The sequence below is a fragment of the Pelecanus crispus genome, chromosome 7 (assembly GCF_030463565.1).
Source record: "Pelecanus crispus isolate bPelCri1 chromosome 7, bPelCri1.pri, whole genome shotgun sequence".
NCBI lineage: Eukaryota > Metazoa > Chordata > Aves > Pelecaniformes > Pelecanidae > Pelecanus > Pelecanus crispus.
This window is the reverse complement of record NC_134649.1, coordinates 32,452,302-33,029,017: the sequence shown is the minus strand read 5'-3', so window position 1 is coordinate 33,029,017 and position 576,716 is coordinate 32,452,302. Positions and strand designations below refer to the sequence as shown.

The 576,716-nt window shown below is 47.1% G+C and overlaps 12 protein-coding genes across 18 annotated transcripts; 2 read left to right on the top strand and 10 right to left on the bottom strand.

Annotated features, from left to right (window-relative positions):
• Positions 1–14,522: 14,522 nt before the first annotated feature.
• Positions 14,523–29,269, bottom strand: RFT1 (RFT1 glycolipid translocator homolog). Its single transcript, XM_075713737.1, has 13 exons — positions 29,192–29,269; positions 28,961–29,046; positions 28,237–28,353; positions 26,196–26,385; positions 25,491–25,592; positions 24,399–24,533; positions 23,417–23,495; positions 23,082–23,132; positions 21,578–21,708; positions 20,177–20,321; positions 18,016–18,121; positions 16,465–16,714; positions 14,523–15,569 (listed from the first exon to the last, which is right to left on the bottom strand). The coding sequence occupies exons 1-13, from the start codon at positions 29,252–29,254 to the stop codon at positions 15,405–15,407; spliced, it is 1,620 nt and encodes a 539-aa protein (XP_075569852.1). The 5' UTR covers positions 29,255–29,269; the 3' UTR covers positions 14,523–15,404.
• Positions 29,270–138,803: 109,534 nt separating this feature from the next.
• PRKCD (protein kinase C delta) lies at positions 138,804–173,116 on the top strand. 3 transcript variants are annotated; one of them, XM_075713515.1, is made up of 17 exons: positions 138,804–138,915; positions 142,560–142,759; positions 145,844–145,904; positions 158,924–159,080; positions 159,746–159,777; positions 160,482–160,567; positions 160,929–161,058; positions 161,691–161,791; positions 162,969–163,044; positions 164,569–164,702; positions 165,798–165,971; positions 166,530–166,621; positions 167,824–167,886; positions 170,044–170,182; positions 171,019–171,207; positions 171,458–171,586; positions 172,857–173,116. In XM_075713515.1, exons 1-17 carry the CDS (start codon positions 138,804–138,806, stop codon positions 173,013–173,015), a joined length of 2,034 nt encoding a protein of 677 aa, XP_075569630.1. In that variant the 3' UTR covers positions 173,016–173,116. The 3 variants fall into 3 exon arrangements, with proteins under 3 accessions (XP_075569630.1, XP_075569629.1, XP_075569628.1); XM_075713514.1 differs by having other exon boundaries at positions 162,969–163,065; positions 164,572–164,702; XM_075713513.1 differs by having other exon boundaries at positions 162,969–163,065.
• Positions 173,117–178,834: 5,718 nt separating this feature from the next.
• Positions 178,835–216,344, bottom strand: LOC104023851 (6-phosphofructo-2-kinase/fructose-2,6-bisphosphatase 4). 2 transcript variants are annotated; one of them, XM_075713612.1, is made up of 14 exons: positions 216,239–216,344; positions 208,409–208,525; positions 204,659–204,755; positions 202,200–202,266; positions 200,948–201,022; positions 200,004–200,060; positions 199,564–199,685; positions 197,718–197,925; positions 196,986–197,132; positions 196,304–196,408; positions 194,444–194,573; positions 194,008–194,070; positions 190,795–190,859; positions 178,835–178,903 (listed from the first exon to the last, which is right to left on the bottom strand). In XM_075713612.1, the coding sequence occupies exons 1-14, from the start codon at positions 216,342–216,344 to the stop codon at positions 178,844–178,846; spliced, it is 1,419 nt and encodes a 472-aa protein (XP_075569727.1). In that variant the 3' UTR covers positions 178,835–178,843. The 2 variants fall into 2 exon arrangements, with proteins under 2 accessions (XP_075569727.1, XP_075569728.1); XM_075713613.1 differs by lacking the exon at positions 178,835–178,903 and adding an exon at positions 183,829–183,888.
• A 36,430-nt stretch (positions 216,345–252,774) lies between these two features.
• LOC104024537 (hyaluronidase-1) lies at positions 252,775–254,407 on the bottom strand. Its single transcript, XM_009486964.2, has 3 exons — positions 253,397–254,407; positions 253,183–253,272; positions 252,775–253,092 (listed from the first exon to the last, which is right to left on the bottom strand). The coding sequence occupies exons 1-3, from the start codon at positions 254,405–254,407 to the stop codon at positions 252,775–252,777; spliced, it is 1,419 nt and encodes a 472-aa protein (XP_009485239.2).
• Positions 254,408–255,853: 1,446 nt separating this feature from the next.
• LOC104036842 (hyaluronidase 2) lies at positions 255,854–258,147 on the bottom strand. The gene is made up of 3 exons (XM_075714182.1): positions 257,203–258,147; positions 256,433–256,522; positions 255,854–256,267 (listed from the first exon to the last, which is right to left on the bottom strand). The coding sequence occupies exons 1-3, from the start codon at positions 258,130–258,132 to the stop codon at positions 255,854–255,856; spliced, it is 1,434 nt and encodes a 477-aa protein (XP_075570297.1). The 5' UTR covers positions 258,133–258,147.
• Positions 258,148–262,260: 4,113 nt separating this feature from the next.
• On the bottom strand, positions 262,261–267,161 carry TUSC2 (tumor suppressor 2, mitochondrial calcium regulator). Its single transcript, XM_075713801.1, has 3 exons — positions 267,010–267,161; positions 266,590–266,710; positions 262,261–265,053 (listed from the first exon to the last, which is right to left on the bottom strand). Exons 1-3 carry the CDS (start codon positions 267,159–267,161, stop codon positions 264,988–264,990), a joined length of 339 nt encoding a protein of 112 aa, XP_075569916.1. The 3' UTR covers positions 262,261–264,987.
• A 659-nt stretch (positions 267,162–267,820) lies between these two features.
• Positions 267,821–274,763, bottom strand: RASSF1 (Ras association domain family member 1). Its single transcript, XM_075714143.1, has 6 exons — positions 274,502–274,763; positions 273,278–273,399; positions 270,340–270,444; positions 269,964–270,258; positions 268,075–268,190; positions 267,821–267,967 (listed from the first exon to the last, which is right to left on the bottom strand). The coding sequence occupies exons 1-6, from the start codon at positions 274,761–274,763 to the stop codon at positions 267,821–267,823; spliced, it is 1,047 nt and encodes a 348-aa protein (XP_075570258.1).
• Positions 274,764–275,927: 1,164 nt separating this feature from the next.
• Positions 275,928–286,794, bottom strand: ZMYND10 (zinc finger MYND-type containing 10). Of its 3 annotated transcripts, none has more exons than XM_075713901.1 (12): positions 286,697–286,794; positions 285,810–285,918; positions 285,117–285,233; positions 283,923–283,976; positions 283,670–283,822; positions 281,472–281,560; positions 281,085–281,185; positions 279,559–279,731; positions 279,121–279,246; positions 277,208–277,329; positions 276,880–277,005; positions 275,928–276,192 (listed from the first exon to the last, which is right to left on the bottom strand). In XM_075713901.1, the coding sequence occupies exons 1-12, from the start codon at positions 286,792–286,794 to the stop codon at positions 276,108–276,110; spliced, it is 1,353 nt and encodes a 450-aa protein (XP_075570016.1). In that variant the 3' UTR covers positions 275,928–276,107. The 3 variants fall into 3 exon arrangements, with proteins under 3 accessions (XP_075570016.1, XP_075570017.1, XP_075570018.1); XM_075713902.1 differs by lacking the exon at positions 286,697–286,794 and adding an exon at positions 276,644–276,681 and having other exon boundaries at positions 276,094–276,192; positions 285,810–286,254; XM_075713903.1 differs by lacking the exons at positions 275,928–276,192; positions 276,880–277,005; positions 277,208–277,329; positions 286,697–286,794 and adding an exon at positions 278,322–278,775 and having other exon boundaries at positions 285,810–286,254.
• Positions 286,795–286,986: 192 nt separating this feature from the next.
• NPRL2 (NPR2 like, GATOR1 complex subunit) lies at positions 286,987–290,914 on the bottom strand. 2 transcript variants are annotated; one of them, XM_075714093.1, is made up of 11 exons: positions 290,810–290,914; positions 290,431–290,522; positions 289,470–289,638; positions 289,120–289,228; positions 288,679–288,812; positions 288,276–288,373; positions 288,146–288,182; positions 287,900–287,993; positions 287,708–287,825; positions 287,344–287,486; positions 286,987–287,054 (listed from the first exon to the last, which is right to left on the bottom strand). In XM_075714093.1, the coding sequence occupies exons 1-11, from the start codon at positions 290,879–290,881 to the stop codon at positions 286,987–286,989; spliced, it is 1,134 nt and encodes a 377-aa protein (XP_075570208.1). In that variant the 5' UTR covers positions 290,882–290,914. The 2 variants fall into 2 exon arrangements, with proteins under 2 accessions (XP_075570208.1, XP_075570210.1); XM_075714095.1 differs by lacking the exon at positions 286,987–287,054 and having other exon boundaries at positions 287,447–287,486; positions 287,604–287,825; positions 290,810–290,893.
• A 297-nt stretch (positions 290,915–291,211) lies between these two features.
• On the top strand, positions 291,212–293,469 carry CYB561D2 (cytochrome b561 family member D2). Its single transcript, XM_075713718.1, has 3 exons — positions 291,212–291,338; positions 291,441–291,478; positions 291,729–293,469. The coding sequence occupies exons 1-3, from the start codon at positions 291,212–291,214 to the stop codon at positions 292,230–292,232; spliced, it is 669 nt and encodes a 222-aa protein (XP_075569833.1). The 3' UTR covers positions 292,233–293,469.
• Positions 293,470–293,509: 40 nt separating this feature from the next.
• Positions 293,510–296,409, bottom strand: TMEM115 (transmembrane protein 115). The gene is made up of 2 exons (XM_075713717.1): positions 295,556–296,409; positions 293,510–294,795 (listed from the first exon to the last, which is right to left on the bottom strand). The coding sequence occupies exons 1-2, from the start codon at positions 296,407–296,409 to the stop codon at positions 294,597–294,599; spliced, it is 1,053 nt and encodes a 350-aa protein (XP_075569832.1). The 3' UTR covers positions 293,510–294,596.
• A 3,004-nt stretch (positions 296,410–299,413) lies between these two features.
• On the bottom strand, positions 299,414–525,843 carry CACNA2D2 (calcium voltage-gated channel auxiliary subunit alpha2delta 2). The gene is made up of 39 exons (XM_075714722.1): positions 525,719–525,843; positions 502,665–502,746; positions 438,749–438,865; positions 344,242–344,301; positions 333,268–333,312; positions 324,978–325,116; positions 320,868–321,026; positions 320,552–320,609; positions 318,311–318,361; positions 318,050–318,149; positions 317,048–317,206; positions 316,438–316,545; positions 315,647–315,725; positions 315,387–315,436; positions 314,365–314,454; positions 314,035–314,103; positions 313,520–313,594; positions 312,973–313,047; positions 312,728–312,799; positions 312,343–312,414; positions 312,105–312,166; positions 309,962–310,038; positions 308,720–308,740; positions 306,342–306,402; positions 303,896–303,993; positions 303,587–303,677; positions 303,379–303,441; positions 303,151–303,254; positions 302,968–303,066; positions 302,782–302,876; positions 302,478–302,525; positions 301,998–302,069; positions 301,679–301,831; positions 301,518–301,570; positions 301,357–301,412; positions 301,128–301,251; positions 300,497–300,606; positions 300,192–300,280; positions 299,414–299,542 (listed from the first exon to the last, which is right to left on the bottom strand). The coding sequence occupies exons 1-39, from the start codon at positions 525,841–525,843 to the stop codon at positions 299,414–299,416; spliced, it is 3,390 nt and encodes a 1,129-aa protein (XP_075570837.1).
• Between the last annotated feature and the right edge of the window lie 50,873 nt (positions 525,844–576,716).

Sequence of the window (576,716 nt, the reverse complement as noted above, 5' to 3'; positions counted from 1 at the left end):
CTAAGTAATTCCTCTTTCTTCCCTAATACACATATACAAAAAAAGTAAAAGTACAAAGTCAGTTCAACTGCTCTTCAGTAGTTGTGATACAGCAATAGTCCTGCTTTGTGACTTTAAAAAATTTCAAAAGTTAGGAGAAAGCTGCCAGGGAAAAGAGAAATTATTAAATACTTTGGTACCTGCATCCTACTTCTATGACATAAATCACCCAAGAGTCACACCTTCAGAAAGGAAAAAAAGCCTAGGAGAAACCAAATATTTACTGGGAGAGATACTTTTCATGTTGAATGCCCAAGCCATCAAACCAAAGTTCAGAAGAAATATTTTGGGCTGACAACTTGAATTGAATACTGAGCCATATATTCCTTTCCTCTCTACATATATAAATACAAAGTGCAGTGAAAGTGCAATTGTGCAAAACAAGGACAAGCTATTCTAAGCGTAAAGAAAGTGTCAGGATGATAAACCACATAAGCACAGAATTAAATCAAAGTTAATGGCCACTAGCTGGTATTTAACTTACTTTCATTTCTCTTTTCTTTCCATTTTTCCACCTAGCCTGCTCGGCTAATAAAATTGCCATTATAAGTGAGAAGCAAAGGCACGATTCAATGCTACATCAATTATTATGACTTTATTGTGACATACTGGTATTCAGCTGATCCCAGAAGGCTATACTGATGCCTTGGATGCAATTAGTTTTTGATTGATCTAACTCACTCCAGTACTGCATGCAAAATGTTCATAGACATTTGAATAATTCTATTATATGTAGGAGATTACTGCACAGAGATCATTTGAAATTAATTGCCAAGTTATTTTAGTAAATGTAATACACCATTCCAGCCCTATTGTGGTAACAGTTATGTAATTGCTTTACAAAGTAAACTAATGAAATAAATGAACTCTGACTAATATGTGGCATAACAGGGCTGAAAAAGTGAAATCACACTGTAGATTTCTTATCTACCTCTACAGGGTTGGGGTTGGCGAGTTAACTTTACCATTGCAGAACTGAGTATGAGAAGAATGACCTCATAAAAATGATTTTGTTTCAACTTGCTGAAGGTCACCCTAAGGGGCATGACTTTTAAAAGAATTGATAGAAGATAACTTCTCAATATCTTAAGTGTTTTCAAAATCCGAGGACAAAAAAAACCATCATTATCACAAGGGGTTGCCAATGTTTGGTTTGTTTTGTGTGTGTTATGAGTTTTTCTCAGGGCTAAGTATCATTTAGCACTATCTGCTACACACAGAAAGAGAATTTTACATTTTGAGCTGCTGGCTATCACCCAGTTAAGTCACAGGACACATTCAGTTTACAGGACAGCTTTGACATTAACTGTTGAGACTTTCAAGTAAGCCAGATTAACAAGTTGGCTTTTAGCAATAAGGGTAAGAGTTTGAAGCTCTGCAAGTCAAGACCTGGGGAAAGCAACTGCAAAGTTAAAGCAAACCAGGCACAAGAGGGGTTTTTACTAGCACAGGAGAAAGGTGCTCATTTCTGGAGACTGACTGCAACTGCAGTCTCCAACTCTCCCCTGGGAGCATTGCATCCATATTTCAAATCATTACTCCAAAGTAAAGAAACATGATACTGTGATATTTTCAGTAAGGTCAGCAGCCCAGAGCGCCACAGGTGTCAATACAGTCATTGTAAAACATTTCTCTTACCTCTGAACCTTGCCCCCAAGGATGTCAGAACACTTCCTGCCCTCAGCAAACGTTCACTAGAAATTACAATTTTAAATTGTTATTAAAAGTACAGAAAAAGACATGATGTAATGGAAAATAAATACCTAATATTTATGCATCTTACATTTTTTTACTGTAGAGAATTTCTTTTGATAGCTGAAGTTCCCTGATAATGATCTTATAATTTAATATCAAATCCTTTTCCAGCGTTAAGAGGGATTGGATCTGCTCAAGTCCCACGTGACTTAAACTCGCACAAACTAACTCATAAAGAACAACAGAAAAACCAGAATCTACAAAATGCTGACCTCTACTTTTATCCTTACCAAAGAACAGACAGGTACCGCAAACTGTCTTAGCAACTGCTCCAAGACCTGACAACTTGCACCAGCATTAGATTGCTTAGGGAATTTATTTCAGCTACTCTTTTGGTCACAAGTTCCCAGCTATACTACAGTAGCCTATTTTGGCAAGCATAACTAGATTTATATTTTAAAAAGCAGGAAGAAAAGAAGGAATAAGAGAAGAAGCATTCTATGGAGAGGAAAGGGACAAATGAGGGAGTAAGCAACAAATGGAAAGCAAGTCTCACTTCTGAGATTGTTTTAGCAAAACCCATGAAAATGCAGAGCATCATTTGCATTCTTTCTCTAGACTGGGATACACAGATCATCTCTGTTAAAAATCAAACACAGCAGCATCACTGTGAATCCCAGCAGACTCTACTAGGCATTAACAAATGAATAGCCTGTTCGCCCGTTAACTCTCCTCTGTGTTTGCAGGACTAGAACTTATTTATTTGCTGTATCACATACAGGTTTTTTTAAAGGAAGGTATTCTTTACAGGTTTCTTCTCAGAAACATTTTTAATGTGGATTAGTTTTATGTAGACAGTATGAAGACTTGAATCACAATCCAGACCATGTAATCTACAGGGAACCACCACTCCTGCAGACTGTCAGAAGCTGTGGTTTGTGTGAAATTGATAGTGCCTAGAGCTGATTAACAAACTTGTTACATTTCATGTGTGACTTATTACTATTTATATTTTTAAATGAAAAAAATAGCCACAAACTATCGATAGGAAAACACCCTTAATATCTTTTCACAAGTGCTCCAATGTACCAGAGTTACAGATAAATACCTTTTTTCTTAAAATGTAAGTTACTAGTCATATTAAGAAGTGAATTTGACTCTGACTCTGCAGCAGGCATTATAGTCTCTGAATTCCAGTGACAAAAGAACTTTTGCCCTGTTTACCCAAAGCAGCATAGTTCCAAAGAAGCCAGAGTAAAAATGAGAATGTACACAGCAGGCTTCCTCAGGGAGTCTGGACTAACTGGAAATGACACCGAAGACCAAGATGGGCAGAGAATAATTGTCATTCTAGGAAAAATATTTGTTTGATTGCTTTACTGGGGCACTAACATTTTTGTCAGAAAAACCTAGCAAGTGGTGGTGTTTTGAGTAGCTGGCACAGCTACAAAAAGTAGTGTCATCGGGAAGGACGAAAAAACAATCAGTTGTCTGGATACCCATGCTGCTTGTCAGTGAGTTGATCTACCAGGTAGCCCAGGGCAAATCACTATTTTTCTGGCCAAGTTTATTCCTATGTAAAATGGGCCACCCCCCTCACAGGCATCAGTGCAGGAAGAATTCCCCATGCTGTCATCATGGAACAGTTCATAGAATCATAGAATATATCAAGTTGGAAGGAACCCATAAGGATCATCGAGTCCAACTCCCTGCTCCTCACAGGACTACCTAGAACTAAATCATATGACTAAGAGCATCGTCCAGATGCTCCTTGAACTCTGACAGGCATATTAAGACTGACAGAAATAAGAAAATCTCTAGCAGCTCCAAGTAGTTACTAGCACTTCTTGTTTTGCAGGATCACAGCTTTATTTGAGGCTGAAATTACCTTTGTCTGTCTTTAGAAGAAGATATAAAAATTTGGTCAGGATCCAAACAGGTAAAGCGGGTGTCCAATGGTGTCAATGCTTTAAACATAAAAGTGACATACAAGCTTTTCCTAATTATTTGAATGCTTTGTCTGTAAAAAGCATCAGTGCAAAAGAACAAATTATACTGTGGTACAGTCAAAAAACTGAAAAACCCCAGAGACTCCCTTGTCTCTGACACACAAAGGCAATCACCCCAAGGAAGAGCTAAGAAGTTATCACAGGTACTACTAGCCCAAGGAAGCATGGTACAGGAATCAAAGTCAGTTCAGATTAGCAATAGAGTGAGGGGGATTAACCAAAGCTAAGTACAGGGTGAGATCCCTTAATGTCTCCTATGGGTTGTATTAGCTAAAAATGAAATCTAAGAGCAAATGTAAACCATTAGAGGAGTTTAAGAAACCCTAGTCACACACCTCTGGAATACTACCTGTAAAATCACTGGCAACACTGAAAACATGGTAAGGAAAAAAAAAAGAAAGAGTTGTGGAGATCATGAGGTGGAAATTCTATCACAAAGAAACAGCTCCACCTTATGTTTGAGCAGCATGAGTATTTTGTTCAAACCTACCTTCCAAGCACACATCTAGGGGAAATCCAGCTAACGCAATCCATAGAACAATGGTCAAAAAGGCATCATTACAGCATCTTTGCTCTGGAGTTATTTTTTCCACTCCAGTGTTTGCAGTATTACTGGTAGTAATAACTATGCTCTCCACAAAACAGATGTTGTGTCATGACCTCTTTACTTTTCCAGCTGAATTCAATGCCAGCAGTGAATTTTCTAGTGACAAAACAACATTATGTTCAGCTGCAGTATTTTTCCACCTAATTCACAGCTGCAGAGGAAAAAAAAATATCCAAACAACCAGTCACAACCCTTCATAAATTGTTCAAAGTTACCAGGAAACTAGTTTTAGGTAGTATATTTCAATTCAGGTGACAGAATCCATTTGTTATTGGAAAAGTATATTTGCTTAACACCTCCTGGCTTTGATCCTTTCTTTTTCAGACTTTACTTCAGCACCAGATAATTTGTAAAACTTAATGAACTGAAATTCATTCAATTTAAAATATTTTTAAAATAATTGATCTATGTTTTTTTCTTTGCTGTGACCAGATGAATACCTTCCTATCTTGAACACAAACGTTTAAGTCCAGAATTAGGTAGTGGAGTGCAACTGACTGTGTCTAAACCTTGTTTTGAATTGCTATACCTGGACTTTGCTCAAATAATACACTACTCAGCTGAAGGATAAACTGGAATGTGCATGTAAACATTTCACAGTTGAGAGCACAAAAAGAATCTCCTTGGGGTCCCATGGCCCATACAACAAAAGGACTTGAAGGAAAACATAGATGGCATCAAGAGAGAGCAAAGAGTGGGAACAATGAGACATAATATACAGGGGTTTTAATTTTTTTTGTTGTTGTATTCGCCAAGATGATGCTGTTGGCAATGGTTGGCAGTAAGTGTATCAAAGAACCAGTATGTACCACTCTGGGGACAGTCTGGAGGGAAAAAAAAAAGGGACATGCAATTAATTATTTCACTCATACAGAAATTAAGATACCTGTAGCGTTCTTAAAAATCAGTCTTGATTTCCCAAAACCAATACTGTTCAGCAAACGCACTCTATATAGAGCCTTATACAATTTCTCAAGTGATCTTCTAAAAGTAAGAAAGAAAAAATTTAAGTCACTCCATACACATATCAAAAGAACAGTACATTACGCATAACCAGTATGCCATGGCCCATCAGGAGAAGCAGAGCACTATTTCTTTGGCCAAAGCTTATCTCAGTCTCCCCTTTGTCTAATGCTGACTTTGTAAAAGTTGTCACAGTCACAAAGATCCTGTGCATCCTGCCACAGAGAACAAACAAGGAAACAAAAAATAAACCTTATAGTTTTACAAATTATTTCAGAGGTGAATTTGCAAGCTACCCCTGGCCTTCCATAAGAAATGGTCTCCAGAAGGTATTTGGCAGAACTGCTACTTTAGTAAATATTTACAAATACAATCAGTGCAAACTGGAATTTACGGGTTTAATGCTTGCTGTGTAGTAACAGAAACATTTCCTTTGGCCTGTGATGTTCTAACACACATACATATTTGTTTGACATATACGCTTACCTTCATCTGGGCAAAATGTATTTGGCAGTCATTGCATATTGTCATAACCTATGCAAACATCAGTAGTTTGTGATGGCAACAAATGGCATAGAAATTGATCAAGGTTTTGACATTTGGAAACAATTATTCTTGTTAGGGGCCAGGTGATTTATTGATAACTGAGATATGGCATCAAAACATTTATTAATTGCAGTGCCAAAGATCAAGCGTAATTACATGTAATGACTTGCTCAAGTTCTGCATGAGCAACTATAACTTACATTTGTGCTTGTTTTCTTTTTAGGACTGTAAAGCTCATTTAACTTTTTTTTCCTTCATAAAGCTTGTTTGTAGCCAAGGGATGTCTTCAGCTCATATTCCATGTCAGTGACATTCTTTAACTGTAAGTCCATATGCCACCACTGTTGCTTGTAATTTCTAATGACAGAGAAATACTATGTTATCATTGAAGAAGAATTAGAGTATTACTATCGGTATTACTTTTTAATTTGATGAAGTTAACCATTGAGCAAGCCTCCCACCTTTGTAAGGCATTAATTTCACCCAGACAGCAAACTTCTTACTCTAACTTTTTTTGCTAATATTCTGGCCAGTGAGCTCAAATAATATTGTGATCTGCTTATGTCTGTTCTCTATTTGCCCAATACCCACTGGTTCCATCTTTCCTCTTTCAACAAGCAGACAAGCTTTTTATTTAGTACAAATAATTGTTACAGCAGTATTCTAATACAACAGGCAAAGACCAACAATAACTACCAAGAATCATCATGTCTTCTTGGCATAGTCTCATTGCAGCGGTCTTTGCTCTGAACTCTTATAGCTTGCACAGAAAAACTTTCTTTTGTGGTTAAGATGTCTGATATTGTTACTAGACTATGGGTATCTCTACCCTTCCTTCCTTTATTCTAAGGAGAGATATTAGTTTTATGGTCAGTTTCATCAATAGCAATTGTGTTTATCAACTGAAATTGTTGTTAACATCTGAAAATATTACACAGATACACACGTAAGGGGAGGGAGGGAGCTTTGGTTACCAGACACATACATACAAGCCTCCTCTAACACGTGCCCATACAATCTTTCTTCGTTACCTCTGTCCCAGTTTGACTGCACTTTCATTAGTCATTTCATATACATGTTAAACCCCACAACTCTCTGTACTCCTTGCTAAAGTGCTGTCAGTATTTAGTGTTCCTCTGTTTCAAACCTTTTCCCTTCTGTTTTATTCACCCCTCCTGGAGTTCTATATAGTTACACACTTGCTTGAAGGGACATTAATGAAGTCATCATCATCATCACACTACACTAAGCTACTTCTCTTCAAGCCGTCGGTAGTGTCATCCTGTAAAACAAACCAGAACAACTCACAACGGATATTAAGATACTATGTTCTTGACTCACTCTATCAAGGCTTTAACTGAAATTGATTAAATCACTTCTTCCAAGATTGGTCTATCTTTGTATTTTGGTCTATTCTTCATTCTATTATTTCTTCCTCATACACTGCACAACCAGCTTTTCCTACAGTTACAGCTGGGCTGTGCCTTTTCACACACAATTAGTCCTGCATAATCCTTGGGGACTGAGCCACATGTCCCCAGCAGATGATGTGTTAGTGTTTTACCACTCCCTGAGCACATGTCTGTCTTTCCCCATATTGGTCACCACTTAGCAATAGCTTGCCAAGCCAATTCCAAATCTGAAAACAGTGATTTCTCCAAGTCTTCTTCTATTACTTTTTTAATGGCTGAAGTTTCACCTCCTCAAGCAGAAGGGACACTCCCTTTCTTTCATTTCTGTTTCTTCACTTACCCAAATTGCTGTAAATCATACATGAACCCCCTTGTTTAAAGTAAGTGGATCCACAAGTAAGCAATATTTGCCAGTTGCCTGCCTTTGCTCATTCAAGACCAAGTCCATACTTAATATATCAAATTTGCTACTATTTTAATAGTGAACATTCATACTCATACACTTCTATTTCTAATCCATACATTATTGGCGCAAAAACCTTGTATTTTTCCCTCTTCTGTTCCCCAATCCATTAAACCTAGGATCCACTGTGCTAACTGTGGGCTTGCTATATGTCTACTCTGAGTTCCTTCAGGGAGAGTCTATCTTGTTGGGGAAAGTGTGGTCTGCACCACAACTTGACCCTTCATTGCCACATACTCCCAGTGTCCTATGATCCTTACTGGAGATCAATGTTCTCACTCACATGGTGTGACAGCTTCTTCTGAGAATGTCAGTGTTTTTGATCTGTCAGCCACCACCCACAATTTCTCCCATGCTTTTGCATCTGGGCTGCCCATACAGCCTGGTTAGTGCAAAAGAACTGGTCTAAGTCTTGATGGAAAGAAACACAGGGTGAGGACAGGAATGCATTTTCCAGGTAACTTGGTGTATCTGCATCAGTGGCCTGGATTGTACCAACTACCTCCACTTCACTCCCAAGGGCTGAGGTCTTCCAAGGTAAATTCTGCACTGATGAATCCAACCACACCTTGCTCTTCCTGCAATGCTCTTTTCAAAGACCAAGCAGCTCCTCTAGCAAGCGGAATGATCCAATCCACAATATTGCTTCTAACTACCACCTTGAAGCTCCTTAAGCTTTTTTCAACTGCCCATCTAACTCCTCAGCTTGAGTTTTTATTGTCTAGCCTTTTATATGTCCTTCATCACATGCCATCTGGACCCACCTCATCACAGATGCTGAACACAGGCTTTTTGCAGCACAAGCACACTACTCTGCACTACTTTTCTTCTGTTCTTCCACTCTGATTCCATTTCTGTTCCTTCAATAATTCAACTTCTGATTTCAAATCCACATTTTCTTACCCTACAGAGACTATTTTTCCTTTTCCTAACTGTAATAAACTAGTCAAATAGGTTGCAACTCTCCACAAGGCCCATACTGCAGCGACCTTAATGTAGCCTTAGATGTAATGTTCCCCTGACAGACTGCAAATGCTTTTCCAGCCTTCCTCAACACATCTTCAGCCATGAAAGCTTCCTGCTCCCATACCAGAATATCTTTCAGATGGCCTACATCCCTGAATCTTCCTCTGGATGGGGAGAAAGTTATTCCCTCTTCTCCCCTCTTGGTGAGCAGTCAGCAGAATCTCGGGTAGAATCCTACGTACCTTGAATGCTCAGTTACCAAACCAGTATACTGTGCATTTGTTTTCAGTTTTTGTTATTCTGCTTTTCTGCTCTCAGTCTCTGGCTTTCACTGCAGAAGATCTAGTTCACTTGCACTCTCCATCAATTTGCAATCCTCCCTCTGAGTCATTTCATTCAGGCAACTTTTGTCAATTGCAAATAGACTAAACAAGCAGGATATATTCAACTTTAAAAGGATAAATCATATACTGGTTTAGATGCACAAAACCAGTGGAACTTAACAAGCTACCAAGCACAGTACATGCACAACACTCAGCATCTCTACGAGAAGATGGTTTGGCAGAGAATCTTTGCAGCTCCCCAAGATGGATCTCTGGGGCTCCTGAGTTGTCACCTTCCAACTCTGCATTTAGATTCAGGAGTGTACACCTGTAGGTGGTCTTCCTCCTGAATCCTTCAGCTGCTGTCTCAAGAAAGCAATCCTAGCTTTGTTATCGTGCATGGCTTTACTAGACTTTTTTCACAGCTCTCACAACTTTTCCATAGAAATCTGAGCCAAGGTGCTCACAGATGTGCATGAGACCCAGTCCATGGGTCATGACACCCACCCCCTATTGAGCAGGGGAGGTGTCACCCAGCCCTCATCCAACCTTTCTGTGCTAAGCAGGACTTGAGTGAAGCCCTAGCACTTCCCTCATCCTAGGCCTGTACTTCAGAGCTCCCAGATGAGCACTGTAAAGCTACTGTGTAACAAAGTCAACAGAGGGGAGAAAAAAATAAATACTAAAAACCATCAGTACAATTCTGAAGGAACCACAGAAAAACCCAGTTTCCACAGGCTAATATACAGTCAACCTCAATGGGAGGACTGTTAGAGAGAAAGAATATTATCACACACTATTTTCTGTATTTTCAATGCATAAATAAAACCCTACCTGACCAGCAAAGCAGTCTGTAGCAAAGCATGTTTGCTACATACTGCATGTTACAAGCATACGTTTGCTACATACTGCATGGGCATACTCTGCTTCTTCAAAGCATGTCCTACTCGTTGCCTAGAGAAGCACTTGCGCAGATACATACTCAAAGAGTTTTATTTGCAGTGACAGAAATGCATCAAGAGATGGAAGTAACCACAGACTAAAGACCTTTCCTCAGGCAGATACTATGTTCCTTGGACACATACTGTACTCTGCCACAATTGCCGCCTTCCTTTCCTTATACCATAACATCTTCCCCCTGCCAAAAGACTGCTAAAAATCATTACACAAGTAAGAGAAGGCACATGAGTGCACTTTATGGCACTTGGATTATAAAATTATTCCCAAAAAACCCTTCCATTAGGAAAACATTAGTACTGCCAAGTCAAGCATCCAGAAACAAAAAGAAGCACAATTACATTTTTCAGTGCAACAATGATTTGCTCCCTCCTCACTTCTTGCTGTCAGGGCTTGCAAGCAGGCCATAATACAACCTTCAGCTAGCTGGCCAACACATTTGTCATTCCGCCCCAGTGCAGGACTCTGGTGACCCACGACATTTTTATATTGAGACTGGCTAGGTTGACTTTTCAGCAAATAAAGGAGAGAGAGATCTACATACGGGAGTTGGTTATGAATGGTTTACCAACACAGGAATGAAAGTGTGTCAGTAATAAAAAAAACCCAACCCAAACAACAAAAAAACCAAACCAACCTAAACAAGGAAGGAATCGAAGATATTCACAAGTGATCACAAGGCTCTTTCTCACAGGTAGTGCACGACTACGCCTCGGCTGCTCTCTGAGACAAGCAAGTCTCTTTGGAACAGCATCAGTGCAGTTTCATACTCCTCCCTCTCCCAAGGAGGAGCCACGAGGGAACAAGAGTCTGAAATATTCCTGCATTCAAGAAAGTTATGGGCAAAACTCTGCAGTCTTCTCCCAAGGTCTGTTATGTTCTTCCCTTTTTGAAGCTCTCTCTCCAAAGTGTATCACAAACAACAAAACATGATTCTTGTTTACTAGCGGATTAGAACTGCTCATACATCTTATCTGTGTTTAAGGACTGCTATCTCTCAATTTTTTTTTCTTCTTGACACAGCTTTAATTATTTCAGTCTTCTTAAATGGGTCACAGATATAACATGTCTGTCCTCCTGGTTACGTTCTCTTCCACTTTCTCAGTTCAGTAAGATGGCACAAAACTTGGGAAGTAAGTCATGGTGAACACAGACATATCCGTGAATCACAAAACCTAGCTAGCAAATCAACACACAGAGCTCTATTAGATACTTGCTTACCACAACGAAACAGGAAGTCTGACAAAACAAAAAAGGAGTTGTTTTACCTTTCCCCACAAGTACAACAGGAAAACCAACTATCCTACCTTAGCTGCACATTAAAAAGCACACTCATCAGAGTCCGTGAATGAAGCTTACTATAGCAGTGTGTAGTTAGACATCCCAACTGAAAAGGGTTCATTCCTCCTTCTAGATCGCAGCAAGGTAGCGCATGAACCATAGTTCAGATCCATAAGCTAAAGAGAACAAACATCTTTTTGTATAAGTAATCCAAAATGTAACAGAGATAAGCGCTTCCTATCACTGTTGTGTTTAGATCCCCCAGCTGCTAATGCTTTTGAGCATGCCTTGCACTTAGTTTCCATGGCCCAGCTGTACATTACATCTGGAGAGCTTCAAACTTCATTTTAAGCTTATAATGAAAATGAACTGCATTTACATAGCACTATCAGAATGCAAATGAGTTATGTATTTTGTGCTGAACAAAATCATTACATCTCAGCAGATCTATTGATGCAATGATATGGTTCAAAAAGCCTCAGATCCTCTCTCTTCAGTATTATCTTTAAAATAAGGGTAATTAAACCACAAAAAAAGTATGATGTTCAAACAGCAAGAAATAAATCCACAAGAAGAATTTCAAAGTTTAGATTTAAGCACTATCCAGAAGCCAGCAAATTAGGACTAGCTGACCTCAAGGTACTCAACACTCAGGCAATCCCTTCATATGAACTAACAAGTCAACACGTCTTATGGGTGCTAAACTGTGGTCAACATTCAAGCTTAAATCTATTACCTTTCGTGCCTACTAAAACGGATTAACCATTAAAGTAAAGCTTTGACTCCTAATTTCCTAAAAAACCAAAACAAAACAACAGAACACACACACGCTCCCCCCACCCTACTACTTTACAAACAAAATATTTACAATACTAGAAAAGATCTGTTGGTTAATTGGTTAGTACCTAACACTAGTATTGCCAGTTGCAGCATAATTCAGCTAACAAACTTCACTAAATATCAGGTTTATTCCTGGCCACTTAAACAGGTTTTTATCACAACAATGCATTGTTTAAAAGCAAACAAAGAAACTTGGTTATTCTGATCCACCCAAACATACATTTCAACAAAAACACTACAGTAAGTTTTATCAATGTGTGTGTTAGGAAATGGTGTATAAGTTTCTACATAAGTTGATAAATAAATGTATACATAAAAGATCCTAGAAAATCCCACCAAATTTAAGCAACAACCATACCAAAGATACAAATAACACTCCAATAAGCCTGCAAGTGGAAGACAAAACCAAAACGTAAGGAAAATAAATTTTATTTGGTATTATCCTATTATATAACCATTTTATCTTACAGTTGTTTGAATGTCATTCATCCAAGTATTTAAAAAAAACACATCACATGATGTACGAAATCGTAACTTTTTCTCCAAAGAAAAACAGTTTTAAGTCTCCTTTGGCTTAAACTAAAGAATTTCAGAAAAACACTGCAAAACAGCTTCATGAAATTTATAGACAAGCATCCCAAGCCTTTGACAGACTGGCAGAACTGCAAACAAAAGGGAAATTTGGTCAAGTTCAATCTCAAATTTGTCCCCAAGTTTGACAGAGTTTGCTTTATTATTTATAAAGCAGTTAACAGCTTTCACATTAAGGATCACACAGATAAATAAGAAACCAGGAGACAGCTTCATAGATCTATACTTCCTGTCCCTCCTTGCAGTTTCCTGCCACATAAGATATATTAAAAAAACCCCAAACCACCACAAAACCCAGCCAACCATCACTGAACTGCTTACAGATCAAGTTTAAAAGAGGAATGTATCCTTAATTTGCAAATGAGCAATGATTAAGCTACCTTAAATGTCTTCCTGATTCTTATGAAATTGCATTTTCACTTGTTCAGATGCAAGAGATATTTATAAGCTTTTCCAATGTGAATGCAAACTAATTAGTTTAAAAATGTAACTTCTCTTTAAATGCATATATAGCATTTATCTTAAAGATTTATGAGACTAGACAGCCCACTATTTGAACAGCGAGATCTCACATCACCCTATTTATGACAATACTAGCAGAAGTAGTATCACTGTACAGCTGGGATCATAAGACTAGACAAGACAGCATGACTTCAAGCTCATTTTGTATGAAAAGTTCTTCAATATCCAAAGCACTTGAAGTGCAGCGCTATACAAAATTCCTCATTCCAAGAATTAGTTAAAATTCACTGTACAGATTGAGATATTCCCACAGTAAGGTCCCAAAGTCAAGCAGAAAAAGACAGACCCTAAAAAGAGTCTGTAAATTCAACTGTCTTGGATTTTTCTTTAATTATGAACAAGTAAAGGAAAAGAAACTGTATGCATTGACAATTTATAATAAAGACATTTCAACTCTCTGCAATATATGGAGCTGTACTTCATAACGAAACTCCATGTCTGATAGAAACAAGATTAAAAAAAACGCTGCAAGACAACTCGGAAGAGAAAAATTTAAAAGGCAAAGACCTACCAAATTCACTTAACAGGACAGAATAATGTAGAGTTTGTTTTATTTTGATAGATCTCACAACAACTTCAGAAGAATCAGCAAGTCTCTTTCTACTATCTTCCAGCCAGGCAATGGAGACACCACCATTAGCTGAGGAAGTGGACCTTTCTCTTCCACTGTTACATTTTGGCTTCTCTGTGACAATTTTTCAATCACCAAATTCTCATATAAAGTGTCTCTGGTGATATTCTCAAAGTGAAATTTATCAAAGTTTAGAAAATGTTTCTAACAGTACCAAACTGAAGACACTGATACCAGAAAGTATTTCACTCTGTGAGCTATGGTTACCAGGATGAACTCCACAATGCCATTACAGTGAAGTAACTTTTTCAGCACTCTGAGGAGCTGAAGAATTGCTACATAATTAAACTAATAGCTTTCAACTGTACATGTCTGAGCACACATTTTCTCAATCGCTTGACATTTTTTGGTCCATCCAAACACTGCAAAGGGAATACTGATCATTATAAACCTGTCACTTGTACATTCTGAAACTGCCAAATTAGACCAGCAATAAATATACCACTAGTGAACCTAGAACAGCAGCCTAACATCTGTTTTTAAAACTTCTGAATCTCCTAATTTTCAACAATTAAAAAAAAAAAAAAATCAATACAAAGGTTAAGATTGAACAAGTAAAGGAGCAAGACATGAGGAAAACTGGTTATAACAAAATGAAGCATTTTCTATCCAATAATGAAAGTTTCAATGTACATAAATCCTTGAAAGAGATCTTATTAAATATATTTAACATTTGATTTCACAGACAAGATAAAATAATTTTATTGTTTGTGCTGGCATTTAAAATCTCAAGATAAAAACAAAAACCAATGGAGTGAAAGTAAAAAGTTTTATGATTAACCTTCTGGAACTTCAGCATCAGTGTGATTGTACTTAACTTCTGTAAAACACTGCTCAAAACCCCCTTTTTCCTTTAGCTAAGACTTCAGAGCATTTTTGACAAGTTAATCAATACTTGCATAAATGAACGATATGCTGAATGAGAAAACCTTACATAGCATGGACACATGCTGTGTATTCCATTAATTTACTTGTAAACATCAGAACTTTCTGTTCACTGCTTTACACTTCAAAACAGACAACTCTCTGCACTGCATTATGTTCTACTTCAGTAGCAGTTACATTGCTATTGGTCCTTGCTCTAGTATCTTCTTCAGCTTTTTTTTGTTTTGTGGGTTTTTTTGTCAGACTATTTATTTTCTAACCAGTTAAGCAGCCCACCATGCCAAATAAGGGCATTCTTAATTACATCTTAAGATGTAAGCCATATGATGCCTTCATACAAGTACCCCTCATTGGTAAGAATGGGAGCTCTCTACATGAAGTGTGTCAACTAGGTTATGTCAGAAGGGTGTATCTTAGATCTTCATTCATTGCCAAAGAGGCTGTTTGAAGAAAAACTTAGAAAAGAATGATGCATACAGAGAAAATTACTCAGCTCTCCTTCACTGCACTGACCAGTTTAGAAGACAAAATAACATTCAGTTGGCAACCTTTTACATTGCCACTCCAGTATCAATGCTTCCCATAAACACATCTCTCTTTCCACAGAGATCTTATGCAAAAGATACAGCCCTTTACTGCAAGCATGTACAGGAACTGTTCTGCACATGAGCATTTCACGTTCCTTTCTTCATGTACCGGGAGAGGAACTGGCTTCTGACAAAGTGAATCAGCTTGGTCTCTGTGCAGAACATAGTAACGACGGTTGCTGCAAAGCACAGAGCCCCCATGCTGATGTGAATCAGCCTTGCCATCCAACCTTTATCGCAGCAGCAGAATACCTACAACAAAGGAAACAAGCAATTGCAGGAAAACTAGTCGGCACAAAGTAGGTATACTGTCTCAACAGAAAAATAAGGTCCAGCACCTCTCTTGACCATGCTAACACCACCATCAAGCTGAGCGCAGTTTTGCCACATGCACTGATCCTACAGTAAATCATCTTTAGGAGTCACAACTTGTGCTTTCTTAAGAAAATCGTCAGCAAAAAATAAGCATTCAGTAGATACCTGGTAAATGCGGAAGTTATTATCCGGCATGCAGAATTAGGAAATATTAGGATATTAGGAAAACTCCGTTGGTGCTACCACACAAGTCTGCTACTTTGTAGCAATGTATTAGGCTATTTTCTAACAAAACCCCACTGGAAATCTCCCATTCCAAAATGTAAAGCTCTCCTTTCCAAGGCATAATGGATTTTCCATCTGTCAAATTTTTATACATTGAAATGCTACCATCTCTGTAATAATTAGTCTGCATTACCACCCTGTAGTCTGAATAAATGTGATGAATGTGCTCTTGGCAATTTTTGTTTCTGTTCTTGGTTTGGTTGGTTTTCCTCTATCACTTTTTATTACAGAACTTTTATTAAAAAGTTTCTTTGTGCTACTGCAAAATTTCAATTATTATTAAGAACTAAGGACATGGATTTATCTACAGACAGCAGAAATGTGTTAAATTTTATTTTACTTGTCAGATACACCTTCTACAGGTGGCAGAGATAACTTTGTATCAAACATAAGATCTCTTAATATTGTATGTTGCCTTGCCTGTAATGGAAGTCTTCCAGCCTATCCTCATCAGCCTTTTTTGCTAATGGTATTTCTCTGCTTGTGGACAGAAAAGTCATTTGACACTAATTTCACAGTGAAAGCAAAAGCTGAGAAAGATGCTTACCTCTGAGAAACCAGTGATTACTCCACTTATGATATAAACAAGTACCAAAAATGGTGAGGGAAGCAAGCCTGTCAAAGGTCTGTAAGTGCTTTCTTTGAAGTAATCATAGATATAGTGGATACTGTGAGCGATTCGAATACCCATATTAAAGCAGTTGGCAAGGATAAAGCCTAAACTGCCATGCCAGTGTGTCAAGAAATAAGAGATGCACAGAAAAGTGAAGGACAAGGCCAGCATAACAAAATTGTACCTAGGAAAAAAAAGAAACAATTTAACAATGTTTACAGTTACAGTATTTATTAACATTATCTTTGACGAAATACCACAATCTATTTTCTAAAGTGAGGGACAGAAATCCTCTTACCATCTTCTAATGGAAGAAGACAAATTTGAGAAACGAGTTGTTAGTAAAAAAAATAATTGAAAGAATGGAAAATACATCAAACAAATTAAACCAAGAACTACATTATGTGAAGGAAATTCTATTTTACTAGTCAGCTGTATACTCATTTCAGAAAGTCAAATTTAGTAGCAATGATTAGTAATGTAAAAACTTGTGGATTTTTTTGCTCAACAACAAGATGATGCTTTATTTAGTTTCTGCTCCAAATAGTGGCTTTGAAGACAAGTTCACACCTTAAAGAGGTCATGAAAGTAGCCCTTGCGAAGTCTAAAAAGATACTACTATGACTGTGGAAAGTAGACCTCACTGAAATTAATTTGGAAAGGCCTTGTAAGGGACAGGCGCTACATTAGCGCAAAAAGCTTGACGGGTAGCACTGGGAAGGCAACCAGGCTTCAAAGTCAGTAACCCAGGATGAACACAGAATCAAGAAATAATCCAGGCTGGAAGGAATGTCAGGAGGTCATCTAGTCCAACTTCCTACTTGAAGTAGATAAAGCACTGAATTCAGACCCACAATTTAGATCATTCAGAAGTGTACCTGATACACAGTGACTGTACATTAAAAATTTTAACAGTTGCAAAATTTTAATGAGTTTTAAGTGATAGTCTGTCTTAAAAACTGTAACTTCAAGCGCGTGCGTACCAAAACCAAGACTTCACATTTAAATTACTTTCCCAATTAGTGATGTACCAAAAGTTAATTTAATAATCTTTATTTCTTAATTTCAGACCTTTTTACTCAAACATTTAAACATTTACTAAAGCTTCTACATCTAAATCTACCTGCAGACAGCTAAATAAGCAGCTCGTTTTCAGTGGGACAGGATATTTTTACGGTGATTTCAAATGCACCAATGTCTTTAAAAATCTATTTGTGATGACGTTATAAGAAGATCAATGCTTATCAACAGATACAAACATGTAAAAAACAAAAGTAGTGCAAGTTTGCTTGCCTGTCTGTTGCACGTGGCTCTGGAGACAAGGAACATAGTTCTTAAAGTGACAGCAGAAAGAAATTCACTCTTTGGAAAAAAAGCATTTCCAAGCACATATCCACACAGAACAATTTTCTGTTTACAAACTGAACTCCAAGCAAACTATATGCAGATTAATTACAGGAATATTCTGGGGACACTATTTCCTACCTGTCCACCTCTTCTTTGCACATCAAAGCAAACGTAAAACATTCTGTTACTCCATTGATAGCAAGAAATAGGACATATAATGAGTAACATCGGAGGAGATCTGGACCTAAAAAACACATCAGAATGGTAAGTATCCATCAAAAAAAGTATTCTATTAAAAGGGATTACCTAATTAAAAATTAATGTTTATTATAACCCAAATCTTCTATTGTACAGAAATTTGTGGAACTTAATTAATCAATAGACATTATGAGGTACTAAAAGCAATAAAGATCTATATTTTGAACAGAGCAGTAAGAAAAACAGAAAGGCTGTTCAATACATTCAAAACTGTGCTAGATGAAAAATTATATTCGTATGTTTATGGGTCGGAGGTAATTTATACATGACTTAAAAATTCTCTATTCAGACCTTAATCTTTTTCTTGTCCTTTAGAAATTGTAACACTGGGAAAAATATCCCATGCTTTTTAACAGGTTAGTGTGCATCGATGAATATTCCTTCTTGATGGCAGCAATGTAGTTCGTATTACCGGGCCTCCTCCTGTTTCAGTTCTAAAGAACAACTGCCCAGTGAGCAGTAGATACACTACAGACTTAGGGCAGAGATGAAGATTTTCTCTTCGAGTTTGCATAAAAAACATTTGACTAGAGAGCACTAAGAAAAAAAAACCCATCCAAATGAATATATTCATGCATATCCGGCCAAATAAGTCAGTATGCATGCTCAACATTTCATTTTCACACACTATCATTAGGTAAAAAAAATAAAATTACTTGTGAGTCACTTGACTTACATCCATATTCCTAAACATAGTCCTTTTCAGTCAAGTAAGCATGTCTAAAAGATTAGGCCCAGACACTCATTCTTGAAGAGAAAGAGGGACAGAAAACATTTTCTCCATAAAAAGAGTTGGCTGCCACGGTCCAGAATGACGATCTTTCACAACATTTGCTTTCAAAATCAGAAACAAATCTGATAGAGCCAGCAGCAAGACAACCCAAAACAACATGCCGAAGTTATTAACATTTTTTTCTTGGTTATGCAGACACAGGGTTTTCCTTAAAAATCACTATACAAATCAAGCACCAGCTTCCAAATAACATGCAGGGGTCTACAGCAGAAATATCTAAATGCTTAGTATTTAAAAATAGAAAAGTGTCCACAGGGTTAGAATATATCAAATTACCTTAACACTGAATAAGGTAATTGCAATTAATTTTAGTACCCAATAAGCAATATTCCAAGGTTATGGTTTGAAGGTGCAGAACTCTGACAGGTGCAACTGTCTTCAACACAATATACTGTCACATGCTTTCATCTTCCCTGTAACTTTCTCTTAATTGTAATAGATGTGACATGGAAAATGCAAGCTGGAACTCTCCATGATGGCACACAGGCAAAATTTCCAGACAGAAATGCAACAAAAAAGCTCCTGATTTGCTGCTAGACCTTCACCCAAGATAGATCAACTGAGAACTGAGACATTACACAGTGCTCAGCTACAAGCAAAGGTCAACTGGCAAACCACTGAAAGAACCCAAGACAACTCCAGGCTACAATTTGCATGTTTATGTTTCAAGAAGGAATTAAATGAACCTCTACTTTCTCTCCTGAAAATCCAAAGTGACCTACAAATTCCTTAACTGCCTCTGTGGACAGATTTGTAAAACTTACCCCTCAATACGTACAACTATAGCAAGATTGTTACCACTATGTGGTTTAGCACTATTAAAAAAAAGTTGTATTGTTTCTATGCCCAAACTATGATTTTTATATTCCAGTTTGTTGTATGGGTTTTTGGGGGGGTTTGTTGTTGCTTTAAGCAGCAATTTTACATCATGGAGTTAGCAATTTTACATCATGGAGTAGTCCAACAATCTTTTAAAATGTTCTTTTCCAACAGTGTGACCTTGCAAGAAGGTAGAGCCCCAAACCTGATCATACTTATTTAGAGCTCCTCAGTATATTTTAGTTTAAGGTGACTTCATATTAAATATGCTATTATAAAGGCATGAGTTCTGGATTCAGACAAGCCAAGACACTCATTTCAATAGGAGTTTTACAGAAAAAAAATTCTGCTGATTTACCCAAGAATTCCTAATAGCTACAGTTTCTCTTTTTAAAGAATGGCTTTTTTCCCAGCTCTATAAATCTTTACCTGTTCCAGAACTGAGCATTGAGCCTCCATAAATATCCAGAGCCAGCTGAGAATAGGCATAGCCAAAAACTGTGATGGTAAGGCCAATCAGAAGCACAAGTTTCAAGAGCAATTCTAATACATTTGCAGCCATAGCAACATCATTCTGAAAAAAATTGTAGGCAGTTACATGAATCAGAATCAATATAGTAGTTATTTTCAGGCAGAAAAGCTACTTCACAGAAAAAAAAAAATCAGTTTGCACAGTGTAAAAAGGTGTGAAACTTATCCTTTGTTATTGAATTATCTCTACACATGGTCTTAGCTTCCAAGAATTTTAAAATATTAATTATTCCATTCTATGTTTTGCACGTTACAAATTCTACACAAATGTTAGCCATGAACATGTCTGTTCAAGGAAATGTGTAAACAGCACTTGCACCTCTTTAACAGTTAGTAAACGGCAAAGAAGAGCATGGCATCTGCCCAAGGCCACAGTTTGAGTCAGCGGGAAGGTCAGATTTTTATTGCTGCATGGGACTGCAGGATTTGCCACACCAGAACAAGCAACTTGTCAGTTCCACCACCTCATTACAAGCAGCATTCTTGTAATGTAATGTAATGTCAGCACATAAAGTGAAAATTCATAACTATTTTGCCAGTTGTGTGTATATATATATATATATATGTCAGGTACACTATGTATAAAATATACATATACGCACATCTTTCTTAGCCCACCAATGACCTGAAGCATAGGATTTGTTTAACTGTGTGCTACAGTGCAAGCATCAGGATTACTGCAAAAAGTTGTCATAGTATCAGACAAAAGCCCAGGCTGACCTTCATGATTGATGAAGAATTTCTTTCCTGGAGCATGCATGAATATTATGGTGTGGAACAAAGCTCTTGTTTGTTTAACCATTGATACTCTGCATACAATTCAAAAGCTCAAGAAAAATACAATCCTTTTCTTCCCAAAACTGCACTCTTTGGAAATGTTACTGTTTAATACTTAACAGCTACTTATATTTTCAAGTAAGTCAAATATTTTCAGACAGCATTTATTTGATAGAAATAGCATGCTTTCATGATTTAAATAATTGCCTAAGTATATCTGGAAATACACGGTACACTAGGGTTTACATAACACTGTTTGGAGCAGATGATGTTAACTTCAGTTATAATGCAAGGCAGTATTATGCCACTGAATATCTTAATTCCTATTTCATTAGCATTTTACCTATTTTCTTTTTGGTCCAGCCTCACTTGACATTTTTGTTCTCCACTTCAACTTTTCAATTGTAACAGTCTTTATACTCAAATTTAAACACACACTTCTGTCAGTCACACTTCTGTGATGCAACTTATCTGTAACATAAATGAAGCATTTGACATGTAATTAATCCAAAATAAACATACCTGCTTCTGATCTTTTACATTCTTCCCTCTTTCCAACACTTTAGCAAAAAAGACATAAAAACTCTCCTCAATAGGCAAAAAGATAAACCTGGCCACCAGCGAACCAAGATTATTCACGATATCATATACACCTTAAAAAACAAAACATAGCAGTAACCTGTAATTTTTTTAGACACATTTTAATTCCAAGTCTTTAACAATGACATGAATTCTAATTTAACTTTTCCACCGAACGAAGAGAAAACAAGTGCAACATTAAAACAGTGCTCCGTAAAAATTCTGACAGTCACAGCAACCACAGCTCAAAATTACATGGCTTGCTCATAGATGGCAAAGCTAGGACAAAAGCATCAACTACAGAGATGTGAATCTAGTAACAGCACCAAACCACATTTAAAATTCTTACTGTAGAGGAAGTTAAAAGATCCTGATGAATCTCATTGAATGAGAACAGGAATGTAAGGATTTACCAACACAGGAGAAGAGAAAGTTACCTATTTTTAGTGTGAGGTTCCTCTTTCTTTTTACTTTCACTGAAGTGGAAGAGCAATTCTACATGACATTTTACCAGCACTTCCATCCTCAGCAAGATACTGCTCCAAATCTGCTAAGACATCTATGTGTGTGTGTGTATATATATATACACACAAACAGAGTACAGTCATTGAGAACATAAAAAGTCAGGCATACGGTTAAGTGCTTTACGTATTCACAGTAAAATGATAGAATAAGGTTCTGGCTGATTTCATAGGACTTGGAACGAATGTTTCTCAACATTTTGAGAGTACAGGCATTTTTGTACTCATTGCTCTTTTAAAGACCCTTCAAGTAAGAGCCAGCTCAATTGTTCTGCAGGGGAGGAGGATCAGAAGTGGCTGCAGTTACTGGTGGCAAGCACATACACTCAGTATTTATGGGGGAACATACTACTGCCAGCAATTAAAAGTAATTCAAACTAGCCAAGAAACTTCTAACAGTGGGCCAACAATTACAGCCTATTTTCCTTCCCCAAGCTATGAAGACCTGAGGTGCTGCCATCTCAGTCACCTGAACAGTTACTGCCGTATGCTACTCTGTAACCACACTGAATTCTTTTACAGAACATAATTCAGTTTTGAGATGCAGTGCTATGAACAATGATGTTCGTGCTGTAACAGTTAACGCAGATTCAAAAGGAAGACAGAAAACAGCAGGAAAACAGAATTACAAAAATTTAAGACAGACAACTATAACACATTGGATACTAATGAAGCTCTTTTTTTTAAAAAAAAGAAAAATATATGGTATCGCATATCCAGTTGGAAAGTTTTGATCCAAATAAAATTAAAATCCAGGATTTTAAATTAAATTCTTTTCTATATCAATCATTCTCTGAAATGTGTCACAAAGGCTTTGAAATCTCAGATTTTCAAGTTATCTTTAGATACTTTGTCATTTTCAGAACCATCTAAAGAGCAGCGGCTCAGAAAACTGCGCCACCATTCCACAACACCACCACACTTACCCTGATCTCCAAAATTTAACACATTCAAAAAAGTCATCACATACCGTTCACCTGTAAGTTCAAAATAAAGAATTTAAGAACAAGTCCCCAAAATCTTTACAAATACTTGTTCAGGCACTTCCAACACTAAGTATTCAAGACACAAAGTCAAACGGGACAGCACCTAGTTCAGAATACCCTCAAAAACTTCATCCAGGTTGGTAACATCTGCTGGCAACAATCTCTGAAAGTCGCATGCCCACACCCCCCACACACACACTTTCTCAAGCTTTAAGTCAATTTTGTAAATAGTACTCACTAGCCCTTCTCCATCACAACTATATGTCAAGCCTCACCTTCTGTCAAAATCTGTTTCAAGAAGGATTGTTTGAAGAAACTCCAAGTCAACCATGCTTCCTTCCAGTTAACAAAAGTCTGCAAAAAAAGTACTGAAATGTTATAAACATGACTGAAACTACAGAGTAGAAATAGAAAATACAAATCCAGTACAATACGGTAGACTAGCTCTAACTGTGCTGATGAGGAAAACCCACAATGTCATAGCTACTAACAACTAATCTAAAATATTGCTAAATTGAAGCACCATTATCACTCTCATCTGGCAAAGAGTTTTCCCCTTGCTGAAAAGTACTCTTGTTGCAGATAAAGTACCCAAACAATCTTTCTAAAGAAAACGCTATTCAAAGTTAGAGACTGGAAAAAAAGCGCATGCTGTTTAGCATGCCAATATAACTTTCACCTTCACTGCAGATATAAATTGTTTACTGCTCTTCAAAATGTCACCACAAGTCTTGCAACCAAGAACCGCCTTTATCTTTTCTATCTGCAAATCTTTTTCAAAATGTCTTCTTCCTTACTGTGTCTTTTCATTTCTTTCTTGCCTCATTTTCTTTTGAGAAGACATCAGAGACATTTGAGTAACTAGGATGCTGTGTACCACCATGTTTATATTGTGGAAAAGTCCAAGTACCAAAATCCATGGTAAAATGGTTCTAGTTTCTTTCCATACACAATGATACCTGGTCATTCTCCTGCACATTGCAGATGTTCTACCTCCAGTTAATGGTTTGTGCAAAGATACTAAAAGTCAGCAACAAGCCCACAACCACAAAGAGGTCAAGTTTCATGATGTTTTTCTGACAAGGATTTTATTGGTACAAACCACAAACAGAATTTGTATGTATTTTTTCTAATCAGTCATATCTTCTACAGTGCAGAGATACCCTCAAAAAAATCACTCAACTCCAGTATCTCAAGCTAATTTTCAAAGCGCTTTCAAGAAAAACTTAAAATCAAGAAACGAACTGTGCAACCTACCTCATCTTCCACCAAGTTAGGTAATAGAGCTGTCATTCTAGCAACTGGAAATGACTTCTTTGTTGCTTCAGGAGACCCCAAAAACATCACAAAATAAACTACATAGCACATTACCAGAACACTGACATATAAAAGCTAGAAAGATAGGGAAGGAGAGAAGAAAAACAACCAGTGACATAAAATAAACTTACAAATGCAGAATTACATGCTAGAGTTCCAAATTCAGTGAGAACAAAATGTAGTAAGTCGTCCGTATTCCTGCCAAATTTTGACTTTAACCCCCCAAGAAGGCTGTTGATTTTTTTTTTTTAATCTGCAGGTTATCATAGCTCTTTGCCAACTTTTATGTTCTATTCAGCATTACTAGAATGACTATATAAAGTCCAATTACAAAGCAATTACTCAGTCAAAAAACACGCTGACAGAGTAGCTACTGTCTGCATCTCTTTCTTTGATCAGTTATAAGCTATCTACTACAGCCACTGCAAAAACTGAACCAAAAAAAATAACCAAATGTCCACATTTGAGGTGGATCACATTTTCATTTCTAGGTAAACTGACATTGCACAGGCAACAACCCTATTTTTCAGGTGCCAATATATCCATTCTTCATTATAGTAGAGAAAAAGTTTTAATCTGCGTACATTACACACGATTAGCACCTTCGGATAAGGTGATATAGGTTGGTGGTACAGGCTGATAAAATTACATGTGATTACAATCTTCTATACAGTAAAATCTGAAGTCTAATATTAATACTAAAGCCGGGTGGTGAACAGAATCTTCAAACATTAGAATGTATAACTGATTAAGAAGAAGAGTTAACATAAAGCTTACACAGAATAACATAACCTTATTTGCAAAACATGCCTTCACAGACAGAACAAGATGCTTTCTTGTACATCCATTAAACTGCTCGGGGTCAAAGTGCCAAGTTAATAATGAGTATCAGGAAAATCCTAAATACAAGTGCTAAACTTTAAACCTTCCAGGAGCATTTTCCAAGTTTTTCAGTAGGCCAAATGTCAAAGCAGTAGCAAATAAAAATTCAGATGAATCAAGAATTTATAGAAGAGAACACAGGAAACTTACCTGAGCCAAGGAAAAAATGTAGAGGCCCCACTGAGGATAAAGGACTACTAAAATAACTGTCAAAATGCATTTTGACACTACTGAAAGGCTTTCAGCAATTACCTTTAAGAAAGAGAAAATAGAGAAGGTTTATTTTCTGCCAACTTAACCACATACACAAACTTAAAATAGATTAGTTTCACACATAGAATTTATGTAGGAACGTTAAAACTTTCAAAGTTGGTGCGACTTTATCACAGAGTTTCTTTCTGCTGAGTTGGGCATCTCAGATTGTAATTTCTCTGCAAATTTTCTATTCTTGCATTTCACAATTCTTCCATTGCACTTTCCCAGTCCTTCGTATGGGACTTAAGGGAGATAATTTTACTTGGGGCAATCATGTTCAATTGTTGCATTTCACAATTTCATGCCAACAATCAACTGAAATACAAAACTGTGGGAGCTATGTTCCTCTCCCTCCAATTAAAACTCATTATTAAGTATTTAATGATCACTAAGGTGATAATTTCTACATAAACCAACTTTCTTGCTTTAACAGGTACAAATTCATATCTATGTTACAACTATGTCATACAATACTAAACAGTACACACAGGTTTGGTTTTATTGTGCTTGAATATACAGAGATCTCATTCAGGAATCTGTTCTTTTCAATAGGGAAAAATAATTCCACACACACGCATAGACCCCATGTACTTTACTAACCTTAAGTCTTACAAACAAATGAGCTTGTGCTAAAACCCAGAACGGTTCTCCCAGAAGTTCAATAATTGCAGAAAGACCAAATGCCACTACACCAGCCTGATAATGAGGAACCACAGAAGGATCAGGTACTTCAAGCAAGTGTAGCCAGACTAAGCCCAAGAAAATAGACCAAAAAACACCAAGAGGGACCCTAGAAAATTAACATATAAACAATCAATAGAAATGTTACTTAAGCAGGAAAAAAAAATCCAAGATAATTAGATTAAAATTTTATATATTGCCATAAGAATTAAAAAAACCCCAACCCTGAGAAATTAATTTCTATTGTTACAGCACCATGGCTACTTTTTTTTTTGGTAATGAACACTTTTAAGGCATTCTTTTGCAAGACACAGAAAATATTTTTCTGACTTGTCTATTTTCTACTCAAGAATCTAGCATAAAGTCAACTACCTGTATCTCTTGTTCCCTAGGACTGAACAATTCTGATGCCATATCAGCCTGCAGAATACTGCAAACGCCTCACTGCTGCAATTTTTACAGTCTGTGGTTACCAAGGGTTTGGCAGACAAGCTTTTTTAGATCTTACTGTAACAGATAACGATGCCACTGCTCCAACTGCTAGTCTCACTCTTCCAGAAATCACTGGTTCTCCAGAGAGCAACAGCAGAGTGAGCAGAAGAAAATGCATGCCTGCACCTCAGGTATGCCTGTTCACAATGCTCTACCATAGTTTTGAGCCACTTTGATTAGTAACTGTAGCTAAAAAGCCAAGCTAGGCACAGGAGTGCAGACATGCACTACCTTCTGTTGACACTGCTTCAGGAACATGAAGCTTCCGGCAGAGTGCAGAAAGTTTTAGATCATTGCAGCAGGATCTATTTGTCCCTCCCATTATCAGATCCCTACGGTATTTGACATCAAGGTCCTAAAACGTATTTCATACCCTTCAAGAAAGTTAATCTTCTTTTTAAGTTATGCTTCTCTATGAGGAAAAAATTAAAAAGAAAGAGGTGCACACAACCATTGTTAACTATCATCTAATGCCCACTTGAAAGGCTGTCAAATAGCAGAAAACTGATTATAATACAGTGAAGAGAACAGATCTAATACATTTAAAATATTAGTATTAAACCTGTCCCTGAAAGGACAATCTCTGTTCTTTATACCTGGATGCAGATGACTACACACAACCTCCCATTCCTGGGCCAGATCTAATTAATAGCTGTGCAGTTCCAGAGAAAGTCAGTAGGGTGACCCAATGGAAGACTACTATTTTTTCATGCAGGCATAGTTTTCTACCCTATCAGACATGTAAACTTACTTCTCAACCCACCTAATTGTGGCTGCACAGCTGCAAGATCTGACAGAGAGGAAGTAGCAGAGAGGTGTGTCCATGAACCAGAAGGGAGAAACAAGTCATAAAATCCACTGAACTGCAATGTGCAATTACACTCTCTGGCTGCAGCCTCATGTAGACTTTAAGCTATCTACTTTCTGCTGTAAACAGCACTACAGTTGAAAGAAGTAGTCCTACTTATTTCCTGTTGTTTAATTCCAACCCTTTATTTTACCCTTTCACATCCCTCCTATCCAACACAAACATTCATGTGTTTGGGCTCAAGACATTGAAAAAAATTAGTTGGGGGGGAGTATCTAAAGCAGCTTCACAAATGCATATGAAGCAATAAAAAAGAAAGACTGAGCAGGTGGGGGCGGGGGGGGAAAGGACTACATATCTGTGCAACAGGATTTTCCTTTAACAGCTACAACATAAAGGAAACTCCAGGCTAAATGGCTCCTGATAACACCCTTGGTGGTGTGCTTTCCCTTGTGCTCCAGAAAGAGATCAAGTTCGTAAATGCTAAAGCAACAAGACTTAAGCAGCTTCCTGCATCAGTCCTGAAACATGACTAAGGCTACTAAATGCTCAATACTGAAATAATTAGCTCAGTAAATAAATACTTGCTCTAATTTTGTGAGCTTTCAGACAAGAATTACAAATAAGTTCTAAGGAAGTAAATTTTTAAAGGTATCTTACGTCAACCACAATAGATTAATTGTTTTGGTCCAGTTTCGCTTTGTACTTCCACTCAAACAAGCTCTGCGAAATGCCTCCCTGGCTAGGAAGACAACTGTTGAATACAGCAGAGTTAGCCTAAAGGAGGTGGGGGGGAAGAAAGAAAGAAAGTGATTTTATAACATACTACTTCTGAAATCTTTCATGCAGTAGTATCACTGACAGTTTTTATACAGGACTGCCCGACAGACAAGTCTAACAGGTATGTGAAGAAAACGTGGTGATATGAGGTAAATTATCGTCATCGCCTAAAAAAGGAGGGAAAGCAAATTACATGTGATTATTCAAATGGCAAAAATGCTTTAAGCATGCTCTAAACCAAAAACGCAGTTGCAAAATTACTGTATAGCAACAGCATGGAATATGCAATTGCGTCTGGCTTTTCCTTAGCAAGCCGCTGGTGCAACCTGAAAACAGGCCAGCGGTACCTCTGCTTCAGGCCAAAGAAGAAACTCGGAGACATTCAACGATCAAGCACTGTGAAACAACAGTAAATTAAGCAGCGTTACGGAAAGCGCTATTAGCGACACACCCTACAGGCCGTAAACCCCGAGATCCTGCCCCAAACGCACACGCTCTCCAAAGGCCACACCGCGCCGGGAGCCCCGTTCCTCGGGACGCCTCACGCACGTCAGGCCAAGAGCGCGGTCGGGACGTGGGACACGGGCTTCGGCCGCCGCCTCACCTCACGTTGACCACGCCGATCAGCTCTCTGGAGAGGTAGCGCAGGGTGAACGCGTTCAGCCCGAAGGTGACCACCCGGAACAGCACCTGCGAAGGAAGCCGCACGGGAAACACCTGCCGGCCGAGCGGGGCTGAGGCGGCTCCCGCCAGGCACAGCGGAGGAGGAGGAGGACGAGGAGGATGACTAGGACGAGGAGGAGGAAGAGGGAGGCGGCCCGGGGCGGCCCCGCACCTGCAGCAAAGCGCTGGAGGAGGCCAGCCGGGTGGTCTGGCTGAGCACGTCCTGCGAGGCCATCGGCTCCCCGCCCTGCCCCGCCGGCAGGAAATGGCGCCGCCGTCGCGCCGCGATCTCGTCAGCGCGGCCTGGACCGCCCCGGCCTCCGGGCGGAAAGCGGGCACGGAGCCCGCTGGGAGCAGGAGGGAGTGTTCTGCTCATCCAGCTGTTCTTACTGTGATAAACATCTCCCTCTCAGTCGTGCTTTGGACATAAATGGTTAACTTCCAAAATAACGGGACGCTCCAGTCTGCTCAGGTGCTAAAACTACCGTTCAGCGCCAGCTTTCTGCTTCGCAAGCAGGTATTCCACTAAAACAAACCCCAAAAACTGCACACCGGCTTATAAGAAGAGATATCATGTTAAATAGTATTTTCTGACAAGCGCTGTTTTCCAGAGATTTCTGAAAAAATCTCCATGCAAGTTTCACCGATTCCTTTCTAAACTGAGGGCAAACCCACCGGTCTTCCCTGGCTTAAGGAGAAAGACAGGCAAAAGTGAGCTGAAACACCCTCGCGGCAGGAAGAAAGCATCTTACTTCATTCTGTGTTCAACAAAAAAAAACCCCAACAACCAAAAAAACACCTTCAAATAGCAAAGATGCAATTTAATTGTAGCAGACTTGGATTTAATAATACACTGACTTGAAGTCTTCCAAACAGATAAGACTTTAGACTCAGCGTAAATCAGCACAGTAGTTCCAGACTATTTCAGATTATTATTTAAGCAGCAATATATAAAAAGATTGTATCTATGTTACAGAACATTACCTTCAAAAGCATGTTACTTCTGGCTCAGAAGTCACATTTTTCTTAGCAATGCTACAGTTATCTAAAACTTTTCATATCAAACAGCAGCTGTTAGTGTTTTTGGGGGTGGTGGGTGCAGGGGAAGTATCCAAGCCCTACTTGATTTCAGCTTATTCATTACAGAATATGAACAGCAACAGTTTAAATCAGGATCTTAAGAGAAGCTAGATAACCAACCAAAATTCTGCAAGCTCATGCAAAAAAGCTGTCTCTCCGTCAATTTTGTCTTCTGCATGAAACCCCCTCCTCTGCAGCGTTACACCCACCACTACATGTTCAGAGTAAAGTTTTTCAGATTTTTTCCTTTGGTCATTTTTCCTGATAACATTCTTTAAGTAATCTGGAAGTGAGGTATAGATGTGGATATACATGGCAGAGGAGTATATCCTATGAATTCTTTTAAGTGTGATACTAATATTGGGAACACCTAACTTGTAAAAACCTAACCAGAAGAGATTATTATCCTGTTGTAAAGATGGGGACAAAGAAAAGAAACTAATCTGTGTTGGATAATTGCAGAGACAGGAAGAGATCTCAGAGATTTTGGGTTATAGAAGGGTGTTCTAGCTAGAGGGGAGGAAACATTGCCACCTCCCCTCTCCTTTAAGCAGTTTTCCAGTTCTCAAATGGAAAAGGCAGTTAAAAGTGTTGTCCTAACTCAGGCTCTGGGCTTTTCTCAGTGGCAGTAATGGTGACAGTGGAAATCTAGAGTATGTTATGGCTTGTGCTGATGTCAATAGGGGTGGTTGAACTGTGGGGATTAAAACCCATCACAAATTACAAATATGCTGCACAGGGAAACAAAAATGCAGTTGGGGAGCATAAAGCATACAACATCTACCAACACTGCAGTAAGGATTCACGTTATTCTCTCTCTCTATATATATATACACACACACAAACAGTTTCATGACAAAAGCAGGGAACTTCAAGGAACAGAACAGGAGAAATTAGCATGCTGACTGGAGGCAATAGTCCAACCTTTTCAGGCATCTGCCATGGGCAACAGCAAGTGACAACTAGTGATGTTTTGTTGGACAGTTTGGCTTGTAACCTCAAAGCTGAAACAGAAGCAGCTGCAAAGCATAAAGAGGTGGAAAAAGAAGAGAAAGAACTGTCACTTCAACTGTTTTTGATAGAAACCAGCTTTGCCACTTACACCCTTTTGGCATTAATGCATCTAAGCCACTAGATGGCAAACGACCTTTGAGGCAGCCAGCAGCAAGACGCAGGGGTGAATCCCCAAAGCACATGCTTGAGGTTGGACTGAAAGTATTTCTACTCTAGTAGCATCTTTCAGATTCTACTGCATGTTATGTCTGAACAATAGTTTGAACAGGCTAACTCATAATAGTAATGTGGTACAACACAGGTCAAAACCAGAGTAAGAGCAGTATTTCAAACTTACAAATTGACCTATCAGCTAACTTGATTTTATCCAGAACTGTGTGTGAGCAGGCTTAACAACTGAGTTGACAGAAAATGCTTAGTTTTAGTAACATAATTTGAGAATTGGTATAACTTAAAGGAGGACCAAGTTACTGAACTGGCATACCGTGTCGAAAAAGCTTCACAAGACTATGCAGTCAAAACAATTGCTCTCCAATTCCCACAGCAGGCAATGCCCACTTAGAGTGTTCCTGTGTCCTCTCGTGGCAACATATACCCCCTTTTGGTTGTCTTGAGGCAACTGTTTGTGGCAGCATACTCTAAAATAGTTCACTTTCCTTAACAACAAAGGAGGCAAGATAAACTTAACTACTACAAAGGTCTTTACTTCCAGAGTTAGGCTACATCTGGAACTAAATTAGGCTGGATGTTCCTCCAGCACAGAACACACACTCCTTGCCTTGGGACAATGGGATAAACCCCTGTTATTATTAGAGGCACATGGAACCTCTGCAGCAGGGAAGAACCTCTTTGATCTACTCCAAAGTTGAACTAGCCCAAAAAGACTAGACAGTTGTATATACAGACCATAGAATGAGTTGGGACTGTTCCTTCAGACTTTCAAAATGAAAAATCTTACTGTTTCATGGTGCTCAGTAACTGTGTTCCACTTGAGACAACTGTATTTCATTACTCCATTAATAAGGTATTTCAAGATGAAAGGTGGACTTTGACTTCAAATTACAACCTTTATATAAGTTGAAAATTTAAAACCTGTTAAGAGCAGTTAGAGACCTTCCGTAGTATCACTTCCTCAGAAGGGAAACCATCTTCAGCTAAAATATTATAGCTAATTTTCTTCGGGACAAAAATTCCCAAATAAATGACAAAATGAGACTGGAAGCAGGAATGTATTAAATCAGCAGTGAGACCTTGAAACAAGCCTGATCAGTTGTGACCTCTTATCTGTTCTAAAACAGAGATCTCATTGCAGAACAAAAATCAAATCCAGTATAAAGGATCAATAGTGAATTGGCATTTTATTAACCCAAATAAATACTGCACTTTATAGTTAGCAATATATTTTGACATCTTATTTTTATTGTGGGCTTCCTTTCCCTTAAAGGTCCCTTGACGAATTAAGTTAGAAAACCAACTGTGCTATGAAATCATAGGCAAAGTTCTCTGTTGCTGCCTGATACCTCCTAGAATAGTGCATGATGTAACACAAAATGACAGACTAGGCTGTGAGCTAAAGACTGTAGATTTCTGCAGCTGCTGAAAAAGCTTTTAGCTTTGCAGTCAGGACCAATTTTAGAAACAAGCAAAAGAAATACTCAAAACCCATGGTGCTGGCTGACCAACCTTCCCCCTCAATGGCATCCTCTACAGTTGGTTCAGTGCACAGAGACCAAGCAAGATCCCTGACACCCACCGGGAGCTGCCAAATGCTGCTGCTGCTCATGTGCCCAGCCCTGCCCTGTGCCTCTGAGGGCAGCAGACCATCCCAATAGCATGTACTGCATTAAAAGATGGATACGCACTCCTCTTCCCATCCCTCTGGCTCACGGCATGATTCTGTCTCATGGCTGGACATGTGGATTCCAGTAAAGGAGACGAGCGGGTACAGAACTGGAGCTGTACAGTACTGGCTCTGCAATGCTCCCTTACCACAATACCCCACGCTTTGTAGGGAGCGTGATGCTTAACAGAACTGCTTTGCTTCTGCTAAAGTCCACACTTTGCCATTTCATTAACAAGGACAAATACTTTATTCCTGGGGTGGCAAAAGATTATTTTCCCTATACTGCTCAGAAGCCTTGTGCCAGCACAGGACAAATTATGCTAAGTCTGGGTTTATGTTTCTTTGCTTCTTTTTTAAAAATAATGCACAGAAGAGATCTGTCTGTCTGTTCCTGATCATATAAAACTTGTTCCTTTACCGAAACAACTAGGAGGTTGGGGTCAAAGCAAGGAGTCACATGGAGACTTACTAGACTAGGCATTAAATCTTATTAAGCTTTCTTCCCTCCTGTGAGCACTGCTCTCAGATCAGGGACTTATCTAGGCCTGAGGATGTAAAATTTCCAATTCAGTGCAGAACTGCAGGAAGCAAAAGAAGGAGATTCACAGGCCATTCACCAGCAAAGGACCCACTAGGAGTTACTGCTGTGCCAGCTTCTCTTCCCTCCAACCTAATAGTCCCTGGAGGGCTTTTTAGATTAGTTTCCCCAGGCCTTGTGGACTGAGTTAATCTCTCTGTGCATGCTAAATGGTTAAACAAAAATTTGCATTTTTTTTTTCCTGACTGCGTTATTAGTTCAGCAAAAATTTAATTTACATCCGTTCTTTGGAATGGAAGAATAAAGGGGCTTTCTGAAGAATGCAGAGGAGTGTTTTTTTCCTATGATATGCTACATTTCAAAAATGCACTGTCTTGGCTTTCAAGAGTAGTCTTTGACTTTGTAGTATTAATTTTGCCTCACACATTTTCACAGTTCATTGGCCTTTAATGCACCGTTTATATGTAATTTGATCAACTGGTTTCGCTGCCTTATCAATTTCACTTTTAAATTCAACTCTTATTTATTGAAAGGTATTATGTATTGAGCATACAGAAGACTGACACTTTCTTATATGTAAAATGTAATGTAAACCAATGTTCGACTCAGGAAAAGCAAAAAAATGCAGCAAACACAAGTCAAATAGTAAAATATTAAGGGTGGGATAGTGCTAAGTTTTCAAAAACAGTGTCAAATGATTACACTGCATACTTTACCGTATATAGCTAGATTTTAAGAAATAGCATGTATTGATTAGAAGAGCAATCATGAGTGCCTGCTTCCAATAAGCTTTACACTTTTCTTGTTCTCTTTGCAATTTAAAAATCTGTAACATTCAACAGACATTCTATAATCAACAAAACCCGAGTTCTTTAATCTGGGGGAAGTAATAAATTAGAGTAGTTTTATCACTGGAACTGGCAAGCTCCTTGTTTAAAATTAAGGAATGCACAAATTTTGCAAGAAACATGTACATAATGTACATGTACCAATTCTGCGCAATCTTTACTGTCCCGTGTGTTCTAAATACTAAGCATTTCCTTTGTATGTATTTATATATGTTCAACTGAAGATGATTTCTGTCCTGCCTTCCTCAAGACTAGAAATTCCAGCCATTTTCACTATGATCTAAGTATCTGTTTTACCTGTCTCTCAACTGGCTTAGGAAACTTTGTATCAGCCCCTCACTTTGAATACTGAATAGACATTTTATCTAATTGCAGTGTGCTTTGGGAGCCTATCAATGTATAAAATGAGAAAACTATGATGGAACATTCCTCAATCTTCTTGGAAAGTTTATAATGTCAGCAATAATCATAAATGAGAAGCTCTCTTGTGGGTTGTTTCCTTTACCTTGTAAGATATTAACTGCCTTCATTTATTGTTCATGTCAGATATATGCAACTTGAACTGTCACTATGATAAGTACTGTTTCTGGGGGACAGTACATCTCAAATTCTAACCTACAAACTTGAATTGTAAATGTGGTGATGAGTAGGTGCTGAGGCAAAACGTACATTTTTCCTCCTTTCTATGCGTTCTGTAAGGTTAACTTCACAGTTATACTTGCTGCTGCAGGTTTGGTGTTGACTAACTCATTACTAGTGAACATACAGAAATGTTTTCTGGAGCATAATAGCCATAGTAAAGTTATAGAAACAGATTTTGCCACTGTGAGCACTTGCACTTGAAAAATCTCTGCTAGCTAGTGCTTGGCATCTTTGCATTACAAAACCATTCCATAGGCTCCAGGCTACCTCCCTTGAGGAAAAATGTACTTGAAACATACAGGGTTGCAGAAAGCCAGCAAAAGAGACTTCTGCTTGCTACACAAACACATATGTCCACAAACACTATTTGCTTTAATAGTCATATAGAAATAAGGCTCTGTTCATTGTTAAAACAGTTCACAGCTGCTGAGTACTCACACAGAATGATCCTCCTATATTTTAGAATTCAACAAGAAGTATTATTAAACTTGCTTTGACCTCAGCATGACTTGTTTGTGCATGAAATGGTCTTAAGGCTTTTAAAATCAACATTGACAATAACTGAACGAACATGGTAAAATTTACACAGTGGAAGGACTGAACTGGCAAGTGCTTCTGAAATACACATTAGAGGAGTCTGGATTCTGAAAATGCACTGAATAGAAGATATTCCCGTAAAATATTCCGGTTTCTCTTTCCTCTTCTCTGAGTCATCTGGAGACTTACTTTTGAAGTAGATGGAGACGTACAGGAGTTATACTTAACAACCAGGAGGATATCTGACACATAACGGAGTGGTTTTGCTACTTAAAGTAATTCAGCATCTAGGAGAAGAATCACTTAACAGAATGCCTTATAAAGGTTGAGAATACAGAATTTGTGAGTCACCATACACTGCCTTCAAATTACATTTGTATGATGTTATATAATATTGTGCATGATCACCTGTAGAACAGAATTAATTATGAGTCAGGTATCTCTTCATGTCATTCATTTCCATCTCCCTTGAGAGCTGACTTCCATTCTTCACTGAAATAACCCCTCTGAGCAATACAGTGATTAGTTTGACAAATTGATAGAATAAAATATCTCCATCCCCCTTATGGGACCTCCTCCAGCATTCATGACAGTTACGGCTAAGTAAAATACATTTTTTGGATTCCTCTTATTCCTTAGTGGCAAGCAAGGAATCTCTTAAATAAAACAGTCCCAGCATATGTTTATCTATTCAGTTTCAGAAACTCTCACATTATCCTTCAACAGTTAAACTTCACTTTCAGTACAAAAACCTGAAATCCAATTAGAAAAAAAACTCACTAGCAATATGGGAAGCAGGACTTAACACTCTGCCCAGCAGACCTCTCTCAGCTACAAATAGGGGAAAAGGAGAGCTCCCAAAAGGCCTATTTACCTTTTAGTGGAAGGTCACCTAAAAACAACTTTTCAATATGGGGAACAATATTGAGAGTCAAAATCATCTCTGCCACTAATCCAGATGTCCATATAGTCAAGTTACTGAGCTTCATTGCCTCCATCTGAATTGAAAACATGACTTCATTGCACACCCTTCTCTTCAGGCACAAGTACAATTATTCTCTCGTAGCTCAAGGAGGGCCAAGGTCATATGACAACATCTTGACAAGTCCTACCATTCTCAGTTCATTAGGAACAAGACTCTACTCTCCAAGTTTAGCTTCACTGCCATCCTAGCTGGCTCAGTCTCTATGTTTATATGGAACAAACAAACATAGGATGGCTTACGTCTAAGGACACCAGCTGTCCCCAAACATCAGAGTTCTGGTAATGGACAAATAGAAAAGACAAGTGAGATTAGTCATCACATGAGATACCTTTCCACAAGTCTTCAAACACAAGATCTTGTGTCATGCGAACAATGTTAGGGGACTTCCCCAACCTTGTCCTTTAAAGAGATTGTAAAGTAAAACTCCCCTCTTGCTTCCCTGCTAAATAAGCTGTTCTGGTTTATTTGCTCTTAAAGACATACTTTTTTTCAGCTTTTCCAATCACTCTGAGTTTGTGTACTAAGCAGTCAAGTAGAAAAAGAATAATTCCCTTTGTTCAGCCAAGTTCTAACTATTATAATTGAACCATGATGTTAACAGTTTGTCTGTAAATTGGGGTGGGGGGGGAATAGAAATGAACATATCCACTCTCACTACTAAGATTTGGTTGGGGGGGGGGGGGGGTGATTGTTTGGTTTGGTGTAGGTTTTTTTTTTTGTTTTTTTTTTAAGGAACAGGTATATCGGGCTAATAAACCCCCTAAAGATAACAGCAGCAATCAATGCTTGCCTCAACTGGGCTATGCATTTTTACTTACTCTCTCCCTCTGCAGATTCATGGTTTAGTTGCAGGCGGTAAAAATTTGTCTATTACAACAGAAGATGCTGTTATCCTTTAATGCATTCCTGACCATGCCTACATCCTGGTGAGAAGATTGGTTGTAGTACTGTCAAGACACTTGCGCATAAACTATTAGGCAGCTTACTCATAAAACAGGAGGTATAGCTTTAACATGACTAGGAAGGCACTCTAGACACATTTCCTTTCCCTGATAATCATATCAGGGCCACATGGGCACCTTGATGCTGGTATCTTTATATTCTCTATACTTCCTGTGTTCCCAAGAATTTATTCTGTGAAAAGAGATATATATCCTGCCAGATATTCCATTTTACCAGAAAGTCTGCATCCCTACCAAGAGTCATGGTTTGACTTCTTGCCCAGTGGAAGAGAGGTTGAAAATGAACAGTCAACTCTACAGCCCATAACAAGGCAAAAGCAACCCAATCAAAAACCAAAAGTAGGCCTTCCCAGGTTTATCGAAGTTCAAAATTCTTGAGAAAATTTATTGTCCTTAGCAAATGGGAGAAACTCTGAATGAGCGGTGGACAGAACTGCCCATACCAGATCAATGGAGCTGGATATCCCTCTCACCAATGGGTCTACACACAGCAATGTATGTGCCTGGTAAGGAAAGCCATACCCTGGCTCTTGTATTCTGCCATTGCATCTACGACTATTACTTGCATCAGAAGAGAAATACCACTAAATGGAAGACGTCTCATCTTCCTGACTTCATAAGCGTTATGTTAGAAAGCTAAAGGTACAGCATACAATGCACTATTAATCTGGAGCCATAATCTGTTACTATTATCTTTACTCACTGTTCTGCAGCTTACAGGTCACAGTTCACACCACAGTTCTTTCATTAGCAGATTTTAAAAGCACCGTGTACTTCACCATGCATTTTTAGATCTCCATGTCCATCCTACCTAGACATAAATTTAAAATTATTTTCTTAGAAACCAATAATATCAGAGGCACATTGTAAGAGATGTCATAGGAGTCGTTTAAGGTTTTCATGTATGGTAGAATACTCCCACTCACATCCTGAAGAATGTGGGAAGGTTCAAACAAAAGGATCTGACCACATGTCTGAGACTAAACCAGCAATGCATATTTTCTTCTACCCACATCATGCTCCTAAAACTTAATGTCTATTATGAAGCAAGTTCCTTTCCATCCGCATGCAAAGCTCACTATTTTATCAGCCTTGCCGAGAGCCAATAGAAAAAGCAAGAAATTGTTAGTGGCAAACTAACTCTTGACACAGAGAACCTTGCAACGTTCCTACATAAGCATTTAGGAATACATGTTCCTTCTGACTATTCCACCGATACTGTATCCTCAGACTTTGCCTTTAATCACTTCATCTTGTCTCAGATATTAAATTGTACTGGGCTTCATTCTGTAATGTTGTTGATAATGTTTTCAAATGCTATACACAGGTTTACTGCAGCCTGGGAAAGTGCTAGTAAAGAAATTATGTAAGAAGTTAGCCTTATTTTGTTACTGCAATTGTTATCTTACTGCAAAGATTTCCAGATCTTTGTGTTACTAATTGCACGTGATTATCAACAAAGAAAAGAGAGCTCTTCTAACCATGATACTAAACAATGTAATTAATTCCATTATACAGACACAGAATACATAATTTGCAACAATATAGGCCCAAAATCTGAGATGCCTTCGTAATCCATAATGATAGAAAGTAAGCAATCCTTTTCGTTATGGAATTCTAGATTTTTCACCAGTCTATTCAAAATTGCTCTTTGTCCTTGCATATTTGTTTTTCAAATGTGCTTTTAGTTATTCAAAAGAAAATTTACATTAGCAGAAAGAAACCTGTCGAGTCTGACTTTAAAAAATGGGCAATTTTAAAATAACTTTATATTTTTGTATCTCCCCCCCACCGCCCAAGAACTGTCTGCTTTTTAAAGACTATCATCAGTTGTGACTGCTAGTTGCAGACTTGTATAATTGCTTCTGCTTATGAATAAAGCTGTTTGCTTTAAAGTGCCATTTACTGGTTTGCTTCCCTAATGTGACATTATATATTCTTTCCTGCACCAAAAGAAGTGGAGCAGTTTGGTGTTACAGGCCACTAAAACTGAAATCTACACTGGTGGAATTGCTTCTGAATAGTTATGTAATAAGTAATTGTAAATTTGACAATGGAAAACACTGCCAAAGCAGTGAAAGCTGTTCAGAACCTCAGATTTTCTTCTAAGCATATTATTAAATTCATAGGCTGTTTCCTGCTTTTTGTGTAGATAAACACATGAAGATTCACGGGGTGGGGGGGGGGGTGCGGGGGGAGAAAACCAAAATCAGACTCATTCACTTTACTTGCTTTTTCACAATCCAGACTTACATTCAGTCACTTTTTACCTCTGAGTCAAAATCTCACATCATTAAAGAGAGAGAACAACACTAAATCATTCATTTAAAGGTAATTCCATTTGATCACCTTAATAATGTAGAAGCACATAAGGAGGTTACAGTTGGGTAGTGCAGTGAAAGAGAAAAAAGCTCAAAATTCAGCTGAGAAAACAGTAAGCTTGCTCTTTGCTAATACTATCATCACTGCTTTTGTTCTATAAATCCTAACAAACTAACAAGCACAGCTGTGTAAAAAAAACAAGCTCTATGCTAATAGTGGGGCACAGGCTACTCATGCATGGCTACTTTTTCACTGGTAAAGGAAAGTGCTCTTTGCTATTATGTTTTTGTTTCAAAACTGAAAAGGAGATACTTGCCAATATACAGTAAACCAAAAAAAAAAAAAAATAAAGTTATTTCAAAAGTGACTATGTGAAACAGACAACAGAAGAATGCTCAATACTGCACTATATTGCAAAAGGAGAAAGAAAGGTCTTGAAAACAAATGAGACTTATTGCATCAATTATTTTTAAAAGAATGATTATTCTATATTTAGAAAAGTAGTCAGACACTGGATTTCACAACCATATGTGGAAAACTTTAAAGGGAAAACTAGATGGAACTGCCAAAGCAGTGTGGGGCCAAGAATTGCTATATTTTTTTTTAAACCCACCCCGGAACACAACAGGGTGGGGGGCAGTTTCATACAACTCCCCTCTGCAACTATTGCTAAAGTAAATTTGACTATATGCAAAAACTGGCAGCACTGGACTGCTACAGAGACTGAATTATGCTGACAGCACCAGAAACTAGTCAGGCAATTTTAGGACAGTTTCCAGTATTCCTGCCCATCATCTGCTGGTTTGTGAATAAATAGGAAATTTCAGTCTAATTATTCCAATACAATTTTTGAGATGAATAGACAGTAGATGGAATAGCAAGACTTCCCAATCTTCTTCCCTTGGAGGTGCATGAGAGGATTTTTGCAGTCAATAAGCAGTGCATGTTAGCCAGAATTTTACTGTGAACTGTAGAAAATTTGTGACTGTATTGTCAACATAGATAAAAATGAATGGCCTGAATATGCATTGTTACCACTTTCTTCTGAATATGTGTACCAAGAATAGCAAAAAGGGTCTTGCTCATAGCCCTCTAAATATTACTTCATTATTAGTTCCTTCCTTTTTGAGAAAAGATTACACCTAGTGAAAATTTGTACAACTTAAAAAGCCAAACATTCTTTTTTTGAGCCCATCTGGTTCTGCCAAAATCCGTATGATTGTGTTGGTGCTTACTCTGTCCAATCCTTTGCACATTCAGAGCATCATATCAATATTGATTGATTATCAGAATGCTCGTGTGAGACAAGCAAATACAAATATGACAGCCATATGCTACAAACAGCACTGTATTCAATCAGATCATCTTATTGTTATCTTATCATTGCTTTTCCCTAGTATTTTCAGCCTGAATAGTGTAACTTAAGTTGCATATTCTCAATAAGCATACAACAGAGTACACATCTACATAACTAACTACAAGTCGCAAAGTAAATGAATCATGGGGGGTGGGAGGAATGGAGCACACCATTCCTTTGTAAGATTAAAAAACATCTTGGGATTTTTGTTTGAAAACTATGCCATGCAGTTTCTAAACTTTCTTTTCATCCCAATGTTTCCCAGCTACTTTGTCCTTCACAAGACTTTAAATACCTCTGGGGAAAACACAGTATTACCACCGTTCAAGCATTACAACCTGGTAGGGCAGAAGAGGAAATAAAGCATATTTAACTAAGTGAAACTGCAAGTTGCATTTAGAGACCGAAATAACGCAGAGAGCCTAAGAGTGAATGTCTTCCTCTTAAAAAAATGGCATAGAGGTTTTAAGAGCCACAGCTTGTCAGCGGTCTTCCTTTTCATCACACAAGGAGCATGCTGGCTCCTTAAAAGGATGTCTGTGTGATCCTTCCATCTCTAAGGCAAAATATAAGAGGGGTCAAATGACTCATTATGAATCAAGATCTCACAGGACCCACTAACACTGCATCCCCAAGCAAAGAGTGAGCACATGTAGAACTCCTCACTATACTCCCATGGGAAGATACATACTGAAAGAACCAAGAGGAAATTGGGAAACAGACTGAAACATGGAACCCTGGGAAAGACTGAAAAGGCTTAGACTCTGAAAGTACAAAATATGTAGTCTGAGTTTACTGTTTTGCCTTCTCGGCCAAATAGCAATCACAAGTTGTCCAAAACTAAAAGCAGTTCTGATAAGTAAGTCATACTCCCACTACCTGGAATGAGGGTGTCGTTGCTTAGTGATCTATGTTCATATGCCATTGAAGAAATGGGGAACAAATCTGCACCTGTCAGAACACCAACAGAGATTTCACAACTAATATCTTTATATTCTTCTTCTCAAAATCAGCAAGGATGGTCACATTTCAAAGATGACACCTGTCTTAACTGACTGATTTTTAGACTAATTACTCATGCAGTGACTCTTTAGCTGTTTTCTGTCACAGTATAAAACTGCAAGCATTAGAGACCTTGTGTGCACCTGCACAGAGAAAAGTACCTCCCATTTACTTAAGACATACCAATACAGGATGTACTCCAAATCAGTCCCTACATCACGTATTATTTAATCATTTCTGAAGGCACTGGCTTTAAAAGATTACATAGTATCCTCCTACACCTACATAAGCATGGCATTTATCTGGGTACTGGGTTTTGTTCTACTCTGTTGCTTGCCAGCTGTTATTCTGGGAGACAGGTAATGTAAATAATTAACAGGCAGCACATTCTTCCAGCTGCTAATGCTGTAAAATAATTTCTCAGAAGCTATCCTAGAATTAGATTTAATACTGATTATTAAGCACTTGATAATGATGTGTGGTTAAAGACAGACAAACTAACAACGAACAGTGCACAAGAAGTGCTGATTTTTATCTTACTGGCTTTCTGCATCGACTTTTCATCAAGCAAAGGTGGCAGGAGACCTGCATGGATGAGCAAGGAGCTTCTGGCAGAACTCAAAGGGAAGAAAGAAGTTTACAGAATGTGAAAAAAGGGACAGGCCACTTGGGAGGAATATGGGAATGTTACCAGAGTATGCAGGGATGCAGTGAGGAAGGCTAAAGTCCACTTGGAATTAAATCTGGCAAGGGATGTCAAGGACAACAAGAAGGGCTTCTTCAAGTACATCAGTAGCAAAAGGAAGACTAGGGAAAACGTGGGCCCACTGCTGAATGAGGTGGGTGCGCCGGTGATGGAGGATGCAGAACAGGCAGAGTTCCGGAACACTGCCTTTGCTTCAGTCTTTACTGCTAACGCCAGCCCTCAGGAATCCCAGACACTGGACATAGGAGAGAAAGTCTGGAGAAAGGAAGACTTTCCCTTGGTTGAGAAGGATCGGGTTAGAGATCATTTAGGAACACTGGACACTACAAATCCATGGGCCCTGATGGGATGCACCCATTAGTGCTGAGGGAGCTGGCGGATGTTATTGCTAAGCCACTCTCTATCATCTTTGAAATGTCATGGAGGACAGGAGAGGTGCCTGAGGACTGGAGGAAAGCCAATGTCACTCCAATCTTCAAAAAGGGCAAGAAGGAGGACCCAGAAAACTACAGGCCAGTCAGCCTCACCTCCATCCCTGAAAAGGTGATGGAACAGCTCATCCTGGATGTCATCTCTAAGCATGTGGAGGAAAAGAAGGTTATCAGGACTAGTCAACATGGATTCACCAAGGGGAAATCATGCTTGACCAGTCTGATACCCTTCTATGATGGCATGACTGGCTGGGTAGGTGGCGGGGAGAGCAGTGGATGTTGTCCACCTTGACTTCAGCAAGGCTTTTGACACTGTCTCCCATAACATCCTCATAGATAAGCTCAGGAAGCGTGGGTTAGATGAGTGGACAGTGAGATGGATTGAGAACTGGCTGAATGGCAGAGCTCAGAGGGTTGTGATCAGTGGCGCAGAGTCTGGTTGGAAGCCTGCAGCTAGCAGTGTTCCCCAGTGGTCAGTACTGGGTCCGGTCTTGTTCAACTTATTCATCAGCGACCTGGATGAAGGGACAGAGTGTACCCTCAGCAAATTTGCTGATCATACAAAACTGGGAGAAGTGGCTGATACACCAGAAGGCCGTGCTGCCATTCAGTGAGACCTGGACAGGCTAGAGAGTTGGGCAGAGAGGAACCTAATGAAGTTCAACAGAGGCAACTGTAGGGTCCTGCACCTAGGGAGGAATAACCCCATGCACCAGTACAGGCTAGGGGTTGACCTGCTGGAAAGCAGCTCTGCAGAGAAGGACCTGGGAGTCCTGGTGGACAACAAGTTAAGAATGAGCCAGCAATGTACCCTTGCAGCCAAGAAGGCCAATGGTATCCTGGGGTGCATTAGGAAAAGTGTGGCCAGCAGGTTGAGGGAGGTTATTCTCCCCCTCTGCTCCACCCTGGTGAGGCCACATCTGGAGTACCGTGTCCAGTTCTGGGCTCCCCAGTTCAAGAAAGACAAGGAACTACTGGAGAGAGTCCAATGGAGTGCTATGAAGATGACTAGGGGACTGGAGCATCTCTCTTATGACGAAAGGCCGAGCTGGGTCTGTTTACCCTGGAGAAGAGGAGACTGAGAGGGGATCTTATCAATGCTTACAAATATCTTAAGGGCAGGTGTCAGGAGGATGGGGCCAGACTCCTTTCAGTGGTGCCCAACGACAGGATAAGGGACAACAGGCACAAACTGAGACACAGGAAGTTCCATCTGAATATGAGGAAAAACTTCTTTACTTTGAGGGTGACAGTACTGGAACAGGCTGCCCAGAGAGGTTGTAGAGTCTCCTTCTCTAGAGATATTTAAAACTTGCCTGGACGCAATCCTGTGCAACCTGGCCTAGGTGCTTTAGCAGGGGGGTTGGACTAGATGATCTCCGGGGGTCCCTTTCAACCCCAACCATTCTGTGATTCTATGAAATTCTTCAGGAGTGATGACAGTAGATTAAAAAGTATTTTTTGCATTCAGACAGTAGTTTTCTAGCCCTCCTTCCTGCACTTCTATCACATCTCTGTTAATGGTGATATGTTTTCATTAGTGATGGGGCATCAGCAGCTACTGCAACAAGGTGAGTCACATTCAGGTGGCCCACAGTTTCAGGTGTGGACTGCTGTTCAGAAACAGACGTTTCTCTTCCAGCTAACCACACGGGCTGGCTGTTCTACACAAAAACTGTCCACATCTGGCTGAGCAGACCAGAGACAGTAACAGTCATCAGTACACTCAGATCCATTCCTTGTACATAGGACATTTTTATGAGCCACCACATATTTCAGAGGTAGAATCCACCAGGTTTTGATCTTTACCCTTAGTTGTCAGAACCAGTGGACCCTTCCCTGAGGTTTTCTCAGCCCTGACAGCTGCAGAAGAGTCCACTGTCACTGCTCACAATGCAATAGAAGTTATTTTAGCCCTTGCAAGAGCCAATGACTTCATGTAGGCTTCTGAGCAGATGCTGATACCAGTGATATCGCTAATGCAGACACAAACTTACCCACGTCTGGAAAAACAAGCCTTCCACAAATGTTTAACCAGCCATCAGGCACTCTGCAAGGATCTGCATCTCATCATCACTTGCAGCTTGCCCAGGATCTGCAATTAGCAAACCCAAATTAATGAAGACTATTTAGGAAAGAAATCAGTTCACAATTAAAACTACACATCTAAAATGGGAGTTTAAAATCAGCATGTCTGCAGGTTTTTTGAGCTGGAGTACCCAGAAGTTGTAGTATATATGGATTGGAGCATGTTCTAGCAACTTATGTAATTAACAAAGTTCTTTAAAAATTAAAACTGCAGCCCCATATACTGTCCCAAACTTTGTCCAGTCACCCAAGCAATCGCATTCACCCTAGTATATTTGTGGACTTCAACTATAAAAGTATTAAACAGATTCTAATCCAGTGAGATACTATGTTGGCTTTGTTGAGAGCACAATTAGGTTACTGCTACTTGAAATCTCCACTAAAAACTCTCAAAGTTTGTTTTAATGTCACTATTGATACATCGACAAAGCCAAAAATATCCATTACTCTGTCAGAGTTAAGTGTTGCGGATATAGCAGATCTTAAGAGCTGAAGGCACTCAGTACTTGGATGCAATTTCTGGAAAAGCTTCAGGAAGCTCTTTCATTAACAGTGTCAAATCACTAGGTACCATAACTTTTCAGTTACACAGTTACTGAGCTGATTTTTCAGTACCTACAGAGGCTTCAAATGTCTGGAAAATATTTTTGGTAGAACCAAATTACCGATTCTGACTGTTATAAGGTTACTAGATTATACTTTGCTTGTACAGGAACACGTGCATTGTGTTTTGAGTATCTGTATTATTGCTGCAAAACCAATCTGGAGACTGCATTGACCTCTACTCAAGTTCAACACTGCATGGTGGTATATAAAAGCACTGTTCTGGGGCCATTGCTTAAAGATGAGGTAACTCATGTCTGAACTTGACCTGTTAGATGGTAGCCAAATCAGTAGCCTGAAAATGTTAGTAGGTACCAGTTAAACTTCCTTTCCTCTTGGATGACCTCTCATTCCTAGCTGGAAGAACCCCAGATGAGAGTGTAGCCCTAAGATCTGAAAGATTGTTCTTTTCTTCAAAAAACTGCATCTTTATTGTAATGCAGCTACCATGGAGGTGCTGAAAATTTCAGAATTTATAGTTCTTTTCTAAACAGAAGCTGGTGGATGGCAAAAACAAGAGTCCTTCAGCATGATCAACATTCTATTGACAGAGGTGAAAAAGAAAATCCAAGTTAAAGAGTTTGTTACAACATCAGAGATTATGAACTTTGGAGGTTTATCCAGGCTACAGACTATGCAGTAGTGCCTTGCCTTTGTAGGCTTTCTCTGTACAACCGTACAGTGTAAAAAAAGAACCAAACACACAAAAAACAAAGAAACAAACAAACAAACCCCCAAAAAACAACAAACAAAAACCTAAAAAACCCCAAAACCAAACCACAAAAAACAACTGAAACAAAACTGGGGAAAAAAGGACTCATACCCAGTCCTCAGTGAAAAGCAGCTATTGCTCACAAACACTGCAAGGAACAAAACTCTCCCTCCATGAAGCAAGCAGGCCTAACTTGAGATTGGAAAAAGCAGATGATATGTGCACATGATTAAACCAGAATCTCAGTCTACAGCCATCAGAACTCAGTGTGTTTTCAAAGATGTTCTGAATAATCAAAACTGCCTCATTAAGAGTGTTTTAAGTGTCTCTACTATAACAGTTAAGGACCTTTACTATTGCCTTGTAACGTCGTTCATTTTAAACTGTGACTGGATAGAAGCTTGACTGTGCTGATAATCTAGTTATGATTTGGGAATTACGGTGAACCAGTTGATTAGATCAGAAGATTAAGACAGAATTAGGTACCACTTGGCATAGCTACATCATTGTAGGCTTTTGTGTACATGTCACAGGGCTTGCTGTAACAGACTATGCAGACAAATTCTGAAGAGACACATGATACAGGCAAGAGCATTCCTTTGCTGTTTAGGTTAATCTGTGAATAGGCAAGGCACGGATTTAAGGGAGAGGTATTATATTATCTTTGATTAACAAAGAGAAACAAGCTGGCCTAATAAAGCACATACAAATCCCATTTTCAAAATTTTGTCCTGCTTCTGTCATCACTGGAACAACCAAAATAAACCACAACATCAGGAATATTTCTTTTTCTACTGTAACTACACAAAATAAGCTGTGTTTATTTTTGTGTTTGGTATACTTTCACCAGCCATAGCTATACTCTCAATGCTTAAGAATACATGAAAACAAAAAGCAGCAAAAGGATGTGATTTCGCATGGGATTACCCATGCACAGTACCACACTACCAGACATTGTATTTGCAGTTTTTACAATTAAATAAACCATAGGTAAACATCTAGACTACTTCTCTAACCCTACATTTCTATCTCACAATAAAAATTGCAACTGCTTTGTAAAATTTACAGTGGGAAAATTATATGCATTAATTATTGTCTTTAAAAAAGACATACGTTTTGGTGGCAGGACAGATATTTGCAGCTAACTTGCTTCATATCACTGCATATTTTTCAGAGGTCTCTCCCAAGTATTTCAAGTGATTCAGCAGTAATTCCAAAACAATTCTCAGAAATTCTTTACCATGTATGGACATAGAAGCTTCCCCCTGCCTTTTTTTTTTTTTTTTTTTTGAGTACACTCTGCAACTTACCAAATGAGTATAAGAAGATTTCTGATGCAACTTGAAAATGGACCATGTTCTAGGTTTGCAAATGATCAATTTTTTCAGTTTTGTAGTTCACCATGTAAGAAGAAATGTTACTTACTGGTTAGAGAGGGCTGTGAGTCAAGACACCAGGCTCAATTCCCAGTGTTCAAGACCTGGAATTCAAGCACTCATCTACATTTTAAGAACCTTATTTTCCATTATATACAAAATCCTTCATGAAGATAATGTAGCACAGGACAAAATGTACTGTATGTATACACAGAAATAAACTAATTAATAGTAAAAACTTTTGAGACTTGCTGTGGAATGTTAAGAACTGAGTTATGCTTCTATTCTATAAAACATTCATAAATATGTGTGGGGTTGTTTTGGGAAATGAAAGAATTGTTGCTGAAATGAAAGCTCAGGGCACACAGCTCTTAAATCTTCACTGACAGATAAGATGCAATTTGGTTTTAGGCAAATTGTAAAATGCCTGATTACTAAATTATGAATTAGTGAAATTCTCACATATTTCATGCATTGCTGTTAAATAGTTTACTCTAAGATGACATAGGATCTATTCATAACCAGCCTGCAGTCCTGATATTTCTACAAGGTATACAAAAATTGGCTAAATTAAGTTAATTATATGAAAATTGTATCTTAATAAAGAGTCTATTACAGACTTTAAAAAACCACAAACTTGTGGTTGTTACTGTCAGGAGAGTGATTTTTAAAAAAATAAAAATACTCTGAAATACTCTGCCTGGTTTTGTGAAAGGAGCACTCCTGCCTATTCACTACCTGGGTAATGGTATTTTGTCTTGAGATGTATATGGGTAAATGCCTCAAGCAATGTTTTCACAAACGACAATTATGGATTTTAGTTGCAGTAACCCATACACGATACAGAACAAGCAGAAGACAACATATTTCTCTAAGTCACTGACCTCCCCAGATCCAGACAGAGGTAGTAAATTAACAGATGGTCTTAAGGACCACAAGAATCAATAAAAGACATAAACCACAGATACTATTAAATGCTAGACTTTGGGACTGAGCATTGATTTTTATTGTCAAACTGTATTACTGCTGCAGGCACAAGATTAACTACAGACTTCTGTTCTGTATTGATTTTGTTGAACAGCAATCAAGAGTTCAGTATTTAATGGCATGCAGTTCAAAGTGAAGTTCCTGCTTACTGCACAGAGGTTTTAATGAATTAAGTCTTCCCATTACATATTCTCATTCACTCTGGGCAACTGCCTTGCATAAAAACATAAAAGAATGATAATGTCATTTTGTTATCATTAATACTCCGTGAAATTCCCTTTACTCATTAATTTGGAAACATTTATAGAACTTTAGCGTGCAAGGCTTTAGACACAGTCTAAAAATCGTCACAGATTTTCTGCATGACATCTCATCTTTGTGACTTGGAATTATACAAGTGTAATGAAAGACAAATTGAAGTATTGGAGAGAATAATTCCTTCAGTTACACAGCACTCTGACAGTCAACTTGACCTTATTACATGGGGTCCAATTAAGATTCCTTTGCCATCTAGAGTTTTAAATGACTGCTATTGATCACAGCTACAGCACCAAAGATAATAAACCCTTTATCCAATACAAATGAAAGATACTTTATCTTTGGCAAAGATGGTGAAATCACCAAAATAAATCCAAGATAAAGCTGAAAAATGACTAACAATTACAGAGTTTGTTTTATATAAACTCTTCAAACTGTGCATGAATACTCTTGTAAATGTAATTACATGTACAGAAATCTGTTTTTACCTTTGCAACCTCTTCACAAGGTTGACTTCTGATAGAGACAGTTTGTTACTACCATAAGAGCTGAGTAATGAAAACCTGAATCAGTGCTCATACACTTGCTGAATCCACTGCAAAAGTAAAGAGAGCTATAGAGAATAATTATGTGGAGGGTTAGATTTTGAGGAGACATTTAAGTAATTAAGAATTCCAGTTGAAAATATGAAATGGAGGGAACTATTAAAATCCATTTGTGTGAAAAGCAAGCTGGAGAATGGTTAAAATATAAACAGGATATGAGATTATTCCTCACAAATAATATGAAGCAAAATATAGTAAATCATTACATACTTGAAATGTTAAAAAGGAAGGAAAGCAAAGAGACTAATTAAGGCTTGCAGGCAACAGATGATGGTTGTAAGCATATGAAGTGACAGCATAGTCTGAAACAATTTAGATACCTAGCTAGAAGACAGACAGTACTACAATGGCAAAGTAGCTCCCTTGACACAAAGTGAAAAGTATGAAAATTAGCTAACTAGATTAGGTGTGAATAGCTTTTCACACCTTCCTATTTAAAGTAAGGGCAATTGGGATCACTTTACAAAAATAGCTGCTGATAAAAAACAACTAGTGGACTCTCTGGGTAGTTCTCAGATTACCCAGTCTGAATGTTAGCACATAGATGTGATAGTAAGAAAGTTTTGATCATATAAAAGTAAAAATTATTTCTGGAAAAAAAAAAAGGATGACTAGAAAAGAAGAAAATAGGAACAAATGACCACCAAAAAAAAAAAAAAAGGGTGCGGGGTGGTGGAAGAATGGTCTTGCCCCTTAAGTCTGCAACCTCTGAAGAATTAGAAACGTAAACAATAAATAACAAGGAGCTTCCTGAAAAAACTGAGTGATAAACACTTTTTGATGCCGAGAAAACTAGGGAACAAACTAAAGCAGATGTAATACATTTCCTATTTGAAAATTAAAAGCTGTTTTCCAGCACTGTTGAAACTGTTTAGCTCTTTCTCCTCTGAGAAGAATGTTCCGTACAATGTATGCCACAAAGTATTCTTTGAAATTGTAGATGGTGGAGATAGGAAGCAAAACAGAGTAAGTTTCTGATAAGAAGTGATAATTGGCCACAGTACTGAGACAAACTCCTACCCATTGTTGTGTGTTAACTACCAGAATTTATTACCTCTGTAAACAAAGTCTAAAGTTTTAACAAAGACACATCCAGTTGTTTTACTGTGCTGAAATTACTGCCAGTGGAGTTAAAGCAGGAAAAACTATTACCAAGAAGTAGTACCTGCAAAGCGCAAAAGAAAATACATTTCTGGAAAACAAAACGAGAAAAAAAAAGTTAAAACAAAGTTGAGAAGGAAATGCAAGAAGTAGAAAAAGAGCTGTTTGTTGCTCTTCCCACCCTTCTCATTGAGTTCTGTGCTAACTGATGCCATATACATGGTGCCATTGATTCTATTGACCATCTACATTACAAAGTAGGGAATGCTAGTCAAGTCAGTTTACTAGTAATACAGATTGTATGTTCACAGGAAATTGCAAATGGTAACTAATGTGAGCCAAGACAGGACATCATTCATTCACAGTAGCTTTCCTCAGCTTCAGTTGGCTGGGAAACAGGGTAGATTGCTGTGGTCACAGCAATTGGCTGCAACAGTTGATACCCAGATTAACCTAAGCCAGTGCAGATCCTTCTGTGTGGATACCTGCCAATAACTTCAAGAAGCTTCAGTTACTTGATCATGAGCAGCTCTAGCCAATAAGCATAACACCACAGATGTTTAGATGTATTCTATTGGTTCCCTATCCAAGACAGTTTGTCAAAATCCTTTATGAAGTGACATTCCAATGACAACTACAGGCTACTGGAGCTACAAGGTATCAGGAACCTTCATGCCACCAAGGACTCCTTGGCCAACAAATATTGAGAGTAACCACTGTCTGGATAATTTAGGTTGTTAGTCCATTTAGCAATAGATAATAATAAACATCCCTTCACAGCTACATTGCTTTCTTCATTCAAGACAAGTCACAATGGACAACTATAAAACATGGAGAGAAGCTTAACTATGAAAAATGTGCATGCCTATGAATTTAAGTAAGAAAAGTTATGAAACAGTATTAATACCTCCCCTGCTGCTCTAAAGTTTCTGTGCTTAAATACCAGATAAGTGCATCTAAACACATGGCTAAATTGATCAAATTATATAATTATTGAACAAATTGTATCCTCACTCCACACAAAGTGCATGCTCTTCCCTCACAGCCCTCACTCAGAAAATGCTTCAAATTAAACTGCCACAAAGATGAAAATAATCATTCTGCTCATACCTTACGAGGCCTGAATGGCAACAAACATACTTCATTTATAATATGGCGTTATCTTCTGGAGGCAGACTGAGATACCCTCAAAGGTAACAATTTTAAGTTAACATTCAACTGCGTGTTCCTCTGCCACAGCCCGAGCTGTGTACCAGTGAAGGGATTCAGAGGCTACAAATTTCTGTGCTTTACTGAGAAGAGTTTTCACGCAAACCATCAAGGTCAGGCATGAGAACCGGTCAGCTGTGGCAGTCCAGAACTCAGCATGGGCCAATAGATTTTAAAGGGTAAGAAATATTACTAATACAAGCAGATAGCATGCCACACATTAACGGTCATTAGAAATGTACTGAGGAAGCCCAACACTATCAGTTTTGTAATTCCCATCGGCCTGAGCATCAGGATTTTGCTAATGCCTCACAAACTGACTTGCACGTGGCCCTTCCCATGTTTCCTATTTTAGATTGCTAAAACAAATGTAAGACACTATGCACCTCAAGCACATGTAACCAAGTGATTATTTTAAGGGGAAAAACAACACCATGGGTCCATCAGGTTATTCAACAGCAATAAATGTTTCTGTACGTAATGAAGCATGAATACTATATTAGCCTATACAAGGCTGCCACATCCCCCTTGTATCACTAAAAGGGAATCTATTCACATAAAAAAGGGAATCTAATTCACATAAAAAAGGGAATCTAATTCACATAAAAAAGGGAATCTAATTCAGTATGCTAAGGTGATGATCAAAACCAACCTGAAAGTACTAGGGGAAACCCAAGCTGCACACGATCCTTCAACCTTCAAAGAAGAGTGATTTGTTCTTAAAAGAATTTAATTAAACAAACAGGTTTTGGCAGACGATTAAGTATGATAGATTCACAAAGGATGGAAAAGAGTTATACAACCGATATGGCTAAGAGGAAAGCAACACTGCCTTTTTAAAAGATTTAAATGCTCATACCATCAACAAGAAAAAGCCATCAAAATTTGGCTGTTCTTTCAGATGCATTCCACTTCCTTTCATCTTGAGTGAGCTCTCCCCAGGCTCCTATGGAAAAGCAGCTTTTTGTTGGTCAAGAATAAAAACAAATAAACTGTGAAGCTAACATAAAAATCAGCTCCTTTTAAAATCTCACAATAAGACCTATTCCCTTTCTCCACCCACCAAACCTTGCCAGACAAGAGCTAAATAGTATTGGGTTATACCAAGCTAGAGGAATGAGCTTTTCAGGGGAGAACATCTTTGCTCTTACTTTCCAGAACTACGTTTCAGGCTACCTTTATGAAAATGAGGGGATGACAAAAAAACCTCAGCTTCTTGCAGCCAAATTGAAGGATACAAAGGTCAGTCTGAAGACTCTGAGCCCGAGTCATAAGCAAACTGGGACTTCACTATCCTTTACGGTTTATAGCACAGCAGGGAAATTATCTGCGCTGTACATATTAATTTAGTCTCTGTTATTGTATACAGTTGTGCTTTATAAATGAAAATTCAGACTCGGAACACAAAAGATCTGTGTGGTTCTACTACAAACAGTACTTTATTTTAAAACAAAACGCCCTAAAACAGTATCCATACTCTCTAAAAGAAAAAAAAAATTAAATCTGTAGTATCATCATTAAATCTCACACCTTTTCTGGAGTTGCTCCTGCTGCTTTTTTTTTCTCATCAAGATTGTTCCTTATTGTACTAGAATTCATTTACAGTATCTAAATATTTTTTCTTACTGTACTCTTTCTGTGAACAAAGGCAATATTACTCAGTGTCATTTGCTACCTTTCACTACTCCCTGCAGACACTTCTCTGTTCATTCAGGCATCCCCTTCCACAAGAGGACAACATGTTATTCTCTATCCCTTAGTTTCTCCGAAACAACAAGAGCAACAACAAAAATATTATCCACATCACCAGTGCACTGTGGCAGTGCAGCTCTGAGGAAAAAAATCCATGTCAATAAGCAAGGCTTAGACATACTTTACCTTTGGGCTAGGAAAAGAGTGCCAATGCATCCCTGACACAAAGAAAATTAACCACATTTTCAGATGTTGCTATGCTTCCATTTGACTATGGAATATAGAGGAGGGTGCTCCATCATCCCTGATATTTATTTTCAATCGTGGGAGTGAAATGATAACTGACACCCAGTGGGAAATGAAGCACAAAGTGTTTAATTGCCCACCTGTACTCATACCTACATCACGCTAAAAATGCTAAAGGACATGACAGCCTTGCCTACATTCCTGTTATAATCCCCAAATCCTGCAGTAAGCAAGGAACAAGCTTGCTGAGCAACGAATTTAGCCAAGTCAAATGTCTTTCCAAGCATGGATGTGGCCATATGGTTTTCGACGTGATACATCTAAAGCTTAAATTTTCATCTGATGAAAGATGACACAAGGGATTAAGACACAAAGGAATAAATGCAATCATTTTCTCACCAATGTGCCTGAAGGATTTATCATTATTTGTAATATTATTGTCCCCCAAAATAAGTGTTACCTTCTTATATACACCTTTGTAAATGAATTTGTAAACTAACAGACAAAAATCTGATTCAAAGCTCAGGCTCCCCATGAAGCATTTCCTGTAAAGGAAACTCACAGAAGCATCACTACTCTGACCGGTCTGTGTACAGCACAGCAAGATTCTGGACTTGATCACTTATTGCTGAGGATCTTTTCTGGCACCTTAGGGCTCTGCAGTCTGTGCAGAGCATTAACAAATCACAATGCTCTTTGTTTAAACCAGAGTAACATCTTAGACCTAATTTACCCTTGCTTCACGTACATGTAAGTGACAATAAGGTGTGTATCAACTGAAAATCAGATCCTAGAGTGAGGTGTGAAAATAGAGTTAGGAAACAAGCACCACTGAAAAACATTAGGAAGGAGCGATGACACTAGGATCTTCTTGGCTTTCAAGAAGCAAGGAGAATACTGGGAAGGAAAGAAAATGGGAGTCAGGTAGAAAAACAATGCTGAGAGTACTCAGTGAGGAGTAGTTTAATTATTAGGTATGCACTGTATTTGATATTGAAAGAGTATTTAAAGCTGTATTTGCTCTGTAAAGAACACAAAAACCACATAAGAGATGTGGATCTAATTTAAACAGACATCAGTAAGACAGATGCTGAAATAAATTGCAAAATATGTAAAGTTAGTACTAATGTAGAACACGCATGTTCAATTAATCTCAACTTAGCTCATTACTAAGACTTGTAGCAGGTGATTTTGTGAAGACTGAAGCAAGAATACTTCACATTGTCTACTCTCAGCTGCAGCCCTCAAGCATTCTTCTCCCATAACCATGGTTTACTGTGGGAGGATGTGGGGGCTGTAAGTGTCCCACTGATGGCCTTTGATGGATGATTGTATTTCAGATATCTGGGCCTGTGATTCTGTAAAGTTTATTTTGACTTATCATTACATTAAAAATAAAACAAAGCACTTAGAACACTGCCAAAAAAATTGTGAAAATATCTGCTCTTAAAAAGATGAACTGCAAAAGGAAAGGATTGTTTTTACTTTCTTCATGTAATTTTAAATAAAATCAAAGATGTGAAGTAAATACAGTGAATTTTACAGAAGTCTTGGATGCAGGGAGTCACCTGCTATGAAAATTAAGCTGAAAAGTCAGTAGATTCTCTTTGACAGGAGGAGTCCAGGAAGCTTCTTTCCTACATCACCTTTCTTAGGTGGACTTTGCTAAAGTGATTGAAAACAGAACTGTCCCAAGATATTCACACTAGCCCTTTGCCAGAGGTTATAAACAGAATAGCAAAACCAGACATATGCCTATGCCTCAGCTGTTTGCAAAGCCTAGTACGCAAACAGAAATGGGTTTGTTTTTCCCTAAAGCTTTGAATGGGTTGGCCAAGATATAGTGAGGAACAGAACTCAGTTACAAAATTTTAAACAAGTACATCTACTAGAGCTTCTCTGAGCCCTTGGTCTAACCTGAGCACTTAGGTAAGGAGCAGTGGGTCCACAACAACATGATTTTGCTCCCAGTGTCATAGAGTTATGTAATCTGTTGTTCTTAAATTGCATTTAACCACCTTAAAGGAAAAAAAAATTAAAATCACAGGATCAGAAACTACTTTATTTACACTGCTAATTCCACAGAAATCAATAAAGCTACTCATTTTCAAGCAAAATCAGTCCCAAGTTATTTAAAGTTCACATGATGTGCACAATTGAGCACTTTGTTTTGTGAGATAAACAGATCAATAGATGAGCTGAAAATGGTTATTCAGGAATAGAAATCTTACTTGCAGAGCTGTCCTACTGTAAGTCTCTTCCTTCACTTATGGAACACACTGACTACTTACGGTTTACACATAAAACTTTCCTACATTAAATGCTGAACTCACAAATCCACCTACTTACCATATGTAATTTGTAGCATAAAATGCCAAGCCACTTAAGGTACCATTGTTTTTTCAGTAAGTGACATTTTTATGGCATCCCAACAATAGTGCAAAGATCACTTCACCAGAACTCAGTGGTTATCGTGTGCCAAAAGAAAAAATAGCAATGGTTTGCAATCAGAGAAATGCATTGTATTCACTGGGAGTATGATGTATGACACTGTGATGCCTACCCAGTGGTACAAGAAAATGTGCTAGTTTATTGCAGTATTTAAAATACACACAGGAGTGACTGTATTTTAAGGTTTCAAATGCTTACATTTTCCACTATACAGAAAGGTGATACGAATATTCATAAAATCTAGGCCTCCATTTTAAAGCCACTACTCTGGCTATTTCTCTTACAGAGACTACTGTTACAAAACTGAAACCAACCAGCTCTGGATGCAAATTCATACCAGTCAGTATAGTTACCCATACATGCCTTGAAGCTATCGTTTTGTTTTATTTTGTTCCCACTGTTTTGATGAGCATCAGGTAACTATTTGATGATGTTACATATGTCATACATATGTGCTCCAAATTAAATCTGTACAAAAAAAGCAAATAAATTTTTTTAGATTAAACTTTGGAAGAGGAAATGAAGTTGCATTCTTGGCCTTCTTCAATATAAGGCTTGTCCTTTTTGGAAATGTTCATAAAGCAGACAGTTAGCTCAAGATAATGCCATATGTTCAAAGTGAAAAACCACACTTCTTCCCCAAAGAGGCATGTTAGGACTACTGGTGCTGGAGAAGGAAGAAATATTTGATTCACTGCCAGTGTCTGAACTCTCAGAACACTGCTGATCGGGGTTCTGAGAACTGAGCTCAACACCAGAGCAGCTATTTATTTTTGTTAACTTGTTCATAGTTTCCCAACTTTTCAACTCACAATGCCACTATGAAATTTTAGCCTTCCCATCTTTCAGTCTGGCTACACTTTTTCCCCCACCAGAAGTGGCAATATGAGTGATATTAGTAGATTTACCGCACATTTATAACACTCATTTTGTAGCATTAGCTTGAGTATCTGCATCCACGAGTGAGCATGCACTTACATTTAATGAATGAGGTAAGTTTCTTATTTATAATTCATTAACTCTTTAAAACATTTCAGTGCATGGTTTTCATGGATTTAGAGATCCCAGATGGAAGCCTTTAAACATCTTTAATCTTTCAACCCAGTATTGTGATCCGTAAAGCTCCTTTTTCATCCAAAATGTTTTTTACCTTCAGTTGACATCTTGACTTGCTAGTTCCAACCACTTGCAAATACTTGAGGGGCATGGAATTGACTCCTGTACCTGGTTAAGGTGGGAAGAGTTTAGACCGCAGCAGTTCAGGAGAATGAATAAATAATCACATAGTGGCATTTTTTTTTTTTTCCCAGTTGCAATCCTACCCCACCCACTTCTCCTGCTGGCTGGTAGAAGACTGTAGAAGGCTCCTCAAATTTTTCATCTGTTCTTCTTTGTGGTATCTTAAAACTCTGAGGTCTGGTCTACTTTTGAAGACTGTATAACTCTAAGTCAGTTAAGAGTGTGACTTCTTTCATCCTAAAGATAGAATATAAATCATAAGTAGATGCTCTCATATTGTAAAAAGCACCTAACACTGGTAGCTTATTTGGCTTGCCAACACAGACTATCAATATGGCACTTGACAGCTTAGTTCATGATCAAAGAACAGAATGCATTGAATTAACTCTAGGCATACAGCAGGCTATGTTATTCTAAAATTTCTCAAATGGCAGGCTGAAATTGCTCCATTCACAGAGCATACGGCTGAAATCAACACGTAATAGTTTCACCTAGAATGTAGTACATTTTCATAACCAAAGTTATGAAAACTCTCATAACCCTCTCATTCTTAAGGGTATCAGTAACAGTACCATTTGTGGAGCACTCCCTATTAAAGTATTTTCATAGTATCATACATAGATCCATCAAGCCTGTGAGCTTAACCTTAATCCTGCTTAGGAACAAACACATATCATATATTTTCAGTCTTGATTGGCAGGCTATACACAGGCCACTGAACTAAAAGGCTAAGACCGCGTCTGATCAGCATGGAGAAACTAAATGCTCAGCGCAGCTGACTATATGACACTATTCTAGAGTTATTCATCCTACCCCATAAAGCTTCTGCTTCAAGCTAAAAACACGTATGTTACTAATTTTTCCAAGACAGCTCCTGGGAGAAAATAACCCTTTCTTTCTGTTTAGATTTTTAAATAAAAGCCAACCAAGGAACAAAACCAAGACAGGAGATACACATTTGACCATGTTTAGATATAAATGAAATTCATGCTTGCTAATTCAGGGCAGGATAGAAAATCTCTTAAGTGCTATGAAACAGCTTGCCTGAGCACTATGTATTTTTAAGTGTCTTTTTGACATCCCTTATTTGATGGCATCCCATCAAAAACAATGGTGCATTAAATTAGCTTATCAGAAACCAAAAGTGGTAAGAACTGTGGATTAGAATCTATTCTCAATAAAATCATTGGAGTTTAGATATTCTTGGCAGTGTCACTAGGATTAAAAACCCTTTTATATATCCATAAACCATCATGAGCTTTGAAGGTAAGGAAATGGTACACAGAACTACATCTCTGCTTGCCTGGCCCCAAGGATGCTGCTGACATCTGGGTTTGACCTGAGGTTTGAGCAGCAAGAAATCCCTTCAGGATCTCATCCACCTTCTCCTCTTCAGCTCCTTTTGGAGTTGTTTTGGTGTCCACAAAAATGTATTAAAATCTTACATCTACTATTTAAGCAAGTTCTTGAAGACTCCAAAACCAGCCTTCCCTTTCTCTTCCTCTTTACTGTCTGATAATCTGTACAGATATAGCCACACTGTAGATCTGGCAAAAAATACTCTTTGAGTCTTTGCAGGCCCCTCACCTGCATCACTGCTTTGAGATGCTGCTTAGAGTTCCGCCTCAGCCCCAGAGAAAATATTCTTTCCCCCCACCCGTGTTATGGGGAAAATGTCAAAGGGTTTGCAATAAACAAGTGTGGGTGGAAGCCTGGGGCTCTCCTCTTCACTCCCAAGATACAGTCCAAATATGTAGCCAGCTCCCATGCAAAATTAAAACCATATTATTAAAATATTTTTGCAGGCTGCATCTGTTCTCAACGCCCACAACCTTGCTCCTGTCTTGATACTACTGCCTACTGATGTGAGTGCTTCAGCTTTAGATAGAAACCATTTTAGGGAGGAGGGCCAGTAAGGTTAATGACAGCTAGCTTTTATTATTCAGGTTGAATATGGCCAAAGTTAAGGACCTCTCTTTGCATGTACACTCTTATCCAGTTCTAATAAATAAACACGCTTAGCCTGTGGTAGTAGACAAGTTAATTACTGCAGAAGAGAACTGTCACATGAGCTTTAGTGGTTCTTCCAAGACCATGCAGCACCTTCAGCAAAAATTATTGGTTTTGCTATTTCTTACTGGTGCTGTTTCATGTCTTTGGGAGGGCTGCACGGTTTATGCGCTAGGGTAACTCTGACATTAAACAGGTCTGAACTTTTAAATCTGTCCATGATCCAACTAAAACTTTGAAATGACAAATTTATGTTTCTGTAGCTTCGCTTCTTAGACATATTCCACTTAGTCTAAATATACCAGTCAAATTTTCCAGTTGCCCAGGCAGTTGTACAATTATTAGAAAATTAATTCCAGAACCACTGTACTGAAATTGTTTTTAAGAGCTATTAACCTATGTAAATGTACATTGTCAGCTTAGATACCTTATGGCTCTTGAGTATGTAATGTGTATTTTCTAAACCGTGTTGACTGAATTTTATAGTCAGCTGTGAACTGGAAAAATGCCAAGAGGCATTGTTAAAGTGTACAGGACATCGCAGTCATTTTTCAAGTTTTCTGCTACTACTGCTATTTACATAATTAAATTTGAGCTTTCTTTCATTCTGTTACTCTTATTATTTACATAATAATTAAAACTGATGCTTTCTCAAGTGCATTGGTTTGAGAACATGGGAAATAAAAACCAATGTGAAAGTCTTCAGTCCAATAGTCCTTCTTACTAACAGTTTCTATTACTGCTGAAATGAAAAAGTTAATGCAATCTTGACAGTTGTAATTAAACATCATCTTTGATGTTCTTGTCAGAAAAAGTAACAGAGTTTGAACATGAGATGAAATGCAACAGGGGGAAAACAGGGTAAAAGTGGATGCCATTGTTCTAACAAAACATCCAAGTTTATGTATGCTTATAAGTCATGGCAGTCAGGTGAAGTCCCTGCTGACTGGAAAAAGGGGAATGTTGTGCCCATTTTTAAAAAGGGAAGAAAGGAGGACCCTGGGAACTACCGACCTGTCAGCCTCACCTCTGTGCCTGGGAAGACCATGGAACAGATCTTCCTAGAAGATATGCTCAAGCACATGGAGGACAGGGAGGTGATTCGAGACAGCCAGCACGGCTTCACCAAGGGCAAGTCCTGCCTGACCAACCTAGTGGCTTTCTATGAAGGAGTGACTGCATCAGTGGACAAGGGAAAAAGCAATGGATGTCATCTGTTTGGGCTTCTGTAAAGCCTTTGACACAGTCCCCCCCCCAACATCCTTCTCTCTAAATTGGAGAGATATGGGTTTGATGGGTGGACTGTTTGGTGGATAAGGAATTGGCTGGATGGTCACATCCAGAGGGTCGTGGTCAATGGCTTGATGTCCACATGGAGACCGGTGACAAGTGGAGTCCCTCAGGGGTCTGTACTGGGACTGGTGCTGTTTAACATCTTCATCAATGACATAGACAGTGGGATCGAGTGCACCCTCAGCAAGTTTGCAGATGACACCAAGCTGAGTGGTGCGGTTGGCACGCCAGGAGGACGAGATGTCATCCAAAGGGACCTGGACAAGCTGGAGAGGTGGGCCTGTGTGAACCTCATGAGGTTCAACAAGGCCAAGTGCAAGGTCCTGCACCTGGGACGGGGCAACCCCCAATATCAATACAGGCTGGGGGATGAAGGGATTGAGAGCAGCCCTGCGGAGAAGGACTTGGGGGTACTGGTAGATGAAAAGCTGGACATGAGCCAACAATGTGTGCTTGCAGCCCAGGAAGCCAACTGTATCCTGGGCTGCTTCAAAAGAAGCATGGCCAGCAGGTCGAGGGAGGTGATTCTGCCTCTCTACTCTGCTCTGGTAAGACCTCACCTAGAGTACTGAGTCCAGCTCTGGGGCCCTCAGCACAAGAAGGACATGGACCTGTTGGAGCACGTCCAGAAGAGGTCCACCAAAATGATCCGAGGGCTGGAGCACCTCTCCTATGAGGCCAGGCTGAGAGAGTTGGGATTGTTCAGCCTAGAGAAGAGAAGGCTGCGAGGAGACCTTATTGCAGCCTTCCAGTACTTAAGGGGGGCCTACAGGAAAGATGGGGAGAATCTTTTTAGCAAGGCCTGTTGTGACAGGACAAGGAATAATGGATTTAAACTAAAGAAGAATAGATTTAGACTAGACATAAGAAAGAAATTTTTTACAATGAGGGTGGTGAAGCACTGGAACAGGTTGCCCAGAGAGGTAGTGGAAGCCCCATCCCTGGAAACATTCAAGGTCAGGTTGGATGGGACTCTGAGCAACCTGATCTAGTTAAAGATGTCCCTGCTTATGGCAGGGGGATTGGGCTAGATGATCTCTAAAGTTCCCTTCCAACCCAAAGCATTCTATGATTCCTGCCCCACAGCTCAGGAATGGAAAAAAGAATGGATTTTCCCCCACATCCTAGATACTTGAGGTTGGCCCTGCTTCAGGTAGGAGGTTGGACTTAATCTCTCTACCAACCTCATTATTCTGATACTAATCCCCTTAGCAATGCACTTCAAAATGTCTAGAAACTGCAAGATAAGAAAGGATTCATATGACTGAAGTACCTTTCCTACAGTAAGAAGTTTATTTGCTTCACGACTCTACAATTTAATTCCGTTTGTTCACAAACAGATTCTACTGTAGAAATGGGGTGACAGCAAAAGCTGCACTTATGCATTGTGGCATAGCAACTACAGCAGGCAGTCAACTGGGACCCTGCTTCAAGGGGTCATTATAAAATAAGGAACATTAGTCTATGAACCAGTCACAAGCTGGAGGTACTTGCACCATGAGACAAACCGCTGCTTAAAATCCTAGACAAAGCACCAGAACGAAGATACACTTGCTGAGAAATAGCCTCCTCTGTTCAGGTTCATGCTGTCAAAGAAAATTGGATGTGAGCAAACAGCAAGCAAGTGATTATCAAATGTGATTAAGTGGATTTATCCATTTGGTTCATTGAGGACATTTTCCCACAACATAGAATAATCTTAGCCATGCCAACCCCCTTTTCTAGAGTGTTTCCTTAAGCTCTGAGGTCTTGGCATTCACAAGGAACACCAACACAAAGTCAGAAGGACAACTACTGTTAAAAATAGAGCAAAACCAGCAGGTAAGAGCAGTTTCATTGTTCCCTAGCTTAACAAAAGAAAAGTCACTTGACAGAAACACATTTATTATTTTTTTGTCCTTCTTGCACCAAGATAAGAAAGAGTTCAGTTTATTCTATTACTCTGGATTTGCACAAGGGTAAGTAACTCCAGTAACATCAGTTGAGTTATTCTGGCATGAACCCAGTGTAAGCAAAAGCAAAATTTAGTCTCTTGTTTGTTCTTTATAAGGCTCCTGACCCTTAAAGCATCAGACTGTTTGGAAGCAATCCCACAGCCTTCAAGTTAGGAAGGCAAAAAATCTGACTTACATAAAAAATACAAGTATGCCAAATAAATTTGGTATTGCTTTATATTTTACTGACTTAAAAAGATGCAGAAACATTTGTTTTAAAAGAAAGTTTATAGGGCCTAGCAAGGCCCTTGGTGGGTGTACTATACTACTGAATCTGCTGCTTCCCTCCATTACTTTTGGGCAAACTGCTTTTTTTTTTTTTTTTTTTCTTAAATGGAAACCACAGTTCTTGCCTAACTGCTTCATGGAAGGATTAAGAGTTTTGATAGCTATTATAAAGGGTTGGATTTTCTGATAGATAAGAAAGCATTTCCTTCTGAGGTTTCTTAAAGCATGGCTGTTACAAGAATAAAAATCAGAAGTCATCCTGTGTGTCACAGTAGGCTCAGCACAGGATACATTACATATTTCGCAGTCTAAAAGTAGCACAAAGCTTGTTGGTTTTGAAGTAAGGACTTGGAGAGAGGGACAAGTGGACCTCCTTTTGTAAAGGTTTCCCCCCATGCTGCCAATCATTGCCTTAAATTCCTTTTCCAGCTTTATCTCTTGAGCAGATCTCTTTGTAAAACAAATAGGAAGCGACAGCAATGGCACCAGTGATGGATGGAGTATAAATGATCCACAATGCCTTCCTGTTTCTCTCTGGGGATCAGACTGATTGACAAAGTTCAAACTTGCATTTACAGTCATATTTCATTTGTGGGGCTTGAGACCATCAGAGATCAGTCATGAAGCATAATACCAGATCTTTTTTCTTCCTCTTATTTTCAAAGAAACAGGGCTAATTTGGTAACTTATCATGGTTCTGACTGCAATCACTCATCTAACTGCTTACTTGAGCCTATTTAGTCATTTGGACCCAAACTTCCCAGGTCTGACAGTGTACAGAAACTGTATCTGGAATGCAGACATCTTCTCAGATGTGGATCCCCTGCCTTGCTGCCTCTGCTAGATCCGAAAATGCAGAGATCAATGACCTCAACTAAAAGAACACTACCAGTTTCCTTCATCTTCTCAGCTGTTTTGTGCAATTCTTTGTAGACATACATCTTATGGATATTTTGGCTAAAAAATATTTCCTACAGAAACAGTAGAAACCCACTACTAGCAGAATCCAGTCTTTACAAAAGAAAGAAAAAACTGATCTTTCACAAAAGTACAATAAATATTTAGATAAAGAAAAAGAGCACACCTGAACATCCCAGAGACATTGGAGAAAACACAATCTTCTAATTTCATTTAACTCACCACTGTAAAGTTCTCCTCTTCAGGCATCAACAAAGGATCCTGCCTATCTGTTGCTCCGTGTTTCAGAGATATGCAGAACAGTCCCGGTACGGCAGATGATAGTTGCCACATACCCTGCAACATTTGATAACGTACCAACTTCAGCATCAAGAAGCTTTATGCAGAGAGATTTCCCCATACTGTGACAGTGATGGCATCTCTATTTGGAAACATAAAGGTAAGAAGTCCTAACAGAATATTACTCAGTAAACACCAATGCTACAGTTAGTCTCTAGTAAACCAGGTTCTTGTCTTAGCAAAGGGTTCTGAGCTACCCATCGAAAAAACTGTCAAGCAAATGGTTTTAAGTGTGGCTCATTTATCCTATTAAGACTAAAAGTCTTCAGCACTGTGTGACACATGATTACTCTGCATTATGCATGGCAGTGACATCAGTTACCAGAACAAGGCTGTGGGAGACACTAAATTAGCTATTGTACACTGATAGTTCTGTGTATGTAGTAAAACCTTATCCAACAGAATCATGAAGTGCTGTGCTAACAGCTAGTCAAGAACTTGAACTGTCAAAAAAAACCAGAGCAGCTGTTAAACATTGCTCTGCAACTATGCAGTCATTTTAGTGGTAATGACTTTTGTCGCCTGCTACAATTTAATCAGAAAATTCAAAAGAAGCAAGAAGATAATGGTCCATATTAATAGCTATTCGAGATGTCTTGATTTAAACACTTGTCATTTTTTAAGAAGTTCCTCAGCACTGCTAATGACTGCAGTAATTAGGACCTTCTTAGTTTTTCAGTTGGAATGCAGTATCTTCCAGCCTAATAGCCACTCACAAAAAACTCATACACTTGCTTGATAAGGACTGCAGCATTCTTCCTTTATCACATATCACCAATACTATTCAAGCCTCTGAAGCTGCTATAGATTAGTGATTTAACATATAGTGATAAATTGAAGGTAATGAAACCAACAAGTCATTGTGTTTCTTCCTTTACAGTTATTCATATGAAGTACATGTAGACTCTTACAATAGTAAGCCTTACACAAACATGCTTTTTTAATTGAAATTAGAAATATTTTTGAGAGAAAAGTCTTAATTAGCTTTCTTTGTTACATTTTTCTTTTCAAAATCTCAGCATATCACAAGAGACCCTCCTTCATGTAGGCAAAATTGCAGGTAAACAGGTGAAACAACCAATGTAAGATCATAACTGTATCAGAAGAGGACTGGATACTTCATGAGATCAGCTATTTCCCTCAGATTTACACCTCTGCATGATGCAGTTAAGGTCAGAGTGGACCACTTACAGTCCTGAAAAGTCATATGGGGATACATGCTATTCTGTTGGCTGCCTGTGCCTTCATAAACGCAACTAGGTATTAAAATCCTGCAATAGCTGTAAACATCCAAAGAACTTGGACAGAAGTGATCAAACACAGGACACATGCAGATGCCACACCTCACCCAGATCTGCCTGGGCCAGCTCAACTCTCACACAGCAGCCAAATAGCTGATTTTAAGGAAAGATGTACACTTGCTCCTAAAAAAGCTAGTCTTGCCACAAATCTTTAGTTCTGAATAAATAGAGAAGTTAGAGTTTGAACTAGCATTTGTATAGCCCCACAAACATTTCTACGAAAACCAGTATCTGAGAATAGTAACAAGATTTAAAAACTGTTTTTTAAAGAAGAATGATTGTTCCCAGAAATAACTCAGCTAAGAGCTAAAATAGACCATTTCCTATGGCAGTGACCGGTGAAATCGTGCTAAAGGGTTCTGCCCTATCTTAGTCCGTAACCAGAGAACTGCTAACAATATACCCATATATTTTACAGAGAAATTAGGGACTGAGAGATCTAGAAGATAATGATGCCACAGTCGAGGCAATACGTTTGATATTACTAAAGGCCATGTAGCATCACAAATTTTGTTCTAGTAAGGCTATAAATCACTGCATCTCTCAACCTTCTCTATCCTTGGCTACATTTTTGTAGAGAATTTTTGTTCCCTATCCCCCCAACCAAACAAATTAAACATTTATTGTTGAAGTGATCAGAATTATGAATTAATATCTTTGTGTAATTTAAAGAACCTGGAACACTCCTCCCAAAGTACCACAACAGAAACCATCTCAGAATTAGGTGTGACTGTAACCAAGTTGGAGGCTCAAAGCAGAATACCGATGCACTCACAAGTTTGGAGAAACTGATGCTGGCTCCTTACAAAAAGGATAAATAAAATGAAGTTTTTAAAAAAGTTTATACATAAGCAGGAAAGAACAGCATAGAGCACATCAGAATTAAGCGTGCTTCTAAGCAACACTAACATCTTTCTCCACACACACACATCCCCACACACTCCCCTGCCAGAAGCTTTACATAGACAAAAGACAACGTAAGCTTCAGGAAAGCTTCTGATCTAGATGATTGTATACACAGCTTTAAAAGTTAATAGATCTATTTGTATACCTTTGAGAAGCTGAAAGACAGATGGAAGATTTAAACATTTTTGCAAAATGCAAGCAGTAAATGGCTTTATTTTTCTCAATTGTATTTAAATTATCTATTGTTTTCTCTCCTTCTCCAATTCTTAGATTTAAATATAGGGTGAAGTTAGTAGCTTCTAACTGCAACTTCCAGTTAATGCCAATTCCTTTATAAATTGTTTTGGATTATGTTTCATGTGCTGATACCTTACAGAATAAGAGCTGTGCTTTCAAACTTCCAAGGCTTCAGTTTACATGACAAACGGGAAAAATTCCATTGTTCTGTGTGTTCAAGCCCATTACAGTACAGGAGGACCCAAATATGCAACTGAAAACATAATGTGCATCTCTAACATAGCTAAATGAAAGCAGAAGTAACCCCACACTCAATGCCCACTCTCCAAATATGGCTATTTGCCTGCCTGTTCTTTAAATCAAAGTTTTATTCACAAATTGGAGGAGGGAATTTTTTTCTCCACAAAACTTAAACCCATGTAAGAAAGTTTTAATGCTTTATACCTTTGTGCTATATTAATCCTAAAAATAAATAGCACATATTGTAACATCTTGCAGTCTTATGACAGGAGACAGAACTCACCCAGAGATTCAAAGCAGAGTCATTTGAAATATTTCTGGTTTGTTCCAAACCAACACTTTTTCTTCTCAAGTGATTGTTTGGGTTGTGATGCTTCAGACTTCAAAATGAGTGTCATCCCTGCCAGTGTCACAACACAGTGTCTTTGAATTGCAGCATTCCACCATTCACAGGGGGATCAAACTGGTGCTAGTTATTCTACCTGACCTTCATGACCTTCATGATGGTTTTCCAACCTAAACGATTCTGATTCATGCATAGGCTTCTGGTTTTCCCAAGGTCTTGAAGAAAAATCAGGCCTTCTGTTTTACTTTGAGGGACAGGAAAAGAGCACCTTCTCATTCCAACTAACCTTAGGGCAAGAGTGAAATTTGACCTTCCTATACAATGTATGCTGCTAATGATTATATAGAGATGTACAATCGTTATTACACCAAATATCAGAAGACCCTGACTACTAATACCATCTGAGAAAGTAGTTTCCTTTAAGATTGGTACTGTATCTGGTGTTTTGAGTGTTTTGTGAGTCAGAGTTGTTTTGTTTTTTGGGGGTTTTTTTGGATGGGTTTTTTTGTTTGTTTAACCCCTCACCCTTACCAAGCAGACCTCAACACTTAGGTGAACTTTCACCCATGGATCCATGATCCTCTCCTTCCCACCTCTGTAATAGCTACTCAAGGGCCCTAATATAAAGTAATGCTTTTGCATCTGCACTGGACCAGAAAGCAGACATTTGCTGGCATTTGCTGGAAACAGATGATTCTTCTGACTAAACTTCACTTCCATTAATTACAGTCTGCTTCCTCATACTCATCTGCAGTTCAAACTGGAGAAGAAACTTTCTACTATCTTTGAACTGCTGTGCAACAATGGTTTATTCTCAGGTACCTTATTTCACTGGTAACTTCACAATACGTACTAAATGCACCCTACACCTACACAAGACCTCTTTGACCCTTCAACATTCCCTTTACGTCCACATGCCTTTTGTGAAAAAAGTAGCAGCATGAAGCTGACAAACAAGCGCTTGCATTGAGACACCAGCAGACTGGGTTAGTCTGTAATTTGTATTCTTGCACTGTTACTCCAGGATGATTGCATAGCTATTTGCAATGCCATAAAAAGGTACAAGAGACCAAGCCCTGCCCTTCTTGGTCAGTCACGACCCTGTAATTTGTGGTAGAAACAATCCTAGTATAGTAGGAGGGGTGTGATGGCACGATGCTTAGGTGTTTCATGTGTGCCAATAAAATGGAGCAAATGAAAATGTTAACCTACAGTGGGAACGAGAAGGGTTGCTGGCAGAGCTCAGCTCTGGCAAATGTTCCAGCTCATTAATCATGTGGTCTCAACTCTGCAGTAAAGACATATTTTCTCCCCAGTTATTCTGCATTTAAATATGGCCTTGTCCACATCCTGCTATGTAATACAGTACCTGGGACTGTTCAATGTGACAGAGGCTTAGCTTCTTTACGGGAAGTGTAGTCCTGAGACATTTTATTCAGCAAAACCATTAGCACGATTGCTAGAAATACTTAGAGACCTGAAAGCTAAATACGACTTTTCTTAAAGAACAGGTTTCATAACTAATTCAAGATACTTTTTAAAGTAATAGAAATAAGTAATGAAGTAAATAAGACAAGTAATGAAGCAATAGACATAAGTAATGAAGAGCAATTTAAATGTACCTAGGGACTATTCTTGTTTCAGATAATAAATTAATGACCTTCCAATCATACATCCTTTTATTCATCCACGATTATAACTTTTTATTTGCTTCTTTCTTTTCTATCATATTTCTTCAAACTTTGGAAAATCAGTTGAAGATGATGGCAGCTAAAAGTAAGTACAGATTACATAGAAGATCCACACCAAGCCATCAAATATATAGGACAAATAAAGGTAAGTTAATGCAGTTAAACCAAAGCTAAAATCTGTCCAGAATTCTTTCATTTTTAACATTGTTCATCTTTCTCTACTGTGTGACTGCCCTAAACAAATAAAAATAGCATAATTAGGTTTGTGACTCTACAAGGAAAATATAATAATGCTCACAAAATACACGGCTATCTTAATGAGGAAATTAATAAGGCAGAAAGGCAATTTATGAAGGAAAATGCATAAAAAAAAGTCTGCTGGAACAAGTAGTTTGTGAAAAGGTAGAAAAGAGTTTCACAAAGTTCATTCTCTGTGTGTACAGAGATCATTAAAGTAGACTTTAGTCAGAAAATTAAGCTGAAAGTTCTGTCCCAGCTATCACTTTCATTAAAAACATGACCACATGTGTTCAAAGCTGATGACAGTTAGCTTAGAGTATATCATTTCTAATAAATTCAGCATCTCAGATCTGCTTCCTATCATGTTATAATCAAGATTACTGAACTATGAGACAATTTTTCATCTAAAACATCTAAAATTTTTGTGATATATTAAAGGTTTAGTCGTAATGCCTTTTTTCTTCTCTAAGCATTTAATCAAACCTTTGCAACAAGTGCTCCTCAAGTATTGCCAAGAACCTTTTGTGCCAGTTATCACCATCTCTCAAAGAAAACTTTTTTTTGTTTTGAAGAAACAAATGAAATATGAGTAGTAGAATTGTCAGCATTAACGCAGGACAGACTCCAGAAAACAGAATTGAATTTTCCATTCCCTTCATGGAAAATGGCTGACAGTCTCATAGAGTCAGAAGCCAAGTATTTTTGCTACCTTATTCCTTATTATCATAATTAAGTATATAAAGTCTGTTAAGGAAAAAAAAAAAACCCAAACCAAAACACAATTTCTTGCAGAAGGAAGAGGGTGTCAGTACCATAAAGTACAGGCAAGCAATTTCTTTCAGGGCAGGAAGGGAGAGAAAGAGACAAAACTGATGAGTGTGAAAGCTTATTCCAGTGAAAATGTAAACATATCACAAAATGAAGGGTGGGTAATTCTGGTCAATCTAGCAGGGAACAGTAATCCTTTAAAAAGTTAGACCACAGTTTGTAAAGTACCAGTATCAATTCGCATATATTTATGGCCTAAATCAGATGCTAAACACTACTGAAGTGCTGGAGATCTAAGACAATACCCCAACAGTGGCTGATAACATTCCAAATGATTGCAAACAGTTCTTCTGCTAGGCAGGTGTTCAACTGTACTTGAAGTTTACTTATTTCTTCTTTTAAAAAAAGAAAAAAAAATTTTAAAAAAATACTCACTTTGAACACACCACTCAATGGTCTCTCTTTGCTTCCTAACAAAGTACACTTCGTTTTCCAAGCCAGTTGATCTATCAGGCTTTGTAGTCCTTAATTGCATTTCAGACAGACACTCTGTGATGCACTCTGCGTGGTGAAACAGAATACACATTGTGAAATGTTCTCACTATATATAAAGAAATGCTGTGCTAATGTAACCCACTGATTAGTACCACCGCAAACAGCAAGAAGCTGTTCTCTAATGCCAGGGGAAAAGATAGGAAGGAAAGAACTATATGACTGTACAACAAAGAACAAGTAGAAAGCCATTAAGCCTCTTCATAGTGCTCCTGAAATAGAAAACTCACTCAATAAGAAGAGATGCCATGGCTTTTGGATACTCTGAAAACAAAAGGTATTTTGCTTGTGCACCTAGGGCTATTTTGTATTCTGCCTCCCTATCCCAGAGAGGTAGTGGAGGCCCCATCCCTGGAAACATTCAAGGTGAGGTTGGATGGGGCTCTGAGCCACCTGATCTAGTTGAAGATGTCCCCACTCACTGCAGGGGGTTGGGCTAGATGATCTCTAAAGGTCCCTTCCAACATAAAGCGTTCTATAATTCTATGATCTTCTACTCAAAGAAGACTGCCTACACAAATGCTGAGATAACAACAATAGGATCACAGTAGAGATAAGAGTATTCATCATTCAGGCTCAACAGGAAACCAAATATAATATTTAGCAGAAACTGTAGCCCAAGTTCGGCACTCAGTGTGGCTGGCTCAACACTGCAACAACTTCAGCCCATGTGCTCCGAATTCATACATTTGGAAGAGTACAACCTAATCCACATTTTCAAATTAGAACTTCTGCTAATATGACTTATGTTTTATTTATCTCTGCTGGCTTGACAGCAGGGATAGATTAGCTGGGAAGCACAGCTAGTAGAAAATACCTGTGTATGAAAAACACCATGGTGAAATAAATTGTGTCATACAAAAATTGAGTTAATCTGAAATCCCAAAACAACTTCCTTTCCTATAGAATGATCTTAGAAAGATTAGTCTGTAGAGAATGAGGAGTTAAGTGTTAGCATTTCCAAGGTGAAAAGAGGGTGCTTCAGAGCAAGGGTTAATCTGGCCTCTGTCAATTTGCTCTCACTCTGTTGTAATAAAACACTTTGCTATCCACAACAGGAACTGTCCTTCCCTGATAATATAATACAGCTGCAACACATCGAATAATACAAGAAATTGCATGGTGTTTACTACAAACAATTTGAGCTCTTCCCAAAACTCACTGTGATGGGTGACTTAATTCCCTTAAATATTTATCCAACATTTAAGGAGCAATAATTTGAAAACCAACAAAAAAAAACCCACTCAAAGACTACAGTGTGTCATGGGCACATCTGGTACGCTAATGTATCATTTTAGCTAATATGTTGACCCCACTTATCATCTCAATAATATATATTAACATTTTTCATAATGTTAATGTCAGATCCCCAAAAATTGGCGTTACTTCTTAACTTATACCTTATCTAAGGTGTCACAAGTTTTCCTTCTAGCATATTTTAATCTGTATTATTCTGACAGACACAATATCCCTCTTCAAACAGTAGAGCTCAAAGCTCTGCTTTCTAAATACAGAAAAGACTCTTCAAATTCAGTCTAGTACAGTAGGATGCTTTGATGGACAAAATTACCATGACTTCCAGACATTTTCCAGCAGCTCTGGAGATAGTTTTCCAGTGACTGAATGAAGATACAGTGAGAATCTTCTGTGAAAAATGGAAACTGAAACAATACCATGAACCCTCTGTAAAGGCCTCACACAGTTTCATGACATATTAGTAGCAAAGTTAGTTTAAGCAGCTAGAGCTGGGTCATCTGTTGTGCCCATGTGTGGCAATGGACAGAACTCATCATATACCAGAACAACTATTCATAGAGCTGTGCTGTAAAGGGGATCAGTGAAAGGATCCAAATGTAATAAATAAAAACAAAACAAAACAACCACAAAGAAAATGACACACAGATACTTTACACACATACTTTTTTGTGGTGGTTTCAACAGTCCAGTATAGAGCAACACTACACAAACAACCCCTGCAACACATGCAAATAGTTGCTGAACTGAGGTGAGAACAAGAAAGCTGTTAGGGCAGGTCTGCCAACAAAGTCAGTAGCTCATGAAAAAACAGTTCTACCCATCTTCACAAAAGTTGATATTATTACACCAAAGGCATAAACTAGCTAATATTATTGTCCTAAGTGATGGGCATTAAATGTTGTCTCACCCTACAGCTCCTCCACTGTAACAGGGAGGAGAAGTCATTTATTTTAGTTCATAGAGAAGACTCTGGGAACTGGAATGGATTCTGGAGGTATGAGGTCCTAGATCATGCAAAAGAGCAAAAGAGGGGGTTTTGTTGTTGTTTTGTTGGGTTTGGGTTTTTTTTTTTTTTTACTGTCTGTTTCCAACAGGCAGTAAAAAATCCCTTTCCAGCTGAGATCTGATCTTAGCTGTGCATGGTTTGCAATACTAAATGGTGGAAACCTGATTTAAGGGAGAAAGGAGTACAGGCACAGCACACAAAGTATCTTGTTTTATAACAGACCTCATGATCGCTGCTGCCCAAGTCCACAGCCTCACCTGATCAGAAAGTACCAAACTTGCTAGATCACGTTTGGTTTTGTGAAAGGCAATATTCTCAGCAGAGAATGGAATAAAAACCACCCGCTCATCCCCACATTCTGATTAGACCTCTGAAAATGACAGGCTCCATCTTACTCACCGACAAACCAGCCCCTGTGACTTTGGTATTATGGAAAGTTACCAACACTCCAATAATTTCTTAATTCCTAGCTTTAAAATGCCCCAAACTAACCATTTCAATAATTGTGTGGTCTGAGGGGCAAAAGGCATAATGCTTCCCTTTTATTTTGCTTTTACCTCTTTTGCTCCAGCTAATAATGTTTTTGAATGTGGTTAGTGACACTGGCACTTTACCTCAGAAAACTATAATTTAAAAACTCACTTGTGTTTTTAACTTCCTTCCCTCCTCTAGCAATGGATTCTGTGGAGAGCAGAACTGAAAACTGCTTTCATGTTGTTACTCAGAAAGGTTTAGGGCCAAAGTGACAAAGAGGAGAGCTTATGGCACTCCAGTAAAGCCACTCATTTCTCTGAAAGTTTGGGTTTGGTCTTGTCCTCCCCCGCCTTCAGGTAGGGCTAACTTCCATCCCTTCTTTACTGTACATACCTGTTATAGTAGTGTGCTATCAAAATATGAACAGGGTAAGACTGAAAGCAGCTGCATTATCACAAAAGGTATCTCTACAAAGAGACAGAGGGAAGAGAAGAGGGCACCATGAATCTTAATGATAGCACAGAAGTAACTCTTCTTGGAATCCTGAAGTACAGGCCTTCAGAAGAGATGAGAGGGGAAGTCTTTCTTTCACTTATTAAGAACATTAAGAGTTTCAAATGATTTGTTTCAGCTACTGCAAAACATGAGAAAAGGTAGGAGCCAGAGAGAAATTCTCCCATCCAGACTTATGCTGTCAGAATGGAAATGAAGAGAAGGAATCAAAGAAAAAAGAATCCATGATAATGTCATATGACTCACAAGCTCTAACAAACTGCCTTCAGAAATACTGTTGGGCAGGGTAAAGGCTCCTTGTCTTTCTCTTTTCCATTTACACATCCCAAGAGCTGCTGCAGGAGGAAACACAGATATTTTCCTCCAAATCTTTAGGGAGTAACAGCTTCATGTTTTTGCAGCTGCAATTGCCAGAACACTGTTCCCACCAGTCCCTTGGTTCTTTCCTCAAGTGTCCCACAGTTCAGATTCCTTTAAGGATAACTGTCAAATCCTCGTATTAGTCCCCAGAACACAGAGACATAACCCCTGTCTTAAAGGGCTTAAAATATTCTCCCATCTCGCAGTTGGTATAGCTCCTGCTATACAACACTGCCAAAAAGAACCCAACACAGCACAGTGACCAAGTCAAAAACATGAACTTTTTTCTGTTGCTTTTTCTATTTCAGGATCCAGAAGCTGTCAAAGGTATACACAATCTGTTCAAAGCAGCAGATGGGCACACATGCCTTCCATTTAGAAGTTGCTCACATGGATCTATGTTGGGGGCTTTTAGAAGTTCCTTGACAAAGCTGAGAGCATGAGAGCAAGGCTCAACACCTACAAAGAGAACATTGTCCTTTGCTCTCCTTGGCAACATTAAGCATGTTTATCCTGTCAGTGCTCACAGAACAGCCCTGCAGTATTCACCCCATAATAAGATTGTACCTCTTATAAGAGAACAGTAAGACAAACTGACCTACAGGGCTGTTTATCTCAGTTGTGCCTTTTGCTTGACTCTGCCTGCAGAAGCAGTCAATCTAGTAAAAGGTTAAGAATATAAATACAGATGGGCTAAATTTAAAGGCATAGGAATATTACAAGATGACAGCAAGTAAGAGACATGCCTACTTCAATTTTTTTCCCTTGTAGCTACTCCAACTGAATTAAAAAAAAAAATTAAAGGATCATGAAAAAAATACCTGCAATACCTATGGAGTGCTAGCCCTGCACATTAAGTTAACTAGGCTTACTCTGATCTATAATGCTTGCCTAACACTTTTACACCTGTATGGACACTCCAACATGTAAAAAAGACTTGTCTACTGTGCTGACCTACATTCTACAAGCTTGTAAAAAGTAATCGGCATTTTGCAGCAAGTAAGACCATACACAATATACAGTGCAAAGAACAGTAACATTCTTCATTGCAGGTCTGTTCTGTCTGAAATAAAAAACGGTTGGAAGCACTCTGCCTCCAGATTGTGCTGAAGTCCTTTCAAAACTCTGGCTGGCTAACATTTGCCTTAGAAGTAACAATTTAAAAATCAAAATAGCCTTTGTTGTCTCTAAAGCACTGAAATGCACATAAATGCAGTTCAGTAGCAGAGTGCACAAGACATGTTGGCAACCTCAAAACAGGTGTCAGACAGGAATACTGCTCTTACTGGCAGAGAACTTCTCTCTCACTCTCTCTAAGATCCATTTCACAGGTACTGCAACCAAAATAGTGCACTCTCTATTTATAGCCCCACAAAGCACTCCAGAAGGTTTAGTCATCAGTGTGTGACAACGGGCACACCCCTCCTTCAAGGGCTAAAACCAGGAGACTGTTAAGGACTCCTGAACCAGATTTGGTGAGTGGTGTAGTACTACTCACCATCAGCAGAGACATTTTATTAGCTCAGGGTTTCCCTGCAGTTATTTACCCAGTGATATCTGAGTCCTCCTTAACTACTTGCTTTGAGCATAGCTAATGATTACATGATTAATCTGTATAACCCTTTACTCTAAACAACTCTTGTCTGACAAAACTGCTTTCCTAGACCCTCCAACACAGAGCAAGTCACACAAAACAAATTCTTAGAAGGCAGTGGCAAGGTCATGTGAGCCCTCTGTATCACTTAATTCTAAGTATATATATTCATCCAGCCAGAACAGCAGAAAATGCCTTTGCTTTCTTCAAAAAGAAAGTGAAACTTGACCCTTACTTCAAATAACTGGCAGCAGGTTACACACCTGGTAAAATGTTCCAAAATTAAACTTCAAATGGTAATGAATCCTGAGTTTTACATGGAACCATTTACCAAGCCAGGTTTTAGCAGAATCAAAGGGCTTAAAAAAAAAAAAAAAATCAGAACAAAACACAAAAACAAAAAAACCACACACACACACAAACCCCAATCAAATCACCACAAACCAAAAAGCCCACATGGTGAAACCCCTCAACCCAAAAAGCCCACATGGTGAAACCCCTCAACCCCTGTTTTTAAGCTTTTTCATAAAACTCATGTGGAACTTCTCAGATTGGTGACAGCACAGACTGCATTAATCTGGGCTTTCCACTGTTCTTTGAAAAGGTACACCAAGATGAGATTTCCAATAACTCACATCTGGTGCATTTGCAAGTGAACAACGAAAACACATATGAAGAGAACGATTCCATTTAATCCCCTGCATAATATCTATTTCCTTCTTTGTTAGTGGACAACACAGGACACAGATCTCAGCTTTTGTAAAAACTTACGCACCATGCCTAAAACTCCTGGTGGTATCAAAAGTTCCACTGCTTAGCTGCAATTAACTGCGATTTCAGCTGCCCCAAATCATCTTGAGAATAAGTGCCCTGCATCCTGTTATGATTGCCTCTCCTTCTTCTGTTTATGTGCTAATGGATAAAGAGCATTTGAGAGCAGCATGGGGAGAAGCAAGAAAAAGAACACACCCAAACAAACTACAAAACAGAAAACACAGACAGCCTCATCACCTATTTCCCTGGAATATTCACTTTTTTCTTTTGCTCATCATGCTCTAGAAAAATAGGAAAGTAGAACTAAAGAAAGAAGCATATCATTTGCAGCAGTAGTATTAGAGAAATATTACTCATTTCTATGCATCTCTATTTACCAAACCACTACTTCCACACAGTGGTACTGTAGAACAGTTTTAAACCAGGACAGTGGAATGAAAAAGTAGATAATTTAACCAAAGATTCTCCCAAAGCATCTCAATTATTTTCGTAGGCACTGCTTACTGTAAAGAGTATCTTTGCAGAAACCCCCAAGATAAAGAGGTCTGTGTTTAACTTCTGTTGTACAAGAAGAGAGTAGGACAGATAGAACACTAGAAAGTTACATAATTAGTATCCTAAATACATTTTCTGACAAGTCAGAAATGGAAACAGAAACAGAATAAAAATATAAATGAGCTAAACTCTTCAGTTTAGGTTTTATTCCTTAATGGCCAAACTGCTTAACTCTACCAATTTGTATTTTTACTGCTGACAGATGAAGTTGACATCACTTCTAAGGAAGGCTTGAGAATCCACTTTCAGGCATTTATTTTCATAAATGATCTAGCTGGAAGGTGTTTGCACTGAATTTGCAACTGTGCACAAAGGTCTAGACAATATAGATTTAATTTTGAATCCTTTTCCAGCATACACATACCTAAATGCATTTTATAAAAAGCGATTATTTAATTTTTTTAACCAGATGTCTTCCTGCTACTTAATTTTGATCTACACATTTGAATTTTAGATGCTGTCTAATAAAAAAAATAATTTTTTATTCAGCAAAGAACTCTCTCAGAAAAGTTTTCTGGACATTGCTCCACTCAGAACAGTGTCAAAAGGACACAGACTTAAAGAATCTTTTCCCACAAGGTGTGTCCCTTCCCGGGCTGTCATCTGACAGACGCATGAGAAACACCCACTGACCACAGAAGAGAATAGCTTAAGGGACAAAGGTGACAGCTGTACAAACATATTTTCAATGCCAGGTTTATCCAGGACAGTGAAATGTTTGGTTCTTAACCTTCTGAAGCCATCGTATATGAAGTCTCCCACTCTGTTTCCAAGGAAAAAAAAAAAAAAAAATCAAAGGCAGAGAGCTCCAATATCTGACTTCACAGAAAAGCCAAACATCTTGTAAAATGAAGAAGTCAGATTTTGCCTGTGGCAAATTTTACAAAACCTCTTGACACTGCTTAAAAGACTAGTTTTGTTTTGTTGTCTATGTTTCTACCTCTTGGCTCTTGCTTGCAAATACTTGGGCAGATCTCAGTTTTAGCATTCAAATTACAAAGTATCCATGGTGTGTTTGACACAGCTCCAGGACGGCGACATCATAGAGGCTTCCCTGCTGCAGAATGGCACAGTCACCAGAGTCTGCCAGGACACAGTCCACAACTTCTCTCCAACAGTGATTCAGAGCAGAAAGGCAGGCAGAAAGACGTAACCTAGAGGCGTGAAGCTTCTTGGTGTACAAGGGAAAATAAACTAACTCATTAAATAAATGAAAACAGAGGGAATTAATTTAGTGCAGAAATGGGGACTCCCTTTGGTGCCTGGCTCATTAATAATAACGAAATAGCTCATGAGTTAGAAGCAGGTAAGGCCAAAACAGACCCTGACTTGCTTGGGTACTTATTCATCAGTGATGTGTGTTAACATTTGGCCTACATCAAGATTAATTTGGAAACCAATTGCTTAAAGGGTTCTGCAAGTAGTACAAGGGATTTTTCAGCCATCTGAATACAGACCAATCTTGTCCTTCTTTCTTTCTTTTACCTTAAAGACCTGCAGATTGTCTGTGAACTGGACTACAGGAATCAACAGAACTGGAGCAAAAAATTCTGCTGCCTTCCACTAAAACATGTCCAGGGCCGTTCGTCTGTCTTACAAACTGAGGTTGATGCAAATAACAAGAACATACTTACAGCACAGGACTGTGACTCTATGGTTCTACTCTAGGGTTTTCCTGACATTGTTTTGAGCAGTGCAGTTCATTTCATATAAGACTTCACTTCATATAAGACTAAAAAAAAAACCAAGTAGATTTGAACAGAGAACAAGGTACACAGCAGAGCTGGTCAGGAATTCCTCAATGAAATACTAAATAAGACTTCTAACCTGATGTGGGGAAAAACCACTTCCATCTGAATGGTGGCACTGGTCCCACTTTGCTGGCCACTAGTGAGTCAGTGCAGCATACCTTTAGGTGTCAACAACTGCTTGAATCAGCCAGCAGCAGTGACAGAAAAAGCCACATCTTATCGTGTGGTTGAAAGGGAAGCATGGGCATAAAGGAGAAGTCTCACAGAGACCTAAGAAGTTTGAATCACAAAGACATTGGGGCTCTGGCAGCTTTTTTCAGGTCCAAGGACACGTCCCCAGTCTCCATGGCCAGACCATTCTAGCCAAAGCAAACAGCTGAGCAGGCAGTGGGAAGAGAAATGCTGCAGGTGTAAAATTGCTTTCAGGTGCAGCAGCAACTGCTGCCCAGACAGTATGAGCATTATCTTACACCTTTTGTTCCTCAACTCAGATCAGGTCTCTGAATACTCCTCATTTACCTGTGTGCTCCATTTAATCTACAGTGACTATTTCTCAGGTGAGAGGAAGCTTTAAGACTTGCAAGGCTTAACATTTGGCAAGTCTTCTGGATTTCTCAGCTGAATGTATAAACAAAATGTAAATACCAACTTACCTGATACTAACAGGTATTTTTCTGTAATTGTCATATTGTGCCTGAGTCACAGTACAGAAATCCTTACCAGAAGAATCAATCCATCAATAGGAGTATCCATGTGAAACCAGGAACATTAAAAAAAAAAAAAACACCAAAACACCAACCCAAGAATTACACCTGAGTCACCATCATCAACTAGACTGAATCACTGTCAGACAAACCAGGAAGTTAGGAAACTCTGTATGACAGGTATTTTGATTGGGAATTTCCTCTTTCATATAACTTGAGATATTTTAAATAATTTTTTATTGCAGAAACTGATTAAAGGAACACTGATGGAAAATTAAATATTCTTCAAAGTTAGGTATTATATTAATAGTAGTAAATGACAATGCCCTCTAAATCCAGTCTCTTGACTGTTGACATATATAGTGATAGAAACACTTTCATACTTATTTGATACGTAACAATGCATTTATGAACATATATGGCTAGGACAGTTTGGCCAGTATGCATGTTGTCACATAATTTGCTTGTTCAAATTAAAGCACTCTCAAGGTTTTGGAAAGTAAGAAAAACTTTCTTTCCTCATAAAGAAAACACTTAAATGCAGATAATATAAATTTAACTGCTCAAGGTATACTGACTTGCACCTTAAAAGGTATCCAGTGAACATGTAGTAAGATGTGGGTGTCTATTTCACTACTGGTGTGGAGGACAGCACGTAGCCTATTTAGCAGACAAAATAGTATTGCACAAGTACTGAAGCAGGAGACAGAATGGTCCACCCTGGTGAAACCACAAGAAAGGAAAATCAGGACAGTAACACTGCACAGTTAGCTGTGATATACTTTGGCCACGTAACTTGCATTATAGTTCATACTATTCTTTACTATGGAAGCATCAGAGGATTCTAATCCTAATTGCCATAATTATGGCTGAATTTATCAGTCTTTGCTTTAGACGATCCCCATGCTTATCCTCTACAGGTTAGACCAGCTAAAGCACATGCTAAACTCAACGATTTTCTTCACTCGTCAACTCAGCAGGTCATCCACTTGGCTCAGCACTTGACCCCTCTATAGCCATTGTGGTTTTTAAAGTTACTCTGCACCACTGAAATCAAAGGATGGAACTGTCACTAACAGCACTGAAACTCCTCTGTCACCTTTCAGCTCCTTAAATCCACAGCTTGGTCTCTGGTAACACACTGCACAGCACTGTACAGGGCTCTAGTTCTACACATTAGGAAACCTCCATTTGGTCACAACATTTTGCTACTAGGTTTTAATGGCAATAACTAAAAGTAATTTTCAATGCTACTGCGTTAGTTTTGTTAAAATTAAGTATTCCTAATCAAACACATTAATCCCCTTCAAAAAAAGTGCATCCATGCACAGGCACAGAAGACAATATAAAGTTTTCTTGGTGATTTGGACAGACAGAATAAAGAATATATAGTTATTAATTTTAATCTGATTGAAGTTCATAAAGCATTCCCACCAACCCTAAACACTGAAGGGAAAGAATAACCAATTTCCCTACGGACTTCTGCTTCAATAGGGTATAGAAACAAGATGAAAACATTGGTTTTTATAATCACTGGCCTAATCAAATGTTTCTGGCAGACTCTCTAGCAAGTGAAGGACTATAAAAAGAATATTTTCCTGTTCTTTGAAAAGTGTATGAGTAAGAAGAAATGAGATTTTTAGTGATTCACTCTAGATATTTGTGTAACATTAAATAAATTTTGTCTAGGCAATACTTAAGAGAAAGAAAGATTTTGTTATTCTAAACCTTTGTCCTTTAAATGGAAGCATGAGAAATAACCATCATTCACACTCAATTTATTCTTGAAGAATGCTAGAGATGGCACTTTCAATGCTAAGGAGCCTAAAGTAAGCAAATGGACAGATCACAGGTAATGTAAAGAAAAAAGGCAGTACCTAGCTCCTTTTAAAAGCCTTCCCATGTAAAAGACACATCAATCTGTATCAGCAGTGTCCAGGCCTGTGATGTTACTGCAAGATATTCTCGGTTTTGTAATTTTTCCCCTAAAAGAAACTACTTCCTTGCCTGGAGGAAAACCATTTCAAATCTCCAGCCACCAAAATACATTAAAGAAGGGCCATAAAGACAAGTCTTAGATCATTCTAGCTTGAGCTGGATTTTCTCTGCCCTAGTCTGTAGATTTATCCCAAGTCTCTACCTACACCCTTATCAAGACATTTATATCAACTTTACTCCTCACTTGCCTCCCTCACCCATTATGGTCACTCACCTGTTCCCTTACCAAAGGGCATCCTTCCTGTTTTATTTATGTGAGCCTCTCCTAAATAAATTCACATCTCAAACTGAGGAAGCTATAGTATTAACATGCCCACTCCACGCCATTCATTATCTTGGTCACTCAGCCATACATTCTACTCTTTCCTCCCCCCTTACAGTTGTCATGTCTTTTCAAATCATGAATATTCTGAATTTACACAGAGTTGGGTAAAAAGGATTCCTTCAGGCACAACTACTGTAAACAACATTAATAACTGAAGATTTTTTCCTCCCGAAAATTTAGGTGTCAAATTTAAATGATCACATGAGAGTGTCAGATGTCATTGAAAAGAAGTTTCTAGCTACTACATCTGCAGGATAAACGCATGACCCAAACACACTCCAAAGTTTCAGAAAATAAAGAAATCTGCTTTTCATATTTTCAGATAATTTTTTTTTAGTCTTGGTTTCTAATAATTTGAACAGTGAAATTACCAGCTGTGATGCTCTGCCTCTTTCAAGCTGAAATTTGGCAGTCATTTGGCAGTAACTGTGATAACAAATACCATAGGCAAGAATCTCATAATAAAAATATGTTCTTCCACACATCTGTAAAGGCTCACCAGGTTTGAATGTAGCATCATGTAAGATCCTGATTTGTTTTTCCTTTGCTATTTCAAATGTATTTCTTCTGCTTATAGTAAAGCACAAGCAGAAAATTAAAGGGTCCACATGACTGGTTAGGAAACCAAGTGTATTTTGCAAAGAACATAATAGTATTAGGAAAACAGTAGCATTTCTTGCCACCTTGCTCCCTATTTATGAGGTTTGGGGTTTACTTGAACTATTCAGGAAAGCATTTTACAGAACAGCAGCTGATTACAAGTGGAAGGTGTGGAACACAAGGACACATAAAACATGCCCTAACCACAAGGACCAATGAACTCCCTTCACCTCTTCTGTGCAGTATTGAAAGAAAAGAGTAATGTTTAAATTAGTATTGCAGACTCACTAAAGGAAAGTATTTCATCCCATTCTCCAAAACCTTATTCAACAACTAAGAAAAAAAAAAAACCAGTAACAGACAGAATCACAGAAAGCTTGGAAAGAACACAGGACAAGGAAAGGAAGCATGACAATATGGATGCAAAAGAACTTTCACATTTAAATTACATTCAACTTCCTGATTCATCAAGGTATCTATCTCACAAGGACAATTTATCTCAAGACATCCAATTACTTTGGTGTCCCTTAAATAGAACAAAAATACAATTCCTTCTACTACATTGCTGCTGTCAAAGACAAATGTGATCCCCTCCACCCCCCACCCTCAGGGAAAATAACAGAATTGTAAGCCTGTGAGACAAAGATAAGCAGCTTCTGCTTCATGATGGAAATCATTCTGATTTTGCAATTGATGATTTGTAAAGAGTTACAAGCCAAGTGATGAAACCTGACACCCTGGACAACAGATCTTGACAGAGAAAAGCTTCAACAGCTATGGAAGTGAACTCTGCACCATATTTCCATTTGACTTCAAACTTCCTTGTGGATAGAAGAACTAAATGCATTTCAATACGTACCTGAGCACCACTTAGATAATTTTCTACAGAGCATCTCATTTTAGGTGTTTCACTTATAATGCAAATAAACAACAAGAAAAGGTCACTAACACATGACCTGTTGTCTAAAGATGTTGTTTGCCTTCCCCAAGAACTGCATTCCTTCATACCCCCTGGGGACTATTTACATGAATGATTTTGCATCTGAAATTCCTTACCAGTACTTCATATATGCCTGAGCTAACAAAACACCATAGCTTAGTAAGTTACCCTAGATTCCAACACTTTGAAATGAAGTTTTCAGCAGAGCTGGACACTGATACAGCTCACTGTTCTCCATTCTAATTGCTCTTTATCATGGTTGTTCTCAGTGAAGAACATTTTTGTTTCTCACCGAGGAACAGTGACCCTGTAAGGTAAGCCTGATCACATACTTCAAGTGTTTTACCTAAGTGCTCTGCAATGTTGTCCAAAACTGGACTTAGATACTGACATAATAGGAATATCCCTTCCTTAAAGATGTGCTTTTCAGACCCTCTCCTGTATCTTGTAGCTCCTGGATTCAAAGCCTGGAAACCCTGGTGTTTCAGGACCCCAATTAACACTGGCTGAATTTCATCAGAAATTGTTTTGGGACAGTAAGTGGTCCAGAGCAGAGTTTGAAATTACCAAGGTTATAAGTGACAGACCATATACTAGTAATAAGCAGAGGACAAAGCCACAAGAGAGTGCAGAGAGCCGAGCACCCACTCCATTCCTGCACTCTATACAACACTTAACAGATTTCACTAATAAAAACAAATTATAATCCTTATAACCAAATATATATAATCCTTTTAATGAAAATGTCATTGGAAAATGTCAAATTATTATATATGCAAAGATCCTGTATATGTAGCAAGCTATTCTGAAATGCAAGTTTATCAGCAACTAGACATAGCATGTTCTGCAAGCATGTGTTCTATGGATTAACACTTCAGAACAGCAGCAGCTCAAAACTTAAGCAATTTCAGCCATTGCAGACCTGGGTGTGGTTTTTTATCTTTGCAGTTCGTGCTAGTTGCCCTGCAGCTGAACTTAATCTATTAATATATAACAGTAAGGAAAGATTTCCTCTGGAGACAGCAATGCACTTAAAACAATAGGTAACTCATATTATTTTCATCTTACAGAGAAAGCAAGTGATCACATAACAGCTCTCCTGGTCTCCCAAATACCTTATCCTCTAAAACACACTCCGTTCTATTGGGCTCACAGAAGACAATTTCTCCCAAATCAGACACAATATTGGTGCAACCAGCATTACCTCACTACAGTGTTAAATAAAACATGAATCAGAATCTCAAAGAACAGCATGCTGCTTCTCTTAAATAGGTTCTGAAGTACCAAAAAATCTACAAAACAGGGTGGAAACATGGTATGAAGACATAAGAAACCAGCACAAGAACACCAATTAAACCACTACTTTGGTCAAGTCAATTAACAGAGTCTTAATAATCCTACCAAAGTCAGTCTCTTCAACTTTCTAACCATTCTGACTTGAAGGCTTAGAAAACACACAAATCTAGATCTATTGGTCTTAGACTCAGGAGAAAATATTCTGTTAAATAATCTGTTAAAATATTATTTTATATAGAGGTTTGGGGCTTAATGTGGGTGTATTAGTTGGCCACAACCAGTCCCAGGGGATAACAGTACAAGCCGTTCCTCTCAACAGTTTAGCTGCACCATTATTCTCACACTGATGTTACACTCTCCTATCACCCCTACAATCCCACCCCTCTGATATGTATATATGCACTAATATATGCTCAGATAAACCCCACCACCACCTTTACCAAACTGGACCACTTCCTCATTACTGTGGTAACAGCCTATTTAGCTGGAGAGTTAATAAAAGATGAGCCCAACCTCTTCAATATATTCCATGTGACAACTAAGAAACTTCTACCAGTTTATGCTGGAAATATGACAATTAAATTACCTACTACACCGGCTACACACATTAATCAGCACTGTAAAGCAAAACAAAGCAGTGCTCAATTCAGAGCTGCACCAAACCTCAGGTAGGTAGCTTACATGCTTCTCTGGATCACAGCAAAACTTTCAGCAGGTTGCAGAGTAAAACTTGAAACTGCAGAAAATGATGTACAGTTTTATACAGACACATCAGAAAGTAACAACCATTATTAGTGCACATTCACATGTATCTGGAAACAAGGCAGATTTGCAATAGAAATCTTCATAATAAGATTGGGATGCTCTATGCTAATAAGTTCTTGAAAACAACAAACTGAAGCCTCTCTACGAAGTAGATTTACCGGTCTACATTGGTTTCTCTTCACAATACTACTATATTGTAGATGTCAATACAAATCTAATTAGCTGTATTAACATCTACATCACATATTTCAGTCTTGCTGATTTGTCAAGCTTCTCAGAAAAATTTACCTGCTACTGAAATTTGAGCCAAGACTTGTAGCCCATGTAATATTTCTAGGATCTGAACAACAGCTTTGTACTCACATCAAAATAAGAAAAGCAAAATGATCTGGAATAACTCTTTGTCAATCACAGCACAATTTAAGATGTAAAATTATAATTGTGTGCTGTCAAGTGAAAAAAGTTTTAACCAAGAGTTTCTTTAAGGTTTTTTGTTTCTTTTAGTGGTTTTATCTTCCTGCAATATCTTCAATTAAGTATTTTTGTAACTTTCTTTTAATGAAGCTATAAAGAGGAAAGCAGAGTACATTTCCTGGCAACAATACCTGGCAGGACACTATTTACTGAGGTTTTTTCAATTGCTGTAACTAAAACACACATGATGCATTTGCCAAATCCAGAATGACACTGGTATTAAAAAGGGGATTAAATTCAAATGATAATTACTCTTAATGTCCAAAGAAGTGTCCCTCAATCTGCAGGGGCAGTTAATAGCTGAGAGAGCAATCAGTCAGATTGTCCTGAATGGGGCAACGTTCCAGTCGACCTTCTCATAGTCACTGGTAGTTCACTTTTTTCAAGAAAAAGAAATCAGAATCAGGTGTCCCCCCCACTTCCAATATTACTAAAAATGCATTTCTCAGTCAGTTTTACAAGTTTCCTTAGAACTCCTTAAGAAAGTCTTGCATATAGAAAAACAATAAAGATTTGTTTAAATTCAAGAGAATTTAAACTGTGAAAGAGTTCTCTCTTCATCCAGTAATTCAAACAGTTTGGGGTTTTTTATATACAATAAGGTGAATTTGGTTGTCCTAGCAGATACTGTTATCACTTTTCCTTTCAATTTTGTCATTGCTGAGCATAACAAGACAGAATTCTTCTCCAATGCCACTTTCTTACGTCATTCCAGACAACACATTACTACCTCCATAAAAAGAAATCCTTCGTATGTATTTCAGAAATATGAGTTTCAGAGTGCATCAATTTATTTCTGCTGACAAACTATGTGCTGAAATACTAAGTTCATTGCTAACATCTTGGCAAATTAACGAATTGTGTCATACTGACCAGAAAAATGTTATCATCTAAAACTATTTCACAGTTAGATGTAATATCCTGAAAAGATAAGTAATAAGCCCCTCAAAACTGTTGCTTTAGAAACTTGCTATCATATTATGCAAGTTTTTTCACTATGTAGTTTGCATCAGGTAAACATACGTAAAAATTGTACCAAATATTCTCAGTATGCACATTGAATGCTGTACTAAAATTCCAATAACAGGAAATTTGTCCAAAGTGGCCCAAACCAACTGTTACTCTCTCTCCCTGCCCCCCTGACATCCCAATCACTTAGAACATTTCCAGAATTTCTGCCTATCTATAATTTTAAAATAGGAAAAAAAAAAAAGTAATTTTGCAAATATCATTCAAACACATCACCACAGTTATTAGGTACAATAAATGTGACTTCATCTCAAAAAGGATATGCAGCACTTCCTGTTATATGCAGACCCCATGCTTTAAATTAAAATATACACAGGCTTGGTAATCTGGACAAATAAAAATATTTAATTGAACAGCTATTAGACAAGAGGTGAACCACCAACATATATAGACCACAGTGTACACCAGAACTACTAAGAACTAGTTACAGACAGTGGTTTAGTCATATACTTAGCCCCATGTTTTACAATAACCTGCCAATTTTTTTATGTCTTGGCATTTGCTGCATGCTGTCAATCTTTTGAATTACTGTGCATTCAAGTACGTGGAATACATAGTTCCAGGGGAATTCCATTATAACTTACCATAAATGAATCTTACCACCTACTATACCATCAAGTTCCTGTTGTGCCTACAGATTAGTTCACTCCAAGTAATTAACTCATTTCTTACTAAAGCATTTGAACTCTGAAATTGTACCTTTTCTAGAACTTGATAAGCACCTACAAGGAATTCAGAAGAATCAGTTATATTCTTGCATTTTTAGTTCGTGATGACTGTACTCAGGTGCTTCTATTTTTACTAGGATATTTTGTAAGTTACTAATTATTTGTACACCTTCCCTGATTAAATAAAGGATTAAGAATTAAAATCACAACTTTATGAAAAATATTATTAATTTAAGCATCACTGTATTAAAACTTTTGAAGAACAACTTTCATAAACAATATGTTTACATTCAAATAACATGCCCCAGAGCACACAAAATTTCTTCTCTGAATATCTTGACATTTCATCTTCATTTTTCGTATAGATGCAAAAAAGCCCCAAACAAAAACAGTGACAATCTGCATATTGATTAATAATAAATTCACCCAGATGTCACTAGACAGCACTCAGGATGGATTCCTTCAAAGAGTTCAAAAGAGCCCTCCTGTTTTGGCAGAAGCACCAGTCTTGTCTGACTGTGGCTTACAGATTAACGTAGCAATGAAGACAATATAAGCTATTCTCGGCAGACTCATTTCTCCTGAAAATTGTCAGATTGAGATACAAAGCCATGCAATCTGAAGAGGAGCCACACAAGCCCCGTGCCACACCATTCACAGAATCATAGAATTGTTTAGGTTGGAAAATACCTTTAAGATCATCAAGTCCAACCATTCTGGCAATATTCATCAGCTCTAGAGGCACTATGCCTAGCAGTAATTCAGGAGTTAAATATTTTGACTCTGACAGGAACATCTGTTTAAGTCATCTGCAAATTTCTGTCTTGTGACCATTTGTCCACCAGAAGCTGGACTAAAACTAAAGGTATATTGTATCTTAAGAAATACCTGTAAAAGAAGGAGCAAAGAGGAATGGAGTAAAAGGAAAAGACAAGGAAGAAAGGGTAGAGGAACATAGAAGCATACAAACAATAACAACATAAGGAATATCCAACAGAATGATATTCCCAAGAGGACAAAGTGAGCAGGGAAAGCCTCAGAGAAGAAAACAACAAAGTAAAGAATAGGTAGATCCAAGCTGGAACATTTGGACCCATGTGCAAACGAAGCTAGCTGATAGCATATGGCTCTGCCTGGGAGCAGACCTCAGTGCTTGAGTCTCCATTTGATTATTATTGTCTGGAAACAAAACAGGTTTGAGTTCAGATTAGGATGACACTAAAGCTTTCTGCTATGTTATTACACTTCCATAATTCGCTGCAATATCACAAGTCTGTCAAACAAGTCCTCAGTTTCCAAAGGTGAATTCTTGGTACACCCGATACATGAATTAGGATTCAAGGAATGAAATCTTTTCAGTATGAGATACAAGGTGGCTGTGACCATTTGCTGAATTAATATTTTTAAATTCAAGACTTAAATGTTTCTGAATGGGAACAGCACTTCAAAATCCTTTCTTCCTGCCATCTCCACATATCTGGAGTCAGAACTCAATTCACAAGAAAAGCAAGCTGGATCCTGAAAACATTTCCTATTTAGAGTAAGTTTAGTGTTTGCAGCTGGGTCAGTGCAATGCAGCAGTTGGCCCTCTGATCAGCTTGAAGACCCACACCTAGGGATACACAAATGCACTTAACTTCAAAGAAGCAATTACAGTGTATGTGACTACATGCATGGTTCTACTTTGGTATACATTTACGTACATCATACTTAAAATTCATGCTTATTTGCACATGCCCAAAAAGACATGGACCAAATGCAATTTAACCACTTCAATTCCACATGTGACTGAAATATAACTTAATGAAATCACTGTAGGTTAGGATCTTTCATACATGCCAGAATCATCATAACTGTTCCAGCTGCCAAAAGAGAGAAATTTTGCTGCCTTCATCCTATTGTGTTCTCCACATCACTCAAGCACAGAAACCCTTCATTGAGCCTACATAATTCAATAGAGGCAGAAAATTGACCATGTTTGTTGGGTCTGGGGGGAGGGGCATTGTTTGGCATGTTTGTTTTTTTTTCCTGGGACAATTTGCTGACATTTTAATAAGTTAAATCAAAGCATGGAGTATTCCAGCAAGCACCAAAGCTGGCACAAGGTACTTAGAACAAGTAAGCAGGAAGACAGGAACAAGAAGATGGGGGATGATATTATTCCCTGTTTCAGCAGCAGTGAGCTGTTAAGTCTGTTCACCCTGTTTAAGAACTACGCAGATAGCAGGCAGATATTTAGCTGGTTTTCTTTTACTTCAGGAAAGCACCCAACCAGTTAAGTCACACTCAAGATGCTTAAGTACCCACAACAGAAACCAACACCTACACAAGATAAGAATCACCTCACCTGCACCTTTTTAAGTTCTGTGTGCAAAAGTACATGTGTACACAGACATAGCTCTGCTCAGACTTTCTGGCTATTCTCAAATAAGTTGAGTGAAACTGATTTTATACATACTTGTTATCAAACAATTCAAGTCAATGTTGTAGTTAGAGAAAGAAACAGAGATTTACTTTTTTCAGGGGAGACTTAAGGAGGCATTCTGACCATTTGCTTTAAGCAACGTACTGCCTCTCTAGTTAATGCAAAGAACCACCATCCTCCACAGGGCAACTCAGACCAGGAATCTGGGTCAGGTGCTCTGAACTGCTGGTAGAGGAACCTTGCTTTCTGAAGCAGCCTAGGAAAGAACTATTTAAAAAAAGGAACCTGAAATTGAATATATCCCTACAATCCACTTTTCAATGTGAAAGTCACTGAAATACCAAAAATTCAGTGTTATTCCTATTCATTCCTAAAATGAAAAAACAGAATATGTATGCAGCATGTTTATCTAAAAAAAAAACCACAAAGAACTTAATGAGTTTGGGGTTGGTTTTTTTTTCAGAGCTCCTAGGGAATGTCAGTGCTGCTGACATAATTCGTCAGGGTGTCTAAAACAGCATTAACAACACTGTACTTCTTACAAGCATAAATGAAGTACAGTCTAGAAGTGCTATTTAATACTTCTGGTATAAAGCAATCCACTTTTAGCTGTGCACTTGCATGCTTTAAGTCTTACAAACAGAAGTTTTTTTGTCTTTTTGAATGGTTTTATGATGACTAAAAGACAAGCATTTCTCTACCGTTTTTCTAAAATACAAAGCCTATAATTTATTATCGCTAAAAAATGCAAGATAAATTCACATCGCAAAAAAATGACATTAAAATACCTGTGTGCATGTTTACCTTCTTACTTCCTAGATAATAGAAGAAATTGAATGAAACCTCATAGAATATAGATTTTTATCCAGAACAACTCAACTGTGACAATTAAAAAAAAAAAACATTTCCCTTTTCTTTCTGCTTACATTGAGACTGTAATTTCTTTTCCTCAGTAAAAGCCAAATGCAACAGTTTTGAGGGCACAGACAGTTCAGGGAAGTACTGCCAAATGTCATGTTTACCTGATTATCCTCAGAAGGCCAGCTGAAATAGAAACCTCACCACAGCTACCTACAAGCAAATTTTTAGAACATTTTCTTCCAGTCCTACTATAAACTGGCTGGAAACTGGTGAGTGAACAAGTTTTTAAATAATCCTGCTTTATAATCAACTTACAAAATAAACCTAACACAATAATATTATAGATTGACTCTCCAATATCTGTATGTTTAGGAAGTGTTATCCCACAAAATCCGAAAAGGAAATTACTAAATTACATTATCTCTTTGCAATTTGGTGGAGCTTTTTTCCCAGATATACAAGACAAAAAGAGTACATCTAGATACTGATCTGCACTTCCCTAAAGGACAGCTGTAAATACATGGATTTGACCCAAGCACACCACTAATTTAATTTGTTCTTTTTCATAAATAGTGATACTTACGCTTCTTTCACAGTGACACTTAGTGCTTCTTCTCTAGAGTGCATTCATCTACATTTAAACAAAGAATATATGGCCTTCAGTCAACTTGAATTTGTCCTACTGCTTTAAAATATCCAGCACTAAGGAGGAAGATATAAAATCATGAACAGAGAATAAACAATGGTTCTGAAGTCCTTAAATTGCTTCAGAGTTGTTCTGAACCTATACTTTTTCCTAAAAGCATAAGCAAGAAAAAGCCATATTTAACTAGACCAGGAATGACTTCCTCTGTTCTCTGGGCCTACCTGAAAAAGAAAGTTTGGATAAACATACAGGAACTATTACCTCTTCTCTCACCTGTTTCTCCTCCAAGTGATTCATATCACTGCCATCCTCTGTATAACCAGCTAATAAAAGCTACCCTACAGTTCTAAATCTGCATGTAGAATATATCTTTTCCTCAGCAAAGTAAAGAAATGTTAAAAAAAATTGCCTCCAAACACATTCCTGAAACTTTTGCAGAGTAAAAATAGCTGGAAATATAGCAAACCTGACCCTCTAAAAGTCCTGTTCTTGTCTTCAAGCAAATCAAAACCATAGGAGGCCTGTGACCAATAAGGAAAAAAAGCACCTATTTGTCCTTAGCAATAAAGTTTACTGTATTGACAGCATGAGAAGGCAGCTAGTTAATATTTGAACATCTGAATTGTTCTTCCATTTACCTTTCTGTCATGAAAAAACACAGGCACCTTTTTAATCATGTGAATGACAGGTAGGGAATCATATTTAATATCAGACTGGGAAAAAAGGGATCTTTGGTGGTCTAGGACACGAAGCCTACTAAAACATCTTACACATTCACATGTGTTGTACATCATCCAGGCATGAATGATCACACATATTCAGGTATGCTGCAGAACATAAAATATGTAAACCATAAAACATTTAATGATATGTAATATTATGTAAATCATAAAAGATTTAATTATGCGTAAAATAATTAGTTTACAAAAATAAAAGGGATCACAGACCAACTGACTTAAATTGCATATACTTAAAAACATTTCCAAGTGGCATTACCTTCAAACACATATAGAGTCAGATTAACACTAACCAGAAATATGGGTGTGACCCCATAAACACTTCCCAAGTGCAGAAGAGCAAGGCCACATGTTAGAATTCAGCAGACACAAGACATCATACTTGCATCAAAAAGCAGCAACTCTACAGCCTTTGCTTAACAGAAGAATCGTAATGCCCCCCAAATTAACTTTTTTTCACAAGAGACGTTACAGACTGCCGAGTTACACCAATGCCCCAGTTGCATAGAGGTCAGATATGCAGCAGAATTTATTCAGGAAATACATCTGGAATACTGGCTCTAGTGCCTCTAACAATATAACCTATCTTCAGACACATGTTTGCAAAGTAGCTCTGCTGCGGATGGGCTTTTCCTTTTCAATTCTGCTGCTAGCAGCCTCAATTTATTTTTATACAGTTAAGTCTTCAGGGAAAGAATCGATTTTTAGCCTGTTACTAAAAACTAGAGTAAATATTCTCAGTGTCTTTATTATTTTACCAAGTTTTAAAAGGCAACATTAAATCCTACCCTTCACCCTGCCACCAATAGCAGTAAACAAGCACAAGTAAAAGGAGTTTGGTTCACCCATTATTTGGCAAGCTCAATGCAGAACTACTATTTCCACCAAACACTATCCCTCTAACCACCATGCCATGTTGGGAAGAGAGGCATGTTGACACCTCTCTCTGAAGTTGCATGACTCAACATCTGTGCCATGACCCCAGACATTAACTACATTAAATCCTCCCTCTGTGGTTCAACAAAACTGCAACATGCCTAGGGCAGGTGACTCCAATCTTCCACCCTCCTCCTGTGCAAATACACACAGTCTGTACTTTCATTATTGATGTTTGCTTTCATTTTAAAGGCTTACTAGGATTTATTTTGCATACTATCTTGTTTCACCGATACTATGCTTGGCTTTTGACAGCAGCACTTGCTGTACCAATAAAACTAAATGACTATCATAATACAGTAATGGTCTAAATAATATATGCCCAAGTACAGGCAAGTGGATTGATTAAGATGGACAGCCTGGCAGACACAAAAACAACATTATTAATCATAACTTTAACAAGGAAGAGCACCCAAGTCTACAGCCCAAGTAGAAATGAATTAATACTTGAGAATTAAATGTCAGTTAGTAGCACTAGCTGCCAATAGCTGCCAAAATTAAGCTGTTCATTTGCAGTGGTCAAACTATGCTTTAAAATTATGCAACTGACCAATGAAATTAGGATTCAGGTACTCCCATATCCTCACACCAGGTCACAATAGGACATATTTTTCTTTCTGCAAACAAAGCCTTCTTCCAGTCACAGTGTGGTTCTGATCCATGTTATTGTTTGCACAGTCTGATAGTACAGCTAAAGCATTTTCAGTAGATTAAAAAAAAAAGTAATGCCATTGTGGTTTGCATTTCTGGATAACCATTTACAGTGATAAAAAGGAAAAACATTAGTTTGTAACTTCTGACAAAAATCTGAAAAATAACACTAGCCCTTTATCCCAGGGGTGAGGTGGTCCAGGTACTACAGCTCTTACTACTGTGCCTTGCATGCCCTGCTCATTCACTGAAGAGGGTGCAGGACAGAGCAGTCCTTCCCCTCCCTGCTGCCCACTGCCAACAGCAGTGGAGATGGGGGTAAAGCATGACAGGAGCAGACAGTAGAGAGCAGCCACACTCACACGTTCTCTCCTAACAGCCATACCTTGCTGCCGTTGTGAGTGACAGACCAGAAGCTTGACCAGCAGGCCTTAACCTCCTGTTCTAATCCTTCAAGATTCACAATGAACACAGCACAACTGTAATGCCTGGAAATATCCATAAATGAGATAGGATTTGTTTTGATTTTAACCCTACATGCATTATCCTAATATCTTAACCATCTCATCAGATGCTATCATCTGACAGAATCCCCTGAATGTTGATGCTCTTGATACCTGACACCCTTGAAACATCACCTTTAAAGCACAAGCCATATTCAGCAGATTTGTATGCCTCAAGTGCTTGCATGGTAGTTGCTGAGACTCTTCATTCCTCTCAGGTCATGAAGTCTGCTGAAGTCATGTGATGGTCTAAATTCACTGACTTGATGGTCTCCAGCTTGTTCTCCTTGATTGATGAGACAGCTTCAGCTGCAAATCAAAAGGGATTTGGGAAAAGCCCCCTGAGCTGGAAGACAGGGACAGGGAGCAGAAGGAAATCCCCATATTCCAGGAAGAAGCAGTTAATTACATGCTACACCACCTGGACACTCACAAGTCTATGGGGCCAGATGGGATCCACCCAAGAGTACTGAGGGAGCTGGCAGAGGAACTTACCAAGCCACTTTCCATCATCTATCAGCAGTCCTGGTTAACAGGGGAGGTGCCTGATGACTGGAGGCTTGCCAATGTGACGCCCATCTACAAGAAGGGCCGGAAGGAGGACCTGGGAAACTACAGGCCTGTCAGCCTGACCTCAGAGCCGGGAAAGATTATGGAGAGGTTCATCTTGAGTGAACTCAACAGGCATGTGCAGGTCAACCAGGGGATCAGGCCCAGCCAGCATGGGTTCATGAAAGGCAGGTCCTGTTTGAGCAACCTGATCTCCTTTTATGAGCTGGTGACCCACCTGGTGGATGAAGGAAAGGCTGAAGATGTCATCTACCTGGACTTTAGTAAAGCTTTTGACACCATCTCCCACAGCATTCTCCTAAGGAAGCTGGTGGCTCATGGCTTAGGCAGGTGTACTCTTCACTGGGTAAAACACTGGCTGGGTGGCTGAACCCAGAGAATTGTGGTGAATGGAGTTAAGTCCAGTTGGTGACTGGTCACAAGCAGTGTTCCCCGGGGCTCAGTTTTGGGGCCAGTCTTGTTTAATATCTTTATCAACTATCTGGATGAGGGGACCGAGTGCACCCTCAGTAAGTTTGCAGATGACACCACACTGGGTGTGAGTGTCAATCTGCTTGAGAGTAGGAAGACCCTGCAGAGGGATCTGGCCAGGCTGGACCTATGGGCTGAGGCCAGCTGTATGAGGTTCAACAAGGCCAAGTGCCAGGTCCTGCACTTCAGTCACAACAACCCCATGCAATGCTACAGGCTTGGGGAAGAGTGGCAGGAAAGCTGCCTGGCCGAAAAGGACCTGGGGGTGTTGGTCGACGGCCGCCTGAACATGAGCCAGCAGTGTGCCCAGGTGGCCAAGGCGGCCAACAGCATCCTGGCTTGTATCAGAAATAGGCGTGGCCAGCAGGAGCAGGGAAGTGATCGGCCCCCTCTACTCGGCACTGGTGAGGCCACACCTGGAATACTGTGTCCACTTTTGGGCCCCTCAGCGCAAGAAAGACATTGAGGTGCTGGAGCGCGTCCAGAGAAGGGCAACGAAGCCGGTGAAGGGTCTAGAGAACACGTCTTATGAGGAGCGGCTGAGGGAACGGGGATTGTTCAGTCTGGAGAAGAGGAGGCTGAGGGGAGACCTTGTCGCTCTCTACGACTAGCTGAAAGGAGGTTGTAGGGAGGTGGGTGTCGGTCCCCCTCTTCCAAGTAGTTAGCGATCGGACGAGAGGAAATGGCCTCTAAGCTGCGCCAGGGGAGGTTTAGATGGGGTATTAGGAAAAATTTCTTCACGGAAGGAGTGGTCAAGCGTTGGAGCAGGCTGCCCAGGGAGGTGGTGGAGTCACCATCCCTGGAGGTGCTCCAAAAACGGGTAGACGTGGCCCTCTGGGACATGGTTTAGTAGGCATGGTGGTGTTGGGTTGACTGTTGCGCTGATGATCTTAGAGGTCCTTTCCAACCTTACTGAGCCCTAGTTTTTACTTCCAATAAAAAATAATCCAGCCAGGAAACATGAAGCTATTACTCTAGCCGTAACTGGTTTAGTGGTGGACTTGGTAGTGCTAGGCTAACGGTTGGACTCGATGATCTTAAAGGTCTTTTCCAACCTAAATGACTCTATGATTCTATGAAAAAAGCCTAACCATCACTCCCCCTTGCCCAAGCCAGTGCACAGAAGTGTGAATTATCTGTCTGATGCCTTTGTTTGTATAAGAACAGGATCTTAATCTCCCGAGGCTCACATGAACAGCAAGAATCAAATCAAATTGTTTCAAGAGAGCTTAAAAACAAACCAAGAAATCAGAAAATGATGTTTGTGTTCTTTAACAGCACAGTTCTTTCTTCAGTACTCACAGAAATGTAAAACCAGCTATGAATAGGACTGTGGAGAGTGAGTAAATTGCATCAATACATACACTTCCTTGTTCTGTATCATATTAACTTTGCAAAAAAAATGCTATCATAAGGGGAAGTAGAACACTTACATTGCTCAAAATCAACGGGCAGCTGCCATGCTGAAACCCAATGTAAGGGTGCATATGCCATAAAATAATTTTTTAATTTAAATTCTTCTGAAAAACAGAATAAATTAAGTTTACTACTACAGTCTCAAATGTTCAAAACGCAGGAATCAGTCTCCTACCCTCAACAACAGAGGGCAGCAGGGGGGTATTTGTAAGACCTTGAGAGATTTTTGGGTTCCTTTTGTATGTAGCCCAGATTTTCAATCTTTTAGGAACTCCTAGATTATATCTGCAAATCTTCTATACAAACATGTAAAATAGATTTTATTTAATAAAGAGGAAAAAGTGCCCAAGATTTTCAAGTAATTACTTTCTCAAGGGAGTAGGGCTTTAAAAACATCAAACATCACAAGAATTGGCAATGGTCTAAGCAGGCAACTCAGTAAAACTGTCAGGAAACTATTTTCTTGCCTGGTTTATAAGTGAATCATATACAAAAGTTCCTTCAAATGAGTAAAACTGCAGAGTGGTTGGGACATAAAGCATATCTCAATTATAATCTCAAATTCTTAAGACTCACATCTGATAACAAAAACCACTCTGCAGTAAGTTGCTTATACAAATATGTAGAAATTCGCATGCTTGCATCTGACATCAGAATCTTCCCCCGAGCCACTAACTTACACATCTCATCCTTCAGGAAAATCAGAAGAAATACATCATTTTATTTAAACTCTACTAAGCACAGAACATTATGCAACTGCAATTTCCAAAACACAATAAATTTAATAGAGAGATGATGGCTCCTCCTAATGTAGTGCCTAACCACAGTGTCTCACCTGCAGATAGTCTTCCTGACCCAATTACAGTTCTATGCAGGCACAATGGCTTGCTCATGTGCAACATGCACAGAAGCAAACCCTTAAGAAGTAGGAAAGACCGACTCAGCTGCAAGTCACAATAAATGGCATGCTGACTAATACAAAGAAGAAACCCTTCCTTAATCAATATAAAAACTGCGAAGATAAGCAGCAGAAATTAGTTCATATCATTATAAAAAAGAATCACTAAATTTGCAAGACTTCAGAAAAGGAAGGCTACTTTGTTTCACTTTGACATCGGTCCAAATGTATATGGCAGCCAGACCTTCATATGACTGAATTCAGCATCTATGTCATTGCTAATCCATAAAGAGTTCATGTCCTTCAAGGAGAAAAGTATGAAAAAACAGAGGAAAAACATTATAGAGAACACAAACCTTTGACTTCAACTTTAAGAAAAAGCTGAATAAATGACAACACATCATGTGCAAAACACTTCAAAGACTGAATCTACACAGTAGACCACAGACCCGTATAGAATGTAATGGGTGGAAACTCCCATCACCACCAGTCTCTTCTTTTCACACCCCCACTAGTATCAGAAAAGAGGAAATGAGAGCAGGCATTCAGTGGTTAGGCTTGGGAAAGAGAGACCAATTAAGTCCTGTTACAAAGCAGGGCTATGAAAAAGAACTTGGCAATAACTGCCATGTTTGGTTTATGTTCTGAAATGACACCTCTGCATAAGTAATCATCTTTGTATAAATCAAGTATCTGCCATCAGAATTAAAATCAGGTTTGTTTGTTCAAGGTAACAGGTACCGTAGATATAGCGATTCGCTCACAAAAAGTGATTACACACTTTTGGAAAATAGTTTTGTACCTGTCTAGTGCTGAAATCTTCAGGGAACAAGTTGTTAACTTCCACTACAAATTTTTCATTCATATTTGCTGCAGAAAGCTTTATCTCTCACTTTTTTTTTTTTTTTTTTAAAATATATGCACATGAAAGGACTTCGAGTCACATCACCCCTTACTTACCATCATCATGTCATATGGCAAAAATTAAGTGGGCCCAGGTAAAGCAGGTTTTCTGGATGGGAAGATTAAAGAGAAAATCCAGCTGCAGGAGGCCCTGGTAGTTTATCTCCTCCCCAAAGTTTTCCTGTACCAAAGCAGTGCCTTATCATGGGTTTGGGAGGTTATTGTGCTGTCTATCCAGCTACCCAAGAGATCAAATGTAAAAAGAAAATATTCTCAAGTGGGTTTAAAACAAAATACCTAAAAGCACATTTCAGAAAAATGAATCACAGACAGTAATACCCACATCCCTGTGCCCCTGTCCCTCTCCACACCCCTGTTTTTGTGATTGATCTTTTATTTTCCAGTAGTTACCCTGTAATCTCAATTAAATCCAGCATGCCTTACCATTTACTTAGAAGCTGACACAGAGCACAGCTAAAGGTTGTTCTGTAAGAACTGATTTTCATCCCCTCCTCAACTCCACTGCCTGTAAAATGTGTTAATAAAGCCTTCTGAGCTGCACTAGAATCTATTCTGATGAAAGACAGTCTCCAACTGCAAGAGCATTGTACCATGCATTTTGCACTGCTGAGTTTTAAAAGCAAAATTACAGAAAATAATCAGTCAGCAAGAAAGTTGCAGTACCAGGAAACACCTCAAGTTTCTAAAGCCACATTTCTGTATTAGTTGAGAAGATCCTCCATTTTACTTCCTGTGGATCAAATTTTTACATCTTTTACATCTTTACTCAACTTGAACCCATTACCTGACTTAAAGACATAAGACGCAAATCTCTTTAGGCCTTGCAAAGTTTTCACAGTCCAAACAAGAAAAAACTTTGTTTCAGAAAGACTTGGACTAAAATGATGCTCTAAATAATTGAAATGCAACAGCAGTTAACAAATTATTTGCTGCAACATTATATAGTAAGGTCACAAATCAAAATGGACTCTCTCTGACCACTTACACTCCATTAAATACCCAAAGAACATGAAATTAAATGAAAGGCATTTTAAAGCGCTTTCTGTTTTGCCAAACTTCACTGGAAGTATCGAAATGAGGAAAACTGCTTAGCCACAGTTAGCTTCTGCTTTCCCCCCCTCTCATTCAAACTAGTTTTAGTTTTGCTTTTATAACATCACATTCATTAATTGCTCATGCATTTAAAGTTCCTCAGATTTCAGTGTAAGAGCAATCTGCATAATTTTAAATGAAGGTCCTCACACAATTTATTATAGCATTACAGATAATCAAATGATATCCTGTCCCAAAGCAGGAAAATATTATTTATATTTTCCAGTTAAAAAAAAAAAAATCACGCTTAAACATGCGTAAGAACATGCATCTATACAAAATACTACATAGTTTAATTTGCAGCAAAAGTAAAAAGGAAATGACCCAAGATGACTCTGCTCCATTGCTTTCACCCAAACTGTGATTATCATTATATCCACAAGAGCTCTCAGCTGATGGTAATTTTGTTTTAAAATAAATTAACTCAAATTAAACTCTCCATATAATAATAAACTATTGACAAGGCTGGTTTATATACACATTATAGCCTTTCAGATTTGATGTCAGACAGAACAACTGAAGAACTTCCATGTTACCTTATGAACATTGAGTTAAATGCTCTGAAAAGAATCTGGACACTGGACAGGTAGAATTTGTCTTTTAGAGATGACTGCAGGCATTTTAACAGCTGGGTCACAGCCCCTGGCAACGCTCTGACACCCTCAGCTGCACATCCATGGCCTGGCACCTACCTGGAGAAATACCTGCAGTTACCACAGCATCACAGAGGCACGAAAATACACTGGGAGCTTCATCACTGTTTTGAGCTAGGACAGAATGAGATCGTTTAAGATGAAAACATGAGAGTAATTACACCTGACCTGTACAAGTTAAAAAATGGTGACGAAGGTCTGCTTTGGATTCCTGTAGGTGTATGGCGGTGTTTTCTCTGGTTCTTACACTTCACACACTCCTGTGCTGCAACCCATCCCTAAAGCAGCTCCTTTTAACACTGACAATTGCAGTACCAAAGGCTTCAAGAAAAACCAAGCCCCATTACTCGGAACAGAGTACAAATTGGGGGAAAGCGCTGGCCGGGACCCTGAGCGCCCTATGAAAGCCTCTAACTTCAGGCACATCAGCAAAGGCCATCTCTGTGGTAAAGTCCATGAGGTGATGGTAGCGCTCACAGAGCTACAGCCTCCCCAGCTTTGGCCCTGTTATGAAAACAATACCCGTGGCTTTTTTAAGCCACCATAGAACGTTTTACCTAAAAACCCGGAAGAAAAAGCATGGCAAAGGCGTGAGGAAACCTGAGTGCCGCTCCCCGCCAGGCACAGACACACTCCGAGAGCTCACCGGCTCAGCTCTGTTCCCTCAAACCCAGATGCCCTTCGCGTCTCGGCGACCAGTAGACCCAAAAAAAAAAAAAACCCCAAAAAACCTAAAAAATTCATTTCCTCATGTCAAACGCGGCCCAGCGCCCAGCCCCAGGCACCGGCGCTGCTCCTGCCGCCGCCTCCCCACCTCGACGTCCCGCCAGGAAGCGGCGGGGCCCCTCAACCAGGGCGCCCGCCGAGGTACGCTGCGCTGGCCCCCGGCCAGCCCGGGGCTACCCGGGCTGCCGCGGAGGCGTGGGCTGCGGCGCTGCCACACGCGGTCGCCCCCGACGAGAGAGAGGGGGACGAAAAAAAACCGGAGGCGCGGGGGCCGCGGCGGCTGGCGGGGCAGGGCTGGCGGCGCGGGGGCGGCGGCGGCGGCGGCAGCAGCAGGTGAGCGCCGCGCCCCCCGTGGGCGGAGCGCGGAGCGCTGGGGCGGGGAGCGCCGGGCCGGGCCGGGCCGGGCCGCGGCGGCGGCGGCGGGGACGGGGATCGGGACCCGTTCGCTCGCTCCCTCGCTCTCAGGACAGCGATCGAAACTCGGCGGCGGCCGCGGCCCCCGCCGGCTCCCCGGAAGCGGGTGAGTGCTGGTACCTGCCCCTGGCGCGGGGGCTCCCTCCGCTCGGCGGTTCCTGCCCCGCCTGGCGCGGGGTGAATGAGGAAGCGGCGCGGGCTCCGGCTCCCTCCGGCCCGGCCGGCTTCCGCGGGGCTGCTGGCGGGGAGAGGGGCGCCCGGCTCAGGCGCCGCCGGGCTCAGCCCGCGGCTCCGGCGTGTGTCCCGGCGGGTCGGGCGTGAGGGGCGGGCGGGCCGGGCAGCGTCTCCCGGCGGGGGCTGCGGGGCGGGAGTCGGCGGGGCTGCCTCCGGCACCGGGGCGCCGGCTGCTGCGGGGCTTCCTCCTCAGGCGCGCCTCCATGTTGGGCTCCGCGCCCCGGCGCGGGGGGCTGCGGCGGGAGTCCCGGGGGCTGTGTGAGCCCCGGGGCCGGCCCGGCCCGGCCGCGGACTTTGTCTGCCGAAACTTCCCCGTCGCCGAGCTCCGGGTTGCTCGGGATGGGGCCGGCTCTTTCGGTCCACGGGGAAGCGCGACCTTGAGCGGGGAATATCTGTCAGCCTCCGGCCGGAGGGACGGGCAGGCACCGCGGGAGCGCTGGCGGGAGGGAGAGGACTGTGCCCCGTGTGAGGAGGTAACGAGATCCCTCTGGTCCTTGACAGAAACATGGAGTTTCCTTGTAGCAGAAATGCCAAGTTTGATGATACCGACTTTTTTTCCCCTTCCCCCCCCCCCCTTTTTTCCACCCAGCCGTGTTGATACTCTGTTTCTGTCTCCCTCACAGCAGTGAGTTTGAAGCAGATAAAATGCACGTTCTTTTAAATGGTCAGGTTTCCAGCTGAGTGGCGACAGACAGTAAGAAATGAAGGAGCAGGAATGCCTGTTGCTTTTGTGCACATGCCAGGCACGCATCTCTTAAAAACCAATTTTCAGTTCATCGCTAGAGAATTCCCCGTTTGCATTAGGCTATGAAATATTAAAATAATTGAATTATGGCATTCTGGGGTTACATCTGACATCTGTTTACTCATGGGCTCTGACTATTGCGCCACTTCTAGATTATTCAAGTAGCACAGAGCAGAGTGTTTATCTGGACCTAGGAGCTCTTGCAGGAGATTTACGGGCAAGGATGTTACTGCCCCATATCCCATCTCTTGACTGTTGGATGCTTCCGAGGACAGAACTGAATCTGCAGAGAAGACACGGGTGGGATAATTTGTTCTCATGCCAGATCTTTTCCTAGGTTTAAAGACTTGTTTAAAGCCTGAATGACAACATTTAACATCTCTACAAGTAGTCTGTGTCAAAATCCTGGATGCACTTGTTGTGTGTTCAGTTTCTTTTAAATCTTATTTGGGCCTTGGCCTCGTAGAGTCATTAGTCTATTAACAATATAATAAGCCAGCAAATAACCTCTTCGGCTTTCCGTCTATGAAATAATGCAATGCAGCATTGCACTGATCAAATAGGAAGCTGTGACCAAGTATAACCAATACAGCTTTCCAAACAAGAGGCTATGAAGTGCTTCCTAAGTGGTTAAGCAATAATTCATAAACATGTCTTTTAAGAAGTGTATATGCAGCATTTCATGTTTATTTTAGTTCCTGAAAATGGCTGTATTAAAAAATTAGATATTTGTCTGTGGACTGATAGATTTCAGTCACCCCAAGACACTACTATGGGAATCTGCAAATACTGAGGAAAGAAGCAGACATAAGGCTGCAAAACATAGATTTAGATTTTTTTTTTTTTAAAGTTTCTCACCCTCACCTTGGCTTTCATGATAAAATGCAGGTCTGTGCTTTAGTTAAAGAATTGATTAAATGCTGGCATTTCCAATTTCCTTGATCCACATAGTTTTATTCAAAATTATCTCTTTTTAAAATTGAATGTAACAAACTTCTAAGGAAGTATGATTATCAGAATAAAGTACCTAACTTTTGAAACTTTGACAATTTAAAAATTGAAACACATAACGAGGTATTTCACTAGGCATTATTTGCATGGTTGTACGTAATGCTAAACATAAAAAAAAAAATTAGAGGTAGCACAAAAGAATTAAGAGTTAGCAATACTTTGAAATTTTCATCCTACATCTCATAATTCATATTTAGGTATGAAGGAATTGCTGCCACTCAGTGGCTGATACAAAAGTATAGAAAACTATACTCTGTTACACAGCTATGATGTATGTGTGGCTAATGAGTATGTCATAAGGTAATTCTATTTGGTGAATGTGTGTGAGATAATGATCAGGAAGGTGCTCATATTGTTCTGGTCAGAGAAGAGGTCATTCTCGAACTGTTTTCCATTTTGTATTTCATTAATTATAATGCATCTTTACATCAGGCATAATTGTACAGCAGGGTCATAATTTTCTTATTGAATGGAATAGTGAAATAACATTATATAATAAATTTGGCTTTTTGACCACACAGTGTTGTTGAAAAGGTACTCTGTAAAGAAGGAATTATTTCTAAACTAGAAAACTTGTGAAATTTTGTAGCTACTTCTGTTAAAGAGAAACCTTTAGAAGACTCTTTCAAAGAAAACTTGGCTATTTGATGCTATGTAGATCAAAGAAATAACAAAAAAGCCTGGAAAGAGGACATCTTTTATCAAAATAACCGATTTCCTAGGAAAAGCGTAGAAGCTTTCAGGCCTCTGAGTCTATTTTGATGTCTAAAAGCCACAGTCATTACAATTAAAGTTCATGTCAAATTGAGTAAGTCACAGCCTAATAGTTTAAATTAACCATCCATCTTGGTTTCTGTTTGAAGGACTTCACTGTCACCCTGCCTCTGTGCAGAGGCACAAATCCTCTGCCCATCTGCAGCTGGAGCTCAGCTCTGGCTGCTGCTCCTGAAAAGAGGAGCCCCTTCACCACCTCTCACTCCACAGCTGCACTGTGGCTGGAGGTGGGACTGTGGCACGTGCGGATGTATCAAAGTTCACTTCAGTTCAGCTAATCTACGGTGAAGCTGCGGTGGCACAAGCCTCAGTGTGGACTGTACAGTTAAATACTTTACAGGTGTTAGCCAGCACTGAGGTATGTGCCTGTATTGGGTTCATTGACACAGGTATTTAAGTTCTCTAAAGCTAACTCAGGTGTGTCTCTTCATGCTGCAGTCCAAATGTGTTATGTATCTACAGTCCACCATCCCCTTCATTACATTTATGAAGTATATACTTAACCTACTGTAAAAAGAATGGAGGAAAAAAGGAATAGGCTAGGGATTGAAATGTTTGTTGCAGATGAGTCAGAGCTGAATGTGAAAGATGACAAGAAGGGATTTACCAGTGGAGTCTGGGGGCTGTCTGACTTCATTAGGAACTGAATTCCTCTATTAATCACCCACTGCTGAGAAAGGTAACGCGATTTTTACTCTGGAATTATCCTTGCATTAAATGCAGCTTCTCCATCCTGGTTACCAGGTTCTGGCCAAAAGTTGCCTAAAAAGCACCAAATCAGTTTGTGTTCCAGTAGTTTTTTAAACTGTTTTCCTTGGTCCATGACAAAACTTGTCATCTTTCTTTGACTCTTCCTTTACCTGCATAATCTGAGAGCAGAATTTGGTTCTATAGAGCTCTATGTGGAGCCAAAGGATGAGCAGGAATAGGGAAAGGGGGAAAACTACCTGTGCCCATTCAGAGTTATTTGGGTAGCAAGTTAAAAGTAATCATTCCGCATCCGCTTGGCTGTGCTTCGCAAAGATGCAATTAACAGAGATGAGCCTGGGAGGACCCTTTACAGCCTTGGTAAAATAATGCTGAAATGGCTTGTGTTATGTTCTCGTTTAAAAGGTAGTTATTTCTACCTGTAAGAGAGTTGCTGCACTTCCTTAAAGGGGCATTACCTCTCTAAGCCAGAGCTACCCTGTTAGCTTTTTATGATATCTGAGTAATTTTGCAAGTCTGCTCTGTAGAACGTAGTGTACTGCCTCTAGCTCTATAGGGCCACCTAGATTATACATGCTGCCTTCATGACTGGAAGCTGCACCAATGCACTGTTTGTTACCAGAAACACGAGAAAAGGTAGAGAAATGAGAGATCTGGCACAGAAGTGCAGTTTAAGCTTTGCCATGGTTTTTCTGCTTAAGCAACTCATGAAATCTGTTTAGTCAGTACCACTTTGTTCCTCATCATACCAATGATACCTAATTTACTTCAGTGCATTGAATGCATCAATATTCAATATGAGGAACAGCTTAAGGGAAGAAGGATTTTTGATTGTGATACCAGATTTGTCTTTCTGATAGTAAAGTTTGTTTTTTTTTTTTTTTTAACTTACAGTCAGACTTTTTTAAGCTGTAGATGCTTGAACATGTAGATAGATACTTGAAAAGATGATCAAAAATGTCTAGCAGCCAAACTCAAGGTTAAGCTTGGCTTCTGCTGTCTGCCTTTTTCTGGGAAATTCCCCAGTGAGTACAAAGGCAGTGTAGCTAAAGTATTGCTAACACATTGTTCGATGGCTGAACTATGCTATTCTAGGAGGAGAATGTATTTGATTCTTGTTTGAACAAAAGAGGAATCTTGTATTTATTTCTTTTTCAAAAAGCCCTCTGTGTGAAAATTTGGTAGGAAGATATGGTCCAGACAGTAGCAAGTAGGGCCCATTATATGCTCTTAACTTGTATTCTCAAGGAAAATTAAGATGAATAGACATAGTGCAATAACTTTGAAAGACTGTTATATTTAAAATATGACACTGACTGCCCTGTATGTTTTATCTCAAGATTTTTATGATATGTTCTGTATGGGTGACTGCATTTTGCTGGCATGACTATGTAACCAAAATGAGTATTTTGTACCTTACTGATTTTGTTAGTGCCTGTTGAACTGGAGAAAATACTCCACTTGCTAAAGAACACAGTTGTGTGTCAATATTTTACAGGAAAACTCTTGTGAAAGTAAGATTTATTCTTGCTTATTTTTAAAAATGTATTTAATGTATATTCCTGCAAGAGAGAGCACAGATGGCTGTCTTGCATCAAGTAGGTGCTGCCAGGATCTTGCATTTTGATAACACACTCTATTCCTTTTATGGATTAAATAAAAAACCGGGATCTGAAACCCTCAGTCGTACCAGTATCTCTGCATGTGAAGGAGAAGATTTGATTATAGATGCTTTCAGTATTGATAGATATCTGGTTTTGTTTTTTTTTTAAAGAGATTTTTTTTGTCTAATAGTCTGGTTCTTACATTCACTGAGCAATGATGATTACACTTCTTCACATCCAGTGTGCTGGTCCATTAATGCTGTGTTCGTGCTGAGCTGTGAATTGCTCAACAAGAGTTTAGCTGTTTCCTTATGTGTTTGTTGGCCGATGACTGTGGCCTTCTCTGAACTCAACTATTCTTACTAATGACTTGGGGATGCCAATTGCCAAATATTCAGAGCAGATTTGTCTGTCAGGAAATCGTGCAAGCTCTCTCGCATTACATTTGCTTGTGTGCCTCGATAACTGACAAGAGCTGACACGATTTCTGTTTGACAAGTTTATCTAAGAAGCAGCATCCCAGCAACAAGAGCTTCTTAATATGGCCCTAAACTCTTCCAGGTAATTTAAGAGCCAAAATTAATCCAGTTTTGCTTTGATCTGAATGCAGTGAGCCATTGGCACTTGAACATGTCTTCTCCCATTCTCTCAGCTAAAAAGGAGACTCCAGCATCCCCAGTTACCTAGTTCCTTCAAACATAGCACAAGGGTTAGGGAAGGACAGGTAAAACCAGGGGTCAGTAGACAGCACTTGTGTCCTGCCTAGAAAAAATCCTGTTGGGGAACTAGAGAGCAGGACGGTACAGCTCGAAGCAGTATTACAACTTTGGCGGGTATCTTGGCCCTGACTCTGCCCTGTGAAAGAAGCATCTCTTGTTGTGCAAGTCCAGTGAAGTTGTTCTACTGTGGGACTCCCCACCTTTATAACAGCAGAAGAGAAATTTCATGAGGGCATATTGCCAGATATTTTTTCGTGGTAGGTATTTTTTCTACAGGCCTTTTTGAAGAAATGTGTGATTTGGACCAAAGGATTTATAGGTCTGTCTGTTAATCCCCACAGGGCTTGTATTAGGTTCTTAGGCCTTAGGCTTTTTTTCCCTTCTTCCAGTTTCCTTAGACCATTACAGTGAGGGAATCTGCAATCAATTTATACCTCTCAGCTCATGCATAATTGTGGAGTAGCTATTCTGTTTGCAAAACTTGCTTCATCGCATATAAACTTGAGAATATCTTAAATATGCAAGGTTATCTGGAATATAATTCCCCCCATTTATTTGGTCTCATTTTAACAGAGGCTGGGTTTTTTTCTCCAGGAAGTCAGCTCATGTCTGTGTCATTCAGGTTTGCTTGCCCAACGGTCTCAGCTATGATTGCTGACTTCCCTGGCTGAGCCATCACAGCCTCAGTGCAGGTTCACCAGAATTGCACATCTGCCGGACAGTCTGTTCCAGTTAAGGGTGAGTTTTGTTGCATTTGTGCAACATGCTGTTATACCGCTGTCATTGCATCTGATATGCGTGCTTTTGCACGCAAATACCTCATATTGCTATCCTAGATAAGCACTTTTGGTGTAAGTATATGTTTATTTTCTCTAAAATTAGAACAAGTTTCATCTGAAGTGGATGATAATGCTCTGTTGCAGCCTATACTGTTTTTTCAGCAAGCCTTTCCACATTGCTCTATTACTTAAAAGATTAAGTTATTGGAACTGCACCACCAACTTCCTGCACCACAGACACCCCAAGTGTCCATTGAAGGGAATATGGGGTTGCTGATGAGGACATCGGGATGAGGAATGCCAAAGCTGCCATTTAGGCAAGGAAGTTGATGGATTACTGTTGTGAGGGAAGAGCAAGTGGGAGACAGAGCAGCAATACCAGTATAGAGATAGACCTGAAGTGCAGCATCAGCAGCACAACGCAGTGATGAGAACTGCCAGGCTATGTGATGCTGCTTGTCCTTGTTGCACCACATTTGTCAGAGGGGTGCTGCCAGCCCTGTTACTCTCACTTCATCCTCACAAACTCCAGCTCCTCTCCAAAACTTTTGCAATACCACCCAAACACCCACTGGCTGGGGCTGGGGCAGGGAGAGGAAGTGCAGCTCTGTCTTGTTGCTGTATTCTGTTTTTTGTTTCAGTTTAATTTGCAAGCTTGCTTATTTCTAGCAGTGCCACTAAGATTTTCAAGGCAATCAGACCTTTAATGTAATCTGTACTAGTATCTGTCAGATTGGTTTTCTGACCTATTTAGGGTATTGCAATTTGGAATTAATGTTGCTTTCCTTTTCCAGTGGGTGGCAGTTGAAGCAAAGAGAAATGTTTATTTGCTTGCAAGTTTATATAGATATGTATTTAAGGAATGGGAAGAGAAGCCAAAACAGGCCAGTCCTTTATTGTCTCTCCTTATGTTGAGTTCTTTTCTTTTTTATTGTATCTCATAGCTAGAGAACAGAACAAATCAAAGGACCTCTTGTGACTAAAATCTGCTTTAGTTTCAATCTCCTCTACTTCTTGTGTGTTGTTCTGTTGCTTGTTTCCTTATTTTCTTACTAGTTAATAACTGTAAGCCTAATCTTTCTGTCACTAGAGCTTTGCATTGTTTAAGACTAATTTCAAACTTTGAAACAGGGAGCTGCTAACTTCTTGCAGCAATGTGTTCAGATTCTCAGATCTGTATTTTGATTTTTGAATGTAATGTGTAGCATTTCTTTCTCCCTTTAAAAAGCAAATCTTGACAAGAAGTCTTCAAAACTGATTCTTAGAAATTTAATATATATTATAACCTTAATACCTATTTTCCTGAAGGGTCAAATTTTGACTGAAAAGTACTTTCATGCACATTTCTTGTATGGAGTTAGTGTATGTCTTATTCACAGCTGAGTTTCAAGCGTGTATTATTACAATAGCATACTAGATTCCAAGTACTGCTTAACTAAAGTACACATTAGTGCATTTAGTGAATATATAAGTAAAACATAAGTGAAGTATGTATTTATGGGAATACAAATGTATTTTTTATTGTATAAATTACTGCATTTCTAAATGTAGTAGAGATTAGGTTAAATCTATTTTTAAGAATTGTAAGAAGTATATATGTCTGTGCTGAAACCAAAAGTCAGGTTGAGAATTATTCTTGGGTCATAGAGCATAATTTGACGTACTTTAAGAACTAAATTTCACTGTGCTTTTTTTTTTTTCTTTTTTCTTTCCAAGCTGTTAAAACAGTGATAGGGCTTTTCCAGCACTTTCCAGTGCTTTACATTTGTGGGTAAATACTTAATGCTGCATAAAAAGCTGGAGAAGTCTTTTATTTTAATGTTTTTTCTTCTCCTAGGGATGAACTAGCAGTTCATCTTCTATAATATGTGATCATAGCTAACTTACCAATTGATCCCCATCTTCTCCCTGAAGAAAATGAGGTCTTATATAGGTATTTAACGTAGCTAGATCAAAATATTTTTAGTTAAATTGGATAACATTATCATAAATGCATTTCAGCAGTTTTGCTGTGTCCAAATTGAGTCAGCTTATCATACCTAAGCCTTGGCTAAGCATATATGGTGTTCCACTTTAAGTCTGTTCCTACATTGATGCAGTTAAATACAAAAGCTTATGCAAACACAGACATTCTAAACACTTATAAACTGATTTGCCACTTGTGTGGATACAAGTTCTTCTGCTGCTGCTGTTAGAACAAAGTTCAACTTGATTGATAGATGAGACTTGTAAAATGATTTAGGGCTCTAAATGGAAAAATATCCAGGAAGAAACCTTTCTACACCTTCCGTCCACGTGAAATAAATGATGCAAAATTAATTACCAGAGCAACAAGGAGTTGAGCTTCATCTGGTTGATAGCAAAACTGTTTTTACTTATCAGCAGTACTCTTTGGCTGTAATGACCTAAAATGGAAATCTTTTTTTAAGCTAAAAATACTCTGAAAGCCATGACATAGCATGTATTCGTTTTGTCAAAGGTACACAGTCAAACGGAAAATTACTTTTTTTTTCTTCTTTGTTACAAGACTTTATAACAACATCTGTGATGACTGCAATGTAAGTCAGTCACTAGAAAAAAAAATATTTTCAGTTTCTGAAATTTAACTGTCAATTACTGCATTGTCATTTGCTGGAAAAATGGCTGCACACGTTATAGATGGTGAGGAAAAGTCTCTAAATTCTTTTAAAATGTTTTGATATACATACACACACATAGTGATGGTGTGCTTGAATTCTTGAGGTTTTTTTACTTTCTTGAAGACTTCATACCATTGACAAAATAGATTATTTTGGGTGTTATGGAAGGATTTTAGTATTATTTCTAGTCTAGATTAAAAAATTATCTACTTTGTGTTATGGTTTTGGTAGTCTTCTTTCTTCCCCCCCCCCCCCCCCCCCATAAATCTGATTTTCTTACTACTACTTCATGCTGCTTTCCAGTGAGTAAGCTGATCCTAGTACTAGAAAAATTTTTGAGTGAGTCTCACCAGAGAGATGTTTTCTTTGTTTGCTTTAAACAAGCCATGAGAGTTATACAGCACTGTTTTGAATTAACAGCTCTTCAAGCTAGGCTGTACACTTAATGCTTCTCAGACACTGTGGTGAGGCAGCAGTATGAGCATTCAAGTACTTCAAAGGAAAGACAGCCATATCTAGCATTTTATCTTCTTAAAAGCACAAAAAAAGGATGCCAGACTTATGTAGTTGAAAACATTTGCTATAGGCAAGGTGTCCCAGGTAGACCAAGATGGGAGAATGTATCCTTGTTCTGCTGCATTTAGTTTTGCTTTAGTTACTAAGAGCTCCCTGATGCCTAACAAGTAAGAGTTAAAGGCAACTTAAAAACATGCTTGTTTGTGTCTCTCTGCTTTCAGTATTATTCCTGTGGTCCTTTAGCTCTTACTTGGAGTTCTAGTGGATGAAGTTGCAGTAAGTACATGAAGAAGAGCATACTTATGATCTTCTGATTAGGGTCTTATTTTCCAAAGCCCACTTAATTCCCCTACTGAATTGCTCAACCATTAAATCTCACAAAGTAATTTGTCAGGAAATTTGCAAAGCTACAAAAAAAGATACACTTTGCAGTAAATCAGTTTCTATATTTTGTAGGTCCTTTAAAGCCTGTGTATAGATACCATAGAGTAGCTCTATCTACCATCTGTGCTCAATGCATGAAGCAATAGAGGGAAGCGGGGGCGGGGGAGGGGCACGGGGAATGGTTGGAACTGGCTGTGGGACTATGAAGAGATATGACAGAAAGAGTGCTTTTGTACTGGATAGCAGAATTGTTCCACTTCTGCTTGACACCTGATGTGTTGTGTAGTTTGGATAAATTGCTTGCTTGTTGCTTGCCCAGAAGAACATGGGTAATGCATCATGTTTTTCAGTTGTTTGCTTGTTTTTCCTGTTTCAGTAGCCTGGGTGTGGGTGCCTGGTTGGGTGACCCCCCTGTGGGCTGTCATCTTACATGCTTTGCTGTTAGCCCCATCTTATGCAGGGCAAGTGCTGAGTCATCTGGCTGGGTTACTTTCCTTAGCTCTTGTCCAGCATCGTAGGGCTGACCACGCTGGGCTCAGCCGTGTGTGCTGTAAAGCAACACCCACTTGTAGCCTTGCACAGCCTGAGCCTTTCTCTGTTGGAAACTGGAGAAATTTCCATGTAATTGACAGTGTACAGTATTGCATCAAGGCTGGAACAAAGATGAGATAAATGTTTCTGCCAACATCTCAGGGAAAAGCAAATACTCTTGAGACTTTGTGAGTTTTCTGGTGCATTCTTTGGGACTTTATGGTGTATTATAAAGTTTCTGAGAGACTTCTTTTCCTTGAAGTTAGGTTTTACATGAAGAATTTGCATCTTCTGTGCCCATGCAGGTGTGTTAATAAGATGGGGAGAAAATGAGTGGAGTAACAGAGAGTGTTTTGTCATCTCAGAAAAGAAGCTGGAAAAGCTTTTTTGGTTTGTTTCATCTTTCCACAGATTCCAGTTAGACTTTTGATCAGTATTGCTTGGAGCCATGTTCTGATACCGACTGCTTCTCTCTGGAAGCAGTTGCAGAAAACCAGAATAGCAACATTATATCGTCCTCATGTTTACCTGAGATTATGGTTGGCTGAGCTTGCAAATCTTCACACTCAACTAAACAAATTCTCTTTTTGAATCTTCTGAATGCTTGATCTGATAAACTGCAAGAAAGGCATATTCTGGTTGTCAGTGAGCAGAACCCTTTCCCGCTGAAGGAACGTGGTAACAGGAAAAGTGGAAGCTATGGGGAGCCCCTATTGCATGTTTGGTGCAACTGCAAGCTGGAGTCACAAGTTGTAGATCAAAGAATGGGAGATGTAAGCCTGTCCTCTCAGCCTCTCAGTCTTTACATGCGATGCAATGACTTCAGTTGTTGCAGCATTTTTTCTTAAACTTTTCTCAATATTCAATATAGAATTAGCACTCTTGTAATTCGTGTTTAACTTGAGTTGGATAGCTGGAGGTGAAAGGGGTTGGCTAAAGAACCTTTGCACCATGTGTCCATTAGTTGTATCTCCCCACAAACTCAACAGTACAATTGCTTTTTTTCTTTGCAAATGTATAGTCGCATATGACATCAAATGCATATAACATTCATAAATAAATTGTGGTGAAAAATGTGTGAAATGGTGAAAAATAACAGCTACAAGTAAGTGATAATGTCCCTAGCAAGCAACATACTAAGAGGGAGTAGGCTGGTTTCTTCTGTTCCTTTAATGTGGATCCTGGAATCTAGAGGCTGGTTGGCTCTGACTGTGCATTTGGTAAACGTATTTCTAAGCTGGTTCCCACATCATTTATGTGTTGAAGTTGTCTAAGTTCTAAATTGGCCTTCTGGAGCACAACACTAGTGCTCTGGGCAGGCTCTGAGTTTTCAGGTGCTGCTAAATACTAAAAAAATAATGTAAGCTTTGACTTTGAAACAGGTGTTTGTGTATTCCAAGTGTGCGAATCAAAACATTGCATTCTTTATAGGTCAGTAGAAAGGGACAAACAGGTAGCAGTGATGTGGCCAGCATATTACTTAAGCGATCTCGCAGCAGCATAAAGGGCTTGCAGCTGCACAGATGAGAGATGTCAAGGGGCCCAAGAGGGGATTGCAGATTAACTTTATCCTGTTAGTTACCTCCAGTGCTAACAGTGTTAGCAGTAACCCAGCAGGGAAAGCAAAAGCTGTTTTACTTCATAGCTCAACCAAAAGCCAGAAACCTCTGTACTTCACTCTGCCTAGAGCCTTTTCCTATTGCAAAGACAACCAAGCTTATCTGTTGCTGGTAGACTTTGGTTTGCCTACATGTACTCAAATACTGTACAGCCCATCATATCAGGAAGGAATTAGATAGTGAGTTGAGTTACTTGGGCTTACCAGACTTTGAACAATATTTGAGTAAAAACAGATTGAAAGCAGTTAAACTAGTTTTTCTGGTGCTGTAGATGTGCTCACGAAGATCTCAATATGGTCATAATTTAGCTGGCATAGTGCCACCATCATTGACAGAAATAAGTGAACTCTCACATTCATACTTCATGCTGCAAGCTTGTGTCTCAAGAATGAAATTTCCCTGAATTTAGCCAGACAGCCCATTTGATATATTTGACATATTCTAGTGATATCAGTCTTAATAGAGCATATTTTGCAGAATTGTTTCAAACTCATCTTTCACTTTTTCACTGTGTATTCCTGTGCTCTGCTTTCTTATCCTATACCTTTTATTTCTGTGGTTTGCTGAAAAGCCAGCTGCAGTTCAATACTTTTGCTTTAAAAGACATTTTATGCAAAGAAGGTCTGCAGTGAAACTTTTTAAATCATGAAACTCCAAAAAGCTTTGTTTTTCTGTTGCCCAGCTCACTCTCTTCCTTGACCTTTGGTTTCTGTGATAAGTAGGATACATAAGTAGCAAACAGTCAAAAACTGATTTTAAGAAGCTTCATGAGTTACTTTGATTCTCTCTCTTATTTTATTCCTTCCAGAGACTGATGGCAATTCGCTTGTGCTCCTAGGAAACTTAACATTTCCACAGAGAGTCCATTATTAAAACAAATAACCAATTCCAATGGTAATACTAGCAGGAAGCAGTACACTGCAATTTAATGAATTTCTGAGATCAGTGATTAAGTCCGCTTTCTGTATCCTTAATTTGTTATATGGAAACTGCTGGTTTTACAGATGTCCCAATTTTGGAGAAAAACCAAACTGATGGTCTCTGAAAATGTGTACAACTTTAGTATCTAGTTTATTTAGAATGGGTGGTAAAGCTCCAGAGAAAAAAAAAGTGATATGGTAAAATGTATTTTGCCCAAAATTAAGTCTCTCAGTCATCCTAAAGGAATGGTAGTGTTTGGGGTTTTTTCCCCACTTTTTTTTCTTCTGAACAAAATCCATTGTGCTATTGTCAAGTCCTCTGCAGTTTGCAATCAGATGTTTCCAGGATCTGTCACAATACTTTGCTTGTCTGAATCTCTTCAAAGGAGCAACTTAAAAGATTTTTCTTTTTAATTGCTGAAGTTTTCTATTAACCTTCCCAATGGGTGTTTGTTCAGTAGCTAGCAATATAGGAGGTAGTACAGTGAGCTGACATTCAGAAGTTGCTTATAGCTGGAGGTTTTTCCCTTTCAAAATGCTTTGTAAAGTCAACAGAGCTGTGGATACTTGGTGTAAAATTCAGAGCAATTGTACTGTGATCAAACAATTCTCCAAGTGTGTACAGCTCTTTACTTTGAGTCTGTCACAGTTTATGCTTATTTTATTTAGTGAAATGCTTTAAAAGAACTGATATGACATTAGTGTGAAGTGTAAGGGTATACAAATAATGTATTCCTAGAAAAACCCACCTTTGGAAACGTATTAGGGTATAGAAGTTTTGGTTCTTTCACAGTAGCTGTCTTGTCCTTCTTAGATTTTCCCATGTTTGAAAGGGTCTCTGTTACACTCTTTAGCTTTTCTTGCCATTGAGATACAGGGCTGAGGTTTTCCTGTTCAGGGAAAAATTGGCTAGACTCACCATGCTTTTTCTAATAAAGCTCATAGAGCAGAGTGTCGTCTTGGAAAATGTAACAGATTGGGTTTTATTCAGCCGGTATATTTTGGATCTTTACCATGTTCTCATTTATCTCTCACTCACAGAAACACTCTAAAATGGCAACCATTTAATCTTTTTTAGATTATAAAGTCTTTGTTATGGCTCCAGAGTTTGATGGCTAATGCTTTACTCTATGCTTTGATCTACTTTTTGTTTTGTTTTAGTTTTTTTTCCCCCAGTGCCTGTGGAAACATTCAAAGTCCTGATTATTCTCAGGGGCTAATGTGACTTTTTATGGAATCAAATTGAAAAAGGTCTCTGTTAGATTAATGCAAGCATACACATGCTTTACTTCATTTTGCAAAGTTGTATTTATTGCTAAATCCTAACTCTTCTTTATGAAGGCACAGCTTTAATAATTTTGCTTTCTGCCTCCAAGCTGGCTCTTTGTCAGTGAACAAGGAAAAGATTCCTGGTGATGCTTCGTATGAAACATAAAGGTTCCTCTCTTGTTTGCCTTCTGACTTGTTTTCTGTTGTTCATATTCTAGTTATTGTCCAAGTTCAGGATATTTAGGTGCGGTAAAGCTATAGCAGTTGCAAGAAGCTTGTGCCTCCTTGTCAAGATCCACATGTACTATTTCAAGTAATTGTTCTCGACTTCAGTGTGAGTGCTCAAGAGAATGAGGATCATGCAGTTCAGTTTGATTGCTGCTCCATTTACAATGTGGAAAGCTTGTCTCCTGTGGCTCTGCCCAGTTTATCTGGAAAAGCAGGAAAAGTTTTCAAGCTACGAGGCTCGTTTAGATGGATTCTTCTCAGTTTTGCTCAGTTGTCAGCTGTTGTTTCCTGGCAGGTGCAAGCTCTGCATCTAATCCCTGAAGGACTTGGTCACTGTGACTTAGATTTGCCATAGCCTGGGTCTTAAAAGTTGTAGGCTATCTAAAAGAAAACTCGTATTGCTGGGAAGATACTACCAAAGAAAAATCAGAAAAAGAGGTAGATGGTGAGTCTGCAAAGTATTTTTTTTTTGTTCTTTATTATTTGAGTTAAATAGAGTTAATACAGTTTAACTCAGAGTTAAATTTTTGTGGTTAGGCTGTACTAGAAACAGGTGGTAGGAAGCATAGATTGTTGCACTGGGCTTCCTGAGAAAGACAAACCTGGTGACTTGTTGGGTTAGCACGTTACTCATCTACTACCTTGTGTATTCAAGGAAAAATCCCAGATGCTCTTTTGATGATGTGACTGTTTCTGTCTTACCTAAGCATAGTTAGATGCGGCCCATATCCAAGAGTTGTAGAAGACAGAATGAAATCCTTGCCAAGTATGAAAGACAGGTATGACAGGTGAGCACTCTTGGCAGACAATTTCATTTATTATGCAGCTATTTGAAGTGGCAAGCTTCCAGATTTCCACTTATAAAGGAAGATAATTGCCAAACAAGTAATACAGTGGGATAGAAATTATGTCCTTCTGTCCTTCGGTAGAACAGGTCCTTTTATTTCATGACATGCTGGAAGGACCCACTGGGCCAAAATCGTGCCAGTTCTAGACACTGTGTGTATATCATGTCTCCCATTGCCCACCAGAAAAATGAGTTTATGAAACATTGGAAAATGCCCATAGGAAGATTACTGTGCAGACTACAACTGGGACAGTCTGTAGTTACATGGTAGCTTCCTTAAATGTGTAAAGGCTGGAGGAAGTTGGGGTTTTTTTGTTGTTCTTGTCTAAGTCTGTGGGAATTCTATCTTATTTTTGGTTTTTTTGTTTGTTTGCTTAAACTGCTCTGAAGGTAGTGTCAGTAATTTTCTTGTAATTTTTATTGTGTTTGTGATTAGAGTAACTCAAGCTTTTTCAGAGAATTTTCACAGTGTCATTGAGACATGGAATGATCCTCATTTTAAAGGAGGGAAATTATTATAGGAAAAGCAGAAGATTCTCGTTTATTTAAGATGCTAATCTCATAATTTTTTTTTTAACTATATCTGTGTCTCCAAAGTATATTCCACGTGATTTCTAGCCATGTCCTAATAAAAAGCTGGATTTTTTTTTGGATGAAACTTTAAAAACTCCTCTGTCCCTTTGAGGCAGAAAACCTGCCCAGTCTGTGGAACTTCAGTGTGGTGACTAAAATTAGACATAGTTGTAAGTAACTGAAAACACATCTACTAATCAGAGATGTTAAGCAACTTCAATGGAGTTTGCTAGCAGTCATGCCTATAGTGCATGTCAGAGGCTATTGTTGCTATTTTGAATGAATCATTTGGGTAACAGAGGTCATAACTTAATTTGTAATTGTATACATAAGTACACAGAACACGGGAACTACCTATTAACTAGTTCTGCATTATAATATCTTTTTACTGTCTCATCATTCAAAATGTATTTTCAAAGGAAGAGGAGCAATCTGAAAGAAGTATGTGCTTATATAGGTTAAACTGCATGTGTTCAGATGGATCTTTATCTTTTTGATGCCACACTGAAATATTTATATGATATTCAAATAATGCATGTGGAATAGACACAATCAAGCGTCAGTCAGCTTCCAGAAAAGTTGCTCAGTGTTTTCTCAGAAGGCACCATCCTTCAGCTTCTTGACAAAAGAGGAACTACTGTTTGGAAATGAGCCAGTGATCCATCTAATGAAATTCCATAGCTCAAATAATGATCAGCACCCAGTGGAAGATTAAAAAATACTGTATATATCTGGTTTGCTGCTTTTAATTTTTTTGTTCCTTCTGAAACAAAAAGCTCCCAGCTGCCCCCACAAAAAGATGAGGGGGAAAAAAAAAATCAGCTGAAAGACGTGCTGCTGAAGTTAGCTTGTCCATGCAGAATTCTTGCATGAGCAACAGACTACAAATGTAACAAGACTGACTGTAGCTCTGTTCATGATATTCCTGACATCCTCCACAAAATCCTCAATGTTACTGAGTTTTATTCTAACCATTTTTCCCCTCAGAAATGTGTTTTCATTGGCATAACATTGTGAGACCTCAAATGCTGGGCTCTGAAAAATCTAAACTTGCCATTGCCTCAGCAAATGGCACACTCCTCCATGGGAGTACTGTGAACCTTTGAATTTAAGCTTTTCTTTTAAAAATCTAGTCCTATGGGTTGCATATAAAATGTGTTCAGCATAAAGACAGGGTCAACTAAGTTACTTAAATCAGCTTCAAGCTCCAGAATTGTTAATTCACAGAAATCTTTGGGCCACAGCAAAAGTGATCTGCTGGTTTGGTGGTATTTGTTTTTTACTACTATTTCTATTTATCTTTTTAAACCTTAGTTTATTTTCCCCTACTTAGAAAGCCACACTCTTGGGTTTTGGAGCTTGGGAAAGAAACCAGACAGCAAGGCTGGACAGGGAAGAGTCCTGTGAATAGCCTTTTGCAGCCAGGAAGAGTGATGAAGGGTAAAGATAAACTTTTCCACTCATTTGAACAAAGATGAAGAAGAAAATAAAAACAAAGCACCTCCTCTGTTTCTGCAGCTGCTGGGATTGGGATTTATGTAGGGCTCAAAGGCTGCAAGACTTTGTCCTTGGTGAAGTTGGTAGCTGACAGGAGCAGCAGACTGCTAGGGGTATTAATACAGACGTGGTTTGGTGCCTACTGTGCATGTGACAGAGCACGGTCAAGTTAGCCTGGCTGGTACCAGAAAGGTCACACTGGTGGTGTAACAGCCCAACTCTTGGGGCCTCTCCCTGTCTCTGCAGTCCAGGACCAATCCTTTCCTTCATCTCCCTTAGTGCAGCAGGAATGGCCCATCACTCCATTTGTTTTGGTATATGCGGCCTCCTAAGAAGACATGTACTTATTTAGGAGCTCAACTGAAGTGGCTAGTTGTGGTCCCCGGCATGCATCCTGATAGGGATGCTGACACCTCAAAGGAGCATGAGAAATGAAGTTGGTGACATCTTATGGTCCAAACACTTACACATGAGCTATTTATTCCCTTAAATTGTGGAGTGCTTGATTCCCAATTTGTAGCACAACTATTTTTTTTTTTTCCCAGGTCTTGAAACTAGGAATTATCAGGTAAAAAATTTCAGTATCGTATCAGTCCACTCATGGAGTTGTTGCTCCTTGTTCTTTACTATGTTTTTTTTTAATAAACTGTGTGCTCCTATGTATTCCCATAGCTTGCTTGAGCAGGAATATTTATGTCCGTAAGCTATGCCAAAAGGAGCCGTTAAACCACTCTAAAAGTGATAGGAGCTGAGGTGTGATGAGAGGACAATAATTCTTCTAAATATACTTAATTAGGGCTTGTCACTTGAAAAAGATAAGCAGACTAAAATCTCTGATAATCCAGAACTCTGTATCTACAATCTGCTAGTTTGCTGGAGATGGAAAAATCTTACATGTGCTGTCTGTATCCCAAAATCCAGGACATCAACATCTGGCCCCTGGATGATTAAGACATAGGTGAAAGCTAGCAACAAAAGTAATAATTTTAAAGTTCCTCTCCATCTTTTTGTCCCACCTGTTGCTTTTTTTCCCCACTGCTAGATACAGTTGTCATGCAGTTTTCTAAACTGTCTTAATGCTTTTGGCTTTCAAACATGTTTAAGTCGTTTGTTACACATCTACATCTCTCCTCTTTGCTCTGTGGGTTGGCTGTTACTGACTTCTCTCTGCACACTGTTGGTCCAAAACATTTATTTCACCTACTAGATACCAATGAGGAAACAATCTTGGGTTCTTAAGAAGCTCTGGTTATCTCTATTAGGTGATCTTAAGTCATATTTTGCATTGCATATACTGTTGGCCCTCAATGTAGTGTTTTAGCATCTCTGTCCTCTTAGATGCTTCAACATTATTTATGGAGTGTTTGTAAGCTTAGAGTCAGAGTGTCTAGGAATGTTTGGTGCGTTCCCATAGAGCTGAACTGTATTTTGATAGCTGCTTAATGCCACAAAGCCTTCAGTGGCTATTGCTCTCTAGCTCTGATTCCTCTGCCAGTTAGGTGCCTTTGTGATAGCTGTTCTGCAGACATGGCTGTGATTGACAATCTGGATTTTAAAATATAGGCTCTTCCATGTAACTGTTGTTTGTGGGATTGGTAGCCCAAGTAATTTTGCTTTCATCTCTAAATACAAGCCATAAATTCAGCTCTTTGTTCCACGTTGAGCTGATAGTTGGCGTTAACAAATTCTGTTTTTAATATGACAGTTTGTGTTGCCAGTCTTCATAATTAAAGCACTTTGGCAAGTTCATATATCTTGTTTTATTAGCACAAGCTAAGGAACAGAGAAGTTAAAGGGTTTCTCAAGGTCATGGTGCATTCAAGGTCAAACTCAAAGGAAAACACTACAGTTCAACTTGGGACCTTGTCTACTTTTATGGATACTAACCCCCCCACCCCGTAGTAGCAGAAGTCACTGATTGCTGCTATATAATCTAATCTCTCCCTGTTCTTGTTTATTTTTGGATGTGAAAATGAGGTTTCAGTCATTGTTTGTAGCGAGTCCAACAAATTTTGAAACCTGAAAGAATGCTACTCTTATTTGTTTCCTATTTGCAAGATGCCTGCTGAAACTAAGGCGAGCTAGGCATTTGTTACCAGGATCAAAACCAAAGGACCTTAGCTGTAGTGTTCCTCAAGGTAAAGGTTTTGGATGAGGTGTTGTGAAACTTCCATCAAAATAATTCCTCTCTAGTGTCTAAGGAAATGGATAAAAGAAAGAGCATGTTTTAAGTCTGGCCTTGCTGTTTGTCTGTTCTGAACAAAGGCTGTCTTCAGCTACCTTCTAGCCAGGTAGTTGAGTAGATAACATAAGAAACTCTTGCTAAAATGTACTTTGCTAATGCTGGTTAATACACCAGGAAGAGAATATAATAAAATAACTTTATCTTTATATTTTAAGTTCTCTTTTTCCCCTTTCCTGGGTATTTCCATACTCCACCAGTCCTTATATTTAGCTGGTTTTACTTAGTATTATTTATTGTGAAGGTACTGGTAGGGGAAGCTTGGGGTTTTGTCGGGTAGCAGTTTTGTAGGATAAATAGGTTTTACTTAACACTGTGTAGAGTACAAACTGTGGGCTTGTCAATTAAAGCACTATTAACATCTACCGCAAACCTGGCCTATAGTCTTGGCATCTAAAACTAACATGCAGTTATGTTCATCTGCCCTTCAGCTCTTCAGCAGAGTCCTTTTGGTTGGTTCCCACATCCAGCCACCCACCAAGCCCATATAGAGCTCCTTACCACTGCTCTAGGCTTCACAGAATGTTGTTCATGATCTTTCTTAGGAAACATTTGGAGCCACAGTAGTTCCCAACAAGATTATTACAAAGTGCTTTTCATGGATTTGCATTTAAAATCTATGAAACAAATTGAAGCAGACCTAGTATGTGCATTTGGTATGATAGCATATTAAAAATACTATTACAGTAATTTGTGCTATATTTTGCTGGCTGCTATAGAGTTTTAAATAATCCTTAGAGTATGGAATTGACATACTGAACTCTAAATAGCTTAAATAGCTCTTGACTTGGTAGGAAGATTTTTTTACTTTTGCCATAATTATAAAATCACTTTTGGTTTTCAGGCCATTTGGAACAAACTTGTTCCAGAGCCCTTGCAAGGAACAGCTTTTGAAAAAAAACCAAACATGTCTATTATTCTTGCTTATAATTTTATAAATATGTATCCCAAAGGTGAGTAGACGGTCTACAAACTGCTTGAAATGCCCCTTGGAAATTTAAGTTTGCTGATTTTGTTTCAGATCTGAAAGAGGACTTTGGAACTTCTAATAAGTATGTGTAATGGCAGATTACCTGTCCCTGCAATTCTGAGCAATATACTTACTCAGAACTCTTGGTCCTTGATTTATGAGTAAGCGAGGAAGTTGGGAGTTTCCGCAAGAATGACTCATATCAAGGAGGGATCCTAATATTCTTCTCTCCTGTCTGATCATGGAAGCAAATTAATTTGCGTGCATAATGCATCTTCCCAAAATTACAGAAAGATTGTTGATTGCCCTTCCTGTAGGAGACAGGATGAAAAATTCTGAATAGAAGTTCAGTAACACATTGCCTCAAAAGTGAGTAGAATTGCTGTTAGGAACCTGTAACTGGCCACCCTGACACCTTGCTTAAAGTATAATATTGACTCTTTCTGTTGATAGTTTTTGAAAGGAAAAGTAAAACTCTGACTTTTAAGACTTTAGAGTATAATCCTGACATATGATGACATCGTGCTACTACTAGACAAGGATTTCTCTATCCATCTGGTCAGCTTAATTTTCTAGTAGGCAGATGGTGATAATAAATGGGAATGGATGCATGGAGGTTAGTAGTAAATGGTCACAAGCCTACCTCATTCTTTTGACCCTCTCCTGCCAAGATCATAAATGGAATACTGTGTTCCACTGAACTCTGAGTCTACACAAGTATCTGAAATAACCATTTCTTTGTGTAGCTGTTGTAACTTCACTAGATAATGCTAGAAGAATTTTAACTGTATCTTTTAACCTTGCTATTGCAAATGGCTTAGAGAATCTCACTATTTTCTGTTTGGAGAGCAGAAATGAATGTTTCTATTGTATAGCATACTGAAGGTTAATTTTTAATTAACAAAGAGCCCAAAAATATTTACTGACAAGAAAAAACAAACTAAACAGTGTTTTCTCCTCTGTAGACAGAGTTTTACTGTATTTGCTTATCCTAAATTTCAACATGGTGTTGGAAGTTATAAACAGTGACTGTGGAAACAACTCTACATTAGTACTGTTCAAGTTTCCTAAACTGCTTTTGTATGCTGCAACAGTATGAGGTTAATGCTTAAAATGCTCCTACTTTCATTTTTTGTTCAAAGATTTAAAGTAAAACTCTAGAACTTCTCAGATCTACTTTCAAGGCAGGTGAAGAGTCTATTTCTTGGGCAGTACCTAAACTATGCATCATTGCCCCAGAACAGTACTAAATACTTGGGGTATTTTTTACTTGTTGTATCTGAGTCTTTCAGAGGTGACAACCTGTGGTGGTTTGACCCTAGCTGGATGTTCTATCACTCCCCTTCTCAACTCGACAGGGGAGAGAAAATATAATGAAAAAGCTCGTGGGGCGAGAGAAGGACAGGGAGATCACTCAGCAATTACCATCACGGGCAAAACAGACTCAACTTGGGGAAAATCAGTTTAATTAATTACCAGTAAAAACTGAGTAGAAGAGAGGAGTGAGAACATGTTTAGGGTAATGAGAAATAAAACCAAATCTTAAAACACCTTCCCCCCACCCCTCCCTTCTTCCTGGGCTCAACTTCACTCCTGATTTTCTCTACCTCCTCCCCCCAGGCAGCAGAGGGGGACGGGGAATGGGGGTTGTGATCAGTTCATCCTGCGTTGTCTCTGCTGCTCCTTCCTTCTCAGGGGAGGACTCCTCACACTCTTCCCCTGCTCCAGCGTGGGGTCTCACCCACGGGAGACAGTCCTCCATGAACTTCTCCAACGTGGGTCCTTCCCACAGCCTACAGTTCTTCACGAACTGCTCCAGCGTGGGTCCCTTCCATGGGATGCAGTCCTTCAGGAATGGACTGCTCCAGCGTGGGTCCCCCACGGGGTCACAGCCTCCTTTGGGCACATCCACGTGCTCCGGCGTGGGGTCCTCCCCGGGCTGCAGGTGGATATCTGCTCCACCGTGGGCCTCCATGGGCTGCAGGGGCACAGCTGCCTCCCCATGGGCTGCACCAGGGGCTGCAGGGGAATCTCTGCTCCGGAGCCTGGAGCACCTCCTCCCCTCCTTCTTCACTGACCTTGGTGTCTGCAGAGTCGTTCCTCTCACATATTCTCACCCCTCACTCCAGCTGCAGTTTGTGTCCCGGGTAGGTTTTTTTTTGTTTCCCCTTCTTAAATATGTTATCACAGAGGTGCTACCACTGTCGCTGATGGGCTCAGCCTTGGCCAGTGGTGGGTCCACCTTGGAGCCAGCTGGCATTGGCTCTGTTGGAAATAGGGGAAGCTTCTAGCAGCTTCTCACAGAAGCCACCCCTGGAGCTCCCCTGGTACTGAAACCCTGCCACGCAAACCCAAGACACAACCCTGGGAAATTTTTTAAAAGTCTGGAATAACTAGGGATTTAAATGCTTGTAACTCATAATGCCCCAATTTATACAAGTCTACTAATGTTTATCTACACTGCACTGAGCCTTTTAGTCAATGTTAAGCATTTTGAGAAAGGGCAATATACAAATCCAGTTTGCTGCATGATTAACACAGTGCATTAATGTGGGCTGATAAGAATATGATTAGCACCATTTTTTTAAAGGAACTATTTTCAATTTCTCTTAATTTGCTTATGCTAGTTGGGTGTCTTGTATCCATCTATCTTCCGTTGTAAATGAATGCTGTTGCTAGAAAAATGTGTAAAGATTATTTGCAACGACAGGAAGGAATCTATATTCACCATTTTTTCCTGTTTCTTCTTTGAGAAGCACTTGTTTTATTTTCTAAGTATCTTTTTGTCCTATAAAGAATGGTAGAGCAGATGCAGGCTTTGTTGTTCTAGAGGTTTCTGCGTAGTTTTTGCGGGTAATGTCTGAAGTCAGCAATACAGGGTTTATTCTCCATTTTAATTTTTCACTGTTCCTCTGGAAAAGGAAATGAAAGCAGCCTGACCAGTCTGTATCATTTGCTTGACATGTGTAAGTTGTTACTATGTGCAGTATTTTGATACCCGACTATAATACATAATCCTAACAAAATAAGGGAAATATTTCTATAAAACTGCTGAGCAAATACGGCATGAAATACAGTATTTCCATCAGTAATACTGGAAACATTTTCCTCAGTTTCACTTACACAAGTAGGTATGGAAGTTCAATTTTGCCTTTTGTCCAGGGAGCTGTTATATGTATTTGTATATGTTTGGTAGTCAAGATTATATCAATTTTTTAATATTTTCAATTAATATATGTTGAATATCATTTGCAAATATTTTTCTCATCACTTTTTAAAACTGAAAAAACCCTAGACCTTCAATGGAGCAAAATGTTAGTGTGTGGAGATAATTGTGAAAATGATTCTTCGTCCTCAGGATATCTGATTTTGGTGCATATGATATATATTTGTGTATCTTACCAAAACCTGGTGTTTCTCAGTACACATCTTAGATGAGCAGAGGGCACCAACAGCTGCAAGAGAATCATGGGAGGTTCTTTTCTCCCTTCACATTTCCTCAGATGACTTTTAAGTACTGGTTTTTGTAATTCTGACATTTTCTGACAGAAATAGGTTTCATAGCTTTATTTTTAGAGATGGATTTAGTTTTAGAACAGTTAAGAAAACCCTAATGCTCTAATTGGGAAACTGCATCTTGGACAGGGAGATACGTTACAGGAGCATAAAAATTATATTTACAGAACTACTTTTTAATTAAAGACTTTTCACAATACAAGCAAATACATTTTTCAATATAGCTGTGTTTCAGGTCTAAGTAAATTTTTTTAGTCCCACAGAGGCAGAATGGGGTTGTATATTAAAGGCTGGAAATGTAGCTGTCTGCAGCTCTTTCCCACAGAGCTGAAATTCATTGGGCCAAAGTTGATTTAACTTTTGTTTACTCAGTACAGGGGACTCTCAAATTATCCATGATGTGGACTAACTTTTGCTAAGAAGTGGGTTATGTGCATCTACTTGCCTCTTAGTTGTGTGAATTACCTCTCAGTCCTGGTCACATAACATGTCTGTGGGTTCAGCAGTAATTGCTAACATGGAAAAAGCAGTATTAGAACAGGATTTATGTACTTAAAGTGCTGTAGTGGAAGAAATATCTGGACCTGTGGGGAAAAGCCAGCATCCTGTGGCCTGCGGAGTGCTGTAAACCGTAAGGCAGAAAGGAGTCTTTTGGGCTAAGTTGTGCTGGGGGTGTGGCTTGTTGTAAATAACAGGAGAGCACCTTGCCAGCACCCACTGCTCGCTCACTTGAGCTGTACTGATGTTTGAGACAGAGGATATGGCCACTGCTGCGTGGAAGTGAAAGGTATTTCAGATATTCAAAAACCTGGGGCAATTAAGTAAGCTGTGATTAAGCAAGCTGCATAGTAAACAGTATGAAAGAGCCACTTGGCGTTCAAGGAGGGAAAGAATCAAGACAGTATGGATAGAGCTAATACACAGAGGAAAAATTTGGAGGTAGGACTGGGCAGACCATTAAGGCTAGATCTACTCAAACAAATTACACCATGTGGAAAGAGAATTTCCCACTCAGCTGCCCGGGGACATGCAGTCTTTCCATGCTGAGAGTTAAGAAAGGGTTCTTCTCTAATTGCAAGTGGGAACATTTGCATTTGGAACTACGAGGAGCATTTTGGTTCCTGTGTGCTTCACTCCTGTACTTGCAGTCCATTACCTGCCTGTCCCTTTTAAAAGTACAGTTGCACTGTAAAGATTGGGAAGAGCATTGTACACATGGTGTATGCTATTGCCTTAGGAGCATTGTGGTTTACAGCTCTGATTTTCCTTGCGAGTTTTTCTGTGCCAGTAGCAGCCATACACCATCCTTTTTAACTTAATGATCTAACAGAAATGACATGTCCTAATGGTATGCTTCCCAACTATGACATGGCACAGGAGGTACTATATATTGATAGCAGTTTGTGATTTTCTATCAAAAGATTGCTATAAAAATTATCACAAAGAAGCATTTTTATGGCAAAAGAACATGTACAGCAAAAAGTCAGAAATAATTGGAAGGTGCAGGGAAAGTAACCAAGACTTTAACTCATTTATCCATTTAGTGATGGAGGAAATGATAGGCCATAATGAGCCAGGAAAGCTTGTTTGTAGGAAAATCATTGAATACTCCGTTGCTTCTGTGGGCTAACTGGGACATGAGAGCACAACTGTAATCAAAGAGAACGGTAATCAAAGAGTTTGTGTTCAGTTACCTTTTTTGAGAAATCTATAGGTACCCTTGCAAGTCAGTTGTATATGTCTTTTCTTCCTGAAAGTAGTTTTTTGGACAGCTAGTGAAGTTTGTGTCTTAGAAGTATGTTCATTAGTGCAATGACCCAATAAAGTAACAAAACAGATGCTGACTTGCAGTGTTGTTAAGTGAAGTTCCTGGGTGTATGTTTTATATTTCTCTGTGTGTGTAGTGTTTTGCATATGCAAACTAAACATCTCATTTTGAAATGATTCTCCAGTTTTTAGTAGGATGATCACTGGAGTGGAAGCTGGAAAAAGCTGTGACAAAAAATATGCATCTAATAATCTGATCTGCACTCATCCTCCAGAACTGCAGGTCTCTCGAGTAGTAGGAATAGCATTTCTGGAAGGTGGCCAGAGGGTGTTCTTGACAGTATCCAGTCCACTGGACTTCTTACACTCTCAAAATCCAAAACAGTTGAGCATGTCCTGCCATGGTTATCTCTACAAACAAGATTCTGGCTCATCTAAAGCTCCAGAGATTTTTGTTTAGCTTTTTCTTTCTTGTTTACTGTGTTGTGTCCCAGACATGTCAATGCTTAAAGGTTTTCTTCCTCAATAAGGGTACTAAAATGATTCTATGATAAGTTTTTATTCATTTAGTGAAAATTCACTTAATATGGCTATTAGCAGACATGTATCATAGTGTTTAGATAAAGACAGCATCCATGTCATCACAGTGTGGGTTTTATATGTTTAAACCACAAAATCCAGGAAAAGGTAAAAAAATAAAGGTTTGCTGTTAACTTTTTATCTGCAGGATTAAAAAGGAAGGAATTAAAAATGGTATTAAATAGTACATCTCACCCTCAGTTTGCATTACAACTTGTACTGTAAACTCTGTGCTACCTTTAAATAACCCAAATCTCTCTTAAGATGATCCCTTTATGCTTTAATTCAACTTGCTGTTATTGAGCTGTGTCTGTTTCTTCTATATTTTTGGGAATGCCAGGTCTACTGTAGGTCTTTAAATGCTCATTTCCTCCAGAAAGTGATTCAGAGGGAAAGGGCCAGTTAAAAATAATTTGTGCTTCCATTTTCTTATCTGTTTTTGGAAATCTAAGCCTGAACTTTGAAATTACAGCAGGAGCAAATGCTTTTAATTAAAAACAAATTTCAGTTACATTTGAGTCTTTCCAATTTCTCCTTATCGATCCCTGTGGCCATTCATTATTTAGCATCATCCTATACATCCATCAATGTCACTTAGTTGTGCTTATTTCATCTCTTCATTGCAAAAGTGAGAGATGCTTTCACAAGTAGTGATGCATGTATCCGTGTATGGCTTCACTGTTTATTTTCAGTTATTAAACCATAGAAGTCTTGATTAAGTTGACTTTTATTGGTTATTTATATTTCTTTTTTGTTTTTTGGCCTTCATATTCTAGGTAATGAAAAATAAAAAACCAAACCACCAAACCAGGATAAAAGGATGATTCCTACCTACCCTGAGCACCTTTGAGTACCAGGAAATAGCAAGGAGGAGGGAGCATCATGCTCAGCAAAGCAGATTCGGCCTATCTTGCTGTCTAATGTCTGATTGAAGTGACTAAGTATGTTTGTGGCCCTCAGGGAAAAAAGGGCTTCTCAAACAACCAAACAAAACAACCCCAGTAATGCCAGATACAGTTAGGAGGGAGAACTGGATCTATTCCTACAACTCAGTACACAGTTAATGAGCAAAATTTTAGGTTGACAAATCTTGTGTCCTTTTACTTTAAAAGCCTTGATCAAAATCATGCATTCATGAACTGAATTGTATTTCCTCTGATGAGGTTATCTGAGCAGCAGATTTCCAGCATGTATGAATGATGATACAGTTCTCTCAGCTAATGAATATTGTAGCTTTCCAGATACTTGGAGGATTAGGTCATAGTGCTGGTGGTAGTATAAATTTCTGGCTTGGAGGCTTGTGCTCTGTGAGAGGCACTCAGACTGCATAATCTGCTGATGTTTTCAAAAGTGCAAAGTAAAATTGTTCTTTAATTGGAAGGTTTTAGAAGGCATTTTTTTGTATTTCTGTTGAACGCCCAGTTTCTCTGTTTCCATTTTTTGCTGCTTCATTGTTCATATAGAGATATTAACCCAGTACATTTGAAATAAGACAAATTTCCAATTTCCTTTTTTTCTTAAACTGTAATTGACATACTATCTTTATGGTATTTGGCTGTTTCAGTGTTAAGGGGAAAGAGCTTTTCCTCTTCAGTGGAAAGGGGGGAAAAAAAAAAAAACCACCAACCAAAAAAACCCCCCAAACAAACCAACAAAACCCACTAAAAAACCCCAAACCAAACAACCCAAAAAATGTCCATTTTTTTGAAGAGAAAGGTGATGTATATTGGGCTGTAAAAGTTTAGATGAAGTGTTGTCATGATGTTTTCTGTTTGGTTTGAAAATATGTTTTTGGCATTTTCTGTTATTCTCTCTGGGAAGTATATCTCAATTTCCAGGAAACTTAAATTGCACAGAAAATAAGAAGCTTTGTGTGAGTAATTATATATCAGAAAGAAAATCTTGAATGTTGTACTAAATCCTAGATCAAAATACTCAGCAAGAGTGAGGATGGCGTTGAAGGATGGGCTTGGTGTGTAACTCCTCCATTAAAGGATGCTAATGGAGCATGCCTGAATGTGGATCCCTGCCCACTTGATTACGCTGATACCTAAACAGATACTGTACAAAATATTGGTTTTTCTTTGGCTATTTTCCTTTGGTTTGGTACTTCTGAAAGCTGTATGAGTAGCTCAGCTTTTCCAGTGTGCTGGTTGTTACAAAAATGGCTATGAACCCTCTTGCAGAACAGCATGCTTCTTTTGGAGAACTCTTATTCACATGATAAACTTGATGTACAGTTTTGCAATTTAGTCATGCTGACTAAATACTGGCAAATTCCTTGAACGTTGTTCAGAAAGTGGGAGCCGAGAGCTAGTCAGGGGCTCGGACTCGCAGAAGGCATCCCAGGCTCTGTTTAGTGACGTAGAGTCAGAACTGGTGTATAGCTTGGCTCCAGGGTGTATTACTGTAGGGAGGAAGAGGTGTAGCTTCACCCCTTTCACCTGATAGGTTTTTTCCTCTCCCACAGAGGGGATTGTGTTATTTAATTGCAGGAAAAAAACCCCTTTGCTTATTCCCCGTGTCAAAAAAAAAGTTTCCTGATTAGTCTTCAATGATGCATGCATATAGAGAAAAAACATGGTCTGCCTCCTATCTAATGTTTTGGACATGCTCCCATCTTGTAATGTGATTTGATATTAATGAATTGTTCGCTCATCTAGAGCTTCACCTAGCCAGCCTCATTGTATTAATCCTTCCATGTTGTTGCAGTTGCCACTTATCAAATTATATCAGCTTGTGCTATCAGAAATAATGAACAAAGTCTTTGGGCTTCAGGCAGTGTTTTTCCTCTTGCGTGTTTTTAATGTCTGGTGTTCGGGTTTGAAGTTAATGAAGAGGATTCATTTGCACTTTTGCTTCAGACTTGGTTTTGGTAATGGTGAAAAACAGCATGTCTGCAGTGCTTTCATCTACTGTTTAGTCCTGTGCACTCAAAGAGGAAGGAGAACTTGGGATTCTTAAAAAGAAAAAGTATTTAAATGGCTATTTCTTATGCACTTCTAAAGAAAAAGCAGCTGACAGTACTTCCCCCCTTTCCTCCCAAGTAGTAGTTGTGGAATATCAAAAAAGCCAACTTGTTGCTCCAAATGTTCTTTTTCCCTTTCCAAAAAAGGACATTCAGTGTAAAATGCTTTTTTTTACCTTGCAGCATATGCTGTGTAACAGCCTGTCCTGCTGTCTGTTTCAGAGTCCAAAATTTCCTCAATTTACTGATCTTTTAGTGCAAAACCCAGATCCGTCTTACTCAACGCGCTTGAAACCACTTCAAGAACAGTCAGCTGTTGTTACTGAGCTAATCATATGTTATCATATGCTCAAATAAATTGGGTTGCATGTCTTCAAAAAAACTCATAAAATCAGGTCTGCTTTAGTTCTTTCTTGCTTGCTATCTGCATTCCCGTCAAGCTTCTCAGGAGTTTGCACTGCCAAGGTTGAAAGAGTTGGCCTGTTCAGAAAAAGGTTTCTGATGCTCATATTTTTAAAAGTTTCTCATAATAATGATAAGGAAAGCATCAGTAAATTTTTTGGCCTTGAGAGTGTTGGGGAAATATCAATAATATATATGGCAGTCATAAATTCAGGCAGTTTTGGGACTGCTGAGCATGCAGAAAAGGCATGGAAACTCAGAATTATCTGTGCTTCTGGCCGAGTGGGATGAAACCAAGGAACATCTCTTGTTATCCAGATGGATTTTCTCCAGACTATTGCAACACAAACTGTGACAGATTTTATTATGTCATTGTTTCTGTTTCTAGCCTTGTCCTAACCCAACAAAAGCAGAAGTATCTGAAAGAAAATGCTGGACAGGGAAAAAAGGAAATGCTAACTACATTTTTTCTAAGCTAGGTTTGTAGGGCTCTGAACCACTCTACATGTACTATTTAAACAAAAAAAACAAAGCAAACCCCAAAACTTATAGCATTTACCCTAGAATTTAGTGTAGAGAATTGTAATTTTGAAATTATGAACCAGAACAAAATTTCATTTGGCAATAAATTTAACAGCAAGTAAATTGAATTCTGCTGTTAAATTTCTTGTCATATTTTCTCATTTTTCATAGTCCTGTTGTGTAATTATTTAAAAACATTTCATGCAGATACACTATTTTAGAAATATTACTGCAGAAATTGTATGTGATTGGACTGTTGGGCTGTTCTAAAGATGCTCTTTTCATGCTTGACTTCCTGAAGATAACTGCATTTTGTTAAATATTACCTAATGGATGTATTTTATTTCATATTCATACACTTTCATAAGTGTATACTCCTGCAGTTCTAATTTTTAAGGTTTATTTTTATTTTGTTTGTAAAATCTTCTCCTTAAGATAGGTTCTCAAACTAGTTGCTGAGAAACTGCATGTTTCTAATTACCATTCTTGGATACCATAGACAGATGAATCACATTAATAACTGGAGTAAATGAAACCATTCATAGGAGATAGTTGCACCTTAATGGCTAACCCTAAATGACAAATGGCTAAACCTAAATAAAAGCAAGAGTGATGTGATGCAGGGGCAGTACTTGTGGAGAATTCTCAGTTTCCTGCAGGGACCTACAGGCAATATGTGCATTTAGCCCTGTTATTTGGAGAACACTTTTCAAATCCTCTGTGGATTTTAAGCTTTCAAAGCAGCACCTCCAGATGTTTTTTGCTACCTCTGGCTGCTGTGAGCATTCGGCATCATGATGTATAGTGATTTGGTGTTGGTTATAAGTACATTTTTCAGGCTTTAGCTGGATAGCAGTAGTGCAATAGTCAGTAGTGGACTTAGGGAAGTCCAGCTGATAAGGAATGCTGCAGTGTATCTTCTCGATGAGGTTGATAACAGCAAATATTATAAGCCTCTTTTAAACTGACTTAATTTTTAGACTGAATTCTTCCCACAGAACATCAACTAGAGGCTAGGGCTTGCAACAGAACCTGTTAAAAGTCTCTGTAGACCTTATTGTAGGTGTGGAATGTAGACAGTGGTTAGCATCATCGCTTTGGTTCAGTGAAATGTCCTACAGCATAGGTATTGTTTCTTCTCTCTTGCAGATGGGATTTAAACCATAATGGGCACATTAATGGTGTGCACAGGTAAAGGATGGTAATCACACTTCCAGCATCTCTACTTGCAGGCTTTCTTGTATTATTGCCATGAAAGTAGCATAATCACCTTTGTAGGCTGTACACAAAGAGGAAGGAGGTCCTTGTTCATGGGTTTGAAAGTGATGTGGGGGCAATAATTTGGGCAGTAATTTGTTGCTATCTTTCTTGAATGCCTTGTCCATGCCAGAATGGAGGACAGGAAACCCATGTATAAAAAAAGATACCTGCAAGTTGGAAATAATCTATATTTTTGCATCTTAAAAAAAGAAAAGTTACTGCTGCATCTTTTCAGGGAAGAACACCAATTGGTCAGCTATGCATGGTGCTGGCTACCGGTGTTGACGTTCCTCAGGCCGTTTGTGTGGCCTCGGAAGCAGCCTCGGCAAGGAGCTAAGCAGAAAGCAGTCATTTCGTGCCATCCGGAGCATTTCTGTGAGACAGTGTGGAAAAGCTGTGACCTGCGTGTGCAGCTTTACGTCCGTTTGCAAAATGTTTTACAGGCTACTACAAGGAAATCAGAGGCTCAAATCAGCAGGGGAGTTTTCTCATTTGTATTTGTCTTTAATATATAGTCCCATATCAGTGATGGAACAGTCTCTGCTGTGTTTAGACGCATTAGTTTTTTAGTCTCTTCAGCGCTCTGCTGTTGTCCTGTGTCAGCATTTCCTCCAGCTGATCCACTGCTTTGATGTTACTTCCCGCTTTGTGTAAAAGTCACAACTGCGTCTTTGTTTCTGGATTGTGTTAGAGGTGGCTTGCCCTCACTGTTTATGATGAGGCAGAATTGCAGCAACAAAGGAACCCTGACAAGTAAGGCCTTCAATTGCAGCACAAGTCCCTGATAGCTGCTGTGCACTGTTGAAAGGGGAGAAACTACAGAATTTACCCTTTGTCCCTTGTGTCTGTGTGGAGAAGATTTTTAATCTAATGTGAATTTTGTGCTAGCAAATCTTGTGAAAATTCTCGGAATATTTAAGATTTTAATTTATTTTGAAGATTTCTTTAAAACTGTGAGTTACAAACCCATCCATGTAAAAACTGAATACTTGTTCATCCAGCAGATGTTGACATTCATGATGTGAAGTTGTTTTAATTTTTTCCCCCTCTTGCTCCATGCATATTGTAGTTGACTGTAACATGGTTTATTTTCTTTCCATATTAAATAGTCAAAAGCTCTCAATTTTAAAGCTTCATGGAAATTACTGTGGATTTTGCAGAATCTATCCCAGATGGCGCAGAACGTGGTTTTAACTTGCAACAGGGCAGATCAGGGATCCTTGGCAATACGAATGTTGTGCTGGACAGCATCAGATGGTGTACTCTGAATCAGTGTGGCCATCGCTATGTACTTCATAGAGAATAATGCTACTAGAAGAATTTTCCCCTAGCTTATTTTCAGATTGCACATGCCTGAAACTGTTGAGATATTGAACCTGTAATTTAGACTTGCAGTATTTTTGGAGTTCGCATCTCAGTTTTTCCACCATTTGGTTTGGATAAAATCACACCCTCTGGGAAAACAGTTTGGCTTTAATACTTCATAGCAGCAATACAGATTGTATGAGCAGATTGTAAAATCTCCCTCAATTCATAGCTGGTGTTTTATAGCAGTTTCATTTCTTGACAGATACAGCTCTTAAAACCAGAGTCAATGCTTGTTCTGTCACTTCTGAAATAGTCATGGAGGACTAGAGATGGACTTGCCTAAAATGCAACAAGCAAAACATATGTATTGCTTTCGATGTTTTTGCTTTTCAAATGTGAGGAAACTTTGGATAAGTGTATTCAGCAGGGATTTTGAGAAACTCTTTGCATTAAAATGAATCTCTTTCACTGAGTTTCACTGCCAAAAACAGTTTTAGTGGGGTATGGTTTTGTTTACAGCAGTACAATTGATACTTGTCAACTATCTCACTGCAATATCTTAGCATAGACAAGGATTGGAAAATGTACCTGAGGAGCAAATCCCAAACCCTCCTTTCTCACTTAACCTCCCTGTGTCACCGTATAGTCTATCATGTATGGTGAGATTTTGCATGAAGCCACTTAAAATCTCTACTTTTGTGAAAAAAGCATAATGTATAAGGTAGAGAAACTTGGCAAGAACAGGTAGTTTGTTACATGAAAATAAGCTGAGATTTTTTTTTTTTGGTTGTTAAATGCAAAAGCAAAAAGGTATCCTCTAGTTTCACAGTGACCTTGGACTGAGCACATTTGAACATCATCAGATATTCTGAGATATTGGTGTTTTCTCCTAACTGCCAAATTGCTTGCATGTAGCATTTCTGAGTGAGCATTTGAGATCGCACTGAAGCCAAGTACAATGAAACTAAAACAAATTACCATATTCAAAACCAAGAAGCAGAGCTGCAAATGTGGCCTGCAAATCATTTGGTCATCAGAAATTAGGAAGATTCGTGAGATTATTCAAGATGAGTATGCATTGTACCTGTTTCTATTGTATCTGTTAATTTGGAGTTAAAAGAAGTAAATGTCAAAGCCTTATATTCTGTTTCAGGACTAACATTGGCTTGAGTCAGATGGTCTGAGTGAAATCATGCAATTGTTAGTTTAGCTTTGTCAGTGCTTTCCAATTTTTTGTTAGTATAGTCCGAGACTTACTGGAAATTGTGACTTCTAGCTGGGCTGTCCCTTCCAGCCAGAATTATCCTGCAGTCCTGGGATTCTGTCAAATAAACTTTCCAGTGGGAGCTACATGCTGACCTACCCAACTTGTTTCTACCTATGGCCTAATTGGGTCTTAAAGCTGTTTCCACAGAGGTGAATGATGATGAAATCTAGTGTCTTTTACATCCATATTGAATAGTAACTATGTGCTATCTGGTGATGGCAAGTCATGTAGCTAGTCACTTGAGGGTAGTTCCGAATATAGTGAGCACAAGGTCTCTTGAGCAGCTAAAATGTGTTCCTTATTAAAACTCTTGATGAGCATCATGTTTACATTGCATTTGTGAAAGTGAGGTATCAGATGGTATTTGTTAATTTTTGCAAAAGCTGTCTACTTTTCTTTCTTTGCGAGGTCATCTCAATCTCCAGTCTCATTAAATGGTGCTCCAAGCTGCAATAACCAGTGGATTAGTTGGGAAGGTTTGTTATTTTATTGTGAGTCTGGATGACTGTCTGTGTGAATGTTAATTATAGTCATGGCTTTAAGTTCTTCAGTGGGATAAGCAATGGTGCCAAGTAATCCTAAACCTGCTTTCTAAGTTTGTCTTAATCTACAGAAAAGAAAGTAGGGAAACAGTCAGTTAATAAAAACTAGGTCAATAAATGTTAGAGTCATAAACATTTTCCATTGATTGAGAATGGTCTCTGCATAGGGAGATTGCATGATGTGCAAATAATGGTGTCAGGAGCTATATACTGTCTTGCTGCAAAGATTCTGATTTCACAGTCTTTTATCTAAATGACTGTTCTGGGCCTTAAGAGATATAAGAGGAATGTTAATAACTTCTCAGGTCAATGTCTTTACGTTAAAAAATGCAAGCATGTGCAGGATTGTTTGAAATGTTCTTCCTGGTGCTGCTTGACTGAGCTGGTTAACAATCTACAGTCAAAAGGCCAGCTCAGCCCAGTTTCAATTCTTTATTTTTTTCATCACCTCTTTCTGTTACCTTGTTAACTCTTCTCCTAATCCCTCCTTCTCTGCATCCCTCATTCTCTGATCATACTAGCATTCCCTTGCTATCAAATGACTGTTTTCTCTTACCCTTTGAATAAGTAATTTTTGCTTCACAACACAATGTTGACATACAAGCTACAAGGCTAACTCCATTGCTGACGGTGCTGCAAATTGTAACTGAAATCTGCTCTAAGTTCAGGACCTCTTAAGAATGAGGGAAGACTGTAGTGAAACACCAGTTTGCTGACTTAGAAATTACAGGTGTTTTGGATTCTTGTAATTCCTGACAGGTGACACAGTAGTGCTGGAGTGTTTTCTACCTCTCCCTCTTCCCTTTGTCTGGTATGTGCAGGTATAGAGGCTCACAGTTTGAATCATTAGCTCTGTGATGCTTCCTGGGATTAGTACACTGCCACCTGAAAGCAATGCTTGAATAGAAGTTGTGTGATATTATACCTGTTTCATTTTGGTGGTGGTATTTGGAACGTATGTTATTTTCCATATTAAATATGAAAAATAAAATGCATGCTTATCCAGTGAAATATCTAGATTTCAGAAATTGCTGTAACTGTGCATTTATCTAAGTGAGAAAGTGTGAACTCGTATATATGGACCAATTACTCAGGTTGTTAACATTGATCAAGCGCTCATATGCAGTGCAATTACTTCATCATGCTTAAGGACATGTTACCTTTACTGTGCATCTGGTAGTAGTTTTTTCTGCAGTGTCCAGAAATTGTATGTAGGTTCAGTAGTTTCTCAGATAATCTTCAAAAATAAAACTAACTGAAAGTGTTCCTTTTATCATTTGCTTGGCTATTGAGGTGCCTAGAATTCTGTCTGGGAATTTTTGAGGCTGTGTAGCAATTAAAAAAGAAAATTATGTGTACCTAAAGAGCAACAAAATAGTGTCAGCTTTAGATGATTAATTTTGCTCCTAGTTCTACCTCCTTGCGTTATGAGAGATACTGGGGAAGGAACATGTGGAACAGACAAAACTCTTCTTCCTTCCTTTTTTTTCCCCAACCTACCCTTCATTCCAGGTGTGAGGAAAAAAATGTTTAAAAAAACCTGCCAAACAATCTACCTATTAGTGTGTGAACTACTTATTTGATAAGAATGTTTATATACTTGTGTGTTAATGAATAGGGTCTCTGTGTTGAAAAATTGGGCAAGGTCTAAGTCAAAGGCGTAACTACTACTTACTTTTAACAGCATATGGTTAAAATGGTGTCTTAAATTCAGTCTTTGATTGTACATGTTACATTTTTTGTTTCAGTACATGCCACTTTTACTTCAGGCTTATGGTCTCAAAGACATGTTCAAGACTTGGAAACTTTAGAGGATGAGTTGTATTAGCTATGATGGCTGCTGAGAAATGTGTATCGCTTTCTTACAAGTCTCAGATCAGGTCTTTCATTCTATGATTTTTATTTACTTCTTTCCACTTAGGTTGTGTATCATTGTGAGCAATGGCCCCCTTCTTACGGATATCTTTCAACTCATTTGAGCTGGGACCTGTGCAGAATCAAGGGGAACTACAGCCTTTCTGTGCTATCAAGATGAAGGAAGCTTTGACTACAGGTGAGGTTACAAATGGTGATGCTTTTCTGAATATGAATAAGTTTTTTGAGAAATACTGCAATCCCTCTTAGTCTGTGAATGGTAATGAGTCCTGCTGTTCCTGTCATGCCAAGCACTTCAGCAGTTTTTCTTTCAGAATGGGAGAAATAACAATGGCTTTTGTCTCTATCCCCACCTTAAAACAAGACTTCTTTATTAGCACTTTCTTGTACTGCGTCCAGAGTCCTCAGCACTTGTTAGGGTGAAGTCTAAGCTTTCTAGTTTTTTACTTCACCACCGACACACAACTACGTGCAAAATATGTGGTGAAGCAGCTGAAATGCCACTTTTGCATGGGTTAAGGCGAGTTGTGAATTTTGCATGACAAAGGTTTGCAAATGTTAAATAAAGCATTGTTCTCTCCAGTTCTGCAAATGACAGACTGTGCTTGCAGAAAGCTCTGCAGGGGAGAGAGTCGAGTCGTGTAGTGGAGTGCCGTGGCCGTGAAGAGGGATATGACCTGCAGCAGGTTTGAGAGAACCATCCTCAAGCACAGAGTAGTAAATGATCTTTATCGAGTTGGAGGATAGGTAATAATGAGAAGCGTTATTTGTTGTTGTAGTAACTGAGGCATTTAGCTAGAATTGTGACATTTAGCTAGAAACTGTAGCAAAAAACAGGATGAGAGGGAATTGCTGTACTGGGTTAGACAGCAGCCATCTAAGCCTGCATTATGGCTCTAGGGCTTCACAAAACATCAAAGGATGCAGGAAAGGATGAATTTTCTTCTTCACAACACGATTGGACTTTCCCCTAATTACTGAGGTAAAAACTGCATTTAGACTTTAAACACAAGGTGCAGTGCCCCTTCCAGAAAATACTATCAAGCAAATGTGTTAAGCTCCAAAGCAGCAGTTTCCTAGTCTGTTGGGAGAACCTCTGAAGAAATGGTGTTGAAAGTGTTGCAGCTGCTGGAATGTGTGGAGAGGTGGAAGTGGTCTAAATAAATCCACTTCGCCCCCCCGCCAGTTGTCTGCTTTTGAGAAGTAGAATTGTCCCAACATTTATCCTCTTTCCTTGCATGTGTCTCTGAAGTACTAAAAAATGGGGGAGGAGAGTGCAGTGAACCTTGGAGCAGTGACTGATTGGAGTAATCAGGAAAAGAAACTGATGCTCCCGTTATCAGTTTGACAAGATCTGGAATAACTTTTGTTGGCTTTGCATGCTAAAACATGATCAAGGAAAAGCTTATTGTATAGGAAGAAGAAAATCATTTGCCTAATGATTAGGCATTAAGCCAATTTGCAAACATGTAAAATGTTTTGAAGCCAGTAGTGTTAGCAGAGAAACAAAGGAGTCCTGAATACAGGAGGAATGAGAACAGTGTTCTTCTTAAAGGCTGTTCTTTGCTGACACTTAAGTGTTCATTCGCAGGCAGGCAGTGTGATCCATGACAAATCTTGATTAGTATGATTTTAATTATAAAAGCAGCATGGCCAGGCTGGGAGTTGCTGCCAGTGATTCGGATGACTTCTTTAAGTTTTACCTAGGGTAAAAATGTATATACTAACTGATCAAAGCAGATATTAAGTGGGACGTGGGAATAGGGATAGTCCTGTGAATGGACTGAAATAGTCCTCTCCCCCTCTAAGAATCCTTCAAAGAGTATTAGCAACCCTTCTGTAAACTGCTGCTGCTTTTGCAAACCCTGAATTATTGTCAACGGTTCTGCAAATAGGTGCAATTTCTCATATTCCCAAGGATGCCTCCTGAAGCATGCCTTTTTGATGAAGGGGTCTGGCTTTAGCAATCAAAAAAATAGCCTAGTGTAAAAGCCTTGCTGTGCAGGCAGCCTGCTTTTAATTTCCCCTCACTTCTATTGTCCGTCCTAATAATCTCTAAATTGTGGGGGTTTGAGGTTTGCCTATATATTTTCACCATAATATTTCCAAATTCTTCCATAGTTAAGAATACCAAGTACAGGACTCTAGAAGCAGGTTTGCACTGCTAAGAATTCGAGTTTTTCTTTCTGCAGAGTTCCCCAAATTCAAGATAGAATCTTTTGACTGAGTAGAGGAGGAATGCTCAGGTTTGCTTTGAAATGGATGAGGTCCTCAGGTAGCTGTTTCTGAGCATTTCAGAATGCCCTTTGGCAAGCAGGCTTTAGTTCTGCTTGTCAAAGTTGTAATTCGTAATGCTGTTGTTGGCAGGCTTTCCCTAATAAAGAAGTACAAGGACACTATTCACTACTCCTGTTTTGGATAGCTCAGCACAATTGAGTGGAGTGCATCAAGCAAGTTATTAATGAATGAACACAAACTTTGCCTTGAGTTTCCAGGAAGTTTTTTAAATAATAAATATCTAATTCTTCCTTTGTCAAAGTGAATGTAAATTCTATTGCTAATTTTAGGAAACAGACCACACTGCAGCTTCTTGGGGAAGGGTCCAACTATTTAATCTGCTTTGCTACCACCTTGATACCATAAGAGCAGATTAGACACTTGGGGGAAAATGGATCATTCAGAGCTGGAGAGGCACTTAGAAAGCACTTTTATTGCAGCAAATGATCTTAATAGCAGGAATTGTGCAGAATGTGCAAAAGTATATTCAGTTACCTGAGCACAAATGGGGAATAATTGGCTCGGCAGCAAATCACAGACAAAAAACTGGGGAGGTGGCATCGCATGCCAGAGTCATGGTGAAGAGCTGGATGTAGTTGCTTAGGAGGCAGTATCATTTTGGATGTGTTGATGAGGACTACTAAGAGACACAGATCTAGAAATATGCAAAAGCTTGTTATAGATTGTACAATCACCAGCTGTTTTCTATGTCTGAGGTAAGGACAGGAAGAAATTAGCTTAACTGGTACCAAGAGAGACTGAAGCTGTGTATGAGGAAAAAAATCCATCTAATAAGAATAGTGAAGCACTGTAAAACTACTAAGGAAGGAGTCTGCAGAGATGCTCTTATGGGAGGCTTGGTAAATATTACAAAAAAAAAAAAAAAAATTGTGTTTTGAGGTCCTTTCAGTCTTTTCCTTATTCTTTAACTACGCAAGCTCTGCATGTCCTAGAGAGGACAGATAAGGCCTTGTAATATCCCTTAAAAAGTAGCAATCATGTCAGGAAGAGAGTACAATGCCAAGGAGAGTGACTAATGAATAGAAGTAAAGTGTTGGGATAACTTGGAAGTAGATGAATGAAATGTGGAGCTTTTCATCTCTCAGCCACTGGTTTCAATTTAAACTAGGTCAGTGTAAGACATATCTTAATTTATCTTATAGCAGCAGGTATTCACTATGATCAGATGACACGTCATGGAGATTGATACCAGAAAGCAGCCATGCAAAAATATTCCCTGCCAAGTTTGTGACTAACTAAGCCAGCTTCTGAATTCCAGAATGGGATTTGTTCCTCCTGGTCTCTCTGGCTGCGTGTTAACACCTTCACTGCCTTTGCATGCCCTGTTAGTCAGGGTGAGCTTTGCCTTCCAAGTCATGAATGTTTGAACTGAATATTTAAACTTGGTACCAACCACACTACAAGAAGTAGTTAAGTCCGCTTTTGGTTTCAGTACAAGGATTCTCTCTTTTATTTTGTTGAGTTTAAGTACTAGATCTACATTATTTGATTTTACAGTTTCTGTCCTTTTTTTGTGGCTTTCAGAGAGAGGAAAAACTCTAGTTCAGAAGAAACCTACCATGTATCCAGAATGGAAATCAACTTTTGATGCCCACATTTATGAAGGACGGGTGATTCAGATTGTTCTAATGAAAGCAGCAGAAGAGCCATTATCTGAAGTGACTGTAGGTGTGTCAGTCCTGGCAGAGCGGTGCAAGAAAGGCAATGGCAAAGCAGAATTCTGGGTAAGAAAAAAGATTAATTCCTTAAACTTGCTGACCTTGTTATGTTTCTTTCAAGCTGAACAGATGTCTTATGCCTTTTAAACTATGAGTGTTCGACCCGTTTAGCATGTGTGGCAGGGCTTGTAAGACAACTATTTTAGCAGCATTTTTGAAGCAGTTAATGTACAATCAAAGATCAAGAAATTGACAATAAAATCCATGGCATTAGTGTTCGAAATAATGACATATATCACATTGAGTGCCTATTTAATAAAGCCTAGCAGTTTTTATAGAAAATAGCAGGTATTTAAATTGGATCTGATCATTGTAATGCATCCAGAGAAAAAGAAAGGTGAAGCTTATTCCAAGGCAATTCTACTTAGAATTTCTAGGTTTATTTATTTATTTATTTGTACAGTACATTTTAGTTGGCTTGATACTGCTAACAATGGGGATCCTTTAATCCCCATTTTTGCTATCCTGGTATGTCTTCTTGCCCCTGTGTCCCAAACAATTTTGTGTATATGGAGTCAAGGGGTATGGCACCTTGCGCAGTGTCATTTGCTCCTGTATCATACTGAGTACAATTCTGAGAGTCAAACTCAGAAATATAACAGGGGAGGTAAAGTGAGGGTTTAATGTAGTTTTAAATTTAGAAATATACATTTAGTCTAAATGCCAGTAGTTATTATTAGTTGTCAAACTACATAAACCCAAACAACTTTCAAGTAATCGCATGCTAATTAATTTTGCACTCTAAGCCTCAAATAAATATAAAATTAAAAATATAAAATATTTTTTGGTTTGTGCATCTAGAGAGAAGGGAAAGTGGCAGAGGCAGGGAGGATCAAAATGCTGAGCCCAGAAATCTGAAATGCCGAACATATTGTTTTATTCATTTAGTTGAGGTATTGTAAGGAATTTTTAATGAATTAAAAGTTTAATTATATCATCTTTGTAAAATCCTACTCTCTGGCTCTTTTTTCAACTTTCAGACCCAACTGAATAGGCTTAAATAAATACAATTTCTTCCCCCCCTTTTTCCCCCCCATTTGATAAAGTTGTTGAGATCCTGGTCCAACAAAACGGGTTGTGAGAATGTGATGAGGCATTATTGTCCCAGAGAACTCTATAAAATCTTGAAGCAACTCTAATTAGTATCCTGAATATTCAACATTTCTCCAAATGCAGAAATAAGATTCAGAGAGGAATATCAGGATATCCTATAATTTGGATGAGAGCTGTCTAGTCAGGTGGATAGGCACTAGAAATAGTCTTGGCCATCATCCAGTTGCATGTACCACCGTACTCCAGACAGCTTGCCCAGAAACTACATGTATTTGCTAATACAGGAACTGCCCATCTCTGTATTTGGACTACAGTTTAGTGCTAAGGAAATATTTGATAATGTGAGCAGGTCTCCTTAAAATCTCACACATAGTCTTGTATTCAAAGCCTTCTGGACTACAGCATTGCTGAACTTGCCCAGAATGTGAACCCTACAGGAGAAGACCTTTTCATTGGGTGGGCTAAAGCAGGATGAGCAGGTAGTAACAGATGGTTCCTGGTTACGTCCAATGTGATGAGCATCTCGTTTCTCACACAATTGGCAATGCTGGTGCTTCCTTGGTAGGGGATGGATACGTGAACTCTCTTCTGGATATATGAATGCTTTTCCTGAATGCTGGATATGAATAGGAGGGAGTATCCAGTTGTTTAGCTTAGTATTGGAATACTTTTTTAAAAAAAAACCCTCCTATTTTCTCTCAAGTACATTTTTGCCATAAATGGCAGCATTTTGCTCCGAGTATGTACAAATCTATTTATTTATCTATCTATCTCACCGAGCAGATCTCAGGAGAAAAACCTTTCTTAAAGGAGTGCTTGATATTGAAGGGGTTTACAGAATTTGCTAAGTTGGTAGGATCTCACTCGTTTGTATTCACCTGTTACATTCTGAAATCATACACTTTTTTTTCCACACCTTAACTTGAATTCTGAGACGAACAATTATTTAGAAGAGTAGTTAAAACTAATAGTGATCAGTTTTAGTTTTAGTGATCAGTTTTAGCCAATTCAGTGGTCTGAAATCCTGTGCTTATTATCCGTAGAATAGGTACCACATAGACGTCATTGGCGTTGAACTTCCTCTGTACAACCTCAGTCATGACTTGGACAGACCATCATGCCCAGCAAAGAGATGTTAGTTTGCTTACCATAGTCCCTAAAGTTATTTTTTTGTATGGAGAGACAGCCCGTCGGTAGTAACTGTAACTGAGGTCTTTGCCTTCTGTGAGCTTTGTTGGGTAAATGTTTTTGAGTGTCAGACATTGCCTTAAAGATGAAAACTTAGTCATTATCCCAGTAGGGTAATGGGATTTGTGGGGTTATGTTCACAGGTGTATCTAACATAATTGTGGCTTGCTTTCCACCCCCCCACCCCCCCCCAAGTTGTATTTACTGTTAACCCAGGGATACTTTGCTCTGTGCTGAAGTGAAGACTGAATCAGACTCATGTTTAATAGCTTCTTACCTTTTATAAGACAGCAGTTTAAGACTTAGCGGCTACTTTCTGAGCACAGGAACTGACGTCAGCTATTGGCTTAACTTGGTTTTGCTGGTCTGTAGAATTTGCCACAGAAACCATGTGTAATGGTTTAAAGGGGAAAGTAAAATAAATTTTGATGATAGACTGTTTTTCTGATTACAGGCAACAGTATTTGATATATCTATGGTTTGTACTCTCAATAAACATATAAAGGATTGTATAGACTTTTTCTCTTAAAACTGGGCTCCTGTGCAAATCGAGTTTACTAATAGTAAAAACAGAAGCCAACAAACGTCTTTGCAGAAACGGGACAGGGACGTGCAAAAACAATGAACTTTGCCTGCGCTGAACTTTTGGGTAGACATCAAAGCAATGCAGCACACTAGTAAAAGCAATAGAATAAAAGCCCTGGGTTCAGCTGCAGCAGTGAGATATGGAGGAGGTTGTAATCCAATAGTTATTGAATATTATACTTTGATTCCCTAGAAAGAGCTGTTTAAATTCCTGAGAGTTTCAGTCAACCACATACTTCACTGTTGGTATCTTTCTTTCCATAGCTTGACCTACAACCTCAGGGGAAGGTGCTGATGGCTGTGCAGTATTTTTTGGAAGATGCAGGTAATGTCAACTGTTTATTTTTGGTCAGTTATGTAAAAACAAACTTTTTTTCACATTCCTCTTGTAGAACACAGGATGTAGCTCAGAAAAAAAAAAAAGGTAGAATTTTCTGATTTTATTAATTTCATTTGTAGGGGTTTTTTTGTTGTTGTTTGTGGAGTCATGGCTGCATTTGTTCAGTTCTAAATGCCTTTGTGCCCTGTACTGCTGTTGCATTTAGCCACTTTTGGGTCTTTAGGATGTCTGTCCTCATGTTTTGATGTGATAGAAAAGATATTATCAGTTCCTTTTTAGGTGCAAAGAAGCTAAATCTCTTGTTCTAGCTTACGTGGGAAAAGTTTTTTTGTGGATTGGGGAACTGGGTCTGAGTTTCCTGGGATTCAGATGTCGTATTCACTAATCACGGAAACTGATTGTAGCAAGGAGCGAATGGTTAAGTGTTAAAATGCAAGTCTACTCAATGTTCTGCCATATCAGTTTAAAAAGTGAACAACCTGTATGTGTCAGAAATCTACACATGGTATTTGGAGAAGAAACTAGGAGGTAAGGGGAGATAATTAATTACGAGAGTGGAAGCCTTAAGTACAGTAATGAAAACAAATATTTTGGCAGAGATTTGTGTATCCGTGGAATTCTTTCCTAAAGGAAAGATGTGATGTAAACCTCACAACTTGCTTGGCTAGTGCTTAAAACTTTCCTGTACTAGAAGTCACAAAACCATTATTTCTTGGGAATTTAACTGTTCTGCCATATTAGCGTATCAGTCTTACGTGGTTTAATACTATGTGTTTGTAAATAATAAGTGGAAAGAGTAAGCAGTAAGTTTTAAAGCATTGGTGGGGTTTTTTCCCCCAGATATATACAGGGAACGTAGTTCTGCTCTCACAGAACAAGTTAATTGTGAATATACCATACTTTTTTGTACCATATGTGCAATCTGTGTAGCAGTTACTAGAAAAGCTACTAAAGACAGAATGTGATATGCAGTAGGTGACATTTCAGAGTTGACGTTTTGTCTTTGCAATGGCAAAAGAACACCCTATACACTCATTTTTTTTGGTCTCCTTTATGAAAAGCAAAGTTTCAAAAAATTGTGTGACTCTGAAGAGCCTGTAAGAAAGAGCATTTCTCTGAAGATCAAAAGCTATCTGTTTATGCACCAGTAATATTCTGTTTTGCATTCAAACTGTTGTGAGCCATTATATCAGAAAACCTTCGTGGCTTTCCTGTGCAAGGCAATCTCATGGGGCAGTGGTATTATGAGAATCTATCTATTTAATGGGACATACAGAAATCCATTTGTCCAGGAAACTTAAAAGTTTCTCAACCAAAACTGTACAAAACCAACTTCATTATTTTCAGTTGATTATTTGATGAGGCTGAAGCATATTTACTCCTCTCCACACAGACATGAGGAACAGTAGAGATGGCATAAGTGAAAACCTTCCATAATTTGCTATTAGCTGTTAGGAGGGAGGTAATATACTTGTGTGCTCTAAGTACTAAAATAATGGTACTTAGTTATTGATCAAAATAATTTAAAAATAGATAAAATGTTCTTGCAATTCTTTTCATTGCCTTTATTAGAGATTGCAGATGGTAGTGCATGAAGCCTAAATACCAAACAGATCATTGTCATGCAATCATACTTTAATTGGCAAGTTACGATTCGCAGGTTAATGCTCGTGTTAGACCTTCTACTTTGCAACAACTTCCTATTTACTTTCTGCTTTATAAAAAATTATTCACCAATACCTTTTTGGTGGCCAAACCACAGAGGCAGTGGAAACTCCCTTTCAAAACATTTCTACATCTACGTTTTGTGAAGGAAAGTCACTCAATCTGATATTTGCAGTGTTCACATCAAACATCAATACATTTATCATACTAATCCTCCTCAAAATTATAGACCTCCCTCACGTCACTGTATGTTACTACATATGCAAACATTGAATTATTTTTGGGTCATCATTGCACTGCTGTAAATGTTTTCTCTAGTTAAATTAGCTGTTACCAGTGTTAGAGCAGAGAAGTTTGTTAGTCCATTACAAGGATGTTTGTATTAACTTCCATTCTTCACATTTCTAAAACCCTTAGTTAATAGTTGAAAGCTCAGAGACAGTTCACATTCCTTCCAATGCATATACCATTTTGTTTTCTCTTTCACGTGCCTTTCCATACAGAAGTGTATGGTAGCTGTGTTTCTAAAATACTAAAAAAGGCTTGCTCTGAAACTGGTATTTCAGTTGTTGTCTAGTTTATTTGAAGGTATTGCTACCATTAGTATGTTCGAGTTATAGGTGCTAGCTTTTATTTGAAAATCTCCAAGCACTTTGCAAAAGTGACTAATTCTTTCTTTGGCTTGTTTTGCAAACTAAAGCTGTTGTTTTTCAACCCTTCCTTCTAAGTAGCAAACATTTTGCCATTTTGAGAAAACTGCTTTTCTCTGCTTCAGTGGTAGGCAGCAGTATTCAGAAGTAATTGTGTTATTGCTCCATCATCAGATTTATTATTAGAGAAAAACTTCAATGGAATAAACAGGTATTAAAATGTGCTCCGTGGTAGGCTACACTGAGACATTTCATTTGTATGTTCTTTTTGCAGATTGAGGCCTGGACAGTTAATTTAGGGCTATACATGAAAAGTCTTCCTAGTCTTAGGGTTTTTTTTAATTTCTAGACCCCATAAAACGGACTGCAGAGCCCTGACTTAGAGCTGTCAAATAACTTTTTTTTTTTGTCTTCTGTCCTGTGATTTGAAAATAAGTTTGCGCTGGAAATTAAAAGGTTTTCTTCTGATGTGTGAAACATGAGAACAGGGTGTTGACCCCCATTTTCATTTAAGAATATTGTTTTCTTTCTCCCCTTCCTTCTCTTGTTGTAGTATTGAAAGTAGGTTATAAATCTGTAAAGCAGCTTTAGTTTTAATAGGTGGGAGTTGCAATACATTTAATGCTTTGCTTGATCTTTGTTTATTCAAATGTAGTTAATGACCTTATCGAGTAAGAAAAACCAGGATCACAGAGGTGGCTTGCTGTACTGCTGAGTATTTTGTGTGGTGTTAGCAGCTTTGAGGGCTTTGGAAGTATGTTTGTGTCTTGTTTCTGAATTCTGAATTGCTGTTTTGCTGGCTCCAGCTTCCTGGAGGAAGGGTTGGTGAATTCTTTCCTTAAAATGCTATTAGATGTATCAGAAGGTGAGTAATTTGCATGGGAACTTTTGATATCTCAAGTATCTGACTTCTGTGAGAGGAACATGAACCAGAGTCCTGCATATATTTTGAATGTGTTTTTCTCTGTGTGTGTTGAGTGGGAAAGCATGAGATTTTAGAATTTTTCCAAGGCATCTGTGAAAAAATAATAGGGTAAAACCCAGATTTTCTATCACAGTCTGCATATTGTATGGGTCTAAATTAAGATTTGAAGCAAGTTTCTCTATGGATGAGGTGTGTTGGGAAAGGATTGTCACATTATTAGTTAATAATAATGATACAGGCTGAAAAGCCAGAACTGGACCTTATAATTGTAAACGGGGTAGTTGGTATAATTTAATCATTTAATTGAGAAAATACTATTTCTAGAAATTTGGCAGATGTGATGGTTATTCAGTAGCACCTAGCATCTGCTTTAATCTGCATCTAAAAGTACAATTGCATGATTTTAATAAAAAAATTTTCTAGCTTAATTTTCTTTAAGAAAATCAAACATTTGCAGATATAGTAATTTCATAAACACAACGTTGGCTGTGTATTTGGTTGGTAAGGTAGCTAACACGTGTAGAGCAGAGAAAATGTGATGTAGTTTATATGTTCACAAGAAATTTGACTTAGATGCTGTATTTTTAAAGGTTGGGTTTACTATGTGTAAATTAAAAAAGAAAAAAGAGAATACCCATTTTCCAGTTTATTCCCTGTTTTACCACAACAAATGAGATATCAGATATCTGTGCAAAAGTGTTAACCAAAACACACACTGAAATTAAAAAAAAAAAAAAAAAGTACTCTGTACATCTGTGTGTTAGCACAGCAGCTCTGCAGATGATGTGAGTGCTACAAGGACTGTAGTGTGGACATGGGATTTTTCTTCTCCTGCATTGAAAGGCAGGTCTTGTTAAAGCTCTGGTGTTTTGTTTTAGCACTTTTCTAAAAGAGTGTTGGTTTCATTAATGCCTATGAAAGACTAGTTCAGTAGAGACATGCTAAAAGTAGCTGCAGAGCAGTCCAGCTCAATGCTCTGCCAAGTGTCCGTCCAAACAGCAGTAGGTGCTGGCTCAGTGGACTTCATTCATTTATTTAGAGGAGCAAGTAAGAAGTCCATACCCCGTGGGTGTCCCAGTCTCTGCGCAGAACAGAGAATAACATACTTGTAGTTTTTCTTACAGTAGAAATGTGTACACTATCACATGTAGTATACATACCTTTTCACAAAGGTATTGCTAAGAGTTTGTAACACCATTTTTGACCACTGATGCTAAAGCTTGTAGTTTAACTGCTTGGGGCCGAGACAGGTAATTTGAGATGAGGTGCCAGCTTTGAGAGCAAATAGTATTGGCTTGTACAATAGCAAATTATTGGTATTGCTACTTCAATGTCAGCAGTGTAAAATCCTGCTAAGAAAGAAATCCTGCTAAGAAAGAAAGGAGGGTAATTGTGGTGGGCGATTCCCTCCTGCAGGGAACTGAGGGCCCGATCTGCCGCCCGGACCCATCCCACAGGGAAGTCTACTGCCTCCCTGGGGCCCGGGTTAGGGACATTACGAGGAAACTCCCCGACCTCGTGAGGCCCTCCGATTATTACCCGTTGCTGGTTATACAGGTGGGTAGTGATGAGATTACAGAGAGAAGTCCTAAGGCAATGAAAAGGGACTTCAGGGCACTGGGGCAAGTGGTCGCAGGATCGGGAGCGCAGGTAGTGTTTACCTCAATCCCGTCAGTGGCAGCAAGGAATGCTGAAAGGAATGGGAAAACTCACCTGATTAACAGGTGGCTCAGAGGCTGGTGCCATCAGTGGAATTTTGGGTTTTTTGATCATGGGGAGGTCTACACGGCACCGGGCCTGCTGGCGGCTGATGGAGATCGGCTGTCTCCAAGGGGGAAAAGGATTCTCGCCAATGAGTTGGCGGGACCCATTGAGAGGGCTTTAAACTAGGTTTGAAGGGGGAAGGGGACATACACGGGCCCGCTAGTGAGGGGCCCAGGGGCAGCACGACAACGTTGGGGGCGAAATCGATAGCCCACCTTAAGTGCATCTACACCAATGCACGTAGCATGGGCAACAAACAGGAGGAGCTGGAGGCCCTTGTGCAGCAGGATGGCTATGACATAGTCGCCATCACGGAAACGTGGTGGGATGACTCTCATGACTGGAGTGCTGCACTGGAGGGCTATAAGCTCTTCAGAAGGGATAGGCAGGGAAGGAGAGGCGGTGGGGTGGCTCTGTATGTTAGGGAGTGTTTTCACTGCATAGAGCTTGACAGTGGTGATGACAAGGTGGAATGCTTATGGGTAAGGATGAGGGGGAAGGCCGGAAAGGTGGATGTCCTGTTGGGAGTCTGCTGTAGACCACCCAACCAGGATGTAGAGGTAGATGAGGCATTCTATAAACAGCTGGCAGAAGTCCCACAATCGCTAGCCCTTGTTCTTGTGGGGGACTTCAACTTGCCGGACATCTGCTGGAAATACCACACAGCAGAGAGGCAGCAGTCTTGGAAGTTCCTAGAGTATGTGGGGGACAACTTTCTAATGCAGCTGGTAAGCGAGCCTACCAGGGGAGGTGCCCCGCTTGACCTGCTGTTTACCAACAGAGAAGGGCTTGTGGGAAATGTCGAGGTTGGAGGCCGTCTCGGGCTTAGCGACCACGACATGATAAAGTTCTCAATTTTGGGTGATGCTAAGCGGAGGGGCAGCAAAACTATTACCATGGACTTCCGGAGGGCAGACTTTGGCCTGTTCAGGACGCTGGTTGGTAAAGTCCCTTGGGAGGCGGTCCTGAAGGGCAAAGGGGTCCAGGAAGGCTGGGCCTTCTTCAAGAAGGAAGTCTTAAGGGCGCAGGAGAGGGCTGTCCCTGTGTGTCGTAAGACCAACCAGCAGGGAAATCGACCGGCCTGGCTGAATAGGGAGCTTTTGCGGGGACTCAGGGAAAAAAGGAGAGTCTACCACCTTTGGAAGAAGGGGCGGGCAACTCAGGAGTAGTACAGGGATCTTGTTAGGTCCTGCAGGGAGGAAATTAGAAAAGCAAAAGCCCAGCTAGAACTCAATCTGGCCAATGCTGTAAAAGACAATAAAAAAATGCTTTTATAAGTACATCAGCAATAAAAGGAGAGCCAAGGAGGATCTCCATTCTTGGTGGATGTGGGGGGGAACATTGTCACCGAGGACAAGGAAAAGGCTGAGGTACTTAACGCCTTCTTTGCCTCTGTATTCAACAGCCAGACCGGTCATCCCCAGTGTACTCAGGCCCCTGAGCTAGAGGATAGGGATGGGGACCAGAATGGAGCCCTCATAGTCCAGGAGGAAGCAGTTAATGACCTGCTATGCCACCTGGATGCTCACAAGTCTATGGGGCCGGATGGGATCCACTCGAGAGTACTGAGGGAGCTGGCAGAGGAGCTCACCAAGCCACTTTCCATCATCTATCAGCAGTCCTGGTTAACAGGGGAGGTCCCTGATGACTGGAGGCTTGCCAATGTGACGCCCATCTACAAGAAGGGCCGGAAGGAGGACCCGGGAAACTACAGGCCTGTCAGCCTGACCTCGCTGCCGGGAAAGATTATGGAGAGGTTCATCTTGAGCGAACTCCACAGGCAAGTACAGGTCAACCAGGGGATCAGGCCCAGCCAGCATGGGTTCACGAAAGGCAGGTCCCGCTCGACCAACCTGATCTCCTTTTATGAGCTGGTGACCCACCTGGTAGATGATGGAAAGGCTGAGGATGTCATCTACCTGGACTTTAGCAAAGCTTTTGACACCGTCTCGCATAATATCCTCCTTGGGAAGCTGGCAGCTCACAGCTTGGACAGGCATACTCTTCGCTGGGTAAAGAACTGGTTGGGTGGCTAAGCCCAGAGAGTAGTGGTAAATGGTGTTAAGTCCAGTTGGCGGCCGGTCACGAGCGGTGTTCCCCAGGGCTCTGTTTTGGGGCCAGCCTTGTTCAATATCTTTATCAATGATCTGGATGAGGGGATTGAGTGTGCCCTCAGTAAGTTTGCAGACGACACCAAATTGGGTGGGAGTGTCGATCTGCTGGAGGGTAGGATGGCCCTGCAGAGGGACCTGGACAGGCTGGATCGATGGGCCGTGGCCAACTGTATGAGGTTCAACAAGGCCAAGTGCCGGGTCCTGCACTTGGGTCACAACAACCCTATGCAACGCTACAGGCTTGGGGAAGAGTGGCTGGAAAGCTGCCTGGCAGAAAAGAACCTGGGGGTGTTGGTAGACAGCCGGCTGAACATGAGCCAGCAGTGTGCCCAGGCAGCCAAGAAGGCCAACAGCATCCTGGCTTGTATCAGGAATGCTGTGGCCAGCAGGAGCAGGGAGGTGATTGTCCCCCTGCACTCGGGGCTGGTGAGGCCGCACCTGGAATCCTGTGTCCAGTTTTGGGCCCCTCAATACAAGAAAGACATTGAGGTGCTGGAGCGTGTTCAGAGAAGGGCAACAAAGCTGGTGAAGGGTATGGAGAACAAGTCTTATGAGGAGCGGCTGAGGGAACTGGGGTTGTTTAGCCTGGAGAAGAGGAGGCTGAGGGGAGACCGTATCGCTCTCTACAACTCCCTGAAAGGAGGTTGTAGTGAGGTGGGTGTTGGTCTCTTCTCCCAAGTAGCTAGCGATAGGACGAGAGGAAATGGGCTCAAGCTGCGCCAGGGGAGGTTTAGACTGGAAATTAGGAAAAATTTCTTTACGGAAAGGGTGGTCAAGCATTGGAACAGGCTGCCCAGAGAGGTGGTGGAGTCCCCATCCCTGGAAGTGTTCAAAAAACGGGTAGATGTGGCACTTCGGGATATGGTTTAGTCTAGTCTGCCCTTGATTGGTTTAGGTGGGCTTGGTAGTGTAGGTTAATGGTTGGACTGGATGATCTTAAAGGTCTTTTCCAACCTAGACGATTCTATTCTATGATTCTATGATTCTATCCACAAGTACTGAAAATGGAGGAGACAGTTTAATTAAAAAAAAAAAAAGAGATAAATACATAGCAATATTAATACTCTGCCTGTAAATGAAATGTTGTGATGATCACAAAAAAAAAAAAAAAAAGTGATTAAACATAGCAAGTTCATGTCACAGGAATGTAGACTTCTGGGAAACTTGTCTTTCTGTAAATGGTTTGTTGGGGTGGTTTTTTGTACAGATTATTTGTAAAGCAGTCGTCTCCAGGACCAGAGTAAAGATCAGTCTTCCTCTGAGATAGGTCATGCCAGAAAAGTCTCCTTTGTAAGGAATAAGCTTTCCTTTTTAATGATTGCTCTGTGAGATTAATATTTTTCTTGACCTGAAGGCACACTTAACTTTCAAACAAAGCCAAGTGCAAGGCAGTAGAACAGCAGAAGGGGACACTGAACAGAAATGTTAGTAGGTTTTGTAATTTATGATAAAGAAGTGTCAGGCAAACCTAAACTTAAGCAGCCAGTTAATTCAGAAAGTGTTTTGCCTGGCCCTGTTTGAAGTGAAGTCCTGGTTCTCAGTTTCTGACAGTAGCACTGTTACGTTTCCGCTGTTCACAAACAGAACTGTGAAATGCACAAGTTAAAATGGAAAATGAACTCTGAAGACGGCAAATATTTTTTCTAGTCTTTCTTTTAAAAAATCTAGTAGGGTTATTCTGGAGGTTGCTTTCTTTTGTCCTTGAACTTTTGAGGTTCAGCTGAGACAATTTGACATCTTACCTTGAGGTTTATTGCAGTTCAGCAGAGTCCTAGCTATATTGTTCTAGGAAATGTTTTCCACGCTGTGGGTTGCATGTTATGTTAGTGCCTGTAAGGACTATGAAATATTCAGAAGGACTGGCACTGTAATTAAATTATGTATACAGTGTTATGTTTACAGCACTTCTGGAGAACTACACTGTCAATTCACAGGTGTGCTTAATGGTTCCTTAATGAGTATACAGCATGGAGTTCTGGGTGCATTTGTCAGATCAGCTGCAGGTTTTGAGAAGGGACCTTTAAATCCGTGAACAATGTGTCAGTGATAAATATTAACCACAGTTCTCCATAGAGGAAATAGATTATGTTTAATGGTGTGTGTGCTGGGTCCAAAACGATTAATTTCAGGTCCAGGCTGCAGAGGTCACCTGGATTCCAGTTGCTGATTCAGCTGTTTTGTACATGACTATTTCTGACTGTGTGCTGGCCCAGGACAAATGTTTCATCTGTGGAAATCCTGACTTGCTTGGGGGCGGTAAGCAAAGGCTTTCCCTTTGTGTGTCTTCTTCCCCTCCATCTCCACCCTGCATCCACAGAGCTGTTAGGAAATTTACTTCCTTGCATTTGTTAATTCTCTTGGCATCTTTGAAATAAAGCCTTTATTCCCCAGTTGAGTCCATGGTTGGCTGAACTTCTTAAAACTTCTGGAGCAATACACATTAAAGGTAATTTATACATTAAAGATAACTTGTTAAACAGGCCCATAATAAATTGAAATGAACTATACTATCATTTCAGAGCCATCTCGGCTTCAGGTGCACTTGACTTACAGCTGTTGTCCAAACCTCTTAGCTGCTTCTGCAGCACACAAAAATGTTTTCAGCTATACGTTGATATAATGGTTGGTTTTGGCAAAGGTATTTAATAAGGCAGCTGGTTGTGAAGACTGTATTCTCACATGCAGGTTTTGAAGTTTTGCTGTGCTCAAGGATTCTTCACAGTTAAAGTATGTTTAAGGAAAGTGTGTGTGTGTGGTCCCTCTTTTTTTTTTTCTTTTTTTTTTTTTTTTTCCTCCGTACAAACTAAATGATTAGTTTATTAATTACCCTCTCAAAGAATAGAGGCCAGTCTAATGTATTTCTGTTAAGTTCGACATCAGTGTTCCAGACAGGGAGGAAACACCACAGTTTCCCATATCCTGATCGAGTTTTGCCAGAGAATTTTGCACACAGAATCAGCAATACTAAATTGCTACAAGTATTTCAGCATGAGGAGAAGCTGTGTCCTTGTCATGGTTTAGCCCCAGCCAGCAACTAAACACCACGCAGCCACTCGCTCACTCCCCCTACCCTGATGGGATGGGGGAGAGAATTGGAGGAGTAAGAGTGAGAAACACTCCTGGGTTGAGATAAGAACAGTTTAATAATTGAAATAAAGTAAAATAGTAATGATAATAATAACAATATAATAATGATAATAACAATAACAATATACAAAGCAGGTGATGCACAATGCAATTGCTCACCACCCGCTGACTGATACCCAGCCAGCTCCCGAGCAGCGATCGCTGCTCCCCGGCCAACCCCCCCCAGGTTATACACTGAGCATGACGTCATATGGTATAGAATAGCCCTTTGGTCAGTTTGGATCAACTATTCTGGCTGTGCCCCCTCCCAGTTTCTTGTGTACCTGGCAGAGCATGGGAAGCTGAAAAGTCCTTGACTAGCATAAGCACTACTTAGCAACAACTAAAACATCAGTGTGTTACCAACATTCTTCTCCTACTAAATCCAAAACACAGCACTATGCCTGCTACTAGGAAGAAAATTAACTCTATCCCAGCTGAAACCAGGACAGTCCTGTTCACCTAGTGAATCCTGTTAGTTCCTCACTAAAAACTTGGCTTGCTTGTGTTACAGAGTTTAGGGAGGCTTTTGTCCCTTAATCTGCTCCATCATAGCTTATCTCCTCAGCATACATGCTATAAAGCAACACACCTTTCTCTGCTTTGCTGCTGTTACTGATTAAATCACCCTTATGAAGACATCCTTTTCATGCAGCAAACAATATGAAGTATTACTCTCAACAGCGTTGTTTTCCTTGCATGCACATTTCAGTGTGTGGTTTCCCTGAAGCATTTGAGGAACAGGGGGTGAGGTCTGTGTATTTGCTCAGCAGGATTAAACACAGAAAGAGTGCTGTTTGCAGATTTCGACAAGCTGAAGTGCAGCAGCTGATTGGAGTTTTTGTTGGGTGAACTCAATAGTCTGTTTGAACAGCAGAAATAATCCCGTTCCTGGAGTGGAAGAGGTAATTCAGTGGCGTGCATAGTGCCAGGGTGTCATAGTGTATGTTGTGAGCTCTTTGCAAGGGGAGGCAGGATGGGTTTTTCTCTGAACCAGATGGCCAGTTTCTCAGAAAAGTGCATTAATACCTAGTGGCAAAATCCAAGGACCTTTTTTGATCTTTTTTTCACTAATATGCTTAATCTTTCCTTAATCTCTGAGCTGACGTTGTCCTTTCTTTTCTAAGACAGTACATGCTGCTGCAGTCTGGCTGCTGTTGGCTGTGACTGATAAATTAGTTCAGGACACTCAAAATGGTATCAAATGATAGATTGTATTGCAGGTTCAGAGGTCTATTGGAATAGCAGTGGTGGCAGCCAGCTAATAAAATGACAAAAACCAAGCACAGCTAGCAACGAAAAAATCAGAGTTCCTGGGCAGCTTTGTAGTAAGCTCAGGCATTGCAGTTAGTGACTTGGCAAAGGAAATAGATCTGTTTCTATTGGTATAAAAAGTAAATCTTCCACTGATACTGATAGAAGGCAGCAATGCAATGGAGCAAATAAAACCTGATTGTATTGACAAAGGGAAAAATGCTTTTCTGGCTTTTTCCTTACTCCATTGTTGTGGAAACTCCCACCCTGCCAACAGCAATCTTCTGTTACCCTAAACTTCGCAGCACTTTCAACCTGTGAACCATGTCGATGTTTCTTCCGCATTGGGACCCACAAGCTGCTGGCCAGAGCTGATGCAGTTAGCAGTTGCTCAGCTCCCCGTTGCTGATTCAAGCCTTTATCTTTGCCTGGTGGTTGGGATTGTCCCTCAACAGCTCCTCTCTATGGACAAGAAATGTGTCCTAGGGTTAAATTACCAGTTACCCAATCTCTCTTGATACACCTTCATGGGGTTACCTCTATTACAAACTCCTATTATTTTCAAAATGTGTAAGAAAGACTATATAGTCTCAGTTGTGGCTGAAAGATTGAGACACAAAATACTCATTTTTGTAGGAGAAACTCAGGAGCATCCTTGGAAATGAGTTGAAATAACTAGAACCTTTAATGAAGGACCTGTATGAGCCAGTTGGACTCAGAGCCTAAGAATTTTTTTGTTGTTTTACTTCTTGGCTCATACTATATGTAATTTCTATGTAATATAGTATTAGATGCTATAGTATATGCTATGGTATGTACTATTATTGCTATAGTATTATATAGTACTATAACCCATGGGGGCTAGGAGGGGAGAGGAATGAGACTGAGACATGTTGACAGACATAGCACCAACATTATGAGACAGCATAATGAAAATGTCTAATTGAAAATCTCATTTGTCGTCACTGCTTAATGATCCTGGAGGCTGGAAGAAACCCATCTTACAGTGGTATGGTCCGGTGGTGACTCAGGAGGTCCTGCAGCACTTCACCTGCATTTCTGCTGTAGTCCTAGTTTGGGAGGGCACATGGAGCAGCAGCATGAAAAGGCCTCTGCTGAAGAAGAAACCCTTGTGCTTCCAATAAAATGTTTATTTCTCTTGTACATAAATCACATAATGTATAGGAGTGTATATTTTTTTCAAGAAACAACTGTGGTTGTAATTTCTCTAGCAAGACTGTACTCCATTCCTGCTTCTTCCTCTCAGCTCGTTTGCTGAAAGCTTCTTCTGAATGAGCAGGAGAGGGAAGCGCTTGCAAACAAGGACATGGAGACACCTTAGGAAGCAGTGTGTGCATGTGTTGGACTGAAAGTCTGCAGAATGCATCTGTAAAATAAATAGAAACACAAGTCCGAAACAGAAAAATAAACAAGTTTTGGGAGAAGCAAATATTAATTTTTGTAATACCTTCAAGTATTAAAAGTGTGTTCTTGTCTCCCCCTTAGACTGCAAACAATCAATGAGGGAAGAGGAAGGGACAGTAACTATGAACAGAAGAGGAGCTATCAAGCAAGCCAAAATCCACTACATCAAAAATCATGAATTTATTGCTACCTTCTTTGGACAACCTACGTTTTGCTCTGTCTGCAAAGACTTCGTATGGTAAGAAGGAAACACTAAGCTTCCCCCACCCCCAAGGGCCAAATAACTGCAAAATTCCCTTCAGGTATATTGAGATAAAACATGACATGTAAATTCATATGTGTTGGGAAATGGAAAATATATATTTACTAAGAGCATTGTTATACATAAGAACTATAGTTGTCTTTTTCACATTAAAAAAAAGAACTTGAACATTTTTTCCATTGAAATAATTGGCAAAAATTCCATCAGCATCAAGTGAAATCTGGCCTGTGATCAACAGCAGCTCTTTCACAGGAGAGTGAGGTGGGTGGATCTGAGAAAATAATGCTCAAACTTTGAGATGTGAAGTGGCTGATAGCAGAGTAAAGACCCATAGAGAGCAAGAAGCTGGATCCCTTTCATAGTAAGTCAGATCAGGAGGACTTCCCATGTGATTGAAACCTTGTCTTTTCTGGGTTCCCCTCCTAATTTGCTGGTCTATCAAACATGCTACCTTATCTTCTAAACCTTGCTTTGCTAAGACAAAGGATCCTGAATAGCAGAATTTAGACCAGTTTATTAATTGGAACAAATATTCCCATAGACAAAGGATTGATTGGTTGACATGGTAAAAATAAAAAAAACCCACCTTCTATTCCAGCAAACATGTTTTTGATTTCCTTCTTTATCTGTTGTTTTTTCAGGGGACTCAACAAGCAGGGATACAAATGTAGGCGTAAGTTGATTTTAGCTTTTTCTTGTACTACTTTCCACACGAATCTGTAGATCTAATAGTTACTGTTGAAAAATCTCTAAATATGCATGGCACAGTGCATCATCACTATACGTAGTAGTAGATGGCAAAACATCAGTTTTGCACAATAACTTAAGGCTGTCTAGTTATGGTTCGTACCTGAGTTTTTAGTATCAAGATTTAGACATGGCTATTCTTCTTGTAAGCATGTAATGCTGTTGAAAAGTTGCAGTCGTTTATGACAGCAGGTTTTGTGAAACCTTTTCTAAAATTAATTACAACTATTGAGGGGTTTTACAGCTGAATTGAAAAGCACATTTGACAGCATACATATCTGTGCATTACTCCAAACAGTAGGGGAGATAGTAAAGGGTAAAACTCAAAAGCATAATATTGTCCTTCTGTTGTCAAATGCTGGTGGCATTGCCTATGGAGGCAGATTTAGTTTAGAAATAGAGGTTGTGGTAAAAGAAAATGGGGGAAATCAGCTTAAAAAAAGATCATCATCTTGATAGAAAAGAAAGGTTTTGGTGTATATAGTATGCTAGAAAGGCTTTGGTGTATACAGTATGCTGGAAAGGAGTGTCTTTTTTCACATTATGCTATGAAATGTGAACACCTCATCCCATGTATTTATTATCTAAAGGAATCCTTTTTTTTTTTTTTTTCTTGTTCATGTCTTGAAGAATGTAATGCTGCTATTCATAAGAAATGTATTGACAAAATCATTGGGAGGTGTACTGGTACTGCAGCCAACAGCAGGGACACAATGGTAAGAGCGGGAACAATATAGAGTGTAATTATGTAATTAAACACTCCTGAATTAACAAAGCCTTGTATAGAAACGGCCAAGTCTGTTTGGGAAGTGCTTGGCTGTACAACCCAAGGTACCGTCTTCTCTTGAAGATTGTATGTCACATGTAGCAGATGAAACTTTAAAACAAGAAAAGTAGTTAAAAGCTTTGCAAGGGAGTGGGTGGTATTTGATGGGCAGATTCTTTCCTTGCTAGATGAGGGATGTTAAGACTGCGGTATTCAAGATAAAATTGTTGTAGCTTTGTAATATCCAGGCCATTTTCTCAGAAGCTGGTCCTGTTTTGAGTAAAGTGCCTCATCCCTCTCCCTGTCCTCAGTTTCAAAAGGAACGTTTCAACATTGACATGCCTCATCGCTTCAAAGTTTACAACTACATGAGCCCTACCTTCTGTGACCACTGCGGCAGCCTGCTCTGGGGGCTGGTCAAACAAGGACTCAAATGTGAAGGTACGGAGGAGGAGGGAGGGCAGCTGGGACCTCTCAATGCTTGTCCAGTGTAGTCTCTTCGCCTCCGTCCCCCACTAGAGCTTAGGTATTGCTACACACTGTGCATTTGTATATGTCTGTTACATAGAACAGGATTCATCTCATCCACGTGTGGCTGAAAAAGCTTTTCCGCTAGAAAGAGACAAATAGGCACTTGGCTCATGTGACAGCTCAGCCAAGGTGAGCTTCTAATGCAGTCAGAAAACATGCTGCAGAGGTGTGCTCTTGAATGTGCTCAAAATTACTACTTTGGGGATAGCTGAAATTTGGTGCTTCTGACTCTAGGTAGCACCTACAAGTGTATTGAAAGTGTTTACTGTAAATACCATTTTTATAATTCTCCCACAAAAAAGCAAGATGATCTTTATTGTAACAGATTTTGAGAATAAAGTAATGATGATTGGAGTTTTTTTTCCTTTTGAACAATTTTTGTAGCCTTCATTGAGTTAAAGATTAAAACTGCAATTTTAGTAATGATAGATCCATGTCCAATCTGGTCTTTTTTTGAACTGCACAGAGAAACAGCCCTTTTTGTTGTAATGTCAGACAGTATTTTCCTGATGCTTGTGTAACTGTCCTTACATTTCTTTTAGAATGTGGGATGAACGTGCATCATAAATGCCAGAAGAAGGTGGCAAACTTATGTGGAATAAATCAGAAGTTGCTAGCTGAAGCTTTAAATCAAGTTAGCCAGGTATGCTTTGTTGCCATTTGTCAGGTAATTGGTTGTTTTCAGAGCATTTTGGGGTTTTTACTTCATTTTTTCCGTATCACTTTTATGGGGAACAGAGTTCGGAACAGAGGAAATGCAAACAGCTTCTCTCTTTAATCTGACCTGTAAAGAGACTAACAAAGGTGTCAATACCTAAAGTTGAAATTGGGGGGGGGGGGGGGGGAGGGCGGAATTCCACCTAACAATGTTTTAAAAAGTGTGTGGTTTCCTGAAATCCAACTTTGTTCTTCTGTGGTGCCAAGGTTATTCTCTCCCTTTCTGTTTAATTGTTTAAACAGTGGTATCATAATGCTGAAGTCTGTTTTTTCCATGCTTCAATTTTAGAATTCCAATTGAATCCTAAAATGAAATAAATAAGGAGAAATATACCAGATATTCTCAATTTTTATTAATTTGATATATACACGCAGAAAACTCCTGGAATTAACACTGGCCCCATAGTTTACATTGTTCATCTCCTGCTGCAGCATGGCTGTCTCTTGTGGTTGACTTCTGACTTGCAAATAAAGATTCAGACACAAGCTCTGAAATAAAACAGGAAAATATATTACGAAAGCCAGCAGTATTTCCTCTGAGCTGAGCATTCCTAAGCTTTCACAGGATATTTACTTTGAAAAGTGAGAGCTGTTGTGCAAGCTCTTTCACAATACAGAAAAGCTCAATCTTTTCATTACTAAAATTTGATCTCAGGGATCTTCCATACATAAAATTTGTTTCCCTGTGCTAAAGACAGATGTCACACACAGATATGACTTCAGCATACCCAGTATGACAGTGTTTCCCATCTCCTGTTTCAAATGAACATATATCCGAGGGGACATCTTCCCACAGTTTAAATTCTTCCCACTGTGGATTCAAACCATTATACCTTTAATAATTTTGCAATGAACAATACAACATAGACTGTTCAGGGATTTTAATGACTTATTTTCTTGCAGTGAAGGAAGTAAAGCAATTGGCTGATCTGAAGCTGTAAAGAGCGTGGCTAAATAGTCTATGAAGCAGACTTCTTGAGAAAAGATATGTACTAGGAGTTAATAAGTTTATACTGCCATCATGTTACATTTAACAGCTATCGTTATAAGTATTTCTAAAGTAACAGTGCAAATATAACTTCAAATGTTCCCCTCCTCCTCAGAAATCTACACGAAGGTCCGATTCCGGATCTGTAGAAAGTGTTGGTATTTATCAAGATTTTGATAAGAAACCTAGAGGTCCAGGAGGAGACACAACAGGTGAGAAAAGCTACAGTGTTTTAATGTAGCCATTTACATACCAGACTACACAAACTAACAATTTAAGTAGTTATTCATTCTTGCCTTATGTTAGACAATTTTTTTTTAATAAGCTGTTGAAAAAATTAAACATATATTTCTTTTTACCTTCCCCCAGCCACACAAAATGCTTAATATAACTTTTGACAAATACCTGTTGGTTTTAGTCCATGAGCATACCCACCTTTCTGCAAAATGCTTGCTTTACTCACTGCAGCACAGTTCCCCACGATGGAACTGGAAGATGCCTCGCTAGCCAGACACGTGCATACAACACGCTTCTCTCCCTCCTATAACTGAAATGACACACACATCGTTAATTATCTTGATTTGCTCACAAGCCATTAGAAAACAATGATAAGTGCTATCTATTTTAGGATGTAAGTAGCCAAAATACTACTTGAGATTGAATGGCTGAAATAGTTTTAGTAGTACCTGGAGTCCTATCTCTACAGGTTCAGAGTAAGGTTTTGTTTAGTGTTGGTTTTTTGGGGTTTTTTTTGTTTGTTTGTTTGTTTTTAACTATTGCTGAAGAGTTCTGGTATTGTATAAGCCTTATTTTCATAACTGCTAACCTATGATAATTTATGCAAAAATAAATGCAACAGTAGAATTAACTTTTTACCAGATGGAAATCACCAGGCTCAGTAAGAGATAATGGGTCGTTTTGGAGTGGTAGAGGATTTTATACATTCATCCATACATTGAGCTAATTCTGTTGAAATGCCTTAAGAAAATTATTTTGATATTACTTATCATACTTGTTCTGGTTTGCCAAAACAGAGAAAAAAAAAACTCCTGCAAAAGTGGTTTGGTTTAATACTAAGTCAGGGTGCAGCCACTGTAATTCCTCCCCAGGTTATCACAGATGCTGGGCAGCTTATGGGGCATACACTGTTATCATCTCATGATTATCGTTAGTGTCTTGTTAGTGACCCAGCAGATCTATGCAGCGAAGGTCAAAAAAAAAAAGTACAGTTATTAATTTTAGGATATAATCAGGATTAACTGGTATGATCATGCTTCTTAGCCAGCATTGGGCATGAATCAGATCTTTTTGTGGTCTCTCTGTTTAGGCTGAGGGACTAGCCTGTTCTGTCAACAGAAGAAAAATAATTTGTTTGCAAGCAGTCCTTGTAAAGTATTTTTTTCTCCAAATTCTGCTCTGTATCTTAGTCATAGGGGAAACTTAGGGCCTTTAATTTTTATAATGCTTGTCTAAGTATTGCTGAAACCCAGTGTTAGAACCAATTACAGGTTCAATTCAAATCCAACACTACCACGTGTCCTTGCATAATTTAAACTTCATTGTAAACTACAGGAATTGACCCTTATGTTTAGATTCACCAGTATTCCAGCAGCAGATGCATTGAAATAGCATGTCAGTACTTAATTCTTAGCAGGGGATCCGAGTCATGCAGTATTTCTGCATATATTGAACTGTAAACTCCCTGTTTCAATTAGCAGATAACAGCGAGTACGGTAAACTCTGGGAGGGAAGCACAGCCAAGGCAACATCACGAATTGCAAGCAGGAGAAAATTCAACATAGACAGCTTTGTCTTCCATAAAGTACTAGGGAAAGGAAGTTTTGGAAAGGTATGTAACAAACTTACAGAGCTTAAGGTGACTGCCTTGCTTGATCTCTGCAATGTGATGGGCTATTTCCATTAACCAGAAAGGTCTTACTGTTACAGCTGCTTTTGTGGATAATCTTTTAACAGAATTTAATATATCCATCTTTGTCAAAGACACTAGAAATTCATCACCTGAATCTTGTCTAAACTCAAAAGTGATTCATAATGCATAACAGTTTTTCAGTTATTTAGTATTCATAGAATCATAGGATCGGTTAGGTTGGAAAAGACTTTTAAGATCATCCAGTCCAACCATTAACCTAACACTACCAAGTCCACCACTAAACCAATTAAGGGTAGAGTAGTAATTTCATGTTTCCTGGCTTGGTGGCTGGATTATTTTTTAATGAAAGTGAAAACTAGGAATCATTAAGGTTGGAAAGGACCTCTAAGATAATCAGTCCAACCATCAACCCAACACCACCATGCCTAATAAACCGTGTCCTAAAGGGCCACGTCTACCCATTTTTGGAGCACCTCCAGGGATGGTGACTCTACCACCTCTCTGGGCAGCCTGTTCCAACGCTTGACCACTCCTTCCGTGAAGAAATTTTTCCTAATACCCAATCTAAACCTCCCCTGATGCAGCTTGAGGCCATATTGAGGCAGAGGAATTGCCCTTTATGCACCACAGTGCAAAAGGACGTTTTATGTTCATACACTCTGTATAGAAACAGCCTTGTAGTGCTCCGGTGCAATGGCCGGGGGAGATGTGGGGGAGCAGCATGACCTCCACAGATTCTGCCTACTGTTTTCTGTGAAACTACAGCTCTAGCGAAGGAACAGGCTCTACATGTCTTCTGTTTAGACACTCACAAGACGTTGACAGAAAAACTGCCCTGGAAGCTGCTGTGCCTGTGTTACGTGATCCATGAGCCCCATCTCCTCATCTCTGTGCCCAGCAACTTCACCTTCCCAAATCTCATTCACCTTTCCTGTTTAAATGCTTTTTAATTGACACTGCACCTGCTATAAACACCTTTGACTTTCCCTTACTGACACCATCAGCAACAGTCTTTCCTACACGTGCTGTAATCTCATCTTTTGTTTTTTGTAGGTCCTGCTTGCTGAGCTGAAAGGGAAGAATGAATTCTTTGCTATCAAAGCTCTGAAAAAAGATGTGGTGCTAATTGATGATGATGTGGAATGTACCATGGTGGAAAAGCGGGTCCTTGCACTTGCATGGGAAAATCCCTTCCTCACACATCTTTACTGCACATTTCAGACAAAGGTAAGGAAAAGCCCAATGGTGACAGCAGCACAACAGATTTAGCCTTTTAATGGATGCTGTTACCAGTAACCAGTAATGAAAGTAACTTAGCGATGCAAGAATTAAGTCTCCTTTTCCTGTGCTCCGTGCAGTAGTTCTCAGGCCTTGTGGAAAGTAACCGACCCCTCAACGTACGCTGATAAGAACAGGATGAGATCAGAAAAATATCTATGCAATCTGGAGTAAGAGGCACTTTAATTTAAATCCTTGATCTTAGCTTTATCCTCAGTGAGGGGGAAAAATATAACTATCACAGGTAGAAGTCAGTAAGTCTGTTTAAATGTATATTTTTTTATTCAGTCTAGAAATCCACAGAATACAAAATCAGCTGTTTAGCTTTACTAGACCAGGCTACTCAAATCCTTAGGAGCCTCATACACTCTTAGGGGTGCATGAAATGGAGAAATACTTCAGGAGAGGAGGAAAGTGGCTGCTTGGTCCCCAGTAGCCACATCGCTACTTCATATGCAGTTGCAATAGCATCAGTGATTTTTCCATTCTCTGGTTATTTGCAAATAGGATCATCTGTTCTTTGTTATGGAGTTCCTGAATGGGGGAGACCTGATGTTCCACATCCAAGACAAGGGGCGTTTTGATCTCTACAGAGCAACGTAAGTCCCTTCAGTCCCTATTTCTATGAATGATTTTAATCTCTCTGGTTTTACTGCTTCTAGTTCTGCACCACTTACCTGCAGTCTTTCACTCAAGTTTCAGTGGCAGATGATTGAAAATGTATTTCTAGACACTGGTTTGATACAATGAAGAAGCTCCCTTAATGATGTATGGAGTTAGGTTTTCTTAAATTATGTAGCAGTGTGATGTTTTACTTTAAGGGATGCTTGTACCTAGAGATGCTGGGTAAACTGCAATATGAGCCAGCACTGAAAAGCAAAAGGTACAGCTTCAGTGTCCTTTAGGACAGTATTTTCACAGAAAATTTGGAAAACAGCATGGGGGAAAAAAGTCCAACTTACAATATTCGCTAGTATTGCTAAGTTGATACGATAGTACCCGTATGGGTCAGGGCAAGCTCTATTCCCACTCCTCCCAGCAAAAATCCAGACAAAGCCCTTCCAGCTTGCCTGCGTTTCAGCAAACGTCTGTGCATCTGGCAGCCTCTTCTGGCATCCTCTGTACCTATTTCTGAAATTTCTGGGTTGACATTCATTTTGCTGTACAGAAGTGGAAATAGTTTTGTATTTGTTTAATTAAAAAAAAAACAAACCAAAACTTTTAATACATTTCCAGGGGGAGAGAAAAGCATTATTTTAGCATTTTCCTTCACATCCTCTGGGTTATCACCTCCTTTTTGAGGAGAATGCCCCCGAAGCAATGCTACTTTTCAGTTTGTCTGCTGCAACAGGGCAGGTGCAGGAGGGGATAGGCGAGGTCCATTTCTAACTTAGCCATGAGTGCCCAGTCCCTCATAAAACAATCCTGCCAGCACTGAGCTCCCAGTAGCTGTCTTTCAAAAGGCATGTGCATGTGTCTGTACATACACACAAAGACTATTAAAGAGCAGAATACAAAGACTATTAAAGAGCAGAGGAGGGACAATGTTCCCTAATGGAAGCGGAATGAAGGATTAAGGCAAGTTGCTGTCCCCTCTATTGTTTGGCATTAGATAACACAGATGTGTGGTGATTAACTTGAAGATTACAGCGTCTAGCTATATAAATACAGGTGTATTAGTATCTAAAGGAGTGTACAATACTTCTCACTCCATGAAGAGACACGGCAGCTCTTTTGGCCAGCTGCATTGACTATGTTTTAATCAAGCAAGACAGATTAAAAGATGTTTTGGTCTTTTCAGGTTTTATGGAGCTGAAATTTTATGTGGCTTACAGTTTCTTCACAGCAAAGGCATTATTTATAGGTGAGTACCTACTAGCTCCAGCGTGGGACCTGTGAATTGTCTTAGCACTTCATGCATCTTTGAGTTACTGATTGATGTAACAAGTAAAAGCTGTCTGTCAGAGATCTGATGTTCTTCCAAGGGCATTAACATGCCTGAGATGAATCTATATCTGTGTGTCTTTCCTTGGCAACCAGAATGATGGAATGTTATTTGTGTTACACAAAAGCGGTTTTGTTTCAGTTATTTTTAAACACTGCCTTCAGATTATGAGTCTATTTAGTTTGGAGGCAAGGGAGAGGGTCCTTGAGGCTATCAATTCCTACCGGCCTTGTGAAAACCACTGAGGTGAAAGTTGTCTGCTTTTGCTTTCCATTGAAACCAAAATATTGATGCTTCTGCCTCACCAGGTTGAAACATCAGGGGCCAGATCCTGATCAGCTGCTTCTGACTGTAAATACCCATGCTACAGGAGCTCAGAAGTTTATTTTAATGTAGTTTTTCTCTCAATATCCTTTCTCCAGCCTTTTCACCCCACCCCCAGCTTCAAAGCTCCCTTTGGTAACTACTTGCTCAGGTAGCTCTTACCTCTGTAACAAACTTGTATAAAGAATAATGGCTGTGTGCTTGAGAGCAAGTTAGGCAAGGCCTTAGGTGAACGTGCCCCAGAACATCTGGTATTGTCCATCTCCCTTTATAGAAACAGGAAGCATCTGCTGGAGCATCCATCGTTCAAAGCAATTCTCTGTAGTCAGAGACTAGTAAAAAAGTGTTTGTAAAGAGGATGAACATCACAAGAATCCTCCTTGGTGAAGAAAGATGATTCTTACAGGGCTATCTGCCTCTCAGAGAAGACAGCCATAACCCAGGAATGTACTTAATGTACCCATCTGTATTCCCACTGCCTCCTGCAGATTTTTATACAGGAAAGGACCAACCTCCAGGATACACTGTCATCAGCATGAAATCCTTCTATCCCAGACTTTCTAGAGCATTTTTAGGCTTGCTGTTAAATTTCCCTATGTTAAATTAGAATGCTCCTGGAGGGAGATTTCATAGTGTGAAATATTTTCAGGGAAACAGTACCATTTTCCAACAAGACACCAGCAAAACCAAAGGTACTTTTTTTGCCCTGTCTCACACAGGATGTTTATGGGTTTAATCACAGAACCTGACTGGAGCACTTTTAGGTAGGTGTTGCATCTAAGTGCACATCCATACAAAAGATTTTAGAACTTGCTGTAGCTAGGTAAGTGCAGTGCCCTAAGTCTTCCCCATCTCCAATATATTCCATTTACTCAGGTAAACAGCAGCTGATGTCCAAACATGGGAGGACTTATGGTACGTTGCATTAGATCAGGGACTCTTGGTTGGAGCTGCAGCTCACGGTCTGAGCAGTGCAAGTAGCTGACACTGGGAACTTAAGTAGCCAAGGAGAAAAGACTGCCCTTTATTTAATTATCATCTGCTCTATTCAAGTCTGTCTTGGTAAGCAGAAGGGCTGTTCAGTTTCTCTTCAGCCTGCCCTCCTTGGTATGTGCTTTTGCAGCCAGATGGACAAAAAATGCATCATAGTCAAAGGGAGGGAATGTAGCTTTTGGAAACTGCCGGTAAAAAGCTCTTACTTGATTGAATAGTGTTATTCTGAAAAAAAGACATGAATAGGACACTTCACAGACTGTGGCCACAACACGTGAACCCCCTCGTGCTATAACTAGGAACAGTCACAGGTAGTATTAAAAATTGGGCAGGCTTCAACCATTCATGCTCCTGCCAAATGCCCTAAGAATCCAACAATCCTTCTTTTGAGCTACGGACTCGGTGTAGTACTGTGTCAGCTGGTGGGCCATTAACTCATGCCTCCTTCCAGAAGGAACAGAAGCACTGGGTGTGCTTTTGGATCTGAAAGCAGATGTTGAGGATTATAAGGTCACACACTATATATACACCTCAGCCTCTTATTTACTCTAACAAGAGAGAATTCTTCCCTTCTCCCTACCACCTTCAAAGTACAAAAATACTATTTTTGTATGTGTTGTGTTGATAGATGATTATTTTCTTGAAAAGCTTCTTTGTGTGATGTAGGGTTGGTGTTTATCAGTGAAGAAACTGCATGCATCTGACTACAAAAATGACTCACTTGTCCAACTTTTTTTTTTCTTAAAACACTTTTTGCAGAGACCTAAAACTGGACAATGTGATGCTTGATAAAGAAGGCCACATCAAAATAGCCGATTTTGGAATGTGCAAAGAAAATGTTGTTGGCGAGAACAAGGCAAGCACTTTCTGCGGAACCCCAGACTACATTGCTCCTGAGGTCAGCATGTCACTGCCACATACTACTGGGATGGGTTTAATACACCGATGTTAGAATGGCCATTGTGATTAATAATCCCGTTGTAGACTAATAGTTCAGAAATATAAAAGTCTATAAAAATAAAATATATAAAAGTCTAAAAAAAAAAAAAAATCTGAGTTCTCTGTAGAAGGAGGTACTTGAGACTTGTAAATATTCTATAGCTGCAAGTTTAAAAAATGTTTTTGAAATGTTAAAATGTTCCAATTTTGAACAGCTAGTTTTCCCTTATGCCTTTACAGCTAGCATACACACGGGGCTCCTGCAAAATGAATCTGTGTGCACTGCAGATGGTGAACAGACTTGTGCCCATGCAAACAACCAAAATTCAAAGCAAAAGCAGCTTCTAAAGGGAATCTTACTATGTTAAATTCCCTCTGTTCATAGTTGTTTTTTTAATCTGATTTGCAAAGCAGTCTAAATAAGGTAGTTAGCTGTTAAAAGCTATAAATTATGTCAGTCTGGTAATAATCTACTTTTCATTGCTACTTGCTTCTCTCTTCATCTTGTAAAGAAACTAGAGGAGATATTTTCCAAGTATAAAAAGTTAATGGGAGAAAATTTCTGAATGAGAGCACTGAGCTGTCCACACTTCCACAAAGAGCAGCCAAGGATAAAACGACAGATATGCATCAGTGGCAACAATTTGTCAAATAGCTGGATTTTCTGCCCTCCCCCACAAATATCCTGGTTATTAAAAATCCTCTCTTAAAATCCCTCTTCTGTTTTTTGGTATATATTGCTGCCTTATACTAATTACTTGTATTTCTTCCTCTGCACTTCTTCTGTGGAACAAGATCCTGCAAGGTTTGCGGTACACATTCTCTGTGGACTGGTGGTCATTTGGGGTCCTGCTGTATGAGATGCTTATTGGACAATCCCCTTTCCATGGGGATGATGAAGATGAATTGTTTGAGTCAATCCGAGTGGACACCCCTCATTACCCACGCTGGATCACCAAGGAATCAAAAGATATATTAGAAAAGGTAGGACTGATGATCAACAAGTGGGTCATGGTATTGTATTTGTCCAGGGAGGGACAAATCTAGGCTTTTAGAAGAAGCTGTTTATCAGCAAGCAAGTTACTTTTACAAATCAAAAGCCAGGTCAGATGAATTACTAATGGTCTGTTTACTGTAAGCAACTTTTGTTCTTTTAGCAGTATACCCATTATTCTTCCAGCACCACCTGCCTTTTGAGCAGACGTAAGGCTTACTGAGTTATCTTCTCTTGCAGCTATTTGAAAGGGATCCAACGAGACGACTTGGGGTCACTGGGCATATCAGAGACCATCCTTTCTTCAAAACCATCAACTGGATGGCGCTAGAGAAGAGGGAGGTAGACCCTCCTTTCAGGCCGAAAGTGGTACGTGGGTTACTCTCTGTTCTGTAGCAGTATTGCAAATGTCAGCCTAGGGGCAAGGGGTGATTTCTCTAACTTGCTCAGACTATCCTACTGCAAGTTTCTCCTCACATTTTATAAAATAAGAGTTATGCATCTCAAACTCAATTGTTCTTGGTAGGTTCAGTTATGAAAAGGTGCACTATATTCCTCTGACTGCCCTGAAATCTTCCATTAAGACTGTCAAGGAGCTTCTTTACTAATAGAATCTTCAGGAAAATGAACTAATAGCTCTGATATTCATTCTCCTCGATGTTAGAAAAGTTGATAGTTTCTTGCATTTTTCTCTTCTGTAATACCGCATGGGAGAAGGACCAATAACTTGAGGCTCCTCAGTTGGTAACTGCCTGCAGGCATTGTGTACAAGCATTAAATACATGCTGTTTCAAATTCATCCGAGAGTCTCCAAGTGGGCAAAAAAGATGCATTCTCTATAGTACTGAACTTAAAACTATTTGTAATGTACATGCCTAACGTTACCTGAAAAAACATCTAAAGAACAGACCACATGTTGCTCATAGTCTGTATCACCATGGGATGCTGCTGCTTCATCTCACCTGGTTAAAAATCCAAACCAGTTTTCCTCCACCCTGTACTGGTACAGGTAAAATGATCTGGAGGTAACACAGTCTCTTTAAAACATACTTACATTGGAGGAGAGCTGTCCCGTTCAAGAACAGGCAGCTTCATGTTGCATGTTCCCATAGAACTCTGGAAACGTAAGGATCCTACACTCTGAACCTCCAAAGGTTGGTAAAACACAGTCTTTAGTAACATGAATTTTTATGAAATATGCACAAATATTTTATCCAGACACAAAGCAGCTACAATAGGGCATCATTTTTTTCTCTGAACAAGTACGGACCGTAAAATGCTTTCAGGAATTTAAAACTTTTGCTTAATGACATTTAAGTCCAACATTTCTTGCCAGTATTGCATTGCTTTTGTCAGTAGAGAATCTTTGGGTAATTCTATGAAATGTTATCACAAATCCAGGTGGTTCTTCTCCAAAGCAGCAATCTGGTGCTATTTGTTTTCAACTAACAATAAGCAATTGCCCAGCTATAATCTTACAGTGTTGTTTAAAGAAAAATTGCCTTTTTGCCTATTTTAAGAGAGGGGAGGAGGGAGGGAGCTCAAGAAATAACTTCCTAGCCTTTCATATTTAAGCAATTTGTTCTGGAAGAAATTACAAAGTTTGTCTCAAACTATCTTCCCTCTCTGTTTAACACAGAAGTCAGCAAGCGACTACAACAACTTTGACAGAGAATTTTTGAGTGAGAAGCCAAAATTGTCTTACAGTGACAAAAACCTGATCGAGTCCATGGATCAGTCTGCATTTGATGGATTTTCTTTTATTAATCCTAAATTTGAACAGATCTTAGGCAAGTAAGTCTCTGAACAGAGTTGGACTTTAAATCAGGGTTAAACGGTTAAACATTATAAACCCAAAACTCCCAAGTGCTAAGTGTTAGGTGTTCCAACGATGTTGTCGATACTTCAGAATAATACACAGTAGTGTGATTAATTATGTTCAAGTGCTGATTTCTTGGCAGTGTTCTTTTGTGCATGGTTGGGTTTAAGGTATGTGAATCGTGCATTTTTTTTCCTCTATTTGTGAAAATGTAAATTCTGTTTGGTACTTGAATGTAGTTATGTTATATATATATGCTGTATATTTTGCTCGAGAGAAGACATTGGGGAACAGAAGGTGTCTTTTTAAAAAGCATTTGAGCCCTTGATTCTTTTATTTGTCTTTAATTAAAAGAAACTTACATTAAACTTTCATTCATGGCTTTATGATTTTTTTTTCTAGAATATACAATTAAACTCCAGTTGTCTTTAAACTACAGTGAAAAATAATGATTTGTAAGCCCTGATCACTTATAAAAATAACACAAATATTTGAGGAGACTTAACCAAAATGAAGAATGAGGCAAAAGCAGAGATTCATAGTGTAGCACTAGCTGTTGTGGGAAACAGCTCAGTGCCACTCTAACTGCTTTTTTATAAAGCCGGTCCCTCACTCAGAGGAGTTCGAGCCAAGCAGAGTCAGGCTTCAGTGATCGTGCTAAATATTTGTTCTGAGGCAGTATAAGCAGAAGACAGTGAGGCCTAAGTATCCCGCAGCAGCCACAGCATACTGCCCAGGAATGTGAGATTCTGCTGTTAAACACCACTTCCTATTAATAGAAGTACGCAATATGATCACAGCAGCTTACCAGGAGAAAATCATCAGGCAACGACTGTGTGGAGCTTTCGTACCACTTGCCTGATCTGCCAGAGAGGAAGCATCCTGCTGAACTGCCAAGCACAAAGTCTTTCTTCCAGTTTTGCTTGTTTTTAATACAGCAGCTGTGGCTCCTTCTACTTGCTGTAAAAAGGGCACAAAATGAGATCCTGCTTTGTTGCAATACCTACTTCTGAATTTTGATTTTTAACCATTAACAAGAAAGAAAAAACTAATGCGATTACTGCAAACCTCTTTTCAAAACTCTTCTCCTTGCAGCCAGCTCGTAAAATACAGAATGAAGCAAGGTCCCTTGCTTCTCAAAAGCTTTCTATATCTTGTGACACTACTGCAAATGATGTCTGAACCACTGAGCACATGGAAAAAAGATGTACCTGGTGAGTATCAATTTGTCCAACAGTTATACAATGCTACAGAGCTCTTAGGAGCACCCTGTAGCTTCTGGGTAGTTTCAGACTGCTAATCCTGCTGAAAGAGCAGAAGGCTATCACCCACCCCCCAGTACTTCATAGAGACTCGAAAGAATACAGTGCCGCCTTTGTTTTTCTTCTAAAGCTTATTGTTAATAATTTAAGTAATGCCAGTAAGACTTGGATGTCATCTAAGCATGCAGCAGATTGAGGCTGGAACAGTCAGAAGACAGCTGGCATATTCAAACACAATGGGTTTGGCCTAGTTACCACCACACGCGCTTACACAAACCCCTGTCAGAGGGGGAACAAACAGTACGCTGTGAACTGCTGCCAGGGAGAGCAGCAAACTTGGCTTTCTCCCCTTCAAGTAAGCCACCAAGTCATTTCTGTTTTGCCACTTTTCATCAGAAAGTTATTCTGCTTTCAAAGGTGAGCGCTAGATGCTTGTACCCAAGAAGAAATGTGTTTCTATATGCAAAGTTACAAATGTGGTTGCCAGCAGCATTGGGTATTTGGATGGCAAGAAGCTATAATGAATTACAAGAAGCAGTAATTGTTGCTTGTGGGAATGTCTGCTCACTGCACTTACCTGCTTCGCTCTGGAGTAACAGGGGCCAAACCTGCTCAAGAGGGACCTCGGTCTTCACACAGCAACTCGTTCAGCTGGTATTTGAGTGACTTACCTGGAGCCTCTCCTGCTGCCACACACACTAACAGCCTGACTGCGCTTGCCACACCTGGGCAGAGAGGCCTTTCCTCCACAGAGCAGCTTCTATATTCCTCCCCATCAGCAGCACCCTACTGTTTAGCCATGGCGTTATGTTAACTGCGCCACCTGAACAGGGAACTGCCCTGTTACAGCAACCAGAAATGACGCTTCCGCAGGTCATACAGCTCCGGGGACCCCCTCCCCTGAACTGCTGTGCCCGAGGGCCACCTGGCGGACAGCAAGCGGATAGGTTCGCTCAAGCAGCGTGGTCTGGGCCACCCTCGCGCCACACGGAGATGGAGGTATTAAAGAATTTTGTCCAGAAAGCAGCCTAAAAGCGCTAAAACAAACCACCAACATTACCACCCACACAAACATAAATACACAGTAGAGTTAAAAAACAAAGAAACATTCCTTCCACCTAGCAGAGAAGATACAAGTGGTTACCGCCCAAGAGTATACAGTGATCAACAAGACAAATCAACTAGACAAAAACCAAAAAATTTGAGCGAAGAGCTAAACCACAAAGTAGTAATTAATTTTGTCCTTGTCCTTCAGAATGACAAGCACCCCTGCAAGTGTAATGCCATCTACCTAACATATACATGCAAATTTGTACTAGAAGGCAGCATTTTGCTGTTGGTTTTCAGCTTTCTCAAAACAGCAGCAGCATTTGAAGACCATTAAAGAACAGTGTAGCTTTGAGAGTGTGGATCAGATCTTAGAATACCAATGACCAGGTAAAATTAGTAGAGTCTTTCTTACCTTTCTCCTCTGTTGCAAGCAAATCTTGATGTGTACTTATTCAATAGATTCTTCCAACATCTTCCTCAATTACTTTGTTACTTTAATTATAATTATTTGTCAGAGTAAGGCAACCGGTGGAGTAAATTAACTTAATTCTTATAGGGTTTCATAGAGCCTGTGTATAAGCTCTCTTAACCAAGCTACAATTCCTACACTTCTGAAAGCTGTGGAAACCTGCTGACCTGCAGGAACACTCACCTGGCACCTGAGCTACTGTAAATGGGCACACAAAGAAACACATATCAGCACGCATTGTAGCATTTGATCTTTATTACTTGGATCAAAGGTCAAATGATTACATTTGTCTGAAAGATTATGATGAAGGCCAACGATGTAAGAAAAGAGTTTAATCCCATTTGAGAGACTGCATCTGAGCTAGCAAGTGCATTAACAGTCAGAAGGCAGTAAAATATACACGGGTACAAATACACAAGGTCAGGACGAGGGTTTTCACTTCCCCTGTCAGTGACAGTTCCATCAGGAGGTGGGGACATACGCAGCTTTAGACAGTGACAATAATCTGCAATTCTTAACAGTGCCTTTCCAGAAAGGTGGTTACGCCCCGGGGAGAACCGCTTCAAATCTACATTCGTTGTCTACACTTGCTCTCGCCAGCTAGATGCAGTCAATGATTTAGTACCTTCCTAAAGTACAACAGACAACTTCTTTTTTTTTTTTTTCTCTTCAAGTATCACCATAACAGTTTATTTACACTTGTATACAATTCTTGTTACTGAACACCCAACTTAGTAAAACGCCCATCACAGTATATTCAAAAGCAGGCTATAAAAATACCTACTGTACATAAAACATTTAGCCTCACAGAATTTTACAGCACCTCTGCAAGTTGAGAGAGGTAAAACAAAGAAAAGGGAGAGAGGGGAGACACCTCAAGCCGTGCTCGCCAGTGAAGAGAAGCAGCTCTCACTAGGGGGAACCTTTCCTTCCACCGCATTTCTGCAACCAGGTCCGAGCTCAAGAAGTACTCCAGTCTGACAGCAAAACCCCACTTTTATAAAACAGTCTCCTGGGATTTGCCCTCTGTAACTATGGACGAACTCTGACTTTCTCAATTTAAGAACTGTTTAACAACTCCTGGTCACGGCTGGAGGCCCGGAAGAGCGAGGCTGCCTGGAGCGCAGCCCGGTTTTCCCACGCTCACACACGTCAAATCGGGAGGGGAAATTACTTCTACATTTTTGCCACGAAGGTGGCCTTGTTAACTACGCATCAATAAATTAACTTCTCTGAGCAGCGCTGTGTGGTCTCTCTCCTCACACAATAGCTACGGACACAGCTGAATTAATAAAGATCTGAAATGGGCCTTACTGAACACACGGATCACGCACACAAAGCTTTAGACAGCAGCGCTTGAAGCAAGTGTTTCTGGTCGTTCCGTACCCTATGCATTCCTCTTCTGAAACAGAACCCAGCAATACGGTATGGCTTACTTCCAGAGCTGAACATATTGCTGAAATTAGCTTATTAAAACAAACAGCAGCAGCATGTTATTTTATAAACCCTGCACAAACAAAAGACAGTTTAGCCCTTGCCTGCAAAACTACATTATGAGGGCCTGGTATTTCACACAGGAATTGAGAAAAAGAAAAAAAAAAAAACCAAACAATAAAACAAAACCCCCCCCAGCAACATACATGGTAAAAGCTCAATTAGTTGAACAGAAATCCTCAGAAAAAACACAGTACAACTACCAAAGAATAGTTCTCCTCAATTCAGAACTAAGAGCCAGCAGCAGTGCTGGCAGCTTGCTTCAGTTGTCTGGTAACACATATACAAAATACACATTGATTTAGTACAGTTAAAAGGTCGTGGCCTCAGCAGACATAGAAAATTCCATTTTTAGCACTGGAGTTTCACAAGGTATAAAAGAGCAGCGAAGAATTGGGATGGTGAAACGTGCTAAAAAACAACACAAAAAAAACCCCAAGGCAGGTGTGCCATGTTAAAAATAATTTCAGAATTTACCTGGTGTTTTTCTTGCATGAGCTGTTAGAAGGGTTAAACTCCACCTAACCTTTCTGTACTGTTTCCTGATGTACGTATTAAATGTGGCTATAAAAGAGAAACATATACTTTTATGTTGAAATTCATTCCAAAAATTGCCTTTAGAAAAATCACAGCACTAATAAGACAAGCAGCTTCTCCAGCCCTTGACGGTCTGCATCCTTTTTCCCTCCCTTCCAGTCTCCAAAAAGCTGCTCATCCCCTCCTGTAACTGCAGCAGAAAGGACCTCTCTCTCTCTCTCTCATATTACCCAGGCTGCTAGCATTACTCACACATCCACCACTTAATACTGTGTCTTCCACTGCCCTCCAAAATACAGCTGGCTCCTGGAAAATGTTAAAATGGTGCTAAAACACAGAATCTTTCAGGTAGCAAATTTAGCTTTAATACTTTTATTTTACAAGGGGAAAGTCTCCACATTTCAGAAAAATTTAAGTTGTGGTTGGCAAACTGAAGCTCAATTTAAACCACAGAAGCTAACAGAGCTGACAGGCTTGCCGATTTAAAGTAGTTTTGCAACACGAAGCCTCCAATGCTCAAAATGTAGAATTTCACCTATGTTAATACACCATCAAAAAAAATCTCTGATAATTCTAGGCAATCATTCACAGTAAAAGTAAGAGGAACTCTTAGAAAAACACTTTAAAAAGGAAGTAAAATCTAGTTAAAATCTGACAGTAAAATTGACACGGGCAATTAACCATCTTGCAGTATCCACAGATGAACAATAAAAACCACTGAAACTGCACAAATTTACATACGAAAAATCTAAAACCAACTCTACTCTGCTTCCCATAAATCTTTTTATTGATACCTTTCGGCACTGGGAGTTATCCAGAGCTACAGGTTTTCTCCAAAGAAGCTGAATCACATTCGAAATGTCTTAAAGTGAAGAGGAGGCGTGTTCGTTCCAACTCGCTCGGCACTCAGCAACGCCTTCTCCATTCTCCTGGACCTGAGCTGCTACTTAACGCTGTTGTGATGGAGGAAGGGCTGCCGCCCCTGGGGACTGGAGCTATAGGTGGTTAGGTACTGTCCTCAAAGCTTCTTCTCTTGACCGATCCACACCTACATTCTGCAAATTTAAAGACAAAAAAGATTTTAAAGCAAGGGTCTCATGGTCAGCTGTAGTTTTTGCTTAACACACGGCTATGACACAAGGGAAAATATAAGCAAGTTTTAATGCTTATTCCCTCAAAATGTTTTGTAAAACACAAGGAAAGGTCCCAGCCTGTGAGCAGAAGTCAGAAGCCAGGCTCAGACCTCATCCCAGCTACTGTGTGCTTCGCAGAACCCAAGTCCCTCAGATACCGAAACACAGGTTCTCTGCTGCCAGTGAAAAAGCATCTCATCTCTAAGACATGCATTACACCGGGTCTGGTAAGACAATCAGTCTCTGTACACCATATGCAAGTCACGATACTATGTTTTTTAAGACTTTTTTCCCTTTAACCACCATTTTGAAACATGTTTTTCTAATCCACTATCTTTTCTAACCTTTATGCACACAGTATAAGAAAAAAACAGAATCACACAGCAAAGATCATAAACCACACAAGAACTGATAAAATCTGGAGGGAAGGAAGCCCATCCTCTCCTTGTTTCGAGCACACTCCAGGAAATGACTCCTTAACACCAACAGCTATAAAGCTAATTCTGATCCTGTCTGTAAACAGCTAAGTCACTGGAAGGACTCTGAATAACTCCCTAAAGAGCTGGTAACATAAAGTTTAAATGCATTTCAGGATACATAGGCATGTTGGCAGACGTCATGCTGACATCAGATAACGTTTCAATGGTTTTATAACTACATTCATTAGAGTTTACTTTGAAAACAAGTCTCTTCAGTCCAACTCAAGGAAAAGGAGAGCTGCACTAGCACACAGTGAGGGGGACTCTCAGCACATGCTCTCAGACAACATACACAACTCCATCAATCAAAATGCATCAACTTAAAAACCAAGTCATTCCCCTCCCGAACCCCAGTTTCTAGGATTTTTCAGCTGTTTTTTTATGAAAACAGGAGATAAACAAGCAGCACCAAATTTGATTTGGGCGTTGAAGTGTGCCAACATCGCTTCTGCCCTTACCAAGTCTCCTACACTGGTGTCAGCCCTTCCCTTTCTCATCAGCCTTCAAGCCCTTGGGTAAATCACCCTGTTCTCCACCACAAACACACCACACCAAGATTTCTGAGACCACACGCACGAATGCTGCTGGGCACAGTTGTCCAAGTCCTGGAAATCCCTGCATACACCAGCACACTGCTCAACCTAGTCTCTGACTTCTCTCTCCAAAGGAAAGAAAAGCAACAATGCTATTTCAGAAAGAAGCTTCTACAGGTAGCATCTCTTCTGCAGCAAAGGACACACAGAAAGCATCAGCATCTAAGAAAATGAGAAGTTGGCAAAACAAGTCACATTCTGCGTGACAACAAGGAAAAAAACCACAACAAAACATGCTGGCATTTGTTGCATTTGTTTGTATTTTTCTTAAGAACCGATGCAACATACCCAGAAATTGCTTGGAACTGCGGAGATGTCTCCACAGGTACTCCAAGAATATTGGCTGAAATCTTTTAAGCTGAGCATCTGATGTTGATTTGAAGAAAATTAAATGGAGCCTGAAATGGAGCATCAATATGCAGGAATCCAGAGGTACTGGAAATCAGTCCACAAGCAGCAAGAACTAGACAGCTATAACATGAAACTAAAAGGAAACAAGGTGGTCAAGACAAGGCAGAACATACAGCTTAAGTCAATGAGAGGTATCAGATGAAAGCAGCATCTGATACAACTGAGACAGACCCAAGAGGGAGTATCAATACACAGTCAAGAAAGTTGAAAGCAAAAAGTGCTTCTATTTGAGTAAGTGTGAAGGAGAACAGGCTATAGAAGCAAAGCACACTGAACTATCACACTGAAAAAAGAAAACTCTGGGATAAACCCTAATAAACACATCCTAGGGCTTATTAGACAACCAGAATACCTAACTGCAAGACCAGATGAACTGAGGCTTAGAAAAGGACTAATATCTTCATTAATGGTAAATGGATTCCTACTCATAGGAATCACATTAGATTAGATGATGGTAGCTGGGATCGTACCTACCCGCTTCCAGAACAGCCACAGGCATCGAGAGAGAAAAGCCATGCAATGGGAACAGTGCTGCTGCTTAGAAAGACAACTGAGGTTTTAGTCTTACTTTTGGGACCAAAAGGTGTCCCTGCAACTGTCCGGCAGTGCCTTACCAAAGCACACCTGGACAAAACTACCATCCTGGGAACAGCACCACCACTGCCACGCACCAGCAGCAATGCGGTCTGGAGAGCCCAGGAAACACAGGAGTGGGAATGAAAACAAACACACACCTTTTTAAAATACTATTTCTACCAAGGCATATGGCCTCTTCCTCGGTTAGCCCGGGCAGGGGCTCGCTGCTTCCAGAGCCCGCTCCGGGAGGAGGCTCAGCGCTCACTGGGGCAGGAGCAGTCTCATTCTGCCTTGCACAAGGGTCCATCTCACCCACCCTCTCTGGAAAGACTCAAAACGCACAGATTAACTCAAATACGCTCTCATACCACTGTTCTTCCTCTCCTCATTACACTCCTCCCTGCTTTGTACTTTTTTTTCCCCTCTACAGAACAGAGCCTCCCCAGAAACAAAGTGTTACGGGTTTCCAAAGAGGACAGAGCCTGCCATTTCAGTTTTATTTTGATTAGCTACACGCAATCTTCACAGCAAAACAGGAAGATTTTGCAGGAAGGCTCCTCTAGGGAAAAGGAGGAGTCTCTAGGGAAAAGAACCAGCACAGGCATAAACAGAGAAATAAGCAGCACAATATAAACAGCCAGCTTTCCCTCAGCGAGCTGTGCCACAAACTGGCACTGCTGCTTCCTGCCCAGCATCAGGCCTTTCTTTTACTAAGAAAATAAGCCAGAGAGGACTATTAAGCAATCCTGCTGTCATAGGAGACCCCTTAGAGTGCAAAACTGCTTTCAAATACCCACTTCACTCCATTGCACACATCAGCACAATAAGCATTATGCTCAGGAAAGAGAACACCAGGCAGCCACAGCCCCAGGAAATCGGGCTGGCAGCAGCTGGCAGGGATGGAGAGTCCTGGGTGCTTCTGCCGCTTCCCCTCCCTCTGCAACCTCTGCCAGCTGCAGAGCAGGCAAGCCCAGCTTTCCTCTCCAGCCAAGTTCCTGCCCCTTCTATCTTCCCCCTCCATTTCCTCCAACAGCCCAAGCCATCCTTTTTTGAGCAGCAAAACTCAGTTTTTCCACAGCAGACGCCTGCACAAATTTTGGCTCCATCAGAAACGTAATGCATTTAGTTTAAACTTGCACGGTATTTCCTCAGTCACAGCATGTGGAGGTGACAGCACTCTGAGCCGTCTCAGTGCAGTTTCTCAGTAGCCAGCTATGGCCAGTGTCCCTGCAACCTCCCAGGGATGTCACCTGAACTGTCAGGTAAAAGCAACCAGACTCACTAATTAATGCGCGCAAGTGGGTACAGCAGGCTCAGATCTCCTCCTCTGTGGCATTTTTCACAGCAAACCACATGCCAAGAGGCTGAGGAAATTAAACATGGAAAAAGTGACAGAACACTCCCACAGAATACTCACGGTCACGACAGAGAGGAAAATAATCCGGGTTCCCCCCAGTCCCAACCCATCCCAGGACATTGGTTTAACTAAATACAAAGTGGTACAGAGGGAGGCTCTCTTGCCAGAAGGTTATTTGGTTATATCAGACATTCCTGATTGCTATAAACCTCTGAAAACTTCAGTGTAATTTTAGAAGTGCAGATATGTAACACTTTTTTTCCAAAATCCTGTTTTCTTCTCACCTGAGAAACCTAACAGATAAAAGCTTTCCACAACACGCCACTCTTGCTTACTTTCAAGACTAAAAGACCCCCCTCAGAAGACAGTTCCAGGACTTGGCGATTTTCTGCCTTTCCCAGACTTGATGCTACCCAAACAAAGCTCTTCAATAGCACAGATGCTTCTCACTGCCTTGTTTTGCCCATCATAACATCACAGAGAAAGGAGCCAAGGCATGGTAAAAGGTTTTGCTGTAATTCAGTTTAGGATGCATACCCTGCTGGTCTGAGATCCCGTGCCTACTGGAGTCACAACCTAGCTACAAAATCATAAGGCTAACTCTGCTTCCACATTCCAAAATGGTCAACACTACTTATTGTAGCCTAGATAAAATCTGGGTACAAAACACACAGAGCAGAGCTGTAAATGCTCGATCACCAACGTCCGTAAAGAAGCAGGAAAAGAGGAAATTTAAAATCACTTCTGCCGGCAGGCAAACCCTAAAGCCTAGTTAATGCAGAACAGCTATTAAGAAAAGTTGTATATTAAAAACATGTATACACATTCCTGTACCTTGAAAAACTGTTCTGGAACTAAGTGAAAACTTGCTACCTTCTTCAAACAGCCCATCATTAATTAGCACATCTAGAGCACTACTGCTGTGGACCAGCAGGATTAAGGTTTTACAGTAACTATGGATTGTTATTTTATGCTACACAGCAGTCCAATCACTCCCAAGGGCACTGAAATAGATAAGACTGGTGCCTAGAAAACAGACTTCAACTTTTTCTTATCTCACACAGAATGTTGTGTTTCATGGCTTTCATAAATAAACACACTGCAACTAACATTGAATGATTGCTGGCTGTTACAATAGAACTTAATGCTGCAGGATCTTTATAGTAATTTACAAAAACAGCATTCCAGTGACAGCCGATCAATGTCTGATGACTCATCCACAATAAATTAACAGTGCAATACAGTTTTATTGCGATTTGATAATTTTTTCAAGTCAAGCACTGTACAAACATTTGGTTTGGGTTTTGAGTTGTTGGGTTTGGGTGGGGCTTTTTATTTCAAAGTGATTGGAATGATTAGTTTTTCAATTTATTTTGAAGTAGTAGGATGAAAACAGCACCCCAAGTTCGACAGTTGATCAGCACACAGGATTCACTGATGAGCAGGGACTGTTACAAGAGCGTCCTCGGGAGGTCTGGAAATGTCTACATTCTGTATAATAATAAAAATACAGAGGAGAATATTTATCATGCAGCAGTAAGAGCAACAAAAATACCAATCAGATTCCTTCACAAGTACACAGCTGCATTTATTTAAAAGCAGAGATTTTTTTTTAAACACACACACCCCTCCACCCCCCCCCGGGAATGCAGCAGACTGACAGCTGGTTGGTGTCCCAGAATGAGACAGCAGGAAAATGTATTTACAGCAATCGCTGCTCCCATGCTGATAACATTACCAAAAGCTCGAGTCATTCATGTTTAGGAGGAAGTCTTTTACATGCCCAAGCAGGAATCCACTGGAACATGTGCTTCAGCACATACACGTCTATCCATTAAGCAACTTCCAGTGCTTTGCGGAACTATGCCATATACTTCTTTCCCAAGGGAGGACTTTAGCGTTTGTTTGTGTTATAGGGAGTGTACTACACCTGACAAAACAGAAAAAATCTCTTCCCAGACACCTAAACTATTCAAGACTGATGACATCAACTAGATCTCACCTCATTTTGCAGAGGCTATAGGAAAAATAAAAAATGACACTTCAAATGCAGCAAATCATTCAAAACCAAACAAAACCAAAACACCTGCTCAGCCAAAAACTTGTGCTAGGATGCACAGCTTTGAGTGCAGCCGTGCAGAACCAGGCTCAGGAATCACACCTGCCATGGTACCACCTCATCCAAGTCCCAAAGACTGCACAATTAGTATTCTTCCTTCTACCAAGAAAGCAGACTATGATAAACTGTTCTGAAGTTTCTTCCAAGATCTTGATCTAAGATTTGGCCCATTTTAGGCCAAATCATTGCCAGTTCTTCAAACTTCGTGCTGATGGGCTTCATGCATCTTACTTGTTTTACACTGTGGTAAGCAAACTCAGCTTTCAGTAACATCTCCCCCTCCCCTTCCACTCACAAAATCAAAAAGGAGATCTGGGTTTCTTGCTACAAGCACCCTCCCTATCTGTCATTCACTAAGACAGAGGTGCAAAGTAGACACTTTACCCCAGTGCTTGTTTTCTGGCCCAAAGAGGGGACCCAATCAACAGCTAAAGTAATTCCCCTGAATTATTTTCAGTAAAAAGACTACAGACTCTTTCATTTGAAAAGGTCAGAAACTTAAGCCACTACAATGCTGAAAACACAAGGCTTCAATCCCCTTCAGACAAATCACCATCATACAATGAAGTTTACATATACCATAAACAAATATTCTAGTACTTTGCCTGCATTTCTGCAATGTGACAATACATGCTTTCAGCTGAAGCAAAAAAGGAGTGAGTGCACTGTTCTGAAACACCAACTACAAATTACTTGTGGGGGCACAGAACAGCACACTGGACAATCCTTAATCAAATAGTTTCATTGTTTAACAATGTTGTTTTCTGTGACACTGTAATTAATTAAATGCTTTGACTTCAATAGACTATTTGAAAATTTAATTTTACAGAAGTAATTAACATTTTTGTAGGTGATGTAAATGAAAGCTTTTGAAATGTTCACAGCCCTTTAAGCAGCATTGAAATGTTCACAGCCCTTTAAGCAGCATTGAAATGCAGACAGGATCAACTTAGTCCTTCATTCAGCTCTACTAAATGAGCAGCGTATCATCACCCATACTCCACTGGTCTGGCTTTCTTTGGGGACAGAGGGAGAAGAGCGTCTGGGGTTTTCTAATAAAAATGCCTCTGGTTTTTTTGGTTTTGTTTTTGGGTTTTTTTAAAATTCATTAACTCAATCTATTTCTGTTCTAAACAAACAGCTTTGTGGTTTTGTGTCCACTGCAATTCAACTATCTGCATGATCCTCTACATGCAACTGAAATACAACCACCCAACACCGTCAGTACGGCCACATCAACTTGCTAGACATGTGAAGAGTCACTTAGTGATTCAGGCAGAGCTTTCCCCCTTGAAATAAACATCTTCAGTTAGAAGTGGTATTTCCAACAGCAACTCCCAAGACACTTTAGTAAGCTGTAAATTCAGCACCTGTATTTTAACAACCAAACTAAAAATGTTCAGTTATCTACATTATTTAACATGGGTAACCTAACACCTGCTCTAATACAGCCTCATCTATTTTCACCATGCTTCTCCAACACCTTTTAGGTACTGTGAACACAGAATGCATTTTCTAAACCTAACAAACCAAACTAAGACACAAAAGTGGTAAAGCAGAATGGCAAAGGAGAAAGGGAAGGAGAGAAGAAATATGCAATACAACTATCTAATAGAAAGTGTGTTGGCTACGAACAACCAAAAGTCAGTATTTTCAGAACTCAAAATACCCAAGTCATTAAAACAAAACTTCTTTACAGACCTCTCCAGCATGAATCCTGCACAACTGCCACAGATGTGTACCCTCACATAAGTAAGGCATTTTGTGTCACATGCCTTATTGAATACACACATATAAACATATTTATCACTATATTCCTTTTCAGTATAAGCCACTGTTCTAAAAACCACCACAAACAGCCCTTTTTTCTCATGTTACCAAACTGACTTTTAATTTGCCATTAGGTATGGCTCATAACCTCAGCAAGGCATCGGTGCCGCACCTAGTAGCATTAGCATGAAGATCTGCAAGGGAACCAGGAACTTTTAATCATGACACATTTTACGTGACTTTCATAGCGCAGCAATGGAAGAGCTTTGCATAAGCAGCAGAACCAACCTAAGCTCATGTCAACACTTAGGAGCACAAAGAACCGGGTGCCTGACACAGGGAGAGTATGAGGCTGCCACTGTCTGACGCCTTATCTCCACCTACATCTCACAAATACACTCAATGCCCCAGGGATTACAACTGCCCCTGTTAAGAAAAAAAGGAGGGTAATTGTTGTAGGTGATTCCCTCCTGAGGGGAACTGAGGGCCCAATCTGCCGTCCAGACCCATCCCACAGGGAAGTCTGCTGCCTCCCTGGGGCCGGGTTAGGGACGTTACTAAGAAACTCCCTGATCTGGTAAGGCCCTCCAATTATTAGCCGTTGCTGGTTGTACAGGTTGGCAGTGATGAGATTGCAGAGAAAAGTCCTAAAGCAATCAAAAGGGACTTCAGGGCACTGGGGCGATTGGTTGCAGGATCGGGAGCACAGGTAGTGTTTTCCTCAATCCCGTCAGTGGCAGGGAACAATGCTGAAAGGAACAGGAAAACTCACCTGATTAACAAATGGCTCAGAGGCTGGTGCCGCCAGTGGAATTTTGGTTTTTTCAATCACGGGGACGTTTACACAGCACCGGGCCTGCTGGCGGCAGATGGAGATCAGCTGTCTCCAAAGGGGAAAAGGATTCTCGCCCATGAGTTGGCAGGACTCATTGAGAGGGCTTTAAGCTAGGTTTGAAGGGGGAAGGGGATATAAATGGGCTCGCTAGTGAGGAGCCCAGGGGCGGCATGACAATGTTGGGGGCGAAATCAATAGCCTGGCTCAAATACATCTACACCAATGCACGTAGCATGGGCAACAAACAGGAGGAGCTGGAAGCCCTTGTGCAGCAGGATGGCTATGACATAGTCGCCATCACGGAAACGTGGTGGGATGACTCTCATGACTGGAGTGCTGCACTGGAGGGCTATAAGCTCTTCAGAAGGGATAGGCAGGGAAGGAGAGGCGGTGGGGTGGCTCTGTATGTTAGGGAGTGTTTTGACTGTACAGAGCTCGACAGTGGTGATGACAATGTCGAGTGCTTGTGGGTAAGAATGAAGGGGAAGGCCAACAAGGCGGATGTCCTGTTGGGAGTCTGCTATAGACCACCCAACCAGGATGTAGAGATAGATAAAGCGTTCTACAAGCAGCTGGCAGAAGTCTCGCAATCACTAGCCCTTGTTCTCATGGGGGACTTCAACTTGCCAGACATCTGCTGGAAATATAACACAGCAGAGAGACAACAGCCTAGGAAGTTCCTAGAATGTGTGGAGGATAACTTCCTGATGCAGCTGGTAAGCGAGCCTACCAGGGGAGGTGCCTCACTTGACTTGCTGTTTACAAACAGAGAAGGACTCATGGGAGATGTTGTGCTTGGAGGCTGTCTTGGGCTTAGCGACCATGACATGATAGAGTTCTCAATTCTTGGCGATGTAAAGAGGAGGGGCAGCAAAATTGTTACCATGGACTTCCGGAGGGCAGACTTTGGCCTCTTCAGGACCCTGGTTGGTAAAGTCCCTTGGAAGGCAGTCCTGAAGGGCAAAGGGGTCCAGGAAGGCTGGGCCTTCTTCAAGAAGGAAGTCTTAAGGGCGCAGGAGCGGGCTGTCCCCATGTGACGTAAGACCAATTGGCAGGGAAGACAAACGGCCTGGCTGAACACGGAGGTTTTGCTGGGACTCAGGGAAAAAAAGAGAGTCTACCACCTTTGGAAGAAGGGGTGGGCAACTCAGGAAGATTACAGGGATCTCGTTAGGTCATGCAGGGAGAAAATTAGAAAGGCAAAAGCCCAGCTAGAACTCAATCTGGCCACTGTTGTAAAAGATCATAAAAAATGTTTTTTTAAGTACATCAACAATAAAAAGAGAGCCAAGGACAATCTCCATCCTTTGCTGGATGTGGGGAGGAACATTGTCACCAAGGATGAGGAAAAGGCTGAGGTTCTTAATGCCTTCTTTGCCTCTGTCTTTAATAGCCAGACCAGTCATCCCCAAGGTACTCAGCCCCCTGAGCTGGAAGACAGAGACATGGAGCAGAATGGAGCCCCCATAGTCCAGGAGGAAGCAGTTAATGACCTGCTACGCCACCTGGACACTCACAAGTCTATGGGGCCACATTGGATCCACCTGAGAGTACTGAGGGAGCTGGCAGAGGAGCTTGCCAAGCCACTTTCCATCATCTATCAGCAGTCCTGGTTAACAGGGGAGGTCCCTGATGACTGGAGGCTTGCCAATGTGACGCCCATCTACAAGAAGGGCCAGAAGGAGGACCCGGGGAACTACAGGCCTGTCAGCCTGACCTCGCTGCCAGGAAAGATTATGAAGCGGTTCATATTGAGTGCGCTCAACAGGCATGTGCAGGTCAACCACGGGATCAGGCCCAGCCAGCATGGGTTCATGAAAGGCAGGTCCTGTTTGAGCAACCTGATCTCCTTTTATGAGCTGGTGACCCGCCTGGTGGACGAAGGAAAGGCTGTGGACATCATCTACCTGGACTTCAGCAAAGCCTTTGACACAGTCTCCCATAGCATTCTCCTTGGGAAGCTGGCAGCTCATGGCTTGGACTGGCATACTCTTCGCTGGGTAAAAAACTGGTTGGGTAGCCGAGCCCAAAGAGTAGTGGTGAATGGAGATAAGTCCAGTTGGTGGCCAGTCACAAGCGGTGTTCCCCGGGGCTCTGTTTTAGGGCCAGCCTTGTTCAATATCTTTATCGATGATCTGGATGAGGGGATTGAGTGCACCCTCAGTAAGTCTGTAGATGACACCAAGTTGGGTGGGAGTGTCAATCTGCTCGAGGGTAGGATGGCCCTGCAAGAGGGACCTGAACAGGCTGGACTGATGGGCCCAGGCCAACTGTATGAGGTTCAACAAGGCCAAGTGCCAGGTCCTGCACTTGGGTCACAACAACCCCATGCAACGCTACAGGCTTGGGGAAGAGTGGCTGGAAAGCTGCCTGGCTGAAAAGGATCTGGGGGTGCTGGTTGACAGCCACCTGAATATGAGCCAGCAGTGTGCCCAGGTGGCCAAGGCGGCCAACAGCATCCTGGCTTGTATCAGAAATAGGCGTGGCCAGCAGGAGCAGGGAGGTGATTGTCCCCCTCTACTCGGCACTGGTGAGGCCGCACCTGGAATACTGTGTCCACTTTTGGGCCCCTCAGCGCAAGAAAGACATTGAGTTGCTGGAGCGCGTCCAGAGAAGGGCAACGAAGCCGGTGAAGGGTCTAGAGAACACGTCTTATGAGGAGCGGCTGAGGGAACGGGGATTGTTCAGTCTGGAGAAGAGGAGGCTGAGGGGAGACCTTGTCGCTCTCTACAACTAGCTGAAAGGAGGTTGTAGGGAGGTGGGTGTCAGTCCCCCTCTTCCAAGTAGCTAGCGATCAGACGAGAGGAAATGGCCTCTAAGCTGCACCAGGGGAGGTTTAGATGGGGTATTAGGAAAAATTTCTTCACGGAAGGAGTGGTCAAGCGTTGGAACAGGCTGCCCAGGGAGGTGGTGGAGTCACCATCCCTGGAGGTGCTCCAAAAATGGGTAGACGTGGCCCTTTAGGACACGGTTTATTAGGCATGGTGGTGTTGGGTTGATGGTTGGACTGATTATCTTAGAGGTCCTTTCCAACCTTAATGATTCCTAGTTTTCACTTTCATTAAAAAATAATCCAGCCACCAAGCCAGGAAACATGAAATTACTACTCTACCCTTAATTGGTTTAGTGGTGGACTTGGTAGTGTTAGGTTAATGGTTGGACTGGATGATCTTAAAGGTCTTTTCCAACCTAAACGATTCTATGATTCAATTTCCTTTTCCCCAGTTGTTCTGCTGTATCCTGAGATCTAGTCTTCCTCTCCCGCTTTGGCTTAAAACACAGGTGGCATCATCAATTCCTCTTTTTTCATACAGCAATGATCGCAGTGATTAAAAAACTATCAATTTCATTATTTACTCTCTCCAAAATAAGCATGGCATTTGTAACAATATACTTGTTGATTACACCCTACTTCTACTGAATGACAAAGCCTTAGATTGATACCATATCTTCAAATTCTCGTTCATTTTTTGAAGATAAACTACTCCAGCCAGAGTTCATATGTAAGACAAATCTGCCCAATAAAAAGGATTTTTTCCCCCTCAACAGCAAACTGGTAGTAAAGCTTGGTATGTAAAATTAAATATGCTCAGCCGAGTTATCTAACCACAAGGACAATGGAAATCAGCTCAGTACATTACATCAAGTTCTTCAATTCAAAAAATATTCTTACCTCGGGTTTATCTCTGTGTGTGTTTACAGCTTCAACATTCAGGAATATAGATTCTACTTTACATCCTGTTGATAGAAAACACATTTTTATAATTGTCTGCTTTAAAAATGAAGTTATAGAAAAGATGCAATCTAATTTTGAGTTGGTGGTTAATCACTTCCCCCTTCTGATTTATACCCGTTTCCTGAATTCTGACTAGCTAGAGCTACTGAAATGAATCTATTCCACGAGGATGAACATTATTCTAAATCTGATAATCCATCTCCTATTCTCACCTTAGCTTTATCATTATTTTCTTTGAAACAAATCCCCATTTTTAAACATACATGAACAACAACATTCAGTCAGAAAGTTCTTGTTTGTATCTTTTTGTTTTTTAAACATCCTAGACTTGTTAGAATCTCATTGTGACACATAAAATAAACGCTGTCCTCATTTTTTAAAATGTGAAAGTGATTATGAGAAGGTACACTGTTTGTTGTTAGCAACCCCATTCCTCTACACATGGAGTAAAAAACTCTTTTAAGAGTTCTAACCCCTAGCTAAATGGAACTTTAAAGTTGACTTCTGAAAAGGAACTTCTCCTTTTCACCCAAAAATGGAAAACTCCAGAGAAGCAAGAAAAATTAAAACAGTCAGAAGAGACAACTATTACTCAGGCAGTATAAATTTTAGAATTACAATTACTCAATACACTGTGGCCACACCATTTTAAGCAATAGCTGGTTGCCAAACACTGTCTTATCTCACATGAACATGACTTTTGTAAGCTACCACTACCCTACACAACATTCATTAATAGGCAAACTCCTCTGATGTACCACAAGAGTCCATCTTCTATCACAAATAGGTTTTCAGACTTTTCTGCTCACTTATTTCCTGCAGTCACTCCACAGAATTACTACATGACAGAAAAAGGTGATTTTAGCCTTTTCTTAGAAAGCACTTTAAAAAAAAAAATACAAATTAGTAAAGCAAGTATTTGCCTTCCCTTAGGGAAGCCTATTCTGAGAAACACCATTTGTCACGAACACTGTGAGCAAACAGTGCAGGAGGGCCAGCACCCAGAGGAATAGTCAACAAGAAAACAGATTTTAAGGGGGAAAAGCGCACATGTCCCACTGGAAGAGTACCCTAGTCATCCTTCTCTTCACAGATCCACTGCAACCCCTGACACCAAGCAAAAGCAAGCTCTGATCCCTCATGCTGGCCATTACTAAAGACAGGTTACACAGCAGACCCTTCCACAGAGACCTCTCAGTCCTTACCACTAGCCAAGTTTAAGACCTGAAAAAAACATCGTATGGAAAGCTTTAAATATAAACTAAAGGGACTTGAGTTACTCCACAGTAATTACAATGTGCATATTCCCAACTCATTTTTAATTACCGATATGCAAGTTCATACCTACAGCAAGACCCAGTTTCTCTTTCCTGTGTGCTCCCACACAGACCACCGCTATACTGGATTGTTGTGTAAAAGTCTAATTTATCCTAATCCAACTGTCAGGCCGTAACAGATGTTCCCCTACTAAAGATCAGAAGTGCAGGGTGGAAATGATGCTAGCTTCAAACGCCAGGAAGAGCAAACTCCTAAGGGAGTTGTTACCCCAGAACAGGATTAGCTAGAAGGTATTAAACACACATATTTGATCCTGCATCCTGTCTCACTAGAGCCAAGTGACACATTAACTCGAAACAGTGCTACAAGAATATTAGGGTGTAAGTAGTTTACACAGCCCTTGTATTTTCAGATCGTCAAATTCCAAAAAGTACGTTGACTGAACTGTGCTAATCGGACATACATATCAAACACTTCAAAAGAGAACCATGACATTTCTTTCACTGAAGTCAAAAGGACAAGGATAGTATTTCATACTGCTGGTTTTCCTTCCTCATTTAGCAGGTGTGTAAACACTGCAAACATCCAGGCCCTCTTAAAATTTATGACCAGTCACCCAACTTCTCACTAAAAAAAAAAACCAAACAAACCACCACAAAAAAACCACCCCGAAACAAAAAACTTTCTGTGGAAACAGGCTGAGACTAGTGAGTCAAGAGAGTCCAGCTTCCAAAACTTGACCTTAAAAAACCAAAAGTTTTAGTTGTTCTAAATATCTACTTTCAAAACTCCAGCTTGTCATGCAAGGCTAGGAACACCAGATGTCACCAAAGCATAGGTGGCTATTACTTCCTGTAGGACATCACTGCAATTAAGTGACAAAAATCTCTTCACACAGATTTCACAGTGTAACAGCTATTTACTTTGTCTCAACTTTGAAACTTAACAAAAAACAGAAGTACAGGTCTAGACTGCTATTTTTCAAAACTGATAATCAAAGACAGCTTTGCATTTCCGATTAATAACTTGACTAGCATTTTTTGGCAATCCATTTCCTGATAAGCTGTGCATATAGTTCTCTTTGTCTATAAATAACCTTCTGAAGTGTGATGAGGTATCAGAAGATATAATTAAGCCATCACTTAAAGAAAATTAACAGCAGGCACATGTTAAGTTGAGATTGAAACACACACAAAACTTAATTAGCAATCAGCCTAAAAGCTAAGAAGTACATGTTGCAACCCATATCCCATACTCTACAAGCTAGCAGCAAATCTCAATTAAAGCCACTGAGCTAAGCACTGATAATAGCTGCTGATAAACGTATGCCAACAACAAACAAGGTAGGTTCATGTGGTAGTGTGAAGGTCCACGAACAAGTACTTCGGGAAAAGAGAACAAAGTTATTTAAGGATAAGGGGAACACCTTTTGTAAGGTGATAAACCTACATAAATCTAAATTTGTCTGTCTTCTAAAAAGCAATACTCTCAAATACACCAATAAAAACTGAGACCTGCTGTACCAGACGTGTGTAAATGGCATGGATTTGCTACAGGAATTAGTGTAATAGCATATAAACTGAGTACAAAAGAAAATTGTTCACTAGCAGTTACAGCCACTGGTAGTTTCAGACCTTCACTAATACATACATATTTTCTGGCATAACACAAAGCAAATGTAAACCAAAGGATTCACTTATTCTAACCAAGCTGTACAGACACACATGCAATGTCAAACCCAATTGTTCAATTCTCTTTTATAGCAAAATAAATTTAAAGTGTGTTTTAACTGAAATGCTTCACAAATTTCACCGATGACCCAGACATAAGTAACAATACAGTTACACATTATATATACTTAATACTACTCACCATAAGCCACCGGGGTTAGCTTTAAGACAGTATGCAGCGGGCACTTCAGGTAAGGCAGTTGTTCTGAGAAATTGGACAACAAATGATGTATGAAATACAGATTACAAAAACACTTAGCTTTTCTATTATGTTACAGGTCAACCACTTAAAAGTCTCTTTATCTGACAGCATATCTGTTTTCTTCCCTAGCATTACTATTCAAACAGCTGCAGAAAAACAAACATTACAGCCTTTCAGGTGAGAAGCAGCTCAGTAAAAATCACCTACAAAGTAACATGGGTAGGTCAAATACGAAAAAAAGAAATTACACTTGCGTACTTGCCTACCACAACCACCCTCTGATGATAAAGGAAATTGTTATAATTCACTGTTTGGAACTTTAATCAGTAGATCTTTAAAAAAACAGACCATTTGCAATGTATCAAGGAAGACTTACCTGCAGGCTTGTCAAGAAAATATGCAAGCAAACAGCGCATGACAGCTTGGTGACATATGACAAGCACATTTTCCTGCCTTTCAAGTTCCATAATTACTGGCTCCAGTCTCTGAACAAGGTCTTCATAGGACTGGGCAGGGAGGAGAAATATACAGCACATTAAAAAGGGAAAATTCTTTGAACAGTGTATGTATATACAGTGGATCTTACTTTCATATGACTCATCTTCTAAATGTTGTATTAGTGCACAAATACTGCAGTAATAATTTTCCTTATATGAATTCATAGAATTCATAACAACACAGTCCAGGTCCTCCACACTATCCAAGAGCATAAATATAACAAAATATAGCTTCCTCATGGAAAAGCTTTATTAAATTAGTTGCTGTGATCAAGAATGTCCACAAAACCCCTAGAATTTAATTCACAGCATCTGCAAATGTACAGGTTAAGCCTTGCACATTATCTTCCATACCTCATCTTCAAAAGCACCTCCCTTCCTAGCAAAAGTCTGGGAAGCCCAGACTACAGTCAGCATACAAACAGTTGGCAAAGCCTGAATTGTTCAGGCTGCCCTTTGAAACCAAACTTGATGAACTGGCCTGGTGATGGCAGCCACCATCCCATCAAAAGTCACAAAGCAAGGAGGAGGGATTTCTCTTGCAACCTGCCCTGCACAGCATGAGTGCGGTGAATCTGCTGCTGCAGGTAAACAGCAGGGCTTCCACAGATGCACGCTTAAGTTAATTTTCACACGCACAGTAAAGACAATACTTCCAAAACGTGTCATGCATTGCACATGCGGAGAACACAGCACATCACCCAGCAGGGCAGGGAATGACCACAGCAGAAAGCCTTCACCCCGGTCCCAAAGGCAGGCACGGGGCTGTCTGATTGGAAAGTGGCACTGCCGATTCAGACCTTGGCAAGAGAAACCCTGTGGTCTCCCCAGCGAGGCTGTGCAAACCCCGACAACTGTTACCTGCGACAGAGAAACCGCCTTTGACAAACGACTGAGATCAACTAATCACCCCAAGGCGATGAGGCAGTTTGGAATGTTTGTCACCATCCTAGGGGATGGCATCAGTTTGAAAAACAAACACTCCTTGTTCTAACGGATTAGGAGAACTTTGCAGCTTAATGACTGCATTATTAGTAAGACAGGTCATACCCGCAAGAACAGTGCTCTTATCACAAGCTGCTCTTAGCACAGTGATTACTCTTGACTGCTGAGGAAAGAGGACCGCCGAGCTCCTCATCCTCATGGCACAAACAGCGGAGCAGCTGGTCCAATTACTCCTCTGCCCTGCTTGCCCTGAATCCTAAGCTTTGGCACCCACAGACAGGCCGTGTGACCATCTGGTAATTGCTGCGCTGTAACGGGTTTCCTTCAGAACAGCTGTCAGCAAGTTATTTTCCCAGAGGCAAGGAGTTTATTAAAGTGAAAGACCAATGTGGCTACAGATTTCCGTAGCACTTCAGCCAGAACTGCATGCAAAACAGCCATTATCTACAGCAAGGATGAATAGAAGGCGGCAACCCTGGCAGTATGTTTGCATATGCAATAGTTTGAAGCCTTGCAATCATTCTTCCTGCTTTATCACTGCAGGACCAGCATAGAAACGATGCCCACAAGATCAAAGCTCTCAACTGTATTTAGAGATCTATTTTATTTCTCAAGCCCTGAATCAAATTAAATGGTCTGGGCTCAATCCCTGCAAGCTCCTATGTGGTCTCCCAGGCAGAAAGGAAAAAGCTTTTTATTAATCTGAAAATTTATTTTTTCCTTCCTAAAGCCAGCATGCATGTATCCAAAACAACAAAGAAGCCCTTCACCTCAAGAGAGAAAAAATAGCATACCTCTCCTTTAGGGTATCTGTATCTATATTTGTCTTGGTCTCTCAGTGCAAATTCAAGCGGGTAATTTTCCTGTATTTCTTCATATGTCATTTCTTCACACACTCCCTATAGGTAATAAAAATAATTAAAAAGTACGTCTTTCCAGCAGTGCAAAAAGCAGATACCACTCAAATAAAACCATATATAAATAACATTTAACAACTGTATTTTGTTAGTCTGGCACTTGAAGACAAAACTGCTACTCATGATGAACATGACACTCAGCTGGACTCAAATGTGGTTAGAAAGAATCATTAAATTCCTATGGAAGTGAAGTTATATATATGGGCAAGCAAGGTCACTGAGCAAGGTAACATTTTATCTAATTGCACCTGCTTATATATCTTACAGGTGCAGTTGGAAAGTGCCAACTGGCGACCCCACCTACCAAAAATTTCATAGCATCGTGGCTTCTACAGGGGAATGTTTTACTGGCAAAGACAAACCAAGACTAAATTAATTATGGCAAAATTTAATAAAACATTTAGCCTTGTTAACAGGAATTAATGACAATTTTTCCAGCCTCTAGAATCAGCTTAAATGACTTTCTATCCCATAAAAGGCATACCATTACTAAATTAAGCACGTCCTTCATCCCTAGCAAACAAAGCAACTTATTAGACATTTAGAAAAAAAAACTTACTGCATCTATCTCATTCAAAACCTTCCACTGTTCATAAGGCACTCCCAAGGCTTCAGCAGTCTGAATTGTCCTTTTCATCTGGCTGGTCCAAACTTTCAGATCTTTGATATTTTGCTCATTAATAAATTGTGCCAAGCTTTTGGCAAACTGAAAGAAAAACCATGAGACACTGGATGAGGGTTCAAGAGCCAACACACTGTGTTCAGTTTGGAACACACTGGCTCTAGCCTCCGTAAACTCATTATAACTTTTCCAAAAGGCTCTGTCAAAGTTCTTGCTAAGAAATACAACACATTCCAGTAAGCCAAGAGGGACAGGAGAGGGAAGGAAAGGAGTACAAGGAAGATACAAGTTTTCTGCAGTTCCCATCTTTACCTCAAGGAATTTTCCTTTCAGCTTTAACTTGTGAACCTTCCCAATTATCCAACAAGTCAGGATTTTACTAAAATACAGTTAAAAAATAAAGCCCTCTTGACATGTGCTTTGTGCTGCAGGATAAAAAGGAATTTCAACCAACAGTACGAGAGACAGATAAAAGAGCACGTACCAAATCACAACACAAAGCGTGTCCATCCAGTTTCCACTACCCACATATGCAACTAAAAAAAATCCTTCTTAAACATGTTAAGAGGAAAAGGGTGTAGAGAAAGAAAGCTGTAATTACACAGCACAAACTGCACACGTATATAAATACACACAAAACCCAGTCATACTTGTTCAGGAGGTACGTACTTCTTTCCCCCTGACAGACAGTCCAGGATCTCCTCCTATTCTCCCTTTCAGATTGAGTTCACTTTCTCCATGTCGACAGAGGTAGATTGACCGAGGAGTCACATGGATATTCATGAGGTAGTAGACAATCCGGCTCTGAATGTGATCCATTACTCTGTTCACAAGGTAACTCCTTCCAACATCCATAATTTTAATATAAGAAAGATCCCTTTCACAAGCAAACAGAAAAAAAATATGTAAGATTCCCCACAGTTTCTATTAGCATGTACCACAATCTTCCCACCCTCTCTCTCATTATAAAACAAAGGGACAAACAAGCCAAAGCAACAAACAAACCCTCAATTACCCATGGAATATGCATTAGTCCTAAGAAACAATGCAATACTTCAAAGGTACAGGATGAACTCTATGCCCTTCACATGTAAGCCAGTCACATCACTTCTGTTCCCTTTACTTGCACTTTGTCTGTCAAATCTAGATCCTACTCTTAGAAAAATACAGTCCTCCCACTGAAAGGAAGATTCAGTGGAGTCATTCAACTGTGGTAGCTTCAACACAATATCCAGGTATTTCACCATACTTAGATACTTTTCTCCAGGTTACAAACGCTTCCCCCACAGCAAGTATTTGTGTGATTGCACCCAGGGGCCAAAAAGCACAGTCACTATTTACCCATCTCGGTGAACCCTTCCAGAAAAACTACAGCATCAGAAGGACCAGGGACTAGCCTGAAGCAAAGCATTTTCTCAACCACTCTATCAACAACTATTTATTAACAGTACTGTAATTTACTGCACCACTACCTTCTCTCAGCATCAGACAGGTTATAATTGCAATTTTCAGTGCTTATCCTTTCTTGTCTGAGCTATAATTTCAGACTAGCATCTAGTTTAAAGGAGGAAAAAAATTAATAAGCTGAAAATAACCACTCCTGGTTTCTAGCAATGCATTTGAGACATCACACCACAGTAAAACAAGAAAGCTTATAATAAAACCAAATGGAGGTGATGAGAAGCAAGCATCACCACTTCATGTCTGATAGCCTTTGTTGGAGTTAATCATTACTATTTCATCCAGGCACAACCATTAGCGTCCATCACAGAAATTACATGCATGAACTGATCTGGTTGAACCAGCTTCACACTGCTTACACTCAATTACATTAAAATGCAGCTCAGCCTTCTCTATAGCACTGGTCCTGAAACAAACCAGGAGCACCTGGCATGAGCGCACCTCAAAATCCCATACTGAAATCCTGGACTGCAGCAAGAGAAACAGGGCTCCTCCCTCACATAGTTCATCCCTACCTTCAAGTGTTGAAAGTGAATGAAAAACAGATTAATGCTTTGGCATGAGGGCAAATAATCTAGCTAAGAAAGTTTCTCACGGCCCTGCATCTGCAGGATAATTTGCAAGCACAAATAAATAAATATAGAAGTCATATTTTGAAGACTGATGTGTTCAAAATTCATCTTAGCCATGTCAACAAATGAAGTTCTGCTTACAAATCACTCAGGTCTCCTCTACATACTAAAAAAAAGCAGGTGGCAACCAACCACTACAGCAAGTCTGGAATAATTTCTAAATGGTGGTTCTATACCAGAAGAATCATACTATTCCCCAAGTGGGAAAAATCAAAAAGAATATTTTCCCAGAGTAGACTTGTTAGCCAATATTCCTCAAGCAAGCAAGTTTCCAGGCTTTAATTTGCCAAAGGAAAGAGAGCTCAAGCCATTAAAAAAAAACATGACTAGAAAGCCCCAATCCCCGATACGGGATGCTCCATCCCCTAAGGAAATATCTTAAAATAACCCAGTTGTGGTCACAGTATTATTTCATCACTTACTTGTCAAGAGTTTCATCTAATGTCTCATACGAGTTCTTGTAGCACTCTATTCTTTTCATGAAGTCTTCTGTTGCTTCATCGTTACTACAATCAACATAGTCAGGACTACCCAGCTTCACTTGCTGTTTAAAATAAAAACAGGAGAGTAGCACAGAAGTTTCTTTCCATTTTTAATGGAAGTTTAAAGAAATAGGAAGGTGGAGAACACAACACAAAAACTTATTTTCTGGAAGTTAATTAAAATACATGTAAAGCAAAAAAGAGCTATTCTTCGTAGAATTAAACTTCTGAGTTAGGAAGGAAAATAAATTAAAAGTGTTGCAGTAAGGGGAGTTAATGTTTTTTTGCTATGGGAAGTTCTTATAATGTACTTCTAAAAATAATGAGCTACTTTAAACCTCTTGACTTAAAGCAGTTAAAGCAAACTTTCCTATACTCACCACAATGTTTGCAGCAATGACCTCTGGATCTACGCATACTGACTCAACAAAAAAAGTCTTCAGTCCAAACCATAAGTCATGTGTACAGAAGGAAGGAAAAAGGAAGATGCGTTAAAACACCTCTGGAGACTAACACACACGAGCAGCATGCTGCCTGCTTCCATGCTAATCACTTTTTGAGCCATGCGTTAAACTTCCCTGCATTTACTCAGAAGGTTTCTCCAGACCCTCTCATCAGAAATTGTGGGCTTACCACTCCCTGAAGCATCATGCTCTATACTCTTTTCCCCAACAATGCTTGTAAGTGGAAAACTTTTGCAACAAGAAAAATTCAGGATGGAAGAGGAAGAAATACATGCAGAGGATGCAAGTTCAGCCACACAAACAGTACCTAATGCTTCTGAAATAATAATTTTGAAGCCTTTCAACTAATGGAGTAGCCTCACTTAAAAAGAGATTTGTGTTTTGCCATCTCAAAGGTTTATGGAGATGCAAGTTTAGATGAAATGAAAGATTACTGGAAAACAGCTAAATGCAAAACAATTCTGGACAGAAGACAGAAAGCCACAGAGTTTTTGGTTTGTACAGAACTAACACAGAATTTGCTACATGTTTCTGCAGCAAAAATCTGAACTGCGCCATACTTTAAATAGTTCTTGCCTTCAGACACGCAGAACCACAGGTCCAGGATGACAGAATTGAAGCCATAGCATAAAAAAGATTAGCTCCAAACAGTACAAATATTAACGATGAGAAAAATGAGGATTGGGTGACTTTTAATCACAAACAATGCTGGAGAACACAAAATGCGCTATTACCTAAACATCTAGGAAGGATGCGGCTTATGCTAATGCACTTCTTAACTCAGAGTACAGATAAGGGAAAAACTATCACTGCCTTACTTGTCCAGGAATTAGCTCCAAACTCCTTTGCTTCTGACTCACCTTATATCCATTTTCTTCACCAAATTTGTAAATAGTTTCTCTACGTTCTCGAGTAGTGTTTGTAGCATCAAAGACCTAGGAATAATTATGGGGAGGGGAGAGAGAGAGAGAGGAATTAAAAAAGCATCATAGCCTGTGAAAAACACTGTGTTAGTAAAAACAAAACCAAGGGTTCAAAGTCCCTCAACATGCTTAACAGGAAAACAAAAGACATTCCTACTTTACACACATGATTTTCTAAATACTAAACAAAGAGCAGTATTTTGAAAGCACTACTAGCAGAACACTGGATTTGGAAGAAACAACCAGAATTTAAACCTAACACATAATACAGGACAGAATCTTCCTCCTGGCCCATATCAGCGTTAAATACTAATACACAGATTTTTAGTGAACTCATACTACACAAAAAAAGATGCTGCCATCAATATGCTATTCAAAATGTGAGTGTAAAACTTTTAAAGAAGGTCTGCAAGACTTGTAAATCCTGCCCATTAATTACAAGATATATGCAGCCATTTTTCTAGGAATCTACATTTAGCTCTGAACACACCAGTGTTTTACCAAAGAAAGAAGTTTGCCAAAGTATAAAATTTATCTCATGTCCCCAGCAGAACTTAAAATTACAGTTAATGGTTCTCTCTGATCAGTAAATGAAAACACCACACAGTTGTGTCAGTAGTCTTAAGAAAATCAATGTTATGCAAATCAATGTGAATATGCAACATCAATAGTTGAATGTCAATAGCTGATGTTTTGCATCCCGTTATTAAATACTCAGATATGCAGCAATTTACTTTGAGTTTCTCCTGCTCTTTTCAGAGATTTCTCATGTCAGTAACACAACTGCCAAGCACTACCCAGAACGCTTTTTGCTCAGCAAGTCTTTACCTTTCACTTGAAATACTAGACTAGACTAGCACTAGACACACAAGTGCAACCAAAACAACAGATGTGTTTAACAGTGCATTATATAACGTGGAGAGAAGGGGGACATTTTTCTTAGTGTTACCCTTGCCTCAGTTAACTCCTCAAATCACAAAGGTGGTTGCTCGATAATGGCACCATCACCCTGAACTTAAGTGCTCCTTTCACTGCAGCAACAAAGCAGATCTAACATACAACTCCCAAAGAAAAAAAAATCTGATATACTGAAGAGATATTGGAATTACTCAGGCTGTATATTATCCAGCAGACACACACTGTTTTGTAGGGAAGCATCTCAAGAATGTGTCTTCAACAAGAAACTTACAGCCACGTGCCCATTTTCTTCACTGAGGTACTGTCGGACGTCATTCAGCGCTGCTAAGGCACACTGTCTTAAAAATGAAAGAGAGTAAAACTCAAATGCCAGTTAAAGTCATTGCATTGTGATCAAAGTGCCCTGCAAATGTTAGATAATGTCTCTCAAAAACACATGTTTTTTTAATCAGCACTCCCTACCCCAAACACAGGAAAAAGCAACAGAGGTCAACCAAGCTATACTAAGGAAACATGGTCATGGCCATCCACCTAAAAAAAGACCAGTCCAGTGCTCCTCTGTGCAACTGATACAACTACACATCACCACAGGATACCCATCAACTTTGCTAAACTTTCACTGATACAAAGTAACATCACTGAATCATCCCTGCAGCTGTATTCTTTTCCTAATCACCTATTCATAGATATTTGCTTCTTAATTTGATTCTCAAAGAGCGGAAAAAATAAATCAACTTAAGGCTTTTATCTTGTGGCCCTAAGTTAAAGTGGATGGACAATTATTTTTTAGTAATCTACTTTTTCTCTTCTGAACTATTGTGTAAAAACTGCTTATGTCAAAAAAATCTGTTAAAACAGAGCGTAAAACAAAATTAGCACCAAGTATTAGGGACAGAGGTGAAAATAACATTCCATTCTAGTCATCAACCCAATGTAATTAGTACTGGAGAACACTGAGGACACAAACACCAAAAAAACCCACCCCTACATACTTTACACTTGTGTTAAATCTGGGCAAGAATAAATTCATTTGCAACTTTCCTATTTCCCCAGCACTAGTATTATCTTCAAAGTCCATTATGATTTCTGACACATAAATAATATCAGGGGGCAACATTAACCTTGTGCACGATTTACTCACTAGTAGAACAAAGCCCCATTTATTTCCAGTAAGTACAGTCTTTTTGCAGTACCAACATAAAACCAAAAAAAGGCCGTTTCAACAGCCTTTCTATGCATTATTATTTTGATTTCCAGACTGAAATGAGTAACTCTTCTCTTACGTTTACCATATTCTGCATGCACAGCTTTATCTTAAAAGAACAATGAAGGCTTTTCAATCCTGACAGTATTTCCGCATTGGCACGGTTAATAGATGTCAGGAACTGAGATTCATCAGTCAAATCTTCACTAAATAAATATAAAACCTCTTTACTCATTGCTAACTAGGCAGATTAGCTCACCCAGCCCATTTCATGCTATATTCCTCATCACTTAGTCTAACAGGTGACACAGAGGCATTTTAAACATTTGGGTCTACCTCTAAGCTAAAGGTAGGGGCTTGCAAAGCTAATGCACTCTTTGGTCTCAAAAGATTAGGAAGTTCTTGGGCAAGCTGCTGTTCTTTGACATTAACAATACTCAACTGCTGCTGAAGAAGAAAGGGAAGAGAGAGGGGACAAGCAGACAGCCAGCCACAAAACAAAGTCCAGACAGTAGGAAAGTCCAGATATTTTCTATTCTTGAGCTGAAGCAATTAAGAACAAAATAATTTGTATTTTAAGTAGCCTAAACAAACTGCATTTCCATTCCTCTAAAATTTGGTCCTTCTTATTTCATACTGCATTCTCTTAAAAAGTTTTCCTGAACATACAAAACAAGACAATGAATCAAAACATCTTCCTATTTGATCTTCTACAAGAAAGAGGCAGCTCCCTCTTGCTCCGACCCTCTCTTTCTTCTAAAGGTCTTTCCTCTGCATTAAAGTGCAGACTATTTCGAAGCAAGAGGGGCGTTTCAAGCGCTTCATCTGGGCACAGATGTTCACACTAGTGCTCACCTTGCTTTGCATAGCATTAGCAAAACACAGCAATTTTTGAGGCAGTGCACTGATTGACTGTATGAAGCACCTGCATGGTGGCCAAAAAGACAATCTCAGGGAGAGAATAATAGTCTTTCATTTCTGTTCATTTGAATGGATAATGACAAATATTTTCAAAGCACTCCATGTGAAAAATTACAGTATGCAAACCAAAAGGAAAAGCAGTTATATGGGTTTTTTTTCTTCTTTATGATCCACACAAAAGCTCTAAAATAGTATTTTAGGAATCAGACAGCACAAAGAGCCACATCTATTAGCTGACACCTTACAAAAAGGTAAGAAAAATAATAACTACTTGTTATATAAAATTGCTTTGAGTGAAAATATCCTGGAGTATCTGCAGGAATAACAGTAGTCACAGCCTATGGAAAGGTGAAAAGGAATCAAGTATTTACCTTCTCTGCATTTTTGATGCTTGAGATGAAGCAATTAAGAAAAAAACACCCCAAATTTTAAGCAGCCTAAACAAATCACTTTTCCGCTTCCTCTAGAATTTATTTTCCTTGCCATTTCATACAGCAGTCTCTTAAGGGTCATCTTGAGCATATAAAAAATGCAACTTAAACCAATCTCTAATAGGAAATTTTAATACAATTAGCGTTGTCTAGCCAAACAAATTCAAAACTTACTTTCTGATTTTTAAGCCTTCTTCATTGTCAGGCAGGAAGAATTCAAAAGATTTATACTTTTTCACCAAATCTCGACGATACTGACCAACATTAAATTCTGCCAAGAAGAAATCAGTATTAGTGGGAACTAATGGTATTCACATAAAAAGGACAAAAAGTTATGACAGCTTTGAAACCAAACTACCTGCAAGGATAAAATCATTTAGCATGTATGAAGTCAACATATCATATTACTTCTTGTGTTTTGGTGGGTTTGTTTGTTTTTAAATACAAATCATGGAAATGGCAAAAGAACATTTGGGCCGTAGGTACCTTCAATGGAGTCACTTGGCCATACTGCTGTGCCTCTGTCTGCCAGTTTGCCTGAACAACAAAAAACACTCTTTTCCTCCTTTGCAGGGGTGGTTGGAAGTCTATTTCAGTAGTCTACAAAGGACTACTAATAATCTAGCTTCTTCTTCTGTATATGTGTGCAGTGAAATATTATTCTGACAGCACCTCCCAAAACTTTCAGCTCTTATTTAAGCAAGGACGAGTTCTAAATAGCACTAACCAATCTTGCTTTTGATAAATGAACCTTAAAATTCAAGTTGTGGAAGCATTTTTTCGGAACTCTGCTCAAATATTGCTTTTCCTTAAGGACCAGTACATACTATTTCACAACCCTATTCCATTTATCTAAAAAAATGCTGAAGTTGTAAAAAAAAAAAAAAAAAAAACCCACCACATTAATAAAAAAACTGCCTAAGTACTGAACATAATCTTACTGTCATCTCTTAACAGTAGTCAAAGAAAACTACTCCTTATCTGGGCAAAGGTCTATAACGTCTACAGCCACACACATCACAAAATCAGATATGGCATTAGGGCAAGGCAGTTCTCTTTTGCCACACAGCAGACAATGACACTGTACCCTAATTAACTTCATTCGACAGCTCTGAAAGTAGGTCTCTGAAGTGCAATCAATGTTTAACTTGTTTCTGACCTATAGGTTTTCTCTGCTGAATTGCAAAGCAATTTTTTTTTTAACTTTAGATCAAACTGAAGTATTCTGTTTGAGAAGCTGCCAAGGTATAACTACTTGCCAGGCTTCATTTCTGGAAAGAGGAAAAGAAGCAACAGACACAATTTCTGAGTTGTAATTAAGAAAAAAAGACATAGGATAAAAGAGCTCAACCATAAACTGTTGTATATAGATTGCTGTTGGGAATGGGAGGCAGAGGATAAGGAAATAAATGTTTATCTCCACAAAAGTCAAGTTTTGTTTTAATTGAACAATGTTGATGTAATTTTTTGTGGTCAACTGTATGACATGGATTATAGTACAATCCACGTTATTCTGTGACAGGTTTAATGAACACTGGCCATACTGGCTACATGAAAAGGTGAGTCCTTATAAGAAAAACAGAAGATGCAAGAAGTTCAGATGGCCAGTGTTATCAAGCAACAGCACTTTAAAAATCAAAACTAATTAATTTCCTAAGAAAAAATAGTTACTGCAGGAGAGTCATGCACAGCAAAGGAAAAAGTGCTATCTAGTGGGATGATCTTTAGTCCCTATTATTAGCATCCATCCCTGTGGAACAGTTTCACAAAGCTAACTGGTATCACAACTACCACACAGCCAGAACTATTCAAAAAAGCTTCCCAAAGTTCAGTATCTAAAAACCACACTGCAACAGAATTCTATTCAGGCATCTAATTGACCTCATTTCCTTCAAAAAGCCCAGACAAAAGCCCTTTGTATTTTTAACCATTTCACATTCTAAATGACAGAGTATTTTGGAAGGAACAAAAGCAAACACAGAACTGATGGCTGAAATGATTCAACTAACATCAACCCTGGGCTATTTACCTCCACCTTCTGTTCTTGAACTCTCCAACTTGCCTAATGTATGTTACATGAATTGATGGTGTTTATCTTTTCCCTGGTTTATATAACCTCGTAATTTTAACCATCTGTCTCAGAATAAGACCACTTACGACATTAAGTACACACTAATTTTAAGACATTAAGAGCTAAAGGGTAACAGCTGTTAGGGCTACTCAATACTTATCATGTATCAGTTCAGTCCCAGTCAACTGGATGCATTAGGCAACGTGTCATCTATTCGCTCAGTTAGTGAGGGATTTTCAATTTACTTCAGTTCCAGTAAAATTGCAGCACTGATGACACAAACAACAGGAAGGGTCTGTGGTTTTCCAAGAAAATCCCGAGTCACCCTTTCTCACAAAGACAAACCATATCCAGCAACCTAGGATGGAAGCTCATATAGCAACTTTACATAAAATTAGGCAGCAACGTTGTAACTATTTTTATTAAGCACAGGCACATATATTTTCTGATGTGCTGCTCACAGTAGCCCGTGAAACTTTTCCTGTAACTGAAGCAGACCACCCCCACCTATTTTACTGTATTTGGGATATATTCAACCAAACACAAGCCAGACATGGACAGTATCTTTTGTTTGTTGTCCAATACTGAATTTCTGCTTTTCACAGTTGACATAGTAAAACGCTCAACACCATGACATATATACATAACATATCTATATACACATATATTATAGATTTTATCAGCTTGGATATAGGCTGACATATTTAGATTATTATTCCATTTCAACCTAATGGATAAAACTGAAGTCCCTAAATACCTGATACTGCACATCAGAAGGGTGACCCTGTGTGAAAACAGCCAAAACTTAGGTGCTAATTTAAATCCTGTAAACTCTCATACTCAAACAATATAACGTATCCTCCATAACATCTTATCTAAAAAAAGCATATTAGACAAGTTTCTAAGACCTTAAGAAAACAGGAACTCCAAAAGCTATACCCTAGAATCCAAAGGCAGTTTAAATATAGGTGAGAACTCTCCGTCTTGATTTCTTAGAGCTACTAGGAAATACATCTCTGAATTTCCAGCCAAAAGTCTATGCTTTAGTATGATCTAATATGTTTAATGTTATTTAAATGATTAACTAGTCATAACTACAAAGCTACCATTACTGCACCAGACACAGAATCACAGAACACCAGAACTATCTTTTTCTTCTACTGAAATAGAGGAGAAGGCAGGGGAGATGGCCACTCAGAACCTCAAATGGACTCAGGCCTTTTTTACTTGTCAATCTGGGCACACAAGATACCACAGGAGCTCAGGAATGAGGTAGGACAGCCAGGTCCTTGGCATAGCCAATCCTAGCCATCACTTCCCATTCAAAACACACATATAAAGTCCTTAAGAGAGTGGTAACAAGTGGCTGCTTCAGTTACTTGGGCTCTTAATATTCAGACAAAGAGCTGTAACTCATTCCACAAGTGCAGTTAAACAAAGCCTTACACAGAGAATTTACACATTGCACTAAGCTCACAGAGAAAAGAAGATGGAGAAGGCAGAACTTTAACCCAGAAGTGTTGACTGCTTGCCCATTTGTAAACAAGATTCCCTTTCACCCACATAAAGAAAGGGGAAGGGAAAAAAAAAAAAAAAGGACAGCTGAAGAACCAGAGTGTTAAGGGACAAGGCAAAAAGTTGATTTAGGCACCTGGCAGAACAAGGAGGTACATGAACAGTCACCAGAATTTGATTAATTACCATCTGAACAGAACAGAGAGCCTGTGTATGCTATTGCTTAAAAATAAGTTAAAGCAGAAGGATTTTAAGTAGTCAAATTGGGCAATGAAATTACTGGGAATTAAATTTATAAAACACCTAACATCAGATGTAAACAAAAGTAAATCCATCACCTTTTGTGGGCACTCCAATCCAATTTAAATATCGTGTCAGCTTCTTTGAGATGTAGGTTTTTCCTCTTGCTGGGAGACCCACCATAACAATCAGAGTAGGGCAATTGGTCATACATACTGAAACAGAAAAACAGAAAACTAGGATTTACCATTAACATTCCCACAAAGCAAAGGCTTATGTTGCGGGGGAAAATTACAATCCATGTGCTCTCGAGGAAGTGACCATTCAAGCAGCTCATGCACTGTGTCTCACTATTTCAAAGGGTTTCTTCAGGAGTATGGTGGACCTAACCAGGTTTCTTATGCTGTGTTGAATTTTGGAAGGGTGAGCCAGTGGTAGTGCAATACTGGACAAGTGAGTTGTATACAGGCAGAAGACAAGAAACCTATGTATTTGCATACGTTTTAAGACATACAGTAACAATGCCAAAAAAAGGACACTGACATCTTAAGCCCCTATGTACCTCAGTTCAGTGCTTGCATTGAAAGGAAACAGCAAGGTGTACACAGTTTTTAGATAATTTTTAAATCTTTAAGACAAGACCTCAACACTGCTCAACCTTTTCTTAGTTTTGAGTGAAACAAGCATGACAGATGCAGCTTAATAGATCAGAGTATGACAGGATATTCACTATTTATTATTTCTCTTTTAAATATTAACATAAAAATCTCTCTTGAAACAGAGTTCATTTTGACTTTGATGGTTATTAGACATAAAGCACAAGTATTCTACACAGTCAAGTACAATAATCTGATATACAGATATATGTACAGAAATACTCTTAATCAAAGACAGAATGTTTAACTAAAAAAACCCCACCACTGTAGGAAGTTAAAGTTATATGTATAAACTGAAAACCTTGAGGCATTTCCTTTCAAATGACAAGTTTTTGAACATTTTAATGGCACAAAACTATGGAGATACCTTGCATGAATCTATCACAGCTACAAGGAACTGCCTAAAAAGAAAGAAGATATTAAAGTGGCACAAAGATACCACCGGCTCCCTCCATCCCCTATTTCAAAGGGAATAAATTTCTGTAGAATCCACATGTGCATCAACTTCCTCAGCGTCTTGATAGAGGAGGTGTCAATTCACTCCAAAAGACTAAATCTCAGTGTTATGCCATAAGGCATAACTAAACTGTTGTACAAAGCACTGCGATTGCCCAAGATTCCCAAACCTTGGATTGACAGAGTCCCATCCCACAAAGTCACCTGCATAAATCTGGCAGAGCTACTCGGCATAGTAAACCCATCAAAAAAGAACAAACACATTAGCAAAGACAGATGCACTTTCTTAAAATGCACACTGAAAAGAAAAAAAACCAAAACCCAAACCCATTAAAAATACACTTTTCATGAGAGCAAGCAGGCAAAACTGTACCTAACCTCAAACCCACGAAACAGTCTACTACTCTGTGAAGTGAAAGTTATAGGGAACTGAATGCAAACCAAAACAGATCCAAACATGTCCATGTCTCCAGAAGGACACTGGTAAAAGCCCTCAGAGTAAGCTCCTCTGTGCAGAAGCCTACAACACGAAGGATAATGTTTTCTTGTCTCTTTTCCTCTTTGTCTTAATTTCAAGGTGTGTGAACCCCAACTCCAAGAGTAGGAAGGCAGGCTCAGTAGAAACAAAGTCTATGAAACAAAGTCTATGAAGTGTAAAGAGTACAGTGCTGACTAAGCTTAACAGCTTTGCTGCCGGTTTTAAGGACAATGAAATAAAATATTGAGGTGAGAAAAAACCCTGAGCCCCTAGAAATTTTAAGAGAAGACGCTGTTCTTCAAAGCCAGTTTGAAAGGTTCTTCACCTGAAATACCCAGCTTGAGTTTTAAATAATTTTCCAGTGTAAGCAGTGAAATAAGAGTTGTAAAAACAAAGGCAAACCAGGATCTGTACAGAAAGGCTCTAAACACTGCCCCAGGTCCACTTGCTCTGCAAGGAAGTGCTAAGTGAAATAAGCTTTTCTACCCATTCTGAACAGAATTTACCAACTAACATTATACCTAGATCACCCCGATTTCCACCCCCCTGGGGTGAGCCACACAAATTTAACCTCCTCACAGAACATTTGTCTTTTGGTAATGTAACAATAAACGTATACTGGAGCAAAACTCCATTTTGCAAAACTAAGGGCTGGGAAGCTACCGTGAAGAAACCTGCAACCCACTTAAATGGTTGCTTCACAGATTACACTGACGACCTCTCTCTAAGCCAAATCCTACTGCCAACATTGGTTTGTAATAGATCAAACAACATGCAAGAGCGATATTTCCTCCCATTGCCAAGAAGTCTGTGCAAGTCTGGCATCACATGCATTTTCATGCAAATTTCCTAAGTAGAGAAACTAGCAAAATTGCCTTTATTACAGACCTTTGTGTACAGTTCAACATACATGCCTAACCTGTTGTTCTGATCACTCTGTGCACCGCTATTTAGTGTGCAACCATATAGCAGAAACCAAGGGAATTATCTGCTGATCCCAATCTAACAAGTTGCAATCCTATTCTGATTAGGTGCCAGGCTGACCTGAGAGTGCTGCTCTTCTTTAAAGGCAGATACCATACAAACAGATGCCCTGCATACCGGAAGGAGGAATACCATTGATTCCAATGATCTTAAAATACTCTACTTTTACATAATGCCATAGCCCTGTAAACACCACTACACAGAACATGGTGCTATGGCATAGACCACCCATTAGTGCTTGTCTTCAACAACAGGATGCCAGTTCACAATCTAAAATTCAGGACACTAAAAAATGTTTGGTGTTTTGGTTTAGATGGCTAACAGTGGTTGCAGTCTAATACCACTTACACAGGTGGCACTTTGTGACAAGCGCACCTGTGCATTCAGAGGTAGAAGTCAAATGCACGTTTGCTGGCCAAAACAGCAGATGGTAACAGCTAAATGACAGGACTGAAAATAAAAGCATACAAAGCAACTATTTTATTTTTTCTGTACCTCAGTGTAGCATTCTCCACAACACATGTAAGATTTGGCACAGCAAACACAGGTTTTCATTTCCTTCCTCACAATCCTGTGTCATTAACAAGACTTAATTTTGCTCATTAGCTCAGTAAAAAACTCAAGACTAAACCAAAATGCAAAGTTCTGAGGTCAAACACTCAGAAGTTAAAAATAATTTAATATTCTTTCACTTTATCTGAACCACAACTTTCTCAACAAAATGTTGCCAACACTCACCGCAAGTGGGGAGGAACGCTCATTCCAATGACCGCATTTAAAGTATCAGTGTCTCAAGACTTACACCTTCCTTTGAAGAAATGTAAGCAATTTTGACATGAGGATGCGGACTGATAAAAAAACCAAACAAAACACAAGTTACACATATCTAACTCCTGGAATAAAAAAGCCTCCTTATTTTTATATTTTCTCAATGGCACAATGCTCAATTTCCCTTTTCACAGCACCTCACCATCATTCACTTTATATGAAAAGCAATTTGCAGCACAAAAGTAGTTATATAGGTGCAAATTGCAGAGCCAAGGCAGACTCCTAATCGCAGTTTTCTCTCAATTCCTTATCACTGGATTGTCTGGCTTATTTCCAAAAATCTCTACACAATCTAATCTCAAGAAAACAAACTTATTTTTTAATACTGCTTCATGTATGTAGCTCCTAAGGTCTTCCAACAGCCTCAACCTGTGAATGTGCCATCAACGCTAATTTTGCTAGAGGAACATACACATTCAGAACAGCAAAACAAAACTTATAGGGCTTATGCCATCATTTGCTAAAGATATTCTATGACTTTACTCAGTTCTTTTTTTTTTAAAATAGATGCTTGTAATATATGCATGTAAGATTGCATGTTTATAAACAGCAGCACCAAGAAGAAATTTATGTTGCATCCCCTCACTTACAAGGAACACACAAAAAATGCCCAAAATACCAATCACTGAAGGAAAATGGCCAAGTGATGAAGCACATTAAAATCAAGTATTACGATTTAAGCAAAGTCATACTACTGAACAAAACAGCAAGTTGCAGGTCAGAGTAAAATTATGAATGCCTACCCTTCTAAAGTTTAAGGCTTAACAGTCAAGGAAAGAAGAAACTACACGCTCATTTCTTGCCTCTTGTAGACTCTATTGTGAAATAATGCAAGATGCAGAAGGTTGTGAAACCAAACTAGGACGTTGAACAGCCTAAATCAGCTGTGCAGCATTTCGTCAGTCCTCAAAACTCACATGATCTTGTGAAATCAGAGACAATAGTTGTTCACCTACTACCTAACATATTATCAGCTGTCCTTTCACCCAAAATGAGATTTTGTTTCTTCCTCATCTGTGTTCAATTTCTAAGTCAACTTTTAAGGTCGGATGCTTTCTGTATCAAGCTGCTACAGTTAGCCATCTGAAGTTTAGAAGGATTCTTGCTGTTTCTATGGCCTTCGACTGTTCTCCAAAATCACTGTACTATTTAGAGGCTCATACAAATATCTTTAACTATAACCCAATACAGCCACCCTTCCAAATAAGGTTAGCCCTATGTGTTTTCCCCTATTTCTTATCCAATTTAACTACTGGTAATCCATTTTTTCCTGTTGATCAATGATGACAATCAGTCACCCATTTTCACATCCCACAGGGTTAAGTTCCCCATCCTGCTGCTCTTTCTGAAGAGCATCCTGCTCCTATACTTGAAGAAGTCCATCATCTTCTAATTTCTGTCTAAATCACCAGCTTCTAACATCACCTTGGTACAAGGGATTCAGAATTCATATTTGTCCTCCAGCCAGCCTCATGCCACCAGCTGCTCCTAGCAGCTCTGCCATCCACTTGCTCAGGGTTACCATTTGCTTCCTACAGCTTTGATGCCAACAGTGATGGCCCCATCATACGTACTGATCCCAGGCTACAGCTGGGTGTTGTCCTTACCTCATTCGCTTTCTCCATCTTCAGTTCCTTGGGAGTGCAAATACACATAAGGAGTGTGAGCTCAAAGGCTAGAGTTCTTTAGAGCAAAAATAATCTTCATTTGATACTTTTATTTTTTGGACCTGATGTACATTCATCCTACTGTACGAACAGCAAATAAAAATTATTAGAATGACCAAATTCCAGCAGCTTTAGGGAAACAAAGCCATTAACCGTAGTAGGGGGGAAAAATGTTTAACCACAGGAAGCTCACTATTTATCTCTCACTCTATAAACATCCTCTGCTAGGCTCTCAAAACAACTTTCACTATAGCGTACTTCGCTATTTATTTTTTATGTCCATGTTTGTAGCCCATTGCTTGATTCACAGAGCTTGAAACAATGTGACATCCGATGCCAAGAGCAGCTTTAGTGCAACCTATTGACAGACCACAGAAGGTAAGTGGCAGTTATTAATAAAAACGTGCACTTCTACTGCCTACAAGTCTTACTTTGGAAGGTCATTTAGAACAGTTACTTTGCTTTACTGGTCTCACCAGCTGTAAAAGCTCAGTCTGCTCAGTAGGCTGCACGTGGCCAGAACTCCTTAAAGGCCTCGTAATGCAGAGACTAAAAGAACTAGCTCTTCAAAGCCCTGTGACAGCTAAACCCTGGCACAGCTAGCCAGATTTCTTCTTCCCCAGATAATTACAGTTCCTACAACTTTTAGAAAATCACATTAAAAACAGTTTACACAGGTAAGTCCCTCTGCAGATGGGTCTGCTGAGTCCTCAGCTGCAAATGTGCACAATTCTGCCCACCCACCTTCTAGAAAGATACAGTCAGACTAAAAGTAGTGCAGATAATGGTCATCAGCATGAACGAGGAAATAAAAAACCCAACCAGAGGAGACTGAAAGAGTTCATCTTGCTTAGCCTAGAAATTCAGAAGGCATCACAGCAACTAGCTTCACTGCTTCCACTGGAAAGCTACTCTTGAGGTCAAGAAATCCACTTCCACCTTGAGCTTGTATTTTTTGAACAGTGATGTTTAACAGTTACCTGTAAAAGTAGAGAACTGAAACTGGTCAGCCCAACACTGCCGCACATCACCCAGCCTGGGCAGTCCATCCTGAGCTGCCACAGCACAGCTACAGGGCCTGCAGGTCACGCTGCCTCGTCAGAACACGGGGCGATGCATGATACATGGAAATCTGAGGATAAAGGACTCTGCAGCCCCCTTGCATGGGAAAAATTACAAAGTGTTCTCAGTTTGCTTAAAGTAGATGGTTTTATCAAGGAAGAGCAAGTTCTGCTCCTCTCTAGTCTGTTTGTAATTCTTATGTATCACAAATTACTGTAGACATATTATGTGTATACTAAAAGAGCAAAAGGATTAAAAAAAAAATTTCCAGATCTGGGTTGTTCGGTTTTTTTTTTTTTTTTTTTTAGTAAAAAGGTTTCTCAATTATAAGGGGTCTTGGGCATCAAAAATTATAGAATCCTAAAAAAAACCAGATATGTGAAATAATTTTTTGAAGTTAGTTTATAGTCAACAGAAGCTAAATAATTCTGCCAAGACGACTCCGTATGTCACCAGATTACATGCGACCAATATACTATTTTGCTCTTGTGGGCTTTTTTGTAAAACAGTGTCTGTGTCAAAGCTGTAACAAATGTTATTTTGTCTGGAAAAGACATGCCACATTAAGGCCAAAACGAAGCATTCTCCTTACCGTGTTTACAAAAGCAACCCTACACACTTTCTGACCCTTTTCCTATTTCAGCATTCATCTCCTTTTAACACCTAGTATTTTTCAGATGCTGGAGTAATTCAGTTCACACAGAAACACAGGCCTGCTTCCTAGCAGAAACCAAGAAAGTTTGGGCTTTTTTTTTTTTTTTTTCCACAAGAGCTGGACCAAAGCAACACCAGAGCCGAGGCAGCAGCCCATGGACGCCTGCCATAACAGCAGAGCCCTCAGCTCCTTCTGTAAGCGCAGCCTCTTTGCATGACAAATAAAAACAATTCCACACTACAAAGCCCCTTTTGTCTGCAAAACTGCCGTGTATTGAACCTCAGTTATTTAAGTAAGGGGAAAAAAATAAAGAGGAAAAAAACGTGCGAGGCTAAGTTTGTTAATAAACTATGGTTTACAAACGCCACAGCCAAAGTCTTTAGAGGCTGATGACTTGGTTGGCTGCACCTCAAAATAAAGAAAGCCATTAAACTCATACAACAGATGGCCTGATACAGCATTGGCCTTAAAAGAAAGAAACAAAAATGCAGTGACATTTTTAGGCCTCCCTTCGGGAAGAATATACTGAATGTAAGCGCTCCTTGGAACCAGAGCATTTAAAAAAAAAAAAAAAAAACCCACAAAAAACCCCACAAACCAACACAAAAAAGCCCACCCAAAAAATAACAAAAACAACTGGAAAAGATACTCTTCCCAGCCAAGCTTTGTTGCCTTCCGTTGGGCACAGATCCAGCAGCTTCGGGGTTTTCTGCCTTCCCCGGCGTTTCAGGCGATCGCCTCAGCCGGCAGCCCCACCGCCCCCGGCACACCAGCCCCGGGCCGGGTGAGCCACTGAACGCGCCCGTGGCAGCCGAGGCGCGGCAAGAGGCGCGTTAAAGCCCAGGCAAAGGGCTTGGCGCTCGGAGGGGGGCGGCAACGGCGGCGGCAACGGGGCCCTCCCGGCTCCGGCCCCTCACGCCGCTTTCCTCGCACCTCGACCCCGTTGAGGCCGAATGGCCCCGGGAGGGGCGCGGCGGGGGCCCGGCTCACCCGCTGCGGCCAGAGCAGGAGGAGGAGGAGGAGGAGGGGGAGCGGCCGCCCGGGGGTCCCGCTGACAGCTGCCGCCCGCCGGGGCTCCGGCAGCGCGGCCCGGGCAGACCCCCCCCCTTTCCTCCCTCCCTCCCCGCCGCCGCCCCGCTCACCGCCGCGCTGGGCGCTGTGCCCCGCCGGCAGCCCGTTGTCGTAGGGCTCCCACGTCTTCTGCAGCGGGTTCTGCGTGAGCTCCCGCGCCGGCGACGCCGCCGCCATCCTCGCCCGCCTCCCGGCTCCCACTGCAGTGGCGGCGGGCGGGGCGGCCCCGCCTCTCAGCTCGGCGGGGGCGAGGCCGAGGCCGCACCGCCCCCTGAGGGGAGGCCGGCCGCGGGAAGCGGCGGCTGCCGCGGCCCGGTCGAGGCCTTCGGGCCGGAGCGAGCCCTCGCGGGGTCCCTGCCTCGGTGTCTGCCCGCAGCGGGAGGACGGAGGCCCGGGGCGGTGCCGGGCCCCGACGGGGCCCCTGCTCCCTCACGGGAGAGGCTTGGCGCAGCCCCCCCGGCCCCTGCGGCCTGGCAGGCTGAGGCCGCGTCGCACCGTTTATTTTTCACACCGGGTCTTCACACCAGCCCGAGCGGGGCTGTCGGCGGCCCCGGGCAGCGGGAGGAGGAAGGCGGGGGTAGGGAAGCAGGGCTGTTCCTCCAGGCGAAGATAACGAGGGGTCGGGGTGCAGCCGGTGTGCGCTGACAAGCGGGTGATTGCGTTTTCCGCAGCCGGCGCGGTCCAGCTGCGGAGAACATCACGCTGCCTCAGAAGGGCCTTTTTTAAAAGCCCTAAAAATAGCATGTCCAGCGAGCGTGCAATTTGCTTTAAGTCATTCACCAAATGGTACATTTTTCCAATTAAACTCTATTTTGGCCTGTAGGCTAAATTAGTCTCAATGCAGAAAACTGTAAATAAACAATAGCTTTCTAACATCTTGTTTAACTACCAAGAAAAACTATTCACAAGTTGCAGTCGAAAGATCTTGCCCTGCAGTAAGAGCAGTGGTGCGGCTAGATACAAGATCCAGCTGCCATGTTTCCAAATCAACTTCATCAGCTTTACAGCTGAGAGAAACCCCACAATTGAAGTTCATTAACTGGGCTGAGCAAAGTGCTAAAAAAGCTGAATATTTCACTATTGCATACATCTACATATTTTACAGAAGATAAATGCAACACACTGAAAAGATGGTAGTGAAGTGCAATATGCATTTTCATTATTATTCACTCTCAGGCACTCAGCCGTTATGACTCTGGCCCAACTACAAATGAAGGTCAGTACCCACCAGGTCTGCTGGGTGAGGCGGTCGTGATCCCCCGTGGAGGATCCCCCGAAACACCAGGGAAGGCAGAAAATCCGGAAGCTGCTGGATCTATGCCCAACAGAAGGCAACAAAGCTTGGCTGGGAAAAGTATCTTTTCTAGTTGCTTTTGTTGTGGGTGGGCTTTTTTTGTGGTTTTTTTTTTTTTTTTTAAATACTAGTCAGACTCTAAGCATCATTTTTAGTTTTTCTATCCCATTACAAGCTAAAAGGTAGCTTTTTAAACAGCAGAAAACCAGTTCTCAGAGACATGTGGTGAGACACCCCCAGGAGAAGTTAGCACCAGTTTTCCAAAGCCGTGTTTGCTTGACCTGCCCTTCCCTCTTTTCTAAGGCAATTTCCTTCTCTTCAAGACTGATAACAATTTTCAACCATAGGCACCTGCAGTATACTTTTATGCTAGCATTTCTTCCTGATTTTGTTGTGAGTTGAGAGCCAAGGTGGGGAGGGGCAGAGGGGTTATAGGAGTTACATTAACAAGGGTCAGAAAACTAGGAGCAGAGAGAGGGAGTTTTTGAACACTTAAAAAGCTTCTTGGTTTCTTCCATTAAGTATGTATTTACTTCTAACAGTTGCCAAAAGAGTTGTGAGCAGGAACAGTTTAATCTGTGTTCCAGGTTAATCCCGGAAGCCTGTCTCCTGTGCGTACACAGACCAAGGCTTCTGCTTGATCATACAGAAACCCTACTTTGTATCTGTAAATAAACTGTATCATATAGTAACCATATAATACAAGTTCCGCAATGTCTGGAAGTCACTTTCATGTATCTCATTTCCCTAGTAAAGATAGCGCTTTATAGTCTGACAGTCTATAAAACATCCATAAACCACCCAACATCTCCGCCTCCCGTCTTTCCACCACCGCTCTGGCAGCACCAACTCACTACTTGGAGTGAGAAAAGACGACTTTCCGGTCCTCCAGCTGCCCACGCCCTCACCGCGCAGAGCACAGCAGATACAGCTCACGAAAAACCAGTTCACAAACCCTTCTGCAGCGCAGAAGATCCAAGAGATATCCGTAAAACGACTAAAGGACGCAGAGGCACAGCCAGAGGTCACAACGTGTGGTTTGTATAGGCAGGATGGCTGCAAAGGAGCCCCCACGCCGTGCCAGGCCCTGAGGTGAAGCGCGTGGGATGCTCCAGCGCCGCAGCTGGGAGCCCTGACCAGACTACGACAATATCCTGTCCCCGCTCTCGCGGCAAAAGACGAAGCAGCTTTTTTTTGGGAAGTTCCTGAAATAGAACAGAGCAAAACTTTCCGAGAATAAAAAAAAGCTGCTAGAACACAAGCTCTCCCCGTTTCCCCTCCGGTGTTCGAAAACGCCGTTCGTGATGTCAGCTGTGCTTCCCAACAAGCGGAGCACCGCAAACCATCAGCGCTTGGAAGCCTGGCCGAGCTGTGGTCCCGCGTATTTACAAAACGCGACGCGAAGCGGAGGTTTCTGGAGGAACGGGCGCCGCGGCCGTGCCGGGCCCCCGCGGCGCGCGCCTGGCCGGGAGCCCGCTGCCGGCCTCCCCTCGCGCGGGGCGGCCCCGCGCCCGCCAGGCGGCGCCCCGCCACCGCGCGGGCTGCAGGCGCCCCCCGGCGGCTGGCTGCGGCCACGGGCACCCGCCCGTCGGCAAGGCGCCGCGCGCCGCCCCGGCAGCCCCCGGGCGGGGGGGGGGGGGGGGGGGGGCAGCCCCCGGGCGGGGGGGCAGCCCCCGGGCGGGGGGGCGGGGGGTGGGGGGCAGCCGCTCCAGGCGCTGCTAGATGAAAGTTCGTTGAAACGCGGAGCTGCAGCAGGTGGCCTGTGCCCAGGCTACCCCCCCCCTCCGCGGCAAAATTAAGTAATTCACTTTTATGTTGCAGAAACGTGCAACGAGGTCGCACTGCGAACGCTGCGCCAGGGAGCCCAAAGCTTCACAGAACGCTAGCGTTCAAGTACAGCCACTCTGGGCTTTTGAGCACCCAAGGTAGAGTCAGAGGTTACAGGAAGCTACAGGGAAGAAAAGTCGATCTACTACTCCCGAGTTATTTTCTCAACCAAATGAAAAAAAAAAAAAATGTTGGGGAGAAAGTCCACACTCAAAATTAAATATCCTCATTTCTTTCTAGATATTAAACACCAACAAACTATATTTCGCCCTTAACCTAATGCTTCCATTTCTCTGAAGCAATTCTCTTTCCACCATGTCACGAGGAAATTTTTTTATCCCTGCAGTCTCGGTTATTTATGTCTTTGAGAAAACCAATAGCACCTGATCTCTACACACACAAATAGCTGGCAAAAACCTAAATCCAGGTGTTCTCTATTGCAACTGGCAGATTACTGTTTTAGCTAGAAGTAACAAGCAGGAATTGAATGATCCCATCTTAAAATAGGTATCTACATTTTCCACATAGCACAATGGTGAGAGGAGGAGAGATCAGAGTTAGGGTCCTCATTCCCCCTTTAAGAAGGCATGTAAAGAGGGCTGTATGCTCCCCCCACCCCCCCCCCCAAGTTTTCAACTACTCTAAAAGACTTCAGCCACATAGCACAACACAAGCTTAGTTTCAGTACAGTTTAAGGCGGTACAGAGGAACGCAGAATTTAAAAAGAGCATTACGTATGAATGTTATTTGAGAAATACACACCAGCACAGTCTTCAGCCCACACACATATCTTGCATATCCAGCTTCGACATCCAACCAACGCTCCCTGATTCCACACAGACTAGATGGCTCTGACCAGCTAACTAGAAGCCTGCTACACTGTATCATGATACTTACGTAAAGCATACAGGATAATTCCTATTGAACTTATAATTGATTTTCTCTCTTAATGAAACAAAAGGTGTCAAGTATACCTTCAGCAGGCTCGTGGCAGTCCTTCATTGGCCAAAATCTATGCAGCTAGAAGCATCACCCAAGGACAGCCAGTGACAGCTATCTAATATACAAGGCAGTTACAACACTGCAAGCCAATTAGAAGAGATGGTGACCAAACACACAGCTATGCTTCGCCCTTTTTGTTCACAAGTAACAACACTCCAGCATTTCAAAACTGCATTTCGGGTGGAATGGGAGAGAGATTTCTCCCTACGCACCTCACAGGCTGTAATGCTGATTTTTTTTGTTTTGACCATGCATTTGTTACAGTGCTTTTTACATGGTAAAAAGCTGCAGCTCATCAGTAATGACAGCATCCAAACTTGCAACTGCACTGAGTTTCCACTATAATGACCAGAACTACTGTAGAGCAGATGGGACATTTGGCCTGTTCCATCACATCCCTTATTACATTAGCACCTCAGCAGGGGACAGACTGCTCCCTCCCCCAGGTAATTCCCATATTCCTGAAGTACAGATCAAGCCTGGCACTTTTTTCCTCACTGTGGAAGAGTAATCTTTAAGAAGCTACCGAAAACACAATGCCCATCTGCTAGGTAATGCTGTCAGCTTTGTAAGGCAAGTACTAACTCAACTTTGCTCTTCAATTGCCAAGGAAACCTAGAGATAAAGAAAGGTGCACTAGCAACTCTTCCTTCCGTGCTGTTCCTGAGCTCCTGGATGTTGACAAAGATGATGCATTGGGAACAGTCATCCTACAAAAGAGATCCCTCACAAGTTCAAAATATCTCACACAACTTCCCACAGAGAATAGAGTAAGTTCCTTCCTGTGAAGAGCTTAGCAAGCACAATGAGCAATTGGGGAAGAGAGGTATTAGCAAAATTACATACATTGTTTCATACCTTCTCAGTTAAGTTTCTCAGGACTTTTTGTTACATCAGCTTCTTAAATGAAGACTTCCCATCTCCTCAAGACTGCCTATGGTTTTCTCCTTAACCAAAAGTACCATCCTTTTTGTTTTCCCACAATCTAATGTCCCAGGAGTCAAAAGTGACAAATAGCCCACTAAGCCCCCAAAAATTTCAAGCATCCCACATGACAAGTTCAGCAGGTTCCCCATACCATCTCCACCGGTCCTTCCATTTAGGACTTGGTTCCAAACCAACTGAAAGCACAAGGACCAGGCCTTGTGATACACGGCCCTAGCACTTACTCCATTTCTTCTGAGTGACAAATAAGTTTATCACTGGCACCATCCACTCCATATCCTATTTCCTATCACTGCCTAAAGGGAAAAGGTTCCAGTTGTATTGAAGTAGACTGCTACCTCAAAGACAAGCAAAGCCATTAAGGATTCAGAACTAAAAAAGAATCTGCCCCCAGCAATACACACCTTTAGAAGTTATTTTATAAGAGTTCATTTTACTATTAGACTTCCTGGCTACAGATCAATCCACCAAAGATATTCAGAAAAAAAACATGCGTGATCATGCTTTATATGACAATGAGCTACTACTAAGAACAAGAAATCTCATCAGTGCTAATTGGGGAATAGATTTAAACAACATACAAGATCCCACACAGACAAAGCTGTATCATTACAGATACTAGAAAGATTCCTTAAGCTGAAACAAAATAATATTCCTTAGCACAGATAAGGAGAATAACTCATCCAAACAGAAGATGTTGGTATGAAGTAAATTCATGAGAAAAAAAGTTCCCATTCTAACAATCATCAACACATCTGATACAAAGGAAGATCTGACAGGGCTCAGGCACTCAGGAGCTTCACGCAACACTTGTTTGGCTGGAGAGAGGACTAATTCCCACACAAATTTGCATTCATTGTATTTTTTCATCATCTACTGAAAAATCATGATAGTTATTCCTCGTGCACGCAAAACAGTGATGCATCCCTTACAGCAGTGTTTAAGTGTGGCTTGGTTCCAACACAGTTACGTGTTTTCAAAGCCATGACAACCTAATGACCAGGAAACACGTACTAGCTATACAAGGGGTTTTATTGTAAGAATAGTACCAATAAAGTTTTGGATAGCTTTCCACAGAACCCACAAGATGTATTGTATGCATATAAAACCTATCAGACAACCTAAGATTACTTGGGGAGATACAGGTTATCAGCAGAATGTCCTCACACCAACATGTGGATTGCATGGAGAATCCCAGAGCATACACCAAGATTCACATACACAGGATTATCAACTACATTAAAAAAAAAAAAAAATACACCTTGCTACATTGTCACTCTGTTCTTTCATTATGTGAACCATTCTTGAAAGCATGGCCATTCAGAGTACTTTTATTATTTCTAAATATATAAACACGTTAGTTTAGACGTTTATCACATTTCAGAAGAAATAATTGCTCTATTTTAAACACGGGAGAAACCTACCGCCTGAAGATAAACCCTATCAATGAGATGCCATTGTTCTCATGCAAGGAAATGTCCTGTGTTAAGTCTAACATGAGGCACAGATTTAAGGCTGGTCTGCATTAATGGTATTCTTCAAATCTGAAGGATAAATCACTAATTCTTTACACCTCCAGTCCAAGCAGCCACCTCCCACCTTCACCGCTGAGAGAACACTGAAATTATTTCCTTGAAAAATAGGCCAGATCCTCAAGTGGTGCTTCCAGGTATTGCTTAAAACTATTTCCATCGTCACAACATTAAGCAACATTTAAAATCTTCCTGTTATGACACAACATAAAGGAAAGATGGCATCCATTATTCATGTTTTCTGAGCACAACCCAGTGTTAAAAAACCCTTTGTAGCTTACTGTATACCAGGGACTTCAAACTATTTACATGAGGCGGGGTGTGCTTCTAAAGTGCAGAAAGAGGGCATTAAAATGTATGGCATTTGCATAAATTGCCCGTTTACATTCACAGGTCTAGAGGGTAACTGAAAATACTGAGTTTCCAAGATGGTAAGTCTACTGAGGACAGTTGTTCCTACACGTTGTTCTGGTAGTATCCGATGTCGTTACTACAGCAACAGCACGTACAGCCTTGCACAGCCTCTGGACAGCCTGTGGGTGTACCCGATACACTCTCCTCTTCCTTAGAAGTGTGACAGAGCAGTGAGTCTGCTTCACCACTGTTACCTGGAATCCGTGATACAACCCAGGAAAACCAAGGCTTGATAAATTTGTAATATTTGAAAGAGAAGGAAAAGCAAAAACATACTAGCACCCTCTAGGATGTTTGTCTTTGTGCCTCTTGAATGTGCATAAAAGCAATCTCTACTAAGCAGTCTGAAAGCGTTTCTATCACCTTAAAACTCTCTATTCCTTTCCAGTCGCATAAGCGTATTAGAAAAACCTTCCCAATTCCTAGTTTGGGTTTGCTGTTATAAGTAACAGTATAGTTAAAAGGAGCACAAGGAAAGGATTAGCAATTTTAAATAAAACAGCTGACCCTTCTCCAGGCTGAAAGGCTTATGAATTATGCTCACTTACAGCTTGTTTTATACTAGCTATTTTAACATTTATGATGTATACGTATCCTTTGTCATTTCATTCAGCTAGGATGCCATGAATCCCACTTGTTTAATAACAGCTAGATCTGGGCTGCTAAATATAAAAAATAGCAAAACAAGGGCAGCTGCCTTCTCAGAGTGGAATTAAAATGCCTAACGCTATCTTTAAAACCAAGCACTATCAACTGACTTCAGAAGTAGAATTTCTCATGACAGCCACTTTGAAGTAAAACATCTGTAAAATCTTATTACATGCATTAGGAAAGTTGTCTGATGAGCTAAAAAAGGAGAAATATATTAACAATAAAGAGTACCCAGAATTTGCATGTCATCCAAACACATGAAGTAAAACAAATTAATTAAAAAAAAATCATGAAGGCTTTGGGATGAAGCTACCTATCAGGTGGCAGCGTTTTAAAAGATGAGATAAAGAGAGCATAGGAAGCACCATCAGGGGTTTGGGGCTTGAAATATTAAATGACTACTGATGGAGAAATCAAAGAGAAAAAGGCAAGGAGGAAGACAGCCGCTGGACTGGGTGACAAACCGTCAGAGGTGTAGAGAGCATCTGTGAGTCATCAGCACATAATAGAAGTTGAAGCCATGTGAACGCCTGAAATAGGGTATGGGGAGACAAGAGCAAGGCAAGGTCAAATTGTGGGAGGAGAAGGAGGCAACGCTGGACGGGGAGCAGAGGAACAGTATCATGAAAGAAAACCCAACAATTCGTTGGAATAAGCAGTGACTGTGTAGAGAGGTCGCAGAGAACAAGAACAAAACAGGGGTCTTTGAACATTTCAGTGACATAAATAACATGTAAATAGTCAGAAGCACGCAAAATGGACTCGGCACAGGAGAGGCTGAGGTGGAGGTCATACAACCTCACATTGTAAGAGGGACTAGGCTTGGCCAAGAGCTAGGGCAAACAAGAAAATGGGGGGACAGGAGTTAAAGGTCCAAGAAAGTATAGTACTCCAGCATATATTACCGTATGGGATAAGTAGGCCATTAAGGAAAAAGCCCATGGCAATGGAAGCAAGAGCAAACGAGTTAATGGGGCAGCACTTGGGCCCAAAGTCCTCTAAATGCACCTACAGTTATACTTGGTTTCATGCATGTCCTCTAGGCAACCGAGACAGGAAAGCAGGTTTTCGAAAGTAAAGAATAAATCCCTCTGGAAAGCCAGCATGGAAAACTGACACAAGGAGGAAAAAACCTCACAGCATACGTGATGCCAGCTGCCTCTGGAAATATTCTTAAGCTTTATGTAAAAGGAGTGTATTCATCCAAATAAAAATACACGCGAACTAGAGCAAAGCGTCTCAGAAGCTATTGATGACAGAATTTATAATAAAAGCAAAATTAATCTTAATTTGGTAAACTGCAATGCTATCATCTAGTCTAAAACCTACCACTACAGGGAAAAAAAAATGCAGGCCAGACACATGGAGATCCAAATCACTGGAGAATCTGTCTTCATAGCCTCCAGGGCAGATTTCTCATTTTCTGTGTATTTTGCAAGTACAGCTAGATGGCTTATCAGCTTCCTGAGACTAACAGGATCAATATGTAGATGAGGAAGCTTAATAAGGATAATAAAATTACAACAGTCAAAATAATCTAATTTAAGGAGTGCAGACAGGCTAAACAACACAAATGCTACAAATAATAACTCTTGCAAGGGGAAACATTGACCAGGTGAGAGTCAATATTAGCAAAGAAACCACCTATTTTTTTTTTAAAGCAAAACCCCTGAATTCTCTTTATATTCCTAAAAATAACTGTTTCAGCACAAGTCTCCCTAGAGAAAATAAATTATAAAGAATGATTCAGGTATGCAGAAGGCCAGACTCCATCACATATAGCATATGTGAGAGACTGTGGCACCAGAATCTGTAAATACACATTCAAACATTTACATTTAAATTGAAAGCAAAATATATATGGGATATAAGGATGGAAAACAAACAAAAAAAACCCCCACCAAAACCAAATAATCAAAAGCAAATAAGCACATGAGCCCTCATACTCTCGCCACCTCCAGTGAAACACCAGCTGTCCAGGCTTGCTGGCTCCAGCCACCAACCGGTGGAATGGTCTGTGTCCTCCTCAGGTCTCCCCCTCACCACCAAGGACATCCGAAGTCATTGACTAATTTGAACCTTATCTGACACAGGACAGAGGTCTCCAAAATATTAGTCTCCTACATTTTAGCGAAAACCAGCTACCAAGAGAGAAGAGCTGCCCTGCCAATGCTCCCACTACACAAAGTACTTTGACCTGTCCCATCAGACACAAGATTGACACCGGATGAGCCCAAGTCCTTGGAACTGACCCAACCTGGGGAAGAAAAAGCAACTGTAACACCAAGACCTAAGTCCATGTGAGACCTCTCTTCCAGAGCTGCTTGCATTTTAAGCTCCCATATCCCAGTCCCCAAACAGAACATGTCTCAGGGGAAAAAAAAAAAAAAAGCAAAAAAAAAAAAAGCAGCTAGATCAATCTCCTACCAAAAATGAGTAATGACTTCAGCTGCAACAAGAGTGCTTGCTTCCTCCATGGCAAGGGCTGCCTTGCTGCTTTTTTCCCCTCCTCCTTCCCCCATCAGTCTGCCTCTCACAAGCCATCTGAAATTTTTTCATTGCAAGAGGACACAAACCCCTGAAATCTCCCCGTTGTTTCGGGGAAACCAGTTTCACACCAGTAACAGAAAAACTACAAAGCTCTTCTATTCCCCCCCGACCCTTAATGCAAAAAGTAAATGTTGCAGAGCTCCCAGTTTAAGAATATCCATAGGGTTCCCACGAACAACAAACGTTGCTTGTTATTAACTGACAACATTAATTACATTTCCAGGGATATACAATCAGAAAAAAAACTTAAAAGGAAGAAAAAGCCAGCCTTGAATCCAAATATCGTTGTGGCAGCAATAATTGTTAGAAGCGGTTTCAGATGCATTAAAGCAAGTTGTGTTTGTTGTGCTCCGCAATTAGTTTATGTCAAAAGGGGCGTGTAGTGTCATATGGAAGCTTTTAACTATAAATAAATCACCACAAATATTCTGTCCCTCGCATCATTTGATTTAAACTACCCACTGGCAAACTGTATATAATCCAGTCGTGAGGATTTCTTGCTGCTTAAGGAAACCTTCCCATTTTATGCACCTAAACCACACAGGATCAAATCAAGCCTCTGCAGTTTCAGTGCAGGCTAACCCAAGTAACAAAACACGCTGCTGTCTGCAGATGGAGAAATCATTCACATGTGAATCCATTTCAAAAGGTGCAACACCACAAGTGGCTTTTCTGAGCAAGGCAGAAATAGCACGTCTAAGTCACTTTTAGGTATCGTTAAACAGCTACGTACCAACTCCACAGGAGATTCATGGCTGTTGTAACTCTAGTTCAGATGAGAACAGCTGCCAGGGAGCCTGGATCGCACAGCTCTCCCAGCAGCCCAGCAATTCCCAGTGCCAAGGCACAACACGCATGAAGGCAGCTCCTAAACCATGACACAGACAAAGACTTGACACTATGCAGAAAGAGAAGAAAATTCACATTTGGAAAAAATAATTATTTGGGAACAAGCTAGGTGGGCAACTTTAGAGTGAAAAAGGGAAATAAGAACTTAAACCCCATTCTGATTTACCCTTTCCTACCTTTTCCTACTTGTGCATGTCCTGTAAACAAGAGAGTGGCATACTTAATCATCTGGAAACTAATGCCACACAGTCATTTCAGCTATCTAAGTAACCAGTCGTGATGAAATTATACAACACACAAAAATTTAAAGCTGTAACAGGCACATTATTTCCACAATCATGGCACTCATGACAAATCTGTCCCATTTTATTAATAAAACATTACAAAACATCCCTTTTATCCATCACATGGATAAAAGTCAGTTGCAATTAGGAGACTCATCATTTGCATTCAGGACCTACCATGGCAGCTCTATGCTTAAAGACTTCAGGATTAATTCCAGTGCATTGCTTCAGATCCTTACATGTTACAGATGCCAACATCCAGAAGAGCCCCCTATTCACCAGCTTCCCAAACGAGAGATGACGTTGTTTGACATAATCAAAATACAACCTCAAAGGCACTTACAACTGCACTGCACGGGTAAGTTCAACACGTTTCATGCAAAAACACAAATATTGCTTCTACACTTCCATGGACACAAATTCACAGCCCCACCACATGACAGTGATTTTACTTAAAACAGCTACATTGCACAGAGCACCATCCAACAGCTACAAGGTCAGTACTTCACCCTGGTAATACGTTAAGTACATCTGGAGATTAGCATTCACAATTAGCATGCGATTACAATATTTAGGGACAGGTTTTGGCAGGCACCCAAGAACAAGCCTGGTTATTAGCCAATCTCGCCCCACATGGTATCTTGTCAGGGTCAGGCAGGCCAGCGGTCCCCCTGAAACCACCCTTCTGCACAACCAAATCATACCCGAATAAATCCACCACCTCTGAAAATAACCTGTGTGAAGCGGCGTGGCACTCTCTCCCATGTCCCCACTTTGAACACCTAATAATAATTGAGTAAAAACAGGAATAAAATTACTTAATTTTAGCCACTGGAGAGCCCAACTAGATGGACTAGTGAGTTTGGAGTTCATTATTCTCTTTTATCCCCTTACACAATTTAATTACTTAACCTCTTACACCCTCAGAGACCACAAGTCAAGCGCTATGTCTGTGACAAAAGGTTAACAGACTAATTATTTGACTTAAAATGGGAAAAAAACGCTTCTGAGGAAAACCAGAGCAGACCCAAGGAACCCAGTACTTCTCAGTCCTGTGGCTGGTGCTTCCTCAGTTGTACTTTGAAAATTTTTACCCTTTCTACTACATTTGCCTTGTGACTCTTCCCAAGGACCTGCCCCACCCAGGGTGTGGGGACACAAGCTTACATTACATTCAGTAAATTTAAAAAAAAAAAAACAAAACAAAAAAACCACCCCAACAACAACAAAAAAACCTCAAAATAAAACCACCCAAAACCACAACCACCACAACTGTACACAGCAAGAAAGTGAGATTGATCCACCAGGTCATTTCCCTCAGAAGAAAGCTGAAACACTCCCCAAATGTATGATGTTTTCCAGCATTTAAAGTCTAATGTTTACATTCATCTCAAAGAAAAATCTGTGGACATTACATGCACAGTTTAAGCCCCAAGGAAAGCACGCAACTTCAGTGAGCAATTTAGTACACATCTGTAGTGCTTCATCAGCAATTAGATATCATCCACAAGCTGGATTTACCAAATCTCTTACTCATAAGAGCAGAAGGAACACTGACGCAATCAAATTGAGAAAAATACTGGTGTAACCAAGATGATTTTTTTTAAACTAGATGGATGATACATAAAAAAAAAAAAAAAAAAAAGAAGTGCTAAAAGCACATAATTCAACAACATCCTACTACTGGTAAGGGTTATAACTCAGTACTTTTTCATAACAAAATGTCCTGTCACTTGACTAAAGCAGACCCTTCCTTCAAATTACCTCAAAAAAGTTCCAAAACAAAATCCTCCCCGAAACGCTCTCAGCTTTGGGCCTTGTCCTGCATAACTATCCCTACACGAATGCTCTCATTAGATGATGTGCCAATTTAAAAGGACCAGCACCATATGTAAATGGCTGCTATTGCTTTTAATTGCAGCCATAATTATGGGAGTGCCTCACAACTGACTAAGGCCACATTAAGCAAACTTACTGGAAACTTTGCAAACTGCTCCGCAACATATTGGATGAGCACCAGGAGTCCCACAAGCGGTATTTATTCAGTCCCATCTTCAGCTCTCTGCAGAGCATGACAAAAACCAGTTGACCCTACATGGGATCGCTCTGAGTTGTACTTGGTTTAGTATGTTTTTGCCTTATGTTAACTAGTCTCTCTTTGACATTTAGCAATATAAAATGTTTAATTCAGAATTAATGTTTTTAAAGATTTAAAAATCTTAAAGGGTGTTCAAGTTTCTTCAACATTAACAGTTTTTTTATTTTTCCTCCCCATACTCCAAAGAGCCACACAAGCACAACGGGACCTGCTACAGAATTAATACTGAGCCAGGCTACAAGATGTTGAGAATGAGGAGCGAGAGCAGTATCAATTTCAGCAGCTCCCCTGGTGCAGCCAACAAATCACTGCTAATTGAGGACGTCGGCGCAAGCATCACACGAGTGACCTGAGGAATGATGTAGGGTTGGTTTTCAGTTCAGCCACGGGTAAGCAGTGGCCCATCACTGTGTTTCAACAGCTAAATTGGGTCCCTCCCCTCAGTTCAGGTGGTTTGGAAACCACCAACTTTACTGAAATCCATTTCCATGCCCTGGGTCGGAGTTGGGCATGGAAGAAGTAGGCAGCTGCCTACTATAATGCTAGCAGAAGCAAAGCGATGGCTGTAAACAAGAGCAATCCTGTGAGTCACTGGGCAGGAGCCACAGCCACTCTACACCCAGTGACACCCAATTTTCTACGGCACCAGGCAGCTCAGGGCGCCAGGTCAAGGCTCTCTGGTCCCGTTAACAGACCTGCGTACACCACCACCCTGCTTCTGCCTCCGTCTCTGCTTCCCCATCCTGCCCCACAGCTGCAGGAGAGCCCAGGAAGGCACCAGGTTTATCTTCCAGCCTATGTAATACAATTGCCCTGGAAAGGGGGAAAAACACCCAAGCATAACCAAGACTGAGCCTGCGTTCAGAAGTTTTGGTGCACCTGCCTCGCAGCTGTCATCCTGCATTACACAAAGTGCCTAACAAACACGCCAGACCCCTCAATCCTCAGGGAGCGTCAGCCCTTCCCCAGGAAGGCTCCAACATGCCAGCAGCCAAATCTCACAGGGCGAGATAAAAAAAAAAAAAATGCAGATTACGTGTTTTTATGGTGTTGCCATTAGGAATAGGGGAAGAACAACTAACCGGTTGGATCAGCATTTGTGAAAACACTGATTTTACAGCCTTCCTCGGCCAATAGAAAGCATCAACGCTTGGAGGAGCACAATGTAAATACACCTTCCCACAGACAGTTAAAAAAAAAAAAAAATCCCTCACAGCGAAGCAATTTCCAAAAATAACTTGGAAAGCAAACAGCCACTGGTACACTACGATTCCCTCTTTCCACACCACATCTCCCAAACCTTCCTCTGCCTTGGGCTGCTCCCAGCAGAAGCCGCGATTCCCACCGCCCGCCTCCCGAGCCTTTGAGACGCCGGTCACCCTTGCTCCCTTGGTGGAGCTGGAAGGGAAAATTCAAACCAGGGTGTCCCAGAAAACGCGACCTTCCCCCCTCGAGCCTTGCCCCGCCGCACCCCGACACGCGTGGGACTCTCCGGGGCTGGGGGCCGCCCCGCGGGGACCCCCCGCTTTGCAGCCGGGGGTGCGAGGGGAAGCAGCCGGGGGTGCGAGGGGAAGCAGCCGCCCCGGCGGGCGCCCAGCCCCAGCCGCGCAGCCCCGCTCCGGGCGGCGAGGCCGCGGGAGGCCCCGGCGGCCGGGGCTCCTACCTCGGCAGCGCCGGCCCTGCGGGCAGCCACGGCGGCAGCCCCACATCTGCGGCGGCGCCTCAGCTCCGGCGGAGGACGGCCCGGCCCGGCCCGGCCCGGCGGTGCGCGGCCGCGGGCAGCCCGCCGGCAGCCGCTCGGCGCGGCGGGGCGGGGGCGGGTCCTGGCGGCCGCGGCCGCGGGGGCCCCGCGGAGCTGCCCGCGGGTGTGCGCGGCCCGCGCGGGGCGGGGCGGGGCGGGGCGGCGCGGAGCGGAGCGGCCCCGGGCAGCCCCCGCCCCGCCGGGCAGCGCCGCTGCCGCGGGCACGGGCGGGCGGGCGGGCGCGGAGTCGAGCGGGCCGGGCTCACCTCTGCTCGGCCGCGGCTGCGGGAGCGCCCGCACCGCCCCGGCCCCGGAGCGGGGCTGCCGGGCACCAGCCCCGGCGATGAAGCAGCAGCCGGTGCAGGGCCTGCCGCCCTCCCTCGGCGGCGTCGCTGCTCGCTCCCTCCTGGGACTTCAGCCGTTCGTTCACTTTCTGCTCGGGGGGTTATGTGTTTTAAAAGGAGCCAATTTTTTAAAAATATCTCAAATAAACGCGGGGGGGGGGGGGAAGCAACTGTAGCCATTTTGCAGACCTAGATGTGACCATATCCAGCCTAGTAGAAGATAGGGATCAACAGTCTCCAGAGAAAAGGGCGTTTTATCAGCAACAAGTGCTTAGCCAAGCTCAGGAGCAGCTGCGCTGCTTCTGCGTGGAGTCGACAAGCAGGAGCCGCAGGTGACCCCAGCACAGACCCAGTGCGTCCAAGCAGGCACGCACCCCACCAATGTCCCCAGGCCAGGTAAGGAAACAAGCCAGGGCTGGGATCCACCTTTCGGTGAGCCGAGGGGGTCCCAGGTGAAGCAAGTCTGGGCAATGACAGCCTGTAAGTGCGCTCAGGGCGCAGCCACCCGCTTGCTTTGGGCTGGAGTTTTTTCCCTGCCCTCGACACGCAGGATCCCAGAGGACAATTTGGCAGCTTAAGCTTGGTGACAACAGTCCTCTAGTTCCTTATGCTGTCCTAGTGGTGATATTTAAGTGTGTATGTTATCTTGTTCAAGTAGGGTGTGATTATTTTTGTGGCTTGGCTTCATTAACAGCTTTGTAACTTTATTAGGCTGTTTGTTTGAGGTAGGCGTGAAATAAATGGGTGTGCATAGAAGCTTTGGAGTCGTTATCTTGTCATACTGTAAGCACGTCCTGTACTTGGGGTAAGGAGTTGGAGAGGCAGCACCGTGTGCAGGACGGAGCTGTTATCTGTCCTTCAGTGCATTCGGCCTGCAGAGATAGGCAAAGAAGTTTGGGGAGCGGGAAACACCACAACTAATAAAAGAGAGGCCAAATAAAAAATGGAGGAAGCTTAAGGAAGCATCAGCCTAAAACTGCTTAAGAGCGAAAAATCAGAATAATTTCCCTTTAAGGTGAAAATGGTTGACATAAGCAACTGAATTAGGAATGTTATTTTTTGCTTAAAATTCACATGCAAATTTTCTTTACCTTGGCAGGATGTCTTTTCTTCTACCTACACGTGTTCATTCGGCTTCCCAGGCTCTTTCCAAGTGATACCAGGTCTAAGTTTGCTGTTTGGGCAGCTGGTTTCAGACCCCCACTGGTAACATAAGTATTGTAACTATGCTGGCTTTGCCTGGGGATCATCTGATGTTTTAAACCTTTAGTTAACAACATAGAGCTTCTTCAATGTTAATCGCTTGCAGAAATTAAGCCACATGACAGAAAGGTTTTTGGTTGGGTTTTTTTTTTTTTGTAAGCAGGGAGTATTGGATGCTTATCTCCAGATGATAATGCCTCCTGTAATGAGGAAACTTGGCAGCTGAGGTCAGTACGCTGCTTGGTATCACTTCCTTGAAGTGCGTGTGCGGTGACTCACAGTGAGGGTTGAGTTACTTCGGGCTAAGAGACCGAACCCCTACCTCCTCCAGTCCTAGGCTGTATCAAAGGAGAGTGGTAACCCATGCAGAAAGCCGTCTGGAAACCTGATTTTTTAGGAACTGAGGGCAAGTAGGGGAGAAAAAAGTTTCACTGTTGATGTGATGCTAAGGAACAACCTTCTTTTCTTTTGGGGAACCATCAAAGTAAGATCCAGCTCCTTGTGCATACCCTAGAGAGCTGAACAGCTTCTTGAGGTGCCATAGTGCAAGGGGTTGGCTCTATGGAGTAGGAAGTTGTGTCCACCTTCTGGACATAATTCCTATTTAACTCCCTGTGATTTCATCTGAAGTATTAATAATTCATTTGCTTTATCTTCTTAAGAAGCTCTTCTAGTCTACCCTTGATTGGCTTCGAGTAGACTTGGTAGTGTAGGTTAATGGTTGGACTGGATGATCTTAAAGGTCTTTTCCAACCTAAACAATTCTATGATTCTAAGCTCAAGTGACTCTACGTAACAGTGGCCTTTTCTGTGTTAGCAAGCTTTGTTGCCCACTTAACAATGTGAAGAAGGGGGATGACACGGTGCACGCACACAGCCACCATGTCACCAGTGCTGTTCTGGAGCAGAGCATTTAGCACTGGCACAGATGGTATAGCTCAAAACTCAATTTAGTTAACTCTGGTTTTGTATAGGACTCCTTCCAGCCTGGAGCAAGGGCCACTTGCTGGAGTTGATTGAGAGTTTCTCTGTAAGAAACATCCTGCGATTGTGAGCCCTTGGCATAGGGGAGAGGCCTTCGGTCTTGTCTGCTGTCCCTTTGAAGCATCTTACAGTCACAGTTTCTGGGCTTAGTGAAACCTTACCCATGTGTTCTCTTGGGGGGGGGGGGGGAAGTTTAATAATGTGGTTTTTGCAGCTGGCGTGAAGCAGCATGAGCAGCAGGTAGTGAGGCAGGGGCAGAAATGGAGCTCAGGGGGTTGGGCACCCTCCCATCCTTGGCCTTAAAAATGAAGGAAACCCAACAAAAACACACAGCTGCAAGGATTCCTTACTACTTAGTGTTGGTAAAAGGGTTCAAAGTGACCCCCCGCTCCCTTCCCAGCCAGTGCAAAGTAGCTCAGTAACAGCCAGAAATTTCGACTCCTCTTTCAGCGGAAGAAAAGGTCCTGAGTACCAGTTGCAAAGGCAGCCTGTAAGCCAGCATGGGTTGATGGACAGAGCCTCGCTGCAGATCAAACAGGGCTCTTGTGTTTTCTTTTGGTGTTTTTTTGTCCTCTGCTTAACCATGTTTATTCTCATCTGCAGCTTTTCTTCAAGGTGGGAAGACAAACCTTAGCCCTTGGCCCCTGCCACACTCCTCCTATTGTCTGCTTAGTTTGTGATCGGGCTTGTCCCTTCTTGTCCCAGATGGTTTGGCATTGTGCAGCCAGCTGCGCTCCCAGAAAAGCTGTACCACAGGATACGAAGTTTGCAGAAGACTTAAGTATTCTTAAAAGTGAAACACATTAAATCACTGATTAACCAGTACAGCTATTAATAGCAAGAATTGCTAGAAATCTTGGGTTTTGCTCAAGATCCGTGCAGCCAACCATTGATCAGTGAGATTTTTGTAAGTATTTTACCTGGCTTGTGGTCTGGAACGTTTAAGCTGTTCGGTGCTTTGTTAAATCCCTTGGGAGCTGGGCAAGTGCAGGACTGTACTGCACTTGGTTGAGCCAGGCAACGCAACTATTTTTATTAAAGATACTTTGCAATCTTTACCCAGATAAATTGTAAGTGTGCAGGAGAAGAATTAAAGGCTGAAACACATCAGTTGGTGAACTGGCAAGCAAAAGTTAATACGACTATTCAGGTAATCATGCTGTACCTCATTTTTCCTTTCTCTGAGCTATTTTATCTGTCCAGACTATAAGATCTTAAAAAATGAGATGGACCCTTGTCGTGAAGCATAGGAACATGTTGAGGTACCCCAAGACTGGACAGATGTTTGGGAAACCTTATCTTAGTGAGGGAGAATTCTCATTTCAAGTCTAGTCAGACCCTAAGAGCTTGCGTGGCCTTTCTCAGGCTCTTTGGAATGGGGAATCTTGTTATGTACATTGCTGGAGTGTTTGTCCAGCTATTTTTGTGCTGCTTTTTTTCTGTATGTGCAGCTGTAGTCAAGTGCTGTTTCTAAATCACAGACGACTGAGATTTTTCCACAACCTTTGACTAAGGAAAAAAAACGTATCTTTCATCACAGCCCCCCTTCCCAACAGACAGCACGTAAGAAGATTATATAACTATTGTATTAAGGACATATTTGGCAAATTGCTTGCATTGGTGTTGTGCTTCTTTCCACTAGTGTCTGTGTAGTAGAAGGAATAAATGGCATGCTCAGACCATGACAGAAACAAATACTCTGATGTATATTCCTTCTGTTTCACTTGGGGATTACTCATCAATTAACTGCCTTGTTATTTTAACTCTTACATCGATTTATCTAGCAAGAACCCAGACTGAGGCATTCTAAAGATGAGATCCCTCTACTCTGTGTTATTGGTAGGTATTTCTATATAAACCTGCATATGTTGAAATAGTTTCTTCTTGCTTAGAAAACAAAAGTAAGGCTTACTTTGATAGCTAACAGAAAACTAGCACTCATATTATGCCTTCTAGCCATAACTGAGGAGGAAAAGGTTTCATGACCCTTCTGACCAACATCCTGAAGAGTAGCTGCTAGTACATTTTTGGTGGTGGTTCTTCTTGGGCTCACCTGGTTTCATACGCTGATGGGGAGAATGCAGCTTTTCAAGTAAGTTAAATTTGAATGTAGTTACTGATTCAACAAATTCTAAGCAGATTATCAGAGTAAACTGAACAAGTGTTAGTACATGAAATAAAAAGCAGCATAAGTATTTTTCAGTGTGATTAAATGCAGCATGGATTTTTGACAGAAAATCTGCTCCATCTAAGTAATTTTGATAGGGTGGCAGAGATGCAGGGAGAAAGGGGTAACTTGTTTTAGGGAGGCTTTTCTGTTCTGGGCCAGTGAATATAAAGAGTAACTTGTGCCCCAAGAGCTGGTTTATGCAGCTGGGGAGAGCTGGCTGGTTTCAGATGACCATAATCAAAGGTCACTACCAACACTGTTTTATAAAAGGAGAATAAGGTTAAATACAGACCACCTCTTTTCCCAGCTGCCTTGAAGACAAGGAAGCAAACACATGCCTCTCTGACACTGTGTATATTCTGCTGATGCTTTGCACAATGCACATTCCCCAGAGTATGGAGGATATTTGTGTTCAGACGTCCACTGTAGGTCTGCATTATGTGCTGTGACTGTATATAATACATTCTGGCAAAAGTCAGTCTTCCAACAATGCTGCATCTGCTGTGCTGGATGCTGCAAGTTATCCGTGTCCTCTTACTCTCTTTACAGATTTGTTGGTATGGTGGGGAAGGCCGGGCCTCAAATATTGAACTCCCTGTTATCTCAGCTGATACCTGCTGTGTGCAGGTATCAGTTGGTGCGTATTGAAACAAATAAGATAGTAAAGAATATATGCTTTGTGTTGAGGGCAGGTTCAGTCTCAAAGTCTTTTTTCTCCCCACTTCAATTCCAGCTTGGTTTGTTTTTGCCAAAACTAACCCCGAACTCTGCCCAACAGCACAGAGGATTACAGCTATTTATGTCTTAATTGGGAATTATGACCAGTAATCTGTCAAATGAGATTTTTCCTCCTGAGAAGAGTTACAATCAAATGCAGGACAGTTCATGCAAACTGTTTTGCTATAATATTCAGTTTGCTTTAAGTCTGCATCAGCAGATTAGAGCAGTGTTTGGAGCACTGTATGGTTTTATGCCTAACATGTCATTGGAGGAAAATTAGTTTGCAAGGTGTTTTACACAGCGCAAGCAAACGGCTTCACTGAAGTTGGTTCACAAGGCCTTACTCTGACCCTCCGTGGGCTGTTGATAACACTCCTGCTGACTTACTAATGCCAGCACAGGACACTGATTAGGCTGGTTTTAAAACCCCAGGGTGGAAAATAACTAGGAAAGGAGTTAGTGCCAAATCAGAGCAGCAGAGATGCTGCAAATAGCACGTGTTCTGCCTCTGACGGGCCTGACTGCAGTGAAAAACACAAACCGCGTGTTTCTTTAACAGAAAATGTGGAAGCCTGCACACCAGCACTGCCTGTATAAGACTTGAAACACTCATAAGAAAGGATCTGCTCCTGCACCCACATTTTTGTGGTGAAAGTCCTGCTCTGGTGCCCAGCCCCATTGCTGGCAGATTTTAAAAATTACGGAGCAAAGTAGGACAAGCTTCAAAATGCAGAGGCATTTTTGTTTATATAACCTGAAGCAGTGTCTGCTGTTTGTGCTGGATGTTTAAATACTTGCTGAAAGCCCACAAACCATGCTTCAGGGTTTACTTTTTTTTTTTTTTCCAAGTAACTTCTGAAATTGCAATCTAGTGAATCAGAGGAATGAAGTCTGATATCCCTGCTAGTGCTCTGAGACAAGGTATGTCAAATCCAGGGCAACAGCAGAGTCTGTGACCCTTGAAGACCATTACAGATCTTTCCTACATCTTTCTTTTAGATCTTTTCAGATCTTTCATAGAAATACCTGAGCAAGAGAAAAGGTAAGAAGTGGGTGATTTTTAAGCACAAAACCCAAATACAAAGAGACTATAAGGAAGGTCCACTTTCATTTTAGGTAACTGGGAGCTAGAAGATCTTGTGTTCAAGTCTGCTGCTGTGAGTGAACAAAAGATGACACTCAGACTGAGCTGGGTTTTGGGAGGAGGTATGGGGCCTCACATTCAACCTTATGAGAATGATTTCTGTAGGGGTTGGTATTTCACTTTTGAAACAATAATCAGAAGTGAGCTTTGACATTGCACATGAAAGAGAAGTTGCAAGTGTTATTTGAAGTATTAATCAACAGGAAAGCAATGAAGCTTTGTGCATATCCTTGACACTACTGGTATATATGGGGGTATGCTTTATTCAAAGGCAAAAAAACCTCTGTGCTCTCAGTAGCACCTCAAGCTGCTTGCAGAGTCAAGCATCTTTGGAGGCAGTTTTTGTGCCACCGCCTCCTTCTGGTCGCATGTTTCTCTGAGATGTCTCTCTCCAAGTCCTCTTAGCTGCTATGGTCTGGTGAGCTGCTCACCTGTAAACTTTGGGTACAGCAGAGCAGTGCTTGATTGGTAGTTAGGTGGACTTTCTGTAACTGCAGCTTAACAGAGCAACCAAAACCCATTCCCAGACTCACACATCCCCATGCTTCAGCACTAACTGGAGCAGCCATCTCTGCTGATGCTCTGGTGGAGTCCTGCCTCCCCTCTGACTGTCATGCCTTGTACTGAACTTGTGTTGGATTAAAGTTGGTCTCACACGCACCAAGAGTTTTGCAGTCACTTCATGCAACCTGACACCGGGTCAGTTGCAGGAACCCATTTTTGTTCACTTCTTATCCCCAGGGCTGTGCTAATTTATGTGCAGGTAGCAGGTGCTCACTAGTCCAGAAATCTCAGCCAAAAGCACGTATGTGTTCAGGTGCTGCTAACATGACCAGGCTGGCACCGTTTATCAGCATCTCCTCCAAAAGCAGAGCACCCAGCACTCCTCTGTCTTCCTGTAGCTGCAATATGCTTGCATGTGTACAAAGCAACCTGGGCTCTTGGACAGTCATCAGCATTCCAGTGCCACAAGCCTCCACTGCAATGTAAATGGAATAAAAGGCATTTTAAAGGCCCGCATGCCATCTATTTAATTTCAAGCCATGCAGTTACTGTGGCCTGCTTTTTGGAAGGATTTATTTATTCCAAAAGAGCTTTGTACTCATGCGTCGAGTCCAAAGGCCACAGGACAATCTCAGCACCCAGCTGTAAGGGCTGCAGGAGAAGTGGTCTGGGAGAACCTGCTTCCCATTCTTCTGATTTTGGTTTTATGACTTTTGTCCCAAGCTTTGGATGAAGTGATATGCAATGGCAAATGATAACTTGTGTGGTCCTAAAACAACTCCTGAGGTCTCAAAATATGGTTACCCTCTTGGTCGTCTAATAGGTGTGGGCTGTTAATGCAAAGACAAAACTGAAAACAGTATCTTAGTGCCTGACTAAACCGACTTTTAACAATGTGGGAAATTTCTCTGTCTTTACTGATTTTGACATTTTTAGTCGAACAAGGCAGATGAGAACTTTTCTTATTAGCTAATTAATAGGCATCTAATTTCCAACTTGTATCTGAAAAGCCTGTGGATTGTTTGGGAGGGCTTTCTTCCATCTCTTTTATGCAAGACTTAATCTACACCTTGCCATTCAGTGAAATTACTTTATGTCCTAGTCATATCGAAGCATTTAAAGGCTTTTCACTCTTAGCATCTTCATTCCAGATCATAAAATATCTTTCTAATTTCAGAGCAATCAGCAATTCAATTCTCTCTGTTTGGGATAGTTAACCATAGTAAGTACTTAAGATAAATTCTTTTTGGAGAAAACATGTGGCTTAAACTACCTAGACAAAAATTACTCAGTTGTTGAAATTAAAAACTAGGCAATGTAAGGACAGTTTTAAGTGACAGCCTGCCCTTATTTCTTTCAGCAGCATGTGGAAAAAGCCTAGAAATCAGTTTTATGCGAACCCTGTAACAGAGTGGACAAGCAGGCTCCGAGCACAGCAGATTTCTCGGTCATCCTGAGCACAGAAAATGGGCTGGTTTGACGGCACCATAAGCATACTCCACCCAAGAGACATGGAGCAGCCAGAAATGTGAACCACACAAAGGCCTGGGGCTGCTGTCAGATTGCTGTTGGCACCTCTTGCTTTGGCTCCTCTCTAGCTCACTCCCACCAAGTGTGGGCTTGCTCCGGCACTGCAGATGGATTTGCAGAGCGCTATGCATTTACAAGGCCTAGCATGGTTTTCAGATCTGAAAAAAAAAACCAACCAAGCAGATGTTCCATGCTTCTGAGTTGTCTGTTGGCACAATGTGCAGTGTCTTTCTAGTCTCTGTTCCTCAGAGTCTGGAGTAAGACAAGCTAGATTACATGAAATCCAGTGTCTTGAGTGTCTTTAGATACACTGTAAGAGGCAAGGACTGAGGAATAGATACCGTAAGTAGGATGAATAAAATGAATCCTCTTACACATTTAAAACTCTTATTTGAAGGTGGCAAACTGCGTTCATGCCCAAGCTTGCATTATTTCAACTACAAGAAACAGGGCTGGTCCAGGTTTCCGGTCTCACATTTATTTAAGACAAGCTGCAAGCCAGCACCTAGAGGCAGGGTTTCTTGCAGTGCTTCTGCAGCTTCTGACAGTGTTAGACCTTTCTGCAAGTCATAGAATCATAGAATCATAGAATGCTTTGGGTTGGAAGGGACCTTGAGAGGTCATTGAGCCCAACCCCCCTGCAGCAAGAGGAAGCATCTCTTTCCTGATGCCCCTTTCAATGCTCAGTTCAGTTAATGGATTGAGATAACATAAATTTCTGTGCCCAGCAGAAGTCGCAAATCAGCCCCTAACGATGCACCAGATATTCAGAAGCTGAACTCTTGAAGGATATTAAATGACTAAAAGCTCCAGGCACTCAGCTGTGATACCTTCCAGGCATAAAGAGGACTTGAAATTCATAGTAACTTCCTTTGTGTGAATAGCAAGGTGAACTATGCTTTCAATTTCAGCAAATACCAGATTCTCTGTAGCTTGGGAGGAGCATATTTGAGTGTTCATTAAGTTACATCACATTCCACATACGAAAAATACTAAGATAATATTGTTTCCAACATTTACACCCAATATTTACCAAGCTATCTTTATAAGAAAGAGATTAAACAATTCAATCTGGGCCAAAATCCAATTATGACTAATTTTTTCAGGGCCCACCAGCTTGGTGAAGAGCTTGGTAATAACCCAGCAAATGTTTCTGAAAACCATTACTAGGGAATCCAAAGGTCTAATCATGTCTCCATTGGTACCTTCTCAGAGCCTTATTAAATGTAATAAAAAAAATTAACAAGTCAGCTGTAATAACTCTGCAGCAATCAAATGCTGGTTATCACTGGGGTCAGTACGAGTGCTGGGAGTACTCACAAACTCAAGTTATTCTAGCAAGGTCATTTGTGTTAGTAACTGTTTTCTAAAAAACATTTGTGCCCTGGAAGGAGCATCTTGAAAATGGATGATTACAAGTGTTTTCATCATCATGGGGTTTTGTACCAAAACTGATGCAAGTGTGTCACCTATACAAGCTCCCCTGCATGTACACTTAATTATTCAGTATTGCGCTAGCCCAGTGAGAAGGCAGGAGCCACCCTGTCCTGAGGAGAGAAGAGAAATAGTAAGTCCCTGCTGAGCAGTTTCCCTTCTTTCTTCCTTTCTGCTCTTCAGAAAGAGCTGTCATCCTGCTCTGGCTCTGTCTTGCAATGCCACCAGAAAAACATGAGGACTGGAGGAATTCTCCTCCATTTCCCCAAGGCTTTCCCTGTGTATTGGGCTACCTTCTCCTGCGCCTGGCAGAGGGTTCTTCCTACACACTTCACATGCTCTTTGCATTACAGTGAATGCAAATTTTCTGCAACTTTTACAGCTTGGATTACGTTTCCTTAGAGTCGGCATCCATCAATAAGACAGCAAAGACCATAAGGACATTTCTGCAGGTGTCAGAGATGCCAGGCTGGACAACTTCCCAAACGGGGCACGGGATGCCCAACGCTGCCGAAATCCCAGCTACTCCCCTGCGAACCCACTCCTGGATGCAACGGGGTGCAGCACGGTCCTCTCATTGCCTACAGCCGTTCAACACAGCTTTATTGATTTCTGGGCTCTGGAGTGCCACCACCGGTGGCTCTGGCAGTGAAAAGCAAAAGGCCGAGACGCGGGAGCTCAAGAGCCACCAGCACAGCAAAGACCGTAAGGCCATTTCTGCGGGTGTCAGAGGCGCCCAGCTGGAAAACTTCCCAAACGGGGCACCGGGATGCCCAACGCTGCCGCCATCCCCGCTCCTCAGGAAAAGGACCTGGGGGTGTCGGTCGACGGCCGCCTGAACATGAGCCAGCAGTGTGCCCAGGTGGCCAAGGCGGCCAACAGCGTCCTGGCTTGTATCAGAAATAGGCGTGGCCAGCAGGAGCAGGGAAGTGATCGGCCCCCTCTACTCGGCACTGGTGAGGCCACACCTCGGATCCTGTGTCCACTTTTGGGCCCCTCAGCGCAAGAAAGACATTGAGTTGCTGGAGCGCGTCCAGAGAAGGGCAACGAAGCCGGTGAAGGGTCTAGAGAACATGTCTTATGAGGAGCGGCTGAGGGAACGGGGATTGTTCAGTCTGGAGAAGAGGAGGCTGAGGGGAGACCTTGTCGCTCTCTACGACTAGCTGAAAGGAGGTTGTAGGGAGGTGGGTGTCGGTCCCCCTCTTCCAAGTAGTTAGCGATCGGACGAGAGGAAATGGCCTCTAAGCTGCGCCAGGGGAGGTTTAGATGGGGTATTAGGAAAAATTTCTTCACGGAAGGAGTGGTCAAGCGTTGGAGCAGGCTGCCCAGGGAGGTGGTGGAGTCACCATCCCTGGAGGTGCTCCAAAAACGGGTAGACGTGGCCCTCTGGGACATGGTTTAGTAGGCATGGTGGTGTTGGGTTGACCGTTGCGCTGATGATCTTAGAGGTCCTTTCCAACCTTACTGAGCCCTAGTTTTTACTTCCAATAAAAAATAATCCAGCCAGGAAACATGAAGCTATTACTCTAGCCGTAACTGGTTTAGTGGTGGACTTGGTAGTGCTAGGCTAACGGTTGGACTGGATGATCTTAAAGGTCTTTTCCAACCTAACCGATTCTGTGATTCCACGACTGATTCTGTGATTCCTCCCCTGCGGACGCACTCCCGGATGCAAGGGGACGCAGCACGGTCCTCTCATTGCCTACAGCCGTTCAACACAGCTTTGTTGACTTCTGGGCTCTGGAGTGCCACCACCGGTGGCTCTGGCGGTGAAAAGCAACAAGCGCTCTTCGGCAATGCCTGCTCTGGCTGCTCCCTTCTGCCAGGGCGCCATTGCCAAACATCACCGTCATGGCACACTGTGATGTCACCACGATGCATCACAGTGACATGCCAGAGTATCCCACCGGTACCCACGGTCAGCTGGCGCCAGTTGGCCTTTGCTTGCTGACTGGCAGCACAGGGCCTGCCTGTGCAGGGCGACGGCCAGCGAGGGAAACTTGGGTCCAGCTGGGACAAACGAAATGAAAAGGGAGCTGTCTCCCGCAGAAACACCATCCCTTTCTGCTCCGCACGAGCCAGGGCAGTGGGCAGACACCGCTGCTGCTGGCCCTGCAGGACAGGGGGAAAGAGCACCCTGCGACGCTGCCGGACGAGCGAGAAAGGAGGAGCGGGATGCCCAACCTGGCCGTGACGGACACGAGACCAGACGAGTGCCTCCCGTTTCCGGCGAGAGCGTGGGCGAGGCCAATGGACTGTCGTCCCTCTGCTTTCCACAGAAGCTTTGGCACATGGTGGAAAGCGAGCGGTTTCGGTCCATTTGGTGGAGCGAGGGTGGAAAATGCCTGGCCATCAACGAAGAGCTCTTCAAAGAGGAGGTGCTGGGCAGGGGAGGACCTCTGCGGGTTTTTGCCACGCAGAGCATGAAGAGTTTTGTGCGGCAGCTGAACCTCTACGGATTCACCAAAATGCCGCGGGATTTCCAGCGATCTGCCTCCCTGCCTGAATTTCTGGCGGAAGAAGCGGCAGCTTCCGCTCACAGCCAGGTACGGCGCTTGCTCTGCACAGCAGCCAACGCTCACAACGCTCTGGGGGGAGAGACGGGCCTTCACATCGAGTCAGGCCCTGTCATACGGGAGATGAGGGTGGTAGCGAGCGGCCTGGTTTTAATTTTCTTCTCAGGTCGCTTTCAGGAAGGTTTGAGTTAGTCTTGCTGACCGGTAGAAAGGCGGATAAAACACGGTTCGCTTATATCCGCTGACTTTGAACCCGTTACATGGAAAGACAGACTCAGCGCAGCCGGATTTCTTGCGATGTCTTTGCTACGTGTCTTGCTGGGCCAAACCTGAACCCTGCCTGCGGCACCTGCTGAGTGCCGAGAAGATACATCTGAGGAGCAGAGTATTGCCTGCCCGCTCACAGCCACACTGAAGTTGCCGAAAAGTCGGGGTATTTGGCTTTCGAAAGCAGCTCTTACGCTTCTGGAAAACCTACGCTGCTCTGCTCCCAGACGGCAAAGCCCCGGGGTGGCCATGCCTGAACGGAAGCGTCACGTAACGTTGTAGCCTGAGCTTTAGGTTTCCAACGCCCCTGGGAGTCCCTTCCAATAGCCACGCTCGTCTTTTGCCATTCAGAGTCTTAGTTCTCGTAGCTTGGGGTTTTCCAGTCTCGGGAGGGGGGCAACTAACACTTCTCCTTTGCTTTTTTTAGATACTCTACTACTACAACCCCACCTTTAACAGAGAGCATCCCCACCTGCTGGAAAAGTGCAAGAGGAGAGTCGGCATCAAGCGGAGAGCCCCAGACGCACCAGAGGCGGAGGGAAGGCACCCCTGCAGAAGCCCAGAGGGTCGGCCTGCAGGGCACACGCGGGCGTCTCCACCCGGGACGACCGCACCCGCCAAGCGACGGGCTGAAGCACCTCCCGGCCTCGGCAGCGCCCATCCGTCTCCACTGGCAGCGGCTCCCACGCTTCCAGGGCCTGCCGGAGCAGCGGGCAGCGAGGGGTTCACCCCTCTGGCCCTCTTCTTTCTATCACCACCCAGCAGCCAGAGCCCGGACGGCCTCCAGCGTGCTGCTCGTGCTCCTCCGCGGTTTGCAATGCCCGTGCTGGCAGCAGCCTCGGCTCTGCCGAGGCCCAGGCCGCCCCACGGCCAGAGCCCCGCGCTCCCCCACTGCCCCACCTGCACCTGCAGACCCAACCCTGCAGGTGGGCCCCAGCGCAGCACGTCCTAGCGGGAGCACAGACAGTCGGCAGCCAGTCAATGGTGCCCAGTTAATAGCGTTGTTAATAGACAGAGCTTAATACTGTCGGTAAGAAGAGCCTAGCAGGGTGCCTAGCAGAGCTGGCAATAAACTGTTTGGACAAGAAACCTTTTCCAGTCGTCCTGTCCTCTTTGCACAGCAAAAGCCCAGGCTGAGTTTATATTTCACCCACCAAAGCAGAAGCCACGGGTCCACAAGCACTTTAATCCTTTTGCCCGGCAATCGAGCCGAGATCCTCAGAAACCAGAGGTCTTGCGCGCACTTGGAGAGCTTCCCACGTCTGCGTAAAATCCTCTAGAGGCAAACCAAAGTGGGAACACGGGTCTGACCAAAACGCCCCCGATGACATGGCTCCTTTTCAAAACGCTAACCCCGACCTGGGGACATCCCGGCTACTGAGCCAGGTGCTACAAACGCCTGGCTTTGCAACGTGCTCTCCGGCACAGGACACGCCGATTGCTCCTCGCTTCACTTTTCCAAGGCCCCGGGCTCCAAAGCGGGTGCACGACCCCCAGCGGGGGAGCACGAACCCTGGCCACTGGGGTGCGGCAGGGAAATACCAGGCCTTCCATTTGTTTTAGGGCCAAGAAAAGAAGAAGAAACTAAGCTTCACTGTCATTTAAGACACAAAGTCATGCCGGCGTCCCCACTCGCTCCGCTCCTTTCTTCCCCCCGCCCCCGCCCCCGCCAGACTCTGGCCTTTTCCAGCACTGCAGGGTAACAGCAAAGTCCAGCTGAGCTGCGCCTTGCCTCTGCCTGGGCCAGGCCTTCAGGGATGCTCCGGCAGTTCCAGGAGACCCTCCCTGCTCTGCCCAAACGCCCATCACCGAGCTCTGCCCACGCTGTCCTCACGCTTAGCGTCCTCACCTTTGCTGCCCTAACACTCACGCCCACGGGGTCGTAAACCTCCCAGGGCCGGATCCAAATGCCAAAGGGAAGAGAATCCCACCGCCTCGAGATCAGACCTTTCCTTTACAGAAAAAGCACCTGATCCTCTAGAGAGGGGGCCGATTCATAAGCTTTACAGAGCGGCATCGATTTCGCTGCGTTTGGTCCCACATTTGAGGGAGCAAAGAGAAGCAGAGGAACCGAACCAAGGAAAGGGGGGGTGCGCACCTCCCGTTCCTTCCGTTTCCTTTGCACAGCCTTCCTAGAGGTTTACTTCCAGCGGATCCTACAGAGCAGCCCCTGGGAGGCTGCTGAAATCCGGCGGGGGAGCATCGCCTGGGCGCACGCCTATTCCCTTGCAGAAGCAGTGCTCTCCAAATGGCAGAGCCCTTCTCTGCCTAGAGAAGAAACGGGCAGCAAACAGGAAGAGAGTTCTGTTCCCTTGCCTTCATTCTGCTGGGGAAACAGGCTTCCCCATGCTGCTGGACAACCCAGAGGGAAAGAAGGGGGACCAGGAGGGACCTAGCCAGGGTAACGCACGGGGGCGGTGCCGCCACGTCTGGGTGAGGAGGGACCCCGCAAACCCAGCACTCCGGCCGCTGGCTGCAGCCCCAGCCCTGCTGCTCCCCACTCTCTGCCAAAGGCCGAGACGCGGGAGCTCAAGAGCCACCAGCACAGCAAAGACCGTAAGGCCATTTCTGCGGGTGTCAGAGGCGCCCAGCTGGAAAACTTCCCAAACGGGGCACCGGGATGCCCAACGCTGCCGCCATCCCCGCTCCTCAGGAAAAGGACCTGGGGGTGTCGGTCGACGGCCGCCTGAACATGAGCCAGCAGTGTGCCCAGGTGGCCAAGGCGGCCAACAGCGTCCTGGCTTGTATCAGAAATAGGCGTGGCCAGCAGGAGCAGGGAAGTGATCGGCCCCCTCTACTCGGCACTGGTGAGGCCACACCTCGGATCCTGTGTCCACTTTTGGGCCCCTCAGCGCAAGAAAGACATTGAGTTGCTGGAGCGCGTCCAGAGAAGGGCAACGAAGCCGGTGAAGGGTCTAGAGAACACGTCTTATGAGGAGCGGCTGAGGGAACGGGGATTGTTCAGTCTGGAGAAGAGGAGGCTGAGGGGAGACCTTGTCGCTCTCTACGACTAGCTGAAAGGAGGTTGTAGGGAGGTGGGTGTCGGTCCCCCTCTTCCAAGCAGTTAGCGATCGGACGAGAGGAAATGGCCTCTAAGCTGCGCCAGGGGAGGTTTAGATGGGGTATTAGGAAAAATTTCTTCACGGAAGGAGTGGTCAAGCGTTGGAGCAGGCTGCCCAGGGAGGTGGTGGAGTCACCATCCCTGGAGGTGCTCCAAAAACGGGTAGACGTGGCCCTCTGGGACATGGTTTAGTAGGCATGGTGGTGTTGGGTTGACCGTTGCGCTGATGATCTTAGAGGTCCTTTCCAACCTTACTGAGCCCTAGTTTTTACTTCCAATAAAAAATAATCCAGCCAGGAAACATGAAGCTATTACTCTAGCCGTAACTGGTTTAGTGGTGGACTTGGTAGTGCTAGGCTAACGGTTGGACTGGATGATCTTAAAGGTCTTTTCCAACCTAACCGATTCTGTGATTCCACGACTGATTCTGTGATTCCTCCCCTGCGGACGCACTCCCGGATGCAAGGGGACGCAGCACGGTCCTCTCATTGCCTACAGCCGTTCAACACAGCTTTGTTGACTTCTGGGCTCTGGAGTGCCACCACCGGTGGCTCTGGCGGTGAAAAGCAACAAGCGCTCTTCGGCAATGCCTGCTCTGGCTGCTCCCTTCTGCCAGGGCGCCATTGCCAAACATCACCGTCATGGCACACTGTGATGTCACCACGATGCATCACAGTGACATGCCAGAGTATCCCACCGGTACCCACGGTCAGCTGGCGCCAGTTGGCCTTTGCTTGCTGACTGGCAGCACAGGGCCTGCCTGTGCAGGGCGACGGCCAGCGAGGGAAACTTGGGTCCAGCTGGGACAAACGAAATGAAAAGGGAGCTGTCTCCCGCAGAAACACCATCCCTTTCTGCTCCGCACGAGCCAGGGCAGTGGGCAGACACCGCTGCTGCTGGCCCTGCAGGACAGGGGGAAAGAGCACCCTGCGACGCTGCCGGACGAGCGAGAAAGGAGGAGCGGGATGCCCAACCTGGCCGTGACGGACACGAGACCAGACGAGTGCCTCCCGTTTCCGGCGAGAGCGTGGGCGAGGCCAATGGACTGTCGTCCCTCTGCTTTCCACAGAAGCTTTGGCACATGGTGGAAAGCGAGCGGTTTCGGTCCATTTGGTGGAGCGAGGGTGGAAAATGCCTGGCCATCAACGAAGAGCTCTTCAAAGAGGAGGTGCTGGGCAGGGGAGGACCTCTGCGGGTTTTTGCCACGCAGAGCATGAAGAGTTTTGTGCGGCAGCTGAACCTCTACGGATTCACCAAAATGCCGCGGGATTTCCAGCGATCTGCCTCCCTGCCTGAATTTCTGGCGGAAGAAGCGGCAGCTTCCGCTCACAGCCAGGTACGGCGCTTGCTCTGCACAGCAGCCAACGCTCACAACGCTCTGGGGGGAGAGACGGGCCTTCACATCGAGTCAGGCCCTGTCATACGGGAGATGAGGGTGGTAGCGAGCGGCCTGGTTTTAATTTTCTTCTCAGGTCGCTTTCAGGAAGGTTTGAGTTAGTCTTGCTGACCGGTAGAAAGGCGGATAAAACACGGTTCGCTTATATCCGCTGACTTTGAACCCGTTACATGGAAAGACAGACTCAGCGCAGCCGGATTTCTTGCGATGTCTTTGCTACGTGTCTTGCTGGGCCAAACCTGAACCCTGCCTGCGGCACCTGCTGAGTGCCGAGAAGATACATCTGAGGAGCAGAGTATTGCCTGCCCGCTCACAGCCACACTGAAGTTGCCGAAAAGTCGGGGTATTTGGCTTTCGAAAGCAGCTCTTACGCTTCTGGAAAACCTACGCTGCTCTGCTCCCAGACGGCAAAGCCCCGGGGTGGCCATGCCTGAACGGAAGCGTCACGTAACGTTGTAGCCTGAGCTTTAGGTTTCCAACGCCCCTGGGAGTCCCTTCCAATAGCCACGCTCGTCTTTTGCCATTCAGAGTCTTAGTTCTCGTAGCTTGGGGTTTTCCAGTCTCGGGAGGGGGGCAACTAACACTTCTCCTTTGCTTTTTTTAGATACTCTACTACTACAACCCCACCTTTAACAGAGAGCATCCCCACCTGCTGGAAAAGTGCAAGAGGAGAGTCGGCATCAAGCGGAGAGCCCCAGACGCACCAGAGGCGGAGGGAAGGCACCCCTGCAGAAGCCCAGAGGGTCGGCCTGCAGGGCACACGCGGGCGTCTCCACCCGGGACGACCGCACCCGCCAAGCGACGGGCTGAAGCACCTCCCGGCCTCGGCAGCGCCCATCCGTCTCCACTGGCAGCGGCTCCCACGCTTCCAGGGCCTGCCGGAGCAGCGGGCAGCGAGGGGTTCACCCCTCTGGCCCTCTTCTTTCTATCACCACCCAGCAGCCAGAGCCCGGACGGCCTCCAGCGTGCTGCTCGTGCTCCTCCGCGGTTTGCAATGCCCGTGCTGGCAGCAGCCTCGGCTCTGCCGAGGCCCAGGCCGCCCCACGGCCAGAGCCCCGCGCTCCCCCACTGCCCCACCTGCACCTGCAGACCCAACCCTGCAGGTGGGCCCCAGCGCAGCACGTCCTAGCGGGAGCACAGACAGTCGGCAGCCAGTCAATGGTGCCCAGTTAATAGCGTTGTTAATAGACAGAGCTTAATACTGTCGGTAAGAAGAGCCTAGCAGGGTGCCTAGCAGAGCTGGCAATAAACTGTTTGGACAAGAAACCTTTTCCAGTCGTCCTGTCCTCTTTGCACAGCAAAAGCCCAGGCTGAGTTTATATTTCACCCACCAAAGCAGAAGCCACGGGTCCACAAGCACTTTAATCCTTTTGCCCGGCAATCGAGCCGAGATCCTCAGAAACCAGAGGTCTTGCGCGCACTTGGAGAGCTTCCCACGTCTGCGTAAAATCCTCTAGAGGCAAACCAAAGTGGGAACACGGGTCTGACCAAAACGCCCCCGATGACATGGCTCCTTTTCAAAACGCTAACCCCGACCTGGGGACATCCCGGCTACTGAGCCAGGTGCTACAAACGCCTGGCTTTGCAACGTGCTCTCCGGCACAGGACACGCCGATTGCTCCTCGCTTCACTTTTCCAAGGCCCCGGGCTCCAAAGCGGGTGCACGACCCCCAGCGGGGGAGCACGAACCCTGGCCACTGGGGTGCGGCAGGGAAATACCAGGCCTTCCATTTGTTTTAGGGCCAAGAAAAGAAGAAGAAACTAAGCTTCACTGTCATTTAAGACACAAAGTCATGCCGGCGTCCCCACTCGCTCCGCTCCTTTCTTCCCCCCGCCCCCGCCCCCGCCAGACTCTGGCCTTTTCCAGCACTGCAGGGTAACAGCAAAGTCCAGCTGAGCTGCGCCTTGCCTCTGCCTGGGCCAGGCCTTCAGGGATGCTCCGGCAGTTCCAGGAGACCCTCCCTGCTCTGCCCAAACGCCCATCACCGAGCTCTGCCCACGCTGTCCTCACGCTTAGCGTCCTCACCTTTGCTGCCCTAACACTCACGCCCACGGGGTCGTAAACCTCCCAGGGCCGGATCCAAATGCCAAAGGGAAGAGAATCCCACCGCCTCGAGATCAGACCTTTCCTTTACAGAAAAAGCACCTGATCCTCTAGAGAGGGGGCCGATTCATAAGCTTTACAGAGCGGCATCGATTTCGCTGCGTTTGGTCCCACATTTGAGGGAGCAAAGAGAAGCAGAGGAACCGAACCAAGGAAAGGGGGGGTGCGCACCTCCCGTTCCTTCCGTTTCCTTTGCACAGCCTTCCTAGAGGTTTACTTCCAGCGGATCCTACAGAGCAGCCCCTGGGAGGCTGCTGAAATCCGGCGGGGGAGCATCGCCTGGGCGCACGCCTATTCCCTTGCAGAAGCAGTGCTCTCCAAATGGCAGAGCCCTTCTCTGCCTAGAGAAGAAACGGGCAGCAAACAGGAAGAGAGTTCTGTTTTCGTAGTTCTCGTAGCTTAGGGTTTTCCAGTCTTTTTTCCAGAGTTGTCAAGAAACAACAGCCTAGTAGAGTTGGTAATAAACTCTTTGGACAATAAACCTTTCCCTGTTTTCCCGTCCTCTTTGCACAGCAAAGTTCCGATTTCACCACCCACAGCCCAAGCAGAAGCAACTGATCTGCCTGCAGTTGACCAGTTGAACCATTTCTGAGAAGAGCCCAGCCTGGTTTGTTAGCACTAGAAAGTAAAAGTCAGGAGGAGGCTTGCATGGTGCATGCACGAGGGATGCTCTTCCCCGTGAAATCTGTGAATGAGAGGTCCTCTCTTCTGCAGAGGCATTCTCCCAAGGCCATTCCAGAAGAACAGGAGCTCATGAGTCGTGCGACTCTTCAGCCGTCACAGCTGTGCCCTAGAGCCATGGGTCAGCTTTTACCAGGAGGAGACAACCTATTACCCAGCAACTGAAGGAAGAACCTCTCATAAGAGCATTTACCAAGGCACAGTTTAGCAAAGAGGATTTAACTGAAGCATCTAAACTAGATGCAGCTTCATGCTGCCCTTTTTACTGAGCAGGGGGTTCATTTCTTTCATGCTTTGCAGTGGTTTACATTAACCAGCATAAGAAATAATGCTGCAACTTCGTAAGTCCCCAGTAAACATGCAGTGCTATGCAGCGCAGTCCCATCACGGAGAGATTGCCCAAATTAGGGCCTAAGATCAGAGAACTGAGTGTGTGATCCCCCCACCCCAAGCTGAACATCCAGATGAAGATGCCAATGTCTTCATCTAAGCTGAACCAGGGAAGTAGTGTTTCATCTCATGCCTTCTCCTGATCGCTTTAAGACAGGTATTGCTGAGTCAGCAGCCAGGGTTACAGAAACCGGTGATCTTTCATGTCATTCCAGGGCTGAACCTGTTTGCATAAAAACAAAGTGCGGACACTGGTTTCACACTGCAGCCCTCATGCCTGGGAGGAGCAGGGGGTCCTGTGCACCTCTGGCCACAGCTGCACAGGCACATCTTTTCACCCCATCACCTCCACTTGCTGGCCACTCCCCATCATTCCCCATTTCGTCATCCTCTTCCCCCATTATCATAGAATGCTTTGGGTTGGAAGGGACCTTTAGAGGTCATCTAGACCAACCCCCCTGCCATGAGCAGGGACAGCTTTAACTAGATCAGGTTGCTCAGAGCCCCGTCCAACCTGACCTTGAATGTTGCCAGGGATGGGGCCTCTACCACCTCTCTGGGCAACCTGTTCCAGTGCTTCACCACCCTCATTGTAAAAAACTTCTTTCTAATGTCTAGTCTAAATCTATTCTTCTTTAGTTTAAATCAGTTATTCCTTATTATCCGCCCTTCCTATGTCTTTTCCCATAAATTTTCTTCTTTTTTTCTGGCTTCTCTGAGGCGTTACACTCCCAGACCCCCTGTCCCGATGCACAGACTTGGCAGCATTGTGAGGCACTGCCAGTGTCACTGGGGGACCCTCTCACCCCAAAACGTGCTGTGGTGGAAGACAAGGAGACGCTTGCAGGTGCCTACCAGTTTTATTAGCAGCCCTGTGGTCAGGTTCGTAACTGCACAGCAAGGGTCCTGGGGGCACGGGGTGGTGTCATCCTGCCTGCCCCAGTGTCCCTGGCATAGCGGCGGGGGGGGTGCTCACTCAGCGAAGCCCTGGGTGTTGCAGCGGGGTCCCTGCCACTTGTCATAGCACTGGCAGCTGAACTCTTTGGCCAGCTGGAGGGCATCATCACTGGACTCCAGGCTCTGCACCACCAGCCAGGGCTTGCCAGCTTGCAGGTCGATGGTGAAGCGGAAGGGGTCAAGGTGGAGGAAGCCCTGCTTGTTCTCCTGGCGCACGCAGCGGCCCCGGCCGGAGCACAGGCTCTGGCTGCACAGATCAGCGCTGGCCGTCACATTAACAATGTAGTGGCCCAAGGGCCCCTCCACGTAGTCCTTTAGCCTCAGGCACATCTCCTGCAACAGCACATGGTGTCACTGCCCTGCATGGCCAGGGAACAGGGGTGTCCCCAGGGGCGGTGGTGCAGTGCCACCCGCCGCACTCACCTTGGAGGTGCTGTAGTTGAGGCTGCCCCAGAGGACGATGCCAGCAGCACCCTGAGCCGCGCTCTCCCCGATGGTGTTCATCAGGTCCTCCTGCACCCAAGGGGAGAGAAGTCAACAATGCCCAAAGCCCCCGCACCACCCCGGCAGAGCTGAAGATGCCCTGGCACCAACCCATCAGCCTGAGAGGTGCCCACCATCCCCACGTCCCCATCACCTGGGAGAGGAAGTCAGTGGTGCAGTCAAAGGCAATCTGGGAGTAGGGCAGGACAGGGATGCCGCTGGAGAGGATGCCACGCTGGACAGCGAAGGCCTCGGCGATGCGGTGCCGGACGTAGGTTAGTGCCTTGTTAGTGCCATTGAAGCAGGAGGGCAGGTAGATGCTGGGGTACAGCGCCTGGCTGCTCTCCCAGAGCCACCACAGCTCCTTGTTCCTCTGCTGCTCCACCACCGGACACATCCCAGTGTAGGGCACGCTGTCAAAGTCATTGTTGTAGCAGTTGGGGAAGCCATAGAACCCCCAGTAGCCATCGGGACAGAGGGTCTTACCCAGCTGCAGGGTCTGCTCCATGAAGTTGCGGGCGCTCTGCTCAAACTGCTGCTTGGCTGTCTCCTTCACCAGGTTGGGGGGCCACTGCGGGTGCTGCTGCCGCACCAGCTCCTCTGACTTCTGCTGGTAGATGTCCATGGAGGCCCAGTTGCGGATCCAAAGCGGGCGCCACTTCTCCCAGTCGATGACAGCCAGCCCGCTGTAGGCAGGGCTGGGCAGGGTGACTTTGATGTCTCGGGCGGCCTCATGGAGGTGGGCCTGCAGGCTGGCATTTTGGGGGAGCCCCCCATTCACTGGCACCCCCTTGGATGTGTAGTAGGGGACGAAGCCCAGCTCCTTGTTGTAGAAGAGGGTGATGTCCTGCCCGATGAAGGACTGCTGGTCATTGGCCAACACGTCGAAGACCTCCAGGTTGAGGGTGACATTGTACTTCTCGGCGCAGCGCTCGGTGGGGATGTTCCAGATGGTGACGAAGGGACGCTTGACAAGGACAGGGCCAGGCCCCCCAGGGTGGGCCGGGGCAGGCAGGAGCAGCAGGAGGACCCAGCAGGACCACCCTGATGCCATGGTGCCGGTGGGCGCGGGACGGGTCCCGGCGCTGCCTGGGGAGAGCTGAGACGGACTGAGACCTGGGCAGGCCTCGACGCTTTTATCCCCAGCCCAAGCCCGGGCCCGCATTAATCCACACCCCTGTCCCCGAGCGGTGCCAGTCACCTCTCCCACCTCCTCACGTGACGTCCCCAAAGTTATCAGGTTATCAGCAGCTGGAGCCCAGCACGGGGGCCCCCGGCGCGGGGACGGCGGCGTGCCAACCCCGGTTAATGACTGGCGGCGGCAGGCCCGGCTGGGGAGGAATGCGCAGAGTCAACACCCAGTGACTGGCCGGCGATGAGCTGGGCTGGAAAGACAAACAGACACGGACTGGGTGGGGAGGGCAAGGTCACGGTGACGGACGTGGGCTGGGCCGGGCGGGCGCCGCTGGGAAAGCGTCGGCCATTAGCTGGCAGGAGGAGGGCACTGCTGGGAGGAAGCTCACAGCATCGGGCAGGACCTGGCAGGGCACAGCCCGGGGAACGGCAGTGGCACAGGAGGGCACCGCCTGGGGACACTCACGCGTGGGGACAGCAGCCGCAGGAGGGCAGCGCCTGGGGCCGCGCACAGCAGCCGCGGGGCGCTGGCCGGAAGGTGGCTGCGCCGCGCAGGGTCGGGCGTCCTGGCACCGCGGACCCGGGCCGTGCCACCGGGCACCCCAAGGACGGGGCAGCGCCGGAGCGGCCGCAAGGGGACGGGCAAAGGCGGCGCAGGGCGGCGCCGGGGACCGTGCGGCGAGGGGACAGGAGCCGGGCGAGGGCACCGCTCGGGGACACTCGCGGCGCAGGACAGCGGCGTTCAGGGACACTCGCGGCTCAGGGATGCCCCCGGCCCCGCAGGGCTGTACCCACCCCCGGCCCCACGCGGCTGTCGCGGTCCCGAGGGGGGATTCCCCCCGCGGCACGGATCCTGCCGTGCCCACGGCCCAGGCTCGGCGGGGCGGGGCCGAAGGCGTGTCACCGGCGGGAGGCGTGGCCAAGGCAGCCCGGGGGCGTGGCCACGCCGGCCTGCTGGCGGCCCAGGGGCGTGGCCTGCGGCAGGGGGCGTGGCCAAGGCAGCCCGGGGCGGTCCCGCCGCAGCCTCCACGTGGGTGGCCCGGCCGCGGCACCGCGGGGGAAGCTCCAGCCCCTGCCCCGACCTGCGCGCCCACCCCCGGTGCCCCCAGCCCCGCCCAGGGAGGCCATGCCTGGGAGTAGGGTTAGGCAATAGTAGGGTGACCTGTGAGCGTTCCCCCAAATCATCCCACACCCCTCTCATGCTCCACCCAGCTTTATTCAAGTTAAAGCACAGGGGCTCAGCACCACTAAGCACCCACTCCCTGCCCCCAACCCTCTCCTTAGAACAGGAAAGGGTCCCCCATCCCCCAATCCCCATGGGGGGCACCTGCCCCACAGCAGAGAAGGGACAACCCCAAAGCTCTTCCCCCACAGCGAGGGGCAGCCCCCCCATAACGAGCTGCTTCACAGGCAGGGTAGGGATATCTTAAATAGGTCCCCTACACCACCACAGAAGGGGGGTGCTGGGAGAGCCAGCTCAGTCCAGGGGGGGGTAGCACCAGCTTGCAAGCAGCAACAGGACCCCGAGTCCCAGCGGTGCCAGGGGGTCAGGGGCATCACTGCGGGGGCCAGCAGGCACCTGGCAGCCACTGCCCTGCCAGCCCTGGTAGCAATGGCAGCGGAAGTGGGTCCGTAGGAAGAGGGTGTCAGCAGAGGACAGCTGGCCCTCGGCCCAGAAGAGGGGGTGCTGAGGGTGGTCCCCATCCCGGCGCCGCAGCTGGAAGCTGGTGGAGTTGAGGTGGAGGAAGACATCAGCCATGCTGTCCTGGCGCAGGCAGCGGCCCCGGCCCTGGCACAGCGCCGTGCTGCAGAGCTGCGCTGCTGTCGTGACATTCACGATGTAGCGGCCCAGGTCCCCCTCCAGGTAGTTCTTGATGATCTGGCATGAGTCCTGGGGAAAGGCAGGCATCAGGGGCATGTTGGGGTGCCCCAGGGAGAGAAGCACCCCAGATGGAGAGGGCAACCCAACCTCAAGCCACTGGTCCCCCTCTGGGGGCAGGTGACCCCCCCACACCCATCAGCTACTGCCCCAGGGGAACACTGACCCCAAACCTACCCGGTTTTTAGTGTAGTCCGCATCACCCCAGAAAATGGCCCCAGCTGCACCCAGCGCTGCACTCTCTCCAATGGTGGAGATCAGGTCCGGCTGTGGGGACAGAGCCTCATTAGTGCCCACAGATCCCATGCAGCACCCACACCCCCCAGCACAGTGCGCCCCAAAAAGCCCACTGCAGGGTCAAGGAGGCAAGAGCCATCCCTGCTCCAGGGGAAAAGGTGACTGTCCCAGCAACTTGAAGGCAAGGCTCCCCACCACCACTGCCCTCCTCAGGGGCTAAGAGAGCACAGCACAGAGGCTGTGGGCTCACACAGCCCGGGGTCCCAGCCGCTGGGACCCAGGAGTCCTGCAGCACCTCTCATGCACTTCCTCAGGGACAGTGACCATCGGGGCCCATCCTGCTGCTGGACAGCCTGCCCATAAAGGGGGAGTTCATGGCACCCTATTGCCCACCCATGGAGTGGCTGAGCCACAGGTGCCTACACTCACTGTGACCCCCCTGGGAGGAAGGCAGGGCTGGGCACCCCCTCTGCTCTCTGGGGCGGCCATATGCACCAGCAACCCCATGCCAAAGGGTGCTGCTCCCTGCCCCACACAGGGGCAGCTGGGCCATGGGGTGCCAGTGACACCAGGAGGGCAGCCACCAGCCTCCAGAGCCACCCCGCTCCAGGGGACTGGGATGGGACACAGGCAGAGGGAACACCTCAGCTGGCTCCCAAACTCAGGTGCCCAGGGCTTGGGACGAGGACAACCCAGTGGCACAGCCCTACCTGGCTGAGTACATCCAGCTTGCGGATGTAGGTGGGCCGGGTGTAGACGAAGACAGGCAGGGAGTAGCCATCATGATGCTGCTGTGAGATGCGCATGGCCTCCATCACCCGCGCCCGCACAAACTTGCGGCTGTTGGGGGTAGAGGCCAGGAGCAGGTCGAGGTAGATGGAGGGGTAGAGGGCCGTGCTCTCCCTCCAGAGCCACGCCAGCTGGTCATTGCGCGTCTTCTCCACATCCGGGCACTGCCCAGTGTAGCTCTCCTTGTTCTTGCTGTAGTCGTGGTTGTAGCAGTCAGGGAAGAGGTAGAACCCCCAGAGCTGCTTGGGGCGGAAGCTCTTGGCCATGCGCAGCGTGCTCACCATGAACTGCCGGGCAGCCGACTCAAACTCAAACACGGCCTGCTTGTTCACCTCCTCGCGCGACCAGGTAGGCTGCCGCTGGTACACCAGCAGCTGAGACACCTCCCGGTAGATGTCCTTGGGCTTCCAGTTGCGAGCCCAGATGGGCCGCCACTCTTCCCAGTCGATGACGGCCAGACCCTCCTTGGCGGGCGAGCGGATGTACTTGCTGATGCTGTCTTGGAGGCGGGCGAGGTGCTCGGACAGGCTGCTGTTCTGGGGGACGCCGCCGTTGACGGCCACGCGCTGGCTGGTGTAGTAGGGGTAGAGCCCCAGGCGCTCCTTGTAGAAGATGGTGAGGTTCTGCCCCACGAAGCCCTCATTGGGGGAGGCCTGCAGGTCAAAGAGGCTGAAGTCGAGGGACACCTGGAAGCGGGGCTTGCAGTCCTGGGTGGGCACATTCCAGGCCACCAGGAAGGGCCGGCGGGTGAGCAGGGGGGCGGCCGACGGCTTCTTGGGGGGCTGCCAGGCCAGGGCCAGCAGGGCCAGCCAGGGCATGGCCGCCACCGCCGACGCGCAGCCCCCACGCATCCTGCCCAACGGGGGCCTGGGGGCAGCAGGAGAGGGGGGGTTAGGAGGGGGGGGCGGGCAAGGGGCGGCTCTTCCCGCACCCCCCCAAGGCAGACCCTGCCCCAAGCCCCTTCCCCACAAACCCCGCCCGGGGTAGAAGGATCCCGGTGGGGTGCGGGCAGAGCCCCCGGGGGCTGGTTCCCGGGAATCCCGGTCCCAAGCGCCTCCGCCCGGTCCCGCTCCCAGTCCCCTCTGCCCCCACTTCCCCTCGCTCCCGGTCTTCCCCCACCGCTCCGGGCTCCCCCGCTCCCGCTCCCCGCCGCTCCCCCAAGTGCCGGCGCGGCGCCGCCTTTGTCCGAGACCGGCACACAAAGCGCCGGGCTGTGCCGGGGCGCGGCGCGGCCCCGCGCCCCAACCTCCGCTCCCCGCCCCGCTCCGCCCCGCTCCCCGTCCCGTCCCGTCCCGTCCGCTGCCGCTCGGCGCGGCTCCCCCGCCGGCTCTCACAGCGGCTCACGCCATCCTCCGCCGCGGGCTCCCACCGGCGCCGCCTCCCCCCGCCGCCCGCTTTAAACCTCCCCGGCGCGCACCACCCGCGGGGGCGCCGCCTCCCGGCCCCGGCCGGCCCCGCCCCGACCGCGGCGCGCCGGGGTGGCGGCGCGGACCATCGCGGGGTTCTGGGGGCGCGGGCCGGCGGCGGACCCCCCCCCCCCCCCACACACACACCTCCGTGGGGCCGCGGCACCGGGCAGGGCGCGTCACCCCCCCCCGTCCCGCTGCGTTTGGTACGGCCCGTGAGGCCCCGCCCCCCGTGCGGCGGAAGGGGGCGGGGCGGGGGCGCCGGCAGGGGGCGCCGCGGGGCGCGAGGGGCTGCGGCGCGCGGCGGGGCGGGGGTGGGTCCCCAAAACGGTGGTGACCCTGAGACGGTGTCCCCAGGACGGTGGTGGCCCCGGGACAGTGGTGACCCTAAAATGCTGGCGGCTGCGGGATAACGGTGTCCCCAGCATCATGGAAGTGGTGGCGTCCCCAGGGTGGTGGTGGCCCCGGGACAGTGGTGGTCCCGGGACAGTGGTGACCCTAAAACGCTGGCGGCCGCGGGATAATGGTGTCCCCAGCATCATGGAAGTGGTGGCGTCCCCAGGACGGTGGTGGCCCCGGGACAGTGGTGACCCTAAAATGCTGGCGGCTGCGGGATAACGGTGTCCCCAGCATCATGGAAGTGGTGGCGTCCCCAGGGTGGTGGTGGCCCCGGGACAGTGGTGGTCCCGGGACAGTGGTGACCCTAAAACGCTGGCGGCCGCGGGATAATGGTGTCCCCAGCATCATGGAAGTGGTGGCGTCCCCAGGACGGTGGTGGCCCCGGGACAGTGGTGACCCTAAAATGCTGGCGGCCGCGGGATAATGGTGTCCCCAGCATCATGGAAGTGGTGGCGTCCCCAGGACGGTGGTGGCCCCGGGACAGTGGTGACCCTAAAATGCTGGCGGCTGCGGGATAACGGTGTCCCCAGCATCATGGAAGTGGTGGCGTCCCCAGGGTGGTGGTGGCCCCGGGACAGTGGTGACCCTAAAATGCTGGCGGCTGCGGGATAACGGTGTCCCCAGCATCATGGAAGTGGTGGCGTCCCCAGGACGGTGGTGGCCCCAGAAGGGTGATGTCCTCAGGGCAGCAGTGTCCCCGGAGCGGGGCTGTGCCCCAGGATGGCGATGTCCCTGCTATGGTGGTGTCCCCAGAACAGCCGTGTCCCCAGGGCGGTGCTGACCCCGGGGCAGTTCTGTGCTGGGCAGGACGTCCTGTGCGGGGCCGGGGCAGTCGGTGCTGCTGACTCAGCCGTGGCCCCGCGGGTTTCCTGCCCGGGGGGGGGGCACAAGGGGGGCCGCAGGCGCAGCAGGACCGGGGGGGCTTCCTTCCCGGTGCACCGCCGAGGCTCCGGCGAGTCCCCCCGGGCGGGCAGTGGGACAGGCAGGGCTCAGGGACTGGCAGTGTGGCCGTCCCCGTGTCCTGCCTGTGCCCTGCCTGCTCTGGCCAGGGCTGGCCCCCGTGGGCTGGGGGCCATCAGGGTGCTCCCACGGAGGAAGCGCCGGGGCCAGAGCGCGAGGGTGTGCCGGGGCTGGCGGGGGAAGGAAACAGGGCTGAATCTGCGGAAGCGCTCCCCGACTGCCTGCCGGCTCCCCAGGGAGCAGGGGGGAGCACCAAGCCCGGCATTGTTCGGTGCCGGCCCCCAGTGCCGGTGGCGCAAGCCGAGGGCCACGGGGACCCGCAGATGGCTCCAGTTAGCGGGACCCACTCGAGTGCTAGCTTTCGCGGCAAAGTTCCCACCATGAGGGTGACAGTACCACCGAGGATGGGCATGGTGTCCCAGCCGGACGGTCTCAACCCAGGCTGCACCCCACAGCTCGGCCCGGCCTGCGGGCAACGCCAGGCACCAGCTGGGAAAGGGACAGGGAAGGTCGGCAACTGGTGGGGTGTTGGCTGCCAAACCCTTGGGAGAGATTGCAGGGAGCCAAGAAATCCCAGCGCCGGCGGGCACTGCCCTTCCCCTCCAGGCAGTAAACAGGCTCCCTTCACCGGCAGCACAAATGCCTAAAATTTTCCATCCTTCGTGGCCTTATGCGCTGAAGGGGTCACAGCTCTCCACTGCTGGGAGGGCTGGAAGTCCTCAACGCAACGCAGCTTCTCACTGCCATCCCCTCAGGAGGGCTCGGCATCGCCCACCTCGGTTTCCCTCCTCCCTTCCCACAGGGAAGACCCTGGATTTTGGAAGGGGGCAGCTGGCCACATCCAGCCTCCCCTCTCCCATCTCATCCTGCTGACCACAAGATGATGTTAAGCCATTCCCAGCCAGGCACGAGAGCCCCGCATGGCTTTGCCACGCCAGCGGGGCAGCAGAGGTGGGCAGTGGCCAGGGCAAGCCAAGCAGGTGAGCTGTCCCACGTGGGCAGCTGGGCGGCTGTGAATCCCTCGTGGATGCCGGATAATGGGGAATTAGTCACATCTGCTCACTCTGGACAGATCTAGGCAAGGTGCTTGGCTTGGGAACGGAGTGGCTGCGGGGCCAGGCTGGGAGGTTGGCACCCACCTCCGCCCTGGGCCAGGGGCTGCAGGCCCAGTCCTGCCACATGAGCAGCAGGAGGGGGACTGGGGTGGCCCCGCTGGACACGGAGATGCTCACAATGCCGGCGAGCCACAGCCACATCCTTGTCTAACCTCGCTGAGCCATAACACCCTGCGCAGCCACCCAGTCCCCCCCGAGGCGACCACGATCCGCCCCTCCTGGGGTTGGGGCCCCTACAGGTCAATGGGCAAAAGTCCCAGAGCCTCGTCCCCCGCAAGCCGAAGTGCTGGCAGGACACACCGCACTACTCACTCTCATTACAGCTTTCGTCAGCAGCTTGTTTCCGAGCCGGCTTGCGCGGAGGAAACGATGAGAGGTGGCAGCAGCCACAGGAAAACATTTGCAGGGCGGACAGGGGCAGGACATGGGGCATAAAGTGAGATCACGCTCGCCTCATGGACAGCCGGCACTGCTGGGGGGACAAGCAGCATCCCAGCACGGGGTCATGCCGGGTTCGAGAAAGTCATCAGGCCCTGGTGATTAATGAGGCACTGATTTGGCAGGGCAGGCGATGAAGGAGTAGACAGGCAGATCCTCCCCCCCGCGGGGCCCAGGCAGCCGGATGGGAAGAGGTTGGCTTGAGGCTGGGCTGCCCAAGATGCCCAGGTCCCTCCAGACCTCCCTCCCCACATGGGAGGAGAGAGGGGCCCGAGTTCCAACCCTATTTGGCTGAACAAGAAAATTACATATATTTATATAAGCACACTTCAGTTATATATCTAAAGGATGTCACAGCAGCTAGCAGCAGTCACAGCCCGACAAAGCCACCAACTCCTGCCAGCACCATGAGCAAAACTGGAGCACCTGGAAATGGCCGTGACTCATGGCTCCTTCACTACAAGTTCAGCCACATGTGCACAAACACCCCCCTCCCAAAAAAACAGGGGGCTCAAAGTGCCAGCAGAAAAGTGACCATCACAGCAAAGCCCACTTCCCCTTGGCTCTCCAGCATCTCATTCCTCCACCCACGGGCACAGCCGCTCACCCACCTGCCCTCCCCAGTGAGACACCTCTTGGACTTGTGGGCTCTACAAATAATTTTATTGAAATTTAACAAAAGTGGACAGATGCACTGGGAGGAAGGACCATAAATAGTGTATGTTTCCTAAATCCATGGGTCCTACCCACACGCTAGAGGAGTAAGGAGTCTAGTGTCGGTGAGTACGGTTTGGCTACACATCCACACGGGAAAGCACAACACCGCACAGAAATCATAAAAAAAAAAAAAAAGAAAAGAAAAAAACTTTCCTTTTTTTTTTTGCTTGCTCCAACACCACAGAGGACACAAATACTATTTACAGCGACCTTCACATTTTTAAGATCCCTCCAGGTGCTCCCAAGGCCCTGCTGCTGCAGGAGGGCTGGAGGCTGGCGGAGGGGAGGGGGCCCGGGGGCTGGCTGCTCAGGGGACCAGCCTGGGAAGAAGCAGGGCAGGATGCAGCTTGTTGGCAGCCTGCAGAGGTTCGCTGCCACTCTGGTGACACGGGGGGCGTGGGAGAAGGCATGTTTTTTCGGGGGAAGCATGTTTGACACCCTGGGGGAAGGGTGGGCAGCCTGTCAGGGAGAACAAAAGCATCCTTGCTAAGCCAGTCTTGGTCTCTGCCCCCCCCCCGGGGTTCAGGCCCTGCCTTGTCAGCAGATTTTTGGCCAGTAGCCAGGCGAGGGGCTCCCTGTCGGGGCAGGCAAGCAGCACTGGCCCCCTCCCCACTCCTCCTCTGCCTTGCCCCATACCCAAGGCAGGTTCAGCACAGCTTCCCCTGCTCTTGGACAGCAGTGGAGCAAGGCGGCGCAGGCAGCCCGGCCACGGCTTTCTCTCCTCTTCCTGGGGACAGCAGCTCCTGCTTTCCTACGGAGCCCGAGGGACACCCTTCCCAGAGAGATCCGGCCCGGGACAAACTCAAGAGCAGGTGGTGCAAATAAGAAACACTTCAGTGGGGGATTGTTTTAAGACAAGACTCTCTCAAGCAAGCAGGAGAACAAAAGATGTCGAAAGAAGCGCCCAGCATCACAGTGTAGACGAGCTCCCTGCCGGAGCCCTGCCCAGCCCTGCCTGCTTCCCTGCCCGGTGGCAGCCAGCACATCCGCTTCACCCTCCGTGCTTCACCCTCCGCACTCGCTCCCGTTGGTGGGAACAGCGGGTGGGGGGACACAGAGGGAAGAGGTGGTGACAGGAAGACAGCAACAGCCACGCCACTGTTATCTCCCCGAAGCCAGGAATGTGGCCCCGCGCCCAGGCGGCTCTCGGTGGGCGCAGAAATGGATACATCCAACGTAGACGCCGACAGGGCTGGCAGCCAAGTACCAGCGGCTTAAATTAAAAATCGAGGTAGCAAACATCTGAAGTGCTTAGAAAGTAAATAAGTTCTGGAACAAAAGAGGAGGAAAGCCAAGCCGGCTGCTGTGGGGAGCAGGCTCTGACCCAGTTTAAAGCTGTGCTCGCTGCCCCACAGCCAGTCCTCCTCCGCCTGCCCATCCAGGGGCAGCCGAGCAGGGAGGCAGTGGCTCCTAGTGCTGGCGAGGGACGGTACGGGTCAGGCCCTTCCCTGGCCCTGCAGCACCTGGCTCGGCACCCCAGGGCTCGCAGGCAGGGACGAGAGGTTTTTCGGTGCTGCCAAGGCGACCTTGACCTTCTCAAGCGGGAGGAAAGAGGAGAAAAGAGCAGGACCTTCCAAGACAGAGCAGAAAGCCTCCCTTTAAAGTGCATTGCATTTCTCCTCCTGCCGCCAGCTGGGACACAGGAGGAACCATAGTTCACATCGCCAGAGAGATTTCCAAGCCGGGGCAGGCACACTGATTGATTGTTTTCAGGGGACGGGAAGAAATTATTTCCTTCCTGCTTGGCTCTGTCAAGGCCCACCCCACCGGGACGTATGTTCAAGACGGAAGCGGAGGTGAGGACGCTATGAGGAGCTGCCTTGCCCAGCAGCACAGCCCCGCAGCGGGCAAGGGATAGCGTTCGGCAGGAGCCAGCTCACTAACGGGGCAGCTAAGTCCGCTGCAGAGCTGGGGGCCTCACTGCCACCAGCAGCGGCTGCAGAACACAGAGATCTCCTGCGGGCAGAGGGACTGCAGGCAGCAGCAAAGCCAACCTCCCCAGAGCCGGCATAAGCGGGGAAACACACAGGAGGAAAAGACCGAGGTCCAAGATAGCGGCATCTGATCTCCAATCCCTTTCCAAGAGGAGCGCAAGCAGCCAACCAGATGTGCTTTGAAACCGGCCCCCCCTCGGCCTTCGTCCTCCATCGACAGACCCACCTGGGGGAGCATCACATAACACCCGTGTCAAGCGACATGCCGCAACACTGGCCATCTAACTGCTGGGCCCGAGGGATCTCGGGACCCCAGGCAGTGCGTTACCTTGCCCTGGCTCTCCCTGGGCCGCATACCTGAGAAGCAGGGGATTTTATCTGGTGAGAAGTGCAGGCTCGCTCTCCCTTTAACAGCTCACAGACAGCAGCTTGTTTGCAGTTCCAGTTACCCATCAAACGTCGGCTAGAGGCTATGAAAGGTATTTTAGTCTTCTGACTCAAGCGAGGATGTTTGTAAGCAGTTGTTGCACAAGGTCACCCATGTCCTGCGAGGAACGCTAGCCAAGCCCAGCCTGGCCTGCTGTGTCCTGCCTGCCTCGCTTCCGGGTGAGGTGAGAGCCACCGTCCCTGCTGCGTGCCCAGAGTCCTCCTCAGGTGAGAACACGACGCAGCCTTGCCTGGTGAGGCTGGGGGCGGTGGGCAGGACCTCCCACCCGCAGGCAGCAACGTCTGTTGACTCACACCTCGCAGATGATCACCGGAAAATCCACGTGAATGCGAGGGTGCTCTAGTTTCACTATGCCCTGAAAGAAGAGGCAGAACAGTGAGCAGAGGAGACCACCAAACAAGAGCCCCAAGCCCTGCGAGTCACCCCATACAGACAAGGGACACCGTGCCGTCGAGGAACATGAGTCCATAAAGCCACCGTGACACCAAGTATGCCTGAACAGCAGCACGCAAAGCAAAAGCACTTTGCCCTTCGAACTTGCCCCTGGAGAACCGAGAGGCACGGCTGGCTGCCACACATGGCGGGTCTGGAGCTCAGCAGGGCGAGAAAGGAGGGAGCTGCTCTGCCAGGCACTGCCCGTGCAGCAGCTGGTGCGTGACTGGCAGATATTGGCCGTCTGGGCTTTTCATCCGGCACCTTTCATTCACGGGATTTAAAAGAATGAAAAGAGCTCTCTGAGAGAAAGCAGCCAGGGCAGCTGGCGCACAAGAAAAGCAGCTTTCTATCCAGAGTGGAGGCTGCTGAATGTACGCTCCCTCCACGCCAGCTACAGGCGCCTTTCCCATGCTCTGTCCAAGCCTTCTCCTGTTACAGCACTGGGAGGACCCGCTGGCAGGTCGGGGGCTGGGGGTGAGCAGGGGCTCAGGGCCTGCTCTCTCCAGCTCAGCCGAGCTCTCCAACCAGGTGAATTTCAACCCACACGGACAAGGAGTCAGTCCCACAGTCCAAGCCTGCCTCTGCAAGAATGTCAGCCTGGGGAGCGGCGCTGAATCCTTTCCCCCATAACTGCCTGCGCAGCACTCAGAAGGGTGCCACCTCACCGCGGGGAATGCTCACCCCTTGGAGCACACCAACGGCTCGCCCCAGGTGCTCACTAGAGCCAGGCCTTTATGCTTACTTAGGAAAGACTCCTGCAGGGTCTCTCTCCAGCCCTGGTTTGATCCTCCCTTTTCTCCATTTACGCCCCCAGAAGGTTCCCTACATGCAGGCTATCCTTCTCCTGCACTGAGATGCTCAGTTGGTGTCCCAGCCCTTGCCCGGCTTCACCCCAGTTACTTATTTTAAGAGGATACTTTTGCACTGAGGTGCAAAACACATAGCTGTCAACACCACTGTCACTACTGAGTGACCACGGGGAACATGCACACTTGCGTCAGCAGGTGATGGGCTTTGGCCACTGCTCCTGAAACCAGGGCCTGGCCCTCTGCAGCAATGTGACACGGGCTGAGCAAGTGCATCGCCCTGCACCTTGGGTCAGTGATGGGACACCATGGCCATGTGGGGCTGACTGGCACTCTGCACCCCACAACACACACCCAGCTGAGCTATCTTCCCCAGCCTGGCAGCTCTAAAGGACTGGGGCACCACTCCTCTCTGGAACGGGGGGCTGGAGGGTGTCACCAGCTCTCCCTCTCCTAGCCTCACTACATGACACGGGTGTGAACCAGGATGCACAGGAGCTATGGCTCTGAGGCAGGAGCTAGGGGCTGTGAGCAGAAAGCCTTCGCCTTCCTGGCAAGAAGATGCCCCGAGGGAGAAGGCAAAGCCGGGACTTCAGCTGTCACCGTGGTGCTTTGGCACTCACTTTCCCCCACCCTTCTCCACATGCTACCTGAGGTATCAGGTTCTTGTGGATCCTCTTCAGCTTGGCGCGCTTCCTCCCGTTCTTTGTAACGATTGTCTCTTCATAGAACTCGTGGGCGAGATCCCCATCCTCATCATAATACATGGAGCTGGCGGGAGGAAAGGGGAGGCGGGTAGGTAAGAGCCTGCCAATGGCTGCCGCCCTCCTGCGCCCCTCGCAGGGAAGGAAGCTGGGGCAGGCCGGCACCACCAGCACTGTGAGGGCTGCAGCGGCCCCCGCTGCCGGCTTAGCGGCTGCTAGGGGGCCGCCCTCTCGTCCCCCGGGTCCCGCGGAAGGCCAGGGCCTGTCCCCCGGCGCCGGGCAGGCCTGGACCGACCCAGCGGCGGAGCCCCCCCCCCCCGCTGCCATGGCAACCGCCCGCCCCCCCCGCCCTCCTCGGCCTCTCACCCGCGGCGTGTGAAGACGAAGGGGGTGGCAGCGCGCGCGGCCCGCGCCCGGGCCAGGGCCTGCTGCCCGCCGGGGCCCTCGGCGCCGCCGCCGCCCGCCGCCGGGGAGGCGAAGGGCCACAGCCCCCGCGACTTGGAGCCGCTGGCGCCCATGGCGGCGGCGGCGGCGGCGGCGGCGGGAGCGGGGTGAGGTGGGGGGAGGAGAAGCGGCCTGGGGGAGGGAAGCGGCCCGGAGCCGCCCGGCAACGCCGACCGAGCGCCTCCCTGCGCCCGCCGCCGCGCTGCGCCACTTCCGGCGCCCGCGATGCCCCCGGCACGTGACCCAGGAGGAAGGAGGCGCCCGCGTCACGTGAGAGCGGCAGGGGGCGAGGCCTCCTCCCCGCCTGGCGCGGCGGGAACTCCGGGACCGCGGGTTCGAGCCCCAACGCGGCGGCCCCGCCCCACGCGCGCTCACCCCTGCCCCAAAGGCACCGGGGGGTCGTCGTGTCCCCTCCCGCCCCTGCCCCAGCCCGCCCGGCCCCAAGCGCCTCCCCGCCAAGGACATGCCGCAGGCCAGGCCTCGTCACCCAGATGCCTTTATTGGGGCTCGACGCCCTGCTTCCTCCCAGGGACACTCGCTCCCCCGGGGACACCCACACCCCCTGGAGACACTCGCTCCCCCGGGGACACCCACTCCCTGGGCCAGCCCCATGGGGGCTGCGATGGCCCAGTGGGTCCTGGGGCACCCCTCTCCACCCCCCTCCCCGGTGCCCCCACCCGCCGGCAGGCAAGGGTCCCGGCGCGCTGGCAGGCCACGGGCGCGGGCGGCGTGGTCACCCCGGCGTGTGCGTGGCCAGCACCTCCTGCATCTTCTGGCGGCAGCGGGCATAGCGGTGCCGCAGCTGGCGCACGTGCTCCTCCTCCTCCCGCTGCAGGATGCGCAGGAAATTGTGCAGCTCTGGCAGCGTGAAGGCGTCCCACTGCAGGCACACGGGCTGCCATCGCAACGGGGACGTGGCGTCTCCCCCCCACTGCCACAGCCCCCAGGGGGTGCGGGTGCCGGTCCCCTCCCTGTCCCCGCACTCACGTTCACCTCCCCAGTCTCGTTCTCCTTCAGGACGAAGCTGAGCACCTTCTCACTGGGGCCGGCCAGCAGCCGCAGCCGCAGGGGCTGCTCCTCGTCAGCCAGTTTCCGCAGGTACACTGCAATGGTGGCCGTGCGTCACGGGGGGGGACATCCCCACAGGGACACCGCCACTATGGGGACATCACTGCCACAAGGGACACTGCTGCTACGGGGATGCTGCCACCACAGGGATGCTGCCACTATGGGGACATCGCTGCCACAAGGGACACTGCTGCTACGGGGATGCTGCCACTATGGGGACATCGCTGCCACAAGGGATACTGCTGCTACGGGGATGCCGCCACCACGGGGATGCTGCCACTATGGGGACATCGCTGCCACAAGGGACACTGCTGCTACGGGGATGCCACCACCACAGGGATGCTGCCACTATGGGGACATTGCTGCCACAAGGGATACTGCTGCTACGGGGATGCCGCCACCACGGGGATGCTGCCACTATGGGGACATCGCTGCCACAAGGGACACTGCTGCTACGGGGATGCTGCCACTATGGGGACATCACTGCCACAAGGGACACTGCTGCTACGGGGATGCCACCACCACAGGGATGCTGCCACTATGGGGACATCGCTGCCACAAGGGACACTGCTGCTACGGGGATGCCACCACCACAGGGATGCTGCCACTATGGGGACATCGCTGCCACAAGGGACACTGCTGCTACGGGGATGCTGCCACCACGGGGATGCTGCCACTATGGGGACATTGCTGCCACAAGGGATACTGCTGCTACGGGGATGCCGCCACCACGGGGATGCTGCCACTATGGGGACATCGCTGCCACAAGGGACACTGCTGCTACGGGGATGCTGCCACTATGGGGACATCACTGCCACAAGGGACACTGCTGCTACGGGGATGCCACCACCACAGGGATGCTGCCACTATGGGGACATCGCTGCCACAAGGGATACTGCTGCTACGGGGATGCCACCACCACAGGGATGCTGCCACTATGGGGACATCGCTGCCACAAGGGACACTGCTGCTACGGGGATGCTGCCACCACGGGGATGCTGCCACTATGGGGACATCGCTGCCACAAGGGACACTGCTGCTACGGGGATGCCGCCACCACGGGGATGCTGCCACTATGGGGACATCGCTGCCACAAGGGACACTGCTGCTACGGGGATGCTGCCACTATGGGGACATCACTGCCACAAGGGACACTGCTGCTACGGGGATGCCACCACCACAGGGATGCTGCCACTATGGGGACATCGCTGCCACAAGGGATACTGCTGCTACGGGGATGCCGCCACCACGGGGATGCTGCCACTATGGGGACATCGCTGCCACAAGGGACACTGCTGCCATGGGGAACATGCCCACGGTGATGGGGGACACTGCCACCCAAGGGGAATGCCACTGCTATGGGGATGCTGCCACTATGGGGACACCACTGCCACAGGGGACACTGCTGCTACAGGGATGCTGCCACCACATGGATGCTGCTGCCACAGGGATGCTGCCATTATGGAGACATCACCTTGGGGGACATTGCTGCCACAGGGGACCCTGCTGCCATGGGGGACACCCCCACAGCCACTGGGGACACTGCCACCAAGGGGGATACCACAGCAACAGGGATGCTGCCACCATGGGGGTGCTGCTGCCCAGGGGAAGCTGCCACTATGGGGACACCGCTGCCAGGGAGGACACCACCGCCAAGTCAGACACAACTGCCACAAGGGTGCTGCCACCGTGGGGGACACCGCTACCATGGGGGCACCACCACCATGGGGGACAACCACTGCCATGGGGATGCTGCCACCATGGGACATGGCCACCACTACAGGGACAGGGCCACCCCGGGGCACTACCTTGGTCATCCTTCTCAGACCTCTCAAAGAGGGCGAACTTGCGGGGGTTGTCGATGACAGTGAACTTGCGGAGGAGCGCGTCGATGACCTCGCTGGCGCGGGTGTGCGAGAGGATGTGCAGGTGCTTGACGGTCCCCTTGGGCAGGTAGAAGGACGTGCGGCGCTTCACCCCCTGGGTGCGTGGCCCCTGCCGCCCCGCCTGCAGGCAGGGGACCCGCTTGGTGGCCGGCACCGAGACGGGGCGCACCAGCTTCAGCTGCACCTTGATGAAGCCGGTGTAGGAGCCGTCCTTGTTCTGCGAGACACCGGGTGGGGGGTGTGAGTGGGGGCAGGGCAGGGCACCGCGACCACCCCCGGCCCCGCGCCGGCCCCATACCAGGCTCATGAAGAGGTTGCTGTTGATCTGGCTGTTGTACTCCTTGATCCGCTGCTCCACCTGCGCCTGGTCCAGCTCTGCCTTCTCCCACTCGCTGGGCTCATCCTGCGCGACAGCGGCTGGGCTGAGCAGCACCGTGGCTGGGGGGGACCCCTCCGCCCGCCCCGGTGTCCCACCGCCCCCCAGCCCGCCCCAAAACACCGGCTGACACACGCGTGGGTGGTTGCGCGGGGTTGCATCAGCCTGGCTGGCGCTGAGCTGGGCCGTGCTGGGTGAGCACAGCTGAGCTCACCACGGCCCCAGCCCTGCTCCAGGGACACTGGCATGGCCACCAGCCACCCCCCCCAGCCCTTGTCCCCATCCCCAGGGCCACAGGGATGGGTGAACCCGCTGCGAAGACACCCCAGGGCCAGGCGTCCCCTCCCGGCACCCCAGATCAGGGAGGTGTCCCCGAGGCAGAGTGCCGGCAGCCGCCAGCCCAGCACCGGGGCAGCAGGGCAGGCTGGGCACCCACAGGGACTCCCAGGGATTCAGGGCAGGAGGGCAGGGCCAGGCTGGGGGTGCAACCCGCCCATGCCGCCGGCACCCACTTCAAAGCGCCGGCCCCGCACAGGGGGGACCCAGGCGTCCTAGTTTGGCGTCCCCACCCCCGACTCCCGCTAATGACTATTTACGTGGGGCAGTGGAGCCGCCGCGCAGAGGTGCACGTGTCCCCACGGCTACGTGGGGCTGGGGAGCACCCTGGGCTCCCGGCCCCCACAGCCACCCCATGGCATGCAGGCACTGCCAGACCCTGCTAGGGTCCCCGCGGGATGGGGACAGCTGTGGGGCTGCCTGGGGGCAGCTCACCCCAGCGCACCCCAGGCACCGTCCTTCGCGCCCTCCGGGAGCGGCTGCAGCCCCCGCAGGCCATGGGGCAGGCGTGCCAGGCGGCAAAGCCCCACTTACCCCCCTGTGCCTCGCTTGCCCCACAGTGCCATGTCCAACCGGACAGGGCCACCCTGCCCCACAGCACGGCCATGCTTGCCCCCACACTTGCCCCATAGCAAGGCCATGCTCACCCCCACGCTGGCCTCACAGCAGGGCCATGCTCATCCCCACGCTCACCCCACAGCAGGCCCACGCTCAGCCCCACTCCTGCCCCCACAGCAAGACCACGCTCACCCCACACCTGCCCCACGGCAGGACCGCGCTCAGCCCACGGCTTCCCCACGGCGGGGCAACAACTGCCCCCGCACCGCGTCCACCCTCGCCCGCTACCCAGCACCCAGCCCCCGGGGGGCACGCTCCCCCGGCTGACGTCACCCCGTCCCCCCGTGACGTCACGGCGGGCTGCCCGGGAACCGACCTGGCGGCGGCGCGGGCGGCGGCCGAGGGAGGTGCGGGCGGTGTAGAAGAGCTCGGGCTCGGAGTCGGAGTCCTCCTGGCTGCAGTAGCCGCTGCTGGCCGTGCTGCCCCCCGTGCCCCCCGCGCCGCCCCGCCGCAGCGCCAGCGCCGCCGCCGCCCCGCAGCCCCCGGCCCCGCCGCCCCCCGCCCCGGCCACGGGCACGGCCACGGCGGCAGCCACGGCCCGGCCCGCCCGCCCCGCGGCCCCGCGGGCACACGGGCACACCCGGCCCCGCGCCAGCACGGCCGGCCCCCGGGCTGGGGCCCGGCTCAGCCCGCTCCCGGCTCGGCTCAGCCCGCTCCCGGTCCCGGCTCGGCTCAGCCCGGCCCTTGTCCCGGCTCGGCTCAGCCCGCTCCCGGTCCCGGCTCGGCTCAGCCCGCTCCCGGTCCCGGCTCGGCTCCGCCCAGTCCCGGTCCCTATCCCGGCTGGGCTCAGCACAATCCCGGTCCTTGCCGCGGCTCAGCTCCGCCCGGTGCCTATCGCGGTCCCTGTCCCGGCCCCGGCTCGGCTCGGCTCAGCCCGGTCCCTATCGCGGTCCTGTCCCGGTTCGGCTCAGCCCGGTCCCGGCTCGGCTCCGCCCGGTGCCTATCGCGGTCCCTCTCCCGGTCCCGGCTCGGCTCAGCGCGATTGCGGTCCCCGCCCCGGCCCCGCTCCCGCTCCCGGCCCCGGCCCCGCCCCGCCCCGGCCTGGGGCTGACGCGGGCCGGGGGCGGCGCGGCGCGGCCCCGTTTCCGGCGGTGACTTCACCCGCGCCCGGCGCCGCCCGCCCGGACCCGCCCGTGCCCCGGCCCGGCCCGGCCCGGCCCGGCCCTGCCCGGCGAGCGCGGCCTGGGCACGGCACGGCGCGGGGCAGCACAGCCTGGGCACGGCACGGCACGGCACGGCATAGCCTGGCGTGGCACGGCACGGCACGGCCCGGCACGGCATGGCATGGCATAGCCTGGCGTGGCACGGCTCGGCACGGCATGGCATGGCATGGCATAGCTTGGCGTGGCACGGCACGGCACGGCACAGCACGGCCCGGCACAGCATGGCATGGCATAGCCTGGCGTGGCACGGCTCGGCACAGCACGGCCCGGCACGGCACGGCATGGCATGGCATAGCCTGGCGTGGCACGGCACAGCACGGCCTGGCACGGCATGGCATGGCATAGCCTGGCGTGGCACAGCTCGGCACGGCACGGCATGGCATGGCATAGCCTGGCGTGGCACAGCGTGGCACGGCATGGCATGGCACGGCATGGCACAGCCCAGGCCAGCCCGGCTCGGCTTGGCACAGCCCAGCCTGGCACAGCAAAGCCCAGCCCGGCATGGCACAACCCGGCATGGCACCGCAAAGCCCAGCACAACTCAACACAGCCCAGCATGGCGTAGCCTGTCACAGCATGGCACAGCATGGCCTGGTACAGTGTGGCACAGCATGGCATGACATGACATGGCCTCACACGGCACAGCATGGCACAGCCCAGCACAGCCACCCCCAGCCCCAGCAGCCCCCAGGCTGGCCACCCCCCACTCGCGCCCTCCCTCGCAGACACGGGCCGGGCCCTACCACGTTGGTGTCCTTCTCCAGCGCCTGCTCGGTGCCATCGTCCTCATCGCCAGCGCCCGGGGGGCCACTGCAGTCCAGCCGCACCAGGGCCCGGCACCGGTAGTGGCAGGTGAAGCTGCAGTCTGGGGACAGGGACAGGACCGGTGTCACCACCATGGTGCTGGGTGCCAGGGTCAGCAGCTGTGCTGGGGAGGGTACTGGTGCCCAGCGGGGCAAGGACTGGTGCCTGGTGCCAGTACTGGTGCCGGGTGCCGGCTGCCCGCCCATGCTGTGCCAGTGCCAGGGGCCCAGGGGGCAGGACCCACATGGGACACGGTGCTGTGCCACGCTGCCGGCCTGTACCGCGGTGCCCACGCTCCCTGCCTGGGCTGGCCAGTGTGGTGCCCGATGGCTGGGATGCTCAGTGCCCGGTACTGGGATGCACAGGGCCCAGTGCCTGGAATCAGGATGCCTGGTCCCTGGTGGGGGTACTGGGTACCAGCATGTCCGGTGCCTGGTGCGGGTGTCTGGTGCCCAGAGGCCCGGTGCAGGGATGCCCAGTACTCAGTGGGGGTGCCCACTACCAGGATGCCTGATGCCTGGTGGGGGTAATCAGTGCTGGGATGCCTGTGCCCAGTGTGGGTGCCCAGTACCGGGACGCTCAGTGCCTGCTGTGGGTGCCCAGTGCTGGGATGCCCGTGCCCAGTGTGGGTGCCCAGTACCGGGACGCTCAGTGCCTGCTGTGGGTGCCCAGTGCTGGGATGCCCGTGCCCAGTGTGGGTGCCCAGTACTGGGATGTGCGGTATCTGGTGGGGGTGCCCAGTATCAGGACGCCCGCTGCCTGGTGTGTGTGCCCGGTACCAGGATGCCCATGCCCGGTGGGGGTGCCCAGTATCAGGATGCTCAGCGCCTGGTGTGGGTGCCTGGTGCTGGGATACCCGTGCCCGGTCGTGGGACACCCGGTGTCCAGTAGGGATGCCCACTACCAGGACGCCCGGTACCCGGTGGGAGTGCCCGGTAGCGGGATGCCCTGTGCCCCGTGGGGGTTCTCGGTGGCAGGATGCCCGGTGCCCGGTGGGGGTGCCCGGTGGCGGGATGCCCGGTGGGGGTTCTCGGTGGCGGGATGGCCCGGTGCCCGGTGGGGGTGCCCGGTGGCGGGATGCCCGGTGGGGGTTCTCGGTGGCGGGATGGCCCGGTACCCGGTGGGGGTGCCCGGTGGCGGGAGGCGCGGGGCGCGGTACTCACGGCGGCACTGGAGGCTCTTCCTGCCGCCGCCCCAGACGAAGTCCCCGCAGAGGTCGCACCAGGTGTGGAGCCCGCGGCGCCGCGGCTCGAAGCGGTGCCCGGTGCCCGGTGCCGCCGTCAGCCGCGGGTCGGGGTGCGCTCCGGGGCCGGGGCCGGGGCCGGGCCGGCGGGCCGGGCTGATGCGCAACGCGTTGGTCCGCTCCAGGCGGCCCCGGCCCGGCCGCGGCTCCGGCTGCAGCTCCTGCAGCTCGATGAGCTCCATGGCCCGGCGGCCCCGGGCGCTGCGCGGCGGCGGGGCGGGGGCCGGCACCGGGGATGGGGCCGGGGCGGGGACCGGGAGGGGCCGCCCCGTCCGGGCACAGCGGGGGAAACTGAGGCAGGAGCGGGGGGGGGGGGGGGGGAGCCGCGCAGCGCCCCGGGGTCCCGACCGCCGCCCCCGGTCCCGGGAAGCCCGGCGGGGCGGGCTGGAGGCGGGGATGAGGCTCCCAGAACAGCCGCCGGGGAAGGGAGGCCCTGCTCCGGCAGCCCTGCTCTCTCCGCCACCTCTCCCAGGACCGGGGCAAGCATCGCTCCGTGCCTCAGTTTCTGGCAGCGGGCGAGAAGCAGCCAAAGTTCTCCCGGAGAGCCTCCACGCTCCGTCTGGATGCAGCCCCTGCCGAGCAGCCCGGGCTTGGGGCGAGGAGTAAACCCGGGCTGCTCGGCAGGGGCTGCATCCAGACCAAGATGGTTCCCTGCCCGCTGTCGTGGCTCCTGCAGCAGCAGCGCTGGTGCAAAGCCTATTTTGGGGTGCATGTGGGGGGGTCTCAGGCACCCTATCAGAACAGGAGACGCACGGCAGCGCCGGCACTGGCAACCTTTCCCAGCCGTGCTCAAAGACTCCAGCCCATCGGCTGTGGCTGCTGGCCAGGGCGAGGTGGCGATTGACCCCAAGGCACAGCCAGCCGGTCACCACGAAAGCCTGCAGAGAGATGCTGGTGGGCAATGGGCCAAGCCCTCGGTGCTAACGTCACAGCGACCGAGAAGAGAGGGGGGGGAAGAATCGTCTTTGGGAGATGGCAGATGATGAATACCCGAGAAACTCATCTGCTTTCTCACAGCGAGGTGCTCATGCTAACCACATCCTCTGCCTCCCCTCGCTGCCCTAGCGACGGCGGCCAAAAGATAAGAGGCAGCATGGAGGCCTTCTCACCCCCTCCCTCCCGTGGCTCATGTGCCTCGGCCATAGAGGGCTTGGTCCTGGTAACCACAACGTTATCAACCCTTTTTTCGGGTTCTCTGAGATTTCTGTTGTTGCAGAGGGGGAAAAAGGACACACACCCCCCCCCCTTCCCCTTAGGTGCAAGGGAGGGGAGGAAGCAGTTTAGCATCTTCAGCTAGGAGAAAAAAAGCAGGAGCCAAGCAGCAGTGGGGTGCACAAGGAGTTTTATTGGAGAAAGATGTGTGGCAGGGAGGTGGGAGAGGAGAGGACGAGCCTGGCCAGTGCTGTCCAGAGCTGGGAGCAGGGAGAAGGGGCCTTTGCCAACTTCTCCTCCCCAGTTGCTGGGCTGCACGCAGGGGGAACCTCTGCCTTGCTGAGCCATGGGCCAGATGCCAGTCACCGCTTCTCTTACAGGTCATCCGCTCTCCTCAGTGCCTCGGCCATCAGGTTGCAGGCAGCCTTGTGCTTCTGCCAGTGCTGGACCTGGCACGCCCTGCGGAGGGAAAGGCTGCTGCTCAGGGGCTCTGCTGGGAAGCGGGGCACCCGCAGCTCGAGCAGCGGGACCACATCCATCCCAGGAGTGAACCAGTGACAAGCACAAACCCCAGCACTGCTCTCCTCCAGGCACTGGGTGGGATCTGGCCAAGCATTAGCCCATCAGGGAGGTGGACGCGGCCCCCAGTTCCGGGGGCTAAGATAGTTTAACGCCAGATCTTGCCATATGGTTCAGGACCAGAGATTTAATTTACTGCTACCATCCCAGCTGCCACACCCCAACCCATCACCCACACCCAAAGAGCCACGGGCGCTTTTCTCCCCACTCCTGCCCCACCAAGGTGCAGGGGAGAGAGACATGGGAAACCCAGCCTGTCGCTGCTGTCGGTGTGGGATGGCAGACACACGGACAGGCAGCTAGCACCTGGTAGTGCCAACACAACACTCACCAGCATCTCCTCCACCAGCGTCCTGGCACATCAGCCCACTGTAAGACTTGGAGATGTACGTGGCAAATGGAGAGCCAGCAGTGCTGAGCAGCCGTGGGACCCCGGCTTCCCTTGGCCCTTTCACAGCACCCTCTGGTGAGGTCTGTGGTGCTCTGGGGAGCAGGGGGCACCAGTGGGTGGCAGGGGGGCACTGGGGGGGCTGCAGGGGACACAGCGGGGTGGCAGGGCTCCCTTACCGTGTGCAGTACCACTCGTTGCGGCAGCGAGAGCACCGCTTGGCTGCCTCTACGCCGCACACACTGCAGCGGGGCTTGTCAGGGGCCAGAGCCTCCATCATGTCCAGGCTATAGGTCTGTGCCCACCTGTGACGGGCAGAGAGGGGCCAAGGCTGCTCATGGGGAACTGCTGAGAAGCAGGAAGCTGTCCCCACTGCGCCCTGCCACTGAGCAGACATCCCCAGCCAGTACCACAGACCCCTCTATCCTCCCAGTGCTGAGGTCCAGCCCCTGCTAATGGGGATACTGGCTCCACTGGGCATCCCGTGTGCATGTGCCAGGGCCTTACCTGCGTGCCTGGAGCTTCAGCTCCTCCTCGGTGGGGCTGAAGACACGCTTCACCTGGTGCTTGGCGATGGCTTCCCACTTCCCCGCATTTTTCTTGAGGATGTGGTCCCAGATGACGGGAACCTGCCAGGAAAGGCAGAGTGGGAAGAAGGGGTGCTCACAGCTCGACTTGAAGGCGCTGCAGTACGGGGGCATTCGGGGGGGTGTGGGGCTGGCCCTGGGCACGAGGAGTGCACCCCCCCAGGAGGGCGAACGGAGACAGCATGTACAGAGGCAAAGGCGCAGGGAGTGAGGGTGTGCTTTTGGGTACACGGAGGGGACGGATCTGCTCACGAACAAGCGTTCAGGTGAAACAAGGCAAAACCCTCAGGGTCCGGCTGGGAGTGAGACTTCAGCCGTGAGGCCTGGGCTCCCAAACAGAAAGCCCTGAGATCTCAGCACCCTGTGTGCCGGCAGCAGCTTGAACCCTGTGCTCCAGAGCCATTTGCCTGAGCAGATTTTTCCACTTGTCGCTCCCCCGAAGATGAACACCCAGGGAAGGGCTGGCCAGCACAAAAGGGAAAGCACCAGCCAAGAGCGGCGCGTGGAGTTCAGGCTCTAGAGAGGATGATGCTGCTTCCAACAGCGCTGCCTTCTCCAGCAGAGTAAAAATAGCTAGGCCTGGAAGGGGACTAAGCTGCTCTGGGAACAGCCGAATGGAAAAAGGCCTTTCCTCAGCTTGGCTCGGCGACAAGGAGTGAGTTCACTGCTTTCTGGGCAGAGCAGGGAGTCCATGTGTATGCTTCCAGCTGGCTCCCCCTGCCTGCTCGCTGGGCTCAGCCCCAGCCCTTGGCGGAGGCAGGAGCAGCACCAGCACAAAGGCAGAGCTACAGAGAACGGCAGCAGCCTGGGCGAGGGCTGGACGAGGTCCCCAGCGCGGCAGCTGCCTGTCTCTGCCCCACTGACACGCTGGCAGTCGAGGCACGTGAAGTGAATCCCTAACCACCTCCGCCCCGCTGCCACCCCCAGCCCCAACCACTCAGCTGGCCGGTCTGCAGCCTTCCGCAGTCCCAGCTCCCGGCACGGGCCATTCCTCCGGCTCAGCCGCAGCCAGCTCCAGCCAGGGTGCATCACCCTCCTCCCGGGCCACGTGGCCAGCCATGCTGGGGGCAGCGTGCTCCCCCTCTGCACAGCCCAAGCAGCTGCTGCCTGACCCACCCATCCGCTCCAGGAAGCGGTGTGGGAGCCTCCAGCAGTGGGGAAGAGCCTCTGCTCTCCCAGCTCTTCAGCTGCCTCTTTGCAGATTTGCCCCCACACACAGTTTCTCCCCTCAGCTCATGAGAAAGCAGTAGAAACACTTTTCTCCAGAGATCACCGCTGCACAGACTAAAAAAACCCAAGAACCTCACACTGTTTAAAGACACACTTGGGCCCATCTCCCAAGCCCCAGACATCAGCTGGGACCAGTTTGACTCCAGCCTCCATCACCAGACCTTGACATCCCTCTGTATGCAGTGTGCCAAGCAGCCCGGGGCCAGGGCCGTAAAAGGGGACTCTTCCCTGGGGAGTCCAGAATTCAGCAGGAAAACACTGATAAATGTTAAACAAAGAGTTAATCGTCAAAACAAGCCAGGGGTTGTCTGCCCCACGCAGCCACCACCCCAGGGACTCAATGCAATCTGGAGAGCTGTTTATAACCCAGCATTTATGCCTTTAGCTGAGACTGCTTGGGCCACTGCGGTAGCAGGACAAGGCTCCCACGTCATCCATGGACAACTTTGCTGGCCATAAGGGTGTAACTATGAAATGGGTGCTTGGCTGCTTTACCAGGGCACCACCTCTCCAGAGCTGAGCTTGGTGGGAAGAAAAGGGGGTAGGGAGCTATCAGGCTTAAAGCAGAGAGGCTGGAGAGGCAGAAGAAGAGCCACAGGATACCTGCTCCAGGACAAGATCCTTTTTGGGGGGAGCTGGCTCTATCACCGCGAGGTGGCTCAGAAATCTCTGCATCTCTACCAGGTTAGGCAGCTGGTCAATGAGGACATCCGTCAGGAACACACGGAGCTGCGGCCACAGAGGGGAAGAGAAGAGTGAACAGACAGAGATCAAGACAAGGGAGCCAGAGCTGGGGAAGCACCGTGGCAAGAGCAGGGATCTGTGGAGCACTGGCAGAGCGACCCATAGGGGGTCCCACCAGATGCACTCGCAAACGCAAGCTTTGCTGTTGCTGTCACAGTGACAGACCCTGCTGCTCTCCCACCACTGGCTCCTAGGAGCCCACAGCGAGGATGGGGAGAGATGCCCGGAGGTGCCTAGTGCTGGCAAGGTCCTACTCTGTGCTGAGGGGCCCATGGCCTTTGTGGTGTAGGGGCCTACCTTGAGGAGCTGGCTCTTGTTGAAGCCATCGAAGTGGTATTTGCGCTGGCATTCTGGGCTGAGCAGGAGGTTGAGGAGGGCAAGCCACACCTGCCCATCGAGTTTGGTCATCTTCACCTGGTCTTCAGGGGGCACCACGTGCCACGCGCCATTCTCAAACTTCTTGAGCTTGCCTGAGGGACAGAAGAACACATGGCTCCAGGGAGAGACAGTGCTGCCCGAGGGAAGACAGCTCAAAGGAGGGGATGCTGGCCTACACTCACTTTCTCACTCCACCACAGGCAAGCCCCTCTGCTTCTGCCTGCCTCAGTTTCCCCACCTCTTTGCTCAGCATAGCAGCCTTCTTGGTACCGAGACAATATATTAGAGAGCAGGAAAAGCATAATATGTATTAAAACAATAGGGCTGTGGCAGGAACCGAAAGATCCCTGTGGTATCTCCCTCTGTACTCGGCCAGGAGTGTAGAGCAATGGTAGATGGTGGGGGAGCCCATGCTGCAGCAACAGTGCCTGGAGGGGCATGTTTTGGGGTATCAGCATGGCCAATACCTGCTCTTCTGGAGGTTCTTCTGCTGGTGAAAGCCAGAAGCAGCACGAATGTAACAGAAGTGACAAAACAAGCTCCAGGAGCTACTGTGCTGCTCTGGAGGGTGCAGGGGTTGAAACCCTACATCCGCAAAGCCTGGAAATGCCTTTGCACTCGTTTCTTTCCAGTATCTCCCTCAGAGCCCTGGATCAAAGCTCCCTCTGACACCCGAAGCACACAGGCGGAGAGAAGGGATGCATTTCCGGTCTGGAGGAAAGAGGAAAGCTCCCACATCCAGCTGGGCTCCTCTCAGCAGGCACACGGCCACATGTTTGCCAGCATCTCTTCCTCCCCTGCCTGTGCTGTGACCCCCCTGGTGCCAGGCTGCAGAGGGGAGTGCAGGTTCCCACCCCCCAGGCTGCGCCCCATCACTGCTCACAGGCAGGCAGTGGTGAAGCCGGGGGGGTGAGGAGGGGGCACGCCTGGCTGCAGAGGTGCAGGAGGCAGGGCTGATGGCACAGGTGACAGCCAATGGGCACAACCTGATCAGAGGCCTTTGGCAAGAGAGAAGCTTAATGACCAGCAGCTTCAGGGCAATGGGTTTGCTGCCCGGGAGAGCCCATGTCTGGCTCCAGCCCTTAGTGCTGTCCGAGAGAGCTACAGACAGGCTGAGACTGGCACTCTGGTCCTTCTGTGTCCAGGGCAAGACTCCTTAGAGGAGGAGGCGGGGCTGGCAGATGTGCTATGCTCCTGCTCCTGTACTGGCCGTGATCAGCTCAGAAGAGACAGCCCTGTGCAAGGATCAGCTTTTGCAAGCACTGCCGGGTCCCCAGCCCAGCTGTGCTGCAGCTGCTTTTGAGCTGAACAGCTTCAGACTAGCGAGGAGCAAGGGGAGGAGGCCAGAGGGAGGGTAGAGGGGGAGCAGCTTTCTGCAAGGGCTCCTGCAGCAGATCCCAGCACGCCACCACGGCGCCCCAGGTACCACAGGGCACGACCCGCACCTGCTTCACGGCAGCTCCAGGGGCAATGCTCCACCAGCTCGACAAGGAGGCAGGGCAGGTTGTGGGTGTTCAGCATTCGTGTCAGCGCGCTCAGGGACAGACTGGAGATACGACAGAAAGGGTGAAATGGCACTCTCAGACAAATGCCAGAAGGATACAAATGCTCCCTGAGGCAACTGGGAGAGGCAGGAAAAAACCAATAATCTGGGTTCCTGCAAGTATCATGGAGCAGGGTGGAGTGCTTCTGCATTTGCTTCCCAGGGTGCAGTGCCACTGCCACCACAGATACAGCCAGCTGCTGAAAGGGGTCCAGGCACCCGCTGCAGCCCCATAGGAATCTCAACCGGTGAGCTTGGCATGTGTCCTCTGCTGCTCCTGGGCGCCTACCTCTCCACATGATCGGTGATGAACCTCAGCACGGACAGGGCTTTCAGGGAAATCTCAAACTCCATCATCTCCGCCTGCTTCTGCAGCTCCTGTGGGGGGACAAGCACAGCCTCGGGATTTCAGGCCCCATTTCCCAGGAGCTGCAGGGAGGCAGCCTGTTGGCTGCACATCAGTAACCACAGGCTGGGGAGGAAACCAGAGCCCTGCAAAACAAACTCTGCTTCTCATCTCAACTGTGTCAGCTGCTGCCTGTTTGCCAGGGCAGCCACAGAAGTGCTCGCAGCCCACTGTTGCTCGTCCCTCATCTCCCCACCCCTAACAGGTCACGGGTGACTACCGGCAGCAGCACCCCTGCACAGGGACACCCCCTGACAGAGGCCAGTCCCAGATGGCTCCTCTCTCCACTTCTAGGCTCATCTTGTGGCCCATGGCCCTGTGAGGTTGAGGGAAGGGGGAGCTCCATGATCTGCAGAGGAACCAGAGGAGGAGGGAGAAACTTGGCCCTGGCACAGCTGCAGTCCTACATCCACCCCTCCTGGATCTGCCTCTCCCCCACAGCTTACGTACAGCCAGCTAGAATATCTGCCTGTGGTTATCCCAGCCTGCAGCTATGCCACGTTCTCTAGCCACCCGGCCTCCTTCCCTTCCCAGGCAATGTGGACACCTCGTTCATCCCCCACGTGCTCGGGCTAACAGCCTGACCACCGTCTGACTCAGCCTCTTTTGAGATCACCAGGATGGCTAGACTGAGACGTGCCAAGTCCTTCTCCCTGGCCCAGGCAGAGCTTCTCCTCTCCAGTCCCAGATGCTCAGCAGCTCATATCTTCGTGTACAGAGCACTGACCTCAGCAACTCATATTTCTCTAACGCAGCACTGCAATAGTTCCCTTGAAATTCCTGCGGTAAGAAGCCCTGCGCTCCCCGTGCCGGTGCCCCAGATGCTACTAAGAAAGGCTTATGGGCCTTTCCCCCCCACCTTCCTCTCCAAACTCCCCCAGTGGGGCTGTTTTCTACAGCTCCTCCTGGTATCCAGACCTCATCTCTGCTACCTTCAGGCAGGGACTATCTTTTGCCTGTGCCTCTGGGGCACAGCAGAACAGGTCCTGCTCCAGGCGTTACCACCATACACAGACACAAAGGGCAACAGGCTCCACAACACAGGAGAGGGTAGGAACAGCTTTTTCATAGGGGGTTATTGTATGTAGAGTGAGGAGGGGCTGGAATGAATCAGAGGAAACTAGGCTTCTTGGGAGAAGAGTGCTTTTTAGAACCCTATTGGCTAGAAAAGGTCAGTTTTTTAACTTGAGCCATGTCAAAGCACTAACAGACACCTCCTTCCCCTCCCCAGCTGGGAAAACATTTCCTGGAAAACATCCCTATTGTGCTCTGGAGCCCTCCACTTCCTTCCCTTTTCTGGAAGAGGAGCATGTGCTCGGGCAACAAGCCAAAGGATGGAGGCAATGCGGGGAGGTACAGCCAAGCTTGCAGGCTATCATTTTAACCCCACTTCTCCAGATGCTCCTCATGGTGTGCGCAGTTTAAGGAGAAAACTCAAGGTGCTGAGAAGCACCAGAAGCAAAGAGAGCTCCTGCACTGGGAAGGTGTGTGCGGCAGCCTGGGAACACCTGACTGGGAACAGCTCTGGGCTCGCTGCTGGCCCAGACCAGCACAGAGAGGAGGTATTTCTCAGAGAGCCAACGAAGTTGGAGGGAAATACATTAGGACAATTCCTAGTCGTATCATACATCTATTTAGGGAAGGACCCGTTTTGTGGTTAACCCTGGCTGGCTCCAGCAGCAGCCTAAGCTAAGGTGGTTTCACAAGCTCCATGGAGACATACCCACACAACTTTCAAGGGCAATAGCAAATGGCCAAAACCCCTGTACTGAATATTTTGCCTAACCATCAGCAGCCCCCCACCCAGAGCTCAGACCGTGTCCTGCAGGAAGCCTCAAGCTGGCATTGTCATGAGAGAGGGTGGAAGCATGGCTGCGGGGTGGAGGGAGGTGGGTGCAGCTGCTGGCCCAACCAAGCTGCTGGCACAAACAGCACCAGCACCAGACGCCCTCTGAGATGGGTGGGAGGTGCCAGGATTGCAGCCAGGCTGTTCTCCACGGGAAGGCCTGCCTGTGCCTCTTCAGGCCGCCCGCATCCTCCATCACATGTGTCCCCAGTGAGCTACAGGACTTTCTCCTGACCTGCATGGACGAGGGGCTGGCCAGATCCTCGGGACGAAGCTCCACTGGGGCCACTGTCTGTCCGTTGGCACTCCGAGCTGCGAGCAGGGTCAGTTTTCGGTGGCAATAATCAATTAAATCCAGAATGCTGTCCTCTGCTGACTCGCAGATCTCCTTCACAACAACAAGAGTTTCACAGAGGGCCAGCCCCGCCCAGCTGTGGCTTTCCACCCCCAGGGGCTTTACATTGAAGAAAGCTGAACCTGCCTCTTACCTTGTAAAAAAACACTGTCTCCAAGAGGTTAATGATGGAGGCTTCATGATGCAGCTGTGGGAGGAAAATGGCAAGAGTGAGGTAACAGCGGAGGAGTCACCAGCACCAAGGACACAGGCAATGGGACCAGGAAAAGGGCTCTTCTAAGAAGCTGCTTATGTAGTTGTGGCCAAACACAAGTCCAAGAGCCAAATACCAGTGATGCAATCTTTAGAACAACTCCAGTTCATGCAGGTCATATTAATATTTATGTTAACATGCCTATGACACTATAACACCACTGATAGAGAACCACGCTTCCCAGCATGCAGGGTTCTTCAGGGCTCTGTCTCTGCGCTACAGTGGCAGCACAACCATAGCCCTTGGGCAAGCTGCAGCCCCTGGCACCAGCATGGAGCCACTGCCTGAGACTGGACAGTGCTTTGCACGGCTGTGCTGCTCTCAGCCCCCTGGGACCAGGGCAGGCAGCCTTGTCCTGAGACTGGGAACTACAAGATAACTGCCTCCAGGCAATGCTGCAGACAAACAGCTACCCAGGGAAGACACCACCTTTCCCCAGCAAGGTGTTAACCCTGGACTGAAAATGGGCTAAAACTTCCAAGCCTCTGGCAGATTCCCTTAGGTCAAGGCCTGCATGCTTCCACAGGGCAGCCAAGCTCCCGAGATCGCTCCCTTGCCAAGAATGGCTCAAGGGACCGCTGCTCCCAGAAGCTTGGTAAGAAAAAGCTATGTATTTTTTAACCCAGAGGCATGTAACCTCAGAGAGCCCTCTGGCTAAAAGTGCCAGAGAAAAACAGTGCTCAAAGAGGGGCAAATACCCCAGGGGTGTTGCTGCTTGGGAGTCCCAAGTTGCTGGGAGCTGCGAGCCAGGAGCACTGCTGCCTCCAGCAGTGCTAGCAGATCCAGCAGATCTAGCAGATCCAGCAAGCCCCTGAGCAGGATTAGGCAGGGGCACAGCCCTACACGGGGCTGAGCTCCCCTAGGAGTGGGTCCCTCCTGGGGGTGGAGACAGAGGCTTGTTGCTTGTGGCTGTGGGAAACCAGGTGCTTCCCCTGTGTCATGCTGTCCACTCCAGCTTCTCAGCCTGGTGAGACGTAAAACCCCAGCTCTGAGATCTCCAGGGTGAGATTTATTTCTAAGTGTAGTGGTGCCTGCCCAATTTCCAGGCTTGTTCCCACTGCCCCCTCTACTCACCACCACATAGATGGGGAAGGTGCTTCTCGGCTTGAAGTCCTCTAGCCGGCACAGCACAGGAAAGATCTTGTGCTTCCAGATCTCCACAGAGATCAGCTCCCCAATGAGAACAGGAATCTAGAAAGGGAAGGGATGGGGGAGCGAAGCCTTTCAGAGCAGTGCTGGAGTGGGAACCAGTTTTATCGCTAATGCTCAGCCGCACAGACTTTGGAGTTATCCCACACAGGAGGGTGGCCTTGGGGCACACTGTCTTTATATTCACCCAGCTCAGAAATCAACAGCTTTTCACCAACAGACCAGAGGGCACAGAGAGCTCCTGGGGTTGCAAAGGGGTAATATGATCCCAGGAGCTGGGCAGGTCCAGGGCACCACATGTCCCAGTGCAGTCCGGCATGCTCTGGGGCAACAACACCCCTGGTACAGGGCAGAGACCCACAACCAGAGGGGCCAGCACACGAAAGAGAACAAAGCAACCTCCAGAGAGGATCAGAGACCAGCAAGTAGAAATACCACAGCTTGACCTTTAATTTTTTTAAAAAGCAATACTGGCAAACCACCAGTCAAATGTTGTTGCTGGAGATACAGCAGATTCTTCACCATTTTATTCCAAAATTGCATGTTGTCTACAAGACAACCCCAGCTCAAGGCTGAAGGCCTGGCACGGGGATCACCACGGCACCCAAGGAGGCTCACCTTGGCATAGGCGACCAGCAGCTCGGTGAAGAGCTGCTCCTGGCCCGCGGAGGCGCTCAGGATGGCATGCATGTTGAGCTTCTCCACGCACTCGTGCTGCCGAAGCCATCTGCAGAGCAGCCAGCATGGACATCAGTGCCAGAGACCTCTGGCCACTGGCTTTGGGGCTCTGCTGCACTCCTGGAGAGGGTCCCTCATGCAGGGAAACCTGCTCCCAGCACCTCCATCCCCAGGAAACACCCCAAGCCTGCCAGGCACGCCCAAACTCCACGCTGTCGTCTGAGCCTATGCATCCTGGGGCAGCAGCTCCACCTGTGGCAGCCCCAGCCCACTACCCTCCTGCCTGCCACCAGCAACACCCACCATGAGATACCCCACTGGTGACACACCAAAGCTGGGGGTCCTCTTCTGCATTGCCCCTACCCACACAGACCCTCTAGGGACATCCCAGGTCTGGACCCTTCCTTCCTGTGCCCCCCCCCCCCTCCCCTGGTGGACCCTCTTCTCTCTCCCAGCCCTTCCAGGAGGGCTCCAGAATTGGGGATCCTCCTCTCTCCCCACCCCACCTTGATCCTCTGGGGCCACCCTAAAACTGGGGCCCCTCCTCTCTACCCTAGACCTTCTAAGGACCCCTCCCTATCCCTACCCAGACCCACTGGGGACTCCCCAAAACCAGGGCTCTTCCTCTCTCCCCTAGACCTTCTGTGGATGCCCCCTCCTAGATCTGGGACCACTCCTTACCCCCACCCAGAGCCTCTGGGGAGGCCCCAAAGGGACCAGATTTAGAGCCCTTTCTTCATGCTCCCTCCTCAGACCCTCCGGGGACACCCCAGAACCGGGGCCCTCCCCCTCCAGACCCCGTCCCCAACAAAGGCGGCCCCCCGCACCCCTGCCCGCCGGCGTCCCGCAGCTCGGTGCCCTGCAGCGCCCGCACCAGCGCCTCGGCCTCGGCGGGCAGCAGCGGCGCCGGCCCGGTGGCGGCCATGGCGGCGGCGCGTCGCTACGGCAACGGGGGGCGCTGCCGGCGCCTCTGCCGCCCCCTGCCGGCGCGGAGGACTGACAGCGGCCAGCGGGGCGTACCGGGCTCCGGGGACACACCCGGGGCACGCGTGGCGGAAAGCGTGGGGGGACACGGCCCCGGTGCGGACCCCGGCTGGCCCGGCGGCCACCGCCGCCGTCACTTCCAGCACACGATGATGTTGGGGTCGTTCTCCAGGCGCTCATCCAGCTCCTTGTAACTCATGCCTGAGGGGAAAAGGCAGTGGGGTGTTAGTGGGGTGCCCGGCCGTGGTGTTGGGGGGCTGGCTGGGGTGCCCAGCAGCAGTGTCGAGGGGCTGGCCAGGCCCCCTCAACTCTTCCCCTTGGCAGCACGGGCTTGGAAGCCCAGTTCAGCCCGAAGTCCCATCTCCCTGCGGTTTGAAGGCTCCCAAAGGGGCGAGGGAGACCCCGCAACCAGCGCCCCGCCCTGGGCAGGCAGGCAGCCCTCTGCCTTCCACCAGCCCCGAGAGCTGCATGGAGGAGCCCGGATCCTCACCAGTCTTGCAGCAGATCTCGTCGTAGCTGTGGCAGCCCGTGTACAGCCGGGCTGGGTGGCTCCGCTCATCCCGGGCGACCTTGACGGGGTATTTCTGGAGCCGTCGGATAAGGCCCTTCATCAAGCCAAACTGGATGAGTCTCCTGAGGATGAGGAAGGAAGAGACTGGGACCACGATGCTGAGGCCTTAAACACCCCAGCTCCCGCCATTCTCTTCTGTTTCCACCATGCCACACTGCTGCCTCAGTCTCCCCACCTACAGATGCAGGGGTTGGGTACTCCCTCCTCGCTCCCCCATGCTCGCCCCACCATCCCAGTGTCACCGCCGCCCTCGGGGACCGAGCAGGAGGGTGCTGGCTCCAACCTCTCGTCCACCCTCTGGAGCTGCAGGGTGTAGCGGGAGATGAGGTCTCGCACTGTCGTGCCAGGGCTCAGTCCGCAGTACAGCTGGAAGACGTCCCTGAGGCTGGCTCGCTTGTGCCCTGCGGGGACAAGTCACCAGTCAGCCACTCTCTCCCTCTGCCTCCACCGGCAGCCCAGCATGGGGTCACCATACCTTGTTTGGTGACGTAGGACAGACACTCTTCCTGGAGACACTTGTCATCCACCAGGTCCTGGACCTTTGGCGTGGTGCAGTAGACATTGGAGTACTGGATGCAAGGAAAAACCAGCTCTGCTCAGCCACAGCTCCGAGACAGACCTGCCCGCTCCAAACTCCACTGTCGCCCCTACACAGCCACCCCGATGGCGCAGCCACTGCCTGAATCCCACTTGCAGCCCCACGTTCCGTGGCCTGACCCACCTGGAGTATGGAAACGAGCGTGACGACCCCGTAGTACCTGCAGACAGACAGGGAAACATGAGAGACCCTCTCTGCCAGCACCCACCAGCACCCCTCCTGTGGGCTGGCCAGGCCCCTTCGATGCACTCACAGCAGGTTTTGCACGGCAATGCGCACCAAGTTCAGCTCCACATCGGCTTCTGCGGAAATCTTCTGGACGTGCCGAAAGCCGTCGATGTAGGGCAGGATCTAGGAGGGGAGGAGGCAAGAGCTAAGAGGGGAGAGAGCAGAGAGGCCCAAGGCATCACCCTAAAGCCCAAGAAACTCCCCTGAATCTGGGAGCACACTGGGATGGGTGAGCTCCATCCCCAGCAGCGTTTTATCCTCATGCTGGGTGAATGTGTGCTTGGGCCTGCAAGCAACCAAGACAAGGGGAGCACCAAGCCATGCTCATTAACGTGGCGATCTCCAGGACAGCCTGACTCCCCTCTCCCCCTGGGCAGGCTGGAAACAAATCCCGTTCAAACCATACTGCCCCAGTCAAGAACACAGACCTGCTGTGTGGTGAGGTCCCACTGGGAGTTGAAGTCGTCCTTGTCTTGGGTAAAGACGGGGACATCATACTCCTGCACAATGGGGGGGTCCGGGCGCTGCTCGATCACCTTCAGGTGGATGGTGTTCGACTCATCTGGCCGGGAAAGGGGGAATGCTCAGGTCCCACAGAAACCTCTGCTGCCTTGGGAGCTCATGACCATCAGCTCCAGGACACTACCACGCCACACAGATGAAGGCACTCGCAGCCCATAACCCCATCCCTCCTGGCCCTTCGAGCCACCCAGGGCAAGGCTGGCTCAGAGCCCCCCAGCTCTAAGTGCAGACAGGCAGGGAGCTGCCAGGAGCAGCGTAGGCAGAACTGACCCGGGCAGAGGATGGCCCAGCTGCCCTGCCCCATTCCTGCCCTCGCTGCCGGGCCGGGGATGGCACAGCTGCCGTACCTATGGGCAGGGTGCACTTTCCTTTGGCATTCAGCTCCTCCAGCAGGATGGTCATGATGGGAACCAGCTTCTGTTTACTCTCCTCGTTGGAGATGAAGCCACTTTCCAGCTAAAGAGAGCAGAAAATTGAGTCAGCTCCTCCACACAGGATACCAGCCATAGGAACTGCATGTCTTGGATCCCATCCTCCCTCAAACTTCAAGTGAAACCAGCACAGTCCTCTCCTTACTGTAAACCTAGCCCCTGCCTGAGCAATGCCCAGCGATCCACAACGTGTGCCAGGACATTGATGACTCTGTGGGGTGGATTGTGAGGCAGCCAGCCTCCCATCACATTGGCTTGGGCCTCACCTCGAGGGTGGTGAGGTAGCCAGCCAGCTTCTTCACTATGGGCTCCAGCGCACAGGCCTTGGCTCTGGCATCACACACAAAGCCCAGGTTGAAGAGCAAAGCGTTTCGGCTGTACTTCTTGTGCTCGATACATACAGGGCAGCCGATCAGCTTCTTCTCCATGGCCGTCCTGCAGGAAGACAAGTATAGCCTGCACCTATGCCCTCAGGGAGGCCTGAGCCCCGCACAAGGCTAGTTCCTGATCAGCTCTGGAGGTGGGAACTTCTCTGCTTTGCAGGAAATATGATGTCTAATCCCCAAATGCTCAGAGTGCAAAACACACAGTCTGAAGAAGCAGGGGGGGAAACAGTCAACCATCAGAGAAGAAAACAGTCTCCTTTCAAAACCAGCACAGCTCTCTTTGGGAACTAGAGACCTTGGTTACTCTGGACTACTGCTTCCCATTCCTCTCCGCCAACCATTTCAGATCACAGCAGCAGAATGGCCACACAGGTATGCTGCTGAGCATCTCCTCAGAGTTGACTCCATCTCATGCAGCACAACCAGTACACAGGTTGACACAGAGCCCACTGCAAGCATCAGTGCAGTCACCTGCATTTTTCCTGTTGGGCTAACCCATGCTGATCAGACCTGCTTTTCCCCATCATCAGTGCCCTACAGCCTTCAAAACACTTCTGCTAGCCTGTAAGTCATTTGACTTTCCTGGATTTGAGGCTGACAGAGAACCACATGCAGCACCAGTCACCTCCGGAATCAGGCACCCAAACCCCTGCACAGGTAGCTGTGGGTATTGCAATGAACCTGCTGACCACTGGGACAGAAATCCCTGTGAGCCCAGAGCTGACAGCTGGCACTGTCACACCACCAAGCTGTTGTCTCCTGCTGGCAGAGACTTGCCCAGTCGTGGTGAGAACAGTGGATCCCCCCACGAGGAAAAGATGGGTGGCTTGCCAACACTCACACGGTGATCAGCTTGTTCTGCAGCTCGGGCTTCGTGATGACATACACCTGGATGGTGTCAAAGAGCTCCCGAGAGATGAAGTCCTCCGGGACCTGCAGCGCCACAGAAAGTCCCGCTCCAGCCTCACCCACTGCCAAGCCCCGGCCCACCCCTGTGCCCCTACCCGGGGAGCAGCCTCCCCCCTCGCCTTCTTCCCCTATGGGCACCCTTGGGCCTCAGCCCCCCGAGCCGGGCAGGTGCTCCCGGGCCCCGGCCCCCCCGCCAGAGCTCTGCCCCAGTACCAGCCCCCGCTAGGTGCTTTCAGACCCCAAGCCCAGGCCCAAGCCCAGGCCCAGGCCCAGGCCCAGGCCTAGGCCTAGGCGCAGACTCCCCCCCACACCTGGTAGGTGATCTTGGGCCCCAGGGTGGGGTGGAACTCGCTGAAGAAGACGCACTCGATCCTGCCGCCCATGGCGGCCGGAGGAAGGGCCCGGCCGGGCCCCGGTCCGGCTCCGGTGCAGCAGCGACGGCGGCGGGGTAGCGGCCTGCAACGCGCATGCGCTTAGGGCCCAGCCGGCCACCGTAGCACCGATGCTGAGGGACGGTGCGTCACGCGGCCGCGCCAGCGGAGGCGAGTCCTCACTCTGAGCGACAGCGCAGCCCACCCGTTGACCAGCGTCGCGGCGCGGAGGAGGCGGGCCCTAGCGCGGACGGACAGCCCATCTCGCCCAATCGGAGCCCGCGTCCCGGCCCGCCCGTCTCGGCGGCGGTGGCGGTGGCGGCGGTTCCCCCCCCGGCCGCCATGGCCCTGACGGCCGAGACCGAGTCCCGGCTGTACCGCTCATTGCGCGCCGCCGCCGGCGCCGCCGCCCACCTCGTGGCGCTGGGCTTCCCCACCGCCGTGGCCGTGCTGGCGCGGCCCGGATCCAGTGAGTGCCGGGGCGGGGCCGGGGCCGGGGTCGGGGCCGGGGCGGGGCGGGGCGGGCCGGGCCTCTCCTCAGCTCACCTCAGTGCCTGCCCTTCCCTTGCAGGCCTCTTCTCCTGGCACCCGCTGCTCATGGCCCTCGCGGTAAGTCCCGCCGCCCCCCACCTGCCCTTGCCGCCCCCCTGGCTGCACCCCTGCCACGGGCACCTCCCTCGGGGAGAGGAAGGGGCCCTGCTGGCGGAGAGCGCCCGGCGCAGAGGAGAAAGCCCCTCTGCTTTCCGTGGGTGGTGGGAGGCTGAGCCCCGGGAGACCGGACCCGCTGCCGGTTCTGCCCCCGGCCGTGGCGGAGGGGTGGGGACAGCCGGTGCCAATCCCCCTGCCCTCTGTCTCCCAGTTCTCGTTCCTGATGACGGAAGCCCTGCTGATCTTCTCCCCGGAGACCTCGCTGCTCCGCTCCTTCTCCCGCAAAGTCAAAGTGTGGGTGCACTGGGCCCTCCAGCTGCTCGCCCTCCTCTGTGCCCTCCTGGGGCTGGGCATCATCACCTACAACAAGCACCTGAACGGCAAGGCCCACTTCGTGACCTGGCATGGCCTGACGGGGCTGCTGACCGTGCTGTACGCCAGCGGGCAGTGCACAGGGGGGGTGCTCCTGCTCTACCCCAAGCTGATGAAGAACTGGACGCTGGCCAAGCTCAAGCTGTACCACGCAACCTCAGGGTTGGTGGGCTACCTGCTGGGCTGTGCCAGCCTGATGCTGGGCATGTGCTCCCTGTGGTTCACCACCTCGGTGACCAGCGTCTCCTGGTACCTCGCCATGCTGTGTCCCCTTCTCACCAGCTTGGTTATCATGAACCAGGTGAGCAACGCTTACCTGTACCGCAAGCGGAGCCAGCACTGAGGGCCCAGCGCAGATCCGAACTTTCCCTGCGCGAGCTGGCAAGGACGGGGCCCCCCCCTGCAGCCCCCCGTGGGGGTCCTCTGCTTGTACAGGGTCTCCTCGGTACTAGATTTCTACCTACTTGTCTCTCGTTAGCCCTGGATTGTCCATAGTGTCTCATCCCCAGGGAGCGGCCATGATATGCGTGACACTGAGCAGGCAGGAGCTGCCCATCTCAGTGGGGACGTTTCCCAGCGCAGGTAACGCTGCTGGTCCCCACAGCAGCTTGGTGCTCAGTGCCGGAAACTGGAGGGTTCACTCAGGATTCCTGCTCCTCTTCCCTTCCCTTGCCACCCAGGGCTGCTTTGGAGCAGGCAGGACAGGAGCTGTCACGTTCTTGGCGAGGAGGACAGGGAGTCCCCCGCTCACCCAGGAGGCCGCAGTGGGCACCGCGCTGCCTCTCCTGCCACGAGGGCAGCTTGGCCAGTGAAAGCACAGGGCACAGTTGTGGCTTCAGCCCAGCTGAAGCGGGGTGGCAGCACCCAAGGCATCCATCCCCACGGTGCAGCCCCACGCAGGGACCTGGCGGCTCCCTGGGACTGGTGTGGTCAGCCCTGCCCAACAGCCGCAGATCCAGGCACCCATAGCCACGCACAAATCCTTCCTGCAGGCTGGGACAGCGAAGCTTCAGCCTGGCAGGAGGTGGGGGTCGTTTTACAGAGCAAATTACCAAGCTGGACTGCAAACCGGCAGTCTGCGAAGGCGTTTTGTCCCTCTGAGGGGCACAGGGAACAGTGCGAGCACAGGGGGAGCAGGGCACCGGGGGAAGCAGGGCTCGGGATGAGCCCTCAAGCCAGCCTGCGAAACTGCCCTAGGGAAGGCAGAAAGCAACTTCCTCACCTCTCCGGCACAACAGCCTTCCTTCCAGCCCACCTGCCAGCGGGACAGCCGGGCACCGTGAGGCTCTTGTCTGCCACAGTGGCCCCAGAGCTCCCCTTTGGCACATGTCCTGCTCTTGGCAGAGTCAGAGAGCTGGGAGCAGCCCCCGGGCTGGGAAATTCCTCTGTATCCAGAGCTTTTACTCAATAAAGATTTCAGGCAGCTACAGTGCGACAAGCCCTCTTTACTGCCTGGAGGGGCTTCTGGGGTGCAGGCAGACATCCTCTGCCCTGCAGCTTTCCCAACTCCTCCTGCTTGCAAAGGGTCTCTCCCAACCTGCTGGCAGCACCTGGGAAGAAAGCCCCTCCCCAGGCTCCTGCGCAAGAGCCCCCGGGGGCTGCTCTGTGCCTGGCCCCCCCCACCCTGCCCGTGCTCTGCTGCAGGAGCCAACTATTTCGAAGAACTCTTTATTGATACCGAAACATCTGTGTTTTTCCTAGTTGACAAAACCTTCTCGTGTGGTCCTTTAAAAAAATAATCATGACACCATCAACCCATGTCCTGGGCTGCGGACTGCCCGGGGGATCAGGAGCTGTGAGGAGGCTGTCACAGGGAGCATCCTCTCCATCCAGGGAAAAAATAAACAGAAAAAAAGCCCGTCAACATGGAGGAAAAAGAGAAGGGGGAGCCCATATTCTACCCACAGGAAAGAAAACCTGCTGCCAGAGGAAGCAGCGAGAGCCCCACCATAAAAATTAATTCCAGCTTCTAGTGTAATCTGACAAATGGATTAGCCAGGGAGCGGCCGAGGGCACCGGCTCCTTGTGGGGCTGGCTTTGGGGGCAGGAGAGGGGGGAGGAGGAGAGAACCCCCATGCGCAAAGCCCAGAGCTGGCAGTGCTGGACCACTGCCCTGTGGGGCTGGGCAGCCACCTCCTGCCCAGCAGCCTGTCCCCCAGCCCGGCAAACCTCTCACCGGTGACGGCGAGCTCCTGCTGGGGCAGGGGGAGGCACCCCATAGGAGGATTCGGAAAAGAAACCTGCCAGCCTTCCCATTCCCTCAGTTAGGGGCAAAACTACCTTCAGAAAGGAGGAAGTAAGTGTTGAGTGCTCTGGCCAACGCCCGGCACAGAGGAGAAGCAAGGAAGTGCTGCTGACTTCGCTCCTGCGTGGGCAAACACAGCAACCTTGGGGCAGGGATCAGCCCCATGTCCCCCTCCCAGAACAGCCCCCGCTGCAGATGTCCACGGCCCACCCTGCGCCGAGGGGAGCGGCTTGACGAACTCCCGTCCCTGCAGTGGTGAGTGGCGGCAGCGGTGGCATCCTGGGTGTCCGGTGCTGGCCGCGAGCGGCAATGAAGCATTGGAATGAGGTAGCCCCCCTGCCTCTGCCGTGGGAGGAGTCCCCGCTCCCTGGTGAGCATCCCGGCTGTGTGTGGGGGACATGAGGGGGGTTAGCAGCTCTCCGACGGAGACAGGGCGGGGAAGGGGGGCGGCATGTCGGCCAGTCACAGCTGGGACGGGGCATCCTGGAAGGTGATGAGGCTAGACTCCTGGCCAGCGCTCTTCCCAGCTGTGTTGGGGTCAGGCAGCAGTGGGCTGTCGGCCTTCGCCCCTGCCTCCTCCTCGTCATCCTCCATGCTGGGCCAGGCTGACTGGTCCTCCACACGCTTCAGCCGCTCGTTCAGGGCCTTCAGGGCCAGCTGCCTGCGGGGCAAGGGCAGATGGGTGGGTTAACCTCAGGTCAGACAGGCAGGGGTTAATGGCTCTGCCCCATGGGCACTATGCAAGGCCATCCCTGCCTTCTTCCCGGCAGGAGGGCGGGGATTCAGCAACAGCGGAGATGACCCAGAGCACCTGGGCCCACAGAAACCCACTCACGCTCCCAGACTACCTATGCAGAGTTCTCATGCCACGTGGTGCACTTAGAGGCTGTCAGACAGCACATGGGCTGCTCCAGGAATGGGGGAAGAAAGGCGTAAAACAGGGCAGGGGAAACTGGAGCGCCAATGCCTTGCCCAAACCTTCCTGCTGGGGCTTGGGAAGGCCAATGCTGGGCATGCGGGAGGGCCAGGGTGCAAGGCTGACTCAGCGCCTTCCCCCGTGCCACGATGACGGGTGTGGGGCTGCCACAAGGAGGGGGCCAGCACCACCCCAGGCAGCCACCACCTCCCTTCTATAGGGACCCCTGACCCCAAATGCCATCTGCCCCTACCCCAGGATGTCCCCGCTCCTCCCCTGCACTTCCACCACTGCTCTGCATTTGGAAGAGCGGGACAACGTCCCACTAGCCCCCAAGAACGCTCCCCACCACCTCTGTGGTAGGGAGGGCGGCCCCCAGCAGACCCCCTGGAGAAGGGCCCCCCTTAGCACCCTGCACCCAAATCTCCCTGCTCCTCCTTTGGATTTGAAACCCAACCCTCGCTGCCTGTAAACGTGATCCCTGTGGAAGGGGGGTGTGCAGTACCTTCTCCTCTCAGCGTCCTGGGGGTCAGTCCCCGGCAGGCTGATGGTGATGGATGACGGGGCACCCACATCGTAGCGTTTGACCGTCTTGCGGCAGACCTTCACCTTCACCAGGATGCTGTGCACCAGGTTGGCCACCAGACCCACCACGGGCTGCAAGATCTCGGGGAAGAAAGTAGCAAAGGCGAAGTGGTCGGACATGTCTCCACGGCCTCTACTGTGCCGCTGGTAGAAACGGAGATAGACCCAGCTGGAGAGGAGCCCGAAGCCGTACGAGGCCAGTACATTGCTCTCAACGAGGGCGGCGAGCCGCAGCAGAGCCAGGAGAAGGAGCAGGAGCATGGGGACAGCCTTCATTCTGACCTGAGGCACCTTCAAGATGGTGCTGTCCCCCATCGTCTGCTTGAGGGCCACCAAGACTCCCCCGAGGAAGCCCAGCCCGCCATGGATGCGGACGGCGAACAGGTAGGCGAGGTGGAAGGAGGCCACGTAGGTGAGGAAGTAGGCGAAGGCCCCCAGGAGCCCCACCGAGATGTTCACCACCGCGAAGAAGACCAGCAGCTCCAGGGCGCCCCAGAGGGGCTCCAGCAGCCGGCCGGCCGCCCCCAGCGTGGCCAGGCTGGCCGCCAGGCCCCAGGCCCGCTCCTCCACCAGCCCGTGCGTCAGCAGCGTCCAGACCCAGAAGTTGGGGGGCAGGAGGTAGCCGGGGGTCACGCCCAGGCCGTAGGCCGTGTCCAGGCCGAAGGAGAGCAGGTAGAGGAGGAGGACGGCGGCGCTCAGCGACTTCACCACCACGCTGGTGCCGGCCAGCGCCGCCAGGAAGTGCTGCCGGGCCACCGGCAGGTACCGCCGCATCTTCGGCCCCCACCGGCGGGACGGGGCTGCCCCGCGGGGGCTACAGCGCCCGGCCTCCCCCCCCCGCCCGCCGGGGCCGCCTCCCCCCCGCCGGGCCCCGCTCAGCCCCCGACCGGGCCCGGGCCCCTCCAGCCGCCGCCGCAGGCCAGGCCGCGATCGGCCCCGCTGCTGGGCCAGGCCGGGCGCGGACAAACAGCGGCTCTGCGCATGCGCGGCGCTGGGCGGGGGCGGGGCGGGGCCGGCCGCGGGGGCGGGGCCCCGCCGCGAGGCACGTCGGGACACGTAGTCCGGCCGCGGCTGCCGGCCACGTGGGCGGCGGGGGGGGCACGGGCACGGGGGGGGGCTCGGGGGAGAGTCACGGGGGGACACGGGCACGGGGGGGCGGGGGGGAGAGGCAGAGGAGAACACAGGCGTGGGAGAGGGATGGGGAACACAGTTACGGGGGCACAAACCCTTTGGGGGGACACGGCCGGGCGGGCACGGGGGGCGCTCGGGGACGGGGACCCCGCAGGACAGGGGGACGTGGATGTGGGGAACACGGACACAAGAGGACACAGGCACGGAGGGGGCGGTGACATGGGGAAGGAGGGACACAGTCCTGAGGGGACACGGGGAAATGGGGGGACTGCAGGGGGGGCTGCAGGGGGGGCAGAGCCCCTGCTGCCCCACGCCCCCCCCCCCGTGCAGCGTGTGGGCGACCCGCGGCTCTGCCCCGCTCCCTGCCCCTGCCCCTGCCCCTGCCCCTGCCCCTGCCAGGGTGTCCCTGCCCATCAGCCTCACAGCACAGGCTGCAGGCAGGCGTCAAGGCAGCGGCCCGGCTGCCAGGAGCGCCCCGATGTCCTGCCCGGCCCCCCGGCGCCGTGCCCCCCCCCCGGCCCTGCCCACGTACCCGGGCAATGACGCAGCCACCGCCTGTGAAGTGAAAATATGAACGTTATTTAATAACTGAGTCTCTGTAATAAACCATTTGAAAATATTTTACAAGGAGTCACACGCACGATATCTTACAAATCGTCTTTTTGTTGGTTTTTGAAGTTTTCCAACTCTTCTGTACAAAAAAAAAAAAAAAAACCAAACCAAACCCAAAGAAATTAAAAATTAAAAATAAATTAAAGAAAATCAATTAAAAACCCAACGCCTTTGAATGAGCAGAGAGAAGCTTTCAGGTGGGGACGGGGCAGGAGGTGACCCTGGCGGGACAGGGGGCCCAGGGCCGCACCGCCCCTTCATCTCATTGGTTTTTAACTTAAAATAGACTACATATGTATATATTTATAGGTATGTATAGTGGTGGTTTTCTGGCAGAGCACCTAACTAGACTACAGAAGTACACACACTCCCGGTAACACAGAGCCATCTGTTCAAACACAGTTCCCAGAGACAGTAACCAAACACACACTGAAAAAGCTACAAGCAGAATGACCATTAATTAACCCCAGCACTAATTAGCGCCTGGCGCCCTCCCCAGCCCCCCCCCGGGGTGGCCGTGCCGAGGGTGCTCCCCCGGCCCTGGTTGATGAGGTGGCTCTGAGCAGGGTGCCCCGGGGGGGTGAGGGTCCCCAGGGCTGCCCACCTGGGCAGGGGCCCCCGGCACTGCCGGGAGCAGTGCGGGGCATGGGTGGTGGGTACGGCACCCCCTGCACCGCAGCACCCCGGGGGGTCATGGTCGGGCACCCTGCGCCCTGTGCTGGGCCCCCCCAGCCCCACGGCACCTATCCCGGCTGGGGTGGTGGGGTGCAGTGGGGTGCTGGGGCTGAGCAAGCCGCTCCATCCGCCTTCTCGGCACCCAGCGTTTTGGCTGGGGGGGACACACACGCCCCCACCTGAGTGCCCCAGCGTGACCCCCAGCACCTCGGGGCACCGCGCTGCAGGGGCACCTCTCACCCCCCCCAGTGCTGGGTGCTCCCAGCTGGGCCCTCAGCAGCACCCAGGGAGCAGCTCCCCCCATTGCGGCCGGCCGGGAGCCCCCCGTGCCGGTGTCCCGAGGGACAGGGCACGTCCCTTCTGCGGACATGTGGCACCTTCCGCTCCAGTCCCGCTCGGGACGTGCAGCACATCCTACTGCAGGGCACGTGGCGCAACCCACTCGGGGCACATGGCACACCCCATTTGGGGACAGGCGGCATGTCCCACTCGGGGACACGTGGCATGTCCCCCGTGGGGACAGGCGTCACGTCCCCCAGGCCGTCGCGGTTTCTTTGGCAGGGCTGCCGGGGCGAGGACGGCCGGGGGGGTGGGCAGGGCTGGGTGGGCAGGATTTCACAGTGATCTGCAGAACGGAAAAGAAACAAAATACACTTTTTTTTCCCCTCCTTTTCACCCCAATATCTGTGCCCAAGAACACATGAGAGCAGCTGAGCCTGGAGCAGGGACCAGGGCTCCATCCAGCCCCAGCGCAGGTGATGGCTGGCTGCCCCCCGCCTCCGCCCCTGCCCGCACCCGGCCCCGAGCCTGCAGGGATGCTGGAGCCGCCGTCTGCCCCACAAACCCGGGGGTCCGGCGGGGGTCCGGTGCCCACTGGAACAAATAATACTGACCCGCACAGTCAAGTCAAGTCCTTTTTTCTTATTTTTTTGTTTTTTTTTCCCTTTTTCTTCCCCTTTTTTTTTTTTCCATGTGTCCTCGTTGCTGACAATAAACACTGCCGTTCCCCAGGCGAAAATGTTGGAAACTTGATGTAGAAAGATCTGGTTTAAAATCTTCAGGCTAAAAAAATAGGTGAGGTGGATGGGGGGGGTCATGGGCGGAGGGCACCGACGCCACTTTCTGAGTCCGAGTGGCTGGGAGGGCACGACGCCGGGGCACTGACCCGGTCCCTGCTCTGCCAGGGAGCCCCTGCCTGCACCCCGACTCTTCTTTGGCTGCGGCCGGCGGGGAGCACAGGGCGGCATCGCGGGGGTCCCCGAAGCGGCGGAGGGGATGTCGCTCCCACTCCACCGGGCCGGGGAGGGGGATGGAGATGGAGTTTGAAAGAAAAGAGAGCTGGCGGTGTGGCTGGGGGGGGCTAAAGGCAGGCGGCCGGGGGCAGCGGGTGCCGGCTGGCACTGGAGTAGAGGAGCAGCAGCTGCAGGGAGAGCAGGACCCCCAGGGAGGGGGCAAAGGAAGCCCCTCGGCCGCAGTCTGAGGTATCTTCCTGGGGGGACAAAGAAAGAGGGGCTATGGGGCACCCCCAGCGGTGCCTCAGCACCCCAGGGGCACCTACTGCCCTGGCAGGGGTACCTGCCACCCCCCTGCAGCCCTGCTGCACCTCCTGCCCCAGGAGCCCTGTGGCACTGCCCCCCCCTCGGGGGACACCCCACGGCTCTGCTCCCCCCGCCAGGAGGGCAACCCATGGCATCACTCTCCTAGGCAGACCCCCCATGGCTCTGATCTCCCCAGGGAGCACCCTAAGGCTCCCAACCCCACCCCGGGTCCTCCCAGGGCTCCAAACCCCCATCAGGGGTGTCCCCCCATGGCACTGCAGCCCCGGGATCCCCCCATGGCTCTGTTTCCCTCAGGGGGACCCCCCATGGCTCTGCTGCGGTGGGGCACTCACCCCTTCATTCCTCCCCAGGGGGGAACCCCTCAGCTCCGCTCCCCTGGGGTCCACCCATGGCTCCACACCCCTCCTCAGGGGGAACCCACTGCCCCAATTCCCCCCAGGGGGGCACCCCACAGCTCTGCTCCCCTGGGGACATCCCCATGGCTCTGCTCCATCCCCCCAGGGGCACCCACTGACCCATCCCTCCCCAGGGGGCCCCCCCACCTCCACTCCCCGCTGTGCCCCCCTGCACCCCACGTACTGTTGCATTGTAGTCAAAGCAGATGTGGGGGCCTTTCCGGTAGCGGGGCCTGTCCACCAGCTCACACTGGTTGGGGTCCCTCGGGGGGGCTTCACAGGTCAAGGAAACCACCGGGGACAGGGCGGCAGGGGCCTGTGGGGCACCCCATGGCCACCCCCAGCCCCTGTGGCCATGGGCCAGCTCCCTCCACCCCTGCTGGACCCCACAGCTCCCGGCCCCCCTGCCCTGCCCTGCAGACCCCGCCTGTCCCCCCACCCCTCTGCCACCACATCCCGGTGGGATGCAGCTGGGCCACCAAAGGATACCTCTTACCTCCGCCTGCAGCAGCTTGACGGACTCGCACTGGCTGCAGAGGGGCTTGTCAGCCACCACGAAGAGCAGGTTGGTGTTGGCCAGCCTCTGTGCGTGGAAGAGCCTGGGGGTGCGATGGCAGAGGGGACCCCGGTTACCCTGTGTCCTGATCCCCTCCTGGCCCTCGGTGCCAGCTCTGCTGGTGGGAGGGAGGCTAAGACAGCTGGGCGTCCCCATCCCCAACCTCAACCCCATCCCCATCGCAAACCTCATCCCCACCCCCATCCCTGCTCCCAGGTCCATCCCCACTCCTGTCCCTGTCCCCATCCTCGTTGTCATCCCCATCCCCATCTCCACCCCCTCCCCATCCCCATGCCAAGGGGCTACCCAGGGAACCAGCACTGATGGGCTTTCAGGGCTTGGTCCCACTTGGAGGAGCCCTTGGGACGTCATCATCACCCCACAGCCCACGGGGATGCTACCGTTGCTCTCTGCCCCCCCTGTCCGGGTACCGCAGCCCCCCTGAGAGCTGCACGGCATCTCCCATCGCCCCCACGCAGGCGGCTGCACAGGGGTCCTGGCAAAGGCAGCCTAGGGGGTGTCCCCAGCCCTGCCCAGGCGGCGGGACAGCGGAGATGGACCCACCTGGAGCAATTGCCGCAGTCAATGATGGCATTGTAGGTGGCGTTGACAGTGCTGAAGTAGTACTGCGTCTGCTTCATGATGCAGCTTGTCTCCCTGGCCTCCATGCTGTCCCCCGCCACCTCCTCTGCGCCGGCACAGTGCCGTGGGCCTGGGGCCACGGACCCCCGCCACACACCCCTGCCACGTCCCCTGCCCGCCCCCCCAGCCCCGGGGCTCCCCGGGGACTCACCCGTCTGGAACCAGCTGCTGTAGGTGAGGCCATACAGGAACTGCTGGAAGAGGGACCTGGGGAAGAAGAGCGCTGCCACATTGCTGACCCAGTGCCAGGGATGCGCTGCTGTCACCCCCCGCAGGAAACGGCCCCCGGGGAGGGGACACGGCCGCACTCACCAGGCTGCGGCCGAGGTCCACCAGGCAAGGTTCAGGAGATCGGCCATGGTGGGCTGTGGGCAAAGAGGGGGGCGGTGAGCCAGCAGGTCCCTGTGCAGGGCACTGGGGACACCCTGACACCCCCAGACTGCCCGGCGGCCACGGTCCCCGTGGGTGCTCACCACAAAGACGCCGCGGGGTGCAGCGCCCGTGTTGCTCTGGGCCTCAGGGGCGCAGACAGACTGGAAGTCGTAGGACTCCTTGCGGGCATAGAAGGAGTTGTTGTAGAGGGCAGACATCAGGTTGGCATCCACTTCACTGAAGAACTTGCCCACCTGGGATGGGGACACTGAGTCTGCACCCAAACGCCACCTTGCCATGGTCTCCCCTGGCAGGGACTCGAGCGGGGCTGTGTCACACCACCCGTGACACGAGCTCAGAGGTCTCAGCTCCCCGCCAGCATCCTATGCCCAGGAGAGCTGCCATGCAGGCACTGCTCACCTGGTACCAGTGGTCCTCCTGGTTGGAGAGCACCAGGAAGCCCCCGTCGTCAATGAGGACGCAGATGAGGTCCTGGGGAAGGAGGGCAGCGTCACCCACCCCTGGCTGTGCCCAGGGCAAGGCAGGACAGGCAGGGCGGGAGGTGACAGGCAGTCAGGCAGGGGGGCCAGTGCGATGTCCCCAAGCCTGGGGGCTGCTCAGGAACATCTTGGTGCCGGGAGCAGGAACCACCACCCACCCTGGAGGGTTTAACAGCCTTGCGGGGGGGGTAGCCACTGTCCAGGGGACAACCCCTGGGGCTTCGTCCCTACGAGGGGGTTCAGGGGCTGGCCGAGTTCCAGCAGCGGCAGGTGGACAAGGGAGGGCGTGCTCGCCCAGACAGTGTGGGCAGGACGGGCAGGGGACAGAGAACCCTCCCAGCCACCCCCTGCTCCCCCTGCCTGCCATCCTCCACTGCCCCCACCCCTGCCCACCACCCACCTTGTTGTTGGCCTCACAGTCCATCTCGCAGCTGGTTGAGGGGTCACACTGTCAACCGAAACAAGGACAGAGGGACAGGTTAGCAGGACTGTCTTCCCCTCCAGTGCGTCCTCCCAGGAGGGGACACGTGGGGCAGTGTCCCCAGGGGATGGGGACAGGTGCCCCATGCAGGGCTGTGCTGCAGGTACAAGTCCAGTGGGGCCACAGGCACTGTGTCCTGGCAGTGCTCCCCAGCCATGTCCTCACCGAGCAGAGCTCCCTCCCCATCCCCATGGCCATCCTCCCTCCATCCCAGGGGACATACCCGGCGGGCACCCAGCTGGTCGCGGTCTGTCCGGTTGCTCGCCAGCACTTTGAACTTCTCAGCCCAGGCCTCCAGGTCCAGCTTCACCCCCACCACTGGGGCAGCGGGGAGATGGGTGAGCCCCGGTGTGTGGGGGATGATGGGGAACCCCCAGCCTGGTGGTGGGGCACCCAGCCCCCTGCCTACCTGCCGGCTTCAGCGTCTTGCCCCCGATGCTGAGCTCCACAGCAGTGCTCACCAGGATCCCGATGGTGTTGTTCTCCAGGTCTAGCCCCCGGTAGCCATCTGCGGAGGGCAGGGGTGGCATGAGGGACACGCAGGGCCAGCAGCAGCCTGTGCCACCCCCTGCCACCCTGAGCTGGCACCTACCATCCCGGTAGGGCGGCTTGAAGATGTAGCCCTTGTTGTCCAGGCTCCTCCGGTAGAAGCTGGCGCTGAAGGGCTCTGGTTCCTCCTCCCAGTCATCTGCAGCCCTGGGGGGGGAGCAGCCATGGCCATGGCTGTCACTCAGCTCCAGTGCCACCATAGATGGTCCCGTGGGAGCAGATGTGTCACTGTGCATGGCCAGGCATGCATGCAGCCCCCCCCAACACTTACTTGTTAGGGAAGACACGGGTGATGCCCCCGTCAGTGGCTGCGAAGACAGCCAGGAGGCTGTACCTGTGAGGAGAGAGGCCGGGCATGCCAGGCATCAGGAGGGTTTTGCTTTGCCCCTGTCCCGTCCCCATAGCCTGGTCTCAGCCCCCTGATCCCACTCTACCCCCAGCCAGTGCTGCCCGTCCCGGGCCACCTTGCCCCCACCTACGTGTTGAGGTCCTGGTCCTTCCAGACCCGCTCCACCAGCTGCTGCGTGATGCCCGTGTCCAGGATCAGGTTGTGCAGGAGGAAGTTGTCGCCTTGGGAGGAAGATGGAGAGGAGAAGGAGGAGGAGGAGGTGAGGGCCAGCCCTGTGGGGGCCACCCACACAACCCTGCCCAGCACCGGCACCTGCTCTGCAGCAGCTCCCAGGACCCCAACCCTGGCATGGCTCACCCCTTGCCCCATCTCCCCCTGTCCTCCCATGCCCCCCAAACCCTGCTGCCAGCCCCCCCACCAGCCATCCCCAGCTACTCACACTGCTTGGAGTCTGGGGTCACCTTTTCCATGAGGGCAATAAAGTTTTCCAGGAACTCGGTGTTGTTATCCGACAAGTCGAGGTCTTTGCAATACTCTCTGGGGTTTGGGGGACAAGGTTTGTCGTTTGTGAGGATGGAAAAGGCAAGGTCAGTTCTTCCCCGGGGACGGCGGGGCAGGCACTGGCCATGCTGCCAGCACCCGGGCTTGCCGGGAGACATGACGGTGGTGACGTGCCACCGCGTCCATGAGCGTCACCCCGCCAGGGCAGCCGGCTGTGGGCATCTCTGCAGACTGCCCGGCACCCAGCCCTCTGCTGCCTGCAGTGCCACCAGCGCAGCCACCGCACCGGGTCTGTCACTGCCACGGGCACTGAGGTGCCGTCACCCCTGCCAGGGCCAGGTTTGGTGGATCCCATTTTGCCCAGAGTTGTACGACCTCAAGCCCGTCTCTCCCCATACTGGTGGGACAGGGTGCTTCTGCCACTGTACTTACCTGCGGGGCCAGGCGGGCACTGCCAAACCCACCCTGCCCTGCCCCTGCGGCACCCCGGGGAGCGGGGGCTCTGCTGCAGGTGCGAGCAGGCCTTTGCCTCGGGAGCCCCCGTGGCTGCGCCGGCAGCACCACGCAGGCGCTCGGCAGCTGCGTCTGTACCCTTTGCGCAGATAGTTAGGTGCTGGGTGAGGCCTGGCCGGCGGAGGCAGGTACTTGCACACAGGCATCACTGGCCCTGAGCCCCTCTTGGGATGGGCACCGCAGGGGGTACCATGTCCCTGCTCTGGTCTGGGACCACCCTGAGTGCAGAGCCCCGGTCCCGCCGATGCCGGGGACAGCTGTGACCCCACCGGTCACCACGAGGCTCTAACTGGATGGCGTGGGGTAGTGCCACCCTGGGGTGCCGAGAGCCTCCCAGCCTCAGCGGTGTGGCTGCAGGCAGTGCCGGGGGGCTCAGGGCTCCCCCCACTCAGGTCCCCTCTGCCAAGCTCCTGACTGCCAAAAACCTCATTAAGAGGACAAATGCCGGAGCAGAGGGTGGTGGGGAGTGTGCCCATGGGGCAGCCAAAAAAGCTGGGGCACCCCAGCCAGCCCATCCTGGCCCCCCGCCCCCTGCCTGGGGGGAGCAGCCACCTAAATATCTACACCGACACGCACAGATACAGGTACTCACACACCCACGGGGGACAGGGGATATACGGTTTCTGAAAATGTCCAGTGGCCCGTGGGCACAGCAGCGCCGACGGCAGATCATACAGTCACCCTGGGTGCTGGGCCCCCTCCCTGGGCACGTGGCTCCTCCCTGCTGCCCGCTCGCGCCAGGCTGGCACCTACCACGGGGTGCTCACAGAGCCTCTCTGGGGAGCACCAAAGGGCTTGCCCTGATTTTCAAACCCCCCTTTTCTCTCTGGCTGCATCAGCTGCAGAGCCCCACGCTGAACACTGACCCTGTCACCACAGCCTGAGCAGGGCAGTCGGGGAGCAGACCCACTCCTTGGGCCTCGGGCTCAGACATCACCCCCATATTTATACCCTTAACACAGTTATGGGCCAATTTATTAATAATAGGGTTTTTCTGTTTCTCATTAATACTCTGCTTTGGCTCCTATGTTTCCCAGCCCGCACCCCTGCTGCCCTGTGCAGTGCCCGAAAAGCCGGTTTGCCCAGAATTAGTGTAAGTGAGTGACGGCTGCTGTAGGCAGGGAGGGTAGGGGGTGCCCGCAGGTGGCACAGATGGCTGTGCTGCAGCCTCGACCTGCTGCAGCCCCCAAGAACTGCAATGCTAAAGCTTCTGCTAACGGGTTGTTTAGCTGTTACAGTGATGTATAAGTGATAGGTGATTAGCTGGTAATGCTAATTATGGCTGGTCAGAGTTGGCGCTGCAGCGGTGGGAAGGGCAGGGTGCTGGCAGAGCCATGGGGCTCCCCGAACAGCCCGCCAAGGGACAGCTCTTCATCCCTACTGGGTGACAAGACTGGGTGGCATGGCCCAGGGGAGGGGACACGTCTGTCCATCTGGGGGCCACTACGCTGTCCTCACGTCCCTGTTCACAGCCTGTGGCCAGCAGCCTCCCCAGACCCCTGGAGCATCCCGAATTTGAGCTGAAAACAACCCTGCCTTGCCCCTACCTCTTCACAGCCAGCGCGACTGTATGATGCCACCGCCGGCCCCTTGCTCGGCAGGGGGATTTTCAGAAACTATACCTATATATGCACGCGCAGAGGTCGGGCTGTACCGGGTGCATATATACCATGCTGGATGTAACCGGGTGGCGGAGCGGGGCCAGGGTCCCGGTGGCAGCCCCCCTTGGCCGAGTGGGCACACGACACACACAGCGACAGGGGATGGGGAGGGGGGACAAGGCACGATGAGGCGAGGATGGGGGGCGATGGGGGGGTCGGCAGCGGGGCCGGGGCGGATGCACACCTCGGCAAGCGCACACGCAAAGCTACCTGGGAGCAATGAACACATGTCCCTCCGACTCAAAGCTGTTGGGCAGCAGGTATTCAAAATCTGCAACAGAAAGGGAAGGTTATCCGGCGGGGAGGGGGGACACAGACACCCGGGGCCAGGAGGGAGAGAGACGGACAGAGAGAGAGGGGAGGGAACAAAAAAAAAAAAAAAGGCATTTGCTGCTCTTGGTAACAAGAGAGGAAGGAAAAGGCTGTTCTGCTGTCGCTGGCACCGCACGGGAAGGAAAGTTATAGCCGAATCAGGAGAGGTTTGCCCATCTTGGCTCAAATTTGCTCGGTCGCGGGCTGAAGGCGGGCAGTTGCGTACGCGCGGCCGGTGGCGTGTACGCAGGGACACACAGAGACACACACACATATATATATGCGCGCACATGTATATATATGCATGTTTGGGAGGGCGTGGGGGCGTCTCTCTCTCGGGGGGTGGTGGGGGTGGGCAAGGGCAGGGAACCACATGCTGCGCTCCTGGCCGGAGGAGGATCACCAAAACACTTGGTTGTTGGGGAAAAAAAAAAGGAGTTTTCAGGCATCAACATGGCCAAATGGGGAACCTTGCCGAGGACAGTCCAACCAGAGGCTGCCCGCCCAGCAAAGTGCTGTGCAATGCGCTGCCGGGCTCTGCCGCTGGGTGCCGGCGGCCCCCCTCCCTCCCCAGGGCAGTGGGACCCCAATGGGGATGGGGGCCCACGCTCGCCCACCAGCCCGGTGCCTCGCTCTGCTTTAAGCAGGGGGTCACAGCCCAACAGGGTTTGGGGTGCCTGTCAGGGACGCCCCGGCAGAGGGGCAGCGGATGCGGGGTTCAGCTTGCAGGGGCGAGTCAGGTTAGGGGGTGCGTGGGGGGGTGCAACAGGACATCCTGGGGCCACCAGGCCCTCCGGCGGGCACCGCCACCCCCTCGCCCTCCCACCGGCCCCGGGTGCATTGCAGGGCACAGCCAGAGGTTGGACTGTTGCTCTCCGAGGGCTGTAGGCAGGGGCTGGGTACAAGCCGATGAGAGGAAGAGGAGGAGGAAGAGGAGAGGGGTACAAAACACTCGTACTTGGTCCATCAGCATTGCCATCGCAGGGGCGCCGGGAGGAGGCAACTCAAAGCTGATAGAACAGGGCTGAGGGTGACACTTCCACCTCCCCACTGTCCTGCCCACCTGGCCCCGTCCCCCCTGTTCCCGCCCTGCACTGCTGTGCTCCCCACAGCCGTCCCCCGGCCCGTGCCGGGGAGTGGGTGCTGCCGGGCAGGCTGCCGGCGGGTGCTGCGTGTGGGGTGCCGTGCGGGAGGGAGCATGGCGGTGGGTCCCCCAGGGACCATGCATGCCGGGGCGTCCCCTGGCCCACTGTGCACAGGAGCCGTGGGTCTGGCCCCATGGGGCCCCTCCTGCTCCGGCAAGCGGCCGGGCATCATGGGGATGTGGGCCAAATCCTGTCCTGGGTGACATCCCACTCCACTGCAGGGGGGCAAACTGGCCCCGGCACCCCCCTGCCTGTCTTGGTGGGACTTTGGGCTCAAACTTGGCTGCTCCTGGAGGGCACGGACAGCACCAGGACGCTGCGGCTGCCAGCGGCTTTGTGCTACGCTGGGCCCCGGGGCAGCGGGGCCAGCCACCGAACAACCATGGGAGCAGGCAGCGCAGCACCCTGGGGCTCAGCCACCCCACATGCCCGCGGGGCCAGGCTCGCCGTCCTCTATGCAGTGGGGTGGCATCGCCCCGGGGTGGTCCCATCCCCAACTCCACTGAGGGTTTCTGCTTGGGGGCCTTCCCCAAAAAAGCCTGTCCCAGACAGCGAGGGCGGTGGAGGGTTGGGCCCCCCACCTGCCCTCCGTCCCCGCCACCTTTGGGCACCCACCCCGCAGCCCCCCGCTCCCTGCACAGCCCTATCCCTTTCAGGTTGAGTTGTCTTGGGGAGGAGGAAGCAGAGGAGCCAGGACGGGGGGAGAAGGAGCTGGAGGAGGCGAGCGGGGGGGGAGAGGAGCAAGAAGAAGAGGGGGGAGGAAGAGCAGGGTACCAAACTAGCTACGAAAAACCTCGTGGATTGAAAACGGCAGTGTTTCATACCAGATCGGGTCTTGAACGATATTGAACCAGGTTTGGGAGCGATGTGCAGGGAGGGAGTGGGGGATTGTCGTGACAAAGCTCTCATGGACAGAACAAGACATGTTGCTTTCAAATAAAGGGGGAACTGGAGGAGAGGAGGAGGAGGAGGAGGAGGAGGAAGAGGGAGGAAGGGCGAGTCAGTGGCGGTTTGCAGGTTCGGCGTGGCAAACGGGCAGGGAGATGGGCAAGCAGGGGGGCTGGGGGGGACTGGACACGGGGCAGGGGACGGGGTGGTGAAGGTGAGTGGTCTGAGACTGAAAATACTTGCCCTTCATTTTGATGTTTGGTACTGTGTGAATCCACCATAGAGAGAAAGCAAGAAAAACAACAAACAAAAAAACAACAAACAAAAAAAAAGGGGGTTGGGTGGAAAGGGGGAAGGGGGGCACAAACAATATTTTATTCAATCGCCGTTTGAATAAAAATATTGTGTATCATAATCATACCAAAAGGAAACCTCTTGCAAAAAACGACATGAAAAAACAAAAAAAGAAAGAAAAACCCGGTAACGGAAGGAAAAGAAAAGGCCACGGTGAAATAAGTATAAAAAAAAATGCAAATATATAACTAGAGAAATATATATATATATATTCAATACTCCAAAGGAAAATGAGAGTCAGTAGCAAACAGTTGCAACAGTCTTGATATCGAAATGTCCTCACTGAGTTGGGGGGCATGCACGGCACGGCGGGCAGAGCCGGGGAGGATGGGGGGTTCCCCCCTCCCAGGGACGGGGACAACCTGACCTCATCCCCGCAGGGACGTGGGGCTCCTGCCGATGGATGGAGGGGGTGGCAGGGGCCGGATCTGGAGTGGGGCTGGGGTCGAGCCGCCGGGGCGGCCGAGGGGGAGAAACAGGGGGAACCGGTGGGGAGAGGGGAAGTGTCCGGTTCTCCCACGGGGGAGAGGGTCCCTGGGAGCAGCGTGGACCTGTGGTGGGAAAAAGGCTTGGGGGTCAGGGGAGAGAGAAAGAGAGAGAAAGGGGGGGCCAGGCTAACACACACATACACAGATTAATTCCAAACGGAAATTGAAACCAACCGAAACTGAACTCATAAAAAGAAGAATAAATGGCTTAAACCAAAACCAAAGAATCGTAATAAACCAAAGGAAATTAAAGAGATCCATGCAAACTTTCCCAGGCTCGCAAATTAACTGGCTGCTACAGCATCATCCCTTGTCCCCAGGAGGCGAACAGGCAGCAATGCAGCCCCTGCCTGCGCCGGGCAGCACCTGCCTGCCGCCTGGGGCTTGGGTTTTGGGGTGCAAAAGCTTAAGGACCAAACCCTGGCACCCCGGGGCACCCCAGGCAGGCAGCTCACTTTCCCTCTGTGCGTTCATCTCTACTCACGCCTCTTTTTTTTTTTTTTTTTTTTTTCTCCTCTCATAGTGATCCCTATCTCTTTTTGCAATTTTTTTGCTTCGTGTTTCTCCCCCTCAACAGCCACGGGCCGGCGTGGGGGCGAGCAGGAGTGCGAGAGGGTGGCGGGGAAAGCCAGGGGCTACTTACACTTCACTTGCAGGATCTGGTCGCTGAGGTTGGCCTGGATGTAGTAGGTGCTGTAGGGAGGCAGAACCAGCCCCAAGCTGTGGAAGGGGAGAGCAGGCAGGTGGTGTGAGGCTTTACACCCACCCAGAGCCCTTGGCCAGCCCCCAGCTCCTGCCTGGCACCCCTTGGCAGCACCCAGCCCTGGCTGAGGGCAGGCAGCAGCCCTGCCAGCCTCCTACACACCCCGCTGCATCCTTCTCTCCAGGGACTGCACCCAGCGCTGTCCTGGGGGCACCCAGGGTCATCCTGGGGCACCCAGGGTCATCCTGGTGGCATCCAGGGCTCTCCCCAAAGGACCCAGGGCCATCCCTGGAGCACCCAGGGCCACCCTCAGAGCACCTAGGGTCATCCAGGTGGCACCCAGGGCCACCCTTGGAGCATACAGGGCCATTCTGGTGGCACCCAGGGTCATCCCCAGTGCACCTACTGCCATCCTGGGGTACCCAGGTTTGTCCCCAGAACACCCGGGGTCATCCTGGGTTGCATATGGCCACCCTGGTGGCACCCAGGGTTGTCCCCAGGGCACCCAGGGCCACCCCTGATCACCTAGGGCCATCCTGGGGGCACCCAGGGCCACCCCCGATCACCTAGGGCCATCCTGGGGGCACCCAGGGCCATCCTGGGGGCACCCCTGAGCACAGGAGGTGGCAAGCCTATTCAGCCAGGGCTGAGAAGGACAGGACATGCCTGCCCGGGAACCAAGGGACATGACATCCCCATAAGGGAGGAAGGCAGGAAGAGACACAGCCCTCGAAAGAAGGGACAAAACCTTCCCAGCGAGGAGAGACCGAAGACAACTATTACACAGGCAGGGGCTACTGGTGAGCCAGGAAGGAGAGGGATCCACCAGCCAGGAGTCTGGCACGCAGGGGGTGGGTTAGGGGTGGGAAAGGAGGTGGCAGGAGGTGGTGCCGGGGCTGCTGAACCCCGGGGCATGCTGCCAGAGGGAGCTGGGTTCCTGGGTGCTGGCTGCAGCAGCCGGTGGTCTTCGGTGCTGGTGTTTGTGCCAGGTGCTGCCTGGGATAAGCGAGCACTGGCGAGTGAGGGCCACATTCCTGACTCATAAGATGTCACACCTGCACCTGAGCTACCGGGACCTGGACTTGTCCCCCAAGCCACCCCTCCTGCCTGCGCCTGGCAGCACAGACTGGGCACCCCAGCAAGCATGGCAGAGGCGGTGGCTCACCAGCACAGAGGGCAAAGGTGGTGCCCCCCCAAACCATAGGCGCAAGAGGAGGGTGGTGACTTTTTTCTGTTCGGTGCTGGTGGCACCCTGTGCTGATGGTGCCCCAGGGAACCCCAGGGAACATCCCTGCTGCGGTGGGGAGCCACGGGAGTGCAGGGCCCCCGGCAGCACCTTTCGCCCTGCAGATCAACCCACAGCCCCAGCCGTGCCACCCTGTGTCATTGTCCCCTCCTCAGAGAGCTGCTTGGCTCCGGACGGGTGCCATGGTGGGGGACAGGACCAGGGCTGTGTGGGGGACACATGGCAGCGCCGGGAGGTGGCTGTGACCCTTGCCAGCCCCTCCCGAGCTTGATGGCGAGGAGGAGGAGGGTACGGCGGGCAGCAGGGGGACCACATGGCTCCTCACAGGACGAAGGCAGCATGACTTGGATAGCATGCATGTGACAATGCCAGGGTCTCTTTTACACATCTGCTGGTCCAAACTGGTGTAAACTGAGAGATACATGCAGAGGGGACCCTCTGAGGCCACTGCCTGTGCTGCAGGGTGGGCATGCGTCACTGTCACCCACCCTGGAGCAGGCAGGGACCTGCACGAGCCCTCGGCTGTGCAGGCAGGCGGTGGCAGGGGCGTCCCCTTGTCCAGCACCTTGCATGCCAGCCCTGCAGTGCTGGTCCCTGGGGACTGTGGACCAGCTCAGCATTGCTGAACACTGGCAGGCAGCGCTTTGGGAGTGCCCTCTAGAGCGTCACTGGCTGTGCGCAATGATGTGATGGCACATTTGCAACCCCGCAGCCCATGGGACACATTCTTGGTGGCCTTGGGGACCTCCTGAGCTGCAGGCACAAGACCACAGCCCTGTGCTGGTGCGGGTCTGGCCAACGCTGGGCGAGCGCCAGCGTGCCGGCAGTGCTGCTCACCTGTAGTTGGTGCTTTTGATGGGGGCCCACGTGTAGGTCCTGAACACCTCATCGATGTATTGCTGCGGGTCAGAGGGAGCCAGTCAGACCTCTGCAGTGCCAAGACCCTGCTGGCGCGGTGACACAGGATCCCAGCTCCAAGCCCAGTGCCAGACACAGCCCCTCACTCCCCGCTGCCAGGGCTGGGCGCTCAGCACGGCGGTAGTGTTGGCCGTGACCCCTTCCCCTGCAGTGTTACCTCGTCCAGGGACTTGATGAGGGTCTTGATGAACCTCTGCCCGTCATTCCCATCAATCATGCTTCTCCGGATCTGGGGGACATGGAGGAGGCAACTGAGGGCCACAGAGCCCGGCCACATGCCTGTGGGCACCCACCCCAGTGGGGTGGCACTGGGGACCCACGGGGTGCAGGGATGAGGGGTGAGCAGCCTCGGGGGGCTCATCATGCTGGCTCTCAGGGGACAGTGACCCAGCTCCTGTCCCCACCATGGCCCCGTGGGAGCTGTGCCAGGGCCCTTAGGATGAGGTGCTCCCCAAGGCAGGCTGGAAGGGCTGAGTACACTTTGCAACTGCAGATCAGGGGGGCCAGCCTGTACCCCAAAAGCTGCCCCTAGGTCTGCCCACCTCCTCCTTGTTCTCGTCCTCCAGCTCAGCGTCCAGGAAGTCCAGCGTCACCGGCTCACGGAAATTGATGATCTGCAGGCAGAAAGGGAGAGCCAGGGAAAGGCTCAGGGCTCCCGCAGCTGCCGCTGAGTCCAGACAAACTCATCACAATTCCTGCAATTAGCTCCTAACAACCCCAGGAAGCCGTGTGTCCCACAGGGCCTGGCTAACCCCCGCTGCTGCCGCCCCGACGGGCCCCTCCTCACCTGGGGCTGCAGGTTGGGGTGCAGCAGGACGTAGCCGTTCAGGTCGATGGCGAAGACGTAACCATTTGCCCCCAGCTGCAGAAGGACAGGAGGAGGGATGAGGCCAGCCAGCCAGCTCTGTGACATGCCGTGCCGTGCTGGTGTGATCACCCTCACCTCTGCAGGCAGAGCTTGCCCCACGCCACCCACGGGGCTCAGCCTTATATATCCATCTATTTCTATCCTCAGGCCAACACCATCTCTCGCCCCAGCTCTGGATTTTGCCTGCTGCCCCTTTCCCCAGGCTGGTAAGGTTTATTCCCCACTGACCCTGCAAGGGTTTCGGCTCTGCTCTGGGTCCCAGAGCATCACCCAGCTCTGATCCCTGCTGGCCTGCCTGCCCTGGTCCCTGCCTGCAATCATGGCTTCTGCATCCTGCTTCCACCAGCGCTGCTGGAGGTGCTATGGGGTCCTGGGGCAGAGGCAGCTTGGGGCTCCACACAGCGGGCTCCCACACCGTGCTCAGGCAGCACAGGGCAGGGACAGAGAGGAAGGGGCCCCCACGCACGTTGTATCGTGGTGTCAGCCTCTTGATGTCGTTGAGAGCCACGTCGATCCCCATCACGCCCAGGATGAGCTGGTTCTGGAAGGAAGCACAGGGAGGAGGCGGGTGGGAGCAGGGCTGTCACCTGCCACGGCCAGCACAGGGGTGGGGAAACAGCGGGATGGACCTCTTCTCCCTCCGGCGACGCATGGGTCAGATCCAGACACCGCAGGGTGGGTGGGTGGGACGTGCCATCCCCCCAGCAGCCCTCCATGGGACACTACACCCCCCAGGGACTTGCAGCTGCCAGCTGTCCCCATTGAACTGGGAGAGCTAGCCAAGGCCATTTCAGGTCTGGGGGATGGCAGTCACCCCTGGTCTCATCCCAGGGAGAGGGTGCAGAGCAGGCAGCACCCCAGGGGTGCCAGTGTCCCCTCCGCAGACATGCACCTAGCGTCGGGGCACCCTCCCCACCCTGCTGCAGCCCCATACCCGGGGGTCCTGGTGCAGCCAGGGTGGTGGCAGCCACAGTCTCCTACCTTCCTGTCACTGCTGTCTTCCGTCAGGTTGAACACCGGCAGCGTGCCCGTCACCACGAGGCCCAGCCCCTGCACAAGCACAGAAGGGTGTCCCATGGCCCCTCACTGGCCCCAGGACCCAGAGCTGGGGCGGCAGCCAGCAGAGTGGGGTTACCCCCCTGGCAAGGGAGATGGGGGCATCTGCTGTGCGGGACCCTGGGGCTGGTGTCCCCACCTGCACCCCAGGCCTGTGTGGGACCCTGGGACTGGGCATCCCCACCCACACCCTAGGGCTGTGTGGGACCCCGGGGCCAGTGTCCCTACCCGCACCCCGGGGCTGGGGGTCCCTACCAGGGCATCCTGGTAGACGTTGGTCCACTGAACCTGCTTGGCTCGGTTCCCGGCCAGGACCATGGGTCTGCCCAGCACATCCAGGTACTCCTACAGGGACACAGGGTGGGGGAAAGCATGACATGGGAGCCGGGTGCCTCCCTGCTCCGACCTGGTGACACCCCTGTCCCCATGCCCACCCCAAGGCTTATTAATAGGGTGCTTGGTGCTGGCCCCCAGCAGCAGGCTGAGCTAAGGGAGGGGGCTTGGCAGCTACCAAACCTGAGGGTAATGGCCCCAGCCGGGAGCTGAATGGGGCTGTCGAGTTGCAAACAAGGCGCTGCTCGCCATCAGCCGTGCACAGGCAGGGCAGGGGTTCCCCAGGCAGCATGGGCCAGAGCCTCCCTTCCGGCTCTCAGCCATCCCTGGGGCATCACGCCTGGACCATGTCACTGCTGTCTCCCCAGCTGCCACTGCCAGCCTTTTGGGATCCACTCCTGGGGCAGGTTTCCTTTATCCTGGCTCACCTTGCCAAGGCAAACCTCTGGGCTGGGGGGCAGCCCCTGTGCCACAATGCCAGCCCTGCACCAAGGGGCTGCCTGGTTCGGGGACCCCCCCATCACCTGCCCACCATGGCACCTCACATGCATCCGATAAAGAAAAGGGGCAGGGGGACAGGGTGTGGGGCTAAGCCACCCGGCTCTGCTGGGGGTGGCCCTGCCTGCGCTTGCTCCCTGCCTGCGCTTGCTCCCTGCCTGCGCTTGGCTCTGCTCTGCGCTGATTAACGCCTCATGTTTCATAATTAGTCGCTCAAAAGGCAGCAGGTCCATGGGGAGCTGCTGAAGATGAATTACTTATTTCAATAGCGCGAGGCCTGGCCGAGGGCTCGGCTCAGCTCGCTGGCTTGCTGCCACGCTCGCTGCCAGCCTTTGGGCTCTCTGCAGCAGGGCTGGGGCCGCCTGAGCGCACCCCCAGGCCGGGCACCCCTGGGAGGGCAGCTCTGCCTGCCTGCCCGCATCCTGCCTGCCAGCGCCCTGCCATACCTGCGTGTTGATGCGGATGGCGCCGATGGAGGGGATTTCGAAGTAGTAACCTTGGAAATGAAAGAGAAAGGCAGCTGGAGAGCCGGCTGTCTGCCAGTCTAGCTGTCCTGCTGTCTGTCCTGCTGTCCAGCCCTCCAGGGTTGCAGCCAGCGCCTTGCTGGCAGCGGCAATGCACCAGAGCACTAGTGCCAGCCCCCATGCAAGGGTTGAGCCCAGTGCCCTGCAGCCTCCTGCGCCAGCTGGGTGCCAGCCCCGCTCACCTTTGTTGGCGCAGGCCATCCACTGCAGCGGGGTCACATCGTAGTTGTGCTGCCCGACGGAGAAGGTGAAGACCCGCACCTGCAGCGGAGCACAGCGATGAGGACTGTCCGCTGGGCACCCCAGTCTTCCACACTTGGGTGCTCCTGGCTGATGGCAACCTCCCTGGGGACAGTGTGGCATTGCCCCCTGCCATGCAGACCATGCTGCCTGTGGCCAAGTGCAGGAGGGCAGAAGGCTCCTGCAAATGCTGGCTGTGCTGGCAGGCAGGGAGAGCGCCCCTCTCTCTGTCCCCCATCAGCCAAAGCCACCTACCCCGGCGGGACTGGAGGTCCTCGTGCTGGGGCATCGCTGCACAGCAAGGGGTCTGTGCTCTCCGAGAGTCCTGCATGGCCCAAGATCCCCCCCACCCCATGGGTCTCTAGGTCCTGGGGAGCTGGGTGGTGATGGGGACCCTCCTGCCTGCAAGCAGCCCTGTCCCCCCTTACCTGGGGTGTGCTCCTCCCAGGGCAGGCTCTTGGGGGGGAGCATCTCCCATCTCCCCCCTGGCAGCCTGCGGGGCACCTGGCCCTGTGCCTCCTGCATGCCAAGGTGGGAGCTGGCTATAAACAGCACCATCGTGTCAGCTGCCCCATTACCAGGGCAGCGTCTTGGCACAGGAGCAGGCTGTGGGGGAGAGGGGATGGTGACACTGCTCGCGGCAAATGAGGCAGAAGCCACAATGGAGCTGCAGCAGCTGTCTCCCTCCCCGGCGAACGGCCCCAGCCTGGCACACGGCCCCACAGCCCCTCACCGTCTTATTGGGCCAGTTGTACTTCTCAAAGACGTCCTGCACCCGGTCCTCGCCGCCATCCGTGAACATCATGATCATCTTGTTGCAGTTGGCACGTGTGATGTTGGACTATGGGGCAGAGAGACGGTGCCTGAGGCCGGACCCAGAGCAAGCGGTGCCGGGCGCAGGGCTGGATGTGGCAAGGAGGGCTGGCTCCAACCCATCTCTTTTCCTGGCCTGTTTCTCCAGGGTGAGGGTGGCTGGAGTAAACGGGCAGGAGGAGGGACACTGTCTGCTTGGAAATGATGTTGTGGCTATTGCTGCTCAGCACCTAATAGCACCATTCATCTTTATTTTGCCTCTGGCATGGTGTCTGGCTGGATCCAGCCCCCTCTGCCCAGCCCTGCTAACTTCTAATAACCCAGAGGGGCAGCAGCTCCAGCAAAACCTCAGCTACCGTGTGCCGGGGGGTGGGATGTCCCTGCCAGCATTGCAAAAGGGGACAAGGAGCCCTTTGCACACTGAAGCCCCAGGTGTGGAGCAGCAGCCGGATGCTCGGAGCTCTCCCACTGCCCCCAGCACCCATGGGTGCACTCTGACCCCCCAGTCTGTAGCCTGGCCCCCAGCTTACATTCTGCAGCTGGTCGAAGGCGTACTCAAAGCCAGCCTTGTAGTCGGTCGTGCCCTTGGCCACCATCCCCTGCACATCCTCCTTGAAGACCTTCTTGTTCCGGATGTTGGCCTGCACCAGGTGCTTGAAGCACGACACCGGCTTTGCCTTCTCGTTGAACTGGGAGGCAAAAGGGAGGGGAGCGGGTCGCAGGAAGGGGACTGGAACCCAAAGGCAGCCACCGGGGGACACAGACCACCCACCACGCTCAGCTCGCATGGGCGGTGGGTAGCTGGAGCATCCCATGTCCCACATCCTGGGGATGGCTGTTGCTGTGATTGGGGCTCAGCTTGGGCCAAGTCCAGCACTGAGATGCCCGGCATGGGTGCCCGCAGCGGGTGCTGCCAGTGCAGGGCTCACCTGTACCCTCACTTCTGCAGGACCCCCAGGCTCGTGCAAGCAGGCATGCTGCGCCGTGCTGTGCCGTGCCGGCAGCAGGAGCAGGTGCTGCCTCTCGCTTATGGCTTCATTTGCTGGCAATAGGGCCCATTCATTAGGGGAGCAGCGATCCAGCTAACGGAGCCAGGCCAGACACGTTAATTAGCGCCAGCATGCTTGCGGCCAGACAGGGGAGGGCCAGCATGGGCTGGGCGCCCAGCAATGCACAGATGCGGTGGCATGGCCATAGTGCTGCGTGAGGTCACAGGCTGGTGACATTGCCATGGGGGGCATGATGTCACTGACTGGTGACAGACAGGAGGTGGCTGGTTGGGATTGCCCCAGAAGCATCTCTGCCAAACGCCTCATGATGGGGCAGCATTCGTTTGCCACCAGGTACAGCCAAGCCCTGAGCAGCCATTTCCTTGCTTATGTGCAGGTGGGTAGTTAAGAAGAAAAAAAACATGGCATTTATCTCTCTGCAGAGCCCCTGGCCAGGTGGGTCTGGGGGCAAAAGGCTCCCACAGTGGAGAGCTGGGAGCTTCCTGGGGGGCACAGCCCTCCCACCCACCCCACGGCACTCACCGAGGCCACGTTGACATAGTCATCATCTGAGAGGGTGTCCAGCATCTCATAGACTGAGGTCTTCATCAGCTTGAGGGTGAGGCCGCTCACGCTGCCGCTCCTGGCAGGAGAGAGGGGTGCTGGGGGCTCAGCAGCGAGGGGGCACGGGGCTCCCTGCCAGTGCTGTCCCACACAGCTTCCCTGGGGCCACCGGCACCCTGGTGAGCTGTGCCACCGTCCTGGCCTGGCTCAGCCCGGCCACGATCCCACCTGTGTACTCACACATCCACGATGATGACCATGTCCTTCGGGGAGGAGGCACCTTGGATGTACCTGCGGGGCGCAGAGGGCGGTCAGTGGGGGTCGACTCATTTTGGGGGGGGACCCCGACCCTGCTGGGTGCAGCCCAAGAACAAAGCTCTGCCAGGGCACGGGCAGCCAGAGAGCCGTGCCGAGAGTGCCCGCACACCCACGGCTGCAGTGACCCCGTGGTGAGGAGCAGGGAAAAGGTGGCAGTGGGCGAGTGGAGGCGAGGATGCGGCACGGCGCAGCACAGCAGACCGCCAGCGACCCGCCGCTCGGTACCGTATCAGCCTAATGAGCTCTAAATGCTAAACTCTTCCATCATCATAGGCCCTTTTCTGTGTGCTGATTATGCTGACACACACATCCATATTAAGATGCTATTTACCCCCTGGTAGCTTCAAAGGCCAGGCTGATTAGGTTATTTTTAGCTACGAGGAGGAAAAATAATACTACGTAAATCCTCCCCCTTGAAAACAATTAGGGAACCCTTCCTCACCCCTCGAAGCACCCAGTCCTGCTCACAGCCCTGCTGTGCTGTCCTGCGTGGGAGGGGGCCGGCGCAGTGCTTAGCACCCATCCCAGCCATGGCCAGGCACAGCCCAGCCTCCCCGTCCCATTGCGTAGGGCCTGATCCTGCCATGGCTGAAGTCCAAGGGAGCCTCATTATTGGCTTGATCAGGATCAGGCCTGATGCAAATTAATTAGTGTGTTATTAGTATCAATTACTCACCATTACTGGGGAGGACTGGGGAAGGGGCAGGCTCTGATTGCTAATCCCAGGTCCTGATGTTCCCTAATTACAAGTGATTACCCAGGCGGGATGTGGGATGTGGGACACTGGCAGGTGGGGCCCTCCTGGCGTGGGTACCACATCCCCCCCGCACCCCCTGTCATGCTGGGGTGCAGATCAGGCAGGCAGCTGCCCGTGGGCTTCCTCTTGGCCAGCGGGGGCCGGGGGGCTCGGCGCCTGCCCCGCTCCCTGGGGCTGGGCTGCCGGCGCGGCACGCAGCCCAACTAAGATGCTGCCTGTAATGGGTTGTGGCAGCGCATCCATCTCTGGCTGCCCTGCTCAGATGAATACCCTGGGCTCGGCGGGAGAAGGCTGTGGTTAATAGTGCCATTCATCAAGGGAGGGGAAGGCAGGCGAGCGGCGCTGGAGGCCCTGCCGAGGCTGCAGGCAGGAGCATGGACCCTGCCAGGCCCAGCAGCAGAGCAGCGAGGGCTGTGTGCTGCACCGGACCCTGGTGCGAGGGCAGGAGAGGACCCCAAAGGGGTGTCCCCGGGGGTGTGCTGCCCCCCAGCATGAAGGGTGCTGCTGCTCCTCCATGGCTGGGTGGGTGAGCACATGGCCAGCCTGGCTAGCGGGCAGGCAGCTGGGCTAGCTGGGCTCAGTAGCCCCACACACATCAGCAGCCCCCCTGAAACAGCCTGCCAGTCCCCCCCTGCCAATAACCCGTACGGACGCCCTGGTGCAGAACAGTTAATAATTAATGTGGCGCAATCAAAGACAATTAACCATAGTAGCAGGGCCATTAATTTTCTGACAAGGAGAGGGGGCAGCTCCCAGTGCAGGCAGGGGGATGGGCAGGGGGTGCTCCCCCAGAATACAGGGCTCCCTGGGCACATGCTGGAGACCTGTGCCTGCTTTTCTCTCCATGCCCTCATTTTTAGGCAGCAACTGTGGGCACGATGGGGCTGCAGCTCCCCCAGCCCTGTGGGCTGCATGATAATTAGCACTGCCAAGCTGGCACCTCTACCTGGGCTAAGGGGAAGCGATTCAATCCTGCCTCACTCGGTGTGTGGCTAAATGGCTGCTTGCAGCTATCACTTAACCACAGCCTGGCGCTGCCTGCCTGTTTCTCTCTCCATCCTCCTGGCTCATGGTTTCCGAGAACTGGTTGTTTTTCCGTTTGGATGGGAATGCTGGCCGGGACTGAGCGCTGGCAGCCGCGGCTGCAGGCAGGAGCAGGGTGAGGGGCAGCTCTCCGCACTTGATCTGTATCCAAGGATTTATCGCTCCATCCCACTCTGCCTTCCTGGGAAGAGGGGAGGGGAGCAGAGTGGGAGCCGAGAGCCACAGCTTGGATGCCCCTGCCCATGTTACCGTGTCTGTTTGCCAATGACAACCATGTCTGAAATGAAAAGGGGAGGGAGCTGGCTGCTCCCAGCCAGGAAAGGCCGGCAAAGGGACCCCCTCCCCACCCGGCACCCCCTTACCAGGGCCGCCTGCGCACGTCGTAGAGGTCGATCTTATTGGGGGCTCTCCATGGAGTGGCTGCAGGGGGAAGGCAGGTGGTGAGCGAGGCGGGTCTGTCCCGGGGTGGGGGACAGGGGTACGGCAGGGGACAGCACAGAGGAACGCCCATGGCTGAGGAAGTGGCAGGCTCCAGCGGGGAGCTCACATCAATGGGCTTTGGCACAGTATGGGTACGTGTGCCAGGTGGCCCCCAGGGCCAGTGCCGGGAGATGCTCACCCGCATCTCACGGTGAGAAGGGCCCGGGCTGCCCTTGGCCAGCCCCCGCCACTGGCAACCGCCCCCCGCTGCCCCCGCCACGCACCGGGGGTAGTAGCGGGTGACGCCAGTGGCGCTGCCGAACACCTGCCAGAGCAGGGAGGGATCCTCCTTCCGGTTCTCGATGAAGACGTCCTCCAGCGCCTGCGTCCAGTTCAGCTCGTTGAGGATGACGGTGGCTGTGGGAGACAGAGCCAGGGGCGGGTGGGTGGGTGCGGGGGAGCAGCAGAGCCTGGGATGGGCTGGGGGGTGACAGGGACCATGCTGCCCCCATGATGTTGGCAGGGAGGGAGAGGCGGTGTGTGTCCCCTGCCCCTTCCCATGGAGGAGCCCACAAGGACTTTGCAGCCGCTCCCACGGACCCCTCACTCCCACAGGGCTCCAGCATCAGCCTGCTGTCCCTTGTCCCAAGAGACCGGAGCCACCCTTCAGGGCTCCTCTGAGCGCTCACCGTCCCTGTCCCCTGGCTCTGAGGCAGGGGACAGCCAGCTGCCATCTCACCCTCTTCTCAGCAAAACACCCCACTCCTCCTGCCACTGTGCCAGCCCTGCTCCCCGGGGGACAGCCACCAGCTGGGAAACCAAGGGGTTGTGTCCCCACAGGGCCACACAGAGCCTCCCAGGCTCTGCTCTGCATTCCTGACGGCCTCTGCACCTGACGCAAAAGCAATTAAGATGCCGGCAAACAGCGGTTTTAAATTATTCAGCTATTAAAGCAAAAGATAAGCAGCCGGCAGCCCCAGTCTGTTATTAATCAAGGGGGCTGGTGGAGCGCGGGGGGGGCCGGCATGGCAAGGCAGGTACGGCCGCTGGCTGGCCAGTGGGGAGGCTGCCTCGGGGACAGCGGGACCTCCTGGCGCTCACAGGGCCCTTCGGGGCACCCCAAACACTGTGGGTGCCCTGAGCCCTGGGCAGCCTTGGGGAACCCCCCAGCATCCCCCGGCAGCCCATGCTGGGTCACCCCAGGACCACGGTGTGGAGGAGCCAGCCGTGCCGCTGTGGGCAGAAGCGGGTGGCTGGGAGCACCCCAAGGCCAGGTGCTGCTCCCTCCTTGGGGACCCTCAATGCATTTTTGTGGTGCAAGAGCTCCCAGGAGTGGCCCCTCTCCTGGGTGTTGGGCAGAACAACCCGTGCAGTGCTACAGCAGAGCTGGCATGCATTTGAGGAGTATATTTAGCTCTCCTAAGGCTTCCTCCCACACTTGTCCCTCCGTGAAACACCGTCCTCACCTGTTCAAGTATTCGCCATGGCCCCAAGGCGCTGGCAGGATGTGGGCAGCTTTCACCCAGGGTGAATCCCAGATCCCTCCATCCCAGCACCACTGCTGAAGAAGACTTTTCCTTCCCTCAGGCAGCTGTGCCTTCAAACCGTGATTTACTCCATCCGTATCTCCCCAGCCATTTCTCAGTGCCGTGCCTGTGCACAGCACTATTATCTGGGCACTTAGGATGATTTCTTGTTTGGCTCTGTCACAGGACATGGTTTTTCCCAGGAGAAGGAGCTGCTAGCAGGCTGCCAGGCTCCTGCCAGCTGGGAGCAGCCCTGGGCAGTGCCATCAGCCCTGGCTGAGCACCGTGCTGCGCACCAACGTGTCCCTGACAGCCTCGGCAGTGCCTGCATCCCCAGCCCCTTGTGTCAGCCACACCAAGCTTGTGCCAAATGCAGCCCCTATATACCCTCCCTGCACACAAACTTAGACCCTATATCATCTCTGAGCATGAATGGAGCCCCTATATCCCCCCTGTGCACACATGTAGTCCCGTATCATCCCTGTGAACAAATGCAGCCCTTATACCCTCCCTGCACACAAACACAGCCCCTATAGCCTCCCTGTGCATGAAAGCTTCCCCTAGACCCTCCCTGTGAACATACACAGTTCCTATACCACCCCTGTACATGAATGTACATGAATGCAGACCCTATAACCATCCCTGCACATCACTGCAGTCCCTACACCACCCCTTGCACGTGGACACAGCTCCTATACCCCTCCCTATGCACAAACACAGCCCCTACACCCTCCGCATGCGCAGAGTGATGAGCTATTGCTCATCGGATGGGAGGCTGTGTCCATGGTCGGGATGTCCCCCTTGGTCAAGGCCAGAGCTGCCAGAACCCCCCATGACATCCCCATCCCTGTCCCCATCTCGTCCCTGTCCCCATCAGGGTGAGCCCAGCCCCGCCCCACCAGCGAGCGATTGCAGATTTAATTAAAAGCGGCACAGTAAATAAAACACATATAGGATGTAATTTGTGTGTGTAGTGAGGGGTGACGGTGGAGGGTGTCTCTGCAGTGGTTTAATTAGTGTGCCAGGCAGCGATAGCGCCTCTCCACCGGGTCCCACCGGGGAGATGCTCCCTGCCCGTGGCTCTGCAGGGACCGGCCATGCTCGCCGGTGTCCCCAGCAGGAGGGGGCACACAGGCGGCCCCATGCCTGCATCCCAAACCTGCTCTCTGGGGTACAGCGGCTGAGCACCCTGCCCTGCACCCAGGCTTTTCGGGGTACCCTGGTGTGGCCGGGCATGGTCTGAGCCCATGCACCACTGTGCCTTTGGCTGCGGCACCCTTCCCCTTCCTGGGACCCCCCAACGCCCCGTCCCCTCTCCAGCATTTCTCTTGGAGCGGCCGCAAGTCCCCAGAGCACGTTAGTCTCCAATTTGCTCTCGTCCCATGGCTGAGGGGGGTGATTTATGCGGCCGTGGCAGGGCCTCAGCCGCGGTGTCGCCAGTGAGCAGGGGTGAGGAGTAATGAATATTTCATCCCGCGCAGCCCACCCCGTTCGCCCGCCCCCCGCTCGCATGATGTGCTTCATTAGCTGCCTGGCCTGCGCTAGCTGGGTAATAAAACTAATTGCAAATTTCTAATCCACTGCTGCCGCCGCGGTGAAATTGTCACACTGATGTGGCTCTGAGCATGGCTGTGCCGGTAACGAGCCCGTGGACCGGGAAAGCGCCGCTCAGGACAGGAACGTGAGCTCAGCCCCATCACCGCTGTGACCACCTGGGAGCCCTTAGCAAGTGCCACTGAGACAAGGGGGGTGCGGGGACAGCGGTGCCCTCAGTGGTGCAGGGAGACGAGGGGTGCCCCCAACAGCAGGGGCTGGGCGCAGGATGCGGCCCGTGGGTGCTGGAGGGTGACCGCTGGCCGGGAGCAGTCCCCAGCTTGGTGCAGAGCAGCCGCTAGAGGGAAACGGAGACCGACTGTCACCATGTGCCACCGCGGCAGGGCGAGGCAGGAGAGAGCTCTGGAAGCTTGGGGACTGTGTACTGCCTGGCGGGGACTGAAAGCTGGCGTGGCACGTCTTATCCCACCCGTCCGTCCATCCGTCTGTCTGTCCACCCTGCCCTGCCCGCACCTGGGCCACCAACCCGGGCCCCCTTTCTGGAGCAGCCCGTGTCCTCCGGCAGCTGCAGGGGCACGGCCACGGGGCTGACACCTCCTGCACGCTCTTGGCAGTGGAAGCTGCCCCGGGGTTGGCATCGCACTGTCCTGCAATTGCCTTTGCTGCCTTCCTGCAGGATTTCAGCTGCTCCTCCTCCTTTCTCATAACCTCAGCCCCAAGCAGCCTGAAGCCAGTGAAGAAGCATCCCTGCTTCGCACTCTCCCACTGCCCAGCTCCTTCTCGCTCCCTCCTATGAGCAGGGAGTTGCCCTCTCCATAACTGCTCCTGCACAGAGCTGCTCCGTCCCTCTGATAGTCTCCAGCTCCCGCCTTGGACTCCAGCTCCTGCTTTGGACCTCCTTGAGCTTTGCTGAGCTCTTCTCCGGGGAGGATCACAGCCACATGGGCACAGCCGAGCTTTACCCTGTGCCATAATTACCTTTTCTCCTTTGCTCTCCATCCCTTCCTAATAATCCCTAACCCCCGATTTGCCTCTTTGGCCCATGCTAACATCTTGAGGGTCCCTGGGGAGGGACACATTGTCACCTCTGTCCTGACACGGTGACTCTGCCTCTGCTCAGTGCCCACCCGGATGGATGGGTGCCAGCCTGCCCCAGCACCACGACCCAGCTGTCACCAACCCCAAGGTGACGGTCCCCAGGGCTGCGGCACCCTGAGCAGGAGAGGTGGAGGCTGAGCCCAGCCTGGCAGCGCAGAGCAGAGTGGAGCGGGTGAGGAGGGGCACTCACAGCCTTTGTAGATGTCCGTGGGGATCTGCACAGCAGCGTACGAATAGTTAACCTTGGTCTTGAAGTTGGCATCGTCGGTGAACTCCAGCTTCAAGGAGTTGGACTTCTCCCTCTCAATCTCTTCTCCGTCGGGATCGTCCTGGGGAAGGAGCAGAGCACACGGGGTCACCCAGGGGTGCCAGCCCCAGACACATGCTGGGAACACTGCTGCCCAAAGCCCATCGCCAAACATCCCCCCGCAGAAACTGGCCATGCCAGCTCTTGTGCCGGATTTGGCCCGCAGCCTGTGCCAGCGCCGGAGGCACAGGGGAGCAGGTGCTGGGAGTGGGAGTGCACGAAGGTGAGCTCCGGTTACCCTGGCCTCTCCAGCTTTGGTAGCACAGCAGGTATTAAATCAGACACAAAAAAACCCCCCAAACCCAAACCAAAAAAGCCTTGAAAATCAATTAGCAGCAAAAGGCAACTATCAAAGAACAAATTAAAACGGAGTGCAGCTTAGCGCTCTGTCAATAAGCAATGCAAACAATATTTAATTATGGTGGAGAGACGGCAAATTCCCCACTGCTGGCGCTGGAGCGTGCTCCCTCGCCTTCCCAGCTCTCCTCTCTCTTCCCAGGGCCCTGCTGCCAGTACGGCACTGGGATAAAACCCCTCCGGCAAGGCAGGGCCGGGCTGAGCCGATGCAGGCAGGATGGCCAGTAGCTGCAGGCAGGGGGACAGGATCGGAGCTGAGGTGCAGGGCCATGTAGGGAAGCTGGAGAAAGGAGATGGCCTCGCTAGAGAGCTAGGGAAATCGCCTTCACCATCCCACTGGGAGCAAAGAAATCTGGGAGAAGGTGCTGGCTCCAGGCTGCCATGTCCCTGCCGCTAGTCCAGCAGCCAGGGAAGGCTGTATGCAGCTGGCTGTGAGACGCTTGGGGTCAGGAGGAGGAGGAGGATGATGCAGCATCTGCCCTTTGTGCCCCCAGAGCTACACGCCCGCTGAAGAGGGGCCAAGTGCAGAGCTGGCTGCCCCATCCACAGGCAGGGTCAGGCAACACAGGGGCAGGGACACGCCAAGCCCAAGCTGGGGCACAGGACGGCTCCAGCTGCCTTCCCATGGACCTGGCTGTAGGGGCGAAAGTGGAGGGATGTGCAGGAGAGCAGGAGCAGATCAGGCCACCAAGTCGCCTGGCGACGGAGTGAATTCCCCTCGAGAAGCAGCTCAGTGCCTCTTCCTTTGTGCCTCTCCCCGGAGTGAAGTGCCTATCTCGGCGCCCGTGTAAGGCCGTCTGATTGCAGTAGCAGAGATCAGCCCCGGAGAAACGACAGTGGACGTGACTGGAAGTGCGAGCAGCTCCAGGCAGGGCTCGTGCAGTGCCATGCTGAGGACGGCTACCTGGAGGGATGCCCCATACGGTCCTGTGGCAAAACACCCCCGCACCAGCAGGGACAAGGGGTAGGGGACAGTCCCATCCTGCTGTCCTCAATGGCCCAGCACGAGCAGCCCTCCCACCAGCAGGCTCCTCTTGACAAAACCCAGGGACAAAAGATCTGAATTTCTCATGGGAAAAGCTATATATTTAAAGGAAAATTATGCGTTTGGGAACTAAACTACGAAGCTTGTTTAACACCCATCCTGGCCTCCTCCCCCTTTCCCCTTCGCAGATGACGTGGAGAGATGCCACCTCCCCTGCGCCAGCTCCGGCCAGCCACCGAGGCGGTGACATTCCCCTGACATTGCTTAGGGGTGGCCAAACCATTCGCCACAGCTCGGGAGAATAACAGGATTGATATGCGAGGTTTGGGCTTTAATTCCAGCCGATGGATTGTGAGTGTAAACACGCCACTGAGCCAATCCCGGCGTTGGGGCTTCAGCCATCCAGAAAGATGCTGAACTCAATTACAGCTGCAGTAGCCAAGCGGGTGGCGGGAAGGGACCATCCCCGCCTCCCCTGAGCCATGTCGCCAAGATCGAAATCCAGATTATGCTCTCAATTTCAAGTAAATCCAGAGAAAAGGCACAAAACTGACTGCTGGAACCCCTGCAAAGCCGTGATGCCACAGCAGAGCTGGTACCCTGGCTATGTGCCGGGCATGGGCTATGCAGAGAGTGGATCCGGCCCCAAACGTGCCATCAATGTAGGGCTCAGGTCACTGGGGGAAAGCAGTTGCACACATAGTAGCTCATCCCTGCCAACCTCTCTGAGCACCAGACGGTGATTTAGAGGCCCCTGCTGAAAACAGGCTTTAGATGGGATAAAGCCGTGGCCCCAAGGGCACCTGCAGCACCAAAACCCCTGCTTTGACACTAAAACCCGTTTCCTGAGCCCAGCAAAGTCCTGGTAACACCTCCCCATCCCTCCCTATCTCAAATCGGCGGGCCACCCTGCTCCCATCCGCTGCCCCCCGCCACCGCCGGCAGCTGGGAAAATCCAACCCTCCCTATTTTCCCCATGCTGGCGTGGTTATTCCTCACTTCACCAGAGCTGGAACTACTGTATATAATTATCACTCCTCTGTTTATCATTATTCTGTTATATCACCCACTTCTGAGGGGCTAATTTGTATTCTGCCAGGTTCGGCGCTGTCTGGCTGCTCTCATTCATGTAGCTGTAAAGAGGCATATGTATAGATCCTGGAGACAAATATACAGCTATCTATACGTAGGACACTTCATGCATCACTGACACCTATACGGCAAACAGATCCGTGGAAAGAGCTGATGTTATCCAAGCTATGTTTATCCTTTATCCATAAATCTCCCGACCTCAGCCGAGTTATTCCTGTTTCAGCCAGGCTGAATCTGGCCCCTGAAAGGGGGTCATTTCCACACAGATGAAGGCAGGCAAAGGTGTCACCAGCCCAGGCAGGGATGGGAGCATCTTGGTGCTAGGCTAGGGCTACAAGGAGCCACCCTGGGAAGGGCAGAGGAAGAAATTCTGCATTAAATTTATATTAAAGCAAAGGAGAAGATGATTCAAGTTCTCCTGGATTTACACCAGTTTAACTGCAAGCATCTCGGCAGGCCCCCAGCCAGATTTTGCAGCATTTCTCATCATTACATTTCAAAAGAACTTGGAAACATCTATTTATCTGTTACAATATGTACAACGCAACACAAATAGATGCTACAGTTTGAATATATTATTTGCTACACACCATTAGAAATTGACTTCATGGCAATATATCAATATAATATGTATTTATTGCTTCAGCAAGAAGTCATCACGCACCAAGAGCTTTTGCCATCTTCAGTGCTTTAGCACCTGGGTTGCCAGTCACAACATTTTCTCTCAAGTCTCCCAAAATGACAAGACAGGGGGCAAAACCCAGAGATGCCCCAACACCCAGTGAGCACCAGTGGCACCACCCAACAGCTTTACTGGAGGCTACCACGCTCTCAGCAAGTACCTGCCCTCCATCACATCCAGGCTAGTGCTGGCTGAGAAGAGCCAGCCTGCCCATGGGCACAAGGGCTATCGGGGGGTCCCCACCAATGATGGTTTGAAGCTGCGGATCGAGCTGGGAATGTGACCTGGCACAGCAGCGATGCCTCGGCCAGGCAGCTCCCGCAGATGCAGACACCCCCGTTCACTGCTCATCTCCATGGGAACGAGCCATCACAGCTAATGATGACTGCTTAAATGGCAGCACCGATGACAAATGCAGGGCTGATCTGGCCAGCAGCGCAGGCGGCCGCTCTGGGATGCCAGCTGAGGTTTCGCAGCTCTGGACATGCCGGGTAGCCACAGTCTTCCTCCGTGGTGCTCCTGGTACCCTCGGCATCAGCAGAGCTCCTGCGAGCCACATCACCCTGACAGCATCCCTGCATCCCACGTCCTGCCCCTCACATGCCCGATCAAGAATATATCGCACCGAGAACCCAACACATCCTTTTAAATTTCCCAGGGGCACCCATCCATGTTAAGTCCGGAAAAGCCAGCACAATATTTGTATCAACATGCTGTGATTACTACTAATATTGAATATAAATGGGATGAGTGGCTTAATTCACCTGAAAGCCTCAAAACCTTTGTAAAGGTGGGGGGGGGGGGGGGGGGTCCATCGCTGTCCTTTGCAGGTCAGGGGAAATGAGTCCCAGGGCACGGAACCATTTGCCCCAGGTCACACGTGAAGCCAGGGACAAGAGTGGTGACAGCACGTACTCCTCTGCCTCCCGGGGCTCGGGGAGGGGGCACGCCTTCCTTCCCAGCAAAGCCCCCCGCTGCACCTGCACAGCACCCACCGGCAGCATCACCTTGCGGTGGGACCTGGGGGCTCCTCGGCAGAAGTGTTTTTTTCTTGTTGTTGCTAGAAAAATGCCATTTTTTTTTGCAAGAAAGGGTGAGCTCTCAGATCTGAACAGCACGCGTTCCCACTCCCCCTGCACAAGCTGTCCTGGGGGAGCCTGTCCCCACTTTCTGAGGCCAAAAGATTTTGAAACCACCCAAACAAAGCACTTCGCCCTATTTGGGGAGTCCGAGGAAATGTCAAAGCCCCTTTTTTTTCCCCAAATTCAGAAGGTTTTTTTTTCGCTTAACTGCAAACCCACCACTGCCCTGCACCAGCTCTCGGGGCAAGTGGGGCAGGCTGAGCAGAGGGGCTGAGCCCATCCCCTGGGTTGCAGTCCTGCCCTCTGCCCCTCCAGCAAGCTCCAAGGCACATGGCTGAGAAACTCCAAGCCCATACAAAAGGGCCTTTCTCCTTCTTAAATATCTCAGCTTTTCCTGAAATGCAGCAATTTAATGCCAGGGAGGGAGATGGTGTGTTCTCCAGCCACGTTCCTGCTTTTATAGCAGCCCAGGTTATAAATAACAATCAGCCTCTCCCGCCAGCCTGCTTCCCTATCCCCCTTTGCTTTTTTTAATCTTTGCCAAAGGTACTGTTTAGAGATCTTTCTAGACCATTTATTTTTAAATTACCAGCCAGAGGAGAGAAGAAGGGGAAAAAAAAAAAAAAAGGAAAAAAGGAAAAAGAAAGAAACTTCTGTGGCCGATAGCTTATCGGGAGGAAATCCAAATGTCACATTAGTTGAGAAAGTTGGAAGATTAAATTTTCCAACACCCTTCATCTGCTGCTGACATTTAGGGGCTTTTTTCTCCCTCCTCCCTCTCCTCGCTGCATCTCCTGAGCAGGGTGAGCAGTGAGCGGGCAGCCCCAGCCTGCGGCCGGGACCGGCGCTGCGCTCTCCCCTGCACCAGAGGCTGCAGAGGCTGGAGCACAGCCTCCCGCCACCAGCCCCTCTGCTCTCACCCCTCCCCAGGGACCTTGAGTAGGAGGGTGGGTGCTGGAGGGCTGACCTTGGGGTGAGAAGTACCTTCACCTGCAAACTGCGTGCCTACGGAGGAGAAGCGATGATGTTCGGTTCAGAGGGGGACAAAATGACACGATCCCGCTTCTCCCCATTGCATCAGCCCTGAGTCCTGCAGAGAGGACAGGGACAAAGACCAGGGCTTGCACAGATGTCCCCAGGGGTGGATGCCAGGCCCTGATGGATGCTGTACTGCCACCAGGTACACCTCTCCAACCACAGTAGGAGCAGCAACAGCAAAATCTCTCGTCTGCCAGTTTACAGCCTGGGAATCAACAGCTCCTGGCTGATGAGAAGCAGAAAATGAAGCCTGTAACGTGGTCCTCAAGCCAGGACCTGGGCATGGCTCCATCAGCTCCCACCAGAGAACGGCACATCCCAGGGGATTTTGGCCTTAGCTGTGACTTAAGCATCATCCCCTGCCATAAACACAGTACTAAAGATGAAAATCACCTTATTTCTGCGTTGTTCTGCCTCTGATACCCAACTGAGAGCATCTGCTGATTTGAACACTTCTCCCTGGCTAAACCCCATAGCCCTTGCTAGTTGGGAAAGGTGAAAACTTCACTTATGCAAACATTTTGAGAGCCTTGGAGACCCCTAGGAAAATTTTATGATGTTCCCATTTGTTAAAAACCACTTGGAAATCCAAAATCTGTTTAGGAAGATAGTGGAGCTGCGGTGCAAGCAAAATGAATAGGAAGCTCATTTCTTTCTCGCTGTAGTTAAAGCCAGCGTAAGGCTTGTGAATAAGCCCCAGTTATGTTGAATAGGTATTGTCCATCAGAACTAACTCCATATCAGCTAGATCCTGCTCAATTTAAATATAAAAATTGAAGCTAAATAAAGAAAAGATGGAAAGAGCGCTATTTAGTTCCATTCAGACCTTCGGGTATCATCTCCCTCCTTTTTTATTTCAGCATTACCTTTTCTCTCCATTATTCTTGCTGGAATTAAATTTGCTGGGATTTCACTTGGAAGCAGCAACAGCACTGATAGGGAAGCGCCCTCCCTGCTGAACCCACAAACCTCAGCAAGAGGACACCCCCAATTTTGCCTGATTTTTCCCCAGAGAAGGACTGAAGTCGGTGTGGCCGATGATGGCTTTGCAAGGCTGTTCCCCCCCGATGACACATCACCTCCCCTGGGGAGGGGCCAGGGGCTGGGGAGCCGAGCCCTGTGGTCCCCAGGAACACCATGCCACGCTGCAGTGCGCCGTTTCTCCCCGGTGCCCCGTGTGCTGGGAGCACTCGGTGGGCGCAGCTCCAAGGTCGAGATGCCTCCTATTTCCTAATCCTGCCTAATGTAACGGGGGATGCTCTCCTTGCTTGCAGAAATGGCTAATCCCAAAGCTAACAGCCATGAGTTGCCAGCTCAGATCGCCACTGCTGACACCAGCTGGGTGTGGGCAGCTGGGACTGGGCAGGGTAACACCAGGTATGGGGATGTCCAGCTCCCCTGTCCCCTGCCCCATGGCAGTGATGGCAAAAGCCCTGCCCAGCCTGATGGATGTATCAGGCCTTCTCCTCGGCCCCCCTGCCAGGGAGCTGCCCTGCTCCCTGGGCTGTCTCCCCCAGCCTCAACCACCAGCCAGTTTTTCCTCTGCTTCTATCCAAAATCCTCTTTAATGCATTTTAAGCCCATTAGCTCCATCCTCTCCGGAGCAGCCATGGAGAGCAGGATCCTCCAATCCCTCTTCAGGCAGCTTCCCCCAGGCTGGGGAGGGACAGGAGACATCCCTGGCTCCGAATGAGCAGGACCCTGAGCAGAGAGACCTGCCCAGGAAAGCAAGCGCCCTCCCCTTTGGTCGCAGCATTTGCCTGACCTCTCCCTTCCGCCTCCTAGACTCTCTGCAGCTCCAACTTCCCCTGCTAAGAACTCCTGCCGTCACCGCCTGGGCACAATGGCACTGGTGCCTTGACAGTAACTCTAGTTTGAAGGCATCCATCCTCTGCTCCAGCCTGCTCTGGCTCTGCTCTGGGGCACCACCTCCAAGGTGGGGTGAGCGGAGAGCCGGAGCTCAGTGCAGGGTACATCGCCCGAGCTGGTGGGACCCCATGAAGCCCAGATCCTCCCCTCCGTGCTGCACAGAGCCTTCCGAAGGCTCATGGGGTCACCCCAGTGTTATTGTCAGATGAGGCCGTGTGGTTTGCAAGCAGCTTGCTGCCAACGCTACGTGCTGCCTCTCCTCCCCTCCCACTGTAGTACTGTCCCCTCAATGGCACATCTACTGTGGCTCTGCCTTGGGCAAGGACTGGTCCCGGGGCACTGTGCTGGCTGGGGTTGCCCCCAGGCCCCCACCCCACTGTCTGGGGCTCCCGGCCAGCTCCGAGGACACCGCGACGCACCCGCTCCCCAGCGTCCCTGCACTGAGAGCATCACCAACCCAGCGAGCCCCTCTTTCAGAAGGATCCCGTGGCATGGCATGATGTAGGAGCTGGGCGACCTGTGACCTGTCAGAAAAGCGGGGTGCCGTGGGGCAGCAGCCATTGCCAGCGGAGCACCCTGTGCCCGCGGCGTGGCACCTGAGTGCCGGCACCGGCACCACGTGAGGAGCCAGCAAATGCCAGTCCCCTCGGGAGTGCTGGGAGAGCGGAGTTGTCGGGTCTGTATTTAAAGCACTGATTGCCAGAAATCACAGGACGGCTGTGCTGGGAGGGGGGCAGAGAATTAGATTCAGTCTCTAATTAAAGGTTTGCTCTTCATTTGAATTTCAGATGCCAGCTTTAATTTTAGAAACTTTTGCAGGCAGCAGAGCGACCTGCCCACCTGGCTGCTGCCATGCCCGGTGCCGGCGGACAGATGCCACCACAGCTTGGCTGGGGGGACACGGCTGCTCACCGGGCACTCGCTGCCCACTGCAGAGTCTTGTTATGCCGGCTGTAATGAATGCTGTGCCATGCCCCCCACGTACGGTGCTGGGACAGCCCCGGCAAGGGGCTCAGCACCAGGCCGGGGTGGTGGCTGTGGCAGCGGTGCAGCAGGGATGGTACTCACGTATTCAGTGTCGGCCTTGGAGTCATAGTACTCGATGTCTTCCTCCTGCAGAGAAAAGGGAGAGCTGAGTTAGTGCCGGGCAGGGACAGGGATGGCAGAGGGGTCCCTCCCCCTTACTCGTCCCCTTGGCACCTCCGTCATGCTGCTGGGAGCCACCACATCACTGGGGACTGAGCCCTGCACACCCTACGCTGTCCCTGGGACATGGTCGTAACCCCACATCCCTCTCATCCGCCCTCCAAGGACCAGCCATCGCCTGCCACACTTCCCTCCGCTCACAGCTGCTGCCGAGCCGCAGCAGCACGGGGCCACGCACAGCCTCTGCTGCGGCCAAACTGCCCCACGACAGCACCACTGGCCTGACCGCGGCCTCGGTGCTGCCACCGGGTGCAAGGCTGCACCGTGTCCCTGCACCCAGGATGCTTTGGTCCTGCTGCAAGCATTGGGAGCCGCAGGAGAGCCAGGCAGGGGCAGCGTCGCAGGCAGCAGTCCCACAGCCGGCAGAGCTCCCTCCCAGCGCGGCAGAAACAGTGAGAAGAGCGTCCTCGCTTCTGTGGAGAAACGCGTGTCCTTAATTTGGGGTATTTAGAGCCTATTTAGGCAGAAAGGTCTGCTCGGATTCCTCTTCCCTGTGCGTCAGGACACGAGGCAGCTGATAAAATTCCTAAAGAGGCAATTCAGAGAGCAGCAATGCTGTCACAACAGCGTTTCGTGTGCCATCAGAAGGGGTAATTAAAGGGCACTTGGAGACTCTGCTCTGCGTGCCGGGATGCGAGCGCGAAGCAGGCGCACCGGCAGCCGTCGCGGCGCTAACATGTCTGCCAGTCAATCAGCCGTCAGCAGCCGCCGCGCAAACCAGCCTTCCTCCCCGCATGCACAGGCAGCGCTTTGGGATGATTATTGCTGTTATTATTTAACGAGGAAAGTGATCTGGACCCAGAACAGAAACCCAGCCAAAACCTTAACGATGCTGACTGCATCCTCATCTTCCCTGCTCCTGCTCTGCTTCTGCCTCTGCGGCACCCAGCCTGGCCACGGGCTGGTGCCGGTGGCACCATGACACCCAGCCTGGCCCGGCCATGGGCTTGTGCTGGTGGCACCGCGATACCCAGCCTGGACTGGCCACAGGCTTGTGCCATGGCTGGTGGCACTATGACTCCCAGCCCAGCCTGGCCGCGAGCTTGTGCTGGGGAAAGGGACTGGCAGGTCCGAGCAGCTCACCAGGCAGCCGACACCACCCACTCCACCGTCCCGGCCCCACTGGGAGCTGGCAGTCACCAACCCCTCGCTGGCGTTATCCTCTAGCACAAACCTGCTCCCTAGAGCAGTTTGCTGCTGCTTCCCCAGGGCTGTTAAGGCACAAGACCACCAAGAGGTGGAAAAGCCCCTGGAGCGGTGATGCTGCTCTCTTGGGGGCACCACTGGCAGGGGGACCCTGGCAGGCGGCGTGGCCCGTGTTCCTCCGGGATGGGGACTGCAAAGTGCGGTTTCAGCATCCTCCAGGGCAGAGGGGCCAGTCCCCGCTGCGGGCTCTGTGACTCGAATCACAGCAATAAGGCAGCACTGAGAGGGGGGAAGTGAAAAAAACCAACGCAGCATCTTCCAATTTCTGCTATTAAAAAGCCTAGTCATTAAGGGAATGTACTTATTAATTATCTGTGATTTGTTGTGAAATGCTGAGGGGTTTACAACAACAAGAAAAGGGAAAAAAAAAATTAATTTCTCTTTGGATGCCCTCCCTGCGCTGCTCCCGGCCCCATGCACACCCCTGCCCCTCACCAGTGCTGCCGTCTCCCCGGGTCCACGGCCATCTGCACTTCCTAATTAAAGGAACCCCCGGGAGACCCGTAACACAAACGAGCTAATTTCATGTTTAATGATCTTTAATCAGAAGTGAGTGTGACTAACAACAGCCATCCAGAAGGTGCTTTGTTATTCATTTTATCTTCCATCGGCTCCTCCAAAAAGCTTGAATCCCCTCTGACACGTGGTGGCCCCGCTCACGCAGTGGGAGAGAGGGTGGCAAGGTGATGCTCGTGTAGGAGAGCTGGGCCCCTGGTCCTGATTTCATCTGCTCCAGCACTCCCACGGCATGGCATGGCACAGCACAGGGAGCAGACCTCCTGGAAGGATGTCTCTCCCACTGGTTTCCCTAGGGATCACAGAGCCCTTGCCATGCACTTTTTCAAGCCCTGACAACCCCAGGAGCAGCCGGGTGAGATCTTGGTCCCCCTCATACCACCGCTGAGGTTTGCACACGTAAGACGGCATGTGTGGGATGGCCAGCGTCACCACAGCCCTGGCTCCAGGACATGCCCTGATGCTGGGCTCCGCTCTCCTCGCCACGATCCCACTGATGCTGCGGGGCTTGTGGGGTGCAAGAGAGCCCGCGGGAGCTGGCAGGGCATCTGCATCCCTGGCATCCAGAGGCCAGTGGAGCCGGTGGGAATTTATTCCAGGAAGGAGGGACAGAGCCCTCAGAGACCCTCCAGGGAGATGCCAGGGGCCTCCTGAGAGGCAACAAGGGGCCTACAATTTCCTCTCCCTAATATTTGCTTTTTAAACCATGCTTGCCTTCTTCATGTAATCCTCTCCTCCTCCTCCTCCAGTCCATGTTAAAACAAGTGCCTGGTCTGTGTAAATAGCACTGATATTTCTAGAGCCTTTCAGAATAAATACCAATAACGAAAACAAGGAGGTGAAGATGTTGAGGGATTTCAGGGCAAAACACTGCCCCGTCTCTTGCAAACGAGCCTGCAAAAAGCATTCGCCAGTTTGCACTGAAGGGGAGGCGGATGCTGGGTAGCTGTTCCTCAATGATGTGTCAACCGCTGCCCATTTTCTCACACCGTAATTGCCAAACGGCATCTGTGTAATGGCACTGCAAGCACCATGTCGCTAGTGGGTAAGCACAGCATTATTTCAGTCTTCTAAACCCTCAGTGCAAGTTATGGGGAAACAACTTTAGGAGTTAAGTGCAATTGCAGACTAATCTGCAAACGCTGCTGAAGCCATCATCCAGGCTTCTCTGGCAAAGCCACTGAGTAACCACCGTGCCTGCACCAAACCCCTGTGGTTCGGTGTCACCGGGCAGCCCCCGGCCAGGGCTTGACCCAGGCAGGACCTCCTGCACGGGGCTCCAGGGATGCCGCGCACCAGAGCCTCCCTGGGGACCCTACGTCCTGCTTGTCCCCCTTGAGCCCTCCGTAACAGTCCCGTGCTCCAGTCCTTTGCTGATTTTACACCAAAATGCCAAGCAAAAAGCTAATTAATGAAAACAGGCTGTGAGCTTCTGGAGAGCTGCAAGCTGGAGCCTTGCCAGCTCAGGGGAGGACCCTGCTTTGGCATGGGCACTCCCTGGCCCACGCACCCAGCAGACCAGGTTTGAACCAAAGCCCATGACAAGGAGGGGCACAGGGGGGTCTTGGGTTGGCGGTGAGGGGCACTCCTCCCTGCACAGCCTTCTCCAAGAGCATTCACACAGGTCTTTTTTCACCTAAAACAATTACAGCAATTAAAAATAACATTAGAAGGGTCAGTGCTCTGCTACCTCGCTGCAGCCCGGCAATGTCAGGATGGAGGGGTGCTAGTCCAAACCTCCAAGTCAGCGACCTAATGAAGTGGCAATCAAACTACATCACGCACACAGCTGCCACTGACCCAAAAAAGCCTTGGAAGGAGCTGCTGGTGGCACATCAGCTCCTCGCTCCAGCCCATCCAGCCGGAGCATGCAGCCAGCAGGGATGCAGCAGAGGGGCCACAGCTTGCTCTCCCCCTACAGCTTTTCCATAAGATCACCTGTGCTGGCTAATCCTTCTCCTGCAGATCTGTTGTCCTCTGCAGGATCACTCACTGCCATCTTGTAAGGGTCACCCTGCTGATCACAGGCCCTGGGGATGCTGTGGCTCCTTGGGGTGATTTTGCAGGTAGCTTCTGCTGCATCGCCTTCATTTTGGTCCATCTCAGCCCTCCGGCTGTGGGTTTCATTTCTCCGAGCAGCATGGGTGACCCCTGCAGTCAGGAAATCTCTTTCAAGATTTAATGGGCTCTGGAAGAGCCAAATCCTGCAGCAGTTTGCCTTCCAGGCAGTTAGGAGGAACTCGGAGGGTGGTGGGGAAGACAAGCTGAATCCCAAGCTGGCACCTGCCTGTTTCCCAGCTGCTGGATGGGGCCGGTGGCGGGCCAGCATCCCAGCCCAAGGCATGCCGATGTGGGGATGAGCCAGGCGACTGGGATCTGTGCCTGAGCAATTCAGCAGGTGGGGACAGCAAACAGGAGCTGCTGCACCCGCACAGTGCTAGTGGCTCTGCTCACCAGCAGCTCTGTCCTCTGCCATCAGCACTTATAATAGGCAGCGAATATTTAGGGAATTCTTCATGTCCCTGAACCATTAAGCACACAGAAATAGCAACAGATTTTGCTTATAGTTGCACCTTTCCTATAGAAGATAGCTTGCAGCATGTCACGCAGCTCCCATCATGCCTGCAGCACCCACAGCCTTGTGTCTGCATTAAGGGCCGGGTGGCAGCAGCGGACGAGCAGGGGGACACGGCGCGTTCCCACCGCGGCATCGCCCCTGCCAAGCCCAGCCGCGTTGGGTGGGGCAGGATGGAACTGGCCGATGGCCGTGCCTGGGGACGGGTCCGTGCTGGCCAGTTTGCTCCAGCTGGCAGCTGGGGCTGGAGGTCCCAACTAGGTGAGGTCTCACCCCAAGGTCTCCCAGTCCTGCCAGCGGCACAGCAGCCTTCTCGGCTGTGTAACAAGGCAAAGAAAGTGTTACTGCAACAGCTGCCACAGGGCGGTGTGAGGGCCACAGCCAGGGACAGGCTCCCAAAAGGACCGGAAGAATTCCTGGGAGAAATTCCTACCTGCAATCTCAGCCACGCCTGGCTCTGGGCATCATGAAAAACACTGGCAGCGGCTGGTAGGGGCTGAGCCTTTTATTTCCACTGGGCTAGAGCTATCCTTGTCCATAGGCGTCATGATGAATCCTTCTCCAGTCCCCAGAAAGAAGAAAATATTCACAGCCCCAGCCATCTTGGGCTGTCGGATGGACCAAGGACCGATCTGGCGGGGACCATGACTCTCCTGCAGCCCTCGCCATGCGAGTCGTTTCGCATCCTATCCAGCAGCAGAGACTGTACGCATTACGGAGGACAGGTGGAAACAGTCATCATAATCTGCCTCGGCATCTTTTTTTTTTTAAAAGCAATTTCCTCCCTCTGCCTCTCTGACAGAGCTGGGGAAATATTTAAGTGACCCGTCAACAGTTTTTTCATCTCCCTGAGAAGATGTTTTATCTGATCACGCCTCGCTAGCTATTCTTCTTTACACGGCATTTCCCGTCTGATCCCACTCCTTCGAGCCTGCCTCGAACAAGACGCGGTCGCCTCTCCCCTCCGCTGCACCTGGGTACCACGGGGATGCCAGCACCCATGCAGAGCCGGTGGGTGCCGGGGACCCCCTGCCCTGACAGTGGCGGGATGAGATGGGATGGCAACACCGGGAGGAAAGCCAGCAGCCCACACACCAAACCATCACACCCATGGGACCACCACGGGTGGCCCAGCCATCTTGCAGAGCAGGGGACCAGGGGAGCTCCCTTGAGCCCCGTCCTTTGCTTTAAGAGGGAACAGCATTGACACGGGGTTTTTGTGAATGATTTTCTTGTTCTGCGTTTTGGCCAGAACGGCTCTACAGCAAGGTTGGTGCTTTAACACAGTAATTCTCCGAGCGTAATGAAAGCTGACATTATATCAAACACAATAAAGACTCTCAGTTGATGGAGATCATTCCTGAACACACAAACCCATTAAACTGAAAAAAAAAAATATCAATTCTACACACTCGCCAGCCAAAAGAAAATGTGATTTGTTATCTAAAAGAGGGTTATAAACACAGCTTCAATGCACTTTCTGTGCTGTAATGAAAACTGGGTTTGAAATGGCAAGACGACTGCAAATTAGAGTATTTGATTTTATTTTCTAACTTTTTAGGTAAACCTTCTACAAGGGCAAGTGCAAGGTTACAGCGACGATCTTTCTGTTCTTGGCCGATAAGTAGGATCTGTAATTAAAGGAGGAGAAAAATGAAACGGGGATAAGGAACTGGCATTTGCCCTTCTAACACTGCTTTGAACACAAAGCCCTGCCTGCATCGCCACGGCAAACCCACAGGAACAGCCGCGGACACCCACGCGTGGCGTGGCACAGCCGCCGCTCCCACCACAGACGTGCGCCAGGTGCACCGCAGCGGTGCTGGATGGAGCAGCCGGTCGGCAGGGCCCCGCGCCCGGACGGATGCTGCGTCCAGGGCTGTACGGCCATGGAGGGGCATCCAGCCGTGCCACCACGTCCCCCTGCTTTATCCCTCACCTTTCTTGGGTAGCCGGGAGCGAAATCTCTGTTATTCCTCCTGTCCTTCCCCATTTGGCAAACAGCGATCCCGTTTTCCCCGGAGTTTCATTTCTAATGGAGCTTGAAATTATCTGGGCTTTGTTATTTGCTTGCGTGCTTGCAGGCGGGGGTTATGGATGGGGGCAGCGGCATGGGGCCGCCCGCACTCCCTCTGCTGCCTCCGTGCACACCACTGCACCCCAAAACCACCCATGCTGTGCCCAGCAGTTAAACCCCGACTCTTAGATCTGCAGCTCAATGTATAGCTATTTGTTTTTTCCAAGGAGAAAGGGCCTGCTGGGCTCTGACCCTTCAAACGTCCCTTTCCAGCACCCGAAAGGTGGGGAGAGGCGGGAGTAGGGGGGCAGCAGGCAGAGGAAGAGGGGAGCTTCCCAGTGTAGCGACGGAAAATGCAGCGAGGAAGAAGTGAGAGAAAAACAACAGTAATAAACATTTTATGAAGCAGAAAATGGCTTATAAAGAAGTCAACTTTTAAAGGCAATTTATATAATCCTGCCAAGCGCACATAAATGCAGGGATGGCTCTCTGCAGCGTTGGAGTGTCCCTTAAAGGGACAAATAGCTCCGGCAGGCCCAGCAGACCGACACGCAGTGACGATGATGCCCTGGGATGCGTTTTGTGGCTGGTGGCGCAGACCTGCGCCTTCGACAGCAGCCCCTGGGTCAGCGCAGCCCCTGCTCCCATGTACTGTGGGGGTGTGGGACACCCGAGACCCCCCTGATGGTGCTGGGACAGGGCTGAAGGTCTGGAAAAGAACCTAAGGCACTGGAAAACCCTGGAGGAAAGTGGAGCATGCGGGCGGAGAGGAGCTGGGAGAACACGGAGCTGGCTGGGATGCCCGATGGGCAGCATGGCAGCTTGTCAGCGAGGATGGATACAAAGGATGGCAGCAAAAAACTCAACATGACCTTCCAGTGTTTTTATAGGCACATTTTGCTGGCCTCTTGCCTGAGCAGGGTGGCAAACAGAGGATGGAAACCTGGTAAACAGCATCACGGTGTGGCTGCAACCCTGGCACCTCTACCTGCTGCTGGGGATGGTCTGCATGGGGGGCTCAGCACCGCTGCCACGGCTAGGGGACAGGGCTGGGGACATCCAGAGCAAGGGGACAGCCCTGATGTGCCGAGGGACAGACCCCCGTGGTTCTGCACAGGGTGGAGCCAGCCTGTCCCAGCAGACCCCTGCAGAGCCCTGGATGCAAGCCCAGAGGCCAGAAGCTTCTCACTGGGAAAACTGGTTGACCAGCCCACTGCAAACTGGGAGCTTTTTGTGGTCTTTTATCGTACCAGTGCCAGGCAGTCGCAATACCCTGTGGTGGGAGCCTGCCCAGTGGCAACGGGACACAGCTCTCACCTTTCCGGGGCTCTGCCAGCCTTCACTGGCAGGTGAACCTGCATCCCTGAGAGACCCTTGCTGTGCAGGTGGGGAAGGGCACGGCCTCTCCCCCCTCCAAATCACTGAGGGAGATACAATGGCCCCACACAGTAGCCTGCCCTGCTGTCCCCCCCGTCCCAGCCTACCGTACCACCCTGAGCTGCTACCCAGCCCTGGGGTGAAATGAGCTGGAGGGACAATGTGAGGGGTGCCCCAGATGCCACTGCATGGGTGACCTTGGGGCCAAGACTTCTTTCGGCCAAGGAAAGTGCTCCCTTGTCCAGGGGAGCTCTGGGGACACGTGGGGACACAGCCCCGTCTTAGCATGGCCGGGAGACATGGGTGGCCTGAGGATGGGCGAGGACAAGGAGAAGGCACGGGGCAGGACAGCGTGGGGCAGCGGGGAGTATTTGGGGAGCAGGGAAGCACTTTGCAAAGCTCCCTGAGGTGGGAGACCATACTCAACCCCTTCAGAAAGGCCAGCATGGCTGGCGTGCAGCTGGGAACACCAAAAAAAAGTGAGAAAAAAGAAACTTTCCCCATAGAGGTGGGTTGTGAGCGATTGCTGGCAGCAGCCTCTCAGCCGCTCATGCTCCTGCTCCTGTTTCATTTTCCCCCGGACTTCCATAGCAACCCATCTGCAGCGAGGTTTAATGGGGCTGCCATTAGCACTAGTGCAGCGCAAACACTCAGCATCTGCCGGCGCGCCTTCGGATGGAAACACAAAAATAACCGCGCTCGCTGCAATCTGTCATCAACTCCAGCGCGAGGTTAGGACGCGATACGCTGGGAGAGGAGGGGAGAGCTGCGGCCAGGAGAAACAAGCCACTTGGTGGGAAGGGAGGAGAGGAGGAGCTGGGGATGCTGCGTTGCCGCCTTCCCTGCCTGCTGCCTGTGCCAGCACCGGCAACAAGCCGGGGGCAGCAGCAGAGCCAGTGTCACTGGCGCTGGCATGCAGGTCTGACCGTGCCCTGCCATTTTATGGATGAAGAATGGCAAAAGGAGGTTCAACCCTGGCAGCGGGAGCCATTTACGCAGTTCTTCCGTCCCTCTGCTCTGCCAGGGAACCAGGGCTGAGGCAGGCAGGGCCTGGCAGGGCTGCCTGCTGCTGTGGGGAGCAAACGCCCAGCACCCCAGGTGCTGTGCGCAGATCCGGGCCAGTCCATCAAGAGTCCCAGCCGGGTCTGGGCTGTCCTGATAAAGCTGTGGCGAGCTCTGCAGTGACGCATCGCTGCACATTGTTTCTGGGTGATTCGCTCCTAATTACCTTGATTAAGTGGTTGCAAACAGTGCTATTTAAAATATTTTTTCTATGAAAGTGGGTTTCTGAAAGGTTTCTGCCATGAATGGCAAAATGAGCCAAGAGCTCCCCAGCGCCACAGCCTTCCCCGGCATGTTTTGTATCCTGACTGTTATCCCCCTAGCAGCAGAAGGCAGCTGGGTCTGGATGGCAAGGGAGCTCTTTGGGGCTGTGGAGGGGTCCTGCAGCAGAGGCCCCTGCAAGTGCAGCAGCTGCCCATCCCTGCAGCCCAGGGGGTGAGCAGAAGCACCGAGGACTGCTGCTGCAAAACAGAGGGACCTTGCTCCAGCTCTGCCCGCCCTGCCCGTGCCCTGGCCACAGGGCATCCACCCCTGGGTGCCAGCCCAGCGCAGGGTGAGTGGGGCCACCCACGATGCCCCTGGGGTGCCTATGGCCAAGCTTTGGGCGCCGCTTGGGGATGAGCTTCCCTGGGGCTCCTGACCCCCGAGGACACACAGGATCAGGCCAGCACTAGGGATGGAGATGAGAGCCCACGGAAGACACCTGCAGCTCCCCCGGTGCTGGTCCCAGCCTCCCCTGGGAGCCCTGAGCCCACATCCAAGGTGCTGATGAGGCACCGGTGTTGGCATCAGCTGGTGCCCACACCAAACCTCGTTATCCTCTTAACCTCCCCTCTACTGGCCCCCTGGAAAGAGGTGACAGTAATTCAGCAGCGCCCTGATGCAGAAAGGTGTTGGTGACCGCTGGAGCCAACGACAACTGTCTGCTGGATGGGAGGGCCAGCGAGACAGAGCGGCCTTAGCGAGGCTGCTTTTGCTAATGACGGGAAGACCCCTGCAAGCTCAGCCTCTCCAGGTACCTATGGGACACAGCTCCTGGGAGGACAAGAAGCAGCCCCAAGCATCCACCCACGCTGGCCACATGGTGAACGAAAGCCAAGCAGGTTGACACCTTGCCTTGTCTTCTCCTGCCTCTTCCACTCCACATCAAACCCCGGTGACCATCGCCAATGGCAGGAGGGTCTGCATGAATGGCATGTGGCTCCAGGTCCTCATCTCCTCTCCTCCCTGAGCGGATCGCCGTTGCAGAGAAATGCCCCCCAAAACACACCAGCAAGGCCCTGCAGCGGAGCTGTCCTTGGGCTGTCCTCTCAGTGACTGCAGGGGGTTCCCTGGGAACAGGCAGGATCTGGCCCCACCTGGAGGAAGGGGCTGGGTAGCTCAGGAGTATTTTTTTATTGTAAATTCCGTTTGCACTGGAAGGAAAACAATCTTTCCTTCCTTTTGTATCATTTTTATAATTTGAGAGCGTTTCCAGACAGAATCCTTCAGGTTCCCGCTGAGTGCTATCACTACCAGAATTACAAAGTCAAATGCAATCATTAAACCCGTATCTTTCCTCTCCCAGCCCAGATTGCTCCTTCCCCCAGAAACAGCCCCCACCGCCACTGCTGGCAGGTGCCGTGGACGAGCCACCGCTGCCCTCACCCCACACAAGACCCTGCTTGGCACCAAACCTGCCGGCTGCCAGAGGTGTTGGGGGGTAAGAGTCTCCCTGGCCCCAAAACCCTCAGTACGGAGCTGCCAGCTCGACCTTCACCTCCTGCCTTCTCCTTACGGTGTGTGCAGGCAGAGGCGAGGCTGGAAATGAGCTCAAAAATCACTTCATTTGCTCTCGTTAGTGCTGGCAGGCGGCGGTGCTGGGGCCGCCTGCATGCCGAGCAGCACAGCACGGCCAGCAGTAACTTGCAAGGGAGCCGAGAACACAAGCAACGAGGGAAGGAAGAGCCGAGGGATGGGAGCAGGGATGGGATGAGGAGCTGATTCCTGTGCCAGGAGTCATCCCCAAGGCCCGTGACTCCACAGAGCTCAGTGCCCAGGAGGGAAGGGGGTGGGAGTGGCCGGGGTGCACGCAGAGCCTTACCCGGATGTTGTCCTGCCAGTGGTGAGCCTTCTGAAACTTCTCTGCTGCGTTGGCAAGTCTCTGCAAAGCAAGCGAGAGAGAAGTGAGCCCGGGGAAAGCGAGAGGAGCCGGGCACTGCTCACATCAACCTGGGACCGTGGGTGCCATCCCTCTGTTTGGGGGATCCCCCAGGACCCTGCCACCCCTCCGCCGCACAGGCAGCGGGGCAGGAGGAGGGACCGCAGGCAGCAATGCCTGGAGAAGGATGGCCCCAGCCCAGGCAGCCAGTGTTTCTCTGCTCGCTGCTGCCTTTCCCAGAGCAAGCCAATGTCTCCAGAGGAACTGCTGCCACTTGAACTCAACCAGGGCTGAGCCATCGCAGCTTGGCAGCTCGTGGCATTACCGCCGGAGCCGGGCAGGCTCTCATTTGCAGCGCAGGGCAAGGACTGAACCCGGGTCCCTGCGCTGATGGCCCCCAGCTCTCTGCAGGGCAGGGCAGACCCTTCAAAAATGCTTCAAAAACCCCCTTGAAATGCCCCAGCGCTGGGGCCCAGAGGTGATTGGCTCTGCCCACCTGGATTAACCCCTTCACATTCTTGTGCCCTCCTTCACCCCATTGCATGCCCAGGGGCACCGGCTCAGTGGCACTAAGCCCGTCTGCAACACACCAGCACTCCCAGGGAGGTGGCGAGCGGGAGAGGAACCAGCTATGAGATGCAGCAGCTCTGCCTGCAATTGCTGCCTGCAGCGGGAGGCTCCACGGCTGAGCTGCTTGGCCAGGCCTCACCCAAGGCTGGGGCAGGCACAACCTTCTCCCACTAAAGTGCATGAGGCTTCAAAGGAGACAAAAGCATCTCCATCCTGACGGCTCTGAAGGCAGCAGGCAGTACGGGTGGGCTGCTGCCCATGCTGGGGTACCCAGAGGAACCAGGGCTTGCCAGGAGCAGGATGGGGTGATGCTCAGCACCGGGGCAGCCTCGCTGGGCTGGGGCTCAGCCGTGAGAGGCCTCACCAGCACAGGGTGCAGCAGGGCAGGGCTGGAGACCAGGCAGTCCCTGGCGTACTGGCAGTGCTGGGAAGAAGCTGCGACCTGGCCTTTAATAGAGCCAAAGGGGACAGACAGGGCAAGAGCTCCAGGCTTTCCAACAGGATCCACTCTGCATCACTAAGAAAATAAAGCCAAGAGCAAAATGAGCAACACAGACCTTTCCCTCTGTCCCCTGACCAGCCCCAGGCCCCCAGGGGTGCGGGCAGCTGCCTGCCAGGGCTGCACAACCTGACTGGCACCAAAGCCCAGCTGGAGGTAGCACTGTGTCCTGAGCCAGCCCGCAGAGCCCAGGGCCACCTGGATGCCTGGGTGCCAGGCACCCTCACCGCTCACAGGGGCACGGGGTTTATGTCTGCAGCCTCGCAGCACCCAGCGCAGCCCAACCGCTCCCCACCAGCCATCGGCTTTACAAGGCTCCCGGGGAATACATGTCACGGAGGTCTCAGCTTGGGGGGCTGAGCAGCTAATCTGTATGGGGTTAATTGGCCATGAGGCTTGTGAGGCTGTCGCAGCCCAGGAAGGCTCCCTAGTGAGTTAGTGGGAGACGCATCAAGCAAAGATGTGCCTTACAGCAGGCGCTGCTGCATCGCCTGCTCCTGGCTTCCCTGCATCCCCCAGCAGGATGGGACATGCTCTGCTCCACAAAAGTGATGCTGGCAGCCAGAGCATGGGGAAGGAGGGGAGCCCTGGCTGCTTCCATCCCCCTGAACTGGCTGGCAGGAGGAGGAAGGAGCACTAACGATGGGCTGACATCCTGGGCTAAACAACAACCCCAAATCACCACCTGGGCAGCACTGCAGAGATGCATGTAAGATTCCTAGTGCTATTGCACACCTGACTTTCACACTGTGAATAAATCCCAGAATGGAACAGCACTCCTGTGCTCAGTGGGGCCCTGGCATGCTGTCAGGAACCCACTGGGGCAGCAGTAAAGTCCAGCTACATCCCTGGGAATTTATTTCCCCAGGGCCTGGAGAGTGCCTGGCTATAAGTGCACACACACAGGAAAGGACGATCTCCAGAGAGGTGGGCAGGAGCCTTGGGTGCAGCCACATGTGCTGCAGCCACCACCCCTGCTCTCACCTTCCTCCAGTGCTCCCGTCAGCACGTGGGGATGCAAAATGCCTCAGCCCTTCTAAGCAGATGCTCGGGGGAAAGGAAGTCCTGAGGCTTCATGGTGTCTCCTCCATGTGCCCTGCTGCCTGCAGGAGAGTGGCAGCGCGGTGGGAGCAGGGCCACAACAGCGGGTGCTGTATTACCGGGAGCGTGGCAAAGCACAGGTACTAAAAGTAAGGTGATGAGCAGCGAAAGACATCATAGATCTGGCCCTCCCCAGCCAGAGAATTCAGCTTGTTCTTATCAGATGCAGGGAAACATGTATCCATCACTGCACGATCTTGGCACGCACTGGTCGAAACTTTACTGTTTAATCTTTTCTCTTTTTTTGATCTTGATTTCCAAATCAAAGTGCTTGCTTTCAATGGCCAGCATCCAAGGGGAAAGATCAGCTATCAGCTGAACATTGAAGCAAAATACCTATGGCTCCAGTGGCAGAGAGAAGAGAATGGGAGACAACGTGTGGCTAGACAGAAAAGCCAAGGAATGTTAATTTTCAGGGCAGTTTTGTGGGGGGCTCACCTGTGCAGCCACAGCCCTGCCTCCCCGGAGCCACTTAGAAAAACTGTAGCCCCAATTCCGCACCTCATTCCCCCAAGCTTTTGTGCTCTGTTTATATATCAAGATGGCTGATTAAAGGCGCGCATTTATTCTAAGTCACGTTTAAGGCAGCAGTGATGAAATATGCATTTTTCTATACTTGATAAGAGCGTGTTTGTTTATTATGGGCCAGGGTAAGATTTATGGACATCTTTAACTATTCATCGCCTTGCGTGAAGTGCCTGGAGGGTTGCAAATGGTGCAGTAAGGGACGGCTACACCCAGGAACAACACTTCGACAGAAGATATTTTTCCTCTGGAAAATGTCAATTCGTCAAAGTCAATCTGGACACAACTTTGTTTTTGATAAAAAAATAAATCCAGATGTTCTTGTTTGATAAATAGCACGTTGCAGGGATGGGGGAGCCCGCGGCAGGGTGGCACAGCCATAGCAGGGTGCTGTGCCAGCTCCTGGCGGATACCCACCATGGGAGAAATGCCCCAGAGCCTCCCAGCTGTTGCTTCTACAGCATTTTCCTCGCTGAAGACATTTTGATGACGTGTTGAGATGGGGACTGGGAGGAGAGAGGGACCGAGCAGGCAGCCAGCCATCCCTCCTCTGCAACAGGGGATCCTCTGCCCATCTCCATCCCTGCTGGGAGACACACTCGGAGTGATGCCATGCCTGGGGGTCCCGTGGGAGCAGCCCCATCCCATCCCTGGCTGGTGCTAGAGGGGAGCCCCAGCCAGACCCTGCCCAGAGACAGGCTGCTGGTATGAACGGGATGGGCGATCGCTGGATTTGGGATCCTCCAAAACAGTGGCAATGAGGATGGAGCCCCTGAGGGGGTTATTTGGGACAGCTTTGCTCACAAGCAGGACTTGGAGTTATGTTTTAGGGCTGGGAAGGTGCTGCTGCTCCAGCAAACCCCCCCAGCCATGTCTCCCCGGGGAAGGTGATGGTTCTGCCCAGAGCCACACATTGCTGCAGGACATCCCCATTAATGCCAAATGAGTTCATCATGAATAATGTTATCGTGATCGATACAGATCAAGGATTATTTCCAATCCTTAATAATGACTAAACCATTATTTTTTAAGTGTTACAGATCAATCAGTCCATCTCAAGGTGCACTGTGTGCAGGGACTGTGAGATGCCCGGGATGCAGGCAGCGCACTGGGGAGCTGGTAGGGGTCTCATGCCCATACGTGGCAGCCACCGAATCCTCCTGGGGGCTTTGGACCTGGGGTTGTCAATTGTGTGGTTCAAACAGTAAGAAAAATTAGAGGAATTACCAAAAATAAGGCATGGGTGTGAAATACCTGCAAATTTCCAGCAGGCTCTGGTGCAGGGACTGCCCTGGCCGTGGCACTTTAAGGAGCACGGCTCTTTTCCCCAGAAGTCACCGAGGGCTAAGGACAGGAGATTTAGAGGCTGGAAACACCAAATTGAAATGACTCCGCAGGTCATAAAAGGCCAGCAAGAGATTTGCAAGGGATTTGTGTCTGGAGATCCCAATGGCGGGGGTCTGCGAGGGGGAAGGTGCTGCGTGGGCTTTATCGCACCCCAGCCTCTTTTGTATTCCGCACAGCACTCCTCTCCACCTCGCTGCTCACCCAGGCAGATCCATCAGGAGCTGCCTGCTCAGTGTACTGGCTCGCCTGGGATTAAGGAGCCCTGGGGATGGCACGGAATCGGGATGGGCAGGAGGTGGCGAAGGCGGCACAGCCGGGTGCACCTTCCCTCCTGAAAGCCGCGTGGGAAAGAGGGTGGGTGACCTTCCGTCTGCCTAGAGGATGGGACCTCCAAACACACGTCTGCTGTGTTCCCCCCCTCTTTGCTCCAGGACCTCGCCACTCAGCCCCAATCACCCACAAGCTCATCCACCCCACCCTGAGCACGGCTCACCCACACGCGCTTGCCCACGGCAGCACCTTTCAGGGGGCAGCTGGTTTGATGCCCCAAAGCTGCTGGGAGCGAGGTGGTGGGAAACACTGAGCATCAGAGCTGGCGCAGGCAGGGACCACAACCTCCTCTCTAGGCAGAAGGGACCATCCCTGCTGTCAGCATCCCTGTTGTTTGATGGGCCAGCATGCAGAGGGACTGTCCCCGATGTAGCAAGCACCCAAGGGTGCTGCTGCCCCACCTCCTCCTCGTCACCCCTTCTCCCCCATCGCACACAGGGCTCTCCTGCTTTGCTCCCACAAAGTATTTTTGCACAGTGGCTTTCCAAGGGAAACTGGTCCAACGATTTACTAAATCTCTCTTCCCAGCCCCCACATGGCAGTAAGTATGCCGTGGCTGTTCCTGACTTGGTCAGATCAGTGCATTTCACTTGGGAGGCAGCAGAGCAGAGACCAGAGTGGCATGGGGAGGCCAAAGGCCAAGGCTGGATTTATAAAACAGGATTACGGCAAACACCCTGCAAGAGGAGACTGAGCAGCCCTGCGTAATGGCAGCAATGCCGCCCCTGTGTCCCAAGCCTCCCCATGGAAATAAAGCACCCCATGCCTGTGCCGATGCTGGAGGGATGCTCCTTGGGGAGCTTGGGATGGTGTCCCCAGCTTCTCCCCACAGCCGGTAAGGAGGGGCCCGGCAACGGCCTGGCACGCAGCAGCCGCTTGTGCCCAGGGATATTTGCTCCAAGGGAGAGCTGCTCCTGCTAAGCCTTCATTTAACTCCCCTCCGCGCGGCTGTTATCACCCTCATCTCAACGCCTCCCAGACGGCGTGAGGTGTATTAACCTCCCGCACCTGTGCACACAGCTGGAAGGAGAGATCTTTGCTGGAGATGAAACAGCCCTGCGCTACTGGGCCAGAAAGGTCCACACAGCATCTCATCGTCCCAGCCCTCCTCCCGAAGCGAGAAAACACTGGTAGAAGGTTAAGACAAGAAGGTGAAAAACAAACACACACAACAAAGCCAAGCAACCCAAAACCCGGGGCAGGAACCCAGGGAGTTGGTTTTGGAGTTCTTCCTCCTCCACAATGGAGGAATGAGGATGGCTCAAGCCCTCTCCTCTGGCACCAAGCCCCCCTCCATGAATGGGGCACCCTGAAAACGCATCTGTCACCATGGAGCATCCAGAAAGGCGAAAGCCCGTTCCACGTGCTTCACGCACCTCCATCCCGGTCTGCCTGCGTGCATCAGAGCAGAGGGCACCTTCTTGCTGTGCCACAGTCCCACCTCCTGCCACCAGCTCCGGGGTGCCCCCGCCCCGGCTCTCCCTCTCGTCCCCAGCCTGTCCTCTCCCCGTGCACCAAACTCACTGCATGCACACCCCTAAGCAAACCCTAACAGCACAGTGCACACGCCGCCATCAAAAAATGATCAACCAGTGACAAAAGATGACAACTCCCTTATATACACATAGGGAATATAAATCTTGAGTAAACACCGTAAAGCAGCAAAGCATCTCATCCTGTAATAATCTCTGAGACAGTTGATCCCAGGGCTCTTATTACCCCGGCAGCCGTCATCTGAAATCCAGTCAGCAGCGGGCTCAGTCATGGCTGAGTATTGATCAAGGAGGCAGCTTCAAACACACTGCAGTGTTTTTCTTTCAGAGCACTAACTTGTTTGTCAATAATTCCCTCGGCCGTGCGGAGGGAAAGGGGTGGCCAGAGCCTGTCTCTCCTCCCTGGGCACCGGGATCCAGCCCATCCCTGGGGGAGGATGGAGCTGGGGCAGGTGCTGGCTGCTAATGCTCTCCTGCCCATGGGAGGGCAAATGAAGCCCCAGGGAACAGTAAAGAGCAGGTGGTAAATCTTCCAAGGGCTTCCAGACCCTGGTGTTGTACCAGCTGATGCTTGCTGCTGGGGTCTGGCAGGGCGGTGAGCAGGGGACACCTCCGCAGCTCCAGCCTCACCAGCAGTGAAGGTTACAAGCACAAACCTGGAGCAAAATCAGAGCCAGAGCTGCTGCAGACCCCACGCAGGGCAGTGGCACAGCCAGCAGCCGGCCCTGGGAGGCTGGGGTGAGCCCTGCAGCCACAACTTTAATAATTTTACTGACCATCTCAGTAACTCAGAGCTCTGCAGGCCAGCAGTGCATGGCTCTTGTTCCCCTGCCAGCATCTCCCTCTGCTCCTCCTCCTCCAGAGCCACATTTTTTGCTGGTAAGAAACACCATCACCAGTCGCAACAACCACAAGGAGTGGAGGAGTGAAATATCCCAAGTGGATGGGCACCATGTGTTTGCAGAGGTGGGGAGGAAAGGGAGGGCACTGCTGCCCCGGGGGGTTTCTCCGACCCCAAAGTATGGCTCCAGCATCCAGAGCAGCTTAACTTCTTGCAAACAGAAGAGCACCAAGGGCAAAAGGACAGTGCAGGTAACCAGACATCCTACAGCATGCGCCTTGCCAGGTGCTCTCTTCAGCTCTTCTTCCCTTGGAGAAAAGCCCCTCGCCATTACCCTTCTCCCTGCATTTCTGCCCTCAATGAGGGCAGACATTTGCTTTCCAAAACTGCAAGCAGAGAGCAGCTCTGCCCCTGCTCCCCATTGCCCTGATTGTTCCCCAGGCGAGGAGGAGGAGGAGGGCAGGGGCACCGTACCCTGTGCCCCCACGGGGATGCCTGTCCCTAGGGACCAGCAACAGCAAAGCCTCAGCTCAGCTGCTCAGACCCTCCCCGGCTCCTGTTTTCACAAATACAAAGCCAAACAACCACTGCCCCCTCCCTCCTGGGGGAGAAAGGGGTGAACACGAGGGTGCAAGACCTGTTCCCAACTCACCAGCAGCAAGACAGAGACATGGGATGCAGGATGGAGAGATGGGGCCAGGTACAGGCAGGTGCAGGCAAGCTTGGCCTCTCTCGCCCCCGCTTCCCCTGCACGGAGCCAGCAGAGGGAGTTCAGCCGCACTGGCATCGCCGCTTCCCGCATCCTCCTGCCTTTCACCCTGGACATATGGCAGCAAAACCTGCTCCTGCGTTAGATATGCCTTTAAACCATACTGCTAAATGCCATCATGCTTAAGCCCTGCTGGAACGTGCTTCTGCCTGGCTCCAGGATGCAGTCAAGCCAGGCACACTTGCCTCCTCTGTTCAGGACCTGAGAAAAACCACTTTCCTCTGTCCCCTATGCCACACTATTTACAGTCACAATACCTTTCTGCACCTTCTACAGTTGATGGAGAAGAAAGCAGGGACCTCTGCTCCGAGATCCCAATATTCAGCCAGAGGAAGAGCTGAGCAAGAGGCTTCAGCTGCCCCATGGTGGCATGGCTCTCCGTGCTGTCCCTGCCCAGGGGCACCTGGGCTGCCCCCGGATAGCAGTGCGGGGCGGGAACGCTGCTTCGAATGGCTACACTCTGCTGTGCAGCTTGAGAAAGGCAGAGATGAGAACGTAGAGGACATTCCCCAGCAGGTCCAGTCCAAGCTAGGGCAAACACTGCAAGCCTCTGAGATAGGACAGATGATAACAGAGGATGTGCTCAGCCGGGCCAGTGCTCTGACAGCCAGCACTTGCTGTCCCTCAGCCGCAGGAGCAACCTCCTTGGGTCTCAGCCTGATCCAAACTCATTCCTGGGGCTAGCAAGCGATGGAGTTGCTGCAGCAAGCTGCCATCGGGACCCTAGCATACATTTCATTACTGTCCTTAAGAGGAAGAGGACTCTGGAGTGCACATCAGGCATCCTTTTCGCCTAAAATTTAGGAGTGTTTGATGGTGAGAAGAAAACAAAGGATGTAAATGGCTTTTCAAAGGCTGTCCTGGTGATAAATCCAAGCCCAGCAGCTTTAAATCGTGCTCATTTCACACCTCTCGCTCTCTTCTGGAGCATGAGCTCACGAGATGAGCAGGGCAGGGAAAGCCCAGTCTATTCCTTATGGAATTTTCTACCACTTCCACAGTAGGTAGATCAGTTAAGGTCTAACTAGTTAATTGCCTAAACAAAATCCTGGCTGGCAAAGAAGAAAGTCTCTCTTGGGATGAAGCTGGAATCTTGACAGCGAGCTCCTGGGAGATGCTGAAGGGCTGGGGCATGTCAGCAGCACCCCAGAGGGGTGATGGATACAAACCACCTGACAAGCATGGCTCCAGTGCTGTTTGTTGGCTGTGAGTGCTTGCTGCACAATAAGGTATTTTGACCAGAAATAATTAAAGTTGAGACACATTTGCTAGAAGGTCAGGGCTGGGGAAATGTTACAGTGGGAGGTTCACCGAGCTGGGGAGGGGGAGACAGTGCTGCCCCGGGCTCCTTCCCTCTCTTTTCCCTGCTGGATCCTACAGGACAGGTGAGCGGCAGGCTTGGCAGGCTGGAGGGATGCAGCTTCTGCAAAGGGTTTCGGGAGACAGTGCCTTACAGCGCGACGTCTCAGAGCAGGTTCGCTTCTGTGGTGTTGGGAGGCTCAGCAAACATGTTAGTCGGCATCTTAGCCCACGGCTCCAGCCCCGTCTCCTCCCCATCCTTCACTCCAATGGTGCTCCCTAAACCACATTCAAATAATCTGCGGAGCTCCAGTTATGATCACCAAGTAGGGCTTGTCACAGTTCAATATCTGTTACAATAACCACAAGGCATTTCAGTGGCAATTATAAGAGATAGTTTCACTTAAAAATCAATTTTACTTAGAGCTTGGGGGAACTTTTTTTTTTTTTTAAATAAAGGGGAAAAAAAGGAAGTAATACAGCTTGCCACGTGGGCAGGAGAAGAAGGAATTTGCGTGGCCAGGTCTTAGCAGCCAGAGGCTCCAAAGGAAAAAAGAAAAAAAAATCCTTCCTTATCCTTCCTTATTTTGGAGACTTAAGTCCCATGTTAAGATGACAAGAAGTTCAAGGAGTGGCTCCCCCTCCCCTGCTGGTGCTCTGGCATGGTACCAACAACAGAGAAGGTCCTGTGAGATGCAGGAGGGCATCCCTGGGAACCCAAAGCGCAGCCAGCCATCATGCCTGCATCCCGGCAGGCTCCCGGCTCCCCGGTCCTGGGGATGAGGCCTTTTGTGCCTTTGAAATCCTCCCCTTTAGCTCTTCACCTTTCATTCGAGTGGAGGCTGTTAGAAAGCTTGCACTGGAAACCACTTACAATCGATTTATTTTAAGGCATCACCTCTTGCTGTGCTGTGATGTGTGAGCTTTAAAAAGCACCTCGTTTATTATCTGCTGCCGTGTGGGGATTTCCATACAGCACATCACGGCGCAGGGAGGGCTCCTCTGTTATTAAGTTTTTATCGTAAGGCAGATTTTCAGCACACAGAAATCCCCCCGTAATGCACCAAAACGTCACCACCCCGTGCCCCAAGAAGCCCCAAGGGGAGCCCCCAAAACTTCCCAGCCTGAAACCCTCCAGAAACGTGCGTGGCGTCTTCCTTGTGTCCCCCAACGCCACCAGCAACCCTCCCGCAGGCTGAGAGGGGTCAGGCACGCTGATCAGTAACTCAGGCCCCCACTACCACTGCAATATAAATGTGGCCGGAGCAGTTTAAATTGCCAGTTTAAAACACCTAAGAAAAGCAACTGCAACGCAAAAAATCCTGTAAAGGACTTCTTAGTGGTGTTTTTCTCTAAAGAAAAGCACCAGAGTTGGAAACAGCTTTGCTCAAACTTTCAGAAAAATGGCAATCAAGCCACAGCAGCTCCAGGCTCTGGGGGGGAAGTTTCAGGGAGGTGGAAGCGAGCAAGCTCAGCAGGCTACCAAATGGCTCATTCCAATGCGACAGCTCACCGTGACCCCAATGCTCATCCATGTACCCCTGGTGTTTCCACAGGGCAAGGGGTAGCCAGCCTCCCAGCTGTCAGGACCCATTTCTATCCCTTTGGGACATCCATGTCCACCGTTTCTGCATTCTTGCCGTCCTCTTCTGCCATGGGGACAACACTGACAGCACTCAGGTGGAGCAGCATCCAGGGCTTTGCCAGTGCCCATGGCCAGCGCCGCATGCAGCCCTGCCCCAGGAGCAAGAGGGGTTGTGCCACAGCAGAGGGGGAATGGCAAACAAGGTGGAGGGGATGAGGTCAAGCAAAGAAAATGTACTATCTGAGGGATGAATGGTTCCCTTGAAGACCTGGGAGGAAACTACAATGAGTGAAGCCTCCCAGGGAGGACCCTTGGCTTTGGATGCTGCAAAAAGGAGTGGATGGAGAGGCAGGATGCCAGGCAGAGACTCGGCAGGGGCTGGGTGGCCTCTCGGGGCTCACCCATCACTGTGGTTTCACCACAACTGTACATAAAGATGGCCTGACAATCTATCAGGCAAATGATATCCTTAATTCTGAAAGTCCATTATTATGAATTTACACAACAGAAAGAAAAAAAGAAAAAGAAAGAAAAGAAGAAAAGGCTCCTGGAGTTTAACTTCGCCCCCAAGCACTGGCGATGCTGGCATTGCCACTGCATCAGGAGCACTCACACCCAGCAAAGAGGGAAAACCAATAAACTGCCCAGGGACATAACACACAAATCTCAGGCCATTTCCTTATACTGGCCTTGTTTTGCCAGGGCAGTTATTTCCCTTTCCCGAGTGATGCAGGAGGGTCAGCTGAGCGGCCCTCTGGGCCAATGGGATCATTCACATTCTTCACCCCAGTGTCCAGGTTTGAGAAAGGATCGTGCACCCCTTTTTGAGATCGAGATGTTTGCTCACCCCCTCTTGGCCCTTCAGCCTCTTGCTCTTCGGCAAAGCTCAAAGCTCAAGCTCTTCAGGCTTCATTGCTCTTTGGCAAGATGTCCCAACATGCTTTCCCACTCCTCTGCCTCCTTGTTCAAAGCCCCAAATCCTCACGCAGTATTTCCCTTCAGCCCGAACCACTGTGTTGATGCTTATGGACCACACGACAAAGCCAGGCTGCTGGTCAGCTGCTGTGCTGATGGAGCAGGATTGTTATTACTTTGCTTTTGTCCTCCGTTCACCTATTCTCTCTTGTCTGGAGTCTAAAATTTAAGTGTCGTTTGACTCCGCATTTTTACAGCACAGCAAGCCCAACTCATGTCCCAACTTCCTTGGTGTTACAATAAAAGAAGGAACCAAACAGCAGCAAACAACCACAATGGACACAAGGGCATCTGATGCCCACTCTTGCATCCAACACCCAGCCCAACCCCTGGCAGGAGATGCGTCCACTCCACTTCACCCCACGTCTCTCCATTTTCTGGCTTCCACAGACTTCTGACGTTCCTGTAATATAATTTGCCCAATGAGCTTCAATACAGATCCACTCCTGATGCTGTTATTGTCTTTTAATTTCTTTCTTTACTTCTCTTGGTCCTTTTGTAAGGAGAGTACTCTTGTCGCCTGCTGCAAATCTGGGCACGTAGCTCCTGCCCAGCAAACGCGGTGCCCAGAAAGTGTTGGTGCTAATAAAGCCTCCTGTAATGAGAGCTCAGCTCCCATCCCTCTCCTTTGGCAAGCATGATTGCCTTCCATTCTCACAGCAAACACAGAGCCACCCAAGCCAAGGAGAGGGACTCAAAGTGCATTCACTCTCCATCACGCCCATTTCTTGAGCTTCATCTTTATTCATTTTGTCTGAGATGTGCCCTCACTGCAGACCAGCTCCCCGACGAGCCTCTCCCTTCCCCAGGGCACATGACCCCAGCACAGTTGGAGACCCTACAGGCCTCCCTTGGCGTCTGCGTTTGTCAGAAGAAATCCCTTCCAGCTCAGGTTTTCCCTGTGACAACACTGGCCTGATACTGCAGCTCCCCAAGGGCAGCATCACTGCTGGGGAGCCTGCAATGCCCTTCCCTCTGTCCCACACCAGAAGCACATTTTGGCGTTACCGTTAAACCCAAAATTCAAGGCGTCTTGGCACATTTTATTTTAAAGACCAAGGTGGGGGAGGAGAAGGCGTGGAAGAGCTCCCCTAAGGGAAAAGCCGTCAACTGGAACAAGATTTCAACAACTACACGTTTCTTGACCTTTTCCACAGTCGTATCTTTAATGTTTCACGGACGGATTTGATAAAAAGAAAAAATTAATAAAATAGATTTCATTTTTAAAAAAAGGTCAGGACATGTGTTACAGGGAAAAACTCATTTAGGTCCCTACCTGCCGCCTCATGGATGCTGAGAAGCCCTCCCCTGCCTCCCACCCAGGGCGCTCCAGCCCAGGCATCCATCTCCCTGCCTTGATTTTCACCGCATTCAGGGTTTGATCTCTTCTGGACTTTTCCTTCCGCTGCCAGACACGGAGTCGGGAACCTTAAGCACTTGGAGATGCTGAGAAACACTTGAGAGCCGCAAATATCTGGTGGGACGTTGCACATCTAACCTGGATAGGCAGCCAGTGAGCTCAAACATGGATAAGATGCCTGTCCAGGCTCCAGCCCAGCTCTCCTACCTGCTGCTGCTCGATCTTCGGCCCAAACTCATCCCCAAATATCTAGGTAGATGTTGAGGCTGTTGTGATGCCCGAGCCATGCACAGCAAAATGATCAACGTCTGGACTCTCTTGCTCACCATGATGGCTGTTCTCATGGCTCTTGCACCCACCTCATAGACATCATCCCTTACCCCTGCCCATGGACACCAACATAAATCCCATCTGCTGTGTTTGAGGTTGGGCTTGTCAAGAGCAAGCAAAGCAAAATAAATCCCCCAAGCACAGAGCCAATTGCTGCTGATCAAGATGTTTTAAAAAAGAAATGCTGTTTAATAGCAGCTCCTTCCCGGCTGGCCCAGTGGCCTGTTTCTGAAGGCTCACAAACAAAAGCAGCCTGGATGCCAGCTATGGACATCTGCAATTAGAGCAGACTTCTGTCTAACTTCTGCCTCCTTTTACCATTCCCTGATTTTTTTTTTATTCACTAAGAACAAAATATAATTCATCAAAGTTTGCAAAAAAATACACGGATTACTGTGATAACATCATACTAAGTTATTAAGTGGTGACAATGGGGGACAATTACAGCATATAGTCCATTATATAGCACTGCCATCGGGATGAATCAAAGTAAAACACACGGTGAATGGCGAGGAGCTTATTAACGGGAACATTAGTGCGCCAGAACATAATACCTGCCATTCAGCCGGGGAGTTATCGCGCGCTGGTGGGGACTGGGGAGGAAAGTTGTGGAAAGGGCTGGCAGCTTTACTGCACAGTTCGAGGCACCAGCCCCATGCTGGGGACACTGTGGATTGATCCTCAGGTCTTAAACAGGGAAAAAAAGCAAAACCTCAATCATGGGCCACCACCACGCAGCGTCTCCCTCCAATTCTGCTTTTGGAAGGCCCTAAAGATTTTTGCAGTGGTTTGGCCAAGCACAAGTGGCCAAGGATTTCCCCCAGCTCCCATCAGCATTCGTGGGAACATCCTCTCTGTGCTCACCAGCACCCCAGAGGGCATCTCACCCCCACCTTTTGGGCAAGGGCTGCTCCACCACTGTCAGCAAGACTTTGCAGGCTTGGTTTTTTTTTATTTTGAGGTTTCCTCCTGCCCAAGCAGCGCCCATCCCATGGCAGCGGGGAGGCAGCAAACCCTTTTTGCCCCTGGTCTGCGTGGCAGCAGCTCACACGCAGGATGCCATGCTGTGGCCATGGTGGCTCTGCAGCCTGCTGCCCTGCCTGCTCTCATGCCCACCAAGCAGTAATATTCTTTTACTTTTAATTTTGAAAGCCCAGCAGAAAATTCAGAAAAGAGTGGCCAGACACAACAGCTTGGTGTGCCTGTGAAACCAACAAAAAGAGGGGCAGAAATGACGGTCCCAGCACTTCCCTGATCCTGGAAAGAGAGCCGTGGCAGGTGGCAGGGCACTGCCAGAGCGGCGCAGGCAGCAGAGGCCAGCTGAGGGGCAGTGGACAAGCCTCATCCCAGTCCTCGGCCCAGCTCTGAATGGGTGAGAGATAAAGTGAGGCAGCAAATGCCACCCCCCCAGCACAGGGTGCCTGGCTGGGACAGCAGCAGGAACACCACCCCAGCACAGCTGGAAGAGCTGAAGGATAAACCCTGGATACAGCCTACATCACAAACGCACATTTTTTGGAAGGCTTTGGGGAGAAGGAGCGTAAAACCCAGCCCAGTTTCCATGCTGTCATCTTGGTGACCCCAGCAGAGCGTGCCACGCTCTGGCTGAAATATCCCCTGCATGATGCTTGCTCTCAGCTGGCTGCTCAGTGTCGGGTTCGGACATCCCAGTCCCACTCACTGGCATCCCAGACTCCCTTTTGCCATCACCTGAGGCTGTCTCTTGCCTGCATGACACTAGGAGATGCAAGAACTAATCTACCTGGGAAGATGCTATTTGTTGGGAAGGGAAGCAAGAGAGAAAGCTACATGCCTGCTCCCAGAGCACAGCAGCAAAATTCCTAGGTCCGGTTCTGCACAAGGACTAACCCGCAGGGAGGGCTGGTTTTATGCTCTTCATCCCAGGCTCTGCAGCTCCCTCAAAGCCAACGCACCTGGTTGTAGTTTGGGTAGTTCCTGTTCCTTCTCTCTCTGCTGGCCTGAATTCCTTGCCAACCGTGAAACCCCACTTTCCTTTGCCGGAGCCAGCGCTGGGTTCCCTGCTGCTCCAGCAGCTCCGGCTTGCTCCTTCGAAGACGTTATTTTTACACTTCTCTTAAAATACAACACTAAGAGAGGCTTCTTGACTATATTAACATTAGGAATCTAATCAGCAATCAGACAGCTCATAATTTTCTGATTAGCTCTGATTATACTCAATCTTTAGGAATGGAAAAAAAAAAAGAGGGAAGAGAAAGAAAAAAAAAAGGAAAAAATGTAAAAATATTCTCTGCTCAGTTTTCTCACCCCAATTCCCTTGTTGAGGCACAGAGCGATGGCAGCAGCAGCTCTGTTTTCCCTGGCTAAGCAGGACAGTGCCAGTGACCTGCTAAGCCAGGGTTGTTCAATAACTCGGTGCCATCGCGCTGCTGATCTTTGTCCTTCCGGGCTTGGCCGGGATGTTGTCCCAGAAAGGGGCTGCTCAGGGAATGGAGAAGACATCAAGAGTGCCAGAGCCACTGACGCACCTGGAGGAGTTTTGTGAGCTCTGCTCCTAGGCCTAACATCTCAGATAATACGCTAAAAATCAGGGTAGAAGGATGCCACGGAGAAAGGAGATGATGTGTGTGTATCCAGCTGGCTTCAACCTGGAAGGAGGAGCTTCTCCAGGCAACAAGGAGGAGGAGGAGGAGGAGGAGGCAGCTGAAGAACACTGCGAGATGAGGACATGGCCACATGCCGGCTTGGTAGGGGATGACACGTGCTTTGTGGCAGCCCAGAGGGAAAGATGCCAAGGATTCAGCATCTGAGGACTGCCAGAAGCTGGGAGGCAAATGAGCAAATGGCCTGAAGACCCTAGGGCAGGAGCAGAGGATGCCCCCCCAGCAGGCAGACTTACTTGTAGACCAGGCAGCGGGAGCCTGGATGCCACCCCAGAGCAGGCTTCTCCAAGCATCTCCAGCCTCTGACAACAGCAGCAGGGAGGCATGAGCAGAATTTGAGAGGTGTCAGGTCCCCAGCATCACCTGGCCAGGGTGTCTGGGACACATCTGGGCAGGCAGCTGATGTTGGTGGGGAGCAGGGGGAAGACTCCTGCTTGGCCTGCCTCCAGCCCTGCCAAGGGACCTTGGAGGACAACTTTCTTGCTGGGCTTTTGTGAAGGAGGAGAAGAGGATCTGCTGGTGCTGAGCCTCACAGCTGCAGCTGGGAGGAAGGAAACTGAGGAACAGGCCAGAGGAAGGAGATCTAAACCAATCCCTCTAACATAGTTAATCAGTCGTGCATGCTCTGCGTAGGAGATTCACTCCTGACTGCAGCAAGTGATCAGCTGACGCTGTGAAGCATGAGATTTAATTATTTGTATCATAGCCATGGCCTGCATAACTACAAATGATATTAATGGTCATAAAATTGTCCAGCTGGCTCTTCAAACCCACTGCCGCTCTGACTCGCCGCTTTGCAGGGACTGTTCACACCACGGCACAACGGGTGGCAAGCCTCATCCACCGAGCACTGCAGCAGACAGACGCCATCTGGAAGGGCCACCCTATGTCCACCCAGGGTTGCTGAGCATGGAGCGCGTGCTTTGTGTCTTGAAGACAGCCTTGATAATGAGAGGTGCTCCATCAAAGCCCTGGCTGGCCAGGCATTTGCATCAGCTTAGCTGAACCTCTGAAGAGCCTTGTGCCTGCTTGCAGGCTGGGCAGCCGCCTTGCTGGGGAAGAGAGGGCAGCCCCGGCTCCCTCCAAGCTGCTCACTGCTTGCCTTTGCTCCAGGCTGTTGCTCAGGCCCGAGCTGCCCAGTGAAAGCACTGCTCCTCACCCTGGTCAAACCGAACTGGGTTAGCAAAGATCTACGTTAAGCTATGAACCTGCTAGAAAATAGAGGAGAGGAGAGGAGAGAGAGAGAGGAGAGGAGAGGAGAGGAGAGGAGAGGAGAGGAGAGGAGAGGAGAGGAGAGGAGAGGAGAGGAGAGGAGAGGAGAGGAGAGGAGAGGAGAGGAGAGGAGAGGAGAGGAGAGGAGAGGAGAAGAGAAGAGAAGAGAAGAGAAAAGAGAAGAGAAGAGAAGAGAAGAGAAGAGAAGAGAAGAGAAGAGAAGAGAAGAGAAGAGAAGAGAAGAGAAGAGAAGAGAAGAGAAGAGAAGAGAAGAGAAGAGAAGAGAAGAGAAGAGAAGAGAAGAGGGAAGAGTTGAGTTCAGGTGGAAGGGACCTACAGTGATCATCTGTAGACCAACTGCAAGACTAAGTGGACACCAGCCCAGTTTGAACCGAAAGAATTCAACTGTAAAAGCAAATGGCCCAGGTCAGAGCAGAGTAGCCATGGCACCACGCCCCCAGCAGCCTGATGCCACTTCTCCTGTAGACTTCATTGGCTGAGGTCCCCAGCCACTTTTACACTGACTTCAAAGAAAACACCTTGAAATGCCCACTTGAACTAAACCGTGGTGAAGGAAAAGGTGCAAACACCCCAGGGCTTGGCTCTCCCAATCCTCTTCACTGCAGCATCCCAAGTGGGCAGTGGGATCACCCCATCTCCTTCCAGCCCAGCAAAGCTGCATTTGCAGGTGAGACCCAGAAGGACGTTGTGCCTGCGCTGGAGATAACAATGGAGGGGACCGATCCCTTTCATGTGCTGGGGCTTGAGCCCTGCCACTGCTGTCTCCCATAGCAGACACAGTGCTCAGCACTGGCATGCACCCAACAGGGGCTCTCGTATTAAACTATCTCAGTGCACGCACAAAAACCCGCCCGAGTTCACGTGCACGAGGTCTCCCCCCTCCCTGCGCCAGGGAAGTCTTCTCACACTCCAACCCTGCTATTGCAGCCGCAGAGCCCTCTTTTGTAAAGCGATGCTGGAGCTGTAATTAGTTTGAGGTGACCTCTAGGAAAAAAAAAAAAGTTCAAGTTTAAAAAGAAAATCTCTCTGGTTAATGCTATGCAAATTGCCAGCGAGGCAATCAGGCTGACTTTTAAACACTGGCCCCCGTTGGAAGGGCTCACAAGACAGCCTTATTGTCTCGCTATCAATTTGCATCTTATTACACACAATGCGCCGCTGGTTGGAGGTAACCTTTTGGGGAACACGCTGCCGCGGCAGGGAGCCCAGGGACAATATGGTTATTCCTGTTTACAAGGCTTTCATGTGGCCCGGCACCCAAAACGCAGCACTTGAGAGGCCAGGCCACAGCCAGCCCTGCCTGCCGCACGGCTGGCAGCACCGTGAACTCGTATCTCTTGGGCCTGGCATCTTCTGCCACGTCCTCCCAGTGCCCCTGCTTGTGCTGGCTGTCCCATGGGCACTCACACACCGCAGGTCCTTCCCACCGGGCTCACCGGCTCTTGCGGTGCTGGGATCCCCAGGGGCTGCACAGTAGCAGGCTGCCTTCACCCGGACGTTCCAAGATGTTTATGAGAGTCTTTGCACGCTTTTTCGCATCTCTGCCAACCCCCGCCAACTTAGGGAGATGGTACTAAAATAGCATTTTTCTATAGGAAGGAAATAGAAATTCTATAGAAATAGAAATTTCTGCCACATCCTTGTCCTCAGCCTGCTCCTGCTTCTCCAGCCCCACCAATTTGGGGTGATGAAACCAAGTGCTCAGCAACCATCTCACCTATGTGAATCTCTGATCCCCTGACCGAGCTGCCCTCAGCACGCTGCTGCAGGGAGGCTGCCAGGCCCCCATCCTGCGTTACTCGGCTGCACCCCACTGCCACGTACAACAAGGACCTTTTGTTCCCCAGGGCAGGAGCAAGCTACGGGACTTTATGCACCCCTTGTAGCGTGATTCATCCAGCTCAACCAGCGAGCATGGGGATCCGACCTCCAGGATGCTCACCCTGTGCACCTGCTCCCTACCACCTCTGCCTTGCTCCGGTGCCTCTGCGCTGGGGCGGCTGCAGCCAGGCCATGGGTGGTATGGTAAAGTGCTGACACAGCACGACTGCTCCTGCCCTGCCAAACCTGTCCGCAGGCATGCCCACCTCCTCCAGCACCCGGGAGCTCAGCTTAGCCAAGAAGACCTCCCTAGATTGCCCTGTGCTCCCTGTGGTAGTAGCCCAGGTGTTACTTGCTCCGTTTTCATTCTCCCCATGAACTCTGCAGTGTGAGACCTCCCCAGCAAGCAGCAAGCTTTTCTGCTTCGCTTTTTGCGGATGCCGACAATGCCTGGCTCCCCGGCATCCCGCCGAAGCTGCGTGGCACCGCCGCGTTGCTAAGCACTGGCGGGGCCCTCTGCCAATGCACGGGTGCCACCTCCGCCACCCTGGCCAGAGGTGCCAAGGCAACAAAGGGACTTTTAATAGGCGAGAGAGCACCACTGCGAGGAAGAAAACCCGACCGTTTAAAACCATTCTGAACAATGGCGCTGCCTCCCCGCTGCTCAAATCAGCCGCAGCACTTTGTTATTATGATAACTAAATACAGAAGATTTTAACAGCTGGAAATGCAGCAACAATATTTAAAAGAGTTTTTTAAATTGTTGGTATTTTATTCAATAATGGTAATGGGCGCTTTTTTTTTTATTATTTTTATTTTTTATTTTAAAGGCACAAGGTTCCCTACTCTGTTGTTTTTGCACTGTGCCGGTCGGGCTGCGAAGCCAGCTCTCGCCTGGTGATGGCAGGGAATAACACCGAGACACTTAATAACACCGAGACGCAGGGCTGCTCAAGGGAACCGGCAGCCTACGGAGGCACAGAAATCACAGCTTGCTGCTCCGACACCCTGCTTGGTCGCTGTCGTGGTTTTACCCCAGTCGGCAACTAAGCACCACACAGCCGCTTGCTCACCCTCCGCCCTCCGGTGGGATGGGGGAGAGAATCAGAAAAAAAAGTAAAACCCATGGGTTGAGATAAAGGCAGTTTAATAGGACAGCAGAGGAAGAGAAAGTAGTAATAATGATGAAAGAATATACAAAGCAAGTGATGCACAATGCAGTTGCTCACCACCCACCAACCAATACCCAGCCAGTTCCCGAGCAGCAATTGCTGCCCCCCGGCCAACTCCCCATGGCTTAGATACTGAGCATGACGTCATATGGTATGGAATAGCCCTTTGGTCACTTTGGGTCAGCTGTCCTGGCTGTGCACCCTCCCAGCTTCTTGTGCACCTGGCAGAGCATGGGAAGCTGAAAAGTCCTTGACCAGCATAAGCAGAACTTAGCAACAACTAAATCATCAGTGTGTTATCAACAATATTCTCATACTAAATCCAAAACACAGCACTATGCCAGCTACTAGGAAGAAAATTAACTCTAACCCAGCTGAAACCAGGACAGCCCTGCACCCCACTGGCCGAAGGTGCAAAACTTGAAGGTGCAAAATCCAAAAGGGCAAAACCCAAAGACGCAGAATGCAAAAGCACTGTACGGGAGCAGCAGGAACCAGGTAGAAAAAACTGCAGCATCCCTGGCCAGAGGTGCCAGCTCCACGGGTGCTGAAGTCAAGGGGAGGACTGGAGGTAGCTGCTGCTGTTATCAGCTCACGCCCTCAGATACCAGAACCTTTTCACCCTCGGAGCAAAGGAAAATGCTTGGTTATCTCTGACACCGCGTGGAAACAGCTGGGAAGCATCTCCTCTTTAGAGGAACCGCAGCGCTGGAGAGCGTAGTTTGGAAATGTGCTGGAATCAAAAGAAACCTCCAGAGCCACGGCGTGAGGCTGAAGTGCCCCAGCATCACTTGCCTGCCCAGATGTGCAGATAGCGATTGCCTCTCTCTGGGTTTTTTAAGTGTGCATGAGCAAAGATCCTGCTGGTGTTCAGGCGGTGGGGTGGTAGATTTTATGAACTGTCTAGAGGAGACCTGGCGAGTCAGTGATGGCTGGTGGGACATGCAGCTCCCAATGCCCCCGCAAAGGGACAGGAGCCTCTCTCCTCCCTCCTGGGCCTGCAGAGCCCATGGTCCGAGCATCACTCATCTTATAAGGGATCCAGTAATCTTGCAAAATGCACCACAATCCATTTGTAGAGTAGTAGCAAGTAATTAAGAGAATACTACCAGTGTCAGCGTAAATAAAAAGCGACATTTTACGACGTAGTATTTTGAGTTATGGGTTTTTTTTTTTTTTTTTTTTTACATTGTGCTGTGCCAATTCATGAGATGCAGTTGGCAGCAGCTCTCCCAGTCATCGGTGAATCGTGTCGTCATCCAGCCCTGTGACCAAAGATCCCCACGCGGCTTTGAGTGCCTGCAACACCGAGCCCAAGCAGAACAGCTGCCCGCTAATGTAATGTCTTCTGTGGCCCAAGCTTCTCATTGAGGCAATGGAAATCTTGCCTGAGTGTTGATTAAATGTGTGCTCTGGCCCATGAGGAGTCATCGAAGCATCCTCCCTGTGATGGATGGCAACCTGGGAACACACCTTGTGCCAAAGCCCCTGTCTCTCTGGGACTTGCACCCCGAAGCTGGTAGCTGATGGGGATGCCTTGGGGAGCCCAGGCAACAAATCTGCTGTGGCTCCTCCACAAGCTGAACTGGACCGTCACTCACAGCAGTGGCAAGTGCTGCTCCAGAGGGGAAAGCATCCCATGAGGTCTCGGGAGCAGCATGGGATGGAGACAGGGCTCCCAAGCGCCCCTTTTCCAGCTCTGCTCTTGCTCTGGGAGTTATTAACCCTCCCAGCACACCCAGTCCTGCTTGTGCCCTCACCCACGCATCTGTGGCATGGTCATGGCTACATGAGGTCCCTGCACCCACCAGTGCCCTGGGACCTCCTCAGGACAGCACAAGCAGAGGAGTGGTCCAAGCACATATGCTACTACCAACACGCTGAGAGTCAACCATCAGCTCCCAAGGGGAACCCAGCGCCAGCAGTACAAGCCAGGACGTGGGTGCTGGGTCTTCCAGCAGCCACTCCTACCCCAGATCCATTAGCTGAAGCTTCACAGCAGAGGGACAGTCCCCTGCCCCACCCAAGACCCTTTGCCTTAAAACTATTAAAATCACCACGGCGTTCATTGCTACAGCGCTTGGTGCTGCTGCAGAGGCCTGTTTTCCCTACTAGCACTTAAATAAATAAACCAGGGTTTGGAAGCACCAGCATAACCAAGGCAAGGAGAGCAGCTCCTCCTGCCAGCCTGGTTTTGGGGACAGCAGCTGACTGGCTCCAGGTGCATCCCTGCTGCAGCAGGCATCCCCAGCCAGTGAGGAGGGGCTGCATCTGAGGGAGTGTTACCCGGTATTTATTTGGGGGAGATAGGACAACCAGGAACCATGGGGAGGGGACAGAGAGATGAAATTGGAAAGAGTGGGGGGACAAAAGGAGGGACTGCAGTGGGGAGCAGGAGAAATGGCAGAGAGAAGCAGGGAGGAGGGGCTGGAGCTGCTGGGGAGGACAGTGCTATTCCGATGCTTCATTCAGAGGCCCTGGTGCCCTTCACCCTGATGCCTATTTAATGTCATCCTATTCAGCAAGTATCCCCATGATCTGGTAATTATCTTTTACTTACAAAAGAGCACCTCTGTGTCACAAATGCTCCCCTCTCCAGCTCTGCCACAGATCAATATCTCCTCAAGGCCTCTGCCATTGTTTTGGGAATGGAATTGATTTCTCTGAGGAGTGAGGGGAGGAAAAATATATAAATAAGTGCCGCGGAGATGTGACCCTGCCCGAGCCCTGCTGAAGGCTGTGCTAGGCAAGCGGCGAAGCAGAAGGAAAGCGATCCCAACTGACCATTGCCCGTATCGTGTCCTATTGCTGTCCGTGCTGAACCAGCTGCAGGGGACACTCAGGTGTTTTATTGTTCAGTGCACGAGCATCCGAAATGCTGGAGCCAGAAGGAATCTCTAGCTCAAGATATCACCGGCTTTGAAAGATTTTACAGCAGGGTAAGAAGTACAGAGGTACTGATTCAACACCATCTGTAAGGACATGTTCGTGTCCCACTTTAAGGTTGAAGCACGTGGTTGAGCAGCTGCTGCTGTGACCCTGGTGGGCCCTAGAGAGGAGCCTTGGAGACCTCCTTGGCTTAGATATCGGCACCTTGGTGTGACCAGCACAGCACCAACACTGAAACACAAGCAATGCAAGAACCACCAAACCATGCCGCTGCCAGGCTGCCGTCAGCGTGACCACAGCAAGCACAAGCTAATTCCAGCAACGCTAACCGAACACCCTTCACGCTCCTCTCATCTGGCTAGAAGATGACCTTCAAAATCATGGGAGACAGGATAAATACAAGTCGACCTTGTGTTTGAGTCTGGATCTCCAAACCTTTGGGGTGTCTGAGCTGAGCCCCCCAGTGCATCACATGGCTCCTGCAGTCAGGGGCTTCAGAGCGATGGGGAACGGCACAAGACAGAGCTAAAAATGCTCCCCCAGCTCACGCTACACAGCAGCAGATGGAAGCTGCAGCAAAGGGGATGAACGCAAGGGAAGATACCAAAGGATTTAAAAATTATGCAGGTGTGGGGAAGCAGGAGGGGTTCATTATTGCCTCCTCCTCAGCAACAGCAACTTTCTGTGTATTTGAAGGCTATTACATTTTACCTCCGTCTTCTCCAGGAAAAAAACAACCTCCTCTTGTAATATCTGCAAACAGGCCCTTGCTTTCTAATCCTCTTTTCTGTCCTTCTGTCCGTTTCATCTCTCATCCCTCTTGAAGCACGCTGCCAGACACCAAACCCCAAGCCAGCACCAGCCAGGGCCCAACTGGTGCCGAGGAGGGAGCCAGGGTTACGCCACCTTAGGCACTGTGAGAGCAGTATTTGTCTTCCCTTCAAACACCTTGGCAGAGTTGAGCCATGCCAAGCTTGCAGTCTAGTAGAACCACTGCCATCCATTTCAACCTTTCCCATCATGTCCTAATTTTTTGTTGTTCAAGTGGGAGGAAAGGGGGGAAAAAAAAATAGTGCAGGGGAGGGTGGAGATTTGACATGAGAAAACCTATGGCAAAGTCTTTCTTCCAAGGCCCTGTAAAAGTGCATTTGTTCAGCTCCTTGGATGGAGATGCTCATGCGTTTATAAAGCACTGCTCAGCTGCTGGGGTCTCCTCGCCTCCTGAAAAGCAAACGAATCTCAAAGCATGCTCTTCCGTGCAACAGATCTCAGTTCAGCCTGGTCAGTCTGGGGAAGGAGAAGTGAAAAAGGATGGGAAAGAGCACAAGGTGAAGGAGAAGGACATCTCCCAGTGCAGCGGCACCAAAATGCTGGCTGTAGGAAGAAATAGTGGAGTGTCCTAAGTGGGAATACGTATGCAGTGAGAAGGCAGCAACCCTTTACAGAGGGGAAAAAACATCCGATGGGACTAGGTACAAGTAGCTTTGGAAGGAGTCAGCTCATTCAGGGAATTCAACAGCACATCGACAGATGAAACTCAGGGCAAGCACATCCAGGTTACCATTTTTAGGGAACAACAATTAGGACCCATCACGCATGCTGATGCAGCTCCAAATTAACCCCAACCATTCGAGGAAGAGATGGAGGCACAAACATCTCAGTGGAAGTGATGGTCCAAAGATGCTAGTTTGTGCTAAGAAGTGAGCGGTAAATAAAACTGTCATATTAGCAAGCAGGTCTATAAATCAGTGGGTCCCTCATCTGTGACACCGTGCGTGGTTCTGCTGTGCCGAGCCAGAGGAAGAGGCAGATGCAGGGCAGGGAAGAGCAATGCAGCTGCTGGAAGCACAGGAGGAACCTGGGCAGTGGCAGACTGAAAACATTCAGGGGATTTGGTTCACTTAAAGGAAGAAATGAATTTCAAAGGACACAGAGGTATAAATCCCTGCGTAAGAGAGAAGGTACCTCTGAGCTCGATTATTTAGACGTTCAGATCTGATGATGAGAAACACAGTTCCCTGTGGAACTCAATGCCTCGTGATGCCGGGGACACGATACTTTTTTTAAGGAACAAAAATCAGATTAATCAAGAGTATCATCAGTTATGCTAGCTGAGATCAAAGTACAGAGGAATATAAGTGCTATCACTCAAGGATTTATACCTCCCAAGTAACTGCTTAGGATTAGAAAGAAATTTCAATAATCTGCCAGCTAAGTATGCATTGCGAGAGTAATAATCCTTCTCTCCCAACATCTGCTAGCAGCTACTAATGGAGATAGTAATAAGCTAGGTGGATCATAAACCTGACCTGATCTGATTGCTACCTTATAAACTGGAACACGGGGGTTTTATCATTTCTCACGGGGTAACCTGTCGTCAACCAGGATCACGCCAAAGCAGAAGCCGCAGGAGCAGAGCGCCAAAGATGCCTTCTCCTGGAGCTCAGCACCCACAGGAAGTCAGACCATTCAGCAGAGTCTAGTGATTTTTATATAATTTGTTGTAAGCATCTCTAGTCGCTTCCTAAAATGGAGCATTTCCCCAGCAGACAATGTATGTACAAAGCTACAGGAGGACGAGGGCTCAAACGTGTGCAGTTTCTCTGTGGTAGGTCTATGGCTTGAGCTGGCGCTCGATGTAGCATCAAACCCAGGCAAGCGCAATTAGCTCGTGTCTTAGATAAACCAAACCTCGCCATCGGTCCCATTGGCTTTCCCTTTCTGTCTCTGCTTTTGTCAAATGTGTGGCACGCTTGATGGAAGATGACCCATTTGCCATTTAAGACTGAACACGGGGATATGGGAAGATGCTACCTGCTCCCCCTCTCTTGCTCAAAGATGCAACGTTATTCCGGTGGGCTGGGATATGGGATGGCATACACTGCCTGCACCCGAATGGCTCCAAACACCATGGGGGAGGGCTGGCTAGAGAGAGAAGGTATGGAAATAACAGCAAGAAGAAACAATATGCACAAAGGGAGGAAGCAGGGAGAGAGGAGGATTATAACACCAAGACATCCAATATAACTGATTTCCTCCAACAAACTCTGAGTGAAAGGTTAGCTCTGGTATTAGAGCTACAGGAAAAATGTCAAAGACTTTTTCAGAGAAAAGTGAATAACATTTTTATTCCCTGTCCTCTCCCCAGAATGTAAAACAAGGTGAAACAGGAGCAGGGAGCAGCACCTGGCTGGTTCCGGGCCCTCCTCTGAACATGCAGAATCAGGAGGAGACACATAGGAAAGAAAAAAAGCGTCACAGTATCATTTCCTTCCAAATTCACTACAGTTTTGGATATAACAGTCATAAAAAGCAGTCCTTCCTGGATCTCTTACTGGCTCACCTACACCAGCAGCTGGTCTGGAGGCAATGCCCCAGCCCCTTGGTCCCTGTCCCTGTCCTGGAGGGGCATACCCTGCCCCTGTCCCCCAGCTCCTCGCCGAGCTGGGACAGCTTCAGGGCACGTTTGGCCCCATGGGATGCGACACCCCAGGTCACAGGCACCAGAGCCTTCCGTGAGGCTGCTCCCTGGGGACCAAGGCTTGCTGGCTGGAGCAGCAATGCCAATCCAGCCAGCTGGGCAGGCTGCATCCCCACCGAGGTCACCCGCGTGACTTCTGCTGTGCAGTGAATGATCCTGGCCAGCAGAGAAAACCCTGCGCAGTTCTCCACATGTGCCTGGCTGCTCTGGGGAGGATACAGGGGTGACAGGGCAATCTCCCATGTCCATCACCCCTACTGCTGGGTGCCTTCACACCAAGCCTGACCAGTGATGCCCTCTCTCAGCTCTGCTTTTCATCTTTACAGGCCCTAAAATGCAATTTTAGGAGAGGGAAAGCAAGAAAGCCCCTTCTCCAAACTCATCTCCAGAGGCAGCCTCGAGTCTCCCCAGGTGCCAGCATGGTGACCTCGCTCTCCGGGCACACCACTGCCAAGCACAGTGGAGCCATCTTCCTCGGTAGAAGACGAGCACGAGCCATCACAACAGCATTTAATGCAAGTGCACTGGTGTCAGTGGGAATGCATTTGGCCCATAGCTTAAAAAGACCAAGCAGATAGAAGGAATAGCCTTAAAAGCCCTTGCAGAACAAAAAATGCCCCTTAAACACGAAGCACTGCTCAAGGCAGAGCACCCATGGGGGCCAGCTCTGTGTGGAGAAATGTGAAGGGGAGCCCAGTCGTCTCCCTGTGCCCCAGCGAGCAGCAGGAGCCCAACACCAGCACCACTCCCAGCTCCCCACCATCCTCCCAAGACACCAGCATCCCTCTCATTAGCCATGGTGGCCACTTGTGGCCAAGTGCTGAAGGGTGACGTGTACAAAGCATTCGCCAGGGGCCCTGTGTCCTGTCCATCACTTCCCCCACCTTCAGCAGAAGGGCGAACCCTCCCTTTGCAGTGCATGTTTCTCTTAATACAAATGAATCCGTTATTGATTCCCAGCTTAAGTGGAGCTGAGCTGCTTATCCTTGCCTGGTGCAACCACCGATGCTCAAGCACCTCCTGGGCCCGCTTGGGGATTGTAATGTAGGTGACAAGAGCTGGTGCAGAGCTAAAACAGAGAATTGAGACCTGCACCTGGAGAGAGGGCAGCTCATTCCCAGAAAAGACACCCCTGCAGCTCCCGAGCTGCTTGCCCCAGCCTAACTAGAGGGATCTGATGGTTAAAGAAACACCTTCTGTATGCACCCAACCCAAAAGCACCAGGTCCTTTTCTCCACTTGAAAATCATAATTTTAAAAAGGAGGACTGCTCAGCAGCACAGAGAAACTGTGCAGCAAGAAATGTACCCAGGGCAGGTGCCTCCTCAGGAAGCTTTGGCCCCCAACAAGACACCTCCCTGGAGCCCCTCCTGTGGCTGAGCTCGCTGGGAAGGTGCTGGCATCAGTCCTACGCAGCATTTCAGCCACACACCCAAGGGACTGTCACCACGTGCCTTGTCCAGACCACCGGAGCAGAGGTCTGGAGCGAGGAGCCCCAGGAGCTCCTGGCAGCTCAGCCCTAGGGACTCCAAGTACAGCTTCTTCCCACTGACATCTACTCATGTACCGGCTGCTAGGTTATTTGTCATCTCAAAAAGAAATGCTCCAGTGGGTGTTCCCACCACTGGAGCTGACCTGGAGGGTGATATGGCAAAGGGTATCAGCTAGTGGCCAGTGCTGGCATCCTTGCCCTGGCCGTCACAGCCCTGCAGCATCAAGGACAACATCGGAGTCTTGTAATGCATTTCACTGGCCACAAGCAGAGGAGAGAAAGCATTGCTATGGGAACGGGATATCGGAGCTGACAGAAGGTGGCCTTTGCAGGCTCCTAGGAGGACAGGGATGCAGAGCTGCCCCCCTTTTTAGGAGGCCGCTGTTTGAGCTGTGCTGGGAAAATATACTTTGAAGGGGACTGAGCCCCAGCCCCAGCTGGCAGCAGGTCTAATGGGCACCACCGGGCTGGGGACACATGCCAGACACTGGCAGCACCTGGGGCAAGGCACCCTGCCCGCTCAGACCCATTGTCACCTCCATCCACTGATGCCAGGTACCCGGCACACGAGCCCCACGCTGGCTCTGCCTCCTGCTCGGAGCTCAACACTGCTTCTCCTGGCCTTGGCAGAAAGGGGGAAAACAGCAAGGAAGGAAAAGAAAGAGCTCAGTGAATGGGGATGTGAAAGATGGAGCTGAGCAGAGCCCAAATAATGGGGCTGGGAAAGTCAGAAGCAGGAACAAGCAGAAGTTAACGTGAGATGCTGTCCTGTCTTTGCCAGGACGGGAGCCCTTCTGCTTCAGACAGCTCAGGCTACCCTACAGCAAGGGGAAGATTGATAGCTGAGGAGGTGACTTCCATCGTCTTTCCACCAAAAGGTCTGGTTTTAAATGAAAGCAGATTTGCAGTCACCTACAAAACCCCTGGGAACTTGGAGGGCAGCTGGTTATGGTGTTGTGTTCACACATCAAATGGCCCATGTGTCTCTGGGTCCAACCGTGCAACCTGCACTCATGCAAATCCCTTCTAGATCATGATATCCTCCAAGGCTCACCTCCAAAAGTCTTAACTTGGCACTTAAGCATGTAGCCCAGAATTAGCAATGAAGTCTCTCGAGCCCCAAGGGAAACGGGCAACAGGAAGAGGCAGCTGAGTCCAGCCTTTTGCTACTTTGGGGGCTCAAAGACACAAGCTCTGCTCAATCTTTCTGCGACCTTCGTCAAGTCATTTAATCTCTCTCTGTCCCAGCTGGTTTCAAACAAGAGAGAACAACTCCCCACTTGCAGAGAGCACTGTAAGGCACAACAGGCAGAGAACAAGCCGAGATGAGAAGAGCAGCACCAATAAGGTTTTTTTATTATAGAAGCTGACCGCAGAAGTTAGAAAAACAACAAACAAGCCCAATCTGCAGTGTGTCAACCAGAACATTTCACTTAACGTCTCCCTCTCCATAAAGCTTAGAAAAACACAGTATGATTTCAAAAGTATCACAGAGGACTACCTTGGCTTTTTCCTGCCTCATTCTGCCCTTTTAGTAGTGAAATCTGTGCTTTTTTGGAAAACAAAACCATCTGATAAAACATGCCCCCCAGGCGGGTACAAAAATACTGCAGATAAAACAGAAATATCCAGCAACAGGCTCCCGTGACGAAGGACTGATGTCAGAGACCCAAAAGACGCTCTGGCCAGCTCCACCGGTGAGACCCTAATTATACCAGAAGGCTTCTGGCTTGGGCCGAGACAATACAATTGCTTTTTAATTTGCAAACTGTGCATATTTTCCTGATGATGTTTATGCCGAGCTACAGATCGGTGCTCTGCCATTGACCAGATAATTGCCGAAGAGTTAGCTCCTGTCTAGGGTACTTTAACCTTGCTGTTTATATTCAGCAGCACAACGGTTTGAAGTCCAACTCAGAAGCACTTGAGGGTAATAAACTGGGAGAGAGAAGGGGGAGGGCTACGCTATACTGTTATGATTCTGCAAAGGTTTCTGTTTTCTTTCTTGTTATCCTAATAACCCTTTTATAGAGCACGTTGTTGGCAAAGCCCTCTGCTGAGGCAGCCGGTTCTGTGTAGGCACAAGACAATTTGCAAAAGCAATAAACTGACATTCAGCTGAAAAAGCCTGCTAGAAAGATGAGCCATCAGCAAATCCCCCTACACATGCATGGCCTTAAAGACACACTGGGTTTATATTGCAGTGAAAAAACCAAAAAAACAAAACCCAAAACAAACAGACAGTGTACCGCAGTGCCCCAGCGCCCCGGCATGCTGCAGGGGCAGACGCTGGCTCTGCTCTCGGGTGGCTGAAGGCACGGTGGCCCGGTAGGTGCCCCGGGGTCACCGACCACAGGCACCCGCTTCATGGGAAACCCTTTGGAAACTGCTAATGAACCTGCCTGCAGACAGGTCGGCTGATTGCCTCTGCGACCGCTGGAGGGTGGTTTTCCAGAATCAGCTTCCTTTGGTGGTTGGAAACCTTCAGGTTTGCAGCCCAGAACTATCCACTGGAAATTTCTCCTTTATTCCGGGATTGATGCTGTACGTGAGCTTGAACAACCTTTCTCCCTCTGCACATTTACCCCCTTGTTGTATTTACAAGAACAACTGTGTTTCCCCCCAACCTTTGGGCTCCAACTCACAGGCAGGCGCCCCAGATGAAGCAGGGACAGGTCCCTCGCTAGCCCCCATCTCTCCTCTCCCTGGAAGCTGCCACCCCATTGCAGGGGTGCCCGAGGGGACAGGCAGCAGCTCCCAGGCTGCTGGGGTTCCCAGGGCAGCACACTACACACATGGCTGCTGATCACAGGTTTACACCGTAAACCATGGCTCACCAGAGCCCCATGGGATGGCATTTGGATCCCCTGTCTCGCTGTGTGGGGCTCCCCTATGAGGTCCCCTAGGTCCTGTGTGCTTTCTCCACGAGCACACCATGCCAGCAGTTCATGGTCACCCTACAACCAACAATCACAGCTCAGACTTTCTAGTCGGTCAGTCCCCATTTACAGAAGCTCTCGTGCTCACCCATGTGCTGTATTATCCTTCTGCACTGTGTCATCCCTCCATCCCAGCCTCTTCATGTTTGCCCAGTCCTCAAGGTCGGGGGGGTCCTGGCTGACAGCCTGACCCTCCTCCACCTGCATAATGCACGTGGCACCCCAATAGATTTGACTAGCACATCCCCTTTTTGTGTCCAGGCCATTAATCAAAAATAAGATTAATTTGGAGACTGGAGAACTGCACCAGTAACATCCTTCAACCCTAATAGTTACATGCATCCTGGTCCTTTCTGTAAGGACCTCATTGGTTTCAGAGTAGGCAAGCACAAAATTTAGGTTTGAAGGGTCTCTGACTAGCCAAGGACACAGGCTCCAAAGAATAAGTCATCAGCTGAGGTGTAAAGGAGAGCAGAATTTATTGCATTCAGAGCCAGGCTGGCTGGAGAAATCAAGCCTGAGAAAATAGAGACATATTACCAGGGCAAAGCCTACTGCCGAGTCTTAAGCTTCTACTTTTGCAGACGGCTAATCCTGCTAACATTAAAACAGGAGCTGGGGGTTTTTAATGGCAGAGCTATTTATGGAGAGCTCATCTAACTCTTCATCATCTCCCTAAGATCCTGGTGGAGGAAAGAGCCTCATAACTCAGAGGCCTGCTGGACACGAAAGGCAAACAGATGCGGAGAAGACACAGGGAGGATCTGGTGGCACATCTGATAGCCCCGCTGATGGTCCTGCTCGCTCGGAGCAGGCAGGCTGGGCGCGCTGCAACGCTGCTCTTGCTTTGTTGATACCATTTACAACCTGTGTAGCTCAAACAGCTCGTCGTGCTGTCACCTTCCCTCTCCAGTCCTCTACCAAGCCTTGTCCCACCTACCATCATCAGGGATACCTTGTACCGCACCCACCACACTTCTCCCCAGGAATCGTTTCCACTAATTGCAGACCTTCAGGGGCACCCAGCCAAGTCAGGCAACAAGCACAGGGCCACCCTTCAGCTGGAAATCCTCACCGCCTTCGAAGCGTGGCACCCACCCCCGCTGCCGGGACAGGCACCGGTGGGCCGGCTGCACCCATGCCCGGCGGCTGTGGGAGACTGGTTGTTAATCAGGGAGAGAGCAGAGGCAGAGGAGCTGGAGAGCAGGTGGAGAGCGGGGGAGCAGCAGCTTGCTGCTTGCTGGAGTCCTGGCAGCCCTGCTCAGCGCTTTGTCAATGGTCCCTCTGCTTAATCTTCTTTTCAGAAGAGCGTCTTGTTTAAATGGGATGATTCTTACTAAGATAATTAACTCCTCCAGTGAGAGCTGCCTGACCTGACCTCCCGTTACCCTGCTCTCTGCAGCCCCATTCTGCCGGGCCCACGTTCCCCTTCATCCCACACCACCCCATCCTTCTTACGTGCTCCATCACCACTGACTCAAAGCTGCCCAAGTCTTTACCTCCCTAGCTCCATCCCCTCCTTCCACAGGTACCTGCCATGACCTGCTGTCCATTTAAATCCCTTTTTTTGGATTTCCCACTTCTTCCCCTTGCTTTCCTCCTGCCCATCACCCTCCCACCTCCTTATATGCTCAGATGCCCCATTTCTGCCCAGCATCCTTCAGCCCGTTCACCCCAACTGCCCAGCAGACCCCAGCTCCCCAGCCTGCTGCCTTCCCACCCCGGTGCAAGCTCTTTGCCATCACCCTCTAAAAACACTCTGCTACTGAAGAAAGTCCATCACATCCCAACCCTGGTAAGCAAGGGGGTTCGCTGCTCCAGCTGTTGTCCAGCTCCCAGTAAAGTCTTAATTTTGATCACCAGCCTCAAGAAAAGAGAGAAACCAAATTCCTTCTCACACTGGCACAGTCACGCTCTCTCTCTCCACCCACTTCTCAAAATAAGGGCATCTTTCTGGAGCAAAAACTTCAGGGGCTGGGGAGGGCTGAGATTTTTTTTTACATGTTTCACGTCCCTTTTATTTAAAAAACGCTTTATGCAGCTGTCAGAAACCAAAATGAGAATTTTGTATTTTTTTTTTAGCAGTCTTTGAAATAAGGATGCTATGTGGGATCAATTTTTTATGGCAGTAAAGTAAAGGGGGAAAATAGCAGCAATTTTCTCTTTTGAACATGGCCTATTTAATGGCATGGATGTCACGGTGCAGCTTTATCCAGAGAGAGGGAGAAAAAGCCACAAAATGGTACTGTGGTCAATCAAAGACTTCTACACTACAATCTGCTTCTCCATGTCTCCTACAGCCAGCTGAGATTTCCATCACTTCTCCTCTTAGCCTTTCTTCCCGTCTCTCCCCTCTCTGCAGCCCTGGAAGAAGTTAAAATAAAACACTAAGTGCCCAGATCCAACAGCCCCTCCAGAGAAAACGCCAGCATGCCAGGCCAGCCCCTCCTCAGGAATCACGGACGGATGCAGCACGTCGGAAACGTGCCAGCTGCATGCAGGGAGCTGGGGAAGTGCTGCTCCTCCAGCAGTGTTTCAGTCCCCGTGATACCATGCGAGCAAGAAAATCCATTTTGTTACAGCGCTAACAAACCTGCACCAGCTATGCTTCATCCCACAGCGCACCCGAGCGCTGGGCAGATGTTGCTGTCCTCCCTTCTTGAGAGGGCAGAGCAGAGGGGCTCAGCTCGCAGCCTCTCTCCAGTGGGAGTTGCAACCCGTGCAGCCTCATTTTCTGTGCCCATCGCCGAGCTCTGGGCAGCGGCGTGGACTTGCTGCATTTTCCTTGCCTCTTCTTGCCCTTTCTTTACTGCAAGCAGCCTTGACGATACCGCCTTGATGATGCCTACTGCCCTCCCCAGCACGGCTCTGCTAGGACGAAGCGGGACACAAGCCCTGGGCAGACACACACGTTTCAAACCACATCCCTGGAGGTGCTGCTGGCAGGACCCATCCCCAGGCACCTGGTGTCACAGGCAGCTCTGCTCCATCCTCCAGGGACCCCGCTGCAGGTGAGGTGACATCCCTGCCGCGTCCTCCCATGGAGCAGGGGCTCGGTCCCCATCCCCTGAGGACCAGGCAGGAGGAGGTCCCACCCCATGGAGGTTGAGCAGGGACAGATGCAAGGCGCAGGTACTCCCGGTGTGGTCGAGAGGACCTCACCCTCCTACTGACTGACACAAGCCTGTCCCGGTTGGCCCCAGGGATGGTCTGGGGAGGAGGTAACCCACATACACTGGTGCTGCTGGCACAAGAAACTGGCCCAGGGAGTTTGGGGTGAGCTGGTGGTTGCAGGAGCCCTGCCTACACCAAAAGACCCAGCGGTGCTCAGACACTGGCAGCAGGGAGGCCACAGGCAGCAGAGCTGGGGGAAGCCTGGCTGGACGCAGCAGCGTGCCAGCGACTCGGCTCGTACTGTGTCCCCTGCGGCGGCAGAGGGAGCCGGGGCAGGGGATGAAGGACAAAACTCCCTGCAGAAAGCCCTTCCAGGTCCTGGCCTCTTTGCCACCCCTCTGCATGGCGGCACACGAGACAAACAGGGCTGCAAGGCTCAGCCAGCTCCAGGCATCTCCTGCCAGCACCCTGGGTAACCAGCAAGGCTTGGCAGGCTGCAGCCGTATCTCCCTCTGCTGCGGACGGACAGACGGCATGGACTCACGGCACGCACCAGGAGGAGCAGCCCGACCCTGGGCACTGCCCACCCGCAGCAGGAGTGTCTCCTTGCCTGCAATGGGGCCGGGCGCCGGTGCCCCACGGAGCAGCAATAGCTGAGGCTCCGGGACTGAGGCAGGAGGAAACTGGCAGGGAGACAAATGTATTTCAAGCTCTGTCAGCTTGTTTAGGTCCCATTTTTAGGAGACTCTTTTTTTTGCAAACAATCTTACACAAAACCACATATGAACTAAAATACATGCAGGACTGCATTTCTTCTCAATTCCACTTAAAACCACAACGTGTTTCAGTCCCCTCCTGTGCAGGGGCCCAGGCACAAGCGTGACTGCTTCCAGCAGGCAGCAGCAAGGAGTACCCAGCCAGGATCCAACCCAGCGAAGGCCAGCACAAACAGTGTTGGGAAGGAGCAGGAATGCCCTCGTTTTGATTATTTCAGCCTTAATTAGACACACATTGGAGGCTTGGAGCCAAGTTTGAGATTCAAGCTTCCCTGAGGCTCAGGAGTGCTGGAGTCTGGGGTTTGGTTTTGGAGCCAGAGCCGGTTTAGTTCTCGTCATTAACAACACAGGGAGGGACTTCACCCCGGCCCGGACTAATCCCTGCTGTAATTAGCTGCGAACAGGGAGGAGGCACGAATCTCTGGCTTTCAACACAACCGACCTTCAAATGTCAAACATTTTCATGTGCCCCGTTCTACTCTTGATGTTGGGGCTGGGGTTGGAAGCAGGGACGTTGGGACAGCAGCTGCGGAGGAGCCAGGTCCTCCCGGGACCCCAGTCCTTGTTCTTCCCGTGCACAGCCACACTGGTGACTTCCACCAGAGAGCCAAGCCCCAGGCGATGACGCTGCCACGCACAGCAAGGGAGCTCTGCACTTTTTGTATCGGTCACCATCAGCTTCATTTGACCCATGGGGACACCAAGCACAAAGGGGTAAATTATTTGCCTGTGCTCAAACAGCCAGTCAAAGGCAAAATAAGAGACCGTAGCCAGACCACACTTGATACATGAATCCCACAGCCAGAACAGGCACTGCATTGTGTTAAGGGTTAAAAAATAAAAATACCAGAGAGGGAAGCAAGGGGACAAGGGGAAAAAGTCCCTGTGGGAAGGCAAAGCATGGTCTGAAGGACGGATGCAGCCCGGCTTCTTGCAGGCACTTCCACCCAAGCTCCAAGATGGGGAAGCAATGAAGCTCCAGCTGTGAAGCAGGAGGAGAGGAACACAGCCCACGTAACTGTGCTCACAGACAAACGCAATCCAGGGCTGGAGCAGGGGTGGGCACTTGGCACTGCCCACTCTCCCCGGCTTGAGCATGGCACATCCTGCTGCTGTCCTGCTACTTGGGCAGCCTCTGCCACCCCCAGCTCTGTGCTCCTGCCCACTGTCCCCACACAGGACCCATGCTGGCTCTTCTGGGACCTGAATCCCACCGGCAGCACAGCGAGCATCACTGCAGGGAGACCCTGAGGTGGCTGTGGCTGCCTTGCTCTGCGCTTGCTGTGCTCCACTCTGCAAAAGGCTTCTCTGTCTCCAAGGGCACAGGAAGGACACAGGGACTGCCAGGCTCTCACTGTGGCAGAGAGGATGTGAGGGACGTCACGGTAGTCGCAGAGAAAGGGGCTGCCCCAGGGAGAGGCTCCTGGAGTGGGTGGGCAAGTGAGACTCCAAAAATGCACGCGCTTCCCTGCTGCTGCCCATGCTGACCTGCGGGACCCCAGGGCGCAGCTCCCACCCCGTGAGCGGCCGTGCTGCCTCAGACCTTGGTTTCCCCACAGTGGAGCACATTGGGCACTGCAGACAGTGAAGCTGAGGGTCCCAACAGCACTGGGTACGCTCCAAAGGAAGGGCAAAGGGACAGCTTTGATACAAGGAGGAAGACAAGCCAGTGACATCTCTGCCAGGGGAAGGCGCTCCAGCAAGCTGCCGCTGCTGCTATCTGAGCTTCTCGCACAGCTTTCCATTTAAAATCCTCATCTCGACCAGCCCCGAGGAGCTGCATCGGTGCCTGCACGGCCCGGCTAGCAGAGCAAACACCCCGACGCTGGCGGAAGGATGCGGGCGCTGGAGCGCTCTCACCCAGGGCCCACCATGCTGATGTTTGCCAAGTGCTGTTTGCAGAGGCAAGCGCTCACCTCCGTCTGCAGCTCTGCTCCACTTTGGAAGGATGGGCTTGCAAATAATTTATGTTAACCGGCTCACGGCTCCTGTTAACTGCGTTTGTGCATCTTAAACCTTCCTCCTGGAGCCAGCTGGAGCACGTGGGGAGGACTGAAGGGGAGCAGCACTCTCCCAGACTTACTGTCATGACCTGAAGCACCGCAGCTACACAGCAGCACAGGCATGTGCGGGGCTGCTTGATGCAGGGTGAGCAGGGCACATCAGGCAGGGGAAAGGCAGCTGGTTACGAGAGCAGCACAACAGGCAACAGGGCAGGAGCAAAACCGGCCCCAGGGATGGGCAGCCAGGCTGCAGGAGGTGGGCGCTGCCACTCCAGCCCATGCTGCAGCCCCGTGGCACCGCAAGCCCGCTGCTGGCACCAAGGTCACAGCAGGGAGGGCACCCGCATGCGGCAGCACCCAGCGAGCCCCCAGATATCTCCAATGTATCATGATAAAGATGAGGTGGCTGAGGACCACAAGTCTGTTTTGAGTGCCACGGAGCTAAAACCTGCACAAGAGGAAATGCTGCCAGGCATGTTTTACAGCGGCTGCCGCGCTTTGCCCCATGGGCTAAATGCCCCACACGCTGGGAGCGCCCGATAGGTGCCACACGTACACTGGCGCGCTTGCCAGCCCTGCCTGCTCTGCCTGCAGCCGGTGCCACCCAGGAACAGGTGAGAGCAGGGCAGGGATGGGTGCTGGCATGGGGGGACTCCCCCCCCCAAACACCCCCTACCCAGAGGCAGGAGCCAGTAACAGCCTTGCTGGCAAACCTCGTGGGAGCCTGCCAGGACACAGTGCCGAGGCCGGGCTGGCAGCTGTGGTCAGAAGCCATTAGCAGGAAGGCAACAGTGTCCCTCACCCTGGGTCCTCGGGTGCTGGAGGCACCTGCTACCTGCCGACAGCCGCATCCTGCTCCTCCCGCAGCACCGAGCCTTCGAAGCAATTAGCAATTCCGAACTACAAAACATTGTCCCAGTGGGATAATAAACTCCAACATCTGTCAGAAGAGCTAGTGCCTATCAAATTGCCAAAAGAAACGTTTTTCTTCTCATTCAATTCACAGCTAAATTGAAAACAACCCCAGAAAGTATCCAGTGGCACTGGCTCACCATCCATCTCTGCGAGCGTGCAAGCTGTTCACCATTGCAGGAAAAGCATCCCGGCCATGCAGTGATCACTCACTCAAATTAACAAATCATTTTATTTAGATATGAAAAGAAGCCATAATTGACTGATGGTACGCTCCCATATGGCACCGTACACTGGAGAAGAAGTAAAATACTCAATGCAATCACCCCCTTGGAGCACGCACTTGTTGCAGCTCCAGGAGAGGAACGAGCCAGGGGAAGCGGCTGCAGGGGGCTGGGCTGTCGATACAGGGGGCCATGGATGCCCAGCCCCTCTGCACCAAAACCACTGCCAAAGCACAGAGGAAGGTGATGGTTTCCTGCCCTTCCAGGCCCAGCAGCAAGGACCACCCAGGACAAGCTGCAACACCATAGGATAGCACAGCACCCAGGGGAAAAAAGGAAGGCACCCTTACTTTATAGATGGGGAAGCCAAAACTCATGCATAGGAATCAAGTGGGTCTACAGCACCTCTGCAGGTGCTGCTCCAGCAGGGATTGGCGCAGGAGCCACAGGACGGTCCCTGCCCCGTCCCCTCATGCTGTCTAAGGATGAAGCAGGCAGCTTGCCAGAGCACGGGTGGTCTCGCAGGCTCCACGCCGGGATGTGCTGGACGGGAAGGGCTCACAGCCACTTAAATCCTGACTGTGCCTCCTAAGGGGCACTTCAACGCATGACGTAGAAATTGTGGTGGGGGAATGAGCTCCTACCTGCTCTAAAACCAAACCTTCCTCCTGACAGTGACCTGGGAGTTGTCTGCTAGAACAGGCAATGGAGGGGATCATCCCAACTTCACGCACAGAGCTGGACAACGCTCGCATTTCATCTGAGTTAATTCAGAGCATCATTACAAAAGGCCATATTTGGGGAAGTTAGAATAACACCGTCTCAGGGATGCTTACTGAAAACAAAAGTCAGTGCGTTCCCAGCGTGACATTTCCTAGCTCGCTTCCCACTTCACTGGGCAAAAACACCTGCATATTGAGTGAAATGGTAAAGTGGGGTGCTCTGCACAGCCCCCCCAGGGAAGTACCCCAGAAAAGCCTGACGAGCTGCAGGGTGGCTGCTGCTGGTCCACTGGGGATGGATACCCCAGAGCAGCGTGTGCGGGGTGCCTGTGCACGGGACAGGACAGATGGCCCCAGTGCTGTGAACGTGCCCCATGATGGCCAGCGTCAGACTGGCCTTTTGACAAGAGCAAAGCAGATCTTGGTGCTTCATCAATGACATTTGCCTTGTAAACGTTGTTGTATTTGAATGCTCCTCTCAATGCACAGAGACAAAGCAAAGACTTGGTCTCTTTGCCACACCTGGTAAGATTTGGAAAAGCTGCTTCTCTTCAAAAGTGGTGCTCAGGATCCACTTTCCATCTACCCACATCAACCCTCGCAGCACATCAGGGTGTACAGTGCCCGAAATCCCTGCTGCCGCTACAGCCCCCGAGGCTCTCAGCTCCCCTGGGCACGGGCTGTATTCGCAGCACAGGGAACAAAGAGCTGCCAAAACCCAAAAAGCAAGTGGTGATGCCACCAATAATCCCTGCAGGATTCTGCAGGTTGAGGAGGCATCTCACCTTCCTGCTCCACAACACGCCAAAAGCCACAAATATCATTGTAGCTCAAACATAACGCAACACTCACATACAGAACCCTCCAAATTGATCTGGGATGGTTTGCTGACAGTATGTCCAAGTTAGAAATAAATAGCAAAGAGAAGCTGATTGAGAGCCATCCACCTTTATTCATGTTGTCAGCAAAAGTTTTGCTAACCATGCACAATGCCCAGTGAGATTTCTCTCCTTCCCCAAAATGTTAAAATCATTCTGAGTGCGTGGTCGGAAGCATTTCGTCAACAGAGAAGAGCTGGCTCCGGTGCCTGCCAGCCCAGCCAGCCCCGGGACAGTGGTGGGTAGCGCAGCCTGGCCTGACCCTGCAGCTACACAGCACCAGGGATGGAGATGGGCAGAGCGGGCGGGAGGCGCTTGCTGCATCCCTCTCCCTCCCTGTGATCCGCAGGGATGGCTGGTTTCCAAATGCAGGAGGGACGCAAGAAGGGGAATCCTTTTTGACTCTCCGGAGCCAAAGGAGGGGAAAAGTCATAGGCCAGCGAGGCCAGAAAGGTCTGAAATACTCAGCAGTGTATCACTGCCCTCTGGCACAAGTCTTCACCAGGTCTGGCACTCTCCCGGTGCCAAGCCACAGCCAGCTGTGAACACGCTGGGAGCAGTGTGTGAGATGAGGTTTTGCCTTATGACGAAAACCATCCCAGACCTTCTCATTCACACAGGCAATGGGGGAGCGGGGAAAGGTGGGAGGGGGTGAGCGCTTGGGTTTGGCTCAGTTTCCTCCTTTGAAATCCAGACAAGTGCAAGGGAGCGTGCGGTGTATAAAGCAAATGGCATGAGGACCCATAGCCGAGCTGCCCTCCCCACGTCCTGTGTGCCCAGCAGCTCCCAAGTCCCAGCCACGGCCCCTTCCCCAAGCCCTTCTCCCTCACCCCCCCGGCAGCCGCAGCACCTGCAAGCAGCAGGCAGGGATATGATACCCTTGCTCCCGAGGTGGCTTGCAGAACATTTTAGGCTCAGCAGGTATGACAGACCTCGCGGTCAAAGCCTCGCTCAGACTCGCAGCAGTCTCGAGAGCATCCATGCACTGAGGATCCAGTGCAGCTGGCACCCCACGTTACTTACTGTCACATTAAATAAGCACTGGGACAAGGCTGCAGTTTTTGCAAGGGCCCAGAGCAGCCACGAAGCTCACCCTCAGCGTGGCCGGGTGTCTCAGGGAGCCGGGTGACCTTTTGAGACCTTTGCAGTAAATAAATGAGGCAGTGAGATGATTTCCTGGAAATTATCCTGGATTGCCTTGCCTCTCCTCCTTCAGCTCTGCCACCGCTGGACCAGCTGTTTTGTGGGGCTGGGAGCCTCCAGCAACACCAACCCGGAGAGTCTCGCCCAGAGCGAGCTTCCAGGAGGAAGCTTCTGTGAGCAGGTCCTCCCCCAGCACCGGGAGGAGGTCCAGCACAGCTGCACCTCTGCTGATCTGACCCAGCTCACAGCAGGCCAGAAAGGCCAAACAGAAAATAATCAAAAGCAAAAACTTCAGCAGACAATCCTGCAAGAGACCAGCATGATGTCAAAACCAGACACATTGCCACTGGGTCCATCTATGTGGTGCTCTCCAGCTCAAAGAGAAGGTAGGGGTTTCAGGCAGGAATTACTGAGTGAAATTCCCTGGCCTGTGTTAGGCAGGAGGTCAGAGCTGATGGCTGCAACTGTCCCTCCTGGCCTTCGCGTCTATGCGGAGAACCGGGAAAGAGGGAGAAGCTGTTCCCCAAGTCCTGCTCCTCAAAGTTAAAGAAGGATGGAGGGATGCTGAGTAGAGGATGGAGACAGTTTAGGCACACTGAGGGAGCTGTCAGACAGCTTTTGCGGTGGGTTTATGGGCCAGCAGGGCACAGCAGTATGGAGAGGAAAAGAAACCATGAAGAATACACATAGCCTTGTCCAGCCCTAGGATTTCTGAGGGTTCAGAGCGAAGCTGCGAGCACACCCCATGGGTAATCCGCAGCCCCAGTCCTGGGTTTGCTCCAGGATGCTCTGCACACCACACTTTGGCATAACGGCTGCATCTCTCCAATGCTTGCTCGCTTAGAAACCCTGGAGATTAATGACCAGAAGAAGGAGTCTATCTGGGAGATAAAAGCATTATGTTAAAAGCATGACAGCAATTACGTTAGTATTAGTCACAAAACACTGCACACTTGGAGAGATTCTAAGTTGCGCTCCTTGTTTATTTGCTTTGCTTTCCCCCTCCCTGCACAGCCTTGGTATCCCTGTGCTCCCTGGAATGGCAGCAGCACTGCAGCACCAGTGACAAACTGCCCGAGGACCCAGCAGAACCGTGTCGGGGTCAAGGAACACCAATAGCCACCAACAGAAGATGCTAACATGGCATTTCTCATTCCCTACCTCTCTCAGTGACTATCCAGCTCCTTCATGTGAAAGTAACAGCCCAACACACCTTCACAAAGCCAGGAAAACAAGAATACAAATGACTTTTTTGCCCTGAGACGCAGCCCGTGCCTTCCAGCCTTACATGGATGCTGGGTGCTGCCCTGGTGACATGCATAGCTCTGATTTCCACCTACAGCTCCTCAAGTGACACCTCCTGCCCAGAGATATTCCCTGGGAGCTTGACTCCCTCCACACCCCCACCGTCCTGTGATTGTAACCCTCATACCTGTCCGGTACCATGATTTTAGGGCCACCAGCCATCCTTGCCCCAGCAGGACTCACAGCCACGTCAGCACGATGCCACGCTGCTGTCCCAGCCCCGCATTGGCTGTGCTCAGCTCTCCAGTGCTCAGCTCCTCTACACTGCAGGCTACCAACCTGCTGCTCCATTTGTGCAACATGTGCAAACGTCCCCAACGGAGCAGGGTGAAGCCACCCAGAGAAGAGATGAACCGGTTTCAATCAGTGCAGTACCATCTCCCCAAGCACAGCCACCAGGGATGCCCAGGGAAAGTCACCCACTGGTGCTCCCACATCCTCCTGACCTCCAGCATCCCGTGGTGCAGAGATTTAGCTCACCACTGGCAGTGCCAGCAACACTCTCAATGGTATTTTCCTCTTACAAATTTGTCTAATTACTTTTGGAAGCTTTCTAAACTCATCTGGCAGCCAGTTCCACCATTCTCCTTCCTCCTGCCATAGAGGAGCCACCGTGTGTTTGCTCTGTTCCTGGCATCTATTAATTTAATTTGATGCCCCAGCAGCTGATTAGCAGAAAGAAAGAAAAGTAATTTCCTACTGACCTCACAGTGCCCACCCCTGCCCGCGCAGCCCTGGGCCATGCTCCCCGGCCACCCCTCTGCAGCTGTCAAGCATCGCTTATGTTGCCAAACCTCGTAGGGATGTCCATCGCCCTTGTCACCCTGCTCTGTCCTTGCTCTGGCTCCCCACTCCTCTTTGCAGCAGGGAATCAGAGATGCACACAGTATTTTTTTCCCATACAGACACATGGTAGATTTATGCAACAGTCCATACCTGTGTTCTGGGTTTCATTTTCTCTTTATTTCCTACAAATCCATTACATTCAATCTGCTTTTTTGACTGCTACAGAGTACCAAGTCAATATTTTCATGGAAATGTTTATCCTAACTCCAAGACACAGCTCCTCACCAGCAACAGCCAGGTCAGAGCCCAGCACTGCTTACGGATGTGAGGATCATTTCTCCTCTCATGTGTCACTCAGCCTTCAACGACGCTGGGTTTCGTCTGCTGTTTTACCAGACAGCCACTTGGTACCTGACGTCCTTTGCAACTCTGTGCATTTGACTCATTCTCACCACCCAGGGTAAGCCAGGAGCACCAGGCACCTTTGGCGCGGTGTTCTCAGTCTCCTTTCCCAAGCTATGTAACAGCACTGATCCTACAGGGAATTCAACAGCAACAAGAAAACTTACTCTATACCTTTTAATCTCTCATTTACCCAATTATCCATCATCCCTCTTATTCCAAAGCAGGTTAATTCTTTAAAAGCCTGTGCTGAGGGACCATAGCGCAGTGCTCTCGACAGCCCAAGCAGGAATATTTCACCCAGAGTATCCATCTCCCTCAACACACTTTTGCTTATGCTGTGCAAACCCCTCCTCAACACACCCCACCTGCACACGTGTCTGCTGACATGTCTGTCTGCAATCGCCCTGCACAACGGGTGGGGACATTGCTTCCCTGGTGTCCCCAACCCTGGTCCAAGGCAAAGACACCTACATCACAGATGCACATTACCAGCGACACAGAAAATTCAGAACAGAAAGGAAGGGAGAGAGACCCAGAGTCTCCAGCAATAAGGTTTTGGGGTGCTGCCACCATGCTGCAAGCATGAGCCCCTCCCAATCCTGTAAACAACCCCAGATGAGAGCAAGGGAGGCAAGACAGCAACGAAGCAGGGGCACCCACCATCCCAACCCCGCTATGCGGCAGGTAGGGACCACCGGCACCTGCACGAGGATTTGCTGTCCGCACGTTTGCTCATTGTCAGTGATCTCCAAGGTGACGGTGACTTTAAGTGAAAGCAGCCATCAGGTCTTGTTGCAGACCCAGATGTCAGGGCAGAAAGCAGGTACTCCGTGGGAGTCAGCCCCTAATGCCTGCGAACAAGCTGCCAGGCTCATTTCACTGCTCACTCTTCTATGCCAGCTAATTACTGGATTGTCAGGGACACTGATGCATGCTCCACTCAAGGCAATTCAATTGTCTTCTCTGCTCCGTACGCCTTATCAATATATATGCAGCTATATTTTCCCTGAAATCTCACAGAGGTGCAAAGAGCTGCCTACAGGAGATGGATTTTGCTCCCAGCATGCTGCACAGGCAGATAGCGCAGCTGAAAAGCCACCATCAGTGGGAGCCATCGAGGAGCTCTACTTGTATTTTGGGGGGCTGTTGCACGCACACAAGACAAGATGGAGAAATGCACTTCAGGGAGAAGAGGGAGCAGACGGAAAGCCGAAAGCCTTCAGCAGAAGGCCTTGGCGAGGGGGTATTTTGAAGCAGAGAAGTCAATTTGTAAAGACAGAAGAGAAAAAAACACCTTTGCAGCAGCCTAACAGGAGGGTGACTCTGAGGATGACACCTTGGAGACCTGGAAGAAGCATGGGAAGGGCACGGGGGGAAAGCACTGAACACAGGCAGGGCAGGCAGGTAAAACGGGGCATGGACAAGCAGGCAGTGCCTGAAGATAAACCGCAGTGAGAGAAGGTGGTGGTGAAAACCATCTATGACCAGAGGTTGTGACCGTGTTGTAGAGAGGGAAGGAGGAGACAGAAACAACAGAAATATGGAGGGGAGTGAGGAAAACAACCACAAACCCCATTGCACTGGCACTGGAGAAGGCACGGCAAGCTGCCGGAGAGGCAGCATGGAGAGAGGAGGCTTAAGAGGCAGAGGGGCGATCAGTCGTGGATAGAGAGACTCACCCTTGCGCGCCCGGAGCCGTAACCATCACCCACGCCTCCCGGGGAAGAGGTGGTGGCCCACACAGTGCCAGGTGGCACGTCCCCAAGGGGTCCAGCACTCAGCGCACGCCAGAGGAGACCTGGGGCTCAGCAGCGCAGCAATGCAAACCAAATGCTTGCAGCGTCTCACCTGCTTCCCAGCCACCAGTTTGGCAAAGTCCCAGAGGTTTACTGCTGCAAAGATGATCAAGGCGTGCTACAAAGACATCTCTCCATAAACCGACCTGTCCAGCACACATCACTTGCATCTGTAAAGCTTGGTGTGAAAGTCTTTAGCTAGCACTCAAGGTATTACCACATCATTAGAGAGATCGCCGCTACATCCAAATTGCCCTTAGCCCCCAGAGTGCAGCATGACGTCAGGGTCAGTACACGAACTTCACCGAAGTTCAGAGCTCAGTGTGATAAATCAACACATCTGATGTGTTTTCAGGGCAACACTTGGGCTACAGGAAAATTTCACAACCCTCCCTAAAAAGCTCGGTATTTTTAAAGTGCACAGTCACTGATTTTAGCATCATGGTTTGCAGCATGCCAAGTGCGTCCCATAAGAACATAAAACCAGAGCTTCTCATTTTGCATAATTCTTCCCAGAACTCAAATGCCTGGAAAGTCTTTACATGAAATACATATGAAACAGGAGCAAAAAGTCACCTAAGAAACATTTTTAATTTATGAACTGTCAGACAAAAATGTCTCAGAATTAAAAGATAAGGGGGTTTAGAAGATAAAGGGTCTGCATCTGACACCCTCCACAGCCTGGAAGTATCCATGTGATTCCTTTCTGAAATACAGATTTTCCCACTGCGCCAGAACGTGGGAGCGATGAGTTGGGAGGCACAGACAGATGTGCTCCAAGCCAGAAGACAGATGTGCTCCCAGACAGAAATATGGCAGGAGTTTACAACTGCGGTACTTATTTAAAAGGCAGCAATGCATTATCCCTTGAGGGGGAAAAGAATTTATACAGTTTAAGAAAAGAAAACAGGATGATTAATTAAACTTGCTATTTCTAGAAAGGACCTGCCAGAGCAGATGTGCTCTGGTCCTTCCCTAGGGATGGTTTACAAAAGCGGAGCCCTGTGGCTCTTCATTCCCCAAAGCTTTGTGTTCTTACCGATGAAGACAATGGCTATATGTTCACTTTTTTATTTTAAGCTGTTGATTAGCAGGTGGCTCCACATGGAAGGGCCCTGTGCCACCTTGCAGAGACGACCACACAGGGAGGGGCTCTGCATCCCGGGCTGCTGCTGCCCGTGTCCAGTGCTGGGTCAGCAGCCACCTTCATTTCAACTGAGCAGCAAAGGAATCATAGAATCACAGAATCGGTTAGGTTGGAAAAGACCTTTAAGATCATCCAGTCCAACCGTTAGCCTAGCACTACCAAGTCCACCACTAAACCAATTACGGCTAGAGTAATAGCTTCATGTTTCCTGGCTGGATTATTTCTTAATGAAAGTAAAAACTAGGGCTCAGTAAGGTGGGAAAGGACCTCTAAGATCATCAGCGCAACGGTCAACCCAACACCACCATGCCTACTAAACCATGTCCCAGAGGGCCACGTCTACCCGTTTTTGGAGCACCTCCAGGGATGGTGACTCCACCACCTCCCTGGGCAGCCTGCTCCAACACTTGACCACTCCTTCCGTGAAGAAATTTTTCCTAATACCCCATCTAAACCTCCCCTGGCGCAGCTTAGAGGCCATTTCCTCTCGTCCGATCGCTAACTGCTTGGAAGAGGGGGACCGACACCCACCTCCCTACAACCTCCTTTCAGCTAGTCGTAGAGAGCGACAAGGTCTCCCCTCAGCCTCCTCTTCTCCAGACTGAACAATCCCCGTTCCCTCAGCCGCTCCTCATAAGACGTGTTCTCTAGACCCTTCACCGGCTTCGTTGCCCTTCTCTGGACGCGCTCCAGCAACTCAATGTCTTTCTTGCGCTGAGGGGCCCAAAAGTGGACACAGGATCCGAGGTGTGGCCTCACCAGTGCCGAGTAGAGGGGGCCGATCACTTCCCTGCTCCTGCTGGCCACGCCTATTTCTGATACAAGCCAGGACGCTGTTGGCCACCTTGGCCACCTGGGCACACTGCTGGCTCATGTTCAGGCGGCCGTCGAGCAACACCCCCAGGTCCTTTTCCACCAGGCAGCTTTCTAGCCACTCTTCCCCAAGCCCATAGCGTTGCATGGGGTAAAGGAGCTTCTCGGTTCCAGCACAGGAGAGGCTCTTGCAGAGCAGAAGTTTGAAAGCTGTTTCAGGGATGAACAATCCCCCTCTGGGGTTGAGTGGGCAAAGGCAGCGCTGGCTGGCACCAAGCCCTATGCCAGAGAGCAAGGTCAGCGTGGAACAATTCTGCTCTCCACCCTCACTATGGAGCCATACAAAGAAACAGCATCAGAGCTTACACAGGCAGCAACCACAGTGGGAACAAAACCACCACACTGAAAATCTATTATAAAACCCCAGACAAGCAAAAAACCCCAGCAGACATGTTTCCTGCTTGAGGCCACCCTTCCTGGCATCCCACAGTGACGGGAACGTGGTCCTTCGGAGGTGGCATGCGCGGCAGCAGTTACAAACCGACACTGTACAAATTATCATTTAAGTGGGATTACTGCTGCCTCCTCCAGCAGCTTCTTCGCTCCCCTCTCTCCCTCACCCTCCGTCTGCTCCAAAAGTGTGGGGGGGAGAATGACAGATGCAATATTTTGTAAAATGAGATAATTATATAGCAGCCACATGGGGAGATTAGATTAGCAAGAGATTTCAATGCAAGGATATTTAATAAGAACAAGACACAGGTACATGGAAACGCAGACAGCAAAAGGTCATCATCATCATCACCGCATTGAGATTACGAAACAAAACGCTTATGACCTACACGGGCTTTGATGCTCGCTGCAGTAATTCTATTGTTATTGCAACACAAATAGGATTATTCTGAACAGGAGATATGTACAGCTGCACACAGCCAAGAAGAATTAAAAAATAACACTACGGTGACTACAGCAAAGTAACTCAGATGCAGGGCAGAAACTCTATCCTATTTCCAGCCCACTCTGCTGGCCCATAAGATTTGCATGCTGTGTTCCCATGCTAAATACCACGGAAACAGCCAAGAGCTTGGGACCAAAGCCTTATTTGCTGGTCATAAAGCAGCGTGACTCTCTGCTGCAGCAGGACAAGAGGGCTCATGCCCATGGGCAGCACTGGCTAACCTCTGCCTGCACACCCTGCTTTCTGCCTTGGGCCAGAGCATCCCCATGAGGACACGTGCTCTACCACCAATGCAGCAAGTCCTCGCGTGGGCAAGGCCTTCATTTGTCAACGTCTCGGCCTTTGTTAGGCTAATGTAAATCCATCTTTACGGATTACCATCTGATGTCTGTTGAAAAATTCCCTCCATGTTATCTTAAGCACGAGGGGGGGTGCAGGGAGGGGGCCGACGAGTCACTCCCGGCAGCGTGGCGGAGCTAACATGACAGCCGAACCGCTAAGAGGGATCTGATACAGACACAGAGATATATCACGCAGATGAAGCGATAATTTCACAGCGATTAAGCCACACTCTGTAGGAGCCTTCATTAAAGTCTGCTGGGGAGAAGCAGCAAGCCCTTTTTAGGTTTTTTTTTTTTTTTCTTAAGACAGCAGATATTAACTCTCTGAGCATGTTCCCAGATTTGTTTAAAGAGGGACCTTCCCCAGAGGAACATCTCAGACCCTTTGCCAGTCTCTGGCTGTTCTCAAACTGCAAGCCCCTGGCCTGCCACAGATGCTGAGCTGTGATCTGGGTAAGCCTGGAAGGGCATGGCCCCGCCAAGAAGTTGGGTATGGCTCCGCAAAGCCTCCACTCGGAGCCACGGGCGCCGCGAGGAGAGAGGAGTCTGGACCAAGATGCTGAACCTTGGACTGAGATGCAGGCGCAGGACTCAGACCAGCTGATCCCGTTCTCTCTGTTGTAGGTCCCCAGGCATGAAACCTAATTATTTGCTTGCAGCTCCAAGTTTCACTTTTGCTGCCCACACTGTACTGTCCTGGATACAAAAGACTAATTCTCAGTAGCTGCTTAAAACCAGGCAGAAATAACCCTCCTGCATGAGGCTGCTGCTCACCAGTGCTGTCTTAGCAAGCTTCACCCTGGGAAAATGTCATTGTTTGATTGACACCACAGAAACACCCATTGCAACATGTTTTAAACAAAAACATCTGCACTTACTTGTACAGCACAAGTCAGAGAGACGAGTCCCCTCAGCAAGCACAGAGAGCAGGGCTGGCCCTGCCACCGGGCCACCCGCACCCAGGTCCCTCAGCGCAGCAGCAAATGCAGGTCCTGCGGGGACAGCCCGCAGCTCACTACCAGGGGAACGAGCTTGTCCTGATAAATTCAATAGCTCCTCACAGGACCAAGCAAACAGTTCCATGCCATGCCCCAGGGAGGATGGAGCTGGGCAAGCAGGTCCCAGAGCTGGGCATGGCGATGGCTACTGCCTTGCTCACGTCCAGGGGGAAAGAAGATAAATCCTCCTCTGGAGGGGCAGTACGAGTGACAGTGGCCCTGCTGCCTGAGAGGAGATGGCTAGGTCAGAGCTGACCCAGAAATCACGTGGCTCGATGTGGTCCCAGGGGAATGATGGTGGTGCACGCACCTCCATGCCAGCCCAGCGTGGGGCTTGGCTGTTCCCACCTCCCCATCCAGGGGCTGAGCAGTCCAGCATTAAGTGCATCCCACCAGCGGGTCAGTGCACGGCCACAGAAAGCGGACTGGCACTCAGCCCAAGAGATCGAACTCATCTTCTCTGTCCCAGGGCAGAGACAGACATGTTTCACGTGCAGGCACTACCTCCCCTGCATCGGCTCATCCTTCAGTGCGGCTGTCAGCAAGAAAGCCACCACGGCAGGCAGGGAGCTCTGAGCAGGCAGGATGAATACCAGATCTTACAATTACATCCCAAGAAATCAAAACCCCAAAATACAGAGACACGGTTAAATGCAGGCACGTTCGTCTTCTACAAGACAAATTGCTTTCAATAATCTGGAATTATTTCTCTTGGGCTTTTTAAAGACTTCTCAAACATATTAGGACAGCCAGGAGCACAGATGAACTATTTAGCTTCCTTGATAGGAAAAATATTCTCTTCACACAGTCAGTACGACTTATGAGAAACCCAACGGGGAAATCTGTGCCATCTTCACACGGAGATACGTAGAAATGATTAATCTAAAGTTAACTATGATTTATTGTACCATGCCAGGCAAAAGGCCCCAAACCTAAATAACACCGCTGCCTCTAAAGCTAACCCATGGAGTGAAACAGCTTCTTAAGAACGATTGCACCTTCACCAGCTCTGCCCATCACTGAGGACCAAATCTTGGCAGGATGGTCTTCCAATTAAAATGATGGGACTTGGGAGTCCAGGCGTTAATTCATTGCTCTGCTCTTGTCCCCCTGGGTGACCCGGGTGTCTCATCTAATCCCCGGGGCATTGCTCCTCTTCTTCCACAGCCGGAAAGCAACCCTCCCCTCTCCCACTGCTCCTCTGTCTTTACTGCAGGATCTGCATCTGCATACTTCATTTCAGATGGGGCTTTGTATTTCACACCTCATCGCAAGTTTACAGGTAAACTTTGAAATTTTCTCATTTTTTTCCTTTTTAAGCTGTGTAAAAAGGCTGAAATTTGGGATTTGGATGGTTTCATCTGAACATCTCAGTAACCCATTAAAAACCAAAACCAAAATAAAACCAAGGCACAGCAACAGTTTAACAAGTGTTTTTGGAGAGGTTCTATCAGTTTGATTTGCATTACTTTTTTAGCCATGGGAGAGGAGCAGATGAAGGTAGAGGACAGACATCTTCCTCTTGCAGCAGAGCCAGACAGATGGACGCGCCCCGGTGCAGGTGCAGCAGCGCTGACTCCTGGTCCCCTTGCTCTGGCGAGCGTTCAAGCTCCAGTCACATGGATTTGTCACACTCTGCTAGCGCTAAAATAAATGAGGAGGACCTCGGGCTGCAGGGTGATGAATGTGCAGCCAGCACGCCAAGATTTCGGTGGGTCACCATTCTGTTTAAGCTCAACACAATTATTTTAATTATTATCTGGATCTCAATTTCAATTGGCCGCCTAAGGGCAGGTATTTATCTGCACGCAGTGATGCAGGAGAGCATTTCTGTGGGCACGTGCGAGAGCTAACGCATACTTTTCCCTGTATCAGGGATGTCAACTTTCCTTTGGCTGGAGAAGGAGCCGGAAGGTTTCCCGTGGGCCACCAGTACCTTTTCCCACCTTGCCAGGCACCTTGGGCAGCGGGGGCTGGAGCCATGAGGTTTAACCCAAGTTCCTCTAGTAAACAAACCGACATCCCCAAATCCAGTAGCAAGAATGAATTACAGCCTGTCCTCTACAAGAGAGCAAAAACCCCCATAGCTTAAAACTCCAAGGATTTTTCCTGCAACGTCCCGAAGGGGAAGAGGTTGACAAGCACAAGATAGTATTCATGGCTGTGGTAAAACACTCGCCCGTTTGCAGGAGCGCTTTGATACTCTTACCAGACGAATGCCAGCCAGCAAAATGATTAAAAATGCTAAGGCTGGCAAAACGTAGGAAGCTTTGAAGAGCATGTATCAGAACAGCTTCCACCGCCCCGACACTGCCTCAGGCTCTGCAAATCCATTTCTCCCTGCAATTGTGTTGAAGTACTAGTTTATCTCCCTTGCTAAGTAACCTGTATCAAAATGATCAGAGGAATATTTTTTTGAAGTTCCTGGTGACCCAGTTCAAAGTAACAACGTGAAATTTATTCGTCCAAGCTGGGCAAATGATGTGGGGAGATGACACTTCTCATCTGCATAGGGGCCTATAAATATCCTTATGCAAACTGCGGCCAGGCTCTCGTGAATGCCAACACGACCTGAAAATAATGTTAAATACAAAAGGGAAAGGGAAATTCAATTACTCTCATTTAATGCAGAGCAGGAGAGTGCCCTTTAGCAGCATAGCGGTTTATGAACTGCAAGCAGCGGAGAGGTGATGGGGACAGCAGAGGGACCAGATCTCGCTGAACTGGGACCGGGAGCCCAAGGGGCCAGCATGCCGCAGGGACCTTCCAGCTAGGATTCGCTCTGGTTTAATGCTACATAGGTGTCAAATAATCATGTCCAGCTTTTGAAGATAGAGAGGCTACGAGCGATCCCGCATCACTGTCCCCAGCTCATCTGGAGGCTTTGCTCCTCTCGCCAGGATGCAAGCTGTGTTTGGAGCCCCGCAATCCCCTGCAAATCCCCCCAGGTTAATGGGAGTTGGGAGCATGCAGCGAGGACGGTTCACGCTCACGAATGATTCACTATCAGTAATAGTGGGTGTGCGTTAAGCCTCCCCCAGCAACCCTCCGAGGGTTCACAGGGTGGAATTACAGCCATCACCGAACTGTCAGTGATGCCAAACAGCCGTCAGAGCCGAGCCGAGTGCCGTGCTCCCACCCCTCTGGAGCTGCCCTCCCAGAGCAGGCTGGGGCTGGGGCTGCATGTCCCACCAGTGCTATTACGAAGATCAGAAACTGTGGTCTAATTGAAAGCACGGTGACGCTAACCCTACCAAATGCGGTCCCAGCGCTAGGAGAAGAAAGCTAGACTTGCAGGCTCACAGAGCCCCACGTGCATGTATCCAAGGTCACTACCACAGGCAGCACTCTGGTGTTGGAAAGAGTTTCCAAGGATTTCTGGGACCTCTGAAGCCAGCATCGCTGAGACCCTCCCTGCATCCCCAGTGCTGCTGGTGAAGACAGGCTGCACCACCCCAAAACCCACACGGTCCCTTGAGCTCTGCAGGTGCCTCTGAACGAGGGCTGAACCCTAGTGCTACTCAAAGCAAAGGGGATCTACAACAGAGCAGGACCAGAGCTTTCCATTTCAGCAGCCAGAGCTTGCCATGAGCCAGGGCTCGGTGTTCAAGCTGGGCTGGCCCATGGATGAGTGACGTGGGAGCCCACCCATTCCCCTGTCAGCTTCACAGCCACCAACAAGGCTGTTCAGTAGCAGGTCCAGCTCAGAGCAACCCACAAGCACAGTAACTGGGATCAACTCCCTACACTGCATCCATTAACCTCCACAAGCAGTGGAGGAACAAACCCCCCTGGCAGCCCTTATCACAGACCACGTCTGATACCCCCTCCACAGATACACTCCCTGCAAGCCCTCCTACTCAATTTAGGGGAATAAGTCAACGGTACTGCCCCTTCATCCTACCTTTAAGACAGCTTTGTTTGCTTTTCAAGGCAGATATTATGCAGTGGCACAATACAATCAGGAAAAGCAGTGGAGGAATGGCACCAGAGCTGTAACCGCTTGTGATAAGAGACGAGCATGCGGCGCAACGAACATCTCTTTCCCATTAAACCTTTCTGAATGACTCTCATTTCCAATCTTGATGCACCCTATGGAAAAATATGATAGGTTGTTCCTCATCTCTCTAATGTACTTTAAATAGATGATGCTCCAGATGGTATTGACATTGCTAAACAAATTGTGAAACCCACATGCCAAAAATACTGTGGGTAAACATACTAAACCACCCTGTGCAACAAAAGAGGCTAAAAGAACTGCAATCATCATCAACTTTAAATGCTACTCACATCGCGGAACAGGGACTGGGCTTCAATTTTTGTTACTTTTAACAAAAATAAGATAGTACAACACTAATCAGAGATGAGGCTTGTAACACACTGCAGCCAGGGTCCGGGGAAAGAGCCACCAGCTGCAGAGCCTTCTGCCTGTACATCGATGGGATGGGTGCAGCTCAGGTCAGCAAGCACAACGTCAGCGACATGCACCATGCATTGTGCCTGGCTGAAAAGCTGGTGAGAGTCAGTACAGCTCTTAGCAAAAAAAAAAAAACCCAAAAAACCAAAAAAACCCAAACCCCAAACCACCCCAAACCAACCCACTCATCAATGCGACTCATCTTTCTTGCCCCACTGATGCTCTCAGCATGGCAACCTGGGGTGGCACGGAGAGACTCAATGCAAACAGCGTGGTCCTCCCCAACACTGTTTCCCTTGCAAAAGCAGATCTTGTTAAGAAATATGGTCAACTTTAGCATAAAAGAGGGAAATTGAGTTTCAAACCAGAACAGCTGCTTGTAGTTAACTCAAGAAAGAGCCACAGTACACTCTTTGTGCTGTTAATGCTCGCAATAAAACCATACTTGGAGTACAAATGGCATTCGGAAAATTATTGGGAAGAACAGCACTTAGCAAAATCCTTGGGGAACTACCTCTGCAAAATCCTCTCTGATGGCATTCAGACAGACAGGCAAAACAGCAGCCCTCTCTCTTGGTGTCTCCAGGCACAGGTAGCACAAATAAAGCTTTGGGCAAAAACCAGTTGCCACTAAATACCTTCTCTAGGAGGGGATCAGGGCTTGTTCTTGCATGAAGAACAACTCCGACCTTAGGAGCAGCTTCTATTAAGCAGCTGAGCATTTCAGAAATAAGCTCAGCTGTGTGAGCATGCAGCAAGCGGCACGCACAACCACGTGTGCACACACGGCTGAGCACAGGAGGCGAAGGCTGCACAGCCGCCCCCGGAGCGCGCTCCCGCACGGCTCTCCAGCATGATCCTCAGCAGTCTCACTAATACAGAAGGAATAAAAGGTAACAAAGAAACTTTGCCACCCTTCACCCTGATTCTTCCCCCTAAAAGCACTGGTGGCTCCTAAGCGAGCAACAGTGTGCATGCCACAGTCACAAAAATAAAGCACTGGATAGAAAAACACCCATTTAATAACGAAAGCTGGGGTGGTGACCAAGAAATCCTTGTAGAAAATCAAAGAAAAGTGCTGAGGAGCAAAGGGACTGCAGGCTACTGGGAGGCAATCTGCCGATGGGTACAGTCGATTTGTGCTGCTGGGACGCCGAGAACAACATGTGCTACCTGCTTCTCCGGGAAGCTGTGTGCTGCTCCCCGAAACTGCTCGAGTCAGCTCTGTCACCCCCCCGCTCCCCGTGCGGGGAGGGGAACACTCAGCCCTCTGATTACAATACAAGTGGAGACAATGAGGATAAGAGGCTACAACCACACCATTTCCGCATCATTAATGAAGATTTGCATTTTAAGGGGCTGCTCCCAACCTTCGCACCAGGAGTTTCAGCCCAGCAAGGGCACTGAGATTTATGCCGTATGCGGTAGTGTGGCTCGGCTGGCATTTACTATTATTGTTACTATTAATTTGTTTTGCCATAGCTGCAGAGAGAAGCGTGGAGGAGCTTCTGGAGCAGTCGCTTCGCCGTGGGTTACAGCAGGACAGCCCAGCGCTGTTGGTGCCTTCCTCCCGTGCAGCTCTTGGGACATTCGGGGGGCTGCTGGCCTTCCCCAGCAACGGGGGTGAGTCAAGTCTGGCAGCAGCTCCCTCCCAAAACACTGCTGCCGCCCCTTCCCCTCGAAAAAGCCAGCTACTGGCTCAGACAGGTGTCACTGCGTCATTTATGCTTGAGTCATGGAGACCAGAACAATTAATGACAGTTGATATTTCACTTTATAAACCACAGGTTCTTCCCTTGAGGAGGATGCAGAGCGAAGAGGCCAGCGGGGTTCGGGGCTTTGCACGGGCTGGCGTCCCCCTGACCCCAGTGCGGTGCTGCAGGGCTGGTGCAGTGGGGTGCAGTGGGGTGCAGCTCTCCAGGGACCCCCAGAAAGCATGGAGGAGAGCTGCATGGGCCACATCTCGTCACCCCGTCACACAGCACCAGCAGAGCTCTGGTCTCACAAGCTTCTGGCCATGCCTGTGAACTCCGGATGAAAACTCCCTCCCGAACCGCAGCCAAGTTGTCTCTGTCCCCAAGGCGGGTTACACACAGTTTATGAATCCAGCTGGTCTTTTATCCTACACTGACAGTTAACAGCAATAAATACAGCCCCCACGATTTCCTTCCTTCTGCCTTTCTGACAAGTAAAGCCTGCTCTTCTCTGTGCCCTCACCACACAAAGTCAGCATGAAAGAGGGATGCTCTTCAACCAGCATCCCTGAATCTCAGCATCACGCTGAAAGAGCCTTCGGTAACCAGCATGACAGCACGTTCCTATACTGTCACGCCTAATTTAAACACTCTGGATTGTGGTCATTTCCATCTCTCAAATACCAACAGGCAAATGTGCTTTAATTGAGGGCAAGACCACATGGTGTGTGCTCCCACTCTGGAGGTTTCACTCCGAGGGGAAGGGAGAGCGCAAGAGTGCAACCAGACGTGGGGAAGGGGGGGGGGGATGCCCTTGGGAAAAGACTCGTTATCTGGCGCGTTTGGGACAAGGCGGTGTTTAACAGGTGCCCGCCTGGATCTGGAGGGTCAATCAGCTTCTCGCCAGGCAACAAGGCTGAGCGCATTAAAGAAAGCTGTGCAGCAGCTGGACTTGGCTGAACACGAGAGCAAGAGGGGGAATGGAAAATGCAGTTTGTGGAAAGCTATGGCCCAGTGACCTTGAGGTGCACAGAAAAGGTGTGGAAAAAAGCAGGAGACACACAGCCAGGCCAGGACCATTTTGACCACATGCTCTGACCACGTTTTTGCTTTTCCGTCACACCAATGGAACCTCCAGCAACAGCTCCTCCTCACTGCCACACTTGGATCTATGGACACCCGTGATCCACAGCCACCCATCCTCCCTGTAAACCTGACCACACTTTTGGCCTGGGCCACAGCACCTCTGCAGCCAGTGCTGTGTCACGCAGGTAAAAACCACCACCAGAAACAGTCCCCATCATCAGTATGAGATCTGCTTCCTTCCCTTTTCGCTGCCCAGCCTTTGCTCTTGTAGCAAATTAACTTCTCATAGAAAAAATTTAAATTCTCATAAAAAATATTAAATTCCCACACTGCCGTTTCCTGTATGTTTGTGTTCGCACTGCTCAGCTCATCTGGCCGCAGGTCCTGGCCCCAGCTCACTGACCCATTCCCATGACCACTGCTCATGTTGTCCTGCCACACTCCTGCCCTTGTGCTGCCCATTTCCAGCCCTGCCCTGCCCTGCCTGGAGGGCAGAAGTTTAAAGAAGGGACTAGTTTTAAAAAAATGGGGGCATCCACAAAATGAATAATTAGAGTGAGAAGACAGTAAGAGTAGAGAGAGAGAGACTCAGTTTGGGACAGAAGAGGAGGATTCTTCTTCCTCTCCTGGCTATGTGGTTCACAGCCAGCTGAGACACTCCTAAAGCCTTAAAGTTTAAAAAAAAAAAAAAAAAATTGCAGTCTCTCTGTTGTTCACTCAGATGCAAGGCTGTGATTTTTCTAGGAAAAAACTTTTGGACAACCGAATAATTCTGGACCTGGATTAACGTGCCCAGCAGAGCTCTACTTCAGTCTGAGAATGAGGCACGCTCGCACATCTCTAGTTGAATCACCAAACAGCTGAGGCATCAAAATCACCACCAACTCCTAAAAATTCCCAAATACCTGCTCCCCTTACAGGCAGCTGCTGGCTGCGAGGATGGGGAAGCGCCCTCCAAAAGAGAGCATCCTGGCACACACAGGTTTTGGATGGGTGGGCAAACAGCTTGCTTCAACTTCATGGCTTGCCATCCAGCAGAAACGCTGGCTCCCACTTCGCCCCGGAGCCAGGTCCCCCTCTGGACGCCCATCCTGCAGTGCGTTCCCACCACGCGCGCTGCAGGGGACATCAGGCTCCCTGCAGGCAGCCGAGAGAGAACGGGTAGTGCTATAAAAAGCCCGAGATTCCCATTATTTCCTCTTCCACAACAGCTCCTCCCGCAAAGCGCTGGCTGGGGTTCAGCAATCTGTCATGGCAAACAGTGGGCCGGAAATAAGTTTCCTAATTGCCGTATGTTAACAGATACACGTGTAACCCGCATACAAGGTTTCGGCTGTTCCAGCCCGTTTTCTCCCAGCCTATCCGAGCTGGTGGCATCCCTTCTCCCTCCCTGGGGTGGGGGCTGCGGACTTTGCTCTGCAAAGCAACAACCCCTCAGCCATGAGATGACCCAAGAATCTCAAATTCCACTTTACAAAGAAAGTACATTGCTACCAATCACAGTTGTGGCATGAAGCTTTAAAATACAATTCCCGCAACTTCAAAATTCAGTGAGGTGGGGCAGGGCTATATCCGGAAAATTAACAGGTTTCATTTGCTGTTGTTTTGAGACTGCTTCACGGTCGAAGAGACCTAGCTAAGCTGAGCACGCCAGGTCAGGCAAGTACTTCAGGCAGCTTTCCAGCAGGCAAAGTGGTGAAGCCAGCCCACTCACCTCATCTTGGCCAAATTATGGGCGAATCCTGACAGCCCACCTACCTACAGGTACTCATGGCAACCCGGGGACCTCCAAACTTACTGCTTCATCTCTCCTTTACAGACAGGGAACAGAGGGACTGAAAACATTTGCAGGCAATTTGTTCGAGGTCACGGGGCTGTTGCACAACCAGGACATGCAGATACGTGTCCCAGGACAGGGCGTCACCCATGGGGCTACCTCCTCCTGTCCTACCCCCCGCAGTGTGGGTGGATGGTGGCTCAGCCCCACTGCTGAGAGTCTCCCACGGAGGGAGGGATGGGGCAGGACAGGCCATGCAGGGCACAGGCTGCTAACACAAACAGATGATTTTTCTAAAACAAATTGGTTTTCAACAGAACAGAGCATCATTCAAAATAAGCAAATAAAAGCAGTAGCAGCTGGTTTAATGAAATATATAGTGACTTATTTTCAGATTAGCTATAGATGCCAAGCTCGTATATGAATGCTGAGCGCCATGCCCTGCAATTACTGCAGCCTGCCTCAGAGAGAGGTCTCCGCTGGGCAGCGACTGCTTGGTGCGGACCAGCAGTCCATCAGCCTACAGCAAATCTGAAGAGACAGCAACGTTTTTATTTTTAAGGTGCTAACAAATTTTATCTTTTCCAATCTCACAGTTTGAAGCTTCAGATGGCGCTGGAGAGAGGGAGCACAGCACCCAGCGCTCCCTTCGCATAATAAATAAATAAAACCTGAGCACCCTGGGGCTTTGCAATGGGTCTCTGACCCTCAGAGCAAGACCCATCTCATTGCACTCATGTACATCTCCCAGACTCACATCGGGATTTGTGGCTTGGCAGCCTCTTGGCTCTGGTGAGCCCGATGGCTTGGGCAGCACGTGAGCAGCCTTGCCTCCCTCCCTGGATTCCTTCCCCAGTTCAAGCAATGCCGTTTCTTCCAGAGCAAGTACCAGGAGCAGTGCAGGTCTGCCCACCTGCCCTGCAGCACATCACCCTTGGCAACTAGTCGTTATAAAAAGGAAAGCACAGGACCTATGGGTCGGATGGTGGAACAAGGCAATCCCCCCACCATGGGAGAGAAACCAGAGTTATTGGCACCCGCCTGTCCCCAGCAGCTCACTCAGGTGCATCACATGCACCCATTGACTCAGAAGCAGGATGAGAAATAAAACACAAATAATGAATAAATAAAGGACCTTAAAGAGCCATAAAGGGCCATCTCACACAAAGCAGACCTCCTGGAGAAAGGGAAGGCTGCCACCTCCAGCAGCCTCAAGGGCAGCTAAGGACGTCCCTGCTGCCCCAGCAAGACTCTGCCAGGCAGAGACAGAGCAGGGCTGGGGAGGCAGAGCAGAGCTCAGGGCACGTCCCCCACCCTCCCCTCCCCTGTGCTGTGACCTTCCTGTCACTCCTTATCATTGTCGCATTGCTGGACTCTGGGAAGAAACCGCAGCAGATAAGCTTTCCGGCATGTAAACAGCAGAGCAAGAGGAGCTGGGGGCAAGAGAGGAAGGCAGCCCCTGATCTGCCAGGCTTCCCAGGGAGCCCGGGGAACTGAGGACATGCCACTGTGGGTTAGCAGAAGGGATGCTCGCAGACAGACATCCCCCACATCCCACCCATGCGCAAGGGAGAGGCGATTGGAGGCGATTCACATCCCACCACCAGTCCTCCAGCTCCGGAGCACCAACCGAAAGGGACCACGCTTCACCAGGACAATGAATCCCCAAAGAGTGGAAAGCCACAAAAGAAAAACAAGGACTGAAGAATTGGAGCCGATATAAATAAGATGCTCTAGAAGCCAGCAAAACAAATAGCATCCATTGTTTGTGCAGCAAGCTGGAATAACAACATTTGCTCGCCCAGCCTCACTCGTCGCCCCCCTCACTATTGTACCTCTGCAAAGCTCCGGCGAGGCATGGAGGCAGGCTGCTATTGTAACTGGAGTGGGCTGAATGCTATTCACAAAATTCAGTAAATTGGGGCTATTTTGGGATTTACTAGGCATTTGCAAACAACTCCAGTTGGTATTTGAAAACATGCACTGAGTATCACAAGCCAACAGAAATGACAGCCCATGGGCTGTTATCCAAGAAGCATCCGATAGCGCCAGTCTGCCTTTGAGCTTCTGAACCGGCCGCACAACCACAACACCTAAGGGTCATCGAAAAGATGGGAGCAATGCTTTCAGGCCAAAGTCATTGGTTCAAAGCCATTAAAAAGCTCTGGTATGGCAGAAGGGAACCTCAGCCCTCCTGACTGTGAAAGTACAGCCCTTTCCATCTAATAGTTGGGCTGCCGCACCTTTCCCTCTGTCCCTCTCCTGGAACGTGCAGAGGCTGGGCACTGAGTTCCCATGCAGCTGAATCCATATCCTGACTCAGCCACTCTAGACCTCAGTTTCCCTACCGGTAAAAACATGATTACATCAGATTTGGCCAGTACCATGTGCTACACAAATGAGCTAGGGCCTGACTGAAAGCCCAGAAGGTCCATGGGAAATCTTCACCTCGACTTTCACGGACTTTGGGTCGGGTGCCAAAGCGTGGCAGGCAGCGCTGGGACGGAGACAGGGCTCCCACGGATGGAGCCTGCCTGCAGGCGCTGGGACTCCAGAGGAATATTCATCTATTTCCCACCCCTTTTGTTTAAAAGGGCTAGCTTTAGCAGGCTAATTCCAGTATTTCTGGAAGGAAGAATGTCTGTGTAAAGGCCAGCTGTGATGAAATGTTGGAACAAGATGGGAGAGAAGTCAGAACATACACTGGGAGAAAACAACCGTGCACCAGTCTCCTGAGGAAGGGTTTGGCAAGCACCACGTCCCTCTGAGATACCGCTGTGCCCAGCACCTGCACCCCAAGGGCCAGGGGCCCAGGCATTCCCCCGCAGCCCTGCCAGCCCCCTTCCTGACCTGCTGCCTCCCGCGTTATTCTGGCGGGGGGGGCTTTCCTGAGCAAACACGGGAATCTGAACTGATTTCTGCTGCGACCAGGATGCTGCTCCGAGGACTGCGAGGAGCAAATTTGACATCCAAATCCTGTGCAATTCTGTCAACAGCAGAGCGCTAACAAGAATTTTCCAGGGCAAATAACACAGTTCATCGAAGCTGTTATCTGCTCCGCTGAAGTATGAGGGCTGAACCAGCTCCTTTGGCTGCCTCGAGACGCAGCTGATCCCCAGGAAAGCTGTGCAGACAGCAGCTGGTGGGACCACAGCAATGGGATTCACCTGTAGCAGGAAGAAATCTCCCCAAGGAAAGCTGCACCTGGGAGAGCCCCAGCTGAGCACCCACTGCAAAATGCCCACCCCAGGGGTGTCAGGGTGGGTGCTGTTCTTAAAAGGGAACTTGTGTCAGCCTTGGGACCTGGGGGATAACTAGAGAGCAAACTCCCAGGCCCGCACAACAGGGGCAAAGGTTGTTTAGGTCCCTTGCTGCCCTCCAATGCACCAGCACAAGAGATACATCATGGCGAGGAGCAAACAGAGGTGCCAGGCACTCTCCTGAGGAAGGGCACAACCTCCAACACCTGCTAACACTGAAATGTCACTCCTCAAGAGAGCACAGCCAAAAGCGAGATGCACACAGTGTGCGTGCATGCAGCAAAGGACGCTGCTTTGAAGGAGAAATTAATAAGCCCGTTTTCCTTGCAAGGAAGGCACAGGGCAGACTCGCCCAGGACCAGCGTCGCCGGCTGTTCCGTTCACTTGTCTGCTTCCCTCTGCAAAGCCGGCGGCTGCGGAGTGACACAGACTGCCTGATGTGGAGAGAACAAATTATTCATGAAAAACACAATTGTTAAGCCGTGTGGCAGCGCGTGCAGAATGAGAGGCAGACGGGAGAGGAACTCAGACCTGGCATCGCCAGCACGGTCGCTCTGCCTGGCAAACTGATCAGCGAAACGCATTAGCTGGAAGAGAGGAAAGATTAAAAATGTCACCCCGAGTACAGCATCTCCTATAATACCCTTTCAGGTTACAATCCGAGGAGCTGCCTGACATGTCAAGTCAAACCTGCAAAATGCAAGTGCCTCAGAAGGGTAAACCTGTCACTTCGGCACGCTCTGCCTTCAGATCCAAATTTGTTTACAGATGCAAGAGGGCTTCTCCAAGGCGTGCTGTGGCAGTCACCACCAGCCAGCCACGCGGGGCTATCGGAAGACCGCTCAGGGCAGCTGTGGGCAGTCGTGGAGGCCATGCAAGACCTCGGAGCTATTTCGAGTCCAACCACTGACCCCGGCTTCTAAAGGCTGGGAGATGGACCCGGCTGCATGTCGCTCCTCTGCCGTCATGGTCAGAATCTTGTGGACGGGTGCAAGCTAGTTTTGTCAGAGCACACCTGCTCCTCAGTGCCTTCCCACCAGAGAGGGCCACTGATTTCTCATACCCTGCTGAGTCCATCAAACCACTGCAGGATCCGTCACGGCATTTCAGCATCACACGAGACTGTGCAGTGCTCCGGCTGACCCAGCACCCCTTCGACAGCCAGACCTCCCATGGTGACAGCCTAAATGCTCCCCCAGTAGCAGTGAGGGGGCACCCCCATGCACACTCAACATGTCTTGTTTTGCACAGTCACACAAGCGCCTACCCTCGCCCCCACGCTGGGTGTGCACACAACACCGTGCCACTTACGGGGTGTCAGTCAGATGGAGTAAAACCTCCATGCACACCATCCATCAGCTGGAAAAGCTCCCAGCCACCAAACGGCCGCACAATTAGCCAGCACAAGGCTGGAATTCCTGATTGATTCCAGGGCACCCAGCGGTCTGATAGATGGAACACAGAAACGCTATCTAAAATGAGAGGAACAGACTGGCACCAGCAGACTAAATGCTGAAATTGGGAAAGAAACTGTTTTCCTTGCTGTGCTCTTTGAAGGACAAATGGTAGAATGACTCTGAAACCATGGTATTGCAGTGCAGAGACCATGGAAAGCAGCTTAGGTTAAGCAGTGCTCGTAGCTTGGAAATTTATTGTCCTTTCCAGGTATTTCCAAGGCCCTTCGCAGCAGGGCTGGAAATTTTCACAATCACTTATGAATTTATCCTCACAGTAGAGGACAGGGGAGAGCTTTATCCTCCAGGGCCCCTTAATATATTTAGAAACATGTCCAAGTTGCCTGGGAGGCAGCAGCAGAGCCATGACCCAATCCATGGCTCCCCAGCACAGCGCTGTGACTGAGGGCCAGGCAGTCCCCATTTAATGGGTTTATCCCCCCGTTATCCCTACAGCCATGATTTTACCTCCATCAGCTCTGAGTGATGTGCCAATTCTCAAACCATAACCAGTGCTGTGAAATTGCGACCGCCGGCACGTGAACAGCTTCCCCTCTCTCAACGGTCAGCAACAGAGGTGCATCTGCAGCATCCTCAGGTTCAAAAGGGCTCCCAGACACTGTCATACAATCAATCAACCCAACGAACGATTCACTGAAGTGCAGCAAGGGCATTATCCATGGAACAACACATTGCGAATATCATCAATCATCGCATAATGACCTGGGAAGAGGGGCTGGGACCCACATCACTTAATACTAAGCAGGTAGGAGCTGCTCTCGGGGAGGTTTTCCCCTTGCAGGCTGCCCTGGGGTTGGACCTGCCCCTGCGGAGCAGCACATGTAGCACAGAACATGCACCGGGAACATGTGCCGTCACTTGTTTCACCCTTGGGGTGCAGGGAGCTCACTGCACCCAGCAGGGTGCAGCTTCCACTCTCAGACCTGTTTCTCAGCACTGCAATGCCCTGGGCCCAGGACCCACAGGGCGTAACTGGCATCTTTTCAGCAGTCAGAGGTTGTGCAAAACAGGCGTGAAAGCCATAGGGAGGAAGCATAAGACAGAACAAGCCCTGCAGCACGTGTGACGTTGTTCTCTGTGCTCCATGACCAGACTCAGCACTAGAATGAGACTGATGCAGCTGCAGAGCTCACTCCTTACTGCAACCACTGTCACCAAAAGGTGGAGGTCTCTGGACACCACACCTGGACTAGATGCACAGTCCTCAAAAGCCTTTGGGTTTTCAGCTGGCCATCACCAGTATCTAGCACCATGGAGTATCTCAGTGCACATCAGAGAGGTTCCCCACTCACTGAAAGACACTTTTTTCTCCTCTGGCCCTCCAACAACAGCTCTCCACCTCATCTGTGCGGCTTCCATGAGGGCACACTGCTAACGTGACCCCAGCACTCTGGTTTACAGATTTGCCACAACTTTGAGTGGAGAATGATTTGTTTTTACTCCTCTACCTGGAAATCACATTTAACTTGGACGAATTAAGATAGGACAGAAAAACCCTGATGGAATTACACAAAGAGAAAACACAGTTAGGAGGGTTTATAAAAGGAACTGGTGAAGGAATTAGCGATAACCACGCTTCACCTCCTGCGGCGAAATCTGCCTCTCCCTCTACTACACTTACTTGCACTTATCTCCCGTCCTAAGTCCTTTAGTGGCCCTGAAGAGATTTACTCTCCCTTCCCCAAAATAGTTTCCCTTTCTTCCCCACCCAGGACATAGTCCGACCCTACATTACAAGCAGCAGAGCTTCACTTCCTTGGAGATGCAAACATATGTTTGTTGGAGCAGATGCCATCTCCTTGGTCCACCACTGACTTGATTCCTTGTTTCAATAAGCAATGAAATTCTCTTCATCCCTCCTCCGCTGGCCATGGACACGGGGATGCTTAAAAGCTGCTGAGGAGGGATGGTCCTGTTCAACTCCTCCTCTTCTGCTGGCCTCCTCCATGTGCTGACTCCTCCGAGAGATGATCCAGTATGCTTGGCTGGAAGAAAACCGTCCAAGCAAAACAAATCAAGGGGCATCTCCATTTGGTTGGTGAGTCCAGGCAGCTCACGGAAGGGTCCACCCATGTGAGGAGGGCTCAGAGTAGCTAGGCAGTAGCTAGTTCTTAGTGGCAAGTACCAGCAGGTTTAGCTGTTTGCAAAACCACGGCCTTGGTGCACATGGACAACAAATGTCTCTGTGAGGTGAGTGGAGGTAAATGACAAGCGTGTACAACTCATCGCTGGCTCCTGGCTGAGGCCAGACAGAGGTAATAAAGTGCCTGGGATGACTGACCCGCCATGTAGCTGTGCTCAGCATATGAAAAGCCCAGTCGTCTCCTCCCTGGCTGTGCAACCAGCACTGACCGAGGCTGTGCTTGAGGCAGGCAACATGCAAGGGGCAGAAGAGCCACGGAAAGCCCCTGGCCTGGTGACCTCTGCCTTCGGACATGTAGCAACAATGGGGCCCCACGGATACAGCTCCCAGTCATCCGCCGGCCATGCCCAGCAGAAGACTTCTAAAGCTTGCCAGAGCCCAGCTCCCCAGCAGGGATTTGCAGTACTCTGATTCAGCTCCAGTGTGTCAGGTGCTGCGTGGGCAGGGAGACAGACTCAGCGCAAGGAAAACCCACGTTCGGAGGGGGGCAATGCTGAGGGATGCCCGCTGGGAGGGAAATGCTGAGCACACACACGCACGGGGCTGGGGGAGAGGTAAGAGCCATCCGTTCTCCATCTCCATCTGAGCTCTCCAGGGAGACCTGAAGGACAAGGGCACAGTGCCTTTGCACTCCTTGACCAGGAAGAACTCCCGTGCTCGGAGGCGGGCAGGATTTGAGAGAGAAAGCTGCAAACGGATGAATTGCTGGGAGAGAAGAGGCTGCAGAGTGACAAAGTAGGGCAGAGCTGAAGATCTGGGGAGAGCCTCAAGATGAGGCCACCTCTGGCTCTGCACCCTAGCCCTGGCCTTCCTCCCCATGGCTGTGACATCCCTCTTCCTTCTAGCATCCTGCTGCAGCTCCTCCTCAAACACCTGCAGGTCAAAAAGAAAAGCCCCACAGGCCTCTTTCTGAGAAGCTGATGATGCTTAGCACTTCCCAAACTCCTGCAGCTCCAGCAGATTTCAGCCACTTGCTCTACAAATCACTGTGTTTTAGGGTTACCGACTTCCAGCCCTCCCTGATGCAGCAAGGGAGGCCCCCCGAGCAGCCCAGCCGTGGCCCTGCCTCCCCACAGCCAGCCGAAAGCTGCAGCCGCAGCTGCCACGCTGCCGCCATCCCTCTCCCTGCAGTGCCCGCCTCCTCCTCTGCTCTCCCTGCAAAGGCTTGCTCTAAAAAGAACAATACTTGAGAGTAATCGCCTGCCTCCAGACATAAGTGAGCGCTCTTCTGAGCGCCCTAGTTAGCAGGCAATGCCCCCTGCACGCACTCAAGCAGTTACATTTGTTTTTACCGTGTGGAACACAAATTTATTCAATGTAAATTTGACCTTTCAGCCAAAAAAAAAAAGGAGGAGACAAAAATCATGGATTCACTCGCTCTCAGCTGCCCAGCTGAGCAAATGTTTAACTGACAAATACACTTGCCCGTGCTGCCTCCCGCCTGCCTGCTGCACGATGCTGGGGAGACTGGAGGAGTGCCAGGCCTGGCTCCGGGGAGTGGAGGGGGTCTTGAACCCTGCGCCCACAGAGGCAGGGCAGGCACTAGTGCTCCCGGTGGCATTCACACCAGTCGAACAACTCCATCTCTTTGCCTTCTAGCCCAGCGCGGGAAGCAACTCAACGGAGGGAGGAACAAAGGGCTGACGCTGGGGACCCTGGAGCTATGCAGTGCCGGAGCAGTTAGATGTAGGAAAAAAGACCTTATTATTAAGGGCACTTCCTTCCATAAGAGAATGAAATCCATACATGCACAAGTACACTACATTTATTTTTAAAGAGGATATGGGAAACCCTTCCAGCACTGCTCAGCCCTCAGGCTTGCAAGCCCTCAGCCTCCTCTTCTGCAGCACCATACCTGGACGGAGCAGAGCCTGGACAGGAGGGCAGAGGAGGCCAGGCATGCACAGGCTCTTGTTTTAGAAGCAGGAAGACAAATGCCAGGTTGAGCTGTGAGCTCCGGAGGGGCTGGTTTCAGATGGGAGACACAAGCCTGTCATTCTGGTCCAGTCGCCCAGCAGGCAGCTGACTTGGAGGACTCCAGGTCCTCACTCCAGGCATCACGGTTCCAGTCTCAGCTCTGCCAGGAGCTGCCTCTGGCAGATTCTTAGTTATTCTTCTGCATTCACACACAAATTAACCCCCTGGTGTCCAGGGTGGCACCCCAGACTCGAACATTCAGGAAAAAAATAACAAGCAGCCAAGGGAGCTTTCAAAGCCTACGAGCTGTTGGCTCATGGCTCTCCTATTGTCCCTAGAGGGGACACGGGTGATGTGTGGGCAGCAAGGTGGCTCACTGTCACCCCTTGCATCGACCACGATGCCGGGATGCCGTGGCTCAGCCATGTCTTGCACTCAAACCTCAGCAGACTAACTTCTCCTCACCAGTCTCCATTCCCCTCCGTCCTTCGCAGAGCACGTGATGGCGTTAAGCATCCAGACGCTCTTTTCTCTCTCCAAATTTAGCTCTTTTCATGGGTTGGTATCCATCTGAACCCTGCCCAAATGGCAGAGCGGCCTCACCATTAACTGTCTGTCACCGAGCGACTCCTCGCTCCCAGAGCCAGCTGTACGACGACGCTTAACTGCCGGGCTCAGCCATGCGCAGACGCCAGGCACTCCCAAGTCAAGCTGCCGATGGACGTCGGGCTTCGCTTGTTTATAGCTCAACTGCAGATTTAGGACTACTGAGCTAGCCGTTAGCTGCTTAGCCTTTCCATACCGGTCTGTATTTTGACATTACGAAGCATGTTTAATTCCATGAATACTCCCAGATATTCCGGCTGACAATTCTCCCCTCCTGCCTGCCCATGCTGGACACTCACACTACATTTCCATTTTCCAGCTGGTGTTTTTGTTTTTTTTTTTTTTTTTAACTTACAGACTCCTACCAGTTTTCTAGCTGAGCTCTATGTTCCAGGCAGGGAGTTTAAGCTTAATAATACAGGGCTGGCTTTTCTCAGTTGTCTTTTGTAGACCCACAGACCCATGCTGAAAGCTGTCAGCCCATCTTCCAGGGCACCCTCACTGCAAATGGTGCAAAGGCACAGGGGAGGTTTGCCTGGTGCTCAGGGAATCCCCAAAGGGCTGGAGCCCAGTTGTGCTAAGGGCTACAGAAGCACAAAGAAAAAAAGCCCAATGTGCATAAGCAAACCTGGCTGGTTTATATCACTGCATGCCTCTTCACACCACACAGCAATGTATGCGCACATGCAACACGGCTTCCACCCCGAGCCATCTGCTCTTCAGCATAGACACCTCTTGGTGGAAATACTGCTCCCATTTGTCCCCTTATCCTGCAATGGCAGAATGTGGGCTTGCCATAACAAGTGTAATCAAAATATTCCCACACGTAATAGCTGGAAGCATTATTGAGGGATATTTTTCAAATCTCAATTAGAAACAACTATTCTCTAGTCTCAGTTTTGCTTCAGTCTTAGACTGGCGGGGATGTGGCATTTTAATTTCTATAAAAGAAAGGACAAATCTCTATATAAAAGAGAAAGGAAAAAGGCAAACACGCTGAAAAACAAGAGGATAAAAGGAAGAAACTCCAGCACAACGGCCCTAAACAGAACTAGCAGAGCACAAGAAAAAAAATAGCACCAACCATTTTTCTTGGTAATTTACTTAAGAGATTGAGAGCACAGCTCTAAAACTGCAACAACCATGCTTTCTTATAGGACAAGGAAACCTCCAGGCACAGCTGCCTGGAGACAAGCAAACAGCGTTCATTCTGCTCGCCCGCTGTCCAAGTCCTGCAGTGGTTTTGTGCTGCGACAGTGCCCACAGCTCTCCACGCCAGAGACCTGCTGTGCCAGGCAGCGTCCATGCACATCCAAATACACACACATGCGCGTGCACAGGAGAGGGTTCCCAACCCAGAGACCTTCCGACCTTATCAGGCAAAGGCAGGCCTGTGACTCCCATCCACTGGAGACATTATGGAGCCTTAGCTGGGGAACAATAAAACTGGAACTCTGCAAGCCAAACATCCCTTTTAGGGAGGGAGTCTGCCCTCAACCTCCTCCTCTCTTCAAACTCATTTTTGAGTTAAATGGATGAATGCATTAAGCCGACAATTTAAATCACCAGCAGCCACACAGAAGCAGAGGAAAGACGGGGACTCAGAGTTACGGCTCCCACTCCATCCCTTCCTTGTCCCACAGCGCTTGCGCATCAGGGGACCCCGGATGCAGATGGGACTCTACATGCAATAGTCTCACCACTATAGAATAGACATGACAAATCCTTTCCCTGCTTTCGTAAACGTAGGTTAGTGATTTAAAAGGCATCCCCACGCTTAAACTCTTCTGACTGAACACCGCTCCGACGAAGAAGTGCCAGAGTGGCCACCTCACAAAGCAGGAGGCTCTGGCCATGCCACGTGCAGTAAAGCATGCAGCAATCCCACGGGGCACCCCTGTACCACCATGGGATTGCAGGAGAGAGGGATAATGGGGTGCCCTCCTGATGGGTGCCAGGTACTGCCAGCCCACCAGTGTCATAACCTATAGGGTAAATAGGTTATTTTATTTGACATCTAGATTTTGTGGCCATGGACTGCTGGGCTAGGAGCTGAGGCAATCATTTTAGGGATGCAGATATTGCCTCCCAGGTGAGGAGAACTACATCAAAAAAAAACCACGTGGATGGATGCAGAGAAGTATGGACACTGCCTCTGAGACAGTCCAAGGCAGCAGGAGTGTTTTTACCCTGCCTGACCACGATCAGAGCATAGTGCATGCTTTTATTAGAGGGGAAATGGATCAAGAAACCTGTCCTTGCAAAGGCCAAGCGAAGGGTCTCTGAAACATACCGCTCAGGAGTAACTCAGATCTGAGGCTAGCAGATTACTTCATTTTCTTTGGAGGCTGGCAAAAGACCTGTTTCCATCTCCATTGCACCCAACAGGAATGTCAGATTGTTAGTATCAGTGAAGATTGGTGGAATCTGGTAGCATGCAAGTGATTTGTGCCACATTAGCAACTTCTGGGGTGGATTTACTAAAATGCAAAACATATTCTTGGCATTAAAGCCTCATCCCTTTCAGAGATCTCCGAGCTTCAGTGCTTACAAAGTAGCACCCAAGCTCCTGGTTCTGAGATGTTCCCAACAGGCTGGCATTTGAAAAGCTGATGTGTAAAACTCCTTGGGTTCTACCAAAATCTAAAGGGTTGTTTCCCTTTCTCTCTGTCTGCCTCTGATGACAGATTATTATACTTCGCATAGCACTTTGTGATGTTTGGGTGATTTGAACATAATCAGGCTTAAATGCAGGCAATCAAAGAGAATATGCATTTCATAGACACACTGATTTCCACACACTGACTACCAAATTGGCACAACTTACTACTTTTATCGCAAAAGATGGAAATGGAGGGGTCAAGATCTTTTAATAGACAGAATGGGTAAAATGTATGAAAAACTACTGCCTGTTTAAGAAACTGTTTCAATTTTAAAGGAAAAGGCTTAGAAAGCAATAATGAAGTGTAGAGAGAGAAGAAGAGCAGAAGATGTGCATGCACATTTCTTATGCCTAAAATTCCCATTAGAGCAGTGGGCTTATTCTCATCTCTCCTGTTCATCTTCCCATTAGTGATTAAAAATATATATTTTTTATATCCAAACAATTGATAGAGTTGAAAAGGGGGAGCAGCTATCAGGCTCAGCTACTAAGGCAGGTGTAACAAAAGATACTCCTTCTCCCTACCAATCGTACTTCGTAGATACTAAGCAGTTTAGAGCTCAGGAAAGTAGAAGATACCTGCTTGGGAGGTTCTCTAGAGAGCGTCATTGCCAGGTGGTCACAGTCTGTGGTGTGCTTGTAAAGCATGAATGGGAAAGTTTTAATGCATCTTTCAGGAAAAGCAGAGATTGCACTAGTGGAAGTGGCCTGGAGTCCCACCAGCTTTTGCATCCTGCAAATGGTCTAGAGAAAGACCCAACTCTCATCTTCTCAGCCTGAAAGACTGCAACTACATATCTTGCAAAATCCATCTGGAAGAAGGGAAATAATTTTCCTGGCCTCACTAATTATTGCCTTAAATCTTCCCAAAGCAAGAAACAGAACAGCCTTGGTCATTTATCTTCTCCTCAGCTCAATTTAAAGATATTCTCATTGATCTTGAAAGCCTCCATCACTCAAGTAAACCCACTGTTACAATGGCAACACTACGCAAGCGAGGATTATCACAACTGCAGAATCAGTGCTACTGTTCTTATTCATAACAAGCTTCCCTTCTTTTGTATGTCTTGCTCTGACAGCATCTTTGAGCAACAAGTTCTACCAGTTAGCTACAAGCTGTATTAAAAAGCGTTTCCTTTAACTTGTAGTAGACCTGTTGCCTTTTAATTACACCAGGTTCCCTCTGCTTTTGCTCTTGGAGCAGGGGCTAACAGGACCAGGCAAATGGTCTCTTTCAGCACATTAATGGTTCTACCTTATTGTCTCTTTGATTTTCAGAACTCAATAATCTTAATGTTTCATCTAAATTTTAAAACTAAAAGAAGAGTGATCTGGGGAATTAGTCTAATTTCAAGCCTTACTAAAACAGTGGAACAAACATTAAGAGAAAAGCCTAAAAGGATAATGGAATTGAACAATGAGCACCAATATAATGAGACAAACTTGATTGCTTTCTTTTATAAAATTACAAAATCAGTGATCAGAGGAAAGAGGTAGACGACACATTCAGTATTTTGTGGAGCTTTGATACAGCACCTCAAAACCCTTGTTCTCAAGAATAAATTACTGTTGTTTTCAGTAAGAGTGCTGTTACTTTAGCTGAAGCACCAGAAACAAAGAACAGTGGGTCACTGTTTAGAACAGAATCCTATTAATTAACCCTTTACAAATAATTAGCAGAGGTTATGAGCATGCCATGGAAATGAGCGGTATGTGTTACAGATGGTTAGCAACACCCCAGCAGACTAAGTTCCAGATGATAATAAGATAGGGCTGTGGGTGACCCGCTGACCCCTCTGCTGTGAGACAGCAATGAATCATTCATCCTCCTGTTATAACAACAAAACCACAATACAAAAATGCATCCAGGCAAAGGACCAAATCAGAGTGGGATGCAATGAATCCACTCCTGTGATGAGCTATCGCTTCTCCATGATTTGACCAGGAAGAGAGGGAGATAGGGAACCCGCGAGACCAGTGTTCCTAACACACAAGTTACTTGGCACATCAGAAAGGCTGAAGTTGTAGAAAAAAAGGAAAATCTTAATTTTAAATTTGCTTAAGTAGGTAATGTAGATGGAAAAGGGCTATCTAATGGGACTCACTGCACTTTAATGCTTACAGCAATTGAGTGAATGTAGCAAACCAATTAGGAGATTACAATAAGGAAAGACAGCAAAAAGCCCACTTCAGCTGCAGACTCTGAATGTGCAAAGGAAGCCCATCAAGGAACAGAAAAATTCTTTTTTACCATGGATCAGGTGTGGCAGCTCCTGGTATATTCCAGATTCTGCACAATTCAGTTTTACAACCTTTTTTTTTTTTAGTACCTTTCTTCACTACAGCAACAGTTCTGGATTTAGCAAAGCAGTAAAGGAAATCTTAAATAAACCTCCATGCCTAAAGAGCAGACACCCTGCCACAGTCAACTGGGGAAAACACTCTGAGTCCATCGGATGCCGCACCTGAAAGACCAGGTGAACCCCACACTGGTGTGATGCTTATGTCCTGAAGGCATCTGTCGAACTTACCAGAAAAATTAGTCAGATTCAGATTGATTCTTTCACTTCTCTAACATGTTGTCCTACACACGTTACTGTCAGCAGTTTGGCAGTCCTCGTGCTCCTGCTTACTCTCCCTTCTCTCCCTGTTTTGGCTGCTCTGCCCAGTGCAGTCCAGCATAGTGTAGTTCTACCACTCTGACTCCCTTGTTTCCACCAGCCTCCTCATAAACAGCATCTTGACAGCAGTCAGCGTAGCCCACCCTGCCAACACTGATTGGTGCTCTCTGCCACTGTAGCTGAATGGCTGGGTTATTTCCTCCAACCGTGAAAAAAGCCAGTTTAACAAATCATGTATTATTTTAGCTCTGGCACATGAAATCCGCACAAGACCTATAAAGTAAGTCGGAGACATGCTGTTCTCCTGATGACTTCAGCAAAGTCATCTGTAAGACTCCCTCCTCCAGCTTAGCTTGGCTGGAAGTCAGGAGGGGGTGTCCTACATACTGCATGCAGCTCATCTTCTACCACTCCTGCACCACCAACCACCCTCCTTCCACAGTTCCGAGCATGAAAGCCCACTTTAGTTCTCACAGACAAAAAGACCATCATATGTCCAAGTCCCGGTCCCCATTCAGGTGGGGCCATCGAATACTGGCACTGGACTGTATCCAGTTGAGTTTTGAGTACCCACAAGGATGGAGTCTCAACTGCTTAGCTGGGCAACCCATTCCAGTGTTCAACCACCCGACACCCAACACTGGGCAACGGGAGTGCTCAAGCACAGTTATACCATCTGCCCTGGTGACAAGTGAGCACCAGAGCAGGCAGAATGCTCTCCATAGCATCGGCACCAAGGAGGAGTGGCCTCTGCTTGCCTGGCCCAAGGCCATGGTGACATCCAGCTCCCTGTTGCAATCCAGGGCCAAAAGGTTGGGCTTGAAGCTATTTGCATAACATTTTTTTCCTGAATGAAAGGAGGCTGAGAAGTTGTCTCTTTGGAGCAGGAACACTGAAGTAAGATGGGGCATCAGCATTGTATATGCAGGGCATGCCAGAAATGGAAGTACGCAGGCAGAGGGTTACTGCCCTCAACTGGCTGTTGATTCAAAACTGTGTGTTTGATGGGGTAACGGAGCCAAAGAACAAAGGAAGAAAGAGGCACCAAGCAAAAGATCACCCAAGGGAAAGTCTCTAGGCAGAAGAACAGATAGGCTTTGGTACTCACAGGGCCTTTAACCACTCCTGCAGCTGCTGGAAGGGCAATATAGGGTGCAAGCAGTTCAACACATCTCTAGAGCATGCTGAAACCAAACTCTTTTTGGAGGTGCACAGGAATAGGAAGAGAAGCAGTGGACACAACATGACAAATTCTAAAAATATTACATAAGGTTGGTCAACACTAGAACAGGGACCCAGAGTGTAGGAACTTCACCCTTGGACATCTTCAAAACCCAACAAGACAAGGCCCTGACCAACACATCTAACCATCCCTGCTTCATGCAGGAGGTTAGACCAGAATCCTGCTATATTGCCCAGGATTTTAAGAACAGCTTTCCGAGCACTGTTCTAGCAAGAATTTCATGCAACTGCGAGCAAAGATGTTCTATCAGCAAAATTAGCCTTGGTGTGCAATCTCGGAAGCAAGGAGTGCATCACTAGCTCCATCATTAGTTCCTCCTCCTAATGAGGCAACCCACAAGCATCAAAGTATTAGCTAAGCAGCTAGACCAGAGCAGCAGCAGCGCGAAGGAGGTTCAGGTCCAGACTGCCAGAAGGCTTTGCCTACGGAGCTGCTCCGTGACACCAAGTTGCTCTCATTCCAATCATCAGTCACAGCAGAAAGCGGAAGGCACAAGGAAAAGACTGCAGGGACAAACTCCCAGCTCACAAGCTGTTTCAAGCAGTGCAGCAAAATTTGGTTTGTTCTAGTTTTCACTGTGTTCCTCTTTTCCATGAGATGCAGGAGAAGCTGTTAACCTGCCACTGATCAACTGAGCAACGCCATGTAAAGAACAGATTCGCACACCAGGTCCCAAATCCCTACAAGAAGCACAGCAAGGTGCTTTGCAAGAGGGAGTTGCATTCAGGCTATAAAAGCCTTCCAGATCCACAGTGGAGACAACACACTGGACTCGGGACACTTTACAAAATGTCTATATCCTAACACAGAGAGGGTCCTCTAGCTGTGGTTCCTGCCAATGAAGCTAACTTTCTTAGGAGCCTGCAAATTATGGTTTTTTGTGCTAGGAAGTCACCAATGTCCATGGAGGTTAATTCTTACACTATCTGCCCTCACCAGGAAGAGAGGGAAGAAATAAACAGAAAATAAAGCAGAATGTGAGATTACCATTTCTTTTGCACCCCAAGTAGCAGGGGAGACCAGCGATCTACGCAGCAAAAGAGCTCATGTCTCCCTCACAGGCACGCTCCCCCCTTTCCCTCCCAATGTAAATTGCAGCTGCGGCATGATGAGAGCCGGCACTTTCGCATTTCGACTCAGTGCTACGGATTAGGTAAATTAGCCAGCAGCTTTCTGCAATACCACAGCCAATCAGTCCCAGCTCCCCGCCTCGTCGGCCACAGCCATCAGGAGGGAGTCTCATCGGGAGAAGGCCTGCAGGTTGCAGATAGATGGAGGAGTTCAAAAGCGAGCGCCCTGCAGTCATTACCTGTTCCCGAGGAAGGGTATGGCTGAAATCCTTCCACGAAAGATTCATCAGACATTTGAGATGCTCTCTGGCTGGCTGGGACAGGGCTACCCCAGTGGGATGCTTCTTCCACACCTGGGTAGGAGAACGTGGCTTGGCCAGACTCTGACAGGGTGCCTGGCTATTTGCCTAATTTTTCCAGGAAACCTTGTGGCTGTAAGACTGCTCTGTGGGCAAGGCAGGATGGACCAGGAGGCCATGCATTCACTGGGGACTGTGTAACTGCCCCCGTAGGCTGAACTTCATCAGACCAGTAGAGGAAGACCACTTCCCAAGAGTCCTTGTTACAGAGGATCTCAGTAGAAAGGTGACCTCCTCCGGTCACCAGAAGGCCAAGGACCCTACAAACAGAGTTCACTGCCTCTTACCTCCCTTATTCCTTGTTTTCCACTCAACCCTGTACAAAAACATCCAACAGTAAAGGAGCTGTTCAGAGAAGAAGACAAGCCTCTCCAGTGCATTTATGTACTGATCTTAAAGCTCTTCAAGTCTTACAGATCTTAGTAGCTTTGATTCCTGAAAAAAATTCCTTAATGGAAAGACAGCACCATTGCAACTAGGAGCTCATGAAATGATGAGTAAGCACACGTGTACATGCCTTGAGGCCTTCAAGGCCTTCTTCACCTTCTCACCATCACAACAGGCACGTCACCCCAACCACCTGCACTCACCTTCCAAATATCACAGCCAAGTCACTACCCAGGGCTTACTCTCCCCATCTGTAAAATGAGGACAATGACAGCAACCTCCCTAAGAACATGATTTCCTGGGCAGCCTGCTCCAGCTCACCCTGCTTTGAGTAGGGGTTCAACTGGATGATCTCCAGAGGCCAACTTCAATGACTTGGCGATTGACTCGTATTGCTGCTCTGGGTTGTGGCACCCCAACCACGTGTCACCTGGGATTCACCAGTACAACGTCAGGTGCCTGTCCTGCCTGTAGTGTCTGTTGGGAACTGAGCACACAGGACATGGCTGACTCCTCTAGCCACGTCAGTACAGAGCCACCAAAAATAGTGTCACTCTGATCCAAGCTGCAATGCACTTACCTGCTAAATCCTGCATGCACTGCCATCATTTTCAGCCCAAGATTGAAGCAGTAGACTCTATCTAATTTGCCTTCATCGAGGATGAATTTTAGATAAAATTCAAACTGATTAATGAAGAGGAGGTTAAGCACTTCCAATCAGGGTGGTGAGAAAGGTGCTAGAACAGTAACACTGAATCCCAGACTGTCTCTCTCTATTTAAAGGTGGATAAGTTGGGAGGACTCCTGTAAGGTGATTCCCCACATCCCTGTTACTGTGGATGGATGAGACCGGCTGATGGTTCACAGCACACCGGGGCTCCACCATAAACGAGGCGTCACAGCACACTTCCCTATGGGATGCCAAACACTAAAAATCACGTATCGTCAATAAGGCAGGGTGAGAGTTTCCTTTCAAATTATTTCCATTTATATTCCCCACTCTGAAAATTTCATATTCCTACCAGCCAGCTGCCAGGACTGTAAATAGGAACAGTATTGCATGATGGGAAATCAATAGGCATGGCTGTGTTTTATCTTGGTTGCTGCCCTGAAACACTTTGCAGCAGACATATTTTGCAAACCTTGGCAAAAGTGGGCTTTACCAGAAGAGGAGAGCTGCCTGGTGGGATGTGGCAGCTGGCTGGCGAGCACAGCAGGGCTCGCTAACTGGTCTCACCAAACACATCTGGGTAAGGCAGCACTGTTGTCCCTACAAGAAGCTCTGCTGCTCTAGAGACTTGAGGGCCTGCTAGAAACATCGATGACACCATGCCATTGGACACACTGTGGGCATAATTTTCTGCACAATGAAGAGCAGGAAGCCCAAGGCTGAGCTGGTGACCAAGCACATGCAAGTAGCAAGGTGTCCATCTCCATGCCATGCTATCACTGTGCACCAGGTCCCTCCTTTGGACACACACTGCCTATCTCTCAGGAGCTGTGACATCACAGCGCTCTGCCCTTTCCAGAGCATGAAGAGGATGGGAATCAACAATGGTCCCTAGAAGACCTGGCCTCCTGCCCACCCACACTGGGGAGCAGAGAAGGCATGTATCCTCCCGACAGCTCTTCGGCACTTCCAGCAGAACAGGACACAATAGTACGTGACCTGTCTGGGGTGACTCCAGCTCTCTGTGGAGATTAGAGAGCCTCTGCCTTAACTCCAGAGAAGATCCACTTCTCTGCTTCTCCTCTGGGACATTCAACATCTGCACTTGCATAGGAGAGCAGTGACAGCTTTTCCACTCATTGCTCTGACACCACTTGCTCACCTGATGGTACTGAAGACAGACCAAGTGCCTGGAATCCAGCCAACATGTTCCCATCACCATTGACTGCACCCTGCAGCTGAGCTCTGGAAGAATTTACAACCCAGAACTCCAATAGGTTCTCCCTTGCCAAATCTTCTGCAAACAGCCAGAGCTCCAGACGCTCCCAAGATTTATAGTACAATAGCTTAACATAGCAATCTTGGGGGGAAAAAAGAGGAAAGAAAGAGAGAGAGGGAGAAGATATTTACGGAAGGAGCAAGAAGGAACAACTTTAGGTAAAGACAGACAACTACTATATAATAGCAAAGCTGACAGTTCCCACCAATAATCAGAGAGTGGAGAAATACCATTACCAATGAACATGATGTATGCAAACTATACTGTCCTACAGCAGAAAGCTAGTGAATTTCTGTCTGTACCCTGTTCCTTCAACTCCTATTAAAACTTTAACAGCAGCAAAAAGTCCTTCTCAAAACTCTGTCCCTGCCTCTCTGCACCAGACAAGGTCTTAAAGAGATGAACAGCGCAACACAGATTTTGGTACGTTATACAGTATTTCTAATCCTCGTGTCCTTGGTGAGCATGCATACATAAACGAGGTGATGGTCTTTATTCTGGAGGACCCAGAGGAATTTCAAAGCCTAAAAGAAATTTTCATCTGGATGGATCTCCAAGAAGCACTCACACCATATAACCATCCTCTTTGTGAGGAGATTCTCAGACTGAGACACTTCTATATTATCTCTAATCCATACAAGTAGTCCCCATTCCCTAATCTGAGTCCTGGGAGAAGCCACAGAACCAAACATCTGCAACCATAGACAAAAAGCACGTTTTAGCAGAACCTCCATCCATTGCCTTTGTGAAGCATCTTCTCAAACATATAAAACAAAGACATTTAGAGTCTTAAGGGAAACAGCAAAGCCAGCATACCACAATGTGACTAGTCTGAAGACAGCCCTGGTGGTAAAACAAAGATAAACACACTGGATAGCTTCCAGCTCAGATTCAACTGTACCTACCAGTTTGTAGGCACACCTACATGACACACATGGTAACAACGGAGACCAGGAGGTTGCATGCGACAGAACAGTGAGGGACGGCAAATGATGGGCTGGGATCGTCTTTGTGCACCTGAATTTCTCCACAAAATGACACAGTTGCCAATGTGTCCTAGAGTGAGCAAGGGGCAGCAGGAGGAGCTGAGGCTCATCTTCCTCAGCACATGGCTTGGGCCCCATTTCACCAGAGCAAACTCAATTTCATCCTTCAGTGTTTCCAAATCATAGCCGTGACTCCTGCACCTAGAAGATTTTCAGATTTTGAGTGTCCCTCAATCTGGTCAAGTCAGTGAAGTTTTTTCAAATCAGGTCCCAGGCTTGCACTTGGCAAAGAGGCAGAGTTGAAGCAGAAATGATGCACCTTAATTCAAGACCAGGCAGAGCTGATGTGGATCTTGCCCAACATCCCCTGACTGCTCTGGTGCTAGATCAAGAAGCCTGCGTCCTCTTTGTTAAGAGATATAATAAAGCAAAATTGCTGTCCTAAATATTACTAAAGCACTGGCTGGCATGTTTAATAAACCTTTCCATTTGGGTAAATTAGCACTCATCTGGACAAGTGCTGAAGTGCTGTTACTTGAAGAAAAAAAAAATTCAATGCTTGGAGTCTAATTTAAATAATTATCAGCGTATTTCTGCTCTGACTGTTTTGCTGAAATTACCAGGAGACTTGATGCAGTCTGAGTGTAAGTGCCTTTTGTCTGCATGTAATTTATTGACCCCATTTCAGTCAAGTTTTTGGCCCACTCATCACCATGCTGGAGCACTTCACACCGTAACCAAAAAGGACTTTACGGCCAGACACAGGAAAATCAATAACAACTGATCTACTTTTATAGATCTTGAAAGGGATCTTGATAAGTTACCTCCTTGCATTCTCTACATGAGCTAAATATCAGATCTGTGATAATCTTCTGCTGTTCCCTTAGGTGGCTGTCTGGGGACCACAGGCATCTATGGGGAAGACCAACACACTGGCTGGGGATAATGGTCACCCCATCCCTGCAAGTCAAACCAGGCTTCACGGGCAGACAAAAACTCCCTTGCAACAAACCTGTGCAATAGTGAGATATATGCTAAAATATTTTAATATATCCTCCAAAAACCAGAGTGTGCATATCGGGTCTTCAGCACCAAGTACTTCACCCTACAGACCTACTGCCATCCCACTGCTGCGCTCCATAAGGAGCTTGGGTCCCAGGAATAGAACGGCCCCGAGGATACAGCACTGACCTACAGCCACGCACTTAGCAGAAGGCCTTGGTACCCAGCACACCGGCTGCATTACTCTATTTCTAGCAAGAAAAACATAGAGAAAACTCTTGAATTTTTTTTCTCCATTTCTTATTGAAAAACAGCACTGATATTTTTGCCTTTTCTTCTGCCCTACCTCCCAGACTTTCAGCAGAAAGTGTCACAAGACATCTTGCTTACTCGAAATGCCCCCTTCCCTGGAAGCGGCTCCGATCAAGCCACCAGCACCGCTGGTCCGGAGCACAGAGCCATCCTGCACGGAGTGCTGCGCAGCCCTCAGTGCTGGATGCTGCTGTGAGGGAGGGGGCGAGGTCTGCCCTGAAGAGATAAAGGTGACGCTCTCGCCTCGCTCCCTGCTTCCCAGGCTGCATATGCATTCAGCTAGCGATCCTGCCATCTGCACCTTATGGCTGCCGTGACGAGGCAAGCTTCCCTCTAGGGCACATTCTGCAAACCTCACATCCACTAGCTCATCAATCCTTGGCTCTCATCAAAAGACAAACTTATGGACAGGCCCAGACGCTTCTCTCAGGTTTAATGGAGGCAGCTAAGGAGCTGTGATCATTCGATGTTTTCCAATGATAGTGGTGATGCCTGAGGCCAGCAATAATATTACCATGAAATAAATCTGCAGTGATACAATTAGCAGGGATGCTATTATGGCTCAGGTTTTAGGGATGCTCAGCACAGAGGGAGCAAAGCAGCTACTCAGAATGGGACCTTGCAGAGGTTCTGGGTTTGAGTAGGGGCTGGAGGTGGGAGAGGCAGAAAAACACGAATATCAAGGCAGTGGAGACTACCTGCATTAGTCTATGCAAAATACACCTGGTTCTTTAGAGGCTAGAGGTTATGGTAAACATGGCTCTGCACAAGTCTAAGGGTTAAATCCAGCTGACTTTCTTCTCACCACTCCAGATACTGAGTGACTTTCAAATATTTGTGCAACGTTCAAAAAAGCCAAGTTCTGACCAAAGCCACAAGCTAGTTTGGAAGCAGGAGGTTTGCTGTAGCCAAACATCGCTCCCCAGTTGCAGATCGCTCTTCTGTTTGCATCTCCGTACCATGCTCACTCTGTGCAGTGCGGGGGGGCCGCAGCATTCAGATGGCGCTTGCAAAGCAACTGCTTCTTCCAGCATGTGGCCTGTGATGTGCTTTGTGGCTATCTAAACCAGGATGGTAGGATGGAGCAGGGAGATGCAAAACAACACAACTCTGAAGTCCAAGTCTGGTGGGAGAAGACTGCTGTTTTCTGTGGCATGCTGCGTCAAACGGACAGCTGAGGCAGTGGAGAACAACTTTTTCACTGATACATATCAAAGGTAGACAAATATCACTAGGTAAAACTAGGAGGAAAAGATGGAAGAGGCGGGGTTAGAAAAAGGGATGCTACTGGTACATGAAAGAAAGTTAAGAAAAGAGTTGGCACCTACCCAGTGTCTTCTTTTGCTTGCAGACTGAGCACTAAAAGTAAGAGCATAGACAAAGAATGTAACTAGAGCAAAATGTTTAAGGAGCAATGCTCATGGGGGAGAGAAAGGGAAAGAAGAAAGTCAACATGTGCCAAGATTGATCCTCAGTTTTGACACAAAATCCTTATGGCAGTTGTTTTAAAGCCACACTCGGGGAATGGGGTGTTCCCCAGGACTCCCAGCTGGGACAGACACCCTGGAAGGGTTTCTGCCCTATATGCAGGACACAGACTCGTGAGCTGGAGCTTCTGTGCCCATGTCCACGTGGCATGCCATTGCTTGGTTATAAAAATGACATGCTAGGGGAGAGTTTGCACCAAAATCAGGAAATCATCCTTTAACTCAGCTGGGCAGGAGATGCCCCAGAGGGAAACCCTGAAGGAGGCAGTCTGCCCTCAGCTAAGGCTCAAAGACTCTTCATAATTTTTAAATGTGTTTCCAAATCTGCAGTCAAATCCAACACCTTCCCTCTTTTTTGCTACAATAAACTTTATCTTAGAATGTAATCTAGTAATAAAAATGGTTTTAAAATGATCTGACAAGCACTAGAAACCCCATTTCGTTTAGAGTGACAACTCTATTTACAGCACCACATACATACACTCTGTTTTATATTCCACATGCATTCCAGGCCCTCAAGATTTGGGATATATCCTTTCCATCCACTTGCAAGAATCAATTTCTGCCATGAAAAGAAGTTCCTCAGCAGGCAGAAGGTAGGAAGAAAGTTCTAACGTTAGGGTCTCTGCACATCTCCCAGGACAGGGGTGCGGAGGGACAAGCAGCCTCCCTCTCCATTTCGCAGCTGTCTTGCTGCACTTGAGCAGCCCTCCCAGCTCCAGTGGCCACCATTCAGCGAGCCCCACATGCCAAGCCTGAACAGGCCAAAGCACTGCTTTGGCTTAGGGGAGGTGCAAAACAGGTGGGCAGCATCATGCAGGGAGAAGATTTAAGGCTGAACTCTTTCAGAAGGGTGCATTTCACATTTTCTGCTAAAAAATTTCACATTCAAAGCCTGAGCTGGCCAGGGAACAATAGTGCCAAACCCAAACACAGCAGAGAGATGAAGGTTTGAGCTCCGGAGAGGTGTTATTGTAGTAACCACGCATGAAGGACACCTTGTAGCTAGAGTCCTAGAACTTAATTAGGAAGCACAGCTCTTGTTCCCGGGTGTATCAAAGACAAAGTATGGTCTCTCCAGGCCTCAGTTTCCCCATGCGTAAAGCTGGAGCTGTCAAATATATCTATCCTAAGGGAATTCACCACTTGCTGAAATGTGCATGGGAAGCCAAACTACCACCACTTTGAAGTTTGCTTATCTGCTTCCATGCTCATCCAAGAGTACAGTTGCTTACCTCCTCTTCCCCATCATGGTTTCCCACTGCCCCCAACATTGCAAAGCTCCACATTCTCCTGTAACCTTATCTGACTTCCACAATTACAGGCACATCAGCAGAGACATCTTCATTTGTGCGAGTGGAGAGTGAGGCATGGCTAAGATTAGCAACAGGAACGGCACAGACCAGCATTTTCTCCCTTTATAATCAGCTGATATAAAAGCTGTGCCATCTACTGGCGTGCAACATGAAACACTGCTCCCAGCACAACTCCAATAAAGTTGTTGTTGCTACAGCAGCTCTTTGTGTAGAGCTGAGGTGGGATTTCAACTCACGCCTCTTAGAAGTAGCAGCACACAAAAGGCAAACACAGGACATCCAAAGATGACCGTTCATTTTGTAGCGCTGATCAGCCACAGACAGGCAGCACTGCCAGCGCTCGTGGGAGCCCTGTGCTAGCATCCCAGTCTGGAAGAGTGGTTCAGTCCCAGCCTTTATAATCCTCCACTTGCTAAGAAATTACCAGCTTTACTTAAAGGAATTTTTTTTTAATGTTTATGCCTGCAGAAAAAAAAAAAAAAAACCCACCACCATTTAAAATTAGCTTTAATTCCCATTATTATGTTTAAAGTTTTGGGAAGACATTTTGGCAGGCACCAACCTACGGCCGGCAGCCCTGCACCACGCTGAGAAAACTGGAGTTGCCACTTCCATCAAACCTGTAAGGGTACTTCCGACAGTCTTTACCACCACGCTCCTTGACCACTTTCAGGGACATGTCATATCTAAAACAGCAGAGGAGGGACAGAAAGCAAGGATGTAAAGCAGAAACACCAGCCCAGAAAATAGGGGATTCTGGCAGGCACAGGCAAGCAGAGACACACAAAGCCCAGGCTGGGTGACGGATGAGCTCCCGTGCCCTTGCAGGCACTGCTGCAGCCCAGCTCCACGCTCACGGAGCTGCTCCTGCTGCCAGCTCCCCCAGCTAACCCAGTTCCAGCCCCACACGTCCCAGTTCAGCCGGCTGTTCCACAAGCACCACCGGGCAGGCAGGCAGGCACACGGTTAAATGTTTTTGCTCACATCTGTTCCATCTTGCTTTCATTTCAGATCATGCCTGTGACTGCTGACAGATTTCTCATCACACAGCTGTATTAAGCTGCTTGTTAATTGCATTTTGAGGGACCCAAAGGCCAGCAGGCAGAGGGGCACTTTATTTTTCCAAGGAATGTTATTTTTATTATAGCAGCAGGAAAGGGTTTCATTAATCCCCTGCAAGCAGACAGCTTCCATGCAGCATGCTGGCTGCAGGGACGGCCAGTCCAGAGGACCGGGACAATTTGCGCACTGTCTGCTGGAATACCACGGGCTCCCAACAACTCCTCTTTAAACAGCAGATCACAGGCTTTGGCACTAAACTTGCATTAAATTGATTACAATCTCTTTAATGTTATCTCTGGCTCTTTATCACAATTGTACGTGCAATTTACATTCTTGTTGCTTTTTTTTTTTTTTTATTAAGATTTACTAGATCCTTATCACAGATATTTACACATTGTTGCAGTGTCACTCAAACATTCAATGGACACCAGCTGCTCCGGAAATATGTAATAGCTCCTTGCTATGGGGTAGGGCTGGATACTGACGGGTTTCAGGCTCACGGCGTCAGAGCTGCAGCAGATGCAAAGCAAAGCTACATGGAACAGAAAGCACAGTCCCCACTAGACACCATACCACAAGACAGAGAGCATGCTCGCGTGTAACAGCACAGCACCACTTGCCCAGAGCCAAGTTAAATGCTTACTATGCAAGCCATTTTCACGCGAGCCTCCTGCTCTTCACCTGCAGCTATCCCTGCTATTCAAGTCATAGGACTCTCGTGCAGAGACCTACCAGGATGAACTATGCCAAAGCTGATTTGCATTTCTTGGGCTGCAGAAATGAGACTTGCCAAGTCCACTTCCTTTAGGAAAAGAAGGTGGGATTTGAAGACAGCTTTTGAGACAAAAAAGCTTCATTCAAGTCCATTAACCTGCAGGACCAAACCTCCACTCCCTCAATCATTAGAGTCTTTAACTTCACTACTTGTCCATAAACAGAGCTATACAAATAATTGATTTTTAGTTCAACTAGGGGATGAAACCCTTAAAAAAAAAAAAAATCCTCATTCTACCTGAATTGAATTCAAAACGACTCAGTTTTTCTTCGAGGGTCAATTATTCCCATTCAATATAAGAGCCTTCCATCCCAGATGATGCATTTCAAGCATTCGGGGGAAAAGCATGAAACGAGAATAAATTGGTGGGAGCTTTTTCTGCCCAAGATCTTGGGTTTCAGAGAGCTCTTCAGGGATGTACAGCAGCACAGAGGGCAGGGGCTGAAATCCCAGGGACTGAGAGCGGATCCGTAAGCGCAGAGATACACACTCTCTGCAACACTACAGGCAACCCCAGGGAAATAAAGATCCTCCCCTCGCCCCCTCCCACCATGCATAGATTACGAAGCCATAGGACAGGGCGCAGAAGCAACTCTAGCTACCAAACTGCCATGGAAATGCATTTTCTCATGCCAACACTAACCAAGGAAATTCAAATAAATCCCTTTTTCAGTTGACATGGTTTCTTTTACTGTGCTATCATTGCAAACATTTTTTCCCAACCATGTTTAAAGGTTGTTTTATAAAGAATTAAATGGCAATTCTCTTCCCTAGCACCAGTTCCCTCAGACACCCTCTCCTCTATTGCATCACTCACCATTTTTGTATCTGTATCTATCTATATAGATAGACCAGTAAGTCTTACCCATCTTCTTTTACCCCTTCAACCATCCCCAAACACATCCCCTTAGTGCACAGAATAAGGCAGCCCTGCCAGACCTCAGGAGCTTGAGAAAGTAAGGACGAAGCTGACGGATCCGAGCTTTGAGACTGAGCCAAGAACTACAACTGCTGCAAATCCCTTGCCAACACTAATGGCTTTAGTTAGCTCCACCTCTGCTAAGAGCACTGCTCCTGCTCTGGAGGAACCAGGAAAAACTGAAAAACAACATGCAAACTGCTATCAAATACACAACACAGTTTTAGGAAGGGAAGTAAAACACCCTTTAAGCACAATTAGTCTCTCCACTTGGTCTCAGAGGTCTCTGGGTTCCTCACACCGTATGGTGCAGAGCACAGAAAGACAAGGCATGCACCACGATTAAACCCTCAAAGAAAGGTTAGTTCCCATTATAGGGAGTTCATAGTCTTCCTCCCTGTGCGTGCAAATCAGCCCAGCAGCACTCAGAGAGCGGGCATGAGGGCAAGCTCTGCTCAGGCTAAAAACTCAGCTAAAGCTCCCAGCACCGCTGCACGACCTGAGCCCAGGAACCTCAGCCCTGGACACAACGCAGGGACCGGCAGCATGCTGCAGCTCCCTTAGACATGCCTGCCTTGGGGATGAGTACAACATAGCGCCTGCCAAAGGGAAGGTGCTTTGGGGCAGGAAGGAATCCATAAAAAATAAATCCCTGGCCAAAAGCAGCAGGTACAGAGCTAAGTGGTACAGACCTGGAGCATGAAAACCAGTGTAAGTTCACCTCCTGGCTGACAGCTAGCTGCCAGGGCAAGGGACCAGAGGGATATTTCAGTTTTCGGGAAGGGAGAAGTCAGGAAACTATTTATTTGCACAGGAAAAGTAAGAAAACTCCACTCTGGATTGGAGAGCTATCCTAAGAGACATCAGCTCATTTCCAGAACTGGTTTTGCCCCTCCTCTTTTGCTCCAGGCCCTGGGAGGGCATCCCAAAAAACCCCAAAGAGGTCTCTTCTCTGAACTTCAACCATCCAAACTTCTTAAAGCAAATACCCAGAAACAACAGCCTTAATCTGCCAAGGGCAAGAGAGGACAAAGGTTTCTTCATTTGTTCTTTGCCAACAGCCAGAGAAGCCCACGGTGCCTGAATGCTGACAGCACGCGTACAGGGCTAGAGACATGCTATAGAGACTCACTGAAAATTTTAACAGGTCAGAACCATTGCTTTTGACTCTCCCATCCGTGACTCCGGATGCATTTGTCCGGATACAGAGTCCGTACCTTGCAGGGGTGCCCCCAAACAAGATCATCCCAGGAGCCCTCCAACCCCCAGTGTGCAGCGGTGCCAGGGGAGGCAGCAGCAGGAGCCCCTGCGCCCTCACAAACCCTCCACAGCCGCAGAGTGCACCAAGCAGCTTACAAAGTTGTAAAGCCCATTGGGCTGGGCTGCTGCCAAGTGCTCATGGGAGAAGAAAGGGAAGCGTTCAACATAATCTGCATGAAAGTGCAGGAAGCCCTAAATCGTGTTAGCGCTATTAAGAAAGCTGGTTACATCGCTCAACAAACTGGCCCAATACAGTTTTGATAGACTTGTTACAAACATCTGATTGTCCCTGATTAGATTAGACAATAAACCCCCATCCTGGTGTGTGGGTATTGTTCGGCTCCCCTCTGCAATCTGTAAATTAGAATTCCAGACCTGGGAGATTGGATTCAAATTGGATTACTGGAGCAGGTCCAGCGCAAGAACAATCATGAGGCAGGAGAAGACACACACACACAAATAAATAAATAAATAAATACACGGGTACACTCAGCCAGGATTTGATTAGGAGCAAATTAAAAATAGAATTAAAATAAAAGCCACCAACCAGCAATTACCAAAGAAGTGGGAAGAGGGATGGATTTGTCACTGTGAATTAACAAAGCACAGAGATCATACCTTTAAATGTTTTGTACTTCAGCATGCACCAGGTTGATGTTGGTTGTGGTCCTTCCTCCACAAATGCAAGAGCTCCTGTCTGTGGCCATGCAGCTGGAACAGGGCGGGTGTGCACAGGGCAATGAAGCCCCACATCCCACCCAAAACCATAGGCTGCATCTAAGCTCACCCAAACTACGTTTACTCCCTCTTTCCTCCCCCATTTTGCTGCCTAGGCAAGACAGGTAATGTGTCCCTTAGCTCGGACACTGGTCCAGGACGCAGCAGGCCAGGGTGTGACCACTGCTGGCCTTCTGGCACACCCTGAAGTCCCCCACCAGGTAAAATTCAGGGCCATATTGCACTGCAGCAGGAAACCCGCCAGGGCCATGTGTGCAATACTGCAGGCTGCCACCCAACCCAAACCACTGATGCACTGCAGCTGAGGAGCATCTCTCTCCCCTGTCCTGGGACCCCTCTAGTTAAACACACCAACGACTTGGCCAGTGAGCTCCTGGAAGAACTTGCTTCAGACAGCTCAGCAGGGCAGCGAGACGGCAGTGGGACCTTGCACTGCCAGCAGCAGAGGAGAAAGGCTGCACAACCCCAGGACTGCTCCTCCTGAATGCTGACCCCCTTTGCTGCCTGCCCTGAAGACCACATGCCACAAAGACCAGAGGACAGCAACACCCCCAGTAGTGAAGGAGGGAAGAGAAAGACGCTGTGCCTGCACTGCCGATTTCCTACCAGCCCATGCTGCGACAGAGGTCAGTGCCTCCGCCACGGAGAGAGGAGGGAGCGGGGAGATGCGCTGAACTGGGCTGAGAGATGCTTTGCTGCATGCCAATTTTTGCAGCTCTTTAGACAAGTGAAACCTTTTATTGTCCCTATCAGGCAGCAGAAGAGCTGATAAAGACTCCGTTCACCACATACCTGCAAGGGAAATCTCAGGGCTATCAGAATTGTTAAAGGGATAAACCTGTCCAATTAAATCCCCTCTGCACTCTTGATATATGCTTGTGCCAGACGTAAATGGAGCTTGGAACTTGTCCCAGCTGAACAGTAATGCACTGAGCATTCAACCGGGACTAAAAGCACAACCAGCCTGAGCTCTTACCTCCCGCGATGCCCCCACTGACCAGCTCTCGCCCCAAGAAGCTGGCTTGGTAAGTACTTCATGGTAGTGCACCGAACTCCCACCTCACCCTCCATCAGAGGATCCTAAAACATAGCCAAGTACTAACTGCACCATCACATCAGAAGGAATACGCAAGGAAAAAATGCCAGCAAGTGGGAAAACCCAAAACCGAGAGCGGGGAGTGGAAATCAGAGACAAAACTGAGAAAGTTGCTTAAAGCAGTAAGAAAACCCAAGCCTTACTCATCTCCAGATCAACCATCCTCACCATGCACCAAATCCCAGCTCTTCCAGCCACCTTCCCTTAGGATCCGAGGCAAAGGAAGATCGGAATGCCCCAACCTCCTAGAGCCATGTTCATCCAGGCTTCGTAGCCACAAGAAACCCAGCCAGACATCCCTGCAGTATGCTTTCAAAACACAGAAAATCCCTAGAGTCTTATCCTTTGTATTCATTTTTTCTGCCAAAAGAAAACATCTAATGCCAAGTGTACGTTTTCATACTCTTGTTACAGGAAAATCTGAAAGTCTTGAGTGAAATATATTGTGAGCTCCTACACCTTAGCGGAAGGAACAGGAGCCTTCAACCCTTCTGTCAAACCCCTCCTTTCCCCCCAATGCTCATCCCACACTGGAGCTAAATACATAGCAACAAAAGTATGCAGTTAAATTCCACAACAACCGAAAAAACAAACCTCACAAACTTTTCTCTTAACTACTGGTAAGTGCTGTTAGTTCTCTCATCACCAGAGTCATGCAAGGTACACCAAACCTACTATATATACACACATCTATGTAAAATACACACACATATATGTATACAATACATATAAATTCTCCGATACATGAAATGCCACTTTGCTGCACTTCTGCTCAATGAATCATATTCTACACTTACTGCACACAGCTGAGGTCCACCAAAAGTATAACAAACTTCACCTTAAGCCAAAAGATTTTGCCAGTGATATACAATATGCAAAACTAAACCAGCTCTTTGGAAAAAATACCGGCCCAACCACTCCATCAGCATCCCATGGGGCAACGCCAGAGCCCACAGACATTCGTACCATGTTTTATGGATAGGGAGGTCTCTTTAGGCTTTAGGCTGGTCACGGCATATAAATAGCTCACTTAAGGGCATAACCCACTCAGTAAACTGTGGGATGTGCTGCTCGCAGGAGGCAAAGCAAATTGTCTGTGGTTAAATATGTGAAGGATGAAGCAGTCAGCATCCAAAAGCAGCCTTCACAAGAACTGTATAAAAAGTAGAAACAAGACTAAAACATGCCCTAGGATCTAAAATTTCCATCTCTCAGCCTCCTCCTCCATCAAATCACAACTCCCTTCTCCCCCAGTCTGCAGAGCTTCGGGAAAGGACAGACTCAAAGGCAACGCTCACACACTTCACCTAGTATTATAAAAGAAACAGATCTGGGGTGTCCATGGACCTGAAGGCAAGGGGCGAATACCCTCCTAGATCCTGCACCACAAACAATGACCTCCTCTTGTTCCCCCACCACCTTTTTACTGCAGAGATGCTTTTGAGGTGATAGAATAATTTCCTGAGGCACTGGGCTTGTGTAGCAGAAATGATGCAGCAACCCTTCAGCCGCTTGCACTGACGCTTTCTGAAGCCTTTCATCACCTCAGCAGCCCCCCTGCCACCCTCTCGCTCTGATCCACACTGTTTGGCATTGCCAGTACAGGTGAGGAAATGGGGCTGGGCTGCTGAGATCTCCTTGGTGGGCACGAGCAGCAGACAGGGCTGGGGCATCCAGGGACATGGCGTAGCAGGAAGGAGCAGCCCGGCTCTGCAGGCAGAGCACGAAGCAGGAATGGCAAACAGCACAGGGAAGGGAAGAAGAGATGCCCTTGTGTTCTGGGCACATGGACAAGGCAAGGGGCTGGATTTGATGGCAAGGGAGGCTCTTTCCAGTGCCTTTTATGTTTGCTGCTTCCTTTCCTTTCTACAGAGAACCGGCTCATCTTCACCACCCTCACCAAACACAGCCACTGAGGCTTTAGAGGAAGGGAAGGTCTCACCGCTATGGGTGAAGTGGGTAATCCTAGACAGGCTACACTGAGAGGAAAAAAGAAAGGGGAAGAGAGAGAAATGCTCCTTGGGTTTGGGAATTCAGAACTGGCATCCACCCCATGCCCACGCCCTGGTGATGGCTTTGCCCTGGCTCGCTCAGTGCTCTACCACCAGCAAACTCCAACAGCTGATCTCCTAAACAAGCTCACCAAAGAAGCCCTAGCCTGTAGGTACACATTTCTCTGGTCACATACAAAGGCAGGGAAGAGTCCAAACACAGAGAGATTGAAGAAGAGAGAGGAAATTTAAGTTTTAAAAAAAAAAAAAAAGTGGCAAGAGAATCTATTTGGCAAACAACCAACCTGTTGATTTCTAGTCTCACATGGTGTCAATCCACGAGCCAGCCAGCTGTGATTCCCAGCACAACGAAAATGCAACAGGGATTTGTAGTCATCTGGCAACCTGCCACCTCATTCCTTTCCACACATTAAGGAAGATGTCTGTCTTAGCCCTAACAAGGGCAAGCTCATGAGTGTGGGCAAGAGCAGCCCCTTAAACTTCTACCCAGTTGGGAACCTACTGTTGCCTTACACCTCATCTGTAGCAAGATCCCTGGAACTTCCCCACAATGCAATACACTGTGTAAATTAATGTCATCTCCTTCAGGAGTTACTCCACCTTAGCAATATCTTTTACTTCCATTTCAAAGGAGAGTAGCTGTATTTTTGGTATTGAAGACCACCTCTTCTACCTCCCCTCCTGCTAAAGCTTGGGAACAAAAGGCAGCTGGAACTACAGAACCCAAAGGAGACTGTGAGGGCAGGCTTGAAGCAATGAAATCGTCATGGAGAAAGGACACTGGAGGATGCTGGGGAAAAGGGAAGTTGGCGGTGATAAAATTCAATTTCAAATAGAGGCTGCTGTGTGGGACATGGGGTAGAAGTCCCCCAGGAGCCAGCTGTAGATGATCTTCTCTAGTGCCAGCTGGAGGAGGTGGGGACTTGCAAAAAGATCTTCCTAGGAATTCTTCTGTCCCATGATGACGTTGTCATCAGATATGATGGTCTGGAACAAAAAGGGAGGGACAGCATCCAAATAACCAGCCCCTTGTAGATGACTTATTTCAGGAAGCAGTTACCCTCTTTGCTACACACGCCTGGCTCTGACACTCCTCCGAAAAGCACATGTGAAATCAGAGTGTCCTGTTAGTGCCAGACCCGTGTCACAGCGCTGCACCATGGCTGTCAGGGCTCTTTGATGGCTGGACTGAATCACCACCTAATCAGAATGGCACTCTCGAAGCGTGCATCCATCGTGTGTGCTCAACAGCTAGCTAGCACCTTCCTACAAAGCCTCACCAAAGCACAAGCAATATCCCTTCTCTCTCCTGCAGCAAAGGAGACAGGGAGGCACCTTTTCAGTAGGGTGAGTACATGAGTGATGCAGCAATTCATACTTCAAGGAGAGGATCCATTTCTCCCTCCTCACCTGCCCTCGCTGATACATGGAGTCCCACCTGACTCAGATGCTGAAAAATGTATTTCAAGAAGTCATCAACACTCTTGTGAGTCACGAGAGAAAGGGAGGAAATGACTCCAGGAGAGATGATTCAACTAAGGGGAGAGTTGAGACTGAAGAAAATACGGTGTGGAGAGTGGAAGAAGCTGTGAGAGCCCCACTGCTTCAAAGGAGCTTAGCACAATGTAGAAGAAATTCAGAAGATCCAGTTTCTCTTCCCATCAACTTCCCCATTTCCAGATTTTGTTGGCAGTACCACCAATCCAAGATGACAAGAATTTACATGCAAGCTGGTATGTAGGAGACTGCTCCACCCGGTGACTGCACTCTGAAGGAGTCCTCTTGAAGGGGTCCTCTTGAAGGGACTAATTCAGGTCAACGGGTCAGTTTCTTCCACTACAATAAAACAGCACCAAGCGCTTATTATCTAACCACTTCTGCCAGAATCACTCTTCTTCATCAGGTCCAGCATCAGGCAAGCCCTTAACAGTGCACTAACCAGTCCTGCTCAAAAACCCAACAAAAAGGAAGTCAAATTGGAAGACGAACAAGGTTATTTGTACCACAGGCAGCAGTCCTATCCTTAACCTAGCACCAGAAGGTGCACAAACTCTCTGCCAGTTTGTGTGAGTCAGAGCAAAGAGTAAGAAAAAACACAGCAACTGATCAGCTGAAATTCAAATGGTACAGTGAAAAATCACCCAACACAGTCTTGTCTTGTAACCCAGTGTTATTACTCTGCCCATCCCACAGGAGCCACGCATTGTCCGGGTGCATATCAAGTCTGCAATTAACTTCTGTCACCCATGTCTTCCTCTGGCATCTACAGGTGGTGCACATCTTTGGAACATTTAATAGATGATATATACTCACACATGCACACGAACTATGTAAACACAGTAAGCTCATGTTAAGAAAAGAACTGGTCTCCCTGTTCTTCACTTCTGCAAACCCAAATGCAGTGGTGACAATGTCCACCTGTTTAGTCCCACTTCAGCTCCTTCCATTCAAGCTAAAACGCTTGGTGTGAATCCCAAGTAGGCTTGATCTTTACCTCCCAAACTCAAGAAGTGAATACACAACAATCTTTTTCGACCAAATCCCCACAGTTACCATATTTATCAGTTACTGTGGACAACCCCATGCCATCCCATCAGTCAAGCTGGCCTTCGACCACACTTGACTCAGATTCTATCAGGTCTTGAGACTCCCCTGGCCTACATGGGTGTCTTGTGATTCCTTCTGCATACCTTCTCTGAGCTACTTCTTCTTACCCAACTATGGAGACAGGTCACTTCCAAACTCTCACTTAGTTACACCTCAGTTATCGCAACACCTCTCCCCTCACCAGGGTACTTTTTCCTATGCTCCCATTCCTGCAGATCAGGTTGAAGGGTGACCAAGTCTTTCTGGCTATAGTCCCTATGTGGACACAACAGCTACGCTACCTGCTCTGAGCCTTCCCCTTGTCTATCACCCCACAAAAACACTTATAGTTAATCAAGCTGCAAAGCATGCCCAGTTGGCCATACTGCCAGATGTCCATTGCACAACTTCACTCTGCTCGCTACAGTCAGGTATTTGAGAGGACACTACAGCTCCTGGAAATGAAACTCTTACATGGTTCCCATATCCCTCTGCAGCAGAGAGGGTATCTCCGTCTCTCCAGGAAGGCAATTACTTTCCTCTGCCCTGGCAGCAGAGAACGCTGTAGCAGAGCATGGCCCTCCTGCCACCTCGTTACAGCCACTGCCAGGTTTTTGTAAGCCGGCACCACAAGCAGGTTACCTTGCTCCACTATAGATAAAATGAATTAATTTTAAAAGGAGTGCTACAAAATAGGATGATACATATTGAAAATGTATGTAGGCACCCACGAGGGCAACTCACACATGCAGTCAATCACAGAATTCAAGTACCAGGCACCAGCACAAACATTTCAGTGCATCCTCTCCTAAACAGGAAAAAAACCCTACTTGTCTGAAACACTTCCATGAGCTATTGCTCATACACCACAGTACCTTTGCTCCCGCTCACCACACCCTCAGTTAAATGACTGGGTCAAATTTGCTGCCAGGCTCTTGTCACTTGTATTCTTGTGGCAGCACCTTCAGGTGTTCACATGATGGTGGGAGGAGATAAAAAGCAAGAAGATACCTATAGATCCTTACATGATACGTCCTCGCCTCACACCCCAGACATACTCCACATGAATCTCTGCAATTGCAGGATGCGGTTCCCAGAAAAGGCCACACAACCATACAAATTACTTTGAAGCTGAGATCATAATGCTACACTAGCATCAACCCTCTTCTTTAAACTGAACACATCGGACAAAGGATCAGCATACAGGCCCATCACCTTACCTTTAAAGCACGGACTTTCTTGGCCAAGAGGCTCTCAATGTCCCCTGCGACCTTCTCCACCAATTTTCTGGGCACGTTCTCCTTGACTTCAAACAGGTTTCTATTCTCATTGTAAATCTAAGAAGGGAAATAAGAGAAAGAACGACAGTCAATATTAGAGAGAGAAGTACAGCAGGCTTCCCACAGAAAAGCTGATCCTCTAACACAGAAAAATTTTAGCAACATGGATTAGGTAACAATATCAGCTTTGGAAATGCAGGGAACAAGGGAAGAAAGGCTTTGCAACCAGAAAAAAAAAAAATGTGTTCGACCTGCTGCCCACACCATTGGCTTTACAGCTGCCTTCCTTCATGCTTGCAGGCTATGAGCATCCTCATCCTCTCTTGCTCAAAAGCTGAACTGCCCACCACACTGCCCACACCCCCACCTCTGTGGAGCCAAACCAGCAGCCCAGGCAGAGCCACCACATTCCTCCTGTGCCCTCCCTTGCCCAAACACACCCCTAAAGCCCACTGACCACACACATGCCCCCTCCCCAAAGCCACTTGCTGGGTTTTGCAAATGCAAGACCAACTGCCTGCCTACCCCCAGCCCCCTGTGTTCATTCAGAACCCTGTGCCCGCAGGGTTCATTAGGTGCGAAGCCTGTCAGCATGGGTGCAGGCAGGGCAGCCCCCGGCACAGGCGGCAGTGGGTACCAGGAATGGGAGCAAGGGGATCACATGAAGTAGGATAAAACCTCATCTCTAAGCAAGCCATAGTAAAGTGCCATCCTCAGGAAATCAAGATTTCGACAACCAGTCCAGAACTTGGCCAGGCTGTGGTGGGGAGGGTGGGGAGAGGCACAGATCTATACTGGATTATCCCGAAGGCCAGATGCAATTACCTGGACTTGACTGTTTGCACCCAAGGCGTGCAGCTGTGACGACCCTTCCAAGACAGATCACACAACTACAGAGGACAATGCCAACCCCAAGGCAAGTGCTGTTGGCATCAGCGCTGCCCCAGCAAGAAGGGCTCAGTCCCACCACAAGCCTTCGCAACTACCAACCCCTCAGTCACCTCCTCAGATCATTTTCTGGCTTATTAACTTGGCCTGTCTGCAAACTCAGGTGCAACCAACACAGGGTAAAAGAGAAGAGCTTTTTACAGTCATCTGAGAGTAGGGAAAAAAAATATATCCTCATGCCTTACCTTTTCTTAAGTAAGATACATGAAGGAAGCCACACAGCAAACAGGATTCTGCTTCTCTCTGAATCCTCGGGCTACTTGCAAATACTGCAATTCTAGACATGAAGACATCGGGCAGCAGAAAAACCTCCAAGGAGAGCTGGACCTCCCCAGGGAGATAGCTGACGCCACGCTTAACTGCAATTTGCATGCTAAGCATGTCTGGCACCTACCCGAGCTTGCACAGTCCTTGGGAGCTGAATCATTCCTTCCCATGGGATAAAAAACCCTCTTTGCTGAAGCTTCATTAGAGGTGAAATACTCTGCCTGTAACTGCTGGTTTTTTGCAGACCTGACCATTACAACAAAGGAAGAGACCAGGTGGTACAGAAACCATTTCTCACGAAACATCTGCCTGCCTCTGCCCTGATCTGCCCTGGGTCTCAGAGCAGCACCCAAATACAATCAGTAAACAACCAGCTTCTACAAGACAAACACGTACCTCAGAAACACCCGCATTTTGCCCCGTGCTGGCAGCAGGAAGGCAGGACTAAGGAGAAGCTTGGCTAGAGACACCCACCAGGCTGATACCACCACAACTGTTTGTCTTGGTGGAGCCAGCAAAAATAAAGGTACAGGCAGGCAGGTGCCCAGGATCCGGACAGCAGCACATCACACAGCTCAAGAGCAGGATGAGACTCTCCTCATATGCTGGGCAACTACTTACTCCACCCTTTTGCTTTTCCAGATGTTAATGAGCTGGAGCAGGAAGCAACTCCACTCACTGAAAGGCAGCTGGCAATGAATTCAAGAGCCGGAGCAGAGACACCCCCACCCCATCCTCCCCTTTCCTTTTGTGGTTAAACAAAGCAGTGTCTGAGGTTGAAGCCACAGGAGTAAGCTCAAAGGCTAAGCAAAAGGCTGCTCTTTTGGCTTTGCAAGGTCCCTCCAGACCTACAGGGTTAATCTTCAGGCTTCAACGTTGCTTTCTGCAGCCCTCGCTGGGGTCCCTGCTCTGCTCAAGCTCCTCCTTTCTTCCATGCCACTAGGAAATTCCCAACAGCACGCCTCTCCCGGCAGCCTTGTGTCCACATACACCATTACTCCATCCTAGCTCTACTCCAGGCAACTGGGTTTTTTTCCCAAAAAAAGCCCCAAGGGATGCAGGTAACTTGCCCTGGCTGCCAGGATGGTAGGGCTCCAGCGCCCTCCCCGAGGCTCTGCTCTCGCAGGCTCCAGACCTGCCAATCTTCAAGGAAGGGTAACTCCAAGCATTAAGTTTTCAGCCAACCTGATTCCAAGGGCTTCACCCAAATCATTTTGGTCCCCAAACCACCCATACTTCACATCAATTCGGCAACTTGTGTCTTATTATAGGCGATCGTTATGTGAGCACAGTGACTCCAAAGAGGATGCTTTAGCAAGAGAACACATTTTAGAGGCATCCTCAGACTCCAGCAGAAGTGATTTCTAGGTTCTCTTCACATCAGAGCTCCATCACACCCTGAGCTTCAGACCGAAAAGCATGTATTGCCAATAGCAAAACATCCCACGGTAGAGAAAAATGTCCCACATTAGCACAGAAAGGGTTAAAGCGAGGAAAGCATGACACAAAGCAATATTCTCTCATACTCTTTTTTTCCCTTTGGTAAGTAACAGCACAACAAAATAATGTGTTTGGAAGGTGCATGCTACCCCCAGCTGAGCAGCGGCAATTAGGAAAGCAAAGAGGAGCAATCTTCAAGGAGAAAGCTTTGGGTAAGGAGGGTGTCCTGACGTTAGTATTTTCCTATTATGAAACACAAAATTGGCTCCTATTGGTTACGGACAGAAACGGTGCCTGTCCACAAGGGAAGAAAAAACAGAAAAAGAAACCAGATATGTTCCCTCAGCGCTGTCCATAGCTGCAGAGCTCTGCAGTCTTCTTGGCTGAACAGTTCATTGGCATTAATTAGAACAATCCAGCATGAATTAACGGTGACCATACGAGCACAAGAACGTACCAGACAGGCAGGGGAATGAATGGTAGTGCTCAAAGCAATTAAGATAGCTTCGTGCTCTCCATTGTAGCAGTTTGCTTTGGGTTGTTCAGAACTTGGCCAGGTGTTACTTATCTAAGGTGATATTTCCCATACTGGGTTTTTCCTTGAGCTGAATCAGGGGGCAAATTTTCTGGCCAAAGACATCCCAACCATTCCTCAGCGCTGGCAAAAGCTCTCAGTTTTGTCCAGATTAGAAAGCCTTTCTCATTGAAATTCTCCTGTGATCCAGTGCTCTGGGACCTGGGTTTGAAATTTGTAACAGCAGTGACCTCGGAGTCAAGAAACCGCTGCTTCTGATTCCATGTAGGTACACTCACACGCAGCCGTACCAGCACCCTCGGGGAGTAGAGGGGTGCAGGTTGCATGCTCTTGGTAGACTGGGTCTTACTTTGCAATCCCTTCGTGAACAGACCCTATCCCCTCACAATGTGCATGTATGCCCCAACAGGCAGGGGTGGCAATGCAGGAACACAAGAGTGAAGCCCAATCCTGCAATGCTCAAGCCATGCTGAAACAAGAAGTAATGCCCCTGCATTAGCCCTGCTCAAGTGGTTGGCAAACTTGAGGTTACTGGACAGGAGAGAGGCTGCACAGAGGCCTTGAATTACCTATGGAGGTATTAGCCATCAGGCAGCACAAGAGGAGGAAGCTGTTGTATTCAGGGGATGGGGATCGAGACCAATATAAAGTGCAAATCTCAATAAAAAGTCTGGGAAGGGCTGAAGCTGGATCCAGCAGTGGTTGCTGAGAGTGAACTAGTAGGTGGCAAGAGCGGGGGGGGGGGGGTAAATATTAACACAGGCAAAACAACAGAAAGTACCGAGTTGAAATAAAAAAAAAAAAATTAAAAAAAAAAGCTAATGGTGGCAGGTGGGAGGGAGAAAAAACAAACAGCTCAAGACACCCTGCAACATGACAAATTTAATCCCAAGTACTTCTAAGCATAGTGCAATTATAAACAGCTGAGAAGATGATCTAAACCAGCACAGAAGTGCTAAGTAGCCTTACTAAAAAGCAGAGCTGGTAATGCAACCAATTGCCAATACATGTTCACAGCAGCAACTGTATAACCGAAGAGACAGATCTGATATTGCCTCAGAACATCCATTCTCTAAATTCACTTGTTTGCCTTACTCCTAATGCACACTGAATGATGCTCATCTCTGCTATTAATTCCCTCTGTGCCTATATATCCAGGGAGCTGTCAGGGTTCAGAGAAAGCATTTGCCACTCCCTAATCCCCCGTGAGCCCACCCAGCACCATGAAACTGGGCAGCCCAAGAAGGAACAGAAAAGAGTGCAGAAATACTCCCATGAGTGCAGAAATCACGACTCAATGAGCTTCCACAAGAGGACCCAGCACCTTCCCATGGGTCAAGGTCTCTAATGATAAAACATGAAGGGAAGTAACAAACTCCAAGGGAGCTCCCTGTATAGCACCATCAGCACGTGTGCCTTTGGGCACCACTAGAAAGTAAAAATTGTCTCATCAGCCCCAGCCTTGCTGTTCACCGCAGCCGCTGGCCTCCTGCGCACAGCTGCAGGGCCAGTCGCTAGCCCCCCTGCCCAGGACAAAGAAGGGTGACACTGACGGGAGGACTGGGATGGTGGGGTATATGTGCGATCCAAAACAGACCCCTTCTCCTTCCCTCTTCCCCCAGCTCCATTTCACATCCCCCAAGAAGCAGCCCTTCCTCAAAAATCAAGCTATCGGAGGGGCAGCACTCTGCTGTGCTTGCACAGCATCATCTCCATGCCAAGACTCTCCCTCCACCCCACTTAAAAACAACAACAACCACCAAAAAGCTGAACCCTAACATGGCAGCTGGTAACCCCAGTACCTCTCAGCCCCACTGGGCCAGGATAGAGGCCATACCCACAGCTCAAACCCCAGCTGCGTTTTGCTCGGGGCCAAGTCCTGCAGCCCTGCCGGAAGGGGCTGCGGCATTCCAGCTCCTGCTGCAAAGGCATCTGTCTGGTCTGGGTTACAGCCATCTTCCAGAAATTTTCCAGAATTTCCCCCCCCCCCCCCGCCCCGTATGAATCCAATACACCTGGTTTGGACAGCTGCAGTCCAAACACCAGCATTTAATCACAGTGCAAACCTGGCATGTTTGCAAAAGATCGAAGTACTACGTGCAGCAACAGAGCAGGCTGCCTTCCTGCTCCCAGAGCGTCGCACCTCAAAGTAGGGGTGCTCCAGGTGAGGGAGGCCAAAGAACAAACCACACCTCTACAGGCACGACAGCCACACACACCTGATATAACCTCTTGTGCCCCAGAGATGGGACCATGCCACGCCATGCTCTGCAAAGGCCATGGAAAATAAAAGGATCTTCCCACCTGGCATTACTATGGGGGGCAGGGAAGGTCTCTGTTCAGGGGGATACTTCAAGCTCCCGCAGCCAGGTGTATACTGATCAGCTTTGTACAGTGACCCATATGTGGTCTCTGCCAAGGGAATTAGCTGGTACAACAAATATTGCCGCAGGATACCTGCCCTTAGAGGCCCCGCTTGCTCAGACGCTCGTCTAATGCTCCTTCTGGAGCTTCAGGATCTGTTGGTCTCCACCAGACAAGTGGCAATCTGGCCCATTTTGAGCCTCATCTCACCTATGGTGGGGTCCTGCCATTTCCCCACGGCTCAGGGTATCACTGCAGAGGAACAGGGGGAACCCTCGAGCAGACTTGCTCATGCCTTGGGTACACAGAGCAGACCCCTCTGACGAAGAGTGAGCCTAGAGAAGAATTGCCCGGTAACATAAATGACTGGCAAGAGCACCGTGAGATGGTCCAGGCCGAACAAGGATCACTGTGGCTAGGTAACAAGGAGAAGAAGGAGCGAAAAACCTCAGAGATCCTGCTGGAAGATGGAGACTGCTCAGGGCCGCGGGCAGAGAGCAGAGACAGCACGATTCCCATCTCACTCCTCGTCCCTGCTGCACCTACTGTTGTTAAATTTCATCGTCTGGTGCTTATAGTTCTTGCAATGATGGTAATCATCATGGTGTCTATATTACATTAGGAGGATGTCAGCCTCGGCGCAGCGTCAGGGATAATCAAGCAGGCAGTGATAAGAGTGATAGCGGCCTCGCTGACAGCCCGCCAGGACAGTCGGTGCTGCCTGTACCACGCTGTAGGGAGCAGATCACACACTACTGCAGGGGCAGGGGGATGGGGACTAGCAGAGGGCACAGGGATGGCCTCCTGGCGAAGCAGCCATCAGCCAGGAAGGTGCTAGATCCTGGTTTTCCCTGTTGAGGAGTCAGGAGCGGGGAAGGCAAAGGGAAGCGGCCGCAGGTGAGCGGTGGTGCCGCAGTCCCAAGAGGGCTTTGCAAACCCGCCCCATGCCAACTCCCAGAGCCGGCACCGTGGATGCCACCAGCCCCGAGGACATGGCTCTATCAACGCAGCCGCGAGCCCAGGCGCCCGCCACGCTGTCCCCTCGGAGCAGTGCGGGCAGCTGGCTCCTGCGGAGCCTGACCTGCCCCTTGCCACAACCTCTGCCTCATCCTCAGCGAAAGCTGCTGCTCCTGCAGCCCGCGGATGTGCTCGAATGCGCGCAGGAGGCGAACAGCTTGACATTTACTAACCCCATCTCCCTCTCTCCTCGCGCAGTGCCATTTCCCTGCTGTGCTCCTTCCTTCCACCTACCTAATAAAAAGCAAGCACCCTCCGAGCAGCTCTTCACAGCTCTCCTGTGAAAGCAGGAGAGGGAAACACACAGTTTAGCTGCTCCTCAGGGATGGTCAGCTATAATTGAAGCAAACAAACCATAGAACCAAGGTCTCCTTCCTTCACTAAAGAGCCTGCTAAAAGGCAGCAGTACCAGAGAGGACACAGGGGACGAGAGGAAGGCAGCCTACTCCCCCAGGGATGGACAAGTGGAGCTGCTCCAAGCGCTCCCCCCATCCTGCCCCATCCAGCACCCACTTCTCCCACGCTCTGTGGCTGGACTTCTGCTCGCCCAACCCAGGATCACGAGCCTCTACAGCTGAGACTTCAGGCCTGCCAGCCCCGAAGCAGACCTGAGACTGCTATGCATAATTTAGCAACTAGACAGGGATAAAGGGCTATGCACGGTTAACCTGGATTATAGAAAACCTCTCCTGGCCTGGAAAGCTGCTTTTAGCCTTCAGCAGCCCAAACCCTTGTATGGGGAGCTCTCAGAGCGACAGACATGCCTGCGTGTCTCCACAGAGTGAATCTTCTGCAAGGTAATTCAGTACCACACAACTTCAAACTCAAGTCTTCTCCTTTCAGATAAAGCGCTGAAAAAAAATAAATCACGGCATAGTTGAAAACGTAAGGTCTCAACCAGGATGGGAGCTCTGCCCAAGCACTCCTCTGCACACTTGGATGGCGCGGGCCTTGCTGCCAGGTCAGGGCACAAGCCCACCAGAGCCTGCTATACTAATGTATGAGAGGGAGAGAGCAGCTACAGCATCTTGGACAAATGCCCAAATGCATTCAGAGATCACACAATCTCTAAAAATACACACTTGTACAGTAAAACAGAAACAAAACAAAAAACCCCAACCTGATCCTTGACTCTGGCTGCTCTCCTGGTTATATGGGACATAACAAAAGCTTTAGTAAAGAAAACAGTATTTTTAAAAGGTGCCTCAACTGCTTTCCTTCAGGGTATATGAAGAAGAGTTTAACCAGTTTGATTAAGTCATGTCTATACAGAACAGCTGCACTTCCGATCAGCATCGTTAAAATTGCACCTAGAATACCCTTGGAGGTACTGTGCCTAGAATACCCAAGGTGCATCCTAGGAGGGATGCTGTCACAGATAAAGATGTACTGTTCTGCTATATTTCAGCTTTATACTATTTCTATCAGAATCAGTGCCTCTGCACGATGGATCATACTAGCTTTACCCCAGTGTCCCTAAGAGAATGAAATTATGCTGTACCGAAGCAAGGGATAGGTCAGATCAAAAGCTGCATTGATAGAGCGGTGCAAATCCTTCCATGTGAAGCTCTCCCAGAAGTACATGCTTGATTTATATCTGTTCAACAGAACTCATTTTCCCACTGGTTTACCTAAAAGCAAGGGTTAAAATAAATTTTGGATGGGATCGTCAGTTTAACCAAAAGAGGTTAAAGTGCTCTCTCAGTCAGACAGGCACACGCTCTGCTGAAGCACCACGCTGGACCCACCAGGACAAGTGCAGGGGTTGGGAGGAAGGGGACACCAAAGAAGGGCTTGGAGGAGATGGGGAATGGAGCAGGAAGGCCAGATAGGGAGGGAGGGTTTGTGCTGGGACTGATGGCTTCAGAGAGCATGTGAACGAGATGAACAGGAGATGATGTTGAAGATGGTTAGGGAAAGATAAAGCAAGAAACTTCTCTGCTTCTCAGATCACCCCTGGACTCTGTGTGGCTGCAGTTCTGCCTTTATCGCAGTTGCTGGACAGTTCAAAACTTTGTTTTCCTTCATTGTGCTGCTTCTTTTCCAAGGCCAAATGTTTAGGACACTGAAATTACAAAAGCTAATACAGACCCAAAATGGGATCTCACCACACTCAGTTTCCCAGCAGCGAGGAGGATGAGGAAGGGACCACCACCGCTATGAGAGATGGAAAGCATTTCACCCAGCCTCTTTTGCCGACAGCGGCGGTGCCCAGGGCAGGGCTGCTGCAGCCAGGCAAAGGCTGCTCCCCATTCCCTGCAAGCGTACCCTAAGCACGCACGGTTCCCCTGCTTGCTCTGCATCGAGCGATGCAAGACTCTCGGATCCTCAGAGACTTGACTTTAAATAAATAACCAGGCCTCTTTCCCAAAACAGCTTTATCTTCTGTGCCAGAAAAGCTGCTGCTTCTTGTAGGAAGGGCTGTGGAAAATGGCTGTGCTGTGCAGCCTCTAACACTAAATCTCCCAGACATATTTTGCAGGCTTTCCTTCTAACTACACAAGAAAAAGAGTAACAATTACCTCTCACTGCCTTTTATTCTTATTGATGGCTACCACTGGCCAAATTCAGCTCTCAGCTGCAGTGATGCAAATTTGGGATAACTCCACTGACATGGAATTAAACTAAATCTCTTATTAGAGCTAGAGCGATTGAAATCTAGGCCAGCATAAGTCAGCACTGTCAACAGTTACCCCTACAGTTTTCTGCAGAGTAATGATCTATTTTAAAGAAATTGAACTTTTAGAAATAGCAACTTTGCAATTCTCTTGATTTACCTTCTGATGTAGGTTTTGGGGCTTTCTCTGATCTTCAGGGATTCATGTTTACAAGCTTTTCTCCCTAATCTCAAGCACTGGAAGCATTTCTGTAAATGCACAGACTCGTTGGAAGCAAAGCTAGAAGAGACCCACTTGTCCAACCCATCCCTCTGGCTCATATGGGATCTACCTAACCCGTGTTGTTCAAAAGCCCTGCTCTCGCCCACTGGTGGTGGAGAATCCAGGCTTCCCCAGCTGCTGTCCTCCAGTGTTTCCCTAGCCAGCCTGCTAGAAAGTCATTACCTATGTCTAATATAAAGTTCTCTCTGTTGTGGCATAGGCTCATAAAGCTTCTCCTCATCCCCACAGGATATAGGGAATACATTTATAGACAGCTTTCTTCCATGCATTTCCAGACTCATCCTTTCTCCTGCTAGTGCTTCCTGCTCCCTGAGCAAGTGGAGTCCAGAAACTGAGACTTTAACAAAAATACACCACAACCTGGAGATTTTAATAGAGGTGACCCTCTGCAAAGTCCTATCAGCTGAGGTTTTCAACCTAGTCCCACCTCTGAAGCCTCACCAGCAAGCCTTGAGCAGTAGCACCAAACCCTCCAAGCTGAGAAACCCAGACCAGGTTTTAGTTTTGAGCACAGTCTTGGAGGGGTACAGGGGCAGGACAGATACGTACCCACAGAGATCCCACAGGATGTCTCTTCTGAAGGCAGCCTCCAGACATCCAACATCCAAATGGAGAGACTCCACTAAAAGATTCGGAAACCTCTGCAGCATCACAGAGAACAGGGCTGTGAGGGATCCCATCAGCTCATGGGATCCCATCAGCCTGCTCAGACACAACCTTCTGTTGGGGGTATCACGGATGTGTCATTTCTAACGTAACTATCATAGTTACCTCATTCCTGACATGTCCTCTGACCTGTTCTTAAAGACATCCAGTGATGGACATTCCTGTGCCTCGTAAGACAAAATGCTCTGGTGCTTCATGACCCTACTTGAAAACTTTTTATGATGCCTAAACTGAAAATCCCTTGCTGCAGTTTAAAACAGTGTTCTTGGTGGAAAGACACAGAATTAATGAAGAACAGGCACTTCTTCCTCGTGCTGCTGCGCACCATTATATATCTGAAGATTTGTCCTACTTCAGTTTCTACTCTTGTAAGCTAAAAAACTCAAATTCATTTGTTCTTTCCCCACAAGTTAATGCTTTTCATATCCAACTGTGTTGGGTTCAAACTACAATTATGGTGACAATTAGGAAATGCTGTTGATAGATTCTTCACCAGGGTGCTATTCAAAACAGTCCCCCAAATATCCAGGCATCTGTCAAGGCTGGGCACTTTTGATCAGATGCCCAAAACCAGGAGTTTGGGGGAAAATACTGCTCAGGGGTGAAGTGGGGGGAAAAAACAGAGCGAAACTGGAGCCCACGTCTTGAGCATAACAAGGCACACATTTTTTGATGGAAGGCCAGACAGACAGTACCAGAGTGCTAAGACAGGAATTGCAAGAGCAGATTTGAGGAATTCTGAGATCCCAGGTCCCGATTTGATTGGTGATGAGAGCAGGGCAATGAGCTGCTGCAGCCTGCCATGGAGTAACAGAGCAGGAGGTAAAGGTTAGCAGCAATGTGCAATGGCAAAACTGTGGTGATGGGGGGCTTCAATGGCATCCATCTGTGCTGTGTCCCACCCTTTCCTGTTCCTCCACCTTCCTCATCTTCACAACCACCAAAATATGTGATTATGCCAGTAAAAGAACTGCAGTCGTCAGTCAGATGCTCCTGCTAAACCCAGCCTGCTGCTGAGCCCCCCACTCCAGGCTATTTCCGTGCAGGATTTGCTAGCACGCAGCCTCCCAGTGCCATGCAGGTGCAGCTGCCACATCCCAGCCCTGACAGCCTGCTGAGGAGCCCTTCAAATTAAAGAGAAAATACAGTGGGGACCTCTTAGCAGAGCAGTAAATCGCCCTCCCCCCTGCACCAGCCTTCTTCTCAATCAGCTGCTCATTTAGCTGTGGCTGTGACAAACAAGCAAGGCACAGGGCTGCCCGCTGCCATCATGGGAAGGACCACACATGGACTCCTCCTCGATGGGGAGCAGAGGGTAAGCATGCCGTGGATCCACCCTTCACAGACCCCACGAAGTTTCCAACATATGGTTGCTCACTCGCCAGGCTGCAGGCAGAAGTTGCTCCCTGTTGCACCACCTCCTCCAAACCGCACTGAGCGCCCTCCCTCCCAAACCAGCCACTACTTGCTTGATCAGCATTTTTGGGGGTTAACGATAGTAAATTGTCCTCCATCAGCCCTGAATGGTGCAGCAGTGCCTCATGGGCTCTCTCATCCTCTCCTTGGTATCAGCCAGAGCAGGTCAGCTTCAGCTGTTGGAAGGTTGGTCGTCAACATGAGAGAGGGACCAAAACAAAGGAACTCTTTGCTAGCTACAGCTGATCCATATGACTAGTGTATGTGACTTACTAGGAGATGTGTTACAGGCTTGGGACAGAGAATGAAGGGTAGCCTATTTCTTTCCCAGGCAGATCCAGACATACAGGCTTTGCAGAAGTGGGAATATATGGGCTGTGAGCTCCTGTTCTCCATATGACTGAAGAAGAGACAGCAGGATGATCTGCAATCCCAGCATCACTCCTAGCAGACAACAAACTCTGCCTGTGTACACTGCTAAGATCGCAGGAGGGCTGTCCCAGAGATGAGGAAGAACTCGGTCCCCAGGTCCCCATCACACCCCAGGATTAGCAGGGTGCAGGGAAGCACCCACAGTATGAAAGCCAGAGCTGGGCCAGAGGCAGCTAGCACCCCCAGAGCAGCCAGAAGTACTTGTTCTGATCTACCTAAACACCATCACGCAAATCCGTGCGCACACTTGCATCCCCACTTGCCCCGTCCTCTCCTTCTTCAGTTCTTTCCCAGTATTTGAGGGCTCTAGTCCCTGCTGTCCCAGCCATTTCCTCCTGCACACAGGCACGTGCTCAGAAACACACTGCCGAGCTCCAGACCCACCTGCTCTTACAGGAACGGCTCCCCACACAGCTCTGCCTGTGCACTTTGCTGTCACCACACAGCACTATTTCAGCTCCACACCTGTACTCTCCCTATGACAGCATGCGATCTTAATTAAGCTTTAGGCACAGATGGGGAGCAATTGTCTGGCACTTACGGCTGAGAGAGGGGACTTGGTCTGTATTCCCCCTTTGCCACACACACAGTACTGACCTGCCTGCGTGATTGTGGGCAAATCATCTTCCCATGTCTGGATGGTCTCACTGACCCCCCACTCTGAAAGAATTTACCATTAATTTTTGCAAAGTGTTGTGGAAGCCTTAGAGGACAGGTAGCACGTGAACAGAGAGTATTAATATTCCACCAGAAACTGCATTAAAGCTATTACAAGCAGAAACAAAACTATAAAACTCCCATACAGCTCAAGCCAGACCCCCAAAGCACTGGCAGATTTTTTTCAGTACTTTCCATCAGCATTAGGAAATGTGTACGTGGCCTGTTATTACGCATCCAGAGGAACGGATCTAAGATAACGTAACCAGGGGAGAGCAAGACCAGGGATGGATTCAGATCTACTCGGTGTAAGAAAAGGTTGCATCAGGCACCGTGTTATGGTGAAGTAGTAGTCTCCTGCTGTTCCAGCATAAAGTTAATCAGGGACAGAAATTAATCCCTCCTGACAGCATGTTGCCAATTTCTGATTTCATCCCCATTTGCTTGTGGCTTATCATCAAGCGAATGGGAAACTTGTAGCACGGACAAGCCTGCCACATGCCTCTGCCTTCGGTAAAGGCTCGCACGCACCAGCCACAGGTTCACGTACACTCAAAGCAACACATCCGTGCTCTGCGTGCATGCAGGTACCCTCACATCCATACAGATTCACCTGCCATGACACAGGTAGACACAGTGAAAAGTTATGCATACGCTTAAGGCAAAATATATGCTCAACCATCAGATTTACTCCAAGATGGTGGGGGGAGGGGACAAGAACAAGAAGAAAGAAATCTTCTCCCCGGAGGGACAGTGCCAGAAGAGCAAAGTGGCATTTACAAGTCATAAGCATTTCCCTTCCCTACTCTCTGCTCTTTTGCCCAGAACGTTAATTAGCATTACTCTAAACAGCAGTGGCAAAAGCTGAAACCCAAGCAGCTTCAATTGCTTTAAAGGAAACCTGGCTGGGAATTCTTTCAGATGAGACATTTAAACTCAAATGGTGACACACCTGATGGCGATACAGCAGGTGCTTTTTTAATGTCACCTTATAACTTTCCTCCTAAAACCAAGGAGCGAGTTCTAAAGAGGAAACCATAATTTCCTAGGGCCACAGGATTCTGCCTCATGTTCCAAATGTTAGGGTTTTATTCTGCAGCTTTTTCTCCCAAGCCCAGTGGGTCATGGATTGAGCCGCACAGCATGGCAGCAGCACCCTGCTCACTCCTGTGGTCCTGAAGCCTGTCACTGTTCTCCAGACTGGGCAACCCTGAAGGCTGTTTTGCAGTGGAGTTTAGCTGATCATGTCAGAAAAGCAGGTTTGCAATTATATTTGTAAATAATAGCACTGACTTGGTTTTGTATCATAAATAAAACTTAGATGATTACATAGACCACATATCTCTCTGTGTGTTTGGATGGTTAATATACATCTTGAAGTATCACCAAATTTTAGCCACAAAAATTGTGGCAGGAAACATGCTTCACAATTTGCTTCTCCTTTTAGTGCCATTCCCTTTCCTACCATTTATAAGTCTCCTCATCCAACTTATCAAAACTACTGTTGTCACCAGAAAAATCCCCTAACTCAAGTGATCGATGCCGCATTCCCAGCACATCCAGTGCCATAGCTTACACAGCCAGGAGGAACCTGTACCTGGTCTCCTGAATAACACAGGCAACAGGGCTGCTGGAATTAATTCCTGCCAAAACGAGAAACTCAACAACATCCCATGGACTGCAACAATTGGTCTTATACATGTGGACAGCAGTTCTCAGTACCAAACCCACACATAGCTCCACACCCGAGCTAGGCACCCAGACGCTGTGGTGATGGGCTCACCTTGAGCACCTGGACAAACAGGCAGTGAATGTGCTGTCATCTCAAAGGGATCCCAATACAACCCCATACCAAAAACAAAACAACAAAAAACCCCAGTGCAGTCTCATCTTTGAAAGCAGAGTGTGCGCAGTGTAGGAGCATCCTCCGCAATGCATTGCAGGAGCATTAGAAATTGAAAAGCTGTTGTGAAATAAGTGCAAGAGAAACTGGGGGGAGGCGGGGGAGAAGCAGGCTCTTGGCCGTAAAACCATTAGGAAAGCTAAAGCGTGCTCCCAGCCGCTTGCTGAGTTCACGGGAGAATTGCTCTCCTGTCTGCCTCCAACAGACCCAGCTGCAGATCACAGACCTCCACGTCACCAGCCCCGGCAACCCAGCCTCCCAACTCAGGCAATGGACAAATTCATGGCAAAACAGGTATTTCTCATGTCTCCTGCTAGCACAGGGTTCTGCCCTCCTTCCGCGTTATTTTTCCAGGTCTGCTATCAGGCTGAGAAATTTCACAAGTAAGTGGTTTTGCATGGGGCTTACTCAATAGGACATAATTGACTCTTGTTGCAAAGAATTAAGTGCTCTCAATAGAGATGTCCATTTTTAATGCCTTTTTTATTCTTACTAATGAATTAAGCCAAGATAACACCAAGTAGTTCCCAGATGAGACTGATTGTCAAGCGGATGAGGATTTTATCGACAGATTCCCCCCCCACTTTTTTATGCTCAACTCAGAAAATTCATAATAAAAAGAGATACAAGCAGCCAGAAATGCCTTTTTCTTCCTTGAAAAAGCATAGAGTAATCTCTCCAGGAGATTCCTTTCCCAACTATATTAGTTATTACTGCCTCTGCATGGTTTCTAGTTATGCATGCATTTGAAGAAAAGAGGGGAAAAAACCACCCGAGTTCACAAAACTCCTTTATCTCAACCTCAGGACGCTTCGGTGAGCATTTTGAATGAAATGACCCATAAAGTGATTAACAGTTTATTAACTTGAAGGGCAAGTCACAACACCACCACAGAAAAGTGACACAGTATTTCTAGACATGCTGGGAAGTTTGCTTATGGACACTAATGTTCTCACTGTTTCTTTTGGGTGGGTTTTTTTTTTTTTCCCCCCACTTCCTTTTTTAAATGAAGGCTAGCTTCCATTTTGTCCTACTCCTCTCACTTTCCCACAAGCCCACTACCCTTCCAATTCATGGACTGGCATCCAAACCTGCCAAAGACATTGCTTCCTAAAGATCACTCCTCTGAATTGCAGCAAACACGTGCTCTCTAACTCACTGTGCTCCAAAAATCCCTCACATGCAACCTGGAAATGTCAAGCACTGTGGCTCCCATCATCTGTTCGCTAGATTTCAAATGCTTTTTCAGATCTTCCTGTGCCCTGCTACTCAAGGTCCCTCTTCTTGTCTCTGCACTTTGCTCATAGTGCAGAAAGAGGTCCACCACCCCTCACCCCTTTTCCAAGCAGCTCAGGACTCCCAGAGGAAGGAGAGCACAGTCCCTACCAGGGACACCATCCTGGTTATGCAGGACCTCCAATCTGTGTCTCCAGTTGCAGGTCCCCACACAAGATGGGGGCCTGATTTACAGAGCTGGTTTTGCAGCCTATATGACTGTCTGATCAGGCTCATCTCGCTTTCCGGAGAAAGGAAGAAGGGCAGGGAACGAGGATTGCCCCTGAAGCATTTCATACACAGAAGTTCTGCAACAGGTAGGTAAGAAAAGGACAGGACAAGGCACAGCAGAAGAAACCACGGCTGGGAAGCTGGGCTGATGTGCTCAGGAATTCAGCACAGTCTGCACGGCCAGGCTGGACAGATGCTGGGGTTGAGCTGAGGAGTTTCGCATAGCAGATGGTCAAGGAGCTGCAATTTACAGGTAATCTAATAATCAAGTAGTCATATCAGTGAGGATATGAGCCACAGGGTCATGAGGGGTTGGCACACTTCCCCCAATTCTGTAGAAGTCATTGGACAATATAAAGCAAGGACATTAACTGTTTAGCTCGTGGCTACAGCCAGCAGCAGCTTCCTTTAGGGGGGAAAAAACCCATCACTGTAGGGCACAACCAGGAGCCAAAGCTACATTGGCACTCCCCATTACCCCAGTCTCCACAGGTGGGCCACCAAGACAACGTGCAATGCTACTGTCATGGGGGCTGTCACCTCCTCCCCTTCCCCCTTACCACAGCCCTGGTGCTGACATAAGCAATAGCACAGCTCTGCAGCAAGTCTGCTCAAGTCACTGATCCAAATAAACTAACCCTATCAAAATTTCCAGCTGGGAATAAACTATACCAAACTCTGAGCACATTATGCCAGCTTGAACCCCTCGGAATGACAGGGTTGACTTCTTCACCCTATGCCACTGCAGCAGATACAGGAGACCTGCAGTACCAGTAAGGCAAGAGGAGACAGAAAAATCCCAGGACAAAGCCCTCCAGTGAAAATAAAAAAATATGTTTCTAGAAGTGATGAAATGCCAGCACTCACTCTCCACAGCCCCCAACAACAAAAAAACCCTGTTCAGATTTTTTTTTTTTATTAACTGTCACAAAATGATGTAATGCATATAGTGTAATTATGCTTAAGTGCTTTCCATGTTAAATGTCATTTCAGTTATCACTTTTTAAATGCAATTTTTATTGAGTGCACAATAATAATTTAGCAAGTAAACAGGCAAGCTACAAGAAAAGAGTGGAAGTGCAGGGGGAGGTGGGAAAGCCTCAAGTGTGACAATGAAATGCACTGGGGTACATGGAGCTGTTACTTCTGAAAGCTCGGAAAGAATTATAAAAAAAGCCATAAATTACAAGGTTGCAAAATGCAATAAATTACAGCCTCTACAAAAGGCAGATAATGGAAATGCGAAAGGATAGAGGGAAGGGGGAGGAATCTACATAATTTGTCACCACTGACCCCAGACATCTGCACAGAGCACTGGAAATATTTGGGTGTTTCTGTCTCCTCACAAACAACAGTCCTCAGAGGCCAGCATGGGGGTCAGCTTTAGGGACACTTCTCCTCTATTGGCACAAACACAGAAGTCTTTCCCATGGATGATGCATTCTCCCCTAAATGTGCAGTCTTCCCTGCATCAAACATACCTTGGGGAAACCAGAGGAACTCCAGGCAGAAGACCAACAGCACCACGCTTTGTAGAAGCTAAAGCCCATCAGTCTGCCAAGCCAACGGGAACGGGGTGCAAGCAAGTGCTGACACACTCAGCAGGGAGAGGTATGAATGCACTTAATCCAGCCATTAAATACAGGCTTTCAAAGATATGACCCTTACTCCTCCCCCTTTCCCTTTGCCGACAAGGTCCTGGAGGCCTTGGTGGACGTCAAAGTTGACCATGAGGCAGCAACATGCCCTTGCAGCAAAGCAAGCCAGCGGTACCCAGGTCTGCCTTAGGAAGAGCCAGCAGGCCAAGGGAGGTGATCCTTCCCCTCCACTCAGCACTTAGTGAGGCCATCCCTGGAGTCCTGGGTCCAGTTCTGTGATCCCCAGTGCAAGGGCGATACGGAACTACTGGAGAGAGTCCAGAAAAGGGCCACTACAATGGTTAAGGGACTGGAGCATCTCACATACAAGGACCGGCTGAGAGAGCTGGCACTGCTCAGCCTAGAGAAGAGAAGGCTAGGGGGACCTTATCAGTGTCTATCAATACCTGAAGGGAGGGTGTAAAGAAGACAAAGCCAGGCTCTTTTCAGTGGTGCCCAGCGACAGGGCAAGAAGCAATGGACACAAAGTAAAACACAAGAGGGTCCATCAAACCATAAGGAAACACTTTATTTTTTTTTTCCTCCCACTGTGAGGGCGACCAAATACTGGAACAGGTTGCTCGGAGAGGTTGTGGGGTCTCCCTCCTTGGAGATATTCAAAAGCTCAGTAGACATGGTCCTCAGCGGCCCACTCTGGGTGACCCTGCTTGAGCAGGGGCGGTGGACCAGATGACCTCCTGAGGTCCCTGCCAGCCTCAACCATTCTGCAATCTGCGATTCAACCACCTTCCCAAATCCATACAATTTACCCCAGCATTAGCAGAAGAAGGTGAAACTTTTACTGCCATTAAGGCTACACATAGCTGCTGAACCGAAGATGGCAGCAAAGACAGACAACCTTCTGTGCAGCAAGCAGGAGCCAGCAGACAGGAGACAGCCCCCTTCCATGAGAAAACACACGAGAAATGCTGCACATGAGAAACTGCAGCAGCAACACATGCCAGCAATGCCAAAGCCATTTGGAGGAAGACAACAAGCCACTTCTCAGGAGTGGGGGCAAGCACAGGCAAAATGGTGCCAGGTGCTGGGAGGCACAGCTCCTTATCGATTTCACAGCTGGCTGGGTCCCTGGGAATCAATACCTTTGGGGTCTCAGGATTTTCAAAACAAAGCCACTGACAGAAAGGAAAAACGCACTAGAGTAAAAACTACAAACAAAATGAAGGCAGCCAAGTTCTGAGAGTGGAGATGAGCAGGATCTTAATCTCTGGAAAATTAAATCAGAAGAAAATGGAACAAGCACAGATTTTGGCTGACAGGGAGCGTCCTCCTTTCCGGAGCATGTGTGCCAGGTTTATTTGATTAAAACTTTTCAGGATGGAAAGATACAGATGAGAAGGGAGTGTTTTCATTACTAAAGTGGGAGTGAGGAGGAGGAGGTGGCCTATAGTTGCTATAGGACCATTTTTACTACTAATGGTAGCAAATAGTCCCAGTGGATGGCAGTAAAATGATTTTACAGGTTATTTCACTCCCTGAGGACACAATTTTTTTGCAGGAACTAGATGCGGGCTTCCTGGCATCCATCTAAGCTCCAGGCTGACACCGCAAGCTCTGAAATAGTCTGGCAGTTGTTTTTACTGCCTCTAGACCTCAGGGAAGAGAAATCAGTGCTTTGAGGGGTTGACTGGGAGCCTAAGATGAGGTTTTTCTACTGCAGTGGCAAGCCCCGGATGTTCCTCAGCCAATGCCCAAGGGCTAGGACAGGCTGGACATTGCCAATGGCTCCTCGAGGGCCTTCTTGAAATTAGGTTGGCAGGGCTCACCTTAACTCCCAATCTGTCCACTCTTTTCTCTCTGTCCAATCCAAGTCCCACCTTCTGAACACCACCAGAAAAAGTGCCTGGGCAGCATCACAAGCATCAGCCGAGGGAAGAAAACAGCTTCTCAGCTGTGCAGGCAGACGGAAGGGGAAGCCTGCCTCACTTGTGCTCATGCTTCCATTATAGGAGAAGGGGCTAAAGAAACTGAGGCAGCAGAGCTACCTGGGAAAGGCGGGTCATGCCAAGGCAAGCCCGCAGGGCACGGGCAGGCAGGCATGGCAGAGCTGGCAGCAAGCACTGCAGCCCTGATGCCCTGGCAGCACTGGCAAACCAGGCAACAAGTCTCCTCAAAGCGAAGGCTGAGATCTCCCCTCATTCCCCTCCATCCCGCGCTCCCTGAGGGGCCCTGCCTCCTGTGCTGATGGGCTCCGGCACAAGCTGCTAATCAGGGCACAGTGCAAGCAGGGACCCGCAGGAGCTGGGCTCCAGCACTTTTTTCCCAGCAGGAGCTGAGTGCCAGCACTTCCCCTGAATTAAAAAAAAAAAAAAAAAAAAAGAAAAGAAAAAAAAAAAGAAAAAAAAAGTGTCTCATTTCAGATGAACTGGGGGAAAAAGGCTTCAAAGGTTTCCAAAAACTGAAGCAGAAGGTTAAAGGGAATGCAGTTTCCAAGGGAGGAACGGTTAACCCCAGGGTCTGAGCAGGCCTGCCACCCTCTCCTCCACACTCAGCTCCCTGGCCTCAAATTGCACTGCGGCATCATAATGACTATCTGCCCGCACCGCAGGTCCCCAGTTCAGCCCTGTCCCAGGAGCTCTCTGCCACCCACATCCTTCCCCCTGCCATGCCATGGGCGCTCTGCTCCTCTTTCCCAGCTCTCCCTCGGCCCCGCTTCCAGAGGAGACCAGCTAACAAGGACAGTGCTTTTAAAGCCCCCTGAGCTTAAGTTCATCAGCTCTATGATGCCAAATGGAACAGAGTCACTGAACTTTACTAGAGATGCCCAGAGGTGCTGCCAGCCCCGGCAGCTCACGCCAGCCCCTCCTGCAGACAGCCCCTCTGTTGACGCTGGCGGCCACCAGGTCAGGATGCTCCTCTGCTCACAAGCCACTGTCCCCCGCACACAGGGAAGCGGCAGAAGTAACCCACCCACTGGCGACTGCCTTGAGGCAAGCAGGAACCAAAATGCAAGCCAGGATCCTTCCAACAAGATCACTGTTCAAACCCTCTCCAGTCCCTCCAAGCCCCTACATCTCCATGCTGTCCTTGCCTTCACCCTCATGCGCTAAGCAACACAAAATATTCTGCAATTCTCCTCATGGCAATTGAGTCCAATGCTGCTGAAGATGCACTGGTTTCTCCCACATCTAGTGAGCCAGGATAAAGCAAAGCCTGTCCTTATGCTCCTTTTTCTCCTGCCCTGCTCTCTGCCTCCACAGCACAAAGACCCCTCTCTGCATGTGGCGAGAAGACTGTTACCCTGTCGGAAAAGTCTGCTCTGTAACCCCTCAGCCTCCAGTCTGTCTGGACAATAGCCACAAAAGCAATTTCTGATTTCAGGATTCTGCCAGCAGCTACAACATGGAAATGAGGGAGGCTGGTCTCTGTTGCAGTCCTTAAATACTTTGACTCACTTTGGTCACACTCACCCACCTGACTTTGCTGCTAGCACCACATTGCCCTTACCTGAAGCTTTCTGGCACCCTCAAGGACAGGCCTCCAAGGGTTTGGTACCTGGAATAGGATTTTTATAAAGTTTCTACATGGGTGATGAATGCTAAGTAAGGGCTTGGGCACAGGAAGCTGGAAAAACCCATCACCTGCCCAATAACCCTAAATGTGATCCCCACCTCTTCATGCCTCTGACCATGACTCATTCCCACAGTGCTATACCAGCTAGAAACAGTGGCCTTCTGGTCTTCTTGGTCACCCCTCGGAGCTGCTAAATTTCTCCTCCATCTCTTTGCTTTCCTGCTCTTGTCCAGCTCTCCCCAAAACATCAAGGAGACAGAATCATCCTACCAGCTCTTGATTTTGGGAGACAGTGAGTGATGGCCCAAAAGCAATCAAAATGGAGGGCACAGAGCAGTAGAGCAGGGGAGTTGGAGTCAGACTAAATAAGGGGTGCACGCTTTCAAACAGCCCGTCTTGGACAGGCTGCCCCCCAGCAGTGACTACCACCCTCTTAGCATTTCAGAAACAGGGGGTATAGATGAGGGCTGCGAAATGTCCCCATGAAAGTGAGCAGAAATCAATGATGTGCCATTTGAGCCCTTGAGATAACCCTATCTAATCAAACAGACCCAGACAAAACAGCATCTTATGGGCTATAAAACACCAGAGGCTTATTCCCCTCATAAATACTGAGCTGACACCACCACTGCAACAGCCCCTTTGGCTCTTCCTTCCTCCTCTGCCATCCTTCCACTTGAACGCTCGGCTGCTGACAGCTCCTAACGTCTTGGACTCCGATGCAGTCCCTGACTGCCTAATCAAGGTTACATTAATGAAGCAGCTATCTCATCCGGCCTGACCCCAAAACATCCGCAGCAGAGCAGTGCCCATGCCCAGGACACCAGGGAAATGGGTACTTTCAGCAGCAGCCCTGGGCTGGTGGGTCCAACTCCACAGCACAGAACACGCCTTAGGCAGCCCAAGGAAAATCCTGGCTCTGCTCAAGCCCAGCTCCTTTCACAGCAGACAGGCTGATGTTTCATTCTCATTTCAACTTCAGGGTCATAACAGTGGCCTGTACCCTGTTCCCACCCCTTCTCCCACCAAACCCTCCTCTCCGAGAGCTATCAGGAGTCACCCCAGGCACAGTAACAAGGCAGTCTTCTCACACCTTCTAGTTTAGAGTGAGGAAAAAGCACACATGAGCCTTGCAAACATGATGAGCATCAGATGGAGCTTTAGCTGGACCCCTCATAGAACAGAATATTTGGCACTTTTCCTCTGGTACTGGGTCTTTGATTCCTGTCCCAATTATTGCCTTAAACCTGTGTGCTACGGCAACTCCTAGCAAGCCCTAAATGCTCGGCAAAGCACACCCAAGAGGTGAGCAGTGGCATGCGTGACAGCCACATGATGTTCTGACAGCTGAGATGGCCCGCCACTTCCCTGCCTGCTGCCATCCAACACAACTAAGGTCACCTGCCAGCACCTGCAACACAGATGTTGCAAATAGGAAGCTGCTGAGTTCCATGATGTTTCTGCAGACAAACTTACTAAGGAAGATGACAAGTCCTAAAGCTGAAGGAAACATTGATGGTCCTCCTACCTGTGAATGGAGAAGTTCCTCATCAGAGAATTGGCAGCTCAGGTGAAGAGGGCTACCTCAGGAGCTGCCTGAAAGCAATCCTTCCCCTGCTTTGCATAAGGAGAGGACTACTGGTGGGACTGTACCCATGCAGACTCCTCTGGGATGCCACATGGCCTGGAATAGCCCTCCTGGAGGGTTTAGTCTTGTTCCCTGACTTCACCAGTTTTGGCTTCCAAATTCCCAGGAGCCTCCCAGTGTGCTCAGTCTTTCCCATGAGGAAAGCTCTCCATACTAAGGAGAAATCCATCTGATTCCTGGAAAAGCAGGATGCAGCATGCAGCTGGAAGAGGCTTTTGGGACCCGTTCCCTCCACCTCCTCCTGCAGGGTAATGGAATTTACCACTGCTCCCCCAGCACTGCAAGCCTTGTGGCACCCCTTGTGCCTCAGGGGGCTGCCGCAGAGCCCCTTCTCCCTCTCTTCCCTCCCCTCAAACAGGGCAAGAAGGATGGGAATAGCAAAGCCAAGGGGAAAAACAAAACAACAAAGCACCGTATAATCTGCATATTTCACCATTTGGCAGAGGGGATTTTTTAATCATTTAATAGTTTTAATCCTTTATCAGATGCTCATCTAAGAGGATTTTGCTGCACATACAAGATTTGGTACAAATTCATTTGCAGTAAATATACTCATTTAGCAAGTTTATTTCCTGCCTGGGCACTGAGTAGGGCAAGTTGGCTGCTACTTGACAAAGGTGGCAAGACCTTGCTGGAACTCCTCCATGCTGTATTTCTCCTGATTTTTGCAAGCCAGCATCTCAGATACTGGAGAAAAATGACATGGGTCATCCTCACAGCTTAAGGCCCCGCAGATAGCAGGGCACACCTTCGAACAGCACCCAGTCCTGCACCCAAGTGTATCTTCTCCCACTGATGTGCAGACGCTCACCCTGCCCTACTGACTCAGTACTACTGGAGACTTGCTGGCTTGTTCTACACCAGTAACTAAACAGGACCACAGCACAGGCTACAGCACTGCCCCACCACCGGAGCAGACAGTCATGGCCCAGACCCATCAGCCCTCTCCCCAACATATTTTGGCAGAGAGACAGTCCATGTGAGGTTATTTTGTTTTGGGAGGGAGAGGTCAACCATGAGGACGTGAACCATGCCACACCACACTTGTCTTCAGAGCCAGAGAATGGGCACTGGCTTATTTTACTTATTAGGACAGATACAATGTCTAATGAAAAACCACAGGTTTGAGGCAGCAGAGAAGGCAGGCTGACAGGGCAGGCTGCTGCAGCTCTAAAGAGTTAGCTGCAACTCAGGGTATAGCTGGGCTTTAGTCAGTCCCACTGCATTACTGACCTAACCACCTCCTCTTCTACCACGTGCCTGGTGGTCTGTGGACACCAGCTCAGCAGAGCCCTGCTCGCAGTGCCGGGTGACTGCAACACGCACTGTGAAGGGCTGCAATATTTCATTGCATCTGCAAGTGACACCCAAGAACACAGCTGAGGCACGGCTGCCCCACCAGAGTCCCTCTAGCTGGCCTCTTGTGGGATAAAAGTTGTCCCCTCTCCCATGACATAGAGCCTGTGCATGGAAGTGAGGATTTGCACACACAGAGAAAAAAAAAATGCTTTAGTCCATGGACTCTTAAGTGCCCATGCCAGAGGGCCTGTCTGTACGACAGGTTGTATCACATGTGCAGCAGGCTGTACTTAGCAGAAAGGCATCAAACCCATGGCCTCAAAGGACACAAGATATCACAAATGAAACCATTTGTGGCTCCCAAGGGAGATGCACCTACCTGACACATTTTCTCAGCAGAAAAAAAAAACAACCAAAGGTGACAGAGGTGAAACTTGCCAAACACTTTCACCTTTGCTTAAAGAGACACCAGACATGTACAGCAAGAAGCAGCTATCTTGGGTGTAAATCCGACAGGAGCAATTCTGGATGCCACCTGAGACACAGGACTCCAGCAGTGAGTATCACCTTACACTATCTGCCAGCATCAGCACTCGCCAAAGGCTGTAAATCTGCTTTCCCAAAGACAAAGGAAAACACAACTGTAACTAAAATGTCCTCTCTTGTCCACAAAATCCGCTGTGACAGTAGCTGCCCAGTAACACCTGTGTTCACTGCAGCCCAACACCAGGGAACAAACCATGCAGCTGACATCTCCAATTCTCAAGCTATTTTGGGAGGAGGAAATGGGAATGAACACTAGAATGAATTTACACTAGAGTGAATTACCCTGGGCTGCATCAAAAGAAGCATGGCCAGCAGGTTGAGGGAGGTGATTCTGCCCCTCTACTCTGCTCTGGTGAGACCTCACCTGGAGCACTGCGTCCAGCTCTGGGGCCCTCAGCACAAGAAGGACATGGACCTGTTGGAGCGGGTCCAGAGGAGGGCCACAAAAATGATCCGAGGGCTGGAGCACCTCTCCTATGAGGCCAGGCTGAGAGAGTTGGGGTTGTTCAGCCTGGAGAAGAGAAGGCTGCAGGGAGACCTTACTGCAGCCTTTCAGTACTTAAAGGGGGCCTATAGGAAGGATGGGGAGAATCTTTTTAGCAAGGCCTGTTGTGACAGGACAAGGAATAATGGATTTAAACTAAAGAAGAAAAGATTTAGACTGGATATAAGGAAGAAATTTTTTACAATGAGGGTGGTCAGGCACTGGAACAGGTTGCCCAGAGAGGTAGTGGAGGCCCCATCCCTGGCAACATTCAAGGTCAGGTTGGATGGGGCTCTGAGCAACCTGATCTAGTTAAAGCTGTCCCTGCTCACTGCAGGGGGGGTGGGCTGGATGATCTCTAAAGGTCCCTTCCAACCCAAAGCATTCTATGATTCTACACCATTCTGAGGCTCTCTTAATTTACAGGTGGCCAGAAGACATCATCTATATTATAAGAGCTATGTGCGCTGTACGCATGCAAGGCAACTGTGGAGGCATAGCAAAGGTTTTCCAACTTGAATACAATTCATGGGATATGATACTTCTTTAGATAGCTTAAAACTACAGCAAGAGTTTGCTGCAGGGCTGATCGCTTCTCATGTTGCTTGTGTGCTTCAGTTTCTTTATGTTTTTGCTCTCAGCCAAATACTTAGAAATACCCCGTAGGAACTGAAGCGGGATCCCCCAAATGCTAACTCCATGAATTAACCAACGGGTCATTCCACTGCCAGCCTCTCTCCTCTCATCTCACAACCTCTGATCTTCATCTAGAGAATGGAAGAAAAAGTTTCCCCTTCCCTACAGCTGTCAGGGAATGCACAAATCCCTCTTACCTCTCTTTAAGGCCAGTACAAACAGCCCCTTTAAAAGGAAAAGGCACAAAGTATTTCCCTGACACTTTATACCCCCTTAGGGCAAAAACTGAGCACCAGGCTTTTGTGTTCACAAACCAGGGAAGATGACAAGCAGCATCAATGCCAGCACAATGCTGTTTTCTCTGGGTTGTAACATCTTACCACCTGAGCATCTCGGCCAGACAAGGGGTAAGAGCCAGAGGGTGAGGGGCTTGTCCTCAGCCTCTGTGGAGCTGCCAACAAACCAAGTCATGCTGATTCACAGCTTTTGGATGGAAGTTTTAATCAAAACACAGGAGTGATCTTGGCTGGATTTATGCCAGGAGCTTCCACCTAGCAAGCTACCTTCCTTTCTCTGGGACACCACTGATGCAAGCCCAGATGCACGGTCAGCTTTTTAGACAAAAGTAGCTTTTTGGCTCCCAGGTATGTAATTCCTGCTGTAAGCACTGTGGGGCAGAGAGCACACCTCCCTGAGCAAGCTGGGTGTACCACGTGTGCTGCAGCCAGGCATAAATTCTACTGGAGCATAAGTAAGTCACAACGATATTGTGCCCAGTTCAAGCCATGGTTAATTCAAACAAGCCCACCAGTTTTCGACAGCTCAGTTTGAATGCTCTGGTGCTTGAAATGCAAAATACAACATAGTCCATTACCCTACGTCTGCAGAGAATTATATCTTGTTTTTTGTAGTTTATTCAACAAATCCAATAGACTGATCCTATCCTATTCCCTGTGCCTTTAAGACAATCCAAGAATCTATTTACTTTCCCCTTTCCACATGGATGGCAGCAGTGATAGGTGCTTTGGGAAAGAGAGTACCCACTAACATTTATTTATGGTCCAGCAGTGGCTGCAGTGTGCCGAGTGCTGCCTGCGTGCACAGCAAGATACACTCCCTGCCCCGCATCCTTGCAGTTCATTTTCCTTAACCTTTATCTTTGGGATAACAAGGGCCTAAGAAAAGCTTTCCTGGGGTAAACTGCCTTCTATGCCTCCCCAGAGTACCTCGTGTTGGCCCCTTCCAAAGCCCAGACACCAATGTAGGTAGACCGGTACAATCCACTTTGGGCAACTGCTATGCCCCATTTTGTGGATGGTGAATCTAGGGCATGAAAAGGTGAAGAGCTTCAGGCCTGACAAGCAAAACCAGTCTTAAACCTTTCTTCTAAAAGCACACAGCCAAAAACATTTTGAGTCTCAAGATCTGTGCCTGGCAGCATCCAGGAAGAAGCTGAAGAGGCTACCCCAGGAACTCATTCAGAATCACAACAAAGGCAATGTCCTGTTCTCTCACACAGCTTCCCAGCTTTGAATCACTCAAAGGGCCAAACAGCCCTCAACAACTGGGATGTTTTCAACCTTCAGCCAGATCCAGACCAAAATTTAGCAAACAGGTGCTGCTCGGTAGGACAGACAGACCAAGCCCCAGCCCAGGATGCAGCCCTGCTCATATTTCTGCAGGTCCAGAAGGCTGATTCAAAATCTGCAGTTTAGGGCTTTTACTTCTCTGCATAGATATATCTGATGCATTCAGGTAGCAATGTGTATGTGCCACCTCCAGGGACTTTATTTTCCTCCCATTTGCCAAGATAAACAGCATACCAAGCGTGAAGGGGGGAGGAGACAAGGCTGATTTAAGTGATTTCAGTTTGCAATTTTCTGTGTTCTTTTTAAGTCGCTTATCCATTTCAGTGCTCAATATTCAGCTCTTTCCCTAATTAGAAAATCGCTAATCTGCTCTGAAAAATGTAAAAGTGAGTCTTGCTTACGTGTGTTGCTTGGAATATGCAAGTGTGTTGGGTTTTGTGTTGCTTTCAAGCTCTTTTTAAAAAGCTTCTGGTGTCTCCAGCTGGCATCACTTGCTCCCATTGATCCCTCCCCCAGTCCACATTCAACCCCTGTGTGCAGAGCAGTGCTACACATACCTAGCACCTCCAAGAAATTATTCCTGCTCTACTCCCAGTACACACATTAAATCTTTGGCACCCCTTTAAGTAACATCCTCATCCCCCTCTCTGCCTGGGAAACACCTCCCAACCAGAACAGGACAGCCTTTCCACACCACATCCCAAACACCAGCAGCCCAGAAACCCTGGGCAGGGACAAGGGAGAGCTGTGAAGGTGGAAGCTCAAAAAAAAGCAAGTTTTCAGATCAGACCAGCCAATTGCTATGGGTTCAATAGCAGCAGCATCAAGTTAGCCTGACGTTACACACACAAGACCATGTCTGGTGCCAGGGAGCAGTGAGAGTGGGGCTGCTCTGTGTAGGGCACAAGCCAGGAACCATGGGTAACCACAGGGCAGCCCTCACTGACCCAGCACAGTCCCACCAAGGCTGAGCAGGGCTGGGTGGTGACAGATCCCATGGAGAACCCCAGGCAAGGCCAGGGTCCAACCATCGAGCTCAGTCAAGAGCAAGAAGAGAGAGACAGAGCTGTAGAGGCTACCTACAACATAGGTCCAAAGACCATCTGGGAGACGGGGTTAGAGGCCAAGCTACCTACAGTATCGCTCCAAGGTCCATCCAGGAGACACTGCAACTGTGCCTCTGGCTGGAAGGACCTGCAATGTGGGTCTGGGGTCCACCCAGGGAGCCAGCACAGCAGGGACCAGGGCTGGGGACAGACACACCTCCAACACAGCTCAGGAAAACACAGGGACCTGAGCTCAAATGAAGCTCTTGAGGCTGGGGCAGTTGGTATGGGTCCCAGGCTGGTTAAGGCAATTGAGGCCCATTAGCGCCCTGGGGTCCTCACAGCTGGTCATCATCCACCACCTCCTCACTCTGTGTGCTGCTGCTGGAGATCCCAGCCTGTGTAAGCAGCAGCAGAGGCAGGGACAGCTGGATAATTCAACCTAGCATAGGATGGACAGCAGACCAGACCAAGCAGCTCCCAGCTCAGCGCTGCCCTGCGCATCAGGAATTCAAATCTGCTCCAAGGTATAAATCCGACTGTCCTGAAGGTCAGCAGCTGGTGGCCTCAGACAGCAGTGTCTAGCCTGGGTGATTCATCACTACCCTTTCGTGGAAGAAATCCCATTAAACAGGCACCAGCGTAAGCCCAGAGGGTGAGGGCTGGTCATAAACAGCTCACCCTGAGCAGGCAGAGCAGAGTCAGGCTCCTCTGCAACAAGTGAGAGCACCTGCAGAACATGACTGCTCCCCAGGAACACGCCTGGTCCTCCTGGGCAGAACTGGCAGCACCCCCATCAGAGCACATAGCCCTTAAATCCACAACACTGCTCAGCCAGCAGTTGACATTGTACTAAGAAAAAAAACAACCCACCCACACACTGCGTAACCAGCAATCAGGGGAAAAAAAAGAAATCAGGAGCAGCTGGCCTGCAGTGCTCCAAGCCTCACCTCCAACAAGGCACCCACCACCTCAAAGGAATGCCCCAAAAACCTCTTGGCTAGCAGTGTACTATGAACATCACCTGTTTTAAGGACCATCACCCCTCCCTCCATCTCTGTTACTTTAGGGACTTAGCTTTTAATCACTAGCTCACCAAGACAAGAAAGATCTCTTGCCTACACAGCACAGAAGTGGAATTCAAGACAGCCAGGCACTGTCCTGGCCAGGACACCTGCGTGCTGCTCAGCCAAGACAGCCTACTCCTCACCCTTTGCACCACTTTTCCAGGCGTTGTCGCTGTGGTCTGTCACACTTGGTTACCTGCACATCAATATGAGCAACCGCTTGCCCTGCTCCAGCGTCCTGCTGTCAGTAGCAGCACTTACGCTGTGCATCTTCAGCTTTTCTAAATCAACTTCTCAGTGTTCTTCTACCCAAACCTTGCCCCATGCTGCCAGAGCCATCCCGGTGCCCTCGCTCATACCTTTTCTTTTCTGGCTCTGACCAAGGGCAGCATTGCAATGTCCCACTGTTTTGGAAAGAGCTCTGTAGGTGGCTACGATGTGCCCATCGCTGAATCTCTATAGCCACCTGCTAAAGCCATGCCAACTGCCATGTACCCAACACACCCATCACCTTGTTGCAGACACATGCTGGCTTTGTCTGTCCCACAGGAACAGAACCAAGCAAAAGGAAGAAATTGTGTAGATGTAATTAGCAACAGTGCATCGAAGTAACTTGGAGCGCTCAGATTACACCATTTTCCAGGGGTGCTATTTGCTCACAAGCTTTTCACAACCAATTACTTTGCTGGGAAGAAGAGTACAGCTTAAATGGCAATTAAATAGTCACCCATCCTGCCTTTGCTCCCAAAGGATCTCCCAGCAACATTTTGGGGAAAAGATTGGGAAAGTTAATCCAAGGCCGACATACACATCTTGCAGCTATATGGACAGTTTTCCACAAATCCTCTCCTGCCCAGACTGCTTGCAGGAAAGGAAGGGAACACAGCTGCTATCATAAACATTTCCAGCCAAACCACCCCGCTTCATTATAGTTTGTCACCTGCTCAGGGAAATCACTTGTCACAAAAATTTTCTTTTCCACTTAATGACTTCAAACTCAATTTTTGAGGATTGGCTCAGCAGACTACAGCTGAGGTGCCTTTCAACTGGAGTGTACACTTTCCCTGGTTAAGAGCTGAGGACTGGATGGATCACAAGGGCATCTTTCACTCAGGATGCAGAGCTGTCAGAAGCTTGGTGTAATTAAAGACCTGACTCAGCAAAACACACCAGCCCTACTGATCGTAAGCCCACACTTACTGCTCAATAAGGATGAAATTAGTTGAACTGGGGCTGGTCAGGAACAGGGAGGGAGTCATGACAAGTGATCTGGAGAGCAAGGGAGAGGAAGAGGCACTCCACTTGGCCACACTTGAAGCATTTATACAACAGTGGGTGGTCTGTTGTTGGTGGAGCCACGATCAGCCCAAAGCTCTTAGAGAAGTTGCCCTAAAATGCAGAACTTCCTTAGCAGTAAGCGAAAGGAGCTTATTGTCACAGACTGATATTCTGACCTGTGCAGCAGTTCATCACTGATGAAGCACAGGTACAGCTTGTGTTGCCACCACGTACTCAGAGTGGTACAAGATTGCATCAGTGGGCAGGACAGGCCAATGCTGCCAGTCATCGTAACTGTAGAAATAATGCAAATACTGCTCTCAAGAAAAGTCACAAATAAAAAAAATACATTGTGAAACGAGGGGAGCCAGGAAAACAGAGGCACAGAGAAGTTAAATGTCTTTCCTACAGTCACCAAGCAAGTTTCAGAGCACCCTTCTCACCACCCCACACTGCCTCTCCAACATTTTATGCTACAAACACAGAGACAAAGTCTCCCTACCACAAATCTACTCTAAAATTACTTCCACTTACTGGAATTGCAAAAAAGGATTAGCAACAACTACCTTGGTTGGTCTAGAATGATCTGTTAAAATTCTGCATGCTAATGCTGTTGAATATAAGTGTAAGGTAAAAGAACACCAAGTCCCGCATTCCCAGTGAAATTAATAGGCCCTGTATTATGATGGAGCAGAAGCAAAATCATTGCTAGGACTGAAGCAAAGCCATGATTTATTTATCTAGTTTGCACTGTTCCTAAGTAGCTGCACACAGTATATTAGGTAAAGTTAAACATACATCTTGTTACTTTAGCAGTCCAACAACTGCAATTGCACCTCTTCTAAAGCAGAATATATTGAACAGGCAACTAATGGATCAGCTTGAGAATCCTGCCAGCCAGGCGCTTCCTTCTCTACAGCTGGGACAGTCACCCCGGCCGACACCATCCCATCCCTGCAGGTCCTTGGCAGGATGGATGGAGCACAGGGCTGGTCCTAAAATCCATGTGCTGCCCTTCTCTGGGGCGAGGACCCAGCTGGGTGCTCCCAGGTAGCAGGCTGAGGTTACCCCCCTGCTCTATTTGGCTCAGCAGCCAGCAGACTGAGCGTATTGTCAGGAGAGAGCAGCTCAAATTAGCATATTAGCAGAACTGCCAAGAATTGAAAGCCCAATGCAACCGGCTAAACACTTGAGGTTTGCTCCAGTGGCTGCTGGAGTAAACCCTGCAGAAGCCCCAGATCACAGCATACCATCTTGGAGGCGCAGCCCACACCTACAGCCGGTGATCTTGCCCCACACCAACACCAACCCAAACGCAAAGGCAGTGCTATGCAAAAGCATCAGCCCAGGTCCTGAAAGCAGCCCCCTACTGCAAAGAAGCTAAAAAAGGTGCTGCATTAACGGACCTGGGTTCGCTGCACCTCAGTGACCTCATCCCTGCATCGTTCCCCTTTGCACAACCCAGAGCTGTCCCCGCTCCAGCAGACAGTGAAGCACCCTGGAGCGCTGCTTCACCTTTTGTACTCAACCTCAGAGGTGGTCTCCAGGAGCTAGACCACCATGTATCTTCCTCCGCTTCTCCACCCCCCCCCAACCCCCCCCCCCCCCCCCGAAACCCAGGGAAGATCCAAGAGAAAAGGGAATTTTACAAACACTTCATCATCAAAAGCACAAAATACTTTCTTCAGCCAACTGCAAGGCAGGCAGAGGGGACAGTGTTTACTGCAACGTATGGCTGCAAACCAAGATTCCTGTTTCAGAGGAAGATCTGGTGCTCTGGTGGTTTCAACATGTTCTTTAAACACTTACTGATTTCAGCTTCTCTCCCCACAATGGGTCTTTAACATACTAGTAATCCCACTACATTAGTTACACGAGCAACTAGTTCCCTTCTAACTTGTTTATAAGACAGCAGGTCTTCCTTTTTAATGGCTGATGAATTGCCTCACTGCCCAATGCAAAGCTGTGATTCACTTGTCTCTGTAGAGATGTAGCAGGGAAGCCTGAGGCTTCCATGTAAAGGAAGGGATTGACACCAAAAAAGAAGTTGACTTGTGATCCAGCCAAAATAAACCAGCCAGCAGCCTCTCCTGGTAACCTTCCCACCACCTCCACCCTGTAAAAGTTAGGGGAAATAAAGATAGTCCCATTTTTAAGGCAAAATTCAATGTTCACCAGGGAGATAGGGCTCAGTTAGTTTTTCATTTACCTCCAGGTTAAATCCAGGCAGGGAGCCTGATGTTGAAATGAATTGAAACAACTGTTTTAACACAATCCAGCTTCCTTCACAAAACTCTTCCATCTCCCCACTCACTGCCAAGAGAGGGACCGAACTGGACAAGAAAAGGGAGATTAAATAGAAACAAAAGTCGGAGTCAGCACAAGGCTGGGTTAACATGGGCACAGCTTTCTGTCGTCGTCATTTTGCTGTCTGTTGTCTGCAACCCTTTTGAGGTGGCTGCAGCTTGCAGCCAGCGTAATCCTGATTTTGTAAGGGTTTGGGGTTTTTCCCCCCCTCCTTCCTTTTTTCACATTGCCAGCTATTGATTTCATTTAACATTTTCATTCCTCTACCCGCTGTAAATAACCACTTGGCAGTTGAATTTCTCAAGTAGAACAGGCAGCGGCTGCTTACTCTCTTCCTGGCAGCTGGGGGGGAATCTGGCAAGCACTAAAGCAAGAAGCTGTTTCAAGTAGCTTTGAAATGTGCAGGAGATTACATGGGTAGTACTTGGAGTAGAAGTCACAATATGGAAAGGCCGAGAACTAATTTCTGAGATGCCTTGTGAACTTGGGGGCTGAGAGACTAAATTCGCAGGTTAGAGATGAGCATTTCACTCCCAGGTCATGGCCCTACATAGCCACAGATGCCAGCAGAGCACGGTACTAGGCTGCTGCAGCTGGTTGTTGCCAGCAATCTGGCAGCACATTACTGCACTTAAACCAGCACACAAGGTGCTACCCAAGGAGAAGACAACCTAAGCTGCCACCTCCATGCGCTCTGCAAACCACACATGCTCACTGCCATGCTCTGCCGTGCACACCAGCAGGCTGAGATACCGCACCGGTGCTTGTCACACCAGTCCTGCTTTCCTCCTAGGAGCCCAGCACCGAGTGTGTTGGTGCTGGATTCCCATAAATTCAGCCAGACAAGATACACGTGACCTGCAACAACCTCCTGCCATACCAGTACCCTGTCCTCTCCCGCTGGCTGGGCTGGGCAAAATATCTCCACCCTGCCAGGAGATCTCAAGACCCGAGATGCAAGGAACTCCACGTTACCACCCAGCTTAGTAGGCATAATGTTCTGTTCTGGCTCATAATCCCAATAAATCCCTGACCTCACTAGAATAGGACAAACTTAGGGCCAGAGCAAACTTCGCTGTAAGTCAGCCTTCGCATCTAAATAATAGAGGAGTCACAGAATCAACAACAACGGGCATCAGATGAACTCCCTGGGTTCATCTTAGTCATGGCCAGCATAGCATCCCTGTAACTCCTTTAGGCTTCAAACAGCTTGCTTGTGTTTTACATGAGCTATGGAAGGAGAGGAGAGGGAGAGGAGAGCTGCTGTCCCACAGTTGCCAGGCTGCCCCCAAACACAGGAGCTCCCAGTAAAAGGCTTTGCTGCCATCCAAGAGAGGCCGAGCTGAGCACTCCACAGCCACAATGATCAAGGAAGGGAATGGCTATTTACCACCCTGAACAGCTGCATGCATAGCTAAGCGAGCGCAAAGTATTAATAATGATTAACTTGTAAGGGTTGCTTTTTAGCTTTTGTTCAGAAAAAGTCAGCATATTCTGAGCAGAGCCATTAACAATACCAACAAGCAGAGCTCGTACCACAGGCGACATGGCCTAATTCCATCCTGCTTTTCTGATGCTGCAAAAAAGCTGCAGTAAAAGATACCAGCAGTGACAGGATTCTGGCATGCACTGGCCCCCACCTCGCATCTTAACCCTGAAATGCTCCTCAGCAACAGCTGCTTGCTCCTACTCAGCTCCTTGCCCCTCCAACCCATGCTGGGAACTACAGCGAACGTCTTTGAAAATGCCCCTGCTGAACTCATAGAGGCAGAGCAGAGCAGAGATGACAAAATCAGAGCTGGCAGCTCTGCAGAGCAAAGCTCAACAGTAGGTTCACCTTTCCCGTCCCATCTCCAACCCACCACAAGTGGGAGGGCTCGGCAAGGAGGACAGCACAACCGAGCGAATGCCAGGCAGCCGGCAAGCAAAGGAGGGCAGAAGGGGAAGGCAGGAGGCAGAGGTAGATAGCAGCTGCATTGTCACCACAGTGATGCAGCTGGTCTCCTTGCTCCAAAAAAGCACTCATGAAGGGCACAGGCACACAACGGATGCAAGCAGAGGCTGTTCAGGAGTCCCTTAAGGAGCAGGTTCAGTCTAATCCATAACTACACAGCAAGATAAAACACTTGCTCCCCCCTTAAAAATACATTGGGGACACCAAGGGGTGCAGAAGGAGCTCAGCCACAGTCCTGGCCAGGCACTGGATGGCATCTCAGCCCTTGACATCTGCCTGTCACAGGGCAGGAGGGCTGGCATCACCCTCTCCCTGCCACCATGCACACCTGCTTGCAGAAGAGCAAATATGAAAAAGGCAACCACGATCCCCCAATTCAGAGTCCTCTGTGCTAAACAGGAAGACAGGCAGGGCTAATCCCCGTCTCACAACTTGCAATGCTAAGTACATTAGAGGCTGTTTTTCTGTTCTTCTTTTTATTATATTTATTTTAGCAACTTCACTTCACCCCTTCTCTTCCCCCAGCAGACAAACAGCGGAGTAGAGCAAGCATGGATAATTCTCATCCCATTTTATTTTATTTCTCTGTGGCGTTTCTCTGTTTGCTTTGGAGAGGAGGGCGTTGTTGGAGCATGTGTATTGCTTTGCAATTACAAATTAGCTTTTTAAATGAAGTGTGCTGCAAGAGGCCTGATATGCCATGCGTGAGCATGCTACTCAGCCTCTGATGAGAGACAAAAAGTGGAAAAAACCCACCCTACAAAAAACTGCCTTGCTGTTGCTCACAGAGCCTGGTCTGACCAGGGAGCTCTGTGCAAGCGCCTCTGCAGGGCAAGGAGTGGTCAGTTGCGGGCTCCTCCTGGGAGTTTGGTTCCCACAGCCAGCAAGGAAGATTTTTTTTTTTTGCAGAGTAAATGGAAGCACTTGACAGCAGGAACCGGGTCAAAGCACAGTTCTGCTCCTGAGGCTTCAGGGAGGCCCTGAGCGGAGGGCAGGAGACAGGGAAAGGGCATCCTCCTCTCCCATCAAGTGGGGCCAGCATTCCCCAGACATCCAAATCCAGACATCCAGACCCCCCTGCCAGCAGCACGCTCGGTGCAGGGGAGCTCCTGTAGAGCTGAGTGTTACATGCAGCAGAGTACAAGGGATGGATACTGAAAAGACCTGCCATTTCCCATCTCTTTTCCATGAAAATCCTCAACCGCTGTAGCAGCAAAGCCAGGTCCTACACACATCTCCCAATGGTTTTGACACCATGGGTCACCACCACGCTGAGAATTTGTAGGTCTGCTCTGGATCCGACACCTCTGAGGCAACTGCTGATGGGAAACACAGCTCCAAGAGCAGTTCTGCAAAGGCGATTCGATATGCTTGCAGTCTGCCCACCGATTCAGGGAACTAGTAATTGCGTGTGAAGACTGGAACCACCTCTTTCCCGATGTCTGTTATTAGCAAGCCGAGCGAATACCTTATTGTTGACAAATATTCAATTGCAGATGTGCGGTAGCCATGTCCTAGCCTCTCTTCTTTCATCACCTGCAATTGTTGCAGCAGCTAGTCAAACGAGCATAAACGGTACAACTTTTCAGCAAACGCTATCAGATATTCAGCACAAAGGAAAAGTTGACAAATGATCAAATGCGGCTGCATCTACAGTCTGCTGCTCACAGACAATTGACAAACAGAACACAAATGGCAACATTGCCTCTCTGAATTAAAAGGCAGTCCGAGAGCAGCCATTCAGCTCAACAGCTGTAATAAAAAAAAACATACCCAAAAAACCAACAAAACTAAAAAACCCTCATTCGTTACTCCCAGAGCTCAGTAAACTCCAGTCCAGAAGCCACTCCTCAGAGCTGGGTGAACACGGAGAGCTTGCTCAGCTCCCCACTGTAAACCTTTTGGTACCACTTTTGGGGTTTCCCTACAGCTGATGCTTTTTAGACACGTGGGCTTTTATAGTTTATTTTGGTTTAGGACGTGGGCAAGAGTCTACTTGAAGCATCTTACAAAGAGTTCCTGAGGCCTCCTTCCCAGGTCCTGACCACTTTGACCTGTCCTTTCCCCTTTCATTTCACTGGTCTCTGCCCAACTCACCCAGCCATTAAGGAACATATTCTGTAGCACTAACCTGCCATCCGTGGCCTCATGCTGCTGCTGTGCTCTCCTCTGTCCCTCACCTGTGAAGGACTTTGCTCAGACCAGCAGACACAGGTATTTTCCACCGCACCCTCATCTTCTGCCCAGCAGAGCTGGGTACATTTTTAAGGCCTCTGTCAGCCACCCCCTGTCCTTTTTACTGCTGCCAACTTTTTCTTAGAGCTGCTAAATCATGAACCTCTAAACACCTAGACATTGTGATTTGTGTTTAAGAAAGTAAAACTCATGTTTTATAAAATACTGGCAGAGTTCTTCCCTCTGTCCTTCATTAAGCCTTTTTGTTTCACATGACATGTCTCCCATGCAGACTGTAGCAGCAGCAGCAGCGTGCAAGTTCAGTGTAGAAAGAATAAAAAGCTACCTCGAGATTCACAGCATATTAAAATTAACAGCCACTGCAGTCAAACACTGTATCTCTCTCCAATCTCATTACGAATGGCTTGTAACATAAAACAGGATCCACTTCACAATATTTCATAGAAAGATCCACAAGGAAATACAGAAAAGACAAATATATGTCAGAGTTTGCTTGAGCAAAGAACAACAACGCGAGGGGAAGGAGAGGAGCCAGATGGCCAGGGAGACGCTAGCCATGCACTGCTTCTGTGCATGGAGCAGACTGCACCCCACTCACCGCCTCTGCCTACGAGAGCTCTGCTCGGTCACAAGGGCAACGCATGGGGAGCTCAGGTCTGGGCTTTCTGCTCCAAATCCAAGAACAAAACAGTGAAAAATAAAGGCAAAATAAATGAAGACACTCTAAGCCTGGAGCAAACCAAGCAGGCTATGGGCTCTCGTCTTCACCAAACAGTCATGCAATCGGTGTCCTAGTTCGTCCTGGTCATTCTGTGGTTAACTGAGCTCCTGAGGGTTTCTTGACCTCATTTCCCAAGACAAAACCCACAGCTCTGCCCTTCCTGGGCACCTCACTTCAATGAGACCCTGGCGATCCCTCTGCATGTTGAACATGTGCCCACCAACCCCAGCTTCCCACGTTCCACAGCCAGCCATGCTAACTGCATCAGCCAAGACAACAACTTATTTTCATGAAATGCAATAAAAGGCAGATCTAGGAAGACTGCAGAGCAAGGCACGCTGGAGAAGAGCTGCAGACATTGGGGGGGTACCCTACATCAGAGCCTCCTGCCCTGTGCCTATAAGCAGTCCCCTACCGTGCTCTCTCGCCCATCCAAACACAATCTTTCACCCCAGCAAGTTGCAGTCACCATCTTTTCTTTAGTAGTGACTCCTTTGAGGAAGGAAGGGTGGTTTCTGCCTCAAAGCACACCCAGCTGGCTCGTCCCATCCATCCAGGCCAATTGAGTTCGCTAGACATTCAGCAGCCCAATGTTTCTCAGAGAAAAAGTGGTGCTGTCAAGAATTGCAACAAGGGAAATTGCTCTGGTAGAAAAACCTGGCAGCACGTGTAGCCTGAGAGCCCACAAAACCAAGCTAAGAGTAAAAGGGAGCTAACTGAGAAACTGGTGAGCTCTGGGAAAAAGCTTTTACCCCCATTTTGCCACTGGAAATCCCTTTCAGCAGGAAACCTGTTAGCAACAGCTCCCTGGGACTCAGCTCATGGGAGGATGGAGTCTGGGGGAACAGACACAGGGGGAAGCACAGGGTATGTGGCTCAGTCTAGTCCCAAAAACCCTTTTGCAAAGCCAGTTACAACTATGCACTAAGGGTAGATACTTTATCCATGCAAAACAGGACTGAGGACACCAGCTCTTTGGACAGTCCCTTCATCGCGCCTGACCTCTGCAGGCACATGCACCCAGGGGAACAGCCAGACGTACGTTATTTCTTATAGTCATTCCCAAAAAATCACCATTCCCTTTAATCCTCAGCAGCCATCTCTCCTCCCTGCAGCCAGTTTCCTTGAGAAACATATGGAGCTCAAAACCTCCAGTGCAGCCTCCAGCATCATCAAGTGCCCCCATGCACAGAAAGGGCACAGACAGAAGCGACATTCATCAGGCTGGTAGACACAGCATCATTTTGCTGGGTAGCTGGATGTGGTTGACTTGGATTCGCTCTCTCCCAGGAAATGATTGTGATTGTCAGATGAGATTGGTATATGATTATTAATAACAACACCACAAGGAAAAATAGAAGGCAATCAGCTGAGCGGGGCCAGGAGAGGAAGCGGGGAGGGTTTGCAGTGTTAGCGCTGGATTCTGCTCAAGGCCCGTCAGGCTGCGAGTACCTTGCTACATGTGTTAGCTGTAACGCAACTTCATTTTGCTTTTCCAATGAACAAATTCCCCAGATGCCATGCAGAGCAAGTTAATAAACAACAGCAGAAGCAGTGAGGAATAGAGAAGCGCAGGCCACGGAGATGGGGTTTGAACAGGTGATTTGCAGAGAGCAAGTAGCAGAGAGCAAAAACTGATGGAAGTTGCTCAAGAGAAGTGTTCTTACACCAAAATTGGGCATAAGAGAGCACATGAAATGGTCAAAAGGAGCTCAAAGCTAGGTTTCAGGGCACCATCTATTGCTTGCACGCAGTCTCATTAGGCCTCTAAAAACCAGAAGAGCTCTGTTTTTAGGGAGACTGCAGGGGTTTCTAGTGCATGAGACAATGCATGGTTAATGGTTATGAGTATAAAGACAGGAGACAGAGGTGCTTTGGCTTCTCTGCTCGCTTGGGCACCCAGGCAGAGGGCCCTGGGCAGCTTGCAGAGCCTCCAGGTTGCAGCTACTCACTCAAAGCCATTCACCGCCTACTTATCTCCCAAAGGCACAGACAAATCTCCCCTTGAGGGGGTATCGCAGCTGTACACCAGCCTGCAACACGCTCACCTCTGCGCCTTCCCTCGGCTCCAAAACCATCCCTATCCTGCATACAGAGGTCCCAGGTTAAATCGCTTGCCCAAGATCAGACAGGGGGCTTACAGCACAAGGCAGCAATGCACAGCATGTGCCAAGTCTCAACTCAATGCCTCCACCCCAAAAGCATCCCCCCATGTGCCCTCTTTTCCCAGTTAATCACTCCCGTGACTTGACATCAGCACTAGAATCTCTATTTGATGCTGTATTTGAGAGAGAACACATTCCGGTAACAGCAGAGAAGCCCAAAATAAATACAAATTAAAGCCTTGTCCGAATGGATGCGAACCTCTCCCCTCTGCTCCTCCCGCAGCAGAGGGATGGCTGCAAGGGAGGAGGAGAAGGAAGGCAGCTCTCTCTGCGCTGCCTTACAACCTCCCCGGGGAAGGGAGGCAGGCTGCCAGGTGGGGGGGGCGGAGGTCTTCAGCCTGTAACTGTGCAAACACTAATGCTGCAAAAGCTAATTTTACAGAGTTCCACTCTGCGGACTCCTCTTTGTCCCAGGATTCCTCAGCCTGGGAGATTAGCAGTTTAGAGATGGAAAAAAAGAAGTTATTTTAAAATTCAGCATAAACTCGCTCGGACTCAATGAGCAAGTCGGTTTGGGAGGGTGGGGACACGCGCGGGAGGGAGGGCTCAAATAAATGAGAAATAATTGAAAGACTAGGAAGAAGAAAGAGCGTATTTGCCACCCTAGAAAGCTCAATATTTGCTTTTTTCTTTTCTCCTCATCTTCAGGCCTCTTTGCAGCTTACTTTCTGTCCTTTCCAAGCTTTCCCTGATCTCCAAACAATATTCCTGTTCTCTGGCTGTGTTTAACTCCCTATCCACCAACCTCCAACAGTACTGGATATCTGCTACTATGCCACAGGCTCTCCAATAGTTTTCTTGATCTCATCACTGGGATGATGCTATCCAGCCTGCACAAGAAATCCCTGCAGTGAGCATGTCATCTTCTGCAGGTTCCTCCAATCCCCACCACCAACGCCATCAGTACCTACTCGGACCTCACCGACACTACATCCTCACATTTCCATCTCTGGTGTATTTATCCTTGAGACACACTGGAGAGGGATGGAGGTAACTGTTGTGGGAGCAAGTGGGTGGGAGCAAGATTACGAGTTAAAAACCGCAGCTCCCTGAAGGAAGCCACATGTGATGCCCCATGCCTGAGCTCTCCAGACACAACAGCAAAACCTTAGGACTACAGCACTCTTGGAGCTTGAATCCTGCTCGCAAATGAGTAATGCAAGCGCTGACAACAGCTCACACCCATCCAGCCTCCACGAGCAAGACTGTACCCGCACACGCACACACTTACAGCAAGGGAAAGACAACAGAGAAATGGCTTCAGCAGGAGTTCATTACACTTGTTTATCTTCATTTTGCCTGTAACAGATGAACAGCATAATGGCTTTGGCTTTCCTGGATGCCACAAACCCAGAAACATCCTAATGAAAAATAAATGTATTTACAGGGAGACGTCAAAACAGCCCAAGACAAGTCAAAGTAATGTGCCTGCGTTGGGAACGAGTGCTTTTATTTCATCGCCCCTCCATGGCCTTCAAGCAGATCACGCAGCGGAGAGAGATAAATATTTTAAATAGCGACACTTCAGCGATGCACGGTTGTGCAAGACAGGGAATAATTAGAAAATAAATTACTTTTTTTTAGCACGGTAATTCCAAATGTTGAACGAATTAGATTACTTGACAAACTCCAGACCAATTTCAATATTGAGGGTCCTATCCAAGGAGACACAGGGAACCTGGCCTTCAAAAAGAAGCCAACATACAAAAAAATGCAGCTTAGAGAAAGCGTTTAAGATCTGCGTGGCAACCTCCATAAATCTAAAAGATGGAAGGTTTCTTCTGGCCTCACACCAACAGTTTGGTCTAAAAATAGGTTAATCTTCCCAAGAGCAAAGGAGCCATCACCAACACAACACACTGCCTGCACACACGTAACTCCTGCCCCCCACAACCACACACTGCTGCCCCGGGCAGGCACAGTCACACAGGTACACAAAGGCTGTTGAACTTCTTAATTAATAGCCAAATCCCCTTCCTTAATCCATCCCATGGAAGTTCAGAGTGCCATCAGCTAACCTGCTGCACTGAGCAAGGAGAGTTGTTGTGATTACTTGGAACAGTCTCTCCTTGCTTCATTTTTTGGAAGACCATTTGCATAGATGCAAATGTGTTTTCCCCCAGTCCTGATTAATTATACAAATGTATGGCTATACAGGTTGTGATAAATATGCGCACGCACACCTTATTGTTGTGCTGACAGAGCAGATTGTTTATTTGGGGAAAAGAGTGAGATTTTCGCTTGTTCCAGTAAAGAGGATTATATAATCTCTCCTCCCTTGTCCCCTCTCTGTCTGATTTCTGATTTAACTTGTTGGATGGTTTTATACCTGACTTACACAGACATACGAAGACAGTCATTTATAAACTTCTGAAAATCATGGCTAGGATGCTTCCAGAGAAGAGCCATTCAAATTCAGGAAAACAGTGCATTAGTCTGTGCAGGGTTGTATCTTCTCAATGCCACTGTGTGGGCTGTACAAACACAAACCTACCTCCCATACAGGCACACACACCAGACATCGCTGGTTAATTCAAGTTAATTGTTTAAGGACCTGCTAAAAAAGCTATTAGACCAGGGGTGATTTTGCCCCCCAGAAGCTTTCAGTTACAATAAATCTGTTTCAAGATAGAGCTAAATGGGAAGACTACTTACCAATTAAAACATGGGAAAACCCCTACAAACCCTACAGAGTTGTCGTTAATCCCCAAAAAAGCACCATAAAGCAGAGCAGTCATATCAGCAATTTTGGATGAAATATCTAAAAGCAAGTGTGCAAGAACATGCATGATGAAATCAGGAAATTTGTTGGTTTAACACCAGACTGGAAAAGCAAAGCTAGCAATACCCACAACCTAAAATGCAAAATTAAACCATCCAAAAGTTAAATTGTGTGGTAGTTACATAATGCGAGATTTTTTTTTAATACGTTTTGAAATATGTTACTTAACTTGGATTCTTAAACCTTAATCATGATTGTTATATTTTTGCTTAATACTATTAAAAGTGAGAGTAGGAACTTTCAGTATGAAGGTAACGATGAAATAACCACAGTTAATTTAAAAAGAAATTTAAAAAAAAAAAATCGAACTCTCACATGATTCAATGAATTCTAATGAGTAGACAAATAGTACTAGTTTGTGAGAGGGCAGAACTGAGATTTCACTTGTTTGCTAAGAACTCCTTAGCCTAACAGAATTATACATCATAAAGGGTGCTCTTTAATTTTGCCAATCCTGGGTTTAGCACCGACTGCTGGAACTGCAATGCTCTGTTCAGATTGCACCGATGTGCACTCTGAAACATCATTCACCTTAGCACAGTATTTCCCTGAAGAATATCCTTTTATTTTTTTTTAAATAATTTTGAAAACAAGTAATCAAGTAGCCTAAGGAGGAATTTGCAATGCAATATTTGTTAAGACTTTGAAGTTAAGCATCAATCTCAAGCCATTTAAAAAAATGCTTTTAAAGGCAAAGATACTAACACATACAAGCTGGGGGAAGTAACAGCATAAAAGCTGAATTTGCAGCTCGTTTGTACCACTAGAGCAGCTGAAGTGAACTCATGAATCTGGCCTTTAATTTGTAATTGATTTTATGACTTCGCAGTGAGCGCGGGAACACAGGTCTCTATGTAGGAGGAGACCAGGGAGAGATCAGTCCTCCAGACTCGACACCTTTGTGTTTTCAGAGCTCTCCACTCAGCCCTTCAGCCCCCAACCACTGCCGCTGTGGCACGCAGTGGGGCACAGCAACTCTACCTCTAAAGATCGTGGATATCTGGTGTGCCATGACTACTTGTACAGTGGTAGACACCTCATCAGCATCAGCCATGAGTCACTAGAACAAATGCATTGCACACAAGTTACCTGTAGAAGAGGTCTAATGTAACATTAGACACCACTTTGTAGGTGCTATGCTGCTGACTTAACTTCATTGTATCCGAGTAATTAGACAGAACAATCTTTAATAATTTAACTGAAGTATGACCTGGTTGCCTCAAATACAGCCTGCACCAAGCTTTCAGTTACAGCTATGGAAAATTTGTCTTCACTATCTTCTTGTTATTATCATTTGGAACATAGAAAAAACTAAGACAAATTCCTGAAAGGACCTGATAATTAATAATAGTTCTTGTTCAGATTTGCTTATAGACTTCTAGACAATTCCTTCACCCGCAGTGCTAAGTACTACAAACTTGGATATTATGGTATATTTTCACATTTTTTAATGTGACTATGAACGTAGATTTTAAATGAAATACTTCTAATTTCCCATAGTTTTGGTACAAGGAATCACCACCTGTAGCTGTTGGCTAAAGCTCTGTACTGAGAGGGTGAAATCAATGCTGTACAGCTGGGAGCTATAGCACCAAGAAGGTTTTTATTATTTATTTATTATGTATTTGTTAGTTTTATAAGTCACCACCAGCCTTCAGTCCCTGGTGCTAGATGCAGAGCGTACCAGTAAGACACAGTAAGAGAGCGAACCCTCCTGACATCTATCAACCATTGCAGGTTTGTCTGACCTGGTGGTGTGCTTTGTTCGGAACACAGGGAAAGCCTAGGAAAAGCTGGTCTGCCTCCTTTTGCTTTAAATGAGTGAGGTATAAATATAGAAGCCTTGGAAAGGTGCCTCGAGTTTGCTGCATTGCAATTGCCATAACAATTGGATGATGATTCTTATTTATCCTCATTGACAAAGTAATTGAGTTTGGTCAGCTGGATCTCTTCCCTTCCTAGGGGACGACAGATGGGTGATGCAGCCCCAGGTCTCCCAGGAAGGCAGCAGAGGTCTGGCTCTGGCTGACACCCAGTGATCTCCAGGGCCCTCCCTGGGACAGTTTGGGCAATCCTGTTGATCCAACACTTGCCGAGTCCCCTGGCTGCAGAAATTATAGCTGTGAGCTACTCTTCAGAAGAGGTAGCAGAACAGATGCAAGAATGATTCCCTTCTGCACACCATGGACATGACACAGACCCATCCCAAATGCTATACCCTTCTGTTGAGCTGGAGCAAACAAAAGGTCAGAGATGAAGAGAGTCCCCACCTCTCAGTTAACGCAGTGCCATGGAATTCCTCTGACAGGTCTAAAAGCTATCTACATTTTCTACACAAATGGCCAGACAGGCAGGAAAGCTCTAGATGACAAATAAATTATCTGCCACCAGAAACACTGGAGTTGCATGTATAATGGGTGGGGTAGCATAGGGGTGAAGATGGGTTTTGGGGTGGCAGAGGTAAGGGAAGATTTGAACAAGAGTACTAATATTATTCCTAGAGAAGTTCTGCCATGGTTTAGGGTGCCTCAATATTTGACCAAACCATCCTTATGTAAATCCAAAGCATGGAAAAAAATAAGCAGGAAAAAGCAATGACAAATGTGGTTGAGCGGTAATAGTCAAAACAAAGTCCAGCAGTCTCCTCCATGGCGTCTTATTCTATTATGGTATCATCTATATAGCAAAAGAGATGGAAAGAAAGAGAAGTAGGAGTGACCATTTCTAAAGCACCTCCAGACATCTCAAAGCATCAAGATGCCACTTGGTAACAGCTAGTGTCAGGACACGAGAAACAAGTAGCAAACAGGAAGGATTCACTGGGGAAATATGCCAGGACCAAATGCAACAAGCTTGAGACTGTAGCTACCACAGTTGAATTCCTAAGAATCTGTTAGACAACAGACATATCCGAACAGGAGCCACCCGTGAGAATCAGAGGATACTGAGGCAACCATTGCTGTACCGCTCCTCTCCCTTCTGTTCCCAACGCTGCAAATACCATGAGCGGGAACTGCAACTGCAATTGGAAGTACCCTCAGCTCACAGGTGCTATGCTCAGAGAAGGACATCTGAGGGAGAAGACAAACACAAACCTACTGTAAGGGGTAAGGGAGAAACTAGGAGGAACACTACACGTTTAGAACAGGTCCACAACAGATACATAAGACCATGGTGAAATAGATGGAAAGAAAGAAATATGGTAAATATTCTACAGCACATACAAGCAGCCCTAGAGATGTACCAGAACAAATACAGAGGAAGAAATTATTACATATAGCTAACAGAGATCCACATTAGGAATGGTATTACAAGAAAGATTACCTCCATCAAAGCCAACCCCTGGAGACCTTCTTAGGCTAATGTTTGTCCTCAACAGCTGCTCTTAAGGTCCTTATGAAATAGGGACACCTTTTATTACAGGACCGATTTTGCTTCTGCTCAGTCTTTCATGAGAAAAATAACTAAAACTGAGGCAGACCACAACAACTAGAAGCAGCTTGAGCCTTAAACCCTCATTTAGAAGCTGGGGGAGGGGGTGGGGGGAGATTTAAGTGAGTTCACACATGTGCTTTTTCCAGGGTTTGCTGGATCTCTATGAAGAGGGTTATAATAGCACACAAAGAAGCTGAAACTAGAAATCTGCCAAAATGTACTGAATACTAGTAAAGTAGTGCAAAACCCTGTTGTGCCCAAAGTTTTTCTTTACTTTCAGTTCAGGCTAATTTCTACCTATTGAGTGTCAACTTCAAAACATGAATTACAAAACACTCACAGTATGCTTATTTTTCTTCCAGTTTCCTCTTAAAAATAACCAACAGTGTGCAATTTGTCCCTAGATTTTTCTGTGACAGGTGTTACTAACATTCATTGAACATGAATTCAGAAATCCTCACTATGGGAGGGAAGTCCATCAATATATTTCTACACCGGGATGATGCACAGAGATCAAGGACCTACCCAGGCTCACAGAATGGGCTTAAGACAGAGACAGGACCCAACCACAGATGTCCTGACCAACTACTTTCTACCTGAATCACAAAAGTCTTTCCTTCCTTTTGCCAACAAATCAGCTCAAGTTTGTGCCCTATCTGGACTAACTGAAACTTCACAGACCTACTGCTCCAGAAATAAATTTTCTATTTGTCATGAAATCCTAAACCAAATGCCATGCAAGGAAAAAAGGTCAAAAATCAAGTGGGATGTGTGATTCCTCCAGATGCAAGTGCCTTACTTGGATAATGAACAGCCGAGAAAGCTCTACGACATTCTCATGCCATAGTAATGCTTAGATAAATGTTTTTGTCTACCTCATTACAGCAATAATAAGAAAGTCACTATGTGTTTTTTCTCTTCAGTCTATTGCAAGGGTTAAAGCTAGACACAAAGCTTAGACTGGGACATTGAGGGCTGTTCAGATGACAAGTTTTTTGTTCTTTTCAGATTTGGGCTTGAGCACAAGTGTTATACACTACAACAACAGTTAATAATTAATTGATTTTTTTTCTGTATAATAGTTTCCCTTTAAAAAACAATTTTTGTTTTCTGACGAAATATGTAGACATGTGCACTGTAACTGTCATTGGTTCCCAAAAAACCAACCAATAATCCAGCATGGAATATAGAATTTGCAAGTTAACAGGGACCTACACTTCTTTAAGGTTTTTGTTTGTTTTTCCTTTTTTAAACCAGTCAATGACCCACTTCTAAATGAAACAAATCTTGTTAATGAGAAACTCATGTTGGAAAAAAAAAATTATATTCTACCCTTCTGGATTTTAGTATGAACGTGCTTCTCTTTTGTGCACGCCCCCCCAATTTTCCTTTGTCCATTTTCAAAAGGATTCATCCACATGCTTGCACTCTGAAAATGCTAAGAGCACATTTAAATGGAGGATGGACAGCTATTATCACCATCAATATCTATGCAACCAGTAATTTTGGTAAATCAAACCTCCAGCCCCAAAGCATTGCTTTTTAATCACAGGGACCACTGAGTATTTTTATTCTGTTCAACACAGAGGTGCTGAACAACTTACCTAGTGTTTTTCTTTCCTTTTGCAGCACAGCGTGCAAAATGAACCAGTGGAGAGAGGATGTGGATTATCAGACCAAACTGCCTAAATTCTTACTTTTCCTCCTGCTTTGTTTTGGATGTGTTCAAGTGACTGCAGGAGATTCTGTGCACAGAGGGCTGCAACTGAGGCAGCAGAGATTCCTGCATATATGGCATTACAGCATATTGCCAGAGCAAACCAGCTGCTGAAGTGAAGAATCCAGCTTTACCCCTACCACACGTTTGAAAGTTATTTGCAGATGGATTTTTACACATTTGTTTGTTATTCCAAATCATATGGTAAGCTGCTTTTGCCAATGCTTCAGCTTATCCATATTGCAGAGTAGGGTTCCTGGATGCTCATGAACTGAGTGACAAGGCTTTGGAGGTGCCCTCTGCAGCGTCATGGAAGACCACCTCTACCATCTAGCTGAAGAAATCCAACAACCAGAAGCTGACACACTGGTCTTGCCAAAAAAACCCCCAACCAACCAAAAACACCCAAGAAAACAGAATGAAACCCACACACACTTCACATGAAGCAACCACAAGTGGACTCTGATAAGATCAACCTGTAGCTTTATTCAGACAGGTGGAGCTTGTTCGAATGAGTGCCTAGACAAATACATTCAGTGTTAACTGTGAAAATGTTGGGGCACCACAAATTCAAGCATCTAACTTTCACTACTTCCAGCACAGCAGTGGCACTCAGGAGAAAGCTCTAGTCAAATAGAAATACAGTATCTGCAGTAAAATACATACAAAATTACCGGGAAAGTAATTGCTTTTGGTATAAATGGTCGTCTTCAAAGTTTTCTCTAGCATAGAAGTCCCTTCAAAAAGAACAAGAATAAATTTACTGCATTTGAATTTATTCAAAGCTAGTAGACTCAATATAATGAAATCCTCCTAAGTAAATATCTGATAAAGAAGCAAATGCTTAGCACTTGACCCCAGGAGCTGGGATTTCTTGACACGTGGCTGTAATGCAAAGCAGCAGGAACCTCAGGACCACTGGCACAGAGGAGTCAAGCAAGGAAAATCCTCAACAGAAGAGGGCTTGACTCCTGGGAGGTGCCGAGGCAGATGGCATGGTGTACGGAGCCACGCAGGGGCCGGGACAGCCCACACCTCAGTTCCCAAGCTGACTGAAGCTACCAGTGCTACCAGAAGGTGTTCTCTTTTCTCTGCAGGGGACTCTGCAAAAGCCCCCTAACTCACAATCCATGCTGCATCCTTCCTTTGCCAAGAGCCACGAGAGACCCTGCATGCATCTAGAATGATGACTTTTGCTGAGTTTTCCCCCAGACTTCTTTGTCCTGTTGCCCTAGATGTGAGTAGCAGCACAATTTGGTTTTCCCTACGCAATCAGATGCTCCTTGTGAGAAGAACTGTATTAGTCTGTTAAATAAGAGAGAAAAAGAAGGTGCCATTCAGTTGCATCAAAGGATCTTCACTCCCGTGACACTTAAACCTTTTCCAGAGCATTGTCTCTCTGTTACCAGACATTCCACCGGCTCAGGAGCTGAAGGGCCTTGGTGCCCTGCAAGGCTAAGTACCCTACTCTGCCATTCAGTGGGCTCCCTTGCCCTTAGGATGGGATTCCCTCTGCTGTAGTCCCTCCCACATCCCAGCTTCAGGGTGTATCACTGCTTATACAACAAACATTGCACGAGTCCTGTTGGTTATGGGCAATAGCTAGGGATGCCAAACCCTGCGCCTGTAGAAGTAGCTGGGACCAAGAGCCAAACCCATGGTGACTACTGTCTTTGTATGTATGGTATGTCATAGAAGATGAAATGCAAAAGCCCTCTGAATTCACGTTATCTCTACATACAGCATGTCACTTAATTGCCCAGAAAAGCCTCTTGGAGAAGCATATGGGAAGTTTTCCCATGAAAAATGACACTGCTCTACGTCTTCTCTAGCTAGAAACCACTCAACAGTATCTATCACTACTGACATCTGGGACATAAGCTTCAAAGCAGTTAATTTACAATTTTAGCTAGAGCCAGTTTCCTATAGAAATTGATATCCAAAGTAGATAATCGTTATTCCAGAAAGCAGAATCGTTTGAAGAGGAAAAAGGTAAAGAAGAAACCCATGCAGTAATTACAGAGAGCACTGCTGCCACTCCATGCATCGACTCTGCCAGCGCTCAGGTCACAGTCACTTCTAGTGCAAACTTTCGACCGCCCCTGCCCGTATGAACATCCACACTGACCCTCCTCTCAAGTGCTGGTGCCCATTTATCTCCGTCCACATGACCTCACATCAGACAGGTGGGGTGGTGCAGTCCCACCGTGTGGAACCACCGCTCTGCCATCGACCACTTATGCAAGGGTTTCTCCTAGTGTACCCAGACCTGCCAAAGCTGCATTTAGGATCACTGATGACCCCCTCTTTGGCTCCCACATTACTGGACTTCTAAGGCAATACTTCTACAAGCTATTCTACAGGATACTGTAATGCTTCTAAAAGCTAATCATGAACAACCACCAAGACAGGCCCACAGCTAGGTCCCAAGCCAGAAAAATAAAGCCTGTGTGCGTATCTGTTGGTACAACTGCAGATCACCTTTAGCACTGAGCTCAGGCTTCTGAGCTGTGCTAATTAATTGCTTCAGGAGTTCTCACCATCTCACCATGACGCAGAGCGAGCAGCCATTCACACTCCTCCACTCGCTGCCGCAGTCACATTACCTGCTCTGTGTCAAGGACCAACTAAGGCTGGTCTCCCCATCTGTCCCTTTTACAGACACCACGCACCCCTGCTCCATCTCTGCAAGCAGTAACTGTGAAGAGCCAATTCACAGTGAGACTTTAGAAGCAAATGCTTCCTCTATCCTCATCACTTCCCCATCTCTGTTACCCCAGCAATTAGCAGGAGCTTCAATCCTCCTGCAGGATTTCTAACACCACCGACAGTCTTGGGGCAAGGCTGGTTTCTTAGCCTGGTGTCCCACCTCCACTCGGCAGCTGGAAGTGCCAAAAAACACATGCCTAACACAGACCTTCTGCCTAACACACAGCTTCCCCCAGATACTTGTTTACTGAATTCAGAGTGCTCACCCCTACCATACCCATATAAATCTTGTCGTGATGGACAACAACAACAACAAAAAAAACCCTGCTAAACCACCCAAAATCTGCTGCAATAAGGCCCCTGGAGGGGCTGAATAACTCCATTACATCATTTGTCTGTGAATCCTCTCCCCAGTCCTTTCCAGTGGCTCCAATACTCCTTCCAGTCCATGCGGCTAGGACCCATGATAATGCAAATCCTACAGGCTAAAAGCGTATGGTTTCCCCCTACTAACACCATTCCTGGGGATACTCACAGAGAGCAAAAGACCAGTAAAAAGATTCCACAGCCCTATCAAGCAGGGCATGGTCCAGAAATCACATGCCACTTTACAGACTGACAGGTGCACACCCCACATGAAACTAAAACCAATCTTACTTTGTGACTGCACCTGGGCAGTAACTAGCTTTTGTTTAAAAACTGCTACCCTCATTTCCCAGTCTTGCCTTCAGAGTCCTATGAAGAACAGTGCTGGTTATTTTTTTTTTTAAAGGTGAACCAACACTAATTCAAACTTGATGGTAACTTAATGACTCCCATCAGCAAGCCTGCACAAAGCAGACCAATGACCTCAAGCCAGTGTCTGACTGAAGGGCATCCACATCACTGTAGGCACAGTCACAGCAGGGTCTATGCACCACAGCACACCTTCCACATCTATAGGTATCTTCTGCCAACATGAATGGTTGTAACTTGCACTGGATATCAGCATATGTTTTAGAAGTGAATCATATTGTAACCAATATGTTAGGAAGACAGGCCAGACTCCTGGAAGAGTGGGGCTAGGAGATGGTTTCTGCTAGCAGAGTGCTTTTGGTTTGAAGTTTGCATTGAAGTGGTTATATCTACAGCTGTGATGAAAAATCCTTCCTTGATACTGTTTTGCAATAGCAGGAGAAGCCTGATTCCTTACTGAGTTGTGTAAGCAGAGAGGCCAGGCCTAGAAGTGCCAAAAAACTGCAATTCCCTGCTCTCCTTTGGGATGCTGCAGGTCAAGGTGGAAGTACAATGGCAAGTACGTTTGCCCTGATGCTGCATTTGCTCTGTAGGTAAACAGAGACCATCTACTCCCTGGGCTGTCATTCAGGCATCTTTCATGACCACTAAACTCGCTTTTAAAAGAGAAAGGAGGTTTTATTAGAAAGTTAGTGGACAATCCAGATGTCAGAGTGAAAAATCCAGAGGAAGGTTAAGGATTTTTTTTTTTTTTTGATACAGCTGCACTGGAGGTGAATGAACACCAGAGCATTTTGATTTCCTGCCTGGTTTCAACAAATGTTGCACTCCCAGGCACCCAAGGGACTGCTGTGGTTTGTCAAAACCAATTAATTTTCTTCCACAAAATGCTTCAGGCACCTCAGAATGTCGTTCAACAGCTAGCACACATCTAAGGAGGAGGGAAAGCCAGCAATCAACTGCTGCTCGGGCTCTGCATCAGGGCATCAGGAGCACAGCCCTCCAAACTCACACTCACCAACAGCAGCGGCAAGAATGAAGGCATATCACCTGGCCATGGGAGGAAGCTGGGGCAGAGAAAATACCACATTATAAACCCTGTGAATATAAACAAGAAGCTGCCACTTGTGAAACATGCCAGAAATAAGTTTCCTAAGGAAGAATTCAAAGCTGAAAGTTTGTCTCTCTCACTTGTATTTCCCAGGATCCATTGCTCAGTGCTAATAGATGTAGTAATGATCCAGAAGTGACAAACTGAACAGTTGTTACTAAGGAAGACATTTGGAAGATAAGCCTTGGAGTCAGGATTCACAGGTTCCTCCCCAGCCCTCCATCAGCCTCACTGTGCAGAGTAAGGATTTCCCTCGCCCGAGCCTCAATTTACCTACTTACAGTGGACAGACTGTAAAGTTTTCCTTCTCTTCTGTATTGAGATGTGAGAGCAAACTTGTTTGCAAGTAATTTTAATAATCAGCCATGAAATGCACTAGATGCAAGCATGGTATTATCATGCTAGGATTTTTTTTTCTTTTCCCCAATGAACACCAAGACACTGAGAGTTTAAGAATACATTGGAGCTATCATTTAAACTCAGCATCAGACATACACTGTATAGATGCTATGAATACTCTCTTTATGTAGATACCTCATGTCAAATAACTATCAGTGGATGTAAAGTAGCCATATTTTCCCTTCTACAAAAGGCAGGGATGGAGAAGAATGTTTTTCTTGCATGCTAGCACTCTGCAAAAGGGACAGAAGGCAAAAGACAGTTTGAACTTTAAACATTTTGTCTTGAGCACTGTAGGGTCACAGGCAAATCCCTGCTAGAGCAAGAAATGGAAACAACAGCTGATGCTCCCAACAAGTGCTATGGTAAGGCCCAGCCTACTCACAATGCCCAGGGGAACTGGGAACCAAGGCTCCTTTGAAGATCCCAGGTCCCTAATCTCAGGTCCAGTGTCATCCTTGCTGGACCGCTGACAAAAACAGAAACAAAGAACTTCCAAAATTAAAAATGACAGCATGCTGAGCACTGAAGTGAGCTTTACAGTGTAACAAATCTTTAGAAGAACAAGGAATGAAACTGCCTTTCTTTTTCTGTTCACCAACCATGGTATCTTCAATGACCTACTTGTTTTTAAAAGTAATCCAACATTTACCATTACAATCTTCTTTGCTCCTCAAGTCACATAAACCCCCTGCTGTCTCCTCCTTCTCTATTTACCTGGCCTTACAGTCACAGCAGGGAACTGAAAATCTGCTCCCTGCCTCCTAGCTACAAGCAAAGGATTCACTTGGGCATCCAACAGATGATAACTAATGCTACTGCTTAAACAATCCCTAGAGAGCCTCCTCTGACACGTATCAACATCTAGATCCTGCCAACAGTCCAAGAAACATCACTCAGACATTTAAGGAGCTGCCCTGGTACAAACAGCCATGCCTTTCATTCACAGCATCTCTTTGCACAGGTAAATCTCATGTTTCATTCAGACAGGATTTTTCTCAGCGCTCTTACTTGCTATTTAATATTTATACTATAGTCAGTGTCCAAAAAGCATGATGCTCTTGGTTATTGTAGGTGCTGAACAAATACATACTAAATTTGTCTTGGATGCTTACAGGTGTGAAAGGTCAGTTAGAAAAGGGGAAAAAAGTCAATAAAATCTGAAGCCCAGTGAATAACTGAATCACAAAGGACCAGACACAAATATAAATCCCCCAAAATGAAACAGAAATCCTCCAAAATATATCAAAACAAAGAGGAGATGCTCCACTTACATCAGTTAGCACTGACCAGCCCAAGATCAACAGAAGGGAGAGGAGAATCCATAACCATTGGCATCACCTTCCTGCTACATTTCCTTCCTAGCCTGTTCGTCTTCCTTTCTCCCTTCATTCCCTCTGCTTTGGATACGACCTCTCAAACTATGAGAGGGCCTGGCTTATCCCTAAGACACAAAAGAATGTGCTTTTTTCAAGCTCATTGTATGCAGCATCATCAAACTTAGCTGGAAAGGATACAAGTGTTGGAAAGCTACAGAACCCTGAAGGTTACCAAAACCGGGAGTCTCCCAAGAGGCAGTTCCTCCTCAAAGCAGAGATGTCTCTTTCCATAAAACAGCAAACCACAGCTTTAATCATAGCACAGGTCCTCAGTCTTTGAGCAAAGCTCTCCAATATAAGCACATCACCTGGAATTCAATGAGGACGACAAGGCTGATCTAATATCAGACTCCACTCACTCTCCCTCCCTTACCATAATATTTTAACTCTAAATAATTAAAAGGAAATAAGTACCTATAAAACCAGCAGAATCACTGAAGGCCAACAGGTCAGCATGGCTGGGTGTTTGAAAAAAGGGACCCATTCAAGTTACTCACATCGGATGTCAAAGGTGATCTGTTGTAATGAGAAACGATAAATATGCTCACTTAACATGCAAGCTCGCAGCTGCAATCTACCAGGTTGAAGCCACATTAGAGCATAAAAACCACAACTGTGCCCTTGACAAGTCACCTCCATCGTGTTCTCCCCACCTTCCCAAGCCCTCCTGCATTTCTACATACAGAACAAAGGAGATACGACACATCTTATTGCTTCCTCCATACAATAACCCAGAGTATCTAATGACAGCTTCCTTCTTTAAACCTTTTAGTACAACTGTGTATTTCAGCACTGGCAGCTCCTCCACAGTCCAGTATTTGGAAGCAATTGATCAGCCACGTGAAAACCAGGATTCAGTAGTGTCCGATACCAAGGGTTTGCTTGACAAATCCACCAGGAAGAGAAATGCAAACTCCACAGCCTGCAGCATTTCAAGTTGAGGCAGCACTTGCAGCCTATAAATAATATTTAAAATCTGAAACTATGATGGAATACGTATACATATTTTGTATTGTTTTGTATCTTGATCCGCGAGAGTTGCATTTTTGGTTATCAGCTCTGCTCACAGGAGACTGAATCCCAGGCTGTATCAATTCCCCTGTGAATGTAAAGGAAAAGAACCATCTGGAGAGAATAATAAAACAATTAACTTTCCATTAAAGAATAATCTATGTATGTTTTTAAGGAGGCAAACTTTAATGATCTCCACCTAATTATTCATCCTGCATTCTGGCAGGGTTGGTTTGAATTTTTTCCTGCTTTGGTTTTAAATGCAGTCTGAAGGTAACGATTTAGCCTGGAATGGACGTGGGGACCACACAGGCTCCTTCAGTTGGGGACAGGACAACCTGGCTGAGGGAGGTTTCCAGAAACATCGACCGGGGTCCCATCATCCTCATGGGTTCATATGGCTGTGTAATGGCAACACCATCAACCCTAAGAGTTTCATTGAATATTCACGAGGATCTTACAAACATGGTTGTTGACTGGCTTGGTACATCAGCTATGTTTTTGGACACAAAGTGCAGAGCAGCGCACTCAGGAGATGCATGCACCTGAATATCAGTCTGCTGAATGCTGGGCTCATTTAACTTGTCACTGATAGCAATATAAATCAGAAATGACTCCATAAAACTCAACAGCAATCCCCTCTGATTTTGCTAACTCACCAACTAGCTGCAAGTGTATTATCTTTACAAAGTAATTCTGTAAAGTGAAAAGGTTCAAAGCAAGGGCTTTAAGGACTATTACTATGCCTGTTACCCTTCTAAACACATACCCCTCTAAGGACCCGCTGGCTGTACACATGATGGAGAACAGTCCAGGCTGCACCACACGCTTGTCATGCAGACTCGCTCAGCTTAACCACCTGCCTCAGTTTCCCAGTGGGTAATGCTAATGAGCTGGTAAGTGTGCATGCCTGCACTTCATTCCAGCTTACACAGTGCTTTCCAGCCAAGGATCTCAAACATTTGGAAAGAACCAAATATAGTTTAAGCTAAAATTAACTGGAACATAAATACCAGAATTCAACCACTTGGATCACTCCTTTAGAAAACCTACCTGGGACTCTGGGCTTTCCAGCACGAGAACTTGCACACCAAAGAGTTAGTAAATAGTGAGATAGTGCCCAGGCAATCCTTTGCTACTATTTATTGACCGACTGATTAAGATCAGGCTCTGTGATACAGTGCAGGCAAGTTTATCCCCCAACAAGCTACTAAGTTTTATGATCTGAAAAAGTCATTTAAAAAAACCCATAAACCTGGCACACAAACTAACTAGTCACACCTGAGTCCGCTGGAAAAATCCCTGCCTCAGCTTTCAAATGTTGCAGAACATTTTAATTCACAGCTTCTGCATAAATTGAGTAAGTTTTGAGCCTAAGAGCCCAATGCATTTTAGCCTCTCAGACTTCTAGCCTGCTCTTCCCCTACAACTTTCTTTCTCTGCTAAATATATATATACACACACACACATATATGCACACCCCGATCTCTCAAAGCAGGACTCCTGCATCTGCCAACAGGCTGTACACTGCATCAGCACAACGGCTCTGGTGCAGGATCTGCACCACCCACTGGAAAGGATTTAGCGAGGGGTGCTAACGTCACATACTGAGCAGCCACATACAGCTATAAATTATTCATACACATTACTCTAATTATGCAAATGTACTAAAAGCTGGAGCATATGTTTCCCTGACATCTCCCAGTACGGATACAATATGGTTCTAGTAGAGAGAAAGACTGAGAAGTAAGATGATGGGTGTAAGGGGGCTAACGATGGCAGACACCGGCCCATGCAAAGGGTGACAGAGGATCTCCCTTCTCCAAGCAAGCTGCTGCAAGGCTAAGGACATTTAAATGCTCCTCCTTGATAATATATTGTTGGCTTTGCACTCAGTGCTGAACAGAGTGCTGAGGCTGCTGAACGGCCCAGGCAGATTAAAATAAACCCAAGCAGTTTGGAACAGGAATATGTTTATCTGGCATCGCACACTTCCTCTTATCAAACATGAGGAGCAGGGGAGGGCACAGCGATGGTGTGCGGAAGCAAGCTGTGTGCACGCTGGCAGGAGAGGGGGAGGGAACAGGAGGAGAGGAACAGCAAAGATCAGATAGACAATGCATGAGCTTGCAAACCAAGAGCACGGAGCTCTTGGAACCAAGAGCACAGAACCATCATCTCACTGGGATACAGAGCCCATACTCTTGGTCAGCCCCCAGATGGGCACTAACTGTTGGAAAACTCAATTAGGTCCTGTCTCCCCTGCAGTATTTGGAAGGCGGCAAGCATTCAGCACTGCTGTAGCATAAGCAGCTGGCTATGTGTGTTGCCCAAGCTTTGGGCTCAGACCTCTTCTCTCAACTCTGTCAAGTGCAGTGCAGTCACTGGGCATCACTCATCTCCCACTCTGGAGGCTGGGGCTGACTCCTCAGAAGGAAAAGGCCAGATGCACTCTGTAACAGTGTTTTGAAGTCCAAACTGTGAATTACGGTACTGGATTGAATATCAGAAGATTAGCATCTTATTCCCAACTCTGCCATGTCTAGGGACCACATCACTGTCCTTCTGTAAATGCCCAGTCCATCTGACAGAGCCCTTTGGAAGCAGATGTGCTCCTCAGACACTGCGTGCAGAGCACTGTGCAGGGGGGCTCTGATTCTCTAGCATCAGTCCTTTAAAATCCCATAAACACTTTCCAAACTCTCCAGCCCTACTGAATGACCTGGTGAGTGTTTCTATACCCAGAGAAAACAAAAGAGCAAATTGAACATCACGTAATACCACAGGTACTTGGAAGATCTAGGCTATGTTACTATTATGCCAGTAGTTACCCAAGATCAAACAAGTTGAACAGAAAACCTTGGCAGCTCCTTTGATAAAGGCATGTCTTACCTCCTAGTGCTGGCATTAAAGAGACTCTAGCTCTGTACCAGGAGCCTTGTAAGGGATGCACTCACACAGCCACACGAAACACTCAGTACTGCAGAGACCCCATCACAGGAGGAGCGCCAGTGACTGCAGTAATATACAAGGTAGACGCCACTTCAGCTCTTCAGATCCAAGCCAAAACCCTGCTAGTGTACTATTTTTTTTAATCCAAGTTCTTGTTTGTGCACAGGTCAACCACAGCTCCTCACCTGTGGCTGCCTCAACTCAAGAATGGCCAAACTTTGAAAACAAAAGGTGACGTATCAGAGAAGCAGCGCTGAGCAGAAGGGACAGGCAGGCTGCAGGTGATGCTGCAAGGTGGACAAAGGTTGGAACGCCTGCACAGATCCTGGTCACTCTGCCCAAGCCCTGGCCAGCCTGATTTGTCCTTCCCTTTCACAAAAGGCCAGATGAACGAACAGCAGCACTTCTGCCAGGCAGAGATGCCAAACTGGCAAAACAAAGCTGAGAAAACAGCACAAGATAACAAGCAAGAATAAAAGACAGAGAAATGAAAAATCGACTGAAGTAAAATAAGATGTTGATTACAAGGACCAAGTCCAGCCAATTCTGTTCTGCCATGTTCAGAAAAGCCCTTGTGGGTAGCAGGCTGCATCCCAAAGGGCACCCTCTCCCTGGGCTCATCCTCCTTTCCATACAGTCACACGTGCTGAGGACCAAGCACAGCTCATGCAGCAGCTCGCTGCCTGCCCAGCTCTGCCAGCAAGCTGCTCACCACACCCCACCCTGGGCTCAGGTTTGGGGTCATCTGGACCTTTATGGACTGGGTGTTTCCTCACCACCAAGGCCAGCAGTATCCATATCTTCCAGTCATATGCCGGTGAGGCAGATCCAGACATTATCTCTTGAATTCCCTCAATAGCCCAGAGGAAAGGGCAGGAGGGTGCAAAAAATCAGGTCTGGTCATCCAAACCACCAAGAGGAGAGCATGAGCAGCACAGGTCCAGCTCTGCCACTCACTCTGCCTCTGCTAAAGCCTGTCTGCCGAACAGGGGAAGGCTGCATCACCACTGTGCCTCCGGGTGAGTGCTCATCCCTGCCTCCGAAGTAGTCCTCAGGAAGGACAGCCAGAGAGAAGAGCAGAAGGAAGACAGCACAGAAAAGGGGGCTCAGCACTTGCACCGCTTAGTTTTTCCCCCATTGCATTCTGAAGGCTTTGACTTTCTCAGTAATTGTTAGCAAAGAAACAAGCCCATTAACAGGCAGCCACAGATAAAAGGTACTAGAGGAGGAGTAGGAGGAGATGGTCTGACCAGCTAGCTGCTCACTTCAGGAGACATAGGATCAAACACAATTTAGGTAAAAAGCCAGAGGAGACTTGCAACCTCAGCCTGGCTATCCAGCAAGGAAGGTTTAACACAACATACAGGGGAGCTACTCAGTGAGGCACAAAACCCAGTGGCACATGTGGCTCTGCTGCCATCAGTCCCGCCACAAGTGCTGGCACAGCAGGACACTGGTAGGTTGGGACAGGGCTGCACCAACATGGGAAATCTCTCTCAGCTGCAGAGTCTACCCTGGACCAGGTTTTGCAACATGAAGAAACCATCTAGGGCGGAAACACAACAAATTTGTCCACTTTTGACTGAAGTCAATAACTTTTACTTGTGCCAGAAGACTGGAAGAAACAGAAATTTAGTGCAGTGTAGCAGGAAATTTCAAAACCAAACATTTTCTTGTCCTGTAAGGTGTTGAAGAGTCCACTGTAGCCATGAGGAAAGTCGTCAACAGAAAAAGAATAGAAGGGAGTTGGACTTTTAGTCTAATATTCCTCATTCTAGAATAAAATTATTTAAAGAATTCCAACCTACTCAGCTAGCATTTTAGGGTTCCACATATCATTGTGCCAGTCGGAGTTTTAGCAATAATTTGTGCTCTCAATTATTTCTGGTGAGCCACAAGGGAGGCGAGGACAGACATGCCGTAATCTGAGTGCTGTGATTTGTTCTGAGGCACACCAGGAGCAACCAGCCAGCCAACACGATGCTACACCACAAGCACTCGAAGGGCTGAGCGCTGACTTCAATGGGCGGAGAATGAACTCAGGAAGGCCATGGTCGTCCCTACAGCCCCAAGCCCACAGCTATACACATAGCTCCACCACAGCCAGTCTGACTGACAGGGACATTTGCACTTCAGTGTTTTCAAGGTCTGGACTTCAGGAAAGAAATGAGGTGGTGTCTCACAGCTGAAAGGTGAGCCCGTGGTGTGATACCTCTTTGCATCTCAGAGCTTCTCACCCTCCTCTGTAATTGGTACAGAAAAATGCTCCACTTGAGCAAAGAAGCATCTGAATGGGGTAAGCTTGAACAATCTCCCCAGGGGAAGCATACGAGATGACTGACTGTTCACCCTGCCGGACAGGAGAGAAGCAGGGGCATTTGACACTTAGTACCCCAACTCTAAGAAATGACTGAAGAGTTAAAATAAAAATCATTGTTGGGTGGGCAGCACTCCAGCAAGATAAAATACTCAGCACTTACGTTCCTGGACACCATATTTCTGCCAATAAATTTCATGCCTCATATGCCACAACAGTTACACAATTCCAGTCTATAACCAAAGAACAGGTCCACATCCTTTCACAGCAACCCAAGAAAAAAATATTCATAAGTAAACATGACAAACCTCGGAGAAGGGTATTTTTATTATTATTATTTACTGGTCTGTCACTTCGATAGTCAGGTCTGAACTGGCAAGGGAAGATTCATTTCTGGCACAGCACCACCCCCAGTGCTCACAGGCTTCATAGACCCATGAGAGCTGGCAGTGGGACCCGCTGTCTGCACGGCAGACCCCACTGAGTTAGAAGGACCAGTTTTGTCTCGGTGACACTGGAGCACTTTTTCCCCTGCTCTAATATCATTCCCTATGCACTATGTACCAGAAGCCTCCCTCCGCAGACACTCTGAATGTCCCAGGCTAACATGGCTACCCCAAAGAACATCTGCAAGTTTTGACAAAAAAAACAGGCTCTACTTGCCCCATTTTTCTTTATTCTTCCTGCCCCACCTGGACATATTCTTGCTTAATAACAAACCCTCCTAAGAAATCCCAGTGGGTGGGATTTGCTTCCAACTAGACGGATGTTTCAGCTCCCACTGTTCCTCAGGCAGTGGCTTTCCCTCCTCCCCTGAACCTGCTCACTCTTGTGTCAGGGCTCACCACAGCTCTGCAGGTTGGTACTGGACTCCAACACCTGCATCCTGGTTGCAAGCCAGCACAATAATGGAGCAAGGTGAGCTACAAAGTCCAAGTCATGCCTAGGTAGTGTAGTGCCCTTTACAAGAAGGGAAGCACAGACAAAGTCCCAATCTTAAGTTAGTTGCCACCCTCCAAATTTCGAGTGTGGTTGCAGCAGAATATGTTTTTTGGGTTTTGGGTTTTTTTTTTTGTTTTAATCCATGTCTCGGAGTAGGTTACAGTACCACTGTATGACATTAAACAGCTCCCATACCGGAACCCAGACAAACCTGTGTGTAACTGGTGGGTAAGAGGAGTCCCTGTGAGTACAGCTCTAAGTTCTTCAGGATGAAGCACTCTGCGCTATTTCACATCAGTGAAGCTATACTACTTTGCACTAGCAAGTGACATGGTCTTTAAGTGTCATTCACTTGGTATCGTATTTATGAGTCAAACCCGACCTCCACATCTCCAGTTCACCCCTGGAGATCCACAGACAGCTTCTGCTAGTCCTTTCTGGTGTTTTAACGGATGCATGTTGGAATTTTCAGTAGCTCATTTCTTGGCTTCACGTGGTTTATGCGTTCACCAGAGAGAATAATTGTGCACAGCTCCCTCCCTTCACAAGAAGGTTCCAAAACAGATTTCAAAAAAAACCCTTCAATCCCTTTGTAGTCAGTTTATCTGGTATTAATCTATTAAAGTGATGCACTATGTTCTATCAGAAGAATTAAACAGAAAAAGTGGGAAGCTCTCTTACCTGTAATTGACTGACTGGCCAATAGGAGTCAAGTGCTGGCAAATTGGAAGTGTAATTTCTATTTAATTATGGCATTAAAAAAATTACATGATATACCTATTTAACATGCAAAGAGGCAAAATCAAAGCTAATAAGAATAAATTGTAGGAGAGGACATGTACAAAATGTAGTAGCAGTCTTTTTTTTTTTTTTAAATGTGCTCTGCTAACGAGTATGCTGGCTGTTGCGCCTACATATTGCCTGGAAAACTTGCATCCCCGGCTGTGATTCTAAGACCCTGCCAACATGCAAAACTGCATTGCACAAATGCACAGATACAATCAAAAATATTTATTAAAACCAAAGCATGTGCAGCATGAAAACCATATACACTGAAGTTTCTATCAATCTAGTTGAAGCTCAGTTGAAATGAATGCAAACAAAGCCCAGACGCACCATTCTAGAGCTCAAATATGAATGCAAATGAATGGATGAACTTTGAAGAATTTTGCAAGCCTTCAGTTAAACTTATTTTAAAATGCATTTGAAAGAAAATAGTGCAATTTCTGCGTTTAGACAATGGGTTACAACCAACAATATAAAACACGAACAGTTCTGTTGAAGCCAGTATAGCTACCAGTGTAAGGCAGACAGTAAGAGGTCCATAAATCATTGGCATCTGAGAAGAACGTGCCACTGCCATGAGAAAACACAAGTATACCTCATGCTTTTTTCTGGGGCAACCTATTTACCATGCTAGATAAGCCTGTTTTCTTTAGATTAACACCTGATTTCATAACCCTAATTTCAAATTATTCAGCTTCAAAACAGCTAGTCAGCACAACAGTGTTGGGAAGGGGAAATAGGGTCTTACCAGGAAGAGGAAACAGGGAGGGCCTTAAAGACCCTTTGATCCACAAACCTAATAAACCATGACAAAGCCCTTCTGTAACTGCCCTAACCCAACCCAGAGCACTGCTGCCAGGAACAGAGGAGGTCTGGCGTCTGTAGCCTGCTGTACCCAGGCCCTGGTGCTACGTCAGGGAGCAGGAGGCAGATGCCAGCATCAGTCACAGCATTTTGTTTTGTGCACTTGGAAACAGAAGCCAAACAAGAATTACAGTTTTACCTGCAACGTATATTTAAAAACACAGAGCTTCCATTGGCTAGTCAAATTATCCTTTGAACATTTCCTGCTTTGTCAACAGAAGTTTAAAACGCAAATTAAACTACCTTCAGTCCCTGGAGGAAAGGTTAGTTGGATTTAAGATGCATTTAGTGTGTCATACAGAAAAAAAAACCCCACAGGTACATGCTCAGATAGCAGTGACATGCAGCCCGAGAGACAGACAGATACAAAACACTCACTCCCACACACTCAATAAATGCATCAAATTGACCAGCAACCAGAAGCACAGCCGGCCATGACCCTGCACATGGAGCGAGCAGAGGGAGTGACTTATTGTAAGTGTTCACACAGGTGATTTCTGCAGATGAGAACATTCATTGCCACAAGGAAGGCAGCACAGGTAAAAGACAGACAGCTTACCCCTCTGAGCTGCTGGACTCCACCAAATATCCTCATCACTCCATCAATCTCCTGCTCCAGCCTCCTGGCCCAGTACTGCATACTGCAAGAGACGGAGAGACAGAGAGAAAGAGAAAGGGAGGGAAAGAAAGAGAGAAAGAGTCAGAGCCCTGACACTTTGCAGAAAAGCAAGATGGTTGAAGGGAGAGGGAGGAAATCGGTGCCCTCACCTATGTTAAGTGCAGCACCGGGTGCAGGCAGAACACCAAGAGCATGCGGCTTTCAGATTTACAGCTGGGGTAGGTTATAAACTTCAAGACTTAAAATTTATGCACAAGGCACCCCAGAGAGAATAGGGGGGGAAAAAAGGTACAACCAAAATTGCAAGGCGTGGGATTTTTTTTTTTTCTTCCTTATATAAAACAGTTGCAGTAGATAATTATTTAAGCTCAGAGTGATTAACAAGGTCAAAGTGCTGTGGCATACAGAAAACAGCCTACTGCTTCAGCAGGGCTCCGTGGCAGAGAGCAAACACAGAGCCACAGCAGGACCAACGGTGCCTGTCCTACTGCGACAATGGATTATTGCTGCGGCACAACAGAGACCTGGGCAGAGCCAGGAGCCAAGCACAGGGCATCGAGTGCCCGAGGGCTCAGCTGCTTTGCACCTTCCGCTATGCCCAGCCTGAGCCGGGCACCAATTCTGCCCACCACGGGCAGAGCTGCCGCCCAGGGCGGCAGAAAGGGCCAGGAGCTGCCATGTGGCATCTCCTTCATCCTGATCCCTGTACAGCGAGGGAGCTGGCTGCCAGTCCTTCCAACACGCACAATACCCTCCAATATATTCAGCCACACAGATTTCTGCTTAGACCAATAACACCAAGTTAAAACAACAACAACCAACCCTCTTCTAAATCCACAGAACTTGATAACTCTCCTTTTAATGAGATTTCCTGACTCCAGCCACTGGCCACACAAATGTCAAATCTCCCATCTGACCTGGAAAAGCAAAGCTCGATTGCCTCTGCACCCCTTGGCACTGCTGTTGGTGCTTTTTCCACAGCAACATTCATCTCTCAACGCTACACCGGAGAAAGGAGGGAAGGAGCACAAGGAGTAGAAGGCAAGGCCAGCAGCACGGCAAAGTAATGGTGGGAGAGAGCAGACCAGCTCGGGGGTTTTGCACTTCGATCAGGTTCACCAAGTCGTTTCATTCTTTGTCCAAAGAAACATTCCCCAGAGAGCCCACACACGCTCCCCCACCACCCACAAGACCATGGAAGAGTCTCTCCTGGAGATCAAGGAGCAGAGAAATTCAACCAAGAAGCAAGGCCACAGAGGACTCTGAATTACACAGCATGGCCCAAAAGCTGGGCAGAAATATCAAAGCAGAAAGATGCCCAAGACAACTGGCAGAACAGAGCTCAAGCATCGCTTGTGGGGGGGGGGGGACGGACAAACAGAGACAGAGGGAAGGACTGGCAGACAGACGCATGTTACTCACACAGGCAAAATCCATGCCAGTTAATAACAAAAGGCTGTGGATGAAAACAAGATTTAATTGTGCACACCAAATCTTCCCAATTTTCCAGTGTAACTTATGCTATTTCCCTCATTCCTGCAGAAACAATGCTGCCTTTACTCCCCTGGAAGCCTGGCTGGGGAGGAGGGGAAACCCAGGGAAGGAGATGGGGGAAGACATCTACAAGCCCACCTTTCTGCCAAAGGAGGGAAAGCAAAGCCTTCAGTGGGACTGCCAGTGTAAAGACAACAGGTCACAAACAGTGCTGAGGTGGGGTTTGGGTTGGGGTTTTTTTTCCCCCCCCATTTTCCTTTTTCAGTCAAACATTTTATTTGCTATCAGAGGTATATTCAGGTTGTCCAAAGTTACCCATATATCTTCTGAAGTATTTTCACAAAAAAAAAAAAAATTATTTTTACACAAGTCATTCATTTAAAAAAAAGCCTTGAAACTGATTGAAAAATCAAAACTGTTTTTTTAAAATTATTTTTCCCCTCCTCCAGTTTGTCCAGTGAACTGGAGGAAAAAGAAAAATCAATTATATGCTCATACTCAGCCACAGGTCCAAGGAACCCCACTGAGGACTTATGGAGCTGACACCTTTCCTTAACTTCCAGCTCTGTGCAAGATCCTCAATTCCAGTGACACCTGCCTGTGTCAGCTCCCTCCAGGAACACCTACACCACCACAGCAAAGGAAAATTACCACCCATCTTCAGCTGTATCCATCAACATTAACAACTGCTCATATCCGCACAAATGTCACATATGGCCAAGCCTTCAGAAAGGATTAGTTATAGAGGAAGATGGAGGCATCAGTATTACTCTGTTGGTGTATGCAAAAGAGACACTGAGCACTCAGTTGGGCTGGGATTTAAAATTAATTTAAATTTAGTCAGCAGGTTTGTTTAAAAAAAAAAAATTTTTAAGCTTATTCCACCCCCTGCCTCCGCCCCAAGAAGTACTACTATTTTAGGGCAAAGCCATTGGATTTTTCATTCATGAGAAAGACTGCATTTCCCTTTAATTGTGCAGCCTTATGATACCTGACTCTCAACCTTACAGACCAGCAGTTTCCCAAAAAGTCCAGCTAAGCCTTGTAGTACAAGCTTTAGATACCACTATTAAAAAAGTGTATTTCAGTATAAAAAAAGGCAGGAGGGGATTTCTGTATAGCTGACACCAGGTTTCTAGATTAAAAAAACATAATAGCAGAAGCAGCTTCTTTTTTTTTGGTGTAGTATGGCTATACGAGAGCTTTTGCCAGCAGTAGTAAAAATTCGTCTTTCCAACCAGCACATCCCTTACCCACACCACAGCACTGGCAAAAGCCTTTGTGTGTATCTGACCCATTACTATGTCCCTCTAGCCCTGGTAATGTCCATGACCAGAAGTCTTCAGAGTGGGCCACATCCCAGAATTTGGAGGTTTCACCTCACTTGCCATATGCTGGGTTGAAAGCTACCATTAAAAAAACCAAACCACAAAAACATAAACTCCATTATTATTCTGTCTCAGTTGACCTTCTGCCTCTTGTTTCTCTCCCATGGCCACTGCACTTAAAATTTTATGTAAGACAACCGTAGCAAGGATGAAGAGGGTAAAAAACCTGATAGCCCATTATGAACATGGAGATTTCTCTTTGAAGCATGTCTTGTATGGAAGCTGTAAGCAATAAGACATGACAGTCATTGCATTCCTGGGCCATTACTGCACGCCTCAGGTGGCGTTACAGAGCTTGAGGAGCGATAACTCCTCAAAACACGCAGCCTGGAGTGCCCTACTGCTCTTGTGAAATGGCATTTACAAGTAAAGCATAAAGAAAACAGCTGATGCACCGACAGGGAAGCCGCTAGCACGGATGCGGTGCTGCTCACAGAAAGCCACCAGGCCGCCTTTATGAGCCACGTGCGCAGTCTCCCCCTTAAACCGAGTCCCACTCTAGCGTCCTCTGTAGTGAATTAACATGCGCGAGGAGGAAACATCCGAGCTCAAGTATTTGCAATTGCACTCAGTAGCTCTGTGCCTAATGGCACCGCACGCAAGGAGCCTGGCAGCCCCGCCATCTCATGCCACATCTTTAGCAGGGACATGCACAGCACATCCCAGTGACCCCATCATCTCAGCCGGCTCTGCCTTTGCTGGGGACCCCGTCTCCATAGGACTCTTCCAACCTAACAACTCTACAACTATTGTACGCACAAGCACGATCACACGCATTCGGGATATACATTAAAAATCTCTTGCATTGAAAAAAAATGTTTTGTTTCCTTCCCCTGTATGTTTTACAGCCTCCTGTGCAACATTTAACAAGGGACATAAATGGTTTTTGAAAACACAACACCATTTATCACTGCCTCTCCAAAGAAAACTACAAAAATGCTAACTGATTTCATAATTTGCATATTTGATTTTTCTTAAAGATGAGATAAAGTAGGCTTAAAAAAAAAGGCAGCAAAGCTTCAAAAATATTTACTGTGACAAGCAGCGCATCAGGAGGCAAATCACTGCTGTTGCAGTCAGGGCCAGGAAGCAAAGCATCCTGCCTGTCCCATTCCTGCTCAGTGTGTGCCTGTGCCTCACCACTGGTCACAGCAACCCTTACTTAGGGTTAGGGCACATTTCATGCTTTAGGTGACGCAAGCAGTTGCAGAGACCTCTGTGCATGTCCACGTTGGTTAGTGAGGCTACACCACCACTCCAGCTGTGTGGCTTCAGAAGAATGAGAATTGCCTGGAAAGACAGGAGACAGGCTGTCCTTGGCCCACATCCTCCCGGACTTGTGCACACAACAGATTGCAGCCTGGAGTCCTGGTCTTCGGTACAGAAGCTGAAGACATTTGCAGACAAGCCACCAGTGCAAGCTATGCACTGCCAGCCCGTGGCCAGCACCACGGGGACGTACCACTGCAGCTCAGCCCAGGGTCGCTCTGCCCCTTGGCAGCTCAGGGTACACGGGACAGACCCTTCGCTGGCTGCGGTCACGCCTCTTCACGCCTAACATACGGGTGGGTAAGGCACTTACACAAACTACTAAGGGATATAAGCGTCATTGCAAGTGGCCTCTCACAAAAGCACAGGGAAAGGAGAAATAAGAGGAAAGAAAATTAGTTTTCTGCTTGAGGACACTTTTTTTTTTTCTTTTTTTAAAGCAGCCTTAGGAGAGTGCTTGTTTGGCTGTGAGCAAGAGAGGATGGTTTTAAAAAATAAAAAAAAAAAAAAGAAAGAAAGAAAAGACTCTGTCCTCTTCTCTTGCTGCCTTCCTGGCCCAAAAAATAAGAGAAAAGACTCATACAAACATGAAAGGACAAGAGGAAAAACTACTTGCTAAGTAGATATACTGCCCCAAAGCTTATTCGGTTCTACACAGAGAGTGTTCTGTACAAGTGCCTACACTTCACGCAGTGTGTTCAGCCAAGAATGCTTCACTCTGATTCATACGCTTTGGTTCAGTGCCCAAATATTGCTATTTAATAAGGTTATTAATTACTGTGTTGTCTAATTTTTGCTGTGCAGGAACTTCTTATAATTGGCTTATTCCTTCAAGATGCTTAATCCTTTAACTATAATAGTGCCTGTGTCAGTGCGCACGCATGCATGCGTGCATGTGCATGCTTGTGCCCCCTCTGAGTTTTCTTAATTTCTTACATACCTAGGCTGTAAAACCCCACATGAGGCAATATTTACATGTCAAGGAAAAATAAAGTTGCCTTTTTTTTCTTTTTGAAGATACAACTTCCACAGAGCACCCGATTCTTTCAAAATAACAAAGTAACTTACTGACCATGCTTCCAGACATTATCAAGCCTCCCACACTGTCATTTTACGACTCCTTTTTAATTTAAAGTGTGTGCACAGGTGTTTATATAAAGGAGGGGTGGGAAAAATTTGCCTGCTGGACTAGACTTTTGTTAATACTTGTTAAGATATTATTCACCTCTACCATCTGGTCTCCCCTATTACAAGCATGCATCTGACATTATTATAGGAGGAAAGGAAGGGACAAATGAATATTTAAACTATATCCCAAGGAAGATCTTTAAGAAACACGAAGGGGAAAGATAGTGGGATAGTGTGTTCTACATTCAGCTCTATCACCAAATTACTTTGTTCTCCTTGATTCAAACACTAACTTTCTGTGCCTGTTTCTTTGCCCTATCTTTTGTCTGCCTCATCTTTACAAATTTTTTTGCAGAAGGGTATGTCTTGCATTTTGCTGTTTTGTTTTGGGGTTTTTTTTGCAAGTGCCAAACCCCCTACCAGATCCATCCTGATCCCAGTTTGATGTCCCAACAAGTATTACAATACAATTAAAAGGGTAACTGGGGAATTTTGTCAACCGGCAGGACAGATAGAACTGAGCAAGAAGCGAAGGGAAAATAGTCTGACAATTACACAGAAAATGCGTGTTCCATTAGCAGTCCTTGCGCACAAATATTCTTGTAGGTACCTGTGGGAAAACCAACAGTAACCACCAACTTGCCACCAATGACATTTAGAGCAATAAGAAAACCGTAAATATGATTTCTCCATCAGAAAACAGAAGCATTAACCATTTAAGATCTAACTCCATCTAGAAACAGAACAGGTAGTAGGTGTTGTCAGTCACAGACATGTGGGATGGCAGAGCCTTTAGGAATGCCTCCTCCACCATTAGTTGCACTGGGACACAAGCACCTGAACCTTCTGCATGAAGTACTGTCTAATCTGTTCTTTAAATCCGCTGCTGAAGGTGAACCCAAGATCCCCACAGTACCTTTTTTCAATTCCGTTTTTCACCATGTGGTGAAAAAGTTCCCTTCTTATCCGCCCTAAATCTCACTTCCCTCTTCCCACTTATCCCACCTACAGCAGACACTGAAAAATTCTCATGACAAGCTCCTAAGAACTGGAAGATCATTATTCCGTCGCATCCTTTGCCCTTCAATTCTTTATTTTTCTACTTCAAGCTCAGTTTTTTCCAGCTTTCCCTCTTTTGCACTGTTTTCTAAACACTGCATCCTTTCTGTTGCCCTGCTCTGGATTCTCTACTCTCTACAGTTTACTTACATCTCCAAAGGCTCAAGCCAAAAAGTGAGATCAGATACTCCCAACAGAAGTCAAACCCAGTGCTGTATGAGAAAGAAAACATCACATCCCCAGTCCTGTCCAAGAAACTACTGTATGCTGCAGAATGAACGTGCCGTTCTGCTACGACAGCACTTCACTGACTCAAAGTTTGTGATCCACGATAATTCTCAAGATCTTTTCTGCCATACTGCTAACACACATATATTCTTTATTCTGTATTTGTACATTTGATTTCTCCCTCTTAAGTGCAGCACTTTGCGTTTGTTTTACGGAATTTCATTTTGCTGATATCCGGCTCGCCATTCAATTTTTCTAGATCATTTTGAATTCTGATAATGCCTTCCAAAGTACATCCAACCCCTCCTAGCTCAGTGTCGCCTGCAAATTTTATAAGCATATTTCCCATTCCATTGCCTAAGTTATTAATGAAACTATTGAATAAAAGTAGGTCCAGGGCAGATCCCTGCAGGACCCCACTTGAAATGCCCTCCCAGTATGACAAAGAGCCACGATAACTATTCTTTGAGAGCTATGTGTCAAATCAAAATATCTTGAATTTCAAATTTTACAAAAAGCTGATCTAGAGTATATGATATGCAAAGGAGCTGGAGGCCAAAGGATAATTCAGTGAATAATTTAAAGCCTAAGAGTAGGTTTGAGGAAAATTGCCATCTGTTGGCGGATGATTTGCCAATAGAAAGAGGAAGGAGAAGTCACTGAATGTGTTAGCTGGTACATTTGCCCGGCACTGCTGCGAAAGGCCCCCATGCAGGCACTGCATTCTTCTGATCAAATGCGTGCACACGCCTCTCATTGATACAGCAAAAGAACAAATGGCAAAGCAACCACAGCAAATATCTTCTGCAAACCGTACAGCAGAGAGCACTTTTCCCAAAAGGCACTTCCAGCCATGAACCCCATCGTCAAGTTCCTCCCATCCTTACCAGCTTAGAGTTCATCTTCAGGCCATCACTCAATGATACAGTCATCCTGTGACAGATACTTCCACATTGAGAGCATTATTTGGCAGGACCTCCATATGAGGATCCCCAAATACATTGAAAGTGTGCAAGAATTAATCCTCACAGTCTTAAGGGGTAAATCTGATCTCAGCACATTGCCACCAACTCATACTTCTGTAAGTACAAGCAGAACTGGGCACCCTGAGATGGTACACTAGTTTGCTTTTTTCAACTGGGAGACAGAAAAAGTTCAGCAGGAAGTCCTCTGCCATGCCGGGAGTCTAATCAAGCCACTTACCAACTGTATAAGCAAAACTGAATTCAGTTGCCTTAAGACAGGAATAAATCAGTTATTCAATTTGCATCTGGAGATCCACAGCTACTCTTCCTGCTGCTATGGGGATGGTCCTGTGAATGGGAACTTTAATGGGTGGCTCACGTACTTTGACCTCTCGTGTGACGGTGGCAGAAGCACCAGCACACAACTCCAGGACTGTAACGCAACGAAAATAAGCCAAAGGCAATGGCCACTGTTAGTGGAGCTGTACTGGTGATACCAGCAACGTGCTACTCAAAACAATTAACTGTTTTGTTCAGAGTCAAAGCTAACCTAATGCCTTAGCCTCCCTGCTTTTTTGAAAGCTATGCTCTTATGTTACATCTTGAAACTCAATTTCTATGGGACATTTGCTGATGCACATCAGGAGCAACAGAAGCCCATGGGTTCCACCATGTTTGCACTCTTGTTGCACAGGATTAGAACCGGGCTCCTGATCTCAAAGCCTGTCACAAATCTGGACTTGAAACACAATGAATTAATAAATAAGTGAATAGGTGTCAGTTTTATGAAGCATACTACCTGCATAAATTTCACCCAGTGCAGCCACTTGTCATTTTCAGCATCCCTTGAGACCCCAATGGCTGATAATTCTTGCACACACTTTCCACCCATTATACAGATGAAGTTTTATCATAAAACTTTCCTCCTCGCTGACTCCTTCTGTTTTACAGATGCAGTCTGAGTGAAGGCTGAAGAGATCCCATCCCCCGCAGCAAAGATAAGATTACAGAGGGTAGGTCTCAGTAAGGATTTTGCAAGCTGCATGAATTATTAAAGTCCTTTATGATATAATGACAGACATATCAGGTTATTTGTTTATTCTGTGTATAATTCATGACTCTCTTGGGAGCTAGATAGAAGTAGGATAGCTTGTTGCATCTTCTTATTCATTCCAGTAAATCCTCATCACCAGATGGAAGGCTGAACCACCCCACAAGACGAAACAGCCACACCTTGCAGGATCTGCACTTTTAGTTGGAGATGGGAGAGCTTTTTTCACAGCCTGGAGAAAGAGTGAAGCTGTCACTTGAGTACATCAGGCTAGATGACTAGAAGACAACAGCCTGGGTAGTGTTTCTGAATCGTGCCACCAGAACACTGTCATCTAAAGCATATGCAAACAGCTTTGTGATTAGATGCTATGAGTTGCCCCATGCTCTTGTAACATTGCTGAGCAACAGCAGGACTATCCAGGCTGATGCAGGCTCCTGCAAGACTTTAGGATAGTTCATAACAACCACGTCCTCGCTATGCAAACAGTAAGATACTGGACAACGCAAAACAGTTCCCCTTGCTTGGGTCATTTGTGTAAAGAGTCTGGTCAAGATATGGGGCAAAGCATGACAAAGGAGTGCCATGTCTTGGTGGCTGGAATGGAGTTTTGAATACAATGTAGCCATCTCTCATTTCTCTAGTGTGCTGTTTAAAGGGTGAGGGAGAGACGTTATGCCGTAGTGGCAACCAGGAAATAAAGGATTGACTAGAGCCCCCAACAAGAAAGAGCTTCCCAACGCGCTCTTGTTCACGCAAGGTACTCCACCCAACGATGCTCCTACTGGAAGGAAGGGTCATGCCACTATGCAGAGTTGCAGCAAAACACAAACATCGCCAAGCTGAAAATGGCACACTGGGTAACTCTTACCAGCCACAGGACACCAGAGGACTGCTTTCAGCACCCGCCCTTCCCATTGCAGGTTTCAGCTGATCAGAAGGAGACTAGGCACACAACAACTAATCTGATCACTAAAACACAAGCCACATTAAGGAGTCCAATAGAGGACTACTGACTAGTCAGAATTCTGCTGAATTTGCATCTACAACTTACCTCCTTACCAAGAAAAGATACCATTAACCTCTACCACAAAGACCTCCTGCTACAACAGCTATTTAGGGGCATCCATTGCCATTATTCTTCAGCCTCTAGCCATGTTAAAAGCCTCCTGGGGTTTTTGGAGTAGCCTCTCACAACATCATATGCAGCATTCCTCAGAGGGTTTCTGGGTGTTACTGCCACTAGATGTCTATCTAGTTAAATCCCCTATCTTAAACAACCTCTCTCCCCACCATCCCCCTACCTGAGAGATTCCTGGCTCCTAAGAGAGTGTTGTAATCATTGTTATTATAAAGCACTTAGTGATGCTCACTCATTGCATCTCTCACCAGCCAAACACCCAGAACCCTGTTATTTCATATGCAGTCGCCTTCGTTTGCGGAAACTCTTCCATTTTATTAGTCCCTTTCAGCAATGAAAGAAAAAAGGGGTGGGGGTGGAGAGCATTAAAAAAAATAAAAAATAGCTTACTGCATTTTGTGCCATTACCTCACTACTTTGTGATACACATCTAAAAGCTGTCTGCAAGACCTCTCCTGTTGTAAGGTGGCATCCAGACATGCTCCGAGGCAGGGATAGTGGAAGCATGAAGCCCGGTTTGCTTTTGTCCCAGTGCTGCTGCATCCCTCAGAGCACTACAGCAGCAGGGATGAAACCATCAGCTTTCACAGATCACCTCCTCTCTCCTTCTCGCCATCCAGCTGGGACAAACACTGCTCCCTCCACAGGGAAAAAGCATATATATACAACCTTTCCTCTGGAAAGGATACAAGCCTATTGAAATGGAGGTGACTGAACCACACTGGAAATACTCCAGAAGTGTTACAGGATTTGCTATACATGCTCAGTTTCCCCACCTCCAGGTAGAGATGTGTCCCTTTCCTTGCCAGATGCCTCAAGCTAATAAGTCAGCAGTGCACCCACAACCTTGCTTTACAATTATCATTGTTACTGTCCACATTCCCTCACCATTGCAACATCACCATTAAAGCACAGATAATGCAACGGCCCATCAAACATTATTTTGAAGGGACTGATCAACACTAAACTGTCAAATCCTCCTAATATGTCTGACAAAAATATTTTCCATTTTTTTTCAGGAGGGGAGAATGGAGCTACAAAGGTGAAGCAGTAGTCTCAAGTCCAGACAGACTTTTGGGAGCAGAGTCAGAACTGCAACTCAACCTCCTGACGCTAAATTTGATGTCTGCCCTTGGAAGACAGCCCTAGAACACCAAAGCAGGAAACTCACATACTCTGGATACCCCGGAGTAGGTCTCCTCCCAGCCCTCACACACAATATGCTCACATGTAACTGAAATCTAAGATTACAAGATAATTCTCTTTTCTGCTTTTCTAAACAACTATTGACATTAAACTCAAGAACATCTGACATCCAAAAACCCTATGAATATAATGCCTCAGACTCTTTTCTGTAACAGTGAAAAATCCCAGTCTCTAATGTGGTCCTCTCAATGGGGCCTGTGACATCACCAGCCCCTTTCTATTTAGAATAATGACTTCTTCCACACGCCAAGAGATTTGAAATTACCTGTGAAATATATTTCCCTAGGCACAGGCTCAAGAAGCATGTAAATTACCCAGCTTAATGGCCTCCAGAATTTCTCTCCGAGGCACACACGTAGGGAGTGGGAAATGTTGAGATGATATCTCAGGTACCATCCGAGGGGATAAATGTCCAAGGGATGGTCAGGAGCTAGTGCCCTACAATCCCCCCAGTAACCAGCCCCCACAAGGATGCAATGAGCACAAGAGATCCAATTCTAAGCGAGTGCATCATCAGCACAAAAATGCAATTTTAAAGACAGCATTTCTTGGGAAAGGTGCCTGACCGTAACTTACACGGCGCAAGCAGCCAACGTAGGGCTTATGCAGCAGAGGGCACCCGTTTAATTTGCAAAAGCCCAGTGCTGAGCTCGCTAAGCACTCAGCAGCAAGCCCTCTCTCCCTCCGCCTAACTGTACAGAGAACAGCACTGCCCAAGCTTTGATGTCCAGGCATTTGCCAGAGAATAGTGTCCTTCAGAGAAGCTTTTCATCCACAAGGACAGTTCCCACTCTCCCAACACCAAAGGGACAGATACTGTCCCTGGAGTCCAAATCCTCCCAGCCACATTTCTGTTCTCGCAGTTGAATCTGATGTCTTGTCAGGACGTAGCAGAAGAAACATTTATCCTGAAATGAAGAGCATGGATTCATTTGGAGGAACACAGAAGGAGGAATTACGTGATCTGCGTTGCATTTCCTGCTCCACTGCTGACATATTGGAGTCTCTGAAGCCTTGGTTTCATCAGCAAAATGAGCAGTAGGGAAGTGCAAGTGCATGTGTAAAAAAACATTGTAAGGAGTAGAAGACAGAGTACAGGACAAGGCACTCATATGGCAATGGGGGGGGGGGGGGGGGGGGGGGGCGGAAACGACACGACACGACACAATCCCAAGGGCATCATGAAAGAATTACTTGTCTCCCCAGGGAACAAGCCTGAGGCACACAAGCTTTGCTCCTGATGCTAGCCAAGACTGACAGGTTGGTCACCTTTTAACACATAGTGGTTAGAAAGTAGGCCAGAAGATCAGTCGGGGATAAGGGAACACCTAGAAGACAGGCCTGGCAATGGAAAAATGGGCCAAATTCCTCAGTGTAAATCTCCTCAAAGCAAAGGTGTAAGACAAGGTCTTTGCTGAGACTCTTCCAAAGTGAGAATCTGCCCTCATTCTCAGCCACAAGCATCTTGCTAACTCACACACTGTCAGAAGCTGTGGTATTACAGCAAGGTTAACACAGGACCAATTTTAACAACAATTTCCAAGCTAATTTCCTCACTCACAAGCATGCCACCAAGGCTGAAGTCTGTCTGGAGTCCTCACAGTTATCTGTGCTCAAGATTAACTATACGTCACTGCCAGTAATGCAAGCACTCCACTACCCAAACTATTAGAAGATAAATACTAAACCTGAACGTCATAGCAGTAGAAAAAAAAAAATGAAAAGGAATGACTTGTAACAAATACTGTAGCCAAGCCAAATGAGGAATGCAGGTTAGTTTCATGTGGAAAGTTAGACAAAAAAAATTTGTGTACTTGGAATAGTCCTTGCTTTGGTTGTGGGATCTGGACTTTTGTGCAATGAACTTCACAAACTTCAGAACATTACAGCAACTGCAGTTCACCCAGTACTGCAAGCTGGCCACTCTGGTGCGGGATGGAACAGCACTCTCACCACCAATTCCACCCAGCCCCTGAAGCACCAGGCTTTGCACATTAATCTTTCATCCAACAAGGGGCGTACGTTTTTTAGTAGAGAAACTGCAGGTATGCACATTACTTATGGCCCCAACACGGGCCTCAGGTAATGCAATGGTTGCAGCATCTCACCCCCAGCCCATAGCGGGTCCATTTTCAGCTCACCACCACCACCGCACTGCAATCACTCTGATATTCCTCTGTAAGAAGGACAGGTACCATTTACTAAACTTTTCATTTCTGCAGCTGCTTGGTATCCTCTGGAAGAAACTTCACATACAAGAACCCTCATGCTATCTTGTGGGATCTAATAACAACTGAAATGGCAAAAAACACAGCAATAAGTAGATTTAACTAAGAATGAAAGTCAAGTACTACACAAGCTACCATGAAAACACCACATCTTCTTTTCTGACAAGTGGCAAACCTACTCTTCCACCCGACAAACTCCACAGAACAGGACGGGGTCTGGCAGCCACTTCCTGACGAGAAGACAGCCATGCGCTCAGTTGCCTAAGAGTCACCAAATAAGTGACATTTATTAAGTGGCCCTTATAAAATAAAAAAGGCCGCTTTCAGCATACATAATCACATTCATATATTGGACAAACCAGCAGTGCTTTCAGCACAAGGCTCTACTTGGAGTGGTGTCAAGAGTAGAAAGGCAGGAAAAGAAGATTCCCACACACCAGCATCACCACAGGCAGTGTTCCACGGAGAGCACTGGCCTCGGGATGCAGCCTCACCTCTGGTTCGGTGACGCTCTGCTTGCTCAAGCAAACACGGCGCCAGCAAGGCTGTCAGGACAAGGCTGTAAGAGGGGGAAAAGGCACGAGCTAGCTCAGCAGCCGCAACAGTGAAGTGAGACCTCATGCCGAGATGCGGCTGTCAGAACCCTTTCATTCCTGGCTGCTCCATCCTCACACCTGGGCAGGGAGCACAGGGAAGCAGGGGGAAGTTGAGGGTATGAGGTTCACCCGTGGAAGTAACCACTGCTCACAAAAGAGAGCCTCAGCCCCTAGCAGGCAGCGGGAGTGAGGCAGAGCTGGTTAGATTTTTCTCTAAAGACTAGATCAAAACAAATAAACATAGCGAGGAGCAAGTGACACAAGGGTTCAATTTAGCCTTAAGATGATGGGTAAAAAGGCGGTATTGATGTCAGAAATGCCAACACAACATTTTTGTTGCTGGGTCAAACAGGCAGGCAGGTGCTAAATGGGGTTATTTAGAAACTGGAACGAAAGCATGAGCAGATACTAGATGTGTTAGAAGCATTTCTTTTCTCCATCTCGCAATAAAAATCACATCAGAAGCAACCACAACTGCCACAGTATTTAAAAGTTAAAAGACAAAGGCCTTAAAGTTGTCCCCAGCATAATCCCACAGCATCGTTACATCAAGGATGAATTTGGCCCAGTATCTCAAAAAATTTTTTTATGTTTCTCAGCTTTTAAACTTAACATAGCCATAGCGGAGTACAGCAGGCAAGACCGACAACAGCAAATTCTTCTGCATCGTAACAAATCCAACATCAGGAAGAATGGCTCAATCATGAGCAGTCCCACAGCACACAGCCAAGCAGGGCATGAAAACATCCCTGCCTGTGCACAGAGGGGGCCCCTTTTGGGCTGATGCTCTTTTGGTCTGTGCTCTTGGAAGTGCTGTCATTCTGTGGGAGGCAAAATGTCATCAGTTTGGTCACTGATCGACAATTATTAAGATTTCCCAGCAAACAAAACCAGAATAAATAAAAACCAAGAGCTGTGTGAAGAGAAAAATATTGATTTTGTTCGTACTCATGTAATCTACCCTCCTTCCCAGAGCAGGCAGGGGAGGAAGGGAAAGCAGAGTGCCCACGAAGCTGCGACGCATGCCTAGCTCACTGTCCTGAAACTCTTTTCAGCTTGCAGGTCTTGAATAATTCAATGCTGTTTCTTCCACCCTTTTTTCCCCCTAGTATGCGTGACACACGGCTGTGGAAGGTTTACTTTTACCTGGGCAATGGGCTTTCCTCCCAGAGGTCCTGGAAGCACACAAGCCCACACAATACACTGGGGTTTTTTTTCCCCCTGCTGATCCCAAGAACGTGACACTACAGTGAATGCTTAGTAGAGACCTCTAATTTATAAGACTACCTCAGACATGAGGAAATGGTACTTTGGCTCCTCCTGGGTCTACTGCATTCGTTATGGAGCAATAAAAAGACGTTCAACCACTCACAGCCCAGAATCTGACTCAATCTTCAACACCTGATAAAATTGAATATTAGGTGCTTCGCTTGGCTTAAGTCTGTCTCTATTTTGGTGTCCGTGTCACAGCTGCCAAAAACCTGACTGTGAAACCCACCATACGTTAGAAATGCAAACAAGGTACTGCATTCATGACCCTCACTGTGTCATACTGTAGAGAAAGTGTTCACTGGCCACAATAAAGAGATATTATTACATAAAATTCGATAGAGATGAGAATTCAAATACAAGAATATCTCTGATTCAACAGAAATTAAATCAGTGAGAGCTTTATACATTTTTGAAGCGTAACTGGCTTATACAAGGTCAGCTCTGAAAAATATTTAGAAATGTGCCTCTTGTTTTGTTTTCTTATTTGGAGGATGAATGTGAACTCAGAGTTTGGATACTGGATCCTTCTGGACTGAAGAATATTAAGTGCCCACTGGAGAAGAAACAGACTGTCAGCTTGCAACAAAAGTTTCAGGACCCAGCTCTGTTATGAGCTGAAAGGCATTGGTATTTATAAGGAGAATCTTATCCTCATTTGTCACTTCAATGGAGATGGATACAAACCTCTTTCCCAATTCCTTCCACCAATTTAACAGTTTAAGGGGTAACTTTCTTTGTGCTTGGAAGGCTAAGAGGCTCGGAAGCCTGAAAGTGTGGGGGAGGCTCTATTTATCAACAAATCAGGTATGCAGTGGCAGCTACACCGCGAACCTGCACTGTGCCTGCCGCGTCACTATTTTTAGCTCTGAAATTGTGTTCCAGCAGGGACCGAGGCAAGCCGACTTACCACCACCAGGACTCTGACTCTTACTGCCCTCGCTCTCCCTGTTGGATAACACCACCTTAATGCTCCTATGGGCCACACATCTTCCAGGTTAGCCTGAGCAAACCCCTCTGGTCCGCAGCCACATGTTCTGCACACTCAGAAGCCTTCCAGCCGCTGAATGCCACACAAATGCCTAGCCAATTCTGGCTTGATCCTTCATTTGGTGGAACTCAGATACGGAAACCTCAGCAAAATGAGTATATACTTTAAGAAACTATCCCTGCAAATAACATTCCTATGTATGGGAAGCTGCCAGCATTTTGGTCATGAGATTTTCACCCTTCTCTGTCCTTGCATCTGTACTCCCCATCCTCTCCCCACCACCCTTCCCTGAAGCATAAGTTGCTTTCCAACACCACAGATTTTTGCTCCAATGCACAGCATGATCTAACTAATTCGCACCTCATTGCTCTGCACACCTCATCATTTGCACATGAAAACAGCAGTCTCTCTCTATCCCTCCACTCGCTGCCTGTTTCTTCTTCCTCCTCCTCCTCCATCCCCCACCTCCTGTACCTTCTCAGCAAAACTCTACTACAGAAGCTGCAGTGAAGAGGCTCACATTACCAGGACTTCATTGCTTTTACAAAATTTACTAGCATGCTGTGAAGCCTCATAAATAATTCAAGATAGACAACCTTTGTCAGGTAAATGAACGTGCCTTTTGTAATCCATCACTCTGGGTTTTCTATCACAGTGATACATATACTCACTGTAGGCACAACCCATATTGATTCACAGATTCCCCAAGTGTCACTGCGGGACAGGGTAGCAAAACAGTTTTGGCACCAGCAGAATCCAAGGAAATCCAAAGTCTTTCCAGGGCTTCAGTGGATTCATAACAGATACCCACTGGTGCAAAAGTAGCTTCAGCCTAGTCCGTGGAAAGAACAGCTCCATTCCCGCCCTTTGTGGACAATGAAAGAAGGATCATGGTTGGGGGAGGCACGCAGAGCAGCAGACTCTTTCTTATTAAAGATCTCCTTTTCACTGCAAGAACTTCAGGGACCTTTGACACAAATCAGAGCTACAGTCATGTTGTATCCTGTACTTTTGGGGTTTAACTCCATGCACGCACTTCAGTGGTGTTACTGCACAAAGGCACTTGGCTCATTAGAGATATGCAAACTCAACTTCTGTTTTGGCAACTGCACCGAAGGCTTTATCATCATCAGAGCTATTCCACTAAATGGTTTATATCCCTATTTAGCACCCAATCTGATTGCTATCAGCAATTACCTCCTCTGGAGTTCTCAGCCTCAACTAGAAGCAAGGGGAGGTGGCCTGATCCTGGTTCTCCTGAAAGACAGTCTCACAGAGTCCTGGGAGAAGGTGTGCTGTACAACAGCCCCTGCACTGTCCCCACCAGACTGAGAAGCATCTTCCAAGGAGGTGGCATGGTAGCCTAATCACAGGCAAGAATAACGACCTTGCACAGAGCTAATGAATAGATACAGAAACCACAGACCATGCAACCTTTGTCTGGCCTGACTGCCATTCAGATCCTTGTGTCTCTTGCCCTGCAGCCCTTTCACCCGTCACAAGCTGATCTGGCTAAATATCCTAATCACTCACACATCAGTCAATGCGAGAAAAACTTTGCTTTACAGCAGAAGAATTAATCCTTTGCTCTGGGTAAACACCTTTTATTTTTTATGATATTTAATGACCAAAAGATAATGGCTGAGACAGAATTGGAAGGGTCATAGGACAACTGTCAAAGTTATGAAGAAAATCCATGTGCATTCTCTGAAAGATCAAATGATTCAGCCTAAAGAAAACCATGCCAATAGCTTGTTGATACAAACCAACCCTCCAGTAACAACAGTTTGTGCAACCCCATTCCCTACACAACCCAGCAATAATAAACTTGAAGATGAAGACTAGATTACAGGAACAGCTCTAAAACAAAAGTACTACCAACAGCCCAGAGAGGAAAAAATAATTTTGCTAACAGAACACATTTTGCTTTCAAGGGTCTCCTGGAAAAGCAAATATCGAAACATTCGGATACTGTCCTTTCTGGCTGAATATTTCACTCTAGTATTTTGCTTGGTAATGACTTTTTCTTTTATTTCATCCCACTTGAGTATTTCATTGGCTGAAAAAAGCATTGTCTAAAACGTACAGTTTGTACACATGTACAATGTTACAGTGTGCAGATGCCCCAGCACTTAAGCCCTCAAGAGCCTTTCTGATGGCTTTTGAAGTCAAACACCAGGAAGCTCGTTCAAGGATAAATTTTCAGGTTTCCATTTAGACTCTATGTAACCACCTTCAGCTTTTAAGGGACCGTTGCATACATGCATACAACATACACAAAGCTTCTTTACAATGAAGCTTCTGAACTGTGCCTGTCAAAGACCAAGCACGAGCCCATTTCTACCCTCAGGTCTACATGCAGGAGCCTTATTGATTTCAGTGGGAACCCACACGCTCTCCCAAGACAATTTAAATTAACAATTTTTCAATTTATACAGTTAAACTCAAACTCCTGAAACCACAACCTTGAAGGGGATCACTGCAGGTAGGGTACGGTATTGAAGTGTCACAAGGACAGGCAAGAAAGTGGTAATGCCCTGCTCTGTGATGCCTACCCCTTCCCCATGCAATACCTGAGCAGGGAGCATTCAGGAATAGTAACAGAAATGGAAAAAATCTTTTAAAATGCAAAAAAAAAAATATTGCAAACAGCTTTTAAAAAGTATTTAGTCCTCTCCCTGGGGCTGTTCTTTTACCTCTGGGCAGTTCAGGGTGCCTCTGCGCACCCCAAAGCGGATTCTGCCACTGATGCAAAGCCCACATGGGGTTGTTGCAGGGACACTGGGTGTCTGTGCCTCCACTGGGTACCAGTTCTCATGGCAGCTGCTCAGCCTGCACAGGGATGGAGCGACGTTATCTGTCAGTCACTCACTGGGGTGGATTGCCCTCCCAGGGAGCTGTCTCTCTGCTCAGCTGAGTGTAGCAGAAGACAAGCAGGGCCATCTCCCCACTTCTTCTCTGCTCCTTTCCAGAGAAGTTCCCTTCCCAAGCATCAAAACCATAACTGGAAGAGATTTTCTGACTGCACAGGAGGTGGGCAGGAGAACAAGAGAAGGAGCTTCCTCTGCACAGCATCCTGCTAACCCTAAAGTATCCATTCCTAATAGAGTTATTTATTTCAAGCCCTGCTAGCCCAGATGTGCCATCACTACCAGCATCGTTAACCTCATTTGGGGTGAAGTGACACAAGTATAAATCAAACCCTGTTAAAAGGAAGCAATTAATTTGGTAGAGGCAGCCTCAAGACCACCTTCCAGTGGTGATGGGCACCTATTAGCCCTTATTGCTCTCAGCAGGAGCCTTCACTGCTCACTATCCCACCAGAACACTGGTAACACCTCCAGCTTGCTGCCCAAAACTACTGTCTGCATCTGACAAGTGCTAAATCTCATGCCAGAGAGGCAGGACTGGACCCTGGTCCCCAGGCTGGCGCCTTCCCCTGCAGACATCCCTTTCTCCTCCGGCTGGCTGGCGAGACATGCCCTGCAGAGCAGCGATGAAGTCAAGCCTCACCAGCGGACGCACAGCAATTCTGCGCACACCTGCTTCCTCACAAGAAGCAAATGGCTCGCCACCCCCTAGCAGATGGCAATTTTCTTTCAAGTCCAAGTGACAAAAAGCCTTTCTGCAAAGTGAGGAGGGGGTTTGTTCTGCTCCCAGGCAGCAGTACTGGCAGCCACATTCTCCAGCACTCACATGCACACAATCCCCACTAACGGGAGGCGACGGCAATACAGGTGCAGGACTCCCCTGATTGACCAGGCTTTCAATCATCTAATACCAAATCTCTCAGAAATTCAAGCAGAGGTTGCTACCAGGCTGCCACAGGAATTCCTCTGCGTACTATTTAAAAGAAAAATTAACTGCAACAAACAGCCTTTCTTTCCACAGCCATTAATCCTGTTGACCACACAGACGCACGTTCTTGTACGTGACCATTCCTAAAAGGAGCCTTGTCAGTCAGTGGACTTCACCTAACAAGCCTGCCCCAATGGGTTTTTTCCAATCTGGGATTTTGCTTTTTAAATCTCAATGAGAAATTCCCCTTTGGACAACTGGCTGAGCTGAGCCCTCCTTAGCTCAGCATAAGATGATTAAAACCATGCTACCCAGGAGGAGAGAGATAATGTGGAACACCAGCAATTTACCAGGGATGGAACCAAGAATCAACACACAGAACCACTGATGATAATGAATACAACTGCAACCAAAAATAAAAAATTTTTAAAAAAAAAAAGTCTTTATTTTCTTCATTTCCACCCCCCCTTAGGCAAAATATCCTGATCATTCAGTCTGCCGCCTGTCAGAATGAAACAGTTCTGGGGCTGCTTAAAAAAGCAGCCTCATTTTTGAGAGTCCTGTAGTGAAAGATGACTTAAGTGATTTACAGAAAAAACCTCCAAAGACAAACAAGGTTTCTAATCAATGCTCCGAATCATTCGCTGTTGTTGCAAGGGTGCATTGTCCAAAGTAGGAGAAAATTGGCTTGTAGCAGGAAGAATTTAGCAGCCCATCTCATCAGCTCAACTCAGCTTCTGACAGTCAAACCTTCCAAAACCATTTAAGTTATATCCAGCATCTTTAAAAACAAGAAGGGTGGAGACAGGGAGCTACTCGGAGGGGAATAGTCAATTAAGAAGTGTTGTTCAAGCCTTGGTGCCAGCTACCATTGCACTCTTTACTCCCATTAAATATTTCCTTCCCGAGAAACAATCACGGCAGCCCTAGGGCAGAGCTCGCAAGGCATTTCAGCCCACATGTTACAGCATTAACCTACTGCCCAGCAATTGTGCATCATCATCAAATCTCCATTCGTGACTCTTCTCTTCTCTGGGTTCACAAAACAGGTCATAGGGGGAATAAAACGAGCAAGAAGACACCAGGTCAGGCTGAGGTCTTGCACGCCTTCTGCATCTCTTCTCCGGATGCAGCAAGACAGCATTACTTCCCACCAGAGGCGCAGACAGAATTAGTGGTCTTTTCAGGACCATCCCTTCACATTTGCAAGAAATTATGAATCTTTGCCACTGGGTTCAGTTTTTATGCATCCTGCCTCTCCCAGTACAGCATCAGGCCCACTCTGATAAGGCCACTGATAAGAGAGCACAGAGCTAACTAAGTCTATCCTAGTAAAGCCCACCAAATTACCTGGAATAAAACTGCTTTGGCTAATAAACTGTGCCAGCTTTTTAGAACAATATAGATAATAATCGGTCTGGCTGAGGGGAAGGCCAATCCATTATTTACAAATTATACGCCTCCCTTAAGTATGTCTCTCCTGGTATAAGAACCTTCTTATAAAACTTTCTGCAGTTAGAAAGAAATCACAGTTCTGACTTGTAAAGTGGTACCAAGAAGAGATTTACTCTATAACATGATTCTGCGTTCCAGAGGAGAAAGCAACAACTTACAACCCCTGAAAAAGCTGCTGAAATATCAAAGACATGCCACAAACTTTATCTGTGCTTCACCACGTACATAACCCCCTTTAATTCCATAGGGATTCTCACGGAAGTAAAGATTATTCATGTGAGAGCAACGCTGGATCAGGCCATAAGGCTGTGGTACTTGGATGACAACTGGCACGTTCCCTTTCCTCTCCTCCCCCTGTAGGTAGACATTTCTCAGGGTCTTATTCTGAAGAATTTCTGTGTTTACGTGACAGCAAGAAAAGGGAACCCGTCGGCTCCCAAAGGTCAAAGATATTTAGAAATAAAGGATGCAAGACCCAAAAGAATTCAGAAAGAATATTTTTGAATGGGAGGTATTTCTGAATAAACAAGTGCAAACAACCATGCTTTCAGTGAAGCCAGATATTAACACAGTAAGCTACAGCTCTCCCAATAAACAACGCTGTTTCTTCTGCCGATAAGCCTTCTTTTCAGAAGGCCTGACTACATGCCTGTAAAAATGTACTTTGAGATCAAAGACGTTAATCTAAAAGGCTTTCAAAAATACTTCCTATGCCATATATGCGTGTATAGATATATAAAAAAAAAGGTATTTCTAGTCTTAAGCAAATCAAAAACGACAAGAAAATTGTGACATAAAGCAGTGCACATCCTCTGGGGCAGCACAAAGTTAACGGCAACACTGCTATTATTAACTCTATGTCATTGAAATCTTTCCCCACCTTCAGAAACGCAGACTGTAAGGACACAGTGTCAGCCTTTACTTTAAATCGTCTGGATTTTTTTTTCTCCAGTTTTGTGTCAACAAACCTCAGCATTTCATAACAGAGATGACAGCCTCTTAAAATACATCTCGGCAAGATTTCGCATGGCTGTGTGGAGAGGGACAGGGCTTCAGGGTTACGACGGTACGCAAGAGAGCCGAATGCGTTAGCAAATATTCCCAAGCATTAACTTCCCAAACGCTCGCTTTCTTCCAAAAGAAATCTATTTATAGCCTTCCTGCAGCGACTCTCCAGTCCCCCACCCCCTCACCCAAATGAGCCGCTTTCCGACTTTCAATAGATTACAGCCAATTTCTGTCGGTCCAGAGGGAGGGGGAGGAAGAACCGCCAGCTCGGACAGCCTGTGGAACTGTCCATCTATTATTAGTTTATGCTCGAACTCCGGTGGGCACGGCCGGCTGTGGGTACCATACTGCGTGCTTGAAACCGGGGTGGGGGGTGTGGAAGGAAGCAAAGTCCTTTTTCGTCTCTCCCCCCCGCTCGCCACACTAGCGCTTCGCTAGCCGCCCCGCACGCCGGCAGCCGCCGGGGAAGTTTGTGCTTTCCAGCAACTTTGGGTCCGTTCCTCGCCCCGCCGCGCCGGCAGCCGGCAGGGAGCGGGCGAGACCCCCGCGCCCGACCGCATCCAGCGCAGCGGCGCGGCACGGCACGGCGCGGCGCGGCACGGCGCGGCACGGCCGCTCCCCCGCGCGGCGCCGGCAGGCCCCGGGGCGGCCCCGCGATGCGCCACCGCGCCGGGCCGAGCCGCGGTGGCCGGGGGTCCCGGCCGGGGCGGCGGCACTTACGTGTGCTGCTGGGGGAAGCTGTAGCCGTGGGCGGCGGGGGCGGCGAGGAGCAGCAGCAGGGCCAGGTGGCCGCAGAGGGCCGGGGCGACGGGCGCCGCGCTGCCGGTCGGAGCCGCCATCGCCATGTTTCCATTAACGGCGCGGCGGGGAAGGGGCAGAGGCGGCGGCGGCCCCGCGGGGCGGCTCCCCCCGCCGCCACTCGTGGGACGAGCGCGGCAGTCCTCGGCAGGGGGGCAGCGCCGCGCCGGCTGCGGGCACCGACCGGCGGCCGCTCGCCCGCTGCCTCTCCGCGGCGGCCGGCACTGAGCGCCCGCGAACCGCTACTTTCCCTCAAATAGGCGGGCAGGCAGGCGGCCCGGCCCGGCCCAGCCCGGCCCTGCCTCCTCCCCGCCCGCCCGCCTCCTCCCTCCGGCCCCCCGCGCCGCTCCGGCCCCGCCGCCGCCGCCGCCGCCGCGCATGCGCCCCGCCCCGCTCCGCGCCCCCCGCTGCCGCCGGCGGCCGCCCGCGCTCCGGCCCCCGGCCCCCCGCCCCGGCGGGGGCAACCGGGCGCTGCCGCGGCCACCGGTCGCCCCGGGTGGCGAGGGACCTGGTGGGCCGCCTCCCATCTTCCACGCCGGTGCTACCCCCCGCGGGTCTGCCGCTGCCGTTCTGGCAGGGTTTCCTTCGGGGCCACCTCCCGGAGACGGATCGGCGGGTGGGAATCTCCAGTTACGTTAAATAATAATAACGGCAGCTATGATTTTTTTTTTTTTTTTTTTTTTTTTAAGCACGCTATGACTTTGGGGAGCGTTCGTGAGCGTGACAAGAGAGCAGGCTGAACATTCAAAATAGCAGAATTAATAACCGCAGCCCAAAGTCACCAGGGCTTCTGAGCCCGACTTTTAAAGGCCTGGGTTTTGCAACGCTGTCTTGTGGGTAGCTGCAGTGTAATTTCGTCTTCTCTAAACCCAAACCCAAGCTGCTCGGCTTCATGGAAACTGCCCCGTGGCGAGTCCAGGGACAGCTGGCAAAGGAGAGGCAGGAACGCCATCCACGCGCTCTCCGATTCCCTCCCCAGCAAGCCTAAACCTGGGCGATGACAGGCCACGCAATTAGTAGCTAGCACCGCTTTGCCCTCGTTAACTTCAGAAAAGGTGCAATATTGGCAAGATTGCCAGTATCTGGACAAACCTTGAGGAAGAGCCTCACAAACTATACATCGGCGCTTTAAAAATGCAAAGGCTCCTTGGTCCTGCCCGCTAGAACAGCAAGGCGCAGCCGCAGGACGGGAGCCCCTGGCAGTCTGGATCCCAGCACGGAGGTTTAAAAGCCTTCCAGCTTGGGAAGGGGCAGGATTTTGATGGGAAGAAGTTGCTCCTCTGAAGCGCTCCATGCCCTGGTTTGCAGGTGGGGTTTTCTTCTGCTGATGGATGGAATTGCCTCCATCCTTTGTTTCTGATGGGAAAAAAGAAACATTTTGGAGTGACACAGACCCAGACTCGGATTCCTGGTATCCTGGGAGCACCAAGAGTGCTGCCTAAATTCATGTGGCCACATCCAAACACACCACAAATTTCATGCAGTGAGGAGCACTGATAGACAAGTGGAAACAAGGATTTGATGCGCTGACTCCAGCTTGAGATGGTTCACAGAGACAATTCTTTTTTTCATGAGGTAGAGAAACACTTGCCATTTTCCCAACTCATGTGTAAAGCCCACACTCGAATCCAGAAAATTGGACTTGCAAAAACATGAGACACTGACCTGATGTGTTCAACACAGAGATGGATACACACAGTAACTTAATACTTCAATAAAATATTAATAAATACTTCAGTATTCCCTCTCTAGCTCCTGTACCATGTGCAGACTACAGCTATTCTTTGCACACCCTTGAGGATACGGTCTGGTTTTCATAGAATCATAGAATGCTTGGGGTTGGAAGGGACCTTTAGAGGTCATCTAGCCCAACCCCCCCTGCAGTGAGCAGGGGCATCTTTAACCAGATCAGGGTGCTCAGAGCCCCAGCCAACCTCACCTTGAATGTTGCCAGGGATGGGGCCTCCACTACCTCTCTGGGCAACCTGTTCCAGTGCTTGACCACCCTCATTGTAAAAAATTTCTTTCTTATGTCTAGTCTAAATCTATTCTTCTTTAGTTTAAATCCATTATTCCTTGTCCTGTCACAACAGGCCTTGCTAAAAAGATTCTCCCCATCTTTCCTGTAGGCCCCCTTTAAGTACTGAAAGGCCGCAATAAGGTCTCCTCGCAGCCTTCTCTTCTCCAGGCTGAACAACCCCAACTCTCTCAGCCTGGCCTCGTAGGAGAGGTGCTCCAGCCCTCGCATCATTTTGGTGGCCCTCCTCTGGACCCGCTCCGGCAGGTCCATGTCCTTCTTGTGCTGAGGGCTCCAGAGCTGGACGCAGTGCTCCAGGTGAGGTCTCACCAGAGCAGAGTAGAGGGGCAGAATCACCTCCCTTGACCTGCTGGCCACGCTGCTTTTGATGCAGCCCAGGGTACGGTTGGCTTTCTGGGCAGCAAGCACACATTGTTGGCTCATGTCCAGCTTTTCATCTACCAGTACCCCCAAGTCCTTCTCCGCAGGGCTGCTCTCAATCCCTTCATCCCCCAACCTCTACTGATACCGGGGGTTGCCCCGTCCCAGGTGCATCCTGTTTTGCATCCTGTATTTCAACTGCACCTACCACACATAGTCTAAGCCAGGTTTGCATGGGCTATTACAGTTGAAATCACAGTTACTGACCTGTCATATAGAAGTTTCCAATTTACAACCTGCAAGTGTGTTTCAGCAGTGGTAAGTGGATAATCTGTAGCATATACATGGGAAACAGAGCAACAATATGATAAAAAGCTTGTCCATTGCTGGCAGAGTCAGCAGCAGGTAGTAAACACTCTTCATTGCATAGAGTTTGGCTTTCCAAACTCTTGAAAGACAAATTCTGTTGTCTGTTACATCCATAATTTCTTTCCCAGAGGCCCTGGGTTAGCATCTGTCTAACAGATAAAATTTAACTCAAGATACGGGCCCACAGGGTCCAGAATTCAGGCTCCTATTCTAACAGAATACCCAGGGTCTACGAGGCAACATTGCAATTGCCAGATATCCTTTATAATATGGGATTTTTCTGCATTATGCAATCTGATCCTCTGTCCTGTAAAAAAAGCTCAGGGGCGCAACTGTGTATTGCCACGGCTATCAACTGCTTTTCCAAATGCCTGGCATCCAGCAGCCGGCTGCTCTACAATTGCAAATGCATCGCATGTATGCAGCAGCCCCAACGCTGGATGCTCCAGCCTGTTGTGCTTGTACTGTGCATGTGTACAGAGCAACTCGCCATCGCAGGCACAGTAACCCGACACATTCAGAACGGCATGGGTGATTTATTTCTTTGAGACGTGGCTCTCCAAAATCCTTACCATTGTTTTGTTTTAATCCAGATATCAATATCCTTCAGAGCAAAATTTGACCTTGTAGTCTTACAGTAGGAGCAGAACTCTAGATGTCAAGTAATTACTTTCAAATGTTGCTGTTTGGGTTTCTTAACAATGAAGCCTTGCCTGATATGTCCCTGTTTTTAAAGAACAGTCCTGCACTGCTGAGGTGGACATTTTGTTTTAGTTTTGTCACGGTTGTTTTTCTTTGTTGTTTCAAATGATTTGGACTATGTGGTACTTGTTGCTGTGATCTCTGCAGTCCATACATGGATAGGTTGGTTAGTAGCAAGCTGCTTGGAAACAGCCTTAAATGTAAAGGGGAAAAATCATGGAATTAGCCAAGATACATGGCAGGAAAAAGTGTTGATTCACACCTGCGTGCTGCTAGATCAACCCTGTCACCTCACGACCAAAGCCCATTTCTTAGGGCACAAATGTATATGAATTTATCAGGGAGCTCCTTTTACTATCACCCTTAAAAATGCTGTAAGATTATTTTCCAAGCTGTGCACAGGAGAGAGGAAGATCCAGGACCTGCATAAAACTATGTATTATGAAGACTTTATCCCAACAATTTGCAAAATCAGCACTGCCCTAAAAGGGAGGGAAGCAAATCACTGGAGTCATCTTCTACCTGGTGGTGTTGAGAATGACAGGAAAGACAGCATTGCTACATTATCCTTCACATTTTCTGCAGTAGGTGCTGCTGCAACTGTGGCCTCTTTGAAATGCTGTCCAACCTGCAGCACCAAGCACCACCAAGGCACAAAAACATAGGCTTGAACACGGAGTTCAAGCCATAGCCTCCAGAGCGGCTTTTAATAAGCCAGTGTAGGTTCTCAGAACAAGTGCGAATCAGCCTAAGGTTGCAGTGAAAGCACCGTAATCTATACAGGACCCTGTGAAATTCAGCACGATACCTGAAATACTGACAGGGTTGCAGCAAAACAGACAGCACCACTGCTGTTCTCCCACGTCTTTTAGTGGAGAAGCCACGTAGGAGGAGGCTGTCTAAGTTGTTCTTATGGCTGATTTATTTGCAAATGCAGGTGAATGCTAGGGAAGGTGTGAGTTTAACTCTCCCTTGACTGATCATTTCACAGGAAAAATGTGAACCTTTGCAGCCGATAACTACTGCATCAACATGCTTCTTTCCCTACTCCTTCAGGTAAACCAAGTACAGCCTTCCCCTGCCTCTGCTTTCATGCAGTACGCTGGTGAGAAGGGACAGTCATCCACACTGTCCTCGCAAAGCACATCCCCTTCGTGCAGCCCAAATGACTGAAAGGAATTAGACAGCGAGGCTACTTCTTTCCCCCTCTTAGCAATTTACAGTGAAACACTGCTGCTTATGTATTCCTGATGGGCAGCTGTAGGGGAGATTCTAGCATGTCTCGAGGGAGCACAGCTCTGCACAGGATTCCTCCATGAAGGTGAGTCAGCGTCCCAGGACACAGGCTTCAACTTTAGGCAGATTGGCACAAGCACCTGGCTTGGTACATGAAAGGTAGTTCAGCAGAACAAATATATCAGTTTAAACCTGAAGCACTTTCATGGAATTAGTCCAGATCCACACTTGTGTAATTGCTAGCACAGTTTCGCCCCCATGACTAAACAGGCGCCTGTAGCTGGAGCAAATGTGTACGTACAGTCCTGACAAATCAGTTGCTGAGCAAGAGGTTAGAAAATGTTGACATACCATTAGAGGGAGACAAATAAGGGGAAGAGGTAATTAAGAGTGAGCAAATGATAATAGCTAATACACATCCTGACTTCAGAGGTTTATTCTTATTCAGGGTTCTTAAACCCGAGTTCCTCAGCTAACGATGTATGGGGTTGCTTGATGCCAGATGTTAGTGTTTCAGAAAGAGGAGAAAAGAATGCGCTTAACATTGATAAAAACATCATAAGTAACTGTTGCACTTACCACAAGTCATGGAAAGCCACATTGTGTTTAAGAGCCCAAGGAGAAAGGAAACAGCATCGTGGATGTTTGCAGTTTCTGAGCTGGAGCGAATAAGAACCAGCAAGTAAGAGCAGAGAGGCATCCTGAGGATACCACCATGGACAGGAAAGAGAAACAGCACAGGGATGAGATAAATGCTGTTCCCAAATCCTTTCCCATCTGTCTCCAACGGGCACTTACCTGTATGTTTCAGGGCCTATACTGGCCTTACATTACAGAGCCCATAGAGCATACATTTAGAGAAGCATACAGGTTCTTTGCCCAAACTGATGTCATGCCAGGGCAAAGGCCTGGTCTGAGTCCACAGCTGGAACTGATTCCTTCAACAGTATCATTTTGTACTATGTATGTTTTCTAGACAGTCTATGAAGTACATATGCTCCACCTCAAACTGGCAAGTCACAAGATCTTTCTGGGTGATCCTCACGTTTACAGAGACCTTGGGCATGACTGGAAGCCTACTCTGGAAGTGTAATTGGGATTTGCCTGTTGACTTAACAATTTTTTTTTTCTTCTTTTAGTACATGGTTGCAAAGCCCTATCCATGACTGCAAACTTTTACAGCTCTGTAAAGACCTAGCCTCGTTGCCAAAGGACTGATGGGCCAGTATGTAAAATTTGGTATAGTTCCACAATCACTTTGGAGGCAGCTGGGACAGCTGAAGACAGTATTTTCCTGCAGCTTTTATCTGTACCTGTGCTCAAAGTACAGATCTGGTGTGGCAAAAAAAAAATATATGGGAGCATTCAGTCAGTCAGTTTAGCTCAAGTCCAAGTCATCTGCCATTGAATCATCTATCCTTGGGATCCAAATGATTTTTCTGCATGATGTGAGGGTGAAACAGCTGAGGTCAGCATCATATCAAGTCACAGAGCGTTGCACTCAGCTACCTAACGTAGTCATGCCTCACTATTGCTTTAATTTAAAACACAGTTATTTCACAACAGTAATCAGCACTTGTTTCAGAGTTCAGTACAGGAGATACTCAACCTTGACCCATATCTAACATGGAGATGTTTTTTTCTTTTAGTTGGACAATGATTTAGGATTGCCATCTTGTTAAGTGTTTCTACTGTGCTCAGCACAGCGACTAATATTGTTCCCCCAGCACTTTACAGTTGTTAACATATATACTCTGTGGAGGAATATATACTCGTGGTATATATACTTGTGGTATTCCCATCCTGTAGGTGAGCACCCAAGAAACAAAGGAGCTGAGTCACATGCCCAAAGACATGCCAGAAATCTGACAGAAGGGAAGTGAACTCCAGTTGCCTTGCTCTGTGACTGGGGCCTGTTAAGTACTTCTACAAAATAAATAGATTTTTCTTATTATTGAATTCAGAAGAAGACCTAAAGGTGATTGGATTAGATCATATAAGCACTTTTATCATGAGAACACAGGGGGTTTTAAAGGGCTTCTTAATCTAGTGGAAAAAGACATATTACAAGAACCAATGGCCGGAATTTAAAGCCAGAAAATTCAAATTAGAAACAAGGTGCAGAATTGAGGCTTTTCTAACTGTAAGGATGATTAAATACTGGAAGGACTATCCAGGAATTATTTGCCTTTTGAATTCCTCACATCAAGAGTAGATGCCTCTATGGAAGATCCAATTTCATCAAACACAAGTTACTGGGCTCAATACGGGGGTAACTGGATGAAATGTCTGGTCTTTGCTAAGCAGGAGGTCAGATTAGATCATCTAATCATCCTTAACAATCTCAAAGTCTATGAATCTATGAATAGTAATGACCATCATTGTACGTTACAGTTTGTAAAACAGCAAAGAGCGTGCTGCAACATAGCTGGGAGACAGAATAAAGCAGCACGTTATAAAAAGAGCACTTTGCTCTGGAACTAAACACATGACTGGTAATTATTTAAACTTCAGCCATGTGTTTCCAAATTTTTCCCCCAAACAATATTTTAATTAGGTTTCAATTATAGGGCAAAAAAATAATAATCCATTAATCAAATAGGTACTACTGCATCCAGAACAGCATTGCCAACATTCTGCAAAATGTTTAAATGCCCAATTGATACAGAAATAGCTGCCGATTTGCAGGAATTATACATAGCAAGTCTGTAAAGGAGGGCTCTTCTATAAAAGATTTTATAGGCCTGAGCCTGGGATTCCTCTATTATATTTGAGTAGCTATAAAAACTTTCGTGCTAGATCATAACATTCTGTAGTTGTGATTGCAACAGATTTTACAGAAAATCTGTTTTAGAAATGTCTCAGGGAGTTTTTCAAATAAAGACATTGGCACTGCTTTGTGCTTCTTTGCCTATAAAGCAAAATTCTATTACTGTCATGCTACACCCTTGATCTTAAACTTCCACATTGATTTAAAGGCCCACCCAGAAACCAGGACTTGCATGTCCTCCCTTCGGGTTGCAAATGTGATACTTGTTTGTCAGATAGGGGTCTGAATAAAATCCATGGAAAGGGATCTGTGAGGCCTTCTGTTTGCATATTTGCCTAATGTTCATCTCCACATCACAGCGTTTGAGCATCTCACAGTCTTTAACAGATTTGTCTTCCCACCACTTCCAAGACAACAAGAAGTGTAATTCCCACATTACAATTAGGAAACTGAGATATGGGGCACATGAAGCAATTTTCCTAACATCAAACAAGATATTTGTACCACAGGAGGGGCTGAATGAAGGTCTTGTGATTCTGGTGTGCCTCATAATCTAGATTGTCTTCACCCTTCTGCATTTGGCTGGAATGCAAATGATAGAAAGAAAAATGACACAAAAAATCAAGTTACTAAAGCAAATTTTCCCTACAAAGTGCTGTCTTTTTGATGGGAGGGAAGGTAAGAGGGATATTATGCTTTGTGAGCTTCTGAAAACCTCTACCAACATCTTTCTTAAGAATTTCAGCGATTGATTTTGCATGTGAATTTTAGAAGGAAACACACACACAGACATACACGCACACAGAAGTCCTTCTCTTGGAACAAGAGCTAAAACTATAAAAGCAAGAAAATGTGGAAAGCAGGCCTGCAGCAGTGTGGGTTGATATTCTGTCTTTAAATCATTCTGGCACTTGTTTTTTCCCCTTGAGGTGGAAGCGGTAAGCATCAAGGCAGAACTGCAGTAGCCCTAAATCAGAACATGCCTCTGTTTCTGGGTTTAAAAAGCAGACTCTTTGCATTCCCAAGCAGAGGTCTTGGTTGTTCTCTATAGTGGTATGAAGACAGTTTCTGCACAGCTGTTCCCTATATACAAGCCAGCTTGCTTGCTTTCTCACCATGCATATTTTAGTACCATTGACATATTCTGATATGACCATTGCCTTCTTTTCTGGCCACATACAGGTGGCCCCTAAACACCTAGTATTTGAAGGATCTGAATCTATCGTGCTACTTATTCCGGAGAAGTGAAAACTGTATAATCCTCTTGATTTTATGATATAACCTAAACTTTGTGAATTCTTTGCTATTTTAAGAGACTTTTTTTTTCCACTTTTTTTTTCTCTGAATCTGTATCCTATCGCTCTGCATTCTCCCTCCCATTACTTATGTTTCCTTCCCTTTTCTTACCTGCCCTACTGAGCTTTTTAGTCCAAAGGTGAGGTGACAGTGCTCTTCCCTCAAATCCCCTCGATCTTTCCCTCAGTCTCCCTGGCTCTACCAAGCCAAATTCTCTCTCCCTTTTTCTCTCTCCTCCCCAATGTTACATCTCTCCACTTCTCTCTATTCCTACATCTGAAATACTCCTTTAAAGCAAGAGTCTCTGTCTTCTTGTGTCATTTTGATCTTCTCAGTGCTACCTATCAGGCTATTCCAAAATGACAGAAAAATCTCTCTGGCCTGTTCATCCCAGTTAGTGTTACAGCAAAAGCAGGCAGCAACAGCAAACACTGAAAAATCAAAAAGAGAAGGGTATGTTCAAGGGGCATCCCACTTCCAAGCTAAAGGATGGTGAATCACAGTGTGTGCATCTCACTGGGCAGCAACAACATATTGCCATGATGTTGCATGTTAATATTCTATGGTGAACACTCAAAACTGGTCAGATGACCTCTGAAGCACCCCTTATAATGTGGACTAAACAAGGAGCCCACAAAGAGGTGCTTCCCAGAAGGTTTATGTCCTCCCAGGGAGACACTGGACATTATTACAGCTGGAGGAGATACACTGCATATGTCTCTAGTGCAAATACATGCACCTCCCAAGGTTAATTCTCCTATGAGCTGTGGGTGGCTGTGGCATTTTTCCAGAAGACTGGCATCTGCCACAGCTCCCTGAATTATGGCCAAGGTAGCTCATGATTCATGCATGCCCATAAGCTTAATGTAGCAAGTGCTCAGCAGGGCTGAAGTGTCAAGTGTAGCAAAAAGACCAGTGAGAACAGCGGTGAGTCAGGCCCTTCCATGTCTGTGGGTGTAAGGGGGACATAAAAGGGACGTGAAAAGATAAAGCCAAATAGAGGTTATCAACACACAATGGTGAATGCATTCCATGTTTAACCATCCCAGCCACTTCTCTTGCCCCCTAAACGCATTCCAGTTTTCACTGGGTATCACCCTCTTGCTGCAAGCAAAGCACTCAAGAAGTGATATGCACTGAAAAAGGAATACAGCCCAATCATGCTTTCCCTCTCCAGTGCTCATGCTACCTACAGCCATGCCGTAACACAGTCTATGCATCAAATTGATGAGTGTGCCTGCATGCTGGACACAGGCAAAATCAAGTAATGGTGCTAGCAAAGAAAGTAAAGGCCAAGGCTACAAAAAATTTGGAACAACAAATAAATATTCAGGTGAGAACATATTTACTACTTTCCTTTAAATAGCTAATTATTTTATGTCTTGAAATCTCCCACCTTGCCAAAATGCGTACTGCCACTTCCTGGCAGAGGTAACCACTTGTTTTGTGCAGTTCTTGAAGTTTGCCAGATTCATAGTTTAGTGAAGGCTGCATGGTTTCCTGTTCTGGTGGCAATCTTTTGTGCAGAATCCAGACCCTCTTCCTCTGCCATGTGCCAAATCATTCCTGCAATGGGGCAGCAATATCCTATCCTACCTGGGGTTCAGGAAAGCAGAGTGGAGTTTTTAAAGTGATTGACATATTTTTGCCTTCAAACCAGCTTGAGCTCCCTTTGGCTTGCAGTGCGATAGAGGGGAGAAAAGCAGGATTTGGAGAAGAGTAAGGATCTCAATTTCCATTCTGTCCTCAATCCTGCAGAGAAGGAACTGGAAGAGATACTCCAGATAGGTGCAGAAGGGGATTAGGCTCTGGCAGTGCTGTTTTAGGAAGAAAAGGTGCCACAGTTCTGCTGTGATATTTTCTTTACACTAGGCTATGAGAGATAATAGGTCTAATGGTTAAGCTAAGAGTATCAGGAGACCTTATTTCTAGCCCTAATTATATCAGAAATTATCTGTGTTTCCTTAGGCAAATCCCTTGGTTACATAGTGCCACAATTTTCCAGTCACTAAAATGTTTAGACACCTCTAAAGCGCTGAGATGCACAGATGAAAAACATTACTGTCATCACGTGGCATGATTCACTCACGAAGATTCATGCATGCGAAACTTCTGACTGAAGTTGATGGCCAAAGTTTGCAATGCTTTATTACATTCTGAATTGCCTCTTTATTAGTTCAACAACAATATCTGTGAATACTCTATTTTATAAGCCCCGTGATACTTTCTGTTGGTATTGGCTTACAGTTTCTCAAGTCTATCTAAGTTTGTAAGTATGTTTATCACAAAATGAAAATCAATAAGGAGGGCTTTTTTAAAAAAATGGCAGTATTATATGCTTAGATAGAAGGGCAAGGAATCCTGCACATCTGTACTGCTTTTAAAACTACCTGACAATAAGGTCTCATCTTTGGCATAGAAATTGAGCTGTTCCGCAGGTACATTGTTTGGGCTACATACAGTGTGAAACTGTTTCCCCAATCAACCCTCACTCCAGGTCTGTTTGCTGACTCTGGCTACCACCATACTGTTGCAAAGAAAAGAGGTATCCAGATATCAACAATGATTCAAGGGCCTAGGAGACCACAAGGGAGAAAAAGGGTATTTTCCGAATCAGTTCCCCATGAAATCACTGGAACTAGCGTTGTCCTGGGGGATAATAGAATGGATCATTAGGTGCCTTAAAAAGTTCACATTGGATTTTGAAGCCACCCTGCAAGATGAAAAATCAGTAGTTTAGGCAAATAAATAAAAGTCAGTGAATCCTCTTTAAGCTGTGAACATAGGGCAAAAGGGTTGTAAGAAGAAAGAGATTCCATTCTTCACAAATGATACGTTTTAAAACTCCCCCCCTTCCATCTCAAAGCCTTATTTCTCTTCCCTGGTGATTTAATCACATAAGATACTGTAAATCAAATTGCTTCCTTTTCTCCTCAAGTATGAGTTAGCTCTTAATTAGGCTATTGGGCAAAAATGAAATGCATCCTATTAATAGCTTGGGATATCCTTTGTGTTAATGTAAAGGCTAAAACATATCTTTTCAGCATTTCAGAAGTGCGATTCTGGTCTCACAGACAGATGCTTTACCTATTGCTGAATTCAGTGGAATTCATTCTGATTTACGTGCACATAAATGAAAGAATAATCAGGCCCACGGTATTTAATTTTTCTATTTCAAGCTTCTGTTCAGATAAGAGAAGTGGATACATGGGACTGAATGCCAAGGTGAGCGCCCAGATAATTTGGGCTCAATTATTGTCATTCTGTGCTTCCTGGATGTACATCACAGGGTATAATCTAACATCCATATTCAGGTGAATCTCAAACCTGTCAGGAGGGTTCAATGTACATATGGAGGTAATTGGACATTCTCCTGAGATACTGCTCCATCATGCTAAACAGGCATTGCTCCACAACATGATGAATTAATGTCATCATGCCATGACAGCACCAAGTGACATGATGACATTACATTGTGTTGTGATGGCACCTCCTCATGAGGAGAAGCTATCCCACTCACACACTCCGATCACCAGTCAGAGGAACGGAGCCTATTGCAGCTTCTAGTTGACATCACAACTGTGTCGGCTGGCTTAGCTATGCAAGGACTTGGATGAAACCCCTAGCACACACATCAGGCAGATGTGGAACTGATGGGAGCTGACTCGGTCTGACAAACCCAGCATCTGAGTGGAACTTCTCCCAGGCTGGCCTGGGATAATGGTAATATATGTCTTCATTTTACAGCTGATGAAATAAATGCACAGAGTTACTGTCACCATACAGAAATACAACCTAAGAATTCTGGTATCTCTGGACAACTGTGGTGTGTTGACCCTGGCTGGATGCCAAGTGCCCACCAAAGCCACTCTATCACTCCCCTTCTCAACTGGACCGGGGAGAGAAAATATAATGAAAACCTCGTGGGCTGAGGTAAGAACAGGCAGATCACTCACTAATTACCGTCACAAGCAAAACAGACTCAACTTGGGGAAAATCAGTTTAATTTATTACCAATCAAAACTGAGCAGGAGAGAGGAGTGAGAACATGTGTAGGGTAATAAGAAATAAAGCCAAATCTTAAAACACCTTACCCCCACCCCTCCCTTCTTCCCGGGCTCAACTTCACTCCCAGCAGCGCAGGGGGACGGGGAATGGGGGTTGTGATCAGTTCATCCTGCGTTGTCTCTGCTGCTCATTCCTTCTCAGGGGAGGACTCCTCACACTCTTCCCCGGCTCCAGCGTGGGGTCCCACCCACGGGAGACAGTCCTCCATGAACTTCTCCAACGTGGGTCCTTCCCACAGGCTGCAGTTCTTCATGAACTGCTCCAGCATGGGTCCCTTCCACGGGGTGCAGTCCTTCAGGAGCAGGCTGCTCCAGCATGGGTCCCCCCCGGGGTCACAAGTCCTGCCAGCAAACCTGCTCCAGCCTGGGCTCCTCTCTTTCCACGGGGCCACAGGTCCTGCCAGGAGCCTGCTCCAGCGCAGGCTTCCCACAGGGTCACAGCCTCCTTTGGGCACATCCACCTTCTGTGGCGTGGGGTCCTCCCTGGGCTGCAGGTGGATATCTGCTCCAACGTGGGCCTCCATGGGCTGCAGGGGGACAGCCTGCCTCCCCATGGTCTTCACCATGGGCTGCAGGGGAATCTCTGCTCCGGTGCCTGGAGCACCTCCTCCCCTCCTTCTTCACCGACCTTGGTGTCTGCAGAGTCGTTCCTCTCACATATTCTCACTCCTCACTCCAGCTGCAGTTTGTGTCCCCGTGGGGTTTTTTTTCCCCTTCTTAAATATGTTATCACAGAGGCACTACCACTGTCACTGATTGGCTCAGCCTTGGCCAGCAGTGGGTCAGTCTTGGAGCCAGCTGGCATTGGCTCTATCAGACATAGGGGAAGCTTTCTAGCACCTTCTCACAGAAGCCACCCCTGTAGCTCCCCCCACTACCGAAACCTTGCCACGCAAACCCAAGACAACAACGCTGACTAATATTCACTGCTGAGCTTATTCTTTTCTGGCAGATATTTACCAAGACTCATATAAGCCTCAGTTATGAAAACTTCTTCCCAGTCAGGGTTTTTCATAGGATGACTGAAGATGTCCAAGGGAAAGGTGTAAACTTTGCAGACTTCTTTCACAACGCAGATTTGGATTGCTCAGTCTCTTATATCCTGTTTCAAATCAATTGCTGCAGTTTAGGACAGCTCTTTGGAATGAAGAGTAAAACCCTATCCAAGGTACTATACTACTACAAACTCCCAGCAGAGCAAAACATACCTAACATTTATGCTCAGAAATAGGTCCTTTCCCACTGCTAGCTGTTTTTCATGTGAGCAGTATAGAGCAAAATGGAAATGATTCCTGCACTAGCTAGTGTGACTCGGCTTATAACATCAAACAGGAACCCAGAGAACAAAACATTAGTTTCATGCTAGCTACAGTAAACAACATTAGACTGGCTGAGAGCTGTAGTCGGGTCCCAGGCAAAACAAGGTCTTTGCTAAACAACATCAACACAGTAACTAAAATGTGAATAACTAAATCATACACTGTGCAAACTGAACCACCAAATGAAAGTAAAGCGCTGAATTATTTGAATGCTCTTCAAACCCAATTTAAATTTCACCCACTACTGAGACCTCCATTTACTGGCATCATAACTAATAATGGGAATGCTGCTGAAACGTCAGTTTTAGTGAGAAGCCCATTAAGAGAATGAGAAAAAAAGAGACATCATACAAGAAAACCAGCCGTTTACAACATGGCATATAAGCTCCTTGCATAGAAATACAAAATAGCTGGAAATAAAAGCCAGGCAGTAAACCGTCCTTTTTCCAACATATTCAGTAATCACATCCATCCAGAGCTTCACACAGGAAGCCCTGAATATAAATATTCTACAGCAGATGCTGCACTGGCATTAAAGTTCCCTGTTGGGGGACTGGATGATTCAAAGGGTAGTAGAAAATCTGTACGCCTTTAAGATATTGGTCTGAAACCAGCCCAGGTTAATTTTGGTATGAAAGTAATTTCCATCTGAGAGGATTTTTTAGCCAGCTGGAAATGAACTGGAGGTCTACTATGTCCCAGTCTCAGCTGGCAGCTCTACAGAGATGCTGACATATCAGGGAGACTGATCTGTTCCCAAATCCTACCAAGGTTTGTGGCTTGTGTAAGCGTGGAGCTGTTTAGGAGGCAGGCATTCCTGTGCAATGCTGTGCATGCATGCTCTTACTCCAAATTAAAGGTTATGGAGACTGAACAAATCCCTGCATGTCAGCTGAGCTGTGTGCACATTCCTATCCTCTGCCCCCAGCTACAAGGTAAACTACGCCAGCATAAGCCACCAGCAAGAGAAAAGCTGGTGCCATGGGCTCAAGTGGCACACAGGTGTTTGCACATACCCTCTTACCAAGGGCAAATTGCTCCTTTTGGTGTCTGCGTCCAAGTTTGCTCAGTTATTTAACCAAAGTGAGTATGAAAGGTTGCACACAGGGCTAAGATTAGGCTTCACAACATCATGGCTGAACATTTATAGAAATATGTTTTCTTATTTCCTTGCTCTGCTCTAGTTCCTGCCAACAAGGATCCCAAAGCCCCAGAGAGTGCTAGAACACTCCATGTCTTCTCTAAACACTGCCAGCTGTGTGATCTTGGGATTTTCAAGTGCTTCATCTCACATTTTTCCATGTTACCTCCCATCAACTATTTTCTATCCCATTCCCCTAACATATTTTGTGCTTTTCAAAGGAATTGTTCTAGCAGATTCTTTGAAGTTAACAGCATTTCTGATGTATGTGTCATAAAAACGACTGTTACTCTGCATGCAGCCTTTCTCTTAGTCACTGGGGAGTTGGGAAACTATGCTGAGGGTCATTGCAAGCAACCTACCCCTGTAAGAACCTGGTGGCCTCAAGAATGACCTCCTCATTGCTCATCTCTGTTTCAACACATGGGACCTTCTTATGCAGCTTGAGCAGCCAAAGAGTCCAACCCTTTGATAGGAGATTTTTATCAATGGCTTTCCAAGGTCTAAACAGATAGAAATGTCATACACATTCATTTTATCAGCTCTCTTACTGACCTCACCATAGAGAGTAATTAGGTTAGTTTGATACAGGCTGTTTTATGTACAGTCCTCTTGATCTTCTTTTATTTATAAATCTTGCTATTTCAGCCTATTCCATCAAACTGTCTTTTATAATAGGCTCCACAGGGCTCAGCTCTCCTCTCACAGGAGGGTAAGGCAGGAATGTTTGTATTCAGTGAATGCTGCCACCCCGGTTTGAAACCATGATCCTAATGATTAGAGTCAGTCCTCATAATTTTGTCAAATATTGAAGCTAAACTAAATGAGTGATGCTTACATGGTTGATAACTTTAAGCTGGGTTAACATGAGATATCTTCTAACACGAACAAATTGCTAGCAACACGAAACATTACACTCACACTGGCTGGTCTGCTGCCCCTCGTCTACTGTGTCCCTAAAATATCCCAAGGCAGATATGCCACATTGCACACAATATGCTTATTAGCACAGTTAGGAGCCATTAGGGAGAACTAGCAGAAGTGTTGTTAAAAGGCCTGATGATGAGGAAAAAAAATTCTGGTGCCACTCAAGAAATGCAAATATTACATTGTAGATGGCATAAACAGGCTGGGCTTATGCCCATTACTGATACTGCAGAAGGGGAGAATTTGGTGTCAGCATCCAGCAAGTTGGGAGCTCCCTTACCCCATTGGAATGCAAATTATTTGAACCTGGTAATTTATTAGGTCCACATTTTTTAAACATAGTCAGCATGAACCTAATTTCTCAGCTTGTAAACTCATCAGGGCAAGGACAGCCTGCAGAGCTGAGTTCAGGGGTGCCTGATCCCAACTGGTGTTACCAAACAGCAGTAATGAAAAGCCAGTGACACCTTCATCCACTGTGCATGCTTGTAGCTTGTTTATTTAGTGATGATCACCAACCTCCTTAAGACAACTTTACTCACTTCCTGTCTCTCACACATTGATCTTTCTTGCACCAATAAACTTCACACAGACTCCCTCCAAAAGGGTTATGACATCTTTCCACATATTCTCAGTTATGGTGTTTTTATCGATTAACTGTACTTTCATAATTCTGCATTTCTGAATGGCTGACAAAGGCAGGCTACACACTGCTCCGCTGCAGTTGTCTAAGGAGCAATGCTGGAGATGAGTGAAGAGATTTGCTTAAAGCTGGGAAGGGATGCTCATTCTGAAAAGAGCCCAACTCCCAGTACGCATTGTCTATCTGGATGGGACTTGGCAGGCTGAAGTTAAGGTACAAAGCTCAGGTTGGTGTTTTCTCCAAGGCATGAAGACATCTCAGTCCAGAGCTCTGTGAACTGTGTGTAGCCCATAGACAACAGCTGACCCGTATCTCCAAATTAGCTCAGATGAATCAGTTTCCTTCTCTCCTACTTCCCTGACAGAATTCCACTCAAACAGTAATTAACAGGTCTTCTCATTACTGCTCACTGTCTCTTGACCTGTTGGAAAATGATCTGCTCTTTGGCAACTATTGTATTAGTTTGTCAAGGGCTTCCTACAGGACCATCGCCTGTATGGAGGCAGCCCTCTGGGAGCTGGGTATGGGACAAGGCTTGGCAAGAAGCTGTGGGGGAGACCTGTAGCGCTGCAAGAGGATACAGACTGCAGCCTGGAATTTGGAAGTCTGAAGAAAACATGTGTGTACAGAAGAATGACATGAGAAAGATCTCAGTTGGAGTGCCACCTTTTCATGTCCCTCTTTTGGACCACCTCTCTTGGCAGGGTTAAAAACTACTATAGTGATGGATAATATACTTCAGCTTTGGGGTTCAAACATCTCCAGTTTTGGCTGCCTTCGTAGTGGAATGCTGGCCTAAGAAAGTCTGCCTTAAACCTGTGCAGGCAAGTGCTCAGAGCACCTCCACAGGCACGCAGAGCTCACTGTGTTCAGACCATTTCATTAACTATGAAGGAAAGTCTTATGTGCCAAAACCCTCACAGACCCTTGGTAGTTGTTGGATACAGTAACATGCCTCTTTACTACCTCACTTACAGGGATCTCAACAGATTTGCTTTATGCACAAACAGTGCTGGTGATTTTTGTTATATTTTGCATAGTATCTGGAGATTCTGTTAGGGAAAAAAGGAATTTCTTTGCCCTCAGGGTTCTCACACAGCCATGTGAACTTGACAGTTTTGGAACCCAGTAGGCAAACCTGCAGAACAAGGAATTTGTCATTTTTAACCCAAGCTGGTGAAATTCAGAGCTTTAACATTTTTTGAATAGCAAGGCTTGATGATATTACATTTAGCTGCTTGTTATAGCCCTGGAAAATGTAAATATTATTGTGCCAGCTTGACTGTTGTAGAAACTCAAGAAATGTTCCTGACATTACTGAGTCTTGGAAGGTAAGACTGGAAGAGACCTTGAGAGAGCATCTAGCACACTCCCTGGCCCCAAAGCAGGAGTAGTTATATGTAAGCCTAAACCTCTACAGTCACTAGATCTAACTGGGACTTATTTAGTGATGACTTGAACTTATTAGCTTTGGACAGCAGTTTTCTTATGTAAAAGAAGCCCGTATTTATAATCAGCTGATAGTTTTGACATGCATAATATCTGCTATAAAATGTTCAGTGGTTAATAGGCTCCACATTGTCCAACTACTAATGTTCTGACCTAACCTTAGACTATACTTTTACCCCTTTAGTATTTATTGGAGTTTCTCTTCTTGGCAAATGTGCTCTTCTTTTGTTCTCCTTGGCAATGTAGGAGCATTAGTCTGTTACTTCTGTATGTATTCCTGGCACTGGGGAGAAGACTGTTCCTTTTTCTAGTGAGAACTGACCTCAATATACCACAATGCCTGCCCCTGTACACTGTCCACAGACTGCTGCAATTAAATCTCAGGTAGTAACTTGAATCAAAAAGAAATAGGTAAATGTTGGACAGGTGATGTGAGAAACTGCAATACTAAAAGCCAGTATTAGTATCACTAAACATGTAAAATAAATTATTTAAAAGTGGGTTGCCCCATCTCAGAGATGAATAAGCACACCTGGAAGTTTCTGTCCACTCTCACCAGACCCACCTGCAAACAGTTCAATGAAAACTGTACTGTGTTTGGATGGTTTTGTATGGCAGTTTTATGTGCCCCATATATTGTAGTTCAGTCTGCAGCAATCAGAATTCACATCCAAAAATTCTCTTTGATCTCATATCCTTACTGGCATTTTCTACAGGAAATTAAGGAAAGAACACAGACCAAACTGGCCCTTGTGCTCTTTGAGTTAGTATCTCCAATTTATATAAGCAGCACTTGCGCAGTTTATGTTATTTATACCCATTCAGTGGACTATCCAAATTGTAAAACCCACATCTTTCATCAGTATAAAACTGGTTATGACTTCAGTCAAAAAAAACCCCAAAGTATCACTGGCTTGGTGGCTTATATTCTCCCACTGACAGACAACTTTTAATTCAATCCTTGTTCCTGCATTCCTAAGAAAAAGAGGCTTCAGAGAGCTCAGGAATCTGGCACAGTAGTTACAACAGTAGCTTGAGACATATGAAAGCTAGAATCTACACTTTGCTTTGCTGTTATCTTCCCTGTGATGCTTCCTTTCCCTGGAACCATTTCAGCTGTGCCCTATTTTTTCTGGTCACCAAGGCTCTAATGTAGTAGTCCTAATAAAAGCAACACAGTAGGCTCAGGGACTGCAGGCTCATCTTTGCTCAGCAGTGCAATAGCTTCTTGGAAGCAAGCAGAGGTGCAAAATATAACTACCTACCTTTCCTAGCAAAATCAGCAGGAGAAGCCAAAGCTATAGTGTCATCCTACTTAACACGAATGAGTCCGGTGCAATACCCTTCTGCGGTAATTTGATCAGTACTGGTATCTCCGTCTTAGAAAACTGAAGAAGCTGAAGACATTGAAGCTAGGTGATAGTCCAGGATGCACTGAGAGTCCGTTGCAGAGCTGGGTTAGAATAAGAGAGTTCCCAGAATCTGGTCAGACCACATTTGGTCAGACCACATCTCATTCTTCCTGTCCCTCCACCACAAAATACTGAGGTAAAAAATAACCTTCCAAAAGCCCAGAACAGCAGTCACAAATGAAAGAGCAATTAGAAGAATTATCTGGAAGAAACCAAATAATATCCACCTGTTCAATAAGAAGGGGCCCAGAATATGGTTCTTTTGAGGGGTTTGGATAGGACTGCCCAAGGATGGCATTCAATCCACCTATGTCATGCTGTTGTTTGTTTCTTGTCTTTGTTGTTTGTTTTTTCCCCTGCAGAATTTGCCTCTTATTCAATCTATCATCTATTTTCTTATCACCAGATTAAATTATTTTGGTCATTTAATGTCCTGTAATCTTTAGGTCTAATTCTTTTGAAAGAATATTGTGTACTTAAGTAAAATATAAATATGTATTACTGGCAGCAATGCCTACAGTTAGGGTTGCTCAGTTCTTTCTCACATATGACACTGGGAATTGGAATATGCCTTTTGCCATCTCCAGGAAAAAAAATGTAGTAAGGTAATAGGAGGGACCAGAGTTAGAGTGGGGAGCTAAAAAGTCACAAAGAAGGTGGGAGAAAGAGCCCCAGGACTGGCTGGGAGTACAGAGGGAAGAAGTCAGGTTGTGGGCCAAGTAGATGGCAGGAGATGAGGTGTATAGGATCAAAAGAAGGCTCAGAGGGGAAGAAAGCACAGGGTGACTAAAAAGTAAAAGGAAAGGAGATGGAAATTTGGAAAGTGAATTGGAAGTAATGGAATTTTTCTTGTTGATGGAATGAGTGAAAAAGGAGATCAGGAGAAAAGCCGGGGTAGAGTGGAGAGCTCAAGAGGAGAGAGAACTGACCAAGAACAAAGGAACTACAATACAGACCTGAAACTGAACCCATCCCTCCTGCATCATCTGTTGTCAGCCAGGATTGTGAAATTTCCTGACAGTGTGCATCTGATTATTTCTTTATTCTGCATCCTTTAATGTCAGTATCATATGACATATAGCAGTATAACAATGTACCCTGTTAACTCAAGTAATAGAAGTCTGCACTACAGATCTGAAAAAAGCAATGTTAAACTCTTGATGCAAGAATTGCTACAAGGATTGCTCCACTGTGGATCTAAACATCAAAACCTTGCTGACTGGGGAAACCATCTCTTTGCTCTAATGAAGAGAATTACATTACAAAAGATTTTAAAGACTGTTAAAGTTGCAACTCCACTGATCGTGAAGGTGTATGCCAATCAGGTCGCAAAGAGTGAAAAAAGGGATAAAGTTTGTTCAACAAGACTTTGCGGCTAGGACTTGAATGTGTGCATGTGTCCATAAAACTAGAGACAGAAAGCATGGGTGCTATTCCTAGGTCTGCCAAAAGAATGGTATGACCTTGGGCAACCTAGTAACCTCTCCACACCTCAACTTCCCCATCTATATAAAAGAATGAGGATGACATATTTTGTACTTGACAGGTTTGTAGATCACTAAGACCTATGAGATATACCGAAGGGTAGCTCACATTAACTAGCTAGTTCTGCATCTCTAGGCAGGAGAGCTGCTGTTTCCATTTTATGCGCCACCCAATGCAGTCAAAATTATGGTCAGAAGTCAGCTCCCGTGGTCCATTAATATACACCCTGGCATCTCTCAGTGCTGCATTTGAGAACTAATCTGCCTCCAGTCTCGGCTAATTGGAAAAGGTTTTTTTCTCTATGTTATGTGGATTTCCAAAGTTAAATCTTGAGTGATAGACAGTGCTGTCACAGCAGCATTAAGTGTTTAGAGAGTGATTATTCTTGAAAGACTTTCATTTTTCAAACTTCTGCTTTCAGAAAAAGCTGTGGAAATAAATGAGAACACCAAGGGCTAAACAACACTTTGAGCTTTACAACAACGATCTCCAGAAAGGGGATGCAATAGCCCAAAGCCTTGCCTATTGCATTTACAATTACAAGAATCTGCAGTTTTCCTCATATCAGTGTTGGCATTTAGGGGCTTGCATCATGCAAAATCCTATTCATAACAGTCAATGTGCTCCTGAGAGGAATCACTCTCAAAACATCAATATACTTTTCTGTAACCTTTCTATTTAATAAAAAAGAGACAGCTTCAATTAGTGAGGAATATTCCATATAAATTTGATTATTTTAAAAGTTCCAGCAATATTAAAAGATATTTTTAGTAAATGAACAGCTGTCACTGGCAACATTTGTAGCCTTTTACTCTTTCTTTTTTTTTTTTTTTTTTCCAATTTTGATGCCTGGTCACTTATTCTGTATGAGTCAAAGTCACACTCATAATTTCTCACTACAGCTAACAGAAACTATGCCTGCTGAGAAGATGAATAAGGAATATCCAGTATTTATGATCCCACTGCCACCAGCAGCTAAACAGCCAGCTATGTGGAAGCTGAAACTTGCCCCATACAGTCTGTATGTTGTTGATCCCTGGATCAGCGTAAGTGGGACCAACTCCATGGAAGGGCAGAGAAGGGCCCAGTTCAGAACAGCAATCCACCTCATTGTCTTGCCAGAGGAAATCAGCACGTTGTGCCCTGGTGATGCATGGACAGTCCAGGCTGTAAGCACTGAACAGTCAGCCTTGCCAACGTGCCTACCAAGATGAACATGCTAGCTGTTAGGAGATTAAATCCTAAACCTTGCCATTGGCAGAGGCGGAAAAGCAGGTCCCTTCCTAGCAGCACAGCTTTGACATATCTTCCTTTCCTCTTCCATTCTTCTGGCCTCCCATCAGTACCAGGGCTTGAACACTTCCTTTCCTCTTATCCCCTAAAGAAATATTAAACTTGCATTTTAGCAAAAAGCTTTTATTATTATTAATATTATTATTATATACAGATTTATCAGTGAAAGTCTTCAGGGGGAAAGCTTTTGTCATTCATGAAAGTGCAGCACAAAGAAACCTGGCCTTATCTTACTAATTACTCCAGTGCTTCCCCAAATCCTATCAAGCTGCTTGTTATTAATCAGTTAGAAGAGTGTTGCCTGTATGGCAATATAGCATATGCCAGGATGAGATCTGTTTACAGAACTCCAGCTTTGGCAATGAGCAGGAAGATGCTGGTGCCAAGAGAAGCAGTCTTGCTGCAGTCTATCAGCTGGATCAGGGGCCAGCAGACATGTGAGATTTCAGGTGTTGCATCCAGAGGGCTGTGGATATCGTGCCCACATCTACCTCCCCCACATTGTCCCTAAAATAACAGCATATTTTGGGTTAGCCTTGAGCCCAGAAGAAAAATTACTGGGATAGATGTGGATATAACTCTGTCAGGGGTATCGAACACCATGGTCCCATGAAAAGAAAGAGGTTCTTTTAGCCTTCTACCTGCCTGCTGATTTTATACCCTCATCCCAGCAGTGCAGAGGAATTGAGAAAATCTTGTCACCAAATTGTTTTGCTGTCATCACCCTGAAATTTGTCTGTGACAATATATGGATTATATAAGGGGCAAAAGTTATTCTGTCAATCCTATCCACCCAGCATCTTCTCTGGCTGAGGCTGAGAAATTCACTAGCAAACTAATGGATCCAAGCCCAGAGGCACTAGGTCCTAATGCAGTAGTGACCAGTGGCACGCTCTCTCTTCTCAGAGGAGCATGTGCAAGCTCCTCTCAGGTGGGTTAGTGCCAGTCTTGACTTAGCTCTTCAAGCAAATTCCTGCTTAAGGGGAGTGAGAATTTTGCCCCAAGAAAGGCTGCTGCAATGAAGGCAGAGAGCGAAGCAAATCTGCAGCATTCCTCTAAAAGACAAGTGTCTACTGAGGAAAATGCTGCACAGGTTGATGAAGAAAATTGGACAATAAGGTTTCACTAGAAAGCGATTATGATTTTTGCCAAGCATAGAATGAAAGGTCTAAAACAGAACTGCTTCCTTGGGTTGGGGGTGAGGAAATATATAAGAAACAAGAGAAGTATCATATGATCTTTCTCTTGAGACATCCTTCTACTTTCTGGCAACCGGCAACTTGGAGTGAAGATGCAGCTGAACCCATCCCTCTTCCCACTTGAGAATGTCAAAACATTTTGTTAACAGTGGCAGGTCAAGTTTCACAGCCAGGCTGAAAACCAGCAAATTGTTATTATTGCTATTTACAGGTCATGAAACAGAGACACAGAGAGATGAAAGAACTTGCCTACATCCATTAGTGGCAACACTGAGAAGAGAATCCAGAAAATCTTGTGGCTGATCATCTGCTTTGAGCATCATCCCATTTTCTTCCCCCAAAAGGCAGTGCACTGTTACAGGTATACTACATTCAGTAAATACTCTTCAAACAATAGCACACAGTAATCTCATCACAGTGGTTTTCCTTATTTTCTTCAATGATCAACACATAATATTTCCTCCTTCATTTTACACATTGCTCCTCTCCCATTCCAGGTTCAGTATTTCCAGTCTGCAAAGATACTGTTTTTGCAAGAAAACAGAAGTAATTCTGCTGACTTCAAATACAAGCTGGTCTGAGTCTTTTGTAATGAAGGAAGAATGCTGGCTAGATATATAGGGTTATCCTGAATTCAGGATGTGCTGTGGGATCTTAAATATCCATCTGGACAAGACATGGAGACAGCAGATGGGACTTAGTTTAGCATTTGTCCTAGCAGCAGCATTCTGTAAGGCAGCATGGCTTTGAGTCCAAGCCCCAGCTCCAGCTTGGTAAAACCTAAGTTGACCTTCTAGCCAAGGAGTAAGAGTACTGTTGAGTCAGCTGTACAACAATGCAGAGGGAGATGGCAATGGCTCATAAATCTGTTTTGTATTTCAGCATGCCATTAATCTACTCATAATTAGGACAAAGCACAGGATGAAACCCTAGGCAGGCACTGATGCTGCCCTTTATTACCTGTGGATTGATTCTCCTCTCACTCATGCTGGTGTTACACCAGTGATTTTCTGGTGTTTCTCTGGTTTACTTTGCTGCAGTGAGGATATGAATCTGGCCCAGAGCTCTAATATCTGTTCTAATTTAATTCGTGTCTCTGTCTCCACCTGGGAATTCTCATCTAGACGCAGCCCCCTTTGGGCCGTGTGCTATTTCCAAATATAGGACCTTTTCCCATTTGTGCTGGATTTGGTGGGAAGCCCACCTATCTCTAGTTCATTCACATGACTTGCACCATGTTTTAAGGTTACATTTAAGATGTTTCTCTCCTCTGCCTATAGTCCATTTTAAGTACATCACATGTTTTATTATTTTGTGTAGTTTTCTTGCACATAAATCAATACATAATGAAGCTAAGCACTTTTACACTTTCCAAGGCACTGTGCAGACATTAATTCTTCCAGGCCCCTGGGAGGTGAGTAAAATAAAGAGCATTATTAGCCTCTCTATCTAGGTCTTTCCAGTGCATTCCAGAGCAGAGTAAGGATATGTCAGATTTTACAAACAGACAAAACGAGGCTGGGAGATTAAGGAGTGAACTGTACTAGGACAAGGAAGAATATGACCCAGAGAAATCAGCATGTACTTATTGCAGCTGAAATGTGCAGAGAACCCACACCCCTGTGTACCGTGAAGCTGTGGTCTCAACAACGGACTTTGGATCCAGGTTAGATGCTAAGCCAAGGCTAGTGGATTTATGCAGACATGATGATCGCTTCCTAATTCTACCCCACAAGGGATATGCCTTCAGAAAGCAGATTGCTCCAAAGATTTATGGACATGATTGCTTTTCTTTGGGGCCCATGCTGAATGTTCTGGTGTGTTAGGCTAGAGATGGAGATGTAGTGATTTGCCCAAGGTAATGCAACAGAACGGGCCAAAGAACTGGAACCGCAGAGGTTCTGGCTTTCAGCTCCAAGTGCAATTCAGCACAGCATTACTATCGCAGTGGTATTCTCTTCTACACTGATTGACAGATTCACATTTAATACATGTACGTCCTTAAAGTCTTGAAAGAACAAACCTGTGAAATGAACTGTTTCCCTATTCCAGCAAACCCAAATGTCACAGATGACACCCCAGGGCAACACTGTTCTGTGAGTAAACACCTGGGAATGTCTAAGGAACAAATCTGCAGGGGAAGGAGAAAACAAAATGTCATGGTGTAACCTGGGGGTGAGCATTTGTTACAAGACCCCTCTGTGCCCAGCCACAGAGAATATGGGCTTACTAGAGCCTGAAGCTCACACAACAGCAGCTCACAGTTGTTGATTCTAGAGAACCAAGCTCAAACACTGCTGTGTTGGCCAGAATGGAGGCCAATCACAATAAGAGGCAAATCCTTTTAATATCATGCATATGACTGCAGTAATCCAAGACAAATCTCAGGAAAGAATATGCCTTTGCAAGAGTATTTTAGTCACTGTGAAAATTATTCCAGTGAAGGAATGGCAAAATGATCTTAGCAGCATTCAAGTTGCCTGTCAGCCTTCGAAGGAGAATCCCTGGCCAGGAGTCTGAGGAGGCCACAGCATCCAAGAAGATGCCAGGGAATGCTGCAGTTCCTGCTGACTTCTCTGCACAAAGGCAAATATAGTTGTACTGACCGAGACAGAGAACACAAATACACAACAGGGCACCAATACACCAACTACATTTGTTGTAAAATTGTTACACACTTGTGTGCACATACCACAGCTTCTTTATAGCCCCTTCTGACTTCCAAGGTCTAATGGCACATGCTGAGCATGTCTACAAGCTTCTTATTTTGCTACCATCAAGTTTAGAAATACACTTTCTTAAAAAATAAGAGCTGAGGTTCAAATGACTCCAGATTATACCAATTTAAGAAAAACATTAAATATTTCCAGACATCATAAAATTATGAGAAGCGTCAATACCAATGACTATTTTTAAAATAACTGACACTGAATCCTGCCTCAGTTGCCAAGTACTATAGATCTAATCAGAAATCTCCACTTACGTAGTGAAGGCAAGAAAATCAGCCCTCTTTCACCTGTGGTAATCCATGCCATGCTCAGGGTTCCTCTATTGCCATTACACAGGAGAGAGCTGCTCAGATGGAATAGGTGGATTCTGGCTCCTTTAAACACGTTTTCAGAGTATTAAAGTTCAAAAGCTGAAAAAAAGTGATTTTTAAAAATACTTAATAAGATGCTGATTGTGAAAATCTCTGAATTAGAAGAATGTCTTACACAATGAAAAGAGGCAGAAGAAATCTATAACAAACAAAAAAGTAATTTAAGATGTTCACCAAGGAAAATAACCCAAAGAATATCTCCTTAAAACAGCAAAGAAATTCACAGAAACAAAGACTAATTTCCCATATTTTGTTGGAAAACATCACTCCGACTCACACACTGCAGACATACCATCAGAACGGTTTGTGAAGTGACAAAAATCAGCCATTTTGAAAAACAAAATAAGTGTTTGACGCAGGATGTGAAGTTATCAGTACAGTTTTAATTTCTAATGTCTAAACTCTGATCTTTTTGAATTTTAAGGGAAAATCTTTATTTTCTTTACTTTAATATATACTTTAATAGTATCTAACACTTCTACAACACTTTTCACCACTAAGTCTTAAAATGCCTTGCAAAGGTTAGAGACTTTATCTCCATTTTACAAAAAGAGAAACAAGCATGGAGAGCCGATTTGCCCAGACCCACCAAGCAGACTGGGAGCAGATACAGAGCTATGATCCATCCTCCTGTGTCTTCTAGTCCTGAGGAAATTAGCATTCCCTTTAATTGCATTTTTATTTCCTTTTAGAGAGCACATAGGAATATCTGGAAATTTAGTAGCAATTTTTAAAAGTGCTTTTGGGGAAAAGGAAGATTTTAGTCACTTATTATGCGACTAAATTAATGCACATAGAAAAACACTCTTATGAATATAAAACACGGCATACACTCCACTTTCTAGGCTATTTAATATTTGCTCTGAAACTCTGAATCAAATCAAATCCCTCAACTCAGTATTGTTTACAATTTATTTCAACTTCAATTGATGAGACAACATTGAGGTTCTCTTCAGTTTACAAGTGGCTGTGCTCTGCTGATGTCACCTTCAACAACACTTGATCAGGTCTTTTGTAGTCCTCTGCCACATCCAGCTCCTGGTACTTTCTGAATATTGGTACCTTTGAGTCTCAATTCTGAAGGGAAGCTTGAATCAGTTGCACTGCATGTTTCAAGACATGTATTTAGCACAACAATAATTTCAGAGCTTTTCCTTACCACCTTAATTCTGTCTCAGCCTTAATTCAGTAACTTAACAACATCCACTGATTATTTGGTTACAGAGTCACTTCCCATAAATTCATATATGCAGGCATTAATATATATATATTGAGCTACAAATCAATTTCACAAACATTTCTAGGCTTAGAACATAAACTCCCCTGCAAATTAGAAACAACTTTGGGCACCTTGACAAGACAACACTGGAGCAGGAGAGTAGTCATTGCGCAAGTTAAAATCGTGAGCATCTAACTGACCCTTCCATTTTCCTTGAGTCACAGAGGTGGGAAACACACACTCCCTGAAACATTCCCAGCTCAAGTACTGGCACATTCCAGACATGGGGAAGAGCTAACCCATGTATTAGTCTCTCGGGTAATAGTAGATATTTAACACCGCATACCAGAAGAAAACAGAAAAACATTTTACCAGGTAAAGCCAGCGGGAGAGCTGGAGTGGGTAGATGAGGTATAATTGTTCTCACTGGAATTTGGCCAGCACACTAGATCAAATACACCTAACAGCCACATTAAAACCTTAAACAGTCGGGGATACTTCAGTTTTCTGTCTTACCTAAAAGACAGCGTGTTGTCTATATGTGTAACACCATACCGACTGGGTCACAGCGGCGTGCAGGAGAGTTTTAAGTGTGTATTATATGTATTAGCACATACCTACCAATATTTGAAACCAGAGCATCAGTAGAATCTACTTAACACAAATTTGCATAAATATACATCAATTTGCATAAGATTACATAAACACATGGTCATTTTCTCCCTGACACCCACTCCACACATTTAGTGCTTACGCTGCACCCCCCCATCCCTGCCGAGGTACTTCTCTTCGCTCCTCGGCTTCCCGCCCGCCCACCCTTCCCTCGACACCGCTCATGCTTCACCTGCGCCAGGGCACTTCACAGCCATCCAGCCGTGCAAACACACCCCGCGGGCCCCGTTCCCAAACCGCCGGGCAGCCGCGGGCACCCGGCCCCGCTCCGTGAGGGCCCAGCGGCTGGGCGGGTTCCTTCTCCCGCTTCAGTGAGGGGCAGCTTGCCGGAGACCCCTGGCACCAGGAGTGCGAGGAGAGCCTCGGCACAGCGAGGGGAGCAGCAGCTCAAGAGAGGGGGAGAGCCCTGAGGGGAACAGCCCCTTAAGGGGGTCAGCCGTGGCGGGGAAAGGCCCTTTAAAGGGGGACAGCCCCAAGGCTGTGTGTGTAGTAGTTTCTCAGAAAAGGAGCTCTGAGGTGAGCAGGCCTTGGTCCTGTGAAGGAGAGCAGCTGCCCAAAAAACACCTGTGGAGAGGGCAGGGGGCACACCCGTGACAGAAGGGGAGCTGGTCAGGCTCCTGTGAGTTTTGCGGCAGTGCTGGGAGGAAGAAGGGCTAGGGTGGAGGGAGCGTGGAAGGGCAAGGGGCACAGCCGGAGGTGGGCTTTGGAGGGGCAGCCCTGCGTCCTCATATGGGTTGGGTGTGTGGAGCTGGACTAGGCCCCTGGCTGGGAAGTCTTAGTCAGGGCCTTTGAAGGGACAAGGGGCCATAGTCTCCCTGAGGGAAGAAATAAGACCAGCCCACCCCTCATGAGGGTTAGCTGCTCTTCCCTCGGAAATGGGAGAATGATCACGCTTGACTGTCTGGTGAGGTTCCCCGTTAGTCCTGTAGGTAAGTCAGTTGCTCTATGAACCCTGCCCTGTCCAAGGGTGTTCCTGTAGCTCAAATGGCCAAGGCCATGGTTTATTTTGTGCTGTTGGAGGATTTGAGTCTAACCTTACCTTGCAGAGCAGGTGGGAGGTCGAGAGGCCTTGTACACCTGGAGCTCAGGGCCAGTACCTGTCTGTGAGCAGTGCTTGTGTTTGAAATGCAGGGGCAGTGAGAAATCCCAGCACTCTGCTCCTGAGAAAGCTGTTCTGGAGGTCAGCAGATGGGAAATGCCATGGCCAAGAGGAAAATGAATGAGGTAGGCTGTGGTCAGCAGGATGCGGGTCATTCTGAGCAAAACGATCTTTAGGGTTACAGTGGTATCTCTAAGGATGCCGCACTGAGACAGTAAAGTAGTTCCGGGCTTGTTCCAGTGTGATTAAGATCAAAGTCTCATAAAAACATTGGGTTTGTGGTTAAGGCATTGGACAGTGGCTGAGCAACTGTGGCTACAATCCCTCCTCCCTGACTGGCACTCTAGACAAACTGGAGCAAGGCTGTTAGTTTCTTTGTGTCTCACTTGCATATCTGCAAAACTTTTCCTATGCCAGTTAAATCTGGGTTGTCTCTTCCTATGTACAGCATCTGGTGTGGTGGTCATCTGCCATTCTGAGTGGGTTTCCAAGGGTGCTAAAAATTTTTGAGGGGAATAAGTCATTTGATCAAACAAGGCTTTACAAATAATGATGTTACTTAACTGTAAAACTTTATTATATAAGAGATGAAGGGGACAAAATAGAAAAAATATTCATATATAGAAAGTCTTTAAAGTGAAAGATTCCCAAAACCTTGTACTAGGGAGCAGTAGATATTTAAAGGGCACTGTTGAGTAATATTAAAATTAAAAATAAAAAAATTAAAATATTAAAAATAGTTTCAGTACTCATTGCTTGTAGAAGTCTCTCACAACCCTGCAAATGATTTCTCTCTGTACTGATTTTGTCCTTTTCCCATTCACTGAGCAATGATTATTTCCCATGCTTTTAAATGAAGCTGAAATTAGCTTGGTTATTTTTGTTTAACAACAACAACCTCAATGCATGTTGTGCTTTTTATCCTGCAAAAAGAGCTTTGTTTGTTCCCTGGCATTGGAGATGATGTCAGCAAAGCTCCCGGAAGAGCAACTGCTGTTAGCTAATTGCTGGCTGCTTCACAACCAGCAAAGACAGGAATGAAACCAAGGTACATTTGTAGGCCCTACAGAATGTAATCTGTGCTTACATTCAGTGGTGTAACTTTCTTCATCACAACACAGTAGAATGACGTAGGCATGAAGTAGTTATATAACCCCTATATGTTAAGATAGTTTTCAGAATTTAAGTTATTCTTTTGTTTGGTAACGATAATAGTAATATGTAAACAATCCCTGCTTTTTGTGCTTAGGGGTGCAACTTTTTTTGAGTAAAATATATGCGATTGAAAGACCTGAAAAGATAAGCCCATTTATACAATCTGGCAGGAGTTTGCACATGTGAAGTGACAAAAATCAGCCCCATAAGAGCAAGGAAGTGTATTTTTGTTTGTTTTGTTGGGAGCATCATTCATCCACCTAGGACATTATCAATCTAACACATGCATTCTGTTCCCACTGAAATCAGTGAGATGGACCCTGAAATGAGGGCAGAAGATAGAAGAAAATGTCTTCCTTAATTCCTGCTGGCAGCAGTTCATTATGTCATGCAGAGTGCTAGGGTCTCATTGCGTAGAGATGGCCAGCCCTCATACAGGATTTTATCTCTTTTGGAGACTAGTAGCTAGGAGAATGGTGATTCCTCAGCCCTGCAGTCTCATGAGCCAAAGGGTTAATTTTTATTCCTGCTGTGGTTTCTCAGACTCTCCTTTGATGGAATCCACATTCAGATTCTCCAGCAGTGAAGAAGAGGGCAGGTTTTTCCCTTCCAGGCTTTCATTATGTTGCAGTTTTCATGATTTTCCAGGGCTGCTGGGTTCATGAAAATTAATGCAATTCTGCCAGACTGTTTCCTTCGCTTCTGATGTGCCCTGATGCATTATGAAACCATTCAAGGGACTGAAATTTCCCTTCCACTGAGTTCAAACCAACAGGGTTTGATTTGTGCTGTTTCTGGAGACTTCTTTATGACTCTGGTATTGTTCTAAGTAGCCCAACTGAATAAATTTGAGGAGTCTTCTATGCTTTGGACCCTTCACTCCAAAGCTTCTTCCCATTTGATGGCATCAGCTCACTTTGCTGGAAAGCGTTACATCTACTCAACAGGCAAATTTTGCAGATATGACTGTTCTGTAGAATTTCAAAAACATTTGTTGTCTTTCCTTTAATTCCTGGGCAAGGAGAGGGAGACAGACAATGGATAGAGAATATTTAGCAGATTGGAGTTTTCAAAGGCAACCAGAGACTGATGCAATTGGTGTAATGATAACTGAACACTCTCTTCTCTGAGGTATACTTTTAAGTCCTCCAGTGATGGCATCTTAGCTGATGGTAAGCTCAATTTTAGCTGGGGGAATTTCCACTGCAGGCTTGGGTTTACTCTAGTGCTTTATTGATTGCTATAAAGTAGCTCTGTATTTCAGAGAAAACCTTCTGTCAGGCGCTCATAGTTTGGATTTCTTGATTACGTCATGCCTGTGTCTTGTGGCAGAAGAAAAACCTTGAAGAAAAGAATAGTTGATTTGAATATAAAGGAACACGAAAAATCAGGACTGATCTTGATCATGTGTACTAGTGAGGAATAAAGGTTTCACTAAGAGCTGTCAAGTAAACCCATGCGAGGAGATGGGTTGGTAGTTGCATAGCTATGTTAAAAATGAGACAATATGTGTATATTGGCATGCCACGGTGGCACATCCTAGGTCAAATAAGCATGATGATAAGCTGTGTGTTTATATTTTTCTATGTATGCTGTGAATATATAGGGTCCATCTATAATCTTTTCCCTACCTTTTGACAGTGGTGTACAGGCGTAACCAACCCATCTTCAACCAGATGGCAGTCAAAATGGGGACATAATGCAGGCTTTTCACAGGAGGCTCCCATCTTTAATAAATAAAGAGATGCTGCATAGGATAAAGCCAGTCTATGCTTCTATGTCTGCATTGGTTTTGCTGTGTGTGCTGTCTAAATGTGAACTAGCTGAAGGGTGCCAGTATGTGCTGCAATCACATTCCTGATTGCACTGTGGACATAGCTGCAGAGAGGAACTAGCTCAGGAGAGTCCCAACCCCATCATTCACATGGCAACATCAGGTGGAGAAAGGGTTCTTCCAAGGAGTCCTTCCCTGCCTTTTCTGCATTATTGGATTTCTATCTAGTGGTTCAATAACCTGCAAAAAATGGCCAAGGGGCGACTTACCTCCCTTCCCCTCTCCTATTCTCTGCATTTGCTGAAAGGACAGATAGAAGTTCCAGTGAGTGTCTCCTCATAAACTCATAGATAAAGATTAAAGTGGGTAAGGAACCTCTTCTGGCTACTTGTTCATTTCTTAGTGGTTTCCTCAACAGGCCCAGAACACTTCTGTGATTTTTTTTCAAGTATGTAAATGAGCCAGCTCCTGTCTCTTCAGGTATTTCCAAGTAGGAGTCAGGCAAGCACCACCTATTCCGATCATTATATGCCTATTCTGTACTGTGATCCCCTTCTCATTCCACCGGGACACCTCATCCTGTTTAGCAGTGTGTCAATAGCAGGGTGCTTATGACATGCTGTCATCTACTTACATCTTGCAGCTGAAAATCCTGGTTCTACAGAGAAAATTGCTGTAATTTCAGGTATAAATGCATGAAAATTCTTGGTGTCAATACTGTGTTGTCTTTATAATGGCTCCTGATGCTTTTTCTGGAGAAGTGGGGTAAAACTGTGTAAGTAGAAGTTGGAGGGGTTATTTGGTGGTTGAGTAAGTACCCATTGGGTAAGCTGTAGATAAAGCACCTAGAACATTAGCTGCATGCACAAATAAAAGTATCTCAGCACAGCTGGCAGAAAATGAATGGCTGGATAAAGCTGCAGTTGTAATGGACAGCCTCAGCCTTTTCTCTGTCCTGGGACATGGAGGCAGTGTCACAGTGGGCTGTTGTAATGATGAGCTATGCCTCCATCAGCTGCTCTGATGAATCTACCGAGGACGTTGCCCATGGCAGGGCATGAGCCTGCCATTAGACTGCAGCCCAAGCACCAGCAAGCTGCAGTTGCCCGTTGTCCTGACACAGCAATGTAACAGTGGCATCCTGGTGTGTTAGCACAACATCTTGATGGCAAAGTCTGAACTTGAATGAAAAAGCCCTTCAGCAGCATTCCTTCCTTCCTCTTCCTCGGTATTCCTGCACTTTCATTTCTTCACAAGTCTAACTAACTGCTTTACATTTTTTACTTTCTTTGTAGCTTGCAAGGATCAATAGGGAATCATCAAAGAAATGGTGTAAGGACTCATTCATTTCCAAAGTTTTTTCTTTTTTTGTTGTTGTTAATTGGATTGCTCATAGCCAGTGGGCTTTTGATCTACTTAGCTGCCCCCATAGCAGGGGAATAGAGAGGAAAGGAGAAAATATTTTAAATGCTATAAATCGCACAGAGATGCAGAATTGTTTACGATGATCAATAAAACAAACAATTATCCTGTCATTACCCAATACACTGTCATGACAGCTTCAAGCACTGGAAAGGAAAATATAAATAATAATAACATGCTTAAAAAGGGAAAAATCAGAAGCCTCATTGGTGATGGTAAAATCTACAGCCCAGTAAAATGAGGATCCCAGCTTAGAGCATGTCTGAGGTGGCAGGCAGAACTCACCTGCAATTATTTAATACTGGTTTTACTTATGTTCTAGCAACACATTTAGATTTTTAGCTGAGACCAGGATTCTGAGTATGCTCATCACTGTACAGAGTGAGAGTCGGTCTCTGCTCTGGAGTGTTTCAACTTACGCAGAAGCAACAACAGCCAATATTCTTCCGGGGACTAAGTTTTCTTCACTATGGGAGGCACTGATGATTGAGGACTACAGCTAGCTTCTGTTTCCACTGAATGCACAAGCTCAGGCTGAGATTTTCCTCTGTTTGGGCTAAGAAAAGAGACTCCATGGATGCCTGTTGGATTTCAAGTGTCTTTCCCAAATGTAAACCAGTGGCAAAACTTTTGTTGGTTTCAAATAGCACATATTTAATTCATCATTTTATAGACACTGCTTGAACCAGCACACCCAAAACAGAAATGGAAGAGCTCTTTTCATACAAGTATGACTGAAGACAAGGCGATTGTCAAGTGTCCCTGGCAATCTGTCCCAAGGCAGGCTCTCCCTAGTCCCTGCCCTTGTAGTGCCTGTGCATTCCTTAGAGAAGACCTGGACCTGAGCCTCTGCCTCTTCCCCTGCCTTTACCCCCTGCTTTGGTGATGGCTTGCCCCACCTAGCTGCCCTAACAATTGATTAAATGAAAGATTCCCAGTGGGATGAAGTGCTTCCCTGAGAAGTTTAATGGCGCATGAGGTGGAGTTAAAACCAATAGCCACAGCACCAGTCCCTTTGCCTGCAATTAGGAAGCAGCTATACCAGTGAATATATTGTCTCATCTTACAGAAACAAGATGGATTCCATCTCTACAAATTCATTGCCAATGGCCCTGGATTCAACTAGATAACATGCACCTGCCATGTTGGCACACAAGCAAGATGCATCCTTTTAGTAAAAGTTCACCCCCACTAGACATCTTTCATGGTAAAATAGATACTTTTGTTACTAACAAACAACCTGCATGCATCCTGAATGTTCCCCTGGTTTCTGTGGAAATCTGCCAGCCCAGCAGTGGGTCTGGAAGACCAGCAGGGAAAAAGTTAATGCAATTGAATGCAGAGAAGAAAAAGCATTGAACTTTTCAGTGGTATTTTTCTGTTTCATTTTTTAAAATGCAAGCGCTTAAACCGATATATTTATAACAGCTGGAGGAGTTTTATAGCGCTGTAAAATGCGGAGTTTTACAGACTTATAACCTGTTGTGTAAGGGGTGTGGGGGGATGTTGCTATGGAACAAAAATAATGATGTCATATTATTAGTACTTTTGCCTTCAATGTACCTGGCTGCTGGAAAATTACAGTGTTTGCAATAGACATTACAAAGATAAACACCCAAAATTTGGAACAAGAGCCACATGGTAACTTGTTAAAAAATTAAACCCACCCACAGGAGCCATTTCTTTGTTCTTGCATCTTCTGTGGTAGAGGAATAAAAATGGCTTGATGCTCATGATCAACCCTGCACTCACACAGGATGTGTTTCAAGCATCACTTGCTTTCTCTTCATGCAGCCCATCCTTAGGAAATAGATGGGCCTAATCTTGAATACACTGTGCAGACGTGGCTTCTTGGTTCTATATGGTCTTTAACAAATACATCTTACTTGAGCTCTCCTACCTCTTCCTGTCAGAGGAGAGGGATCTGGAAGACAGTCTCTGGGAGACAGAAAGAGAGTGAGAATAGAATATTTGGGTGATGTCTGTCTCCATACTGTCATCAGACTGGGATTAACCCTGTGTGTAGGAGTTTCTCTATAGTCATTGTTACCTTTACTTTGGCATTTCCTGAATATCCTGGTTGGGCTCAGGGCTCACACTCTACATGTATGTAATTGCATCTCCCTCATCAGGAGAAAGAGAGGGCTAGAATGCTCCAGGCATTTGAAATTACTAAATAATACCATTGCTTCCAGATATGAGCTGACTTTCACAGAGCTGGCTCCAGCATTGCTGCACTGCCCTCTCAAGTACATCTGTATCGAGGGGATCTCATTTAGCAGGACACAGCTCTATGCAAATATACAGCGACAATCTGCTGCTGAAGTGATCTTGCTTCCTTGATACAATGCTAGGCTTCAACTACTGCGCCTGTGACAGGGTCCAGTAGGGCTTATTGGCTGTGCTCAGTGCATGTGGCTATTCTGGACCCAGGCTAGACTGTTTACAAACAGTAGAGATATTCTGCATCTATAATACAGTTTTTTCTGCGATTCAGAGAAACATTTCATGGCTGATGTAGAGTTGTCAACAATAAGTGGAAGCCTCAACCCCTGAGAGCTTACACTTTAAATAGAAAGCAAGGGCAAAGGAATGATTATTCATCCTCGATTTGCAGATGAGTAGCTGGTGCATACTGAAACTAAGTGTCTCATCTAAGATTATGCAGAAAATCTGTGAATGAGCTGAGAACCAAACTCAGACCTCCGTTGTCTCAGCCTAGCATTGTCTTGCCTCTATTTGCTGCTTGCAGCTTGTTATTTTGCTTTCTTGATATAGCTACCTAGTTCTAGGTTCAAAGCTGTCAGTGACTGAGTGACTTACATTTTAAGATGTATTTTGGGAAGAGCAAAGTGCAAGGGAGAAGTCTAACAACAAACATTTCTTGGCCATACAGGCAATGAAGACACCACCCATTCTTTCCAGGAGGTTAGCTATAGCCTGCTGAAATCCATGGACATCTATTTATTGATTTAATCAGATGCTTGGTAAAGCCTTTATTGGGCTGTCTGAGGTGCTTAAGCTAGAACGCATCACTGTAGGTTAAAATATATGAGCACTTGCATTGTTTACCATACTTATTCTTGTGATACTTCTTTTGGCAGGACAGTTTTGTTGTTTCATTTAACAGAGGGAGAACTGAGGCACAGAGAGACCAGACGACTTGTACCAAAGTACACACAAAGTCAGTGGCAGAGGAAAGAGTTGGATCTGGCACTCTGAAGTCCCAGGCTTGTACCTTCAGCAGCCATCGACCCCACAGCCTGCCTGTCTACCTCTTCTAGCAGTTCCACTTCACTGGGGGAATTGCTCAGAGACAGCAGAGCAGGTAGTTATACAGAGATGGAGGGAGGGACAACCTGCAGATCTGGACGCTTGGATATGTTCTCTGGGATCTTCATAACCTGGCACAACCTAAAGTGAGAGAGTCTGTCTATATATGTGAGTATATAGATTTTGTGGAGGGAGGAAGGCAAGCATTGGTTTTGTGCCCTGAAGATGGGCTAGCCACTGTTAGAGCCTGTCAGTTCCTCAGCCTGCATGCTCTTTAATTTATCATTTCCTTTGGCTGCCTAAGAGATGTCAGTTTTTATGAACTGTACGTGTTGGGTGATACACGAATATGATCCATTTGACACATCTCTGCATAATTTTACCTTTTGTGTAGTGTAGGTGTGACTTGTCACATATGTTATGTGGTAATTTTCCTGTGACACTGATTGTGACAGCTTGAGAATAGCTACCAGGAGTTGGGAACAATTTAAAGGGTAAACAAGTCCAAGTCTGGGCCAGAAGCATCCCCCATTGGGATTGAGAAAGAAAAACTAAGCAAGGAGTCCTTCAAAGTGAAGGAGACATTCTGAAAAGTCTTGTCCCAACCACAGTATTTCACACTGGACATCTGTAAGATCATAAAACAGTTTACAAGTAAATCTCTACTAGCTTGTGCACTTCAGAGCTATGAAGATACTCCATACCAGGAATGGCAGAGGGGCAGCACAAAGCAAGCTCTGGCCTGCTGTCGTGGAAGTATGGAGTCCAGGCTGTACAGCACCTTTGAGACATAATTTATCTCTCTGGGTTTTATCCAGTAGAGGGGGGTGTTGTATACTGACCTGGAGATGGTATTTGTTTCTTGGTGGTGTGATCATTGCACAGTTCCCATTCTCCTTGCTTGTTGTGGTGTTTAAAAGCAATTGATAGTTTTTTGATAGAGGTCTCATGATCAGATTAATGTGCTCATTATTTGCAAGGGAAACATGATGTTCTTGATGTTTTAACTAGTGTTGTTTGTAGTGATTGTACCCCTTTAAACTGTAAATCCCAGATGACCTTGCAAATGGAAAGGTTTGGGCTGTGGCATACCAAGAGTGCAGGGAAAAAAAAGTACATTATGGTGGAACTGGGGGTGATAATGCAGGATTAAGTATAGGCCTGAGTGATTCTGTATGGAATAGAAAACAAACTGGATCTGTAGAGGGCGATCTATTATTGTAGAGATGTCTTATAGCTAAGAAATAAGGTGTATGTATTAATTCTTATAGCAGTGAATACCTGGGTATGCTGTGAATATTTGTATTTGTCTACTTAGACTCACATTTAGGTTTTGGTCAGGTGGCTCATTTCTTCTTTCTAGTCCTAAACTGTTGTATATTGCTGCTATGTACTGCTAAACAGATGTCATGCTTCACTACAGAGCAAGTTTCCTATCAGTTCTAGGTAAAGGCCTTCTTGAATGCATTTATTTCTGAAAAAAAAAAAACCCAAAACCCAAACCAAACAAACCAAAAACCCAAACTAAAAAATCTGTGGAAGTATTGTGGTCTAAAAGCAAAGGTATAACTCTTGTTATTCCGGAGGATCACTACTAACTGCATATAGCATGTTGACAGCTCAGGAAAAGGAAGGGCTCTCAGATGCCCTACTCTAAGGAGGAAGAACTGGACACCATTTACCATCACCAAGCAAAAGATAAATGTACCATGACTTATGCTTCAGAGAAGTCAGCAAGAATTACATAGACCCTTGGACTCTCCATATGAACTGAATCAAATCGGCTAAGGAAAGTTACCTACTTGAATCTAACAGCACAGCTTCCTCCATGTGACTGTATTTCAGGTCCCTAGCTCTGTGGGAATGCCTCTAAACAGGACCTAATCAAATATACTTTTCCTTGTCCAATTTCTTGTCTTTCCCACCGTCTTTTTGGTCTCAAAAGAATTCCCAAAGAAAGGGAGCAGAATCCAGGATCAAAGAAAAATGCTCTTTGTGCAAATATTGACGAAACCCACAGGAACAGATTCTGGTTTGGTTTGGCAAGATAGATCAGAATGAGCTCACCTGCAGTAAAAGGAGTCAGCATAAATCATGGCTTTGGAGCCAAGTCCAGATGGAACCAGCACAGAGATGATGTTCTAGCAGCAGACAATGAAAGCAGGATTATAATGCCCAGCAACAAGCCTCTTTTGGACACCTCATGAATGTACCTGGAGAAGAGTCAAGTTACCAACCTCCTTGCTTTCATTCTGGTTCCTTTCCTGGAAGAAAGCTGAAGAAAAGTAAGAAAAACTACAACTTAGAACAAGTAAAACAGAGGTGTAGCAGCTGGAGAATCATAGTTCCTCCTGAGATTTGAGAGTTATTCCTTGCAATTCAATTAAGAGGGCTTTGGGTTGAGTCTGTTGGCAGTGAAATTGATTCTGATCCAGGCTCAGGCAGCTAGCTACCTGTCACATGGCCTTGGCCACACCAGTATATCTCACTGTGCCTTGGCTTATCCAGATACAAAATGTGGATTACACTGCCCAAGTGAGAAGGGCATGGAACAGCCCCTTTCAGTTCATTAGTGTGTCTAAGGCACCAGAAGAGGTGGAAAAAAAGGGTAAAGTATAACTCTCTGTAAGTGCACAGGTCTGTTGAAGTAAATGGCAGTACTGCCGTGGAGGATGCAGAATTGGAGCTTTAGGGGCCAACATATTTTGGCAAGTTGTAATTCTAAGAGGGGCTGCTTTTTGCCTGATAATTCCTTGGACCTATCCCTGAAGCTTTGTCATGAGATGAAACACTCCTTTATAATGCACAGCTGGAAATGCTTTATCCCCTTATAGATTTCTTCTATTGCCTGATACTTTCTACAGCATCATGCACTATACTGTATAGTAAATCTCTCCTCCATCAGACAGACAGATACAAAACAGAAAGTGATTTATTATTCTGTCCCATTATGCCTGTTTTCATAGAAACTAATTATTCTGCATTGTTGTATTAGATACTTTAAGAAAGATTACATTTTCTTACTTTTGGCTGATAAAAAAAATTAAATCCATCAGTTTTCCTAAACACATTAGAGTAAAGACAGAATTTCTGGTTCTAATTATTAATCAGTCGGATTTGAGGACACAGAATATTTGACTTAAGCTCAATATATGCACGAACAATGTCCCAATATCACATTTTGTATTGAAACAATTTTTCACTTTATTAAAGTCTTTAGGAGAGGAACCCAAGCTGCAGCTCTCGCTCAAGGTCGTGGGAGCTTAATGCAGCCTTGTTGGTGTAACAAAGCTTAAACGTTATCTTCAACTTTACAGGCACTACAGGCATCTTCTTCCCTCCCCTCCAAGCCCCTCGTTATGCCTTAGTGTTGTAAGGATGAGATAAGGGAGAGGGAAGCTATCAGTCATGCCTGGAGCCTGGGTGGGAATGCTTCTGTAGTAAGTAGAGAGACCAGGGGCTTGGGGCAGAGTTAAGGTGGGTCCTGGAGATTTTGATAGAACATTTACTGATGGTTTTTATAGACTTGATTCTGGAATTCAGCCATGATTTGGCAAACAGCATACGTGTGTGCTTATACCTGAGCACGTAAATCATCATACTGCATGTACAGGAATAGGTGAAGTGGAGCATGGGTCTAAATATTTTCCTGAATCTGATCAAGGACAAGCGGCTAGGTTGGAGAATGGCTCTGATACTGTAACCATGTCACTACTTCCTGATGGACCACAGGAGAGCTATCAGGGTGTGAGCTAGCCCCTATGCACTGATGGAGCCTGATGGACCCGTTCAACCAAGCTTCTGCACATGGGATCAGGCAGCTCTGCAGGGCCTCTTGGCTAGGAGGGTGCAGCTCTTAGCCCTTATGGTTGTGTTTCTCCTTCATGCAATAGTAGTGCATTAGGTTTGTTGTTGCCTTTTGCTGTGTGAGCAGATCTTGTACTGAGGAAAGGGGAAAAAATGGCTGAATTTTATTTTAGTTTTAGCCTGAACTGCCTTGCAGTCTTCCTGTATATTTTTTTTTTTAAAGAAAAATTTTCATCAGCAGTTTAAAAGTTGGAAGAGGTGATTTCAGGAAAATCAGAAATAGTTTAAACATTTTCCACTCCCCATTCTGGATTGTGGTTCTGTGGGAGGACTGAGGATACTTGACTTGCAGAGACAGGTCAGACACAGGCCCTAATCCAAGCCAGGATGAGTTCTGGGTACTCCAGTTCTGTAGTGGGTGATAGATAACCTCCTCACTAAAGGACTACTGACTTTTAAAAATATCTGCCCCTCCTGAAAAGGGCATTTATCGTGTTATCCCAAGAAAGGGACTTTCAACAGAACTCAGTAAGGAAGTAGACCAGAGAAGAGAGGATCTGTTCTTGGCCTGCCTTTGAGGCTTAGCTTTAAACCAGTGGGTGGGCACTGTTAAAATGAGTGGAAAGGGCTTGTGTCACTGCCATAGCATTCCTCTGAGACCCCAGGATGTTTGATGTGAATTAAACCTTCCATAGGCTTGGAACAATACTCTGTTCAATGCATACCTTTTCCTGAAGGTGAACTTCGCCATTCAGCTACTCTACTGCAGTTAGGAAGAATCTCATCTCATAGGTCTCATTTTCTAATCAACCATGCTCCATTTGTGAACATCACTTGTGTACACAATTATGGTACAGTCAGTAACAGCATAAAGTAGTTACATGATTTGCAGGCACCTGCATCAAATATTTGAATAAACTCATGATAACGTCACATCAAATTTCCATTTTAGTGGCAAAAATTTACTGCACACACAGTCATACAAGCATTTTCTGAAACTGGGCTCTCTGTCCAGCAAGTAGCTGTGCAAGCATCTTGTCTTCTGAGATACCAAGAGGCCTGTAATTCACTGTGTTACACTCATGTTCAGAACCGCGTTTGCTTCGATACAAACAACTGCAAAAAAAACCCCTACAACCCTGTGTATTTTCAGGCTCCCCCGGCAAAAGCCCACTGTCAACATAAAACGTAGGGCATCAAGATTAATGGCAGAGTAATGCACATAGATATCATTTCCATTTTAATTCTAATAGGCGTTTAGCATGGCAAGTGTCACTGTAATACAGCATATGGAAGCTGATGCTCTGTCACTGCTGTCATGTGCAAGGGATTGTGGGTAACAGTCTAAAAGCTAGGGCCTTGCTCTGTTGTTTTCTTCTGGTTAAATATCACATTGCAGCAAAATAACTTTATTTTGTTGTCATATGCTGTCCTGTAGCTGCTTTCTTAACATTGCTGACTCTTGCAGGCTTGAGAGACTAAGGGCTAGTGGTTGGAGGGAGGTGGGTTCAGTCTCCTTCAGCTTGCCGATAGCACTGAAACACGTGTCATGGGCATGCTGTAGAAGGAAACAGAGCAGGGATAGAACTGAGAAATGTTTATTACCTCTCCATCTCCAAGTTTGTGAAAAATAGTTTGCTGTTTCTCTCTTTCTTTAGCATTTCAGTGACTCAGAAACATGCTGTGAAAACCTCTGGCCTTTCGCCTCAGAGGCACTCTATAGTGAGTGCCTCAGCCTGAACCAGGCTCCTCAGGGAGCCTTGTCTGGGGCTCTGTAGGCTAAACATGTCTGCCTTTTGTTTCTCTAGAACACCGCACTGCACAAATGCCAGGTCACACACATTGTGTGTGTCAGTCTGTTGGCCTCCTCATGTGCTGCTGTCATTGAATCTGCATCTCTTGCATTTGCAGCACAACACCTTTGTGTATCTCCTGCTCTGGGGCAGGTTTGTGACTTGCCAAACAGCTGAAATTCTTCAAGGAGGTCTCAGAGCAGAAGAGAGAACAGGGGATTGCACTGCTTTTGGGGTGTGCAGTCTAATGGGGCACCCCTATTCCAGGAACTCTGCTGAAAATCCCCCATCTCGGTGGAGGCTCAGGTGAAAACTTTTCCCCAGCTCTGTTTTTCTGGATCCTCCCATCCTTTAACATTCAAGACTTTGTTTATTCGTGTAAATATAAGCAACTTCAGAAGAGATAGCTGATTGTATCTGTAATTTTTCTTCCCTTCTGCAGGCTCCCAGTTTTGACTAACTATTCTTTTAAAAAGAATAAATAGCCCTTGGGAACATGTGAACTGGAAACCAAGATCTCATGGCAGTGAAATGTGCCTGTGTAGCTCGTGTATACTTCCTTGATAATCCTTTTCCTGACTGCTGTTCTTCAGGACAGATAATAATTTTGTCTGTAGATGTCACCCCTAGAATAGCCACAAGTTGTATTCTTGAATGAGTTTTTAAAATAATCCCATTGCCTCATTTGGCTCTGTAATTGGCCTTGGTCTGTCATTTCATGCCTTGAGGACAGTCCTTCTGTACCTTTCTCAAAGTGGAAAGGGTAGCCACTGGTCTCTAGGAAGGGTTGCAAGGATGTGGGAAGGCTCCATAAGGACCTTTCTTCCATAGTCACTTAGGACTTTCTGTCATATTTATGCTGGGCCTGCTATAACAAAGTCACCACTGCTCAGGCTCACTCCATTCTCCATCAGGAGCCTGACCCAGTAGGACTAAGTCACTGCTGACAGTTGTGATGAGTCCCCATCATGACATACACTGCTCACTGCTGGCAGCACTCCTGTGCCTGCTTCTCACCATGCCTCCTATGAAAGTCTTGTGGTTCTCACAGACCTTGGAAAGGGGCACGGAAGTCAAATAGTGTGTCTGGTTTGTGGACAGAGCTGACAAATATAATTTGTCCTCTTTTTCTTTTTTATTATTCAAGGGGAGGCAGCCTAATCTTTCTAGTTTAAAAAAAAAAAAAAAATTTACAACAGAATCCTCTCCTGGCCACAAAGCAGCATATCCAAGAGATTATAGCTTCCACTTTGTCATCTCTGTTGTAAAAAGCTTATCAAATGGATGTTTGCACTACACTTAGATTACAGGCAATGTGTTCTAATGGATGGGACTGGGACTTAGGAAGCTTGAATTTTAACTCCATCTCTGCTATTGGTTTGCTACATGCCCTTCCAAAAATCACTGCATGGCTGTTTGCCTTCTATTATTCAGCTGTTATTATCAGCCTTTCTAGAGAAAAGCCCAGTCTTCTCATAGATAGAAAATCCAGTACAGTGGGGCTGCCCCACTCACAACAAAAACTGTTCAGCAATTGCCTGACACCTGTTTTGTCGAGATATCCTAGCTTCCTTCTGGCCTCTGAGGTTGTCTCAGGCTTGAAGAGGGTCAACACAGGTTTTCCTGAAGGGTGTGACAGAATTGTGCTAGATTAAGATCAGACAACTTTAAGTGGTTACCTCCCTTGTCTTTCTTCCCTTCTCCTCTGAGACACTCTACTGCCCCCAAGGCATGGATGTCTGGATCTGCCTGTGAATCAGCTCCTGAACCACCACAGTTTTCAGTCGGCATTTTAAGGTAGAACGACTCTGCAATTGGGTGGGGATGATAACCATTTCAGTAATCTCATTTTAATTTGCCCCCCAAAGCATTCATTTGATGAAGGGTTCCCAGAACAAATGTGTACTATATAGCACCAAATTCTAGTTTTTAAACATTGAAAACTGCTCCTAGTACTGCCATTCCTCAAAGCCTTGATGACCATGTCCAATAGGATTGCATCACTGTTGCTGTAGTGACACAAAGCAAGTATCAGCAAGCTTAGACATGGCAAAAATCTCAAAAAAAAGAACAGAAGTTCACAAACATAAGCTGAACAGCCCCGTGCCCTGCCATTTCTCAGTCAAGAACTGCCTTGCTATTCAGACCAGATTGGAGGGATCACTTCTTTTAAACAGATCTCTGTCTCCCTTTACTGTGAATGAGGCTTTGCAGAAGCAAACTTTGACTTCTGTGGCTTGCTTAGAGGGCTGATGCACCAATGTCAGGTGGTGGAAAAATACATGATGCCACTAAGTCTGTATGTAGACACCTAGCAAGAAGACACAGAGATGAATTTTAAGCTGGAGAGGGAGTCTTTTATATATGAGCTTTCAGACATATTCCTGTTCTTCCTGACAAGGATAGAAGAGCACCGTCAAAAGCTTCCAAGAAACATTTCTACAGCACACATCTATCTATCTATCTATCTCCTTTTTCTTTATCCCCTTTCTCCCTATACATGCCTGTCTACTATATATAGACTCATCGCTCTCATGATTTATATTGCTACTTGACATCTTCAACAGAAGTGCTGGCTTGTAGTATGCACGGCTTGGGATGTGTTTTAGAAAGACCAAATTTCAAAGCAAAGTTGAGCAGAGTCTTCCACTCTTGCAGCAATCCCTGAGCTCCCTGTCTTTCTTGTATGTAAATATTGGGCTGATCAGAGTTTTGGACAGAACAAATACTACGGGGGTAGGTTTCTGTCACGCAGTGCCACCTTACAGGTGAGCCGCCATCATGTACAGGGGAGATAGAAGGAAGCTGAGCCTTCATGGCTGAGGTGTTCATTGGCATCTCTGCTAAGGATGACAGCAAAGAAACCATGCTGGTTTGGCTGGGACTATTCTGAATTTTGATGTACTTCACTGGAAGACTGATGCCTTGGCCAGTATCCCAGACCTGCACATTAGAGATCTTTCCTCAGCTCCCTGCTTGTCTGGTTCTCTCCCCAGAGACTCCCATATTTCTCTCTGTAAATAGACACAGTTCCATCTGCATATTGGGAGTCAAGAACAAATAAAACTAAAGCCTGATAGAGGGGCAGCTGGAAAAGAGAGGTGCAGCCTGCAGGAAATAGTGGAGCTTGTTTCCAGAGAGAAGCACAGATGCCTGTTCAAGGGTGGTGCTGGGGAAAAGGAAGGGCTGCGGGGTGAGGAGTTAGGTGGGAGAGGGCTGAAACCAAGGAGCATAGTGAAGGCTGAAGCAGATCGCTGGTGATGAGAGGACTCTCGCAGTTAATAGGCAGGAGGTAGTAGGGGAGCCTGTGCTCACTTACATCATGGAGATTAGAGGGTAGTGCACTGATTGCTTTTCCCCCTTACCAGCAATGCTGAACTAGCAAAATGACATTGTTTCCTCACAACAGGAAAGGAACTGAGGCAGTAACCTCACCAGTATTACCACACAAGACAATTGATATAAAGCATTCCCCAGTCAATACCATTCTAAAGAATCTTTAAAAGATATTTCTTTTCTGTTTTGTAGCGATCTCTTCAGCTCTTGCTGATCCTGAGGGGAAAAAAAAAAAAAACAAACCACAACCTAGCTCTGAAAACAAAAACAAAAAATAACCCCCAGCAGACATCACAGGACTGGGATCAAGAGATAACAGCAGAGAATTCCTCTCCTGCATGCAGGTTAATTAAATGACACAGATAACCTTGTGCATGCCCAGGAAAAGTGTGTTTTCTTTCTGAAATCATATCAATCATTTAATTATCCCACTTCTCACGCTGCCATTATCTAGAGCTAAAGGCTGCACAATTATTTCTTGATTTAATTTTTTAAACTCACCTTTTTTCTTTCAAAGTCTGAATTATCACTCAGTTAGAGATACATGTAGGCACTCTAGCCCAGATCTGACCTCCCAGCTTATTTTTTCTAAGTTCTTGCATTTCATTTCTCATCACAGTATATGCTAACAACTTCTTAGTGGTGTATGCAGCAAGTTAATTGGTATTTGTCACGCATAATAAAGTAAGATACTCAAAGTCATAGAGTAGGTCAGTGTCAGAGAAGGGGTTCATTCCCAAGCTAATGAACTCTTTCTACAGCCTGCTTCTGTCTCACCTTGTTGGCTTTAGGAAACAAAGATGGTCTTTAGGCTTTGAATGCCCTCAGTCTCTATAAAAGTAGGTTTAATTAGTATCTCAAATCAAAGGAAGAAAAAATTGCTCATCTTCTCTGGTGATAAATATGCTGTGAATGCTTAAGTACAGGTGTACTGCAAACACCACACCACATAGTTTGGCCATAGCTGACTGACTTTGATCAAAAAAAAATTACTTCTAGAACACTTGAGGGTGTTGCAGGGAAGAACTGGATTTACATCATCCATGTGATGCAGAACTGAAGAACAGGGTAAGCTTCAGGGCAGAACTGAGTGAAATCAGCTGAGCTGCATGGGATTGCCGGGCAGAAGAGGCAGGTGGAGCTGTGAGTGTGTGAAATATATTTGCAGAGCTGGATGGGAGCCTGAGGCTGCTGCGGCAGTGGGGGTCTGCAGGACAGGACCATGTACATTTTTCTGGTCTACGAGCTGTGTTCCCAGGATACTAGTTCCCAACTCCCAAACCTTGCATGAACCACCAAACTTGCAAACCTGTAGTGTGTGCCAGAGCCCACTCTCCGCTCCTCACCCCATGGCTGTATTCCAGGCCAAGGTGTGTATGGGCAGCATGTCTCCCAAGATTTTCAATCCACAGGTATCTGCTTTTGCACTACTGAAAGCAGGGTGGTGGGAGGCTGAGAAGGAATGTGTGGGGAAGCTGGAGTGATGGACTTTAGGAGGAAATTCTTATTGGCTTTGACTGCAATTTGTGCCTTGACAGCCTGGGTCCCTCGCCAGCTGTTTTTCCTGCGCTGAGTGCTCTGCTTGCTCTTGTTCACATTGCATTCTCCAGGACTGTATTATTTTTTTTTCTTAACCAAAGAGCTGCCAGCTGGTGTTGTTGATCACACCCCCAGCAGCAGGCACAAAGGCCAGCACACACTTTACACAACACTTCTTCTCTTTCCCATTCTATTTTAGCACTAATAAAAACATTGTCATTTTAAACAAGCAGCTGGGAGTGTCACTAATTTCAGTCTTTTCATTAAGGTAGTTTGGCAGAGCTTTTTTTGTGCAGCTCTTCTTGCCCCAGAGCTATGGCTGGGCAAGGGATGGCCAGAGTCCAACCCTGCTCCTCATGCCAGGTGCCAAACCCTCAGTCTGCAGCAGTATGTAATGCTAACCTATCCACGCTGCTGAAGCAGGCCTCGTCAGCTGTGTGCTCCCTTTCTTCAACCCCCCCAGAGCCTCCCCACTTTATTGTCTGCTGAGAATTGTCCCTGACCACATTATCCATTCTGTTGAGCTTCTGAGCCCTTCCTCCCTCCATTGGCAGTCATTGCTGTTCTTCTAAGGGCACAAATCCCTAACCTACCCACTCTTCTTCATACAGAGTTAGTCAACAGCAGTCACCCTATTGCAACAGCCTAATCTGCCTGACAACATAGATTTTGAGCAAGAAGGAATTTGATGGAAAACAATTTTGTGCCTTTTTGGATATTTATGGAGAATTGCTCCTAACTTTAAGGAATATGAAGGAACTTGTAAATATAGTATCCTGGGACAACAGCTCATAGACCAGAGGGGAGAATCTGCCTGTCAGAAGTGATGGAGAGAGTAGCCTGCAAGGTGAAATCAGGCAATGCCGATCTAGATTCATCCCACATAACTTTAGGCACTTACTGAAGTGCTTCAACTAGGAATGTGGTTGTCCTAGGTTCTTTGTATGGCCCATGGAAAGCAAGAGGCTATTGAAGATCTGCTTTACACTCTGGAGGTGTTTCTTTCTCCCCTGACTGTAGAGGGAGCCTAGCACAATAAGGTTTCCACCTCAGATGCTGAATTTAAGTAGCTGGAGTTGGATGCAATGAATCTGGGCTTTGGAAATCTGCTACTGCTTACAGTGGCAGACTCATGAGTCTCCTATATCTGTCTTACAGAAGACATCTTTTTTTCCATCCAGTACCTGTGTAGTTGCCTGTCTAATATGAAGGAACTGAGTATGGAACTTGTGCTAGGAGTGACCTCATGAAGGGCTGAGGTCTAGATGTCCAAAGTAAACACACCTACCACTGACTTTTTCAAGATACAAGATTAACCCGAGTCACTGATTTTTCCTCTCTCTGATGGATATCCTTTCCATACCCTTTCCATTTCCTTTATATCTATATCAGCATGCATGAAAGAAAGAAAGTGTAAATAGAGTCAGGGCACATGATAAAGAGCAGGGTAATACATTTTTTATTCCCACCAGTTAGGGATGACAGCATCACATATTTACTCTCTGTGAGTTGTGGATGTTTGCTTCTAACAAATGTAAATCAGGAGTGTGGTACGGTACCATCCATCACTCAGTATTTTTAGACCATTTCAGAGTTGCTGAGGTTGTACCTGAAGTCGCTGATGTTATTAATAGGGGTGGCAGTGATAACAAGATGCTTTGATACCTTATTTCCCAGTGGGGTTCAGTCCTGCACAGTGTGGATTCTGTATCTGTGTTTTTCCAGCCTTGACTTGTGTTCTTGCCCTGCTGGTGTTTGAGTGACAGCCTTCGTTGTAAGCATTTTAAGAGAAGCGATGATAATTTTCATCACCTGCACTTGCAGTTGCCCACCTTGCCTTTCAGCCTTCCTAAGGATCCAGGTGGTGACCCATCACATCCCTTTGAGTGGCTCTGAACAGACAGACAGAGCAGCACATCTGGCTAACCTTCAGTAATATAAGAGAGGAAAGCCAGCATCTGAAGGTCTCTTTTGTCACAAATTGTGCTGGGCACTGCTGCTGTGTACTAGCGGAAGGTGGGAGGGGAGTAAGGAACAAGAAAGCAGATGATTGATTTAGAGAGATGGCTGTCTGCTGTCAGGAGCCTGTCACTGCAGAGCAAGTACAGGGTGATGAAGGCAGCCTGTAAGGCCACTCAGTCACCTTCTCTCTCTCTTTCTCTGCATTCCTCCCACTTGGAGGGCAGGGGCAATAGAGTGCATGGCCATGCAGTCAGCCTCTCTTGGGGTTCACAGCTAGCTGCACTTAAGCACGAAAAAAGAAGGTGGAATGTCTCCTTATTTGCTCGTATTTTAAAACAACACTAGAAAAACCCCACCCTAAACAATTACCGGTCTCTCCACCTACTCTCCCACTCTCCATTGTTCCTGCACAGAACTTGTCAGCCTTCCATCCTTAAGAGAGACGAACTCCAGGCAGGGAGGAGGGATGAGGGAAGGCTGGGGGCTGGAGCCATTTAAGCTGTCACCAACTCTATCAGTGCATTTAAATCACTGACACAGAATTACAATGCCACATATTGCAGTTCAAAACCAACCATCACCAAAATTCCCATCAGCATAGCATCCTTCCTCCAGGACAATGTGTTCTCTAACTTCATAGTATATTGGTATACAAAGAGCAGGGCAGGCTTATGGTCTGGATAGTGTAGCAAGGATCTATACATGGAACTTTTTTCTGCTGCTGGGTAAATCAAATTCAAACAGCACAAGCCATTTACGCTCTCCTCTTTCTTTCTATTTAAATGGGTTACTGCTGGTAAGCGCCATAATAGTTAAGGATCTGTCAGCAATTCCAATACAAAGAAGAGCAATCACACCTTTAAGCAGACTCCCAGTGATGGGCTATAGACTATCAAAGTTAAATAGATTCTTAAAATCCTAGCTGTTAGGGCTGGGAAATCTTTCAGCACTAATAGTGCATGACTGTTCCTGCAATGAAACCATCATGATAAGTGGTTTAGCCCGTGCTTCTCAAGAACAGCTCATCATGCCCTTGTGGCCACCCTCCTTCAGGTTAGGTATC

Excerpts from the sequence above, each read along its gene's own strand:
- PRKCD (XM_075713513.1), top strand. The coding sequence starts at position 138,804 with ATGGCCCCCTTCTTACGGATATCTTTCAACTCATTTGAGCTGGGACCT. Across the intron at positions 164,703-165,797 it reads GGAAAGGAAGTTTTGGAAAG|GTCCTGCTTGCTGAGCTGAA; the intron begins GTATGTAACAAA and ends TGTTTTTTGTAG. Across the intron at positions 165,972-166,529 it reads ACTGCACATTTCAGACAAAG|GATCATCTGTTCTTTGTTAT; the intron begins GTAAGGAAAAGC and ends ATTTGCAAATAG.
- RFT1 (XM_075713737.1), bottom strand. The coding sequence starts at position 29,254 with ATGGCCTCGCAGGACGTGCTCAGCCAGACCACCCGGCTGGCCTCCTCC. Across the intron at positions 29,047-29,191 it reads CCTCCAGCGCTTTGCTGCAG|GTGCTGTTCCGGGTGGTCAC; the intron begins GTGCGGGGCCGC and ends CTTCCTTCGCAG. Across the intron at positions 15,570-16,464 it reads TAATCACTGGTTTCTCAGAG|GTATTCTGCTGCTGCGATAA; the intron begins GTAAGCATCTTT and ends CCTTTGTTGTAG.
- CYB561D2 (XM_075713718.1), top strand. The coding sequence starts at position 291,212 with ATGGCCCTGACGGCCGAGACCGAGTCCCGGCTGTACCGCTCATTGCGC. Across the intron at positions 291,339-291,440 it reads GCTGGCGCGGCCCGGATCCA|GCCTCTTCTCCTGGCACCCG; the intron begins GTGAGTGCCGGG and ends CTTCCCTTGCAG. Across the intron at positions 291,479-291,728 it reads CGCTGCTCATGGCCCTCGCG|TTCTCGTTCCTGATGACGGA; the intron begins GTAAGTCCCGCC and ends TCTGTCTCCCAG.
- ZMYND10 (XM_075713901.1), bottom strand. The coding sequence starts at position 286,794 with ATGGCCGCCACCGGGCCGGCGCCGCTGCTGCCCGCCGAGGCCGAGGCG. Across the intron at positions 279,247-279,558 it reads ACAAGAGCCAGCTCCTCAAG|CTCCGTGTGTTCCTGACGGA; the intron begins GTAGGCCCCTAC and ends CTGTGGCCGCAG. Across the intron at positions 277,330-279,120 it reads AGGATCTTGTCCTGGAGCAG|GTTCCCGTCATCTGGGACCA; the intron begins GTATCCTGTGGC and ends CTTTCCTGGCAG.
- TUSC2 (XM_075713801.1), bottom strand. The coding sequence starts at position 267,161 with ATGGGCGCCAGCGGCTCCAAGTCGCGGGGGCTGTGGCCCTTCGCCTCC. Across the intron at positions 266,711-267,009 it reads TTCGTCTTCACACGCCGCGG|CTCCATGTATTATGATGAGG; the intron begins GTGAGAGGCCGA and ends TCCTCCCGCCAG. Across the intron at positions 265,054-266,589 it reads ACAAGAACCTGATACCTCAG|GGCATAGTGAAACTAGAGCA; the intron begins GTAGCATGTGGA and ends CTCTTCTTTCAG.
- LOC104036842 (XM_075714182.1), bottom strand. The coding sequence starts at position 258,132 with ATGCGTGGGGGCTGCGCGTCGGCGGTGGCGGCCATGCCCTGGCTGGCC. Across the intron at positions 256,523-257,202 it reads AGCTGGATGTACTCAGCCAG|CCGGACCTGATCTCCACCAT; the intron begins GTAGGGCTGTGC and ends CTGTCCCCACAG. Across the intron at positions 256,268-256,432 it reads CGGACTACACTAAAAACCGG|GACTCATGCCAGATCATCAA; the intron begins GTAGGTTTGGGG and ends GCCTTTCCCCAG.
- NPRL2 (XM_075714093.1), bottom strand. The coding sequence starts at position 290,881 with ATGGGCGGCAGGATCGAGTGCGTCTTCTTCAGCGAGTTCCACCCCACC. Across the intron at positions 290,523-290,809 it reads GGCCCAAGATCACCTACCAG|GTCCCGGAGGACTTCATCTC; the intron begins GTGTGGGGGGGA and ends GTGGCGCTGCAG. Across the intron at positions 288,374-288,678 it reads GGGACCTCACCACACAGCAG|ATCCTGCCCTACATCGACGG; the intron begins GTCTGTGTTCTT and ends CTCCCCTCCTAG.
- CACNA2D2 (XM_075714722.1), bottom strand. The coding sequence starts at position 525,843 with ATGGCGATGGCGGCTCCGACCGGCAGCGCGGCGCCCGTCGCCCCGGCC. Across the intron at positions 317,207-318,049 it reads ACTATGTCAACGTGGCCTCG|TTCAACGAGAAGGCAAAGCC; the intron begins GTGAGTGCCGTG and ends TTTGCCTCCCAG. Across the intron at positions 301,413-301,517 it reads TGGACCTCGGCCGCAGCCTG|GTCCCTCTTCCAGCAGTTCC; the intron begins GTGAGTGCGGCC and ends CTTCTTCCCCAG.
- LOC104023851 (XM_075713612.1), bottom strand. The coding sequence starts at position 216,344 with ATGGCGGCGGCGTCGCCGGCGCGGGAGCTCACGCAGAACCCGCTGCAG. Across the intron at positions 200,061-200,947 it reads GTGAAGAAAATGGATATAAG|ACTTTTTTTGTTGAGTCAGT; the intron begins GTGAGTCAGAAG and ends TTTGGACTGAAG. Across the intron at positions 190,860-194,007 it reads GCTAACCCCGGTGGCTTATG|GATGTAAAGTAGAATCTATA; the intron begins GTGAGTAGTATT and ends TTCTATCAACAG.
- LOC104024537 (XM_009486964.2), bottom strand. The coding sequence starts at position 254,407 with ATGCGGGCCCGGGCTTGGGCTGGGGATAAAAGCGTCGAGGCCTGCCCA. Across the intron at positions 253,273-253,396 it reads CCACTGACTTCCTCTCCCAG|GAGGACCTGATGAACACCAT; the intron begins GTGATGGGGACG and ends CCTTGGGTGCAG. Across the intron at positions 253,093-253,182 it reads TCAACTACAGCACCTCCAAG|GAGATGTGCCTGAGGCTAAA; the intron begins GTGAGTGCGGCG and ends GTGCTGTTGCAG.
- RASSF1 (XM_075714143.1), bottom strand. The coding sequence starts at position 274,763 with ATGGAGCTCATCGAGCTGCAGGAGCTGCAGCCGGAGCCGCGGCCGGGC. Across the intron at positions 273,400-274,501 it reads GAAGAGCCTCCAGTGCCGCC|ACTGCAGCTTCACCTGCCAC; the intron begins GTGAGTACCGCG and ends CCCTGTCCCCAG. Across the intron at positions 267,968-268,074 it reads ACGAGACTGGGGAGGTGAAC|TGGGACGCCTTCACGCTGCC; the intron begins GTGAGTGCGGGG and ends GTGTGCCTGCAG.
- TMEM115 (XM_075713717.1), bottom strand. The coding sequence starts at position 296,409 with ATGCGGCGGTACCTGCCGGTGGCCCGGCAGCACTTCCTGGCGGCGCTG. Across the intron at positions 294,796-295,555 it reads CAGGACGCTGAGAGGAGAAG|GCAGCTGGCCCTGAAGGCCC; the intron begins GTACTGCACACC and ends CTTGCCCCGCAG.